The 576,716-nt window shown below is 44.8% G+C and overlaps 2 protein-coding genes across 2 annotated transcripts; both read right to left on the reverse strand.

Moving 5' to 3' along the window:
- Nucleotides 1-49,134: 49,134 nt before the first annotated feature.
- On the reverse strand, nt 49,135-115,432 carry MEN1 (menin 1). Its single transcript, XM_040409926.1, has 10 exons — nt 115,334-115,432; nt 96,933-97,731; nt 88,694-88,902; nt 78,580-78,708; nt 67,884-67,924; nt 62,307-62,394; nt 59,771-59,907; nt 58,679-58,784; nt 58,449-58,601; nt 49,135-49,728 (listed from the first exon to the last, which is right to left on the reverse strand). Exons 2-10 carry the CDS (start codon nt 97,714-97,716, stop codon nt 49,369-49,371), a joined length of 2,007 nt encoding a protein of 668 aa, XP_040265860.1. The 5' UTR covers nt 97,717-97,731; nt 115,334-115,432; the 3' UTR covers nt 49,135-49,368.
- A 39,975-nt stretch (nt 115,433-155,407) lies between these two features.
- LTBP3 (latent transforming growth factor beta binding protein 3) lies at nt 155,408-415,502 on the reverse strand. The gene is made up of 24 exons (XM_040409069.1): nt 414,592-415,502; nt 406,085-406,378; nt 405,306-405,523; nt 327,751-327,856; nt 312,832-312,924; nt 289,427-289,549; nt 264,293-264,451; nt 263,991-264,191; nt 262,383-262,402; nt 257,920-257,986; nt 254,832-254,927; nt 254,419-254,544; nt 235,958-236,089; nt 228,345-228,473; nt 218,233-218,361; nt 218,029-218,157; nt 217,397-217,564; nt 215,782-215,865; nt 213,246-213,374; nt 212,037-212,174; nt 207,259-207,414; nt 175,269-175,352; nt 158,707-158,838; nt 155,408-156,265 (listed from the first exon to the last, which is right to left on the reverse strand). The coding sequence occupies exons 1-24, from the start codon at nt 414,833-414,835 to the stop codon at nt 156,111-156,113; spliced, it is 3,312 nt and encodes a 1,103-aa protein (XP_040265003.1). The 5' UTR covers nt 414,836-415,502; the 3' UTR covers nt 155,408-156,110.
- Between the last annotated feature and the right edge of the window lie 161,214 nt (nt 415,503-576,716).

The following is a 576,716-nucleotide window of genomic DNA, read 5'->3' on the forward strand; positions in this document are numbered from 1 at the left end:
CCCCCTCCAACCAATGGCGCCATTCCTCGAAAGCCAACTTGATGGCCAACAACTCCCTATCTCCCACATCATAGTTTTTCTCTGCCGGGGAGTTTTTTAGAGAAAAAGGCACAGGGTCGCCATTGGCAGGAGAAGGGCCCTGGGACCAAAACCGCACCCACACCCACCTCCGGAAGCATCCACCTCAACAATAAAAGGTAAGGAAACATCGGGATGCACCAAGATGGAGCAGACGCAAAACTCTCTTTAATCTTAGAAAAAGCTGCAAGCGCCTCCTCCGACCAAGAGGAAAAATCCGCCCCCTTTTTTGTCATGTCAGTGAGGGGTTTGACAACAGAGGAATAATTCAAAATGAACTTTCTGTAATAGTTCGCAAAACCCAGAAAGCGCATCAATGCCTTCTGATTCTCGGGAAGCTCCCACTCAAGTACAGCACGGACCTTCTCCGGATCCATGCGAAAACCAGAAGCAGAGAGGAGGAAAACCCAGAAATTGAATCTCTGATACCATAAAAACACATTTCTCCAGCTTGGCGTACAATTTATTTTCCCGCAGAATCTGCAGAACCTGAAAAAGATGATCCTGATGGGTCTGAACATCAGGGGAAAAAAATCAAAATATCACAAGATACACCAATACAAATTTCCCCATTAAATGGTAGAAAATACTGTTAACAAAATGCTGAAAGACGGCCCGGAGCATTCATCAGGCCGAAAGGCATAACGAGATTCTCGAAATGCCCGTTAGGGGTATTAAAGGCCGTTTTCCATTCATCCCCCTCTCTGACCCTGACCAGGTTGTACGCGCCTCTCAAATCAATTTGGAAAAAACCTTGGCCCCCACAATTTGGTTGAAGAGGTCCGGGATCAGAGGAAGGGGATAGGGATCGCGAATCGTGATACGGTTCAGCTCCCTAAAATCTAGGCAAGGTTTTAGAGAGCCATCTTTTTTTTTAACAAAAAAAAAAAAACAGCGGCAACAGGTGATTTTGAGGGACGAATATGCCCCTTATCGAGACTCTCGGAGATATAGGTTCGCATTTGCGATTCTTTCGGTCTGTGAGAGATTGTAGAGGCGTGCTTTTGGCAGCTTGGCGCGGGAATGAGGTTAATGGGACAGTCAAACTCCCGGTGAGGAGGTAGCTCCTGAACACCGCTCTCGGAAAACACGTCCGAGAAATCAGAGAGAAATGATGGCACAGTTTTAGTAGACACCTCTGCAAAAGTCGCTGTCAGACAATTCTCTGTACAAAAGTCACTCCACTCATTTATTTGCCTTCCTTGCCAATCAATAGTGGGGTTATGTCTAGTGAGCCAGGGTAACCCCAAAACTAGAGGAGAAGGCAATCCGTTAAGGACAAAACAAGATATATCCTCCACATGAGTGTCACCCACAGCCAACCGTATATTGTGAACAATGCCCTTCAGAGATCTCTGTGAGAGTGGAGCAGAGTCAATAGCAAAAACAGGTATATCCTTTTCTAATGTACAAACCTGAAAACCATGCATGGCTACAAATTGAGTGTCAATAAGATTGACGGCCGCTCCACTATCGACAAAAATCTCACAAGAAATGACTTTGCTCTCTAGCGTCACCCTGGCAGACAGGAGAAAACGGGAACTGCAGGTCAGAGGAAAAGCATCAATTCCTACATCAACTTTGCCCAAAGTAGCAGATGAAGCAGAGTTTGATGATTTACCTTTTGAGGTTTTTCTCTTATTATCGCTCTTAGTACAGTTCAAGAATCTCCTAGACGGACAAACATTTGCCAAATGACCTATGCCCCCCACAACAAAAACACACCATACTCTGAGGACTAAATCCTCTTTTATCAGGGGCAAGTCGACCTAGCTGCATGGGCTCCTCCTCAGAGGGGAGCGAGACAGGATGAGGCCCCTGCACACTGAATGAGTCCGCACCACTGCCCCTAGACTGACAATGGCTGGACAGAGAGGTCTCGTTTCTTTCTCTTAGACGCCTGTCAAGCCGTACCGCCAATGACATGGCAGACTCTAAGGACGTTGGTCTCTCATGGAAAGCAAACGCATCTTTCAATCTCTCTGAGAGACCATGACAGAACTGACTCCGGAGTGCAGCATCATTCCAACCTGAATCAGCTGCCCATCTCCGAAATTCAGAACAATAAAACTCCGCAGACAGTTTGTTCTGGCATAAAAAACGTAAGTTAGATTCGGCCAGCGCAACACGATCCGGGTCATCATATATCTGCCCCAGGGCCACAAAAAATCTTTCCACGGATCGAAGGGAGGGATCCCCTGATGGCAGCGAAAATGCCCAAGTCTGAGCATTACCCCTGAGCAGGGAGATGGCAATCCTCACCCTCTGCTCTTCATTACCAGAGGAATGGGGACACAAGCAAAAATGGAGTTTGCATGCCTCTCTGAAGCGAACAAAATTCTCACTGCCCCCGTAGAACGTTTCCGGAAGTGAGACCTTTGGCTCGCAACAGACTCCATGGGCCGGAGCAGAGCCCAATGCTTGAAGCTGAGTCATAGATTGACGGAGATCCGCTACCTCCAAAGAAAGACCCTGCATGCGGTCAACCAGGCCAGAAAGCGGATCCATGTCAAAAGAGACGGTTTTGGTGGATTATAATGTCACGGCTGTAAGTGAGCAACTAGAGCATACACAGAAAATAGAGCCACTGACCGGACCCAAACTAGGGAGGATAAAGGGTGACCCTTGTCAGACCCTCAAAGCTTTCCCTATGCTGCTAAGCACATACCCGGATCCTAATGGTGGAACGAGGCATGCCCGCGTACCTAAGACTGATGACCACTGTAACCCCTACAATAGTGGAAGGGGCACGGCCACCGGTGCCCTGCTCAGTATATGGAGGGAACCGTGGTCGCCTCGGATCCGGTCAGAAACAAAACAGATACACTACAATGTCTGCACACTTAGCTGAAGGTGCTGCGGCAGCAGAGAAGACGGATCCAAAGACAGGTGGCAATATCCGGAGTACTTGCTGCAGCAGAACAAAGGTCCAGTGAAAAGATAGCATACAAGTGAAGATACTCAAGCAAGAGCTACAACTCAAATGAGAAATATAATCCACACTCTACAAAAGGAGGAGGGGTGATTTAAAGACAGAGAAATCAAACATAGGAGGAACAGCTAGAAGGAAGGAAACAGAAAGTAATGACCTCATCCCAGGGGCGGAGAAACAGAGCAGTGAGAACTCCTCCAAGCTCTGGTAGTGACATCATCACAGGGGTGGAGAAACAGAGCTGTGAGAACGTCTCAAAGCTCTGGTAGTGACATCACCATACACCACCGAGGAGCACGGACACAGAACCGGAACCAAGGCTGAGAAGTAGCGAAAAAAGTAGATTGTCCAGCTTCACCTCGCAGTGCGTGTTTTATTAGGAAACGTGCTTAAAAACCAAACATCAGGCTCATTTCATCAACATGTTTCGGATCAACATATATTACAGATCCTTCCTCGTGGATCTCACGGACATCCAGGGTATTCCATTATATTGTTGTATCACTGGCTTTTTTTGCTATGACAAAGCAAGGGTGAACAGCCAAACAAAACTCAATATTTATGGCCCTCATTCTGTAGTTTAAAGAAACACCCCATATGTGGTCGTAAACTGCTGTACGGGCATATGGCAGGACGCAGAAGGAAAGGAATGCCATACGGTTTTTGGAAGGTAGATTTTGCTGGACTGTTTTTTTGACACCATGTCCCATTTGAAGCCCCCCTGATGCACCCCTAGAGTAGAAACTCCAAAAAAAGACCCCATTTTAGAAACTACACCCCTCAAGGTATTCAAAAATGATTTTACAAACTTTGTTAACCCTTTAGGTGTTCCACAAGAATTAATGGAAAATAGAGATGAAATTTCTGAATTTCACTTTTTTGGCAGATTTTCCATTTTAATAATTTTTTTCCAGTTACAAAGCAAGGGTTAACAGCCAAACAAAACATTTATGGCCCTGATTCTGTAGTTTACAGAAAAACCCCATACGTTGTCGTAAAGTGTTGTACGGGCACAAGGTAGGGCGCAGAAGGAAAGGAATGCCATACGGTTTTTGGAAGGTAGATTTTGCTGGACTGTTTTTTTGACACCATGTCCCATTTGAAGCCCCCCTGATGCACCCCCAGAGTAGAAACTCCAAAAAAAGACCCCATTTTAGAAACTACACCCCTCAATGTATTCAAAACTGATTTTACAAACTTTGTCAACCCTTTAGGTGTTCCACAAGAATTAATTGAAAATAGAGATGAAATTTCTGAATTTCACTTTTTTTGGCAGATTTTCCATTTTAATAATTTTTTTCCAGTTACAAAGCAAGGGTTAACAGCCAAACAAAACTCAATAATTATGGCCCTGATTCTGTAGTTTACAGAAACACCCCATATGTGGTCGTAAACTGCTGTACGGGCACACGGCACGGCGCAAAAGGAAGGAATGCCATACGGTTTTTGGAAGGCAAATTTTACTGGACTGGTTTTTTGACACCAGTCCCATTTGAAGCCCCCCTGATGCACCCCTAGAGTAGAAACTCCAAAAAAGTGACCCCATTTTGGAAACTACGGGATAGGGTGGCAGTTTTGTTGGTACTATTTTAGGGTACATATGATTTTTGGTTGCTCTATATTACCCTTTTTGTGAGGCAAGGTAACAAGAAATAGCTGTTTTGGCACCGTTTTTATTTTTTGTTATTTACAACATTCATCTGACAGGTTAGCTCATGTGGTATTTTTATAGAGCAGGTTGTCACAGACGCGACAATACCAAATATGGGTTATTTGTTTCAGTTTTACATAACAAAGCATTTAAAAAAAAAAAGGATTCTTCAGTGTCTCCACATTCTGAAAGCCATAGTTTTTTTTATTTTTTTTGGGAGACTGTCTTGTGTAGGGGCTCATTTTCTTCGGAATGAGATGACGGTTTGATTGGCACTATTTTGGGGTGCGTATGACTTTTTGATCGCTTGCTATTGCACTTTTTGTGATGTAAGGTGATAAAAAATGGCTTTTTTTTACACAGTTTTTACTTAATATTGTTACGGTGTTCATCTGAGGGGTTATGTCATGTGATATTTTTATAGAGCAGGTTCTTACGGACGCGGCAATACCTAATATATATACTTTTTTTTATTTACTTAAGTTTTACACAATACCAGCATTTTTTAAACAAATGTTTTAGTGTCTCCATATTCTGAGCCATAGTTTTTTTTATTTTTTGGGCGATTGTCTTAGGTAGGGGCTCATATTTTGCGGGATGAGGTGACGGTTAGATTAGTACTATTTTGGGGGGCATACGCCTTTTTGATCATTTGGTGTTGCACTTTTTGTGATGTAAGGTGACAAAAATGGCTATTTTTTACACTGTTTTTATTTTTTTACATTAAAAAGTTATGGATTGGTTGTTCACACCTCATATGGAGTATAACATATATGTCAGACCTTGTTAGAGTAGGTACTAAATATTTATTGTACATAAATAAAAAAAAGAGGTTATATAAAAACACTTAATAGCGAAGCAATGTGTCAACAGAACATCTTCATATTTGATACCCGTGATAGAGGTTCAATCCCAAGCGTGATTTTTGATACAATCTATAAGTATATTATAAATAAATATAGAATTACAATAAAAATGAATAAAGATTAAAAATATTAATAATGATAGTTGGTTGCAAGTGAATATGTGTAGTTCAGACTGTCACCAAAAATCTAAAATTGTAACCTGCAAAAAAAAGGGTTAAGCAGTAAATCCCCTAGATTTTGTGTATAGTGAAATAACTCATTAAAAAATGCAATCAATAATGCAATAAGATATAAAAAATATAAATGGCAAAAATAAAAGCAGCTATATAGTGCAACTGCAGTGAGGAAATAATAAACCGCAATGGGAGTGTGGTTCCTATGGTGAACTGTGTCCAGCGGGTCAGCTGTTGTGCACACTACACCATAATGAATAGTAGCATTCAATCCAACAATATCCTCAAGAAAACACCATATAATGGAGGATATATCAAACTGAGTAACCGCAATAGTCAATGAAGGGAATGATGGTCGACCGTTTTGCGTCAGTGAGTCAACTGTAATTAGCTATACTGTATTGGACATTGTTGTGTCCAACCGTATTATAAATTTTGATCCAACAGTACTGTTAGTAAGAAAGATGTAGTTCCTCCAAAAAGACAACACTATTCAGAAAACCGCACTGTGGTATGCAGAGGTTAGTTCATTCAACAGGTCTGTCCAGCTTTGTTATAGTCTCAAATAATTTGAGGTTAGTTAGGCTACTTTCACACTAGCGTTCGGGGCTCCGCTTGTGAGTTCCGTTTGAAGGCTCTCACAAGCGGCCCCGAACGGATCCGTCCAGCCCTAATGCATTCTGAGTGGATGCGGATCCGCTCAGAATGTATCAGTCTGGCAGCGTTCAGCCTCCGCTCCGCTCAGCAGGCGGACACCTGAACGCAGCTTGCAGCGTTCGGGTGTCCGCCTGGCCGTGCGGAGGCAAACGTATCCGTCCAGACTTACAATGTAAGTCAATGGGGACGGATCCGTTTGAAGATGACACAGTATGGCTCAATTTTCAAACGGATCCGTCCCCCATTGACTTTCAATGTAAAGTCAAAACGGATCCGTTTGCATTATCATGAACAAAAAAAAAAAATATATATATATATTTTTTTTTTTTTTTTTGTTCATGGTTATGCAAACGGATCCGTTCTGAACGGATGCAAGCGTTTGCATTATAGGTGCGGATCCGTCTGTGCAGATACCAGACGGATCCGCACCTAACGCAAGTGTGAAAGTAGCCTTACTTCCAGATAGGATATTATGTATCTTCCTTTCAGATAAATTACAAATGTATCAATATGTCGGAACTTGCCACTTGCAGTGTTCCTTAAGTCGTGGTAATGCGCCTTATGATCGTCTACCAGCTTGATCACTCCACAGTGCAAGGCATTGGGCAGCCTCTGCACGGCATCGGGCTGCCTTCTGAGACATCGAGTCCCCGCCACAGCAGTGCGGGGACTCGATGCGCTCACCAGACACAAACCCACTTCTATGCCGCGGTCAGCAGTGATCGCCGATTTGGGGGGGGGGGGGTCACAGGACCCCCCTCGGCATTGACGCAGGGTGCCTGCTGATTGATTTCAGCAGGCACCTAGTTCCGATCACCGCCCGCCGCGCGGTGGTGATCGGAAATACACATGATGTACCGGTACGTCATGTGTCCTTAAGTACCAGGGCATCATGACGTACCGGTACGTCATGTGTCCCCAAGAGGTTAAAGGGTTATTTCATGTATCGCTCAATCAAAACACTTGGGGCATACAATTTTCTTTGAACTTTAGCTGCTCTGAAATTGATTTTCTGGACATCATTGTCACTCATGATAACCAACCTTTTGTTGCATCAACACACTTCAAAAGGTTGATGGTAATAGCTGTCTTCATTTTGTTTAAGTCGATTATTTTTTGTTCATTATTTAGTAGCAATTCTTTATTAATATTATTTATTATTATAACTTTTCTCTATTTATGTTAATAGTATCAAACTCTCCACGATAACAATTTTAACCTTGCTTTCATCTCCATTAGGGATGAGCGAATCGATTCGCATAAAACTTTGTTCTAATACTGTCTGGAGCAGAAGCTCCGTACAGTATTAGAATGTATTGGCTTAGATGAGCCGAAGTTATTGCTTTGAGAAGTCTCGTGAGACTTCGGGTAATAACTTCATAAATTAATTTGTACTGTAAAAATTACCAAACCCGAGTTCGGGAAATGTTTTTATACAGTACAAATTGATTTATGAAGTTATTGCGCGAAGTCTCGTGAGCCAATACATTGTAATACTGAATGAAATTTTATGCGATTCGCTCATCCCTAATCTCCATATTTGAGGAAAAATATTGCCACCCTGTGGCCATTTTTTGGTAACACAGCTTGTGAATTCTACAATAAGCATAGGAGAAAATTTGCCCACATGTGAATAATTACACATAGTATATTTAAGATCTAGTACTAAGCCTAATCAAAACGAGAATCCAAATTTTATTGATACTTTCCTGTTTTTTTAGCTCAGATAAATTCTGAGTTCCTGTAATATGAGATTAGGATCTTCTTCGTATGATAATTATATAATTTGCTTTTAGGAAAGTTTTACTATTAGCTTTTAAGAAATCTAAAATTGGTGTAATGTATTTATCCTGATTGATTTTAACCACTATGAAATTCTACTGTTTATGGTAATCATGTTGTTTATTGTATATCTTTTTACTTTACTACCATGGGCTTTTGTATAGGTACTTGCAATATATTTCAATTTACCACAGACTTCCATACACTATTAGTATTACATCTCAAACACCTACAATGCTATTAAGCTGTGTAGAGACCATGTAGTCCACGCCTCCTCTGCCCTTTGAGCTTGAACTTGGACTTCACTAATTCACTGTATGTTTCCACTTGTGTGTTATATTGATTAGAACCTGATGAAGAGGCCCGTTTGGCCCCGAAACACATTGGGGGAGATTTATCAAACTGGTGTAAAGGAGAACTGAATTCCACCTTTCATTTTTCACATTTGACCATAGCATCTGAAGGGTTAAGAGTCTGCGATCACTGTTACCGCATGCACTCGGGCGCATATTTAAAGTCCAGACTGCCGACGTATATACACCAAGATTTTGATACTGATGACATATGCCCAGGATAGCTCATCAGTATCTGATCGGTGGGGGTCTGACACCCAGGTCCCCGCTGATCAGTGGTTTCAGAAGGCACTGGCAATCCTGTGAATGCCGCTGCTATACACTTTAATGGGGCTGAGCGCGATACCAAGCACAGCTGCAATACAATGTATGGCACTGTGCTTGGTAAGCTGTGAGGAGGCAGCGGCATTCACAGGTGCACCGTTGCCTTCTGAAACCACTGATCAGAGTCAATATCAAAAGAGACAAAAGGTACAGAGACAGTAAGAGAATGGTCACTAAACAGTCCAAGGTCAAACACAGTAGCAGGCAAAGAGAAGTCGGGTAAACAAGCTGGGTGACAAACACAAGAATACCCACTAAGCAGAGAGACAGTCTCACTCATTGGCGCTCAAGCCGAGCCCCTTCTTCTCTGCAGCAAAAGAGTTGTACTCATTAGGATACACCATTTTCTACCTGTCGGCTTGGCTCCGGGAGCAGAGACTGTTATGTTCAAATACACTAACACAAGACCATATACTTTTTAAATTTTTCTGGGAACACTCAGGTACATCTTTTATATCAACTCTTAGGCCCCTTGCAGATGAGCGTGTCCGGATTAGGTCCGGATGCGTTGCGTCTGCGATCAGGGAAAATTGTGCGAGTAGGTATGCAATTGCAGTCAGTTTTGACTGCGATTGTGTTCCGATGTTCAGTTTTTATAGTGCTGGTGCAATGCGTTTTGTACGCTCGTGATAAAAATCTGACTGTGGTACCCAGACCTGAACCCGGACTTCTTCACTGAAGTTTGGGTTTGGGTTAGGTGTTCTGTATATTTTATTATTTTCCCTTATAACATGGTTATAACGGAAAATAATAGCATTCTTAATACAGAATGTTTACTAAAATGTGGCTTTAGGGGTTAAAAATAAAAAATTAACTCACCTCATCCTGTTGTTCGCGCAGCCGGCATCTTCTTCTTTCAGGACCTGCCAAAGGACCTTTGATGACGTAATCGCGCTCACCACGTGGTGAGCGCAGTGACGTCAGCGCAGGTCATCCTGAATGAAGATAGAAATGCAGGTCAAGAAAGAAGAAGAAAGGGTGAGGTGAATTAATTTTTTTTTTTTTTAACCCCTAAAGCCACATTTTTGTAAGCATTGTAATGCATTGTAAGCATTCTGTATTAAGAATGCTATTATTTTCTCTTATAACCATGTTATAAGGGAAAATACTACAGTAAATTGACTTATCAATTTACTTACATCATCTCCTAGCAACGATGCGTGAAAATCGCACCGCATCCGCACTTGCGGAAAAAACGCAAAATATAGAACATGCTGCAATTTTCACGCAACGCACAAGTGATGCGTGAAAATCACTGCTCATCTGAACAGCCCTGTAACGGAACGCCTAGCACCCCGACCGGGTACCTCCGTTGAATGGATGCTCCTAGTGCTTTCCGAGGACTCCAAGCACTCCACTTGACACCGTACGCCCTGCAGACCCCACGAACCGCCGAAGCTTGGTTGAGGTCTCGCCGTCTCCTACCCACCCTGGACCTACGACAAGGCTCCAGGCTCCAGTGGGTGATTCTCTCCTAAAACCAGAGGGCAGGAACAGCTCTTAAAAGAGCTAGTAGTTATAGCCAGGGGAGTATAGCAAATCTCCCAGCGTATAGCAATCCCCAGCGTCGATCAGTTACCCAAACATCAGCCTCAACATGATGAAGGATAAAACAGGAACTGACTGTACTTCACGTACAGCCTCTTTTATTCACAAACCAAAAACATAGTACTGCCCACAGGGTTTTGAAATACAACCAATCAATATATTACAACACATCCCCACAATGCATCATGGTTTCCTCCTCTCTGTCCTGGAGACACCCGAGGAGTAATCCAATTATCTCTCAGGACAAAGGGAAATCGCCAATACACATGTGTGGACAACAGGACAGAAATCACCATTTAAACATACAATGTCACAACCCTTTTCAATACACAGACATTTAACATATTCCCAGACAGCTCAAGTCTGAGTGCATATTATTAGGTGAATGGCACTCAGACAACATGAATACAATAAAATGAGCTAACTGGGTACCCTCACATAACATAAAATACAATTACACAGATGGTTCTGTCACACATCTCAAAACCCCACATGTCCCCATATGGCTTGGATCTGAGCGCTCAGATGCCACAAACACAGTCAAATCGCCATGGGGTTTAAGTTTTGCATGGGCTGATGAGAGGGCCCATAATCCTGGGGCAAGAGGCTGGTAGCCAGGCCCCTCCAAAACCCAGTGGCGAGGTTGGTTTCTCCACATATCTCCCCCTCCCAGGGAAGACTAACCAGATACCTGACCTCACGGTCAGTACCTGAGTTAGTCTGGCAGTCCACCCACAACCCAATACTGGACCTGTTGAATTTTGGGGCCTGGCTCTGTTCTGAATGTCCCCAGCTGTTGAGGGGGCATCTGCTACTCCTTGCTTCCTTGTGGCTCTCTAGCTTGGAGCTGTAGGTACTTGGTGGGCAGAGGCCGACTGCGCTCTGCCCCGATGCCAGCTCTTCCGCTGGGGTAGCCTGTGGGAAGTCCGGCTCTGGAGAAGAGGATAGGGGAGGGCAGAGGCCGACTGCGCTCTGCCCAGATGCCAGCGCTTCCGCTGGGGTAGCCTGTGGAAAGTCAGCCTCTGGAGAAGAGGATAGAGGAGGGCAGAGGCTGACTGCACTCTGCCCAGATGCCAGCTCTTCTGTTGGGGTAGCCTGTGGGGAGTCAGGCTCTGGATAAGAGGATAGAGGAGGGCAGAGGCTGACTGCGCTCTGCCCAGATGCCAGCTCTTCTGCTGGGGTAGCCGGTGGGGAGTCAGGCTCTGGATAAGAGGATAGGGGAGGGCAGAGGCTGACTGCGCTCTGCCCAGATGCCAGCTCTTCCGCTGGGGTAGCCTGTGGGATGTCCGGCTCTGGAGAAGAGGATAGGGGAGGGCAGAGGCTGACTGCGCTCTGCCCAGATGCCAGCTCTTCTACTGGGATGTGGTCAGGGAATCCTATCCCCAGGACCTTGTTGCAGATCGGCTGTGGAGAGGAGGAATCGCTTACCTCCTCCTCCTGGCATTCCTGCAGGGTTGGTGGGGATCTGAACCGGCCATCCAGCATCTCTGTAGGGCCGGTGGAGAGACCTCGGTCCCATCTCCACCTGCCATCGGGAGGTCTTCCCAGAACCAGTCAATGAAGTTCCCTACTTTGGGAGTTGGTAGGGAAGCAGGGGGTATCGCCGGCAAGTCTTCCCAGTTGCAGGAGGGCAGATCTGGCTCTGCTTGTCGAGTAGGTTGGGGATGAATGGAGCTGAGCAGGTGTTGGTAGGTCTGCTCCAGCTCCCACTCCCTTGTTACCAGGTGGGTCATGTCTTTGCTCACCTCCCTTCCGTCAGCATAAACATGCATGCCCATCCGGTAGTCGTAGATATCCCAAAACCTAGTCTCCTCCGTGCTGCCAAGATCAATGTCCTCCTTAATCTGTCTTAATGTCATAGCAGAGAATCAGGCTTCACGTCACCCACCACTGGAACAGGCCACTGTCACACATTTAGGCCCAGGCACCCAGGCAGAGGAGAGAGGTCCCGTAACAGAGAATCTGGCCTTATGTCAGCGCAGAATCTGTATTCATGTCATAGCAGAGAATCAGGCTTCACGTCACCCACCACTGGAACAGGCCACTGTCACACATTTAGGCCCCGGCACCCAGACAGAGGAGAGCGGTCCCGTAACAGAGAATCTGGCCTTATGTCAGCGCAGAATCTGTCTTAATGTCATAGCAGAGAATCAGGCTTCACGTCAGCCACCACTGGAACAGGCCACTGTCACACATTTAGGCCCAGGCACCCAGGCAGAGGAGAGAGGTCCCGTAACAGAGAATCTGGCCTTATGTCAGCGCAGAATCTGTATTCATGTCATAGCAGAGAATCAGGCTTCACGTCACCCACCACTGGAACAGGCCACTGTCACACATTTAGGCCCCGGCACCCAGACAGAGGAGAGCGGTCCCGTAACAGAGAATCTAGCCTTATGTCAGCGCAGAATCTGTCTTCATGTCATAGCAGAGAATCAAGCTTCACGTCACCCACCACTGGAACAGGCCACTGTCACACATTTAGGCCCCGGCACCCAGACAGAGGAGAGAGGTCCTGTAACAGAGAATCTGGCCTTATGTCAGCACAGAACCTGTCTTCATGTCATAGCAGAGAATCAGGCATCACGTCACCCACCACTGGAACAGGCCACTGTCACACATTTAGGCCCAGGCACCCAGGCAGAGGAGAGAGGTCCCGTAACAGAGAATCTGGCCTTATGTCAGCGCAGAATCTATATTCATGTCATAGCAGAGAATCAGGCTTCACGTCACCCACCACTGGAACAGGCCACTGTCACACATTTAGGCCCCGGCACCCAGACAGAGGAGAGCGGTCCCGTAACAGAGAATCTGGCCTTATGTCAGCGCAGAATCTGTCTTCATGTCATAGCAGAGAATCAAGCTTCACGTCACCCACCACTGGAACAGGCCACTGTCACACATTTAGGCCCCGGCACCCAGACAGAGGAGAGAGGTCCTGTAACAGAGAATCTGGCCTTATGTCAGCACAGAATCTGTCTTCATGTCATAGCAGAGAATCAGGCATCACGTCACCCACCACTGGAACAGGCCACTGTCACACATTTAGGCCCAGGCACCCAGGCAGAGGAGAGAGGTCCCGTAACAGAGAATCTGGCCTTATGTCAGCACAGAATCTGTCTTAATGTCATAGCAGAGAATCAGGCTTCACGTCACCCACCACTGGAACAGGCCACTGTCACACATTTAGGCCCCGGCACCCAGACAGAGGAGAGGTTCATTCAACTTTGGGTTGCCCCACAATATAATGGTAAAATGAAATTAAAAATAGTATTGAATGAGGAAGTGCCCTGGAGTAGAATAATATATTGTTAAGGGGAGGTAGTTAATATTTAATCTGCACAAGGGATGGACAGGTCCTGTGGGATCCATGCCTGGTTCATTTTTATGAACGTCAGCTTGTCCACATTGGCTGTAGACAGGCGGCTGCGTTTGTCTGTAATGACGCCCCCTGCCGTGCTGAATACACGTTCAGACAAAACGCTGGCCGCCGGGCAGGCCAGCACCTCCAAGGCATAAAAGGCTAGCTCTGGCCACGTGGACAATTTGGAGACCCAGAAGTTGAATGGGGCTGAACCATCAGTCAGTACGTGGAGGGGTGTGCACAGGTACTGTTCCACCATGTTAGTGAAATGTTGCCTCCTGCTAACACGTTCCGTATCAGGAGGTGGTGCAGTTAGCTGTGGCGTGGTGACAAAACTTTTCCACATCTCTGCCATGCTAACCCTGCCCTCAGAGGAGCTGGCCGTGACACAGCTGCGTTGGCGACCTCTTGCTCCTCCTCTGCCTTCGCCTTGGGCTTCCACTGGTTCCCCTGTGACATTTGGGAATGCTCTCAGTAGCGCGTCTACCAACGTGCGCTTGTACTCGCGCATCTTCCTATCACGTTCCAGTGTAGGAAGTAAGGTGGGCACATTGTCTTTGCACCGGGGATCCAGCAGGGTGGCAACCCAGTAGTCTGCACACGTTAAAATGTGGGCAACTCTGCTGTCGTTGCGCAGGCACTGCAGCATGTAGTCGCTCATGTGTGCCAGGCTGCCCAGAGGTAAGGACAAGCTGTCCTCTGTGGGAGGCGTATCGTCATCGTCCTGTGTTTCCCCCCAGCCACGCACCAGTGATGGGCCCGAGCTGCTTTGGGTGCCACCCCGCTGTGAACATGCTTCATCCTCATCCTCCTCCACCTCCTCCTCGTCCTCCTCGTCCTCCAGTAGTGGGCCCTGTCTGGCCACATTTGTACCTGGCCTTTGGTGTTGCAAAAAACCTCCCTCTGAGTCACTTTGAAGAGACTGGCCTGAAAGTGCTAAAAATGACCCCTCTTCCTCCTCGGCCACCTCCTCTTCCATCATCGCCCTAAGTGTTTTCTCAAGGAGACATAGAAGTGGTATTGTAACGCTGATAACGGCGTCATCGCCACTGGCCATGTTGGTGGAGTACTCGAAACAGCGCAACAGGGCACACAGGTCTCGCATGGAGGCCCAGTCATTGGTGGTGAAGTGGGTCTGATCCGCAGTGCGACTGACCCGTGCGTGCTGCAGCTGAAACTCCACTATGGCCTGCTGCTGCTCGCACAGTCTGTCCAGCATATGCAAGGTGGAGTTCCACCTGGTGGGCACGTCGCATATGAGGCGGTGAGCGGGAAGGCCGAAGTTACGCTGTAGCGCAGACAGGCGAGCAGCGGCAGGGTGTGAACGCCGGAAGCGCGAACAGACGGCCCGCACTTTATGCAGCAGCTCTGACATGTCGGGGTAGTTGCGAATGAACTTCTGCACCACCAAATTCAGCACATGCGCCAGGCAAGGGATGTGCGTCAAACCGGCTAGTCCCAGAGTTGCAACGAGATTTCGCCCATTATCGCACACCACCAGGCCGGGCTTGAGGCTCACCGGCAGCAACCACTCGTCGGTCTGTTGTTCTATACCCCACCACAACTCCTGTGCGGTGTGGGGCCTGTCCCCCAAACATATGAGTTTCAGAATGGCCTGCTGACGTTTACCCCGTGCTGTGCTGAAGTTGGTGGTGAAGGTGTGTGGCTGACTGGATGAGAAGGTGGAAGAAGAGGAGGAGGAAGCTGAGTAGGAGGAGGAGGAGACAGGAGGCAAAGAATGTTGCCCTGCGATCCTTGGCGGCGGAAGGACGTGCGCCAAATAGCTCTCCGCCTGGGGCCCAGCCGCTACTACATTTACCCAGTGTGCAGTTAGGGAGATATAGCGTCCCTGGCCGTGCTTACTGGTCCACGTATCTGTGGTTAGGTGGACCTTGCCACAGATGGCGTTGCGCAGTGCACACTTGATTTTATCGGACACTTGTTTGTGCAGGGAAGGCACGGCTCTCTTAGAGAAGTAGTGGCGGCTGGGAACAACATACTGTGGGACAGCAAGTGACATGAGCTGTTTGAAGCTGTGTGTGTCCACCAGCCTAAATGACAGCATTTCATAGGCCAGTAGTTTAGAAATGCTGGCATTCAGGGCCAGGGATCGAGGGTGGCTAGGTGAGAATTTACGCTTTCTCTCAAATGTTTGTGAGATGGAGAGCTGAACGCTGCCGTGTGACATGGTTGAGATGCTTGGTGACGCAGGTGGTGGTGTTGGTGGTACATCCCATGTTTGCTGGGCGGCAGGTGCCAACGTTCCTCCAGAGGCGGAGGAAGAGGCCGAGGCGGCGGCAGCAGCAGCAGAAGAGGCCGAGGCGGCAGCAGCAGAAGATGTAGCAGGGGAAGCCTGAGTGACTTCCTTGTTTTTAAGGTGTTTACTCCACTGCAGTTCATGCTTTGCATGCAGGTGCCTGGTCATGCAGGTTGTGCTAAGGTTCAGAACGTTAATGCCTCGCTTCAGGCTCTGATGGCACAGCGTGCAAACCACTCGGGTCTTGTCGTCAGCACATTGTTTGAAGAAGTGCCATGCCAGGGAACTCCTTGAAGCTGCCTTTGGGGTGCTCGGTCCCAGATGGTGGCGGTCAGTAGCAGGCGGAGTCTCTTGGCGGCGGGTGTTCTGATTTTTCCCACTGCTCCCTCTTTTGCTACGCTGTTGGCTCGGTCTCACCACTGCCTCTTCCTCCGAACTGTGAAAGTCAGTGGCACGACCTTCATTCCATGTGGGGTCTAGGACCTCATCGTCCCCTGCATCGTCTTCCACCCAGTCTTGATCCCTGACCTCCTGTTCAGTCTGCACACTGCAGAAAGACGCAGCAGTTGGCACCTGTGTTTCGTCATCATCAGAGACGTGCTGAGGTGGTATTCCCATGTCCTCATCATCAGGAAAAAGAAGTGGTTGTGCGTTAGTGCATTCTATCTCTTCCACCCCTGGGGAAGGGCTAGGTGGATGCCCTTGGGAAACCCTGGCTGCAGAGTCTTCAAACAGCATAAGAGACTGCTGCATAACTTGAGGCTCAGACAGTTTCCCTGATATGCATGGGGGTGATGTGACAGACCGATGGGCTTGGTTTTCATGCGCCATCTGTGCGCTTTCTGCAGAAGACTGGGTGGGAGATAATGTGAACGTGCTGGATCCACTGTCGGCCACCCAATTGACTAATGCCTGTACCTGCTCAGGCCTTACCATCCTTAGAACGGCATTGGGCCCCACCAAATATCGCTGTAAATTCTGCTGGCTACTGGGACCTGAGGTAGTTGGTTCACTAGGACGTGTGGCTGTGGCAGAACGGCCACGTCCTCTCCCAGCACCAGAGGGTCCACTAACACCACCACGACCATGTCCACGTCCGCGTCCCTTATTAGATGTTTTCCTCATTGTTCCCGTTCACCACAATTTTGAGAATGGCAAATTTGGGAATGCTTTTTCAACCCAGAACAAAAAGTCTGCTTTTACGGTCACTACAAATAACTTGACCAGCTAAAACTGTGCAGATTTGGTTGAATAGAGATGTGAGACCTGTTTTTTTTTTTTGCGCTGTGTGACAGTTATAGGTTTAATCACAGAATGACACTTCTATCAGCACGCTAGCGTGTGTCTTAGGTTTTTCTGAATGATACTATCAATAACTTCAATGTAAGATTTTCTTTTTGGGATAGATTTCAAGTACGCCTGAAATACCACAAACTAGTTATTTTCAGAATGTCAAATTTGGGAATGCTTTTTCAACCCAGAACAAAAAGTCTGCTTTGACGGTCACTACAAATAACTTGACCAGCTAAAACTGTGCAGATTTGGTTGAATAGAGATGTGAGACCTGTTTTTTTTTGCGCTGTGTGACAGTTATAGGTTTAATCACAGAATGACACTTCTATCAGCACGCTAGCGTGTGTCTTAGGTTTTTCTGAATGATACTATCAATAACTTCAATGTAAGATTTTCTTTTTGGGATAGATTTCAAGTAGGCCTGAAATACCACAAACTAGTTATTTTCAGAATGGCAAATTTGGGAATGCTTTTTCAACCCAGAACAAAAAGTCTGCTTTGACGGTCACTACAAATAACTTGACCAGCTAAAACTGTGCAGATTTGGTTGAATAGAGATGTGAGACCTGTTTTTTTTTGCGCTGTGTGACAGTTATAGGTTTAATCACAGAATGACACTTCTATCAGCACGCTAGCGTGTGTCTTAGGTTTTTCTGAATGATACTATCAATAACTTCAATGTAAGATTTTCTTTTTGGGATAGATTTCAAGTAGGCCTGAAATACCACAAACTAGTTATTTTCAGAATGGCAAATTTGGGAATGCTTTTTCAACCCAGAACAAAAAGTCTGCTTTGACGGTCACTACAAATAACTTGACCAGCTAAAACTGTGCAGATTTGGTTGAATAGAGATGTGAGACCTGTTTTTTTTTGCGCTGTATGACAGTTTTAGGTTTAATCACAGAATGACACTTCTATCAGCACGCTAGCGTGTGTCTTAGGTTTTTCTGAATGATACTATCAATAACTTCAATGTAAGATTTTCTTTTTGGGATAGATTTCAAGTAGGCCTGAAATACCACAAACTAGTTATTTTCAGAATGGCAAATTTGGGAATGCTTTTTCAACCCAGAACAAAAAGTCTGCTTTGACGGTCACTACAAATAACTTGACCAGCTAAAACTGTGCAGATTTGGTTGAATAGAAATGTCAGGTCTATTTTTTAGGCGCTGGGTGACAGGCTCAACTTGCCCCTGATGTAATATATGGCCAAAAAATAACCAGACTGTTGATGGTTAAATGCACTTCGGTGACACAGGCTCAGCCTGCAGCTGATGTAGTATATGGCCAAAAAATAATCAGACTGTTGATGGTTAAATGCACTTGGGTGAAACAGGCTCAGCCTGCAGCTGATGTAGTATATGGCCAAAAAATAACCAGACTGTTGATGGTTAAATGCACTTGGTGATAGCTCGTGCTGGCGCACCACAAGTCACAAAATGGCCGCCGATCACCCCAGAAAAAAAGTGATCTAAAAACGCTCTGGGCAGCCTCAAAAAAGTGAGCAAGTCAATAATAGCACTTCAATGATCCACAGCTGCAGATCGATCACAGAATTAAGTCTTTTGGAGGAGTTTATCTGCCTAATCTCGCCCTAACGTCGCAGCTGCAACCTCTCCCTATACTGATCATAGCAGAGTGACGTGCGGCGCTACGTGACTCCAGCTTAAATAGAGGCTGGGTCACATGGTGCACTGGCCAATCACAGCCATGCCAATAGTAGGCATGGCTGTGATGGCCTCTTGGGCCAAGTAGTATGACGCTTGTTGATTGGCTGCTTTGCAGCCTTTCAAAAAGCGCCAAGAAAGCGCCGAACACCGAACCCGAACCCGGACTTTTACGAAAATGTTCAGGTTCGGGTCCGTGTCACGGACACCCCAAAATTCGGTACGAACCCGAACTATACAGTTCGGGTTCGCTCATCCCTATTCTTAAGTCTAAAACACAAGTTGTCAACCTACTATGAAATTAATTCCCCCCTAAACCAACACTTGAACTGTCTGGAGATGTCCTGACACAGATTTCAGCCTAATATTTCATGTTTTCAGTGTCAGGACATCTCCAGACAGTTCAAGTGTTGGTTTAGGGGGGAATTCATTTCATAGTAGGTTGACAACTTGTGTTTTAGACTTAAGAAAGCTTTTTTTCTGAATTTGCATATTTGAACGCACTGAAGACATTAGACCCAAATCTGTTAGTGGTGCCAATACTGCATTATTTCCAAAGTCAGTTGTCAGTAGCAGTGTCTTCAGTGTGTTTGTGGAAAAGGAAGGACATTGCGCCTCTCTATCTTTAAGTTACAGAAAATAGATTTGAAAACCGATCCATACTTTGTCGGATTGTGTACATTAGGCCCAAAAATGTCAGGAATATGGAAGGGTTTCAAATGAAAGACACAGGGTCAAGCTTTGTTCTCCCAGAGCCAGAATGAGGGCACTACAGCAGGGAGCATGTGTTGTTTCGAGCTCAAGCAGTGGCAGCCCATCCACACCACCTGTCGGGTGCTGAAGCCCTTCGAAGAGGTCACAAATTTTGTCAACAGGGACATTTGCAACATGAAACATCCCATCCCCTTGTTATTTATCTTAGAACAGATGCTGACGCTCATGCAGCAGGCGACGACAGAGGAAGAAGAACAGCTAACGCATCTTCCTCTGTGTCCTGTAGCTGTTGGGGACCCAGAAGGAGAAACTGTCATGGAGAAGAAGGGTGAGGAGCTGCCACTGGAGGAGTCGGAGGAGATTGATGATGACGATGGCACCGGCCACGACACCCAATCGTCTCAGTGGTGGGCAGAGCTGGAAAGCACTGGATTCTCAGGCACGCTGTATGCTCGCTTGCTTATGCACTGACATGTATATCATTGACATCAATCAGTCTGATGATTACTGGATAGCCATGGTTTTAGACCCACGCTATCAAAGCAAAATGGGGGAATGTTTTCCTACCTCCGAAAGGGAGGCGAAATTACGTTATTACTAGGAAACACTGTGTATGCAGCTTGCGGCGAGCAGGCGCCTGCTGCCAACGTGTCTGAAAGGGAGGCCCCTCTCTGTTGCAGCCCCCACTGCCACAAGCAGCAGAACCCACAGCAGTTCAGTCTCTTCAACATGGAGCAGTTTTTTCACGTCCCATGCCAGGCTGACGCCAACCAGCAAGCTGAGACCTCCAGTTATAATGCCCAGGTTGTAAATTGTTGTTGAAGACATGAAAATGATGAAGGAACAGATATGAAATGTGGTAAAAAAAAAGTATTAAACCAGAATGTGTTTTGTTGGCGGCCCCCGTCCTCTGCTCCACTAACCGCTCAGTGTTTTCTCCAGTGGCATGGACCAACTGACCTCCCATAGTTTTCTTGCAGTGGGGCTAGTCACCAGGATCTTATGTTCTGTGTCCCCTAGGCTGTGGGTGTGCTTGAAGTGTACAAGGAGCTTACCAACCAATGTGGTCTCCAGGACTACCTAAAAAATATTTCTGCCAGCTTGGACAGTTACTGCTTCTGTACGGTCACCTCAAGTCACAGCTTCTGCATCAACCCTTCTGCTAGTTGCAGTCTCTGGTCTACATCTCCCAAGTTATGCTGAGAAATTTGGAACCAGTGTACTATACACTATAAGCTGCAGGCAAGGGTGGTGTGGCCATTTCCTGGTGAGCCAATGCTCAGGGAGCCACCCAAAGCTTCCTCTTCGCGCCAGCAGGGTACATAAAGATCTGATTCTCAGTGTTAATGAAGGAGCATCAGGCACTTATGCACCTGGCCAGTATTTGTGCGGCAGTATTTTGTGCACTATGGTATTTCGTTTTGCAGAGGCAATAGTTTGTGCTGCACTACAGTATTTCCGTCGCCGCCTACATGTGTTGCCCTGCCTTCTGTCAGTTTGGACCCACCTACAACATGGGGCCACGTTAAGTTCCCAGACCGCTCCTGGCTGCAGGCTCACCAGTTCCCCATCAACCTATCCAACTTAGCCATCCTGGTCTCTCTCCTGTCAGGTGAAGCTCTTTTCTGGACCACTTCTGGAAAGAAGTGATCCTCTGACGAGCAACCTACAGTTCCTAACAACTTTTCGCAATGTCTTTGCGTAATCAGGCCGCATCATGTCAGCCACCACTTCCCTTCTGCGCCTCAGCCAAGGTAACCTCGCGGTTGGCCAATAAACAATTCAGTTTCTTACTTTGGCCTCTGTCCGGAAAAATGAGACCTTCGTAGCAGCTTTCTGGAAGGGATGCGCAGGTCACATAAAGGACAAGTTGGTAAGTCGTGAGAGGATAATACCTGGGCGTGCACCAGCTTTCCAGAGATGCTTGCTTCCAACTCCTGCACCTCCATCCCCAAAGCCTATGTAGTTGGATAGGATCCGATTAACAGAGGAAGAGTGTCAGCATAGATGCAGAAATAATTTATGTGTGTATTGCAGAGCCAAGGGACAATACATACATATTCTCTCAAGATGGAGAAACTCCTGCAGGCCTTCCTAGATTCTGGCTCTTGCAGGAAACGCCCTGCATCAGACCTTGGTAACCCAGTGCTGCATACCCACTTTGCACCTGGAGAAGTCCTTGGAAGTGACATTTGTCAATGGGATGGCGCTCCTGTAGTCTATACTGTACGTCACTGTGCCCTTAGAGCCTAAAGTGGGAATACTTCCCATAGTGAGGATTTCATTTTATGTTCTACCTGTTTCTACTAGTCCCCTGCTACTGGGACTGCCATGGCTCCGTTTACATAGTCCTGTACTCAACTGAAAATCTGTGCAAATTCTGGGTTGGAGTCCTGCCTGTCTACTGTATTGCCTGCTTGTGCTCAAGTTACCCAGAATCTTCTGGTGCTCCCTCCTGCCAACACTAGTTTTGTTTATGTCTGATAAGGAGGAGAAGACTCCAGCCACCAGATCTATGGCTGACCTGCTGCCGGGAGCTATTCCTCATGGCTGTGTCTACCCACTGTCCTCATCGGACACCCAGGCCATGTCTGATTATTACACAAAGGAGAATCTTGACTGGGGCTTCATCCGAAGAACCTCTTCAACAGCAGGGGCTGGATTCTTTTTTGTTTGACGGGTCGCTCCAACAGTGTATTGATTATTGTAGACTAAATAAAATGAACAGAAAGAACACATTTCCTTTCTGCTGTTAATTACAGAGCTTTTTGATAGGCTTTGTGAAGCCAGAATGTTTACCATGTTGGAACTTTAATCGAATACAGATAGGAGAGGGTGATGTGTAGAGGGCCACAATACTGAAGACAGGCACTATGATTTTATTTATTTTTTTGCTATTCCTGGGTTATATCATATCTGACCAAGGCATAGAGATGGATCATGAGAAGTTGTCTGCTGTTTTGGGTTGGCCTTGTCCTACTGGTCTGCGGGCTATCCAGTGATTCCTCCAGTTCTTTTTGGAGGTGGACGCATCATCGGTGGGAGCAGGAGCTGTATTCGCTTAGAAGGGTACTTTGACCAAAATGGTCACTCTGCGGCAGAACAAAACTATTGGTGACAGAAATATTTGCTTTCAAATTGGTTTGTAAAGCATGGTGTCTCCTATTAGAGCCATCCTGTTACTATTTATACTGACCACTAGAAACTTGTCCCCAGTCTGCTCATCGTTTTAACCCCTGCCAGGTTGGTAGCCAGTTTTTTGCCAGCTTTAACTTTATTTAGCATTTCTGTCCTGCAGCCAAAAATTCTGCCAATCCAAAGCCAGCATATCATTGACCCTGCTTGCATCATCCATGACACCTTAGCTAAAGGATATTCCACCTGGCAAGACATTTGACCTTGTGGCAAAAGGAAGCAGGTCCTGACCTGGGGTAATCACTCCATGATACCGGTCACCGTGGTCTTCGCAAGACTACTATTCTGATTTCTCAACACCACCGATGTTATATTTTAACTTGAAGCGTCCCCATCACCATGGGAACGCCTCTATGTTAGAATATACTGTCGGATATGAGTTAGATCGTGAAACTCAAATCCGACAGTATATTCTAACACAGAGGCGTTCCCATGGTGATGGGGACGCTTCAGGTTAGAATATACTAAAAGAACTGTGTACATGACTGCCCCCTGCTGCCTGGCAGCTGCTGCCAGGCAGCAGCCCCCCTACCCTGTAGTTAACACATTGGTGGCCAGTGCGTCCGGCCCCCCCCCTCCCTCCCCTGTAGTTAACTCATTGGTGGCCAGTGGGCCCCCCTCCCTCCCCTGTAGTTAACTCATTGGTGGCCAGTGCGGCCGGCCCCCCTCCCCTGTAGTTAACTCGTTGGTGGCCAGTGGGCCCCTCCTCCCTCCCCTGTAGTCAACTCGTTGGTGGCCAGTGGGCCTTCTCCCCTCCCTCCCCCTCCTAATTAAAATCTCCCCCCTATCATTGGTGGCAGCGGAGTGTACCGATCGGAGTCCCAGTTTAATCGCTGGGGCTCCGATCGGTAACCATGGCAACCAGGACGCTACTGCAGTCCCGGTTGCCATGGTTACTTAGCAATTTGTAGAACCATTATACTTACCTGTGAGCTGCGATGTCTGCGTCCGGCCGTGAGCTCCTCTTACTGGTAAGTGACGTCCGGCCGGGAGCTCCTCCTACTGGTAAGTGACATGACCTGTCACTTACCAGTAGGAGGAGCTCCCGGCCGGACGCAGACATCGCAGCTCACAGGTAAGTATAATGGTTCTACAAATTGCTAAGTAACCATGGCAACCGGGACTGCAGTAGCGTCCTGGTTGCCATGGTTACCGATCGGAGCCCCAACGATTTAACTGGGACTCTGATCGGTACACTCCGCTGCCACCAATGATAGGGGGGAGATTTTAATTAGGAGGGGGAGGGAGGGGAGAAGGCCCACTGGCCACCAACGAGTTAACTACAGGGGAGGGAGGGGGGGCCCACTGGCCACCAACGAGTTAACTACAGGGGAGGGAGGGGGGCCGGCCGCACTGGCCACCAATGAGTTAACTACAGGGGAGGGAGGGGGGGGGGCCGGCCGCACTGGCCACCAATGAGTTAACTACAGGGGAGGGGGGCCCACTGGCCACCAATGAGTTAACTACAGGGGAGGGAGGGACGGACGGACGGACGGGGACCGCACTGGCCACCAATGTGTTAACTACGTGGGGGGGAACTGCCCCCTGCTGCCTGGCAGCACCTGTCAGGCAGCAGGGGGCAGTCATGTACACAGTTCTTTTAGTATATTCTAACCTGAAGCGTCCCCTCTGTGTTAGAATATACTGTCGGTTCTGAGTTTTCACGAAGTGAAAACTCAGCTATGAAAAAACTTTTATGCAGACGGATCTTCGGATCCGTCTGTATAAAAATTAACCTACGGACACGGATGCCAATCTTGTGTGCATCCGTGTTCTTTCACGGACCCATTGACTTGAATGGGTCCGTGAACCGTTGTCCGTCAAAAAAATAGGACAGGTCATATTTTTTTGACGGACAGGATACACGGATCACGGTCTCGGCTGCAAAACGGTGCATTTTCCGATTTTTCCACGGACCCATTGAAAGTCAATGGGTCCGCGAAAAAATACGGAAAACGGCACAACGGCCACGGATGCACACAACGGTCGTGTGCATGAGGCCTAATTCTGCGTTTTTACTTATTCACATAAGCTTACTTAACTACATCAGCCATAAACTAAGATATGTAATTCAATACCAATAATAATAATAAAATGGACACCTTTATTATTTCACTGCCAATTGTATTGTAAGGGTATTTTTTAAGTACTGATTAGTTCTGTCCCTTTAATTCTGTTCCCTTTTATTATTACCATTCTGTGTAATGATGTGCCTTGTAATGCAGTGGGTTATAGATAGTACCCATCCCCCATTGTGCTGATGAGAACACATTCCTGAGTGATCTCAGAGACATGCGTGATGCAGACTGGGGGGGCTGATGGGAATAACTGTGGTCTGCACTAACAATTAATTGGAATTCCAAGAGGCACTTCATCCTTAGTAGGATGTAAGTATTGATTTGCCCCATCTCTTGTACACCCTGGGGTGTCGGTCATGTGTTATAACGTGGTAGACAGCCATGTGTTATAGCATGATCGATCGGATCTCTACCCCATATTTAGGCTAGTGATATTTATTTACTTTTTATTATTCTGTATGTGATTTGTTTTATCGTATATATTTAATCACACTTAGTAAATATATTTATTCACTTAGCCTGCTTAAGTTTATTCATTCTCAAATCTTTCGAATTCACGTTATGTTACACCAATGTGCCAAACAATACAATCCAGTCTGCACCCCTTAATGGGGCCAGGTCTTAATGATGACCATCCTCAACTTTTGCTGGCTTTACTTCTTCCAAATCATACTTCTCAGTCTCCATGTCCTAGAAAAGTCAACAAGATGCAGAGAGAGGAGGAGCTGGATATTCCTGATGACATTTTATCATCGATATTAGATGATATGGAAAAAGAGGAAAAGCAGATGGCAGAAGTGCTCCCACCTGTAGGGCAGGAGAGTGCTGTGGTTAGAGAAGTGGGTACAGCCCCTGTTTAAAGGTGCCACCCAGCCATTAACAATGAAGCCTGACTATATAGTGTGTTCTTGTCACAGTCTTGTTGTTGTGCGCCATGATACATTAGCCATGCATGCTGGTTGCCAGTGGCAACGTGTTGTTTGCAGCATGTGTGTTCTTTCCTCCTTTCTCCTGGTTCCTTCTGTCTGGTGCTGGAGGGGTTAACTACCTGGCTGTGGTCACTTGGTGTTTATATTGCCTGTGGCCTGTAGTCCTCCAGCCTCTGTTGGTGCTGGAGATATGCTCCTCTCCTGGCTATTCCTTCTGCCCAGTCCTTGAGGGCCACCTAGTGAGAAATTGATGTCATCTTGATGTCACCTTCCCTTACTTCCCCTATTCTATGTGTGGTGTGGTATGTACAGGTTGGTGTTGTATGTCTAGTTGTTGTTCCATGTTTGCTCTGTCTTTGGTGTGTATAGTCCTGCGTGGATGCTAGGCATGTTCCCTGTCTAAGTCAATAGGTTTTGGAACCGCGCTGCAGGAAAATATGTATTCCGGTCCCAGGTGGATGATACAAGGGTGTCAGCCCCTCTCCTCGACAGCCGGAGGGTACGGTCCTCCTAGACCCCCTCCTCTACAAAATTTAAGGAGATAGGCAAGATAGTAAAGCACCCTTGAGAATGTTATAGTAAAAGGTTTTATTCTACTTACAACAGGTCAGTAGACAAAAGGCATAAAATTACAAAATGATCGTCACGTTCCTGCCTGACCCGGGTTTCGCTACCTCGCTTCTTCAAGGGCGATGACTGAGCATGCTCACACACGAGCCCTTTAAATAGCCCAGCTGTCTCATTATTCAAGCGGGTGTGGTTCCGATCCATATAAAGTGTTTTCAATATAACAGTTTTACAACATATAACACAGAGTTCCATTCATTAGTTCATTAATACAGACACTTTTAAAATATAAAATACACAAAAATACACATAAAAATACATACTGGTGTAATTGTTATTGCCAATTCATAAATAAGCCCTTTCGGGTTACCGCTCATAGCCAAACTCAATATATAATTTAATTAATAAATAAATACAGCCCCTTTATATGCATATATCCCCCACAAGGTCTTCTATTGTCCTAAACCTATTCCAACTCATTCTGTTATAGTAGTCCTATCATCCTATGTATGTCATCCACTCCTACAATGTTGTACAGGTATTCTCCCCCTACTCCCGGAGCGTCATTCATTCCGAAAGGACAGTTCAAGAGGATGTCCCGGAATTGTACAGAACAGAGTGAATATAGAACACAATGTGGGGTGCTAAAAAATAGATTTGTGGAGAGAGGATATGATGAGGCTGATTTGGATGCATGCATACATAATGTAGAGATAGAAACAAGGGGAAAAAAGGAACATACAAAAGGAATAGTGGAAAAGGAAAATAGGTACTACAGATTTTCATTTGTGACTAAATTCTGCTCCATGTCAGATGATATCAAAAAAATGGTCAAAAAGAACTGGGGAGTTTTGAAAAATGATCCAACAATAGGAAAAGTGATACCCGCGAATCCCTCTTTTATTTTTAAAAAAGCAACTAATATTAGAGAGAAACTTGTACGTAGTGCCATACCCCCAGTTAATGTAAAGGTGAAAAAGGAAGGAAAATTTACCTGGTGTGGATTTTGTGCAGGTTGTAAGAATCGGAACTCCAAAGATCGTCAAATAAATATCAAATATATTATGTCTAAAAATAATGGGGTCGAATTCCGTATAAAGAACAATTGTTCGTGCGAAAATGAGGGCATAATCTACGTACTGGAATGCCCTTGTGGGCTCCAGTACGTGGGACGGACAATTAGGAAGTTGAAGGTCAGAATACAAGAACACCTACGGAACATCAAAAAAGGCCTAATGACCCACAGTGTATCAGCACACTTCAAATTATTACATGGAAAGAATCCGCAAGGGTTAAAATTTGCCGGAGTTGAAATTGTTAAGCCCCACTGGCGCGGAGGGGACTCGCTGGCACAAATCAATAGAAAAGAGGTGGAGTGGATTTACCAGCTAGGAACCCTACAACCCAGAGGGCTTAACATCGAATTTGACCTTAAACCATGCTTACTGTAAAACGATCTTACCGGTGGCGTTTTTTTGCTGTTCTCTACCTGGCCTCCTAAGGACCTTTGGGTGACGTCAGTTATTCTGGCTGCTCCATTGGACCATGACGTCCTGTGATAGGAACGTCAGAGGTGGAGGCGGGGTCGAGAACACCTGAATGACGCTACCGGAGTGGGTGGCGTCCTTCTGAGCGACGCTCCAAAAGTGGGTGGAGACTACCGGAGTGACGCCCCAGGATCGGATGGCGTCTTGTGGAGTGACGCTCTAGGAGGGGGCGGAGACCAGATGAATGACGCTCCGGGAGTAGGGGGAGAATACCTGTACAACATTGTAGGAGTGGATGACATACATAGGATGATAGGACTACTATAACAGAATGAGTTGGAATAGGTTTAGGACAATAGAAGACCTTGTGGGGGATATATGCATATAAAGGGGCTGTATTTATTTATTAATTAAATTATATATTGAGTTTGGCTATGAGCGGTAACCCGAAAGGGCTTATTTATGAATTGGCAATAACAATTACACCAGTATGTATTTTTATGTGTATTTTTGTGTATTTTATATTTTAAAAGTGTCTGTATTAATGAACTAATGAATGGAACTCTGTGTTATATGTTGTAAAACTGTTATATTGAAAACACTTTATATGGATCGGAACCACACCCGCTTGAATAATGAGGCTATTTAAAGGGCTCGTGTGTGAGCATGCTCAGTCATCGCCCTTGAAGAAGCGAGGTAGCGAAACCCGGGTCGGGCAGGAACGTGACGATCATTTTGTAATTTTATGCCTTTTGTCTACTGACCTGTTGTAAGTAGAATAAAACCTTTTACTATAACATTCTCAAGGGTGCTTCACTATCTTGCCTATCTCCTTAAATTTTGTAGAGGAGGGGGTCTAGGAGGACCGTACCCTCCGGCTGTCGAGGAGAGGGGCTGACACCCTTGTATCATCCACCTGGGACCGGAATACATATTTTCCTGCAGCGCGGTTCCAAAACCTATTGACTTTGACTTTGCCTGTGTGAAACCTACCAAACTATCTCGGGACCAGCAGCAGCGCAAGTAATTGTCCGTGTTGGGACACAGGACTGACTTTCTGTTTTATCTGTATGTTCCCTGTCTGTTTTTTGCATTCGGTGAGAGGGCTCCAGGGTTCCCAGGAGGGGGAACATGTCAGTAAGCAGCCCTGCTGGGGGCCACCGTGCACCCTGTCCGCATGGGGGTCCAGGAAGTTACTGGTTTGCTAGATTCCGTGTTTGTTGTTTTGTGCTGCGTCCTTTTTGGTGTTCAGGTTCCAGTACAGATGCATGGGTTCCAGTCGTTGCTGCAGCAGGTAAGTGCTTGTTGTTCTGGGCTCTTACCTACCAATCCAGTGGCTGTTCTGTCTTTCCCTTTCCTCGCTTCTAGGCCGGTGGAGACTCCTATTCTTCCGTGTCTTGGAAGAACTGGTCGTCTCACCCCTGTCTCTACTCCAGGGATTATCAGGGCGACTCTGGGTCCGAGGTTCCTGTGTATGAGCCCTCCTACCATCTGGGATCGCTCATACGGTTAGGTGTCAGAACAAGAATTAGGGATGCTCTAGGAGGTGCCTTGCTCCCTGTCCCCGGTGTCCTTGCCTAGTTGCTCTTTCCGTTTGGTGTTCGGTGGGGAGTGGGGGAAACTCCCCACCGTGACAGTTCTTCATTATTAAATGAAAGGCAGCTGCGGGCTAAATGGCTGCGTGGTTCTTCACCGCACCACAGCCGTTCTGTGTGGCTGTACCCTAAGGGCTCATGCACACAACCGTATGTATTCTCCTGTCCGCAAAAAATACAGATGACTCGTACAATAATTCCAGTGAGTCTTCAGACTTTTTTTTTTCCATTGTTTATGGCGGTCCATTGAGGATTCAAAAACATCCCTGCTGTTCCTCATATGAAGAAATTCGTAGAGTGCAAGTCCAGTTCTCCACCTCAATTTTCTCCTGAGGATAAGAACTGGCTTTTTAAAAATAAATAAATAAATAAAAAAAACAGACTTAACATGCCTTTATACAAGTTGACACCTCACTTTGAGGTCTTGAAACAGTTGAACCCAGTTTGATACAAGATGCACTTTTCAGTCTCCTTACATGTTCATAGCTCTTTTCATGTTTCTCTCCGTAACCAAGTTGTCTTGAATTGATTTTCCTGTCTGTTTCTGCTTCCTCTTCTGTCTGCTCTGCAAGTGTATACAAACAAAATGTTTAAAAACATTCTGGGCATTAGGAGGATAAGAGGAAAAACCTTTTTTTTTTTTTTAAATCAAATATTTTTTATTGATTTTATAACATTTTATAGTGAACAGTACATCAAAATAGGAAAAACCCCTCCCCGTCCCTCCCACAATCCCACCCATATCCACCCTCCCCAGCCCATTCTTGCAGCCAATATAATAAACAATATAGATTAAAGTTCAAAGGTCCATTTTTTAATGTCTTCTTATTGTTCACAGAACGTCCATGAAAGCAGAGTAAAGTCCTTCACTAGGTTCCCCACATCTCACCATCACAGCATTCATTACTCTCACATACATTTACTACAGCTTACTATAGCAATACTATGCAGGGTAATATTCAATTTTCAAAGATCCACTTTCCCGCTACATTGTAACATTTAGGACACTAGACTAAATATTGTAATGATCTATCCACAAAGACCATATTTTATTAAATTTTTTATTGTTCCCTCTTTTCTGGTACACATAACTTTCTAGTTTGACTAGTATATGTATTTTGTTTATCAGTTGCGATAAGAGTGGAGGATCAGGAGCAATCCAATAGAAAGCTATCAGCTTCCTGGCTTGGTATAATATTCTCAGGATAGCCAGTTTCAATTCACTAGAGACTGGGATATCTCCCATATGACCTAGTAAATATACCAAAGGGGATAAATCAATCTGCACATGATATACAGTGTTAATTAATTCCCGAACATCTATCCAGTAGCGCCGAAGTCTCGGGCAATTCCATATCATGTGAACCAGGTCTCCGTTATGAGCTCCACATCGCTGACAGGTATCATCTGACCGATAACCCATTCTAAACAGCAAAGCCGGTGTCCTATACACCCTATGTAATAGAAAGAGTTGAGAGACTCTATGGGCCTCACTTACTGCCACATTTGGAAAGCTTTCTACTACCTCTTCCCACTGCTCTACTGACAAACCGGGAATATCTTGCTTCCATTTGTCATATAATTTTAACGGTTGAGATTTCTGAATTGCTTCCAAGAGGGTCAGATAATGAAGTGAGATGACTCCTTTTGTCGCCCCTCTAGTAGAAGCAAGGTCTAGTATGACATGCTTTCCAGCGGGAATTATTTCCTCCTGCTTCCCCTGCGCCTGAATAGCATGTCTAACTTGCAGGTAAACGTAAAAGAGAGATTTAGGTAACTCATATTCCTGTTGTAGTACTGCAAAACTCTTAAGGGACCTTTCTGTGTATAGCTTATACATTCGGTCAAGACCATATCGTTCCCAGGTCTTGGCAGACGGGATCTTATCCAGTTCCTTATAGGTAAAATTCGGCCATATCGGAGTAAAGTTCGTGTATCCACGAATTCCTGCTATATTCCTAGCTTTCCACCATACCTTATGTATAACACGCAGAAGGCTATATTGTCCTCCCATTTTGTCAAAAGTACCGTCTTCTAGGGCTGCCATTATACATCTACCACCAATAAGATGTTGCACAATCCTTCCTACTGTGTTAACAGTGTCATTTTCTCCCCAACCTCTGATATGTTGTAATTGGGCCGCTAAGTAATACACCCAGGGGTCTGGGACACCCAACCCTCCCTGGGTCTTGGATCTACATAAAGTCGCAAGCTTTATACGTGGAATCCCTTTCTTCCAAATAAGGTCACGGAATATCGCATTAACAGTGTGGAAGATTTTAAGTGGTATCCAAGTCGGTGCATTATGAAGGATATACAAAAGTTGCGGCATAAGTATCATTTTTAAAAGATTAGTGCGACCAATTAATGTCAAGGGTAATTTAGACCACACCTGAACCTTTTTCCTAAACTTATCTAGGAGTGGCAGTATATTAAGGTTAGAAAACTCGTTAATTTGTGCTGACACTTGAATGCCTAAGTATTTAAATGCTGATACTACCTGCAAACCTGCGGTATGACAGGGGTCAATCTCTAGATTTGGAGACAGTACCATAATCACCGACTTGGACCAATTAATGGATAAGCCTGATAATTTCCCAAAATCGTTAATGATCGACATGGCCTTAGGAAGGGATGAACGCCAGCTCTCCAGAAACAATAATAAATCGTCGGCATATAGAGCGACCTTTTCAGTCAGTGTGCCATAGACCATACCTTTCACCTCACTTGCCTTTCTCAGGGCAGCAGCTAACGGTTCCACCGCCACTGCAAATAGCAATGGTGATAGGGGACATCCCTGCCTAGTCCCTCTATATAATCTAAAGGAGGCCGATAGTTTTCCATTCACCTGAATCCTGGCAGTAGGACAAGCGTACAGTAGCCTAATCCATTGTATGAATCCTGCCCCTACCCCCATAGCCTTAAGCACCGATATTAAGTAGAGCCATTCCACACTGTCAAATGCCTTGGCCGCATCAAGAGATGCGACCACTGCATCCGAGGTGCGGACCTGGCCTGCCTGAATATTAAGGTATAACCTTCTAATATTCACTGCTGTCGACATATTGGGCATAAATCCAGCCTGATCAGTATGTATCAATGAAGTAATTACTGAGTTGAGGCGTTTGGCCAGGACTTTTGCCAAAATTTTTACGTCAACCTGCAATAGGGAAATAGGACGGTAAGACTCTGCTTCTAGAACATCTTTTCCCGGTTTTGGGATCACCGCTATGATCGCTTCGTTCATAGTTGCTGGGAGTTCGCCTAGTTGTTGGGCATCTTTCAGCACCTCTAGTAGCTGAGGTAATAGCACAGATGAGAAAGTTCTATAAACCTCAACAGGTAGACCATCACCCCCTGGTGATTTATTATTAGTCATATCACCCACAGCCATTTCTAATTCCCGCAGGGAAACAGGAGCATCCAATATGGCTTGTTGCTCAGTTGTGAGAGTGGGAAGGCCCAGTGGGTGGAGGAAACCTTCTATCTCCGATTCAATGGCTGTAGATTTGGATGTATACAGGGAGGCATAGAACGTATACATGATCTGTGCTACCTGCTCAGGTGAAGTATGTAACACTCCATTAGAATCTCGCAATGCTGCTATATAGTTAGTCTGGTGTTGAGCCTTGGTCAGCAGGGAAAGTAATCTTCCTGCTCTTTCTCCTTCCTCATAATATTTCTGTTTCTGAAAGAATCTCCTGTTCTGTGCATTTAATAATAGTCTTTCATTTAACTTTTGCTGAGCCTCTTTCCATTGGCCTTCATGTTCTACAGAGGGGGTCATTACGTAATTAGTCTCAGCATTTTTAACCCTTAGAAGAAATTCCTGTACTTTAGCCCTACTTTCACTTCTCCTCCCATTAACTTTGGCAATCAATATGCCCCTTAAAAAAGCCTTCATGGCATCCCATACAACAAGTCGGGAGGAAGTATGTGTGTTGAATTGGAAAAACTCATCCAACTCCTCCTTAATCTGAGATGTGTCAGCCAGGACAGTTAACCAGTATGGGTTAAATTTCCAGCACCTATCTCCCCGAATTAAAGGGGATACTAAACAGACAGTAAGTAGGATAGGGGAGTGATCGGATAGTCGCCTAGGGAGATATATGATATCTTGGAGTAGCTGGCCCATTTCTTCATTACCAAGGATCATATCTATCCTAGACAATGATTTATATGTACTTGAGTAACACGAATATACTCTAGCTTCCGGGTTCCTAAGTCTCCAGAAGTCAAGCAGGGAAGCTTCCTGTAACATCCGTCCAAAGAGGGTTATTTCCCTATTAACTGTTAGTGTGTTATCATTAAATTTATCTAGTACAGGGTTAATCATATTGTTGAAATCTCCCAATAAGACCACAGGAATACTCGGGAGGTCTATAATAAGTGATATCAACTTTTTAAGGACTATTGGTGAATAGGGTGGGGGTATATACACACCAATAATAATGCATTCAGTGTTATATAATTTACCATGTAAAAATATAAAACGCCCTTCTGTATCCACACGTTTTGTCTTGCATTCAAATGGGATGGCTCTGTGTATAAGAATGCTCACACCCCTAGCATACGTAGAATACGTGGCATGAAAACATTGCCCGGCCCAATGAGGAGTAAGCAAACGTGTTTGATCTGACGTTAAGTGAGTTTCTTGAAGGCAACATATTAATGGCTGGTATTGCTTCAGACTATCTATAACCGCCCTTCTTTTAATTGCGTCTTTGATGCCCCTCATATGGTGAATATTTCGCCAGCTCAGTCAAGGACCTCTCCCTCACAGTGTTATTTTTAGAAGACAATATAACATTTTTAATAGGATACCTCTTAAATAACATTCTCATGGCTGCAAAAATTAAACAAATTTCCCAAAACCTTACAAGCTCAACATAAACCCTCGCAGGCGGGTTACTGAGTTCGCCAACTAGTTCCCTCCTGGGATTCCCATAGCGGGACTGGAGGCGTAAAGAACAACAGAACCCATCGGCGTCATCAGGCCCATGGGTAACAAATATTACTCAGTGGAGGAGTGACAAGTACATAGTTAACTGCACTACCGTGCTCAATAAAGCTGTATATAACCAAGCTTAAACAGTTAAACCATTAGTATCCGAGCTCCCGCCCGATTCCCGGACAGTATGCATTTAGAACCTTATGTCATGGACATCAAAGACTGGATTAGATCATAGCAGAGAAATAAACTGATATCACTTATGATTACATTGCAATAAGACTCTCTGAGGTATATCGCAAACACACATTCAGTCATACACCCTGCCCAGAAATACTTATACAGCCGGGGACTTTAAGGATCACAGCAGCTCAGACTCCATCCACATTCTGTCTTGCTTCTCTTAACTGGCGTTCATGACGGTCCAACCAGCGCAGAGCTTCCTTGGGGTCTTCAAAGAAGGATGTATTTCCCAACGCCGCAACTCTCAGCTTTGCTGGATAGATCATGGAGTAGGAGACGTCCAGTCCTCTCAGCCGTCTTTTAATATCAAGGAATCTCGCCCTTTTCTTTTGGACCTCCATAGAATAATCAGGAAAGAAGGATATCTTGTGCCCATCAATAGATATTTCCGGAAGTTCTCTAGCTTTTCTGAGGATGATGTCACGATCCCTGTAGTGGAGAACTTTCATGAGTACAGGCCTTGGCGGAGCACCTGGGGGTAAAGGGCGGGTAGGGACCCTGTGGGCTCTCTCTATCGCAAATAAAGGAGTCAGAGTTTCGGGTCCAAACTGATCCTTCACCCATTTCTCAAAGAATTCCGTAGGATTCGCCCCTTCCACTTTTTCCGGAACCCCCACCAGTCTGACATTATTTCTGCGCAGACGATTTTCCAAGTCGTCTTGCTTAGCCATAAGGGAATCCAACTGGCGTGCTTGGTTAGCTGACTCTCTCTTAATGGGTGTTATGGCATCTTCCACATCCCCCATACGATCTTCCAGGGCAGTGGTACGTTCCGCCAATCGTTTCAGATCGTGCCGCACAATGGAGATATCTTCTTTTATAGTCCCCACCTGCATATTTAGAGCATTTAATGATTTACCACATTTTGCAATGGCTCTCCTAACATCCTTAAGTGTGGGCTCTTCAGTGTCAGAATCAGGAGCATCCGCCCCAGTGTCTGCATCGCAGGCCAGCAGAGGATCATATCTATTTGGGCTGCAGACTTCACTTATGTCTGCTCCAGCCTCTTCCTCCTCGATAAATTGCCTACTGGCAGATGAAGCCCGTTTATTTCTGTCCCTTGTAGCCTGTGAGAGAGCGGCGTCGCGTGCAAACTTGCCGAGTCTCACTGCAGCCTCTTTCTGTATTGTGCCTGCACGCTCTCGGCGGCTCGGCGTGTCGGGCCCGGCGCCATCTTGGATCTCCCTGGCTGCGCCCCGTCCGCCCTTTCTGGACATAGCGGCAGGATCGGTGATTCTAAGGAGCAGGATTTCACTCCTCAGCTGACGGGCGATATCAGCGGCTCAGGAGGGTGCAGTCTGTGCAGGTACAGATGTGTCCACAGGATAAATTGCCGGTTTCAGTGCGGGAGCTCAGCGAACTTGCTGCCGCTCACATGCCTGGCTAGCCACGCCCCCCAGGAAAAACCTTCTTGGTAGACTGGATAGGTATTGGTCTGAAGGAGAGATCCAGGAAAGCTGCTGAGAATATTGATGCACCTGTTCTGCTGAAGAGATTTCTGTAACTGGTCCAAAGAGGGGGCCTACAGAGGAGAGGGTACCGTTATGTTGGTAGCCCATGCTGTGGCTGGGTGGGGGGTGTCATAGTTGCTGCCCCACTCACCCCTCAGTGTTTTCTTCTGTGGCTTGGACCCGCTGACCTCCAACAGCTTCCCGGCAATAGGCCTAGGATATTTGGCTCTGTCCCCCTTAGGAGGTGGTGGCCTGTGTTTGCTAGCTAGGCTTCTACAGTCTGCCCGTAAGGCGCACACGCGCTCCCGGCAACTAAAGGGCTAGTGCGCATCATAATTCTGTCAAGCTAATGGCTGGTCACCTCAGGGTACTTAAAGGGGGTATTCTGTATTTGCAATTTTCAGCATCAATTGACAGGAAACAACACATACTATGACCGAGTTCACAGCAGTTATTTGGACAGTTATTTCCATAAGTTATTTTAAGCCAAAACCAGGTGCGGGTCAAAAACACAGAACAGGTGTAAATGTTTATATTATACCTTTTCTGTGAGTAGGCTTCACTTCTGGTTTTGGCTCACAATAACTGATGGAAATAACTGACCAAATGTGAACTCGGCCTAAGACTAATAGGGATTGTTTATCTGTAATGCCCTGTTTTCCTGCAGTCCATCATAATCACATGACATTTTCCACTGTGTTCATTCCCTATCCCAATGACTAGGGATAAGCGAAGCAAGCTTCAGATCCTAGATCAGAAGTCGCTTCGCTCAAAACGTCGGTTTAATGCTGTACACAGTTAGTCTTCGTACAGCATTAAAATATATGGCCTCTGATAAGGCAAAGTCGGTGAATAACTTCAGTATTTGATTTTTAAACTGGAAAACCATTTTTATTTCATCCTTCAGTTACAACTGGTACCTTGCAATTGAAGCCGAGTTTGGATCCAAGTTATTCACCATACCTTTTAATGCTGTTCAGAAACAGATCACCGTACAGCATCACATCTGAGGAATGGCAAGGCTTGTAAGGTTCTGCACAGTAGACACATACATCAGTGATGTTGCTTCTCAAGGCGATGTTCTCCTCATTCTTCTGGAGCCCTGCCCTGTAGATGTGATGTCAGCAATGATGCTGTGTCTTAGGGTGGGTTTATTCCAGCAGGGCTTCAAGCAGGCTTGGATCCAGGGCTACCATAGGAAATATGCTGTCTGTTCTACACTTAGACAGAACATACTTTTTTTTTTAAATGAACTCTTAGTAAACTTATTTGGGATGGAGGAAGTATCAGAATTTTCTTACTCTGTTCCATCCTAAAGCCTCAAAAAAAAAAAAGAAAAGCAGGCTGGTTTGAGAGCTGCATTTATAAAAGCCAGCAAATATAGTCGGGTCCATAAATATTGGGACATCGATACAATTGTAAAAACATTTTTGGGTCTACACATCACCACAATGGATTTGAAATGAAACAAACAAGATGTGCTTTAACTGCAGACTGTCAGCTTTAATTTGAGGGTATTTACATCCAAATCAGGTGAACGGTGTAGGAATTACAACAGTTTGCATATGTGCCTCCCAATTGTTAAGGAACCAAAAGTAATGAGACAATTGGCTTCTCAGCTGTTCCATGGCCAGGTGTGTTATTCCCTCATTATCCAAATTACAATGAGCAGATAAAAGGTCCAAGGTTCATTTCAAGTGTTCCATTTGCATTTGGAATCTGTTGCTGTCAACTCAAGATGCGATCCAAAAGAGCTGTCACTATCAGTGAAGCAAGCCATCATTAGGCTGAAAAAACAAAAACAAACCCATCAGAGAGATAGCAAAAACATTTAGCGTAGCCAAAACAACTGTTTGGAACATTCTTAAAAAGAAGGAACGCACCGGTGAGCTCAGCAACACCAAAAGACCTGGAAGACCACGGAAAACAACTATGGTGGATGACCGAAGAATTCTTTCCCTGGTGAAGAAAACACCCTTCACAACAGTTGGCCAGATCAAGAATCAAGAACACTCTCCAGGAGGTAGGTGTATGTGTGTCAAAGTCAACAATCAAGAGAAGACTTCACCAGAGTGAATATAGAGGGTTCACCACAAGATGTAAACCATTGGTGAGCCTCAAAAACAGGAAGGTCAGATGAGTTTGCACCAAACGACATCAAAAAAAAAAAAAAAAAAAAAGCCTTCACAGTTCTGGAACAACATCCTATGGACAGATGAGACCAAGATCAACTTGTACCAGAGTGATGTGAAGAGAAGAGTATGGAGAAGGAAAGGAACTGCTCATGATTCTAAGCATACCACGTCATCCGTGTAGCATGGTAGTGGTAGTGTCATGGTATGGGCATGTATGGCTGCCAATGGAACTGGTTCTCTTGTATTTATTGATGATGTGACTGCCGACAAAAGCAGCAGGATAAATTCTGAAGAGTTTCGGGCAATATTATCTGCTCATATTTAGCCAAATGCTTCAGAACTCATTGGGCGGCACTTCACAGTGCAGATGGACAATGACCCAAAGCATACTGCAAAAGCAACCAGAGTATTTTAAGGGAAAGAAGTGGAATGTTATGCAATAGCCAAGTCAATCACCTGACCTGAATCCGATTGAGCATGCATTTCACTTGCTGAAGACAAAACTGAAGGGAAAATGCCCCAAGAACATCACCAGGGATGAAACCCAGCATCTGGTGATGTCTATGCGTTCCAGACTTCAGGCTGTAATTGACTGCAAAGGATTTGAAACAAAGTATTAAAAAGTGAAAGCTTGATTTATGATTATTATTCTGTCCCATTACTTTTGGCTATTTTTTACCATTACTTTTGGTTCCTTAACAAGTGGGAGGCACTTTTGCAAACTGTTGTAATTCCTACACTGTTCACCTGATTTGGATGTAAATACCCTCAAATTAAAGCTGACAGTCTGCAGTTAAAGCACATCTTGTTGGTTTCATTTCAAATCCATTGTGGAGGTGTATAGAGCCAAAAATGTTAGAATTGTGTCGATATCCCAATATTTATGGACCTAACTGTAACATGAGTTTGTGAGAGTTCGCATGTTTGAGCTCAAGTGTGTGTTCGTATTAAGTGTGTGACTTTAGATTATGTGACTTGAGATTCAGGGACTTTAGGAGGGGACTACAGCAAGTTAGATTCTCATCATTGCACTATATTGTATTTTTCTCTTTTCTTGCATAATCCCCACTTAGTATGTGTTCCATTATTGACAGCGCAGTCCAGTGCACACCTTGTCTAATGTATGCAGTCCTGGAACAGCCATTTGAGGGTGCATATCTTTGTTCAAAATGTGAGCAAATTGCCCGTTTTGAATCGCATATTGAGTATCTAAACAGGCGAATTTCAACACTGGAAAAGAGAGTTTGCTGCTCACTGAGCAAGCACTCTATGGGGTAGATCTGGGGGAGGGTGGTAGCAAGAAGGCTAAGGAAAGTGAGGTAGCTGGGTAACAGTTAGAAAGTGGGGTAGAGGGAAGAGTGCCAGGGAAGCTAGCCCTGATCTGACACACCCCAACAAGTTTGCACGGTTGGCAGATGAGGGGGGTGTCAGTTCAGGGAGAGCACTGCTGCAGCCAGACACTTCCTCTGCCAGTCAGGGGAATCTCAGCTCCAGTAAGCAGGGTACTAGGAGAGCAGGGAAGGCCAGACAGGAGCTGGTAGTGGGAGACTCAATTATTAGGGGTACAGAAAGGGCAATCTGTCACAAAGACCGGGATCGTCGAACGGTGTGTTGTCTTCCTGGCGCTCGAGTTTGACACATCAAAGATTACTGGGAGGGGCTGGAGAAGATCCAGTGGTCATGGTCCATATCAGAACCAATTACAAAGTTAGAGGTAGGTGGAGCGTCCTTAAAAATGATTTTAGGGATTTATGTCAAAAGTTTAGGGCAAGGACCTCAAAGGTAGTATTTTCCAAAATACTACTGGCACCACGAGCCACACAAGAAAGGCAGCAGGAGATTAGGGAGGTTAACAAGTGGATCAAGAACTGGTGTAGGAAGGAGGGGTTTGGTTCCTGGAGAACTGGGCTGACTTATCTGTTGGCTACAGGCTCTATCGTAGGGATGGACTGCACTTCAATGGGGAAGCCGTGTTGGGGGAGAAGATGGTTGGAGGAGTGTTTACACTAGGGACTGAGGGAGAGGGTAATTATTTTATAGGCTGGGAAGTTAGTGCAGATGGAGACCAGGGGCAAGGTAATGGGACTGGGGAAGAAATGGAAGGAGGGATTAGAACAGCTCAGAAAGAAAAGTGTAGGGTACAAAATATACATAAACCGCTTAAATGTATGTATACTAATGCCAGAAGCCAGACTAATAAAACTGGGGAACTGGAATTAGTGATGTGTGAGGAGGACTATGACATAGTGGGAATAACTGAGACATGGCTGGATGATCGCTATGACTGGGAGGTTAATGTACAGGGTTACAGTCTGTTTAGGATCGCCAAAACCAGAGAGGGGAGGGGTCTGCCTTTATGTAAGGTCCTGTCTAAAGCCCACACTCCGGGAACATATAAGTGAGGGACATGACCTTGTGGAGTCACTGTAAGTAGAAATACATGGAGGCAAAAACAATACTAATAGGAGTTTATTATAAACCACCTAATATACCAGAGTCCAGGGACGTGCACACATAGGGCTCAAAGGGGGCTTGAGCCCCTGCCCCCTTCTGCCCCTGGCCCCTTTCCCCCCCCCCCACTTACTCAAGTGCCGTGCGTGCGCCCGCCCAGTCCGCGCGTGCCGGGACCGTGCGGCGCTTTCAAGCTGCAGTGTTCAGTGCTGCAGTCAGCGAGGTCACTGGTCACGTGTGGCGGCGTGGCGAGCAGGGAGCCTGTCTGGAGCAGTGGAGCTGAGCTTACAGTCACCGGTCTGTGAGCAGAGTGAGCTTGTGTCTTGCGGTGCTTGTAAACTGTGAGTGCCACTGCCACTGGAGGCGGTTGGTTGGAAAAATGAACGGGGGGGGGGGGGGATGTGGAAGATGTCCTCCTGCCAGGCCCATGGGGAGGGGGAGAAATGTGCCATTGGGGGGAGAGCAGATGTCCTCCTGCCAGGCTCATGGGGAGGGGGAGAAATGTCCCATTGGGGGGAGGGGGGAAAGATGATGTCCCCCTGCCAGGCCCATGGTGAGGGCGATAAATGCACCATTGGGGGCGGTGAAAGATGTCCTCCTGCCAGGCCCATGGGGGGGAAATGTGCCATTGGGGGGGGGGGGGGGGGGGAGATGTCCTCCTGCCAGGCTCATGGGCAGGGGGAGAAATGTGCCATTGGCAGGAAGATGTCCTCCTGCCAGACCCATGGAGGGGGAGAAATGTGCCATTGGGGGGGGGGGGGGGTGGAAGTAAGATGTTCTGCTGCCAGGTCCAAGGAGGGGGATAAATGTGCCATTGGGGGGGGGAGTGCTTCCATGGAGGGGGCGAGAAATGTGACACGAAGGGGGTGATGTAAAAAGGAGGGGGTGATGTGACATGGAGGGGGAGAAATGTGACATTAAAGCCGGAGGGCATCATTGGGGGCACTTTTTACTGGCTCATTATTAGGTGGCACTATGGGGGCACTTCTTGCTGGCACATTATTGGTGAGCACTATAGGGGCATTTATTGAGGGGTATGTTATATGGAGGGCTCTGTACAGTGGCATTTTATACTGGTGGACATTATGGTGGGTACTATGGGGAAGGAGGGAAAGGAGTACTATAGGGTCATCTCTGGGGGGCCCTAAGAAAGGGTATTTTATGCTTGCAAACTATGGGGGACACTGAGGGCATCTACTGGGGCACTATATATGGGGCATTTTATACTGGTTCATTATGGGGGCACTAGGAGGAAGGGGGGAGAGGAGCACTATGGGGCATTTACTGGGGGCACTATATAGGGGTATTTTATACTGGCACATTATGGGGGACACTAATGGAACATTAGCTCAACTGGGGGCATTACAAGGGGGTATTTTTTGCACTGTCTATTATAAGGAGAGTTATTTCTACTGGGGGGGGGGGGGGGGCATTATGGTGGGCTTTATTACTCCCCCATGGTATGACCCCCTAGTAGCAGCACCAGCCTCTCCCTGCTCTGCTATCCCTCTGCCCCTTCTACCAAATCCTTATTATGAAATCTTTCTCATTAGGATAAAACACATCAGCTCCACCGAGCCCCCGGCCAAAGTGTTGAAGTGGCGTCCGAGATCCCCAAGGGCCAAGCCAAGTAATTGTAAGTTTTAATGTGAAATATGTTTGTTATACACATATAGCATACACTGTGCCACACAATATACAGTATACCTCTACACAGTGTAGTCTGTTCTATAAGCACCACACTGTTTTCTGTCAGCCACCACAATTTTTTGAAATTATGACAAGCGCCCTTTTTTTTTTACTTAAGCCCCTGCCCTTCAAAATGTCTGTGCACGTCCCTGCCAGAGTCAACAGAAAATCTGCTACTAAACGAGATAGACGAGGCGGCAAATCATAATGAGGTGGTTATTATGGGGAACTTCAACTACGCAGATATAGACTGGGAAACTGAAACTTGTATATCTCATAAAGGAAACAGGTTCTTGGCAATAACCAAAGGCAATTACCTTTCCTAACTGGTTCAGGACCCGACTAGCGGGACGGCCATACTGGACTTTGTATTAACCAAAAGACCTGACAGAACAACAGATGTGCAGGTCGGGGGACACCTGGGACATAGTGACCATAAAGTAATAACCTTTCAATTATCATTCAAAAGTGTTTCTTCACAGAGGAACAAAAATACCAAAACTTTAAAAAAAGCTAAAATTTAGCCAACTAAGAGGGACCATAGGCCTAACTGGGACAAAGTCCTCAAAAATAAAAATACAGCCACAAAATGGGATATTTTTAAAAGCATCCTAAAATCTAATTGTGAGAGGTACATACCTTATGGGAATAAAAGGTTAAGGGACAAGAAAAAAAAAACAACTATGTGAATAAATAGAACTGTAAAGAAAGCAATAAATTACAAAAAGAAAGCATTTAAATCACTAAAACAGGAGGGTAGTGAGGAAATTATATAAATGGTAAAAAGTTAAAATCAGAAGGTGTCGGCCCTCTACAGAGTAATGAGGGGGGAGTTGCAGAGAGCGATGAGGAGAAAGCAAAGCTATTAAATATTTTTTTTCTCCACTGTATTCACTGAAGAAAATAAACTGTCAGATGAAATGCAGAACGTAAAAGTTAATTCCCCATTAAAAGTGCCCTGTCTGACCCAGGAAGAAGTACAGCGGCGTCTTAATAGACTTAAATAGACAAATCGCCAGGACCAGCTGGCATACACCCCCGTATCCTAAGAGAATTAAGTAATGTCATGGCCAGAGCCTTATTTCTGATATTTAAGGAATCTATAACGGACAGGGAGTGTTCCACAGGATTGGCGAATAGCAAATGTAGTGCCAATATTCAAAAACTATAGGCCAGTAAGTTTAACATCTGTCGTGGGTAAACTGTTTGAAGGTTTTCTAAGAGATGCTATCTTGGAGTACCTCAAGGAAAATAAGCAAATAACATCAATGGATGTCATATCTGGACTTCTCCAAAGCATTTGACACTATACCACATAAAAGGTTAGTATATAAAATGAGAATGCTTGGACTGGGAGAAAATGTCTGTATGTGGGTAAGTAACTGGCTCAGTGATAGAAAACAGAGGGTGGTTATTAACGTACACACTCAGATTGGGTCACTGTCACTAGTGAGTACTTCAGGGGTCAGTATTGGGCCCTATTCTCTTCAATATAGTTATTAATGATCCTGTAGAAGGCTTGCGCAGTAAAATATCAATTTTTGCAGATGACACAAAACTGTGTAAAGTAATTGACACGGAAGAGGACACTATACAGCTACAGATGGATCTGGATAGATTGGAGGCTTGGGCAGATAAGTGGCAGATGAGGTTTAACACTGACAAATGTAAGGTTATGCACATGGGAAGGAATAATGCAAGTCACCCGTACATACTAAACGGTAAAACACTGGGTACCACTGACATGGAAAAGGACCTAGGAATTTTAGTGAACAGCAAACTAAGCTGTAAAAACCAGTGTCAGGCAGCTGCTGCCAAGGCCAATAAGATAATGGGTTGCATCAAAAGGGGCATAGATGCCTGTGTTGAGAACATAGTCCCATTACAAATCACTAGTCAGACCACACATGGAGTACTGTATACAGTTCTGGGCTCCTATGAACAAGGCAGACAGCAGAGCTGGAGAGGGTACAGAGGAGGGCAACTAAAGTAATAACTGGAATGGGGGGACTAAAGTACCCTGAAAGATTATCAACATTAAGGTTATTCACTTTTAAAAAAAAAGACGACTGAGGGGAGATCTAATTACTATGTATAAATATATCAGGGGTCAGTACAGAGATCTCTCCCATCATCTATTTATCCCCAGGACTGTGACAAGGGGACATCCTCTGCGTCATGAGGAAAGAAGGTTTGTACATAAACATAGAAGAGGATTCTGTACAGTAAGAGCAGTGAGACTATGGAACTCTCTGCCTGAGGAGGTGGTGATGGTGAGTACAATAAAGGAATTCAAGAGGGGCCTGGATGTATTCCTGGAGTGTAATAATATTACAGGCTATAGCTACTAGAGATGGGTCGTTGATCCAGGGAGTTATTCCGATTGCCTGATTGGAGTCAGGAAGGAATTTTTTTTCCCCTTAAGTGGGAAAAATTGGCTTCTACCTCATTTTTTTTTTTGCCTTCCTCTGGATCAACTTGCAGGATAACAGGCCGAACTGGATGGACAAAAGTCTTTTTTCGCCTTATATACTATATTACTACTATCACTCTGCATTGATACTCCACAGACTTTTTAATTTGCATTTCAATAGAAATACAAAACAGTGGACTGGCATTGAGGAGGACATAGTACACACTTATTTACTTCTGTTGCTATTGCTGTTAACACCTAATAGACCAAATGAAACATCTCACTCCTCATCTTCCAGTTTCCTGGACACCACGGATAGACTTGTGTTCAGCGAAGTCCTCTATATAAAAAACAAAACCAAAAAAAACAAAAACATTGACACAAAAGTTTCATAACCGCCATATATATAGCCACAGACAGATTCTTCTGTTTAACAGCTTTTTAATATACCAGACTATACCATATCATATAACATCCACCATACCCGACATCTTTTGAGGCTTTTCAACCTGCCAACCAAGAAATTATTCTGCCTTAGATAGCATAAACTTTTCGCCTTCATTAGGTCTACAAGCAGGAGTTCAACTACACATCATCCCTGACACTGCTAAAGGCCCTCTTTCTACACTCCTCCTCTGGACATAACTCTTTCAATTCATATTTGGTTTGCGTTTGGGAGCCATTTAAAATGAAAGCAGTTTTGGTGCTCAGTGTTCCCGATGCATTACAAGGTCACAGAATATCTGCAATTACTCCAGATTGCAATGCTCTCAATTTTAAAATGTTCTCTTATCTGCAAAAAAGCATTTACAGCAACACTGTAAATGCCAGGACCGGATGACATACACCCCCGTATCCTAAAGGAATTAAGTAATGTCATAGCCAGACCCTTATTTCTGATATTTGCAGACTCTATACTGACAGGGAATGTCCCACAGGATTGGCGCGTGGCATATGTGGTGCCAATATTTAAAAAGGGGCCAAAAACAGAGCCTGGAAACTATAGGCCGGTAAGTTTAACATCTGTTGTGGGTAAACTGTTTGAAGGTTTTCTGAGAGATGCTATCTTGGAGGGTCTCAACGGAAATAAGCAAATAACGCCATATCAGCATGGCTTCGTGAGGGATCGGTCATGTCAAACTAATTTAATCAGTTTCTATGAGGAGGTAAGTTCTAGACTTGACAGCGGCGAATCAATGGATGTCGTATATCTGGACTTCTCCAAAGCATTTGACACTGTACCACATAAAAGGTTAGTATATAAAATGAGAATGCTCGGACTGGGAGAAAACATCTGTATGTGGGTAAGTAACTGGCTGAGTGATAGAAAACAGAGGGTGGTTATTAACGGTACACACTCAGATTGGGTCACTGTCACTAGCGGAGTACCTCAGGGGTCATTATTGGGCCCTATTCTCTTCAATATATTTATTAATGATCTTGTAGAAGGCTTGCATAGTAAAGTATCAATTTTCGCAGATGACACTAAACTGTGTAAAGTAATTTACACTGATGAGGACAGTATACTACTACAGAGGGATCTGGATAGATTGGAGGCTTGGGCAGATAAGTGGCAGATGAGGTTTAACACTGATAAATGTAAAGTTATGCACATGGGAAGGAAAAATGCAAGTCACCCGTACATACTAAATGGTAAAACACTCGGTAACACTGCCATGGAAAAGGACCTAGGAATTTTAGTGAACAGCAAACTAAGCTGTAAAAACCAGTGTCAGGCAGCTGCTGCCAAGGCCAATAATAATGGGTTGCATCAGAAGGGGCATAGATTCCCGTGATATGAACATAGTCCTACCACTTTACAAATCGCTAGTCAGACCACACATGGAGTACTGTGTACAGTTCTGGGCTCCTGTGAACAAGGCAGACATAGCAGAGCTGGAGAGGGTTCAGAGGAGGGCAACTAAAGTAATAACTGGAATGGGGCAACTACAGTACCCTGAAAGATTATCAAAATTAGGGTTATTCACTTTAGAAAAAAGACGAGATCTAATTAATATGTATAAATATATCAGGGGTCAGTACAGAGATCTATCCCATCAGCTATTTATCCCCAGGACTGTGACGAGGGGACATCCTCTGCGTCTGGAGGAAAGAAGGTTTGTACACAAACATAGAAGAGGATTCTTTACGGTAAGAGCAGTGAGACTATGGAACTCTCTGCCTGAGGAGGTGGTGATGGTGAGTACAATAAAGGAATTCAAGAGGGGCCTGGACGTATTTCGGGAGCTTAATAATATTACAGGCTATAGCTACTAGAGAGGGGTCGTTGATCCAGGGAGTTATTCTGATTGCATGATTGGAGTCGGGAAGGAATTTTTTATTCCCCTAAAGTGGAGAAAATTGGCTTCTACCTCACAGGGTTTTTTGCCTTCCTCTGGATCAACTTGCAGGATAACAGGCCGAACTGGATGGACAAATGTCTTTTTTCGGCCTTATGTACTATGTTACTTTATTGCCACAACACATCCCTCACCATTCGAGAGATACACAACCTTCAATAGTAGTAGAATATTTCCAGGAGGTTAATTTTATTATGAGACTGGAGGGGGTTGTAACAGAGGACAATTCAGGTAAAAGTCTTCAACACTTGCGCCCTTCCAAAACTCATCCAACATGGATTGATCAATTAAAAGAGTCAACCCCTTCCTCAGAGCCCAAACCCCCAACTCCCTTTTATTCTTGTATATTCTTTCCTTTGTTCATTCTCTTTCTTCACTTTTCTTTAAAGGGTTTCTATCACTTCATATCACATATTTAGGTGTCAGACACTAGCGATCCGCTAGTGTCTGCTCTAACAAACCATCCTAATATGATAGTTTAGCAAAACGGCTGCCCCAAAACCTAACAACTTATATCTATATGCTAATGAGCCTCTAGGTGCTATGGGGGCGTCATTAGCACCTAGAGGCTCCGTCTACCTTCCTAAACTGCCGCCGCCCAGCGCGTCCCTCCAGCCCGCCCATCTCCTGCTGAATGCGATCCTCCCCGTGCGCGTCTCTGTTCTGCGCATGCGCAGTGAATGTCTGACCGCTTCCCTGCTCAGACATCTCCACTGCGCCTGCGCCGATGACATCATAGTGCTCTGAGGAACAGGCGCAGTGGAGATGTCTGAGCAGAGAAGCGATCAGACATTCACTGCGCATGCGCAGAACAGAGACGCGCACGGAGAGGATCGCATTCAGCAGGAGATGGGCGGGCTGGAGGGACGCGCTGGGCGGCGGCAGTTTAGGAAGGTAGACGGAGCCTCTAGGTGCTAATGACGCCCCCATAGCACCTAGAGGCTTATTAGCATATAGATATAAGTTGTTATTTTAGCAAAACGGCCGCCCCAAAACCTATTATATTAGGATGGTTTGTTAGAGCAGACACTAGCGGATCGCTAGTGTCTGACACCTAAATATGTGATACGAAGTGATAGAAACCCTTTAAGGTAATCTGGTTACTTATTTGTCATACACAGAAATACTATATGACTGTTGATCTGCTCAGGAATGGTACTTATCTTAGTATGTGTGCCTGCTCCGATGGAGAATCCTTCATGTACATTGTTCCTTGTTGTATATTATGTTGTGTACAGTTTATTTTTGTGTGTCCTAATATGGAAGTAAAATGGTCAAATTCATATTCAATTTAATATGCCAGGCCTTAAACATATTATTTGTACATGTAAAAATAAAGTACCAAAAATAAAACTTTTCATTCATCATTTTGTTCCAGTGCTTCAAAAATTTGAGCTACGAAATAAAAATGGTTTAAAATAGCTTTGGGTAAAAACACAAATCACAACAGGAACATTTTAACAGATTAAATTGTCACTGTACTTTGACTAAACTTTTCATAAATCAGTAGTACAGTTTAATAGGAAACTTTGTAAATCTTATCAGATAAAAATGCCCATTTCTCCCTCTAACAGTTCATCCCTCTCCATACACATCTATGGGCAGTATGTAATCTGATCCTTCAGTGGACCAAGGCAGATTTGTCTCAAGACGGATTTAGCAGAGAATGTTCGTTTAGGAGGTGGAAGCAAAAGCTATTTTTTCTCTTATAAGTTACAGTAGATCGCAAAGTTTCTTCTATTCACCTGTACTATTGATCTATGCAAAGTTTGTTGAAAGGTAAGTGGCCATTTGAAGATTACCAGGAGTACTATAAAATACATTTTTGTGAAAGCCATAGTAGCATAAAAATGTGTGACCTTTTATTCCACTCCGCACTTTTAAAAAGTAACAAGAAAAGGTGGCAGGGTTAATAGGGAGGAGTAGGGTCATGTCTATTCAACAAATTTATTGACATGAGCACAAATTATAGTGCAAATCTATGCCTGTCCAAAGGCATATGTTTTAATGTCTCTCATTAGATTAATACATCTCCGCACTACATCAAACTTACTGTCTGCTTCCTTTTTACTGATCACTCTTCACATATATGTTTTTCTATGTTAATTACCTACAATGGATAAAAAATACTTTTAGCTAATAAAGGAAAAAGTTTGGGAAGAATTTGTTAAACAGATTTGCGCTGCCACTTGAGATATCCTAGGTTATAGTCTCTTGCCCCAGGTCCTCTTGCCCTCTTTGGCTGCACCTGTGATTGAGCAGTGAGTTGCAGCTTTATAGCGCTAGAGTTCACCTTTGCAGCCACTAAAAGTTCTTTCATGCCTTTCATTTTCTGGCTCTGGAAACTGAGAGTGAGTTCCGGTGTTCCCTCTGTATCCTTTTCTTTTTGTTCTGGGTTTGGACGTTGAAGAGGCAGAACAGGTTCCCCTGGCCGAGACTCCCTGCGAACAGCCCTTCTTCTGTTATCATCTGTGTCATCTTCTTCATTTGCGGAGTCAGAGTTCACTAGTGTCACCTGCTGCCTTACCTGAAATAAGAAAAGGAAGGAACTTTAGTTGACACTAAACCTAACTATACCTAACAGTGTCAGGCAGCTGCTGCCAAGGCCAGTAAGATTATGGAGTGCATCAAAAGGGGAATAGATGCACGTGATGAACATATGGGCACATTTATTAAGACCTGCTTTTAGAAGCCAATCTTAATAAAGCCTAAACTGGTGGTGGATCCGCCAGAGTTATGAAGAGGCACCGGCCTCTTCATCACTTCGGCGGATCCTCCGCCATTTCTAAATGTAAGACAGCTTCTGAGCAGTCTTACATTTAGACTTTTTCTACCCCTAAAACGTTTTAAAACATGTACCCCAAAAACTATCAATAAAAGCTGTGACCTGTCCCACAAAACACACCATCATAAAGCTGCACTGGTGGAAAAAATATATGGCTCCCTCTTCCTGCTTAGACTGATCAGAATTCAGCTTAAACTGAATCTGTCACCAGAATAAGTCACTCTTAAATCACGTACAGTGCCTTGTAGGGCTGGCTCAGCTGAATGCAACGATACCTTTCACCTAGCAATCTATTTTTCATTCTGGAAAGAATTACTTTCAAAGGATAACTGTCATATATATATATTTTTTGGAGTATTGGATTGTGGTGATTAATATCTCCTTGGTGGCCCTATTTCAACTTTTCACTGTGTATTCAATTACCCCTTAATTCCACAGTTTTGTTCCCTGTACTGCCTACTTTTACCTGTGCTTAAAAAAGGGTTGCTAGGCAGGATGGAGCACGCTGCCTGCAAGGTCACATTACTGACAGCCAGGGACTGTAAGTAAATGATTAAAGCCAGGTCCTCCCCAGCAGCTGATAACAGTGTCTGGGCTGTGTGCACTTCTCCCTGTCCCTGCGCTTGGCAGACGCTCCCTCACTCAGCAGAGCTGGAGGATGCAGAGTTGGAGCAGTGCCTACCAGGGAAGGGAGATCTGCCGTCTGCTCAGTGTATAAATGAAAGCAACATGTGGTAAGAGGACCACTTTGTGTTGCAGGAGATTAACCCTTTAGCGGGGGGGGCTCTGGTTACTGACACTTTTGGGGGGCTATTGTTACTGGCTAGTGAGGGCAGGCGGGATTAGCCTCAGGGTGAGGGCAGTGGCGGCCATCTTAACTGAATAGTGAAAGTGCAGTTTTATGCAGACTGGTTGCTAAGGGCTGAATCTTATTAAATATGGGGTAAGTCAGTCTAATAGTAACTGATTCTGGAATATCATGTTATTAGTAACTACATATATGAAAATTGAAATTAGGGTCTAAGTGTGACTGTTATCCATTAACCGCCTCCGGACCGCCGAACGCAGGGACGCGTCCTGGAGGCGGTCGATTCATTCCTCCTGGACGCATATACGCGTCCTCTCGCGAGATTTCCTGTGAACGCGCGCACACAGGTGCGCGTGTTCACAGGATCGGAAGGTAAGCGAGCGGATCTCCAGCCTGCCAGCGGCGATTGTTCGCTGGCAGGCTGGAGATGCGATTTTTTTAACCCCGAAGGCCTTATTCACACGTCCGTTGTTTCTTTCCTGATCTGTTCCGTTTTTGGCGGAACAGATCCGGACCCATTCATTTTCAATGGGTCCTGAAAAAAAAAAAAAATCAGACATTGAGCTGTCCGTTTTTTTTCAGGACCCATTGAAAATGAATGGGTCCAGATCTGTTCCGCAAAAAACGGAACAGATCAGGAAAGAAACAACGGACGTGTGAATGGACCCTGTCAGGTATATTAGACGCTGTTTTGATAACAGCGTCTAATATACCTGCTACCTGGTCCTCTGGTGGTCCCTTTTGCTTGGATCGACCACCAGAGGACACAGGCAGCTCTGTAATAAGTAGCACCAAACACCACTACACTACACCCCCCCCTGTCACTTATTAACCCCTTATTAACCCCTGATCACCCCATATAGACTCCCTGATCACCCCCCTGTCATTGATCACCCCCTTGTAAGGCTCCATTCAGACGTCCGTATGTTTTTTACGGATCCACGGATCGGATCCGCAAAACACATACGGACGTCTGAATGGAGCCTTACAGGGGGGTGATCAACCCATATAGACTCCCTGATCACCCCCCTGTCATTGATCACCCCCCGGTCATTGATCACCCCCCTGTAAGGCTCCATTCAGACGTCCGTATGTTTTTTACAGATCCACGGATACATGGATCGGATCCGCAAAACACATATGGACGTCTGAATGGAGCCTTACAGGGGGGTGATAACCCCATATACACTCCCTGATCACCCCCCTGTCATTGATCACCCCCCTGTAAGGCTCCATTCAGAAATTTTTTTGGCCCAAGTTAGCAGAAATTGTTTTTTTTTTTTTTTTCCTTACAAAGTCTCATATTCCACTAACTTGTGTCAAAAAATAAAATCTCACATGAACTCACCATACCCCTCACGGAATCCAAATGCGTAAAATATTTTAGACATTTATATTCCAGACTTCTTCTCACGCTTTAGGGCCCCTAAAATGCCAGGGCAGTATAAATACCCCACATGTGACCCCATTTCGGGAAGGAGACACCCCAAGGTATTTGCTGAGGGGCATATTGAGTCCATGAAAGATTGACATTTTTGTCCCAAGTTAGCGGAAAGGGAGACTGTAAGAAAAAAAAAAAAAAATATATATATATATATATATATATATATATATCAATTTCCGCTAACTTGTGCCAAAAAAAAAAAAATGTATATGAACTCGCCATGCCCCTCATTGAATACCTTGGGGTGTCTTCTTTCCAAAATGGGGTCACTTGTGGGGTATTTATACCGCCCTGGCATTTTAGGGGCCCTAAAGCGTGAGAAGAAGAATGGGATCCAAATGTCTAAAAATGCCCTCATAAAAGGAATTTGGGCACCCTTTGCGCATCTAGGCTGCAAAAAAGTGTCACATGTGGTATCGCCGTACTCAGGAGAAGTAGGGCAATGTGTTTTGGGGTGTCTTTTTACATATACCCATGCTGGGTGAGAGAAATATCTCAGCAAAAGACAACTTCTCCCATTTTTTTATACAAAGTTGGCATTTGACCAAGATATTTATCTCACCCAGCATGGGTATATGTAAAATGACACCCCAAAACACATTGCCCTACTTCTCCTGAGTACGGCGATACCACATGTGTGACACTTTTTTGCAGCCTAGGTGGGCAAAGGGGCCCACATTTCAAAGAGCACCTTTCGGATTTCACAGGGCATTTTTTACAGATTTTGATTTCAAACTACTTCTCACGCATTAGGGCCCCTAAAATGCCAGGGCAGTATAACTACCCCACAAGTGACCCCATTTTGGAAAGAAGACACCCCAAGGTATTCCGTGAGGGGCATGGCGAGTTCCTAGAATTTTTTATTTTTTGTCACAAGTTAGCTGAAAATTATGATTTTTATTTTTTTTCTTACAAAGTCTCATATTCCACTAACTTGTGACAAAAAATAAAAACTTCCATGAACTCACTATGCCCATCACGAAATACCTTGGGGTGTCTTCTTTCCAAAATGGGGTCAAAGAGCACCTTTAGGATTTCACAGGTTATTTTTTACACATTTTGATTTCAAACTACTTACCACACATTAGGGCCCCTAGAATGCCAGGGCAGTATAACTACCCCACAAGTGACCCCATTTTGGAAAGAAGACACCCCAAGGTATTTCGTGATGGGCATAGTGAGTTCATGGAAGTTTTTATTTTTTGTCACAAGTTAGTGGAATATGAGACTTTGTAAGAAAAAAAAAAAAAAGAAAAAAATTTTCCGCTAACTTGTGACAAAAAATAAAAAGTTCTATGAACTCACTATGCCCATCAGCGAATACCTTAGGGTGTCTACTTTCCGAAATGGGGTCATTTGTGGGGTGTTTGTACTGTCTGGGCATTGTAGAACCTCAGGAAACATGACAGGTGCTCAGAAAGTCAGAGCTGCTTCAAAAAGCGGAAATTCAAATTTTTGTACCATAGTTTGTAAACGCTATAACTTTTACCCAAACATTTTTTTTTAATCAAAAACAGCTATATCAGGGATCAGCAACCTTCAGCCACTGTGAAACCAACTCCCAGCATGCAAACATGCTCAGCTGTTCGTATTTTTGTTTGCCCACTAGCATTTTCTGTGACGTTTTCCATTTACAGAGGTGATGTCAAGACATTAAAAAATAAACTCCAAAAAGCCACAGCATGCTGTGTTTTTGAAAAAAGTCAGAAAGAAAAAATTCTGCCTAATTAACAAAAACGCTTGTGTGACGAATACTGCATATCACCCACAAACCTTCAGTCTACATCTAGAGCTGGCGTTTTTGCCGCTAAATACATATTAAACACAGCAGGTGCAAGAATTGCCACTAACTATGCAAAAGTGCAGAAAAATTGAACCCACCTCTAAGGCAATCAGTTGCTGCTCTAAGGGCTTATGCACACGACCGCAAAAAACACTGATGACTTCTGTGTGCATTCAGTGTTTTGTGGAACGGAACAGCTGGCCCCTAATAGAATAGTCCTGTCCTTGTCTATAATGTGGACAATAATAGGACATATTCTATTTTTTTGGTGGAACGGACATGCGGGAAAATACATTCTGTTCCAATATGCAAATGCCAGTTATATACTAGAAGGTTTGTATGTATGGTAGGACATCTTCTCACTGCATTGACAATAGCTCGCTGACCTGTACCTCCCAGCGGCTGGTTAGTTACTCACCGTGCTGGGGATATAGCAGAATCACGGCCACGCTGATCAGTGAGAAGTAGCGGGGAGAGAAGTATATATTTAGGGTATAGATATTAATTTATTGTCCACTATGTGAGGGAGCAGTGAAGGCAGCAGCCCAGCCCGTCTTCCCAGTCAGTACTGCACTGTACTGTATTAAGACGAAATAGAGAAAAAAGATTCACCTAATGGCGCCAAACTATTAGCGGATAAAATAGCTGTATGGTAAAATCATATGTCAATAAGTGCCCCTTACCAATAAATAGTAAGATAATCAGTATTCGGTGACCATATGGTAGAACTATCCACCATCCGGTTATGTTGTCCAATCTAATATAGCATACATAAAACCATATAAAGTGCTTTAAAAACATGAGACAGGTGGGAGACACCACACTCACTTCACCAGGGAGGGGTGCTGTGGGATAAAGCTCAAGACGCCCACAACAACCTCCTCCCTCGCCTGGCTCGCTCGTAGGGTTAATGGAATATATACGGCAGTCGAACGCTCTGTACATCTAGTATAATCCATTAATAAGATCAGTCAGGTTTAGCTCAACGCGTTTCGGGGGATAACAAACCCCTTCCTCAGGAGCAAGGTTCAGTAAATATATTAACAGAATAAAAAATATTTTAGGAACAGACACTTACATATAGCATGTGGCTCTTATTTTCCAAACAAATGTCGCTTTTGGCACCAAGGGATAAGTCATCGTCACTTCCGGTCCCGGAAGTGACGTCACCATTGGAAAGACAAAATATCATAATCAAAATGCAAAAACACATAAATAGTTACATGAAAATGATATATATTAAATGTTAAAGGGCACTGGTCCTAATAAAAAGAAGACTGGAATAAACAAAGGAGGCAGAGAGTACTAGCGGTACTCACGCCGGTGTAACGTTACATTACCCTACTTCGTGAGATTTCCCTACCCTCCTAACTTCCGGTCGCACCGCTAATGACGTAAGGAGGCGTTCCTGAGTTTTGACGATCTGCGTACGCGCAAATGGACAGTTTATGGAAAATCTCAACGGAGTTCATCTGCACACTGGGACACTGCGCATGCGTCGGAGAGCCTCAGTAGGGAAATATTACGGCCCAGTGTGCAAGCGCGGGTAACTCCAGAAGATCCATCCGATCTCCGCGCCTGAGCAGTGTGGGGGTAGGGAGATCTCATGGCCATATTTTCTGTTAAATAAATATTTATTTAACAGAAAATATGGCCATGAGATCTCCCTAGGCAATGTGTGGATAAATTTATAGATAAATAATTATGGATTTATAAATATATATATATATATATATATATATATATATATATTTAACAGAAAATATTGCCATGAGATCTCCCTACCCCCACACTGCGCAGGCGCGGAGATCGGATGGATCTTCTGGAGTTAGCCGCGCTTGCGCACTGGGCCGTAATATTTCCCTACCGAGGCTCTCTGGCGCATGCGCAGTATCCCGGAGTGCAGATGAACTCCGCTGAGATTTTCCATAAACTGTCCGTTTGCGCATGCGCAGATTGTCAAAGATCAGGAACGCCTCCTTACGTCATTAGCTGTGTGACCGGAAGTTAGGAGGTAGGGTAATGTAACGTTACACCGGCGTGAGTACCGCTAGTACCCTCTGCCTCCTTTGTTTATTCCAGTCTTCTTTTTATTAGGACCAGTGCGCTTAACATTTAATATATATCCTTTTCATGTAACTATTTATGTGTTTTTGCATTTTGATTATATTTTGTCTTTCCAATGGTGACGTCACTTCCGGGACCGGAAGAGACGATGACGTATCCCTTGGCGCCAAAAGCACCATTTGTTTGGAAAAAAAAGCCACATGCTATATGTAAGTGTCTGTTCCTAAAATATTTTTTATTCTGTTATTATTTTTATGGAACCTTGCTCCTGAGGAAGGGGTCTGTTATCCCCCGAAACGCGTTGAGCTACACCTGACTGATCTTATTAAAGGATTATACCAGATGTACAGAGCGTTGGACTGCCGTATATATTCCATTAACCCTACGAGCGAGCCAGGCGAGGGAGGAGGTTGTTGTTGGTGTCTTGAGCTTTATCCCACAGCACCCCTCCCTGGTGAAGAGAGTGTGGTGTCTCCCACCTGTCTTATGTTTTTAAAGCACTTTATATGGTTTTATGTATGCTATATTAGATTGGACAACATAACCGGATGGTGGATAGTTCTACCATATGGTCACCGAATACTGATTATCTTACTATTTATTGGTAAGGGGCACTTATTGACATATGATTTTACCATACAGCTATTTTATACGCTAATAATTTGGCGCCATTAGGTGAATCTTTTTTCTCTATTTCCTCTATTGTTACTATATAGCGTTTCTGCTTATAGTTTAACACCTTCGGCTGCCTTACTCTTCTTCGGCTTCTATTCCCTACTATAGGACATGTTCTCTTATTTTTAATACATTTATATCCACTCTGGCCTTTACCCTTGGCACCCTGCGTCTATATCCTATATTTCACTTCATAGGAGTACAGGATTAACCCTCTTCTTTTTTTCCTAAACCTGTATTAAGATGACAGACATGCCATGCATTTAAGAGAGCACTGCTAAGAGACATTTCTAGGCAAATTTTCTACTATGAATGTACAATTTCTCTAAATAAACTACATTAGAAAAATGTTCCCCATCTCCGTTCCTACACTTTAGCAAAAAAAATAAAAAAATGCGCCAATTAACCGGTCAATACTGGGCCAAAAACACCTGACAATTTTTTTTCACCCTTGTATTGCAAGAGCCATAGGTTTTTTATTTCCATTCAGCTGTATGAGAGCTTGTTTTCTGTGGGACAAGTTAGGGTACATATAGTTTATTTGATTAGTTTTTATTAACATTTTTAGGGGAAAGGGATGCAAAAACAGCAATTCTGTAATTTTTGTTTTTATGGTTTACTCTTTTTGCGCAATAACCTTTAAAACAATGTTTTTTTTTCCTCAATGTTTTCTGAAAGCTACTTACACTTATCTTTCCATCAATATAGCTGTGTGAAGGCTTATTATTGGAGGAGGAGTTGACATTTTTTATTGGCACCATTTTAATCACTTTCTAAATTCCAAAAGGGGAAACTTGGCATTGTTTTATTTTTTTTTTGTTTTTACCGTTCACCATGCAAGTTAAAAAACGTGAAGTTAGGCTCACTGCTGCCATAACAACCATATGATCAAATCGAGTGACACGGGGAGTTCATCCCTCTGTGTAGCCACTTAAAAAGGTCAAAATGGGATCTGTGTTATGTCTGATCCTGGCAGTTGCAGCCATAGCAGATCTGTGAAAGAACAATCCTGCCCCTAGTCTCGAGTGTGCACCTGCGAGGTCACCATTATGAAAATGTACTTCACAGTGCGGGAATTAGCACCCAACCATGAGGTGCATACGTGGCATAGGTTGGGAAGGGGTTAACTACTGCTGAACCACTGTATAGGTCACGTGTATATCTGGTGTCATTTTGAGTCATCAATTTTATGCTGAACTCACCGAGGACAGCATAAAGTAGTGACCGATGTGCTGATTTCAGCGGTGAGCTAAAAGTCAGAGGTTGCTGAGAACCAGCATCATAATCATTGCAGCAGAGGCCTTGGAAAGAGTCAAATCTACCTAAGAGTCATGGTTATTCATAATCTCCTGCTCTCCCCGACCATCTGCTGATGATTGGCAGTTCTCCTCTAGGGAGAAAAGTAAGGAGAAGACTGTCAATTATCAGTAGATGGTCGGGGAAGAGAAGGAGATTATGAACAACTCTGACTCTTCTCAGGTAGATCTGACTCTTTCCAAGGCCTGGGCTGCAATGATTATGATGCTGGTTCTCAGCAACCACTTACTTTTAGCTAATGAGTGACACAGCTGAAATCAGCGCGTCTGTCACTATTTCATGCTGCTCTGAGTGAGGGCAGCATGAAGCGGATGTACAGGTTCCTTTTTAAGTGTGTTGTATACAGATCACAATTCAATGGTGTTTACCTGTGAATCAAATCTGCCAAGTGATTGGACAAGGAAAGTTGCCCACCCCACATGTAGCACGGGTGTGGGGCTGTCTTCTTCCCATTTACATATTCCATCATAAAAACGCAGGAGATTTGCAAAAGATAAAGGATCCTGAAGTGCAGATTCAGTCTAAGCAGAAAACAAAAGAAAGTCAGAAATACTATAGTTGGGTCACAAGGCATAATCTAACAGTACTAGTCACTTACTGGATTGTCTGACAGGGCTTCCTCCTTTAATATGTTTGGTAACAAATCATTAGCAATATCAAAGAGATCTTTGTAAATCTCTTCATCTTCACGGCAATAGTTATATCTAAAAACAAACCAAAAATCTTAAAAATAATTCAATGTAACAGACAAGTGGAAAGCCTTATACACACAGCAGAGCCATGTGCTGAAGACTATCATGGTACATGAATGCCACTTCAGAGACATAGGCACTATGTATGTCAAAACACAGAGCATTATTACAGTATTATTCGACTCTAGGAGTAAAGCCCCATAATACAGCATGCAATGAAACATGTCACAGATTGTACTTAGCGACAACATGTTAATTAAAGGGAACCTGTCATCAACTTTATGCTGCCCAAACTAAAGGCAGCATAAAGTAGAGACAGGTGAGATGATTTCTGTTGTTTTGAAAGTTAAAAGTAAGTGGTTGCCGAGAACCAACATCACAATCATTGCAGACTGGACCTGGAAAAGAGTCACGGCCGCCTGAGAAGAGTCCTGGTTATTCATAATCTCCTGCTCTCCCGACCACCTGCTGATGATTGGCAGTTCTCTCCTAGAGAGAAAAGGGAGAAAACTAGGTAGAAGGAGGTCAGTCATCAGCAGGTGGGCGGGAGAGCAGGAATTCATGAATAACCATGACTCTTCTCAGGTGGCCGGGACTCTTTTCCAGGCCCAGTCTGCAATGAATATGGTGTTGGTTCTCGGCAACCACTAACTTAACTTTCAAAACAACAGAAATCATCTCACCTGTCTCTACTTTATGCTGCCTTTAGTTTGGGCAGCATAAAGTTGATGACAGGTTCCCTTTAATCTTCAAATGGGTTGTCCCATCGGAACATTTAGGGCATATCTGGCTTGGTGATTTTCTGATGTTCCATAAATGAATGCAGAGAGCCGCACACGTGCAGCATCCGGTCCATTTAACGGTCTTGATCGATATGGCATGGAAGTCAAGATGGGACAACCCTTTTCATGTTGGGTTAGGAATAATCAGTATCACTAACCAAAAAGGGAAAATACTACCCGACTGAAAAACAGAAAATAACCAATAAGGATACTCACTCTTGAACAACAACAGCCGTCTCAGCCCAAGCCTTTAAAGCGTCTCGCACATTCTTGTTCCGGCAGTGATAAGCAGCTAAGTAAATATGAGGATACAAATGCTGATTTTCATAATGTACACGAGAAGAGTGTATAGCCTGGGAGAATGGAGAAAATACATTGCAGATTCAGATTCAAACTTACTGTAACAAAAATACATTTTGCACTAGTCAACGCATACCAGCATTGGGTCTTCATGACCAGAGCCAAGTTTCTTCTTTTGGAATGTTTAATTATGAAGGTCTATTTATTTTTAATTCTAAATGCCCTCCGAAATATTTTGTTTCTTTCTTATTATTATATAAAATTCACTGCATAAAGAACTGAACTGGGCGTTCCGTTAAGGGTATATGATGGAATACCCCAAATCCGTACTTAAATATATACAGCGACAAGTTAATTTTATTTATTTACTTCAATGGGTTAAACACAGATCAAAGTATTCATCTTTGGACTCTGTCTGTCCTGCTTTCCATTTGTTTATGGCTTTTTGCAGCAGGTCAACGGGAGTACAAAGACTGGCTTTAGTATTGGGCTAAACACAGGGTGAAACCCACCCTTATTTAGGGAAAACCGGTCAGCAACAGGAAAAAAAATACTGTTTTCGTAATTTTTCATACTTTGAAGTAAGGTAGTTTGTTCAATAGACAGGGTGGGCCATTTATATGGATACACCTTAATAAAATGGGAATGGTTGGTGATATTAACTTCCTGTTTGTGGCACATTAGTATATGTGAGGGGGGAAACTTTTCAAGATGGGTGGTGACCATGGCGGCCATTTTGAATCCAACTTTTGTTTTTTCAATAGGAAGAGGGTCATGTGACACATCAAACTTATTGGGAATTTCACAAGAAAAACAATGGTGTGCTTGGTTTTAACGTAACTTTATTCTTTCATGAGTTATTTACAAGTTTCTGACCACTTATAAAATGTGTTCAATGTGCTGCCCATTGTGTTGGATTGTCAATGCAACCCTCTTCTCCCACTCTTCACACACTAATAGCAACACCGCAGGAGAAATGCTAGCACAGGCTTCCAGTATCCGTAGTTTCAGGTGCTGCACATCTCGTATCTTCACAGCATAGACAACTGCCTTCAGATGACCCCAAAGATAAAAGTCTAAGGGGGTCAGATCGGGAGACCTTGGGGGCCATTCAACTGGCCCACGACGACCAATCCACTTTCCAGGAAACTGTTCCTCTAGCTGGCACGTTCCGTGACTTTTTCCAGCAAGATGGTGCACCACCACATTATGGGTGTCAGGTCCGAGCATTCCTAGATGAACAGTTTCCTGGAAAGTGGATTGGTCGTCGTGGGCCAGTTGAATGGCCCCCAAGGTCTCCCGATCTGACCCCCTTAGACTTTTATCTTTGAGGTCATCTGAAGGCAATTGTCTATGCTGTGAAGATACGAGATGTGCAGTACCTGAAACTACGGATACTGGAAGCCTGTGCTAGCATTTCTCCTGCGGTGTTGCCATCAGTGTGTGAAGAGTGGGAGAAGAGGGTTGCATGGGACAGCAGAGCTGTAATTACACCTACTTTCTGCTGCAATGTCGATGGCGAGCAGATAAACAGAACACAGCACCTGCAATCTCTTCAAACAGTCAGCCCCCGCAAATCTGATATCCTGAGAGTATTTCATCTATATAGCAAAAGTGAAGAACCTGTAAGTAACAAACTGGGTTGCGTCTTTAAGTGGTTAAATCCAACTAAGGGTTAAAAATCCAGCTTTACTTTGCCATATCACAAGGTATTTATCAAGGGGCTTAGAGGAAGTTCTGACCGCACAGTTTTATAGAAGTTATTTCACAGCAGACTGTACAAAGTGAAAACTGCAATTTACCTCAATGTTTCCTACCTTTTTTTGTTTGTTTGCAGTGAACATTCAGACATGTGCTGCAAAAACATGATGTAAATTTTGCTTAAATGGCACAAAAGCAGATAAGGCCAAGGTAGAACAGACCAACTGTGGCCAGGGTACAGCACATGGGCCAGGGGGACATGAAGAAGCAGTTCTGCACATAAATTATATATAACTGTCCCTATGTACTGTAGAACTGGCTTCTATTCTGACTGCCCAGGTCTTCTTTATATCTAGTGAGCGCGCTGGGGATATAGCGCACAGATACACGGTCAGCGCTCACCACTAACAGTGTAGATGTCGGGGAGCCATAGTAAATGAGGTCTGTAGAAGGGAAGCAATGAGGCTAAAGGCAGCTCGCTCTGCACCAAACAAAATCACCCAATAAATTATATTACAAAAATAGTCCTAATCACTTCCTCTGCACAGTAATAAAGTTGAAATGACAGTTACGCTTTTAAATATAGAAATTTTGGGGGGTCTCAGCACTCAGACCCTACACTAAACCTATAAATAAGTGACTCTACACACCTTTTAGCTCACTAATATAGTTAAAAGGATACATTTTATCATTTTTGTCAAACTGAAATATGAAGAAAAGAGGGAAAAAAAACACCACAATGAACAGTCACCTTGTGATAGAGTTCAAGAGGCTTTGGACGTCCAGAGGTTGAAGCTTGTTCTTCAAGGTCTGCCAAATTACCCAAGGCCATTGGGTACCTAAGGGCACAGATGGTCATTAGACTTAGAGTATTTTTTCATGTAAGTTAACATGTAATTGGAAAGACTCCTTGCTGCTGTACAATTTATAATTCTCCTACAATATTCAGTGAGAATCTTCTAGAAGCCATGTCGGAGGACATGCATAGCTCAGTTTACTGCGTCCATATGGCAACTTGTACCTCATGCAGGCAGCAGGGGTTGCTGTTCACTTTGTCTGCTGTAAGCTCCACTCGACCTCTTACTATATAGTGGGCCAACAATCAGGTTCCCAGAAAAAGGCACGGGTTTGTGGCAATTGCCCCCACCTAGCAATATGGCATCCCAGTTTGTGAAGAGACCACCTACTTAAAAGCAGATGTTTAAAGATGACCATCCTGCTTTGTGTGCCGTATGGTACAGATGTGGAAAAAGCTGAACTAGGTATATAAAGTTTTGCAATAAAAGATTCAGTTTAACATTTTACTTTTTATTGAATTCAGACCCATCCTGCACCACGTCATAAATCTACCCATTTACAACGTATTCTATATTTTGGTATCACTGCAGTCCAAACCACTGTAAATATAATACATATTTATATTGCAATGATTAGAACATTTCTTTTAATAAATATCTGCAGTTTTATCCCCTCCTGCATTCCCAGCAGCTGCGAGACGGGGTAGATCACGGCATCTAAAGGGTGAAAAAAACAAGCATCCTCATACGGCGATTGGGGATGCCAGTCATTAAAGAAGTTGTCTCATCTCAGACAATGGGGCCATATCTCTAGGATATGCCCCCATTTTCTTATAGGTGCGGGTCCTATATCGGGAATGGAGCCCGGCAAGGTGGTGTGGCTGGCGGACTTTGGGATGGCCACCACCAAGCGCTCTCCCCATAGAAGTGAATGGAAGTGCACCATGCATGATCGGCCACCGCTCCCATTCACTTCTATGGCCTCAACGGAAATAGCTGAGCCAGCGCTCGGCTATTTTTGTCAGCCCAAAAGGAAATTAACGGAGGGCAGCTGCGCATGCGCAGTGCGTTTTCCACCACTTTAGGGGCCCCATTCTCGTTATACAGGGAGTGCAGAATTATTAGGCAAGTTGTATTTTTGAGGATTAATTTTATTATTGAACAACCATGTTCTCAATGAACCCCAAAAACTCATTAATATCAAAGCTGAATATTTTTGGAAGTAGTTTTTAGTTTGTTTTTAGTTTTAGCTATTTTAGGGGGATATCTGTGTGTGCAGGTGACTATTACTGTGCATAATTATTAGGCAACTTAACAAAAAACAAATATATACCCATTTCACGTATTTATTTTTACCAGTGAAACCAATATAACATCTCAACATTCACAAATATACACTTCTGACATTCAAAAACAAAACAAAAACAAATCAGTGACCAATATAGCCACCTTTCTTTGCAAGGACACTCAAAAGCCTGCCATCCATGGATTCTGTCAGTGTTTTGACCTGTTCACCATCAACATTGCGTGCAGCAGCAACCACAGCCTCCTAGACACTGTTCAGAGAGGTGTACTGTTTTCCCTCCTTGTAAATCTCACATTTGATGATGGACCACAGGTTCTCAATGGGGTTCAGATCAGGTGAACAAGGAGGCCATGTCATTAGATTTTCTTCTTTTATACCCTTTCTTGCCAGCCACGCTGTGGAGTACTTGGACGCGTGTGATGGAGCATTGTCCTGCATGAAAATCATGTTTTTCTTGAAGGATGCAGACTTCTTCCTGTACCACTGCTTGAAGAAGGTGTCTTCCAGAAACTGGCAGTAGGACTGGGAGTTGAGCTTGACTCCATCCTCAACCCGAAAAGGCCCCACAAGCTCATCTTTGATGATACCAGCCCAAACCAGTACTCCACCTCCACCTTGCTGGCGTCTGAGTCGGACTGGAGCTCTCTGCCCTTTACCAATCCAGCCGCGGGCCCATCCATCTGGCCCATCAAGACTCACTCTCATTTCATCAGTCCATAAAACCTTAGAAAAATCAGTCTTGAGATATTTCTTGGCCCAGTCTTGACGTTTCAGCTTGTGTGTCTTGTTCAGTGGTGGTCGTCTTTCAGCCTTTCTTACCTTGGCCATGTCTCTGAGTATTGCACACCTTGTGCTTTTGGGCACTCCAGTGATGTTGCAGCTCTGAAATATGGCCAAACTGGTGGCAAGTGGCATCTTGGCAGCTGCACGCTTGACTTTTCTCAGTTCATGGGCAGTTATTTTGCGCCTTGGTTTTTCCACACGCTTCTTGCGACCCTGTTGACTATTTTGAATGAAACGCTTGATTGTTGGATGATCACGCTTCAGAAGCTTTGCAATTTTAAGAGTGCTGCATCCCTCTGCAAGATATCTCACTATTTTTGACTTTTCTGAGCCTGTCAAGTCCTTCTTTTGACCCATTTTGCCAAAGGAAAGGAAGTTGCCTAATAATTATGCACACCTAATATAGGGTGTTGATGTCATTAGAGCACACCCCTTCTCATTACAGATATGCACATCACCTAATATGCTTAATTGGTAGTTGGCTTTCGAGCCTATACAGCTTTGAGTAAGACAACATGCATAAAGAGGATGATGTGGTCAAAATACTCATTTGCCTAATAATTCTGCACGCAGTGTACGTGGGACCCACACCTATAGGATGATGGGGGCATATCCTAGCGATATGCCCCCAACATCTGTGATGAGACAAACTCTTTAATCCTAATAGGCTGGGTCTCCCTGAAGAGACCTAGTGGTTTTTCAAGCTGCATTTTCTATGTTGGCCAGCAGGTGGCAGGCCAACATAGAAGATTAGCTATCCATGTATTATACTCCCTATGGGAGTATAGTAATATTCTATAAATAAATAAAAAATGTTGGACATTTTAGCCTCCTATAGGGGCTACAAAAAAAACTAAAAATAAATAAAAAATTAAAAATGATCCCTTTCCTTATAATAAAAAATATAAACCTCGTGGGCATCACTGCATCTGAAAACACCCATACTATTAAAATATAAAAATATATTTTTCCAATATGGCGAATCTCCCTGTATCTTGCTCCCATCTGTACCTGTCAGATCAGTTCCCCATAAATAATAGAGATACCACTTGTGGGACAGTCATCAAAGCCGAGCCATTTATCGTTGGCAAGTTTGTTGTATGATCAATAATGCAACTAAGCAAATTGTGTTCATTGATATAAGACTGTATGTGTGAATATTGAAGCCATAGTTTCTCTAGGAGTAAATATTCCCCCCAATAAAGTATTGAATGGTTTCATTTGATGTCCTATCATATCTTGCAGGGATGATATTCCCAATTGTTTCCAGAGCTGAGAACTTCCTTCCCGTATTAATCTGCAAACGATTTCAAAGGAAATCCACCATTCTTTATGTTTCTATTCATAACAGAGTTTGTTATCGCAGACATAGAAATCAATAGATTTTTTCATCATTCTCAGGGTTGATCTTGGGAATCGTAGCGGGATACATCTATGCGTATATAATATGATCGGTAACACCATCATCTTTGTGGCATTAACTCTACCTTTCCACGATAGATGAAGTCTTGCCAAACCTCCAAATCATTTTAATTCGTTTCAATAACATCCCTGTGCCCTTGCAACAGTTAACCCAACCCGTTCTGTTAATTGGATACCTGAGTAGTCAAAACCATTTTTGACTCCTATGGAAATCTCCCCTCTATTTTATTTGATAGTATTCTATTATTTTTGACTATTAATAATTTAGATTTGCTTGCGTTTACCTTCTAGTATGATACCTGATAATATTCATAAAGAGTCTGTTTGGGTTGCTACATGGCATTATGATACCGTCTGCGTACATACGGTAGTTATTTTTGTACTATGGCTCCCACACCTAAAGACCATTAATTTTCTCATTGGATTTAATTAAGAAAGCCAATGGATCTGAGACTAAATTAAATAACAATGGTGATAATGGACACCCTTAACCCTTTGAGGACCGACCAAGGGACGTATTTGTCACATGTTTTTAATTGCCTGTATCATCTGATTAAGAACCTAAAATACTTTTTTTTTTTTTTTTTTCGGTTTGAGTCAAAATATTAGTTCTGATCAACAAATGGATCTAGCTTTATTTATTGTTCAAATACATTCTTAAAGGGAAAAAAATATATAATTATTTTTATATTGATGACGGTAATCTTATGGTCTTCAAAGGGTTAACGGGTGCCATTTCTCAATTCAAATTCCGATGAACTAAATCCATTGTTCCACAGACGGGCATTAGACTGTTGATTATAGGATGTCACCCATCTAAAAAGAGTCCCCTCAAAGCCCATCTTATTAAGAGTGGTCATCAGGAACCCCCAAGACAAGAATGCACTGGGGGAGCCCGAGGACCACTCTAATTGTACCAGATTAAACATTCTGCATGTGGCACCCTAGGTCTCTTTTCCTACAGCCAATGTGACATTCCCAGCGTGTCCTCAAGACTACTACTACTTCCAGAATATTGGGAGAGAAACTAATGTTCTCCCATATAACCAATTTACTAGCTAGTCCAAGGCTTATCTAAATACCACTACACACCTCCCTCCCACCAAAATTGCTTCTACTATAATTTTTTATTTTATTTTTTTAAAGACATGTAGCTTCCTCTCTTTCACCAAAGATGGAAAAACAAAGGCCAATATTTGGTGGAGCTGTGGCAGGCCAAGAACAGAAATGGGAGCTTAATACTTGTTGGGAAGAAGAGTCCAGAAAACCCATCTCCACAGTGAAGACAAGCTCAGAGGAGCAAGGCCTCATGACCAAGATGCAACAGGCCAAGCCAAAGTCTCATGCAGGGGCGGTTGCTGCACACCCGATCACTCACTTGGGCCTGCTCAGGCCATTTGTCAGCTTACTGGCATCTATATCACTGACTTTTGGTCTCTTCAGTTCAGGTGATTTTGTGACAATGTATGTATTTTTAACAAAATGTTACATTTTAAATGTTTTGATGCTAAAGAAAGCCAAGAGCTTAAAGTGCTGGATAGCATTTTCAAAATCTGCCAGTGTCTACATTCAGAAGTAAATGGGTATGAGGTATAATTTATAACACAGTTCTATAACTTATTTATATTTTATAATTCAGTGTGAAAGCGGTCCCAAGACTTAATGGGTTTTCCAAGACACAAATGTTTTAACATGGCAAATACTTCAACATAAGCTGAACTGTAACACACTTACCTTGAAATTAAGTGCTGTTCACCGTCCTAATGTAACGTCTGTTAGACCTCACTGCACATAATCGTGATTGGCTTCCACATCACATGATGGTGAAAGCCAATCTGGACATCATGTCATTGTGTATATTCTGGACAAGAAGAACTGGGAACAGTCTCTACAGCAGAGCAATGCACATACTGTATAACAATTTGGCTTATTTACAAGTTTTAGTCACAATGAAACTTATTTAAAACTCAGAATGCGCCTTTAGGTACATCACACAGGGGACATAGTCACTAGAACTTACTTGTCTAGGTGTCCTCCATCATACAGCAACCACAGTAAACTCTAGAATGTGAAAACAATACATATTACAAGCAGTAGAAGAGATGCAGCCTATACTCTTTAGTATCTTGCTTAGTTCTAGACTGGATGGCAGAATCTAAAGGATTATCCATTCTTAATTCAGAGGTATGGACCTTCCCAGAGTGAGTTCCAAGGAGCCAGTTTCTGAAATCTCCAAAAGCAAAAGCTCGCAGAAACCGGAAGGACGGTACAGCTGGGACAGTATCAAGTAGACTGGACATGAAGGAAAATCACAACAAGTGGAGCTCCGAATCGATTCAATCGGGCATTAAAGTATCCTGAGCTGGAATATACAGGGGATGTAAATCATCTCATTGGATGATGGATCATGGGGCTCCTGTGTACTGTCCCTGCGGTAGCAGATGGCAACACCAGAAAATACTGAGCATGCCATGCACCTGCCCCACCACACACAAGAGAACAGCCACAAGCGATGTAACCGACTGCTGGTTGTTAATGCAATCTAGGGGAGTATATATGAAGACAAAACAATGAATCCAAGGCCAAACACCTGGACCTAAACCAGTGACGTGCTGAATGATCAACTACAGTAGAAGGATAAACCACCAAGTGCTAAACAAGTTACATTCTAACACGTTAACAAAATCCAGCATTTTGATTTGTAAAGAGGTTATCCCACAAATTAATAAAATAAAACCATCTAGAGTAAAGCACACCATTACCTTAACTATAGCACTGGAAGAAATACTTCTCTCCATGTAAATTTCACCCTTTTTAGTTCCCTTACTCCGCAGCTCTGGTCTCTTCACTTTTTGTGGGTAGGCAGCAGCTCATTACATGTGACCATCAGGCAGCTGCCCCTCTCACGACTACACTGCAGTCAGCCTGCTATCCTCCTGTCATCTTCTCCTGCATACAAAATAGTCCCTCATGTACAGCCTCAGTTAATTTCCTTCTTCATTATCTAGAAAGAGATAATGAAGAAGGAAATTAAGCTATATCCTTCTATGAATTCAGAAGAAGAGACAAATTAATGGAAGATCTCTGGGCCGCTTCACCCGCTTCTCTATAAGATCGCTATGCTACCATTGAGAGGAGGAAGAGTGCAAGGAACAATATTTTTATTGCAATAATGCATCATTTTAAATGTAATGTTTGCATAGTAATACTTTTCATGAGATAACTCCTTTTAAAAAGGGTCTGTCCCATCTCAGCCTTTCATGGCAATAAAGCACAGTCAGCGCTGGCCTGGGGAGCTGGAGTCATGGATTGGAAATGTTCAGATCTCCCCTATTTCCGTGACTCCCATAGCATGTTTATTTACCTTGTTAGGAATCAGGGCGATTGCTACATCTGTACGCCGTGTTACAGAAAAAGCATAGCTACTATTCACTATTACTGCAGTTACCGAAACTTGGCTGTTTCCGTAACTTCAGCCACCAAGGGTCGCTGCCCACACTTAAAGTGTGGCCATGAAATGCAGAGATGGGACAACCTCTTTAAGGCTCAAGAATTAGGAAAAATGTGCTAGCCTGTATATGTCTTGGAGAAAGCTAAAGGTAAAACCTACGCTGGGGTGGAGCTGCAGAGAGGTCAGCAATACATTTCTGTTATTTTGTGCCTTTACTTAGGCCTATTGCACACGACCGTATGGCTTTTTCAGTGTTTTGCGGTCCGTTTTTCACGGATCTGTTGTTCCGTTTTTTGTTTCCGTTGTGTTTCCGTTTCTGTTCCGTTTGGCGTATACAGTAATTACATAGATAAAATTGGGCTGGGCATAACATTTTCAATAGATGGTTCAGCAAAAAACTGAACGGAAACGGAAGACATATGGATGCATTTCTGCATGTGTTCTGTTTTTTTTGCGGACCCATTGACTTGAATGGAGTCACGGAACGTGATTTGCGGGCAATAATAGGACATGTTCTATGTTAAAACGGAACGGAAATACGGAAACGAAATGCATACGGAGTACATTCCGTTTTTTTTTTCGGAACCACTGAAATGAATGGTTCCGTATACGGAACGCAAAAAAAGGCCAGTAAACGGGGAAAAAAACGGCCGTGTGCAGGAGGCCTTATTGTAACCAATTTGGGGTTATCACACTTGCTCTAGGTTTCCGATCACAGAACAGTAGAACCAGATGAAACAGGGTGCTTATGGTCGGCAAATTTTATTAAAACAACATTCGAACAAATATTCAAAACAAAGGCACAAAGGAATACTAGCTTGGTGGGAGCATTAAAAAAACCAAAAAAAACACACACAGCGTCCCGGAATTCATGAAAACCCACAGGAAACAAATAACTATTGTCGCTATTGCAACCAACATAAATATAGAGAAATAAGGCAAAGTCATAGCCATGACATAAAAAAAGTGAACGGAAAAAAATAAAATTAATAAGACACTGAAATATACAATTAAACACATACTTCTGCATCAGCTAATTATTTAGAACACAGGGTGACTATGGAGAAAGGAAGGGAAATGTACTGTATATTCTCAAACAGCCTTTCATTCATAAAACAAATGGAAATATGGCAATCGGAAAATGAAGAGAATCATTAATCAGGGCTGCTAGACAACTCACTATTCAGTAAGAATGCGGACTACTAAGATACATTGTAGAGAGATGTCGCTAAGCCACCGGCCATTCAATTAAGGGGAAAAAGATAAAACCATAACTGAGCAATTGTCTATTTGAATATGAGTATTAAGAGTGAACTGTAGGGGGGCCATCTGTGTGTGGGGTTCGTTAGGTTTCCGCTCAGAGCAAGATTTTTGAATTGGGGACAAAAGTAGTGCATGCAGGACTTTTGTCTCCTCTCCAAAAATTCTTTGAGCAGAAACCTAATGGATCCCATTATAGTCTATGGGATCCGTAGGCTCCATTATGTGCCGAATCCGTCTTTTCCATTCTCCTGCTCCTATAACTGAGCAGGAAAACAGAAAGGCTGAATGCTGATGTGAACTCAGCTTAAACTGAGTAGGAGTGCAAGTGAGACATCCTAAATGGTGAAGGGAGGCAGTTCCCACAATGACATTACACAAAGCATGGCCATGTGTAGATAGGCCTTATTTTGTATGTTCAGTCCACTGGAGGGCAGTAACTTAAAAATATAAAACACTTCCCAATTATTGATTTGCCGATATCGATCCCTTGTATGCTCAGGAATTGTGTAGGGATCCTAGGTGTTATGATAAAAATGAAAACATTGAGAGACACTATGATTGGGTTTTCACTTGTTAATGTTAAATCAATTATGAAGCAGTATGACTGAAGTTGTAGTAACTACGTAACCTGCCGCTGGTCCGCATTGAACTAGCTAAGAAGGAGCAGGACTTTGACTGTTTCTATTCAAGTCAGTTGTGTCAAGCATGCGTGCTACTACATTGATGTCTGCTTAAGAGATATTATAAGGAACACTGACATTTTATTTTTACACATATGGTGCTTGAGTTCCGCACCATTTAGAGGGACTGGATTTTAAAACTGGCCATATAAGGTCAGAACGTTCTATTTTATTTCATCTTATTTCTTGCATTGTATATTTGTATGGTATGTGTTTTGATTAAAGTATCACAGTTGTTTTTTTTATGAATGTGATTTTGTATGTGAAGCTGGCCATTTATGTATTCTTACAGATTAATTAGCTAGGTGGTATAGAAGGCCAAGCGAGACCCCAGGTGAGAGCTCTAATCAATTGTTACATTCCAGAACTGTAAGGGTTACAAAGCATCATAAATCAATATAATGCTATGCGACTCAGTCAGTGCTGGGAGGTCAGGACGGGAGCAGCCGCATACTCACACTGAGTCCAGAGTGTGGAACTCGCTTGTCTGAAAGGGGCCTAAATGATTCAACATTAACAAGTGAAAACCCCATCATAGTGCATCTCAATATTTTCATTTTTATCATAACAGTCAAATTTAACCCTTACAGGACCCTGAGATTTTCCATTTTTGCGTTTTAGTTTTTCACTCCCCACCTTCCCATAGTCCTAACTTTTTAACTTTTCCGTTCACATAGCCTTATGAGGGCTTGTTTTTTGTGGGACAAGTTGTACTTTCTAATAGCGCTATTTACAGTTGCATACAATGTAGTGGGAAGCGGAAACAAAATTTTAAATGGGGTAGAATTGGGGAGAAAAAAAAGCAATTCTGAAAAAGGTTTTTTATTTTACACGTACACTATGCGGTAAAATTGACCTGTTATCTTCATTCTCTAGGTCAGTACGGTTACAATACCACACTTATAATTTTTCTTGTGTTACTGAAAAAAAATTAAAACCTTTGAGAATTATTTTTTTAAATCATATTCTGACCCCTATAACTTTTTAGTTATATGTACAGGGCTGTGTGAGGGCTCATTTTTGCGGGACAATCTGTAAATTTCAGTGATACCAATTTGAAGTGCGTGCTACTTTATATAAAAAAAATTATTGGGGAGTTAAAGTGACAAAAAAAAATGGCAAATTGGCTGTTTTTATTTTTTTCCCCATTACGAGATTTGCCATTAATTTTTATATATTTTAATTGTATGGGCACAATGCCCATGATGTTTATTTTTTTATTGGTTAGGCTACTTTCACACTTGCGGCAGAGAGATCTTCAAGCAGTTCCGTCGCCGGAACTGCCTGCCGGATCAGGCAAAACGTATGCCAAATGATGGCATTAGTAAGACTGATCAGGATCCTGATCAGTATTAAAAATGCCTGATCAGTCGAAAAAATGCATTGAAATGCCGGATCAGTCTTTCCGGTGTCATCCGGCAAAAACGGATCTGGCATTTATTTTTTTAACCTTTTTTTCAGTCTGCGCATGCGCAGACCGGAAGGTCGGATCCGGCATTCCGGTATTCTGAATGCCGGATCCGGCACTAATACATTCCTATGGGGAAAAAATGCCGGATCCGGCATTCAGGCAAGTCTTCAGTTTTTTTCGCCGGAGATAAAACCGTAGCATGCTGCAGTTTTCTCTTTTGCCTGATCAGTCAAAACGACTGAACTGAAGGCATCCTGAACGGATTACTCTCCATTCAGAATGCATGGGGATAAAACTGATCAGTTCTTTTCCGGCAAGAGCCCCTGTGACGGAACTCTATGCCGGAAAAGAAAAACGCAAGTGTGAAAGTACCCTTAACCAATTTTTTTTAAGAAATGGGGGTGATTTTAACTTTTATATAAAAAAATTTTATATTTGTAAAAAAATGTTTTTTAAGTCACCCTGAGTGACTATAACTGGCAATCATTAGATTGCCCATCGTGTTCATTGATTGCTATATAGCCATCATTGAACACTTAAAGGGCTTCTGTCAGCCCACTAAACCGTTTTTTTTTTTTTATTAATAATCCCTACACTGCGAGCTCTGCATACATAAAGTTAAATAATCATTTTGGTTCAGTAGAATTTGATAAAAAGCCATTTTTAAAATATGCAAATTTCCTTGCTACCAGCAAGTAGGGCGGCTACTTGCTGGTAGCAGCCGCATCCTCCGATCCTAATGACGCCCCCTCCGCATTGTGATTGACAGGGCCAGGGAACGGAATCGTTCTCTGCTGGCCCTGCCTGTTAGCATTCAAAATCTGGCGCCACGGCATCTGCTTCAGGACTGTTGTGATGCAGTGGTCACATTTGACCACGGCATCTGAAAAGGGAAAAAAGCCTTATGGCTGATTGCATACATGTGCCGCGGGTGTCTGGTATTTAAAATATCAGAAACCCGGCGGCTATGGCACCCACTGCACGTGCGAGCGGGCAGAGTACCATAAAAATAATCGTACACCGAGAGGCCTACGGTCACATCTACGTCCGACATTATTTAAGGACGACGTCGACTTTTGTGACCGCTTTGAGAACATCAATAAATGCTCATTTGATCTCATGTTACTAACTATTGACAAAGCCCGCCATACGATAGAAGACCTTCAGAAACAAATTGCAGCAACCGAAGAACAACTATCAAGTCTACTATCCACGGAAGAGTGGACAACATTAAAAGAAAAAACATCTAAACAAACCTCTGAATATCAGAAATACACAGAAGGAACCAAAAGGGCCAAATTTATCCGCGACGCCGAGGATTATAGGCTGAACAGGGTGTATAGATGGCGCGACCCCAATACACAAGCAGGCTGGGACAACAGAAACCACGACTTTTCTTCAGGACAAAGTTCATCCGGCTCAGAAAGCGGAAGGATCAACACCCAACGCCGCCAGCATTTTTTAGGACGAGGCCGCAATCGTTACAGACAAGGAAGAGGCGACCGCGGAGAAGCCAGAGGAGGAGATCCAGACACCCGCATCCTGACTCGATCACAGGTAATATGAACAATTTAGTGATGAACATTTCTTCTGTGATTCTCTCACCTGCACAAATCTCAGTTTTACAAAAAGGCCTATCATTCTGCCCCACTACCCCACTTAATACTTTTCTTCTGGAACAAGAGCTACAACGGTTCTACCGAACCATTAGACTAAAAACTCATTTTGGCCAAGATGACCAACAAAGTGCGGTACCTGGTGGAAACACGAATGATGCCTTGGCACTGCAAACATTAGGTCTTAGGAACAAAAGCTCCTACATGCCCCCTAAGTCATACCACCCAGTAGAGACCTACATCTCATTTACTAAACAAACCATACAGCAGACCCTGGATTCATACACCAGGGGTGATTTCAAACATTCCTCTAACCTGACGGTAGAGGAACAGAGAGCCATAAAAGAACTACAAACAAACACCAAAATTATGATCAAACCAGCAGATAAGGGAGGGGCCATAGTGGTCATGGATAAAACAATGTACATCACAGACATTTCCAATCAATTGAATGATCATGACACATACGAACCTCTCAAAATTGATCCAACTCCCAGCATTGCTAAAAAAATTAAAGACATACTCCGACACTATCAAGAACAAGAGATAATAGATGACAAGACCACCACCTTCTTGACAAAACAACACCCAATTACGCCAGTTTTCTACACTATCCCTAAAATCCATAAAAATCTCAACAATCCCCCTGGTAGACCAATAGTTGCCTCCACAGATTCGATACTCTCACCTCTATCCATTTATCTAGACAAAATCCTGACCCCCCTTATCAAAAAATCACGTTCCTTCTTACTAGATACCCAAGATTTCATCACCAAACTAAGTCAGAGCACACCAACAGCTAATTCCATATTAATAACTATGGATGTAAATAGTCTATATACGTCCATAGAACATCAGAAGGGCATTGAAGCAACAGCCAGCATACTCAAAACGCAATCTAGACTCACCAGTCAGCAACAAGCATTTTGTCTAGCCCTTCTCTCCACAGTATTACACGAGAATTTTTTCCTTTTTGGCGACACATTCTACATCCAGAAACGGGGAACCGCGATGGGGGCGAATGTGGCCCCCCCGTATGCTAATGCATACATGATTTATTTTGAGGAGACATATGTATACCAACACCCTTATTTTCAGCAACATGCCCGGGTGTGGTTACGCTTCATCGACGACATCTTTTGTCTATGGAGTGGACCCACATCCAGCGCAGAAGCCTTTCACCAGTACCTTAACAGTATATACCATGAATTGAGCTTCACTATACAAATAGACAGTAACAAGATTAGCTTTCTGGACACCTTCGTATTAAAAGATGAAGATGGTAACGTGGCCTTTGATCTCTATAATAAACCAACGGATAGAAAACCGCCTTCTACTATATACCAGTAATCACCCAAAAGCCACTAAGAAATCATTACCACGCTCCCAATTCACTCGAGTAGAACGCATTGTCAGCGACTCCTCCACAAAAGTAAAACGATTAGACCAAATGACCAAGAAATTTGTCGAGAGAGGCTACCCCAATGATTCCCTTGTACAAAAACCTAAATCTTCAGATGTGACCAAGTAACAGTCACAATCCTTTAGACGCATACCCAGTATACTTACTTACCATCCTTTAACACCAAAGATACAGTACATACTTAAACGTCATTGGCATATACTGACACAAGCCTATCCAAGGATAACAGAATTCCAAACCCCGCCTCTAACCTGTTATAAACGTAGTAAAAATATCAGGGATGGACTGGTCCGAGCAGACATCGGACCATTGACAAAACTCCCACGCCAGAGGTTCCTTGGCACCCCACAAACAGGCACCTTTCCTTGCCTTCACTGTGCGCAGTGCTCAAGTGTGATTAAAGGGAACACGGTAACACACCCACATTCGGGTAAACGTTACACAATTAATGACTTTTTCACATGCGATTCCACAAATGTGGTTTATCTGATCAAATGCCCATGCAGACTATGTTATGTGGGTGAAACCACCCAACATATCAGAGACAGGATTTCGAAACACAAATCCACTATCAGGACCAATCAGTTACTTCTACCTATCCCTGCTCACTTTAAGGAACGGAATCACCAGATTTCATCTTTAAGATTTCAGGTATTAGAGCAGATAAAAACCCCACGGAGGGGTGGAAATCAGATATTGCTGCTTAAACAAAGGGAATCATACTGGATTCACCGCCTGGACACATTGAATCCCAGAGGATTAAACCGGGAATGTGACTTTTTCTTTAATATATAATGGACTCTGTGCTACTATTACTATTGTTCTATCCTATGTGTCTATTTCCCTAATAATGACTATCATATGTTTTTTTTCTCACAGATTCGATAAAATGGGAGTTTAGATCTAGAACATATGGGTGAGATTACCCCTCCAAACCCCCCCCCTTCCTTATTCTTTCCGTTTCCCCTTTTCCCTTACCTCCAACCCTTTACCCTCCCACTGTTCCTTTCCCCTTTTTCCCACTCATCCATATAACCCGGTTATTATTATTATTATTGCTATTATTACTATATGCCATTATCTGTGACTAATATAGGACGGTACTAACTACATCTTATCCATATAATGTCATTTGTCTTCATTATCTTACACCCCCACCAGACCAGGTATTAGCTGTGACCCAATAGCGCCCTCCTTATATTTATAACATGATACTAGTGCCCTTTATACACCACCGGTTCGATTCCTATAGTAAGGGCAAATCACATGCCCTCACTTGACCAGTAGAGGCTAGCGCGCATGCGCGAGCGGCGTGACGTCATCATGGACGCACGCAGCCACTACAGAGACGGTACAATCTAGTACCCTTTATAAATCCAAGCGCGCCTTTCATTGCGGTCATATCCGGACGAGGTCTTCACTATTACAACCACAGGTAATCGCTGGTCTCTTTCTTCCCCAACAGGTCTATTTACAGCAACAAATATCTCCTGACACCTTGGGTAACATATTGTGGGGCACCCAGCCATACTTCCTGATTTATATGACAATGTCTTGCCTATATGAACGTATTCAGTGACTTTCACTGACGTATGTCTATTATGCTAACATGGCGCCTTTACCATTACCCCACAGATGTTTCCTGTCAATACCACACTGTGACTTTCTCTCAGGGATGATACGCATGAAATTATATTTTCTCTTGTTTTGCTTTATATCTTGACATATATACCTGACCATCTTTTGTATATTTGATTATTTATATATGATCTTCTGTTCACTTTCATTATTATATGTACCTATCAGTGATTTTTATTCATACAATCTTTCATAGATCCCTTGACAAAGGCCAGATATATAGCCGAAACGTTGGGACACGTTATACAAGCCTAATTTGCTATCCGGATGTATCAATTATGTATATATACATGAAGTTGTGAAATGATGTAAAACATCAATGAATTAATTAAATTGCATCAAAATTACTCTGGTGTGCCACGAATTTCTTCACTATGTTTAGAGCCCGGACTTCGGCTGTACATGTACTTAAGGGGTTATTGGTGTAGTAGCACTATTATTGAACAAATTCCCAAACGTACAAGGGATCGATATCAGCAAGTTACTAATTAGGAATCGTTTCGTGCATTGACTGTGTGGTGCGTCCCACATATTGTCACCCAAATGGGCAAATAAATGACAAACATCGATCCACTATTGAGGGAACGTCTAATACGGAAAGTTTTCTGTAAAACATAAAAGCATTCATGGTTTTGAGTGTTTCGTTACTGCAAAGACAAGCCCTGACTACCGCAGTCTGAATTTCCCTCATAAGATCTAAGAGAATTAGTGGATTGAGTCCTTTGGACATTCTGGGGTAACACTGAAGAGAAGGTCACATGGTATTATATGCCAATGCATATTAAAAATATGCCTGATGGATCGGTGGGCGCTGTTAAAAGTAAAATTGTCCCAATAGATATTCATACTGCCATTCTCACCCTGTTTCACTTGGTTTTCTAGTGTTCTGCAAGCTGAATTCACGGCATCTGTTGGCCTTGTGGTCTTATCTCTGGCTTTACACTATGAAGCGCGGCTTCTTTGTTTTTATCTTCTTGGTTTTAGTTTATTACCACCATATGCAGCTCCTGTGTATGTGATTGCCACCTTTTATATGCTTAATAAAGCATTATATATTATTTCATCATTGTATGGTGCGTATTTTATAGGCGATTTGGCTTACGGACACCATCTATCCACTTGATATGTGCCCATATTTGTAGGCGTCATACAGGATGTATACTAGCTAAATTAGCTGCAACATGTCAATCTAAGTAAAAAATAAATACAATTAAACATTTAAAAAATAACTCACCTGTTGTAACTGCAGCAATTCCAGGCTGTCTGTATGGGTATCTATTGAAGGATTAATCGCACAGATCATGAAGGCCACTTCCATGTGACGGGTACAACGCAGGTATCTTCCATTTAAATATAACCAGCTCTATGAAGGAAACGAGAAAATAAACATAAAAAGGACTGCTCTTATAGTTACAACACTTAGGGTCTATTCAACTAGGCAACCAAAAAAATATACACTGCTCAAAAAAATAAAGGGAACACTTAAACAACACAATGTAACTCCAAGTCAATCACACTTCTGTGAAATCAAACTGTCCACTTAGGAAGCAACACTGAGTGACAATCAATTTCACATGCTGTTGTGCAAATGGGACAGACAACAGGTGGAAATTATAGGCAATTAGCAAGACACCCCCAATAAAGGAGTGGTTCTGCTGGTGGTGACCACAGACCACTTCTCAGTTCCTATGCTTCCTGGCTGATGTTTTAGTCACTTTTGAATGCTGGCGGTGCTTTCACTCTAGTGGTAGCATGAGACGGAGTCTACAACCCACACAAGTGGCTCAGGTAGTGCAGCTAATCCAGGATGGCACATCCGTACCGAGATGAGATCCTCAGACCCCTTGTGAGACCATATGCTGGTGCGGTTGGCCCTGGGTTCCTCCTAATGCAAAACAATGCTAGACCTCATGTGGCTGGAGTGTGTCAGCAGTTCCTGTAAGACGAAGGCATTGATGCTATGGACTGGCCCGTCCGTTCCCCAGACCTGAATCCAATTGAGCACATCTGGGACATCATGTCTCGCTCTATCCACCAACGTTGCACCACAGACTGTCCAGGAGTTGGCAAATGCTTTAGTCCAGGTCTGGGAGGAGATCCCTCAGGAGACCGTCCGCCACCTCATCAGGAGCATGCACAGGCGTTGTAGGGAGGTCATACAGGCACGTGGAGGCCACACACACTACTGAGCCTCATTTTGACTTGTTTTAAGGACATTACATCAAGGTTGGATCAGCCTGTAGTGTGTTTTTCCACTTTAATTTGAGTGTGACTCCAAATCCAGACCTCCATGGGTTGAAAAATTTGATTTCCATTTTTTTATTTTTGTGTGATTTTGTTGTCAGCACATTCAACTATGTAAAGAACAAAGTATTTCAGAAGAATATTTAAATAACTCAGATCTATGATATGTTATTTTTGTGTTCCCTTTTTTAATTTTTTGAGCAGTATATACACTCACCTAAAGAATTATTAGGAACACCATACTAATACGGTGTTGGACCCCCTTTTGCCTTCAGAACTGCCTTAATTCTACGTGGCATTAATTCAACAAGGTGCTGATAGCATTCTTTAGAAATGTTGGCCCATATTGATAGGATAGCATCTTGCAGTTGATGGAGATTTGAGGGATGCACATCCCGTTCCACCACATCCCAAAGATGCTCTATTGGGTTGAGATCTGGTGACTGTGGGGGCCATTTTAGTACAGTGAACTCATTGTCATGTTCAAGAAACCAATTTGAAATGATTCGAGCTTTGTGACATGGTGCATTATCCTGCTGGAAGTAGCCATCAGAGGATGGATACATGTTCTCATTCTGTTTACGCCAAATTTGGACTCTACCATTTGAATGTCTCAACAGAAATCGAGACTCATCAGACCAGGCAACATTTTTCCAGTCTTCACCAGTCCAATTTTGGTGAGCTCATGCAAATTGTAGCCTCTTTTTCCTATTTGTAGTGGAGAGGAGTGGTACCCAGTGGGGTCTTCTTCTGTTGTAGCCCATCCGCCTCAAGGTTGTGCGTGTTGTGGCTTCACAAATGCTTTGCTGCATACCTCGGTTGTAACGAGTGGTTATTTCAGTCAACATTGCTCTTCTATCAGCTTGAATCAGTCGGCCCATTCTCCTCTGACCTCTAGCATCCACAAGGCATTTTTGCCCACAGGACTGCCGCATACTGGATGTTTTTCCCTTTTCACACCATTCTTTGTAAACCCTAGAAATGGTTGTGCGTGAAAATCCCAGTAACTGAGCAGATTGTGAAATACTCAGACCGGCCCCTCTGGCACCAACAACCATGCCACGCTCAAAATTGCTTAAATCACCTCTCTTTCCCATTCTGACATTCAGTTTGGAGTTCAGGAGATTGTCTTGACCAGGACCACACCCCTAAATGCATTGAAGCAACTGCCATGTGATTGGTTGACTAGATAATTACATTAATGAGAAATAGAACAGGTGTTCCTAATAATTCTTCAGGTGAGTGTATATGCGCGAGTATTAAACTGACCGGTAATCCGGTTTCCTGGAAGTCTCCATGACAGCACAACCTGAGATTGTGTTTTTTCCTGTCCTATCAGAGGAAGTCAGAGGTTAAGAACCCCACCCCTCATCACCAGTGTATTTTTAACAGAACCAGGAAAGCGAAAAGGAACTATTAAATAAATTTGAAAAAAAGAAAGAAAAAAAGGGTGGGATATATGTGTGCTGTCATGGAGAATTCCAGGAAACCGGATTACCGGTGAGTGTAATACTCATTTCCCCAGTTGTCTCCATGACAGCACAACCTGAGAACTAACAAAGTAACCTTATTTGGGGGGGGGGGGGGGGGGGGGGAAGCAGTGGACAACAGCACCCAGGACCTTGCGTCCAAAGGTCATGTCCTCATTAATAAAACATCTACTCTGTAATGTTTAGTAAAGGTATGGGCCCTTTTCCACGTGGCTGCTCTGCAAATCTGCTCTAGTGATGCAGAGGCCCTCTCAGCCCAAGAGGTGGAAACAGATCTTACAGAATGGGCTTTGAGAGACTGAGGAGGTTCCCTGCCGGAAGCTATGTAGGCCTCAGAGATGGCACACCTAATCCAACGGGATATAGAGCTCCTTGCTGCCTTTTTTCCCTTATTGGGGCCACAGAACTGCACAAATAAATTTTTATCAATTAGCCAACTTTTTGTGACCTCCATATAATGAAGAACGTCTAGGTTATGACACTTTACTTCCTGATCATTCCTAGGATTGGGACAGAAAGAGGGAATAACAATATCCTGGGACCTGTGGAAGGTGGACACCACCTTGGGGAGGAACCCAGGGTCTAATTTAAAGAGGAGTTTACATAGTAACATAGTACATAAGGCCGAAAAAAGACATTTGTCCATCCAGTTCGGCCTGTCATCCTACAAGTTGATCCAGAGGAAGGCAAAAAAAAAACCCTGTGAGGTAGAAGCCAATTTTCCTCACTTTAGGGGAATAAAAAATTCCTTCCCGACTCCAATCAGGCAATCAGAATAACTCCCTGGATCAACGACCCCTCTCTAGTAGCTATATCCTGTAATATTATTACACTCCAGAAATACATCCAGGCCCCTCTTGAATTCCTTTATTGTACTCACCATCACCACCTCCTCAGGCAGAGAGTTCCATAGTCTCACTGCTCTTACCGTAAAGAACCCTTTTCTATGTTTGTGTACAAACCTTCTTTCCTCCAAACGCAGAGGATGTCCCCTCGTCACAGTCACAGTCCTGGGGATAAATAGATGATGGGATGGATCTCTGTACTGCCCCCTGATATATTTATACATAGTAATTAGATCTCCCCTCAGTCGTCTTTTTTCTAACGTGAATAACCCTAATTTTGATAATCTTTCAGGGTACTGTAGTTGCCCCATTCCAGTTATTACTTTAGTTGCCCTCCTCTGGACCCTCTCCAGCTCTGCTATGTCTGCCTTGTTCACAGGAGCCCAGAACTGTACACAGTACTCCATGTGTGGTCTGACCAGTGATTTGTAAAGTAGTAAGAATATGTTTTCATCACAGGCATCTATGCCCCTTTTGATGCAACCCATTATCTTATTGGCCTTGGCAGCAGCTGCCTGACACTGTTTTTTGCAGCTTAGTTTGCTGTTTATTAAAATTCCTAGATCCTTTTCCATGTCAGTGTTACCCAGTGTTTTACCATTTACTATGTACGGGTGACTTGCATTATTTCTTCCCATGTGCATAACTTTACATTTGTCAGTGTTAAACCTCATCTGCCACTTATCTGCCCAAGCCTCCAATCTATCCAGATCCCTCTGTAGTAGTATACTGTCCTCATCAGTGTAAATTACTTTACACAGTTTAGTGTCATCTGCGAAAATTGATATTTTACTATGCAAGCCTTCTACAAGATCATTAATAAATATATTGAAGAGAATAGGGCCCAATACTGACCCCTGAGGTACTCCACTAGTGACAGTGACCCAATCTGAGTGTGTACCATTAATAACCACCCTCTGTTTTCTATCATTGAGCCAGTTACTTACCCACTTACAGACGTTTTCTCCGAGTCCGAGCATTCTCATTTTATATACTAACCTTTTATGCGTTACAGTGTCAAATGCTTTGGAGAAGTCCAGATACACGACATCCATTGATTCGCCGCTGTCAAGTCTAGAACTTACCTCCTCATAGAAACTGATTAAATTAGTTTGACATGACCGATCCCTCACGAAGCCATGCTGATATGGCGTTATTTGCTTATTTCCGTTAAGATGCTCTAACATAGCATCTCTCAGAAAACCTTCAAACAGTTTACCCACAACAGATGTTAAACTTACCGGCCTATAGTTTCCAGGCTCTGTTTTTGGACCCTTTTTGAATATTGGCACCACATTTGCCATGCGCCAATCCTGTGGGACATTCCCTGTCAGTACAGAGTCCGCAAATATCAGAAATAAGGGTCTGGCTATGACATTACTTAATTCCCTTAGGATACGGGGGCGTATGCCATCCGGTCCTGGCGATTTGTCTATTTTGATATTTTTAAGTCGCTGTTGTACTTCTTTCTGGGTCAGATAGGACACTTTTAATGGCGAATTTATTTCAACATTCAGCATTTCATCTGACAGTTTATTTTGCTCAGTGAATACATTGGAGAAAAAAATATTTAACAGCTTTGCTTTCTCCTCGTCGCTCTCTGCGACTTCCCCCTCATTACTCTTTAAAGGGCCGACACCTTCAGATTTATACTTTTTAACATTTATATAATTGAAGAACATTTTAGGGTTAGTTTTACTCTCTTTGGCAATTAATCTCTCGGTCTCTAGTTTGGCCGCTTTTATTTGTTTTTTACATGTTCTGTTTTTTTCCTTATAGTTTTTCAGTGCTTCCGTGCTACCCTCCTGTTTTAGTGTTTTGTCCTCTAAAATGGAAATAAAGGGTTCTTGAATCGACAGGGCCTGAAGCTCACATACTCTTCTTGCAGAAGAAATGGCCACTAGAAAAATGGTTTTGAGGGTAAGCCATTTAATGGATAGGGAATCCAAAGGCTCAAAGGGAGTATCCGATAGGCTTGATAGTACAGTATTCAGGTTCCAGGGAGCGACCAGGTTTTTAACTGTGGGTCTCAACCTATCAGCTGCCTTTAAAAATCTAGACACCCAGGCATTCTCATAAAGACTGGTGTTGTAAAGGGCTCCTATGGCAGAAACCTGTACTTTAAGAGTATTAGGGGAGAGGCCCATATCCAACCCATCCTGGAGAAACTCCAAGATGAGAGGGATATCTGGTGAGGATTGGTTAAACCTTGAATTCGCCCAGGCAGCGAACTTCTTCCAGACTTTAGGTAGGACCTACAGGTATTTGTTTTCCTACTAAGTAGGAGAGTATCTACTATCCTTTGAGAGAGGCCTTCGGGGAAGCCTCTTTTACGGTCAGTAGCCTGCTCTAACATTTTGTCCAAATCAGGGCCAAACACATTATCCATGGAATGGTAAAGATATCAGCTTATTTTTAGAAGCCATATCTCCTGACCAAGCTTTTAACCACAGGACTCTCCTGATGGTATTGGAGAGCACTGCAGTGCGAGCCGACAGTCTGACCGATTCAGCGGAAGCATCTGCTAGGAAATTTGTGGCCTTCCTGAGTAAGGGGAGACTATCTAGGATTTGCTCCCCAGGGGTCTTGTTAATTAGGTGTAGCTCCAACTGTTCTAACCATACGGCTAAGGTGCAGGCTACACAGGTCGCAGCAACCCCTGGTTTTAATAGGGCTGCAGTGGCTTCCCAGGTTTTTTTGAGTAAGCTCTCTGCCTTTCTGTCGATGGGATCTTTTAATTGGGCTGCATCCTCAAAGGGCAGGACCGTACGTTTAGCGACCTTGGCCACTGGAGCATCGACTTTGGTAAAGGACTCCCAGTCCGTGCAATCCGCCTCTTCAAAAGAAGTACAGTCTTTTTATGCCACGAGGAATAAATGAACCTTTTTCAGGCTTATCCCATTCTGCCTTGATGAGTTTCTGTACATTATCAGGAACAGGAAAAACAGATCTCTGCCTCTCCCCCAGCCCCCCAAAAATTTCTTCTTGGACAGACCTAGGTTTCCTGGGAATTTCCATCCTGATCGTGGCTCTTATGGCCTTAATTAGATCATCGATATCTTCAGGATTGAAGAGAAACTTTTTGTATTCATTATCTTCATTACACTCCTGAGATTTTTCCAATATCTCAGAGTCTGAGAATTCCGGATTAAGAGAGTCGGAATCACTCCCAACATTCATAATATCCTTAGAAGAACTCAGGTCTATGTGGCGGTGGGGGGTGGGCTCCCGGGCAGCCATGGCAGACTGGACTTCCACTCTAACTATGGATTTTATTTCCTCAAGCAAACTGGATGACTCAGACTTGACTACTGAGGTGGTACACTCCTTACATAGAAGTTTAGACCCAGAGGAAGGCAAGCGCTTAGCACAGAGGCCACACTTTCTGGGTTTAACTTTAATGGAAGAGGACTCCTCCTTTTCTCCCTGTAATACACAAGGGAGAGAAGGGTCAACCACTACAGGGCAAACAAACATACAGGGGCGCCTGAAACAGGCTACTCACAGAACCCAAAGTAGTGGGGGGCTCCAATCCAGAGCCGGCGGTGGTAGGGGCACTCATAGTCTGTCCTGTCCACAGCTGGTTGCCAAAGCACTGCAGGCAGGTGAGGAGACGCTGGGCACACTCTGAAGGCCGCCATGGCAATTTTAAATTTCCCCGCCAGGCTCTCGGCCGCGCGACGTCATGACGCTAAGCCACGCCCCCCTCAGCGTCTGACGTCATCACCCGGCGGCCAGAGGGAAGAGCGTCCTAGCCTCGCTCCGGCCGCCTATCCACTCCGCATCAAGCCCCACTGGACCGCCGCAGGAGGGAGCTTCGCCGGGGCCACCAAACACAGAGGGGCCCGGGCACAGGCCGCATACAGAGGAGGGAAGAGCCGGACCTCCTGAACGGACCTCAGGCCTGAACAACAATCCGGTAAAGAGGAGGAACAAAAAAATAAAAAAAAACTTGCAGAGTTAAGCTTAGGAACCCAGACGAGCTCCCAGCACACCTCTCTGGTATTCCTTCCTTGACAGGACAGGAAAAAACACTGGTGATGAGGGGAAGGGGTGGGGTTCTTAACCTCTGTGTTTTTTTCCTGTCCTATCAGAGGAAGTCAATCTCAGGTTGTGCCATCATGGAGACAACTGGGTAAATATAAGCTGATATCTTTACCATTCCATGGACAATGTGTTTGGCCCTGATTTGGACAAAATTTTAGAGCAGGCTACTGACCGTAAAAGAGGCTTCCCCGAAGATAAATCTGGAAATAGAAAACAGTTAGGAAATGAAAAAAAATAAAAATAATACAATCAGAAAATAAAGACAGATTAGACTTTTTTCACACAAGCGTTTTCACTGGATCCGGCAGGGCTCAGCAAAACGCTTCCATTACTGATAATACAACCATCTGCATCCGTTATGTACGGATCCGGTTGTATTATCTTTAACATAGCCAAGACGGATCAGTCATGAACTTCATTTAAAGTCAATGAAGGATGGATCCATTTTCTATTGTGTCAGCAGCGGTGCTCTCCAGTATGAGAACAGAACGGAATGCATTTTGGAGCATTCCGTTCTGTTCAGTTACGTTTTGTTCCCATTGACAATGAATGGGGACAAAACGGAAGCTTTTTTTTTTCGGTATTGAGACCCTATGACTGATCTCAATATCGGAAAAAAATAGAAATGCTAGGGTGAAAGTAGCCTTAGACAAAAAGGGAATTTTCGGCGACTCATTTCTGTTACTAGTTGAAACCATATAACGACACATATCATGTTTTTATTTTCTGATTGTAGATTTTTTTCCTAGTTTCTGAAGCCAATCATGAGGTCGCCATCTTGCCCAAGCTGTTCTCAACGTCATTTATAGCAACCCCATGTGCCATTGACTTCTATAGGAGAGTTTTCTAGGCAAGCTCTGTGCGGAGGTCATGAGGGAGTTGATAATCACCTGTTATCTCTAAATGGGTGACCGGTCATTCTAATGCAGCCTGTAATGATGAGCAGATAACTGAAATAAAGTAATCTGTACAGACCAAGAAGTGGTGCCTGTTAGGCTTAGAGGCCAGTGCGAAACTGCAGGATTTCATGTTCTGTTTTTATATAGATATTGGCATGGAAAATGAAAAGTAACATATCTGTGTGTTTAAAGGGGTTTTCAGAAATGTTTTAACTGATGACCTACCAGCTGAGACTGGAGCTCACAGTAGCACTGTGGCCTTCTCTCAGCTCACAAAAAACAGCACGGTCTGGGTATCATAATCCTATTAACCCTTTTATGACAGAGCCTAAAAAAGGCCTGAATGTCCAGGCACCTTTTTGTGATTTTGTGCACGTGGTGGTTTAGTGTCTAACTTTATTTGACTAACAAAATCATTTTTGGTATTTTTTTACTTGATACTTGGGACTTATTAGAATGTTTTTTTTAGGTTTAATTTTGAGGAAAAAGATTTTTTTTTTTTAATTATAGCTTTTTATTTCTTAAATCTTAAAACTGACACCAAAATTTATTGCAATGAGTTCCCTATTTTGTGACGATTATTTTGATATAGGTTTGTTTGAACGGGGCGACTGCATTTTTAATTATTTTTTTATTTGTATTTTTTACTTATATTATGTGCCAAAAATAAATTCAAATATGTCCCCCAGGAGGTCATTAAAAGACCTCTGGAGGACACAGACTTATTTTTTTCCCCACTGTAACTGGGGCATCCACAGGAAACCCAGTTACAGGGGAAAACAGCCCCCTGTGGGGGCATGACACACAGGCTCCTGACACCCCCAGCGTTGACCTCCACGACTAACAGAGGAAGAGGCTCGGCCACTTCCTGCTTTCCCCCCTGCGCTCCTGCATCGATCTTCTGCCGGTACAGGAGAAGGCAGAAGCGGTAATAAACTGCTCCTGTCTTCTCCTTAGGTCTGTGTCTGTCAGCCTGGACCCGACCTGCTAGATTGCAGGAGCAGGAGCTTTAAAGGGAACCTGTCATCAACTTTATGCTGCCCATACTAACGGCAGCCTAAAGTAGAGACAGGTGAGTTCATTTCAGAGGTCTGTCATTTATAAGTTAAATGTAAGTGGTTGCCGAGAACCATCATCACAATCATTGCAGACTGGGCCTGGAAGAGAGTCCCGGCCACCTGAGAAGAGTCCTGGTTATTCATGAATTCCTGCTCTCCCTGTCCACCTGCTGATGACTGACAGGGAGAAAACTAGGTAGAAGACTTTCTCTCTAGGAGAGAACTGCCAATCATCAGCAGGTGGTCGGGGAGAGCAGGAATACATGAATAACCAGGACTCTTCTCAGGTAGATTTGACTCTTTTCAAGGCCTGGGCTGAAATGATTATGATCCTGGTTCTCAGCAACCTCTGACTTTTAGCTCATGAGTGACACATCGCTGACATCAGCATTTCTGTCACTAATGTATGCTGTCCTCAGCGATGGGATTAAAGTGCTGCTTGCACGTGTATATACGTGCTATCTGCACAGGGTATGTGCAGATAGGATGTATATACCCAGTGGGTTATGACTGAATTGCTAGTAGTCTGCAGTAAGGGTACAGAGGGGTGGTAACTAGTCTGAAAATGGCAGCACTGATTGGATAGAGTGAGTCTGTGCAGGTAGAATAATGAAGTTGGCTCCAGTAGTCCAAAGTGCTGAGAAATAAAAGACCTTCATAAACATTAAAAAACAAAACCAGGTGGCAGGAGCAAACTACCAAAGGCATTGGTATCGGACTCCTGGAATGTCCTCAATGATGTGAACATACTACACACAAGCTCACCTTTTCTGCTACACCAGGGCTCACAGTTTGCCCTCTTCTGTCCTCATTACCCTTTCCATGCCAAGTTACTTCAGCCGTCTCTTCACCATCCCTCCCAAAAACTACCCAAGCATGGTCCTCGGACAGTGCTAGATGTACATCTGAAAGACCAAGTACTTGACAGGCAGCCACGACGGCAAATGCCACACCTGGAGAATCAAGCTTTGTACCTAAGACAGACAGAGAAGAACATCAAAGTCCTTATCAATTTGAATAGAAATTCAGGATTACACTTACTGGTAATCGTTTTGAGAGACTGCCTCCATTCAGGACAGGAACTTTCATGGGGAGCTCTTAAGGAGGGGCTCTTCCCCTATAGGACGTCTGTGGAGAACTAAGATTAGTCTGCAGGAGTCCCTGATATGGAATGATTATAGGGGTTAGCACCAGTCAATTGCAAGAACTTGTCCTAAACATATCTAAAACAAAAACACACACACATATATATAACATATACATACATACACACATACAGTACAGAGTCAGACCAAAAGTTTGGACACACCTTCTCATTCAAAGAGTTTTCTTTATTTTCATGACTATGAAGGCATCAAAACTATGAAGTAACACATGTGGAATTATATACATAACAAACAAGTGTGAAACAACTGAAAATATGTCATTCTAGGTTCTTCAAAGTAGCCACCTTTTGCTTTGATTACTGCTTTGCACACTCTTGGCATTCTCTTGATGAGCTTCAAAAGATAGTCACCTGAAATGGTCTTCCAACAGTCTTGAAGGAGTTCCCAGAGATGCTTAGCACTTGTTGGCCCTTTTGCCTTCACTCTGCGGTCCAGCTCACCCCAAACCATCTCGATTGGGTTCAGGTCCGGTGACTGTGGAGGCCAGGTCATCTGGCGCAGCACCCCATCACTCTCCTTCATGGTCAAATAGCTCTTACTTTCAAAGTTTTCCCAATTTTTCGGCTGACTGACTGACCTTCATTTCTTAAAGTAATGATGGCCACTCGTTTTTCTTTACTTAGAATTAGTATTATGGCAAGAAAAAAGCAGCTAACAGTCTATTCAGTAGGACTATCAGCTGTGTATCCACCTGACTTCTCCTCAACGCAACTGATGGTCCCAACCCCATTTATAAGGCAAGAAATCCCACTTATTAAACCTGACAGGGCACACCTGTGAAGTGAAAACCATTTCAGGTGACTACCTCTTGAAGCTCATCAAGAGAATGCCAAGAGTGTGCAAAGCAGTAATTAAAGCAAAAGGTGGCTACTTTGAAGAACCTAGAATATGACATATTTTCAGTTGTTTCACACTTGTTTGTTATGTATATAATTCCACATGTGTTAATTCATAGTTTTGATGCCTTCAGTGTGAATCTACAATTTTCATAGTCATGAAAATAAAGAAAACTCTTTGAATGAGAAGGTGTGTCCAAACTTTTGGTCTGTACTGTATATATATCCTGAATTTCCCCTACGCCCATGACAGTACCCTTGAGAGAAGACTAGAATAGTAACTAGCTTAGGGCGGGGACTACAGGTGACTTTCAGATATTCAGACAGGCATCTTTTGACATCTAGACAATGGAGCCTTTCCTTCTCATTATTTGGGGACTGACACAAAGATGAGAGAACAATATCTTGGGATCTATGAAACAGAAAGACCACTTTTGGGAGAAAGGACGGGTCAGGCTTAATGAGCACTCTGTCCTTCAGAATGTTAGTATAAGGCCTCATGCACACGACCGCTTTTTTTTGCGGTCCGCAAAACGGATTTCCGTTGTTCCGTGACCGTTTTTTCTTCCGTGGGTCTTCCTTGATGTTTGGAGGATCCACGGACATGAAAAGTGAAAAAAAAAAAAAACACAAAAGTCAAGTTTGCATTGAAAATGGTAGGAAAAAACGGACACGGATCACGGACACGGATGACTATCTTGTGTGCATCCGTGATTTTTCACGGACCCATTGACTTGAATGGGTCCGTGAAAAAAATAGGACAGGTCATATTTTTTTCACGGACTGGAAAAACGGATCACGGAGGCGGAGGCCAAACGGTGCATTTTCCGATTTTTCCACGGACCCATTGAAAGTCAATGGGTCCGCGAAAAAAAACGGAAAACGGAACAACGGCCGCGGATGCACACAACGGTCGTATACATGAGGCCTAAGGAGGAGAAGCAGAAAAGGCAGAAATCTCACCCACTCTCCTAACTGAGGTGATGGCCACAAGAAAAGCTGTTTTGAAAGAAAACGTCTTAGGGTCCATTCACACATCCGTATGTGTTTTGCGGATCCACTGAAAATTTTGCAGACCGCATATCGCCAGCACTATAATAGAAAATGCCTAATCTTGTCCGCAACTGCGGACAAGTATAGGACATGTTCTATTTTTTTTCGTGAACGAAATTGCGGACCCGGAAATGCGTATCCGGACAGCACACAGTGTGGCCCCACAGAAATGAATGGGTCCGCAATTCCGTTCCACAAAATGCGGAACAGAATTGCGGACGTGTGAATGGACCCCTAATAGATAAATCCTGCAGAGGTTCTAAAGGAGACTCCATCATCCTAGACAAAACTAGATTAAAGATCCCAAGGGGGAACAGAAAACTTGATAACAGGCTTAATTCTACCAACTGCCTTAGGCTTCATGCACATGGCCGTTGCCCGGCCGTATTGCAGCCCGCAAACAGTGGGTCTACAATATGCGGGCACCGGCCGTGTGCTCCCCGCATCACGGATGCGGACCCATTCACTTGAATGGGTCCGCAATCCGGAGCTGCGGTGCGGAACAGAGGCACGGAACCACTACGGAGTGCTTCCGTGGGGTTTCTGTCCGTGTCTTCGCACCACAAAAAAAAAATAGAACATGTTCTATTTTTTTTGCGGGGCGGACAAATCACGGACCCATTCAAGTTGTGCACTGATTCAATTGTGTGCATGAGGCCTTAAAGAACCTTCAAATCCAAAGATGATTGGCAATAGGGAAATCAAAAAAGGCACTAAGGACAGAGACCTGCACTTTAAGAGTGCTAAGTCTTAAGTTCTTATTAAGACCCTCTTGTAGATAATCCAGAATTTTAGACATAGGAGGGGGACTCAAAGGATCAACCAGGGCCTTAGAGAATTTTTAAGAAGTCCTTCGAAACCCTAAGGTAAATAGTGGAGGTTACCTCTTTCCTACATGATAAAAGAGTAGCGATAACCTCCTTAGATAGACCCCTACGCTCTAAGATTTGCCCTTCAAATACGAGGCTGCTATATGAAGGTTTCTTACTTCCAGATGGAAGACTGGCCCCTGGAATAACAGATCCTGCCTGTACAGAAGGATCCAGGGATATGAAAGTGACAGTTTCCTCAGCGAAGTGAACCAGGTTCTTCTTGGCCAGAAGGGGGCAATTAGAATGAGCCTTGTCTGTTCCTGCCTCAACTTCTGCAATACCCTCAGAAAAAGTCTTAGAGGAGGGAAGGCATACAGGAGCTGATCTGGCCACAGAAGAAAGAAGGTGTCTATCCCTATCGGAAGGTCTCTTGGATTTAGAGAAAAGAAGAGACTTCACTTCCTGTTTTGTCTGGTTGCAAATAAGTCTACCTGAGAATGGCCTCACAGCTGGACTATCTGACTGAAGACCTCTTGATTTAGACACCATTCTCCCTGATCCAAATGGTTTCTGCTTAGAAAATCCGCCAACTTGTTTTCTGTTCCTTTTAAGTGCACTGCCTTGATAAAAGGAACATAAGGAATGATAAGAGAAAATATTTCTGCGGTTAAGGACATAGGACATTCTGACCTTGTCCCTCCTTGCCTGTTTAGGTAAGATACCACCGTAGCGTTGTCTGAAAAGATTTTTACTCCCTTCCCCTGTAATCTGGGCAGGAAACCTCTTAAGGCTAGCAGAACTGCTCTCAACTCCCTCATATTCTGGGAATACTGGCTCTCTCTTACACTCCACACACCCTGCAGAACCCCCCCCCCCCCCCCCCCCCCCCCCACCCGGTTGGACTGGCTTACGTGGTGATGGTTACTTGCTCCTGTAGGACCCATGGGAAGCCATGAGATAGATTCAAGGGTTCTAGCCACCAGATTAGGGACTGAATCGTCTGAGGGGTGAGAGGAAGTGGGGCATCCAGCGGGAAAAATGACCCCTGCCACTCTTAGAATCTGCCACTGAAGCGTCCTGGAGCGAAACAGGGACCAACTTATGGCAGGTATTGTGGAATTCATTCTGCCTAAAACTGCCATTCCTTGCCCGATTGTTCGAGACTACAAGAGCCTGTACGTCTTCTGTTATCCTAGATATTTTGCGCTGTGCGATGATGCAACGCAGATTTACAGAGTCGAGAATTAACCCCAGAAAAATACATTCCTGGCAAAGGGTCAGGTTTGATTTTTCCCCAATTTATTTACTAGAATTTCCATCACTTCTAGAAGACGAGAGGTTAAAAGATCTAAAGACTCTGCTACCACCAGGAGATTGTCCAAATAAGAAATAATCAAAATGTCTCTTTCCCTTATGTGGGCCATAACCTCTGCCATTAACTTTGTAAAAAGCCTGGGGGCTTGAGATATTCCAAATGGAAGGGCTCTGTATTGTAAATGATGAACTTGGCCTCCCATAGACACAGACACCCTGAGATATTTTTGAAAATCAACATGAACTGGGATGTGAAAGTAGGCATCTCTTATGTCTATGGTAGCCATTACACAGTCTTTGAAGAGATGTTTTATTGCAGACTGTACAAATTCCATTCTGAACTTCTTGTATTTGAGTTACTGATTTAAAAAGGGAACCTGTCACCTGGAAAACACATATTAAACCAACCACAGTACCTTAAAGTATCCCCCAGTGTGTTGCTAATCAGGATTTTCTTTCCTCATTCTGTCTCCTCATATTTGTTAAAAATCACTGTTTTAAGCCCTTTAAAACAGTGATTTTTAACAAATATGAGGAGACAGAATGAGGAAAGAAAATCCTGATTAGCAACACACTGGGGGATACTTTAAGGTACTGTGGTTGGTTTAATATGTGTTTTCCAGGTGACATGTTCCCTTTTAAATCAGTAACTCAAATACAAGAAGTTCAGAATGGAATTTGTTCTGTCACCCCCAACCCCCAATTTTCAGTTTTTGACTTATTATATTTGTTAATGTAAGCAGATTCCATATATGCCCCTCTTACCTCGGGCAGTGCAGTAATTACAGTAAAAAACATACTTTTATTATATGTAAATTTCTTCACTACCAGCAAGTTGGTAGACCTCTCTTCCGGGTGTAGGGCTGACGTCATCGGCGCAGGCGCACTGAGGAAGGAGCGGCCGTGCTTCTCTCAGAGCGCCTGCGCCGAATGACGACCGGTACTGCGCAGGCACGGGATTTGAGGCTGCAGGTAGGGCCAGCGAGAGGAGGAGAGCGCTCGCTGGCCCTGTCAATCAAGTGGAGAAGGGGGCGTTTTTTCAAACAAACAGAGGATGCGGCGGCTACCAGCAAGTCCGCCCAACTTGCTGGTAGTGAAGAAATTTACATATAATAAAAGTAAGTTTTTTACTGTAATTACTGCACTGCCCGAGGTAAGAGGGGCATATATGGAATCTGCTTACATAAACAAATATAATAAGTTAAAAACTGAAAATTGGGACTTTAATGTCTGTTGGCGCCTTCTCCAAGTCGGGCTTGAAGTCAAGGGGGCAGCGGCCTCCTTGCTTCAAGGCACAATAAGCCCGCCCCTTACCCCTCCTCTCTACATTGTGATGGACATCTTGCTGTGATGCTGGGACCGTGCTCTTCTTGCGCATGCGCTGTCAGTTACAGCGCGATCCCGGCTCCCTGACTCACCGCCTTCATTTTGCAGACTGTGCATGCGCCGTTCAGTTCAATCGCGCTCGCGCCCGGCCGTTGCATCTCGTCTTTAGCGTGAGCGTGATCACTGGCTTGCGTTCTCCAGCGCCTGAAGCCAGTGATCACGCTCACAGTAAAGAAAAGTCATGCTGGGACTGCCCAGGAATGCCAGCCTGACAAAATAAGGTCCAGGACCGAGGAGGAGCTCCCCAGACTTAGCAGGCAGCTCCTAGTGGAGTCTTATGCCTCACCAGGTAACCCTATAATCATTTCATATCAGGGACTCCTGCAGCCTAATCTTAGCTCTCCACAGATGTCCTATCCATAGGACAGGAAACAAGAGCTCCCCACGAAAGTTCCTGTTGCCTGTACTGGATAGAGGCGGTCTCTCAAGGGCGCTGTCATGGGCGTAGGGGAAAAGACCGCCTTCAGTGAATAATTCTTAGTGGCATAGGTTGTAACGTTTCTGCTGCTTATTAATGAAAAACAACAGGCTGTGCATAGAATTTAAAAGGGAACCTGTCACCGGGATTTTGTGTATAGAGCTGAGGACATGGGTTGCTAGATGGCCGCTAGCACATCCGCAATACCCAGTCCCTATAGCTCTGTGTGCTTTTATGGTGTAAAAAAAAAAAAACGATTTTGATACATATGCAAATTAACCTGAGATGAGTCCTGTATGTGAGATGAGTCAGGGACAGGACTCATCTCAGGTTAATTTGCATATGTATAAAAAATTTTTTTGTTTTTACACAATAAAAGCACACAGAGCTATGGGGACTGGATATTGCGAATGTGCTAGCAGCCATCTAGCAGCCCATGTCCTCTGCTCTATAGACAAAATCCCAATGACAGGTTGCCTTTAAGTCTGACTTAGACCTTATTCACACATCAGTGATCCACTGACGTGTGCTGTCCTTGTTCTCCACAGACAGTACATGTACTGATTCATTTTAATGGATGTATTCATACATCTGTGCGGTCAGTGGGTCCATGGTTTAGGCACAGAAGCATGCTATATTCTGTCTGTGTTTATGGATCCTTTATGCCCATTACAGTCTATGGGTCAGTAAAAAACACAGACTGAACATGGACACCGTCTGTTTCACGGACCATATATTGGAGATGCTCTGAAAATTAATTTCCAGCTTTGCAGTGTCAGTGGGACACAGAGAGCAAAAAAACAGAAAAACTGACCAAACACATATCCTTCAGGGAATAAACACTGACCATTTTATCACGGATTTCATCACAGACGTGTAAATAAGGCTTTATGAATTAGATAGGAGGTTGTAGGACCAGGAATAGAATTATGCGCACACACAAGGAGGTTTTCAAGTACCCAACCAATAGGGCTGATCAACTGGCGATATAGCAGTTTTCAAGATGAAAATGTAGCATTGGGCAGATCTACAATAGCAAAGGCACCAAAAGGCTTTTCAAAAGTGCCTAAACAAAAACATATATTTTTTTTAAATCACATTCAGCCTAAAGTAAGCCAACCAAGAGAAAAGCATCTGTAGGCGTGCACCACTCTGATCACTATGGTGCATCTTCTGCCCGCCTCCTCTAGTTTTATGTGTTATTTATGAAAATATTAATAAATGTGCCCCATTGTGTTTAAAAGCCGCTACCTGCAGTGTTTGTTTGCATTTGTATGTCAGACATGCTAGCGTGCACATGCAAGTTGATTTTATATTATTTGGAGGTGCTGGTGTTTTTTGCCTGTCACAAATAAAGGATAATTGCAATTTGCAGGCCATGCATAAAGATCAGAGCAGTTCATGTCTAGCAGTGGGAACAATGATCTAGTCCTGGCCCTTACCCCCTGTACAAATTCTATTGAACATCTTTTTACTGCAATGTAATGGTTTAAGGGAGTCTATCAGCAGTTTTAACCATGGCACACTCGTATAGTGTATTACTGTAATGCAGCGGCGGCATGAAGCGCACGGCGTGATAGCAACCAATGACGCCGTGCGCTCCTGCTCTGAACAGGAATCCAGCCCGGCATACCACGGACCGCTCTCTTCCGCGGAACGCGGCCGTGTGCATTCGGCCTAATGCAGAGAGCATTTCATTCACAGTGAAGATCGGCCTCCTGGGCACATGCAAGAGCAGAATTTGGAAGAATAAAACTTCTTAGGGTACTTTCACACTAGCGGCAGGACGGATGCGACAGGCTGGTCACCCTGTCGGATCCGTCCTGCCGCTATTTCGCCGTGCCGCCGCTTCGTCCCCATTGACTATAATGGGGGCGGGGGTGGAGCTCCGGCACAGCATGGAGCATGGCCAAAACTGCTGACAGACTCCCTTTAAGCTAATAGTAATGTATAAGCCTAGTTTAATCAAAAACAGTTATAGGCATTGAAGTGCACAGGGTGAACACCCTTTGTTCTCACCTGTAACAAAGCTGAAAAGTGACTGAATATGCGCTCTGTCTTTGAGGTATGATCGACTTAGGCCATTCCAGATGACATCAGATACCCTACGAATTAACTCCCGACCTGAGGCACGATTCTTACGAGGATAGCAAGACAAATCCACTGCCCCATTCGTCTGGGCTGTAAATCGTGCATACAGTGCCTGGATAACTGCCAACTCTAGGGTTGGAAAATATGGAACACCTTGTTGAGTCGGCTCTGGCTTGTCACGGTCATCAGTTTTTCTGGCGTCTTCCTTTCCAGGGACAATCCTGGGTGCCTCTGCTGTCTTACTGCACTCTTCACTTGCTACTTCCTTGTCTTTCTTAACCTCAGATCCTTCTTTCGCGGATTTGCTCAAATCTTTCTTAGTTGACTTTCCTGTGATTTCTTTATGGTTGTTCTCTTTTTCTTTTATTGCTTTTGCCCCAGAAGCTCTCTTCCTTCCAATTTCATTTCTTGCTCCTCTCTTTCCATGGTCAGCCTTGATAACAACGCTGGTCCCCTGGTTTGAGGATTCTCCACGTTTTGTCTTTGGTCCTTCTTCACCTATTTTTGACAACACATCAAGTCCCCCTGGTAATTGGGTCACATTTGTGGGAACAACACGATTAACTGCCAAAAAGTGCTCAACAAAGCCTAGTGTAAGCGATAGTAGGGCAAGATCAGGCTCAGGACGAGACAGCTCCCAACGGAACAAATTGCTAATAGAGTCCAAAGAGCAAATAGGGAAGAATTTCTTTTGAGTAGGCTGAAGACCCATACTATTGACCGCAGGCTGTGTGAATAAATGAAGAAGTATAAAATGTGTGAGGGAGCAAGAAAATTAGTTTTATTATAAATGTATGATATAATCAAAATGCAATTCAATACCATTATCGAGGACCTTTCACCACTCCTGACACGCCTGTTTTAATAGCTTCATGCATTGGGGGTGTGTACCTGCCCAGACTCTATCCAATCAGTGTTTCCATTTTCAGACTGTGCAGGTACCCCCCCCCCCCCCCCAACTTGTTAACACCCCTCTGTACCCTTACTGCAGACTGCTAGCAATTCATTCATAACTTCTAGTAGAAATAATAAAGGGACGGCATGACAGAGCCATAAAAATAGATGTTCCAGAATTGTTACATTGGGAACGCATGAAGCCATTAAAACAGGCATCTCAGGAGCGGTGACAGGTCCTCTTTAAATATGTGAAAGAAAAAAGTAGTAGAAAACATTCTACATCCCATAATGTGGTGTATTACGTCATAGCACAATAGGGCTATACTCTTAGACTTTTTATAGCAGTACAAGATTGATTTTAACTATTTAGTGACAACTGCAGTCCACAACAGTGCAGGCAACTTAATGCGGAGAAAGCATCATTACTGTATGCCAGAGTTGTGGTGTAAAAAAAGCCGCAAATTTGGTAGCAAGCACCATTTTGCACAAACATTTGTGACTTTAAGCGACCCTTGCTACTTCTGTAAAGTTGGTGGGAAATTAGGCATGGTTAGCTATGTTAATTAGTTTCACTCCAGAATTGTTACTGACATTTATAAAAAGTAGTCACAAAACCACTCTGGTAGGGGATGGTGTAGATCAGGGATACCCAACCTGCGGCCCTCCAGCTGTTGCAAAACTACAACTCCCAGCACGCCTGGACGGCCTACAGCTATCAGCCTACAGCAGGGCATGGTGGGAGTTGTAGTTTTAAAACAGCTGATGGGCGGGCTTTAGCGCTGCCCTAGCCAGTAAAATGGCTAGAGCAGCGCTAAAGCACGCCCATCAGAGCCAGTGACGTCACCGAACACACTGCCAGGAGGGAGCTTCCGCCCGGCAGTGTGTTATTGTAAACAAAAGATCTAGTGCAGGGCAAAGGAGCGCATCGGAGCATGAGCCTCCGATGCCATCATCAGGGGGGCTGCCTGGGAGAAAATAAGGGTATGTCTGGTTTCAGCTCTGAACCCGGACAAGCCCTTTAAATTCCTGCTCATTCTGGGCTGTAAAGTCCAGGAGATGGTCCTATAAGTGATTGACAGCTATCTCTGTATACACAGTCAGAGGGCAGGCTGTCAATCACTGATAGGACCGCCTCCTGGACTTCACAGCCCAGAATGAACAGTAATATAAGTGAATGAAATAGAAGTTATACTCAATCTGTCTCCACAAAACTATATATCAATCTGTTCAGCTCCTCTGTAACATGCTGCCTGCAGATTATTTCCCATTTTCATGGCGACAGGTTCCCTTTAAAATCACTTTTGCAGGGGGCTATGCTGCCATAGTTTGGGTCAAATTAATCAAATATCACATGATGTTTGGTAATCTTTAAGTATGACACTTCTTCTTTGTGACAATGGAAACTGATACAAAAATAGAGAAGGTGAGAACAATGCAGTGAACAGTCCCCAGGAAGCGGCGCCTCCAAATAACACTGCTTCAGGCAAAATACAGATCAATGGCTATGAAAACACAGCAGCCACTGGACAGTCATCAGCGCTTCTCCAGCAATACACAATGGGGCACCAGAGAACTCGCCCAGAGGCAGCGGATAGCCGGGCAATAAACACCTGAGAACTGGTGCAGAGGCAGAGGAAAACTGGGCAAGAGACACAGGCACCTGAGAACTGGCCCAGAAGCAGCAGAGAACCGGTTATGGGACATGAAGTAGCTGAGAACTGGCACAGAGGCAGCAGACAACCGGGCATGTGACATGGGGCACCTGAGAACTGGCACAGAGGCAGAGGAGAGCCGAGTATGGCACACAGGGCACCAGAGAGCTGGCAGAGACAGCGGAGAGCTGAGCATGGCACACAGGGCACCTGAGAACTGGCCTAGAGGCAGCAGAGAGCGGCCAACTGAGAACTGGCCCAGAGGCAGCAGAGAGCCAGGCATGGGATGGGGCACCTGAGAACTGGCACCAAGGCAGCAGATAACTGGGCTTGGGACATTGGACACCTGAGAACTGGCCCAGAGGCAGTAGAGAGCCAGGCATAGGACATGAGGTACCTCAGAAATGGCACAGAAGCAGCAGAGAAACAGGCAAGGGGCACGTGAAAACTGGCGCACAGGCAACAAAGAACCAGGAATGGGAAATGGAGCACCTGAGAACTGGCCCAGAGGCAGAGGAGAGGTGGGCAACAGGGCACCTGAGAACTGGCCCAGAGGCAGAGGAGAGGTGGGCAACAGGGCACCTGAGAACTGGCCCAGAGGCAGAGGAGAATAAAGGCATAGAACACAGGGCACCTGAAAACTGAGAGCAGAGCAGAGCCGGGCACGGGACACCTGAGAACTAGTCCAGAGGCAACAGACAGCCAGATATAAGAAACCTGAGAACTGGCCCAGAGGCAGCATAGAGCTGGGCATGGGGCACATGAGAACTGGCCCAGAGGCAGCATAGAGCTGCGCATGGGGCACATGAGAACTGGCCCAGAGGCAGCATAGAGCTGGGCATGGGGCAAATGAGAACTGGCCCAGAGGCAGCATAGAGCTGGGCATGGGGCAAATGAGAACTGGCCCAGAGGCAGCATAGAGCTGGGCATGGGGCACATGAGAACTGGCCCAGAGGAAGAAGAGAGCCAGGCAAGGGTTATGGGGCACTGAGAACTGACCCAGAAGCAGCAGAAAGCCAGACATGTTGCACTTGAGATGTTGCTTCACTTTTAACCCCACCCCTTTGCTAGAGTAAGATTGAGACACTTTTTGTGACTTTTTAAAAAGTCTCAATGTCCTTTTACACAGACGCATGTTTCAGACATCTATTGGGAACGAACCAAATGCTCCCAATTGCATCATCAGTGGAGAGGAGAAACTAATGTACATCCAGCAATCGCCTCTGCTGTATTGGACAAGCGGTCGATACAGTGATTGCTTGTTCCTGGGCAGCACACACCCATTTTTACCGCACGATCTGCTGCTCTGAAACATTTTTTGTTGCCGGATGAATGATAAAGGAGCCTCTGATCGCTAACACCTTTTAGGCTGGGTTCAGACCTGAGCGTATTTGATATGCGCGTTTAACGCGTGTTTTTATGCGCGTTTTTTGCAATAGTAAACGCGCGTTTGTGTGATTGACTGCAGTGTCCTATGGCCACAAACGCGCGTCAAAACGCCCCAAAGAAGCTCAAGAACTTGTTTGAGCGTAGGGCGTTTTTCAGCGCGTTCAAACGCGCTGTAAAACGCTCAAGTGAGAACCAGGGCCATAGGGAAGCATTGGTTTTCATGTGTTGAGCGTTTTACAGCGTGTTTGAACGCGCTGTAAAACGCTCAAGTGTGAACCCAGCCTTAGGGTGCTGGCACACAGTCCAGTTCTGACATGCATTCAGGATGCAGTTTTCAGTTTAGCAGCCTCATTAACCCCTGGTGTTCTGCATAGTGGATATCATTTAAGTAATTTCAGCTAGCTACAATAAAAAACTGCATCCTGACTGCACGTCAGAACTGCACTGTGTGCCAGCACCCTTACACAAGGCAATTATTGGGAACGAGCATTTATACAAAGGCTTATCCCCAGTAATTGGCCTGGTTATCAGTCCGTATAAAAGGAAATTCAGTTGATAAATCTGGAGTGAAACTAATTAACAGCGAACTGTGCCCACTTTCCCACACTCTTTAAAAATGGATTGGTGTAAAAATGCAAAAAATATCAAATTTTATGAGCAACGAAACCCAAAAAGTCACAAAATCATATTCTGACTTTTTGAAACCAGAAATTTATAGTGCTGGACCTGATAAACTCCCCTCTGTGAAGCCTCAGCCTAAGGGCTCATGCACATGACCGTATGCCCTCCAAGACATACGGTCCGTGAGCGGGCCATATGCCCCGAAGGGGCATTGATCGTGCGCACGGGAGTGCACAGCATCACAGATTACAATGATGCTGAGCACATCAGGCCGCCCGCGGGGCTATTGTCCTGCACTCATAAGATCATATGAGTGCGGGACAATAGCCCCGCACTCATAAGATCATATGAGTGCGGGACAATAGCCCCGCGGGCGGCCCGACGTGCACAGCATCATTGTAATCTGTGATGCTGTGCACTCCCAAGCGCACGATGTATGCCGCTCTGGGACATACAGCCCACTCACGGACCGTATGTCTCGGGGGGTATACGGTCATGTGCATGAGCCCTAATTCACCTGTCAGTGTACTTATCAGCACTTGGTCAGTTATTTCGATCAGTGACTATGGGCCAAAACCAAGTGCAAATCTATACCTTATCTCTGTGTAGGCTCCACTCCTGGTTTCCACCCAATGGAAATCACTGACCAAACAAACAATGTCCTAAACACTGATGTGTAAACTAGGCCTAACACCACAGTCTAAGGCCTCATGCACACAAACTTTTTTTTTTGCGGTCCGCAAAACGGATTTCCGTTGTTCCGTGACCGTTTTCTCTTCCGTGGGTCTTCCATGATTTTTGGAGGATCCACGGACATGAAAAAAAAAAAGTCGTTTTGGTGTCCGCCTGGCCGTGCGGAGCCAAACTGATCCGTCCTGACTTACAATGCAAGTCAATGGGGACGGATCCGTTTGACGTTGACACAATATGGTGCAATTGCAAACGGATCCGTCCCCCATTGACTTTCAATGTAAAGTCAGGAGTCCCTATTAATATAACATCAGATCGGAGTTTTCTCCAATCCGATGGTATATTTTAACTTGAAGCGTCCCCATCCCCATGGGAACGCCTCTATGTTAGAATATACCATCGGATTTGAGTTAGATCGTGAAACTCAGATCCGACAGTATATTCTAACACAGAGGCGTTCCCATGGTGATGGGGACGCTTCAGGTTAGAATATACTAAAAGAACTGTGTACATGACTGCCCCCTGCTGCCAGGCAGGTGCTGCAAGGCAGCAGGGGGCAGACCCCCCCTCCCTCCCCCCCTAATTAAAATGACCGACCCCCCATCATTGGTGGCAGCGGAGAGTTCCGATCGGAGTCCCAGTTGCTGGGACTCCGATCGGTAACCATGGCAACCAGGAAGCTACTGCAGTCCTGGCTGCCATGGTTACTTAGCAATTTTAGAAGCATTATACTTACCTGCGATGTCTGTGACCGGCCGGGCGCTCCTCCTACTGGCAAGTGAAAGGTCTGTGCTATAAGCAATGCGCCGCACAAACCTTTCACTTACCAGAAGGAGGAGCACCCGGCCGGTCACAGACATCGCAGGTAAGTATAATGCTTCTAAAATTGCTAAGTAACCATGGCAGCCAGGACTGCAGTAGCGTCTTGGCTGCCATGGTAACCGATCGGAGCCCCAGCGATCAAACTGGGACTCCGATCGGAACTCTCCGCTGCCACCAATGATGGGGGGGGAGGGGGGGGCGGCCGCACTGGCCACCAATGTGTTAAATACAAGGGAGGGAGGGAGGGGGGGCCGGCCACACATGAGTTAAATACAGGGGAGGGAGGAGGGGGCTGCACTGGCCACCAATGAGTTAAATACAGGGGGGAGGGAGGGGGGGAGTCTGCCCCCTGCTGCCTGGCAGCACCTGCCAGGCAGCAGGGGGCAGTCATGTACACAGTTCTTTTAGTATATTCTAACCTGAAGCGTCCCCATCACGCCTCTGTGTTAGAATATACTGTCAGATCTGAGTTTTCACGAAGTGAAAAATCAGATCTAAAAAGTTTTTATGCAGACGGATCAGCGGATCCGTCTGTGTGAAAGTAGCCTACGGACAAGGATGACGGACGCAGATGGCAATCTTGTATGCATCCGTGTTTTTTCACGGACCCATTGACTTGAATGGGTCCGTGAACCGTTGTCCGTCAAAAAAATAGGACAGGTCCTATATTTTTGACGGACAAGAAACACGGATCACGGATGCAAAACGGTGCATTTTACGATTTTTCCACTGACCCATTGAAAGTCAATGGGTATGCGAAAAAAAACGGAACAACGGCCGCGGATGCACACAACGGTGTGCATGAGGCCTAAGGCTTCTTTCACACTTGCGTTAGGCTTGTCTGGCAGGGGAACAGCCTGCCGTATCCGTACGAACGTTTGCACTCGTGTGCTGCCGGAAGTCCGCCCTGGCCCCATTAATTATAATGGGAACAGGGCGGAGATCCGGCCACAGCACTGCAAACATGCCGAGAGGCGGCCGGACAAATACCGCAGCATGCGGACAGGTGATCAGTATCTGATTGGGACCCCTGCCGACCAGCTGTTTGAGAATGCAGCAGCACCGCAGCCTTCTCTCAGCTTCTCCTGAGCCAGTGACGACACGTTCATGTGTCCTAGGAATAGCTCAGCCCCATTCAAGTGAATGGTGCTGAGCCCGATACCAAGCACAGCCACTATACAATGTACGGCACTGTGCAGAAGTAGGTCATCAGCATAAAAATCCTGGAAAACCCTTTTAACCCCTTAAGGACCAGGCTCATTTTCACCTTCAGGACCAGGCCATTTTTTGCAAATCTGACCAGTGTCACTTTAAGTGCTGATAACTTTAAAACGCTTTGACTTATAAAGGCCGTTCCAAGATTGTTTTTTCGTCACATATTGTACTTCATGACACTGGTAAAATGGAGTCAAAAAAATTAATTTTTATTTATAAAAAAAAAATACCAAATTTGCCCAAAATTTAGAAAAATTGGCAAATTTCCAAGTTTCAATTTCTCTACTTCTATAATACATATTAATACCGACAAAAATAGTTATTACTTTACATTTCCCATATGTCTACTTCATGTTAGGATCACTTTGGGAATGACATTTTATTTTTTGGGGACGTTACAAGGCTTAGAAGTAAATCTTGAAATTTCTCATAAATTTTCAAAAACCAACTTTTTAACCCCTTAAGGACCGGGCTCATTTTCACCTTAAGGACCAGGCCATTTTTTGGAAATCTGTCCAGTGTCACTTTAAGTGCTCATAACTTTAAAACGCTTTGACTTATCCAGGCCGTTCTGAGATTGTTTTTTCGTCACATATTGTACTTCATGACACTGGTAAAATGAAGTCAAAAAAATTATTTTTTTTGCACAAAAAAAATACCTAATTTACCAAAAATGTGGAAAAATTTGCAAATTTCAAAGTTTCAGTTTCTCTACTTCTGTAATACATAGTAATACCCCAAAAAATTGTGATGACTTTACATTCCCCATATGTCTACTTCATGTTTGAATTGTTTTGGGAATGATATTTTATTTTTTGGGGATGTTACAAGGGTTAGAAGTTTAGAAGCAAATCTTGAAATTTTTCAGAAATTTACAAAAACTCAATTTTTAGGGACCAGTTCAGGTCTGAAGTCACTTTGCGAGGCTTACATAATAGAAACTGCCCAAAAATGACCCCATCTAAGAAACTACACCCCTCAAGGTATTCAAAACTGATTTTGCATACATTGTTAACCCTTTAGGGGTTGCACAAGAGTTATTGGCAAATGGGGAGGAAATTTGAGAATTTCATTTTTTGGTCTAATTTTTAATTTTAACCCATTTTTTCCACTAACAAAGCAAGGGTTAACAGCCAAACAAGATTGTATCTTTATTGCCCTGACTCTGCCGTTTACAGAAACACCCAATATGTGGCCGTAAACTACTGTACGGCCACACAGCGGGGCGTAGAGTGAAAGGTGCGCCGTTTGGTTTTTGGAAGGCAGATTTTTATGGACTGGTTTATTTACACCATGTCCCATTTGAAGCCCCCTGATGCACCCCTAGAGGAGAAACTCCCTAAAAGTGACCCCATCTAAGAAACTACACCCCTCAAGGTATTCAAAACTGATTTTACATACGTCGTTAACCCTTTAGGTGTTGCACAAGAGTTATTGGCAAATGGGGATGAAATTTGAGAATTTCATTTTTTTGCCTAATTTTCAATTTTAACCCATTTTTTCCACTAACAAAGCAAGGGTTAACAGCCAAACAAGACTGTATCTTTATTGCCCTGACTCTGCTGTTCACAGAAACACCCCATATGTGGCCGTAAACTACTGTACGGCCACACAGTAGGGCGTAGAGTGAAAGGTGCACGGTTTGGTTTTTGGAAGGCAGGTTTTGCTGGACTGTTTTTTTGACACCATGTCCCATTTGAAGCCCCCCTGATGCACCCCTAGAGTAGAAACTCCAAAAAAGTGACCCCATTTTAGAAACTACAGGATAGGGTGGCAGTTTTGTTGGTACTAGTTTAGGGTACATATGATTTTTGGTTGCTCTATATTACACTTTTTGTGCAGCAAGGTAACAAGAAATAGCTTTTTTGGCACGTTTTTTTTTTTTTGTTATTTACAACATTCATCTGACAGGTTTAATCATGTGGTAATTCTATAGAGCAGGTTGTCACGGACGCGGCGATACCTAATATGTATACTATTTTTTTTATTTATGTAAGTTTTATACAATAACTTCATTTTTAAAACCAAAAAAATGTTTTAGTGTCTCCATAGTCTAAGAGCCATAGTTTTTTCAGTTTTTGGGCGATTATCTTGAGTAGGGTCTCATTTTTTGCGGGATGAGATGACGGTTTGATTGGCACTATTTTGGGGTGCATATGACTTTTTGATCGCTCGCTATTACACTTTTTGTGACGTAAGATTAGCAAAAAATGGCTTTTTTTTACACCGTTTTTGTTTTTATTTTTTTACGGTGGTCACCTGAGGGTTTAGTTCATGTGATATTTTTATAGAGCCGGTCGATACGGACGCGGCGATACCTAATATGTATACTTTTTTTTTTTTATTTATGTAAGTTTTACACATTGATTTCATTTTTGAAACAAAAAAAAATCATGTTTTAGTGTTTCCATACACTGCGTGCAGAATTATTAGGCAAATGAGTATTTTGACCACATCATCCTCTTTATGCATGTTGTTTTACTCCAAGCTGCATAGGCTCGAAAGCCTACTACCAATTAAGCATATTAGGTGATGTGCATCTCTGTAATGAGAAGGGGTGTGGTCTAATGACATCAACACCCTATATTAGGTGTGCATAATTATTAGGCAACTTCCTTTCCTTTGGCAAAATGGGTCAAAAGAAGGACTTGACAGGCTCAGAAAAGTCAAAAATAGTGAGATATCTTGCAGAGGGATGCAGCACTCTTAAAATTGCAAAGCTTCTGAAGCGTGATCATCGAACAATCAAGCGTTTCATTCAAAATAGTCAACAGGGTCGCAAGAAGCGTGTGGAAAAACCAAGGCGCAAAATAACTGCCCATGAACTGAGAAAAGTCAAGCGTGCAGCTGCCAAGATGCCACTTGCCACCAGTTTGGCCATATTTCAGAGCTGCAACATCACTGGAGTGCCCAAAAGCACAAGGTGTGCAATACTCAGAGACATGGCCAAGGTAAGAAAGGCTGAAAGACGACCACCACTGAACAAGACACACAAGCTGAAACGTCAAGACTGGGCCAAGAAATATCTCAAGACTGATTTTTCTAAGGTTTTATGGACTGATGAAATGAGAGTGAGTCTTTATGGGCCAGATGGATGGGCCCGTGGCTGGATTGGTAAAGGGCAGAGAGCTCCAGTCCGACTCAGACGCCAGCAAGGTGGAGGTGGAGTACTGGTTTGGGCTGGTATCATCAAAGATGAGCTTGTGGGGCCTTTTCGGGTTGAGGATGGAGTCAAGCTCAACTCCCAATCCTACTGCCAGTTTCTGGAAGACACCTTCTTCAAGCAGTGGTACAGGAAGAAGTCGGCATCCTTCAAGAAAAACATGATTTTCATGCAGGACAATGCTCCATCACACGCGTCCAAGTACTCCACAGCGTGGCTGGCAAGAAAGGATATAAAAGAAGAAAATCTAATGACATGGCCTCCTTGTTCACCTGATCTGAACCCCATTGAGAACCTGTGGTCCATCATCAAATGTGAGATTTACAAGGAGGGAAAACAGTACACCTCTCTGAACAGTGTCTGGGAGGCTGTGGTTGCTGCTGCACGCAATGTTGATGGTGAACAGATCAAAACACTGACAGAATCCATGGATGGCAGGCTTTTGAGTGTCCTTGCAAAGAAAGGTGGCTATATTGGTCACTGATTTGTTTTTGTTTTGTTTTTGAATGTCAGAAATGTATATTTGTGAATGTTGAGATGTTATATTGGTTTCACTGGTAAAAATAAATAATTGAAATGGGTATATATTTGTTTTTTGTTAAGTTGCCTAATAATTATGCACAATAATAGTCACCTGCACACACAGATATCCCCCTAAAATAGTTAAAACTAAAAACAAACTAAAAACTACTTCCAAAAATATTCAGCTTTGATATTAATGAGTTTTTTGGGTTCATTGAGAACATGGTTGTTGTTCAATAATAAAATTAATCCTCAAAAATACAACTTGCCTAATAATTCTGCACTCCCTGTAGTCTAAGAGCCATAGTTTTTTCAGTTTTTGGGCGATTATCTTGAGTAGGGTCTCATTTTTTGCGGGATGAGATGACTGTTTGATTGGTACTATTTTGGCGTACATGCAACTTTTTTGATCACTTTTATTACCTTTTTTGGGAAGTAAGGTGGGCAAAATTTCAATTTTCTCATAGTTTTTATTTTTTTATTTTTATGGCGTTCACCGTTCAGGGAAAGTAACATGAACATTTTATAGATCAGGTCGTTACGGACGCGGCGATACCTAATATGTGTAGTGTATTTTATTTTTTTAATTTTTATTCAGTGATAAATGTTGTTTTTTTTTATCTTAACTTTTTTCACTTTTTTTAAAATTTTTGTGACCCAGACCCACTTGGTTCTTGAAGATCCAGTGGGTCTGATGTCTGTATAATACAGTACAGTACAATATATATTGTTCTGTACTGTATTTTACTTACACTGAACAGATCTATGCTTTTAGCACAGATCTGTTCAGCACCATGGACAGCAGGACGCCTGAGCAGGCGTCCTGTTGCCATGGGAACCTTCCCCGTCTGCTCAGAACTTCGCAGACGGGGAAGGGTAACCACGAGCTGAGGGGGGCTCTCTGGGGGCTCTCTCCCTCTCCATCGGGGGGCTGCAAAGGCACAGCAGCCCCCCGATGGAGAGGGAGGGAGCTCCCTGACCGATGACAGTTAACTTTTTCCATACAGCGGTCCGTACGGACCGCGGTATGGAAAGGGTTAAACGGCTGACATCTGCACAGATGTCAGCCGTTTATACCAGGGTGCCAGCAATGTGCTGGCACCCTGGTATACCCACTAGAATCCAACGATCGTTCATGGGGAGACGGGCGGGGGATCGCGATCCCGCCTGCCGCACCACCCGCCTCCCGCAACGCCCCCACCGCCTGCGACCCCCCCCCCCGCACCACCCGCCGGCATCAAATCGTGCAGGGGTGGGGTGAAAAATATTGATTTTAGCCACTCTAAAGTTTCTGATCCCCGCGGTCAGGGACCGCGGGCATCAGAAACTGCAAAAAGCGCAGCAAACCGCAGGTCTGAATTGACCTGCGGTTTGCTGCGATAGTCGATACGGGGGGGGTCAAATGACCCCCCCCCGCATTGTTACGGGATGCCGGCTGAATGATTTCAGCCGAAATCCCGTTCCGATTAACCCCTGGGGCGCCGGAATACAGATTTGAAGTCAGGACGTACCGGTACGTCCTTGGTCCTTAAGGACTCGGGAAATAGGGCGTACCGGTACGTCCTATGTCCTTAAGGGGTTAAGGACCACCAGTTCAGGTCTGAAGTCACTTTGTGAAGCTTACATAATAGAAACCACCCAAAAATGACCCCATTCTAGAAACTACACCCCTCAAGGTATTCAAAACTGATTTTACAAACGTCGTTAACCCTTTAGGTGTTCCACAAGAATTAATGGAAAATAGAGATACAATTTCAAAATTTCACTTTTTTGGCATATTTTCCATTTGAATATTTTTTTTCCCAGTTACAAAGCAAGGGTTAACAGCCAAACAAAACTCAATATTTATGACCCTGATTCTGTAGTTTACAGAAACACCCCATATGTGGTCGTAAAGCGCTGTACGGGCACACGGCAGGGCGCAGAAGGAAAGGAATGCCATACGGTTTTTGGAAGGCAGATTTTGCTGGACTAGTTTTTTTGACACCATGTCCCATTTGAAGCCCCCCTGATGCACCCCTAGAGTAGAAACTCCAAAAAAGTGGCCCCAACAGTGACATCCACAGTGCCCCCCATAACAGTGACTGTGGCTGATCGCTATGCTGTCACTCCTGCACAGCGCTTACGTCGCGCTGTGCAACAGTCAGTACAGGCTTCACATAGAAGCCTGTACACTGCAGAGAGCGGCCGGCGGTCCTGGAAACGGGCACTAGCATTCAGCCTAGTGCGCTGTGAAGACTGCCGGCCGACACTTTCTCCAGCAGGAGGTGGTGACGTCACTCCGTCTCCTGCTGGAGAATGGAAGCGAAGACAGGAAGATAAGAAGACGGACTTCAGCCGGAAGCAAAGTAAAGCCATCTGGAGGGACCACGTGACTGGGAGCAGATCTCAGGATCAGCTGCAATGTGGAAGGCAAGTATGTGATCATTAATCTTTCCTCCACAGGTTAGATTTTTAAAGGAAAAAAAGGTTAAGCCCGGACAACCCCTTTAATTCCCAAAGTTATCACACAAAGTCTCTCGTGCAACTTCGGCTCATTAGAGCCAGGATCTCCGTACAGTATAAGAACTAAGTTTTTAGCGAATCGACTTTGGATGTACCATCCAAAGTTTATTCGCTCACCCCTAAAAGTCTATATTTCAGCCGGAAATCCGCCAGATCCTATTATAGTGAATGGGGTGCAGGAATGTAATTCCGGTAGTCTGCTCCTCTGCCAGAACAGAGCACTAAAAGGAGATGGGCACCTAACCTACGCTAGGCGGATAAACCCAACATCTTGTTAAAGGCATGATACTAATATAGTCAGCTCTTCTGCGAGCTCTTATCGCCCCTGTAGCTGTGATTTCACACTAGCTGTGGTCCCAGCATCCATGCAGTGAGACGGTACGTCACACAACGCTGGTCTTAGGAAATGACCCCCACATGGACTGTGTCTAAGCAGTGTAATTGTAGAGGTTTTTATCTATTAGATTTAGGGCTGCAGCTAACGATTATTTGAATAATCGATTAGTTGTCGATAATTTAATAGATTAATCGGGGGGAAAAAACACCAAAATTACAAAACAAAGAGGTTAATATGATTTTACTTTAAAAATTATGTTCAAAGGCCATATTAAAACAAATTGTGGATGGCACTGATACGGTGGTGGGGGGGGATCTATAGATGACACTATATAGCACAGATCCCCCTTCCCGATGACAGTGCCCTGCACAGATCCCCCTTCCCGATGACAGTGCCCTGCACAGATCCCCCTTCCAGATGACAGTGCCCTGCACAGATCCCCCTTCCCGATGACAGTGCCCTGCACAGATCCCCCTTCCCGATGACAGTGCCCTGCACAGATCCCCCTTCCCGATGACAGTGCCCTGCACAGATCCCCCTTCCCGATGACAGTGCCCTGCACAGATCCCCCTTCCCGATGACAGTGCCCTGCACAGATCCCCCTTCCCGATGACAGTGCCCTGCACAGATCCCCCTTCCCGATGACAGTGCCCTGCACAGATCCCCCTTCCCGATGACAGTGCCCTGCACAGATCCCCCTTCCCGATGACAGTGCCCTGCACAGATCCCCCTTCCCGATGACAGTGCCCTGCACAGATCCCCCTTCCCGATGACAGTGCCCTGCACAGATCCCCCTTCCCGATGACAGTGCCCTGCACAGATCCCCCTTCCCAATGACAGTGCCATCCACAGATCCCCCTTCCCAATGACAGTGCCATCCACAGATCCCCCTCCCCATAGCAGTGCCATCCACAGATCCCCCTCCCCATAGCAGTGCCATCCACAGATCCCCCTCCCCATAGCAGTGCCATACACAGATCCCCCTCCCCATAGCAGTGCCATACACAGATCCCCCTCCCCATAGCAGTGCCATACACAGATCCCCCTCCCCATAGCAGTGCCATACACAGATCCCCCTCCCCATAGCAGTGCCATACACAGATCCCCCTCCCCATAGCAGTGCCATACACAGATCCCCCTCCCCATAGCAGTGCCATACACAGATCCCCCTCCCCATAGCAGCCCCGGCCCCGCTGCTCACAGAAGACTATTCTGGCAGTAACTTTTACTCAGCGCATCTTTATTACCTTACAATGAAGCTCAGGTAACAGGCAGAGCGGGCGGCGGCGTAACATCACTCACGTGACGCACCTGCTCCGCCCACTTTATGAATGAAGGAGGTGGAGCAGGCGCGTCACGTGAGTAAGTGACGTTACGCCGCCCTGCCTGTTACTGGAGCTTCATTGTAAGGTAAAATAAAGATGCGCTGATTTAAAGTAAACCGCCTGCCCGCATAGCAACGAATCGGCGATTATTCGATAACTGGATTCATCGACAACGAATCCCGTTATCGAATATTATCGATAAAGTCGATTAATCGTTGCAGCCCTAATTTGATTTGTATTTGCTGTGTTGTGTTTTTCTACCCATAGGAACTACTATAAAAACCAAGCAGTGACAGTGAGCGATCATCCCTAAGACCAGACACAGATGAGCGAGTTCAATATGAGAAACTCGGTGTGTGGCAGTGAGTTCCCGTTCTGAACGCCGTTCCTCTGACAGGATCGCATAGCATTGTACTGATTTCTAACGCTGCGTAACCCTTAGGCCTCATGCACACGACCGTTGTTTCGGTCCGCATATGAGCTGCAGTTTTGCGGCTCGGGTGCAGACCCATTCACTTCAATGGGGCCGAAAAAAATGCAGATAGCACTCCGTGTGCTGTCCGCATCTGTTGCTCCGTTCCGTAGCCCGCAAAAAAAATATAACCTGTCCTATTCTTGTCTGTTTTGCGGACAAGAATAGGCAGTTATATCAATAGCTGTCCATGCGGACCGCAAAACACACAACGGTTGTGTGCATAAGGCCTTACAGTCCTCAAATCTACTGAATTACACTGGCATAATGTGGTCAGTGTAATTCAGTAGATTTCACGTCTCTAGGGGGGTCACACAGCATAACAAATCATTATAATGCTATGAGATCTTGTCAGAGGAGCAGAGTTCAGAACAGGAACGTACTGCCACACGCTGCGAGTTTCTCACATTGAACTCGCTCGTCTGTGTCTGACCTAACCCTGTTCTGGTTATAGAAACAAGATAGGGGATAACCATCAGATCACCGACCACAAGAACAGGGACCCCACATCCCATGGAGCCCCCCTGAAATGGACATGGTTAGCACTGATGCCTTGCAGCGCTGAGGTCCTAGGTTTGAATCCGACCACGGACAACATCTGCATGGAGTTTGTATGTTCTCCCCGTCTTAGCATGGGTCTCCTCCCACACTCCAAAGACATACTCAGGAAACGGATTTAGGGTACTTTCACACTTGCGTTATTCTGTTCCGGCATAGAGTTCCGTCAAAAGTGCTCTATGCCGGAAAAGACAAGATCAGGCATATCCCAATGCATTCTGAATGGATAGAAATCTGTTCAGTTTGCATCAGTATGCCTTCCGTTCAGTCACTGTCAGGCGTTTTGGCATGCTGCGGTATTATGTCCGCCCAAAATGCCTAATCAGTCGCTGGAATGCCGGATCCGGCATTAATTCCCATTGACTTGCATTAGTGCCGGATCCGCCATTGCAAATCAACTGAAGGACCGGGAAAACTGTGAAAAAGACTGCAAGACGGATCCGTCCATCCGCATGACAAGCAGAGAGACGGATCTGTTCTTACAATGCATTTGTAGACGGATCCACACCCGGATCCATCTGACAAATGCCATCAGTTTGCATCCGGATTGCCGGATCCGGTAGGCAGTTCCAGCGACGAAGTAGCCTTAGGCTACTTTCACACTTGCGGCAGAGAGATCTGGCAAGCAGTTCCGTCGCCGGAACTGCCTGCCGGATTAGGCAAAATGTATGCTAACTGATGGCATTAGTAAGACTGATCAGGATTCCTGATCAGTCTTAAAAATGCCTGATCAGTTGAAAAAATGCATTGAAATGCCGGATCCGTCTTTCCGGTGTCATCCGGCAAAAACGGATCCGGCATTTATTTTTTCACCTTTTTTTCAGTCTGTGCACGCGGAGACCAAAAGGATGGATCCGGCATTACGGTATTCTGAAAGCCGGATCCGGCACTAATACATTCCTATGGGAAAAAATGCCGGATCCGGCATTCAGGCAAGTCTTCAGTTTTTTTTAGCCGGCGATAAAACCGTAGCATGCTGTGGTTTTCTCTTTTGCCTGATCAGTCAAAATGACTGAACTGAAGACATCCTGATGCATCCTGAACGGATTGCTGTCTATTCAGAATGCATGGGGATAAAACTGATCAGTTATTTTCCGGTATAGAGCCCCTGTGACGGAACTCTATGCCGGAAAAGAAAAACGCAAGTGTGAAAGTACCCTAAGGCCTCTTTCACACTTGCGTTGTCCGGATCCGGCGTGTACTCCACTTGCCGGAATTACACGCCGGATCCGGAAAAACGCAAGTGTACTGAAAGCATTTGAAGACGGAACCGTCTTCCAAATGCGTTCAGTGTTACTATGGCAGCCAGGACGCTATTAAAGTCCTGGTTGCCATAGTAGTAGTGGGGAGCGGGGGAGCAGCATACTTACCGTCCGTGCGGCTCCCCGGGCGCTCCAGAGTGACGTCAGAGCGCCCCATGCGCATGGATGACGTGATCCATGTGATCACATGATCCATGCGCTTGGGGCGCCCTGACGTCACTCTGGAGCGCCCGGGGAGCCGCACGGACGGTAAGTATGCTGCTCCCCCGCTCCCCGCTACACTTTACCATGGCTGCCAGGACTTTAGCGTCCCGGCAGCCATGGTAACCACTCTGAAAAAGCTAAATGTCGGCTCCGGCAATGCGCCGAAACGACGTTTAGCTTAAGGCCGGATCCGGATTAATGCCTTTCAATGGGCATTAATTCCGGATCCGGCCTTGCGGCAAGTGTTCCGGATTTTTGGCCGGAGCAAAAAGCGCAGCATGCTGCGGTATTTTCTCCGGCCAACAAACGTTCCGTTCCGGAACTGAAGACATCCTGATGCATCCTGAACGGATTTCTCTCCATTCAGAATGCATTAGGATAATCCTGATCAGGATTCTTCCGGCATAGAGCCCCGACGACGGAACTCTATGCCGGAAGACAAGAACGCAAGTGTGAAAGAGCCCTAAGGGAGTGCTGGAGATAGCCCCTCCAATCCAACCACAGGGACACGCCTTCTGGTAGACTGCTGCCATGACACCCTGCTATGTGAGGGCTCTCCTCTCAGGACCAGCGCCCCCCACAGGTCACAACTGCAGGCACACCACGCCTTCCAGCAGCTTCGTGTAGCCACACCGGACACACGACTCACACCCTGACTGCAAAGCTAAAGCTGCTGCGCACGCAATAGCACTCACCGTGCGCACAATGCAGAAACTACTTCCGGTCTATGCGTTCCTCGAGCGAGAAGCGTTCTTGTGTTCTGCCGCCAACTGCTGCGTGACATCACAGGGTCCTTACGGCGCATGGAGTTTGGAAACAACGCTATTGGAGAGCGGACTGCGGAGGGGGCGGGGCGCTGAGCAGCTGAGTAACGCGCGAGGCGCGGCTGCTAGTAGTCACCGCTCATGTTCTTCGGGCACCTCAGCCTGCAGCCGAGTACAGCGGGGTCGTGTCTAATATTCATTTACAGGGGACTGGAGGGTGAACATATAGTAGAATCATCTACAATGGATTATTGTTGGGGTGGGGGTGTTAAACGTGTCATGGCAGTTGGGCAGAATGCTTATATATATAGTATATGTAATCGGGGACTAAGACAGGAAAATGGGGCCTTTCCACCATAACCACCTCTATCAGCAAATTCAGAAGGAGGAAGAATGGACACCAGGATATAGCAACAGAGAGAACACAAACTAATAGTCTCCATCTTCTCACAGCAATAAAACATATGTTCCATATACCAGTTATAGGTGTGGTGATACAGGAATAATGCAGGCGGCTGCCATTTGTCTGAGCAGAATGGGGTCCCTTTCATTCAGGGGTATACAAATCTATATATACAAAAAATGGAAAACAGCGACTCTACCTATAGGCCGAATGGATCAGGGTGCTCCCCTCCTGGTCCACCGTCTGGAAAAATAGTAAATAGCAGTAAATGATGAGGGGCACTCCGGGAAATAACAGCCAGCGCTATATGGATCAAATATTTAATATAGTGAGCCAGTTAATACCAACAATAAAAATATACATACAGTAAAACAATGTACATACAGTAAAACAATGTGTCGGATAAATCTGGACCTTGAGTCCCAATACACCTCTGATCCCAAACTGTCGCAAGGGATATCGTCAATATATAGATGGCAGTCCTTGTCTATAACTCGACAATGGGCTTCAATAGAACCAGATAAAAAGGACAAACTCTTGCTGGCAATGTAATGTCGGCACTGCACAATATCCCAAGTCTCCAGGATATGTCCCGCTCCCCCAGCAGGATGACCAGGTAGTAATAGTAGTGAAGGATATTCCTTACCACCTTCCGTCACACGCTGGATCCTCAGCTCTGTTCTCCTGCCGTTCTTACCCAACGCGGCGTCCCACGTGGTATGGAGTCTCCAACATGACGTCTCACGTGACTCCTCGGCTTCACAGCGGTGTGATGTCAGACGCTCCCTGCGGTCCTTCCCCCTATCAGAGGATCGGACACAGTTCAAGACAATTTAGATAGTCTATGAGGGAATAATCATCTCCAACATACAGTAGGTAAATCCTGGCAAATGGAAAAAGGCTCACTGTCCCAACAGAACCAGACGCGTTTCAGGATATACACCCCTTCCTCAGTGGTAGGGGTGAGGAAAGGGTGTATACCACTGAGGAAGGGGTGTATACCCTGAAACGCGTCTGGTTCTGTTGGGACAGTGAGCCTTTTTCCATTTGCCAGGATTTACCTATGTTGGAGATGATTATTCCCTCATAGACTATCTAAATTGTACTGTGTCCGATCCTCTGATAGGGGGCAGGGAGCGTCTGACATCACACCGCTGTGAAGCCGAGGAGTCACGTGAGACGTCACGTTGGAGACTCCATACCACGTGGGACGCCGCGTTGGGTAAGAACGGCAAGAGAACAGAGCTGAGGATCCAGCGTGTGACGGAAGGTGGTAAGGAATATCCTTCACTACTATTACTACCTGGTCATCCTGCTGGGGAAGCGGGACATATCCTGGAGACTTGGGATATTGTGCAGTGCCGACATTACATTGCCAGCAAGAGTTTGTCCTTTTTATCTGGTTCTATTGAAGCCCATTGTCGAGTTATAGACAAGGACTGCCATCTATAAATTGCCGATATCCCTTGCGACAGTTTGGGATCAGAGGTGTATTGGGAGTCAAGGTCCAGATTTATCTGACACATTGTTTTATTGTATGTACATTGTTTTACTGTATGTATATTTTTATTGTTGGTATTAACTGGCTCACTATATTAAATATTTGATTTATATAGCGCTGGCTGTTATTTCCCGAATTTTGCAGTGCCCCTCAACATTTACTGCTATTAAATATATATATATACCAGGTGTGCACCTAGTCTTTCTGCTGCCTGAGGCAAAAAACTGAAATGGTGCCCCCTCCAATGCCAATTTCTTAACCTAACCCCTTTGCTACAATAAAAGCACTCGTGGCCCCTCCACTGTCCTCTCTTTGCCCCCCTACCCGGTGCTGTCTGAGGCCATCGCCTCACCTGGCCTCATTGGTGGTGCACCCTTGATACACACACACATATATATACTCACCTAAAGAATTATTAGGAACACCTGTTCTATTTCTCATTAATGCAATTATCTAGTCAACCAATCACATGGCAGTTGCTTCAATGCATTTAGGGGTGTGGTCCTGGTCAAGACAATCTCCTGAACTCCAAACTGAATGTCAGAATGGGAAAGAGAGGTGATTTAAGCAATTTTGAGCGTGGCATGGTTGTTGGTGCCAGAGGGGCCGGTCTGAATATTTCACAATCTGCTCAGTTACTGGGATTTTCACGCAGAACCATTTCTAGTGTTTACAAAGAATGGTGTGAAAAGGGAAAAACATCCAGTATGCGGCAGTCCTGTGGGCAAAAATGCCTTGTGGATGCTAGAGGTCAGAGGAGAATGGGCCGACTGATTCAAGCTGATAGAAGAGCAACGTTGACTGAAATAACCACTCGTTACAACCGAGGTATGCAGCAAAGCATTTGTGAAGCCACAACACGCACAACCTTGAGGCGGATGGGCTACAACAGCAGAAGACCCCACCGGGTACCACTCATCTCCACTACAAATAGGAAAAAGAGGCTACAATTTGCACGAGCTCACCAAAATTGGACTGTTGAAGACTGGAAAAATGTTGCCTGGTCTGATGAGTCTCGATTTCTGTTGAGACATTCAAATGGTAGAGTCCGAATTTGGCGTAAACAGAATGAGAACATGTATCCATCATGCCTTGTTACCACTGTGCAGGCTGGTGGTGGTGGTGTAATGGTGTGGGGGATGTTTTCTGGGCACACTTTAGGCCCCTTAGTGCCAATTGGGCATCGTTTAAATGCCACGGGCTACCTGAGCATTGTTTCTGACCATGTCCATCCCTTCATGACCACCATGTACCCATCCTCTGATGGCTACTTCCAGCAGGATAATGCACCATGTCACAAAGATCGAATCATTTCAAATTGGTTTCTTGAACATGACAATGAGTTCACTGTACTAAAATGGCCCCCACAGTCACCAGATCTCCACATAATAGAGCATCTTTGGGATGTGGTGGAACGGGAGCTTCGTGCCCTGGATGTGCATCCCTCAAATCTCCATCAACTACAAGATGCTATCCTATCAATATGGGCCAACATTTCTAAAGAATGCTATCAGCACCTTGTGGAATCAATGCCACGTAGAATTAATGCAGTTCTGAAGGCAAAAGGGGGTCCAACACCGTATTAGTATAGTGTTCCTAATAATTCTTTAGGTGAGTGTATATACACTGCTCAAAAAAATAAAGGGAACACAAAAATAACACATCCTAGATCTGAATTAATTAAATATTCTTCTGAAATACTTTGTTCTTTACATAGTTGAATGTGCTGACAACAAAATCACACAAAAATAAAAAAATGGAAATCAAATTTTTTAACCCATGGAGGTCTGGATTTGTAGTCACACTCAAAATTAAAGTGGAAAAACACACTACAGGCTGATCCAACTTTGATGTAATGTCCTTAAAACAAGTCAAAATGAGGCTCAATAGTGTGTGTGGCCTCCACGTGCCTGTATAACCTCCCTACAACGCCTGTGCATGCTCCTGATGAGGTGGCGGACTGTCTCCTGAGGGATCTCCTCCCAGACCTGGACTAAAGCATCTGCCAACTCCTGGACAGTCTATGGTGCAACGTGACGTTGGTGGATAGAGCGAGACATGATGTCCCAGATGTGCTCAATTGGATTCAGGTCTGGGGAACGGGCGGACCAGTCCATAGCATCAATGCCTTCGTCTTGCAGGAACTGCTGACACACTCCAGCCACATGAGGTCTTGCATTGTCTTGCATTAGGAGGAACCCAGGGCCAACCGCACCAGCATATGGTCTCACAAGGGGTCTAAGGATCTCATCTCGGTACCTAATGGCAGTCAGGCTACCTCTGGCGAGCACATGGAGGGCTGTGCGGCCCTCCAAAGAAATGCCACCTCACACCATTACTGACCCAATGCCAAACCGGTCATGCTGGAGGATGTTGCGGGCAGCAGAACGTTCTCCACGGCGTCTCCAGACTCTGTCACGTCTGTCACATGTGCTCAGCGTGAACCTGCTTTCATCTGTGAAGAGCACAGGGCACCAGTGGCGAATTTGCCAATCTTGGTGTTCTCTGGCAAATGCCAAACGTCTTGCACGGTGTTGGGCTGTAAGCACAACCCCCACCTGTGGACGTCGGGCCCTCATATCACCCTCATGGAGTCTGTTTCTGACCGTTTGAGCAGACATACAGGGAGTGCAGAATTATTAGGCAAGTTGTATTTTTGAGGATTAATTTTATTATTGAACAACAACCATGTTCTCAATGAACCCAAAAAACTCATTAATATCAAAGCTGAATATTTTTGGAAGTAGTTTTTAGTTTGTTTTTAGTTTTAGCTATTTTAGGGGGATATCTGTGTGTGCAGGTGACTATTACTGTGCATAATTATTAGGCAACTTAACAAAAAACAAATATATACCCATTTCAATTATTTATTTTTACCAGTGAAACCAATATAACATCTCAACATTCACAAATATACATTTCTGACATTCAAAAACAAAACAAAAACAAATCAGTGACCAATATAGCCACCTTTCTTTGCAAGGACACTCAAAAGCCTGCCATCCATGGATTCTGTCAGTGTTTTGATCTGTTCACCATCAACATTGCGTGCAGCAGCAACCACAGCCTCCTAGACACTGTTCAGAGAGGTGTACTGTTTTCCCTCTTTGTAAATCTCACATTTGATGATGGACCACAGGTTCTCAATGGGGTTCAGATCAGGTGAACAAGGAGGCCATGTCATTAGATTTTCTTCTTTTATACCCTTTCTTGCCAGCCACGCTGTGGAGTACTTGGACGCGTGTGATGGAGCATTGTCCTGCATGAAAATCATGTTTTTCTTGAAGGATGCAGACTTCTTCCTGTACCACTGCTTGAAGAAGGTGTCTTCCAGAAACTGGCAGTAGGACTGGGAGTTGAGCTTGACTCCATCCTCAACCCGAAAAGGCCCCACAAGCTCATCTTTGATGATACCAGCCCAAACCAGTACTCCACCTCCACCTTGCTGGCGTCTGAGTCGGACTGGAGCTCTCTGCCCTTTACCAATCCAGCCACGGGCCCATCCATCTGGCCCATCAAGACTCACTCTCATTTCATCAGTCCATAAAACCTTAGAAAAATCAGTCTTGAGATATTTCTTGGCCCAGTCTTGACGTTTCAGCTTGTGTGTCTTGTTCAGTGGTGGTTGTCTTTCAGCCTTTCTTACCTTGGCCATGTCTCAGAGTATTTCACACCTTGTGCTTTTGGGCACTCCAGTGATGTTGCAGCTCTGAAATATGGCCAAACTGGTGGCAAGTGGCATCTTGGCAGCTGCACGCTTGACTTTTCTCAGTTCATGGGCAGTTATTTTGCGCCTTGGTTTTTCCACACGCTTCTTGCGACCCTGTTGACTATTTTGAATGAAACGCTGGATTGTTCGATGATCACGCTTCAGAAGCTTTGCAATTTTAAGAGTGCTGCATCCCTCTGCAAGATATCTCACTATTTTTGACTTTTCTGAGCCTGTCAAGTCCTTCTTTTGACCCATTTTGCCAAAGGAAAGGAAGTTGCACACCTAATATAGGGTGTTGATGTCATTAGACCACACCCCTTCTCATTACAGAGATGCACATCACCTAATATGCTTAATTGGTAGTAGGCTTTCGAGCCTATACAGCTTGGAGTAAGACAACATGCATAAAGAGGATGATGTGGTCAAAATACTCATTTGCCTAATAATTCTGCACGCAGTGTATGTACATTTGTGGCCTGCTGGAGGTCATTTTTCAGGGCTCTGGCAGTGCTCCTCCTGTTCCTCCTTGCACAAAGGCGGAGGTAGCGGTCCTTCTGCTGGGTTGTCGCCCTCCTACGGCCTCCTCCACGTCTCCTGATGTACTGGCCTGTCTCCTGGTAGCGCCTCCATGCTCTGGACACTATGCTGACAGACACAGCAAACCTTCTTGCCACAGCTCGCATTGATGTGCCATCCTGGATAAGCTGCACTACCTGAGCCACTTGTGTGGGTTGTAGACTCCGTCTCATGCTACCACTAGAGTGAAAGCATCGCCAGCATTCAAAAGTGACCAAAACATCAGCCAGGAAGCATAGGAACTGAGAAGTGGTCTGTGGTTACCACCTGCAGAACCACTCCTTTATTGGGGGTGTCTTGCTAATTGCCTATAATTTCCACTTGTTGTCTATCCCATTTGCACAACAGCATGTGAAATTGATTGTCACTCAGTGTTGCTTCCTAAGTGGACAGTTTGATTTCACAGAAGTGTGATTGACTTGGAGTTACATTGTGTTGTTTAAGTGTTCCCTTTATTTTTTTGAGCAGTGTATAAATACACAGACACATATATATATATACACACACATATATATATATATATTAGGGATGTCCCGATACCGATACCAGTATCGGTATCGGGACCGATACCGGGCATTTGCACGAGTACATGTACTCGTGCAAATGTCCCCGATACCACTGCCGATACCTGTGTGCCGCTTCTGTGTGTCTGTGTCAGTCCGCGGCCTGCCCCTGCACCTCGCACAGCTGATACAGCTTCAGAGGGCAGCAGCAGGCACTGTGTAATAGGAGCCGACAGTGGAAGCTAGCCCCGCCCCGCCCCTCCCCGCCCTCCAACCAATCAGAGACTCACAGCACAGGGAGCGTAGTGCAGGGACTCAGAGAATCGTCTGACAGTTTATTACTTAAAAGAATCTAATGAGTCAGAGACAGTGTCACCGAGTCCCTGCCAGGCTTCCTGCTCTGCGGCTCCCTGTAAGTCCGTCCGGGGGGAAGGGGGGGCATTATTAGCATAGCATGTAGTGGAGCTGTGTGTGTACAGGGTGCATGTAGCAGAGCAGGAAGCCTGGCACGGACTCGGTGACTCATTCGATTCTTTTAACTAATAAACTCTCAGACGATTCTCTGAGTCCCTGCAATTACATCACCGACTGCTCCACTGCATTCACTGCAGCAGAGCTGTGTTTGCCAGGAGCAAGTCCCTGGTGATAGTGTCTGTCTTCTATGGCCCTGGTCCTTCCCTTCCTGCTTGCAAGCTGCACATTGATCTCTAAAAGCAGGCATTAGGGCAAGAAGAAATATACATTACTGTATGATGGCCACAAGACTATTATACTGAGCAGGGGGGGCTTCAAAAATTGTTTTCCTGACTCCTTACAGTATGTCTCCTTGTGGCCGCCCCATACAGTATAACATCTCCTTGTGGCCCCCATACAGTATAACATCTCCTTGTGGCCGCCCCCATACAGTATAACGTCTCCTTGTGGCTGACCCCATACAGTATAACGTCTCCTTGTGGCCGTCCCATACAGTATAACGTCTCCTTGTGGCTGCCCCCATACAGTATAACGTCTCCTTGTGGCCGCCCCATACAGTATAACGTCTCCTTGTGGCCGCCCCATACAGTATAACGTCTCCTTGTGGCTGCCCCCATACAGAGTAACGTCTCCTTGTGGCCGCCCCATACAGTATAACGTCTCCTTGTGGCTGCCCCCACACAGTGTAACGTCTCCTTGTGGCTGCCCCCATACAGTATAACATCTCCTTGTGGCCGCCCCATACAGTATAACGTCTCCTTGTGGCCGCCCCATACAGTATAATGTCTCCTTGTGGCTGCCCCCATACAGTATAACATCTCCTTGTGGCTGCCCCATACAGTATAACGTCTCTTTGTGGCCCCCATACAGTATAATGTCTCTTTGTGGCCCCCATTCAGTGTAATGTCTCCTTGGAATGTTATAGTTCTGTTTTTGGGCCATTTGGTTGGTCAGTGGTCAGAAAATACATGTGTGTGTATTTTATTGTTAAAATTAGTATCGGTAATTGGTATCGGTGAGTACTTAAATAAAAGTATCGGTACTCGTACTCAGTCTTAAAAAAATGGTATCGGGACATCCCTAATATATATATACACACACACACACACACACACACACATATATATATATATATATATATATATATATATATATATATATACACAGTGGATCTAAAAAAAAGTCTACACACCCCTGTTAAAATGTCAGGTTTCTGTGATGTAAAAAAAAAATGAGACAAAGATAAATCATTTCAGAACTTTTTTCCACCTTTAATGTGACCTATAAACTGTACAACTCAATTGAAAAACAAACTGAAATCTTTTAGGCAGAGGGGAAAAAAAATATAAAAATAAAATAATATGGTTACATAAATGTGAACACCCTTAAACTAATACTTTGTTGAAGCACCTTTTGATTTTATTACAGCACTTAGTCTTTTGGGGTATAAGTCTATGAGCATGGCACATTTTGACTTGGCAAGATTTGCCCACTCTTCTTTGCAAAAACACTTCAAATCTGTCAGATTGTGGGGGCATCTCCTGTGCACAGCCCTCTTCAGATCACCCCACAGATTTTCAATCGGATTCAGGTCTGGGCTCTGGCTGGGCCATTCCAAAACTTTAATCTTCTTCTGGTGAAGCCATTCCTTTGTTCAGCTTTCTAGCAGAAGCCTGAAGGTTTTGTGCCAATACTGACTGGTGTTTGGAACTGTTCATAATTCCCTCTAGCTTAACTAAGGCCCCAGTTCCAGATGAAGAAAAACAGCCCCTTGGCATGATGCTGCCACCACCATGCTTCACTGTGGGTATGTTGTTCTTTTGGTGATGTGTTGTTTTTACGCCAAACATATCTTTTGGAATTATGGCCAAAAAGTTCAACCTTGGTTTCATCAGACCATAACACCTTTTCCCACATGCTTTTGGGAGACTTCAGATGTGTTTTTGCAAAATGTAGCCTGGCTTGGATGTTTTTCTTCATAAGAAAAGACTTTCGTCTTGCCACTCTACCCCATAGCCCAGATATATGAAGAATACGGGAGATTGTTGTCACATGTACCACACAGCCAGTACTTGCCAGATATTCCTGCAGCTCCTTTAATGTTGCTGTAGGCCTCTTGGTAGCCTCCCAGAACAGTTTTCTTCTCGTCTTTTCATCAATTTTGGAGGGACGTTCAGTTCTTGGTAATGTCGCTGTTGTGCCATATTTTCTCCACTTGATGATGACTGTCTTCACTGTGTTCCATGGTGTATCTAATGCCTTGGAAATTCTTTTGTACCCTTCTCCTGACTGATACCTTTTAACAATGAGATCCCTCTGATGCTTTGGAAGCTCTCTGTGGACCATGGCTTTTGTTGTGGGATGCGACTAAGAAAATTTCAGGAAAGACCAACTAGAGCAGCTGAACTTTATTTGGGGTTAATCAGAGGCACTTTAAATGATGGCAGGTGTATGCTGACTCCTATTTAACCACCTCCCGTCCGCCCGTAGACTATAAACGTCCGGGAGGTGGTTCTCTATTTCTGAATGGACATTCCAGAACGTCCATTCAGAAACTGCAGCTGCACGCTAATCGTGCAGCTGCTGATCGGGTTGCCCAGGTGTCCCTGCCTTCTGGATCGCTGCATACACAGCGCTCCGCCGGGACCGGAGAGTGCAGGAGCTGTGTGAGGTCTTTCAGAGACCGCGATCAGCCCTGCACTGAGGCTGTACAGCGCTGTATTGCTCTGTACAGCCTCTCTGGGGGGTGCATTTCTCCTGTAACTGGGGCTACTATGTCAGCCCCAGTTACAGGAGAAATCAACAGTGAAAAAGAAAAAGTGAAGTAAATGTCCCCCAGAGGTCTTGTATGACCTTAGGGGGGACGAAAAGTGTAAAATAAAAAAAATAATAATAAAGTGTTAAAAAAATAAAATAAAATAAAGGTTTCACATATAAAAAAGAACATTCCCCAAGTAAGGAATAAAAACCACCAAGTGATCAAAAAGGCGTATGTCCCACAAAACGGTACCAATAAAACCGTCACCTCATCCTGCAAAAAATGAGCCCCTACATAAGAAAATCAAAAAATCAAATAAAAAAATAAAAAAAACTATAGCTCTTAGAACATGGAGACACTAAAACATCTTTTTTTTGTTTCAAAAATGCTATTATTGTGTTAAAGTGAAATAAATAAAAAAAAGTCATACATATTAGGTATTGCCACGTCCGTAAAACCAGCTCTATAGAAATATCACATGACCTAACCCCTCGGGTGAACACCGTAAAAAAAAAAACTGTGTCAAAACAAGCAATTTTTGTCACCTTACATCACAAAAAGTTCAACACCATGTGATCAAAAAGCCGTATGTCCCACAAAATGGTACCAATAAAACCGTCACCTCATCCCGCAAAAAATGAGCCCCTACATAAGGAAATCTCACAAAAAATAAAAAAAACTATAGCTCTCAGAACATGGACACATTAAAACATTTTGTTTCAAAAATGCTATTATTGTGTAAAACTTTAATAAATAAGAAAAAGTATACATATTAGGTATCGCCACGTCCATAACAATCTGCTCTATAAAAATGTCACTTGACCGAACCCCTCAGGTGAACGCTATAAAAATAAATAAATAGAAACTGCTAAAACAACAAAAAATGTTTGGTCACCTTGCCCCATAAAGTGTTATAATAAATGATCAAAAAATCATATGTACCCAAAAATAGTACCAACAAAACTGGCACCTTATCCCCTAGTTTCCAAAATGGGATCACTTCTTGGGAGTTTCTACTGTAAGGGTGCATCAGGGGGGCTTCAAATGGGACATGGCATCTATAAACTATGTGGAGTTCCTTTTCTTCTGCGCCCTGCCGTGTGCCCACACAGCAGTTTATGACCACATGTGGGGTGTTTCTGTAAACCGCAGAATCTGGGTAATAAATATTGAGTTTTGTTTGGCTGTTAATCATCGATGTGTTAAAGAAAAAATTGGATTAAAATGGAAAATCTGCCAAAAAAGTGAAATTTCAAAATTTGATCTCCATTTTCCTTTAATTCTTGTGGAACGCCTAAAGGGTTAATAAAGTTTTTAAAATCGGTTTTAAGTAACTTTAGGGGTGTAGTCTCTACAATGGGGTCATTTATGGGGGTATCCACTATGTAGGCCCCACAAAGTGACTTCAGACCTGAACTGGTCCTTAAAAAGTGGGTTTTGGCAATTTTCTTAAAAATTTGAAGAATTGCTTCTAAACTTCTAAGCCTTCTAACGTCCTAAAAAAAAAAAAATGATATTTCCAAAATGATGCCAACATAAAGTAGACATATGAGGAATGTTAAGTAATAAATATTTTATGAGGTATCACTTTCTGTTTTAAAGGCAGAGAAATTGAAATTTAGAAAATTGCAAATTTTTCAAAATTTTTGGTAAATTTGGAATTTTTTCATAAATAAAGGTGAAATATATTGACTCAAATTTATGACTATCAATTTGAAATGTGATTGCTTAATTCTGAACACAGCTACAGTGGGGGAAATAATTATTTGACCCCTCACTGATTTTGTAAGTTTGTCCAATGACAAAGAAATGAAAAGTCTCAGAACAGTATCATTTCAATGGTAGGTTTATTGTAACAGTGGCAGATAGCACATCAAAAGGAAAATCGGAAAAAAAACTTTAAATAAAAGATAGCAACTGATTTGCATTTCATTGAGTGAAATAAGTATTTGAACCCCTACCAACCATTAAGAGTTCTGGCTCCCACAGAGTGGTTAGACACTTCTACTCAATTAGTCACCCTCATTAAGGACACCTGTCTTAACTAGTCACCTGTATAAAAGACACCTGTCCACAGAATCAATCAATCAAGCAGACTCCAAACTCTCCAACATGGGAAAGACCAAAGAGCTGTCCAAGGATGTCAGAGACAAAATTGTAGACCTGCACAAGGCTGGAATGGGCTACAAAACCATTAGCAAGAAGCTGGGAGAGAAGGTGACAACTGTTGGTGCGATTGTTCGAAAATGGAAGGAGCACAAAATGACCATCAATCGACCTCGCTCTGGGGCTCCACGCAAGATCTCACCTCGTGGGGTGTCAATGGTTCTGAGAAAGGTGAAAAAGCATCCTAGAACTACACGGGAGGAGTTAGTTAATGACCTCAAATTAGCAGGGACCACAGTCACCAAGAAAACCATTGGAAACACATTACACCGCAATGGATTAAAATCCTGCAGGGCTCGCAAGGTCCCCCTGCTCAGGAAGGCACATGTGCAGGCCCGTCTGAAGTTTGCCAATGAACACCTGAATGATTCAGAGAGTGACTGGGAGAAGGTGCTGTGGTCTGATGAGACCAAAATAGAGCTCTTTGGCATTAACTCAACTCGCTGTGTTTGGAGGAAGAAAAATGCTGCCTATGACCCCCAAAACACCGTCCCCACCGTCAAGCATGGGGGTGGAAATATTTTGCTTTGGGGGTGTTTTTCTGCTAAGGGCACAGGACAACTTATTCGCATAAACGGGAAAATGGACGGAGCCATGTATCGTGAAATCCTGAGCGACAACCTCCTTCCCTCTGCCAGGAAACTGAAAATGGGTCGTGGATGGGTGTTCCAGCACGACAATGACCCAAAACATACAGCAAAGGCAACAAAGGAGTGGCTCAAGAAGAAGCACATTAAGGTCATGGAGTGGCCTAGTCAGTCTCCGGACCTTAATCCAATCGAAAACCTATGGAGGGAGCTCAAGCTCAGAGTTGCACAGAGACAGCCTCGAAACCTTAGGGATTTAGAGATGATCTGCAAAGAGGAGTGGACCAACATTCCTCCTAAAATGTGCGCAAACTTGGTCATCAATTACAAGAAACGTTTGACCTCTGTGCTTGCAAACAAGGGTTTTTCCACCAAGTATTAAGTCTTTTTTTGTTAGAGGGTTCAAATACTTATTTCACTCAATGAAATGCAAATCAGTTGCTATCTTTTATTTAAAGTTATTTTTTCGATTTTCCTTTTGATGTGCTATCTGCCACTGTTACAATAAACCTACCATTGAAATGATACTGTTCTGAGACTTTTCATTTCTTTGTCATTGGACAAACTTACAAAATCAGTGAGGGGTCAAATAATTATTTCCCCCACTGTACATCCCCAGTTATAAGAGGGTGTGCACACTTATGCAACCACATTATTTTAGTTTTTTTTTAATTCCCTCCACCTAAAAGATTTCAGTTTGTTTTCAATTACCATAATGAGGCCATGAATATATTGAATGACAAGAGAACGTACCTACGTTTGAAGCATGATCCCACGGAATTATTTAAGAAACAACTTAAAGAACTTGTTCAGAAAGGGAGGGCACTAGGTTTTTTGCAAAAGAAAGAAGCTACTTTTATACATATACAACAACCGAAAATTGCGGCATTTTACTATAACCCCAAAATTCATAAAGATCCCATAAATCCACCGGGTAGACCCATCGTATCTGGGATAGATTGCCTTACGAGTGCACTATACAGATACGTGGATCAATTTCTACAGCCATACGCACAAGCACTCCCCGTATACATCAAGGATACGAAAAATATCCTAGAAATATTGAATAATGTAATATGGAAGGACACCTACATAATGGGCACATTAGACGTCAAATCCCTGTATACCATTATTGAAAACCGGAAAGGATGTGAAGCAACGGAATTCTTCCTAACCGCCAAAGGCAAAATGACAAAGGAACAAATTGAATATTTGGGGGAATGTATTATGTTTATTTTGGAAAAAAAACTATTTTATATATGATGGGAATTTTTACCTCCAGACATGGGAGACCGCGATGGGGACGAGGTTCGCACCGGGGTTCGCTAATCTGTACATGGGACAGTGGGAACATCAATCAGTCCACTGCAGCGGCGGGCTCCGGTCGAACCTCGTCCTGTGGCATCGCTTTATCGATGACATAATTTTTATTTGGGAAGGGGGGGAGATGCATTACGGGAATTTTTTAATGATCCTAATAAAAATTAATTTTATCTAGAATTCACCCCGACATACAGTAAGACACAAATTAACTGATGTGAACAGCTTCATCTCCATTGAGAGCTGCCACCTGCCTCGGTGGCTAGAAAACGTACCGAGGAGGCAGTTTATGCGAATAAGGAGGAACTGCACAAAAAAGAACACTATGAAGAAGAAGCAAAATGTATGCAGAATAGGTTCGAACTGAAGGGATATGACCAGGGAAAACAAATAAGATGTAGAACAGAGATAGGACATCTAGATAGACATAGACTTCTGGAGGACGGGAAAAGAAAAAAGAAGTATCCTGAGAAAGAAGAAATGTGGATCATCCCACCAATAATTATGCCTTATAACAGTCAGGTCTCAAAATTCAAGAAAATAATCAATAGGTATTGGGAAGTCCTAAAAGGAGATAAAATAATAGGAGACCTTATGTCAAAGGCCCCAAGATTCATCTATCGCAGAGCTAGAAATATTGGGAACACCATAGCACCAACCAGTAAATGCATTGGCATGAACAAAATGAATAGGAATGATATAAATAATAAAAAAGACGGTAGAATAGATGGTAGATTAAAAGACTTTTTTCCTTGTAAAAAATGTCCGGGATGCAAAAAAATCACCAAAAATGAAAAAACAAACACAGGTGAAAAACTCTAAAGGGTCATATGTACATGACATAAGAGATTTCATTTCGTGTAACAGCTCAGGCGTAATCTATGCGATTACCTGTCCTTGCGAAAATTTTTATATTGGTCGAACAAATAGACTCCTCAAAAAGAGATGAGGAGAACATACCGTATTTTTCGCTCCATAAGACGCACTTTTTCCCCCCCGAGCGGGGAGGGACTGGGAGGAGAAGCTGGGGGCCGGCAATTGCGGCGGGGGCGGTGCAGTCACTGTACTCCGGCCCCGCCGCTCCAGTGCTGCACTATACAAATATAAAATGTCTCATTCAATTAAAAGTGATTAAACATGCCCCCCCCCACTTTTAATATTACCGTACACCCTAACAACTTCTCTAAAACGCAGGCAGGCAGGCCGGGCGGGCGGCAGCGTAACTCCCTGATGTCACGTGCCTGCGCCGCCTACTTTATGAATGAAGCAGGCGGCGCAGGCATGTGACGTCAGTGAGTGACGCGCCGGCCGCCCGGCCTGCCTGCCTGCGTTTTACAGAAGCTGTTAGGGTGTACCGTAATATTAGGAGTGAGGGGGGCATGTTTAATCACTGTTAAGGGGTGGGGGGTCTGTGGATGGCACTATTATGGGCTGGGGGGTATGTGGATGGCACGGTTATGGGCTGGGGGGTCTGTGGATGGCACTGTTATGGGGTGGGGGATCTATGGATGGCACATATATAACAGTGCCATCCATAGATCCCCCATGACAGTGCCAACCACAGATCCCCCATAACAGTGCCATCCACAGATCCCCCATAACAGTGCCATCCACAGATCCCCCATAACAGTGCCATCCACAGATCCCCCATAACAGTGCCATCCACAGATCCCCATAACAGTGCCATCCACAGATCCCCCATAACAGTGCCATCCACAGATCTCCCATAACAGTGCCATCCACAGATCCCCCATAACAATGCCATCCACAGATCCCCCATAACTGTGCCATCCACAGATCCCCCATAACAGTGCCAGCCACAGATCCTCCATAACAGTGTAACACAGATCCCCCCTGTAGCAGTATCCTTCACAGATCCCCCCATAACAGTGTCCGTCACAGATCCCCCCATAACAGTGCGTCATCCACAGATTCCCCCATAACAGTGCGTCATCCCCAGATCCCCCATAACAGTGTCCTTCACAGATCCCCTATAATAGTGCCATCCACAGATCCCCAGTAATAGTGCCATCCACAGACCACCATTAGTTCCAAACCCACCAAAAGTACACCCTTTTGTTAAAAATATTTTTTTTCTCATTTTCCTCCCCAAAAACCTAGGTGCATCATTTTGGCCGGTGCGTCTTATAGGGCGAAAAATACGGTATATATAATATTGAGAGAAAATATGAGGGGCACCCTTTATCGCAACATTATAGGGATAAACACCTTGGGAAATTCGCAGGATCAACTTTCTGTGGGATAGAGATTGTCCAAAAAAACTGTAGAGGTGGGGATTATCTTAAGGAGATGTCCAGATCAGTAACGAGATAGATCTTTAACATGGATACACTGGCCCCATCAGGTTTAAATATGGAAATAGAACTTTTCGCATTTGAATGAAAATAAAGAACACAAGTTTAACAGATGTCAAAAGAGGAAACATAATAAGCGGCACTCGTGGGGTTAAATCAGCGGGGGTACAGCAGGCACATATAAGGAAGGGGGAATATGCAGGATTAGCCATCCATCTTTCCTGACGAAGGATAGCGAATCTATCTGAAACGCATAGAGAGCTCTTGTGGTACCTGTGACTCTCCACAGTCATAGTAGTGACGTCACTCTTGCTCCGTGCGAGCACGAACCACTGTAGGGTTTCAAGAGCCGCGCCACCGCCCGGGGCGCGACTCTGCGTTCTATTAGCAGGATCCGAGGATCGGATGCAAGATCCGAGGATCACCCACCGCACCCCGTGTTATATGAAGCCCATTAACCAGGTAACGCATAGTCTACTGAGTTTGTGGAGTGCTTTTAAACTAGGAGGTGGGGGTATTAGGTCTTGCGATCCATACAAGTTAGAGCGCAGTATCATTGATTTTTTCATTATCTTTGTACTTTAGTGCGGCAGTAGTGTTGCTGTTCTGCTGCGATACTGCTGCTTTATAGTGAGAAGGGAGATATAGCGCTTCTGGGACATTTATTAACTTTGTTTTTCAATTGAGTGGTACAGTTTATAGGGCACATTATAGGTGGAAAAAGTTCTGAAATGAGTTATCTTTGTCTCATTTTTTTACAGCCCACAAACCTGACATTTTAACAGGGGTGTGTAGACTTTTTAGATCCACTGTATACACACAAATATATATATATATATATATATATATATACACTCACTCACCTAAAGAATTATTAGGAACACCTGTTCTATTTCTCATTAATGCAATTATCTAGTCAACCAATCACATGGCAGTTGCTTCAATGCATTTAGGGGGGTGGTCCTGGTGAAGACAATCTCCTGAACTCCAAACTGAATGTCAGAATGGGAAAGAAAGGTGATTTAAGCAATTTTGAGCTTGGCATGGTTGTTGGTGCCAGACGGGCCGGTCTGAGTATTTCACAATCTGCTCAGTTACTGGGATTTTCACGCACAACCATTTCTAGGGTTTACAAAGAATGGTGTGAAAAGGGAAAAACATCCAGTATGCGGCAGTCCTGTGGGCAAAAATGCCTTGTGGATGCTAGAGGTCAGAGGAGAATGGGCCGACTGATTCAAGCTGATAGAAGAGCTACGTTGACTGAAATAACCACTCGTTACAACCGAGGTATGCAGCAAAGCATTTGTGAAGCCACAACACGCACAACCTTGAGGCGGATGGGCTACAACAGCAGAAGACCCCACCGGGTACCACTCATCTCCACTACAAATAGGAAAAAGAGGCTACAATTTGCACAAGCTCACCAAAATTGAACTGTTGAAGACTGGAAAAATGTTGCCTGGTCTGATGAGTCTCGATTTCTGTTGAGACATTCAAATGGTAGAGTCCGAATTTGGCGTAAACAGAATGAGAACATGTATCCATCCTCTGATGGCTACTTCCAGCAGAATAATGCACCATGTCACAAAGCTCGAATCATTTCAAATTGGTTTCTTGAACATGACAATGAGTTCACTGTACTAAAATGGCCCCCACAGTCACCAGATCTCAACCCAATAGAGCATCTTTGGGATGTGGTGGAACGGGAGCTTCGTGCCCTGGATGTGCATCCCTCAAATCTCCATCAACTGCAAGATGCTATCCTATCAATATGGGCCAACATTTCTAAAGAATACTATCAGCACCTTGTTGAATCAATGCCACGTAGAATTAAGGCAGTTCTGAAGGCAAAAGGGGGTCCAACACCGTATTAGTATGGTGTTCCTAATAATTCTTTAGGTGAGTGTATATTCAGTATCTCACAAAAGTGAGTACACCCCAAGATATAATATATTGATACAATGTATAGTAGTCAGTGTACAGCTGGTATAACAGTGTAAATTTGTTGTGCCCTCAAAATAACTCCACACACAGCAATTAATGTCTAAACCGCTAGCAACAGTACACCCCTAAGTGAAAATGACCAAATTGTGCCAAAAGTGTCAATATTTTGTGTGGCCTCCATTATTTTTCAGCACTGCTTTAACTCTCTTGGGCATGGAGATCACTAGAGCTTCACAGTTTGCCACTGGAATCCTCTTCCACTCCTCCATGATGACAACATGGAGCTGGTGGATGTTAGAGACCTTGCTCCCGTCCACCTTCAGTTTGAGGATATCCCATAGATGCTCAATAGGGTTTAGGTCTGGAGACATGCTTGGCTAGTCCAGCTCCTTTACCCTCAGTTTCTTTAGCAAGGCAGTGGTCGTCTTGGAGGTGTGTTTGGGGTCATTATCATGTTGAAATACTGCCCTGCGCCGAGTTTCCGAAGGGAGGGGATCATGTATGTCGCACTACATGTTGGCATTCATGGTTCCCTTAATGATCTGTAGCTCCCCACAGCTGGCAGCACTTATGCAGCCCCAAACTATGACTCTCCCACCACCAGGCATGACTGTATGCAAGACACACTTGTCTTTGTACTCTTTACCTGGTTGCCACCACACACACTTGACACCATCTGAACCAAATAAGTTTATCTTGGCCTCATCAGACCACAGGACATGGTTCCAGTATTCCATGTACTTATTCTACTTGTCTTCAGCGAACTGTTTGTTGGCTTTCTTGTGCATAATCAGCCTTGCAGACCAATTTGATGCAGTGTGCGCATATGGTCTGATCACTGACAGGCTGACCTCCTGCCCCTTTAACCTTTGCAGCAATGCTGGCAGCACTCATGTGTCTATTTTGAAAAGACAACTTCTTTGGTCAACCATGGCGAGGCCTATTCTGAGTGGAACCTGTCTTGTTAAACCACTGAATGGTCTTGGCTGCTGTGCTACAGCTCAGTTTCAGGGTGTTGGCAATCTTCTTATAGCCTAGGCCATCTTTATGTAGAGCAACAATTTTTTTTTTATCCTCACAGATTTATTTGTCATGAGGTGCCATGTTGAACTTCCAGTGACAAGTATCAGAGTGTGAGAGCGATAACACAAAATTTAACACACCTGCTCCCCATTCACACATGTGACCTTGTAAAACTAATGAGTCACATGACACTGGGGAGGGAAAATGGCTAATTGGGCAAAATTTGGCCATTTTCACTTAGGGGTGTACTCACTTTTGTTGCCAGCGGTTTAGACATTAATGGCTGTGTGTGGAGTTATTTTGAGGGCACATTAAATTAATACTGTTATACCAGCTGTACACTGACTACTTTACATTGTATCAAAGTGTCAGATCTTCAGTGTTGGCCCATGAAAAGATAAAAAAAATATTTACAAAAATGTGAGGGGTGTATTTACTTTTGTGAGATACTGTATATATATATATATATATATATATATATATATATATATATATATACACTGCTCAAAAAAATAAAGGGAACACTTAAACAACACAATGTAACTCCAAGTCAATCACACTTCTGTGAAATCAAACTGTCCACTTAGGAAGCAACACTGAGTGACAATCAATTTCACATGCTGTTGTGCAAATGGGATAGACAACAGGTGGAAATTATAGGCAATTAGCAAGACACCCCCCAATAAAGGAGTGGTTCTGCAGGTGGTGACCACAGACCACTTCTCAGTTCCTATGCTTCCTGGCTGATGTTTTGGTCACTTTTGAATGCTGGCGGTGCTTTCACTCTAGTGGTAGCATGAGACGGAGTCTACAACCCACACAAGTGGCTCAGGTAGTGCAGCTTATCCAGGATGGCACATCAATGCGAGCTGTGGCAAGAAGGTTTGCTGTGTCTGTCAGCGTAGTGTCCAGAGCATGGAGGAGCTACCAGGAGACAGGCCAGTACATCAGGAGATGTAGAGGAGGCCGTAGGAGGGCAACAACCCAGCAGCAGGACCGCTGCCTCCGCCTTTGTGCAAGGAGGAACAGGAGGAGCACTGCCAGAGCCCTGCAAAATGACCTCCAGCAGGCCACAAATGTGCATGTGTCTGCTCAAACGGTCAGAAACAGACTCCATGAGGGTGATATGAGGGCCCGACGTCCACAGGTGGGGGTTGTGCTTACAGCCCAACACCGTGCAGGACATTTGGCATTTGCCAGAGAACACCAAGATTGGCAAATTTGCCACTGGCGCCCTGTGCTCTTCACAGATGAAAGCAGGTTCACACTGAGCACATGTGACAGACGTGACAGAGTCTGGAGACGCCGTGGAGAACGTTCTGCTGCCTGCAACATCCTCCAGCATGACCGGTTTGGCATTGGGTCAGTAATGGTGTGGGGTGGCATTTCTTTGGAGGGCCGCACAGCCCTCCATGTGCTCGCCAGAGGTAGCCTGACTGCCATTAGGTACGGAGATGAGATGCTCAGACCCCTTGTGAGACCATATGCTGGTGCGGTTGGCCCTGGGTTCCTCCTAATGCAAGACAATGCTAGACCTCATGTGGCTGGAGTGTGTCAGCAGTTCCTGCAAGACGAAGGCATTGATGCTATGGACTGGCCCGCCCGTTCCCCAGACCTGAATCCAATTGAGCACATCTGGGACATCATATCTCGCTCTATCCACCAACAGACTGTCCAGGAGTTGGCAGATGCTTTAGTCCAGGTCTGGGAGGAGATCCCTCAGGAGACCGTCCGCCACCTCATCAGGAGCATGCACAGGCGTTGTAGGGAGGTCATACAGGCACGTGGAGGCCACACACACTACTGAGCCTCATTTTGACTTGTTTTAAGGACATTACATCAAAGTTGGATCAGCCTGTAGTGTGTTTTTCCACTTTAATTTTGAGTGTGACTCCAAATCCAGACCTCCATGGGTTGAAAAATTTGATTTCCATTTTTTTATTTTTGTGTGATTTTATTGTCAGCACATTCAACTATGTAAAGAACAAAGTATTTCAGAAGAATATTTAATTAACTCAGGTCTAGGATGTGTTATTTTTGTGTTCTCTTTATTTTTTTGAGCAGTGTATTTAGCATTCTATATTGATGTCTAGGATTAGACATGCCCATCTTGATATCATGAGGTTTTCTCTGAACAGAAGTAGTATATATAACTTATGTTCATATTTTGATATCCTAACCTAATAATAGCTTGGTTATAATGTGACAAGTTATTTCCACTCACATGTATTGTTAAGCTTGTAATGCTTTATATTAACGCTATATATATTCATTTGCATGTATCATTGTGTTTATTTACTTATATATGTTTATAACCTTATAACGAATAAATCTGCCTATTTTTATAATACCTGTGTATTATTGTATAATGCAGAACTACATTTTATCATTAACCTCATCTTACGTCAAAAAGAAATTATTTATCTGATGAAATAGTCGGACTCAGATGTGAATTATATCAATTAGGTTGTCTACAATTCACCAGGTCATGATTTTAAGAATTTATGACAAATTTTAGATTTATTTTTATGGTTAATTATTTTTATGACCATAATTAATCATTCTTAATTCAATTATTACCCCCCAACAGGTTTGGCATGCTTGTGTGTGCACTTCCCCTTTAAGTTGTAGCCTCCCTCTTTCTGGTGCTGTAAGTGGTAACTCCCTGACTGGATGTGGTAGGGTTTTATCCCCTGTGGCTCCCTGGCTGGAGTCAGTTGTACTCCAGCCTTGGTGTGTGCTGGAGTTATGCTCCTTGTCTGGTTGTTCCATCTTCCAGTGTAAGGGCCACCTAGTGGGACAGCGATGTCTCCAGCCATGTCTTCCCATTCTATCCTCCATGTTACCCTACCTTACCTGTGTGGAAGTTTGGTGTGGGTTTATGTTCAGGGTTTGGTGTCTCGTCTTGTTGTTGTTACATGTCTGGTAAGTTCGCGTTTTATGTCCAGCATGTATGCAAGTCGTACCCTGTTAGTTGTGCCTCCAGAAGGGGGCTCCATGGTTTCCCAGAGGGGTGAACCAGAAGCCAAGTCTGGGTGCTGTTGCTGGAATGCTGGTTCCTGTGTGTCAGTATGTACTGCATCCGCTTGGTGTTTGGATTGCAGTACGTTTGTATGGGTTCCAGTTTACCTTGGTGTGGTGTTTATCTGTCATTCCACTTGGCTTCCTTTCCCTGCTGCTAGGCCATTTGAGACTCCTGTTCATCCGTGTCTGGGAAGAACAGGTCGTCTCTCCCCTGCTCCTATGTGAGGGATTATCAGGGCGACTCAGGGCCAAAGGTATCCTGGGTATGAGCTGTCCTACCATCCAGGTCCGCTCATACGGTGAGGAGTTAGGGTGAGGATTAGGGACGCTGTAGGAGGTGACCTGCTCCCTGATCCTGGCATCCTGGCCTAGCTGCTTCCCTATTATACCTTACATTGTACGGTGGGGGGTTTCCCCCACTCCCCACCGTGACAGTATGACCACAAAGGCTCCTTGCTTGGAGCCTTTGAAAGAGGACCCAGCATGTGTCGCCTGCCATTTTCTGGCACACATGCTTATCCTCCGGAGGGAGGGTGAAAGGTGAGACGCTGTTAACAGTGCGGTTCCCTGTTACAGTTGGTTGTAGTTGGTGTGAACCGTCACTGGTGTTTGCGTTTCTCCTCGTCCATTTCTCAGTGGTTCAGGTGCTTGTGTTGTTTGCTGGATGCATTCCTGTGGTGTACTGGCTGTGTGCTGGTTGGGGATGCATGCTAGCAGCGACCTGGTGTGAACCGTGTCTGAGGTGGATGCAGCGTTCAGTGCGGTTTCTCTGGGCTGTTTGGTGGCTGGTGCCCTGGTTCCTGTGTGTTGCTCCATGGGCTGGCGGCTGTCTAAGAGAGACATCCTTGCTCTGACGCTGAATCTTCTTACTTCCCCTTTTCCATGTCTCAGTGGTTTTGTCATTTGTGTTGTGTGCTGGCTGCATTCCTGTTGTGTGCTGGTTGAGAATGCTTGCTGGCAGCGACCTTGTGTGAACTGGGTCTGAGGTAGACACAGTGTTCAGTGCGGTCTCTCTGAGCTGTATGGTGGCTGGCTGCCTGGTTTCTAGGTGGTTCCGGGGGCTGGCAGCAGTCTTTTAGAGACTTCTTTGCACTGACGCTGATCCTGTTACTTTCCCCTACCCCTACCCCCCCTGCCCTGTTGTTTATTGGGTGTTCTGTTTAGTTCCTTTTTTTGGGGGTTGGGGGGGCTTTGAGGGGTGGGAGTGTCACGGCCTTTGGTTTGCGCTGTGGCACTGTTGCCACACTTGCGGTTGCCCGCGGCAACGTATTGCTGTGAGAGCATGCGGTGGCAGTGTCTCGGCCTTCTGGGTGATTGCCGTGACATGGTTGCCACGCATGCTGTTGCAGGTGGTAACGTGTGGTTTGGCATGCTTGTGTGTGCACTTCCCCTTTAAGTTGTAGCCTCCCTCTGTCTGGTGCTGTAAGGGGTAACTCACTGACTGGGTGTGGTCACTAGGGTTTTATCCCCTGTGGCTCCCTGGCTGGAGTCAGTTGTACTTCAGCTGTCGTTGGTGCTGGAGCTCTGCTCCAGTCCAGAGTGTTCCATCTGTCCAGTGAGGGCAACCCTTGTGGTCATCAATGTCATCCTGGTGTCTCCTTCCCTTCCTGTCCCTATTTGTATGGAGTGGGTTCTAATCAGGGTGTTTGTATGTCTAGTTTGGTGTTACATGTCTGGTGGTGTTTGGTGTCCAGCATGTTTGCTAAACATTCCCCTGTCTCATGTTTATTGCAGCTATGGATGTCCTGGGTTCCTGTGTGTTTTGTGGTGTGTACTGCGTCCTTTAATGTTGGTGGGGACAGAAGCACTAGTGCACGGGTGCCAGTCAGTGTGTCTGTGGCAGGTAAGCGTGTTATTGGTTTCGCTTACCTGCCATCTCCTTATGCTGTATGTGTTCCCCTCTACTTGCAGCCTGGCCTTAGATAGAGACTCCTTTTCCTCCATGACTCGGATGAACAGGTCGTCTCTTCCCTGCTCCTTGGTGAGGGATTACCAGGGCGACTTAGGGTCTCTAGGAATCCTGAATATGAGTCATCCTACCCATACGGTGAAGAGTCAGGGAGGATTAGGGACGCTGTAGGAGGTGACCTGCTCCCTTATTACTCCTTTTGGCCAGGCTTATCCCCTTTTTACCCTTTGACACCGCACGGTGGGGGGTTTCCCCCACTCCCCACCGTGACACTAGTGTAACGGTCGCGTACACACACACACAGGGGGGAGGGAAGTGACCACTGCGCTCCACCCTTACCCCTGGCCCTGCCTACTTGCCTCGCGAGTCCTAATGACAGGGGACAACTGGACGGCAATCCCTAACTTGGAGTAAGTGCAGGGATGACAGACAGACAAACAACAGGACGTGAACGGACCGAGTCAATACCAGGAAAGCTGCAAAGTACAAATGGAGCAAGCAGAGAATTGTCAGGAGAAGCCGGGGTCATAAATACCAGGAGAGCAGAGAAGTACAAGAGGAGTCCTAAGAGAGTAGTCAGGTGGGAGCCGAGGTCACAATACCAGGACGGATGCGCAGTACAGGAGGATCAGGCAAAAGGATGGTCAAGGAACAGGATCAGGTAAGTATTCAGCAGTCCAACAATTAGCCAGGAACCTAGAAATTAACAGGCAACCTGTAGCCAGCAGGCTGCCTGTATTTATAGTGGGGAGTGAGGGTCATGTGACGTGGCCAGCGTCACATGACCGACAGACCAACCAGTCAAGCACCGAGTGATCAGCTCGGCGCTCAAGGCAGACTTAGGAGCAAGGAGCCACCCAGCTAGTAAAGCCGCCCTGGGAATGAGGTCAAACACAGAACCTCATTCCAAAAGCTAAGCAACAGTTCTGCGGGCAATGGGGGACCGAGTGCACCTTCGGAACCCCGTGACAACTAGGCTAGTCTCTGTTACTTCAGGCGCCACACAGTATCATATAATCAGTAACCAGGTGTACTGACCTGCGTCCGTTCTGGGCCCGAGGATGCCGCTTACCCGGGATGGCCACCAACCTCTCAGCAACCATGCGGCCTTGTCTGATAATGAGGCTTCTTGTCCACACACTGGAAATGGTCTTCCTGGGACAACCTCTCTTTCAAAGAGCTGGATCCAGTAAAGGGACAACAGCTACTCTCCTTCCTTTGAGTGTCCATTCACTGCCAGACATCCGCAAGCCAGGATGGAATCGGATTCAGTCTCTCACAGCACAATCCTTCCACCATGTCAGATCAGCTCAGACTTCCTGGTTTTTCAGAAGCAGCTTGCATGAGTCATCATCTGCTTTGCATATGCAGATCCCAGAGTGTGCTGACTGTAGCTGCAAAACAGTGGCCTCTAGTGCCCGCAATGCAGGCAGAGCTTTTCCACAATCTCACATGCCACCCCACTAGAAGTTGTCGTCCTCGGCAACTCCCCCCATACAAACTCATCCTGGGCATAGCGCTGTGGAGGCACACCAGCATTGGGCCTTGATGACCTTCTCAGATTGAGGGTTTCAGAAATACTGGGGACATCAGGCATATTTGACAAGAGAGGAGCTGTTGACTGTTCAGCATTGCACCTGGGTGGCAAACCTGTCACAGTCGGAACCTCTGTGGACACATGGGCAGGGACAACCCACCATTCCTCCTCTTCCTCATGAGCGTTCAATCCCATACAGTTAGTACAGTTCATTCATTAGAGTACCCTGAAAGCATGATCCCTGGTCATAATGTATCCTCCGTGGACACCCGAACACCTGTATAAAGTGTTTACAGACAGCTTTGGCGGCCGACTCTACGGTTTGGTCTCTGGTGGGCACAGCCACCGCATACTTGGTAAAGTGATCTGTCATGACTTGACAGTACGAGTGTCCCGAGGTAGAGTATCCAATCTGTACATAATCGATCATCAGAAGTTCTAGGGTCGCTGAGGTGCAGATGGTCTGCACAGGAGCCCGCTGTTCAGTACTCTTACTCAACCCACAGGATCGACACTTAAGACATGCCGCGGCCACCATATCGGCCAGATCTGGACAGTATACCAGCCGTTGGAGCCACTTGAACGTTTTGTTGCTCCCTTTTCATGAGCTTCCCTGGTGGCCTCTGGTCCCAATGACATGGGAATGACAATCTGTCGCCGGTACTGCAGTTCTGACTGTAAGTATATGATCCGGCACAGAAGGCCCTGGGTAATTGTCAGCTTGTCCCACTGCCTCAACAACTTCTGACCCTCTGGGGTCAGGCGGACTTGTTCTTCTGGCCGAGGCCAGATATTGCTCCGAACTCATTCTTTCACTTTCCACAAATCCCGGCAGCTATTCTGGACTTTCTCCCAATCAGTCAATGTTTTCCCCAGCACCAGCGTCATTCCAGATGCCACCCCACTTGAATGTGCCACATCCGGGAACAGAGGTAAGCGACCAAGGTCAGGAGTTTCAGTATCCTCTAACTCCTCATCGGCTCTCTGAGTTGACTGTCCTACTGGAACTCGAGAGAGTGCATCGGTGTTGCCGTTCTCCCTACCGGTCCGGAACTTGATGCGGTATTGGTACTTAGAAAGGCGGGCCAACCATCTTTGCTCGAGTGCACCGAGCTTGGCATTCTCCAGGTGTGCCAACGGGTTGTTGTCCGTCATCACGGTCACTTCAGCACCAGTCAGGTATTTTGCAAACCTTTCGGTCATGGCCCACACCAGTGCCAGTAGTTCTAGTTTAAAGGAGCTATAGTTATCAGGGTTGTGTACTGACTCTCTTAGGGACCGGCTCCCATAGGCGATGACTCTCTCCCGTCCATCCTGGACTTGGGAAAATACGGCCACCAGATCATGTAGGCTTCCATCAGTATACAGCAGGAATGGGGTATCAAACCGTGCGCAAGCCAGGATCGGGGCATTGGTCAGCGCCTCTTTCACCGCTTCAAAGGCCTCTTGTTGCCAGGGCCCCCAGTCGACGGGGCGTTTCTTCAGGCCGCCAGCCGTGCCTCTTAGCAACTCGTTAAACGGGCCCACCAGATGAGCGAATTTGGGTATAAACCTCCTGTAGTAGCTGGCCAGTCCCACGAACTCCCGTAGAGTACTTGGCCGGGGCCACTTCTGAACGGCTTCCACCTTGCTGGGGGCCAGTTTTACCCCCTCTTGGGTGACCACATGTCCTAAGTACTCTATCTGCTGTCGGAACAGCTGGCATTTTTTTGGCTTGATCTTGACCCCATGGTCTCGTAGCCGTCCCAAGACTTGTCGCAGCTTCTGGAGGTGATCTTCAAAGGAAGCCCCGAACACTACTATGTCATCCAGGTATATCAATACTGATTCGAAGTTGAGGTCCCCCAGACAGTGTTCCATCAATCGCTGGAATGTCCCCGGAGCATTGGAGAGGCCGAAGGGCATCCAGTTGAACTCGTAGAGTCCCATAGGTAGAATGAAGGCCGTCTTGGCTTTGTCCTTCTTGGCCACCGGCACCTGCCAGTATCCACTAGCCAGGCCAAGAGTTGAGAAGAACTTGGCTTGGCTTAGGACTGATAATGACTCCTCAATCCGCGGAAGGGGGTAGGCAGCCCGGACGGTCTGAGCGTTCAGCTTCCGATAATCCACGCAGAACCGGAGACTCCAGTCTTTCTTCCGCACCAAGACTACCGGAGCAGCCCACGGACTTTGACTCTCCTGGATCACCCGATTCTCCAACATGCTGGCCACCATATCTTTCACCTCCTGATACACCTTAGGTGGGATCTGCCGGTAACGTTCCCTGATCGGCGCAGCATCACCGGTTGGGATTTCATGTTCGATGGCAGTAGCACACCCAAAGTCCTCATCATGTCTTGAGAAGGCCTCCTGAAATTCCCAGAGGGTGTCTTCCAGCAGCTTTTGTTCCCCTGGGGTCAGGGTTCTGCAGTCCACCCCCATACAGGCTATGATCACTCGACCATTCCACTCCGCTGTCGGGGTTTCCCTTGAACAGATCTCCACAGCATAGGTCCAGGCTGATCTCCTATCCGGCTGCAGGGTGAAGCCCCTTCGTCGAGCGATACCCCCTTCGGACACATAAACTTTGGCCAGCAGGGTGTTTGTGGGGACGGTTAACTCGCAGTTCTCAACATTACAGCAGCGTATAGACACACATCCGTCCGTCACAATGGCAAGGGCCCGGGCTACCAGTGGGCGAATCTGCGTTTCTTCTTGATAAGCGGGCTCGATTAGGACCTCTAGTCCATTTAGTCGTCGTCCAGCCCCCACTGGCAGCATCAATATTCACTCTTGTCGAGGTGGGGTCTTCAGCGGGGTCCTCCGGAGCACCCTCACGTCTCCAATGGCCCGACCGGACAGGTTACTCTTTTGCAGGCTACAGCTCCTCATTATCTGTTGTAAGACCTTCTGGGTAGGCCGGTGTGCGGTGGCCCGTTGCCAGTACTTCGGCCCTTCCTTGGCATAGAGTTGATGGTCTCTCAGTATATTCATGCCCATGGTCACGTTCATTCCTTTCCAGGGACGAATGGTCCACCAGCACGACCCCTTTCTTGCCGATGTCTTGCCCAAACAGTCGGACCCGCATCCAGACTATCCCTCGAACATCCATCTCTCTATTATCGTCAGCCGTCAGCCTGATGACGCTCCCGTCGTCGGGCTCCATCATATGCCCGAAGTGCCTCTCGAAGAACTCCAGAGGCATTAGGGTTCACTCTGACCCTGCATCAACTAGGCAGCAGACCTTTCGGCCTTCCAACTCGGCTTCTAATACGGGGCTGCTGGCATACAGATCACGTTCTTCATGCAGAGGGCTTAACTTCTGGTGCACCGCCGCAGGACGCCCAGCTACTGCAGCGGTCGGAAGTTTAACGTCGGCTCAGACGCTACCTGTTCTGGGCACTCTCTGGCCATATGGCCGTACTTTCGGCAAGCCCAACAGAGGGGCCCTCTTCTGACTGGCCCTCTCACCGCGGTTGTTCGGGGTGCAGTGGCACGAGGTACGGGGACCATTTCCGGAGGCCGGGACGGTTCTGCCTTCATCTGGGACACTTCCAGCCGAAGCTCTTTCAATTCCGCCTGCAGGGCCTGGACCACATCCTTTAAGGACTCCGATTATTCAGACCCCGGCTGGTCCCTTGTAACATGCCTGCTATTCACCACTCTCGCTGCCGCAGGTATGGGCTCTTCCTCTCTCTCTACGGCGGCTAAGTAGACGCTGTAGAATGTTATATCGGCCAATTTATTGGAGAGCCCCACTATGAACTGATCTCGTAGAAGCCCGTCCACCTCCCGGAAGGCACCCTTTCCCTCAGGGTCTCGTCGTTGTATCTCATTCAGCGTCTCCTGTAGAGCATTGGAATATTGCATTAGGGTCTCGCCCTCTCGCTGGGGTCGGTTAAAGAAGTGACTCCGTAACTGTACCACTTTGGCTCCCCCCTTGGGCTCTCTCTAGCAGGGAGAATATCTTCTCTAGCGTATCTCTCTCTGAGTCAGGCCTTACCATCACTGTCCGCCTGATGTCACCCTCTAGGGCTCCCAATGCAACCTCAGCCCGCAGTTCGGGGATCTGTTTACACATTTTAACCGCACTGCGCCCTTTCAGTCCAGTCCTGCAATGTCATGTTTCTACCGTCATACTTTGGCAGATGACGCAGCAGTGCCCCTACAGGGATGTATCCTACTGGGGTAGCCATATTGTTGGGGGCAAGCTGGACTTGCGCCTGTGCACCCTGGGCTGGGTCCTGATCCGGCACCACTGGCGCCGGGGGACGATCTCCCGCCGCGTTCCCATCCATAACGGTCGCTGTATCCTGCCGACTACGCCAAGTTGTAAGCCGTGTACCGGGGTGGGCTCCCCAGGATACAGCGAAGTCACAGACAAGGAAAGCGACACTGACACCAGTTTTATATGCAAGAACAGAAACTTTACTTTGGCAATAGTAATAACTAGTGATGGCCCGAATAGTTCACCGGCGAATAGTTCCCGGCGAACATAGCTTGTTCGCGTTCGCCACAGGCGGGCGAACATATGCGATGTTTGGTCCGCCCCCTGTACATCATCATTGAGTAAACCTTGACCCTGTACCTCACAGTCAGCAGACACATTCCAGCCAATCAGCAGCAGACCCTCCCTCCCAGACCCTCCCACCTCCTGGACAGCATCCATTTTAGATTCATTCGGAATCTGCATTCTCAGTGAGAGGAGGGACAGTGCTGCTGCTGCTGATTCAATAGGGAAAGCGTTAGCTAGGGCATTGTTCTGTGTCCACAGTCTCATCTGTTGTAAGGACAGCGTCCTGACAGCACCCCAAAAAGCCCTTTTCAGGGCTGGTACATCAGTCTGCTTTTTTTTATATTTTTAAATATATATATATATATATATATATATTGCAGTTGCCTGCCCGTGTGTGAGAGGCTGCAGGCTCAGTTACAGACAGTACTGTTTGCACACCATTCATACAGGGTGTGACAGAAAATACCTCGCAGATAAAAAAAAATTATATTTAATCTTTTTCTGTGATCTAATCACAGTTGCAAGCCAGTGTGTGTCAGGCCCACACAGACTGTATTGTGGCCACTGGCTAGTGGCTAGGCCTCCACTTATACCGTTACAGGGTGTCACTCACTCACAAATACCTCGCAGATAAAAAAAATTCTATTTAATATTTTTCTGTGATATGATCACATTTGCAAGCCCGTGTGTGTCAGGCCCACACAGACTGTATTGTGGCCACTGGCTAGTGGCTAGGCCTCCACTTATACCGTTACAGGGTGTCACTCACTCACAAATACCTCGCAGATAAAAAAAAATTCTATTTAATATTTTTCTGTGATCTAATCACATTTGCAAGCCCGTGTGTGTCAGGCCCACACAGACTGTATTGTGGCCACTGGCTAGGCCTCCACTTATACCGTTACAGGGTGTCACTCACTCACAAATACCTCTCAGATAAAAAAAATATATATTTAATATTTTTCTGTGATCTAATCACATTTGCAAGCCCGTGTGTGTCAGGCCCACACAGACTGTATTGTGGCTAGTGGCTAGTGGCTTAGACCTCCACTTATACCGTTACAGGGTGTCACTCACTCACAAATACCTCGCATATAAATAAAAATTTTATTTAATATTTTTCTGTGATCTAATCACATTTGCAAGCCCGTGTGTGTCAGGCCCACACAGACTGTATTGTGGCCACTGGCTAGTGGCTAGGCCTCCACTTATACCGTTACAGGGTGTCACTCACTCACAAATACGGTTGGGCAAATGGACTGTTTGCGGTTGTTTGCGGTGCATTAAAAGGGGAGTTTGGTCTGTCAATGTCTGTGAAGTGGGCGTAACCCTTACACTACCTGATCGATACAACATCATACCTGATCGCATACACACACTGGATGTTTTAAACCACGTTGTTCAAAAAAAAATTGGATTGTTAGGTGATTTATGCCCTTTATGGATTAAAATCCATCTCTGCGTCAACTATGTAATTTTCCATGGGAGTTTTGCCATGGATCCCCCTCCGGCATGCCACAGTCCAGGTGTTAGTCCCCTTGAAACAATTTTTCCATCACTACTGTGGCTAGAAAGAGTCCCTGTGGGTTTTAAAATTCGCCTGCCTATTGAAGTCTATGGCGGTTTGCCCGGTTCGCCCGTTCGCGAACATTTGCAGAAATTCGCGTTTGCCGTTCGCGAACAGAAAATTTTATGTTCGCGACATCTCTAGTAATAACTCAAGTATAAACAGAATCAGTAACACCCCAGGCCCACAGTGACCGTCCCTGTCTGAGGGACAGGCCTAACCCGTTGGCACACACAGTAGAGCCTGAAAGTCGAGCTGTGCCGCTACCGAGGGCACACCTAACCGGTGGCAGACGCAGCAGAGCCTGCAAGTCAATTACTGCGCTGCAGTCCAGTACAGTAAGGCCTAACAAAAGATATAACCCTAGCTATCTAACTAATACAAGGCCTAGGCTAGTCTCTGTTACTTCAGGCACCACACAGTATCATATGCCACCAACCTCTCAGCAACCGTGCGGCCTTGCTTGATAATAAGGCTTCTTGTCCACACACTGGAAATGGTCTTCCTGGGACAACCTCTCTTTCAAAGAGCTGGATCCAGTAAGTGAACAACAGCTACTCTCCTTCCTTTGAGTGTTTATTCACTGCCGGACATCCGCAAGCCAGGATGGAATCGGATTCAGTCTCTCACAGCACAATCCTTTCACCATGTCAGATCAGCTCAGACTTCCTGGTTTTTCAGAAGCAGCTTGCATGAGTCATCATCTGCTTTGCATATGGAGTTCCCAGAGTGTGCTGACTGTAGCTGCAAAACAGTGACCTCTAGTGCCCGCAATGCCAAATGACAGTTCCAATCCAATTTAGGCATAAACATTATGCAGGCAGAGCTTTTCCACAATCTCACAGCAGCAGTTCCAGGGACAGTTTTTCACAGTAGATAGCAGTGGTGAATCACAAGTCCAAGCAGGTCAACACAAAGCACAAAGGGGCACAGTACCTCTCTGAACACTGCTATACCAGCTAATGGCAGCACCTACAGGGCAGCACCAAACAGTGCCCCCCCCCCCCCTCACCCCTCTTCCTCTGGAAACATGAAAGTGATTCGTGCTGTCCTGTACAGCTTCAATTACCTAAATATGAGTCCATCTGCAGCCCCCTCACTGTCTCTTACAGAGGATAGGACATCAGTAAAACATCTCGGAAAACCCTTTTAAATAATTTCTCTTTGACACAAACTTACCTCAAGGTGGACATGGTTTTCAACAGTCTATCAAGACAACTGCAGTCATCAGGTTGTCTGCGTTCAGGAAGTATATAAGTTTTGGGGGTGCACTTATTTTTCAAGGACTTTTATCCCTGTATTTTATAGGTTGCTGCTGTTTTTTTAATTTACAGCTTAAAACCAGATTTTAAGCTCTGGTGATTTTATGAAGATATGTGCATGTAAATATAGGCCTAAGTGGTATGTATTAACTCTTTTCATTTTTATGAGGTGTGGTGCATGAAACTTTCTGCTTGGTTTACACTTTTACTCACTAATATCATTTTTTGCAGTTTTTATGATAAATGACACTTTGGCGCAGAGTTGCATGAAGGTGTCTGTGTGTATAAACTGCTGAGTGGCATGACAATGTGCCAGGTGTCTACTTTCAGAAAATATGTGGGTAAGGGGGTTTGTATGAGTTTTTTATTTAATAAAAACTTCAAAAATTATCCTGGCTTCCAGAGGTGCAAAGTGTCCAAACACCCCCGGCAGTGAATGGGTTAATAAATGTAAGCGCTCATGCGCTGTATTGTATTTTTTTTATTGTGCTATCTGTTTTGAAAACGCAACCACAGAACAATGCAGTTGATTTAAATCATGTTCACATCCGTTTTTTTCATGGATCCATGGAAGCTCTCCATTTTTTATTTTTTTTTGCAATCCATTTTTCATGAACTAAAAATCAAATACAGCCGTGTGCATGAGGCCCAAGACACACATACCTTTGCTTATCATTTTAGAATATTTGTGAAAAACTATTCAGAAGGAATCTGAAACATGACAACGTAAAATGTCTTTATTTTAATGCCCACAACTTTACAAGGGACACTTGCCGCCCACGTCTCCTTTAACCAGTAAGTATCCACAAGTGTGACGTTTCCACATAGTGCAGCTGCTTATAGCTGATATTTTAAAACCATTAACAGTATGTTTTCTCATAGTCATCTATATCAAATGTTTTCAGACTGTTTATTGTATCACGTTAATTCCATACAAAAAGGATATCATGATAATCAATAAAATAGCATAGAATATTTTCATTAAAAATGGCAAATGATGGTTCACTGTTAATGAAAAGCAGCATGTTTAATGGTATTTAATATTATTACACTCTGATATCAGTACAAAAAGTGTGTCAGCCAGTCTCACAATGCATAGTATTGAATAACTCATAAATATGACATTACTACATTGCAAATATAAGAAATACATACGTATTATATGGCGTAAGTTGAGCACATTAATGTCACACAAGAGAATGTATGTATATAATTCCGGTGAAGCTAGATTTGTAATTTGAATCTAACATTTCTGTGATATGCACAGCACTGTTGTCAATGTGGTAAGAGGTCCAGAAACTTTAAAAAGCCTTACATTGATTTCACACTTCTTTTTTTTTAAGGTGCAGTTTTTGAAGCAATTTATCATGTAGTCTTTTGAGCCAAAACCAGAAGTGGATTCAGAAGGGAATGGGAAATATAGAGAAAGAACTTATACTTCTTCTTCCTCTTATATCCACTTCTGGCTCAAAAACTGCATCAAAAACTGCAAAAAAAAAAAAGTTATGTGTGAAACCACGGTTAGGCTGGATTCACATCACGTCTAGGGTAAACATTCGGCATATATGTGGGGCACTTTAAGGTGCTTTTAGACTATATTAGTCAGATGTCTGCATATGTTTGGCCTGTGTAAAAAATATGACCTCACTTATATGAGAAATCCAGTTCCATCAATAGTTTATCTCTGCATCGCAGAAGCTTAGTACAATGTCACTGTTATTCAAATTATTTTGCTTTTAACAGAACAGTGCTATTTTAAGCTTCTACCAAAATAATTTTATTAAGTTTTTCATATCATTATTGTTCATATATTTTGTCCTTGTCTGGGATAAAAACTATGGATACTTTTCTATAGTCATTTCTTCTTTCAAACCGTGTTCATCACTGTGGCGTTTCTTTTGCTTCAGATGACCAATTCCAAACTAAGAAAAGCAGTCACAGATGCAGGTACTATTGCATTCTATGGGCCACACATCACCCCTCCAAGAAATTGGGGAATTGTTTTTTTTTTTTTTTGCTGTGAAAGTGGAAATTGTGATGGCCAAGAATATGGTGAAAGAGACTGCTGCTTTATAACCAGACAATAATAACTGGGTGATGGGGGCGATTGGTATTTATATAAAACTAGCAGAAGGACCTGGCTTTGCACAGGTATATTTCATCTATTTCATTTAATGTTTGTTTGTGTCTTTAAAAGATATCAACGGTATCCTCTATAACAGTGACATCTACAGCACCCTGCCCCCTTAACAGTGAACTCCACAGCCCCTCGCTCCTTAACACTGACCCCCCCTGCTGACTTAACAGTGACCTCCACAGCAGCTGTCCATTTAATAGTGGCCCCTGCCCCCTTAACAGTGACCTTCACAGCAGCTGCCCCTTTAATAGTGGCCCCTGCTCCCTTAACAGTGACCTCCACAGCTCCCTGCCCTTTAAGGCTAGGGCTACATGACGACATGTGTCACATGACATTTTGTCGTACCAATGTCGCGCAACAATTTTTATAATGATAGTTTATGGTGTCACACTGCGACATGCTGCGACTGCGACACGACAGTCGCAAAAAATCCATCCAAGGTGGATGTGTGTAGCAGTGTAGTTGTGCCCTATGTGTCGTGCACTTATTGTCGTCCTGTAGCCCTAGCCTAAAGCTGACCTACAGCAGTGAAGAAAAATGGCTGGGTTGTTATGGAAACCTGGAGTTTTACTGTGTGTATGTGGAGACTAAGGGCCTGCGAGCTTCTATTGGCTGATAAGGGACATGTGACCATGTGTATGGCAGTTGGGATATGAGTGAAAGACTTGCAGGCTTCTATTGGCTAATGAAGGTTATTTTATGGGAATATCTCAGAAATGGTACGTCCTAGAGAGCTGAGACCCGGTATAAAACCTTCCCGGGACACCTGATGTACATGTGTGCCAAAATTGGTGAAGATTGGTCCAGTCGTTTGGTCACGCATAAAGAACAGACAGACAAAAACTAATTTTTATATATATATAAGAGAAATAGCATAATTTGGCCACTTAGCCATGTTTTTGGTGGAGATTGATAGAACAGCTCATTAGCTAACAGCTATCTTATGCTTTGGCTAACTTTAGGGTTTACAAAATAATATGTAGATAAAAAATTATATAATCCAGTAGATATGATTCATAATATATAGACAATGGGGCAAATTTGCTAAAAACTGGCATTTTTTTCTGTGACCTGTGAAGAGGTGATTGTGCAGGGAAGGAATCAAATATTCAGGCGTTTGTTTACTAAATAAACAAAAAAACAGGGCACACCATAGGGTAAAAACCTATGAAGAAAGGTAAAATAAACTCCAAATTGGAGGCTCACCTTAGGTGGTTGTGCAAATGATAGGCACAACACTAATGATGGCGTGTAGGGAATAAGATCAATCCCCAATAGAAAGGTTGATATGCAGCCACGGATGCAGGTCTCCTCAGATGAGCATGCCTGGGCCCTAACGGAGGATTAATGCAGAGTAGAAGGAAAGACCTTCCTTCGACACAAAGAACCAACCATGTGCAAATGAAGAATCTTCAGAAATGTTTATTGCAGAATCTCTACGCGTTTCGGGAACCACTTCCCCTTCTTCAGGTTGCAACACTATTCACCTGAAGAAGGGGAAGTGGTCCCCGAAACGTGTAGTTATTCTGCAATAAACTTTCTGAAGATTCTTCATTTGCACCTTGTTGGTTCTTTGCCCGAGGGATGTTCTTTCCTTCTACACGGTGCAGGGAAGGGGAAGATCTCAGCTCTGTCTATTATTTGTCAGTGGTACAATACTTTTGATTTGCTTCCAGATCTAGGAGTTATATTTCACTGTAATCATTGCCTCTGATAATAGAATGACTACTGAGAAGTTATGCCTACAAAACAAAAATTGTGTACCAACTATGGTGGTCAGTTGCCAATTAAATTAATATAGATAGTGATTTTAAAAAAGCGCCACTTGATCTAAGCAATAGGATATTTTCGACCAAACATTCCCTTTTGGATCACTTCTGCCAACAGAGTTAAAGGGAACCTGTCACCTCCAAAAACCATCCCAAGCCGCCAGCAGTACCTGACAGTAGCCAGCAGCGTGTTTCCGTCGATAATTTTCTTCCTGAAGGCCGATGCGGCAAAAACTCAGAAATCATTCTTGTATCCCCTGCCGACGCGCTTCTCTAGTCATGCTTGAAGTCAAGTGGGAAGCGGCCTCCTTGCTTCAAGTCAAGATAACCGCGCCCCCTTCCCTGCCCCTTTGCTGTGACTGACAGCGCTTATGCAGAGAGTTCGGCAAAGCCAGCCGAACTGCCAGCTGTCAGTCACAGCGAAGGGGCAGGGAAGGGGGCACGGTTATCTTGACTTGAAGCAAGGAGGCCGCTTCCCACTTGACTTCAAGCATGACTAGAGAAGCGCGTCGGCAGGGGATACAAGAATGTTTTCTGAGCTTTAGCCGCATCGGCCTTCAGAAAGAAAATTATCGTCGGAAACATGCTGCTGACTACTGTCAGGTACTGCTGGCGGCTTGGGATGGTTTTTGGAGGTGACAGGTTCCCTTTAATCTAACCTACTTTGTGTCTCCAAGGTTAGTTTGCAACTGAGCTATATACAGTGCAGTCATGTAATAAACCTTGGCTCCCCTTGTCAAACCTCATATTGTAATCCATTTTCTAATTAAATAGAATTTAACACTTTAGGGGAATGAACTTAAATGGTCATTAGCTTTTCAGCAAATTTTGTTTAAATCATAGTACAGGTGAATATAAAAACCTGATATATACAGTACTGAGAGATAGAGAGAAATGCCTCTTACTTCTCCATCTCCTAAACCACCATTTTCTAAATCTATTTTGAGAGATGAGACAGATTGTCAGCTTACTGTAGGACCGGTGAGAGGTGATAAGTATCTGATCAGTTGGGGTCTGGCTGCTGGGATCATGACAATACACTGCCGCTCCATGCATTCTCCATGAGAATCCTGGAGTTAGACAATGTGCCCCAGAATTGGTATTTTATGGGGAATGCAAGTATGTAATAAAATAGACATATCAGTAGCAGAGCTGACAAGTCCTCTTTAGAAAAGGCAAGACAAACTTTAGAAAAACAGCGTCTAAAAATGCTAACAAAAGCTCCATCAATGTCAAGGACATGAAGGAAGGTTTAGGTTCTGGGTGAGTATCGGCATAGTGACCCTGCTGTTTAGTGTTTATGCAAACCTGATTGGCATACAGTATTAAGCCTCATGCAGACGTCCGTGGAACACAGTCCGTGAGATATGGGACTGGCATCCTCCTGAGTGCAGGAGTGCACGGCGTCATTGGTTGCTATGATCTATACGAGTGTATTGCTGTACAGCAGTGGTGGCACGAAGCGCACGGTGTGATAGTAACCAATGAGGCCGTGCGCTCCTGCACCCATGAGGATGCCAGTCCGGTATCTCACGGACCGTGTTCCACGGACGTCTACATGAGGCTTTAGTATCCTAATCTGCGGTCTGCTGAAAGAAGGTTGAATACCTAGGCCCCTTTCACATTTTGCATTGGTATTTGTAAGCTTAACCAGGCGTGGAACATAAACAGGATGGGGACATTTATCAAGATTAGCGTTTTCCACGCTGGTCTTGATTCACCCTGCACCACCAGAGGATGTGCCAAATCTATGTAGAGGCGCACACCTCATAGATTTGGCATATACTTCAGCTGGCCATGCGACAGTCTAAGGGTCCATTCACACGTCCGTTGTTTATTTCCTGATCTGTTCCGTTTTTTGCGGAACAGATCTGGACCAGATCTGGACCCATTCATTTTCAATGGGTCCTGAAAAAAAATCTGACATTGAGCGGTCCGATTTTTTTCAGGACCCATTGAAAATGAATGGGTCCAGATCTGGTCCAGATCTGTTCCGCAAAAAACGGAACAGATCAGGAAAGAAACAACGGACGTGTGAATGGACCCTAAAATCTACAGCAGCCTAATAGCTGCCATAGGTTTCTGTCTTTATTCACACCAGAACACTTGTGACCATCGCCACGCCTCCTTTTCTCGCCATTTAAAAAAAATGGTGTGAAGCGTGAAAAGTCACCGATTTTGTGAGAAAATCTGCAACATTATTAGGTCACAAAAGTGGCGTAAATAGAACAGTACATGGCCCCCGAAAATAGTAAGATTTGCACCTTTTCTGTGCTTTGAATCTGCTCCGGGATTTGTCTTACAAATACTGATCCAAAATACTGACCAAAATAATACCACGTGAAAATAGTCTTGAGTTACTATGTACAGAGAAAACATTACTGAAAGAATAAAACACACATTATGCTTTGGGGTTTTGTTGTAGCCAGGGGCACTAGAAATATTGTGCGGATAGAGTACAGAATAGATTATAATCAACACATATAAAAAAATGCTAAAAAACAAATACAGATTTTAATCAGATACAAAAAATATTCATGATTTCCTGAGCTGTGATTTCAGGTGTTACGAAGTACTGACAGCCACAATAACCAGATCTTGCAGATAATAAGTGTTTCTGCAATGATAAAAAGTAATGGGGGCATTGTACTTGTGCCATGCAAAGGTTAACATTTTTTTCTTTTAAATAAAGGGGTTGTCCTTTTTTTATATTGATGACCTATCCTCATCAATATCACATTGGGGGAGGGGGCAATTCCAGACACTCCTGCTGGTGAGCAGTTTGAAGAGAATGCAGCGCTCATAGGAGCACTGCCTTCTTCTCTTCATTGTTTACCTGCTCGCCAACGCAACCGCATCGGTGAGCAGGTGTAATTACAACTAAGCCACCCCATTCACTTCAGTGGGATGGCTCCTACCTGTTCACTTAAATAGGAAGGAGCCGTCCCATTGAAGTGAATGGGGATGGAGCAGTTGTGATTACACCTGCTCACCGCTGCGGTTGCTAGTGAAGAGAAGGCAGTGCTTGTACCAGCACTGCTTTCTCTTCAAACAGCCAGACCTCCACCAATATGATATTGATGACCTATCCTGAGGATAGGTCTTCATTAAAAAAAAAAAAAAAAGCAGACAACCCCTTAAACTGAACATATAATTTGACAAGGGGTTCCTTGTTATTTGACAAGTCTTGAAAAGCTGAATTGGGGAAACTGAGATGTGCCATTGCTGCATAGTATTTATCCATTCTCCCCAAGCTATTTATTGTAAGTGGACATCCACATTTGGTACACATACCTTCAAAGTGCATTTGCCATTGAAATGGGTTTATCTGAAAAAGCCTTTAAATAATGTAAATGTATATATACATTAGAATGTAGATGACAGAAAAACCCTAATCCCAAATCACCCCAAGCATCCAGATAGCATTTCTTCTGCCCCTGTATACAGCTATATACATATATATAGACACTCTTGTAATGGTCCCTACTGCTTGTACACAGGTGCCTGTACAAGAGGGGCGCTTATAGGTCCCCTTTTCATAAATATCCAGACAATATGAGTATGAATTTAATAAACTACTTAATTGCTAGACAAAGATTTACCACAAAGAACATGTTTCTCAATACTTTAATTCACATCACATCTCGTTTTCCATCATGGAGCTTTTGTGATGGCTCATCTGTACTGGTCGCATACCGGTAATGATCTAGTGACTGAGAGATCATTCTATCTTTTCCTCTGTTGTGGCACACATATGTGAGGATGACGATAGCGCGTGTAACCTGCTTTACATTCACATCGGAATGACCCTCTTGTGTTAATACAACGGCTGTTTTTGCAGAGAGCTCCTCTTGGATTCTTTTGTCTGCATTCATCCAGATCTATCAAATGAAGCAAATTCAAAAAATGACATAAAACTGTGGGAAGGCTGTATTACTACAGTATAGCGCTTTTCATAATTATCACTTTCCACATTCTGGCCTTATCTGTTAGTGTTGTTTTATTAAATGCAGCCATTCATACCATTTTAGCACAAGGTGTAAGCCCAAAGAGGCTGTAAAAATCCATATGCATATAAGCTTCCCTCAGTTTCAGGAGGCAAACAAAATGTTATTCTTTAACACTAGAGGGAGCTCTGTGTCAGAAAAAAGCAATTCCAACACCCATAAAGATATAGAGTACTATGGAGTTAATCCACACAGTACTGTGGACTTGAAGTGGTTGGGGATCTGAGCACTGGGACCCCAATCAATCTCTAGCGCTCTCTTAGTGCTCTCTCTCTCTCTCCTCATTGCATTAGATGGGAGTGTGACAGGCCCATAGATTTTCTATTGTGTTCCTCTTTCTTTCTGTCCTTCAATGAGGAGAGAGAACGTGCTAAGCAGGGGCAGATTGGCCATAGACCTTACAGGGAAATTTCCCGGTGGGCTGATGCCCAGGGGGCTGCTGAGCCCTCCTCACGTCCGGCCAGTGGAAATTTTTGGATATGTATTTTGTGCTGCTGGCGGCGATATTTTGTGATGGACTGTGGCATTTGGCTCTGTTGGGGTGGTATTATGTGCCACAGTATGGTATTTTTGGCCACGCCTAATTGTGCTGGCTCTGCCTTCCATCAATTTGGAGACTAGAAAACGGGGCCACTTTTAGTATTTTTTCCAGGGCCACTTTAAAGGGGTTGTCCCATGAAAAATATTTTACAGTTTTCAAACCAGCACCTGGATCTGAATACTTTTGTAATTACATGTAATAAAATTTTTTGCATAGCTACTAAGTTATTCAACAAAATATATCTGTATAGTGCAAATTAATTTCTTATTTCTTTGACCTTCTCATTAAGAAGGCCGCCCATGCTCAGTTTCTTCTTTCAACTGCCTCCTGAGCTGTGATAGGAAGAGCTGAGACACGCCCCCTTCGCTGCCACAGAAAAGACACGCCCCTTGAGCTGTCAGCCCAATATAAATCTAGCAGGGCAATGAATGTGGAGATCTGTGGACCCAGGTGAGGTACAGGCTGGTTCTAGCTTTGGTAGAAAGAGATTGTGATGTCCTATATCAGGGGTGGCCAACCTGTGGCTCTTGAGCCGCATGTGGCTCTTTGCTTCTTCAAGTGAGGCTCTAGCTGTGGAGCCAGGAAGCAGTCAGGCCGGCTCACTCTCCACCCCATGCTCAGATCTCTTCTCCTGATCGGGCACTGTTGCTACTTTGCAGCTCCAGCTCACTCTCCACTACGTCTTAATGCACACAGTGTGTGAATGTAGTATGTGGAGAAATACTACGATCTGACGTTGTGCTCATCAGGTCACAGTGGAGAGCGTGTCAGACCTGCAGAGTAGCAGGTGCCCAGTGCCTGATCAGGAAAGGGACAAGATTTTATTTATTTATTATAGAACTGAGCATGGGGGTCTGATCTGAGCATGGGAGGTTCTGATCTGAGCATGGGGGGATCCTGATCTGAGCAATGGGGGTCTGATTTGAGCATGAGGGTCAAATCTGAGCATGGGGGGAAGATCTGAGCATCGGGATTAAGATCTGAGCATGGAAGGCAGATCTGAGCATGGAAGGCAGATCTGAGCATAGGGGGGCAGATCTGAGCATGGGGGTCTTGTTTGAGCATGGGTTGGTCAGAGCTGAGCATGGGGGGTCAGATCTGAGAAGGGGGAGATCTGAGCATTGGGGGGGGAGATCTGAGCAATGAGGGTCTGAAATTGGAGTCTGATTTGTGTTGTCTGATCCGAGCATTGGGGGTCTTATTTTGGGGGTCTGATTTGGAGGTATGATGAGGTTTGGGGATCTTATTTTAGGTCAGATGAGGATTGGGGATCTGATTTAGGAGTCTGATCTGAGGTCTGATGAAAAATATATTTTTTCTTTTTTTCTCTGCTAATGAAAAATAAGAAGAAAATATTTTTATCAGACCTCAGATCAGATGAAAAATATTTTTTTTCTCTTATTTTTCTTTGGTAAAACCTAGGTGCATTTTGTAGGGCGAAAAATACGGTGACTCTTGTGTAAATGTATAGCTTGTGGCTCCCGGTAGTCATATGTTATTGTTTTTTGGCTCTTTGTGTCTGTAAGGTTGGCCACCCCTGTCCTATATAATGTCTGATTTTCATTTTTTACATTATTCATGGTATAACCCCTTTAAGTTCCCAGTCTGCCCCTGGTGCTAAGCGAGCTCCTCCCTCCCCCTGTTTGATTGATGGGGATCTCAGCACCCAGATGCCAACTGATCTAAACGTACAGTGCTACTTTAAGTAGGAATAAGGACAATGAAACAGATATGTGACTAACAACAAATACATTTACTTAAAGTTTTGACTCACCATTGCAGCGTGTTCTAGTTATGTCCAATTGGAAGCCACTCTGGCACTCACATGAGACACCATGAGGACCTCTAACACAACGGCCATTGACACAATGACACTCCTCCGAGAGCTCTTCTGAGCTCTCACCATCTAGAAGGGGAGAAGGAAATTACGTGTTAGAAAACAACTAAGGATCGAAACTACCTTTAGTTGTAAGAATCCCAGCAAGACTGATGGAAAAATAACAGGTGAAGAAAAGTTTGTGCAATTGAGTTAATATAGTAGAAAATTGTTTAAAACAGTTATTTATCATTAAATGTTTTCTATTTGGCCTAGTCTGCATAATTAGAGAGAAAATTATATATATTATCTATTAATATTGTCACTACATCTCAATTTTTTTCTAGCTTTCAATTCTACATTTCCAGCTCTGCCTATCTTTTACTTTTCTTTCCTTACTATGTAAACAGCAGAAGTTTCTCTCTGTTAATGATTTATGCAGCCCAGAAAAGACACCCATAGGGCCACTGTTTGTGAACGTAATATTTTTTCAACTAAGTTACACCTTTACCCCTCCATATTAAGTGGAGATAATGAGCATTAAGGCCCTAGATGTGAGAGAATACTACCCCATCCGGAATCTCTATGCTCGCTTCCCACTAGTTAGCTCACTCATGTACAAACTTCTACCTTTTATATCTACATTCTTCACCAAGGATGCAAGATGATGACTTTTGACTTAGCTGAGGATGTTAATTCTAACTGTTTGATAACCTACATGTTCTTCTCCCCTTTTTTATGTTCCCATTATACTGTGATTTTTTCACCCAAGTGTCTCCCACTTTTGCAGAGATAGAAAAACAATATCTAGTGCCTGCTCTGGTCTCCCATGGCTGCTATGAAAGTATGTTCATTTAATGTGAGAGGGTTGAATGCACCATCCAAGCGAAGTCAAATATATCATCAATTACGCAAACATAAGCTGAGTGTTGCACTGCTACAAGAAACCCATTTTAAAGCTGATCACGTACCGCCTTTGAACCATCTCCAATTTAATCAATGGTTCCACAGTACGGCACCCTCATCTGCATCCAAAGTAGTCTCTATTGCTCTACATAAAAATTTCCCGCTGGAGGTGCATTCCACTCTCACAGAACCAGAGGGGAGATTACTGTTTGTAAAGGGGATTTTGGGGAGACAGACATACACTTTAGGGAATATCTACGCCCCAACTCCTCACAATCTCTATGGATCTGCAACACACTACATCTACTACAAGAATTTGCTGAGGGGGTGGTGGTTTTGGGGGGAGACCTGAATTTAACCCTGAACCCCACTCTAGACTCTTCTACAAGTACTTCTGCTACCTCCCGCCTGGCTCTGAGATGAGTTAAAGATTCTTAAACATCCCTAGGCTTGGCTGATGTTTGGAGGTCACTGCACCCCACTAGCAAAGACTACACCTTTTACTCAGTAGCACATCGCTCATACCAGCGCCTCGACTACCTATTCCTACCATATCATCTTCTAACTTCATGTAAAAAGGCTGACATAGGCAGTTTACTGCTCTCAGATCATGCTCCAGTGTTTTTAGATTTCACACCCAAACAATTCAAGATGCCCATGAGCAACTGGAGGTTGAATGAGACGCTATTAGATGATCCAGAACATACTAAAAAGTTATCAGGCTTGATTGAGGAGTATTTCACTTTAAACTCTACACCGGAAGCAAAAGCCGGTCTAGTCTGGGAGGCCCACAAAGCTGTAATCAGAGGTCATTTAATATTAGAGATGGCCTTGCGGTTCCCCAGGCAGTCGTTTCGCGGCCAACTTTGCGTGTTCACGATTCACCGAACATGCGAACATATGGCGATATTTGCGCCCGCCATATTTTTTTACATTGTGAAGAACTTTGACCCATGACACATCCATCAGGTGGTACAGGACAGCCTATTGAGACGTTTCAGCACACGGACATAGCCCTTACCTTATAAATAAACCTGATCTGGCCGCCATTTTGCATTCAGTCTTTTGCCTGTGTAGAGAGAGGTTGCTGTGTGGAGCAGGGACAGGCTGTTAGGGACACTAAACGCTAGCTAATAGGGCCACAAAAGTCCTTTTAAGGACTGGTATAGGTGTGCTATCGATATGTGTGATACACAGAGAGGTGCGATATACTTATAATATACTTTTATATTGAGTCAAAAACACATAGATAGATCTATATAGTGATCACATCACCTGGAAGTCAGGGGCCTAGGGGCTAGGGGCTCACTAGGGCCATTTTTATATAGGGTAAGGTTTCGGACAGGGTCGCTCTTATCAGGGTGGGTGCTCTGTGGTTAGGCTATCAGGGCCAGAATAGCACCCCCCTGTAGGGCAATATCAGGGACAGTTCTTTGCCCACCCTGTCCTTCAATACCACATCATCATCTAGCCCAGGGATATATGTTTTTTGCTTTCCCTCTGGGATTCACGGATGTGCACTGGAACCCCCCAGATTGTGGTAGGAGACATGGTTTCTGATTTGGTGCCGCCGAGCACTTGTTATTGCCTACCACATCTATGCTTTTTGCTTAACTTTAATAATTTAATTTATTTTCATTGTGAGGGATATCTTTTAGGGTCCATTCACACGTCTGCAAAATGGGTCCGCATCCATTCCACAATTTTGCGGAACGGGCGCAGACCCATTCATTTTCAATGGGGCCGGAATGTGCTGTCCGCATCTGTGCTTCAGAACATGTCGTATTCTTGTCCGCAATTGTAGTCAAGATTAGGCATTTTCTATTATAGTGCCGGCGATATGCGGTCTGCAAATTGCGGAATGCACATTGCCAGTGTCCTTGTTTTGCAGAACACTTACGGACGTGTGAATGAACCCTTAGGCCTCATTTAGACGGCCGTATCCTGTTCGCAAAAATGCGGATCCTTTTTTGCGGACAGTTCTGTACAAAAAACGGATAGCATTCAGTATTTTTGCGGACCCATAGACTTTAATGGGGCCATGTCCTGATTTTCACGGACAAGTATAGGACATGTTTCATTTGTTTTGTGGAACCGTGGAATAGAAAAGGGTCCCATAGAAGTGAATGGGTCAGCATCTAATCCACAAAAAAACTGATCCGCATTTTTGTGGATAGCATACGGCCGTCTGAATGAGCCCTTATTAATAGTAACATTATTAAAGGTTAAGTTTTATTTTTATGTATATCCTAATGGATTGCCTTCCTTGTACAATGTTATAATATACTTTCTAACATAGAAAGTATATTATAGTGCATTTGTATTGTGCGGCAGTTGTGTGCGGTTCTGCTGCGATACCGCAGGTATATAGAGGGACAAGCGTTATTGGAACAAATAATTTCTACTGGTGTGATATACCAGTTTCCCCCCCAAAAAAGTGATTGAAGCAGGGGTGGTATATACCAATAATATACTTTCTATATAGTGCACTTAGGTAGCGCAACAGGGCACATTTAAGAGAATTTCCCTTTAAGACGCATTAAAAATGTCCCCACATATTTTTTGCTGGAATTTTTGTCATTGATCCCCCTCTAGTATGTCACTGTCCATGTTGTGGGACTATTTGTGCACTTCTACTAAGTATTTGGTGGCTGCAAATATGAGCTAAAGGTTTTTCAGGTCCACCTGCCATTAAAGTGAATGGAGCCCGCCGCAAACTTTCGGTTCGCAAACATTTGATCGCGTTCGCGAACTGCCCCGGCCGATGTTTGTCCATCACTATTTAATATCACTAGGAGCTTATCTCAAAAAGAAAAGAGAACTAAAAGTGGTAGAACTATATAAACAAATTCAAGAACTGGAATCTTCACATAAAAAACACCTCTCGGACACCACATTAGAGCAGTTAAATAAATCGAAGGTAAATATTGAGTCCACCTCTATAGTAGATAAAATCACCACTAGGGAACCATAGGTGAAAAAATCGAAAGATGTAATTTATAATGGTATCCCAAAAAACGACCTTCGATTTATTTTAGTTTGGACATTTTAGATTATCACCATCGATATACTGTTGTTGGGGCTGCGTATTATTAATTTAAATATAGTCTAGATTAAATTTGCTGCTATTCAGATACATCAATTGCTGTCATTAACTAACATTTAGGATTTTATGTTTTTATAGTGAGTTCCATCGTTTTAGAATATTTAGTATATCAATAAATATATATTTTATAATGGTTCTCTTATCGGTCCGAAATTTCTGAGAGTGCCCTGCTCTTTTCCTTCATTTTTTATTTTATAGTGATCGAGTGAGTGTTCTCGATTGGTAAGGTGCACCTTTTTTGGTTTTCAGATATCCTTGTGCGACATCTAACCCCGTTTTTTCATATTCTTTGGGACTCGTCCCCACACTTTAGGCACACACTTACAGAAACAATTAAGAATATCACAATCCCATTCATAGATTTGACTGATAATCACGGTGGGTTGAGAGACAATTGGAAGTCTCAGGACAATATATCTTCAATGTCCATAATCCACCGTTTTCATATCAAACATTACCTAAATAACTACCTGCCTATCCCACGACAAGAACCCACTAAGTTTGAGAAAGGTTCTCTAGTAAGGAGAATTTCTATCAAGAAAATCACTAATATATATGCTTGCTTGGTGACCCAGACTAGACCGGCAGCTTTCAACTTTGTTGAAAAATGGGAAGAGGACCTACAAATACAATCTAATCAAAATACTCTTCAAAGGTGTCTCACTTTGACCCCCCAACTGTCCTTGTGTGTTAAATTACAAGAAAACTACTATAAAATCCTCACGCGCTGGTATTACACCCCTGAAACATTACATAAGATATACCCAGAAGTCAGCCAGCTATATTGGAGATGCGGGAAAGAACTGGGGTCATACCTACACATATGGTGGGACTGTCAGGTGATCCTCCCCTACTGGAGTGAAATATGCCGAGTTCTTTCCAGTATCTGCAAGACCAATATTACCCCCTCTCCACAAGTATGCCTATTGAACCTACTAGATCAGATCCAAAGCCAGGTTCACACCGAAACTTTATTAACACAACTCCTAGCAGCAGCAAGAATTCTCATTGCTTCGCATTGGCGGAAAGATGCAGCTCCTTTAATAGATAACTGGATTGCGAAATCTATAGGATGGAACAAATAGCGGGATAGGAGACCAGATGAACATCCACATTTGCTAAGATTTCGAGACCATGGAGTGAGTTCTCTTTCTCTTCTTGAAGAACTAAGTATGAGATAATAGACTTTTTCTCTGCAGGATGGGAATATTTCTTTCAGAACCCCCCTCCCCTTCCCTCCCCTTGTTTATATATGTTGGTTTCTATTACTACAACAATGCTTGACATTATCTGTTTAAATTGGCACTTAACTGTACCAAAACTTACATTGTACTATGTAACATTGAAGTACTTTAATAAAAATGTTTAAAAAAAAATAAAAAAAATGAATAAACAAGTTTTACTGATTTTTACCCCCACAAAACTACGGTATATATCAATCAGCTCAGCTCCTCCTGCTCTATAACATTCTGCCTTCAGCTCAGATACCATGTTCAATGTGATACATTCCCTTTAATCCATTTTTTGGAACACAGCAGGTGATGAAAAAGATCTAAAACCCCACTTTTATTATCATGACTCTGCAATTTTTAGAAATATCCCATATGTGGCACTAGATTCTACTTGATTCAAATACCAACCTCAGAAGTGAAGGAGCAGTTTGTGGATTTTTGTGTCTCTATTGTTTAAAGGGTTTCTACCACCAGAAATACTGTTATGTAGCTGACTGATATAGCGATGTGCTAATGTCAGCACTACATAACAGTATGTTTCTAACGTTAGTCCCTGCAGCCGTTTTTGTTAAAAAAAGCACTTTTATTATATGCTAATGAGCCTCTAGGTGCTATGTGGGCGTGAAATCAGCACCTAGAGGCTCCGTCCACTCACGCTTTATCCCGCCCAGGTCCAGTGTTGTGCCCGCCCAGCTCCTCTTGATTTATGGCACGGTCCGCCGCATCGCTGCCGAAATCCCGTGCCTGCGCCGTTCACTTCTGTCTTCGGCGCAGTGAGTGAAGGCCGCTCTCCTGATGCCGGCTTCCTCACTGTGACGTAGTCGGCGCAGGCGCAGTGAGGAATCCGACACCAGGATCGCATCATTCACTCACTGCGCCTGCGCCGAAGACAGAAGTGAACGGCGCAGGCGCGGGATTTCGGCAGCGATGCGGCAGACCGTGCCATCAATCAAGAGGAGCTGGGCGGGCACAACACTGGACCTGGGTGGGATAATGGGTGAGTGGACGGAGCCTCTAGGTGCTGATTTTACGCCCACATAGCACCTAGAGGCTCATTAGCATATAATAAAAGTGCTTTTTTAACAAAAACGGCTGCAGGGACTAACGTTAGAAACATACTGTTATGTAGTGCTGACATTAGCACATCGCTATATCAGTCAGCTACATAACAGTATTTCTGGTGGTAGAAACCCTTTAAGGAAGTTTTTTAGGTACCATTTTAGGTTTGCAGAGGTTTAGAGGTGCCAGAACATTGGAAACACAACCAAAAGGCCCCATTTTGCAAAGTACACCTCACAAAGAATTATTTTGGTGTAGTGAGCATTTTGACCCCACATGTGTTCCATAGAATTTATTACTTGGGCCTAAAATTAGCATGTTAACAATAATATGTAGTTTTAACTCAAAATATTTCAGTTTTGCAATTACTTAAAGGGCTTCTGTCACCCCACTAAAGTCATATTTTTTTTTTGGGCTAGTTAAATTCCTTATACTGCAATATATGAAAATATAATGGCCTTACTTACTTTCCTTCAGCAGTTTCTTATAAAAACAAACTTTTATAATATGTAAATTAGGTCTCTACCAGCAGGCAGGGCGTCTACTTGCTGGTAGCAGCCGCAAAAAACTGCCCCCTCGTCGTGTTGATTGACAGGGCCAGCCGCGATCTCCTCCTCCGGCCGGCCCTGTCAGCATTTCAAAAATCGCGCGCCTGTGTTCATCCGGCACAGGCGCTCTGAGATGAGGAGGCTCGCCTCCTCAGAACTCCCTCAGTGCGCCTGCGCCGATGACATCACCGAAAGAGAAGACGTCATCGGCGCAGGCGCCGAATGAACACAGGCGCGTGATTTTTAAAATGCTGACAGGGCCGGCCGGAGGAGGAGATTGCGGCTGGCCCTGTCAATCAACACGACGAGGGGGCGTTTTTTTGCGGCGGCTACCAGCAAGTAGATGCCCTACTTGCTGGTAGAGACCTAATTTACATATTATAAAAGTTCGTTTTTATAAGAAACTGCTGAAGGAAAGTAAGTAAGACCATTATATTTTCATATATCACAGTATAAGGAATTTAACTAGCCCCAAAAAAAAAAAAAAGACTTTACTGGGGTGACAGAAGCCCTTTAACAGGAGAAAAAGCAACCCAAAAATTGTTAGGCCATTTCTCACAAGTATGCTGTTTGGGGAAACAAACTGCTGTTTGGGGAAACAGCAGCGCTCAGAAGGGAAGAAGCAGCATCTGGATTTTGTAACATGGAATTTGCTGAAATGGTTTTTAAGAGCCATAACATTTATATTTTTTGTTGACTGAGCTGTGTGAGGGCACTTTTTTTTTTTTGGGAAGGGGGAGAGGGTCAGGCAAGTTGTCGTTTTTATTGGTACCATTTTTAGATACCCAGCATGGGGTCAGAGGTCATTATACCCAGCATGGGGTCAAAGGTGTTGATTCTATTATCCTAATTGGAGTCAGTAGGTGATAATGACCTCCCAGAAAAAGGTGTCAAGACAGCATTGTATGTGGCAGACAAGCTTGGCTTCTCCATTTTTATGTAGATGGCCTCCTTCACACCTCGTTTGTACCAATCGGCCTCCTTATCCAAAACACGTACTTGACTGTCTTCAAAGGTGTGACCTGTTTCTTTTAGATGTAAGTACACGGCTGAATCTTGACCAGAGGTTTTGGCTCTTCTATGCTGAGCCATATGCTGATGTAGTTGTTGTTTTGTTTCGCCGATATCCAGTTCTGAGCATTCCTCATTGCACTGGACTGCGTACACAATGTTGTCCATCTTGTGTTTAGGCGTTGGGTCTTTTGGGTGAACCAGTTGTTGCCTCAGTGTGTTGCTGGGTTTAAAGCAGACAGGAATGGGATGTTTATAAAAAATCCTTTTGAGTTTCTCAGACATCCCAGCTACATATGGGATAACCATATTCTTGCGTCTGTCATGCTTCTCGCCCTCACTGGTAGTCTTGGTGCTCTTTCTTCTCCTTCCTTCTGTTTTGACAAAGGCCCAATCTGGATACCCACAAGTTTTAAGTGCCCCTCTGAGGTGTTTGAATTCCTTTGCCTTGGCCTCTGTGCTGGTGGGGATTTTCTCTGCCCGGTGGTGTAGAGTCTGGATGACTCCGAGTTTGTGGTCTAGAGGATGGTGGGAATCAAATAGCAGGTACTGGTCTGTGTGTGTTAGTTTTCGATAGACCTCTATTCCTAGCTTCCTTCCCTCTTCCACTGTTATAATACAGTCCAGAAACGCCAGTTTGTTGTTCTGCATATCTTCCCGCGTGAAATTGATGTTATGATCCACTGAGTTGATGTGGTCGGTGAAAGCCTGTAACTCTTGTTTATGAATTTTAACCCAAGTGTCATCCACATATCTTGAACCAATGACTCGGTGTAATTCCCATGAAAGTGGTCAGGGCTTTCCTTTCTACTTCCTCCATATACCCTATGCTGGGTATAATTACCAAATGTTGATTCAGTTACATATATATTCCCAGAGAATTCTTGTACAGTCACTCAGAATTCAGAAAGCTCGTTGGAAGAACGAGTGAAACGTTTTCAAGAAATCTACAGTGAGTCCAGTTGCCTTGATTTATTCTATACAGATATACCATGACCTGGATAAATGAGAACCTTCACAGACGATCCAACAATTTACTCTTACAACTCTGTTTCCTCCTTCACTCATATTGATCTGTTTAACATCACTTGCCTCATCTTACTCATTATTCCTATGTACTTTGGTGTATAAATATGTGAATCTTCAGATACTGTCTTAAAAGACGCCTGACTAAGTCTACTTTCACACTAGCATTAATATTTTTCGGTATTGAGATACGTCAGAGGGTCTCAATATCGGAAAACAAACGTTTCTGTTTTGTCCCCATTCATTGTCAATGGGAACAAAACGTAACTGAACAGAATGCTCCAAAATGCATTCCGTTCCGTTTTCATACTGGAGAGCAAACCGCAGCATGCTCAGGTTTGCTTTCCATCCTGGGATGCGGAGCAAGACAGATCCGTCATGACCCACAACGCAAGTCAATGGGGACGGAGCCGTTTTCTCTAAAACAATCTGACACAATAGAAAACTGATCCGTCCCCCATTGACTTTCAATGGAGTTCATGACGGATCCGTCTTGGCTATGTTAAATATAATACAACCGGATCCGTTCATAATGGAGCACCGTCACCCCTATTACACGCTTGTGTCATCAGCAAACAGACAAACCTTACCTACCTCCCTTGATTGACAAGGCCAGACATTTCGCCTGGCCCTGTCAATCTCACGCCTGTGCCGTTGCTTCAAATAGCGGAGAAAGCTCAGAGACTCTGCTGCTGCTATCTGAGCAGGGCTGATGCTGACTGTGCATGCTCAGTTACACTTCCGAGTATACAGACAGCAGAGCCTCTGAGTGTGCGCTGAGCCAAGATTACCAGGGACAGGCAAGATGTCAGTTGGACCAGGGAGTCTCTTGAACTGCAGGACTAGCCCCTCAATGCTCAAGCAGGCTGGTTTGTGAATGATTTTGATTTGTACAAATCAATTTGCTCATCTCTATATTAGAAACATTTTATCATCCTCTTTTTTGGGGCGAAATCTCACGTCTGTTAAAGCAGGAGAGACACCTCTCTTGTTTCTTTAGGCAGTACTGCCACTCAGTGGTCAACTTGAAAATAACAATCCTGTTAAAGCATCATAATCTAGATTCCTTATCAGTATGTCTTTGGAGTGTGGGATGAAACCAGAGTACCTGGAGGAAACCCACACCAACACGGGAGAACATACAAACTCCATACAGATGGTGTCCTTGGTCAGACGATAACCTAGGAGCCCAGCACTGCTAACCACATCCAACCTAGTTGTGTTCCAGATATTGAGTTAAACATATAACACTATGCAGTTAGCTGTTAAGCTCCTCCTAGTGGAGGCTGCAGGAAGCACGAATATTTTTTAAATGTATTATTAGGGTCCATTCACACGTCCGCAAAATGGGTCCGCATCCGTTCTGCAATTTTGCAGACCCAGTCATTTTCAATAAGGCCGCAAAAGATGCTGACAGTACACAGTGTGCTGTCCGCATCCGCACTTCCGTTCCACGGTCCTGCAAAAAAATAGAACATGTTCTATTCTTGTCCGCAGACAACAGTTGCGGGCGTCTGAATGGACCCTTAATTGACTTGTTGCTCTGTATCAGTAAAACAAAACTCCAGCTATTTTGGGGCAACATACCTTTTTGTTTCTTTTCTCTGATTATAAATATATTAATCATATATTAATATATTAAAGTGATATTATGCAGTTGTTATAGTTATGGATACACAAACATGTATTTATAGTTTGTGTTTTTTTTCACGAGTGTGATTTATTTATTTTTAGTTTTTTTTTTTTTAACTACAATTTTATAGAATATCTAAATGCTAGTTTAAAAATAAAACAAGTTTACTGGCGCTCTTACTTAAAAATGTTGTGAGTATGCTGCAAGGAAGGTCAGTGCCGCAATGACAATTAGAAGAAGTAAAAGAAGAATTCTTGTGCTTACTCTCTGACTGCACCTAAGTACAAGTGACTAGAAGCAGGGTTCTACCACGTCTACTGTCCTGTTGTAATAAGTATGTATATGTGATACTGTCACGCCTACCTGAACTTGTAGAGGAGAGTCTGTGATGTTGATGTGTAGTGGTGAATACTTGATAGTTGTCCTGATCCTCCAGTCCGGTAGAAGCAGTCAGGCTGTGTAGTTGGAAAATGTGCCCCGGCCGGCAGCACGTTTCCTATTCAAAAAAGCTTGTGCTCCTAATCAGAGCGCCAGTAATGTCACTCGAGCTTACAGCTACAGGAGCTGTTGTGGAGTTTTAAAAGGATCGCCTTTCTTCCTCAGTGATAGAGTCCTCTTGCCTGTTCTTCTCCTTATGAAGTTCAGGTAGGCGTGATGGTGTCACATATAGATACTTATTACAACTCAAAGGACAGTAGACATGGTAGAACCCCGCTTCTAGTCACTGGTACTTAGGTGCAGTCAGAGAATAAGCACAGGAATTTTTTAATGCTAGTTTATTCTTCCTGTGCAGTGATGGCCAGTTCGCAGTGTTCGCCCGTGAACATATGCGGGCTGCCATCCCTTTTTCACAAGTCCGGCGAGGCACAGGTAAGCCCTTACCTGTGCCGCGAGCCGGTCTGAAAACAAATGCGGTCACCAGGAGCAGGCAATTCCGAGAACAGCCCGATGAAGGCCCCCGGTGGCTGTTCTCGGAACTGCCTGCTCCCGCTGACTGCACTTGTTTTCAGACGGGCTTACCTGTGCCTCGCCGGACTTGTGAAAAAAGATGGCAGACCGCATGTGTTCGCGGGCGAACAATGCGAACTGGCCATCACTGTTCCTGTGCATAGCAAAAAGCCCTTTCTTTAGGACCCAGACTGTCTGTATTATGATTTTCAAAAAATAGTATATATACACAAATAACTTATGGGAAGCTCACCAGAATAGAGCACGACCTGCTACCATCCCATAGCTATTAATATATACCAAATAAAAAGGGGTCAGCTCACAAGAAGTCAAATATAACTTATTTAATCCTGACTATAAAAACATACCCATGGATCAAACCATAAGAATAAATGGTGCACTAAGAAACACTTGTGTGTATATATATATATATATATATATATATATATATATAAACAAATGGCTATATAAAATGACAATATAAAATGACAATATCCTAAAATGGTCACGGTCCCTCCTTTATAATGAGCTGCGGAGCTGTAGCAGCTCACTTTTTCATATAGTGACTGCAATACTTTATAACTCTGATTGTAATTTCCTGTGTAATGTTATTCAGACTTTCAATGAAGATGCAAGACTATGGTTGATGTCCAGTGTGTCTATGTGCTTAAATTCAGTGCGTCTGGTAGTTGTTAATAGTAGCTTAGTATGACAAATACAAGTTCACTCACATATGCGCCAACTCAGCTGTTGTATTGGATAACTTTCCTCTCATACAACTTTTAATATAATGCGCTTATTACCGGATCCTTGTAGCTCTATCTACTGAGTGAGTACCTGTTAGGATACGGGCTACACACCGGCGGCCCCACAGATTCTCTCTCGCTGGTGGCGGCACCTCGCGCCTGCGCAATGTGAGTTTCCGGACGCTGACAGCTCCACGAGTTGTCTCTCACTGGTATCGAAACCACGCACGCGTACTTCGATTTCACAATCGCCAAGTTGTATCTTCTTTGTGTAATTGTAACACTCTGGATTTATATGATCTGATCATGTAGCACAGGATCTTTAAAAGGATGCAGTCACTCTTATCGCCAGACGCGTTTCAACACCGCAAGGGTTTCTTCCTCAGTGGCAAAAGGATTATATTAAAAAGGGGGACACACCGCTCTTTATATAGAGCCTAAGCTACTATTAACAACTACCAGACGCACTGAATATAAGTGCATAGACACACCGGACATCAACCAAAGTCGCATAGTCTTGCATCTTCATTGAAAGTCTAGATATCATTACACAGGAAATTACAATCAGAGTTATAAAGTATTGCAGTCACTATATGAAATTGTGAGCTGCTACAGCTCCGCAGCTCATTATAAAAGGAGGGACCGTGACCATTTTAGGATATTGTCATTTTATATTGTCATTTTATATTGCCATTTGTTTATATACAGTTAGGTCCATAAATATTGGCACATTGACACAATTCTAACATTTTTGGCTCTATACACCACCACAATGGATTTGAAATGAAACAAACAAGATGTGCCTTAACTGCAGACTGTCAGCTTTAATTTGAGGGTATTTACATCCAAATCAGGTGAACGGTGTAGGAATTACAACAGTTTGCATATGTGCCTCCCACTTGTTAAGGGACCAAAAGTAATGGGATAATTGGCTTCCCAGCTGTTCCATGGCTAGGTGTGTGTTATTCCCTCATTATTCCAATTACAATGAGCAGATAAAAGGTCCAGAGTTCATTTCAAGTGTGCTATTTGCATTTGGAATCTGTTGCTGTCAACTCTCAAGATGAGATCCAAAGAGCTGTCACTATCAGTGAAGCAAGCCATCATTAGGCTGAAAAAACAAAACAAACCCATCAGAGAGATGGCAAAAACATTAGGCGTGGCCAAAACAACTGTTTGGAACATTCTTAAAAAGAAGGAACGCACCGGTGAGCTCAGCAACACCAAAAGACCTGGAAGACCACGGAAAACAACTGTGGTGGATGACCGAAGAATTCTTTCCCTGGTGAACAAAACACCCTTCACAACAGTTGGCCAGATCAAGAACACTCTCCAGGAGGTAGGTGTATGTGTGTCAAAGTCAACAATCAAAAGAAGACTTCACCAGAGTGAATACAGAGGGTTCACCACAAGATGTAAACCATTGGTGAGCCTCAAAAACAGGAAGGCCAGATTAGAGTTTGCCAAATGACATGTAAAAAAGCCTTCACAGTTCTGGAACAACATCCTATGGACAGATGAGACCAAGATCAACTTGTACCAGGTAAGGTAAGTTCTAGACTTGACAGCGGCGAATCAATTGATGTCGTATATCTGGACTTCTCCAAAGCATTTGACACTGTACCACATAAAAGGTTGGTATATAAAATGAGAATGCTCGGACTGGGAGAAAACGTCTGTATGTGGGTAAGTAACTGGCTCAATGATAGAAAAAGGAGGGTGGTTATTAACGGTACATACTCAGATTGGGTCACTGTCACTAGTGGAGTACCTCAGGGGTCAGTATTGGGCCCTATTCTCTTCAATATATTTATTAATGATCTTGTAGAAGGCTTGCATAGTAAAATATCAATTTTCGCAGATGACACTAAACTGTGTAAAGTAATTAACACTGAAGAGGACATATACTACTACAGAGGGATCTGGATAGATTGGAGGCTTGGGCAGATAAGTGGCAGATGAGGTTTAACACTGACAAATGTAAGGTTATGCACATGGGAAGGAATAATGCAAGTCACCCGTACATACTAAATGGTAAAACACTCGGTAACACTGACATGGAAAAGGATCTAGGAATTTTAATAAACAGCAAACTAAGCTGCAAAAACCAGTGTCAGGCAGCTGCTGCCAAGGCCAATAAGATAATGGGTTGCATCAGAAGGGGCATAGATGCCCGTGATAAAAACATAGTTCTACCACTTTACAAATCGCTAGTCAGACCACACATGGAGTACTGTGTACAGTTCTGGGCTCCTGTAAACAAGGCAGACATAGCAGAGCTGGAGAAGGTCCAGAGGAGGGCAACTAAAGTAATAACTGGAATGGGGCAACTACAGTACCCTAAAAGATTATCAAAATTAGGGTTATTCACTTTAGAATAAAGACGACTGAGGGGAGATCTAATTAATATGTATAAATATATCAGGGGTCAGTACAGAGATCTATCCCATCATCTATTTATCCCCAGGACTGTGACTGTGACGAGGGGACATCCTCTGCGTCTGGAGGAATGAAGGTTTGTACACAAACATAGAAAAGGATTCTTTACGGTAAGAGCAGTGAGACTATAGAACTCTCTGCCTGAGGAGGTGGTGATGGTGAGTACAATAAAGGAATTCAAGAGGGGCCTGGATGTATTTCTGGAGCGTAATAATATTACAGGCTATAGCTACTAGAGATGGGTCGTTGATCCAGGGAGTTATTCTGATTGCCTGATTGGAGTCGGGAAGGAATTATTTATTCCCCTAAAGTGGGGAAAATTGGCTTCTACCTCACAGGGTTTTTTTTTTTGCTTTCCTCTGGATCAACTTGCAGGATAACAGACCGAACTGGATGGAGAAATGTCTTTTTTCGGCCTTATGTACTATGTTACTATGTTACCAGAGTGATGGGAAGAGAAGAGTATGGAGAAGGAAATGAACTGCTCATGATCCTAAGCATACCACCTCATCAGTGAAGCATGGTGGTGGTAGTGTCATGGTGTGGGCATGTATGGCTGCCAATGGAACTGGTTATTTTGTATTTATTGATGATGTGACTGCTGACAAAAGCAGCAGGATGAATTCTGAAGTGTTCCGGGCAATATTATCTGCTCATATTCAGCCAAATGCTTCAGAACTCATTGGACAGCGCTTCACAGTGCAGATGGACAATGACCCAAAGCATACTGCAAAAGCAACCAAAGAGTTTTTTAAGGGAAAGAAGTGGAATGTTATGCAATGGCCAAGTCAATCACCGGACCTGAATCGGATTGAGCATGCATTTCACTTGCTGAAGACAAAACTGAGGGGAAAATGCCCCAAGAACAAGCAGGAACTAAAGACAGTTGCAGTAGAGGCCTGGCAGAGCATCACCAGGGATGAAACCCAGCGTCTGGCGATGTCTATGCGTTCCAGACTTCAGGCTGTAATTGACTGCAAAGGATTTGCAACCAAGTATTAAAAAGTAAAAGTTTGATTTATGATTATTATTCTGTCCCATTACTTTTGGTCCCTTAACAAGTGGGAGGCACATATGCAAACTGTTGTAATTCCTGCACCGTTAACCTGATTTGGAGGTAAATACCCTCAAATTAAAGCTGACCATCTGCAGTTAAAGCACATCTTGTTTGTTTCATTTCAAATACATTGTGGTGGGGTATAGAGCCAGAAATGTTAGAATTGTGTCAATGTCCCAATATTTATGCACCTGACTGTATATACGAGTGTTTCTTAGTGCTCCCTGTATTATGATTTTGCTGGGGTTGACATTTTGAAGGTAATAGGTCACCAGAAAATGACCTATTGTTTAAATCATGTTTTTTATAATAAGCAAGTTTTTTTTTTAGATTTGTTGGTGATTTTTTATTTTTTTTCCAGGTGATAAAGCATGCCTAGAATACTCTCCCATAGAAGTCACTTTCCAACTGTGAATGGTGGAACCTGTGTTAACTATACAGAGGTGTTATTTGACATTCTGCCGATGGTGAAGATGATAACAGCTACTGAAAAGTTACCTGTACAGAACAGGAAGTCATGTCCTATTATTAGGTCTAGTGGTCAGAGCAAAAATTGCAGAAGAAACCTCACCAAAAATTATTTCAAACTATGTTTAACATGAAAATTTAATTTAAGCAATAAGTAATGAAATAGAGTGAACTCCTGTGATGAAACTGCAGTGGCTATTAATTGTGGTATGTGAAGGTTTGAGTGATGTCATTTGTTACCAGGGTAACCCCATTGTCATACATGTTTTATTACCTTTGTTTACAAATTTTAAATATAAATAACATCTACTATGATGAGCAACAAAATAATTCTGCATTACCTCTGCGTGACTTTCTTTTTACATGATGTGCACTGAACTCCCAGAATGAGTTAGCCCCACTGTGCGAGACTGAGCAGGCCAGAGCTGAAAAGACACAATAAAGAACAAAAGATGATTTTTGTATGCCACAATCAGTCAAAATTCAGTACAGCATGAAGCCTGCTTTTATGATAGATGAGAGACCTAAGATATTTTTCAGTGATATACACTAAGATTGATGTAGCTTTCTCCGCTGTGGATGAAATTCTGTTTAATAGTATATAATCGCAGTCACAATCCTATCAGATCTTGGTGACTGACTGTATAACTGTATTTGATAAAATGTGCACATTCAAAAAGTGGAGAAAATGCAGCATATCTATAAAACTTGTTCTGGGCTTGAGACTTTCTTTAGAAAAGTTATACAATCATCTGTAAATTTAGTGGCAACACAAAATAAATAGACCAGGCCAAATGTTCCTTTGCATGGTCAGCCATTTTCTTTCATCCCCTCCCTACACCACTCTTGTGCAGGGGCATAGCTATAGGCAAAGCTGCTTTGGGGCCGAACTCAGAAGGGGCCTACCCAGGAGGAGGACTAAAAGATTTTATTATCAACAGTATTATTCAATGACATTATATACAGTGACACTGTAGGAAACAGACAGAGCGGCTGCTGGGCCTTATCTGAGAGCGAGTGGGGGTTGCACAGGAGGAGGGTTTTGCGAAGATGTTTCTGGTGGATGCCTCATTCAAAAATTTGCTGTAGGGCCCAGTAATTTCTAGTTAAGCCACTGATAGTGTGGTATGGGGTACGAGTACTTCCTGCAAAACACCTTACATTTGCAGCAGCTTTCTTCATGCCATTAACTACGGGCACGGGCTGTAGTGTATAGCTGACATTCTACTGCAATGGTTAGGAAATGAGATTACTCCGAATATAGCTATTTGGCTGTAACCCCTAAGTGGTTTTCAAAAGGAGGGGGCTCTGTCTGCATATTCCATGCCTGCCATGTACAATATTTTTCTAAGCCCCAGCCCTGCCACCTCTCTCCCCAAAAATAAATCAAAATTGTACCAGTAAAAAAATAAAACTTATATGGCTACATTGACCAATTATGAAATGTTACAGCTCTTGGAACTTTAATAGTGACAACTATTTATTTACAAGTCCTGCAGTCTCATGACCTGAACTAATTCCAGCTCTTATCTTTCCAATGCCCCTTTAAAGGGAACCTGTCATCAACTTTATGCTAACCTTACTGAGGGCAGCATACATTAGTGACAGAAATGCTGATGTCAGCGATGTGTCACTCATGAGCTAAAAGTCAGTGGTTGCTGAGAACCAGCATCATAATCATTTCAGCCCAGGCCTTGAAAAGAGTCAAATCTACCTGAGAAGAGTCCTGGTTATTCATAATCTCCTGCTCTCCCCGACCATCTGCTGATGATTGGCAGTTCTCTTCTAGAGAGAAAGGGAGAAAACTCGGTAGAAGGAGGTCAGCCATCAGCAGGGAGAGCAGGAATACATGAATATCCATGACTCTTCTCAGGTGGCCGGGACTCTTCTTCCAGGCCCAGTCTGCAATGATTGTGATGATGGTTCTCGGCAACCACTTACATTTAACTTGTAAATGACAGACCCTGGGCCATCTTTAAGAGAGTGGAGGAGGGCGGTTGACCATATTATTAGGATGGAGAAAATTATATACGATAATAGGGTAAAAATGTCTTGTTTTTCCAATTGTGGAATCGCTGGCTGAACAGTAATGCATAATATTTGGTTCCCTTTTTTTTTCTCTCTCTCTCTCTCTCTCTCTCTCTTTCTTTCTCGGGTTGGCTGGGTTGGGGATGGTTTATAAATAGAGGATGGAAATATATTGTGTTTTGTGTGAACTTTTAGATTTTGTATTACATTATTGAGTAATAAAAATGATATAATATATAAAAAATATGTCTGTACTGTCCATTCATATATTTGTACTTTGTAATTAGACCTCCTCTAAGCTGTCTTTTCTCCAAACTGAATAACCCCAAGTTTGATAACCTGTTTTGGTATGGCAATCCACCCATTCCCTCAAGAAGATCAGTGGGTCCCCGAATCCCACACCTCAGCTGTTTGAAGGGGTGACAATGCTTGTACGAGCACCGCTTTCTCTTCAAAATTTCCTGAGCACCATCTCTGTTGAAGCAACATTGAAAGAAGGGGTCGCAGCTCTTGCACATCTCCTTTGCTGCAGCAGCACAGCGTAATTACAGCTACTTGAATGGGACAGTGTAGCTGTAATTACGCTGTGCTGCTGCAGCAAAGGAGATGTGCAAGAGCTGCGACCCCTTCAAACAGCTGATCAGTGGCGGCGGATAGGTCATCAATATTAAGCAACTGCATAATCACTTTAAAGCACACAAACATTACATTATAGTCTACATGCAAATATACTGTATATTCTGCTGATATCTGTAAGCGCACATTATGGCATCTGTGCATCACATATGCTTGACAATTGTCAACTATGTGTAGTGAAGGATACATTGGTGGCAGATAAGCGGAAGAGTCACACTGACATTCCACTTCAGTTTTCAACCCTCTTATGAGCCCTTTAACCCGTAGGATACAGGGTCACAAATCCCAGCGCCGTACAGCTACGGTGCTCTGATCGGGCAGTCACTGATAGCTGTATGCACCGGCATTGGTGAAAACACAGATTCCGGAGCATTAACCCTTGCACTGTCGCAGTCAGTGCTGACCGAGGCACATCCGGTATCCTGACAGGCCCGCATGTCCATCGGGTCCCTGCGCTGCTGTGACAGGGACCCGATGGCTTGGAGGGCGGCCGATGCCTTCCTTAGACATCGTGACTGGCATCTGTGTGAGCCTGTGAGATCCAGCCCCCTGGATCTCAAGGCAGGAAGCTGTAAGTGTATTATAAATAAATAAAAACAGTGCCAAAAAAGCCATTTTCTGGTCACCTTGCATCACAAAAAGTGTAATACCTAGTGATCAAAAAGGCATATTTAGCCCAAAATGGTACCAATCAAACCATCATCTCATCCCGCAAAAAATGAGATCCTACCTAAGGCTACTTTCACACCTGCGTTAGGTGCGGATCCGTCTAGTATCTGCACAGACGGATCCCCACCTATAATGCAAACACTTCTATCCGTTCAGAATGGATCCGTTTGCATTACCATGAACAAAAAAAAATTATATCTTTTTTTTGTTCATGATAATGCAAACGGATCCATTTTGACTTACACTTAAAGTCAATGAGAGGCGGATCAGTTTTCAATTGCACCATATTGTGTCAGGGAAAACGGATCCGTCCCCATTGACTTACATTGTAAGTCACGACGGATCCGTTTGGCTCCGCATCGTCAGGGGGACATCAAAAACGCTGCAAGCAGCGTTTTGGTGTCCACCTCCAAAGCGGAATGGAGGCTGAACGGAGGCAAACTGATGCATTCTGAATGGATCCTTATCCATTCAGAATGCATTGGGGCTAAACTGATCCGTTGGGCCTGAACGGCCTTGAAACGGATCTCACAAGCAGACCCAGAAATGCAAGTGTGAAAGTAGCCTAAGACAATCGCCCAAAAAAATAAAAAAAATATGGCAACACAAAAACAAGATTTTATTCTGTTCAAAAAGGCTCTCACTGTGTAAGGCCTCCTGAACACGAACGTGTGCGCCCCGTGGCCATGCAAATTGCGGCCACAATGCACGAACACCGACCATGGGGCAGCCGCAGCAGATGGCGGACCCATCCACTTTAATGGGTCCGCGATCTACCCGTTCCACAAAAAGATAGGACATGTTCTATCTTTTTGCGAACGGAAGTACGGGACGAAACCCCACGGAAGCACTCCATAGTGCTTCCGTGGGTTTCCGTTCCGTGCTTCCGTTCCGCACCATTCTGAATCTCCAGATTTGCGAACCCATTGAAGTGAATGGGTCCGCATCCGTGGAATGCCCACGGAACGGAGCCTGTGTATTGCTTTGCGGATCCGCAAATGCAGTCCGCAATATGGCCAGAGGGCACACACGTTCGTGTGCAGGAGGCCTAAAACTTAACAAAAATAAAAATGATAGACATATTAGGTATCGCCCTGTCCGTAAGAACCTGCTCTGTAAAAATATCCCAATATATGCCCCCTCAGGTGAATGCTCTAAAAAATATATAAAAAAAAAATGACAAATGTCATTTTTTTTTCACCTTGCCTCACAAAATGTGTAATACCAAGTGATTGAAAAGTCTTCTGTACCCCAAAATGGTACTAATCAAACAGTCCATCTCATTCCGCAAAGACACAAGGAACTCCTCAGAAGAGAAAGCAAATGGATCCTACGTGCAGACGCAATGGGACCCCTGGGGTTAAATGACAAAATCGATATGGGGGTATTCCTATAGGGACCCGATCTCTCCTACCAACATGTTGTATATATAATTGAGAAATCATGGTACTATTTTAAAGTTGTGTGTTATTGTTTGTCTTTCAATTGTGACGCGGTTTACTTTGACGCACGGGGGTAGGCACCGGTCCGGTGCAGTACCTGTCAGGCGCAGATAATATCGCGTCACAGGCTGAATCTCTTAAAAGAGCAGGTGAAGGGTTCACTTGATTAAGGGCCAGATGAAGCACTAAGGTGCGAAATGTCCGTCGCCTTTTCAGCTGGTACACACTTGTATATGTTGTCTGCTCTCTACGGAAAATAAAGGGAAGATTGCTACAGCGCAAAGTGGTGAGTGCCGTCCGTTTGTCTCTACTTGTATATGAAATCATCCGATTTTGTGTTGTCGTTCTAAATATTGTATATATAATAAGTGTCGCCTGTAAAATGATGCCACCTAAATATAACAGGAAATCAGTGGGGACTGTCTCCCCAAAAGGTGGGGGTGGAAGCAGCCCCCAAGCTAGAATGGAAAAATATCTTAAATCTCCGATATCTAAGACTTGAGGTGGGCAGAAAACCTCAGTCTTAGTAGAAGGTGGGGAGGACCCAGACCATTGGTTGGAAAACACAACAGCAAGGGTTAACAATACGAATAAAGATCGCCTAGATACGATAAAAGGGAAGTTAGAGGCTATATTGGGAGTGGTTAAGGGTTAGGGTTTCAGGGGGGGAGGGAACGGTTGTCATCACTGGGTAGAGGGCGAAGCAAACCAGGCTGGTGCAGTGAGCTGCATTTATATTAATATAAGCAGATATATAACGCGAGTTTGACCGCGACGCGTGGTTGATTAAGTGTGGTTGTGTAAGTGTGTGACTTAAGATTAAGTGAGGGAGTATCTGAGAGCTAAATTATTTGTGGACATTGATAAGTGGCTGTGTTTGACTGTATTTTGTGCTGTGATAACACTTTTTTTTTTTTTTCTTTCTCCAGGGGTTGCACAGGTGAGCAATTAGGGTGTGGCTGTTTAATTAGGGTGTGGCTGTCTAATTAGGAGACTTTAAAAACTCAGCAGTAAGAACAGCACAGCCTTTTTGATTCCAGAGGGGAAGCAAACCAGGCTGGTGCAGTGAGCTGCATTTATATTAATATAAGCAGATATATAACGCGAGTTTGACCGCGACGCGTGGTTGATTAAGTGTGGTTGTGTAAGTGTGTGACTTAAGATTAAGTGAGGGAGTATCTGAGAGCTAAATTATTTGTGGACATTGATAAGTGGCTGTGTTTGACTGTATTTTGTGCTGTGATAACACTTTTTTTTTTTCTTTCTCCAGGGGTTGCACAGGTGAGCAATTAGGGTGTGGCTGTTTAATTAGGGTGTGGCTGTCTAATTAGGAGACTTTAAAAACTCAGCAGTAAGAACAGCACAGCCTTTTTGATTCCAGAGGGGAAGCAAACCAGGCTGGTGCAGTGAGCTGCATTTATATTAATATAAGCAGATATATAACGCGAGTTTGACCGCGACGCGTGGTTGATTAAGTGTGGTTGTGTAAGTGTGTGACTTAAGATTAAGTGAGGGAGTATCTGAGAGCTAAATTATTTGTGGACATTGATAAGTGGCTGTGTTTGACTGTATTTTGTGCTGTGATAACACTTTTTTTTTTTCTTTCTCCAGGGGTTGCACAGGTGAGCAATTAGGGTGTGGCTGTTTAATTAGGGTGTGGCTGTCTAATTAGGAGACTTTAAAAACTCAGCAGTAAGAACAGCACAGCCTTTTTGATTCCAGAGGGGAAGCAAACCAGGCTGGTGCAGTGAGCTGCATTTATATTAATATAAGCAGATATATAACGCGAGTTTGACCGCGACGCGTGGTTGATTAAGTGTGTGACTTAAGATTAAGTGACTTTAGATTCAGGGACTTCGGAGGGGGACTGCAATTAGCCTGTATATTATTACTACATTGTATTGTATTTTTTTCTTTTGTGGTGTAATCCCCATTTAGTATGTGTTGCACAATTGACAACGCAGTCCAGTGCACATCTTGCATGATGTATGCAGTCCTGGAACAGCCGTTCCAGGGTGAATTTCTTTGTTCAAGATGTGAGCAAATTACCCGTTTGGAATCGCTAATCGAGTCTCTAAATGGGCAAGTTGCAACACTGAGAGGCATTGACAATTTGCAAAAAAGTTTGCTTCTCACCGAGCAAGCACTCTTTGGGGTAGATGAGGGAGAGGGTGACAGAGAGGAGGCTGAGGAAAGTGAGGTAGCTAGCTGGGTAACATTTAGAAAGCGGGGTAGAGGGAAAAGTGCCAGGGAGGCTAGCCCTGATCTGACACACCCCAACAAGTTTGCACGTTTGGCAGATGAGGGGGATGTCAGTCCAGGGACGGCACTGCCGCAGCCGGACACTTCCTCTGCCAGTCAGGGGAATGTCAGCTCCGGTAAGCAGGGGACCAGGAGAGCAGGGCAGGCCAGACAGGTGCTGGTAGTGGGAGACTCAATTATTAGGGGAACAGATAGGGAAATCTGTCACAAAGACCGTGATCGCCGAACAGTGTGCTGTCTTCCTGGCGCTAGAGTTCGACATATCGCGGATCGGGTTGACAGATTACTGGGAGGGGCTGGAGAAGATCCAGCGGTCATGGTCCATATCGGAACCAATGACAAAGTTAGGGGTAGGTGGAGAGTCCTTAAAAATGATTTCAGGGATTTAGGGCAAAAGCTTAGGGCAAGGACCTCAAAGGTAGTATTTTCCGAAATACTACCGGTACCACGGGCCACACAAGAAAGGCAGCGGGAGATTAGGGAAATTAACAAGTGGCTCAAGAACTGGTGTAGGATGGAGGGGTTTGGGTTCCTGGAGAACTGGGCCGACTTCGCTGTCGGCTACAGCCTCTATCGTAGGGACGGGCTGCACCTCAATGGGGAAGGAGCAGCTGTGTTGGGGAAGAAGATGGCTAGAAGGTTGGAGGAGTGTTTAAACTAGGGACTGGGGGGGAGGGTAATTACACTATAGAAGGGGAAGATAGTGCAGATAGAGACCGGGGGCAAGGTAGTGGGACTGGGGGAGAAATGGAAGGAGGGACAAGAACAGTTCAGAAGGAAAGGTGTAGGGTAAAAAATATACATAAACCTCTCATATGTATGTATACTAATGCCAGAAGTCTGACTAATAAAACTGGTGAACTGGAATTAGTGATGTGTGAGGAGGACTATGACATAGTGGGAATAACTGAGACATGGCTGGATGATAGCTATGACTGGGCAGTTAATGTACAAGGTTACAGTCTGTTCAGAAAGGATCGTCAAAACCGGAGAGGTGGAGGGGTCTGCCTTTATGTAAAATCTTGTCTAAAGCCCACACTCCGTGAAGATATAAGTGAGGGACATGAACATGTGGAGTCACTGTGGGTAGAGATACATGGAGCTAAAAACAACAATAAATTACTAATAGGAGTCTACTATAAACCACCTAATATACCAGAGTCCACAGAAAATCTACTACTAAACGAGATAGACAAGGCGGCAAATCATAATGAGGTGGTTATTATGGGGGACTTCAACTACCCAGATATAGACTGGGAAACTGAAACTTGTATATCTCATAAAGGAAACAGATTCTTGGCAATAACCAAAGACCATTATCTCTCCCAACTGGTTCAGGACCCGACTAGAGGGACGGCCATACTGGACTTAATATTAACCAATAGACCTGACAGAACAACAGACGTGCAGGTTGGGGGACACCTGGGAAATAGTGACCATAAAGTAATAACCTTCCAATTATCATTCAAAAGAGCGTTTCTACAGGGAGAAACAAAAATACCAAACTTCAAAAAAGCTAAATTTAGCCAACTAAGAGAGGCCATAGGCCTAACTAACTGGGACAAAGTCCTCAAAAATAAAAATACAGCCAAAAAATGGGATATCTTTAAAAACATCCTAAAATCTCATTGTGAGAGGTACATACCGTATGGGAATAAAAGGTTAAGGAACAAAAAGAAACCAATGTGGATAAACAGAACTGTAAAGAAAGCAATAAATGACAAAAAGAAAGCATATAAAACCCTAAAACAGGAGGGTAGCACGGAAGCACTGAAAAACTATAAGGAAAAAAACAGAACATGTAAAAAACAAATAAAAGCGGCCAAACTAGAGACCGAGAGATTAATTGCCAAACAAAGTAAAACTAACCCTAAAATGTTCTTCAATTATATAAATGTTAAAAAGTATAAATCTGAAGGTGTCGGCCCTTTAAAGAGTAATGAGGGGGGAGTCGCAGAGAGCGACGAGGAGAAAGCAAAGCTGTTAAATATTTTTTTCTCCAGTGTATTCACTGAGGAAAATAAACTGTCAGATGAAATGCTGAATGCTGAAATAAATTCGCCATTAAAAGTGTCCTGTCTGACCCAGGAAGAAGTACAACAGCGACTTAAAAAAATCAAAATAGACAAATCGCCAGGACCGGATGGCATACACCCCCGTATCCTAAGGGAATTAAGTAATGTCATAGCCAGACCCTTATTTCTGATATTTGCGGACTCTGTACTGACAGGGAATGTCCCACAGGATTGGCGCATGGCAAATGTGGTGCCAATATTCAAAAAGGGTCCAAAAACAGAGCCTGGAAACTATAGGCCGGTAAGTTTAACATCTGTTGTGGGTAAACTGTTTGAAGGTTTTCTGAGAGATGCTATGTTAGAGCATCTTATGGGAAATAAGCAAATAACGCCATATCAGCATGGCTTCGTGAGGGATCGGTCATGTCAAACTAATTTAATCAGTTTCTATGAAGAGGTAAGTACTAGACTTGACAGCGGCGAATCAATGGATGTCGTGTATCTGGACTTCTCCAAAGCATTTGACACTGTACCTCATAAAAGGTTAGTATATAAAATGAGAATGCTCGGACTCGGAGAAAACGTCTGTAAGTGGGTAAGTAACTGGCTCAATGATAGAAAACAGAGGGTGGTTATTAACGGTACATACTCAGATTGGGTCACTGTCACTAGTGGAGTACCTCAGGGGTCAGTATTGGGCCCTATTCTCTTCAATATATTTATTAATGATCTTGTAGAAGGCTTGCATAGTAAAATATCAATTTTCGCAGATGACACTAAACTGTGTAAAGTAATTAACACTGAAGAGGACAGTATACTACTACAGAGGGATCTGGATAGATTGGAGGCTTGGGCAGATAAGTGGCAGATGAGGTTTAACACTGAGAAATGTAAAGTTATGCACATGGGAAGGAATAATGCAAGTCACCCGTACATACTAAATGGTAAAACACTCGGTAACACTGACATGGAAAAGGATCTAGGAATTTTAATAAACAGCAAACTAAGCTGCAAAAAACAGTGTCAGGCAGCGGCTGCCAAGGCCAATAAGATAATGGGTTGCATCAAAAGGGGCATAGATGCCCGTGATGAGAACATATTCCTACTACTTTACAAATCACTGGTCAGACCACACATGGAGTACTGTGTACAGTTCTGGGCTCCTGTAAACAAGGCAGACATAGCAGAGCTGGAGAGGGTCCAGAGGAGGGCAACTAAAGTAATAACTGGAATGGGGCAACTACAGTACCCTGAAAGATTATCAAAATTAGGGTTATTCACGTTAGAAAAAAGACGACTGAGGGGAGATCTAATTACTATGTATAAATATATCAGGGGACAGTACAGAGATCTATCCCATCATCTATTTATCCCCAGGACTGTGACTGTGACGAGGGGACATCCTCTGCGTTTGGAGGAAAGAAGGTTTGTACACAAACATAGAAAAGGGTTCTTTACGGTAAGAGCAGTGAGACTATGGAACTCTCTGCCTGAGGAGGTGGTGATGGTGAGTACAATAAAGGAATTCAAGAGGGGCCTGGATGTATTTCTGGAGTGTAATAATATTACAGGCTATAGCTACTAGAGAGGGGTCGTTGATCCAGGGAGTTATTCTGATTGCCTGATTGGAGTCGGGAAGGAATTTTTTATTTCCCTAAAGTGAGGAAAATTGGCTTCTACCTCACAGGGTTTTTTTTTGCCTTCCTCTGGATCAACTTGTAGGATGACAGGCCGAACTGGATGGACAAATGTCTTTTTTCGGCCTTATGTACTATGTTACTATGTTACTATGTTAAATGAGTCATAAAGTTCTAACATGGAATTTTCGCGGGCTGGGGGATAAAACTAAGAGGATTATTGTTTTTTATTTAATATCTAGACACCTTCCCGTGATTGTGGGTTTGCTTGAAACACATGCTTCTTCGGAGATTCCGCTATGTCTCAAGAAAAAATGGGCAAAATATCAATATCACTCCTGTTTATCCTCATACTCGCGTGGGGTTAGTGTATATGTGCACAAAGGGGTAGACTATGAACCGCTGGACCATCAGATTGACAGACAGGGGAGATTTGTTTTTTTTACATTGTAGGTGGAATGGTCAGATTTGTATATTGAAGAAGAGAGAAGAGTCTGCTTTTGGCGCTCCAAAACCCAGACACGGGAATATTTTTATTCCAATTTAAAATAATTTAGATAAAAACAACACGTTTCAGGGAATTAAGATCCCCTTCATCAGGTTAAACCATTTTTTTTTTTCTAAATTATTTTAAATTGGAATAAAAAAAAGAAAAAAAGAAGAAGTCTGAAATCAAAGATTGCCGTGTCTGGGTTTTGGAGCGCTAAAAGCAGACTCTTCTCTCTTCTTCATGTGACGGCCAGTGAGGAGGGACTGCACATCCTTCAGCATTGGAACCTGAACCTGTGGCTGCGCACCCGAAGGCGCACCCAAAGGCTTCATTTGATATGCCTACAATAGGGTTGTGCCTATTATAGCACAACCCAAAAAGGTGAGCCTTTAATCTCAAAATACCTCAGTCTTATATACTATCTAGGACATACTACCCCTATTATGCGCTATTTTCTTGAGCCTTAGGCACGTCCACTTCACATATAACAGATTTGCATATTGGCCTTTCTATACATTCCTCCTCCATTTGCCATGACTGTTCTTAATCAACTGGCTGCGTTTATAAATGCAATTACCCACTCCCGACTCGGGGAGGTAGTGACGATAAATAACAATACAGGAGTCTTAAGATGCCCTGTTATTGGAATGATTAATAAAAAATGATTGGGAATGTCACTGGGGTATTTTGGATTTAGAAATGTTAGACAGGAGAGGCCCTGCTGCCGCTTTGTTGACTCAAGATAACCTCTGCCTGATCGCACGTCCCCGTGACGTCCACCATCCATTTGGATATCTTCTCTATCAACTTTCGATGTTCTTTTCTGCGCCTACCATGTTGATCACGGTTAACGGCGAATCAGGGTTCCATGCCGGAGAGGGAGCATGAGAAAGAGAGACCTCATCCAAGGGAGGTCAATGGCTCCAATGTGATTGAGCGGAAATGTGGGACAAATTATTGAAGCCGACGCTTTTGGCATCTGTTTTTTGTCATCATCAGAGACGTGCTGCAGTGGTCTTCCAATGTCCTCATCCTGAAACATAAGTGGTTGGGCATCAGTGCACTAAATCTCTTCCACTTCTGGTGCAGGCCTATGTGTATGGCCCACGGAAACCCTGCCAGCAGAGTCATCAAAAAGCATAACAGACTGCTGCAGGACTTGGGGCTCAGACTGCATGCCTGATTTGCAAGGGGTTGAGTTGAAAGACAGATGGCCATGGGCTGTAGGTGCCAACTGTGATCTTTCAGCAGGGGACTGGGTGGGAGACAATGCAAAGGAACTGTAGGCCCTGTCAGCCCCCCAATCTACTATAGTCTGTACTTGTTCTGGCCTCACCTGATTCGTACTGTCCTAATTGCAGTGTAGGCCCCAAATGTAATTTCTAGCGCAAAAGATGAGCATTTGTCACCTAACAATGTAACAGACGAATTAGTGAAATGTATTTCCTTGTCCGCTATGTAGAGCAGGGGAATATCACAGCCAAAAATTGGTGAATGTCACCCAACAATGTAACAGACAACTTAGTGAAGTTTGTTTACCTGTCTACTAGGTATAGCATGGGTATATCACAGCCAAAAATTGGTGAATTTCACCCGAAAATGTAACATACAAGTTAGTGAAATTTGTTTACCTGTCTACTTCGTAGAGCAGGGGTATATCACAGCCAAAAATTTGTGAATTTCACCTCAAAATGTAACATACAAATTAGTGAAATGTTTTTACCTGTCTACTAGGTATAGCAGGGGTATATCATAGCCAAAAATTGGTGAATTTCACCCAAAAATGTAACAGACAAATTAGTGAAATTTGTTTACCTGTCTAATAGGTAGAGCAGGGGTATATCACAGCAAAGAATTGGTGAATTTCACCCGGAAATGTAACAGACAAATTAGTAAAATTTGTTTACCTGTATACTATGGAGAACAGGGGTATATCACAGCCAAAAATTGGTGAATTGCACCCGATAATGTAACAGACAACTTAGTGAAGTTTGTTTACCTGTCTACTAGGTATAGCATGGGTATATCACAGCCAAAAATTGGTGAATTTCACCCGAAAATGTAACATACAAGTTAGTGAAATTTGTTTACCTGTCTACTTCGTAGAGCAGGGGTATATCACAGCCAAAAATTCCTGAATTTCACCTCAAAATGTAACATACAAATTAGTGAAATGTTTTTACCTGTCTACTAGGTATAGCAGGGGTATATCATAGCCAAAAATTGGTGAATTTCACCCAAAAATGTAACAGACAAATTAGTGAAATTTGTTTACCTGTCTAATAGGTAGAGCAGGGGTATATCACAGCAAAAAATTGGTGAATTTCACCCGGAAATGTACCAGACAAATTAGTGAAATTTGTTTACCTGTATACTATAGAGAACAGGGGTATATCACAGCCAAAAATTGGTGAATTGCACCCGATAATGTAACAGACAAATTAGTGAAATTTGTTTACCTGTCTACTAGGTAGAGCAGGGGTATATCAAAGCCAAAAATTGGTGAATTTCACCCGAATATGTAGCAGACAAATTAGTGAAATTTGTTTACCTGTCTAGAAGGTAGAGCAGGGATATATCACAGCCAAAAATTGGCAAATTTCACCCGAAAATTTAATATACAAATTAGTAAAATGACATAAAATAAAATACCTACAAATTAAAAAAAATAATCTTGATGTATGAGGTGGAGGTCCATATGGAGTAGGAGGTTGAAGAGGCGGTGGACGTAGCGGTGTAGGTGGAAGTGGCGGTGGAGGAGGACGAGGTAGCCAACACTGGTTTTTGGTTTTAATATATAATATTTTAGTTTTTATTAGGGTACACCGCAAAACAGTGTGAAATATCAAAAATACAACAATGAGCGCTGTAGTATAACAATGGCTGGGTAGGGCTGGTATATATGCCTATTCTGCACATGGTACGGACAAGTCCTGTGGGATCCATGCCTGGTTCATTTTAATGAATGTGAGCTTGTCCACATTGGCTGTGGACAGGCGACTGTGCTTGTCTGTGATAACGTCCCCTGCCGTGCTAAACACACGTTCAGACAATAAACTGGCTGCAGAGCAGGCCAGCACCTCCAAGGCATAAGGGGAAAGCTCAGGCCATGTGCCCAATTTGGAGACCCAGAATTTAAGGGGGCAGACCCGTCTTGCAGGCGTGTGCACACATACTGCTCCACCATGTTGCTGAAATGCTGCCTCCTGCTAAGATGTTCCATATCAGCTTGTGGTGCTAGTTGTTGTGGCGTGCTGACAAAGCTTTTCCACATTTCGGCCATGCTAACCCTGCCTTCTGAGGTGCTGGTGGTGCCCCAGCTGCATTGGAGACCTCTTCCTCCTCCTCTGCCTTCGCCTTGTGCTTCCACTGTGCGCCCGCTGTCAGGTGGGAATGCCACCAGCAGCACGTCTACCAGCGTGCGCTTGTACTCGCGCATCTTACAATCACGCTCCAGTGACGGAATTAAGGGCAGTACGTTGTCCTTGTAACGGGGATCCAGCAGCGTGGCCACCCAGTAATCAGCACAAGTTAGAATGTGGCCAACTCGGCGGTCGTTGCGGAGACACTGCAGCATGTAATCACTCATGTGTGCCAGGCTGCCCAGAGGCAACGACAAGCTGTCCTCTGTGGGAAGTGTATCGTCTGTGCCCTCTGTATCCCCCCAGCCATGCACCAGTGATGGCCATGAGCTGGTCTGGGTGCCACCCTGCTGTGAACACGGTTACTCCTCCTCCATCTCCTCCTCCTCATCCTCCACCTCCTCATCCTCCAGAACTGTGCCCTGGCTGGACAATTGTGTACCTAGCGTTTATGGGTGCAGGAACCCACCCTCGGAGCCACTTGTGAATGACTGGCCTGAAACCCTATGAAATTATCCCTCTTCCTCCTCCTCCTCCTCCTGTGCCACATCCTCTTCCATCATCGCCCGAAGCGTTTTTTCAAGGAGGCATAGAAGTGGGATAGTAACGCTGAGAACTGCGTCATCGGCACTGGCCATGTTGGTGAAGTACTCGAAACAGCGCAACAAGGCACATAGGTCTCGCATGGAGGCCCACTCATTGGTGGTGAAGTGGTGCTGTTCTGCAGAGCGACTCACCATTGCGTGCTGCAGCTGAAACTCCACTATTGCCTGTTGCTGCTCGCACAGTCTGGCCACCATGTGCAAGGTGGAGTTCCACCTTGTGGGCATGTCGCAGATGAGGCGGTGAGCGCCGACAGGTGAGCAGCAGCAGGATGAGAACGCTGAAAGCGCCCACAGACGGCCCGCACTTTCTGCAGCAGCTCTGACATATCGGGGTAATTTTTAAGGAACCTCTGCACCACCAAATTCAGCAAATGCGACAGGCAAGGGATGTGCGTCAAACCGGCTAGTCCCAGAGCTGCTACAAGATTTCGCCCATTATCGCACACCACCAGGCCGGGCTTAAGGCTCACTGGCACCAACCACTCATCAGTCTGTTGTTCCATGCCCGTCCACAGCTCCTGCGTGGTGTGGGGTTTGTCCCCCAAACAGATACGTTATAAAACTGCTGTCGTTTACCTCTGGCTGTGCTGAAGTTGGGGGTGAAGGTGTTACGCTGACCGGATGAGGAGGCGGTAGAGGATGAGGAAGCGGAGGAGGAAGCAACAGGATGCAAACTGAAGCGCCCTGCAATCCTTGGTGGTGGAAGGACATGCAGCAAACTGCTATCCACCTCAGGCCCATTCGCCACTGCATTTACCCAGTGTGCTGTTATGGAGATATAACTTACCTGACCGTGCTTACTGTTCCACGTATCCGTAGTTAGGTGGACCTTGCCACAGATGGCGTTGCGCAGTGCACACCTGATTTTGTCCCCCACTTGGTTGTGCAGGGAAGGGATGGCTCGCTTGGAAAAGTAGTGGCAGCTGGGCATGACGTACTGTGGGACAGCCACCACCATAAGGCTTTTAAAACTTTCTGTCTCCACCAGACGGAATGACAGCATTTTAAAGGCCAGGAATTTTGAAATGCTGGCATTCAGGGCCAGGGATCGCGGGTGGGTCGGGGGGTACTTCCTCTTCCGCTCCAGTGTTTGGCATATGGAGAGCTGAACGCTTCCGTGGGATATTGTGGAGATGCTTGGTGACCCAGGTGGTGGTGTTGCTGGCAGATCCTCTGTTTGCGGGGTGGCAGGTGCTACTGTCACTCCAGAGGTGGATGAAGAGGCCGAGATTGCAGCAGAAGAGGAAGCAGGAGGAGCCAGAGACCTTTCTTGGTTTTTGAGGTGTCTACTCCACTGCAGCTCGTGCTTTGCACTTAGATGCCTGGTCATGCAGATTGTACTCAGGTTGAGAACGTTTATGCCTCGCTTCAGGCTCTGATTGCACAGCGTGCAAACCACTCGTGTCTTGTCGTGAGCACATTGTCTGATGAACTGCCACGCCAGGGAACTCCTTGGAGCTGGCTTTGGTGTGCTCGGTCCCTTGCTGCGTTGGGCAGTAGCAGGCATACTGTCTAGGGGATGGCTGCTCCGCTTTTGCACCCTGCTCCCTCTTCTGCTGTGCGACCACCGCCTCTTCCTCTGAACTACACAGGTCACTCGCATGACCTTGATTTCATGTGGGGTCGAGGACCACATCGTCCTCCACATCATCTTCCACCCAGTCTTCACCCCTGCCCTCCTTGTCGGTCTGCAGAAAGCCACAGCAGTTGGCACCTGTGTTTCGTCATCATCCGAGACGTGCTGCGGTGGTCCTCCCATGTACTCATCTTGAAACATAAGTGGTTGGGCATCGGTGCACTCAATCTCTTCCACTTCTTGGGCAGGGCTAGGTGGATGGCCCTGGGAAACCCTGCTAACAGAGTCATTAAAAAGCAGAAGAGACTGCTGCATGACTTGGGGCTCAGACTGCTTGGCTGATTTGCAAGGGGGTGAGGTGAAAGACTGATGGACATCGGCAGCAGGTCCTAACTCTGATCTTTCAGCAGGAGACTGGGTGGGAGACAATCATAGGCGTGCGCACGGGGTGTGCCGGGTGTGCCTGGGCACATCCTAATCATCACCTCCGTGCTGCACTGCCATCTGCCAACTCCTGATGCGATCCTTCACATAGGCTTCAGGCTAAGGGTCTGACGCCTATGAGACAGTAGAGCGCTAGAATGGATTTGCTCTAGGGAGGTATGATGTCGGGAAAGAGGCGGAGTCTCGTCATACAGGGGGCGGGGCCTCAAGATATGCAGGAAATTCAACAGAGCACCTTGCAGAGAGGAGCAGAAGGTTAGAGGGGTCTGATGAGAGGGGGTAAAGTGATATTATTTACCTGGGGACTGTATGCTGGAGGGGCTAAAGGCAGAGATAGTGATGTATTTTACATGGGACTGTATGCTGGAGGGGCTGAATGCAGGAGGGGTGATATTATTTTACATGGGACTGTATGCTGGAAGGGCTGAAGGCCGGGGTAGTTTAGTATTTTACATGGGACTGTATGGTGGAGGGGCTGAAGGCAGGGCGTGATGTATTTTACATGGGACTGTATGCTGAAGGGGCTCAAGGCAGGCAGAGAAGAGAGGAAGGGTGATATTATTTACATGGGACTGTATGTTGGAGGGGCTGAAGGCAAGGAGTGATGTATTTTACATGGGACTGTATGCTGGAGGGGCTGAAGAGCGCCATAATTATTACTATTAGGGTTCATTCACAAGTCCGCAGTGTTTTGCGGATCCGCAACACACCCACCAGGCACCCCCATAGAACAGCCTATTTTTGTCCACAGCTGCGGACAAGAATAGGACATGTTCTATTTTTTTCCAGAGCCGCGGACCGGAAGTTCGGCAGGCCGCTCCGGAAATGCGGATGCGAAGAGCACACTGTCTGCTTTCCGCATCCATTCCGTCCCCATGGAGAATGCATGGGTCCGCACCCGTTCTGCACAATTGCGGAATGGATGCGGACACATTTTGCGGACATGTGAATGGAGCCTAATACAGAGGGGGCCATTATAATATTAAGAATAATAACAACACAGAGGGGCCAGTATATATTATAATTATACAGAGGGCATTATACTTATGGGCACTACGGGTGGAGGGGAGGTCTGTTATCTGAGGATGATAGTAAAGTGAGAAATCTAAACATTTTTCTGTGAAACTCTGCAGAGACGCGGCTGAAAGAAGGTATCATGACGGTCTTATCTCCGAATGAAGACGTTGAGGAAGGTCTACATCACAGGAGACGTCACTGGATGTAACAGGTATGTGCTGCTGTACTCTACTGTATAGTGTGCACCATTATATGTAATGTCCATCCACATACAGTGGCGGAAATAATTATTTGACCCCTCACTGATTTTGTAAGTTTGTCCAATGACAAAGAAATGAAAAGTCTCAGAACAGTATCATTTCAATGGTAGGTTTATTGTAACAGTGGCAGATAGCACATCAAAAGGAAAATCGAAAAAATAACTTTAAATAAAAGATAGCAACTGATTTGCATTTCATTGAGTGAAATAAGTATTTGAACCCCTACCAACCATTAAGAGTTCTGGCTCCCACAGAGTGGTTAGACACTTCTACTCAATTAGTCACCCTCATTAAGGACACCTGTCTTAACTAGTCACCTGTATAAAAGACACCTGTCCACAGAATCAATCAATCAAGCAGACTCCAAACTCTCCAACATGGGAAAGACCAAAGAGCTGTCCAAGGATGTCAGAGACAAAATTGTAGACCTGCACAAGGCTGGAATGGGCTACAAAACCATTAGCAAGAAGCTGGGAGAGAAGGTGACAACTGTTGGTGCGATTGTTCGAAAATGGAAGGAGCACAAAATGACCATCAATCGACCTCGCTCTGGGGCTCCACGCAAGATCTCACCTCGTGGGGTGTCAATGGTTCTGAGAAAGGTGAAAAAGCATCCTAGAACTACACGGGAGGAGTTAGTTAATGACCTCAAATTAGCAGGGACCACAGTCACCAAGAAAACCATTGGAAACACATTACACCGCAATGGATTAAAATCCTGCAGGGCTCGCAAGGTCCCCCTGCTCAGGAAGGCACATGTGCAGGCCCGTCTGAAGTTTGCCAATGAACACCTGAATGATTCAGAGAGTGACTGGGAGAAGGTGCTGTGGTCTGATGAGACCAAAATAGAGCTCTTTGGCATTAACTCAACTCGCTGTGTTTGGAGGAAGAAAAATGCTGCCTATGACCCCCAAAACACCGTCCCCACCGTCAAGCATGGGGGTGGAAACATTTTGCTTTGGGGGTGTTTTTCTGCTAAGGGCACAGGACAACTTATTCGCATAAACGGGAAAATGGACGGAGCCATGTATCGTGAAATCCTGAGCGACAACCTCCTTCCCTCTGCCAGGAAACTGAAAATGGGTCGTGGATGGGTGTTCCAGCACGACAATGACCCAAAACATACAGCAAAGGCAACAAAGGAGTGGCTCAAGAAGAAGCACATTAAGGTCATGGAGTGGCCTAGTCAGTCTCCGGACCTTAATCCAATCGAAAACCTATGGAGGGAGCTCAAGCTCAGAGTTGCACAGAGACAGCCTCGAAACCTTAGGGATTTAGAGATGATCTGCAAAGAGGAGTGGACCAACATTCCTCCTAAAATGTGCGCAAACTTGGTCATCAATTACAAGAAACGTTTGACCTCTGTGCTTGCAAACAAGGGTTTTTCCACCAAGTATTAAGTCTTTTTTTGTTAGAGGGTTCAAATACTTATTTCACTCAATGAAATGCAAATCAGTTGCTATCTTTTATTTAAAGTTATTTTTTCGATTTTCCTTTTGATGTGCTATCTGCCACTGTTACAATAAACCTACCATTGAAATGATACTGTTCTGAGACTTTTCATTTCTTTGTCATTGGACTATAGGATTTAGCCCACACTATAGGACCATAGTGGCTATAGGATTTAGCCCACACTGCCGCAGTCCGGTCCCAGACTTCAGGTCACACTGTGCGTGTTCTGAATTCTGGGGCCTCATACCCGTCTACTACATTATCTGTACTCAGAGAGTTACCACTGTGTTATCTGTGGTGTTACATAGGACTGCAGGTGACATCTGCTACATTATCTGTACTCAGTTATCACTGTGTTATCTGTGGTGTTACATAGGACTGCAGGTGACATCTACTGCATTATTTGTAAAAAGGGGCGTGTCCACAGATTGGGGGGAGAAATACTTGGCTTGCCCCGGGTGCTAACAACCCACGCTACACCACTGGAACTCTGCCCTGTATGTTCCCTGCTGCTTGCTACCCCTCCTCAATTACACCCCTGTATAATGTACCCTGATACCCCTCAGTTATATGATACTGTATAACTGAGGGGTATCAGGGTAAATTACAGGGGGTAATATAACTGAAGGATCAGGGTAAATTATACAGGGGGTAAAACTAAGGAGTATTAGGGTACATTATTATACAGGGGTAATATAACTGAGGAGGGCTATCTCAGGGCACATGATGAAGGGGTAATATAACATATAATATAAGGTATATTACCCCTGTATAATAATGTACCCTCATACCCCTTAGTGTATTTGTGTGTATGTGTATATGTGTATATATATATATATATATATATATATATATATATATATATATATATATACACACACGCGCGCGCGCGCGGCGTGTGTTTGTGCTTTATGGTGCACACCCTAATGCAATAGGCTGCGCACACCTATGGAGACAATGTGAAGGAACTGGAGGCACTGTCAGCAACCTAATCTACTAATCGCCTGTACTTGTTCTGGCCTCACCATTCGTAGAGCTGCTTTAGGCCCGACCAAATAACGCTGAAGGTTCTGTCGCCTACTCGCACCTGACGAAAGGTGTTTCACTTGTGCGTGTATCTGGCACAGATCGACCACGTCCTCTCACTGCAACAGAAGCTCCACCAGCAGCACCACAACCGGGGCCACGTCCCTTAATTGACGCTCTCCTCATTCTCCGCAAATTTAGTATTTTGCCCAAAATTGGTGTTTTTTTTTATAACAGAATATAACAGCAGTATCTAACGCGTGTATTTCACTCTGACAGATGCAGCAAAAGTCGCGAATTTAGAATTTCGCCCAAAATGGGTGTTTTATTAATAACAGAATATAACAGCAGTATCTAACGCGTGTATTTCACACTGACAGATGCATCAAACGCCGCAAATTTAGTATTTTTTTTAAACCCAGAATATTATTGCAGTATTTCAAGCTTGTATTTCACATTGACAAATACAGCAAAGGCCCCTGATGTAGGGTATTGCCAAAAATGGGTGTTTTTTTTAAACCCAGAATAATATGGCAGTATTTCTAGCTTGTATTTCACCGTGACAAATGCTGAAAAGGCCCCTGATGTAGGGTATTGCCAAAAATGGGCGTTTTTTAAAACCCAGAATATTATTGCAGTATTTTAAGCTTTTATTTCACACTGACAGATGCAGCAAAGGCTGCAAATTTTGTATTTGGCCCAAAATGGGTGTTTTTTTAATTTCAGAATATAACAGCAGTATCTAACGCGTGTATTCCACACTGACAGATGCAGCAAAGGCCGCAAATTTTGTATTTTGCCTAAAATGGGTGTTTTTTTTATAACAGAATATAAATGCAGTATCTAACACGTGTATTTCACTCTGACAGATGCAGCAAAAGCCGCAAATTTTGAATATGGCCCAAAATGGGTGTTTTATTAATAACAGAATATAACAGCAGTATCTAACGCGTGTATTCCACACTGACAAATGCAGCAAACGCCGCAAATTTAGTATTTTGCCCAAAATGGGTGTTTTTTTAAACCCAGAATATTATTGCAGTATTTCAAGCTTGTATTTCACACTGACAAATGCAGCAAAGGCCCCTGATGTAGGGTATTGCCAAAAATGTTATTTTTTTTAAACCAAGAATATTAAGGCAGTATTTTTAGCTTGTATTTCACACTGTCAAATGCTGAAAAGGCCCCCGATGTAGGGTATTGCCAAAGAAGGGTGTTTTTTTAAACCTAGAATATTATTGCAGTATTTCAAGCTTGTATCTCACACTGACAGATGCAGCAAAGGCCGCAAATTTAGTATTTGGCCCAAAATGGGTGTTTTTTTAAACCCAGAATATTATTGCAGTATTTCAAGCTTGTATTTCACACTGACAAATGCAGCAAAGGCCCCTGATGTAGGGTATTGCCAAAAATGTTATTTTTTTTAAACCAAGAATATTAAGGCAGTATTTTTAGCTTGTATTTCACACTGTCAAATGCTGAAAAGGCCCCCGATGTAGGGTATTGCCAAAGAAGGGTGTTTTTTTAAACCTAGAATATTATTGCAGTATTTCAAGCTTGTATCTCACACTGACAGATGCAGCAAAGGCCGCAAATTTAGTATTTGGCCCAAAATGGGTATTTTTTTTATACCAGAATATAACAGCAGAATCTAACGTGTGTATTTCCCACTGACAGATGCAGGAAAGGCTGCAAATTTAGTATTTTGCCGAAAATGGGTGTTTTTTTTAAACCAAGAATATTATTGCAATATTTCAAGCTTGTTTTTCACACTAACAAATGCAGCATAGGCCCAAGATGTAGGATATTGCCAAAAATGGGTGTTTTTTAAAACCCAGAAAATTATTGAAGTATTTCAAGCTTGTATTTCACACTGACAAATACAGCAAAGGCCCCAGATTAGGGTATTGCCAAAAATGGGTGTTTTTTTAAACCCAGAAAATTATTGAAGTATTTCAAGCTTCTATTTCACACTGACAAATGCTGCAAAGGCACCAGATGTAGGATATTGCCAAAAATGGGTGTTTTTTCAAACCCAGAATATTATTGCAGTATTTCAAGCTTGTATTTCACACTAACAATTGCAGCATAGGCTCCAGATGTAGGGTATTGCCAAAAATGGGTGATTTTTTAAACCCAGAATATAATTGCTTGTATTTGATACAAATGCACATATGCTGTGCTGGTACACTAAACTTGCATAAAATGGCCGCCGCCGCTCACCTAACTAACAGATGGATAAAAGTTATTTTTCTGTGTCACTGGGCTCAGGGCAGGGTAATAAGATTGTGCACTGCACCCACAAAACAAAATCTATGTAGATCGCTGAGTTAACAAGCACTTCAGATTAAAGATTCTTTCCTATTCTCTCCCTCACAGCAACAGCATCCTCTCCCTACACTAAGCACAGCAGAGTGACGTGCAGCACTACGTGACTCCAGCTTATATAGAGGCTGGGTCACGTGCTGCACTGGCCAATCACAGCCATGCCATTAGTAGGCATGGCTGTGATGGCTTCTAAGGGCACAAGAGTAAAACGCTTGTTGATTCGCTGCTCTGCAGCCTTTCAAAAAGTGCCATTAAATCGCTGAACACCGAACCCGAACTTTTACTGAAAAGTTCGGGTTCGGGGTCCAAAAATCCTAAAGTTCGGTACGAACCCGAACTTTACAGTTCGGGTTCGCTCAACCCTAATTACGAGTAGTGATGGACGAACATCTGCCGGGACGGTTCGCGAACGCGGGTCCCATTTATTTTAATGGCAGGCGAACCTGAAAAACCTTCAGCTGATATTTGCAGCCAAGAAATAATTGCACCCGGATGCGGACCCATTTAGCGGACGTGTGAATGGAAAAGATATCCCTCAAAATGAAAATAAATGTAATTATTAAAGTTAAGCAAAAAGCATAGACATGGTAGGCAATAACAAGTGCTCGGCGGCACTAAATCAGATGCTCGGCGGCACTAAATCAGGTGCTCGGCGGCACCAAATCAGAAACCATATGTCCTACCACAAACCGGGGGGTTCCAGTGCACTTCCATGAATCCAGGAGGGAAAGCAAAAAACATCTATCCCTGGGCTTGATGATGATGTGGTATTGAAGGACAGGGTGGGCAAAGAACTGTCCCTGATATTGACCTACAGGGGGGTACTATTTTGTCCCTGATAGCGATAACCACAGACCACCCGCCCTGATAAGAGCGACCATGTCCGGAACCTTACCCTATATAAAAATGGCCCTAGTAAGCCCCTAGCCCCTAGGCCCCTGACTTCCAGGTGATCACTATATAGATCTATGTGTTTTTGACTCATTATAAAAGTATATTATTAGTATATCGCACCCCTCTAAGTATCACACCTATCGATAAAACACCTATACCAGTCCTTAAAATGACTTTTGTGGCCCTATTAGCTAGCGTTTGGTGTCCCTAACAGCCTGTCCCTGCTCCACACAGCAACCTCTCCCTACACTGGCAAAACCCTGAATGCAAAATGGCAGCCAGATCAGGTTTATTCATAACGTAGGGGGTATGTCCATGTGCTGAAACGTCTCAATTGGCTGTCCTGTACCACCTGATGGATGTGTCATGGGTCAAAGTTCTTCACAATGTAAAAGAATATGGCGGCGCGAATATCTTCATATGTTCGGCGAATCGCGAACACGCAAAGTTCGTTGCGAAACGACCGCCTGGCGAACCGCAAGGCCATCTCTAATTATGAGTTGATCTGGAAAGAAATATCTCAATTCTGGTCTCAAAATATAGGATCAACTCACATCCATTTTGTGTGGTGTTGAGGGAAGTTTGGATTTAAATATATATGTATATATGCCCTTACATATATGCATGTATATTGGCCCTTTTGCATGGGCCGGTCCAGGTGGTATGGGTGTATACATGGAGATGTATGTATGCCCCCTTGTCAGCATACATCTCTATGTATAATATATCCATATGCAGGTGGGCTTATTACTGCCCATTTATGATATTGTGTATATGTACATGCAGGTAGATGTGCCCCAAACATCTATATGGATGTATATACCTAAGTATCCCCAGGTTGTGTAGTGTATATGTGTACATATATATATATATATATTGATCAGCCTGGTTCGTTTATGACGTGGGAGTGTGTGATGTTATTTTGTAGCAGCTGGAGGCTTACAGCAGGAAGTCCTTTGTTTCAGCTCTAGCATTCCGTCACACGACCCCACGATGATGTCATCACCCTCCTGTTGAAGAAGGAGGAGGGGGGCTGCTTTTGAGCTATAAAACCCAAAGTCAGGGCAGAGGCTCTTGCTCTTGGAATCTGGACTACAATCAGAGACATATGGGAGCTGCTCCCTGAAGAGAGGCCACATGGCCCTGAAAAATGGCTGAGTACCAACCATCCCCTAACCCCTGGCTGCTGACTTCATGTCTCAGCATTAATCCTTGATGAGCCTGTACCCTGGAAGCAGCCCAGTCACCCCCTGTATAACCCTTGGTTACCCTTAACCTCTCCTGCCCTGAGTCCCCCTATAATCCTAATATCCCCTGTGTTCCCCTAGGATTGTAGATCCCTCATATCCCCTGTTCCGTAATAACCCCTGGTTATTCCCCGTAGGGATAGTATATTGTCAGGATTGGGTGGGCTGCTGGTAAAGTGTATGATGTTGGGGAGGACTTGGGACCGTAATAGTGTATTGGTATAGCGTGTGTACTTATATTGTTGTGTGCTGCTATAAATATATATATCTATTCCATTGATATAGATATATATAATTATAAGCAAATATTAGACTGTGACATATAGTGTGTGAATAAATCCCTGCAGAGCATTAACCTCTGCATTGCCCTGTCCCTGCAGAGTCCTGACCATTAACCCTTCAATGCCTGATCCCTGCTACCACTGCCCTGATAACTCATAACCCTGTGTCCCTTGGCCTGCAGGTATTAATCCCCTGCAGAGCCACCATTGTGTTTAACTCCTTGTACCCCATAGGGACAGTGATTAGTCAGGCGGGTGGGTTACTGATATTTGTGTGTATGCGAATGTATTATTGTATTATATAGATAGTGTGTGGGGTGGAATTTGGGATTGTGCTGTGTAGAGTAGTTAGGCTTGTATTGTGTTTATTGTAGTACCATTTCTATACTGCGGTGTGTACTTCTGTATGTATATATATTCATATCCATTGATCTATGAATATATATAGATATAGCATATTGTTAGACTTGTATAATTGTATTGTGTAATAAATATTCCTTATTGTTCATAATACAGTGTATGGTGTTTTTACTAGTCGCCGCCGTAGTATAGTTATGGTATGTCGCACGTAGTGTAGTTCAGTGTAGTGTATAGGCAATCAGAGGTAATCAGTAGTGTTTTATGTTTATTTAGGTATAAATGGGCGGAGTCATCAATAGACGGCTCCCCCCATTTATGAATATTAATTATCGATATTTGCATAAATATTGGTGAATAATATTCCCCCCTTAACATGTGGAATGCGATGAAAGCGTTCCTTTGTGGCCTATATTATAGTAAAATCAGAGTGAAGATATCAGAATTTTCTAAAAAAGTGAAAGGTTTGGAGGAGAAGCTTAAACATCGGGCTCAGGTTAAAATAGCTAAAGATAAATATACAAACTTCATGATGAATAAGGCACAACATAAGTTGTTTTTTTCAAGGCCAGAAATATTATTGTGAGGCTGGTAAACTGGGGATATTACTTTCCTCGATTATTGCAAATCAAAGGAGCTGTAATAAAATTAGACAGATTAAAACAAGTTCGGGGCAGATAACCCATAATCCAGAGGAAATTGAGCGTGAATTTGTTAAATACTTCAATACTTTATACAGATCAAAGATAAATGGTAAAGAGAAGTCTATAGAGCTCTATTTGCAGCAGACTAAGATCCCCTCCCTTTCAGAGCAGGAGTCAGTGATACTGAATTCCCCCATCCAACTGAGAGAGTTGCAGGAAGTGATATCCTGGATTAAGGGGACCTCATCACCAGGGCAGATGGTCTCCCATTTGATATCTACAAGTTCCATGAGGATGTGCTACTGCCAGGTCTATTGCAGGTAGTAAATTAATCCCAATCAGCGTGGAAACTGCCTCCATCTCTAATGGAGGCAGTAGTCACTTTAATCTTGAAAAAAGGTAAAGATGGGAACGATATTGGGTCATATCGACCCATATCGTTATCAATACGGACTATAAGATAGTGGCTAAGCTTCTGGCAAACCGATTGAAAAGAGTAATAAATAGCTTGGTGCATGCAGATCAGACAGGGCTCATTCCCGGACGGCAAATTCAGACCAATATACGAAGAGCGTTTCTGAACATTCAGATTGGGGAGGACCGCTCCATCCTGTCTTTAGATGCCGCGAAGGCTTTCGACAGGGTGGAGTGGTCCTTCCTCTGGCAGACTATGCATAGGATGAACCTGGGAAATAGTTTTATTGATTTGATCCGGCTATTGTACTGCAGGCCGACAGCGAGAATTAATATCAATAGGGTGTTTTTGCCTGCTATCCATTTGCAGCGAGGCACTCGGCAGGGTTGCCCCCTTTCCCCCCTACTCTTCGCAATCTTTATGGAACCTTTTGCCTGTAGAGTTAGATTGGATGATGGGATAGAGGGGTTCAGGGGAAACGGGGCAAAAGACAAGATCAGTTTATATGCGGATGATGTTTTGCTGTACTTGAATGACGGGTGAAGGGCCGTGCCCCGCGTCATTCAGATAATTGATGAGTACAGTCAATTGGCGGGGTACGAGATAAATTGGTCTAAATCTGTACTTCTCCCTTTGAACCATAGTGCCTCACAAAGAGATATCAAAGTGCGGGTACTGTCGCCGTCGGATCATTTGGATTACTTAGGGATTAAAATTGGTACGCAGTTACATGATTACACTGGGTAAAATGTTACCCCTATGATAAATAAAATAAAAGAGAAGGTCAGGATTTGGCAGAAACTACCTCTCTCACAAGCTGATAGAATTGTATTAGTCAAAATGATTCTGTTGCCTTTGATACTGTATGTGATGGGCACTAGCCCCATGTGGATTGATGAAATTTTTTGCAACTTGTTGGAGAAACTAATTAATGATTTGATATAGGGCAGAAAAAGGGTTCGAATTAAACAAAGATATCTGTCGTTAGCTGAAACTGATGGAGGCCTTGCTTTACCATATTTACAGGGATACTGTCACGGGACGCCGACGAGGCGCTCGCTCTCCTCAGCGCTGTCGGCGTCCCGCCTCTGTGCTGGAGCGAGGGGAGGTCTGAGCACCAAGCTGGGCACTCGGTGCTCAGCTGTATTCAGTAGCGTGGGTCATGTGATGCTGGCCACGTCACATGACCCCAGCTAGTCAGTATTTAACAGGCAGCCTGCTGACCACCGGTTGCCTGTTAATTAGGTTCATTTGCGATTCTGTTACCTGGCATACTTACCTGTTCCTGTGTTCCCTGACGATCCGCTGCCTGCTCCTCGTGTATTGCGCTGCTCTCCTGGTATTCCAACCCCAGCTTTTCCTGACTATTCTCTGCTTACTCCATTTTTACTTCGTTGGTCTCTTTGTATTGACTCGGTCCGTTCACTATCCGTTGTTTGTCTTGTCTGTCCTCCCAGCACGTATTCTAAGCTAGGGACTGCTGTCCAGTTGTCCCCTGTCATCAGGACTTGTGAGGCAAGTAGGCAGGGCCAGGGGGGAGGGTGGAGCGCAGTGGTCACTATTCTCCCCCCTGTGTGTGTGTATTAGAAAAACACCCATTAGAAAAACACCCATTTAGGGCAAAAAACTAAATTTTTCAGCCTTTGCTGCATATGTCATTGTGAGATACACCCTTTACATACTGTTGTTCTATTCTACTATTAAAAAAACTCCCATTTAGGGCAAAAAACTTTAATTGCGGCCTAGTCTGCATCTGTACGTGTGAGATACACCCTTTAGATACTGTTGTTTAATTCTGCTATTAAAAAAACACCCAATTTGGGCAAGATCCTAAATTTGAGAAATATGAGGACAGCGTCAATTAAGGGACATGGCCCTGGTCGTGGTGCTGCTGGTGGAGCTCCTGTTGGAGGGAGAGGACGTGGTCGATCTGTGCCAGCTACACGCACAAGTGAAACACCTTCCTCAGGTGCGAGTAGGCGACAGAACCTGCAGAGGTATTTGTTCAGGCCTAAAGGAAGAGGCGGTTGTCGCACAGAGCCACCAGCACAGCAGAAGAGGGAGCAGGGTGCAAAAATGGAGCGGCCGTCCCCTAGACAGTACGCCTGCTACTGCCTACCGCAGCAAGGGACCGAGCACACCAAAGCCAGCTCCAAGGAGTTGCCTGGCGTGGCAGTTCTTTAGACAATGTGCTGACGACAAGACACGAGTGGTTTGCACGCTGTGAAATCAGAGCCTGAAGCGAGGCATAAACGTTCTCAACCTGAGCACAACCTGCATGACCAGGCATCTAAGTGTAAAGCACGAGCTGCAGTGGAGTAGACACCTCAAAAACCAAGAAAGGTCTCTGGCTCCTCCTGCTTTCTCTTCTGCTGCAGTCTCGGCCTCTTCATCCACCTCTGGAGTGACAGTGCCATCTGCCACCCTGCAAACAGAGGATCTGCCAGCAACACCACCACCTGGGTCACCAAGCATCTCCACAATGTCCCACGGAAGCGTTCAGCTCTCCATCTCCCAAACACTGGAGCGGAAGAGGAAGTACCCCCCTACCCACCCGTGATCCCTGGCCCTGAATGCCAACATTTCAAAATTACTGGCCTTTGAAATGCTGTCATTCTGTCTGGTGGAGACAGAGAGTTTTAAAAGCCTTATGGCGGTGGCTGTCCCACAGTACATCGTGCCCAGCTGCCACTATTTTTCCAGGCGTGCCATCACTTCCCTACACAACCAAGTGGGGGACAAAATCAGGTGTGCACTGCGCAACGCCATCTGTGGCAAGGTGCACCTCACTACGGATACTTGGACCAGTAAGCACGGTCAGGGACGTTATAGCTCCATAACAGCACACTGGGTAAATGGAGTGGTGGCTGGGCTTGAGGCCGATAGCAGTTTGCCGCATTTCCTTCCACCACCGAGGATTGCAGGGCACTTCAGTTTGCCTCCTGTTGCTTCCTCCTCCTACTCCGCTTCCTCATCCTCTACCGGCTCTTTATCCAGTCAGCGTAACACCTTCACCACCAACTTCAGCACAGCCAGGAGTAAACAACAGCAGGCAGTTTTAAAACGTATCTGTTTGGGGGACAAATCCCACACCGCGCAGGAGCTGTGGACGGGCCTTGAACAACAGACCGATGAGTGGTTGGTGCCAGTAAGCCTCAAGCCCGGCCTGGTGGTGTGCGATAATGGTCGAAATCTCGTAGCAGCTCTGGGACTAGCCGGTTTGACGCACATCCCTTGCCTGGCTTATGTGCTGAATTTGGTGGTGCAGAGATTCCTTAAAAATTACCCCGATATGTCAGAGCTGCTGCATAAAGTGCGGGCCGTCTGTGCACGCTTTCGGCGTGCTCACCCTGCTGCTGATCGTCAGTCAGCGATGTAGCGTAACTTCGGCCTTCCCGCTCACCGCCTCATATGCGACGTGCCCACAAGGTGGAACTCCACCTTGCACATGCTGGCCAGACTGTGCAAGCAGCAGCAGGCGATAGTGGAGTTTCAGCTGCAGCACGCACGGGTGAGTCGCTCTGCGGAACAGCACCACTTCACCACCAATGACTGGGCCTCCATGCGAGACCTCTGTTCCTTGTTGAGCTGTTTCGAGTACTCCACCAACATGGCCAGTGCCGATAACATCGTTCTCAGCGTTACTATCCCACTTCTTTGCCTCCTTGAAAAAAACTCTGCTGGCGATGATGGAAGAGGATGTGGCACAGGAGGAGGAGGAGAAAGAGGGATCATTTCATAGGGTTTCTGGCCAGTCATTCACAAGTTGCTCCGAGGGTGGGTTCCTGCACCCATAAATGCCAGGTACACAATTGTCCAGCTAGGGCACAGTTCTGGAGGATGAGGAGGAGGAGGAGATGGAGGAGGAGGAACCAAGTTCACAGCAGGGTGGCACCAAGACCAGCTCATGGCCATCACTGGTGCGTGGCTGGTGGGATACAGAGGACACAGACGATACATCTTCCACAGAGGACAGCTTTTCGTTGCCTCTGGGCAGCCTGGCAGACATGAGCGATTACATGCTGCAGTGTCTCTGAGTTTCCCACATTCTAACTTGTGCTGATTACTGGGTGGCCACGCTGCTCGATCCCCGTTACAAGAACAATGTACCGTCCTTAATTCCGTCACTGGAGCGTGATTGTAAGATGCGCGAGTACAAGCGCACGCTGTTAGACGCGCTGCTGGTGGCATTCCCACCTGACAGTGGGGGCACAGTGGAAGCACAAGGCGAAGGCAGATTAGGAGGAAGAGGTCGCCAACGCAGCTGGGGCACCGCCAGCACCTCAGAAGGCAGGGTTAGCATGGCCGAAATGTGGAAAAGCTTTGTCAGCATGCCACAACAACCAGCACCACCATCTGATATGGAACGTCTTAGCTAGAGACAGCATTTCACCAACATGGTGGAGCAGTATGTGTGCACACGCCTACACGTACTGAATGACGGGTCTGGCCCCTTCAACTTCTGGGTCTCCAAATAGGGCACATGGCCTGAGCTTGCCCTTTACGCCTTGGAGGCGCTGGCCTGCCCTGCGGCCAGTGTATTATCTGAACGTGTGTTTAGCACGGCAGGAGGCGTCATCACAGACAAGCGCAGCCGCCTGTCCACAGCCTATGTGGACAAGCTCACGTTCATTAAAATGAACCAGGCATGGATCCCACAGGACTTGTCCGTACCTTGTGCAGAATAGACATGTACACCGGCCTTAACCAGCCATAGTTATGCTACAGCGCAATTGCTAATTCTTGTATTTTGGATATTTCACACTCTTTTGGAGTGTACCCTAATTTAAAAAAAACTAAAAATTAAAACCAAAATCCAGTGTTGGCTACCTCTTCCTCCTCCACCGCTGCTTCCATCTACACCGCTACGTCCACCGTCTCCTCAACCTCCTACTCCATATGGACCTCGTCCTCCTAGATCAAGATTATTATTTTTTATTTTTACAAATTTTATGTTATTTAAAGTCATTTCCCTATTCACATTTGTTTGCATTGAAGTCAATGGGGACCCGAACATTCGAGCACTAAAATGGCTGTAAAAATGTAATGGAAAGGTCTAGAGGCTGCAAATGGCATCACAATGTGGTTAAGAGCATGGCAAGTGTTCAGGTCCCGAATTTGAACTTTTTTGTGAAGTTCGGCCGAACCCGTCGAACCCGAACATCCAGGTGTCCGCTCAACTCTAATTATGAGTTAAAAAAAAAAACTTTCTAAAACCGTTCTATTGTGTATTGATATTCTTACCATGCCTGGGTGGGCAGGAGAGACATCTAGGACCCCAACCTTGACCTTGTCGACAGCAGCATTCATTCAGTGATAACTGAGGGACATTCATTTGATGAGAACAAATTCCATCTGTACCTCGTATCTGCCAGCAGATGTCCAGGGATTCAGTGCGATCTACAGTAGAAAAGAAATCTAATTTAGGACTGAAATTCCTCTCATTCTTCAATATTGCTCAATAGAATAAAACCTCTTTATTCCATCTATAGGCAAGGTAGGTTAATGTAGTAATCACAGTACTTGATACATCATGAGGTCAAGTTACTTTTTAATCATTGTTTAAAAACTAAAAAATCCATTATAGGTCTGCATGATGATATTTAATGTAAAAAAAATATATCTTTTTTAAGGTTGTGTAGAAATCCTTTCTGGTGCTTAAAGGGGTTGTCATGATACGGATAAGTTATCCTTCGGATAGGTCATTAGTATCAGATTGGGGGGTCTGACTCCCATCATCTCTGCTAATCATCTGTTTCAAAAGGCCATGAAGCTCGTGCACGCGACGTGTCATCATCAACCTTAGGCCTCATGCACACGACCGTTGTGTGCATCCTTGGCCGTTGTGCCGTTATCCGTTTTTTTTCGCGGACCCATTGACTTTCAATGGGTCCCTGGAAAAATCGGAAAATGCACCGTTTTGCAGCCGCATCCGTGATCCGTGTTTCCTGTCCGTGAAAAAAATAGGACCTGTCCTATTTTTCTGACGGACAACGGTTCACGGACCCATTCAAGTCAATGGGTCCGTGAAAGAACACGGATGCACACAAGATTGGCATCCGTGATCCGTGACCGTAGGTTACTTTCATACAGACGGATCCGAAGATTCGTCTGCATAAAAGCTTTTTCAGAGATGAGTTTTCACTTCGTAGAAAAACTCATATCCGACAGTATATTCTAACACAGAGGCGTTCCCATAGTGATGGGGACGCTTCTAGTTAGAATATACTACGAACTGTGTACATGACTGCCCCCTGCTGCCTGGCAGCACCCGATCTCTTACAGGGGCTGTGATCCACACAATTAACCCCTCAGGTGCTGATCTATATTGTATTATCATTGGTGGCCAGTGTGCGCCCCCCCCTCCCTCCCTCTATTGTAATACCATTGGTGGCCAGTGTGCGGCCTCCCCTCTCCCCCCCCCCCCCCGATCATTATTGGCAGCGGAGAGTTCCGATCGGAGTCCCAGTTTAATCGCTCTGGGGCTCCGATCGGTAACCATGGCAACCAGGACGCTACTGCAGGCCTGGTTGCCATGGTTACTTAGCAATATTACAATATTAGAAGCATCATACTTACCTGCTGCTCTGTCTGTGACCGGCCGGGAGCTCCTCCTACTGGTAAGTGACAGATCATTAAGCAATGCGCCGCACAGACCTGTCACTTACCAGTAGGAGGAGCTTCCGGCCGGTCACAGACAACGCAGCAGGTAAGTATGATGCTTCTAATATTGTAATATTGCTAAGTAACCATGGCAACCAGGCCTGCAGTAGCGTCCTGGTTGCCATGGTTACCGATCAGAGCCCCAGCGATTAAACTGGGACTCCGATCGGAACTCTCCGCTGCCACCAATGATCGTGGGGGGGGGGAGAGGGGAGGCCGCACACTGGCCACCAATGGTATTACAATAGAGGGAGGGAGGGGGGGCGCACACTGGCCACCAATGATAATACAATAGAGGGAAGGGGGGGCCGCACACTGGCCACCAATGATAATACAATAAAGTGAGGGAGGGGGGGCCGGGGGAGGCCGCACACTGGCCACCAATGATATTACAATAGAGGGAGGGGGGTGGGGGCCGCACACTGGCCACCAATGATATTCAAACTGGGGAGGGAGGGGGGTCTGCCCCCTGCTGCCTGGCAGCCCCTGATCTCTTACAGGGGGCTATGATATGCACAATTAACCCCTCAGGTGCAGCACCTGAGGGGTTAATTGTGCGGATCACAGCCCCCTGTAAGAGATCTGGTGCTGCCAGGCAGCAGGGGGCAGTCATGTACACAGTTCGTAGTATATTCTAACTAGAAGCGTCCCCATCACTATGGGAACGCCTCTGTGTTAGAATATACTGTCGTATATGAGTTTCACAATCTAACTCTTATCCGTCAGTATATTCTAACATAGAGGCGTTCCCATGGTGATGGGGACGCTTCAAGTTAAATTATACCATCGGATTGGAGAAAACTCCGATCCTATGGTATATTAACTTCTGACTTTACATTGAAAGTCAATGGGGGACGGATCCGTTTGAAATTGCACCATATTGTGTCAACGTCAAACGGATCCGTCCCCATTGACTTGCATTGTAATTCAGGACGGATCCGTTTGGCTCCGCACGGCCAGACGGACACCAAAACGACTTTTTTTTCATGTCCGCGGATCCTCCAAAAATCATGGAAGACCCACGGACGAAAAAACAGTCACGGATCACGGACCAACGGAACCCCGTTTTGCGGACCGTGAAAAAATACGGTCGTGTGCATGAGGCCTTACTAGTAGGAATGAGCGAATCGACTTCGGATGGTAAATCCATGGTAAGTCGTTTCGCAAAAAAGTTGTTGTAATACTGTACAGAGTTTCCGCTCCGTACAGTATTAGAATGTATTGGCTTCGATGAGCCGAAGTTATTACTTTGCGAAGTCGCACGAGACTTTGTGTAATAACTTCGGGAATTAATTATTACTGTAACAAACCTTGGTACCGAACTCGGGTTCGGTTCCAAGGTACCACAAGGAACCAAACCCGAGTTCGGTATGAAGGTTTTTTACAGTAATAATTAATTCCCGGAGTTATTACACAAAGTTTCACGCGACTTCGCAAAGTAATAACTTTGGCTCATCGAAGCCAATACATTCTAATACTGTGGGAACTCCAGACAGTATTACAACTGAGTTTTTTGTGAGTCGACTTCGGATGTACCATCCAAAGTCGATTCACTCATCCCTGTCTAGAATGTAGCGGAGGTGCAGTGTAATTACAGCTTCCTCTCCCATTCAAGTGGTTGCTAAAAATTTAGTGAATAAATGTTTTCAGGTATTCAATAAGATCTTATTCACACAACATATTTTTCTTCTGTGTACTATCTTTCTTTTTAAAAGGACAGCCCACTGACCCATACAAGTCAATAAGGACATCCACCCATTTGTTTTATAAATAGATCCTTTTACCCGTTCCAAAGAACTCACTGCATTTTCTATTCTTGTCAATTTTTTGTGGATCAGAATAGCCATTTCTATTGATTGGAATGAGAAAAAAATGGAGTGCACATAGGTACTATACATTATTTTCAGATTGTGTGAATAAGCTTCTAGAGAACACTTTTGCTTGTAACATATATGTTTGGCTTGACCGCCACCCAAAAATCTTAGGCAGTGTGTTAGGACCTATTCACATGGCATTTTTTGTCAGGTATAATATTAGGCAGTTTTCTATTGTAGAGTAATAAGAATATTATAAATGTTTCGGGAGGGCTATGCCCTGTGTTGCCCCACCCACTGCCTGCTCAGCCCACTTTTTGGAAAAGTGGCACACAGGGCTATAAATCCCAAAAAGTTGTAATTTTGTGAGTTTGATGCCAGTAGTAGCTTGTCTTCTCCGTGGCTGAGAAACAGTCCGCAGGAAATGGATAGAGAGAAGTAGGCGCCCACTGAGAAGAGCAGAGGTCTCCTCCCTATAACCATGCTGGTTATGAGCATTTTAGGCGCCAAAACTGAATGGGGGGCATAGCAGCACAACAGAGGAACAGATCATGAAAGAAATAGCAGGATGGCATCTCCTGAACCTGGACTGCAGTATGAAGTATTGCTTTCCTAATTAAAACTGGTGATAGGTCCTCTTTAAAGAGATTTGCCAGTTTCAGCACATAAAGTAAATTCATTATATAAAGAAAAGTTATCCAATTTTCTTATATATTGTATATAACTTCTCTGCCTGTAGCTATTGAATGGGAACTTCCAGGCTATATCACCATGACGCGTATACGCTGTGGATTTTTGAAGGCAGTCCTCTCCTGCATAACAGAAACCGGACGGATCTGTTATGCTTGCCATAAACTTCTATTATGACAGAATGCCTCTAAGGGCATTCCGTAATGGAATTGTGTTATGGTCCGTGGTAACGGAATCCATAACGCAATTCAGCATATACCCAAACTTCAAAACTTGAAGTTCGCTCATCCCTAATCCTGTGTAATGCATAGGGTAAAATCTGCAGCAAATCTGCAAATTCTGTGGCAAAATACACATGAAACTTATGTATTTATGACATATTTTCTGCAGAGAAATTTGCCACGTTCCGACATACCCTCACTGTTTACTTCCAGAAGAGAAACATCTGCACCTAGTGTCTGGAGAGTCATGCTGCCCGAACCGTGGGCAGAGTGACATACCGACAGGCAACAACTATGTTTTTTTAATAAAAAATAAATAAAAAAAGGCATAAATCCACATACCCCCCAAACCCCGTTATTATATGCTGCTCTCAGATAAGGCTGCACATGAGAACTGACAATAGATACATAAGTCTATTGTGAAGATGGGTAGAGTATTGTGCATATATATGCTTCATTCAGAACAGTATGATGGATTGCCATATGCCTTTCATTCAAATATTTTTTTTTCTTCTCTGCTTTCTTTTTAGCACTTCCAATTCGGGGGCACCATAACTGCACCTCAGAAAACAACACTGAAATACTGGCAGATCTGGTAAAGGCAGAATTTTGGAAATGTTCAGTATATTCTTACCTGGTTCAGGATTGGGCATACATCGCTTGTGTTCAGCATGGTATTGCATATGAAGAGGGCAGCGGCAATAAAAAGAGCCTCGAGTGTTAATGCACTGGCCATTTATGCAGTTTGACTCGTCTACGCACTCATCTACATCTGTAGGGCAAAATATGAAAAGATTTTATGCATAAGTTTACAGCCAGTAATTATACCTATTTCAAGAATTATTACAGAAAAAAATTTAACCCAAAACTAGAAATCTGAAGTATCCGTATAAGTATCTGCCGTTCCAGAGTTAACACTGAGCCATTACATTTGGCTGGCCCAGTTTATGTATTTTGGCACTAAAACCTTGGAAATGACACATTACGATAAATGAGATGTTAAATGTGGAGGGCAAAGACTGAAATTGTGGCTTTTTTATTGACTTTTGGTTGGAACACAAGTGTTGACTTCCCTAAATCAAGAAAAGCTTAGGTTTATATTTGTAGAGGACCTGTACAGGTGGACATCTAGAGTGAAGATGAAGTGTTGGGGAAAAAATAATTCCTGTCCTGGGACACCGTGGTGTATACATTAGCCTCTGTTTCCATTTACATTCTGCATATGAACTGGGAAAAACTCCCAGCACATACATCCAATGTATCCATAGGGGCTTATTCATCTGGCGTTTGTCAAAAAAGAGTAGACCATACTATTCCATAGAGACAGATACAGGAAATAAAAAGTATATCATGGCTCTGTTCAGACCTGTCAGTGGAATCTGTCACAATTTCAGTATGAACAGAACTTTACTTGCTTCTTAAAAGGAGTATTACCATCACAGACAATAGGGGCAGATCGCTAGGATATGCCCCCATTGTCTGATAGGTGTGTCCCAACTCTGGGACCCGCACCTACAACGAGAATGGAGTGGGGAGAGTTGTGGCTGGAGGACCCAGGCCACCACCAAGTGCTGCTCCCCGTTGCTCCCATACAAGTGAATGGGAGCGCACTGGGTATGCACGGCCCCTGCTCCCATTCATTTCTATGGGGCTGACGGAAATAACCGAGCCAGAGCTTGGCTATTTTCGCAGCCCCATAGAAATGAATGGACGGTGGCTGGAGGGACCTGCACCTATCTGACAATGGAGGCATTTCCTAGCAATAGGCCCCCATTGTCTGTGATGGCAAAACCCCTTTAAATCTTTAACTTTTTACTCTACCAGCTTCTCAGTCTGTCCTTACCCATGCATTGTAGTAATCGGGTATCATAATAATACCCATGTTTGCAGTAACATTCATAGCTGGGTTGTGTATTCACACACTTTCCTTCCTTGCAAATTTCTTGTCCAAATAACTCACATTCATCGATGTCTATGGAAAAGCAATAAAATTCATAATTAAAAAACTCTGTCCCAGATAGGTTACATGCAGTCATCAAGCTGGCCATACACATAGAGAAGATGCTATCTGAGCACTCAATTAGCTGATGGCTATCTTCCCTGACACCACCATTAATAGGCACACTGGCTTGGGTGTGCTTTATATACATGTTTTTACACCTCTGGTAGCAGCTTATGTCTTGGCATGACTAAAGGTGCATTTACACTGCCTGAGATTCGGGCAGATTATAACTGTTCCTGTGAACGGTCATTCTCTACAATATGGCCAAGTAAATGCGCCGCCGATCACCCGATTAACGAGTGAAACACTCGGTTATCAGGTGATCCTGTCGTTCATGCAGGCACCACCGATCATGTAAATGCAGCGGTCTCCTTCACTGAACGAGCAGCTGACTGTCGGGATGGAGCGAGCCCTTCCCAACAATCGGCTGCTCAGTCGGCCAGTGTAAATCCAACACACCCAATGCTTCTCCCCATGATATCTGCCAGCGACCATCAGGGAGAACCCAAGTCCATACGCATTAATTTGTGAATTGATCCTTCTCAAATCGGTGGGATCTGACAACATTATTAGTATAAAAGGTTAAACTTGATGAATTTCAGGGCCTATTAGACGTCATGATTATCAGCAAATAATTGGGAACAAGCATTCATAGGCACGCTCGTTCCTGACAATTGGCTCATATAGTTGAGGAGCTGATTAGCTGTTGGACGAGCAGACGCTCATCAGGATGAAAGATGCCCGGTTATCGGAGGCTCCCTGTGTGTAATCGGGGATGTGCTGCTGATAATGAATAGACCAGAATAAGGGAGGAACGAATTGTTCCTCCTGCATTCTGTTTGCATCGGCATGTGGATGTTTGATCATTCATTGGCGCTCGCACTGCCTGTACTTTGGGCAGTGTAAAACCCACTTTAGGTCCTTTTTCAACTTGCTAACTATGGAACTATTGGGGTCATTTATCAAACTGGTGTAAAGTAGAACTGGCTTAGTTGCCCATACCAACCAATCAGATTCCACCTTTCATTTTACAAAGGGGCTATCAAAAATGTAAGGTGGAATCTGATTGGTTGTTATGGGAAACTAACCAGTTCTACTTTACACCAGTTTCATAAATGACCCCATATGTTCCCTAATGTGTGACTTTTATAACAAGACAAGTATTTCTCAAACTGTGAGATGACCTTCATCAGTGAGGCACCACCCAATTCTTAGGGAGGTGTCTACAGATTTAATAGGACCGCCCAACTTTATTGGGACATGACACTAGTGAAATCCAGAAAGAAATAATCTGAGAAGCCCTGTTCTAAAGAATCTCCCTTTCCTAAAACATGAAATAGTAGGTTGTAGCTGGCTGTTATAAAAGGCAAGCAATCTTTTCAGAAGAAAGAAATTTCATTTCTTTAGTTACATTTTTTTGTTGTGTACACAACAGTGGATAGGTGCTGTATAGGCGCTAGTGTTCACATGTTCTCCAGTATTCTAGTCATGTGGGTCAAGATAGTATTTCCCCTGTAAACCTGCTGAGACACACTATATCAAGAAGAAAAAAAATCCCACTAAGTTGACCCTACATAGCCAATTAGCCATAACAAATACAACTACCCACATTAAAGGAGTTGTGCCACGAAAAAAGCACCTGGAGCTAATGTATTGGCATGTAAATTAAAAATTAGCATAGCCACTGAGCTATTCAATAAAATTGATCTGTATAGCGCCACCTGCTGTTTGTTCTTTTCCATATTACTTCATCCACCTAACCGAGGTGGTTGCATGTGCTCAGTTTAAACTTTCAACTGCCGCCAGCCATATCTTCTGAAGGCAGTTCCAGGGAGAGAACTGCAGCAGATTGGATCTGCCCCCTCCCCCTAAGCTGAAATAAATATAGCAGAACAATTGGAGCAATGAATGGAGAGAGACAAAAAAAGCCACCTAACTAACAAAAACAGCAGGAGCATTATAAGTTTCCCCTAGACTTTCAGATAACCTCTGGAGCTGGCATTTATTGATACAAAAATTTCACCTAAAAAGTGCAACCCCCGCCCACAAAAGTGAATAAAAACACCCCGAAAAACTACATGTAAAAACATCCTAACACATGTTAAAGTAAAAAGACAATAATTAATTTAAATTACATTTCTTTTTTAGACTTAATTTATATGATTACATGACTGCAATATGAGGGTGACACGCCATTCCTGACTATGGACATAAGTGACGTACAATAACTCAGTGAACTTCTGGACTCAAGTTCAAATGCACCATGTTCCTACTGTACAATTTTTCATCACATGTAAAAAATTATTGATAGTTTTATTAGATTACACAAAATTCATATTCATTAGCAGAACGTATTTGGATTTACATCTCTACTTACCGCGATATGTGGGAATACCATAACTCATAATGCCAAGGTCAACAATGAAGCCAATACCATCTGGGCAAAGTGATAGAAACTCAGCTGAAGAAACATAAGAGTTCCAGTTTAAAAAAAAGTGCAAATTAGTGTAAGAAAACTTTTCAAAAGCACTTATTTTAGTTTTCTACCTGACAGTATATCCAATTTAAAAAAATTGGTGATTATTCATATTCTCTGAGCTTAATTTAAAATCAAAATGTACATGTACAATGATATACTGCATATACAATTAAAGCCCAATATCACAAAAAGGGAAAATGTGGTGTTGCATATGTGAGCAAGTTGAATTTAGATAATCTAAGTCTAATTTTGCAAGTATGATATGTTATTATATCTCAATATTTTGTGCTTTCAGCCATGGCGAGGTGTACTCCATTGGCCGTGTACCCCTAACTAACCTGTCTGCCCCATAAGCTGATTTTAATTTGTGCAAGTATAAAGCAGTAGCCTGCTCTGTCCGCATTTATTGGAGGCCATTTGGCACCAGTAGAGGTAAAATACAGAGTGGGCTCATTATGCATGTGCAGCCTGAATTTAACGGAGGCCAGTATGGCACCAGCGGAGGTATAATATAGTGTGGACCCAGCATGCATGTGGAATCTGCATTCCCTGAATTTAAAGAAGGCCAGTATGGCACCAGCTGTGGTATAATATAGTGTAGGTTTCCTGTCATAAAGAGATCTCATTGTCGTTGGCAGACAGGCACAAATGATTTTAATGTATTTGCCAAGAATCTCACATTTATAACGTAGCATTAGTGGGTGAGTGGCTGCAGTGGTGCATATGACCATGGACAGGTCGTCATCCTTTGGTCTATAAGGAACTGGAAGCACTTGAACTGAGTGTCAGTGAATAGGTTGGTTCATTATTTTCCCTATTTTAAGTGTTTTCCAGGAATTCATTTTAACTTAGGGGTTGGACAACCCCTTTACCTCCAGGAAAACCTCTTTAACATGCACTGGATTTATTTTGGATTAATTTTAAATATTAGCTTAATGCTCTTTGGACATATGAGTGGAAATTAGAACGTGTAGGATAACATTGGTCCTACTGCATCTGCATATGTATAAAGCAAATTCAGAATTACGCAAATTAGTTTCATGCTGTATTTTTATGCCATTGAAAGACGTCTGAGTTAAATAAAAACACGGGCAGCCCTGCTAAATGGCCTAAAATGTCAAAAGAATCAATATTCACCTCTTTCTCTCCGCCACTTCCAAGCTCAGATCCTCCTGGCTGCAGCGGTGATGTTCTTTGCTCATGTTACCTCTGCAGCCAATAACTGACTTCATCAGGCATGTCGTGTATACTGCTGAGGCCAGTGATTGGCTGCACAGTGACCTGTTTGTATGGAACCTCACTGCTGCAGCCAGGAAGATGATGCCAGCAGCAGGAAGCGCTGGAAAAAGCAGGGGAGAATAGGGGTTAATATTGATTCTTATGTTATTTAACAGCATTTACTGGGACTGGCTGAGTTTCTATTTAACTTGGACAATCCCTTTTGTTGCATGTTGACATGTCATAAAAGTAAAGTAATGCTCTAGAGTGCAAACAGGATAGTAGTAGAACATACCTGAGCTGTGCACAGGACAGGGATAGATCTCACAGTGGTCTCCCCATCCTGCACCCAAGGAACAGCAACACTGCTCTCGTGTGACATTCACAGCAAGAACACTGTCACAGAACAGGGTGTCATCCAGACTTAAGAAGCAGTCTTTGAGAACTGACCCACGAGAAACCTCTGGTAGTATAAAAACAAAGATAAAATGTGAGTTTAAAATCAGAAATAGAAGTAGATAGATCTCTGTAATTCTTATAAATATTGAATCAAAGCTGATCTACACAATTCTGTCCATATGCCCTAGTAGGTCAAATAGATACCATTGAGGTAGGTAGGTCCCCTGCATGCCACCCTTCACTATGAGTAATAGCCAAGAGACACTGACAAGGCAGGGCTCTTGCTCTGGCAGATTTGAGCCACACATATATTACATGGTTGGCCATTTATCTAAGGTAGGCCTCATGCATATTTTTTTCTGGATAGCACACTGACCCATTCATTTCTATGGGGCCATGCATGCATATTTTTTGCGGATCCGTGTTGCTGTTCTGAAAATGATAAAATGTGTTCTTGTCTTGTTCTAAGTCTTGTTGATGACAGTTGTACTATGAAAAGAAAGTTATTTGTATATTTTATGTGCTTACCTTCACATCTCTTCTGGTCTTCACTAGGTGCATAGCCAGTGTCACAGATGCACTTATATGATCTATCCAAATTCTCACACTTGCCATGAGGGGCGCAGATTTGTGGGAATAGTGAACACTCATCTATATCTAAAATTGTACAAATAAGTAATTAGAAAGCCACCTTCAACAATCATACACATATAATGGCAATAGATTTAGTACCTTGACACATCTGTTGGTTTCCTTTGTTATATAGTCTGTAGCCTTCAGGACAGAGACATCGGAAGGAGCCTGGAGTGTTTACACATTGTCCTCCAAGACATTGCTGTTGTGTTATACACTCGTTGATGTCTGAAATAGAGTATAATTCAACATTTAGTATAATTCAATGTTCTGCTAGAATCTGCCCAGGCAGAGCTTCACTGTGAAGTGCTCTCTGCACCAAGAGACAGCTACAGCGGTCCCTCAAATCAGGAGGGAGGAGCAGTGAAGCAGCTCAATGCAGAAAGTAAAGAGCACTTCATTGGGAAATCCCACCCTGGGCAATTGTAATAATTGGAAGAAGAAAACTGCATATTCACACTACTCCTGGTAATAAAACCTCCACAAAAGTTATGTGTACTGCTTTTCCGAGCCCTGACTTAACATTCTAAAATTCTGACAACTTAGATTCAATTTTGAGCTTTTGGAACACCTTTTAAATGCACATGCAGTATTTTTTGCAGCGATTAGTGCCAAATTGCAGCAAAAAATATTTGGCTACACAAAATATCTGCACAAAACAAAACTAGGTAGGTCCATGGGAGAGCAGTAAAACCCCCTTTTGTGGAGCTTTTGTGATTGTTACAATGGTGTTTTACTTGTAGCCATTGTGCTGTGCATGTCAACTTCAGCAGCTCGTGGGTTTGAATTGGAGCCATTGTATTATGTTGCCACTGCTTCATGTATCCTGGCGATGGTTACCTGTGATGTGGCTTGTGCCAATGTGCTTATATCTCTCCTCTGTTCTGTACGGCGAGGGTTAATCTTACCCTGGCTGAGTGTGCGTGTGCATCTGCCCATCTAATGATTTCATTATGTCTGCTATATATTTCCTAAGTTCTATGTCAGTCGGTTATATGTTTCTTGTGTAGTGTGACCTGCCCCGAATATGCAACATGTTTTACTTGAATCCACTTAGTTTCCTGTGTTGGAGCTTTGTCTGCCTGGTCTCTCAGGTTTGTGTCTGGATTGTTCTGGTTCTGTCTGTGTCTGAATTCTGACCTAGTTCAATATGCCTTTATCTTGTCTGTGCTATCCATTGCTATGTTCCCTGTTTGCTTGACCTTGTCTTGGATTTTTATGTGTTCCATTAGAGTCTGTATAGAGCTTTATCTGTCTGTCTGTGTGTGCCAGCTTCTGTCTGTATTTCTGTGACCGCTGTGTCTGAATTGTGTGCTGTAGCGACAGTGTGAGTGTCTTGTGGTTCCTTCTGCCTAGACAGATTCTTGACCACTGCTGTCCAGAATACGCTATGTCTGTACAAATTCCTGCAGTCCGTATGTCTGGTTTTTGAAACCTGTTAATCTGGGTTCCTGATCTTTCTATCTGCCAGTGCTTTGTGTTTGCTGTCATGCCTGTATCTTTGTTTGCCTTGGATTCATCTGTATTCTGCCCGGTTCTGAAATAGTGCCTTGTCTTTGCCTCTGGTGCTTTGCACTAGTGTCTCTAACCTCTGTGGGTCAATGGCCAACTACACTGGGACTATTCCAAGAGATAGTGGCCTTATGGCTTCCCTGCAACAGAGTCCAGATACTTGTATAGGGGTTAAGTAGTGAATACCAGGGGACCGTCAGGATAATGCCCTCAGGTCTAGCCCAATGCCAAACCTGTTAATTGGCACAGTGGTTCCACAGAAAGTAAAGAGCTCTTTATAGTTAAACCCCACCCTGGGCAATTGCAATAGCAGAATCTAGCAGAATAAAACTGCATATTCACACTATTCCTGGTAATAAAAGATACACAAAAGTTATGTGTACAGCAGTTTAGCATGGTCAAAGATGCTGACAGACTCCATCCAGCTATACTGAGACTACAGGATATTTGAGGAATATATAGTTACAGTGAAGTGCAATTTCTGATTGGAAACTTATTAACAAGATTGCACAATGAGGGTTGTGGAAATACTATGTTTGGATAGTGAGTGATGTCCATATGAACTATTAGGGTATATGAATATTATGGATATTGCATAAGGATTATGAGTCTCTTCTGTAATCACAAACATTTTGAATGTACTTTTTTCCCACAAGGTACCCACTAGGGTCAACTTCAAAGGAATTCAGTTTACCTCCTAGTATATTTTTTGTAATGAGAACAAAAAGAACTGGGCACTCTCAGATATCCCAACCAATACTGAATTTATTAGATTAGATAAAACCTAGTCCTGCCCATTGGGAGGGTAGACAAAAAAACCCCACAATATTAGGTAGTAAAATGGACTAGAGCAAAATTGTGGAATGCAACAACAATGACATATACAGTACAGACCAAAAGTTTGGACACACCTTCTCATTCAAAGAGTTTTCTTTATTTTCATGACTATGGAAATTGTAGATTCACACTGAAGGCATCAAAACTATGAATTAACAAAATGTGGAATTATATACATAACAAACAAGTGTGAAACAACTGAAAATATGTCATATTCTAGGTTCTTCAAAGTAGCCACCTTTTGCTTTGATTACTGCTTTGCACACTCTTGGCATTCTCTTGATGAGCTTCAAGAGGTAGTCCCATGAAATGGTTTTCACTTCACAGGTGTGCCCTGTCAGGTTTAATAAGTGGGATTTCTTGCCTTATAAATGGGGTTGAGACCATCAGTTGCGTTGAGGAGAAGTCACAGCTGATAGTCCTACTGAATAGACTGTTAGAATTTGTGTTATGGCAAGAAAAAATAAGCTAAGTAAAGAAAAACGAGTGGCCATCATTACTTTAAGAAATGAAGGTCAGTCAGTCAGCTGAAAAATTGGGAAAACTTTGAAAGTAAGGGCTATTTGACCATGAAGGAGAGTGATGGGGTGCTGCGCCAGATGACCTGGCCTCCAGAGTCACCGGACCTGAACCCAATCGAGATGGTTTGGGGTGAGCTGGACCGTAGAGTGAAGGCAAAAGGGCCGACAAGTGCTAAGCATCTCTGGGAACTCCTTCAAGACTGTTGGAAGACCATTTCAGGGGACTACCTCTTGAAGCTCATCAAGAGAATGCCAAGAGTGTGCAAAGCAGTAATCAAAGCAAAAGGTGGCTACTTTGAAGAACTTAGAATATGATATATTTTCAGTTGTTTCACACTTGTTTGTTATGTATATAATTCCACATGTGTTAATTCATAGTTTTGATGCCTTCATAGTCATGAAAATAAAGAAAACTCTTTGAATGAGAAGGTGTGTCCAAACTTTTGGTCTGTACTGTAAGTAGCACGACAAGAGGCACAATTAAAATCGATAATTTTTAATTGATAAATAAGAATAAAGTGCATAGAGTGATATCTCAATAGAAGCAATAGTACATAGCAGCATAAACATATAGCAGCAGACCAAAGCGTGCAGTATAAATAAAAGCACTAAATGCGGTATGACCTGTTTGGTCTAGATGGATAACCAGTAGTGTTTCTGGATACAAAGGTAAGTGTCTTTTCATCCAATGTAAAATCCTTAGGATCGATATTTATTCGAATATAGGTTAGTTAGTATAAACCTTCGATCCAACTTAATCGCATAGGAAATCTTATGTTTTACTTTTCTCCACAGCAAACAATACTGGGCAGGACTAGGTTTTAGCTTATCTAATAAATTCAGTATTGGTTGGGATATCTGAGAGTGCCCAGTTCTTTTGTTCTCATTGCTACCTATTTGAGTAGACAGGGTGAGCCTACTCTACTGAGAGCACCTCGAATGATCTCTGGTTGCTCCAGTGTGCCACATTATTTCTATTTCTATTTTTTGTAATGTTGGAGGAAACCAGGGTATCCATCGGAAATCCACACAAAAACTGGGAGAACATATAAACTCCATGCAGACATTGATTGACTTTGAACCCCAGACCGTAACACTTCAAGGCAAAAGTGTTAAGCACTGAGCCACCATGATGTCCAATTCTGTAAACCACAATGGAGAAGCAACAACAAGGAGCAGCTCTCACTTTTTTTTTTTTTTTTTTTTTTTTTTTTTTTAATAGTGTTTATTTAACATTTTGCATAAAAATACAACACTCCCATGGGGAGAACAAAGAAGAAACAATCTTCCATGATACAACACTCACATCAGCAAGTCCGTTATTAACGTATATCTTGACCATAAAAGACATATAAATGACTTTAGTACAAAGTGTCACTGTTGTCTCTAAGAAGCTTCTAGAACTTACTCAATCCCATACACTCACACATACATACAATGGGTGATACATTTGCCACCGTCAATGACTCAAGTCGTGCCTTCTGCTTGGACCCAAAGGCCCCAGATATCATCAAATCGATCAGTCAATCCCCTTGCCTCGTATGTCAATTTATACATTTGCAGGTCATTATTTATAAGGAGTACCCATTGGCCCACTGTAGGACACTTGGGCGGTTTCCAGTTCAAAAGTATATTTTTCCTCCCATAAAACATCAACAATCTTAACAGTATTCTATTATATTTGGAAGGAGTGGCATCAGAAACTAACCCTAGTAGGCATATTACAGGATTACAAATCCCTGGGAGCCCTAACCTAACATTGATAAAATTACAAATTCCCTTCCAGTATGTCTTTATCACCGGGCATAGCCACACCATATGGAAGAAAGAGCCCCTCGCCTCTCCACATCTATCGCATCCCGGACTCGGTAATTGTCGCATCTGATAGAGACGCAGTGGGGTCAAGTACACTCTGTGCATCCATTTCACTTGGATGAGCTGATCTCTCGCACTTATAACCGACGTCCTCCATCTCAGACGCCACTCCTCCAAATGAGAATCCTCCAATTCTGGAATATCCTCAGCCCATTTAGCAAAGGAACGCCTAATAGGAGATTCTTGCATTTTAACAATTTCAACATAAAAGGAGGAGATAGGTTTGCAAGGGATTTTCCTCCTAGCTATTGATTCTAATGGGCCGCACTCTAAATTTAGGGATAGGGCTCTAAATTGTTTCTCGCAGGCATGTCTCAGTTGGAGGAAGCGGTAAAAACTCGTCTGGGGCAACTGGAACTCAGCTCGCAGGCTCTCAAAGGAACGGAAGGTCCCATCCTGAAACAATTGTGTTAGATATTTAAGACCCTTCCTAGGCCAGAATTCAAAGTCAGGAAGATGCAAGAGCTCTGGGAGAAGCTTGTTACGCCATAGTGGGATATAGGGGGACCAAGTGTCACCCTCCAGGTTTTCTGTATGTATCTCCACAAACCTCACCCAAGCCTCGTTAACTGTTACCATAGAGTCTGTATAAGTCCCCAGTCCTACGGGTTTCCCCCCCCTGTATACCAGATTAGTTAGAGCTTCATATGAACCAGCCAGCGCCGCCTCTAGTACCACCGCAGGGTTATTGGCATCTGCCCTAATCCACCAAGATGCATACATTAGGCGCGTGGCTATATAATAAATATACATATCTGGTAGCTGCAAGCCCCCCTGAATGTAGGAGGCCTTCAGCGTCTTTCTCGCAAGTCTGGGGGACCGATGGAGCCACAAGAAACGGGAAAAGGATCTATCTAAAATATCAAAATGGGACTTAGGGATCCTCACTGGGGCTGCTCTATAAATATACAGAAGTTTAGGTAGTAGCACCATCTTGATAATATTAATTCTCCCCACCAAAGTCAGCGGAAGATTTTCCCAGGCCTCCAGCTTACGCGTGACATATTCCATGGTGGGCCTCAAGTTCAATTGACAAAACTGTCTGGGGTCCCTATGGATTTGTATCCCTAAGTAAAGAAAATTATCTACAACTCTCAGGGGAGATATCGGGGAAATATCCACATCTTGATCTGCATCTATTATACATAAACTAGACTTGGCCCAATTAACCCGTAAACCCGAGTATTTCCCATATCCATCCACTACATCCAGCAGGGTTTCTAAGGAGGGGCCAGGGTCCGCCAAGTAGACTAACAGGTCATCCGCGTATAATGATACCTTCTCCTGAATCCCCGCTACCGACCACCCCTCTATCAAAGAGCTGTTGTTAATTAATTGTGTCAAGGGTTCCATTATCAGGGCGAACAACAATGGGGACAAAGGGCACCCTTGTCTAGTGCCTCTATACAACCTGAAGGGCCGGGATATGACTCCATTCACTCTAATCCGTGCTATAGGTGTCTGGTATAACAATTGGACCCACTTGACAAAGGAGGAAGGAAAACCAAGACGGAACATTGTTTCCCAAATAAAATGCCACTCCACAGAGTCAAAGGCCTTCTCGTTATCCAGGGACGCCAAGACTCTTGAACCCGCATTATCGTGCCTGACCTGTAAATTGGTGAATAATCTCCTAAGATTTATATCAGTCGTCTTCCCAGGCATAAAGCCAGATTGATCAGGGTCAATAACGGACAGTATCACCTCGCCAAGACGCCTAGCCAGGACTTTAGCCAAGATTTTCGCGTCCGTGTTTAGGAGGGAAATCGGCCTGTATGATGCACACTGATCCGGAGGCTTCCCGACTTTGTGAATTACAACGACAGTCGCCTCCCCAAAGGAAGAAGGCAACTTCCCGGATTCACATGCATACTCAAAAAGTCTGAGTAAACGTGCAGATTGTAAATCAACGTCTAACCTGTACCATTCAATCGGGAAGCCGTCCGGTCCAGGTGACTTCCCAGGAGCCATGTCCTCGATTGCTGCCCTCACCTCTCCAACATCAATAGGTCTCCCTAGATATCTATTATCAGCCGCAGCCAAAGGAGACAGTGGGATGGATTGAAGGAATGAACGGATCCCATCTGGGGAGGAGGTGGATTTAGAACTGTATAGGTCAGTATAAAACTGAACGAACTGTTCACAAATGTCCTCGGGTCGATATACCTTCAAGCCATCCCCGCAGGTAATGTGCGGGACTACCGTCTGCTGCGTCTCCGTCTTAGCCAGGAAAGCCAAGGCTCTCCCATTTTTGTCGCCATCTGCAAAGACCAGGCGCCTCTGGAATAGCAACCTCTTCTGGGTGTACTCAGTGAGATGCAAGGTAAGTTTCCTCTGTGCCTCGTCCCATGAAATACGGTTCACATCATTAGGATCTGCGATGAAAGCCTGCTCCTTATCTACTACCTCGTTTTCTAGTTTAATTCTGGTGGCGCTGAGCTCTTTTCTGTAAGAAGTAATTGCCTGAATCAGTGTACCACGCAGGACAACTTTAAATGCCTCCCACTCCACCAAAGGGTTAGCAGAGCCCTCATTAAATTCCCAATAATCTTTCATCCCCTGCTGCACCGCCCAAACCACCGGCAGCACCTCAAGCCATTTGCTATTCAGTCTCCATTGCCTTTCAGCAGGTGCAAGCGGCTGTCTCAGAACCACCAACAGGGGGGCATGGTCAGAAATGCCTCTTGGCAAGTATTCCGCGGCTACTAGTGAGGGCAGCAGCTCCCTACTGAGAAATGCTAAATCAATCCGGGAGAGTGCTGCATAGGAAGCCGAATAGCAAGAGTATTGTCGAATATCAGGGTGCATATATCTCCATCCCTCTGTTAGAGCAAATACCTCTGCCCAGGAATTCAACGCATCAGTATGCGACCCCCCAGGACGAAGCCTATCCATTGTCCGGTCCAACACCGCGTTATAATCCCCAAGTACAATCAGAGGCACCGGGGGCAACGCTGCCACTCGTTTCATAATTTCATCCAACACATCCCTCTGAAAAGGGGGGGGGACATATACTCCTATCACCACATACTCGATGCCCCTGATTGCAGCATGAAGGATCACAAAACGTCCCATCATGTCAGTCTGAACAGAGCAGGAACGAAAGGGAAGGGACTTCGCCACCAGAATTGACACACCTCTCGCTCTGGAAGTGAATACCGCATGGTAAGCTGCTCCCACCCAAGGCTTTTTCAACGCTAGGAGCTTCCTCCCCTGCAGATGTGTCTCCTGCAATATCAACATATCGGGGTTATGTTTCTTTATAAAATTAAAGACCAGTGATCTTTTAATTTTATCATTTAGTCCCCTGACATTCCAGGAGACAAACCGACAGATAGCCATTACGGCGGAGTGTCAAAGTTATACCATACGAGGAAAATGCACCACCCAAGCCATACATACACACAATCATACCCATACATCAAGAATGCAGTGAGAACATCCCAACATGCCCAGAACAGCGGACAAATCCCCCCACCCTGCCCAGATAACCCCAACCTATCCAAGCTTGAATATCCCATGAACAATCTCCTCACTAATAGATCAGGACGGGGAGGCCCGTGTTGCCACCCACCACTCTAGGTAAACTCAAGAACTGAACCTAGGCAGTAGGGCAATACAATTTTAGCACAAACAGCTCCCCATATAAAGTGACCATCCGCAACATAAAATAAGACTCTCAGAACATAAGTCCCATTATACTCAGCCCCTGCGATCGAGCCAGTCAGACGCCTCCTCTGGGGAGGTGAAGAATTTCACCACTTCACCATCCTGGATTCTGAGACGTGCTGGATACATCATGGCATAAACCAGGCCTTTCTCCCGCAACCGAACTCTCACTGCCGTGAATTGCCTGCGTTGTTTCTGCACCTCTGTAGAAAAGTCCGGGTAGAAGGAAATCCGGACGTTGTCAAAATGAATGTCCTTCATACGACGGGCCGTAGCCAGGATAGCGTCCCTGTCTCTATAATTTAACACTTTAAAGATAAAAGGACGTGGCGGGGCTCCAGGGGGCAGAGGACGGGTAGGAATCCTGTGCGCCCTCTCCACTGCAAACGTCCCCGAGAGGGTAATTGGGTTCAGGAGTTGCTTGATGAGACGCTCCGTAAATTCCTCAGGGGAAGGGCCCTCTGCCCTCTCCGGTAAGCCCATAATCCTAATATTATTTCTCCTGTTTCGATTTTCAGCGTCTTCCACTTTTGCCGCCAGGGTTTTAACTTGGTTTTGCAAATCACGGACCACCGAATCCTCACGTTGGACCGTATCTTCCACCTCTCCCAGCCTCCTCTCCACCTCAGTTGTCCTCTCACGGATCTTATCAATATCATGCCTGAGGAGAGTTAGGTCGGCCTGTACATGGTCAATTTTGACCGTGAGTGTCGTTTGGCAGTTAGTAATGGCTGCCATGACTTTTGCAAGGTCCACCTCCGGACGTTCAGAAGAAGCCCCAGGGTTGTGGCCATCTGTCTGGCTCATGTTGTCAAGCATCAATTTAGGAGGGATAGCAGGCCCTGAGGTGCCCGTTTTTCGGCCCATAAAACCTTCAGCAACCAACGCTTGTGGCTTAATATAAGTGTCGAATCTCTCTCTGCTGAGGATAACGCAGACACAGTGTCCCCAACCAGCGTCACACCGCCCCAGGTGAATCTCTATAATGGCAGAGTAGATGAAAAAGTTCTCTACCTGGGTAACAGCCTACAGGGGGAGAGGTATAGCCGTCTGCAGTGCTGCAGCCAATATGGCGCCCGCAGCGTCCAACGCCCCGGGGTCACAGGTTCGCCGTCCGGCCAAGGAAGGAGTGAAAAGAACCCACCGGATTAAAGTTCCAGGTCCCGCTTGGCCTCCGGTGTAGGTAAGTATGGCAGGGAATCCCCTCTCACCGGCTCCCCCACCGATCGATTCAGCCAGCAGGCAGGGATGGCGTCAGGTAGTGCCGTCTGGTAAGTAGGCCCAGTCCCAGGGCTTTTTATCCGGCAGTCACCGCAGGGCACCGGGACAGGTAAAACTTATGGGGGGCACTCACAGAGGCTCACTGAGGGTCTTTAGGCATAAGTTCAAAGTTTATCAGAGCGGATGGTCAGGATACAAACAGGATAGAATCGGAGCTGAAGCGACCAGCGTCCTCACTCCATGCCGGTCAGGCCACGCCCCCAGCAGCTCTCACTTTGGCAGACTAAAACCAAATATAAAACAGCTTTTTCTGGTAGTCTTAGGAGCCATACCATCTGTATCTCATATTAAAAAGATAGTTTGTGGTGAGACAACCACTTTAATTATTGTCTTTACTTCCCTTCATTATATCTGTTTGCTTTTTAGAAAATCTCTTCTCGTGTGCTAAACTAATATGTATTGCCTGCAACAATCACTACTCTATAATATTTCATTTTCTAAAACGTCTTTATTTTTCATAAATAAAATGAATGTCAGGAAGAAAATTTTGGTCGGCTGGTTTATTCATAATCTTACCTTCGCATAAAAATGGTCTTCTGCTTTTTATTTTGTATCCGATTTGACATTCGCATTTGTAGTGTCCCGGAAAATTAACACAACTACGTGGGTCACCACATGTTCCAGATCGTGAACACTCATCAACATCTGTGAGAGAAAATATTAATAAAAGGTAAAAATACAGCAGAACATATTTAAAGGGAACCTAACACCATGAAAACACAATGCAATTTGCACACAGCATGTTACAGCATGTCAGACCGTTCAGTATTCGGTGCAGTGAGGAAGCCAGCGCCAAATACTGAACGGCGCAAGATTTACACTGCAGACATGGCCGGCGGGAGGAGAGCAGCGCTGCCCCGGCCCTGTCACTCAAGAGAAGGGCGTGAAAAGAGGTGGGCAAAGTGAGCCTCTAGGAGCAGGTGCAACACCCCCCCTGCTCCTAGAGGCTAATGAGCATATTATAAAAGTTAGTTTTTCTCAATAAAGGCTTTAGGCAGTGAGATGGCACTAATATAGTTATGTTCAGCTGATATTAGCACATCGTTAATGTTACCCAGCTTAATACCCATTTTTCAGGTGACAGAAACCCTTTAAACAACGCATATATATTGTTGAGAAACACACATTTCTGTACTAGCTGTCTTGCTTGTTTGCGCTTTCTCTCTATCTCTCTGATTTGTAACTGAATTTTTTTTTAAATTCTTCAAACAAAACAAATCTTGTCCGGTTCGCTCATCTCTAATGTGTAATTTGTTGAAAGGAACTATATTTAGAGACTATATTCCAACTAACATCACCAAGTTAAAAAGGGATATTTCGTGAAATCTCTGTCCTAGGACAATTGGGTTTTATAAGATTTTGAACTTTTTGAGGATATTACCCTATATAACCCTGTTTATTTATGAAGAGTCCATTATACCTATTACCTCTCTCTCTACTTCTTCTTCTTCTTTCCTCTCTCCCCCTTTTTTATTTTACCTTCTTTTATTTATCTTTCTTTTTTGGTGTATACCATGTAAGAGCAAAAGATTTAAAGGGGTATTGTCACTGCAGACATGTATGGTATATTCAACTCTTGGATCTGCATGTATCACTGTCTCCATTGACTTCTATTGGAGTTCCGATAACAGCTGATATCCTTTAGAGAATGCCATAGATGTCTATTGTGAAAATACCCTCTTAATATCTTTTTGGAAGACTATTGTTCTGGGACATATTTATCTTCCTGCAGTTTGTTTATAATGTATGTATTAGCAACAGAGGCGTATCTAGTGAAAATGGCGCCTATGGCAAGCACTGAAACTGCGCCCCTGTCAAAATATTTTAAACCCATCTTTCAGATAACCTTAACAAAAAAAAAAACACGATAGCTCTTTTGTAGAACCCCCATAAAAACTTACAGTTACTTGACTTGGCCCTTGGGGATCTCGGACGCCACTTCAACACTTTGGCCGGGGGCTCGGCGGAGCTGATGTTGTGCTTTAACCTAATGAGAAAGATTTCATAATAAGGATTTGGAGAAAGGGCAGAGGGATAGCAGAGCAGGGAGAGGCTGGTGCTGCTACTAGGGGGTCATACCATGGGGGAGTAATAAAGCCCACCATAATGCCCCCCCAGTAGTAATAATTCTCCTTATAATATGCAAAACATTTGTAATGCCCCCAGTTGAGCTAATGTTCCCATAATGTGCCAATATAAAATACCCCTTCTCAGTGCCCCCGTAGATGACCCCCATAGTGCCCCCCCCTTCCCCATAGTACCCACCATAATGTGTCCCAGTATAAAATGCCCCTATACAGAGCCCCCATATAAAATATCTTCTTTTTTAGCCTCAGTAGATGCCCCTATAGTGCCCCCCAATAATCTGCAGTAAGATGTGCCCCCATAGATGCCCCCAATCATGTGCCAGTAATAAGAGCCCCCCCACCATCATGTGCCAGTAGCCAGAGCCCCCCATATCATATGCCAGTAGCCAGAGCCCCCCCATATCATGTGCCAGTAGCCCCCCTTATGTGCCAGTAGCCCCCCTATGTGCCAGTAGCCCTCCTTATCATGTGCCAGTAGCCCCCCTTATCATGTGCCAGTAGCCCCCTTATCATGTGCCAGTAGCCCCCCTTATCATGTGCCAGTAGCCCCCCTTATCATGTGCCAGTAGCCCCCCATATCATGTGCCAGTAGCCAGAGGCCCCCCCCATATCATGTGCCAGTAGCCAGAGCCCCCCCATATCATGTGTCAGTAGCCAGAGCCCCCCCATATCATGTGTCAGTAGCCAGAGTGCCCCCATATCATGTGCCAGTAGCCAGAGTGCCCCCATATCATGTGCCAGTAGCCCCCCATATCATGTGCCAGTAGCCCCCCTTATCATGTGCCAGCCCAGTAGTCCCCCCTTATCATGTGCCAGCCCAGTAGTCCCCCCTTATCATGTGCCAGCCCAGTAGTCCCCCCTTATCATGTGCCAGCCCAGTAGCCCCCCTTATCATGTGCCAGCCCAGCCCAGTAGTCCCCCCTTATGTGCCAGCCCAGTAGCCCCCCTTATGTGCCAGCCCAGTAGCCCCCCTTATCATGTGCCAGCCCAGTATTGTACCTATATAAAAAAATAAAAAAAAATAATACACTTATACTTACCTCCAGCAATGCGATGCGATGCAGGCCACCTCTTCCGTCTGTGTGTCCCTCGCTATACGGCTCAGGCGACGCGATGACGTCATCGCGCCATCACCGGCCTCTGATAGGCTGCCAGCACTAAGCCGGCAGCCTATCAGAGGAACAGGAGGGGACACACCTCTCCCTCCTCTGCCGCAGCACAGACAGGCATCTGTATTGCCGTCCTGAGGACGGCAATACAGATGACTATGGAGATGAGCGCTTCCGCAATGGAGGCGCTCATCTCCTGCTCTGCCCTGCCGCCGGCCGCGGCCCGGCGGCCGCCCCCACTTGTCACCAGGGCCGCAGCGCTGGGGTGCGGGGCCCGGGCACCCACTGCACCCCGTGTAGGATCGGCCCTGGTCGCCCCCCCCGCTTGGCGCCTATGGCACTAGCCATGGCTGCCATAGCTTGGATACGCCACTGATTAGCAAAAAACATGCTTTATATCTTTTTATTGTATCACCTTATTTGGCATATACTACTCAGTTGTTTGTATTATGTGCCTGTTAATAGAATAAAACTGATTCACTAGAAAGTTTGTAGGTGTAGAACGTAAAGACCTCTTATACCTCAACTGCAGTGAGACATATGCCTGCCCCTCTCCCCAATAGAATTATTTTCCTTTTTAGTTAATTACATTTCTATTCTGTTTAATTAAAATGTGTCTTCTTCACGTCTTATATCCTTCTGTTGTTTTAACTGCAAATGTATCTATAATAATAAACTGAGTAGTAATAATCTACCCAGTTTTTTTTATAGGTATGTTGAGATTTAGTAAACTGCCAATTGATATGTAGTATAGTTAAGAACCAGTTCGAGCCTGATTGCAGATGTCACTGCTGGTGGGTATGATGGCCCTGAAGGGTTTTTGATTTTCAGCCACTTACTGTATCCTCCATTCCCTTCTCCACCTTTCTGCATAACCTAGTGAGCCCCCTATCTTCATTGCCAAACTAAATTTCTGTTATTTCCCCTCTTTACCTATGGACCAGCTCACTGCCCTAAATAAGTGCATGTGTGTACTGTATGCATGTGTATGTATAATGTGTATGTATGAGCTTAATGAATATATATGTACCATACATAATGTGTATATAAATATAATTTTTTTGGTATGTGCATACTGTTTATGTGCATTTTATATATGCGTATATATGTGCAATGTGTGCTTTCCAAGATCAAAAGAAAATTGGTTAACTGGAGGACATGGTATAAAATGACAAAATAATCTACACCTATCTGATAAATCCGAGGCTGTTGATTGTAGTAGCCATATGTACTAAATAGAAACACTGGGGGAGATTTATCAAACCGGTGTAAAGTAGAACTTGCTTAGTTTCCCATAGCAACCAATCAGATTCCACCTTTCATTTTTTACAGCTCCTTTACACCAGTTTGATAAATCTCCCCCATTGTTTTTGTGGCAATGTCTAAAACCATCGGCAGGGAGCACCAAAGTGCAAGCATAATTTGTTTATGTGTGCATAATATGTATGTGTGTGCTATACGTATGGCAGCTATAGGGGACATCCTAAAATATTTAATGTGAAAATGGCTTAATGTAGCTTAATGTACCAGAATGTGCCTAAACCTCAATTAATTGCCTTGAAACTTTGCACAACCTAAGTTCCCAGCTTCCCAAACCTATCCTAGAAGTTTCATGGATTTTGGCTACCCACAAGGCAAATGAGTGACATTAAGCTTGTTTTCTGGGAGCTGAATTTGGCTTAACGTACAAAGAACAACTCAGATGTTAAAGGGGTTTTCTTATCTCAGACAATGGGGGCATATCACTAGGACCCGCACCTATATCGAGAACGGAGCCCCGAAAGCGAAGGAGAGTGCACTGCGCATGCACAGCCGCCCTCCATTCATTTCTATGGGGCCGCCGAAAATAGCCGAGCGCCGTCTGCCCCATAGAAATGAATGGGAGCATGGGCCGCGCATGCGCAGCACGCTCCCATTCACTTCTATGGGAGAGGCGGGGATTAGTGCTTGGTGGTGGACGGACCCCGGGAAATCTGGAGTCCTCCAGCCACAGCGCTCCCCGCTCCGTCCTCGATATAGGTGCGGGTCCCAGCACCTATCAGACAATGGGGGCATATCCTAGCGATATGCCCCCATTGTCTAAGATGAGAATACCCCTTTAACCAATTTCCCCAAACTTCCCATCCTACTAGACTCTCTCTATGCCAACATATTCTGAAGATTTGGGGTCATTTGATAAAACATACCAAAAGTTATTCACATTAAACTACCGTATTTTATTCCTTTTTGAAAACATTTAGCTTAATGTAAAAAGAGCTTAATGTACCATAATGTGCCTAGACCTCAATTAATTGCCTTGAAACTTTGCGCAACCTAAGATCTCAACTTCCCAAACCTACCCTGGAAGTTTCATGGAATTTTGTTACCCACAAGGCAAATGAGTGACATTAAGCTTGTTTTTTGGTGAACTTAATGTGGCTTAATGTACAAAAAACAACTGCATAGGAGCACAGGCTGACATTAGGTATTAGAGCAACAGCTGAACAGTGATGGCCAGTTCGCAGTGTTCGCCAGCGAACACATGCGGGCTGCCATCTTGACTCCCAAGTCCGGCGATGCACAGGCAAGCCCTCACCTGTGCCTGTGCCGGGAGCCGGTCTGAAACAAATGCTGTCACCGGGAGCAGGCAGTTCCGAGAACAGCCCGATGAAGGCCCCCGGCAGCTGTTCTCGGAACTGCCTGCTCCCAGTGACCGCATTTGATTTCAGACCGGCTCGCGGCACAGGCACAGGTAAGGGCTTACCTGTGCATCGCCGGACTTGTGAGTCAAGATGGCGAACACTGCGAACTGGCCATCACTGCAGCTGAATAGTGATAGGCATGATATCTTTAGTAGGAGAAACACCAGACTTGCTCCTGAGGTCCATTTCAGTACCATGTACCTTCGGTAGACATCCAGGTTCTCTGGTCCTCCTCCTCAATCAGCATGTGAGGCCTCCTGTAGGCTTCAGTCCTAGTCAAACTTTTCCTACACTTGAGCATTCCCACCCTCAGACCAAACCTGAGAGAAACTGAACTAAGACCTGGAAAAAGATGGTAACCGCATAAATTTATAACCAGCCTTGGTAGCAGGGTGCACATGGGAAGGCTTACAACAATAGAAAACAAAACAAATTACCCTGTCTAACAGTATACATTAAAAGCTGAGGTTTTAGTTGCACAAACCTTTGGCCAAAAATATGTAGAAGCCACACTGCTACCGTCAAGGCACCTCTGTAAAGTGTGGTCCTAGCTCTGTTTATATGAGTCTCCAAATGGGAGCATATTGATTCAGTCGATAAATGAAATGCAGGTGTACCTGGAGGCCCAGCAACCATTGGAGGCCCAGCAACCACAGATACATGCTGGGATCCCTAATGCGTCACCACATTCAAGATAGACTAAGACCTGAGCCGGAGCTATGCCTGATCCTGCGGCTAGCTTTGTGATTAATCCTTTACATTTCTAATAGCCACTGCATAAAAAAGTAGTAGGGGCTATGCGAGCCTAACGTCACTCGAAAAAAGAACTTAGGTTGTGCAAATTTTAAGGCAATTAATTGAGGTTTTTTGTACATTATGGTACATTAAGCTCTTTTTACATTAAGCTGTTCACATTAAATGTTTTAGGATGGGAATGCATAGAGAGAGTCTTGTAGTATAGGCAGTTTGGGGGAAATTGGTTAACATCTAAGATGTTTTTTGTACGTTAAGCCACATTAAGCTCCCCAAAAAACAAGCTTAATGTTACTCATTTGCCTTGTGGGTAGCCAAAATTCATGAAACTTCCAGGATAGGTTTGGGAAGCTGAGATCTTAGGTTGTGCAAAGTTTCAAGGCAATTGATTGAGGTTTAGGCCCATCTGAGTTATTTTTTGTACGTTAAGCCACATTAAGCTACGCAAAAAAACAAACTTAATGTCACTCATTTGCCTTGTGGGTAGCCAAAATTCATGAAACTTCCAGGATAGGTTTGGGAAGCTGAGATCTTAGGTTATGCAAAGTTTCAAGGCAATTGATTGAGGTTTAGGCACATTATTGTACATTAAGCTACAGTAAGCCATTTTCACATTAAATGTTTTAGGATGTCCCAGCTATAGTTACTCAATAGAAAATACATCAAATATATATAGGCATTTAAAGGGGTTTTCCCATCTCAGACAATGGGGGCATATCACTAGGATATGTCCCTAATGTCTGATAGGTGCGTGTCCCACCCCTGTGACCCACACCTATCTCATAAACCCAGTCAGCAAAGTGAAGGAGGGCACACCGTGTATGCGCAGCTGCCCTCCATTAATTTCTATGAGGCCGCCGAAAATATCCAAGCGCTGTTTTGGCCATTTCCGTCATCCGCATAGAAGTTAATGGAATGTGGCCGTGCAAGCTCGTTGTGCTCCCATTCATTTCTATGGGTATCCAAAAATACAGCTCGGCTATTTTTGGCGGGCCAATAGGAATGATTGGTGGTGAGCGGACCTGGCACTGCCAGCCACCACTTTGCCGGCCTCGTTTTAGAGGTAGGCGCGGGTCCCAGAGGTGAGACCTGCACCTATCAGGCAATGGGGCAAATCCTAGTGATATGCCCTCATTGTCTGAGATGGGAATACCCCTTTAAGGAGCAATTTTTTAAAAATTTTAAAATATAAAAACTCCCTAATTTCTCCCAATCTAATTTATCTATTTAAAAATGACTAATGTGATCATACCGGTATTAGTAACTTAATTTATAAAGATATATTATATAATCTTTGATTCGTTTTGACTCTTTGGTTTTTCAATTTGTCCAAAAAAATTGTCTGTGATTTGCATAATTGTCCAAAAAGAAGCAAAAAAAGGTGGGTTCCTTCATTTCTTTCCTCAATTTCTCTTCCTCCCTCCTCCGCACAAACCTATTATTCAAGAGAAATATTGAAAGCAAACCATATGAGGAAAAATGGCAAAACGAATTCTTACCCACACAAGATCTTTGTCCATGCGATACATTTAGCCTGTATCCATGATGACAATGACAGTTAAATGATCCAGCCGTATTCAGACACAACCCCTTTCCAGGACCACAAGGTTCATTCTTACATTCATCAATATCTGAAAAGTACAGACTCAGTGTAAGTCATAATCCTACAAAATGAAGTAAATGTTCTTAAATCCTAATCAAACACTAATATTTCAAAGATTTCCCTGCCTTTCTTTTTTAGGACTGTCAAAAGGAACCAAAAATGAGCAAATATTCTATTAACAGAACTGTCTGGCAAAGCCTTTTGATGTATGTGTGCTCTGATCGGATTGTGTGCCTTTCATCTTGCTGCTGGTCCTACTGAATCTGCCATAAATCTATCAGAGAACTGCTCCTGTTTCTGATGTCTCTCTCTGCTCTCCCCCTCTCTGTTAGGGCTCATGTACACAAACGTATATTTTGTCCGTGTCTGCTCAATTTTTTTGCAGCCCGTATGCACAACCAGGCCGCAAAAAAAAGAAAATGACTCAGTGTGCATTCCGTGTCCGTATGTCCGTACAGCCGTTCCACAAAAGAATAGAACATGTCCTATTATTGGCCGTATTACGGACAAGGATAGGACTGTTTTATTAAGGGCCAGCTGTTCTGTTCTGCAAAATGCGGAATGCATATAGCTGGGGTCTGTGTTTTGCGGATCTGTAATTTGCGGATTGCAAAAACAGCTACTGCCGTGTGCATGAGCCCTTAGATATAGCGTCAGGTGGTTGTTTATGTCAGATCTGTGTGTAGAGGCGGTATCGGTAGAAGATCCAAGGAAGCAGATCACACAGAATGTAGATAAGGCGAAAAGGACATACAAATGCAGATTGCAGGGGGAAAGCAGCAGCATTCTGGGCACACAGATCCAACATGTATTACTGGGAGAACATGCTCACATAAGAAAGTTTGAAACTAGAAGAGTGCTGCAAATGGAATATCAGAGGTCTGAAAACAATGAAGTAATTAAGATTGTGGCCTAAAATGAAGTGCAACAATTATTATTTTTTTTTTACTCAAGGTAACCACTTGTATAGTATATATTAACCAAATCAGAATTCACAAAACAACACAAGGGAACAATATTAGTGTTTATCGAGCATGCTCGGCCGAACACCGCGATGTGCCGAGCATCGCGTGTGCTCGAGCGCGATGCTTGAGTCTCTTCCCCGCACGTTTGTTGGCTGCTACGCTATAATAAGGCAGACCAAGCGGCTGCCTTAGGGCGCAGAGACGCCGAGCCAAGGAAGGGTTAGGGGGGGAAAAAATTTAACATTTTCTTTTTATAAATCACTTGCGCGCCACCGCGCCTCTGTGTGGTCCTGGTATCTTCTCTCTGGGCTCCCGACAAGTTTGAGGATCTTTCCCACTCAGCCAATCAGTGGCCGCAGCTGTGTCCCGTGTCAGGCCAGTGATTTCCCGCTGAGCCAATCACTGGCCTGACACGTAAAACAGCTGCGGCCACTGATTGGATGAGTGGGAAAGGTCCTCAAACTTGTCGGGACCCCGGAGAGAAGATACCAGGACCACACAGAGGAGAAGGGGAGCTGCTGCAGACGGGACCAGGGCCAGGTGAGCATAATGTTTTTTACACAACATTAATAGAGGTGGGGGGGGTGAGTGACATGGGAGGGGGGAAATGTGACATGGGGGGTGGTGTGACATGGGGGGTGAAATGTAACATTGAGGGGGAGAAATGTGACATGGAGAGGGAGAAATGCTATAAAGCACCCTATGACAAGTGGTTTGGCCAGTCTTAGTCAGGGACAGCTGTACTGTAGAATGCACAGATAGTGTAGGGAATTGAATTAAATTTTTTTGTTAGGCAGGGTTGGTGTTAGAGACCCAAAAGTCCTTTTAAGGACTATTGTTGTATCTGGCAGCAACATATATTTTTAGCGAACCTGCTCTAAATAGCTTGCAATTGTTTGGCCGCTGCAGACAACGACATTATCTGCGCTACATCTCATGTGTAATGAGATGACCAGAGTGAGGAAGTGGAAGAGGAGGTGGTGGACGATTAAATCACTGACCCAACCTGGGAAGGTGGCAAGCCGAGCGAGGAGAGCAGTACAGAGGGTGAGGGATCCGCAGCACTGCAACAGGCTTGAAGAGGCAGTGGGGTGGCAAAAGGGAGAAGGCGGGCCACACCAAACAGGCCCGCAACTGTTCCCTGGAGCACCCCCTTGCGGCAATCTCACTTGCCAAGGGCTAGGTGTTCCGCAGTCTGGAGCTTTTTGGAGGAAAGTGCGGACGCTAAAAGAATTGTCATTTGCAACCTGTGCCGTACCAAAATGAGCAGGGGCGTGAACACTAGCAACCTCACCACCACCAGCATTATCCGCCACATGACATCAAAGCACCTTAATAGGTGGGCCGAACGCCTGGGTCCACAATCAGTGTCTGTGGGTCACACTACTGCCTCCTCTTCCCCTGTGTTACGTGCTGGCCAATCCCCTGTCCAAGACGCAGGCCCGGATGCCTCCCGCCCTGCACCTGGCCCTTCGCAAGCACCATCAGCTAGCACATCCATTTCTATGTCCCAGAGCAGCGTACAGATGTCCATACCCCAGGCCTTAGAACAAAAGTGCAAATACCCAGCCACCCACCCACAAGCCATAGCACTAAATGCGCACCTTTCCAAATTGCTGGCCCTGGAAATGTTGCCATTTAGACTTGTGGACACTGAGGCTTTCTGCAGCCTGATGGCGGCAGCGGTCCCTTGCTACTCAGTCCCCAGCCGCCACTATTTTTCCCGGTGTGCCGTCCCCACCTTACACCAGCATGTGTCCCATAACATCACCCGCGCCCTGACCAACGCAGTTATTGGGAAGGTCCACTTATTGACTGCCACATATACAAGTGCTTGTGGCCAGGGACGCTACATTTCCCTGACGGCACACTGGGTGAATGTTGTGAAGGCCGGGACAGAGTCATACCCTGGGATGGCACAGGTGCTACCGACGCCAAGGATTGCGGGCCCTACTTCCATCAGGATTTCCGCCACCACCTAAATTAGTGGCTGCAAGCACCCCTTCTCCTCCTCCATCTCCTCCTCCACTTCCACCTCTGAATTCATATCTTGCCGCACTAGTCAGCCAACAGTCAGTAGCTGAAAGAAGTGTAGCACTGCAGTGGGGAAGCGGTAACAGTCCGTGCTGAAGCTAATATGTTTAGGTGACAAACAGTACACCACCGCAGAGCTGTGGCAGGGTATAAGGGACCAGGCATGGTTGTGTCTGATAATGGCCGTAACTTGGTGGCGGTTTTGGAGCTCGGCAAGCTCACACACATACCATGCCTAGCCCACGTGTTCAACTTAGTGGTTCAGCGGTTTCTCAAAACCTACCCCAATTTTCCTGAGCTTCTGGTGAAGGTGCCCATTTCCGAAAGTCATCTACAGCTGCCGCCGGTCTGGCAACGCTGTAGCAGCGCTTGCAATTGCCAGCTCACCGACTGTTGTGCGACATAAGCACGAGCTGGAACTCCACGTTCCACATGTTGGCCAGGCTTTGTGAGCAGCAGAGGGCAGTAGTGGAATACCAGCTGCAACATGGTTGTCGCCTTTCAAGTCAGCTTCCGCTTTTCACAAGCGACGAGGGGGCATGGATGTCTGACCTCTGTGAGGTTTTGTCATGGTCTTACCTTCTTGCTGTTCTCCTTCGTTTGACATGTGCTGGCGGCCATCTTGGTTTCTGGGTTTCTTGTAGCCTTCCACCCTGCGGCTCCTCCTTCCCACTGGGAGGAGCTGGATGCCTAGCTCATATATATAGGAGGTCTGTGGCTTCAGTTCCTTGCTTGGTCCTCTTGTGTTCACATGCTTCTAAGACTGCTGCTGCTTCTGGTTCCTGATCCTGGCTTCGTCTGACTACCCTGCTGGTTCCTGATCCTGGCTTCGTCTGACTACCCTGCTGGTTCCTGATCCTGGCTTCGTCTGACTACCCTTCTGGTTCCTGACCTCTGGCTTCGCAAAGACTCTGCTCGGTTTCACCATCCGTTTGGACTTTTGCTTTACAGCTTTATTTTCAATAAAGCCTTCTTATTTTCACTTATCTCTTGTTGTACGTCTGGTTCATGGTTCCGTGACATTAGGACCAAGCCATGAATTCTGACGGTACAGGGCCATCCTCGCTACCCACGCTGGTTGCCAGACTTGATCAGCAGGATCACCTGTTGGGTCGGTTCGCTGTGGCGTTGCAAACCCTGCTTGAACGCACGGCTCATTTCACTCCCGTTGCCGATGGGTCGGTTGTCGCTCCTGGGCTCGCTCCTACTGCCGCTCCGGTTGTTGCGCCAGAGTCTACCCCGACACCTGTTGTTGCGCCTGCGGTGTTTCGGGGTATGACCGGTTCTGCCCCTCTTCCACAGCGCTTTGGGGGAGAGCCAACTCAGTGCCGAGGTTTCCTTAACCAGGTGGGCATTTATTTCGAGTTGCTGCCACATGCCTTTCCCACTGAGAGATCAAAGGTGGGCTTCTTGATCTCGCTGCTCTCGGACAAGGCCTTGGCCTGGGCCAGCCCTTTATGGGAGAACAACAATCCGGTGGTTGCCGAGTTTTCCGGTTTTGTTGCTTCTCTTCGGAAGGTATTCGATGTGCCGTCTCGTGCTGCCTCTGCTGCGAAGCTCCTTATGTCCATCAGACAGGGTTCACGATCCGTAGCTGAATACGCCATTGAGTTTCGTACCCTGGCAGCAGAGGTGGGCTGGAATAATGAGGCTCTGGTCGCTGCTTTCTCTCATGGTCTCTCGGATGCCTTGAAGGATGAGGTTGCAGCTAAGGACCTACCAGTTGAGCTCGAGTCTCTTATTTCTTTCCTGATTTTGATTGACACCAGACTCAGGGAGAGACCTTCCTTTAAGGAGAACCTGCGGAGGTCTTCTAACAGATTGGTGCCTACGTTTGCTGTCCCACCCGTGCCTCCCTCTCCTCCCACGCCTCCTGGGGATGACTTGTCTGGGGGTGAACCCATGCAGCTGGGGTTTGCTCGCCTGTCCGAGGGGGAGAGGGCACTCCGGAGACGCGAGGGCCGATGCATGTAGTGTGGTCTCGGTGGGCATTTTCGGTTGGCATTTCCGAACCGTCCGGGAAAACGCTCGTACCTGAGATCCTGTTGGGGGCAGATCTTGGGTGGAGTCTCCTCGTCCCCGGTTTCCCGTGTTGACAAACCACTGATCACTGTTGTCCTCTCCTGGGTCGGGGGCTCGGTGACGACCCAGGCGTTGGTGGACTCTGGTGCTGGTGGTTTGTTCATTGATAGTGTGTTCGCTGCCGCCAATTCCATTCCTCTGCAGGCTCGAGGTTCCCCACTGGCTCTTGAGGCGATAGACGGCAGACCCCTTCTGCCGCCACACGTGACTCATGAGACCCTTCCAGTGGGGATAGCCATTGGTGCCGTTCACAGAGAGTCGGTCTGCCTCCAGGTTATTTCGTCTCCACACTACTCGGTGGTCTTGGGGTACCCCTGGCTCCAGAAGCATAATCCGACTTTCGATTGGAGATCGGTCGAGATCCTCTCGTGGTCACCGCAGTGTGGGGCTAGTTGCATCCATGGGTCTGTCAAGTTGCTGTGTACTTCCTCGGACTCTCTGTTGCCTCCTGAATACGAGGAGTACCGGGATGTATTCAATAAGGTGCGCGCGGTTGCCCTACCTCCGCACCGCCCATACGATTGTGCCATAGAGTTACAATCTGGTGCCGTTCCTCCTCGTGGCAAAGTCTATCCACTGTCGGTGGCGGAGAATGAGGCCATGGAGGAGTACGTGAGGGAGGCGCTTTCACGCGGACACATTCGCAAATCTTCGTCCCCGGCAGGGGCTGGATTTTTCTTTGTGAAAAAGAAGGGCGGTGAGTTGAGGCCTTGCATCGATTACAGGGGTCTCAATCGCATCACGATCAAGAACGCTTACCCGATACCCTTGATTTCCGAGCTGTTCGATCGCCTTAAAGGGGCCACGGTCTTTACCAAACTCGACCTGAGGGCGGCATATAACCTGGTAAGGATCAAGGCGGGCGATGAGTGGAAGACCGCGTTTAACACCAGGACCGGTCATTACGAATCCTTGGTTATGCCCTTTGGGTTGTGCAATGCGCCCGCAGTCTTTCAGGAATTCATCAACGATGTTTTCCGTGACCTGTTGCAGCAGTGTGTGGTGGTCTATTTGGATGACATCTTGGTATATTCTGAATCCATGGAGGCCCACATTCTGGATGTCAGACGAGTGTTGCAACGGTTACGAGAGAACAAGCTGTTCGGTAAGCTTGAGAAATGTGAATTTCACCGATCCCAGGTAACCTTCTTAGGTTACATCATTTCCGCTGAGGGGTTCTCCATGGATCCTGAGAAGGTTTCGGCTGTCTTACAGTGGCCCCAGCCCAGTGGTCTTCGTTCCCTGCAGCGCTTTTTGGGCTTCGCCAATTATTATCGGAAGTTCATCAGGGACTTTTCCATGCTGGCCAAGCCTCTCACGGATCTGACCAGGAAGGGCAGTAATTCCCAGGTCTGGCCGCTCGAGGCCATCCGAGCTTTTGAGGCCCTAAAGTCCGCCTTTGTGTCGGCTCCGATTCTGTCGCATCCCAACCCTGGGTTGCCCTTTGTCCTCGAGGTGGACGCGTCTGAGACGGGAGTAGGCGCCCTTCTGTCTCAGCGTAGAACACCAGAGGGTCCTCTGCTTCCTTGTGGGTTTTACTCCCGGAAACTTCCGCGGAGTGCAACTATCAGATTGGTGACAGGGAGTTATTGGCCATCGTGCAGGCCCTTAAAGAATGGAGGCACTTGCTCGAGGGTTCGGTGGTTCCGGTTCTCATCCTGACGGACCACAAGAATCTGACCTACCTTTCTGAGGCCAAGAGATTGACACCACGTCAGGCCAGATGGGCTCTGTTCTTGTCACGTTTTAATTACGTGGTCTCCTACCTACCCGGTTCCAAGAACATCAGGGCGGATGCCTTATCACGGCAGTACTCCGAGCTGTCCAGGGAGGAGTCGATTCCGACTTCGGTCATACCTCCGAATCAGATCCTGGCCGCCATTCGCACCAGCCTGACCTCTCCCCTGGGTGAGCAGATTTTGGCGGCTCAATCTGGTGCTCCCTCTGGGAGACCCAACGGCAGATGTTTTGTGCCTGAGGAGTTGCGCACTCGGTTGTTGCGAACCTACCATAACTCCAAGACCGCGGGGCATCCTGGAAAGAATCAGCTGTCCTGGGCTGTTTCACGTCTGTTCTGGTGGCCTTCCCTACGTTCCGACATCGCCGCATATGTAGCGGCATGCTCCGTTTGTGCCCAGAGTAAGTCCCCTCGGCACCTTCCGTTGGGCCTTCTGCAACCCATAGCCACCGGGGAGCGCCCATGGTCACACCTGGGGATGGATTTCATTGTGGACCTCCCTGCATCCCGAGGCCATACGGTCATTCTCATGATTGTGGATCGGTTTTCCAAAATGTGCCACTGTGTTCCTCTCAAGAAGTTACCCTCTGCACAAGAGTTGGCCACGATTTTTGCCAGGGAGGTCTTCCGGTTGCACGGTTTGCCCAAGGAGATTGTGTCGGATCGGGGGAGTCAGTTTGTGTCCAGGTTCTGGCGCGCCTTTTGCTCCCAGTTTGGGATTCATCTCTCCTTCTCCTCGGCCTACCACCCTCAGTCCAATGGGGCCGCAGAACGATCCAATCAGGCCTTGGAGCAATTCCTTCGTTGCTATGTCTCCGATCACCAAGACAATTGGGTTGACCTCCTGCCTTGGGCTGAGTTTGCCAGGAACACGGCGGTGAACTCTTCCTCTGGGACGTCTCCCTTCATGGCCAATTATGGGTTCCAACCTGCCGTGTTACCGGAGGTATTCTCTCCCCAGGATATTCCGGCTGTGGAGGATCACCTTTCCGTCCTACGTGCTTCTTGGGTACAGATCCAGAAGTCCCTTGAGGTCTCTGCGCAGCGCCAGAGACTCCAGGCTGATCGCAGACGAGCGCCTGCTCCTTCCTACCAGGTCGGAGACCGTGTATGGTTGTCCACCCGCAACCTCAACCTTCGAGTGCCCACTCCCAAGCTGGCGCCTCGCTTTGTTGGTCCCTTCCGAGTGCTTCGCAGGGTAAACCCGGTAGCCTATGCCCTTGCGCTTCCTCCTGGCATGCGGATCTCCAACGTGTTTCATGTCTCCCTGTTGAAGCCACTGGTGTGTAATCGTTTCACTTCCTCGGTTCCTCGGCCTCGTCCGGTCCAAGTGGGCAATCGTGAGGAATATGAGGTGAGCAATATCCTGGACTCACGCCTGGTCCGCGGTCGGTTGCAGTTTTTGGTCCATTGGCGTGGTTATGGTCCAGAGGAGCGTTCCTGGGTTCCCTCCGCAGATGTCCATGCTCCTGCCTTGCTCCGAGCCTTCCACGCACGCTTCCCTCAGAAACCGTTTTGTGCTCCGCGGAGGAGGGGCCCTTGAGGGGGAGGTACTGTCATGGTCTTACCTTCTTGCTGTTCTCCTTCGTTTGACATGTGCTGGCGGCCATCTTGGTTTCTGGGTTTCTTGTAGCCTTCCACCCTGCGGCTCCTCCTTCCCACTGGGAGGAGCTGGATGCCTAGCTCATATATATAGGAGGTCTGTGGCTTCAGTTCCTTGCTTGGTCCTCTTGTGTTCACATGCTTCTAAGACTGCTGCTGCTTCTGGTTCCTGATCCTGGCTTCGTCTGACTACCCTGCTGGTTCCTGATCCTGGCTTCGTCTGACTACCCTGCTGGTTCCTGATCCTGGCTTCGTCTGACTACCCTTCTGGTTCCTGACCTCTGGCTTCGCAAAGACTCTGCTCGGTTTCACCATCCGTTTGGACTTTTGCTTTACAGCTTTATTTTCAATAAAGCCTTCTTATTTTCACTTATCTCTTGTTGTACGTCTGGTTCATGGTTCCGTGACAGGTTTTACACAACTTTGAGGAATCAACACAGAAGGTGAGCGGCGATGCTATTATCAGCGTAACCATCCCACTTCTGTGTCTACTGAAACGCTCGCTGCTCACAATGAAGGCGGACGCTTTGCATGTGGAAGTGGTGGAAATGGGGGAAGACAGTACACAGGGTAATAGCCAGACCACCCTCAGTTCATCTTCTCAGCGCAAATTGGATGATGATGAGAAGGAGGAGCAGGAGATGGTTGCCTCAGCTACAGGATGGGCCAAAGAGGAGGAAGAGGATGAGGAGATTGAGAGTCATCCTCCTGATGAGGACAGCGAAGTCTTGTCTGTTGGGACTCTGGCACACATGGCTGACTTTATGTTATGCTGCATTTACCGTGACCCTCACGTTATACGCATTTTGGCCAACACCGATTACTGGTTGTTCACCCTTCTTGACACCTGCTACAAAGAGAACTTCTCATTCCTGTGGTGGAGAGAACAAGCAAAATGGTGCAATACCAGAAGGTCATTGTGGAAAAATTGATCCAAAAATTTCCAGCTGACAACGCTGGCAGCAGAGTACGTAGTTCCTTGGGCAACCGAGAAGGGGAGACGAGGGGAACACACAGTCGTTCCAACAGAGGCAAGGCAACACTTTCCAAGGCCTTGGACAGTTTAATGACACCCCGCCAGCAACCTCACCTTAATGCGTGGCCTAGTGTCACAAGGAGAGAAAAGTTTTGGAAGATGGTGAAGGAGTACGTAGCAGACCGTGTCAGCGTCCTCAATGATCCCTCTGTGCCTTACAACTATTGGGTGTCCAAACTGTACACATGGCACGACCTGGCTCTCTACGCCTAGGAGGTGCTGGCCTTCCCTGCCGCCAGCGTTTTGTCAGAGCAGGTATTTAGTGCTGCTGAGGGCATAATAACTGATAAGCACATCCGCCTGTCAACTGAAAATGCTGACAGGTTGACTCTTATCAAAATGAACAAGGCCTGGATTGCCTCTGACTTCTCTACTCCACCAGAGGAAAGTGGCTGAACATAAAGGCACTGTATTCCCATGCACCCCTTCCACCACAAAAAAGGGTATATGGTTCAATCTTCCTTTTCTCATCCTCCTCCTCCATCATATCAACATGCTTATTAGGCTGCCCTCGCTCCTAATGTTTTAGAGGGTCAGCTCAGCAGCAGGCCCTCAACCATTATTTTTTCCATGGTCAGCTCAGCAGTAGGCCCTCGACTATAATTTTTTCGATGGTCGGCTCAGCAGCAGGCCCTCAACCATAATTTTTTCATGGTTAGATCAGCAGCAGGCCCTCAACTATAATTTTTTCGATGGTCAGATCCGCAGCAGGCACTAGCCCCTAATGTTTTAGAGAATCAGCTCAGCAGCAGACCCTCAACCATAATTTTTTCGATGGTCAGCTTAGCAGCAGGCCCTCGCCCATAATTTTTTCCATGGTCAGATCAGCAGCAGGCTCTCGCCCCTAATGTTTTAGAGCAGGGGTGCACAACCTTTTTTGGTCTGGGGGCCGCATTGTCACATCGCTCTATTTCAAGGGGCCGCAAATAAAAAAATGTTGATCGGCGCTCATCTGCCTATTACACAAGCCAGTGCAAAGTGACTGGGGATGAGTGATCACTGCCACAGTTGTGCTGCAGATAATCGGACATCTTTCGACCTTATAAAATAGGCAAATCAGCCGACAAATGAGCAATTCCTTGTTTATCGACTGATCAGCTGCACGATTATACCGGCCAGATATAAGCGCTCCTATGAACACTTGTTCCCAGTAATTGTCCCAAATATCGTGCTGCAGCATAGCCCCTGAAACCGAAGAGTTATGCTTACCTGCTCCCCGCCTCTCCGGTTCTTCGAACTGCCTCCGCTGTTTACACCTGCCAGTGCATGGATATGGTCATACACCACTCCAGACAATGACTGGCTTAGGCGGTGATGTGGCCACAAGCAGCGTGTCACCGCTGAAGCCAGTCATTGACTGGAGCCGTACAAGTGACCATGGTTATGCACTGTCAGGTGTAAACAGAACAGGTACCGGAAGATGGAGGCAGCGGAGGCAGCGCAGAGGACCAGAGCGGAGTGGAGCAGGTAATTATGAATTTTCTATTTCAGAGGCCATGCTCCAGGCTTCATTTTTATCAGAAAAGTGGCGACATTTCCTTCCATCCTGCCTCCTATTTATAAATCAGCGGTTTCCTTCACTGCAGAGAACGGATCTCACTGGTTATCACCATGTCCTGCCAATCCAGTTATAGGCGCCCTGCAGTAACCAGTAAGCACATTACCTTGCTAGTGGGGAAGGAGCCTATTGGTTAACACTTGAATGACCAGGCCCGAAAAGGCCTTAAAGGGCTTCTGTCACCCCACTAAACTATTTTTTTTTTTTTGTGTACTTATAATCCCTATCCTGCCATATTGCCATACATTATGTTATTGATAATTTTCGTTCAGTAGATTTAGCAAAAAACGTACTTTTATGATATGCTAATTACCTTTCTACCAGCAAGTAGGGCGTCTACTTGCTGGTAGCAGCCGCAGAAAACCGCCCCCTCCTTCTGTTGATTGACAGGGCCAGCCGCGATCTCCTCCTCCGGCCGGCCCTGTCAGCAAGCATTTCAAAAATTGCGCGCCTGTGTTGATTCGGTGCAGGCGCTCTGAGATAAGGAGGCTCGCCTCCTCAGCACTTGTTAAAGATGTGTGAATTTTATTCTATATTTTTGTATATCTAGGATTGTAATGAGTTAACTTTTTATTCTGTTACATGTTAAGTGTTGTGCTAAACATCAGAGCTCTGTTCTAATGGACAGCTGGCACATTACTGACGGACAAAAGGAGGACCACAGCGTCCAACTGAAAGGGGTGGACTTAGATGACTCAGAGCGGAGGGAGGAGGATAGGGGTGGACGTTACAGACAACGACAGCCCTTGTGACCATCCCCTAGTTATAAGACACTCCCATGGAAGATGAGAAGTCCTGTTTTGTTTTCCAGTCTATTAATTCCTCGATAGGAAAAGTTGGATACTTCTGTAAGCCAAAATGCAGAGTAACATCAAGCGGCATTGGGTGGTTCAGTGGTGCCAACCATAGGTAGTGTTCCTTTGGCATTGCTTCAGCCCTGATGTCAAACGCCTCATTGAAGTGAGAAAAAAGTAAGTCTGCCACCCTATGATGGGCCTGCAGAGTCTGTGGGACCCAGATCCCAGAAGAGAGAGTGTTGTGCTGTGTGTGGTACTCCTCGTCCACACCACACAAGAGGATTGTATTCTATGTTGACCATGCCCGGATCACTGTCCGTCCCCACAGACACCCATGTTTTTTTTGTCATAAGGAAAACACAAAGACAGGTGAGGGGGAGTTAGATCATGATTAGGAAACAGGAAATCCAGTATCGGCTCTACTTTTAAACATTTTTAGCAGATTCAGTCTGGCCCAATGATATCCCTCACTCTGGGTGATAAAGAAGTAGTTCCGTTTTTGATTGATACTGGAGCAGCCAAGACAGTTGTGCACAGCAAACATAGCCTCCCCTGAATTACTCCCCAAGGACACCAGTCTTTGGGTAGAAGTGGATGGGAAAGTAGTACGCTCCCTTTTCAACATAAACCATCCATATTAGATTTGCTCCTAACCAAGATGCGCTTGCCCGTTTGCTGGTCAGTGGTAACGCCCCTTGTTGCCTCCTGGGTGCAGATTTGCTTGCAAAAGTACATGCTGGTATCTCTTATCAGGAGGAAGGCACTGTGAAGCTTACAGGTGCCCTCAATGACCAGGAACTTTGTTTGTTGGCCATTAGTGATAAAATTCCCTGGTCCATGTTTGTATCAGTACTCCCAGAAGCTGAGAAAAGCAAAACCACTCACCATTGGATGGTACACGACCTACATGCCGTTAATGAAGCCACAGTTTCTAACACCCACATCGTGACCAATACACACACCTTGTTGGCTCAGGTTCCCATTACCGCCACTCACTCCACTGTGATTGATTTGTCCTTTAGTCCCTACCGCCTCACAGATGAGGTGGTAGATGCTTTTTATGCCTAGAACTGGCAATTTTGTGTTCCCCCACACTGGGCCTATCAGATTATTAAATTTAGATTGTGTTGTTATGAAGTGAGTGGCCATGACTCAGCTGTCCCCACCCAACTGCATGGCCAGCAATAATGCCCCGTAGCATATTATTCAGTCAGACTTGATCCCGTGGCCAGAGGTGGCCCTTTCTGCATCAGAGCTGTAGTAGTTGTACTAGCTATGCTTGATGAAAGCTCTGAGATAGTTCTGAACCACAAAGTGATGGTGATATTACATCTATCCTCATGAACGTACAATCCAAATGATTGTTTTGTTGCCCGTTATTTGAGAATGCAGAGTTCCATTTTGTTGCCTGACAATGTTGCTCTCCAAAGGTGTAATACTTTGGACCCAGCCACCCTGTTGCCTCTGGATCAAGGGGGGAGGGAAGAGTTAGGGCACCGCACTTTAAACTTTTCTTCCAGATTCAAAGGAAGAGGCTCCTGACTGTTTGCAGATGATGTCACAAGAGGTAGTGGGATTTGGTAAATCAGCCATTAGGTAATCTAGATCATGTTCTCTTTGTGGATGGATCGTGGTATGGCCAGGATGGCAGGTACTACACAGGTTGGGCAGTGGTGATTAAACGAGAACTACCACACATGTCTGCTCAAGAAGTGGAGCTAAAGGACTCTGAGGATGGCTTGCAGATATGTAGATGGAAAAACAGCCAACATTTACACTGATTCCAAGTGTGCTTTTGGGATAGCCCATGACTATGGGCCCATATGGAAAGCCAGAGACTCCTTGATCGCTTCGGGCAAACCCATCGAAAATGGGGAAGCAGTGAGGTCTCTGATGGAAGCCCTCTTGTCACTAACATGAGAGGTGATGATAGCAACGAAAGGCCACTGTAAACAGATGCAGAGGAGGCAAAGGGGAAAGCCACGGCAGATCAGGCGGCAAGAATGGCTGCCAAATTACCTAAGCAGACCCCTGTCTTAAGTGGCCACAGTTCAGGTCCCTGAAATAACTCCTCCTGTCTCCCGAAAGTTCTTAAGACCTTACAGAACCAGATGGGGAAGGAGGAAAGGGACTGGTGGATGGAAAAGGGGGGACTACAAATAAGAAGGGAAACTTTACCTTCCCAGGTCCCTCTACTCCACGATGGCAGAGGCAACCCATGGAGTGATGCACCAGACAAAAACTGCTATATGTGATTTAGTACGTAGCATATGGTACGCCCCAGGGTTCAGCACAGTCAGACATACTCAAGGATAAATGGTTTGTGCCCAGAACAACGTGGGCAAGGTGGTTAAGGTACCCAAGAAACACGTCTTGCTTTTTGCATCTGTGTCAACGTTTGCAGACTACCTTCAACTACCCAAGGTGGGCATGTATGAGTATGTATTGATATGTGATGACTTGTTTTCAGGATGGCCAAAACCGTACCCAAAGAAGTAAAGAAGATTATGGCCGAAGTTGTGTGCAGGTATGGGGTACTTTAGATCATTGAAAGTGACACAGGTGTTCACTTCACAGGTGAAGTGATGCAGGAGATGATGAAGGTTTTGGGTGTAGGACAGGCCTTACATGCTTCGTACCATCCACAAAGCAGCAGTAGAGTAGGGAAAAGGAACTGAACGGGACACTAAGTTAAAGATTCAAAGCCTAATAGAGTGCCTGCTGGTAGCCCTCTTTTAGTAAGGTATACGCCTAACCGTGAGACAGGCCTTTGTCCCTATAAGGTCCTTTTTGGGTCAGCCCCTAGGATAGGATTTTATTTCCAACAGCAGCTTCAGATGCAACATGGTTGTCTGACAGATTATGTGATCAGTTTTGTACAAGCATTTGACTAAAGTACATTTTTGAGTTTTTGCTTCACTTCCAGGTTTTGATAAAGTACCAGGAACCCACCCAATTGTGTCTGGATATTGGGTGGTAGAAAAAGACACGTTAGGAAAGTCCTAAAACCCTGGTTTGATGGTCCATTCTGAGTGTTGTTGACCACATGCACAGTGAAGCTCAAAGAAAAGGATAATTGGATTGATTTCAAGGAAGTGTTGAGACTGGTTTTCCCTTGTGTGACTGTTGATCATGACTCAAAAGAATATGGAAAAATTGTATGAAAACATCGATCCAGAAAATCAGAAGCACTGATGACCTCCAGTCCCCCCATATAATGTCAACGCCAGTTAGGGAAAGATCATCTGACTTCCCCGTGCTCAAATCAAGTGTCACGGGCGGCTGTTCGCTAGGTATGGCTTGTCGTGGAAACTGGTGAAGAGGATGTCGGAGCATTGGGACAGATGTTTAGGTTTAGGGAGAGAATAAAATTCAAGGGGGGACTGTTAAAGATGTGTGAATTTTATTCTATATTTTTGTATATCTAGGATTGTAATGAGTTAACTTTTTCTTCTCCAAGTGCCCACCCACCCCCTCTTTGTTTCAAGACTGGAGAAGAGAGGGGGGGGGGCAAAGAGCTGTGCTGTGAGAAGTGTCTGATTTCTCATCCTTGTACAGATGTCCCAACAAGGGAGGCATATATAGAGTGTGAAGGAGTGCATAAGCCAATTATATGGCTCGATGATATGTATATATTATTCACTGCCTATAGAGAAGCACCTCTTTGAAGTGTCACATATGACGTATGCAGTATTATTGTTAGAATAGAAGCCATTACAAAATGGCGACGGTAACTAGATGTTTACATTAGTTCACATTCCAAAGTAGGGCCCAGTGCGCAGATGCCAGGGTGTTATCTCCTCTCTCTTATCTCTTCTTCCTTTTTGACCAATGAAACAATGTTTAAGCCTCAGTGAGGACTGCCCTCTTCTGAAGATGTATATACGCTTACCCCATGTAATAAAAGTTAGAGATTGCATTGACCATCTATGTGTCAGCGTCTAGTCTCTCAGCCACGCGTGGATATTAACCCCTGGGGGGGGGGGGTACATTGATTTGGAACACCAGAGTGTATCTTAAATGCCCTAATTTAGGGCGTCTTCATCACACTCCCTCAGTGCGCCTGCGCCGATGACGTCTTCTCTTTCGGTGATGTCATCGGCGCAGGCGCACTGAGGGAGTGCTGAGGAGGCGAGCCTCCTTATCTCATAGCGCCTGCGCCAAATCAACACAGGCGCGCGATTTTTGAAATGCTGACAGGGCTGGCCGGAGGAGGAGATCGCGGCTGGCCCTGTCAATCAGCAGAAGGAGGGGGCGGTTTTCTGCAGCTGCTACCAGCAAGTAGACGCCCTACTTGCTGGTAGAAAGATAATTAGCATATCATAAAAGAACCTTTTTTGCTAAATCTACTGAACGAAAATTATTAATAACATAATGTATGGCAATATGGCAGGATAGGGATTATAAGTACACAAAAAAAATAAAAATTGTTTAGTGGGGCTTTAATGACCAGACACTTTTTTGTGATTTAGCACACGTGGTGGTTCAAATGGTTGTAACTATCATATTTGTTGGACTACCAAGATAATTTTTGCAACAATTTTTATTTGGGGGAAACTATACAAAAGTTTTTAAAAAGTATATATTTTTTCAAACTATTGCTCCTTATTCTTTAAATATACAAACTGACACCAAAATAAATTATTATAATTAGTTCTCTATTTTGTGTATTTTGCTATATAATATGAAAAGTTTCACGTGAATGGGGCGGTAATGGTAAAGGTTTTGATTGGTTTGGGTGTCTTTTCTTTTATGTATTAATTATTTTTTTAACTTAATATATTTCTGCTACATAATATGTCCCCCAAGAGGTCATAAAAAGATCTTGAGGGACACTGTCACTTTTTTTAAATTTTGCACTTTTTCATAAAAAGACTGTGGTGGGACAGTGAACACACTCTTTTAAGCACTTTTTCCTTTATATTTTATTTTATTTTTTTATTTATTTAGTTTTAAAAAAATTTAAAATCATTTTTTTACTTTTTTTAAAATATATTTTTACCACATAATTTGTCCCCAAGAGGTCACTGCAAGACCTTTGGGAGACAATAAGTGACTTTTTTTTGTACTATTTCCACTGTAACTGGAGCATCCAAAGGAGTCCCAGTTACAGGGAAACCAGCCTGCTGCGGAGGCTTTGTACCAGGGCAGCGCTCCTCTGTTCCCGAGAGACACCCAGAGATCACGTGATCGCTGGGTCTACACTGCAGAGCACTCATAGAGGAGAAGGCAGAAGCGCTAATAAAGCGCTTCTGTCTTCTGCTCGGCTTCCCTGCTCTCACTAATAGCCGGGGACCCTTTCTGCTCCTGCTACAGTGCACGAGCAAAACCTGTGATCCATCTGCTGTGCGGTGCTCTGTGCAGAAACACAGCTGATTGCAGGATCAGCTGTGTTTCTGCCCAGCAGGGCGGGGGCCGCAAACCATGGCTCTGGGGGCCGCATGCGGCCCGCGGGCCGCAGGTTGTGCGCCCCTGTTTTAGAGAGTCTACTCACCAGCAGACCCTCACCCCTACTGTTTTAGATGGTCAGATCAGCAGCAGGCCCTCACCCCTAATGTTTAAGAGGGTCACCAGCAGGCCCTTGCTCCTAATCTTTTTCAGGGTCACCAGCAGGCCATAAATCATAATTTTTCAAGGGTGTGTATGATGCCCTCCTTTAGGTGTAATAAAGTTTGTATTGGAGTGCCGGTTCATTGTAATTTTTGGCAGCCCTTTCACTTAGTGCATAGGCTTTATGAGTGTAAGAGTCCCACTACCTGAACAATAGTACCACAATCTTAATGAGGCCCTCCTTTATGTGATATGCAGGTTGTATCGGAATGCCTCTTCCTTGTAATTTTTGGCAGCACTTGCACTTTATATACAAGTAAAGAATGTTTCCTAACAATTTTTCCTCTAAAATCGATTTTATCTTCGGTTTTGTGCGTATTATTGTCAGTCTGTAAAATTGGCGTACTACTCGGACAACATCGTTCCCAGCAGCGACCTGGGAGTCCAAGATGCATCCAGACATCTGCCCCATCCTGTTCCTGAACCATTTTGGTGGTGTTTCCATCAATTTCTGACCTTTTCCTATGAACCAGACACCCTCCCCTCTTCAGAGCAGGGGGTGCCTGGTTTAATGCTCGGGTTCTCCCATTGACTTCCATTGTGCTAGGGTGCTCGTTAGAGCATCTGAATTTCCCGAGGTGTTCTATTCGGTCACCCAAGCACTTTGGTGCTCGATCAACACTAAACAATATGTAATAATAAAGGGGGGGGGGCAAAGTTGTCCTAATGTTACTTGTGGGAGAAACTGAGATCCTAGAGGTTGGATTGAACATTTTTTGTGCTGTTTCTGATGATTTTGAAAGAAACAAAATGTAATTGTTCAGAATCTGTATAACAAAATCTTACACATAATGAACTGTCTCTTGTCATCAATGGAATAAATTCTACTAATGATCATACACATATATGAATCTTTTCTAGCACGTTAAGAATGGATGATAGCCACGCATATACATGAAAGAGGAATCTAAACAGAGCTGCTGTGTCTTACCCACCTACACAAACCCTCTTCTCAGGATCTGGATAGTATCCAGGATTACAAATGCAGTAGAACCCTGCGGGAGTTGAGACGCATTCTCCATGTCCACATAGGTTTCTTATCATTTTGCATTCATCAGTTTCTAGGTAGGAAATAATCAGGTTGTTAATGAGAATTACTACATAATTTATAAAGCAGATTTTTTCCCATCATTAAAATCCATCAGTATTTGACTGGACTCCTGCCAATCAGGAGAATGAAGAGAATGAAGGACTTGTGAATGGGACTGAGCTTTAGTGCCAGGACTATTTATTCCCTGGAGCACTGCAGCCTCTTAATTTTGCTGATTAGTCAGGGTCTTTGGGTCAGGGCTTCATCGGTCAAACATGGTCTATAAAATGGCCATCATTGTTTTAGTCAGTGGCTTACCTGTTAGTTGTGTAGGAGCAATTTCAGCAGCACTTCGTGTGTCATATTCGGCAGGTATTTTTCGGACAGCCACAGTTGTGGGTTTCAAAACAAGTGCTGAAATAATCATATTGATAGTAAGCACCATTTTCCAACATCACATAGCCATTGATAATGTCCATGATTGTAATAATGTGCGATAAAAAAAATAAAAAATCTAAATGTAGGTAGTAGTTTCAATAGGTTTATATAGTAAAAGAAGTGAAGCGCCAGGGCAGAGGTGGCACTGTAAGAGTCGAGGCAAGGGGTAAGTACACAGATGACTTTTAGAAAGTTGGAGAACAAAGCTTCTGAACATTGTCCTGCTATATGATATTCAGTGAAATCTCTCCATAGCATTACCTGTTGGAGAAGACCATTCCATTATCTAGACCAGATATCCTTGGAACAGATTTTTCATTGAAGCATATATTATGCATACAGGCCATTTACTTTGAGAAGACCACCTCCACAGAAGACAAAAAAACCTTGATGGGAAGTGTTGCTTACAAAATCCCAGGCCACTTACCTGCTGAAGAAACACCTGGCAGACACCTCTAAATTAATTTGCATATAGCACACGAGTTATTAAGACTTATTTTTTCAAAGGTAGGTTTTATTACTGTTGGCACTAGAGATAAGGAAAGTTTTGAAAAATTCTATTTGGCTGATTCGCCGAACTTGGACAAGAAATTAATTCATCACAAATCGTAATAAATCAGGTATACCTAGGCCACTCTGCCTAATCATATTCATAGCACTTGGTGGCCCAATCTCAGTGTGAATGCTTGGAAATTATACTGCAGGGAGAGTGTTTTGCTGTGTGCATTACATTCTAGTGTACCCACATTCATAGTTAATCCCTTCTATAGGTACTGTGCCAAAAGCAGTGCACACCCCTGCAGGAGCTGTGTCCAAATTGCTCCTTAGTAAAAAAAAAAAAAAAACATAAGCAGTGCAAATAAAGTAGTGGATAAGAAAAAATAAGTTATTTTAATGCATGTTGTGGTTGTCCAAACACATGCTTTTTAATCCCTTTTGTTAGCTCTAGATGCGTCAATATTACAGGTCAATGTTAGTGTCAGGTCTAATTTATCACTGGATAACTGTGCAGTGCCTCAAGATTCAAGTAGTGGCCCCATGACAGACTGGAGAGGGTGTCAGCAGCAGCAGTGGCAGTAACAGTGACAGTAGTAGCCCCATGAAAGCATGGGGTGGGTGGCAGCAGTGGCAGTACCAGTGACACTTGTGGCCCCATTACAGAGTGGGGAGGGGGGGGGGCAGCAGCAGTGACAGTAAGGCTGTGTTCACATTACTGTTTATTTTTCCATTATTGTGATCTTTCAGAACAGAAAACTAAAAAAACAGGAAGCCTGTATTTTGAGCATCCATAAAGCCTCTTTCATACAGTCAGTATTTGATCAGTAATTGTAAGCCAAAACCAGGAGTGGTTACAAAACAGAAATATTTGCATCTCTTCTGTGTTTTGGACCCCCTCCTGCTTTTCCCTTACAAATACTGATGCAAAAAACTGACCGTGTGAAAGAGGCCTTATGCTCAATTTTAAGACACAAAGAAAGTTTCTGTGCGATATCAGGAGCGGTTAAAGCAGCAGTCCCAAAAATGGAGTAAGTCCCTTCTCCAGAAAAACAACCAAAGTACATATGTATGGTTCCGCGCTAGGTTTCCACAAGCAGGTGTTTCACTCACAGGAAGATTCTATAGAGATTCCACGATGTCACCAGTGCATCTCCAATATCAATCCCGATACCGACCAGCAAAGTTTTTTCCTTTTCAGGAGAAACAGAACATAGTGCAATACCCAGGGTGTTTAATATTCAGTAAGATTTATTGTACTTACAAACATCCATTGGTAAAAAGCTTATACAGATGCCCGACCCAGGTTTCGCCTTTGCTTCATCTGGGGCGTTACCCCAGATGAAGCAAAGGCGAAACCCGGGTCAGGCATCTATATAAGCTTTTTACCAATGGATGTTTGTAAGTACAATAAATGTTACTGAATATTAAACACCCTGGGTATTGCACTATGTTCTGTTTCTCCTGAAAATTTTTTTATTTTTTTTTGTGAACAAAAACTTTAGAGAGAAGTAATGTGTGCAGGGCCCCTCTTTTTATTTTTTAAATCTGTCAGTGGGAAATCCATACTTGCTTCGTCCCCCCTACTGCTAGGTCGCGTGCCGCTTGAGGACATGTCACTGCTGAGGCCAGTCTTTGGATACAAAGGCACACGTGATATAGTCAGTGCAGGAATTTGACAGACGGGGACCAGCAGCCCAATGAAGAACAGCCAGGGAGCTGGATCCTAGTGGTGGGGAGCAGGTGAGTATGGATTTCTCAACAGATCTGGATGTCTGGGGGTTAGATATTAAAAAAAATGAACAACCCCCTTTAGCCTCTTCCTACGAGTTACATTATATTATATTTCAGTTGGTGGAGACTTCATGAGAAGTGCTTCAGAAAACAGATATATCGATATAATATGACATAGGACAAATATTGGGAATAGGGATGAGCGAATCGACTTTGGATAAAACATCCGAAGCAGATTCGCATAAAACTTTGTTTCAATACTGTACAGAGCGAGCGCTCTGAACAGTATTAGAATGTATTGGCTCCGATGAGCTGAAGGTATTACTTTGCGAAGTCTCGGGGGACTTTGTGTAAAAACTTAATAAATTGATTTCTACTGTAAAAAGGTACCACTTGGAACAGAACCAGTTTCAAGTGGTACCTTTTTACAGTAGAAATCAATTTATGAAGTTATTACGCGAAGTCCAGTATTGAAACAAAGTTTTATGCGAATCGACTTCGGATGTTTCATTCGAAGTTGATTCGCTCATCCCTAATTGGGAACATTAGACATATTTAAAAGCCATACTTCCTTTTTCAAAAACTTTGAAAGTGTTGAAAAAAAGTTTAGTATTAGTAACTGAAACTGTTGCAATTACTTTAATAAATTTGTTCTGTGGTGGTCTCACAGCACTTGTCGGCACATCTATAATAAAAAACTAATAATTTCAAATATTTCTTAAATAGAGTGTTTTATTACCAGGCTCTGGTGGAAAAAGAGATGGCAAAGACATAGTTTCTTCTGCTTTTGTGATGAATACAGGAAGCTGGAATTTGAACAAACAACAGTAAATAACTAGTAAATGAGAATATATAATGATCTCATCTTGTAGTGTGTACTAGCTTTTTGCCCTGGAATATTTTTTTCTGGAGAGAGGAAATTTATGGAATCACGGGGTATTCAAACTTTTCAATAAACTTGTACAAATATACTGTACTTTTGCTAATGGTTCCAGCGATACTCATAGGGTTAAATACGGAAAACCAATAGTTTGGTATGAAAATTCTACAGGAAAAATGCATGAGTGGTTGTAAAACTAAAAAAGTTGATCACAGAGATATGTGATGTAGATGGGGGCTACAAACAAATAATAAAACAGCACCAAAGGGGTTCTATATTGTCCATGTAATAAAATGTATATCAATAAAAGGGAAAAAAAAGACATAATCATGTATGGTTTACAAACAAAAAAAACAGGAAACGTTTGTACATCCACTGTCGTACATTACACAGAAAAACATACTGGACAAGTTGCTCCAAAATATGTCGTATTCAAAGAGATAACCCTGATTGGTCAGGAGGGGACATTATTAAAAGCATGTCCCAGGCAGTGACATGGTGGATCTTCAACTTGAAGCGCCCTCTGGCCTGAACAATATAGAAGTAGGTAAGGACACATGGCGGGGCAGAACTTCCAGCGCAAGTAGTATTAGGCTAGGTCTACACGACGACATTTGTCGCGCGACAATAATTTGCTCGACAGATAGGGCACAACTACACTGCAACATTTGTCGCGCAACATTTTGTTGCACCAATGTCGCGCAACTATTTTTATAATGGCAGTCTATGGTGTCGCACTGCAACATGCGACATGCTGCGACTGCGACGCGACAGTCGCAGAAAAATCCATCTCGAATAAAAAATAAAAATCTCTTAGGCCTCTTTCACACTTGCGTTGTCCGGATCCGTCGTGCACTCAATTTGCCGGAGGTGCCCGCCGGATCCGTAACAACGCAAGTGAACTGAAAGCATTTGAAGACGGATCCGTCTTCAAAATGCGTTCAGTGTTACTATGGCAGCCAGGACGCTATTAAAGTCCTGGCTGCCATAGTAGTAGTGGGGAGCGGGGGAGCAGTATACTTACAGTCCGTGCGGCTCCCAGGGCGCTCCAGAATGACGTCAGAATGCCCCATGCGCATGGATGACGTGATCCATGCGACACGTCATCCATGCACGTGGGGCGCCCTGACGTCACTCTGAAGCGCCCCGGGAGGTAACGGACGGTAAGTATACTGCTCCCCCGCTCCCCACTACACTTTACCATGGCAAACAGGACTTTAGTGTCCTGGGAGCCATGGTAACCATTCAGAAAAAGCTAAACGTCGGATCCGGTAATGCGCCGAAACGACGTTTAGCTTAAGGCCGGATCCGGATTAATGGCTTTCAATGGCCATTAATTCCGGATCCGGCCTTGCGGCAAGTCTTCAGGATTTTTGACCGGAGCAAAAAGCGCAGCATGCTGCGGTATTTTCTCTGGCCAAAAAACGTTCCGGTCCGGAACTGAAGACATCCTGATGCATCCTGAACGGATTTCTCTCCATTCAGAATGCATGGGGATAATCCTGATCAGGATTCTTCCGGCATAGAGCCCCGACGACGGAACTCTATGCCGGAACACAACAACGCAAGTGTGAAAGAGCCCTTAAACTGTTTTTATTTCTCTTCCAGGTTACAACTATGCGTTACAGGTTCTTCAGAGGATTTAAAGGGAAGGTTTTTTTCTTCTAGTCTCTTTTTATTTTCTGATTGCAGATTTTTTTTAAATTCTATTTACTGTAAATGATTATGGGGGCTGCCACCTTGCCTGAGCTGTTCTTAACAGCATTTAGAAAGCATTAAGAAAATTGCTTTATGGTAGCCCCATGGGCCATAGACACAATGGTCAGGAGGGGTCCTCATTGACTTCTATTGGAGTGTTTTCTAGACATGCTCTGTGTCCTGTGCAGAGGTTATTGTACAAAGAAAGAACAAATAAGCTTTGACAATCACCTATTGTGAATGGTGGATCCTGTGTTATCTGTCATTCTAATCCTGCCTGTAATGATATCACCTCTGTGTATAGATAAGCAAATAACTGCAGTAAAGCGATCTGTACAGAGCTTGAAGTGGCGCCTATTATTAGGCTTATCGGCCAGTATGAGAATTGCAGAATTTTATGGTTTTTGTTCAAATATAGATAAGGACATGGAAAAAGGACATAAAAATAACCACCAAAATATGTTAAACATAAAAATGTGATTTAAACAATTTTCTGATGACACATTTCCTATAAATCAATCAACAGAGAACAAGCAGAACGATTATTTATACCTCACTTCATGTACTGACCAGGATACAAGTGCAACTACCAATAAATATTAAACAACACCTGACCCAAGAGAGAGTCACAAGAACCACCCCATATATGCACATCCGACAATAAATCAGTATGAAAAATATATATAAAGTTTATTGGACACACCAACAGACAGACATTTTAAAAATTGTATACAATTAGAACAAAGTGCGGTATGCAATAAAATATATGTAACCGACACACACAGGTCCACTGAATTGCCACAATATGGGCATTAATACTATAAACCAGCATATGAAAATCCAATGCAAAACATAAACATAAAGCAAATATGAAGTAAGGTAAGACCACTAGAAATGCAAACAGACCATAATAGGGTCTAATTTAGAGAGCCAAAACCTACATGAGCCGCTGGTGCAGTGGACCTGGAAGAATGAGTAACGCCCAACGCGTATCGCCGGAAGGATCCAAACGGATCTAAACCATACCAATAAAGGATCTAAACCATACCAATAAATATTACTTATTCCACATGAATTTTTATGCCATACCTGGTTATTACCATAGAGGTTTAGTGCACAAACTATTGGTTTGGGGTATTTGGGTGTGGCTGGAATCAGACACATATTCAATACTGTGTATTAAAGAGTGGTATTGCTATCACCGGGTGCGATATTTGAAGTAACCAGTGTCAGTGAAAGATCTTGTGTTTCTCAGGTATTTAAAGGGGTTGTCCAGCTTTCACTGAGGCTATGCCATCACTAGCTGATCAGTGGAGGTACAGCACGCCCCCACCAATCTGCTGTGCAGCTGTAACATCGGCGCCTGAACTACAAAGCTCTGTCAACTGTGTAGTGGACATAGCTCCTCACTGCAGCACAGCTCCCATTAACTTCAATGGGAATAGCGCTGTAGCAACGAGCTCCCTCCACTATACAGTTCACAGTGCTTCGTAGCTCCAGAGCTGACTTTTGGCAATGGAGCTACACCCGAACAGCTGATTAGCGGGGGTGCAGGGTGTAAGACCCCTGCCTATCAACTAGTGATCGCCTATCCTTAGGCCATCAGTGCCTAAGTTGCTTGCACACAGACATAAAGAGACAACATAGCCAGCGAAAATATATGGAGCACCTATGGATAGATGAATTTGGGTGCACTTGGAGATGGCAAGATTACCTTTAGCAATAAGTGCCAGGCAGCTGATACCAATGCAAATCAAATCATGGCTACATGAAGAGGGGCCTAGACATGCAAGATGCAACATTCCTACATCATAGAGAGACTATGGATCTCCCTCCTGGGGTATTCTAATGAGTAATTATATAAATGTATTTTATTTATATTTTTTTAAAACATAGTATTTTGGGATAAGTGTATTAGATGGCTTCAGATGTGAATTTACTCTGATTCATTTCCATATTTAGAGAGAGGCCTTATTCAAACACCAGTGACTCACGGACAGTGCTCATACCCATTTTAATGTGTATAGTCACACGTCTGGGATTTACCACAGTTCGGGCTTACGCTATGGAAGCATGCCCTACTTTTGTCTGTGTTTACGGATCCATCATGCCAATTATAGTGTATGGTTCCGTAAAAAAACACAGACACAACACAGGTAGCATTCGTGTTTTGTCTGTTCTTCACAGATCGTTGCTAGAAGATTCTCTTGAAATAAATTTTCAGCTGAACAGTGTCCTTGGCATACAGATGAAACACACAGGGCAAAAAATGGACACATGGACCAAACACAGATCCTTCGCAAATATCTTCACAGATAAACCACTGACCATCTTGTCACTGATGTCATCACTGACACTGACATGTGAATAAGGCCTAAGGAAATCCAACATGGACAACTACCTCTTAAGGTTGGTTTACCTTGCTCTGGATCATTACTGTTGAACAAAAGGTTAAACTAGATGGGTTTATGTGTTCTACTACTAGTTTGGCTAGTATGTACAGTACCATGGGAGCAGAAGCCCTCATATCACAGAGATTCACTCATGGTGCTATTTTAATGTTCATCATTACTATCACTGAAAACTAAAAAAACAAAAAACAAAACAAAAAAACAACAACTTACCATAGATTCAGTTACTTCACCTAGAACACAAAAGATATATTTGTTTAGACATATGTTTTTTTGTATTACTACGTTCTGCCAAATTCTGCAGCTTAAAATGTATAGTCTCTGCCTCTGAACATGCAACAATCAAAAAATAGTAATTAAGGGGTCATTTATTAAGACTGGAGTTTTAGATGCTGTTCTGAATAAGCCCTTTAGCTGGTGGCGGATCTGCCGAAGTTTTGTAGAGGCACCGGGCTCCACATGGCTTCGTTGTATCCACCACCAGTCTAAATGTAAGCCAGCTTCCTTGTTTAAATCTAGACCATTTTCTACACCTAAAACCAAAATAAAAAATTATGAATGAGACGGGCCTGCCGCCCCGCCCCTTCCCCACCCATGCCACGCCCCCTTTTTAAGACCTGGCATGAGCAAGGAAAAGTTGCAGATTGCGGCGCAAATAACCTTTGTGCTGCAATCTGCGCCAGAAATGCGTCTAATATAGGTGTATTTCTGTAAATAATCAAATGTATGTGAAAATGCATATTTTAGGGGAGGCTGATTTTTCTGAAACAGACACATCTCTTTGGACCTGTTCTCCAGTAGGTGACTTAACTTTTCACTACTGATCCTAAAATGGGACCCCTTAAAATGAGTAATTTTACAGTTAAACCAGGAACACTCCATTGTAGGGCTTGCTCAGCTGAATGTAATGATATCTTTCACTAAGCAAACTGTTGCATCATTCAGTAAAAAAGGTAATTCTGATGCATATGGAAATTAGCAGTTTACTGCACCAAGGCCGGGTCCAAGCCAATCTGTGCACCCTTGCTCCTCCTGATTTCTCTGCCAGCCCTTCCCTCTCCTTCATGATTGACAGAGACAGATTACAACCCTGTTGTGGTTTTGCTTGGGAGTATTATTTTGTTGTTTTGCCATAGTAGAGTCATTGTAGTCATAAGGGAGTCTTTGGAGTGGGTGATTAAAACTGACGTGGATTCGTGCCTATGTATCCTCCTAAGATTTAAGGTGTGGCTTCTATCGTCTGGCTAGATTTTAGAGCTCTTTGGCTTGTCTTGCTTTTGAGTCGCTCATTGTGTTAACATGTGAAATCTGCAGGTGGCTTTTAGTACATCTGAGCCAGGTTTATGGCTGGGGATATGTTGATTTAGGCAGAATGATACCAGATTTCTGTAGCTCGAAGGACTGTCATGTGTTCTTGTTTAATGTTCTATCTTGTTACGACTAGTTGTACAGAAAGTCTCTGTGAGGGTCAGATTATGCCAAGTGACTTGTGTTGACTATATTTATTGACAGTCATTAATATTTCAAAAATTATTTTCTAACTTCCTTTAATAAACTACTGCTGTGGCCATTTAAGTCCATCCCTTTTATCTCAGTTGTATCAAATTGAGGTTCATGTTACAAAGTAAAACATCAACAGACTAAATATGCCAAAGACACCATTACTCCCTACTATTACTAGATCCAGAATGTAGAGAATAAAGAAATTCATGGTGGTCGGAAGTTGCAGAGGCTTTACTTCAACAAGGTCTATATCATTAAATTGTTTGAATTATTCTGGATATGTATTTATTTAATAAAACAAAATGGAAAATGACTCACGTTGCCCTTCATTAGAATCGAGTTCTGGTATCTTTTGAGGTGGAGGAAATTCTGGGATGTTTGGAGGTGGAATAGCCTGCTGATCCCCTAAATCTGGTTGCAAATGGAGAGTGATTTCACTTTGACCCTGAATCATAAAAGTATGATGAGTACTAAAGATGTGATAGCCTTTCCCAGCTGGGCATATCTCGGCAAAAGATGCTGGAAAGAAAGGAATTAGGAGGCATTAGAACTGTTGAATGGGCACATATTGGTCACTTAAATCTTTAAAAACATTCTGAGAGATTTTTGTCCATTCCTACCTGTTCCTTCAGCAGGACATGCTTCACATTGAGGACCCCAAGCCTTTCCGACACTACAGCAGCATAGTTGCTGAGTCATCCAAATCGAAATTGGGTGCTGACACTGGCCTTCTTGGCCTATAAGTCTGTAGCACAGACTTTTTACATCAGACTTCTCTTCTGCAAGATTAATTGTTAATGTAATACCATGAAATTACCTTTTCTATAATGTTTTACACACATGCTCATGACCAGGAAAATCACTTTCATGCAGTGGAATACCTTCAATGGAGGCAAACCATGTGGCTGCTATGGGGCCTGGGGGGAGGGGGCTTCCATATCATTCAATTGTAACAGCATAAATTCCTATGCACTGCCTCCCTACCCACCCAGTGGTGGCTCCAAGCAGCCAGCTTTGTAATAGAAAGGAAGCAGAAGATTTATCCATATATTTATATCAAGCCCCAAAGATATACTGTAGTCATTAAGAACTATCTTCATCGTAAAGAAGAAGAAAGAGGCCTGGAAGTGATGATATGGACCCCACAGAGCTTTGATCTCAACATCATTCAGTCTGCCTGGGACTATGCGAAGAGACAGGATTTGAGAAAGCCTACATCCACAGAAGAGTTTTCCAAGATGTTTGGATCAACCTTCCTGCTGAGTTCCTTAAAAAATTGTGTGTAAGTATTCGTAGAAGAACTGATGCTGAAGGAAAAGGGTGTTGTGGGGATTCGCTCTGGTAGTTAGGATTTGCGGGTGCAGCACAGAGGCAAAGTACAAGTTCTTGGTTCAAAACATCAATGTTTGACATTATTCACATGTGAAAGTGTTGAGGAACGGCGGCATCACCCCATGATGTGGTGGTTAACGTGTGCATATATATCCATGCATGCCTGCAAACACGTGCGGGCATGTATGGTATATATATGCATACATTAACCACCACATCATGGGGTGATGCCCATGGTGATCCCCAGGGGCTCATGGTGGCCCCTGTGGGAAATATGTGGTCCCTGGAAGCTGTGCCCCCTTATAATCCCCCTTATATTAGTATATATAAGTGCCCCCAGGTTGGGTAGTATATATATATATATATATATGTATTGATCAGCCTGGTTCGTTTATGACGTGGGAGTGTGTAATGTTATGTGGCAGCAGCTGGGGGCTTACAGCTTGTGCAGGAAGTCCTTTGTTTCAGCTCTAGCATTCCGTCACACGACCCCACGATGATGTCATCACCCTCCTGTTGAAGAAGGAGGAGGGGGGGGCTGATAAAACCCCCAGCATGGCAGACATGCGGTCTCTTGCAACCAGACTAGATACATGGGAGAGTGCAGCTCCATGATGACCGCCTGGAAATGGCCTACTAACGCTGGAAGGATTAAGTATATCCCCTGACCCCCGACCGCTATATCTCTCCCCTGGTTAACCCACACCCCTGGTCCTGTAACCCCTATATTTGTGTCCCTGATGTGTACCCTGGGCCCTGATTTACCCTTGCCGTGTTACTGGACACCCTGATCCCCAAACCCTTGCCTTATTGTATACCCCTGTTGTACCCCTGATCCTGTGGCCCTATTAGTACCCCTGATTACCCCCACTCCCTGCTGTGTCCCTGATCCCTGCTGTACACCCCTGGTCTCCCCTGGTTACCCCTGTTTCCCTGTGTGCCTGCTCTCCCCTGGTTCACCCCCCATAGACCCCTGTACCCTGAATAACCCCTGTTTCCCTGCCTTGGTTCCTTTGTAGAGCATGCTTCTGCTCTGCAAACAAATCCTTTTAACCCTTCGTCGTACCCCGTAGGGACAGTGAATAGCCAGGTGGGGTGGATTGTTGATATTGAATGTGTGAATTGTATAGTTAGTTGATGGGTGGAAATGGGAATGTGTTAGTGTAGTTAGTATTGTTACTTATATTGTGGTGTGCTGCTATAAATATATATATCTATTCCATTGATATAGATATATATAATTATAAGCAAATATTAGACTGTGAATGCCTGATCCCTGCTACCACTGTCCTGATAACTCATAACCCTGTGTCCCTTGGCCTGCAGGTAATAACCCCTGCAGAGCCACCATTGTGTTTAACTCCTTGTACCCCTTAGGGACAGTGATTAGTCAGGCGGGTGGGTTGCTGATATTTGTGTGTATGCGAATGTATTTTTGTATTATATAGATAGTGTGTGGGGTGGAATTTGGGATTGTGCTGTGTAGTGTAGTTTAGGATTGTATATTTAGTGCTGTATTGTTAGTATTGCGTGCGTATTGTATTGTTAGTAATAAATACTGTGTTTGGTTTATAACTATCTGTGTGGCATGTGGTTATTGGCGATAGTTAGTTTAGTAAGGCGCATGCAGCTAGCATAGTGATCAGTGTAAAGTATAGCGAAGGTATTATTGTTATTATTATATAAAGGCATAAATGGGCGGAGTTATCACTAGATGGCTCCTCCCATTTATGAATATTAATTATCAATATTTGCATAAATATTGGTGATTAATATGCCCCCTTTACATTGGCGAGTCAGGCCCACTGCTTAGATTTTGAAATCTGTGTTTGGTTTTGAGGCTATAGTTCGGTTATACTGTCAATTATCAGGCAAGAGAGACGCGGTCAGTGGTCTGAGCGTCTAGGACCTGATAATTCGGACAGGTAACGCGGCTCTACCTCACAGCACCAAACACGGATCAAAATCTTTAGCAGAGAATCTATTGTCTATCTGTGTATTAATATTTTGCTGTTTGCTTTACACGGTCACTGCATCGCTCAAGTGATTGCAAGGGAGAAGAAGACACGTCACTGAAGGAGATCCATCTTCGTGGGAGCGGCGTACAAGTCAGGCTGGTCGGGAAGAGGCGATCCGGGAAAATGGACTTCTTCCAAGCAGCTGCGAGGTACGGCGCCAAGAAGAAGATGGACACTCATCAAACGGTGAGTATGGACTTCCCCACACTGCAACACTTGAGCAAACACAGCACATTTAACCCCATCCTCCCCACTACATACAAGTCAGCAGAAATGCTGTGGTCCGATTTGTTAGCACAGGCTTGTAGTTACGACAAGCTTTGTGTTAACAAACGGACGGTTTTGAACAAGGCCACCAAACGGCTTCGGATGCTGGCCAAACTCGTTCATACGTTTGAGGCTAGCATCTGTAAGCCAAAGGAAGTTGCGCTGGTGTCTCGGTCAACGGAGACAATTCCTCCGGCCATTCACTGCCAGTGCTGTGCCAGTAATTCGGACCAGGTTTCGACATTGCAGGCGCAGCTGGCAGAGAATGTGCAGTCTACTGTTGACCGAGATGCGCAGGTGGCTAGGATAGAGTCACAGTTGGTAGAGCTGCAGAGGCAGAAGGAGGAAATTGAGGCTAAGTTGACTCAGTCTTATACTGAAGTCAATGCCTTCAAGGAGCGGACTGCCTCTACTGACGTGACGGTAGCCAAATTGAAGGCTCAGGTTGCTGTAAGGTCCCAGCTAATGTCTGGCATGCAACAGGTTATCACCAAGTTGGTGCCGGCCCTTTCTTTTTCCGTAAAGCCAGGGTCGGAATCTCCCAAAACGTTGCCCTGTGCAGGGCCACAAGGGGGGAGAGTAGTCTGTGACCGGTCTGATCATCAGGTCAAGCCGGTCCAGGCTAACAGAGATTTTTCCCTGACTTTGGGAAAAACAACTGTGGTGAAGAGTGCGTCCCTGAGGATGGAACAATTCAGGAGAAGGGAGCACGGATGCAGTGTAGATGGACCTGGGCCATGCAGAGCAAACATCAGATGTTTTGCATGTGGTGGCCTAGGTCACATAGCGAGACACTGCGAAACAGATGGGAACATAACACACAGGACAGGAAACCAAGTCACGTGTTTCAGGTGTAGGAACAAAGGACACATTGCAAGGAATTGCCCTTGTGCAAGTAATTGCAATGTGTCCAACAGTATCAGCCAGGTAACAAATTGTGCAGTGGGGTCTAGTCAGCCTGGCCATAACGGGGTTACCTCTCGGCAGCATCACCGGCTGCTGAGGGGTCAGAGTGGCCAAGCTAGGCTAGGCAACATTTGACAGCCCTGTACTATTTGTTACACAGTTTGTTCCCTGTGTATGTCCATGTTGTGTGTTTTTGTTATCTGTTTGTACGTTCTTCTTGATGTTGATGGTGGTAGTCCTTGTCTACGGATGTGTTCTACCATGCTGATTTATGTAGTGTTGTAAGTCCCGTCTGCTGTCTTTGTTTCATTCTGTGTCCCCTTGGAGTGGAACAGTGTTATACTGTGGATCGAGAACGTATAGGTTCGCGAGCAGATAATATCACACGGGAAATCCTGCTGGTCGGGAGAAGGCATAAGGACCTTCTCCATGCAGCACACAAAGGATGATGTGATATTATTCTGGGCAACCAGGGTCTCAGATCGATACAGATAGCACTGTTGTGCTCCAGGTTTTCGGTAGGGCTGTGTTGCGCTGGGGACTGGGGCGGACAGACAACATTGGTGTAATGTTGTGCTGCGCACTTAATTCTAGTCCGGTCAGGTAGCACAGCTCTGATAGGGATTGGACGCAGAGTGTTTGGCAGCAGAGTGTGGACTGTGTTCTTGTGTTGTGGGGTCCTGGGGAGCCAGGGCATGCCTATGCCATTGGTTCTGCGGGCCTCCACAAGATGGGATCACAGGGGGAAATCGGCCTGGGTACACACGAACGGACGGGGATACGGTGCCATCAATAACAAGATGGTGCTTTGTCCACAGAGCTCCAGTTATCCAAACCTAGTAGGGTGGCCATCCTTATCTGTTGGTGCAGAGGGATGTGCAGCAGAGGATGCAATCCTCTGAAGGTACGGTGTTAAGACACCAGTGTTGGGATAACGAGGGGTCCTGTGAGATAAAGGGCAGCTCAATGCCTTTCTCTACCCATGGGTCAAAGGTATTGGTGCTGGAAATTTTCACATTAATTGCACTGTTAGGGGAGAAATTCCCCTGGGAGCGCCTGGTATTTTCTTCTGCCATAGGTGTGATTTTATATGGAGCGGAAGAAAAACTCAGGAGATGCCACAGAAGAGACCAGCTATTCCCCCTGACACTGTTGTGAAGCTCCAGAGGATCCCACTGGATTTTGGCAACAAAGCGACCTCTGCCTAGAGGTGTTATAGAAGACTGCCACAATCCAGCGGGAGCATTATTTAGGCTCTGGAGGAAGACTTGGGAGACGTTCGGGTGGAAGAACTTATCACCTGTTTCACCCAGGGAAACTTCTTCTGGTTCTGGTCATCGTAATCGGAGGGTCAAGGGACTTACTGACCAAATACACCAGAACCAGACAGAACTTTACAGAACTATCCAGAGGAGGAGGCTCAGGACATAACTCCAACTTTGTCCTGTAGCCAAATATTTTATGGACACTTTGTTTCCTATGAGGGTTCGGAACGTATAACATGTACTACCCTGAAACCCCATAGCACATTGTATTGTATATATATTGATTATGTTTGTTGGTTGATTGTGTACCCATAGACACTCTAGGTACAAATGTGTGACAGCCTACACCCAGGGAAACTCGCCCAACGCATTGCGGTGAGTTATAATTTGGCTGTACACATTTGCATCCTATAGTCGTTTCCCATTGACACAGGGGTCTGCGACCTACCTGTGTCTTTGGAGGTGTAGAGATATGCCAGGTTGCATGAGTCTCTATGGGTACACACATTTAATGGAATTTGGTGGTGTTGGAAGGGATGTGACATGTGTTTTGTGTGAATGGGGATAAGGTTAGGTCACGATAGGGACAGGCATCATTCATTTGCCACCTTGAACCCTGGAACGGTGAGGTTCTTAAGGGAAGGGCTGGAGGTGTAGTGTGGCGGAGGTGTTCTCCGCAGTAGAATTTAGGTACTGTGACATCGCCGCTTGAGAGTCTGACCTGCCTTGTAAAGACCTATTAATCTGTCCACGGGAGAACCGCACCCATCAAGATGGAAACAGACGTTGGATAGAAGAAAGTTGGGACTGAGACTGTGAGGGTGAACCCGCTCCAGATGCCTTGGAGGTGGGCCATACCTGAAGATCGGCAGAACTACCGAGAGACTGTGGGGGTGTGGCCACTCCAAAGTGGGTGTGGCCGACACCAAGAGACTGTTATAGAAAGGCCAGTTAAAGACTGTAAGGATGAACCCACTCCAGAATTGGGGGGGGGACGAAGATACCTGAAGATCGGCAAAATTACCGAGAGACTGTGGGGGTGTGGTCACTCCAAAGTGGGGGTGGCCGACACCAAGAGACTGTTAAAGAAAGGCCAGTTAAAGACTGTAAGGGTGAACCCACTCCAGAATTGGGGGGGGACGAAGATACCTGAAGATCGGCAGAATTACCGAGAGACTGTGGGGGTGTGGTCACTCCAAAGTGGGGGTGGCCGACACTAAGATTGTTAAAGAAAGACCAGCTAACCAAGAGACTGTGGGTGTGTGGTATCCTAAAGATGTCAAGAAGAAGACAGAAGGGCAGGTCGGAGGAAGCTGGATTGGGGATGTCTAAGTACCTAAAGATCAGTGTGCACTACAGTTCTTCCTGAACTTCCACCAAAGATGGGGTTGAAGGGGGGCAAACATATCTCAACCCGTTCCCCCATTATAGTATAGTAACATAGTACATAAGGCCGAAAAAAGACATTTGTCCATCCAGTTCGGCCTGTCATCCTACAAGTTGATCCAGAGGAAGGCAAAAAAAAACCCTGTGAGGTAGAAGCCAATTTTCCTCACTTTAGGGGAATAAAAAATTCCTTCCCGACTCCAATCAGGCAATCAGAATAACTCCCTGGATCAACGACCCCTCTCTAGTAGCTATAGCCAGTAATATTATTACACTCCAGAAATCCATCCAGGCCCCTCTTGAATTCCTTTATTGTACTCACCATCACCACCTCCTCAGGCAGAGAGTTCCATAGTCTCACTGCTCTTACCGTAAAGAACCCTTTTCTATGTTTGTGTACAAACCTTCTTTCCTCCAAACGCAGAGGATGTCCCCTCGTCACAGTCACAGTCCTGGGGATAAATAGATGATGGGATAGATCTCTGTACTGCCCCCTGATATATTTATACATAGTAATTAGATCTCCCCTCAGTCGTCTTTTTTCTAACGTGAATAACCCTAATTTTGATAATCTTTCAGGGTACTGTAGTTGCCCCATTCCAGTTATTACTTTAGTTGCCCTCCTCTGGACCCTCTCCAGCTCTGCTATGTCTGCCTTGTTTACAGGAGCCCAGAACTGTACACAGTACTCCATGTGTGGTCTGACCAGTGATTTGTAAAGTAGTAGGAATATGTTCTCATCACGGGCATCTATGCCCCTTTTGATGCAACCCATTATCTTATTGGCCTTGGCAGCCGCTGCCTGACACTGTTTTTTGCAGCTTAGTTTGCTGTTTATTAAAATTCCTAGATCCTTTTCCATGTCAGTGTTACCGAGTGTTTTACCATTTAGTATGTACGGGTGACTTGCATTATTCCTTCCCATATTGTCGTATTATATTCCGACAACAGGGGGATTGTTGAGGAACGGTTGAGACGTGTGCATATATATCCATGCATGCCTGCAAACACGTGCGGGCATGTATGGTATATATATGCATACATTAACCACCACATCATGGGGTGATGCCCATGGTGATCCCCAGGGGCTCATGGTGGCCCCTGTGGGAAATATGTGGTCCCTGGAAGCTGTGCCCCCTTATAATCCCCCTTATATTAGTATATATAAGTGCCCCCAGGTTGGGTAGTATATATATATATATATATATATATATATATATATATATATATGTATTGATCAGCCTGGTTCGTTTATGACGTGGGAGTGTGTAATGTTATGTGGCAGCAGCTGGGGGCTTACAGCTTGTGCAGGAAGTCCTTTGTTTCAGCTCTAGCATTCCGTCACACGACCCCACGATGATGTCATCACCCTCCTGTTGAAGAAGGAGGAGGGGGGGGCTGATAAAACCCCCAGCATGGCAGACATGCGGTCTCTTGCAACCAGACTAGATACATGGGAGAGTGCAGCTCCATGATGACCGCCTGGAAATGGCCTACTAACGCTGGAAGGATTAAGTATATCCCCTGACCCCCGACCGCTATATCTCTCCCCTGGTTAACCCACACCCCTGGTCCTGTAACCCCTATATTTGTGTCCGTGATGTGTACCCTGGGCCCTGATTTACCCTTGCCGTGTTACTGGACACCCTGATCCCCAAACCCTTGCCTTATTGTATACCCCTGTTGTACCCCTGATCCTGTGGCCCTATTAGTACCCCTGATTACCCCCACTCCCTGCTGTGTCCCTGATCCCTGCTGTACACCCCTGGTCTCCCCTGGTTACCCCTGTTTCCCTGTGTGCCTGCTCTCCCCTGGTTCACCCCCCATAGACCCCTGTACCCTGAATAACCCCTGTTTCCCTGCCTTGGTTCCTTTGTAGAGCATGCTTCTGCTCTGCAAACAAATCCTTTTAACCCTTCGTCGTACCCCGTAGGGACAGTGAATAGCCAGGTGGGGTGGATTGTTGATATTGAATGTGTGAATTGTATAGTTAGTTGATGGGTGGAAATGGGAATGTGTTAGTGTAGTTAGTATTGTTACTTATATTGTGGTGTGCTGCTATAAATATATATATCTATTCCATTGATATAGATATATATAATTATAAGCAAATATTAGACTGTGAATGCCTGATCCCTGCTACCACTGTCCTGATAACTCATAACCCTGTGTCCCTTGGCCTGCAGGTAATAACCCCTGCAGAGCCACCATTGTGTTTAACTCCTTGTACCCCTTAGGGACAGTGATTAGTCAGGCGGGTGGGTTGCTGATATTTGTGTGTATGCGAATGTATTATTGTATTATATAGATAGTGTGTGGGGTGGAATTTGGGATTGTGCTGTGTAGTGTAGTTTAGGATTGTATATTTAGTGCTGTATTGTTAGTATTGCGTGCGTATTGTATTGTTAGTAATAAATACTGTGTTTGGTTTATAACTATCTGTGTGGCATGTGGTTATTGGCGATAGTTAGTTTAGTAAGGCGCATGCAGCTAGCATAGTGATCAGTGTAAAGTATAGCGAAGGTATTATTGTTATTATTATATAAAGGCATAAATGGGCGGAGTTATCACTAGATGGCTCCTCCCATTTATGAATATTAATGATCAATATTTGCATAAATATTGGTGATTAATATGCCCCCTTTACAGAAAGCAAAACAAAAACACAAGTTGCTTGGTGATCGTTCACACACATGAAAAGTTCATATACAAAACAGTCACCTTTTCTCCTGGGTGTTACTTCACACCCTGTTGGAAGTTCTGCCTTGTCAACTCCACAGGCAGGCGTTAGGCGGCCTGTTCGCCCTCACAGGGTTCTGAGCCCTCCAGCCCAGCTCAAGCCGCAGATCCCAACACAGCCCTCAGATCACAGCACACAGACCTCCTGAGCTCCACTGTCAGACGGAGGTAATCCTCTCCACCTGGCAGTGCTGGCTGGTTTTTATGCCTGGCAAAACCCAGCCTGGATCAGCTATTATAACCATACTAAGTATCAAGGTGTCAAACAGCAACTGCTGCTGATACATAAAACCGGCTCTTACTCCACCGAGGCCAGGAACCTTGGTGATACGTACCTATCATCCACGATGATTCCTTGTACCTTATTACAGTGGTCACACCAAATATTGATCTGATTTAGATCTCTCTTTTGTTTATTCACTTTCCATTTTGTTAATTGATAAAAACAAAAACTATTAACACTTCTGTTTTTGAAAGCATTCTTACTTTGCAGCATTTTCCTCACATATGTCTTTCATGTATCCCTACATGGTAACTATAAAAATTATAACTAGCTCTATAAAAACTAAGCCCTCACATAATAAAATATAAAAAAAAACATAAATTTTGTAGTTTGCACCCCCCAACACTTTTTAAATGATATACTACATTACATGTGAGAGACCTTCCATCCAGTTTAACCCCTTAAGGATGCAGTCTAGTTTGGTATTTTAAAGGGTTGTCCGAGATGCATTTTTAGCTAAGGCCGAGGTTCGACTTGTCAGACCCTCCTGGTTCCAGCACTACAGCTCCAGTCTCTGATGCTGCAGGAAAGATTTGCACCTGTTCTGTGTTTTTGACCCACACCTGGTTTTGGCTCACAATAACTGATGGAAATCACTGACTAAACACTGACTTTGTGAAAATGGCCTTACAGTGTATTGGGACATTGGGCAACATAAAGGGGGTACTGTTACTGAGTGGAGGCAATAAAGGGAGCATTAGTACTGATAGAGATGTGGTCATCATTCTTCGAATTCAGCTAAGAAAGCTCCCACATACTTTAGCTCTCAGACAACACCTTATCTTCTCCAGAGCACAAAGGTTCCACCCTACCAAAGATAATACGCCTCCATGCTACGTCATATATGCTTTTTTGTTGTTAGTGAAAACTCCATTACAAGATGACGCCTACAGTTAGATATTTACACAGTTCACAAAACATTGCACACTGCGCAGATGCCAAGTGTTATCTCTTTTCTTATTTTCATATTTCAGCCAATGTAATGATGCCACATGGCTCAGGGGGAATGCCCCTTTAATGTCTATATAAACTGCTGTACTTCCTGTAATAAATGAGAACTTGCTTTGACCCCAGTGTGTGTGTCACAGTTATCTTCTTCCGTGCACGTAAAACCCTTGGGTTACTATTAATTTGGAGCAGTAGAGCAAACGTGATCAGCCCTGATTAAGGGCATCTTCCACAGTACTGACAGGGGAATAGAGGAGAAGCTGTTTCTGAGTGGAGGAAATTAAAGGGGCATAAAGGTACATGATTGAGAGGGGCATAATGGGGTCTTATTACCTAGTGGAGGCAGTAAAGGGGCTTTATTACTGAGAGAAACATAAAGGGGGCATTATTACTGAGTAGGGTATAAAAATGAACATTATTACTGGTTGGGACATAAATGTGGGCCTCAGCACTAAGTGAGGCATGAATAAGGAAATAATTACTGAATTAGGAATAAAGGGAGCATTATAATTAAGTGGGCACAAAGGGGTCCTTTTTATTAAGTGGGGGTTCAAAAGGTGTACTGTTATAGTTTTGGGCAAGTGGATCACAGAAGCACTATTAATGTGTGGGGTCTATAGGTGTATTCATCAATATCAACACCACTTTTTGAGTTTCTTGCCACTTTTCTAAAGTCATGACAAAAGGGGTAGAGCTTACCACGATTTGGCAGATTTACAATACCATACACCAAAAACTGGAATACGTTATAGCCCAAATCGACGCTAGCACCTAGCACAGGGAAAGGTGGAGCCTATAGATTTCGCAAAAGGGAGTCACCAATAGTGGCATGATTACCATCTGGGGCACTGCGGATAAGGAGTTTGTGTAGAGGGTGGGAATTGATGGGGAGTGTGCTGTGTGTCAAATTCTACAGAGACAAGTCATCATGGCGGCCATGGCTGGATGGAGAAGAATAGTGAACAGCTCTGATCAGAGAATATCACCTGTAAGTCACAGGATATGTCTGTACTGTAATCACTTCTGCAGAGTGCTGTGTAGAACTAGTATCTACTGCCATATGGTCACTGTATGCTAGTAATACTGGTCATTTTATAGTGTGTTTTAATCAGTGACAGTATGGTGGTGTTCATTCACTGTGTGGTGATGGCCTAGCGGTATTATTTGGCCCTTATATAGTGTTATGTTGGTCTTGGTGTAGTGGATTTTGGTCACTTGCAGTATACTTGTTCACTTCTGAACTAAATATTTCCACTGTTATGCTCCATTACAGGAGCATAGCAATGAAAATAACAGAAACACTGGTCCGCTGCATGACAGACATGTTCTGCGTCTGACAGACTCCAGCAATATAATGCATTTTCAGCAGGGAGCCTGGCATTTTAACTCCTTCCCGACCAGTGAAGCAGAACGTGACTTATCGCTCAGGAACCGTGGTGCGATGGCTGCTCTGCCTAGCAGGCAGCCATGTTAGCTAAGGGCTGGGGTAGGTATTTCTGTTCCCCTGCAGCCCCAATCGCTGCTATTGGCCAGATACCCTACACATGCGCATCGCAGCTCCAGCTGCGATACGAAGCTGCAAGGGGGGCAGGGGGTGTCATCTGGAGGTTACCGATGCTGAACAAGTCAGCACCTGTCTTTTCCTAGGTCAGGCAGGGGACACGAGTGTTTTGGGTCCCCTGCCAACACTGCTATTGACTGCAACAACGCTCCACCCAATTGCAGCGCTATAGCTGCACAGGAAGAGGCAGAACTTTCCTGCATGCAGCCATTCTAGCTGGTGACTGCATGCATTCTGTGCCTTTCTGTGCTGCTTGTGGCTTGCTGGGACTTGTGGTGCACACCACTGCGCTTTTAACCCCTTTCCTGCTGAAAAGAAGAAGAAGAAAAGAAGAAGAAAGAAGAACATCTGGAATAGCTGCACAGTTTTTTTTTCATTTGCAGCTGTTCCAGATCCCTAAACCACCCTCCGTCCCTGTCCCTTCCCCCGTCCATTTTTTATAGACGGCATTTGGTCCGTGCACTTTTTTTGTTAAAAAATTTTTTTTAACCATTTTCCAGCTCTGCACCACTTATTCTGCGTGTGGGCGGTGACCGCCAAGTGCTGTTCAATGCGTACCTGCCTGATCAGCTCCTGCGTATTATTCTTTGCGCTTTTTTTTCACATCTGTGCTGATTTTTTTGCCAATTTTTCATATTTTTTTGTTAAAAAGAAGAATTTGTAGTTAGGGCTCTATATAAATATATATAGAGCTCTATATTTCTATATATATACATAGATATAAGTAAAAGTTTTAGCCAGTGTTCACTGTAGTGAATTTTTATACTACAGTTTTTACACCACGCACGATCTGTGTGCTTGCGTGCCTGCTGCAGAGCACCGATCAGTAGTGTGCTCAGTAGCATCTGCACATTTTTGAGGTTTTGTTGTTTTTTTTTTACTTTTTTTTTGGTGTGAAAAAAGAACTGCAGTTAGTGGTAGGTAGTTAGATATATATATAAATTTCAGTTAGGCCCCTTTCACATAGGCGAGTTTTCCATGCGGGTGCAATGTGTGAGGTGAACGCATTGCACCCGCACTGAATCCGGACCCATTCATTTCTATGGGGCTATGCACATGAGTGGGGATTTTCACACATCACTTGTGCGTTGCATGAAAATCGCAGCATGCTCTACGCAATGCAGGCCCCATAGAAGTGAATGTCGCAAGCAGCATGCTCACGCAATGCAGGCCCCATAGAAGTGAATGTCGCAAGCATCCGCAAGAAAGTGCAGATGCGGTGCGATTTTCACGCATGGTTTCTAGGTGACGATCGGGATGGGGACCCGATCATTATTATTTTCCCTTATAACATAGTTATAAGGGAAAATAATAGCATTCTTAATACAAAATGCTAAGTAAATTAGGGATGGTGGGGTTAATTTTTTTTTTTTAATAATTAAACTCACCTCATCCACTTGTTCGCGCTGCCCGGCTCATCTTCTTTCTTCTTCTTTGATGACCTGGGAGAAAAAGAACCTTTGGTGATGTCACTGCGCTCATCACATGGTCCATCACCATGTTGATGGACCATGTGACGGACCATGTGATGAGCGCAGTGACGTCACAAAAGGTCCTTTTCCTCCAAGGTCATCAAAGAAGAAGAAAGAAGAGAATCCGGGCTGCGCGAACAAGTGGATGAGGTGAGTTAAATATTATATATTTTTTTTAACTCCTCCATCCCTAATTTACTTATCATTCTGTATTAAGAATGCTATTATTTTCCCTTATAACCATATTATAAGGGAAAATATTAAAATCTACAGAATACCTAACCCAAACCGGAACTTCAGTGAAGAAGTCCGGGTTTGGGTCTGGGTACCACATTCAGTTTTTTCTCACGCGCGTGCAAAATGCATTGCACTTGCGCGGAAAAAACTGAAGAACGCAACAGCATACAAAACTCACCCCACTCGCAGGCAAAATCGCATCCTATCCGGCCCTCACACGCGACGCCCGTGTGAAAAAGGGCTTAGTGTCAGATTAGGTTTTTTGCACGAACGCACCATCTGCGTGTGTGCATTTTGCAACCACTGAGCACTGATCAGTAGTGTCCGTTACTGATCGCGTCTGCTCAGTTTGCACGGCAAGTTTTTTTTTTTTGCAGAAAAGAATTTTCTTTGTGCATAAAAGACTTTTTTGTGCACTAAAGACTTTTTTTTGCAACTTTTCTTCTAAATAGAATTTTTTATTTATTACAAGCCCCTTCACGTGTGAAAAAACACACCCCTCACACTAAATAAAGGTTTCCACATTTCACACGTCATACCCCAAAAAAATAAAAATGGCCTGTCCATCCCAAAGAGTGTAATCAGCTGAAGAGGCATACGCAATGCTTGCCTCCGATACTGAGACTGCCAGAGAGCGAAAAGAGGATGCCACTTTCCTCTACTCCTCTGCCCCCTCATCATCATCATCCGCTGATGAGGGACCCTCTAGAAGGCACCCCAGGGTAGCAGTGGAGGCAGCCCCCCAGAGTGACCCCATATGGACACCCCCTATGATGATTATCAGCCCCAAATTCCAGAGTTTGTGGGAAACTCTGGAATCCAAATTGACTGCACGGGCTACACAGTAATTATTTTTTTCAAAATCTTTTTCAGTGAAGATTTAGTAAATTTTAATGTGGCCAAAACAAATTTATATGCCCAGCAGTTTATTACCCAGAACCCCACATCGCCATTCACAAGACCCCTTGGTTGAACCCTAGTTACAGCAGCAGAAATGAAAATCTTCTGGGGGCTTCTGCTGCATATGGGGCTTGTTAAAAAAACTGAAATTAGACAGTATTGGAGTGTGGATGTCTTGTACCACACTCCAATATTCAGTAATTCCATGGTCCGGAATAGATTCGAGTTGATTCTGAAATTTTTGCATTATAATGATAATACAGTGTCCGCCCCAAAATGACCCAACATTTGATCGACTTTTTAAAATTAGGCCCATCCACTTCAGTACCAAGTTTGCTGAAGTGTACACCCCAGAACAAAATATCTGCATAGAGGAGTCCCTGGTAAATTTCAAAGGGAGGGTAAGATTCCGCCTGTACCTGCCCAGCAAGCGAGCAAGGTATGGCATAAAAATGTATAAACTCTGTGAGAGTAACTCCGGGTACACCTATAGGTTTTGGGTTTATGAAGGGAGGGACACCCGGATTGAACCCCCAGAATGCCCCCCCATCCTAGGAGTTAGTGGGAAGATTGTGTGAGACTTACTGCACCCACTGCTGGATAAGTGTTACCATCTCTATGTGGATAACTATTATACCAGCATACCCCTATTCATGTCCCTAACTGCCAGAGGTACTGTGGCTTGTGGCACAGTACGCAAAAATCTGAGAGGCCTCCCTAGATCCCTGGTAGGGCAACCACTGAGAAAGGGTGAAAGCAGGGCTCTCCTCCATGAGAACATGCTGGTGGTTAAGTACAAGGACAAGAGGGATGTCCTAGTATTGACCACCATTCACAGTAAGGTCTCTTTCACACGGGCGTTGCGTAAAAAGGTGCGGGTAAGTTGCGGGAACATGCGCGATTTTTCCGCGCGAGTGCAAAACATTGTAATGCGTTTTGCACGCGTGTGAGAAAAATTGGCATGTTTGGTACCCAAACCCGAACTTCTTCACAGAAGTTCGGGCTTGGGATTGGTGTTCTGTAGATTGTATTATTTTCCCTTATAACATAGTTATAAGGGAAAATAATAGCATTCTGAATACAGAATGCATAGTACAATAGCGCTGGAGGGGTTAAAAAAAAAAAAAAAAAAATGTAACTCACCTTAATCCACTTGCTCGCGCAGCCCGGCTTTTCTTCTTTGCTGTGTACAGGAAAAGGACTTGTGGTGACGTCACTCCGGTCATCACATGGTCCATCACATGATCTTTTACCATGGTGATGGATCATGTGATGGACCATGTGATGACCGGAGTGATGTCACCACAGGTCCTTTTCCTGTACACAGCAAAGAAGAAGACAGAAGAGAAGCCGGGCTGCGCGAGCAAGTGGATTAAGGTGAGTTAAATTATTATTATAATTTTTTTAACCCCTCCAGCGCTATTGTACTATGCATTCTGTATTCATATGTTATAAGGGAAACCATGTTATAAGGGAAAATAATAAAGATCGGGTCCCCATCCCGATTGTCTCCTAGCAACAGTGTGTGAAAATCGCACCGCATCCGCACTTGCTTGCGGATGCTTGCGATTTTCACGCAGCCCCATTCACTTCTATGGGGCCTGCGTTGCGTGAAAAACGCACAAAATAGAGCTTGCTGCGATTTTCACGCAATGCACAAGTGATGCGTAAAAATCACCGCTCATGTGAACAGCCCCATAGAAATGAATGGGTCCTGATTCAGTGCGGGTGCAATGCGTTCAACTCACGCATTGCACCCGCGCGGAAAACTCGCCCGTGTGAAAGGGGCCTAACACTAGCTCCCCTGCCACTGTACGTGGTACCACTACCACTGTCCCCAAACCAGACTGCATTCTGGACTACAAGAGGCACATGGGCGAGGTTGATCTTTCAGATCAAGTTCTGAAGCCCTACAGTGCCACACGAAAGACAAAAGTGTGGTACAAAAAGCTGGCCATACACATTGTATAGACGGCAATGTACAATGCGTACGTGCTATATAAGTCAAGCGGACACACAGGAACATTTCTTCACTTTCAAGAAGTAGTGATGAAGGCCCTAATTCTTCCAAACCAAGCAGAAGAGGGCCCCAGTACTTCTGTAAGTCACAGTGACCGTGTTGTACTAGGACATTTCCCAGCTGAAGTCCCCCAGACATCAAGAAAGGGAATGACCCCAAAAAGAAGCAGAGTGTGTTCAAAAATGGGTATTAGGAAGGACACCATTTACCACTGCGAAACCTGCCCTGAAAAACCTGGCCTGTGCATGAAGGAGTGTTTTAAAATATACCACACATCAATGGAGTATTAAGTTAATTTCATCCTTTATGCTCCCTGTAATATTTCCACTTTATATCTCTGATTTAGTCCACCTCTCTTGCATATCCACTTTCCAACAACCACTACATATTTTTTTCTGTGAGACAAACGTTAGGTCAAAAGTGCACTTTCCACCCCTTACAATGTTCGTACAGGGGTGCTCTTTCCAAAATAGGGTTACTTCTTGGGGTTTTTAATTACTGGGGACCTCAGGAAATTTATTTAATGCGACATGGCAGCTAAAATCCATGTCTGTTTATTCAGGCCTGCATAAAAAAAAACATTTTGCACTTTGCCTCTAGAGCCTTGCTGTGCACCCATACAGCAGGCTACAAGCACATATGGGGTGTTTCCTGAATAGGGAGAAAATGGGGAACACATCCTGAGGTGTTTTTTCTCCTTTAACCCTTTGTGGAAAAAAAAAAATTGGGGTCTGCTAGTAATAATTTTTTCCCCCCACAAATGTGTGCTTTGAAATGACTTCTGTGAGACACCTGTTTGCTGAAAAGTACCCTTTCTACCACTTAAAATGTTCATAAGGGGTGCTCTTTCCGAAATGGGGTCACTTGTTAGGGTTTGTCATTTCTGGGGACCTCAGGAATTTATTTAATGCAACATGGCTCCTAAAATACATGTCTGCCAATTCAGGTCAGCAAAATCCATATTTAGCTGTTTGACTCTGGAGCCCATACATCATTTTTTGAGCACACCCCTTTTGAGCACACCCCATTTCGGGGGGAAATGGGGAACAAAATGTGGGTGTAAAGCAACTTTTTCAGGAAATTTTTTTAATTTTTACTTTTCACAGCCAAGCGTTTCCTAATTCTGTGAAATGCCTGATCGGTCAAAGTGCTCACTAGACACCTTGAAATATTCCTTGAGGGGTGTAGTTTCCTTTTCACAGCCAAGTCTTTCCTAATTCTATGAAACGTCTGATGGGTAAAAGTGCTCACTACACACCTTGAAATATTCCTTGAGGGGTGTAGTTTCCAGAATGGGGTCACTTTATGGGGGTTTCAACTAGGCGTACCTCAGGGTGTGTTCAATTGCAAGATGGCGCCTGTCAATTACGCCTGATTGGTCAAAGTGCTCACTAGACACCTTGAAATATTCCTTGAGGGGTGTAGTTTCCAGAATGGGGTCACTTTATGGGGGTTTCCACTAGGCGTACCTCAGGGTGTGTTCAATTGCAAGATGGCGCCTGTCAATTACGCCTGATTGGTCAAAGTGCTCACTAGACACCTTGAAATATTCCTTGAGGGGTGTAGTTTCCAGAATGTGGTTACTTTTTAGGGGTTTCCACTCTAGGGGTACCTCAGGGTGTGTTCAATTGCAAGATGGCGCCTGTCAATTATTCAGGTGAAATTTGCCTTCCAGGAGACATTTGGTGCTCCTTTCCTTCTGACCCCTGTGGTACGCCCATATAACAGTATACAAGCACATATGGGGTATTGCTGTAATCAGGAGAAAATGGGCAATAAATTAGAGGGTGCATTTTCTCCAGTTCCCCCTTGTGAAAGTGAAAAATGTGGGCCTAAAGTAAATTTTTCTGAAAAAAATTGTCATTTTTCATTTTCACAGCCAATTCCATGAATCACCTTTGAGGACAAAAATTCTCACTACACATCTTCAAATATTCCTTAAGGGGTGTAGTTTCCAGAATGGGGTCACTTTTTTGGTGTTTCCAGGGGTTACTCTAGGGGTACCTCAGGGTGTCTTCATATGCAACATAGCTCCCAAAAGCTAATCCTGCAAAATCTGTCCTCCAAAAGCCCTATGGCACTACTTCCCTTTTGAACCCTGCCATGCACCCATACATCATTTTTTGAGCACATATGGGGTGTTGCCGCATTCGGGGGGAAATGGGGAACAAAATTTGGGGTGCATTTTGTCCTGTTACCCCTTGTGAAAGCGAAAAATGAGGGTATAATGCAACTTTTTCTGGAAAAGATTTTAATTTTTCCTTTTCACAGCCAAGTGTTTCCTAATTCTATGAAACGCCTGATGGGTAAAAGTGCTGGGTAAAAGGGGTGTAGTTTCCAGAATGGGGTCACTTTATGGGGGTTTCCACTAGGGGTACCTCAGGGTGTGTTCAATTGCAAGATGGCGCCTGTCAATTATTCTGGTGAAATCTGCCTTCCAGAAGCCATTTGGTGCTCCATTTCTTCTGACCCCTTTGGTACACCCATATAACAGTATACAAGCACATATGGGGTATTGCTGTAATCATGAGAAAATGGACAATAAATTAGGGGTGCATTTTCTCCAGTTCCCCCTTGTGAAAATGAAAAATGTGAGCCTAAAGTCAATTTTTCACGAAAAAATTGTAATTTTTCATTTTCACAGCCAATCCCATGAATCAACTTTGAGGACAAAGCTCTCACTACACATCTTGAAATATTCCTTAAGGGGTGTAGTTTACAGAATGGGGTCACTTTTTTGGGGTTTCCACTCTAGGGGTACCTCAGAGTGTCTTCATATGCGACATAGCTCCCAAAAGCTAATCCTGCAAAATCTGTCCTCCAAAAGCCCTATGGAGCTTCCCTTTTGAACCCTGCCATGCACCCATACATCATTTCTTGAGCACATATGGGGTGTTGCCGCATTCGGGGGGAAATGGGGAACAAAATGTGAGGTGCATTTTGTCCTGTTACCCCTTGTGAAAGTGAAAAATTAGGGTGTAAAGCAACTTTTTCTGGAAAAAATTTAAATGTTTCCTTTTCACAGCCAAGCGTTTCCTAATTCTGTGAAATGCCTGTTGGGTCAAAGTGCTCACTACACACCTTGAAATATTCCTTGAGGGGTGTAGTTTCCAGAATTGGGTCACTTTTTGGGGGTTTTCACTCTAGGGATACCTCGGGGTGTGTTCAATAGCAAGATGGCGCCTGTCAATTATTCCGGTGAAATCTGCCTTCCAGAAGCCATTTGGGGCTCCTTTCCTTCTGACCCCTGTGGTATGCCCATATAACAGTATACAAGCACATATGGGGTATTGGTGTAATCAGGAGAAAATGGGCAATACATTAGGGGGTGCATTTTCTCCAGTTACCCCTTTTAAAAGTGAAAAATGTGGGCCTAAAGTCAATTTTTCTGGGAAAAAAATTCATTTTTCATTTTCGCAGCCAATTCCATGAATCACCTTTGAGGACAAAGTTCTCACTACACATCTTGAAGTATTCCTTGAGGGATGTAGTTTCCTGAATGGGGTCACTTTTTGGGGGTTTCCACTCTAGGGGTACCTCAGGGTATCTTCATATGTGACATAGCTCCCAAAAGCTAATCCTGCAAAATCTGTCCTCCAAAAGCCCTGTGGCGCTACTTCCCGTTTGAACCCTGCCATGCACCCATACATCATTTATTTTTAGCACATATGGGGTGTTGGCGCATTCGGGGGGAAATCGGGAACAAAATGTGGGGTTCCGTTTTTTCCTGTTATCCCTTGTGATAGTGAAAAATGTGGGTGTAAAGCAACTTTTTCTGGAAAATTCTTTAATGTTTCCTTTTCACAGCCAAGCGTTTCCAAATTCTGTGAAATGCCTGATGGGTCAAAGTGCTCACTACACACCTTGAAATATTCCTTAAGGGGTGTAGTTACTGGAATCTGGTCACTTTTTGGTGGTTTCCACTGTAGGGCCACCTCAGGGTATCTTCATATGCGACATAGCTCCCACTTACCATTGCAGCTAAATCTGGTCTCCAAAAGCCATATGGTGCTCCTCCCACTCTGAAGCATGCTGTGCGCCCATACATCAGTTTTTGAGCACACATGAGGTGTTTCTGTAAAATCCTGATTCAGGGTAATAGATTTTGAGTTTTATTTGGCTGTTAACCCTTGATGTGTTGCAGTAAATATAGATTCAAATTTAAAATCTGCTAAAAAAAGTGAAATTTTGAAATTTCATTCCCATTTTCATTTAATTCTCGTGGTGCACCTAAAGGGTTATCAAAGTTTGTAAAATCAGTTTTGAATAGCTTGAAGGGTGTAGTTTATAAAATGGGGTGATTTATGGGTGGTTTCTAATATGTAAGCCCCAGAAAGTAACTTCATAACTGAACTGGTCCTGAAAAAAATTGGGGTTTAAAAATTTAATGTCATTTTCAAAATGATCCAAACATGAAGTAGACATGTGGGGAATGTAAAGTAATAACTATTTTTGGAGGTGTTACTATCTATTCTAAAAGTAGAGAAATTGAAATTTGGAAATTTGCTAATTTTTCAAAATTTATTGTAAATTTGATATTTTTTCTAAATAAAAATGAAATTTTTTGACTCAAATTTACCACTATCATGAAGTACAATATGTGACGAGAAAACAATTTCAAAATTGCTTGGATAAGTAAAAGCATTTTAAAGCTATCACCACATAAAGTGACATATGTCAGATTTGCAAAAAATGGCCTAGGCAGGAAGGTGAAAACTGGCCCGGGGTAGAAAGGGTTAAAGGACAAAATAAACAACAAGCTGCCCTATTGTCTCTTGGTTTTTGCGGAATCTGTAATAGAGGCGCAGCAAGCCCCCGACGAGCTGGTGCAGTGGATAGGAGTGGTAGTGGCCCTGATGAGGCCATTGCTCCCTGGGGATCGAGGCAGTGGAAAGGTGATTTGAGGGATCAGGCCAAAGATAAAAGTCTTTCTATAGTAGCACACCCCTCCTGGCAGGCAGCAGGACCAGCGTACTCCTATCAAGAAGGGAGAAATGAAATGATTAGTCCTATTCCTAATGCCCACCAAACCCCATCGACTGGTCAGGGGCGGATTGGCCATAGACCTTACAGAGAATTTTTCCAGTGGGCCAATGCCCAGTGGTCTCCCTGGGCCCTCCTCACAGCCGCCAGTGGAAGTTTTTGGGGATGTATTTTGTGCTGCTGGCAGTGTTTTGTGATGAACTGTGGTATTTGGCTCTGTTGGGGTGGTATAATGTGCCACAATATGGTATTCCTGCCTTCCATCAATTTGGACCCAACTACAAAACGGGGCCACTTTTTTAGCATTTTTTCCAGGGCCACTTTAAGTTCCCAGTCCACCCCTGTGGCTGGTGTACAGTGTAACAGGAATATGGTAAAAAAACATTACATACTAAACCATTTGCAGATACCCCCAGGTCTAGGATACCGCAGAAGCTCTTAACAGAATGTCCATCGCAGATAGAAGAGAAACTTAACTTGAAACCACATTCAACATAAAATACCTCTGACACTGCCGATCTGCGGAACATGTCACTGAAAGGAAGATCTCACCAATCAGCCTGGAAGAACAACAGTTTTACAGAGGACATGCACTTCTCAGCTGTTGAGTAGCATCTCTGTGCTGTACAGTGTGGTACGACATGCTTTCTACTGATTTGCAGGACAATCTGCTCATTTGGACAGCAGGGGTAACTTTATTTTAGTTTTCTGGCACAAAGTTTGTACTGTACATGAGTCACAAGAAGCTATTGATCTATACATAGAAAGTGATTTAACCCCCTAAGACCCCTTTCACATGGGCGAGAATTCCGCACTAAATCCGGACCCATTCACTTCTATGGGGCTGTGCACATAAGCGGTGATTTTCACGCATCACTTGTGCGTTGCTTGAAAATCGCAGCAAGCTCTATATTGTGCGATTTTCACGCAGGCCCATTCACTTCTATGGGGCCTGCGTGAAAATCGCAAGCATCCGCAAGCAAGTGCGGAAGCGGTGCGATTTTCACACATGGTTGCCAGGTGACGATTGGGATGGGGACCTGATCTTTATTATTTTCCCTTATAACATGGTTATAAGGGAAAATAATAGCATTCTTAATACAGAAAGCTAAGTAAATTAGGGATGGAGGGGTTAAAAAAAAATACTAAAATTTAACTCACCTCATCCAGTTGTTCGCGCAGCCCGGCTTGTCTTCTTTCTTCTTCTTTGAGGACCTGGGAGAAAAGGACCTTTGGTGACGTCACTGCGCTCATCACATGGTCCATCACATGGTCTATCACCATGGTGATGGACCATGTGATGAGCGCAGTGACGTCACCAAAGGTCCTTTTCTCCCAAGTCCTCAAAGAAGAAGAAAGAAGACAAGCCGGGCTGCGCGAACAACTGGATGAGGTGAGTTTAATTATTATTTTATTTTTTTAACCGATCCATCCCTAATTTACTTAGCATTCTGTATTAAGAATGCTATTATTTTCCCTTATAACCATGTTATAAGGGAAAATAATAATGATCGGGTCCCCATCCCGATCGTCACCTAGAAACCATGCGTGAAAAACTTCTGTGAAGAAGTCCGGGTTTGGGTCTGGGTACCACATTCAGTTTTTTCTCACGGGCGTGCAAAATGCATTGCACTCGCTCAGAAAAAACTGAAGAACGCAATCGCATACAAAACTCACCCCACTCGCAGGCAAAATCGCATAATTTTCCCGCGACGCACCTGCATCCTATCCGGCCGTCGCGAGGCCCGTGTGAAAGAGGCCTAACAGTCTCGTTAACATTAGGAAAACCCTCCCAAAACTGTCACTTTTTTTTATTGTAGATTTTTTATGTGTTTTTGCAGTAAATCTTATTGGCGTACAACTCAGGGGACACAATTGCATTTTTAACCCCTTAGTTTTCTAGCAGTCATAACTTTTTAATATTTTTTTATTTTGCTGGGTTAGTTGTAGGTTTTTTTTTAGGAACCATTTTTGGGTATATAAAGTGTATTAAATAACTTTTATTATTTTAGTTTTAGGGGGAAAGAAAAACAACAACAATTTTTATATTATTTTGTGGAATTTATTTATGGCGTTCACTGTGTGGTAAAAATAACAACTTTATTATTTGGGTAACTGCCAGGTGTATATATATTTTTTACTATTTTCCTTTCCTCCTGCAGTCTGTTAGCTCTGCAGCTGCTCCCCTCCCTGCCTTCTCCTTTGCAGTTTGTGCCTAGGATATGCCTGATTAGGACTGACTGCTTAGACCCTACTGATTACAAGATCCATCATTGAAGTGGCTCTGATGGCAGATGTGGTGGGAGATAAGGCTTTTAAAATGCCTGGTCCTTATATACTTGGGGTAGCATGTGCAGGAGCTTTCTCCCTTCTCCTTGTTTGCTAAAGATAGCTGTTGGTTGACAAACATCTCATTTGTGTGGCCAGATTTACTGCCAGGTTCCCCTATAGAATATAGCTGATTGCTGGAGGCCCCAGCAGTGGAACACTTCGTGATCAGCTTTGTTTTCAAGAGACTCTTCTATCAAGCAGAGATTTACCAAATGGATGAACCCCTATAAAATAAGTATATTTCTCAATTTTTGCACGCTTAGTATATATCATTTTTCAAATGTCCTTTATGCAAAAGTATACCTGAAAAAAGTATAAATAAAAAGTATAAATATTACACAAGATTTTCTCTAAATATATTCCCATGATACATGTGTAACAGCGGCTGCTGTGAGCCGCTGTTCCCCTGCTTACCGCCCCGGTCCCAGGCGCCGTGTTCAGCAGTGATCTGCCACCAGTGCTTCCCATTCACCGCTGCAGTCCTAGGCTCTGTTTCCTCTCAGCCCTGGCCACAGCATGCTTGTTGCTTGTTTCCTGCAGCACTTCCTTAAGGGCCGGCACGCGTCACTCCCTGTGCTTTATGGGTTAGGTCATGTGACCTTGCTAACCAATCCTAGCCCTCCTGCGCATATATAAGTGGCTCAGCCCCCTTCCCAGATGCCTCTGTGTCAAGTTCCTTGTGTTCCTGATATCCGCTTGTGTTCCTGACTCGTACTTGTATTCCTGAACTCTGCTACCTGTTTGATCCCTGCCTGCTTGCCTTGACTCTCCTGTTGCCGACCCAGATTGCATGACCTGTAACTGTGCTGCCTGCCCTGACATATTGCCTGTCTGACTTCGCCTCTGCCTCATCCTTCGGTCCTGCACTGTTGCTCCTGGTTAAGACTCCTGGACCAGCTGCCTCGTGTGCCTATCCTCCTCAAGAGGTAGCGACCTGGTGTTCCCCTCGGGAAAGTCTATCCCCACCATCAGAGGTACTGTGAAGATCGAGGGGTTCACTTAGACAACGCCCTTAGAGGAGGTAGGACACGTGGCACAGTGGGTTCACACCGGCTGGTTCGTGACAGCATGTTATAACCATCCAGCATAGACTGTACGATACTCACGTGTACAGCGCATCTGTGAAGAGATGAAGACATAGCCATGTTTACACACACATCTGAAGCTTCCTTGTGTATTCAGACAATCTCCATTTTGGCATACTGCTTGCATGCTGCACTCATTTATATCTGTTGGAAGACAAGATATAGTAATGTGATTTGTTCATAGTTGAATATACACAAACATTTCCTATATGCATTATCTCAGATTTTATGAGTCTATAGTTATTATACAACAGAGATTCCTGACTGCCTCTTGAGAGCCTCAATCCTAGGTGCATAAAGGCACATGATACAGCAAATGTTTTACATACAGTTGTGTTCAAAATAATAGCAGTCAGACATCACTAACTAAATCACTGTTTTGGGTAGAAATTATATTTCTACATGGCAAATAATTTACTAGCAGTTGTAGTAGAGTAATAGAAATCCAACAGTCATGACATGCATGCTGCTGATTCTCTGTAATTAAATCACTTATTGAAAGGGGCATGTTCACAATAATACATTCATTCTTTGAAAAACAGGTGGCAATTAGTGCCCTTATTTAAGGAAGGAAGGCAGCAAATGTTGTACATGCTGGTTACAGTGCATTTCTCTCGGAAATTCTGAGGAAAATGGGTCGTTCCAGACATTGTTTAGAAGAACAGCGTACCTTGATTAAAAAGTTGATTGGAGAGGGGAAAACATATAAGAAGTGCAGAAAATGATAGGCTGCTCAGCTAAAATGATCGCAAATGCTTTAAAATGGCAACCAAAACCTGAAAGACGTGGAAGAAAGCGAAAAACTACCATTCGAATGGATAAAAGAATAGCCCAAATGGCATAGACTCAGCCAACAATCAGCTCCAGGAAGATCAAAGAAGGTCTTAAGTTACCTGTGAGTACTGTTACAATTAGAATACGCCTATGTGAAGCCAAGCTATCTGCAAGAAGCCCCCGCAAAGTCCCACTGTTGAAAAAAAAGACATGTGCTGAAGAGTAGAGTTGAGCGAACACCTGGATGTTCGGGTTCGAGAAGTTCGGCCGAACTTCCCGGAAATGTTCGGGTTTGGGATCCGAACCCGAACCGAACTTCGTCCCGAACCCGAACCCCATTGAAGTCAATGGGGACCCGAACTTTTGGGCACTAAAAAGGCTGTAAAACAGCCCAGGAAAGAGCTAGAGGGCTGCAAAAGGCAGCAACATGTAGGTAAATCCCCTGCAAACAAATGTGGATAGGGAAATGAATTAAAATAAAAATTAAAAAACTAAAAATGACCCAATATCAATTGGACAGAGGTCCCATAGCAGAGAATCTGGATTCACGTCAGCAGAGAATCAGTCTCTTCATGCCATAGCAAAGAATCTGGCTTAATGTCAGCAGAGAATCAGTCTCTTCATGCCATAGCAGAGAATCTGGCTTCATGTCACCCACCACTGGAACAGGCCACTGTCACATATTTAGGCCCCGGCACCCAGACAGAGGAGAGAGGTCCCGTAACAGAGAATCTGGCCTTATGTCAGCACAGAATCTGTCTTCGTGTCATAGCAGAGAATCAGGCTTCACGTCACCCACCACTGGAACAGGCCACTGTCACACATTTAGGCCCAGGCACCCAGGCAGAGGAGAGAGGTCCCGTAACAGAGAATCTGGCCTTATGTCAGCGCAGAATCAGTCTTCATGTCATAGCAGAGAATCAGGCTTCACGTCACCCACCACTGGAACAGGCCACTGTCACACATTTAGGCCCAGGCACCCAGGCAGAGGAGAGAGGTCCCGTAACAGAGAATCTGGCCTTATGTCAGCGCAGAATCAGTCTTCATGTCATAGCAGAGAATCAGGCTTCACGTCACCCACCACTGGAACAGGCCACTGTCACACATTTAGGCCCAGGCACCCAGGCAGAGGACAGAGGTCCCGTAACAGAGAATCTGGCCTTATGTCAGCACAGAATCTGTCTTCATGTCATAGCAGAGAATCAGGCTTCACGTCACCCACCACTGGAACAGGCCACTGTCACACATTTAGGCCCAGGCACCCAGGCAGAGGAGAGAGGTCCCGTAACAGAGAATCTGGCCTTATGTCAGCACAGAATCTGTCTTCATGTCATAGCAGAGAATCAGGCTTTACGTCACCCACCACTGGAACAGGCCACTGTCACACATTTAGGCCCAGGCACCCAGGCAGAGGAGAGAGGTCCCGTAACAGAGAATCTGGCCTTATGTCAGCGCAGAATCAGTCTTCATGTCATAACAGAGAATCAGGCTTCACGTCACCCACCACTGGAACAGGCCACTGTCACACATTTAGGCCCAGGCACCCAGGCAGAGGAGAGAGGTCCCGTAACAGAGAATCTGGCCTTATGTCAGCACAGAATCTGTCTTCATGTCATAGCAGAGAATCAGGCTTCACGTCACCCACCACTGGAACAGGCCACTGTCACATATTTAGGCCCCGGCACCCAGGCAGAGGAGAGAGGTCCCGTAACAGAGAATCTGGCTTTATGTCAGCGCAGAATCAGTCTTCATGTCATAGCAGAGAATCAGGCTTCACGTCACCCACCACTGGAACAGGCCACTGTCACACATTTAGGCCCAGGCACCCAGGCAGAGGAGAGAGGTCCCGTAACAGAGAATCTGGCCTTATGTCAGCGCAGAATCTGTCTTCATGTCATAGCAGAGAATCAGGCTTCACGTCACCCACCACTGGAACAGGCCAATGTCACACATTTAGGCCCAGGCACCCAGGCAGAGGAGAGAGGTCCCGTAACAGAGAATCTGGCCTTATGTCAGCACAGAATCTGTCTTCATGTCATAGCAGAGAATCAGGCTTTACGTCACCCACCACTGGAACAGGCCACTGTCACACATTTAGGCCCAGGCACCCAGGCAGAGGAGAGAGGTCCCGTAACAGAGAATCTGGCCTTATGTCAGCGCAGAATCAGTCTTCATGTCATAACAGAGAATCAGGCTTCACGTCACCCACCACTGGAACAGGCCACTGTCACATATTTAGGCCCCGGCACCCAGGCAGAGGAGAGAGGTCCCGTAACAGAGAATCTGGCTTTATGTCAGCGCAGAATCAGTCTTCATGTCATAGCAGAGAATCAGGCTTCACGTCACCCACCACTGGAACAGGCCACTGTCACACATTTAGGCCCAGGCACCCAGGCAGAGGAGAGAGGTCCCGTAACAGAGAATCTGGCCTTATGTCAGCGCAGAATCTGTCTTCATGTCATAGCAGAGAATCAGGCTTCACGTCACCCACCACTGGAACAGGCCAATGTCACACATTTAGGCCCAGGCACCCAGGCAGAGGAGAGAGGTCCCGTAACAGAGAATCTGGCCTTATGTCAGCACAGAATCTGTCTTCATGTCATAGCAGAGAATCAGGCTTCACGTCACCCACCACTGGAACAGGCCACTGTCACACATTTAGGCCCAGGCACCCAGGCAGAGGAGAGAGGTCCCGTAACAGAGAATCTGGCCTTATGTCAGCGCAGAATCAGTCTTCATGTCATAGCAGAGAATCAGGCTTCACGTCACCCACCACTGGAACAGGCCACTGTCACACATTTAGGCCCAGGCACCCAGGCAGAGGAGAGAGGTCCCGTAACAGAGAATCTGGCCTTATGTCAGCACAGAATCTGTCTTCATGTCATAGCAGAGAATCAGGCTTCACGTCACCCACCACTGGAACAGGCCACTGTCACACATTTAGGCCCAGGCACCCAGGCAGAGGAGAGAGGTCCCGTAACAGAGAATCTGGCCTTATGTCAGCGCAGAATCAGTCTTCATGTCATAGCAGAGAATCAGGCTTCACGTCTCCCACCACTGGAACAGGCCACTGTCACACATTTAGGCCCAGGCACCCAGGCAGAGGAGAGAGGTCCCGTAACAGAGAATCTGGCCTTATGTCAGCACAGAATCTGTCTTCATGTCATAGCAGAGAATCAGGCTTCACGTCACCCACCACTGGAACAGGCCACTGTCACACATTTAGGCCCAGGCACCCAGGCAGAGGAGAGAGGTCCCGTAACAGAGAATCTGGCCTTATGTCAGCACAGAATCTGTCTTCATGTCATAGCAGAGAATCAGGCTTCACGTCACCCACCACTGGAACAGGCCACTGTCACACATTTAGGCCCAGGCACCCAGGCAGAGGAGAGAGGTCCCGTAACAGAGAATCTGGCCTTATGTCAGCACAGAATCAGTCTTCATGTCATAGCAGAGAATCAGGCTTCACGTCACCCACCACTGGAACAGGCCACTGTCACACATTTAGGCCCCGGCACCCAGACAGAGGAGAGGTTCATTCAACTTTGGGTTGCCCCGCAATATAATGGTAAAATGAAATTAAAAATAGTATTGAATGAGGAAGTGCCCTGGAGTAGAATAATATATTGTTAAGGGGAGGTAGTTAATATCTAATCTGCACAAGGGATGGACAGGTCCTGTGGGATCCATGCCTGGTTCATTTTTATGAACGTCAGCTTGTCCACATTGGCTGTAGACAGGCGGCTGCGTTTGTCTGTAATGACGCCCCCTGCCGTGCTGAATACACGTTCAGACAAAACGCTGGCCGCCGGGCAGGCCAGCACCTCCAAGGCATAAAAGGCTAGCTCTGGCCACGTGGACAATTTGGAGACCCAGAAGTTGAATGGGGCCGAACCATCAGTCAGTACGTGGAGGGGTGTGCACAGGTACTGTTCCACCATGTTAGTGAAATGTTGCCTCCTGCTAACACGTTCCGTATCAGGTGGTGGTGCAGTTAGCTGTGGCGTGGTGACAAAACTTTTCCACATCTCTGCCATGCTAACCCTGCCCTCAGAGGAGCTGGCCGTGACACAGCTGCGTTGGCGACCTCTTGCTCCTCCTCTGCCTTCGCCTTGGGCTTCCACTGGTTCCCCTGTGACATTTGGGAATGCTCTCAGTAGCGCGTCTACCAACGTGCGCTTGTACTCGCGCATCTTCCTATCACGCTCCAGTGTAGGAAGTAAGGTGGGCACATTGTCTTTGTACCGGGGATCCAGCAGGGTGGCAACCCAGTAGTCCTCACACGTTAAAATGTGGGCAACTCTGCTGTCGTTGCGCAGGCACTGCAGCATGTAGTCGCTCATGTGTGCCAGGCTGCCGTATCGTCATCGTCCTGTGATGGGCCCGAGCTGCTTTGGGTGCCACCCCGCTGTGAACATGCTTCATCCTCCTCCACCTCCTCCTCATCCTCGTCCTCCTCGTCCTCCAGTAGTGGGCCCTGTCTGGCCACATTTGTACCTGGCCTCTGGTGTTGCAAAAAACCTCCCTCTGAGTCACTTCGAAGAGACTGGCCTGAAAGTGCTAAAAATGACCCCTCTTCCTCCTCTTCCTCCTGGGCCACCTCCTCTTCCATCATCGCCCTAAGTGTTTTCTCAAGGAGACATAGAAGTGGTATTGTAACGCTGATAACGGCGTCATCGCCACTGGCCATGTTGGTGGAGTACTCGAAACAACGCAACAGGGCACACAGGTCTCGCATGGAGGCCCAGTCATTGGTGGTGAAGTGTGTCTGATCCGCAGTGCGACTGACCCGTGCGTGCTGCAGCTGAAACTCCACTATGGCCTGCTGCTGCTCGCACAGTCTGTCCAGCATATGCAAGGTGGAGTTCCACCTGGTGGGTACGTCGCATATGAGGCGGTGAGCGGGAAGGCCGAAGTTACGCTGTAGCGCAGACAGGCGAGCAGCGGCAGGGTGTGAACGCCAGAAGCGCGAACAGACGGCCCGCACTTTATGCAGCAGCTCTGACATGTCGGGGTAGTTGCGAATGAACTTCTGCACCACCAAATTCAGCACATGCGCCAGGCAAGGGATGTGCGTCAAACCGGCTAGTCCCAGAGCTGCAACGAGATTTCGCCCATTATCGCACACCACCAGGCCGGGCTTGAGGCTCACCGGCAGCAACCACTCGTCGGTCTGTTGTTCTATACCCCGCCACAACTCCTGTGTGGTGTGGGGCCTGTCCCCCAAACATATGAGTTTCAGAATGGCCTGCTGACGTTTACCCCGGGCTGTGCTGAAGTTGGTGGTGAAGGTGTGTGGCTGACTGGATGAGCAGGTGGAAGAAGAGGAGGAGGAAGCTGAGTAGGAGGAGGAGGAGACAGGAGGCAAAGAATGTTGCCATGAGATCCTTGGCGGCGGAAGGACGTGCGCCAAACAGCTCTCCGCCTGGGGCCCAGCCGCCACTACATTTACCCAGTGTGCAGTTAGGGAGATATAGCGTCCCTGGCCGTGCTTACTGGTCCACGTATCTGTGGTTAGGTGGACCTTGCCACAGATGGCGTTGCGCAGTGCACACTTGATTTTATCGGACACTTGTTTGTGCAGGGAAGGCACGGCTCTCTTGGAGAAGTAGTGGCGGCTGGGAACAACATACTGTGGGACAGCAAGTGACATGAGCTGTTTGAAGCTGTGTGTGTCCACCAGCCTAAATGACAGCATTTCATAGGCCAGTAGTTTAGAAATGCTGGCATTCAGGGCCAGGGATCGAGGGTGGCTAGGTGGGAATTTACGCTTTCTCTCAAATGTTTGTGAGATGGAGAGCTGAACGCTGCCGTGTGACATGGTTGAGATGCTTGGTGACGCAGGTGGTGGTGTTGGTGGTACATCCCATGTTTGCTGGGCGGCAGGTGCCAACGTTCCTCCAGAGGCAGAGGAAGAGGCCGAGGCGGCGGCAGCAGCAGCAGAAGAAGCCGAGGCGGCGGCAGCAGCAGAAGAGGCCGAGGCGGCAGCAGAAGAGGTAGCAGGGGGAGCCTGAGTGACTTCCTTGTTTTTAAGGTGTTTACTCCACTGCAGTTCATGCTTTGCATGCAGGTGCCTGGTCATGCAGGTTGTGCTAAGGTTCAGAACGTTAATGCCTCGCTTCAGGCTCTGATGGCACAGCGTGCAAACCACTCGGGTCTTGTCGTCAGCACATTGTTTGAAGAAGTGCCATGCCAGGGAACTCCTTGAAGCTGCCTTTGGGGTGCTCGGTCCCAGATGGCGGCGGTCAGTAGCAGGCGGAGTCTCTTGGCGGCGGGTGTTCTGATTTTGCCCACTGCTCCCTCTTTTGCTACGCTGTTGGCTCGGTCTCACCACTGCCTCTTCCTCCGAACTGTGAAAGTCAGTGGCACGACCTTCATTCCATGTGGGGTCTAGGACCTCATCGTCCCCTGCATCGTCTTCCACCCAGTCTTGATCCCTGACCTCCTGTTCAGTCTGCACACTGCAGAAAGACGCAGCAGTTGGCACCTGTGTTTCGTCATCATCAGAGACGTGCTGAGGTGGTATTCCCATGTCCTCATCATCAGGAAACATAAGTGGTTGTGCGTTAGTGCATTCTATCTCTTCCAACCCTGGGGAAGGGCTAGGTGGATGCCCTTGGGAAACCCTGGCAGCAGAGTCTTCAAACAGCATAAGAGACTGCTGCATAACTTGAGGCTCAGACAGTTTCCCTGATATGCATGGGGGTGATGTGACAGACTGATGGGCTTGGTTTTCATGCGCCATCTGTGCGCTTTCTGCAGAAGACTGGGTGGGAGATAATGTGAACGTGCTGGATCCACTGTCGGCCACCCAATTGACTAATGCCTGTACCTGCTCAGGCCTTACCATCCTTAGAACGGCATTGGGCCCCACAAAATATCGCTGTAAATTCTGCTGGCTACTGGGACCTGAGGTAGTTGGTTCACTAGGACGTGTGGCTGTGGCAGAACGGCCACGTCCTCTCCCAGCACCAGAGGGTCCACTAACACCACCACGACCATGTCCACGTCCGCGTCCCTTATTAGATGTTTTCCTCATTGTTCCCGTTCACCACAATTTTGAGAATGGCAAATTTTGGAATAGTTTTTCAACCCAGAACAAAAAGTGTGCTTTTACGGTCACTACAAATAACTTGACCAGCTAAAACAGTACAGATTTGGTTGAATAGAAATGTGAGGCCTGTTTTTTTTTGCGCTGTGTGACAGGTATAGGTTTAATCACAGAATCAGACTTCTATCTGCACGGTAGCGTGTGTCTTAGGTTTTTCTGAATGACACTATCAGCACCTTCAATGTAAGATATCCTTTTTGGGATAGATTTCAAGTTGGCCTCATATAGCAGAAACTAGTTATTTTGAGAATTGCAAATTTGGGAATAGTTTTTCAACCCAGAACAAAAAATGTGCTTTTACGGTCACTACAAATAACTTGACCAGCTAAAACAGTACAGATTTGGTTGAATAGAAATGTCAGGTCTATTTTTTAGGCGCTGGGTGACAGGTTCAACTTGCCCCTGATGTAGTATATGGCCAAAAAATAACCACACTATTGATGGTTAAATGCACTTGGGTGACACAGGCTCAGCCTGCACCAGATTTAGTATATGGCCAAAAAATAACCAGACTGTTGATGGTTAAATGCACTTCGGTGACACAGGCTCAGCCTGCACCTGATGTAGTATATGGCCAAAAAATAACCAGACTGTTGATGGTTAAATGCACTTCAGTGACACAGGCTCAGCCTGCAGCTGATGTAGGATATAGCACAAAATAACCACACTATTGATGGTTAAATGCACTTGGTGGTAGCTTGTGCTGGCGTACCACATGTTACAAAATGGCCGCCGATCACCCCAGAAAAAAGTGATCTAAAAACGCTCTGGGCAGCCTCAAAAAAGTGAGCAAGTCGATATTAGCACTTCAATGATCCACAGCTGCAGATCGATCACAGAATGAAGTCTTTTGGAGGAGTTAATCTGCCTAATCTCGCCCTAACGTCGCAGCTGCAACCTCTCCCTATGCTTGAATCAGCAGAGTGACGTGCAGTGCTACGTGACCTAAGCTTATATAGAGGCTGGGTCACATGCTGCACTGGCCAATCACAGCCATGCCAATAGTAGGCAAGGCTGTGATGGCCTCTTGGGGCAAGTAGTATGACGCTTGTTGATTGGCTGCTTTTCAAAAAGCGCCAAGAAAGCGCCGAACACCGAACCCGAACCTGGACTTTTACGAAAATGTTCGGGTTCGGGTCCGTGTCACGGACACCCCAAAATTCGGTACGAACCCGAACTATACAGTTCGGGTTCGCTCATCCCTACTGAAGAGGTTACAATTTGCCAAAGAGCACATTGACTGGCCTAAAGAGGTATTTTGTGGACTGATGAAAGTAAGATTGTTCTTTTTGGGTCTAGTGGCCGGAGACAGTACACTGTAAAGACAGTGAAGCATGGTGGCGCAAGCATCATGATATGGGAATGTTTCTCATACTAAGGTGTTAGGCCTATTTATCGCATACCAGGGATCATGGATCAGTTTGAACACATCAGAATACTTGAAGAGGTCATGCTGCCTTATGCTGAAGAGGAAATGCCCTTGAAATGGGTGTTCCAACAAGACAACAACCCCAAACACACCAGTAAACGTGCAACATCTTAGTTCCAGACCAACAAGATTGACGTTATGGAGTGGCCAGCCCAATCTCCGGATCTTAATCCAATAGAAAACTTGTGGGGTGACATCAAAAATGCAGTTTCTGAGGCACAACCAAGAAATAGAGAAGAACTGTGGAATGTAGTCCAATCATCCTGGGCTGGAATACCTGTTCACAGGGGCCAGAAGTTGGTTGACTCCATGCAACACAGATGTACAGCAGTTCTCAGAAACAGCGGTTATACAACTAAATATTAGTTGAGTGATTCAAAGGAATTCAAAATCAAACATTTTTCAGTTTATGTAGTGAATGTTTGAGTTTGTAAAGAAGAATACAAACACTGCTATTTTTTTGAACAGTTTAACCCCTTCCCGACCTTTGACGTACTGTTACGTCATGGGAACCACTGAGTTCCCGCAATTTGACGTAATAGTACGTCATTGTGATCGCGCAGGCACCTGAGCGGTGCGCGCGCGATCACTGCAGGGGCCCGGCAGTCAGTGGTAGCCAGGCCCCTGCTGTATCCGCAGGCATCGCTGTAAAAGCCGATGCCGGCGGATTAACCCCTTCTATGCCGCGGTCCGCGCTGACCACGACATAGAAGAGGTTTGTGTCAGGTGAACGATCGCATCGAGTCTCTGCACTGCTGTGGCAACACGATGCTGTGCAGAGGCTGCCCAATGCCTTGCACGGCATCCGGAACTGCCTTCTACGGGTGCCGAGGTGATTCAGCCTCAGGCTGGGTCTCCTAGGCAACCTGTTAGCGTATGACTCAGTGTCAGATGTATTGTAATGCATTGCAGAGGGGATCAGACCCCCAAAAGAGCATGTCATAAATAAAGTAAAGTAAAAAAAGAAAAAAAAAGTGTTTATAATAAAATAATAAAGTAATAAAATTAATAAAGTAAAAAAGAAAAAACAAACGCCCCTTATTTTATAATAAAAAACAGAAAAAACAAAACCCACACATATTAGGCATTGCCACGTCTGTAATGACCGGCTCTATAAATATATCACATGATTCACCCAGTCCGATAAACACCATAAAAAAATAAAAATAAAAAGCCATTTTTGTCAGCTTACATCACAAAAAGTGCAACACCAAGCGATCAAAAAGGCGTATGCCCCCCAAAATGGTATCAATAAAACCGTCACCTCATCCCGCAAAAAATGAGCCCCTACCTAAGACAATCGCCAAAAAAATAAAAAAAATATAGCTCTCAGAACATGGAGACACTAAAACATTTTTTTTGTTTCAAAACTGCTATTATTGTGCTAACGTGAAATACATAAAAAAAAATATACATATTAGGTATCACCACGTCCGTAACAACCAGCTCTATAAAAATATTACATGACCTAACCACTCAGATGAACACCGTAAAAAAAAAACCTGTGTAAAAAAAAAGCCATTTTTGTCACATTACATCACAAAAATTGCAATAGCAGGTGATAAAAAAGGCGTATGTCCCCCAAAATAGTACCAATCAGACCGTCACCTCATCCCACAAAAAAATGAGACCCTACCTAAGAGAATCGGTCAAAAAATACAAAAACTATGGCTCTCAGACTATGGAGACACTAAAATATGATTATTTTTTGCTTCAAAACTGCTATTATTGTGCTAAAGTGAAAAAAATATAAAAGTATACATATTAGGTATCGCCACGTCCATAAAAAACAGCTCTATAAAAATATCACATGACCTAACCACTCAGGTGAACACCGTAAAAAAAAAAAAGTGTAAAAAAAAGCCATTTTTTGTTAACTTGCCTAAAAAAAAAAACGTAATATAGAGCAATAAAAAATCATATGTACCCCAAAATAGTACCAATAAAACTGGCACCTTATCCCGTAGTTTCCAAAATGTGGTCACTTTTTTGAGTTTCTACTGTAGGGGTGCATCAGGGGGGCTTCAAATGGGACATGGTGTCAAAAAACCAGTCCAGCAAAATCTGCCTTCCAAAAACCGTATGGCAATCCTTTCCTTCTGCGCCCTGCCGTGTGCCCATACAGCTGTTTACGACCACATAATGGGTTTTTCTGTAAACTACAGAATTAGAGCCATAAACATAGAGTTTTGTTTGGCTGTTAACCCTTGCTTTGTAACTGGAAAAAAATTATTAAAATGGGAAATCTGCAAAAAAAGTGAAATTTTTAAATTGTATCTATTTTCCATAAATTTTTGTGGAACACCTGAAGGGTTAACAAAGTTTGTAAAATTATTAAAATGGGAAATCTGCAAAAAAAGTGAAATTTTTAAATTGTATCTCTATTTTCCATAAATTCTTGTGGTACATATCAAGGTTCCAGCATAGAGAAAAAAAAAAACTAAAATCACGAATTTAATGATATACCTTAAAAAGATCTCAATAGTGTCTGTCCGTGACTGGCCTGGAATGGTGCTATAATGCATATGTATTGGCCTTAATATAACCCCCTGTATCATTTATATGTAGAGCGACCATCTGATTTTGTCTTTGTGACCTGGCTATATGCTAGTATTTATCCTGTTACATTTACACTGTATAGACTAACAGTATTGTATTTAACCTCCTGATGATCCCATAGCATTGTCTAGGGGGAAACGCGTCGAGGTAAACCAGGTGTATGACTATAAGGTCAACCCTGATTATCTATATGTTTTTTGTATTTGTCTGTACTTTGTCTTTCTTGTCATTCAGCTATCGTTGTACCAATGGCACTCCATTATCCTCACCTCATACCTGGGGCACTCTAGAAAAATCCCTATGGCACACTTTAGGGATATTTGAGGGATAGCAGTCTAGGTACGTGGACAGGGGGCCTCCACCATCAGGAGCCTTCCCTGGGCTGAGGTTGCAGGATAGGGGTAGATATAGGGACAACTATTCCCGTACCTCAGGTTATTATTTAGAGCTGGATGAAATTATCGGTCACATATTCTGTATGTATTTTTGCATTTTTTTGTGTTGTGTATAGTAGATCCAATTGAGATCTTTTTAAGGTATATCATTAAATTCGTGATTTTAGTTTTTTTTTTCTCTATGCTGGAACCTTGATATATATATTCTCTATACCCCGTGATATCTATGTTTATTGATTCTGCTGGAACTTAGTAATTCTTGTGGTACACCTAAAGGGTTAACAAAGTTTGTGCAATCAGTTTTGAATAGCTTGAGGGGTGTTAACCCTTGCTTTGTAACTGGCAAAAAAAAATTTAAATGGAAAGTCTGGCAAAAAAGCGAAATTTTGAAATTGTATCTATTGTCCATAAATTCTTGTGGAACACCTGAAGGGTTAACAAAGTTTGTAAAATCAGTTTTGAATACCTTGAGGGGTGTAGTTTCTAGAATGGGGTCACTTTTTTTGAGTTTCTACTCTAGGGGTGCATCAGGGGGGCTTCAAATGGGACATGGTGTCAAAAAACCAGTCCAGCAAAATCTGCCTTCCAAAAACCGTATGGCATTCCTTTCCTTCTGCGCCCTGCCGTGTGCCCGTACAGTGGTTTACGACAACATATTGGGTGTTTCTGTAAACTACAGAATCAGAGCCATAAATATTGAGTTTTGTTTGGCTGTTAACCCTTGCTTTGTAACTGGAAAAAAAATTATTAAATTGGAAAATCTGCCAAAAAAGTAAAATTTTGAAATTGTATCTCTATTTTCCATTAATTCTTGTGGAACACCTAAAGGGTTAACAAAGTTTGTAAAATCAGTTTTGAATACCTTGAGGGGTGTATTTTTTAGAATGGGGTCATTTTTGGGTGGTTTCTATTATGTAAGCCTCACAAAGTGACTTCAGACCTGAACTGGTCCTTGAAAAGTGGGTTTTTGAAAATTTCTGAAAGATTTCAAGATTTGCTTCTAAACTTCTAAGCCTTCTAAGGTCTCCAAAAAATAAAATGTCATTCCCAAAATGATCCAAACATGAAGAAGACATATGGGAAATGTAAAGTAATAACTATTTTTGTAGGTATTACTTTGTATTATAGAAGTAGAGAAGTTGAAACTTGGAAATTTGCTAATTTTTCAAAATGTTTGGCAAATTTGGTATTTTTTTTATAAATACAAATAAAAAATTTTGACTCCATTTTACCAGTGTCATGAAGTACAATATGTGACGAAAAAAACAATCTCAGAATGGCCTGGATAAGTCAAAGCATTTTAAAGTTATCACCACATAAAGTGACACATGTCAGATTTGCAAAAAATGGCCTGGGCAGGAAGGTGAAAACAGGCCCAGGGTTGAAGGGGTTAATATTCACTTTTCTTCAATTTTTTTTTAGAGGAACAAAAAATTTAATATATTTTTCGTCATGTTTTGATTTGGAATAGAATGTGTAGTGTTCCCAATGCATTTGTGTGTATGGAAATAAAAGCTATTTGAAGGATTTTGAGCTTTATTCACTTTTTTAAACCCACTGCTATTATTTTGAACACAACTGTACGTGCCCCACTCTAATAACACCTCAATGAATTTGTATTTTGGGGGTCTGGTACCTCGACTTATTTGGTATCGGCAGTTTATTCTAGGGTCTGCATTAGTGAAAAACAGGGATCAGCAACCTCTGGCATTTCCCAGAACGCTTCATTCACTTCTACGGGAGTTACAAGAACTGCCGAGCACATGTGCATGCTGTGAGTTGTGGTTTCACAGCAGCTGGAGTGCTGAAGGTTGCAGACCCCTCCCTGGTGTAGAGAGTCTGATTGGAGGGCTGTATTAGCTATGTCATTTGATGTCTGAATTAGGGTACTTTCACACAAGCGTTATTGCTGGATCTGGCAGAGTCCAGCAAAAACGCTTCAGTTACTGAAATACAACCATCTGCATCCGTTTTAACGGATCCTGTTGTATTATCTTTAACTTTTTTTTCAACATTGCCAAAACGGATCTGTTTTGAACTCCATTGAAAGTCAATGGAGGACGGATTTTCTTTCTATTGTGTCAGAGAAAACGGATCCGTCCCCATTGACTTGCATTGGGGGTTATGACGGATTTGGTTTGTTCCGCATCCCAGGGACGGAAAGAAAAAAGAAGCATGCTGCGGTTTTCTCTCCGGTCTGGAAACTAAACGGAACGGAATGCATTTTGGAGCATTGCGTTCTGTTCAGTTCAGTTTTGTCTCCATTGACAATGAATGGGGACCAAACTGAAGCATTTTTTTCCGGTATTGAGCCCCTAGGACGGAACTCAATACCGAAAAACTTTAACGCTAGTGTGAAAGTACCCATAGTTTAGGGTTTGGTCTGGAGTAGAGATGAGTCAATACATATCATATTTCTCTCCATCAATCTCTCATTCAATACCCCATAATGACAAAGTCAAAACAGAATGTCCGAAATATTTGCTAATTTATTGAAAAGGAAGAACTAAAATCTTGCATTAACTTAAGTATACTGACATTTTACTTAGTTGAAGCACCTTTGGCAGTAATTACAGCCTCCAGTCTTGAGTATGATGCCACAAGGTTTGCACACCTGGATTTGGGGATTTTCTGGCATTCTTCTCTGCAGATCCTCTCAAGGCTATTTTCACACTAGCGGCAGGACGGATCCGACAGGCTGTTCTTCCTGTCGGATCCGTTCTGCCGCTATTTCGCCATGCCGCCGCTCCGTCCCCATTGACTATAATGGGGACAGGCGCGGACCTCCGGTGCAGCACGGCAGTGCACGGCGAAAGGCCGCCGGTCTAAAAGTACTGCATGTTTGACTTTTTAGTCCGGCGGCCGCTCACCACGAACTGCCATGCTGTGACGGAGCTCCGCCCCCGTCCCCATTATAGTCAATGGGGACGGAGCGGCGGCACGGCGAAAAAGCAGCAGGACGGATTTGACATGGTGAACAGCCTGTCGGATCCGTCCTGCCGCTAGTGTGAAAGTACCCTAAGCTCTGCAGGTTGGATGGGGACCATAGGTGGACAACCATTTTTAGGTCTCTCCAGAGACGTTTGATTGTGTTCAAGCCAGGCCTCTGTACTTTGCTCCATTCAGTTTTCCCTCAACTTTAACCAGTCTCCCTGTCATAGCCACTGAAAAACCGTTACACAATGCTACCTCCACCATGCTTCACTGTAGGGATGATATTGGGCAAGTGATGAACAGTGCCTGGTTTCCTCCAGAAATAAAGCATAGAATTGAGGTCAAAAAGTTCAATCTTGGTTTCATCAGAGCAGAGAATCTTCTCACAGTCTGAGAGTCCTTTAGGGGCTTGTTTGCAGACTCCAGCCTGGCTTTCATGCATCTTTGACTGAGGAGAGGCTTCTTTCTGGCAACACTGCCATAAAGACAAGATGGTTGACCTTCTGGAAGTTTCTCCCATCTGCACACAGGATCTTTGGAGCTCAGCCAGAGTGACCATTCTGTTCTTGGTCACCTCTCTGACCAAGGCCCTTCTCCCTGATTACCTAGTTTGGTGGGGTCGCCAGCTCTAAGAAGAGTCCTTGTTGTTCCAAACAGTCCAATTAAGAATTATGGAGGTCATTGTGCTGTTGGAAACTTTCAGTGCATCAGCAATTTTGTGTACCCTTCTCCAGATCTGTGCTGCCACACAATCCCATCTCTAGGCTTTACAGGCAGTTCTTTCCTCCACATGGCTTGTTTTTTTGATATGCATAATCAGCTGTGAGATCCCATGTAGACAGGGATGTGTCTTCCAAATCATGTCCGATCAACCAAATTAAGCAAATGTAGGCTACAATCAAAGTGTAGAAACAATCAAGAGAAACAGGAAGCCACAGATCTAAATTTCAAGTGCTACACTAAAGGCTCTGGATACTTATGTTTATGCAAAATTTTACTTTTTCCTTTCAATGGATTTGGGCTTTGTTTACAGATTGATCGGAGGAAATGATATATATATATATATATATATATATATATATATATATATATATATATATATTAGATATTTATCTTATAAAAATCAATCTGTTTGCCTCTGTCTGTCTTTCTGTCTTCTATAGGCATCCAAATTCCTGTACCGTTGGATACAAAATTTGGTACATAGGAACATCAGGTATCTGGGAAGATTTTTTGTTAAGGTCTCAGCACTTTGAGGGCGTACCATTCTTGAGATATTCCCCAAAAATGTATTAACCAATAGAAAGTCACAGTTCCTTAATTCATATCCTGACATACACACGTTCACATGACCCTCCCTAGCCAATAGAAGCTCACGGGTCCTTCACTCATATCCAAACTAACACATACTTTCACATGACCCACATTAGCCAATGCAAGCTCGCAGGTCCTTTAGTCTTGACATACACACAGTTTTATACCAGGTTTCCATAACAGCTTAGCCATTTTTCTTCACAGCTATAGGTTAAGAAGTGGGGCCCTGTGAAGTTTACTGTTAAGTGGGTGTGGTTTTGTGGAGGTCACTGTAAAGGGAGCAGGGTGCTGCAGAAGTCACTGTTAAGGGGGCAGTGCACTGTGAATGTCATTGTTAAGGAGGGCGGGGCTCTGTGTAGGTCACTGTTAAGAGAGTGGGGTGCAGTGGAGGTCACTGTTAAGGAGGCAGGATGCTGTGGAACTCAATGTTAAGGGGGTGGAGTGCTATGGAGTGTACTGTTATGGGGTTGTGGTGCTCTGGAGGTCACTCTTAAGTGGGTGTCCCGCTGTGGAGGTCACAGTTAAGGTGGCGGGTTGCTGTGGAGATCATAAACAGACCAACACTTCATACTCGGGCATTGCCGAGTACTTTTTCTAGTATATCTATATATATCTAAAGTCCAAAGGTTGTCAGCAGCACAGCAGAGAATTTTGTAACAGTGTGCCAGCGGCTGTGGAGGCAACCCAACTTCCTAAAAGACAAAAAGAGAAAAATTCCATAGCACTTCCAGGGAGTAAATAAAATAAAATAAAATGTGTTTTAAAGGGAACCTGTCATCAAATTTATTCTGCCCATACTAACGGCAGCATAAAGTAGAGACAGGTGAGATGATTTCAGAGGTCTGTCATTTATAAGTTAAAAGTAAGTGGTTGCCGAGAACCATCATCACAATCATTGCAGACTGGGCTTAGAAGAGAGATACCTGAGAAGAGTCATGGTTATTCATAAATTCCTGCTCTCCTGCCCACCTGCTGATGATTGACAGTCTTCTACCGAGTTTTCTCCCTTTCTCTCTAGGAGAGAACTGCCAATCATCAGCAGATGGTCGGGGAGAGCAGGAGATTATGAATGACCAGGACTCTTCTCAGGTAGATCTGACTCTTTTCAAGGCCTGTGCTGCAATGATTATGATTCTGGTTCTCAGCAACCACTTACTTTTAGCTCATGAGTGACACACCGCTGAAATCAGCATTTCTGTCACTATTTTATGCTGCCCTCAGTACGGTTAGCATAAAGTTGATGGCAGGTTCCCTTTAATCACCAGACTGCAATGTTTCAGTCTTACTGGGACTGTCACTGCTTGAGAAAAGTCCCAGAAAGGCTACTTTCACACTTTCGGTAGAGGAATCCGACAGGCAGTTAGTCGCCGAAACTGCCTGCCGGATCCAGCAAAACGTATGCCAACTGATTGCATTTTAAGACTGATCAGGATCCTGATCCATCTTACAAATGCATTGCAAGAACGGATCCGTCTGTCCGTTTGTCATACGGACAAACTGATCTGTTTCGATTTTTTTTCACATTTTTACCGGTCTGCGTATGAGCAGACCGGAAGGACAGATCCGGCATTCCGGTATTTTGAATTGATCCGGCACTAATATATTCCTATGGTAAAAATTCATTCAAGTCTTCAGTTTTTTTGGCCAGAGATAAAACCGTAACATGCTGCGATTTTATCTTTTGCCTGAACCGTCAAAAAGACTGAACTGAAGACATCCTGATGCATCCTGAACGGAATGCTCTCCATTCAGAATGCATGGGGATTAAACTGATCAGTTATTTTCCGGTATAGAGCCCCTAGGACGGAACTCTATGGGTACTTTCACACTAGCGGCAGGACGGATCCGACAGGCTGTTCACCCTGTCGGATCCGTCCTGCCGCTATTTCGCTGTGCCACCGGACTGCTGCTTCGTCCCCGTTGACTATAATGGGGACAGGGGTGGAGCTCCGGTGCAGCATGGCAGTCCATGGTGAGAGGCCGCCGGGCTAAAAAGTCGGACATGCAGTACTTTTAGTCCGGCGGCCTCTCGTCGTGCACTGCCGTGTCCCCATTATAGTCAATGGAGACGGAGCGGCAGTCCGGCGGCACGGCGAAATAGCGGCAGGACGCATCCGACAGGGTGAACAGCCTGTCGGATCCGTCCTGCCGCTAGTGTGAAAGTAGCCTATGCCGGAAAAGATAAACGCAAGTGTGAAAGTATTTAATTTACTCCCTGGAAGTGCCGTGGAATTTTTTTCTCTCTCTCTCTTTCTCTCTCTCTCTCTGTCTATATATACATATATACATACATATATATATATATATATATATATATATATATATATATATATACAGTGGGGGAAATAATTATTTGACCCCTCACTGATTTTGTAAGTTTGTCCAATGACAAAGAAATGAAAAGTCTCAGAACAGTATCATTTCAATGGTAGGTTTATTGTAACAGTGGCAGATAGCACATCAAAAGGAAAATCGAAAAAATAACTTTAAATAAAAAATAGCAACTGATTTGCATTTCATTGAGTGAAATAAGTATTTGAACCCTCTAACAAAAAAAGACTTAATACTTGGTGGAAAAACCCTTGTTTGCAAGCACAGAGGTCAAACGTTTCTTGTAATTGATGACCAAGTTTGCGCACATTTTAGGAGGAATGTTGGTCCACTCCTCTTTGCAGATCATCTCTAAATCCCTAAGGTTTCGAGGCTGTCTCTGTGCAACTCTGAGCTTGAGCTCCCTCCATAGGTTTTCGATTGGATTAAGGTCCGGAGACTGACTAGGCCACTCCATGACCTTAATGTGCTTCTTCTTGAGCCACTCCTTTGTTGCCTTTGCTGTATGTTTTGGGTCATTGTCGTGCTGGAACACCCATCCACGACCCATTTTCAGTTTCCTGGCAGAGGGAAGGAGGTTGTCGCTCAGGATTTCACGATACATGGCTCCGTCCATTTTCCCGTTTATGCGAATAAGTTGTCCTGTGCCCTTAGCAGAAAAACACCCCCAAAGCAAAATGTTTCCACCCCCATGCTTGACGGTGGGGACGGTGTTTTGGGGGTCATAGGCAGCATTTTTCTTCCTCCAAACACAGCGAGTTGAGTTAATGCCAAAGAGCTCTATTTTGGTCTCATCAGACCACAGCACCTTCTCCCAGTCACTCTCTGAATCATTCAGGTGTTCATTGGCAAACTTCAGACGGGCCTGCACATGTGCCTTCCTGAGCAGGGGGACCTTGCGAGCCCTGCAGGATTTTAATCCATTGCGGTGTAATGTGTTTCCAATGGTTTTCTTGGTGACTGTGGTCCCTGCTAATTTGAGGTCATTAACTAACTCCTCCCGTGTAGTTCTAGGATGCTTTTTCACCTTTCTCAGAACCATTGACACCCCACGAGGTGAGATCTTACGTGGAGCCCCAGAGCGAGGTCGATTGATGGTCATTTTGTGCTCCTTCCATTTTCGAACAATCGCACCAACAGTTGTCACCTTCTCTCCCAGCTTCTTGCTAATGGTTTTGTAGCCCATTCCAGCCTTGTGCAGGTCTACAATTTTGTCTCTGACATCCTTGGACAGCTCTTTGGTCTTTCCCATGTTGGAGAGTTTGGAGTCTGCTTGATTGATTGATTCTGTGGACAGGTGTCTTTTATACAGGTGACTAGTTAAGACAGGTGTCCTTAATGAGGGTGACTAATTGAGTAGAAGTGTCTAACCACTCTGTGGGAGCCAGAACTCTTAATGGTTGGTAGGGGTTCAAATACTTATTTCACTCAATGAAATGCAAATCAGTTGCTATCTTTTATTTAAAGTTATTTTTTCGATTTTCCTTTTGATGTGCTATCTGCCACTGTTACAATAAACCTACCATTGAAATGATACTGTTCTGAGACTTTTCATTTCTTTGTCATTGGACAAACTTACAAAATCAGTGAGGGGTCAAATAATTATTTCCCCCACTGTATATATTGGATATGCAGTCCTCAACATTGCAACACCAAGAAAAAAAAGACAAAATCATATGATATTCAAAGGATCATCAAGATCCTGTGCTTTGCAATTACCGACTAATGACGTACCAGATTTGCTCAATGGGAGAGAAATCCGGAGATGCCACAGGCCAGGGTATCACGGTAGCATGATCAACATGCAGCCTGGCATTGTCTTGTTGAAAAATGGCTCCTTGGAGGAATGGCCGTAACACTATTTTCACGACCAAATCAATGTAACGTCAAGCTGTCAATATACCTGTAATGAAGACTAGACTACTGTAACGGCACCCCGGGCATAAAAGGGGGTAAAAGCCATTTAAGAGATATTCCCATTGCAGATGCAAGGGCAGCTACTAAAGACGCCTCTCTCCCGAACTGGAAACCACATGCATACAGCCGAATAGGAAAAACCATATGAAAGGTTTACACTCCAAGCAGTCGAATTGGAACAGCATACAATAAATCCACCCAAGAATGAGACAAGGCGCCGTGTTGAGGGTCAAGCAGTGGTCAGCCAGAGCTGTGTGTTTATTGTTCTTATATACACATTCTTACACCCACAGGGTTTTGTAAAACAACCAGTAACCCCGTACAATACACTCAGACACTCCCACACAAAATCCTCCCCTCTGCCTGTGATACAATTACCTTACACAATGGATTAATGTAATTATCACAGGCAGGAGAATACACAGTTTTACACAAAGTCTTCTGTCCTGGAGACAATTGGGAAGTAATCCAATTTATCTCCAAGGGCAGAGGCAAAACTCCATTAGCCACATGGTAGCAAAAGACAATAAGAGACATAAAAATATTTAACTGTGCAGCTATTGCATAAAACATAGACATTTAACATATCCCCAGATAGCTCAGGTCTGAGCGCATATTATTAGGTGAATGGCACTCATACTAAATGAATACAGTAGAATCGCCATGGAGCCAAAGTCTTTCACATAGTCTTTGCAGGGGAAAATCAAGCGTTTCAACATGGGGCCATAGTCTAAAGGAAGCAGGCGGGCGACCAGGCTTCTCCAATGCAATGTGGCGAGATTGGTCTAGTCATATCTCTCACCTTTTCCAAACAGACTAACAGGGTATCTGACTTCCTGACAGTCAGTGCCCTTGTTAGTTCAGCAGCCCACCCACAAAACAGAAACAGCAGTACAGCCCACCCACAATAAATGGTTACTACACTTGAGCAAGGGAGAAACTTGTCCATGTCCAGGTGCCTCACCACGGCTGTGTGGGGGACTGGTAGACTGCCTTGTTGGGTTGCTGAGTGGGCAGAGACCAGCGGTACTTTGCCCTGGTGCCAGCGCTACCACGGAAGAAGCCTGGTTGGAGCCTGGTTGTTGGAGGTGGAGACCGACTGTCTCCCATTTGGATACCCAGCTCTGCTCCTGGAGGGGGAGACCGACTGTCTCCCCTTTAGATACACAGCTCTGCTGCTGAAGGGGGAGACTGACTGTCTCCCCTTTGGCTAAACAGCCCTGTTGCTGGGGGACAGGACCGACTGTCCCTACCCCCTGTGCTGTAAGTGCAGAGACCATGGTCCCATCTGCACTGTTGTGGGTCTTACTGTCTCCCCCTGATACATTAAGCTGCTGTTGGGGAGAGGGGGTAACCAGCTCCTCTCCCATACATACTTCTAGCCGCTGGGGAGGGCGACCGACCGTCTCTGCTTCCAATACAGTGTCCTGCTGCTGGGGAAAGGAGACTGGGCTCTCTATTCCCTGCTGGACACTCTGCCGCTGGGGTGGGAGGACAAAGCTCTCCTCTCCCAATAAAACACTCTGCTGCTGGGGGACAGGACCGACTGTCTATGCCCCCTGTAACTCAGCCTGCCGCTGGGGAATGGAGACTGGGCTCCCAATTCCCAATAAATCACATTGCCGCTGGGGGACAGGACCGACTGTCTCTGCCCCCTGTAACTCAGCCTGCCGCTGGGGAATGGAGACTGGGCTCCCAATTCCCTGCAGGACCGGTGGAGAGACCTCAGTCCCATCTCCACTGGCCCCCTGGGGTTCTTCCCAGTAAACCTCCACAATATCTTCCCAGCTGAAGGGGTCTGGCTCTGGGTCTGTCACTCTGCTCTCCTGCTGAGCATTCTCACTGGAGTGGAACAGCTGCTGGTAGCCCTGTTCCAGCTCCATCTCCCGGGTCACCAGGTGGACCAGGTCCTGCTCAATCTCATGAGTGTCGTCCCAGTCATACCTGCTCTCCCTCCATTCAAAGAGATCAGGGAACCGGGCTTGTGTAGGGCTCCCAAACTCCAGCTCTGAAAAAGTCTCCCATAACAAGCCAGGGCCATCAAACTCCTCTCCCTCTGGCTTGTCATGCTCAGCTGTCCTGGGTAGGTACTGTGCCCCATACCACCAGAGCGCCTGGTAGGCATCTTCCTGCCACAGCTCCTGCCATACTAGGTGTTCCAATTTCTTTACCCATTCCTCCCGGGGCTGCTCTCCCAGAAAGGGCATCCGCATGGCTACTCGCTTCTGCAACCGCTGGTCTTCCCATTCCATTTACATTTCATCTAAGAAATGTTAAAAGTGTGATTTTGCTTTAGACTGTGACTCCAACAATGTCCAATTTTCTTTACTAGACACAAATTTGATTACAACATTTTTCAGTCATCCAGTCATAGTACAAACAATGGTCATATGTCAATTATGCTACTAAAAATATGGCAATAAACAAGGTTTATGTGGCAGCATCAGCCTTTTGTATGCATACAAGCTTTTCTTTCAATGAATATTTGATAGTTATAGACAAAGAAACATAACTTTCAGATATATTGACGGGGGAGCAATGCTGATAATTATAGTGTAAGTTTTCGGAACCGATATATACTGTACTATTGTATTCAGTCACATGGCATGTAGATCAGACACTGCTACTTTTACCATGCGGGCACAGTTTATTAGATATTTACCCTGGCAATGAGTGCTGTTGAGTCTTTTATAGCCCTGTGGACAATCTGAACCAAGTTCTCCTCGGAATGGTGCAGTTTTCTGTGTGCCAGAATCTGGAAAGCAACGCAAAAAAGTTATGTACACTCTGCGTGAATAGTTAATAAACCTCATTGGCCATCCCCTCCCCCTGCTATTGTCTAATGTATTTTACGTCCAACAGCTCTGGAAAATCTGAATCCAAATTCTGAGAGAAGTGAGAAAAAAAGAAAGGGAGGGGATGGAGGAAGGGATATATATGTCCACAGAAAGTGATCTGCCTTCTACTCAGCCAAAACCTGTTGAACCTTCTTCTTTGTGGGTGTTGATTTCCAGGAACATTTTATTGCTCGTAACAATACAGATAATAAAAAAGGACAGAGGTAAAAAAAAAAAGCTGAAGTACGAGTATGTCAAATGGCAGTAAAAAGTGTGAGAGGGACACAATAGTAACCAGACTCCCTGCATGATAACATCCTGAACTGATCCCAGGAACATTATGTAGAATCAGCCCTTCCCTGGCAGCTCATCTGTATTAAAGGGAGTCTCAGCACAAGTTTAAATATTAAACCTAGCGTAATGCCTGGTAAGACTTGCAGAGAGTAATAAAACAGTGCATTTACTATTAAAATGTGTTGCTGCATTCCACAGAAAAAAAAAGGTTTTATTCAATATGTACATGAGCTGTGAAGTGCATCAAGGGCAGGCCCTAGTCTATTGGTGCACCCTAGTGCCGCTCCTGTACTGAAGACACCTCTCCTTCCATTTGCTGATTGACAGACCCAGGAGTTTTAATTTTCCTTTCCCTTGACCCTATAATCTTACACAGCGCAATCTCACGCAATCTGTAATCTCATGCTTTGTAAAACTTTGGCACATGCGCAGTACAGTTTCCTTCTCCAGGGCAGGAACTGGGTCCTGTACTGTGGATGTGCCAAGGTTGTACAATAGTGGAGCATTCAGGCACTTGGCCTCCTCAATTAATGAAAGGAGGGGCTGCATCAGTATAGCAGCCGGAGACAAGCTGAACCCAGGGGCTAGATATGAGCAACGGGTTTCAAAAATAAAGGTGCCACTTTATTACTCTCTGCAAGCTTTTACAGGCAATATGCAAAATCATGCTGACAGATTCCCTTTAAGCAATCTTCCCTGTGTCTGACAAAGGAGCAGATATTTACTCCACTTTAATGTGACCATGTTAAAGTGCAATAAACACACTTCTATCTAAAGATAGAAAAAGAAACAATATAAGGACAAACTAGGTGGACCAGGTGGTCTTCTTCAGCTGTCAATCTTCTATGTTTCTATTAAATTTAAAATATTTTATGTTTAGATTGTTCCATTTTATTTGATGTAATTGTATTACTGTAAATGCTGGATGTGTAAAGTGTGTCTAATACTAACATACTGTACAACTGTTACATATAAATACAAATCATGTTCTATACTTAGATTACTGCAGCAATTTTAGCTCCATTATGTTACATAATCTGCTGTTTTAGGTTAATCAAGTAATTATACATTGGCTGCATTTCTTTATACTGCATCTGCTTTCCATTATAATTGTAAGGACTGCTTCCCTTAGGTTGGCCCCACCACAAAAAGGAAAATGTCATTTGACTGTGTTTTTGGGGTATGCAGCATTCCATATTTATCATTTTGCACTCTGGACCTGGGGACTAATAATTCATAAAGTAGGTCTCTGTAATATTAAAACCATGAGGTCAACGGTTAAAGTGGGATTCTAACTTTTATTAACTTGGAATTATTTTTACTCTCTTTTAGTTACCTAAAATCTGTCATAATCTGCTGTTGCTGGATCTGTTTGATTATGAATTTCCACAACTATGAATGCTTATCCGGATCAAGCATTAAATAGCCAGTGAACTACTAGAAAGCACATAAAAGGTCATGCAATATTTATCTGTTTCTATATTCAGAGCCAGACCAGTGAGTAGTGGTCATGGAGACAGATCCTTTCATGACTTCCGGTTAATCCGGTACATATGGTCAGGTAAATGCCTAGGAAATAATTAAATGATATTAAACATCTTGAATTGATAGGACATGTTGGTGTGTGAATCCAGTGGATCAACATCATTTGTGTATAGACTATTCAAACTTCTCCTTACATAAGGAAAACTTCTAGTGTCTAGAACAGGCATGCTCAAACTGCAGCCCTCCAGCTGTTGTAAAACTACAACTCCCACAATGCCCTGCTGTAGTCTGATACCTGTAGGCTGTTTGGGCATGCTGGGAGTTGTAGTTTTGCAACAGCTGGAGGGCCGCAGTTTGAGGATGCCTGGTCTAGAATATGCCATCACTTGCTGATCAGCTCGACTGCTGGCATCTACACTGATGACTGATGAGTGATGAGGAAGCCCTTCAGATTTTTAACAGATACCTTGGCACTCTGCCCACCTTGCTGTCTGGTATTCACTTGAATGGTGCTGTGCAAAGACATTCCAACGAGTTCTTTACCCCTTTTCTATGATCATTACGAGTCACATTGAATCCCCACAGATTAGTAATAATGGCATGCTCTAGCGATCTGGGGTCGAAATACTCTTTTAAGTGAACATTTCAATATCAATACTTTTAGCAGACATCATGGGCTCATGCAGATGTTTTTTGCACTTGCATGTGAACAGATGTGTCTGATGTAAGTGCAATTATTTATTTAAAGAAGTATAAAACTAATTATAGTACAGCATGACAACAGGCTGTTATAAGAATCATTTCTGGGGTTCTAAAAAGAGAACACATGCAAGACAGCGTGCATTAACATGACGTATGTATTTTGCGGTACGCAAAATGCAATTCCGCAAGACATACGGATGCCTTCTGTATGACATCCGTGTTGCATTGATTTTTTTTGCGGATCCATTGTAACAATGCCTATTCTTGTCCTCAAAACAGACAAAAGTAGGACATGTTCTATCTTTCTTTGCAGGACTGCAGAACGGACATATGGATGTGGGCAGCACACGGTGTGCTGTCTGCATTTTTGTGGACCCATTTATAAACCCGGCGCTACGTGCCTGCGTTTCTGTCCCCATGCACAGGCAGGCTCCATCACTCCCTCCTGCTGGCGAGTGCTGTGCTGACAGGCATGGGCAGCAGGTATCTTAACTATGGTATCGGTGCTCCATGCCAGCGCTTCCTCCCCCTTCCAGGATGGGCGCAGCTATGTAGTTCCTGCCGCTGGCATCCTCCTTCTTACTTTGAGCGGAGTTTGCTCTCTGGCTCAGAGTTCTATAGTGTATATAGGGTGTGCGCGTGGGCGCATGTCTCTCCTCCTTTAGTGAGTCAGAACGCGCACGCCCTCTATCTTCCCCAGCCTACGGCTGGTCTGCAGCCTTGAGCGAAGATGTTACTGTTTCTTGTCATTTCTGTATACTGGACCTTGGATATTGCTTAACGGACACTGCTTGACTGCCGCCTGCCCCTGATCTTGCCTAGGGACCTTGCTACTTTTCCACCTGCTCTGACCTTGGACCCTGTTACAGTTATCGCTATTCTGCCACCTGCCTCTGACCTTGGACCTAGTGCTGTGACCTTGGCTCGCCACCGAATGATTTGTCTCTGGCCTCCCAGGTGTACTGTACCATCTGGAGTTCAGTCCAATGGGTCCACACCCAGATCCCTGTTCCCTCATGTCCGAACCCCCCTCAGAGGTAGCATTAAAGTACACCCCTCGGGAAAGTCTATCCTCACCATCAGAGGTATTGTGAAGAACTGAGGGAGTCGGTCACGTGGGACAGTGGTTATGCACCCACAGAACATAACACCATTCAAAATGTATGGGTCCCATACAAAAATGCAAATCAGATACAGCCCAAAAATATGGTCGTGTGAATGGGGCAATAAGGTAACAATCTTGAAAACAGTTACATTTCTGGACTTTATGTAATTGAAGAACACCTCTCTCTATACTGAACTGGCAGTTTACAATTAATATATTACTAGTTTAGACTTGAAGGGGCTAAACAAGACTAACAAATGCCTCCCATATGCCCGGGCCCCTCACACTGAATCTAATTAGGTGGCACCCAGCTCCCTGTGCCGCTCCTGGTCCCCGCACTGCCGTGACTGCTTCTCCCTGTACACGGATGAAAACATCCGGGATCGGGGGGAAGCAGCCAATGGAAAACGGTGATAGGAAAGAACCTCCCTAGCATCGTGGGTGATGCTAGGGAGGCTCATCCCCGTCACCGCCTGCCATTGGCTGAACCCACCCCCCCAACACCGGATGTTTTCATCTGTGTACGGGGAGAAGCAGCTGCGGCAGTGCGGGGACCAGGAGCGGCACAGGGAGCAGGGAGCCACAGTACAAGGCAGTACTAACTATGGTGGCAATCCGTGAGCAGTTAACAGCTTAAACCTAGCAGCATATTTAAGTTGCATTGTAATAGTGATCATGGTATCTGAGCAGTTACAGATGAGGGCTCTTTATCCTCTAATTGGCAGGATGCCAAGTGGCTGTCTTGACCTATCTGCTGTATGGCAATTAATGCACTCATTAAACAACCAACTCCCAAATGTCACGCTGGGGAGTGGGGGTAAACCCACCACCACACAATGTCTATAAAGCCGATGCCACTATGCCTAGAAGCCAGGATAAGGGAGCAGGTCACCTCCTATGCATCCCTAAATACAATCCCTGACCTCCTGACTGTATGAGCCAACCCTGATGGTGGAATGGCTCATACCCGGAACCTTGGACCCTAATTTGCCCTGATGATCCCTGATGGTATTGTCAGGAGAAAGAGACAACCGGTTTCTCCAAGACATGGAAGAACCGGAGTCTCCCACAGGCCTAGCAACAATTAAGGAGAAGAGAGCAAGCATAAATACATAACGGCAGGTAAGAGCCCAACGCAAACAACACGCACTGGAACAACCACCACTTACCTACCACAACGACTGGGTGGAACAACTACAGCTTGCTGACTTGGGGTTCACCCCTCCGGGAAACCATGGAGCCCACTTCCACAGGCACAGACAGACAGGGGAAATGTCAAACAACCATGCTGGACTACAAACACCAAATAGACCAGACATGGAACACTAAATGACATACAACAAACACCCTGTACATAAACCCACACCAAACAACATAAACAGGTGAGGAAGGGTAAGGAGACACGGGGAAACATCAGGATGACATTGCCAAAAACCTTGATGTTCCACAAGGAGGCCCTCACAGACAGGTGACACATCCTGAGAGGAGCAAAGCTCCTACTCATACAAAGACAGACATACAACTAACCTCAATCTCACAACTCCAGTACAAGAAGAGCCATGAGGCCACACCCAGCTCCACCTTGCACACACCATTAACCCTAAACAAACCAAAATGGGAAGGAACACCGGCCTTAAAGGGGAAGTGTATAATCAAGCTAACAACACGTTGCCACCAGCAACAAGCATGCACGGCAAAAGTGTCACAGTCCACTACCACCAGACCATGACAGCCGTGACACAAAACCTAACTTAAATATAAATGTAAAGTGGGAACTCAAGACACATAGTTAAAACCACAAAGTCCTATCCTAATCTACCTAAAGAAACAGGTTAAAGCTTTCCTACGCTTCCAGAATAAGTTGCTGTGTGTATTTATCCTAGAAGAATACCACTATATCTGACCATTATGACTTATATCTGGCATTTTTAAGCATTTTTTTTCCTCTGCATCCTACATCTATTAATCTCAATGGTCCCTAAGCTGGTGGGTGGAGACTGGCTGTAATGATTTCTGCCCATAGACTACACATAAGGACTGGTGATTATGCTTCACTCAGAATCACTGAGAAGCAGCATATAGGACATTGTAAGGAAGGCACTAGTGCCTTGCAGAACTGAGGTCTTAGGTTCGAATCCAACCAAGGACAACATCATGGAGTTTGTATGTTCTCCTGTGCTTGCATGGGTTTCTGCCCACACTTTAAAGAACTACTGATAGGGAATTTAGACTGCGAGCTCCATTAGGGCAGTGAGTAATAATAATGTCTGTAAAGCACTGAGGAATATGCCAGTGCAATCTAAGTGAGTAAAATAAATACTGATTTGGTATAGATGTGAATAAAGCACATGGGGTGAGATACAACATTTATTATTAGCTGAAAAAAGTAGGAGGTTTAATAGACGTGGGTGGGGTTGTGGTACAGGTCAACGGAGATTGAATAATCCAAAGCACGATAATAAGGGACGTATTCCTAAACAACCATGCTCCCCATCTCAACATATTACACTTTCAACTAATACCAATGCAATCGCACATATGGTCTCAAATATTGTATCCTCTATGCCTCCTTTCTTTCTGTCAATCCAGAGTTTTTTGATTTGAGTTTTTTTTTTTGGTCAGTGGCCACAAAAAAAAATCACTATTATCTCAGAGACTGGTCACCGAAGCAACAGTTAAGGGCCAATGCTAATTCAGATGATCCTTCAATTTTTAATCTATCAAGTATCACTTTATCTATCTTTTATTGATAAGGGTTTGTCTTTTGTATCTATTACTTGGTTTCATTTATATGAATGGATTAAAGGTCTTAGCCTTTTACAACATGTACAACACTTAGAAATGAGAGTAAAAAGATACCACCAAAAGGGTCTGATCAGAATATTGATCTTTTTCTCAGCTCTGTATCTCAAGATCTGGAATTTTTGAAAGTAGGATCTGAATACATCTGATTAAACTATGCTTGTCTGAAATGGAGGCGATACAACATCTCACAGCAAATAGGGAGAATGTCATCAAGCCCTCCGACAAGGAAGGCAATATTGTAATCCTCCATTCTCAACAATACAGGGAGCTGTGCATGAACCTTCTGTGCGGGGAGGACAGTTACAGTATGAGATTTTGAAACAGGATCCTACTCATATATATAATTTGGAACTTTCAGATCTATTAAAGGGCATCTGTCAGCAGATTTGTACATATAAAACTGGCTGACCTGTCACATGTGCACTTTGCAGCTGATGGTATCTGTGTTGGTCCCATGTTCATACTGCCTGCATTGCTGAGAAAAATGATGTTTTAATATATACAAATGAGTCTCTAGGAGCAATGGGGACATTGCCGTTGCAGAGAGAGTTGAGCACATTGCACCTAGAGACTAATTTGCATAAATTAAAACATAACTTTTCTCAGCAATGCAGGCACATATGAACATGGTACCAACACAGATGACTTCAGCTGCCAAGTGTACTGCAACAGGTCAGCCAGTTTCATAGGCACAAATCTGCTGACAGATGCCGGTTAAAAGAGGCTCTTGGTGACCGTTTGATTAGTCATTATGAATGTGAGTACCTATTACCCCTTTATCCCAAGGTAGCTACTTTTTACAGACTTCCTAAGGTCCATATTAAACTGCTGAAATGACACCATCATTTCTGGTGTCGACAATCTTACTCAACATGCAGGTAATTATATTGACAGGATTTTACGACCTTTTATTTTATCCTTTATTTTTCATATTCACAAAATACCACAGACATCTTAAAGAAATTGGAAGGGTTCACTCTAGATCCTGAGTCAGGATTGCCATCTATTGATGTAGAATTGTTATATACTGTACTTTGATTCCCCATAATAAAGACTTGAATGCAGTCAAGTATTTTCTTGACATTAATAGTAATCATGTGGTTGAACATAATAGATTTATTTTACGTCTGATTGTATGTATCTTTATTTATAATAATTTTATTTTTGACTCTAAGTTCTTTCACCAGCTCAGGGGCATCGCTATGAGTAGTCACACATTGGTCTTTACTAAGGCTAGTTCTATCTGGACACAGTTAATTAGACTGTGAAGCAAATATATTGATGACATTCTATTGATTTGGTCAGGATCGCTCACTGAATTTGAGATTTAAAAAAAAAAATATATATATTTTTTAAAACTAACCATATAAGTTTACACCTTACTTGTGAGATGGATCGGAATTCCATCAATGTTCTAGATGTCCACATTAGTCGTGATTCGGACAATACCATCTGAACTATACTTTTTCATAAAAAGACCGCCTTTACTAGTCTATTATGGTGGGAGATCTTCCATCTTGCTCCACTTAGTAGGGGTAATTCCATAATCAAAGGAACTGTTCCATAGATACCAACTTTGAAACTGAAGCATCTAAATTTTAACCCCTTAGTGACCACCCATACGTGTTTTTACTGCAGTCACTAAGGGGCCTTGGGCTGGAGCGCCGCCTTTTTATGGCGGCACTTCAGCCCAAGTTAGCAATAAAATCAAGCGCTGTAGCTCCATGCCCACAGCTACCGGAGGTAGCTGAGGGCTCGGGGCAGTGATCAGAGACCGTGACTCCGGTCTCTGATCACGTGATTGCCGTGATACACTTTATCACAGCGATCACAGAAAATGCCGGCAGCAGAGCTGCCCGCACTAAACGGGTCCCCCGGCGCTTCTGGCCCTAAGCTGGGTCCCGATCCTCACCCCCCCTTACCCTCAAGAAAGATGGCGGCGGCCCGGCACATGCGCAGACTGAAAGTCGGCTGCCGCCTCTCACCGCTGCTCTCATTAAGGTCTCTCTCCTCAGGAGAGGAGAGAGAAGTTCAAATTATGCCCCGATGGGGTCCCCCAGCACCCCGATCATGGCAATATGGCCCCCAGATATGTTAAATAAAGTTATTAGGGAGCCCCCCCCACATCTAATTAAAAATATATATAAATTGCGCAGACATGCGCACTGGTTACAGTAACCATCAGGGACCAATAATAATGTATGTAGGAAAAATATGTCTTTAAATTAATACTTTTGTGTAAAAAAATGAAAATGTAATTTTTTTTCACCTTCTTAGCATTAATTTCTTTAAAAGACTAGTGGGTCAAAAAACTCATTACACCCATAGATAAATACGTTAAGGGGCCTAGTTTTTAAAATGGGTTCACTTTTGGGGGGTTCTATTATTCTGACACTTATAAGCCTCTGCAAATTTGGCTTGTTGCAGGAAAAAATATGTACTTCAAAAATTTTTACATTTATGTTAAAATGTTGTCTCCTAAATAAAAAAATAAAAAGTAAAAAATAGTAAAGTAAAGATGTGGAAATATATTTCTGATAAAAATATTGAATAATATTTATGTATGTATGTGAAATATTTCAGTTCAAAATAGGAAAATGTGCCAATTTTTACAAATTTTCATACATTTTCACTTTTTTTAATAAAGATACGCATATTTTATCGGTAGAATTTTACCACCTAAGTAAAGTACAATATGTGACGAGAAAACAATGTCAGAATTACTTTGATGTGCAAAACCGTTACAAAGTTATTCTAAGCTAAAATGACACGTCAGATTTCCAAAATTTGGCTTGGTCATTAAGGCCCAAACAGGCTTGGTCACTAAGGGGTTAAAGATATTTCAGAAACAGAGCTTATCCTGTTCAATGCTTATCCTGTTCAATGCATGTAATAATGCTAGATCCTCCCTCTTGACACTACAAATGTAAGTAGAGCTGACAGTACAGGGAGTGCAGAATTATTAGGCAAGTTGTATTTTTGAGGATTAATTTTATTATTGAACAACAACCAATGAACCCAAAAAACTCATTAATATCAAAGCTGAATATTTTTGGAAGTAGTTTTTAGTTTGTTTTTAGTTTTAGCTATTTTAGGGGGATATCTGTGTGTGCAGGTGACTATTACTGTGCATAATTATTAGGCAACTTAACAAAAAACAAATATATACCCATTTCAATTATTTATTTTTACCAGTGAAACCAATATAACATCTCAACATTCACAAATATACATTTCTGACATTCAAAAACAAAACAAAAACAAATCAGTGACCAATATAGCCACCTTTCTTTGCAAGGACACTCAAAAGCCTGCCATCCATGGATTCTGTCAGTGTTTTGATCTGTTCACCATCAACATTGCGTGCAGCAGCAACCACAGCCTCCCAGACACTGTTCAGAGAGGTGTACTGTTTTACCTCCTTGTAAATCTCACATTTGATGATGGACCACAGGTTCTCAATGGGGTTCAGATCAGGTGAACAAAGAAGGCCATGTCATTAGATTTTCTTCTTTTATACCATTTCTTGCCAGCCACGTTGTGGAGTACTTGGACGCGTGTGATGGAGCATTGTCCTGCATGAAAATCATGTTTTTCTTGAAGGATGCAGACTTCTTCCTGTACCACTGCTTGAAGAAGGTGTCTTCCAGAAACTGGCAGTAGGACTGGGAGTTGAGCTTGACTCCATCCTCAACCCGAAAAGGCCCCACAAGCTCATCTTTGATGATACCAGCCCAAACCAGTACTCCACCTCCACCTTGCTGGCGTCTGAGTCGGACTGGAGCTCTCTGCCCTTTACCAATCCAGCCACGGGCCCATCCATCTGGCCCATCAAGACTCACTCTCATTTCATCAGTCCATAAAACCTTAGAAAAATCAGTCTTGAGATATTTCTTGGCCCAGTCTTGACGTTTCAGCTTGTGTGTCTTGTTCAGTGGTGGTCGTCTTTCAGCCTTTCTTACCTTGGCCATGTCTCTGAGTATTGCACACCTTGTGCTTTTGGGCACTCCAGTGATGTTGCAGCTCTGAAATATGGCCAAACTGGTGGCAAGTGGCATCTTGGCAGCTGCACGCTTGACTTTTCTCAGTTCATGGGCAGTTATTTTGCGCCTTGGTTTTTCCACACGCTTCTTGCGACCCTGTTGACTATTTTGAATGAAATGCTTGATTGTTCGATGATCACGCTTCAGAAGCTTTGCAATTTTAAGAGTGCTGCATCCCTCTGCAAGATATCTCACTATTTTTGACTTTTCTGAGCCTGTCAAGTCCTTCTTTTGACCCATTTTGCCAAAGGAAAGGAAGTTGCCTAATAATTATGCACACCTAATATAGGGTGTTGATGTCATTAGACCACACCCCTTCTCATTACAGAGATGCACATCACCTAATATGCTTAATTGGTAGTAGGCTTTCGAGCCTATACAGCTTGGAGTAAGACAACATGCATAAAGAGGATGATGTGGTCAAAATACTCATTTGCCTAATAATTCTGCACGCAGTGTATTTGAATAACTGCCGCTTTCAATTTTAAGAACGGCAACCTTAGGCAGATTATTTCTAAATATTGTTCTCTTTTGAAGTTGGATCCAGATTTAACTCATGTATTACCGGATATTCTAGCCATTATTCTTAGAAAGGGACAAAGTATAGGGGACAGCATTATTCTGAACCACCTGCTAAGGAAACCGGGGTTACCTGGAAGAGTGTTGTTATGTTTAGATGCGGAAATTGCAAGGCCTGTTCTTTCCTCAAGGTGGGCTCTACATTTTCTAATAGCATAGGTTATGCCACATGCCATACCCACAGTTTTGCCAACTGTTGTAGCTTTGGTGTAGTATATATGTGCAAGCAATATTCGCTATATACTGTATGTAAAACTTGCAGAAAATTTTGGAGAATTTTAGTGCATGTGCGAGATGTTACATGCTTGAGGTCATTAAAACCTTTATATGAGTGGGTGAAGTAGATACTATTCTAAAACAGAAAGAAACTCAATGGATTTTTCTTTTGGGCGTGATGGCCTCTAGGGGTCTAACTGAGACGATGGACTTCACTTGCTTTATTTAGCAACTAGATCAGTTAAAGGGATGTAGGACTACCTTGGGACAATATACACCAGGGTAAGCTCAACAAACTTCTGTTCTTCCCAGTCTTATTTTACCTGTTCCCATTGGTTTCTGCTCCTCTTTACCGCTAGCTTTGTCCCTTATACCCCTCAGGGTTTCACTTTATCACTGCCACTTTTACATTATCTATTGTTATTTACTTATTCAGCCTGATTTTCCTGCTATATGTGTGGTTCTATCACATGGGGGTGCTTTAACCCTTATATACCTCACATTACCTAATATATTGCATGTATTGTACAGTTGCATGAATTGTATTTGCCATATGAAATTTCTGGATCATGTATTGCAAAACTATGAACCTTTAATCATGTATTTAAATTTTCTGCAAGAATATGGATCATATATAATCATGTATACCTGAATTTGACACAACTATGAATTGTATCAAAATTATGCATTTAGTTAATTGCAATTTCTTGTTATATCTTTGTTCATAAGCCTGATGAAGGGCTACATATAGCCCGAAACGTTGCCTGAATTTATTACACACCATTATATCCGGCTGAATAAAAATCACTGATTATCTCACCTTCAGTTTTGGAGTGCTGTCTAATTGTATAGCTACATTGATGCAAGTGTTGCTGAGGTGCAGCTGGGAACGAATCTAGGCGAGCACCCAGAGAAAGCCAGTTAATAGATGTGTGCTGTGATTTGCACTATCGGGCTATCTTATAACGGGATGCTTATTTGGCATATGTGGAGTTCCCTTTTTCACCTGGGTGTATAGTAACTTTCCCCCTCCCCTCCTCCTGTTTAAATGATTTATTTATTTCTCTTTGATTTATTGCTTCCTCGTCTGCACACCACATTTCAAGTATATCATTACACTTTATTCCCTATTGGGGCATAGCAATTATTATGACAATTATGGGCCTCCTGTGAGCCATGTCTATAATAATATACATGGATTTTACCACTATTTTCTAGTTGGGAGCTGTGAAGAGCTGGATGTGGACTAAAGATTACTGGACCAATGAGCGGAGTCCACAGCTGTAAGTGATGCAAACTTTTTCCAGCATGAAGCGCCGGTTACATTGAGTTTTATTTTTGTAATTTATAAGGATTTGTAATTAGAGTAAAGCCATCACTCCATTAGTTGGTGTCTCGGAGGCCTCAATTAAGCTTTTGTTCTCCCAACCACTACTCCCATTATGTGGATGGTGATGGGTAGACCCAGTGGTGCTGTACCCACAGTGGGTTGCACATATAGTCCCAGGTTGATGGGCTTGGCCTCATTGAAATAAATCCACCAATGCACAGTTAGCATTGGGGGAGGTGTTCTCAGCGGGATGAGTTCAAACCCAGGGGCGGAATTGGGGTACTAAGGACACTGACTGGGGGAAGATGGCGTTGTTGCTGGTTGAAGTTGGATCCATGCACTTAAGTCGTGTTGTCCATGATCTAGATAAGCATTCGTTATGACTGCAAAATATTCTGGCGGGTGATACTAAAGCTGTGGGCTAATCTAAAACGTTGGGAGACATTGGGTAGAGCCTGGTACGGGCAGTGAAACTACAGGTCCCAGCTTGGGATATTGTGGACTGGGTTTTTGAGGGTGTCTGCCTGAGTGTCCAGGGGTGCAGCTCGTCTGGGCCATCTATCTGCATTTGTTGTATAATTGTGGATGAAAGAATAAAGACAGTTGCATCGTTATCCTGCCTAGGTGACTAATATGACCCACAACCCCAATCCTCACAGGAGTGATCTTCTTGTTTTACCTTAACATCCTACATTGTGTGAACAGCTCTCAATAATATTTACTTGGGGCATAGTGCAATCTTATGTTGGTTGGACTTGTACTTGGAATCCCCTAGCTTATAGCATATTATTGCATTGTATTACCATTGCAATTAGGGGTGGTTTGGCTCTATCATTATCTATGTAATCACTTGACTGCCTGACAGACTCTTCTGCTGTTTCTTACTGTTTAGCTGCATGTACATTATGCAGCTGAACAGGAAGACACAGGAGCATATCTAGTTAAGACTTAAAGGGGTTGTCCGGGTTTAGAGCTGAACCCAGACATCTCCCCTTTTTCTCCCAGGCAGTCCCTCTGATATGAGCATCTGAAAATTTAGTGCTCTGATGCTGTTTGTTTATATTTTTTACATTGCTAGGCAGAGACTTCTGATGGGCAAGCTTTAGAGCTGCCTAGCTTTACCCACGGAGAGCCCGGTACTTCACCGGATCTCCAGAAAAAGCCTTTGCCCTGCGCGATTCAGAGATGAACCCGGATATACCCTTTCACCCTTCCGTTTCCCCTGATATGAGCATTAGAGCATTTTATGTTCCTATGCTCTCCCTTTCCCTGTGCAGGATCGCGCAGGGCAAGGGCTTTTTGTTTTCTTTTTTTACACTTCTAAGCGGAAGCCCAGGACGTCACCGGATCTCCTAAAAAAGCCCTCATGAAATGCTCCGATGCTCATTTCGGAGGGGCTGCCTGGATGAAAATGTGAATTTGTCCAGATTCAGCTCTGAACCCGGACAACCCCTTTAAAGGAGTATTCCCATCTGAGACAATGGGGGCATATCACTAGGATATGCCCTCATTGTTTGCTAGGTGCAGGTCCCAGAGCTCGTAAACACAGCCGGCAATGAAGCTGGCAAAGTGGTGGCTGACAGTGCCGGCTCTTTTGCGGCGTTCCTGGCTATTTTCAGAATCTCCATAGAAATAAATGGAGGGCAGCTGCGCGTGTGCAGTGCGCCCTCCTTCACTTTGCCGGGTGCGTTTACCTGGGGCACTTCAGATCAGACAATGGGGGCATATCCAAGCAATATGCCCCCCATTATCTGAGATGGGAAAACCCCTTTAATTAGAGGAGTCTGACGCTAGTTCATCGAGATCACTGCTGAGGAATCACCAGAGTGATGGAAGGGTATGTACTTCTGAAACTCTCTTCCTTCCATAGGTTAGCTGAAACAGAGAATGTAGGTAAAGCCCCAGAGAACCCCTTTAAACCCCATAAAAACTAAACCTAAAAAACACGACTGGAATAGCTTTTTTTCTGTTCTACCCATCATTTTTACAGATTATATGGAACATTAAATGATGTAATTAAAAAAACAACTCGTAAAGCAAAAAACAAAGCCTCATACGGCTATAATGATGTAAATACATGTTACCGCTCTTGGAAAGCAGAGAGGAAAAAACAAAATCATTGTTTCCAAAATTGGCTTGACCCTGAAGGGGTTAAATGTAAGGTAAAACTTGTTTTCATACTCACATGGTAACTGGGGGCATTTATTACATTTGTGGTGTCCCCAAGATGTTCCCACACTGCCACAACAATCTTCTTCCTTGGTCAGTCCAGGTAGAGGGTTAGAGCCACACTATAATAAAAGGAAACATGAAATCATGTACAAGAACATAAGGCAATGCAACCTAAAGACCATAATATTTAAAGGGGTTGTCTTACTTTAGTAAGTGGCATTTATCATGTAGAGAAAGTTAATACAGGGCACTTACTAATGTACTGTTATTATCCATATTGCTTCCTTTGCTGGCTGGATTCATTTTTCCATCACATTATACACAGCTCGTTTCCACGGTTACAGACCTCCCTACAATCCATCAGTGATGGCCGTGTTTGTACAAAATAGGAAAAAGCACTAGCTTATGTGCACTTCCATGGTCCCGGCCACCAGAGAGGCTGATGCTTTTTCCTATAGTGTGCAAGCATAACCACCACTGATGGACTGCTGGGTGGTCATAACCATGGAAACAAGCAGTGTATAATGTCAGGGCCGGCTCCAGGTTCATGTGGGCCCTTGGGCGATAAAGTCATGTGCCCCCTCATAGTAGATATGCCAAGATATGTGCTTCCTCACAATACATATGCCAAAATATGTGCCCCCTTCACAGTTGATATGCCAAGATGTATGCTCCCTTCACAGTAGATCTGCCAAAATATGTGCCCTCTTAAGGTGGATATGCCAAGATATGTGCCCAGTGCCCCCTTCACAGTGGTTATGCCCAGATGTGCCCCCTTCACAGGAAGTAAAAAAAAGAAACAATAAATACTCCTCGGCTCAGTCACCTGGCTCCTCCCATGATCTGCGCTCCCCATCAGCAGCAGCAGGATACTGTGACGAATCGCGCTGCTGTGTAGGAGGAGCAGAGGCTGATTCCCAGCCTGTCCCGCTCCTCCTCGTACACAGGTGTTTGGCACCCGGGGCGGGTCCTTTCTCTGACACCCCGCCCAATACTTTAAAAAAAATTGTACCCCCTCACAGTAGTATTGCCCTCATTGTACAACCTTCACAGTAGTTTTGTACAGATGTGTGCCCCCTCACAGTCGTTATACCCACATTGTGCCCTCTCACAGTAGTTATGCCCTCTCTGTGCCCCTTTCACAGTTGTAATTCCCTATTTGTGCCCCCTTCACAGTAATAATCCCCATTGTGCCCCCTTCACAGTAATAATCCCCATTGTGCCCCCTTCATAGTAATAATCCCTATTGTGCCCCCTTCATAGTAGAAATCCCTATTGTGCCCCCTTCACAGTAATAATGCCCACTGCGCCCCCTTCATTGTAGTAATGCCCTCTGGCTCTGTGCCCCCTCCATAGTAGAAATGCCCATTGTGCCCCTTTCACATTAGTAATGCCCTCTGTGCCCCTCCAGAGTAATAATGCCCTCTGCGCCCCCTCCATAGTAATAAAGACCTCTATGCCCCCTCCATAGTAATAAAGACCTCTGTGCCCCTTACATAGTAATAAAGTCCTCTGTACCCCCTCCATAGTAATAAAGTCCTCTGTGTCCCCTCCATAGTAATAAAGACCTCTATGCCACCTCCATAGTAATAAAGTCCTCTGTGCCCCCTCCATAGTAATAAAGACCTCTATGCCCCCTCCATAGTAATAAAGTCCTCTGTGCCCCCTCCATAGTAATAAAGTCATCTGTGCCCCCTCAATAGTAATAAAGACCTCTATGCCACTCCATAGTAATAAAGTCCTCTGTGCCCTCTCCATAGTAATAAAGACCTCAATGCCCCCTCCATAGTAATAAAGTCCTTTGTGGCCCCTCTGTATTAAAAACAAAAAAAAAACAGTAACTACTTACCTTGTCCCGTTCCTGAAGCTCACAGTCCTCTCTTCCCTGCAGGCACAGATCGCTCTGCAGCACAGTGTGGGCGGAGCTTATGCAGATTACCGGGCTGTAGGCTCCACCCACACAGGCTAGAAGCACGATCCGTGCCTGCAGGCTGAAAGGTGGAGCGAGAAGAAGTCTTCCTGCTTCACCATTCAGAGAGCAGCTGGCCTGAAGAAGGGGAGCGTGGGGAGCTGAGCGGTGAGGACAGGACCCAGCTCCCTGTGCTCCAGCAATGAGCTCTTCCATCTGTATTGATAGAAGCGCTCATTTCTTCTGGCATCTGGCAGCTGTGCTGTGGGCCCCAGAATTTGCCCGGGTATGCCGGGTGCTGACGCCCGCCTTGTATAATGTGATGGAAAAATTAATCCAGCCAGCAAAGGAAGCAATATGGAGAACCACAGTACATTAGTAAGTGCCTTGTATTAACTTCCTCTACATGATAAATGCAACTTACTGAAGTGAGACAACCCCTGCAAATGTATCCAGGGGAGAAAAACAGAACTGGATCGCACATCCACAATGCTATGCTTAGATCTAATTAAACTCAGCACTGGGTCCCACCGACCCACCAGCACAGCGCCTTCTTTATTACTGGTATCAGCACTCCTCCCATTCGGCACAGGTTGTTTTAAGTGGTAATTGACATGCAGTTCCTGATAGCAAAGAACATGTTGTGTTAGTTTGTGGCCCTGTGCTGGTGGGTCGGGGGGACCCAGTGCCGTGGGTGGCATTGTGAGATAGCAGGGTTGCTGTTTGACTCCTGGGTCCTGCCGCCCACTAGGACAGTGCCGCGTATTTGTCAGAGTAGGTCCCACTCCTTTACGTGGTGAGTGGGCTTATGCCTTTTGATCAAAATATACACTAATGCCTCTTGTACAGCATGCAGTATAGGGGGTAGTACACTTAATATTGAGCTGAGAAGCAAGTTTAATTAGATCTAAGCATTAGTGATGGCCGAACATTGGCCGGGACGATTCACGAACGTGCATTCGCGATCAAATGTTCGTGAACCGCGCGGTCGCAGCGGGCCCATTCACTTTAATGGCAGGCAAACCTGAAAAACCTTCAGGTCATATTTGCAGCCACCAAATCCTTACTAGAAGTACACAAATAGTCCCACAACATGGACAGTGATATACCAGAGGGGAGTCATTGGCAAAAATTCCCACAAAAAGATATGTATTTTAATCAGGGGCCATTTTTATGCGTCTTAAAGGGAAACTCTCAAAAATGTGCCCTGCTGGAGCCTAGAAATTTTTTATTTCCTATCGGTTTGATGTATACAAATGTGCAGCACTCCACGTTTTTGTATTCTGCAGAGTCCATAAAAAAATTGCATACGTTAACGTAAATTTCTTTTCTACCATGGAACTGTATCGTGAACGGACGCCACTGTACGGCATCAGTCTGAGGCATCTGTTAACGCATACATTTTTGGTATGCATTAAATGGAAGGCAAAAATAGGATGTGAACCCAGCCCTATTATCATAATAAGCACCAGTACACAGCGGAGCAACTTGGCGGAGAGGGGAGGCTGCCATGTAATGAGTGCTAACTGGTCCTGGTGGTCAGGGATGAGGACTATGCTTCCCAAGGATCATTTTCTACTGGGAAATACAGGGCACAGTATAATACTCTAGAATCTATATAATATAAAGATATTATCCCTACCCCCGAATAATAATACAATTAGGTGATCAGGGAGATCATGTCAAACTAATCTTATTGATTTTTTTGATTGGGTGACTAAAACATTAGATGGCGGAGGTGCAGTAGACATCGCTTATCTAGACTTCAGTAAGGCTTTTGATACTGTCCCACACAGAAGGCTTATCAATAAATTGCAGTCTTTGGGCTTGGACTCCCATATTGTTGAATGGATTAGGCAGTGGCTGAGGGACAGGCAACAGAGGGTTGTAGTCAATGGAGTATATTCAGACCAAGGTCTTGTTACCAGTGGGGTACCTCAGGGATCTGTTCTGGGACCCATATTGTTTAATATCTTTATCAGCGAAATTGCAGAAGGCCTTGATGGTAAGGTGTGTCTTTTTGCTGATGAAACAAAGATTTGTAACAGGGTTGATGTTCCTGGAGGGATACACCAAATGGAAAAGGATTTAGGAAAACTAGAGGAATGGTCAAAAATCTGGCAACTAAAATTTAATGTGGATAAGTGCAAAATTATGCACCTGGGGCGTAAAAACCCAAGAGTAGAATATAAAATCAGTGATACAGTCCTAACCTCAGTATCTGAGGAAAGGGATTTAGGGGTCATTATTTCAGAAGACTTAAAGGTAGGCAGACAATGTCATAGAGCAGCAGGAAATGCTAGCAGAATGCTTGGGTGTATAGGGAGAGGAATTACCAGTAGAAAGAGGGAGGTGCTCATGCCGCTCTACAGAGCACTAGTGAGACCTCATTTGGAGTAATGTGCTCAGTACTGGAGACCATATCTCCAGAAGGATATTGATACTTTGGAGAGAGTTCAGAGAAGAGCTACTAAACTGGTACATGGATTGCAAGATAAAACTTACCAGGAAAGATTAAAGGACCTTAACATGTATAGCTTGGAAGAAAGACGAGACAGAGGGGATATGATAGAAACTTTTAAATACATAAAGGGAATCAACAAGGTAAAAGAGGAGAGAATATTTAAAAGAAGAAAAACTGCTACAAGAGGATATAGTTTTAAATTAGAGGGGCAAAGGTTTAAAAGTAATATCAGGAAGTATTACTTTACTGAGAGAGTAGTGGATGCATGGAATAGCCTTCCTGCAGAAGTGGTAGCTGCAAATACAGTGAAGGAGTTTAAGCATGCATGGGATAGGCATAAGGCCATCCTTCATATAAGATAGGGCCAGGGGCTATCCATAGTATTCAGTATATTGGGCAGACTAGATGGGCCAAATGGTTCTTATCTGCCGACACATTCTATGTTTCTATGTTTCTATTTATTATATAGAAACAGGTCTTTGTTAGGTGTATTTCTGACACAGATTGCATATTTTTCCCGCTCATGCCAGGTCTAAAAAAGGATGGTGTGGGAAGGTAAAGGGATACAGTTATGGCCATCCAGATATTGGATACCACTGCCATACATTGACCGGATAACACCTCTGTACAGTGACCGGATAACATCGCCATACCGTGACCGGATAAATGGATATAAGAGTGCACAGTACAGGGAATGACTAGGGGCACTGCACAGGGTGTGGTAAGAGGGCACAATGCAGGGTATAAGGGGGCACAGTACGGGTTGAGGGGCACAGTATGGGGTGGGGCGCACAGTACAGGGTGAGGGGCACAGTCACATGACCCTGTGACATTAGAAGGTCCTTATGGTGAATGCGGTTCATACGCCACCATAATGAGAGGCAGAGGAGTGAGACAGGGGTGTGATTATGTGGCTAGAGAAAAGAAATTGTAACTGTCGGTCAGTAGAGGCCCCAAAAATTAGGTACATTAGGTGGTCACAGGAAAAATAATGTACAGTCAGGTCCATAAATATTGGGACATCGACACAATTGTAACATTTTTGGCTCTATACATCACCACAATGTATTTGAAATGAAACGAACAATATGTGCTGTAACTGCAGCTTTAGGCCTCATGCACACGACCGTGCCGTTTTTTGTTGTCCGCAAACCGCGGATCCAAAAAAAACGGAAGCTGCCCGTGTGCCTTCCGCAATTTGCGGAACGGAACGAGCGGCCGTCAATATAAATGCCTATTCTTGTCCGCAAAGCGCGGACAAAAATAGGACATGTTATATTTTTTTAGCGGGGCCGCGGAACGGAGCAATGGATGCGGACAGCACGCGGAGTGCTGTCCCCATCTTTTGCGACCCCATTGAAGTGAATGGGTCCGCATCCAAGTCGCCAAAACAGCGGCTCGGATGCGGACCCATACAACGGCCGTGTGCATGAGGCCTTAATTTGAGGGTATTTGCATCCAAATCAGGTGAACGGTGTAGGAATTACAACAGTTTGCATATGTGCCTTGTTAAGGAACCAAAAGTAATGGGACAATTGGCTTCTCTGCTGTTCCATGGCCAGGTGTTTGTTATTCTCTCATTATCCAAATTACAATGAGCAGATAAAAGTTCCAGAGTTCATTTCAAGTGTGCTATTTGCATTTGGAATCTGTTGCTGTCAACTCTCAAGATGAGATCCAAAGAGCTGTCACTAGAAGTGAAGCAAGCCATCATTAGGCTGAAAAAACAAAACAAACCTATCAGAGAGATAGCAAAAAAATAGGCGTGGCCAAAACAATTGTTTGGCACATTCTTAAAAACAAGGAACTCAGCAACACCAAAAGACCCGGAAGACCACGGAAAACAACTGTGGTGGATGACCGAAGAATTCTTTCCCTGGTGAAGAAAACACCCTTCACAACAGTTGGCCAGATTAAGAACACTTTACAGGAGGTAGGTGTATGTGTGTCAAAGTCAACAATCAAGAGAAGACTTCACCAGAGTGAATACAGAGGGTTCACCACAAGATGTAAACCATTGGTGAGCTCAAAAATAGGAAGGCCAGATTAGAGTTTGTGAAAAACGACATCTAAAAAAGCCTTCACAGTTCTGGAACAACATCCTATGGGCAGATGAGACCAAGATCAACTTGTACCAGAGAGATGGGAAGAGAAGAGTATGGGGAAAGAAAGGAACTGCTCATGATCCTAAGCATACCACCTCATCAGTGAAGCATGGTGGTGGTAGTGTCATGGCGTGGGCATGTATGGCTGCCAATGAAACTGGTTCTCTTCTATTTATTGATGATGTGACTGCTGACAAAAGCAGCAGGATGAATTCTGAAGTGTTTTGGGCAATATTATTTGCTCATATTCAGCCAAATGCTTCAGAACTCATTGGACGGCACTTCACAGTGCAGATGGACAATGACCCAAAGCATACTGCAAAAGCAACCAAAGAGTTTTTTAAGGGAAAGAAGTGGAATGTTATGCAATGGCCAAGTCAATCACCTGACCTGAATCCGATTGAGCATGCATTTCACTTGCTGAAGACAAAACTGAAGGGAAAATGCCCCAAGAACAAGCAGGAACTGAAGACAGTTGCAGTAGAGGCCTGGCAGAGCATCACCAGGGATAAAACCCAGCGTCTGGTGATGTCTATGCGTTCCAGACTTCAGGCTGTAAATGACTGCAAAGGATTTGCAACCAAGTATTAAAAAGTGAAAGTTTGATTTATGATTATTATTCTGTTCCATTACTTTTGGTCCCTTAACAAGTGGGAGGCACATATGCAAACTGTTGTAATTCCTACACCGTTCACCTGATTTGGATGAACATACCCTCAAATTAAAGCTGACAGTCTGCAGGTAAAGCACATTTTGTTTGTTTCATTTCAAATCCATTGTGGTGGTGTATAGAGCCAAAAATGTTAGAATTGTGCCGATGTCCCAATATTTATGGACCTGACTGTAACTGTCGGCCAGTACAGGCCCCAAAAATTAGGGATTCACCTGACATAAAAGGCCTTTTATGCCGCTGTATATACATAAGGCAAGGACCATTCTTTAAAAACAACTTTTAAAAATTCCAGTACGTTGTAACCAGGATTTCACCGCTGCAGGTCCCAAAGGTGAAGTGCGCACAATTCACAGTTCAGTCAATGCATTTTTTATGGAACCGCGCGTTCCCTATCCAAATTGGGGAGAAACCTCTTTAAGCTCAAATCATCCACTTTGATACATATATGCAAAATCGTCAGGTCCCACAAGTATTCCTTTCCACTAGGTGTTCCCGTGGGATTTCAGAAAGCGCACTGATAGTGAAGCACTGTAACTTAATGCTAACAACACTCGTATGTTTATATTAACGAGCGCAAATGATCATGCAGGCACATCAAATTATTCCAAACACTTTATTTTAATTTCCTTCCTCTCCTTTCTTTCGATGCAACTGTATGGAATATTTAAATTGCTCCAATAGTGAAGCACTTTTTTCAACACCAATATAAAACAAATGTATTATACTCACAAACATATGTAAAATACAGGCAACAAGTTAAAACCACTCTAGCGATCCTGCCCGACCCGGGTTTCGCTCCAAGCTTTAGGGGCGAAAGAAAGGAGAGGAATAAAAGAAAAACTAAGTGTTTGGAAAAGTTTGATGTGCCTGCATGATCATTTGTGCTCGTGAGTATAATTATACGAGTGTTGTTAGCATTGAGTTACAGTGCTTCACTATCAGTGCGCTTTCTGATATCCCACAGGAACACCTAGTGGAAAGGAATACTTGTGGGACCTGACGATTTTGCCTATATGTATCAAAGTTGATGATTTGAGCTTAAGAGGTTTCTCCCCGATTTGGATAGGGAACGTGTGGTTCCATAAAAACGCAAGGACCATTCTTTGTTCTGGGTGGTGGGCTGGAATGAGGAAATTCAATTACACGTGTTCATCACAGGTGTTGAATTCCTCCGAGATCCATGCCTCATTCATTTTTAAAAATGTGAGATAGTCCACACTGTCGTGAGCTAGGCGAGTGCGCTTATCGGTCACGATCCCCCCTGCTGCGCTGAACGTCCTAAATTACCCTCTGCCTAAGTCCATAGAGAAGAGCACTATTTGTGGAAGAAGGTATATCGCAGCCCTCAATCAGTATTTAGTGGAAAAAGGTATATAGCAATAGCACCCCTCAATCAGTATTTTGTGGAAGAAGGTATATGGCACCCCTCAATCAGTATTTGGCGGAAACAGGTATATAGCACCCCTCAATAAGTATTTGGCAGAAACAGGTATATGGCACCCCTCAATCAGTATTTTGTGGAAGCAGGTGTATCACAATCCTCAATCAGTATTTTGTGAAAGAAGGTATATAGCAATAGCACCCCTCAATCAGTATTTTGTGGAAGAAGGTATATAACACCCCTCAATCAGTATTTGGCGGAAACGGGTATATAGCAACCCTCAATCAGTATTTGGCGGAAACAGGTATATGGCACCCCTCAATCAGTATTTTGTGGAAGCAGGTGTATTGCAGCCCTCAATCAGTATTTGGTGGAAGAAGGTATATAGCAATAGCACCCCTCAATCAGTTTTTTGTGGAAGAAGGTATATGGCACCTCTCAATCAGTATTTGGCGGATGCAAGTATATAGCACCCCTCAATCAGTATTTTGTGGAAGTAGGTGTATCGTAGCCCTCAATCAGTATTTTGTGGAAACCGGTATATGGCACCCCTAATTCAGAATTTTGTGGAAGCAGGTGTTTGGTGGAAGAAGGTATATAGCAATAGCACTCCTCAATCAGTATTTTGTGTAAGAAGGTATATAGCACCCCTCAATCAGTATTTGGCGTAAACAGGTATATAGCACCCCTGAATCAGGATTTTGTGGAAGAAGTTATATGGCACCCCTCAATCAATATTTGGCGGAAACAGGTATGCAGCACCCCTCAATCAGTATTTGGCGGAAACAGGTATATGGCACCCCTCAATCAGTATTTTGTGGAAGCAGGTGTATCGCAGCCCTCAATCAGTATTTGGTGGAAGAAGGTATATAGTACCCCTCAATCAGTATTTGGCGGAAACAGATATATAGCACCCCTCAATCAGTATTTGGCGGAAACAGATATATAGCACCCCTCAATCAGTATTTGGCGGAAACAGGTATATAGCACCCCTGAATCAGGATTTTGTGGAAGAAGGTATATGGCACCCCTCAATTAATATTTGGCTGAAACAGGTATATAGCAACCCTCAATCAGTATTTGGCGGAAACAGGTATATGGCACCCCTCAATCAGTATTTTGTGGAAGCAGGTGTATCTCAGCCCTCAATCAGTATTTGGTGGAAAAAGGTATATAGCAATAGTACTCCTCAATCAGTATTTTGTGTAAGAAGGTATATAGCACCCCTCAATCAGTATTTGGCGGAAACAGATATATAGCACCCCTGAATCAGTATTTGGCGGAAACAGGTATATAGCACCCATGAATCAGGATTTTGTGGAAGAAGGTATATGGCACCCCTCAATCAATATTTGGCGAAAACAGGTATATAGAATTCCTCAATCAGTATTTGGCGGAAACAGGTATATAACACCCCTCAATCAGTATTTGGCAGAAACGGGTATATAGCAACCCTCAATCAGTATTTGGCGGAAACAGGTATATGGCACCCCTCAATCAGTATTTTGTGGAAGCAGGTGTATTGCAGCCCTCAATCAGTATTTGGTGGAAGAAGGTATATAGCAATAGCACCCCTCAATCAGTTTTTTGTGGAAGAAGGTATATGGCACCTCTCAATCAGTATTTGGCGGATGCAAGTATATAGCACCCCTCAATCAGTATTTTGTGGAAGTAGGTGTATCGTAGCCCTCAATCAGTATTTTGTGGAAACCGGTATATGGCACCCCTAATTCAGAATTTTGTGGAAGCAGGTATATAGCACCCCTCAATCAGTATTTGGCGTAAACAGGTATATAGCACCCCTGAATCAGGATTTTGTGGAAGAAGTTATATGGCACCCCTCAATCAATATTTGGCGGAAACAGGTATGCAGCACCCCTCAATCAGTATTTGGCGGAAACAGGTATATGGCACCCCTCAATCAGTATTTTGTGGAAGCAGGTGTATCGCAGCCCTCAATCAGTATTTGGTGGAAGAAGGTATACAGCAATAGCACCCCTAAATCAGTATTTTGTGGAAGAAGGCATATGGCACCCCGCCTCAATCAGTATTTTGCGGAAACAGGTATATAGCACCCGTCAATCAGTATTTGGGGGAAACAGGTATATAACACCCCTCAATCATTATTTGGCGAAAACAAGTATATGGCACCCCTCAATTAGTGTTTTGTGGAAGCAGGTGTATCGCAGACCTCAATCAGTATTTGGTGGAAGAAGGTATATAGCACCCCTCAATCAGTATTTTGTGGAAACAGGTGCATCGGAGCCCTCAATCAGTATTTGGTGGAAAAAGGTATATAGCAATAGTACTCCTCAATCAGTATTTTGTGTAAGAAGGTATATAGCACCCCTCAATCAGTGTTTGGCGGAAACAGGTGTATCGGAGCCCTCAATCAGTATTTGGTGGAAGAAGGTATATAGCACCTCTCAATCAGTATTTGGCGGAAACAGGTATATAGCACGCCTCAATCAGTATTTGGCAGAAACAGGTATATAGCACCCCTCAATCAGGATTTGGCGGAAACAAGTATATGGCACCCCTCAATCAGTGTTTTTTGGAAGCAGGTGTATAGCACCCATCAATCAGTATTTGGCGGAAACAAGTATATGGCACCCCTCAATCAGTATTTTGTGGAAGAAGGTATATAGCACCCCTCAATCAGGATTTTGTGGAAGAAGGTATATGGCACCCCTCTATCAGTATTTGACAGAAACAGGTATTTGGCACCCCTCAATCTGTTTTTTGTGAAAGCAGGTATATCGCAGCCCTCAATCAGTATTTGGTGGAAGAAGGTATATAGCAATAGCACCCCTCAATCAGTATTTGGTGGAAGAAGATATAGGGCACCCCTCAATCAGTATTTGGCGGAAACAGGTATATAGCACCCCTCAATCAGTATTTGGCGGAAACCGGTATTTAGCACCCCTTAATCAGTATTTGGTGGAAACAGGTATATGGCACCCTTCAATCAGTATTTGGCAGAAACAGGTATATAGCACCCCTCAATCAGTATTTGGTGACAGAAGGTATATAGCAATAGCACCCCATAATCAGTATTTTATGGAAGAAGGTATATAGCACCCCTCAATCAGTATTTTGGCAGAAACTGGTATATAACACCCCTCAATCAGTATTTGGCAGAAACAGGTATATAGTACCCCTCAATCAGTATTTCGCAGAAACAGGTATATGGCACCCCTCAATCAGTATTTTGTGGAAGCAGGTGTATCGCAGCCCTCAATCAGTATTTGGTGGAAGAAGGTATATAGCACCCCTCAATCAGTATTTGGTGGAAGAAGGTAAATAACAATAGCACCCCTCAATTAGTATTTTGTGGAAGAATGTATATAGCACCCCTCAATCAGTATTTTGGTGGAAACTTGTATATAGCACCCCTCAATTTTTTGGGGGCAGAAACAGGTATATAGCACCCCTCAATCAGGATTTTGTGGAACAAGGTATATCGCAGCCCTCAAGCAGTTTTTTCACACTCGTTGCAATTAGTTTCTCCAATAGCGTTTGTCCCTCTATCTAGCTGCGGTATTGCAGCAGAACCGCACACAACTGCTGCACAATACAAATACACTATAATATAATTTCTATGTTAGAAAGTATATTATAAGTATATCACACCCCTCTATATCACACCTATCAATAGCATACCTATACCAGTCCTTAAAAGGATTTTTGTGGCCCTATTAGCTAGTGTATGGTGTCCCTAACTGCCCCTGCTCCAAAACCTCTCCCTACACTGGCAAAACACATAATGTAAAATAGCTGCCAGATCGTGTTTTGTTATAGGGTTGGAGGTGTGTCCATGTGCTGAAACGTCTCAATTGGCTGTCCTGTCCCACCTGATGGATGTGTCATGGGTCAAAGTTCTGCGCTATGCAAAAAAATATGGCGCGTGCGAATATCGTCATATGTTCGCATGTTCGCTGAATCGCGAACGAGCAAAGTTCGCCGCGAAACGACCGCCGGGCGAACCGCAAGGCCATCTCTACTAAGCATAGCATTGTGGATGTGCAATCCAGTTCTGTTTTTCTCCCATTGATATAACCCCTGTAAATGTATTCCTGTCAAATATTATTCATTGTAGTAAATTAACAAGTGGGATTTAGATAAATTCTTATCGTACAGGTGCATCTCAATAAATTATAATATTATTAAAAAGTTATTTTATCTCAGTAATTCAGTTTGAAAAGTGAAACTCGTATATTATATAGCTTCATTACAGACAGAGTGATCTATTTCAAGCGTTAATTTCTTTTAATGTTAATGATTATGGCTTATAGTTAATGAAAACCCAAAAGTCAGTATATCAGAAAATTTGAATATTGTGAAAAAGTTCCCTATTGTAGACTCATGGTGTCACACTCTAATCAGCTAATCAATGCAAAACACCTGCAAAGGTTTCCTAAGCCTTTGAATGGTCCCTCAGCCTGGTTTAGTATGCTACACTATCCTGGCGAAGACAGCTGACTTGACAGTTGTCCAAAAGACGATTATTGACACCCTCCAAAAGGAGGGTAAGCCACAAAAGATTATTACTGAAGAAGCTGGCTGTTCACAGAGTGCTGTATCCAAGCATGTTAATGGAAAGGTGAGTGGAAGGAAAAAGTGTAGAAGAAAAAGGTGCACAAACAATAGGGAGAATCACAGCCTTGAAAGGATTGTGTCACGGCCTATGGTCGTGACTCTTTGTGTCGCATGCATTGGTCAGCGGTCTGCTTGTTGTCTACCGCAGGTTAGGACAGTTTGTATGTTTGGCAGTGTAGCAGCCTGATTTGGTTGCTAGGCGGCTCGCTGTCAAGGCATGCGGTTGCTTCTAGCAACATTTGTATGTATGTGTTCACTGTCTATGTTTGGTGAGCACGGGATTCATTTATGTGTACATTTCCCCTTTAAGTGACACTTACCTTGTCTGGTGTTGGAAGGGTTAACTCCTTTCCTAGTTTGTGTGTGTGGGTGTGGCTACTTGGGCTATTTAGCCTCTGCTGGATCCCTGTAGCTGAGGGGTACTCCAGCCATGCCTTATGCTGGAGTCATCCTCCTGGTCTTATACCATCTGTCCAGTGAGGGCCACCCTTGTGGTCATAAAACATATATTGATGTTAAGCTTATGTTTGTGTGGTGTCTAACCTTATTGCAGCTATTGATCTGGTTTCCTGTGTCTTTAATGTGTGTGTGTTGTTTCCCTCTATGTTTGGTGTGGAAATCAGCGTTTGAGCATGGGTTCCAGTCACTGTGTCTGTGGCAGGTAGGTGTGGAAGTTGTTTCACTCACCTGCCATATCCATATGTTGTATATGTTTCCCTTTCCTTGCAGCTTGGCCAGTTTAGACTTCTGTTCCTCCGTGTCTAGGAGGAACAGGTCGTCTTACCCTGCTCCTAGTCCAGGGATATCTTGAGGGCTAGTAGGGACCCGAGGTTCCTGAGTATGAGCCCTCCTACCATCTGGGTTGGCTCATACGGTTAGGAGTCAGGGTCAGAGTTAGGGACGCTTTAGGAGGTGACCACCTCCCTGATTCTGTTGTCCTGGCCTAGCGGCTTCCCTTTCCCTTTAACATCGCACGGCGGGGGGGTTTCCCCCACTCTCCGCCGTGACAGTTTGTCAGGAAAAGGCTATTCATTAATTTGGGGGAGATTCACAAAGGGTGGACTGTGACTAGAGTCAGAGCATCAAAATACACCACACGCAGATGTACCCAGGACATGGGCTACAACTGTCACGTCCCTCGTGTCCAGCCACTGATGTTCAGTGGTCCAAAGTCCTGTTTTCAGATTAAAGTAAATTTTGCATTTTATTTGGAAATCATGGTCCAAGCGTCTGGAGAAATCCAAGCGTCTGGAGAAAGGGTGGAGAGGCACACAATCCAAGTTGCTTGAGGTCCAGCGTGAAGTTTCCACAGTCAGTGATGGTTTGAGGAGCCTAGTCATCTGCTGGCATTGGTCCACTGTGTTATATCAAGCCTTAAGTCAGAGCAGCCGTCTAACAGAAAATTTTCATGCATCCCTATGCTGACAAGCTTTATGGAGATGCTGATTTTACTTTCCAGCAGTACTTTGCACCTGCCCACACTGCCAAAAGTACCAATAGTCGCCTGGCCCAAACCCCATAGAGTATCAAGAAGAATATGAGAGACATCAGACCCAACAATGCAGATGAGCTGAAGACTGCTATCAAAGCAACCTTGGCTTCCAGAAGACCTCAGCAGTGTCACAGGCTGATTACCTCCATGCCACACTGCATTGATGCAATAATTCATTTAAAAGTAGCCCCAGCCAAGTACTGAGTGCATATACTATACATACTTTTCATTAGACCAATATTTCTGTATTAAAAATCATTTTTTGTAATTGGTCTAATATAATATTCACATTTTCTGAAATTCTGACTTTTGGGTTTTCGTTAGCCTTAAGCTATAATCATCAACATTAATGGAAATAAACGCTTGAAATAGATCACTCTGTGTATAATGAATCTATATAATATAAGAGTTTCACTTTTTGAATTGAAATACTGAAATAATTTAACATTTTGATGATATTCTTTTCAATGTTATTGAAATGCACCTGTAAGACAAGAAGAGATGTTAGCTTTAAGGCATTGTGCAAGAATGAGAATTTTTGGAAACCCCCACACTTTACCAGAGTGGAGTGGGAGGGGTTGCTAAAACCCTCCTCATTCTTGCATAAGCCCTTTAAGGTAAAGCTAGCAAGACAAGTATATTATTAAAGAGAAATTCACTGTTAAACCAGTTACAATGTCTTGTAGATCTAGCTCAGCTGAATGTATGGATGCCTTTCACTTATTGATCGGTTGCTTCATTCTGGAGAAAAAGTACTCTTAATCCATATGATACGTGCACCAAGGGTATGCCCAATCAATTCTGTGCATGCTTGCTCCTCCTGCTTTCTTGGCCATCCCTCTCCTTCTTGATTGACAAGACCAACAAAATGACTGTGCAGGAGGTAGGAACCTGGCCCTGCCAATCAAAAAGGAGAGGGAGGGGCTGGCAGAAAAAGCCGGGGGAGCAAAGGTGCACAGAGTGACTTGTGTCTGCCCTCATTTGCATATGGATTTAAAGTACTTTTTCTCCAGAAGAAGCAATGAAAGGTACCATTACATTCAGTAGAGTTAGCCCTACAAGACATTGTGCCTGGTATGAAAGTGAATTTACGATGCTCTACTTTGCTCTCCTTTGCCCTGAGCTAAATCGCGCAGGGCAAAGGCATTTTTAGGAGTTCCGCCCGGCAGTGTGTTATGATAAACAAAAAAAACTTTGCCCTGCGCGATCTAGCGCAGGGCAAGGGAGCGCATCGGAGCAACATCAGGTGGGCTGCCTGGGTGAAAATAAGGGTATGTCTGGGTTCAGCTCTGAACCCGGACAACCCCTTTAAGTTATAGACAATGATGTCAGATAGTTTAATATGAATAATTTATTTTTGCATGCAGATCCGCTTGCTGGCACTTTGCTCTGAAAATGCATTTATATTCACTGAGGCTGGAGAGGGGAACTAGTGCATGTGCAGTCCATCCCCAGTGTAAATGAATGGAGGCCACTGATGGATCAAACCTTCCATCAGTGGCCATTTTCAGTGTGTGGACCTGCATGTAAACATAAATTATTCATATTAAATTATCGGGTATCGGTGCTTATTACTAGCTGCATGCATGTACTGTTCCCAGCACATGTGCAACTACAGTGGATATAAAAAGTCTACACACCCCTGTTAAAATGTCTGGTTTCTGTGCTGTAAAAAAAAAAGAGAGACAAAGATAAATCATTTCAGAACTTTTTCCACCTTTAATGTGACCTATAAACTGTACCACTCAATTGAAAAACAAACTGAAATCTTTTAGATTAGATACACCATGGAACACAGTGAAGACTGTCATCATCAAGTGGAGAAAATATGGCACAACAGTGACATTACCAAGAACTGGAGGTTCCTCCAAAATTGATGAAAAGACAAGAAGAAAACTGGTCTGGGAGGCTACCAAGAGGCCTACAGCAACATTAAAGGAGCTGCAGGAATATCTGGCAAGTACTCGCTGTGTGGTACATGTGACAACAATCTCCTGTATTCTTCATATGTCTGGGCTATGGGGTAGAGTGGCAAGACGAAAGCCTTTTCTTACGAAGAAAAACATCCAAGCAAGGCTACGTTTTGCAAAAACACATCTGAAGTCTACCAAAAGCACGTAGGAAAAGATGTTATGGTTTGATGAAACCAAGGTTTAGCTTTTTGGCCATAATTCCAAAACATATGTATGGCGCAAAAACAACACAGCACATCACCAAAAGAACAACATACCCACAGTGAAGCATGGTGGTGGCAGCATCATGCTTTGGGGCTGTTTTTCTTCAGCTGGAACTGGGGCCTTAGTTAAGCTAGAGGGAATTATGAACAGTTCCAAATACCAGTCAATATTGGCACAAAACCTTCAGGCTTCTGCTAGAAAGCTGAACATGAAGAGGAACTTCATCTTTCAGCATGACAACGACCCAAAGCATACATCCAAATCAACAAAGGAATGGCTTCACCAGAAGAAGATTAAAGACCTGAATCTGATTGAAAATCTGTGGGGTGATCTGAAGAGGGCTGTGCACAGGAGATGCCCTCACAATCTGACAGATTTGGAGTGTTTTTGCCAAGAAAAGTGGGCAAATCTTGCCAAGTCAAAATATGCCATGCTGATAGACTCATACCCAAAAAGATGCTGTAATAAAATCAAAAGGTGCTTCAACAAAGTATGAGTTTAAGGGTGTGCACACTTATGCAACCATATTATTTTATTTTTATATTTTTTCTTTCCTCCACCTAAAATATTTCAGTTTGTTTTTCAATTGAATTGTACAGTTTATAGGTCACATTAAAAGGTGGAAAAAGTTCTGAAATGATTTATCTTTGTCTCATTTTTTTACATCACAGAAACCTGACATTTTAATAGGGGTGTGTAGACTTTTTATATCCACTGTATATACATGAATAAATAATATATAATATATAAAGGCCAACCGCTTTAATAAGAGATGAGCAAAGTTTAAAAATTAAATTCGGCCGATTCGCTAAACTTCGACAAGAATGTATATTAGTTCTGTATTAATTTGTCATGAATCTCGACAAATCAGGTATGCCCAGGCCACTCTGCCTAATCATATCCATCCCACTTTGTGGCCCAGTCTTAGTGTGAAGGCTTGGAAAGTAAACTGCAGGGAGAATGCAGGGAAAGTGTATCGCCGTGTGCATTATGTTCTAGTGCACCCACATTCATAGCTAAGCTGTTCTATAGGTACTGTGCCGTCAGTATTACAGGCATGTGTAATTTATTGCCGTCTACATCACTGTGCAGTGCACCAAGATTCATAGCTATTCCCTTCTATTAAACAAAAAGAAAAGCATACAGCACCCTTCAGTAAAGCCAAAAACCAGTGCACGCCCCTGCAGGAGCTGTGTACAAATAGCATCTTAGTGGAACTAAATAAAGAAATGGAGCCAGCGCCAATGAATTAGTGGAGAAAAAAAATGTTCTTTTAATGCATGTTGTGGAAGTCCAAACACATGCTTTTTAATCGCTTCTGTGAGCTGAAGATTTACTGTGCATCAGTATTACAGGTCACTGTTACCGTCAGGTGTAATTTATCACCGTGGATTTAACCGTGCAGTGCACCAGGATTCAAGTAGTGGCCCCATGATAGAGTGGGGAGGGTGCCAGCAGTGGCAGTAACAGGGACAACAGTGGCCTCATAACAGAGTGGGGATGAGGGCCAACAGCAGTGGCAGTAACAGAGACAATAGTGGCCCCATGACAAAGTGAGGAGGGGGCAGCAGCAGTGGCAGTAAGGCTGTGTTCACATCACTGTTTATTTTTCAGTTTTTCTAATCTGAAGAAAACAAAACAAAAAAATAATAATAATAATAATCTGTATTTTGAGCATCCATAAAGCCTCTTTCAGACAGTCAGTATTTGATCAGTAATTGCAAACCAAAGATAGGAGTGAGGCCAAAACAGAGATAAAATAGAAATATTTGCATCTCTTATATGTTTTGGACCCAATCCTGCTTTTGGCTTACAAATGCTGATCATATACTGATGCAAAATACTTACCGTGTGAAAGAGGCTTTATGCTCAATTTGCATCCGTTTTGGCCATTTACGTCTGAAATCAGTTTTTTAACAAGGAAAAAAGTCTTGCATGCAGGACTTTAATGGCCTCTTTAACACTGTCAGTATTTGGTCAGTATTTTGCATCAGTATTTGATCAATATTTGGAAGCTAAAAACAGAAGTGGGTCCAAAACAGAGATAAAATGTAATGGAGATATTTGCATCTCTTCTATGTTTTGGACCCACTCCTGCTTTTAGCTTACAAATACTGACCAAATACTGACTGTGTGAAAGAGGCCTTAAGGATGCTCAAAATACAGGATCCTTTTTTTTTCAGTTCTTCTGACAGATAAGAAGAAGGGAAAAATAAATGGTGATGTCAACATGGGCAAACAGGGACGACAGTGGCCCCATAACAGGGAAGTCCAGCTGCTGCTGAGTGGTTTCTTCAGTAGGTGGCTGAAGAAAACTGCTCATCAGAGACTCCAGACTGAAGTTTATGCATATGGAGCTGGTGCTGCCCCCTTCCACCCACCAGTTTTGGCAGTGGAGCATGAGCGCAGAGGGTCCCCTCAGTCAGACCTTCTTGAGGACGGGCGATGGCGCTTGTAGGCAGAGACTAACTGACTACACAACAAGTCTCTTTAGTAGACCATTTTTGCATTCCTTCTCTGAAGGTCTAAAAAATGCACCCATATTTGACCGGTAGCGAGGGTCTAACAATGTGGATAGCCAGTAGTCATCCCTCTGCTGAATCCTGACAATGCAGCTGTCACTACACAAACATGACAGTATTCACCTGGCCATTTGCGCAAGGGACTTGGAGGGCGTCCCTGCCTCTATCTCCACTGCATAGTGTCACGGTCTGTCAAGGTCATCTTTGTTGTTGCCCTCCAGCTCCTCATGCACTTCCTGCTCCTCTTGCTTCGCTTGGGCAGATAAACCACCTAGTTGTGTATGAAATTCCTGGGCTTATTTGTCTTCCTCCTTGTTCTTATCCTCGTCCTCCTCTGCTGGTTCATCCTCCTCAGGGCTCATGTGGCTGTGAGATGTAGGTGCCACGTATTCTGTCCCCTCGCCAATAAGATTTCTCAGCATCCCCTCCAGGACGTGAATGAGTGGGATGACATAATTCATCCTGTAGTTTTGCTGACTGACAAATAAAGTGACCTCTTCAAAGGGCGTGAGTAAACGGCATGTGCCAAGCATGTGCTGCCACTGGCTAAAGTGGAAGTTCCACTGCGGAGTAGACTAGTGATGAGCAAAGCAAGCTTCAGATGTTACTTCTGAAGTCGCTTTGTTTATAACTTTAGATCAATACTGTATGGAGATCCGTCTCCGTACAGTATTAAAATGTATGGGTTCCGATGAGTCGAAGTTAGTTATTCGCGAAGTCTTGTGTGAATTTGTTGAATAACTTGAGTAATTGATTTTTGAAGTGGAAAAGCACTTTAAAACTTGAAACCAAACTCAGCTTCGGTTCCGACTGGTACCTCGGAAACACAGCCGAGTTCGGTTTCAAGTTTTAAAGTATTAATCTGAAGTTATGAACAAAGCGATTTTGGATATAACATCCGAAGCTCGCTTCACTCATCTCTAGAGTAGACCTGACCGTCTGCTGCATTAAGAAATCATTGACTGCCTTAGGCCTCTTTCACACTTGCGTTGTCCGGATCCGTCGTGCACTCCATTTGCCGGAGGTGCCCGCCGGATCCGTAACACCGCAAGTGAACTGAAAGCATTTGAAGACGGATCCGTCTTCAAAATGCGTTCAGTGTTACTATGGCAGCCAGGACGCTATTAAAGTCCTGGTTGCCGTAGTAGTAGTGGGGAGCGGGGGAGCAGTATACGTACCGTCCGTGCGGCTCCCGGGGCGCTCCAGAATGACGTCACAGTGCCCCATGCGCATGGATGACGTGATCCATGCGATCACGTCACCCATGCGCGTGGGGCGCCCTGACGTCACTCTGAAGCGCCCAGGGAGCCGGCACGGACGGTAAGTATACTGCTCCCCCGCTCCCCACTACACTTTACCATGGCAAACAGGACTTTAGCGTCCTGGAAGCCATAGTAACCATTCAGAAAAAGCTAAACGTCGGATCCGGTAATGCGCCGAAACGACGTTTAGCTTAAGGCCGGATCCGGATTAATGCCTTTCAATGGGCATTAATTCCGGATCCGGCCTTGCAGCAAATGTTCAGGATTTTTGGCCGGAGCAAAAAGCGCAGCATGCTGCGGTATTTTCTCCGGCCAAAAAACGTTCCGGTCCGGAACTGAAGACATCCTGATGCATCCTGAACGGATTTCTCTCCATTCAGAATGCATGGGGATAATCCTGATCAGGATTCTTCCGGCATAGAGCCCCGACGACGGAACTCTATGCCGGAACAGAACAACGCAAGTGTGAAAGAGCCCTTATTCTGCTCGTACAGGCGGTCTAGCATATGGAACATACTGTTCCAACAGGTTTAAACGTCGCATATCAGGCGATGTTGGGGAAAAGCATTTTGCCTTTGCAGCTCAAGGAGGTTGTGTTTTGCATGGTAAGAGCGGCTGAAGTGCATGCAGTTTCCTGGATGTTTTTAACAGCTCTTGCAGTTCATTGGAAGACTTGAGGAACCGGGTCACAAGATTGAAGATGTGCGTTATGCAGGGTTCATGGGTCAGCCCTCTCTGATGCAGCACAGAATAAATGTTCTTCCTGGTATCAGTACCCTTGGTTCCTATCTCCAGTTGGCGAGGGGACAGACAGTTTTCGATTTCTTTATTGATGGCACCGAGCAGTTCCTCCCCGGTGTGGCTCTGTTCGGCCAGGCTGACGAGGTGGAGAACCGCGTGACAACGCTTAGCTTTGCATAAGTGATATGCTGGAGGACCACTGTGAACTGTGCCTAGAGGGGAGGGTAAGGACAAGGTGGAGGATAAGGAGGCAGAGGACACGCGCAGAAATCCCAGCATTACAACGCAGAGGCGGCATTGCCATAACCTGGCCAAGTTGCTGGTGTGTCTGGTCAAAAACCACATTTACCCAGTGGGCTGAAAATGACATAAATTGTCCTTGACAACAGTTACAACTCCATACGTCTCCTCATTGGGTGTGCAGAGTCAACTTCATGAAAAGGGATGGAATGTAGTACCAGCAACCTGGCTAGGTGCACATTCAGCTTATGTGCCGTTTGTTCTGCCTCCAGCAGAGGGAGGGAGATTCATTTCAGTTCACATCTATTTAATTTCTAATTCATTCTGCTGCAATTTCTATATTCCTGTAGTTATTAGTTAGGTAACAGCACCATCTAGTGGTAGTAAAAATGTATTGCACCTTGTTTTCTTGTTAATAAAGATTATTGCTTTGTGGGAGGTACTAGGCATTGTGGGTAGTGCAAGGCATTCTGGGAAAGAGAAGCTCTAGTCTTCAGTCTACATAACATCAGCAGAGCTGTTCCATGCAGTTCTCCTTCTTAAACTCCACCATCTTTGTGCAAGTATATCTGGTGACAGCCATTTTGGACATCTGCTTTCTCTGTCAATGTATTACTGTACATGCTATTCTATATGTTTTACTTATACAAGCCAAATTTATTCTTGTAGTTTTACCAATTCACAATCCTGTTGACCAATGAACAAGTTAGACAATAGAAAATAGTCCTCTTATTTGGAAGACAAGAAAGGTTTATACTGAATGTCAGACTGCACACTGTGTGAACGTGTATGAAGACAGAACCGTTCGATGAGTGCACACATACTGTTGTCTTTTTGCAATCGCCTCGGTGATCGATTGCTATCGAAACAAGTGACGAGGAGTAGCGGAAGCACCAGGGGCTATAGACGACGTTGAAGGTGATAGGAAAGAACAGCGGCTTCCTTCTGCTGATGTTGTTGAGTCCTGACTGCTGGAGAGGGGGTGCGGGCCGATGGTAGATGCAGCAGTTGCTATATCAGGCTATAACACTTAACGAGTTTTCCTATGTCACTTTATGGTGACACTCCATGTTTTGATGCAGGGCTGTCTGCCAACATTAGCACCCTGGCTGCACCTCACCTTCTGCTCATCCATCCTGCATACGGCCACGCTAATGTTCCCCAACAACATTTTCCCTCCTGCCGCTGCTTTAATGAATCTCCGCTCGGCTAGTGTGTTCCTCACAGGTAGTCTACCAAGGAGCAGACCGTGTATCTCTCCCGTGTTTGGCTGCAGATCTCCTCACTGCTCCCACCCTGCTGTCTCACGGGCATGCTTCCACCCTGCTGTCTCACGGGCACGCTGCCACCCTTTCCCCCTGATGGTGACGATGCCCCCTCTTCACTCGGCTCTCACTTGCAATCGGCTACATCATCATCTACATCTGTTAGGTCGCCATTTGTGTCACCCTGACCTGTCTCTTGCGCACGTCCTTGACCTCTTGCAACATGTGCTCCCACTTGACTGTCATAATTTGTAGTTGCACGTCTAGAGGAGTCCACAGCAAACCTCTCCTCCAAGTCTGTGCTGGCCTGTAACTGCTGATTGTCCTCACAAATGCAGAGCAGAGACGGTGGAGTAAATTCTGACAGGACTCCGAGGAGAGATAATGTGAGTCCTGTTTACCTCACCCACAATGAATGATTGACTGATTTCTGTGTATCAGTGTATACACCAGGCTTGGATTGGCCAACAGGGGATCAGGTGAATCCACAAGTGCGCCCCTGAGCAAGGTAGGCCCCTAGACCTCTACACTTACACAAGGGGCACATAGCACAGTACACTGATTGCACTACATATAGATAGACAGCATACATCTCCATCAACCTATACTCATATAAAAACCTGGGTAGATTATTTAACAAACTACTAAGTTTATTATTATAGGTGCATCGGGTGGCTGAGATTACTTCTAGGTATACAGGCAAGCCAGGGAGTATCATCTTTCATCATCGACCTGTTTTCTCAGAATCGATGCAGGGACCCCCATAATCAACCATGTGTCAGCACATAATATTTGCAGATATATATTGCATCAAATCATAAACCTAAATATCATAGAGTTTAGTGTCTCGCCACCTATCATATGCTGCTATTAATTTGGACAGCAGAAATCACTTTGACAGGTTTGCATAAAAAAACTAGGCCTCTTCTTTCTAGTTTTAGAGACCAGGGAAGGATTTATTACTCATTATTCTTCTACCAACATCTCAGTTACTGGGTCCTATACAATAGATTACCAGGGACTATAGTGCAACCACGGGTTAGAGCACAATAAGTATTGAACAAGCCTATCTGTCTGCAGGTAGTGAAAGTTACTGTGGCATGTGAGAACGGATCTGGAGCATGATCAGTCCATCTTAGAGAAGTGGGCAATATAAATTTTGTACATAATATTAAATGAATGCGATCATTGCATTTTTCTGTAGTATGTTCAATCAGGTACTGTTTCTAACTAAAGCGACACTGCAGGGTATGGAGATTTATTTTTCAAACAATGCACCATGCAGGAATTAGATCATTCCAGCCAAGCCAACCATCCGTAGACAGCAGGTTCTAGGCAGTTCTAGTGTCGGTGGGTTAATAGCTAAGAAAAAAGAACATAGTGGACATCCACTTTCCCCATCAAATGAACAAGCATATACTTCCGCAGCCATCAGTCATTGGTTGTCGGGGGTATGTGCCTCCTGTATTCTTTCTTCTTAGCTATTTAGCAAGTACCACAATATTCTTTATGCTGTCTTGTTTCCATAGAAGCCTAGCAGAGCTTTCATGATATGCTATCTTTAAATAAGGCACCGTATTATCATGACAAATCCAGTAGGTATTAGGCCCTCAATGTGTGACCAGTAAGTGACAGACCCCAGGGACCGTCACAGTCAGTAGAATAAAAGGGCTGCATCACCCAGGGTAGAAAAGCCTATGCCAGGGACAAAGGGGGTAATTTACTCATCTGAAATATGCCTAGATTAGGTGTATTTCAGGCGCAGATGGCTAACTAACCGTTGCACCGCTATCTGCGTCTACTCCCCACTCTTGCCAGGTCTAAAATTGTGTTTATGGCATAGGCTGGGAAGGGGACGGGCCGGTAGACCCGTCTCATTCATCATTTTCTACGTCAGTTTTAGGCATAGAAAATGGTCTAAATATAAGACAGCAACGAAGCTGGCTTATATTTAAAACTGTCTCTGGATGCGCCGAAGTAATGGAGAGGCCAACGCCTCTTCATAACTGCAGTGGATCCACCACCAGCTATGGGCATTTATTAAGACCGGCATCTAAAATGCCAGTCTTAATAAATGTGTCCCAAAGTCAAATGTGCTTGTTTTTTGATGAAGTCAGAAGAAATAGCTTCTCCAACCTACACCAGATTTTCTCCAAAATACATAGTTCCTTTTTGCCTCTCTGCACAGGATATGTGCAGAGCAATCTGTATGCATTCATTGTATATGCGCGTTTGCTGTCTTCTGTGAATTGGCGAGGAGGCGTTACATACTGCATGTCATACAGTTTGCTGTGTTCAGGGCTCGTGTTTAACACTGCAGCGGAATTGCTTTTCAACATTTAGCTTTATTTGCAAGCAGTGCTCCCTTAACCCCTTCCAGCAAAAGCCAGTTTGGACCAAATGCCGAAGCCCCATTTTTCAAATCTGACTTGTCACTTTATCTGGTAATATCTTTGGAATACTTTTAACACTAGAAGACTGTCTTCTCATGACACTTCGTTCTTCATGTTAGTAGCAAATTTGAGTCGATATGTTTTACTGTACCTTTATATATATAAAAAATATAATTCACACAAAAGTTGGAAAAATTAAGACAGATAGTGATTCCTTGCAAAATATGCTCCATGTGTGTGCTCTCTGTGTTTCGTATATAAGGTCCCTGTGCCCCTGTGTCCTTGTGTCCTGTGGTCTCTGTGTGACTCCAGGGCACAACCAAACGACATGCTCGTGTGGTGCTTGTGACGTGGCATGCTGCGTTCAATTACCGCTTGGCTGTCTGGGCCATAGAGGGCTTTAGTTAAACTGATGAAGACGGCATTGTTTAGGTGGTCTGCATTGTTAATGGAAAGGGGGGGGGGGGGGGGGGGGAAGGCCTTTGGAGTATAGATTAAGAATCTGAGTCCAAATGAGCAGTGTCTTTTTTTTTTTTCCAGTACTTGGGGGGAGCAGACCAGGGTTGCTAATAAAGGCATCTGTAAAGCTATGTTACACATTGTGGCGGTGTCATCTACAGATCCCCATAACAGTGTGTCACCTACATATCCCCCATAACAGAGCGTCAACCACAGAGCTCCCATAACAGTGTGTCATCTACACAGATCCCCCATAACAGTGTCAGCCACAGATCCCTCATAACAATGCATCATCCACAGATCCCCCATAAAAGTGCGTCATCCACAGCTCTTCCATAACAGTGCGTCATCTACATATCCCCCATAATAGTGTGTTATCCACAGATCTCCCATAACAGTGCATCATCTACAGATCCCCCATATAAGTGCGTCATCTACATATCCCCCATAACACAGCGTCATCCACAGAGCTCCCATAACAGTGCGTCATCTACATATCCCCCATAACAGTGTCAGCCACAGATCCCCCATAACAGTGCATCATCCACAGATCCCCTATAAGAGTGTGTCATCTACAGATCCCCCATAACAGTGCGTCCTCTACAGATCCGCCATAACAGTGCATCATCTACAGATTCCCCATAACAGTGCGTCATCTTCAGATCCCCCATAACAGTGCGTCATCTATAGAACCCCCATAACAGTGCGTCATCTACAGATCCCCCATAACAGTGCGTTATCCACAGATCTCCCATAACAGTGCGTGATCTACAGATCCCCCATAACAGTGCATCATTTACAGATCCCCATAACAGTGCGTCATCTACAGATCCCCCATAACAGTACGTCATCTACAGATCCCCCATAACAGTGCGTCATCTAAAGATCCCCCATAACAGTGCATCATTTACAGATCCCCATAACAGTGTGTCATCCACAGATCCCCCATAACAGTGTATCATCCACAGATCCCCCATAACAGTGTGTCATCCACAGATCCCCCATAACAGTGTGTCATCTACAGATCCCCCTTAACAGTGTGTTATCCACAGATCTCCCATAACAGTGTTTCATCTACAGCTCCTCCAAACAGTGCGTTATCCACAGATCCCCAATAACAGTGCGTCATCTACAGATCCCCCATAACAGTGCGTCATCTACAGATCCCCCATAACAGTGCATCATTTATAGATCCCCATAACAGTGTGTCATCCACAGATCCCCCATAATAGTGTATCATCTACAGATCCCCCATAACAGTGAGTCATCTACAGATCACCCATAACAGTGCGTCATCTACAGATCCCTCATAACAGTGTGTTATCCACAGATCCCCCATAACAGTGCGTCATCCACAGATCCCCCATAACAGTGTGTCATCTACAGATCCCCCTTAACAGTGTGTTATCCACAGATCTCCCATAACAGTGCTTCATCTACAGATCCCCCATAACAGTGCGTTATCCACAGATCTCCCATAACAGTGCGTCATCTACAGATCCCCCATAACAGTGCGTCATCTACAGATCCCCCATAACAGTGCGTCATCTACAGAGTCCCCATAACACTGCGTCATCTAAAGATCCCCCATAACAGTGCGTCATCTAAAGATCCCCCATAACAGTGAGTTATCCACAGATCTCTCATAACAGTGCGTTATCCACAGATCTCCCATAACAGTGCGTTATCCACAGATCTCCCATAACAGTGCGTCATCTACAGACCCCCATAACAGTGCATCATTTACAGATCCCCCATAATAGTGTGTCATCCACAGATCCCCCATAATAGTGCGTCATCTACAGACCCCCATAACAGTGCATCATTTACAGATCCCCCATAATAGTGTGTCATCCACAGATCCCCCATAATAGTGCATCATCTACAGATCCCCCATAACAGTGAGTCATCTACAGATCACCCATAACAGTGCGTCATCTACAGATCCCTCATAACAGTGTGTTATCCACAGATCCCCCATAACAGTGCGTCATCCACAGATCCCCCATAACAGTGTGTCATCTACAGATCCCCCTTAACAGTGTGTTATCCACAGATCTCCCATAACAGTGCTTCATCTACAGATCCCCCTTAACAGTGTGTTATCCACAGATCCCCCATAACAGTGTGTTATCCACACATCCCCCATAACAGTGCGTCATCCACAGATCCCCCATAACAGTGTGTCATCTACAGATCCCCCTTAACATTGTGTTATCCACAGATCTCCCATAACAGTGCTTCATCTACAGATCCCCCATAACAGTGCGTTATCCACAGATCTCCCATAACAGTGCGTCATCTACAGATCCCCCATAACAGTGCGTCATCTACAGAGCCCACATAACAGTGCGTCATCTAAAGATCCCCCATAATAGTGCGTCATCTAAAGATCCCCCATAACAGTGAGTTTTCCACAGATCTCCCATAACAGTGCGTTATCCACAGATCTCCCATAACAGTGTCATCCACAGATCCCCCATAACAGTGCGTCATCTACAGAGCCCCCATAACAGTGCGTCATCTAAAGATCCCCCATAACAGTGCGTCATCTAAAGATCCCCCATAACAGTGAGTTATCCACAGATCTCCCATAACAGTGCGTTATCCACAGATCTCCCATAACAGTGCGTCATCTACAGATCCCCCATAACAGTGCGTCATTTACAGATCCCCCATAACAGTGTGTCATTCACAGATTGCTCCACTGACTGGATTATTTCTGAACTTGTCAAGTTTAGGTCATCGTGGGATCATTTCATAACAGGATGGTATCATCATAGTCAATTGGGATGTGAAGAAACGTATTTATCCACGTTATATAGGCCTTATAAGTGGTCAAATTGAGAGGCTTAAAGGATTTCTGTCAGCAGGAAAATGGTTATTAACCTGGCTGACATTAGTGATGTACTAATGTCAGCTGAACATAACTATATTAGTACAAGAAAATTTAGACTAGCACATTCATAATCATAATCACAGGTGCGTATCCATTGAGCAAACATGGTTGATAAAAAATGGATGCACAACATTTTACATGCAAACAATAGAACTGAGAAATGGGGATAATTCTAGATGAAAGTAGTATTATACCTACTATGAATGAAAAAAATAGAAGCTCTTTGCACACATTTTTGATCAAACGTGTGTCGGGCCCATCTACCAGGCGTCAAGGTGGCTTTTTTTGTCAACCATGTTTGCTTGATGGATATGCACCTGTGATTATGATTATGAATGTGCTAGTCTAAATTTTATTGCAGTATATATTGAGGGTAGCGCCTCGATTTAGACTGAGCAACGCCCATCTGCCTGGGGCTTCTGAGCAGAGTATAAATGTAGTTGGTTCCTGCACTGCCCTGAAATTTGTAGGCTTAGGTAAGTCCAAGAGAGGCGATATATTAGTGATAGGTACCCATCTGCGGAATCCACCTTGACGCCTGGTAGATGGGCCTGACACACATTTGATCAAAAATGTGCGCAAAGAGCTTCTAGTTTTTCATTTATAGTAGGCATAATACCACTTTAATCTAGAATGATACCCATTTCTCAATTCTATTGTTTGCATGTGAAATGTTGTACAGCCATTTTTTAACCAATCATAACTATATTAGTGCCACCTCACTGCGTGCCGCCGTTATTAAGAAAAAATTACTTATATAATATGCAAATGAGCCTCTAGGTGCAGGGGGGGGGGGGCATTGATCCTGCGCCTGGAGGCTCTGTTCTCCCACCTCTGGCCGCACCCTGCTGCACTTGATTAACAGGGCCAGGCAGCGTTGGTCTCCGCTTGCCAGCCCTGTCTCCTGTGAAAATCTCGCGCCTGCGCCGTCCCATTCAGTATTCGGCGCAGGTGCAGTAAGTGGAGGACGCTCGCCGGCTGCCGGCTTCACTCACTGCGCCTGCGCCGAATACTGAACGAATGGCGCAGGCGCGAGATTTCCACAGGAGACAGGGCCGGCAAGCGTAGACCAACGGTGCCTGGCCCTGTCAATCAAGTGTAGCAGGGCGTGGCCAAAGGTGGGAGAACGGAGCCTCTAGGAGCAGGAGCAACGCCCCCCCCTGCACCTAGAGGCTCATTTGCATATTATAAAAGTTTTTTTTTTCAATAACGGCGGCACGCAGTGAGGTGCCACTAATATAGTTATGTTCAAATGACATTATTAGTACATCAATAATGTCAGGCAGGTTAATAACCATTTTCCTGCTGACAGAAACCCTTTAAATTATGGAGATGATCATTTATATAACTACTTGAGGTAATGGAAAATGGGTAACTAGATATCAGGGATTGGGCATAGTTTGTGAGGTAGACAGAGACAGTTGTCATTGTCTAGTCATATGAGCCTGAGGAGGAGCACCTGATATTTTAATGAATTGTCCATATCACTGCCAGGTGGTGATCAGCAGAATGAGAGCTTCAATTAAGTTTCAGTCAATGGAAGGGACTATTCGCCACATTTATAATTGGCATTTTAAAAACATTCAGTTTAGGCCTCATGCACACGACCGTTGTTTTGGTCCGCATCCGAGCCGCAGTATTTGCGGCTTGGATGCGGACCCATTCACTTCAATGGGGCCGCAAAAGGTGCGGATAGCACTCCGTGTGCTGTCCGCATCTGTTACTCCGTTCCGTGGTCCACAAAAAAAATATAACCTGTCCTATTCATGTCCATTTTGTGGACAAGAAAAGGCAGTTATATTAATGGCTGTCTGCGCCGTTCCGCAAATTGCGGAACGTACACGGACGCCATCCGTGTTTTGCGAATCCACAATTTGCAGACCACAAAACACACAACGGTCGTGTGCATGTAGCCTTCTACTTAAGGTCCCTTGTTATTTCAGGATGTACTGAATAAAAGGTGAAGCATGATTACATTTATCTCCTAGGTGATAGGAATGCTGAAGGAATGTGAAGGAGACCTTCCCATTACCTCAATGTTTTGTCTACAGGGATTTAAAAAGACACATACCATAACTTAAAGAGATTTCAGGGTTTCAGAAAATAAAGGTTATTCATTGTGTGGGGGTCTTGCCTCTGGATCATTCCATGTAGAGCTGAAAATGTAAACTTCCTGATTAGAGATGGCCCTGCTGTTCGCCCGGCGGTCGTTTCGCGGCGAACTTTGCTCGTTCGTGGTTCGTCGAACGGGCAAACATATGGTGATGTCCGTCAGCGCCATATTCTTTTACATTGTGAAGAACTTTGACCCATGACACATCTATCAGGTGGGACAGGACAGCCAATTGAGACGTTTCAACACATGGACATACCCCCTACATTATAAATAAACCCGATCTGGCCGCCATTTTACATTCAGTCTTTTCCCAGTGTAGGGAGAGGTTGCTGTGTGGAGCAGGGACAGACTGTTAGGGACACCAAACGCTAGCTAATAGGGCCACAAAGTCCTTTTAAGGACTGGTATAGGTGTGCTATCGATAGGTGTGACTTATTGAGGGGTGTGATATACTTACAATATACTTTCTAACAGGGGTTGACTGGCAACTTTTGGCCCAGGGGGCAAGTAACACCCAGAGGCCCACTGAGCCCCTCTCCTGCTTTCCCATTTCCCCTGCCTCCTCCTGACCCCCCCTTGCCACTTTCGTCAGCCATGTAAATTACAACACAGGAAAACAAAATAAACTAGGGATGCTCCGATATATCGGCCGCCGAAACATACAGTATCAGCCGAAAATTGCATTTTTGGTATAATGCCGAAAGTGTCATTTTCTGGCTGATACAGTGTTGCATCCGTGTATTCTCTCCTCCCCGCTGGGCGCTGCTCTGTGTCCCCCCCCCCATGACACTTAATATCTTTTGCAGAAGAAACTGTATATTGTGGGGCACGGTATATGTTATATGTGTATAACATAAACATATTTCATATGAAAACTTACAATTACTTGGCTTGACCCTTGGGGATCTCGGACACCTCCACACTTTGGCCGGGGGCTCGGCGGAGCTGATGTGTTTTATCCTAATGAGAAAAATTTCATAATAAGGATTTGGAGAAGAGGCAGAGGGATAGCAGATCAGGGAGAGGCTGGTGCTGTTACTAGGGGGCTCAGACCATGGGGGAGTAATAAAGCCCACCATAATGCCCCCCCCAGTAGAAATAATTCTCCTTATAATAGACAGTGCAAAAAATACCCCCTTGTAATGTCCCCAGTTGAGCTAATGTCCCCATAGTGCCCCCTATAATGTGCCAGTAGCCAATAGGCCCCCCTATAATGTGCCAGTAGCCATAGGACCCCCCTATAATGTGCCAGTAGCCATAGGCCCCCCTATAATGTGCCAGTAGCCAGATAGGACCCCCTATAATGTGCCAGTAGCCATAGCCCCCCCCTTATAATGTGCCAGTAGCCAATAGGCCCCCCTATAATGTGCCAGTAGCCAATAGGCCCCCCTATAATGTGCCAGTAGCCAACAGGCCCCCCTATAATGTGCCAGTAGCCAATAGGCCCCCCTATAATGTGCCAGTATCCATAGGCCCCCCCTATAATCTGCCAGTAGCCATAGCCCCCCCCCCCATAATGTGCCAATGGCCATAGGCCCCCCTATAATGTGCCAGTAGCTATAGGCCCCCCCTATAATCTTCCAGTAGCCATAGGCCCCCCTATAATGTTCCAGTAGCCATAGCACCCCCTATAATGTGCCAGTAGCCATAGGCCCCCCCTATAATGTGCCAGTAGCCATAGGCCCCCCACTTTAATGTGCCAGTAGCCAGATAGGGCCCCCCTATAATGTGCCAGTAGCCAGATAGGGCCCCCCTATAATGTGCCAGTAGCTATAGGCCCCACACTATAATGTGCCAGTAGCCAGAGAGGGCCCCCCTATAATGTGCCAGTAGCCAGATAGGGCCCCCCCTATAATGTGCCAGTAGCCAGATAGGGCCCCCCTGTAATATGCCAGTAGCCAGATAGGGCCCCCCCTATAATGTGCCAGTAGCCAGATAGGGCCTCCCCCCCCTATAATGTGCCAGTAGCCAGATAGGGTCCCCCCCTGTAATGTGCCAGTAGCCAGATAGGGCCCCCCTATAATGTGCCAGTAAAAAAATAGAGTCAGTCAGACTTATACTTACCTCCTCCACCTTCACTGAATCACTCCTGTCCCGCCTCCAGCACTGCTGATGTCTTTACGGCAGCACAGCTGCTCAGTCAGGCTGCGCGATGACGTCATCGCGCCGCCTGCACCGGTCCGGCAGCCTCTCTGATAGGCTGCCAGCAGCACGCCTCTCCGTCTCCCTCCGCAGTCCGCAGCCGCAGGTAAGTAGTATTAGTAACAGCGGCGGCGGAGGCAGTGCCCTTAGTGACAGTCTGATTCCGGGCCCGGACGGCCGGGACAGTGAGGCAACAGAGAGGCCCGGGGGGCAATTGCCCCCCTGCCCCCGGCCCAGTCTGCCCCTGCTTTCTAACATAGAAAGTATGCTATAGTGCATTTGTATTGTGCAGCAGTTGCTTGCGTAATATTCAAAAAAACTAATATATAGCAATATAGCGAATATTATGTAATAATATTATGTAGATCAAGAGTTATTACCCAGCTTTCCCAGTGTCAGAAATCATCCTAGTATAGATCGCGAATATTCTAATTGCAAATATTCTAATTGCGAATTTTCCAGTCTAATATTCTTGTCAGAAGACTATGAAACCAATAGAGGGCGCTATTGAGTTATGAACACCGCCCTTTATTGGTTTCATAGTCTTCTGACAAGAATATTTGTCTTGTCATAAGACTGTGAAACCAATAGAGGGCGCTGTTCATAATCATAACTCAATAGCGCCATCTATTGATTTTCATAGTCTTATGACAGCTGAAAAACAAAGCAGATTCTGCTCATTTGCCCAATGTTTATGCAATTTAGTTTTAACATGACAAAAACTGTATAGAAAGGTTATTGAATATTATGTTAGGAAAATTAGAAAACTTTTTGTCGCCCTAATGATATTGATCTAGGTGTGCAGGTCCACCCAAGCCATCCAACAGATGCTAAATAACTTTCAGGTTTACTGGTTCTCAGTCAGATGAGAGCTAGTTTGGAATGTCTCATAGTGCACAAGGCTGCCATGGTAAGGTATGCTGGCTGTTTTCTGTTTCATGGATAGATGGATGGCTTGTACATACTTGGCTTTTGGCATATAGCCTTTGTGTGGTTGTCTATTGTATGTTGTACATAATAGGAGTCTAAGACGCATCCAGCTATCCTCTTAATACAGTTGCCAAACCTTTTTGATGGGGTTTCCATCAATTTCTAACCTTTTTTATGAACCAGACACCCTGTTACGCTGAGCGCTCCGGGTCCCCTGCTGGCCTCGGAGCGCTCACAGCGTATGCCCCCAGGCAGCACTCCAGCGTCTCGGTGTGTGCGTCCTCGCTCTCTAGGGCGCGCGCGCGCCGGGACTCTTAGATTCAAAGGACCAGTGCACCAGTGATTGGTGGCTGGTCCAAAGGGGTTATTAAGGGTTAAGGTTGTGAGAGGCAGTGCTGACTTAATTAGGCTGCACCTGTGCACTGCCCATTTATACCTTCTCCTCCCACAGCTTTCTGCCGGATCTTTGTGCCTTGTGCCTCAGAGAAAGCGTTCCCTACGATGTTAGTTTGCCTTACCTGTTGCCGTACCCGTTGCTACCGTCCACTCGCCTTTAAACCTTTGCCGCCTGCCCTGACCGCTGCTACGTCCAACTACGCTCTTATCTTCTCCCTGTGTACCACACCTTATCAGCTGCCAGAAAGGTCGAGTTGTTACTAGGGGACACGACCTGGTAGTTACCGCCGCGGCAAATCCATCCCGCCTTGCGGCGGGCTCTGGTGAAGACCAGTAGCTGCTTAGAACTGGTCCTCTAGTACAACCCGCGCCATCGCCTCTCTGGTCCAGAGGATTCACTACCTGTCCTGCCGGTTCATGACAGTAAGATCCGGCCATGAATCCCGCTGATGTTCCCCTGCCAAGCCTGGAGGACCTCACCACCATTGTGGCCCAGCAGGGTCAACAGCTGGCCCAGTTGACCGCTATGTTGCAGCAGCTCCTGCCTTCTCTGCAACAGCCACTTCCTCCGTCTGCTCCTGCTGCATCACCTCCGCCTGCAGTTACCACCGGTTCCAGAATCCGTTTGTCCTTACCAGACAAATATGACGGAGATCCTAAGCAGTGCCGTGGGTTCTTGTCGCAGTGCTCTCTCCACCTCGAGCTTCTGTCCGACCAGTTTCCTTCTGAGCGAGCCAAGGTAGCCTTTATTCTCAGTTTACTGTCCGGGAAGGCCCTGGCCTGGGCTACACCACTATGGGACCGCGCAGATCCTGCCACCGCTTCCGTCCAGAGCTTCTGCCTAGAGTTCTGGAATGTTTTTGAGGAGCCTGCCCGGGTTACCTCCGCAGAGACTGCCTTACTAAATTTGACCCAAGGAGGTTCTTCCGTGGGTGACTATGCCATTCAGTTCCGCACCCTGGCCTCTGAGCTGAACTGGAACAATGAAGCCCTTTGCGCCACCTTCAAGAAAGGACTTAACAGTGAAGTAAAGGACGTTCTGGATGCACGTGAGCTTCCTTCCACTCTTAGTGACCTCATCTTGCTGGCCACTAGGATAGACAAACGTTTCGCCGAAAGACAAGAGGAACTCCTCCTTGAAAAGGAAAAAGCTCGTCCTAGACGCTTTCCTCGTCTGGCTCCCGTTTTTCCGCATCCACCTCAACCCGCTACTGGGTTTTCCGCCGTGGAAGCCATGCAGGTCGGATCGGTCACGCTTGACTCCGCAAGAACGAAGCCGCCGCAGAAACGAGAACCTGTGTCTGTACTGTGCCAGTACCGAGCACTTCCTTAGAGATTGTCCTCTCCGTCCACCGCGTTCGGGAAACGCTCGCACCTAGTAAGCGTGGGAGAGGCGTTGCTAGGTGTGGATTCTTCCTCTCCACGTCTCATCATACCCGTGCAGTTGATCATCTCTTCCAAGTCCTCTTTCTCCGCAGCCGCCTTCTTGGATTCCGGTTCAGCTGGCAACTTCATTCACGCCTCCTTGGTTGACAAGTACCGTATTCCAGTAATCCATCTACCCAAGCTGTTTTTCATCTCTACTGTTAACGGTGAGAGACTCTCAGCCACCGTGCAGTTCCGTACCCAGCCTCTGCAGATGGACACCGAGACTTTAGAGTTCTTTGTCCTTCCCTTCTGTTCCTCCGAACTCCTCCTGGGTCTGCCGTGGCTTCAACGTCATAGCCCTGTCCTGAATTGGTCCACCGGTGAGATCCTGCATTGGGGCTCCTCCTGTTCGGACCGCTGTCTCAAGCCTGCTCTGGTCAAACAGAACCCGCAAGTTTCTCCGCCTTCTGGGCTGCCCAAGCCATACCATTCCTTCACGGATGTCTTCTGCAAGAAACAAGCTGAGGTTCTTCCTCCTCACCGATCCTATGATTGCCCGATCGACCTGATACTCGGTTCTACTCCACCTCGGGGCAGAATTTATCCTCTCTCACCTCCTGAGACTCTTGCCATGTCCGACTATATACGTGAGAACCTACAGAGAGGATTCATAAGAAAATCTTCTTCTCCTGCTGGGGCCGTTTTTTTTTTCGTGACTAAAAAAGACGGCTCCCTCCGCCCCTGCATTGACTACAGAGGTCTTAATAAAATTACCATCAAGAACCGTTACCCTCTGCCTCTAATCTCTGAGCTATTTGATCGTCTCCGAGGGGCTAAGAACTTCATTAAATTGGACCTTCGAGGGGCCTATAATCTGATCCGTATCCGTGAGGGAGACTAATGGAAGACCGCCTTTAACACAAGGGACGGCCATTTCGAGTATTTGGTGATGCCCTTCGGCCTCTGCAACGCACCTGCTGTCTTCCAGGAATTCGTCAATGATATTTTCAGGGACTTACTTTACACCTGCGTGGTCGTATACCTGGATGATATCCTCATCTTTTCCTCCAATTTGGATCAACACCGGGTCCATGTGCAACAAGTTCTTACTCGTCTTAGGAGAAATTGCCTGTACACTAAACTTAAAAAATGTCTTTTTGAACGGACCTCCCTGCCTTTCCTGGGATACATTATCTCAGCCCAAGGACTTCAAATGGACCCAGCCAAACTCTCGGCGGTTCTGGATTGGCCACGTCCCTCTGGTCTCCGAGCCATACAAAGATTTCTGGGCTTTGCGAATTACTACAGGCAATTCATCCCTCACTATTCCACTCTGGTAGCTCCTATCGTGGCCCTCACTAGAAAAAGAGCTAACCCCAAATCCTGGCCTTCCCAAGCCGAGGAAGCCTTCCAGTCCCTGAAATCCGCCTTTGCCTCTGCACCCGTTCTCTCTAGACCAGATTCCACCAAGCCCTTCTCTCTTGAAGTGGATGCCTCCTCGGTGGGAGCCGGAGCTGTCCTCACCCAGAAGTCTTCCCGGGGCAAGACTTCAACTTGTGGCTTCTTTTCTAAAACATTCTCTTCCGCAGAGAGAAATTACTCCATTGGGGACAGGGAACTGCTTGCTATTAAATTGGCACTGGAGGAATGGAGACATTTACTCGAGGGCGCCACACATCCTGTGTACATCTTCACGGACCACAAGAACCTGGCTTATCTCCAGTCTGCTCAGAGATTAAATCCCCGTCAGGCTCGTTGGTCTCTGTTCTTCGCCCGCTTTAACTTTGAGATCCATTTCCGTCCGGCTTGTAAGAACATTAGGGCAGATGCTCTGTCTCGCTCCTCTGATGTGGAGGGCGACGAGTTAACACCTCGATATATTATCCCTCCAGAACGCCTTATTACAGTCGCTCCCGTGGACCTGCGCCTTCTTCCTCCTGGCAAATCCTACATACCTCCACGTCAGCGGCTGCGAATTCTCAAGTGGGGCCACGCCTCCCCTTTTGCCGGTCATCCAAGGGTGCTAAAGTCTCTCCAACTAATCTCCCAAAGGTACTGGTGGTCTTCTCTGGAGAAAGATGTCTCAGACTTCGTCCAGGCCTGTACGATTTGCGCCCGGGATAAATCGCCTCGCCAGAAACCAGCGGATCTCCTCTTGCCTCTACCTGTTCCTGAAGTTCCCTGGTCTCACATCGCCATGGACTTTATTACAGATCTTCCCTCCTCCCATGGCAAGTCCGTTATTTGGGTCGTAGTGGATCGCTTCTCCAAGATGGCTCACTTTGTACCCCTGCCCGGTCTACCCTCTGCACCCATGTTGGCCAAACAATTTTTCCAACACATCTTCCGTCTCCATGGCCTTCCCAAACATATTGTCTCGGATCGTGGGGTACAATTCGTCTCCAAATTCTGGAGGGCTCTATGTGCTCAGCTCGGGATCAAATTGGACTTTTCTTCTTCGTACCATCCTCAGTCTAACGGCCAAGTAGAACGGGTGAACCAGATTTTGGGTGACTATCTGCGTCACTTTGTATCCTCACGCCATGATGACTGGGCTGATCTACTTCCCTGGGCGGAGTTCTCCTACAACTACAAACAATCCTCTGCCTCTAACAAGTCTCCTTTCCTTGTAGTTTTTGGCCGTCATCCTCTTTCACCTCTGCCGCAGTCTCCCACTCCTTCTTCTGTACCTGCCGTTGACAGTCTTGTACAGGATTTTTCCTCCATCTGGCAAGAAACCCACGCTGCTCTCCTCAGGGCTTCCGCCCGTATGAAGGTTCAAGCCGACAAGAGACGCAGATCTCCACCGGAATTTCGTCCGGGTGACAAGGTGTGGCTCTCCTCTAGGTACATCCGATTTAGGGTCCCAAGTTACAAGTTGGGCCCTCGTTTCTTGGGACCCGATAAAATCAAGAGTCGTATCAATCAAGTTTCTTATCAGCTCCATCTTCCTCCCTCCCGCCGAATCCATAACTCCTTCCATGTCTCCCTTCCTAAACCTGCTGTCTTTAACCGTTTTTCTCCCAAGCTTGTTTCTCCCACCCCTGTCGCCGGTACCTCCCGGGGTAAAAGATTTTTTTTGGTCGATTGGGAGGGCTGCGGTCCTGAGGAGAGGTCATGGGAGCCGGAGGAGAACATCCTGGACCGCAGTCTCATCCGCAAGTTCCTCGGTACCAAAAAGGGAGGGAGACCAAAGTGGGGGGGTACTGTTACGCTGAGCGCTCCGGGTCCCCTGCTGGCCTCGGAGCGCTCACAGCGTATGCCCCCAGGCAGCACTCCAGCGTCTCGGCGTGTGCGTCCTCGCTCTCTAGGGCGCGCGCGCACCGGGACTCTTAGATTCAAAGGACCAGTGCACCAGTGATTGGTGCCTGGTCCAAAGGGGTTATTAAGGGTTAAGGTTGTGAGAGGCAGTGCTGACTTAATTAGGCTGCACCTGTGCACTGCCCATTTATACCTTCTCCTCCCACAGCTTTCTGCCGGATCTTTGTGCCTTGTGCCTCAGAGAAAGTGTTCCCTACGATGTTAGTTTGCCTTACCTGTTGCCGTACCCGTTGCTACCGTCCACTCGCCTTTGAACCTTTGCCGCCTGCCCTGACCGCTGCTACGTCCGACTATGCTCTTACCTTCTCCCTGTGTACCACGCCTTATCAGCTGCCAGAGAGGTTGAGTTGTTACTAGGGGACACGACCTGGTAGTTACCGCCGCGGCAAATCCATCCCGCCTTGTGGCGGGCTCTGGTGAAGACCAGTAACTGCTTAGAACCGGTCCTCTAGTACAACCCGCGCCATCGCCTCTCTGGTCCAGAGGATTCACTACCTGTCCTGCCGGTTCGTGACACACCCTCTTCTCTTCCGAGCAGGGGGTGCCTGGGGTATTAAATTGTATTCGAGCACCCGAATTATTCGGCTTAGCACTCAGATCTGCCGAGCATAGTGATGCTCGAGCCGAACAGCAGTTCGGCCGAGCATGCTCGCTCATCACTAACGACCACGTGTTATCGTATTTCAACTATTATCATTAGGGTTTTTTTTAAGAGGGGAGATTTCGTTAGCCATGTTTTTAATCCAATTTTATTTTTTAGTTATTTTAAACATATCTATTTGACCTGTATTTGTACTGGCCTGCAGTAAAATTGATATCCATTGTAATATACCTCCGGCCACATAATCGCTTGATCTTTTCTGTCCGGTGAATGCCTAATGTTTGGGGCCTGTAGTCCCGTGGCCTACAATAAATTTTTTATCCATTGACCGCATAATGTACCTCGAGCCACATAATCAGAATTTATTTTATGTCAGGTGAATGCCTTATTTTTAAGGCCCGTACTCCTGTGGCCTAAAATAAAAAATTTCTAGGCTCCAACAGGGCACATTTCAGAGAATTTCCCTTTAAAACGCATAAAAATGGCCCCTGATTAAGATACATATTTTTTGTTGGAATTTTTGTCATTGATCCCCCTCTAGTATGTCACTGTCCATGTTGTGGGACTATTTGTACACTTCTACTAAGTATTTGGTGGCTGCAAATATGAGCTGAAGGTTTTCCAGGTTCGTCTGCCATTAAAGTGAATGGGGCCTGCCGGTTCGCAAATATTTTATCGCGTTCGTGAACCGTCCCAGCCGATGTTCGTCCATCACTATTCCTGAATATCCTCCAGGGTTGCCATTTTTTGAGGAAGGTTTGCCTCTTATTAAGTCTTTCTGCCAGAGATTGTCAAAGGGTAGTAATGTGGAGGGATGAGGCAATGAAAGTTGCTTATACATTTGAGAGGTTACCTTGTATGGGTAGAAGCTTTGAAACATTAACTCTTCAAACCAAGCAAGAGGATGGGAGAAAGAAGCAGATTTAAATATTTTCAGCAAAACTTTATGAACAAAAGAGATGGTGTGTGTGCAAGGGGACATTAAGTGCATGCCCAGTGACTAATATGGTAACTAGGTAGTCATGTCCATCAAAATGATTATGTATAGGTACTGTATTGTAAATAACCACGATTGACGTGGAGCACTATATCGCAGTGCAAGAGGGGCGCATTCTACAATATGTCTGACCTGCATGAAGGTAGGCTATAGTGTCATATTTGCCTACAAACCAAATCCAAGTACCTTATGTGGCTATTGTTATAGGGCTGGTACACTTTAATGGACCAAAATAATCAGGAAGGTTAAAAGGATTTTCTGAGATTTTTTACTGATGACCTATCCTCCGAATAAATTCTACCCAAATCAAAAGTTTCTCTCTCTCTTCCCACCTGTTTCAAGCTCCCTTCAAGCTCTTTTCTTCTGAACACAAATAGAATGGATCTATTATCACCCAAGCCAAAAAAGACAGAAACAGACTCCATCTTCCGTATAATTGGAACATATGATACCTGCAACAGAGAGGTTAGAAATATCTTCCAAAAATACTGGGATATGCTTTTATTGGACCCAGATATTCGCGATATACTTCCATCTAAACCTGCCATAACATACAGAAGAGGTAGATCACTAGGTGACAGATTTGTTCACAGTCATTACACAGCAGTCAAAAAACCTGGCACCTGGTTAGATAAAAAACCTCTGGGCACTTTCAAATGCGGTTCCTGCATAGCCTGTCCTTACATATGTCAAACCAAAACTTTCACCAGTAATACCACTAACAAAACATATAATATCAGGGACTTTGCAAATTGCAAAACTACTGGGGTAGTATACCTTTGTACATGTTTGTGTCAACTTCAGTACGTCGGTAAGACGAAGCGAGAATTTAGAAGAAGAATTGGAGACCATCTAGGAGACATTAAACATAAGAGAGATACCACCCTCTCTAGACATATTCATGAGCTCCATGATGGAAACCCCAAATGTCAAAAATTCTGTGTCATTGAGGTGATTCGCCCATCCCCAAGAGGAGGCGACCTCAATAAGAAAATCTTACAAAAAGAGTCCGAGTGGACCTACCGATTGAAAACGGTGAGCCCACTTGGGCTGAATGAAATTTTGTCTTTTGGTTGTTTCATTTAAATGTGTTCGACTATATGGTAGTTTGTTTCGTCTGGTTTATCCAGCTATCCAGCGTGAACGACACATTACCTAATAGGGTTTACCCCCTTTATGATTATCTTGTTAATTTACTGGACCTTTCTGGACATATATATATCTTTGGAAAACCTGTTGCATCTAATTTAAATGATCATGACTAAAAAATCAAATTCGGACCAAGCAAATGATAATATCAGACCGGGATAGGTCTTTATTCCCGTATCTATATTCAAGTGGTACCAGTATCAGTTGGTAGGCCAAATCATTAGTTTTAGTATAAACAATAGAATGTCCCCTTTTTGTTTCCACTTGTTGTCCCATACTATTAATCCAACCTTTAAAATCCTCTGTATATGCCCTATTATAATAGACAGATTAACTATATCTTGTCTTTATTAGGAACAATCTTAAGGTATAACGATATGCCTATGGATGACTTTAGTAATGTCCTCGCATGTATATTGTAATATTATTACTATTATGCGCTCTATCACTCAAAATTTACCAAGTTTGGCACATTTCTACTATTGGACCGCTATGGAACGCATATTTCATGCGTTCCAGTGTTCATTTACGTCACTTCCGGCGCATCATGCCGACTTCCGGTTTTCAATGCGTTCCATCTTGTATCAAGGGGATTCGGCTTGCGTTCCACCAACAGCCAATGATAGCAGTTGGCGCCTATACTAATGACGCACTTCCGGTTCCGGTACTGGCGGTGGTGGAACGCATGCCGTATACCACCAACCATGAGGTATTTAACTTTAAACCTATTATAATAATTGGAATGGGTATATATAGAGGAGCAGACACCACTCTGGACTGCATTATTCAGTTGGACACCATCCACAGAGAGCTATCGAGCTAACGGCGATTGTGCCATTGATCCATTTGTGTATCTCTATTTTGACATACATCCCCTGATGAATCCGGTGATATATTTTTTATCGGAGGAAACACGTTGGGATAACAGATTAACTCTCTTTTGGCTGTGCTGACACTGGGAGAATATTTTTTCAGGGCCAGGATAACAGGGATAGCCATCGATAAGTGGGGTCGCTCCCTTGGGGGTGATTCTCCCGCATATAGGCGGGAGACCTCTCCGCTTTTAGGCAGGGTCTCACTAGTTGGCTAGGGACATCAGTTCTCCCAGCTACCTACCCGTCCTGCATAAGGAGAGCCGGTGACTACATCACTTTTCTATGATACCTGCAGTGAATATCTACCATTTTGTTCCTGTGGACCCTCCTACCACAAACACGTATACTCTGCTGTGGCACGATACATCTCCACAACAGAAAATTCATCAAACCGTGAGTGGGGACCATCTAGTCCAAAATCGTACTCCTTATGTCTATATACCCTGTGCCTAATTGTGCATAAGCCTATCTTATCTTATATATGCAGCTATCTAAACACTTTATTTGTGGGACTTATTTTAATTGTTAATGATATAAAAGTTAAGTTTTAGTAGGATAATTATTCAGTGATATACACTCTTTTCTTCTGACATATAAAGCTTGACGGTGTTAAAAAGCCTGTTTAAAAACACACTGCATCCTCGGATTTGTCATTTATTTTTACATTGAAAACATTTAAACCTTGTCCCTTATTGTAGGAATACGCCTGCCTGTGTTTTTACACACAAATGGTAGAATCGGAGTAGGCAGTGGCTTTTCTGAACAAGTGGTCCAAAAAGTATGCATTAACAGGGGCAGATGCCTGCCCATGTTTATACACACAAATGGTAGTTTCCAAAGAAGCTTTGGCTTCTTCTGAACAAGCTCCCAAAAATTATGCCTTAACATGGGCAAATGAATGCCTGTGTTTACACACACACACACACACACACACACACACAGACTAGTATGGAAAGAAACATTTGCTTGTTTTGAACAAGTGTCCCAAAACTTATTTGGCCAGCAGCAGCAGCACAGTGTGGATGTGGAAAGGCTAAGCTGTGTAGGGGTAATCAGTGGTGTCTCTAGCTTTCAAATTTTGGGGGGGCACACTGGGGGCCAGGACAAAAGTAGGGGGGGGCAGCTATAACAACGATACATTTACACAAGTACGCTTAGAAATGCTGCAATACTTTACCTAATACCTAAAACCGCAACAGGGAAGAAAAGTCCAGCTGTCTGTGGATGACACTTTTATAGAGAGGGGGATCTGTGGATGACACTGCTATGGGGGGATCTGTGGATGCCACATACCGTATATAGCATCTTATGCTATATGTGTCACCCACAGATCCACCCCATGACAGTGTCATCCCCATTTCCCCCTCCATAACAGTGTCATCCACAGATCTCCCTCCCTATAACAGTGTCATCCACAGATCTCCCTCCCCGCCTCTCACAGGAGTGTACATATATAAAATAAACATATTTCACATGAACACTTACAATTACTTGGCTTGGCCCTTGGGGATCTCAGACGCCACTTCCACACTTTGGCCGGGGGCTCTGCGGAGCTGATTTATCCTAATGAGAAAGATTTCATAATAAGGATTTGGAGAAGGGGCAGAGGGATAGCAGAGCAGGGAGAGGCTGGTGCTGCTACTAGGGGGTCATACCATGGGGGAGTAATAAAACCCACCATAATGCCCCCCAGTAGAAATAATTCTCCTTATAATGTGCAAAACATACCCCCTTATGCCCCCAGTTGAGCTAATGTCCCCCATAATGTGCCAGTATAAAATACCCCTATATAGTGCACCAGTAAATGCCTCCATAGTGCTCCTCTCCCCCCTTCCTGCTAGTGCCCCCATAATGTACCAGTATAAAATGTCCCATATATCGTGCCCCAGTAGATGCCCTCAGTGTCCCCCATAATTTGCAAGTATAAAATACCCCTTCTTAGTGCCCCTGTAGATGACTCCATAGTACTCCTCAGTCCCCTTCTCCATAGTACCAACCATAATGTGTCCCAGTATAAAATGCTACTGTACAGAGCCCCCCATATAAAACACCCCTTCTTTGTGGCCTCAGTAGATGCCCCTATAGTGCCCACCAATAATGTGCCAGTAATAAGTGCCCTCAATAACGTGCCAGTAACAAGAGCCCCAATCACGTGCCAGTAATAAGCCCCCATCACGTGCCAGTAATAAGCCCCCCATCATGTGCCAGTAATAAGCCCCCATCACGTGCCAGTAATAAGCCCCCATCACGTGCCAGTAATAAGCCCCCATCACGTGCCAGTAATAAGCCCCCCATCACGTGCCAGTAATAAGCCCCCATCACGTGCCAGTAATAAGCCCCCATCACGTGCCAGTAATAAGCCCCTCATCACGTGCCAGTATTAAGCCCCCCCATGTTCCAGTATTAAGTCCCCCCATCATCATGTGCCAGTATTAAGTCCCCCCATCATCATGTGTCAGTATTAAGTCCCCCCCATCATCATGTGCCAGTATTAAGTCCCCCCCATCATCATGTGCCAGTATTAAGTCCCCCCCCATCATCATGTGCCAGTATTAAGTCCCCCCTCATCATCATGTACCAGTATTAAGTCCCCCCTCATCATCATGTACCAGTATTAAGTCCCCCCCATCATCATGTGCCAGTATTGTAATAAGCCCCCCCAATGTGCCAGTACCACTATTGTAAAAAAAACAAAAAAAAAAACACTTATACTTACCTAAGTGTCAGCGATGCGATGCAGCCTCTTCCTGTGTCCCACGCTGTAATGTAAGGCTCAGGCGGCACGATGACGTCATTGCGCCGGCCTCTGATAGGCTGCCGGCCTAGTGCCTGCAGCCAGGGGCGTACACAAAAATCACTGGGCCCCATAGCAGGAATCTAAATTGGGCCCCCATTCCCATTTTATAGCCCCTCCCTTTGTTCCATGAACTATTCTTGCTGCTGCGTTTTATAATTTATGCCATCAGGGCCGGATTGGGATTACAAAACAGCCCTGGCACACAAAAGAGGTATAATAGATGCAGATGTATATTATATACAGCAGTGTACAGTTATGTGAGGTACGCGGTATAATATATGCAGTGTGTACAGGTATATAGTATATTCCCTAGTGTTCTGATATGTGAGGTACAGGGTATAATAGATGCAGTGTGTACAGGTATATAGTATATACAGCAGTGTACTGATATGTGAGGTACGCGGTATAATATATGCAGTGTGTACAGGTATATAGTATATTCCCTAGTGTTCTGATATGTGAGGTACAGGGTATAATAGATGCAGTGTGTACAGGTATATAGTATATACAGCAGTGTACTGATATGTGAGGTACGGGGTATAATATATGCAGTGTATACAGGTATACAGTATATACAGTAGTGTAATATGTGAGGTAGGAGGTATAATAGATGCAGTGTGTACAGGTATATAGTAAATACAGCAGTGTACTGACACCTCGTACCTCAGATATCAGTACACTGCTGTATATACTATATATCTGTACACACTGCATCTATTATACCTCGTACCTCACATATATAGTATATACAGAAGTGTACTGATATCTGTACACACAGCATCTATTATACCTCATACCTCACATATCAGTGCACTGCGGTAGATACTATATATCTGTACATATTGCATCTATAATACTGTTTAATATATGCAGTGTGTGTGTGTATATATATATATATATATATATATATATATGTGAGGCATACAAGGTATAATACTGTAGATGCAGTGTTTATAGAAATATGTGGTCAGTTATACACTATGGTCACTGTGTGTGAGGTACATGAGGTAGTGGTCACTGTAACTGTCTGAAGTATTATACATGAGTGAACAATGAGTAAAAACAGGGCATGGAGGGGGGGTAAATGATGAAAAGTGGAGGACCTCCTCTTACCTCTCCATTCCAGTCTGTATGGATCAATGCAGAGCTGCTTGTGAACTTCTAATACTTGCTGTTAGGGGTTGAAGGACCTGTGATGTTGTCATCACAGGTCCTGGCAGATATACCTTTGAAACCTAGGAACTACACCATTTTTGGTGCAGTTCCTTTGCTAGATTCTGCAGGACCTGTGATGTTGAAGATGATGTCATCACAGGTCCTGGCAGATGCACTGTTCTAACCTAGGAACTACACTTTACACTGTGCAGTTCCCTTACAGGACCTGTGATGACATCATCCAAGGTCCTTTAGCTTTAGAAAGATAAACAGGAGCAATTTGGGGGCGGGGCCTCTCCTCCACTTCGGGCCTGCCTGCAGCCTATCAGAGGAAGGGGAATGGACACGCCTCTCCCTCCCCTGCACCTCCAGTAGATATGCAGTAGATATGCAGCTGTGTAGAGGTAGAAGTAGTAGGGGCAAGGCAGAAGATGTGTGGCTGTGTAGGGGTAATGATAGTGGTAGAGGCAGCAATACCTTCAGCCATACAGCACATAACATGATGGCAGGCAGATAGTGGCAATGGCATGATAAATAGCCACCATCAGCAATGGCAGATCTATTTATGGGCTTCAGCTGGAGGTATGTGGATGGTTCCATGCCTCATTCATTTTAAAAAATTTCACTTTTTTGTACACTTGTGGAGGACAAGATTGTCTGTTTGGATGTGACACCCTCTCCTGTGCCGAAAATCTTCTATGAGGTGACATTGGATGCTGGAGAAGACAGTACAGCAATAGTAAACTAGGCTAGTTCTGGCCACTGATCCAATATGCTTGCCTAGAGATTTGTGAGGTCAGGGAAACAGGGTATGGGTCTGTGAAAGGCCACAGTCCAGGTAGGACTGAACCTATTTTAGGTAGTACGTATTCATTTGCTGTTGTATGTCAGCTTGGTGCGGCACATGAAAAAACTGCTCCATCATGTTCATCAAACTGAATTGGCTGCTGCTGGTGCTGCTGCGACTTCTGCTACTTGAGGCAACAGATACAGCCAGAGATCAGTTTTCAGCAAGGTGTAGAGAGGGGTCTTCTAGTCAGACAAGAGGGTATCACATGTTTTTCGCCAAAAGCTGCAGTAAGCTTTGTACACAGTGTATCCTGGTAATACAGCAATTTTGCCTCCCTTTCAACATCGGGAAAATATTTTCCCCTTTTTCTTTGATAGCAACTATCTAAAAGCATGGCTATCCAGTAGTTATCAGTTTGCTTCATGCTAATGATACGCCTAGTTCTTTCTGGGTCCGTCCCATCATGGCCAGTGTTCTCATCATCATCATCATCATCAGTTTCGGCTTCATGCACTAGCAACTCCTCCTCCTCTTCCAGTGGTAGCTTATCATCCTTCTACACTTTCTCCTTCATGGGACTTTGTCCATTTGGGTCCTCAACAGCTACAGTGCAGCCAGCAAGATGTTGAAACAAGTGTTTTTTTCCCCATCCTTGTTGAGCATTTGCTCTAATATAAAAATCAGGGGGATGACATTGTTGATGCTGCTGTTGTCCCTAACCACAAATCCAGCGGCCTCTTTGAAGGGCCTGAGTACTCAAAATGCCTCCCTGATGAACTGCCACACTGCCTGAGCTGAAAATAACACATGCTCCCAGCAGTCACTGCCTTCTGAAAAGGCTCTACTGCCACCAATGATTGCATACATATAAGCCCACAGCACATTATCAAAATTATGCATTCCTAGGGGAACGTATGATTTGGATAAAACTCACTGACACCAATGACTCTATATAACATATTAATGCTGGACCAGCAATAAGTATTTGTGGGTCACAGTGCAGGACCATTAGACAGGGATACTAGCTCTGTCACTTAATGGGGAGGAGGGGGTATAATGAGAACGAGGGGGTGTAGCTGTATCGTGCTCAAAGAGCTGCAGCCTGCCCCTTGGTGCTCCAACTGCTTGATTTGCACAACCCTGCAAACGTCAGAGATAAGAGATAAATAATATATTATTTTAGTCAGCGTGATTAACCTTACTAAGCAATATGCCTGGTTTAATAGGGTTGGGAATTCTGACAGAGGCTATTTAAAAAAAAATTGACAGCTCGCCAGAAGTGTGTACTAATACCATAGAGCAGAACTGGAAATGCATGACACCTGTGGAAACTTTTTGGAGAGTGAGACAACTTTAAACAATTAAAAAATATTGATAGCTGGCAGGTAGTACTAATATCATAAACCAAAATTATATTTTGGTGAAGTTGAGGACCTGCATGACAACTGTGAAAATGTTTTGGAGAACAAGACAATTTTAAACAATTTCTTTTAATTGACAACTGGCTAGAAGTACTAATACCATAAACCAGAATTAATTTTTCGTGAAAGTGTGGAACTGCAAGACAACTGTGAAATATTTGAAACAATTATTATTATTTATTTATTTTTTTTTTTTTTTTTAACCACTTAAGGACCACAGGTTTATACCCCCCTAAAGACCAGGCCCTTTTTTACAAATCGGCACTACACTACTTTCACCGTTTATTGCTCGGTCATGCAACTTACCACCCAAATGAATTTTACCTCCTTTTCTTCTCACTAATAGAGCTTTCATTTGGTGGTATTTCATTGCTGCTGACATTTTTACTTTTTTTGTTATTAATCGAAATTTAACGATTTTTTTGCAAAAAAATGACATTTTTCACTTTCAGTTGTAAAATTTTGCAAAAAAAACGAGATCCATATAGAAATTTTGCTCTAAATTTATAGTTCTACATGTCTTTGATAAAAAAAAAATGTTTGGGTAAAAAAAAAATGGTTTGGGTAAAAGTTATAGCGTTTACAAACTATGGTACAAAAATGTGAATTTCCGCTTTTTGAAGCAGCTCTGACTTTCTGAGCACCTGTCATGTTTCCTGAGGTTCTACAATGCCCAGACAGTACAAACACCCCACAAATGACCCCATTTCGGAAAGTACACACCCTAAGGTATTCGCTGATGGGCATAGTGAGTTCATAGAACTTTTTATTTTTTGTCACAAGTTAGCGGAAAATGATGATTTTTTTTTATTTTATTTTTTTTCCTACAAAGTCTCATATTCCACTAACTTGTGACAAAAAATAAAAACTTCCATGAACTCATTATGCCCATCACGAAATACCTTGGGGTCTCTTCTTTCCAAAATGGGGTCACTTGTGGGGTAGTTATACTGCCCTGGCATTCTAGGGGCCCAAATGTGTGGTAAGGAGTTTGAAATCAAATTCTGTAAAAAATGACCAGTGAAATCCGAAAGGTGCTCTTTGGAATATGGGCCCCTTTGCCCACCTAGGCTGCAAAAAAGTGTCACACATCTGGTATCTACGTACTCAGGAGAAGTTGAGGAATGTGTTTTGGGGTGTCATTTTACATATACCCATGCTGGGTGAGATAAATATCTTGGTCAAATGCCAACTTTGTATAAAAAAATGGGAAAAGTTGTCTTTTGCCAAGATATTTCTCTCACCCAGCATGGGTATATGTAAAATGACACCCCAAAACACATTCCCCACCTTCTCCTGAGTACGGAGATACCAGATGTGTGACACTTTTTTGCAGCCTAGGTGGGCAAAGGGGCCCATATTCCAAAGAGCACCTTTCGGATTTCACTCGTCATTTTTTACAGAATTTGATTTCAAACTCCTTACCACACATTTGGGCCCCTAGAATGCCAGGGCAGTATAACTACCCCACAAGTGACCCCATTTTGGAAAGAAGACACCCCAAGGTATTCCGTGAGGGGCATGGCAAGTTCCTAGAATTTTTTATTTTTTGTCACAAGTTAGTGGAAAATGATGATTTTTTTTTTTTTTTTTTTTTTCATACAAAGTCTCATATTCCACTAACTTGTGACAAAAAATAAAAACTTCCATGAACTCACTATGCCCATCAGCGAATACCTTGGGGTCTCTTCTTTCCAAAATGGGGTCACTTGTGGGGTAGTTATACTGCCCTGGCATTCTAGGGGCCCGAATGTGTGGTAAGGAGTTTGAAATCAAATTCTGTAAAAAATGACCTGTGAAATCCGAAAGGTGCTCTTTGGAATATGGGCCCCTTTGCCCACCTAGGCTGCAAAAAAGTGTCACACATCTGGTATCTCTGTATTCAGGAGAAGTTGAGGAATGTGTTTTGGGGTGTCTTTTTACATATACCCATGCTGGGTGAGATAAATATCTTGGTCAAATGCCAACTTTGTATAAAAAAATGGGAAAAGTTGTCTTTTGCCAAGATATTTCTCTCACCCAGCAGGGGTATATGTAAAATGACACCCCAAAACACATTCCCCACCTTCTCCTGAGTACGGGGATACCAGATGTGTGACACTTTTTTGCAGCCTAGGTGGGCAAAGGGGCCCATATTCCAAAGAGCACCTTTCGGATTTCACAGGTCATTTTTTACAGAATTTGATTTCAAACTCCTTACCACACATTTGGGCCCCTAGAATGCCAGGGCAGTATAACTACCCCACAAGTGACCCCATTTTGGAAAGAAGAGACCCCAAGGTATTCGCTGATGGGCATAGTGAGTTCATGGAAGTTTTTATTTTTTGTCACAAGTTAGTGGAATATGAGACTTTGTATGAAAAAAAAAAAAAAAAAAAAAAAAAAATCTGCATTTTCCACTAACTTGTGACAAAAAATAAAAAATTCTAGGAACTTGCCATGCCCCTCACGGAATACCTTGGGGTGTCTTCTTTCCAAAATGGGGTCACTTGTGGGGTAGTTATACTGCCCTGGCATTTTCCAGGGGCCCTAATGTGTGGTAAGTAGGTAAATGACCTGTGAAATCCTAAAGGTGCTCTTTGGAATATGGGCCCCTTTGCCCACCTAGGCTGCAAAAAAGTGTCACACATGTGGTATCGCCGTATTCAGGAGAAGTTGGGGAATGTGTTTTGGGGTGTCATTTTACATATACCCTTGCTGGGTGAGAGAAATATCTTGGCAAAAGACAACTTTTCCCATTTTTTTATACAAAGTTGGCATTTGACCAAGATATTTCTCTCACCCAGCATGGGTATATGTAAAATGACACCCCAAAACACATTCCCCAACTTCTCCTGAGTACGGCGATACCAGATGTGTGACACTTTATTGCAGCCTAGATGCGCAAAGGTGCCCAAATTCCTTTTAGGAGGGCATTTTTAGACATTTGGATACCAGACTTCTTCTCACGCTTTGGGGCCCCTAGAATGCCAGGGCAGTATAAATACCCCACATGTGACCCCATTTTGGAAAGAAGACACCCCAAGGTATTCAATGAGGGGCATGGCGAGTTCATAGAAATTTTTTTTTTTTGGCACAAGTTAGCGGAAATTGATATTTTTAATTTTTTTCTCACAAAGTCTCCCTTTCCGCTAACTTGGGACAAAAATTTCAATCTTTCATGGACTCAATATGCCCCTCACGGAATACCTGGGGGTGTCTTCTTTCCGAAATGGGGTCACATGTGGGGTATTTATACTGCCCTGGCATTCTAGGGGCCCTAAAGCGTGAGAAGAAGTCTGGAATATAAATGTCTAAAAAATTTTACGCATTTGGATTCCGTGAGGGGTATGGTGAGTTCATGTGAGATTTTATTTTTTGACACAAGTTAGTGGAATATGAGACTTTGTAAGAAAAAAAAAAAAATAATTCCGCTAACTTGGGCCAAAAAAATGTCTGAATGGAGCCTTACAGAGGGGTGATCAATGACAGGGGGGTGATCAATGACAGGGGGGGTGATCAATGACAGGGGGGGTAATCAATGACAGGGGGGGGATCAATGACAGGGGGGGTGATCAATGACAGGGGGGGTGATCAATGACAGGGGGGGTGATCAATGACAGGGGGGGTGATCAATGACAGGGGGGGTGATCAATGACAGGGGGGGTGATCAATGACAGGGGGGGTGATCAATGACAGGGGGGGTGATCAATGACAGGGGGGGTGATCAATGACAGGGGGGTGATCAATGACAGGGGGGGTGATCAATGACAGGGGGGGTGATCAATGACAGGGGGGTGATCAATGACAGGGGGGTGATCAGGGAGTCAATATGGGGTGATAACCACAGTCATTGATCACGCCCGTGTAAGGCTTCATTCAGACGTCCGTATGCGTTTTGCGGATCCGATCCATCTATCAGTGCATCCGTAAAAATCATGCGGACATCTGAATGGAGCTTTACAGGGGGGTAATCAATGACAGGGGGGTGATCAGGGAGTCTATATGGGGTGATCACCACAGTCATTGATCACGCCCCTGTAAGGCTTCATTCAGACGTCCGGATGCGTTTTGCGGATCCGATCCATCTATCAGTGGATCCGTAAAAATCATGCGGACATCTGAATGGAGCTTTACAGGGGGGTAATCAATGACAGGGGGGTAATCAATGACAGGGGGGTGATCAGGGAGTCTATATGGGGTGATCACCACAGTCATTGATCACGCCCCTGTAAGGCTTCATTCAGACGTCCGGATGCGTTTTGCGGATCCGATCCATCTATCAGTGGATCCGTAAAAATCATGCGGACATCTGAATGGAGCTTTACAGGGGGGTAATCAATGACAGGGGGGTAATCAATGACAGGGGGGTGATCAGGGAGTCTATATGGGGTGATCACCACAGTCATTGATCATGCCCCTGTAAGGCTTCATTCAGACGTCCGGATGCGTTTTGCGGATCCGATCCATCTATCAGTGGATCCGTAAAAATCATGCGGACATCTGAATGGAGCTTTACAGGGGGGTGATCAATGACAGGGGTGTAATCAATGACAGGGGGGTGATCAGGGAGTCTATATGGGGTGATAACCACAGTCATTGATCACGCCCCTGTAAGGCTTCATTCAGACGTCCGGATGCGTTTTGCGGATCCGATCCATCTATCAGTGCATCCGTAAAAATCATGCGGACATCTGAATGGAGCTTTACAGGGGGGTAATCAATGACAGGGGGGTGATCACCACAGTCATTGATCATGCCCCTGTAAGGCTTCATTCAGACGTCTGTATGCGTTTTGCGGATCCGATCCATCTATCAGTGCATCCGTAAAAATCATGCGGACATCTGAATGGAGCTTTACAGGGGGGTGATCAATGACAGGGGTGTAATCAATGACAGGGGGGTGATCAGGGAGTCTATATGGGGTGATCACCACAATCATTGATCATGCCCCTGTAAGGCTTCATTCAGACGTCCGGATGCGTTTTGCGGATCCGATCCATCTATCAGTGCATCCGTAAAAATCATGCGGACATCTGAATGGAGCTTTACAGGGGGGTGATCAGGGAGTCTATATGGGGTGATCACCACAGTCATTGATCATGCCCCTGTAAGGCTTCATTCAGACGTCCGGATGCGTTTTGCGGATCCGATCCATCTATCAGTGGATCCGTAAAAATCATGCGGACGTCTGAATGGAGCTTTACAGGGGGGTAATCAATGACAGGGGGGTAATCAATGACAGGGGGGTGATCAGGGAGTCTATATGGGGTGATCACCACAGTCATTGATCACGCCCCTGTAAGGCTTCATTCAGACGTCCGGATGCGTTTTGCGGATCCGATCCATCTATCAGTGGATCCGTAAAAATCATGCGGACGTCTGAATGGAGCTTTACAGGGGGGTGATCAATGACAGGGGGGTAATCAATGACAGGGGGTGATCAGGGAGTCTATATGGGGTGATCAGGGGTGATCAGGGGCTAATAAGGGGTTAATAAGTGACGGGGGGGGGGGGGAGTGTAGTGTAGTGGTGCTTGGTGCTACTTTACTGAGCTACCTGTGTCCTCTGGTGGTCGATCCAAACAAAGGGGACCACCAGAGGACCAGGTAGCAGGTATATTAGACGCTGTTATCAAAACAGCGTCTAATATACCTGTTAGGGGTTAAAAAAAACACATCTCCAGCCTGCCAGCGAACGATCGCCGCTGGCAGGCTGGAGATCAACTCTCTTACCTTCCGTTCCTGTGAGCGCGCGCGCCTGTGTGCGCGCGTTCACAGGAAATCTCGGCTCACGCGAGATGACGCCTATTGGCGTTAGCGTAGCCTGGGGGAGCCGCCGCAATGACGCCTTTCGGCGTTACAGTTGCGGGAAGTGGTTAAAACATTGACAGCTGGCTAGAGGTACAGTACTGATCAAAAGTTTAAGACCACTTGAAAAATGGCAAAAAAATCATATTTACCATGGCTCGATCTTAACAAGGTTCCAAGTAGAGCTTCAACATGCAACAAGAAGAAATGGGAGTGAGACAAAACCTTTTTTGAGCATTCAATTTAATGAAAACAACGAATAAACTGAAACAGGCTGTTTTTCAGCTGATCAAAAGTTTAGGACCACACCTCCAAAAAAAAACTAAACCCCCCAAAACAGAAATCCAACTTCCAAACATGAACTCAGTATTGAGTAGCTCCGCCGTTATTGTTTATCACTTCCAAAATTCGTTTTGGCATGCTTGATACAAGCATTTCCATGAGGTGAGTGGGAACATTTCTCCAAGTGGTGAAGATGGCCGCATAAAAGCCATCTACTGTCTGGAACTGTTGTCCATTTTTGTAAATTTCCCTTGCCATCCATCCCCAAAGGTTCTCAATTGGATTTAGATCAGGGGAACACGCAGGATGGGCCAAAAGAGTGATGTTATTCTCCTGGAAGAAGTCCCTTGTCCTGCGGGTATTGTGTACTGTAGTGTTGTCCTGTTGAAAAACCCAGTCGTTACCACACAGACGAGGGCCCTCAGTCATGAGGAATGCTCTCTGCAACATCTGGACATAGCCAGCGGCCGTTTGACGCCCCTGCACTTCCTGAAGCTCCATTGTTCCACTGAAAGAAAAAAGCACCCCAGACCATTATAGCGCCCCCTCCACTCTGGCGCGTAGAAAACATCTCAGGTGGGATCTGCTTGTTATGCCAGTAACGTTGGAAACCATCAGGACCATCAAGGTTACATTTTTTCTCATCAGAGAATAAAACTTTCTTCCACCTTTGAATGTCCCATGTTTAGTGCTCTCTTGCAAAGTCCAAACGAGCAGTTCTGTGGCGTTCAAGGAGACGAGGTCTTTGAAGATGTTTTTTGTTTTTGAAGCCCTTCAGTCTCAGATGCCGTCTGATGGTTATGGGGCTGCAGTCAGCACCAGTAAGGGCCTTAATTTGGGTCGAGGATCGTCCAGTGTCTTGACGGACAGCCAATTGGATCCTGTCACGACCATGGTTATGGTCGTGACTCCTTATCCGTATGCAGTTGCCTGCAGTTTTGGTTTTGTTGTCAACCACATGGTGAGGGCTGCTTGGATGTTGCCTCACGTGTGGTTGCCGCTGGCAACATGTTTGTATTTGGCAGCATAGCAGCCTGAGCTGTTGCTAGGCAGCTTGCTGTCAAGTGCATGCGGTTTCACCTGGCAACCTCTCTTTGTATGTGTGCACTTTCCGGGTTTGTTGTGCATGAGGTTGTGTATGTGTGCATTGGGACACTTTTCGTCACTTGCGGTTGTCCGTGGCAACGTGTCGTGTTGTATACATGTGGTGGCAGTGTCTCGGCCTCTTGGCTGGTTCCCAGGACATGGTTGCCACGCATGTCATTGCCGGCGGTAACAGCTGCACTTTGATTGTTGTTTGTACACTTCCCCTTTAAGTGGCAGTCTTCCCTTGCCTGGTGTAGGAAGGGTTAACTCCCTTCCTTGTGTGTGAACACTGGGTGTGTCTGTGTGTGGGTGTGGCCACTTGGGGCTATTTAGCTCCGGCTGGATGCCAGACTCTGAGGGGTACTTCAGCCATGGTTAGCTGGAGTCATCCTCCTGGTTATATACCATCTGCCAGTGAGGGCCACCCTTGTGGTCATAAGTTTATGTATGATGTTATGAAGATGTTTCTTTGGTCTCTTTGTTTATTGCAGCTATGGTTTCCTGGGTTCCTGTGTGATGTGTGGTGTGTGCTGTGTCCGTTTGTATTGTTGTGGACAGCAGCACTTGTACATGGGTTCCAGGCTGTGTGTCTGTGGCAGGTAGGTGTTGTACTAGTTGCATTTACCTGCCATTGCCATAAGCTGTTTATGTTCCCCTTTCTTTGCAGCTTGGCCAGTGAGACTCCTGTTCGTCCGTATCTAGGAGGAACAGATCATCTTACCCTGCTCCTAGTTTAGGGCCACCCTGAGGGCTAGTAGGGACCCCAAGATTCCGGAGTATGAGCCCTCCTACCATCAGGGTCGGCTCATACAGCTAGGAGTCAGGGTCAGAAATAGGGACGTAATAGGAAGTGACCTGCTCCCTGATTCCTGTCCTGGCCTAGCAGCGACCACCATCTTCAGTCATCGCATGGCTGAGGGTTTTCCTCATCCTCAGCCGTGACAGATCCTCCGGCTCAGTGCTGATGAAATTTTTTTGGGTCTTCCACTTGACTTTTTTGTTCCATAACCCTCAGGATCATTTAAGAAATTCCAAATGACTGTCTTACTGCGTCCCACCTCAGCAGCGATGGCGCGCTGTGAGAGACCCTGCTTATGCAGTTCAACAACCCGACCACGTTCAAAAGGGAGAGTTTTTTTGCCTTTGCCATTACAACGTGTGACTACCTGACAGAAAATAACAATGAATCCACATCTTTGCACAGATTTGGCCTTTTAAAGGCATGTGGTCCTAAAATTTGGATCAGCTGAAAAACAGCCTGTTTCAGTTTAATCGTTATTTTCAATTAATTGAATGCTTAAATTTTTTTTGTCTCACTCTCATTTCTTCTTGTTGCATGTTGAAGCTTTACTTGGAACCTTGTTAAGATCCAACAATGTAAAATATGATTTTTGCCATTTTATAGTGGTCTTAAACTTTTGATCAGGACTGTACTAATGTCCTAAGGTACTTTTTAGATTTTTTTGGTATGCCGCAAGCTCACTAGTAAATCTGGGCCAATGTATGTTAGGTAAGGCACACAACTCTGACACATGTATGTTAGATCAGGTACATGACTTTGATAAATAGAGTTGTTACCAGACAATTTTCATAAATTTTTTAGAAAAAAAATTGCACCTTTCAAAGAGTCCAATAAAATAATGGCCGGCATTCTGGAGACAAATGACCACATGGGACCATATTACCACTTGCACCACCCGAGCTTGCCCCTGGTCTGGCACAGCTTTTCAGTCTGCACCAACAGACCAATATGTCAAATTAGGTACACTAGTCTGTGCTAAATAGAATTTTTGGAATAAAATTTTCAACAGTTGTTTTGAAAAAAAGATGCAAATGGACACAGTTTGTGGCCAAACTATATGCTTTCAAAGATGCTGGAAAATACACTTATTACTACACTAGTAAATGGTAGAAAAGTTTTAACAAGTTAGGCTACTTCCACACTTGCGGCAGAGAGATCCGGCAAGCAGTTCCGTCGCCGGAACTGCCTGCCGGATCAGGCAAAATGTATGCTAACTGATGGCATTAGTAAGACTGATCAGGATCCTGATCAGTCTTAAAAATGCCTGATCAGTCGAAAAAATGCATTGAAATGCCGGATCCGTCTTTCCGGTGTCATCCGGCAAAAACGGATACGGCATTTATTTTTTCACCTTTTTTTCAGTCTGCGCATGCGCATACCGGAAGGACGGATCCGGCATTCCGGTATTCTGAATGCCGGATCCGGCACTAATACATTCCTATGGGAAAAAATGCCTGATCCGGCATTCAGGCAAGTCTTCAGTTTTTTTAGCCGGAGATAAAACCGTAGCATGCTACGGTTTTCTCTTTTGCCTGATCAGTCAAAACGACTGAACTGAAGACATCCTGATGCAAACTGAACGGATTACTCTCCATTCAGAATGCATGGGGACATACCTGATCAGTTCTTTTCCGGTATAGAGCCCCTGTGACGGAACTCTATGCCGGAAAAGAACAACGCAAGTGTGAAAGTAGCCTTATTTGGGTAATAAACATAGGCTTAATTAAACATCCTCTGCTATGAACACACTGTACACTGGTATTAATGCACTAAATTGCGCTGAACTGCTTAATTATAAACAGTAGCAAAATTGAAACAGTTTTTTTGGTAATAAACACAGGCACAATGAAATGTTCCCTGTTGCAAACACACTTTACACTGGTATTGACACATTAACATGCTCTGAATAGCGCTATTATAAACGTTAGCAGAATTACAACCGTGTCACTAAATGTGTTAGTGAGGCCCTGAACTTGCACACACAACTGTCCCTACCTACTTGTAGGATCCTCCCTAACCAGCGGCCCGCAACTGGATGGCAGTGCGTCCCTTTCTATGTGCTGGGTGGGCACCAGGGAGGGAACACAGAGAGATAAAAATAACAGAAGGCTTGTGACAGAAAAGCACAGTGGACAAGAAACAGAACCACAACGTACCTAGCCGAGGTCAATACCAGAAGAATCCAGGACAAACCAGAATCAGAACCAGCAACACAAACCAGGGATAGCCAGATGTCAAAACTAGGATATCACGACAAGTCCAAAGGGGTCAAACACAAGTCATAATCGGGGTACGAGCTGAGGAGTCCAAATAGCAATCTGTAGAAAAATGCTAGTGTGGCAATCTGAAGATAAGAAAAATCACAGGCAGCCTGTGGCCAGCAGGTTGCCTATTTAAATAGGCTGCGTTTCCGGATCACATGACGCACAGTGACGTCAGCGCGACTCCTTCTGTGAACGTTCGCCCTGATTGGCCGGCACTCTTGCACAAGGAGACTCGTTCTGTCTCCCTGACAACCAGGATGCCAGCGGTGCTGCAGAGACACACGTCATCAGCCCTGGAACATTAGAACCTGTTTTTGGAGAGAATATGGAGCAATTGCGCCCCATATGCAGTGAAATATATGCTAATTTTGGTGCTGGGAATATGCCTATAAAACACTTATGAACTGTAGAAGCTTTATAGCAGGTTGTTGGGGGAAAAAAGGTGGCTCATGCACAGAAAAAAAGATTTGTTCGGGCAGTGCATAACATGTACAGCTCCAGCAGAAGACTGTCCAACCTTCCTATTAAATATTTACCCAAGAAAAGCAGCAAGTTTGTATTATTTGTATTGTTTAGTTAATTTATTACTTAAATTATTACTAAATAAGTGATGATATTTTTTGAACAGTTAAATGGTGAAGATAGTGCTATTCAGTCCCACAGGTTGTCAATATTCCCAAGCCCAGTGCCTGTGATTTCTCATAGTTAATAAAGTGGGAAAGTGAACCAAAAAGATCTAGTATTTCCTGTACTCTAGGTAGTACCCACTCCATGTTATATATTAAAGGGGTATTCTGGTTGTTTGAAGTTATCCCCTATCCTGGGGATAACGATTAGATCCGTGGGGGTCCTACCACTGGGATCCCCACTGATCATGAGAATGGGAGTACAGAGCTCAGCTATCTCCAGAATTCCTATAGAAATGAATGGAGAAGCCACATGCATGCCCGACTGGCTGCTCTGTTAATTTCAGGGGGTCTGAAGGGGGTACAGGGCCCCCATTTTCATGATCAGTGGGAGTCCATGGTAGGACACCCATAGATTTACTATAACTTATGGCAGAAATATATAAACCAGTGCCTGAATGCCAGTCTTGATAAATGTCCCTTACAGTGTTTTGGGCATATTTTGTGCTGCTGACAGACCTTGCTGCCACTAAAACAAACATCTGTATCGCCTTTTGGGTAAATCTGCCTGGTCAAAGTACAGATGCTGAATGTAAGACACTCTCCTGTTCCGCGATCCACTGGGGCCCCCAGGGGTCCTCGTGGAGCTCGGCCTGTGGGGGACCCTGTTGGAGTAGCGGGACAGGTCACGCATGTGCCTGGGGAATCTTCGGTTCCGACACCTTTGCGGGCAGACGCGGTAGTGCGTCTGCATGGTCGCCGGAGGGGAAGACCGCTGGGGTCTCGGAGGCAGATTGACCGGACTGGTGGCAGCACACAGCGGCCAGTCCTGTCTCTGGTATCACCTGCGGGTTCCGTTCCTGCGTCCGTGACGACGCGATCGTGTATTCATGCTGGGTCGCTCGAGCACCCGCGTGCACGCTCAAGAGGAGGTTCGCAAAAGGATACGCGGCCGAACATACTCGCATCTTATTCGCAACGCCGGTCGCTGACGGGGAAAATACCTGTACGTAAATTCTAGTAGATTGAGGGCAGGCATGGATTAAGTGACCAGCCTAGGCCGCACAAGTGTCAGGAATTAGGATCATTATATGACCAATGAGGAATAGACACATGGCACTCTGTGATTGGCTAGCAGGTATTTAGGAGGTGATCTCCCTGGCTGGTCAGTGCCCACTGTTGTTTTGACAACCCGGGTGTATGTTGCAGTTCATATTCTCCAAGACTTACCTGTGCATGACCTCTGCCTTCCTCGATTTATCTCTAGAGACTGCCTGGATTCATCACCTTTGCTGAACAGTTTGTCTTGTGTATGATCTTGGATCAGACCCTGGAAATCCTGACGTCTCATCCCTAGGTACCACGTTACACGGACTAATACTGCACATATGAGCTTTGGCCTGGTCACTGGCTGTCCCCTTGGTGTTTCCCTGCACAGGTTATTATTCAGGTTGGCTACCTGTGTATGCTTACTGGTTTGGGCTGTACTGCCGTGTATTTAATAAATCCACTATTGTTTAACCTCTGGTTGCTTGAGGTTCTGCACCATTACACTGAACTACTGAATTACTCCATTAGTCCACATGGGGCGGTCTGCCCTCCTCACTGGACCACAGATGCCAGAGGTTATCTCTATCCCTTTCTTTTTGGGCTCTGGCCCACTGCATATAACTCTCAAGCTTTGCTTTAGATTTCACACCAGCAGTTACCAGTTTGGCTAACAATGGTCTGTGTCCCATTTGCTTCTTTGATTTTACTTTATTTAAGACGTGTGAATTTGAAACAGGAATGGGATTAAAAGACCCCCTAAATCTTTTTCTTTCCATTAGCAGGATCGCATGAAGGAAAAGCAGAGCAGACCATGGTTTCTCCATGGTGTTATTTTTTAGCATTTTTCTACGATGATTCCATGTGCCACAAATACTCAGAGCGCCATCAGCCCAAATTAAGGAATATCTATAAACTAAAAATAAATATATGGGATGAAGACAGATAGACGTCACTAGATAAATAGCTCCAATAAAAAAAATGAAGAGTAGAAATAACATTAGAGAAGCGGAGCTGCATATAAAACATAGAACTAGCACTGAGACCCTTCAGTGTGACTAGGGATGTCATTTACTGATACAACAGTTTCTCTAGGGTTATATATCCCATTTGTTCACATTATTAGATTTAAAACGTTCATTTTATTATTTCCCTTAAAAGTAAGCTTAGTCCATATTTTTGGGCCTAAGTTTACTTTTAAGAGAAATATTACCATGAATATTTTAAGTCTAATAGTGTGAAGAAATGGGTAGTGTGAGTAAACCTAGAACTAGATATAAAAAATAAGCAGAATACCGCTGGAGTAGACGAGTCATATCCTTATCCACTTTGAGCACCATTTTGCACCTCTCCCTGACATATCTATCTACTTGCATTCTCCTTGTAGATCTGGAGCATCTAGTCTTATGTTTCTATGTTGTGCCTTTCCTCTATTATTCCCACTAGAGCTTTATGGATGAATTTACATCAATCTGCAATAAAGGCCCATCTGGGTATTGCCAGTTGGTGTGCCCCTGTACAGTCTGCCACTGGCAGCACTGATTGGATAATGTAAGATTGTGCAGGGATAAACCCTCAAATAGTAACACCCAGTTGGACCTATATTGCAGACTGCTGGTAATTCATTAATAATAAACTTCTAAGAGGAGTAATAGAGGAATGGCACAACATAGAGTCAAATGTGTAGATGCTCAAGAATTTTTATCATATGATGAATTGCTATTACATGATTAATGCAAGCAACATTAGGAGATGTGACATATCCTCTTTAAATGGTGTTTTCACCATTTAAACCCATTTTTCATATGCCCCACAAAGTGGACCACAAAAGTAATATTCCCTGCTACTCCGTTTTAGCACTGAACCTCCATTCCGGACAGAGTCATCCATGTACTATAGTCGTTCACTGGCCTCAGTGTCACTGAGGGATCATATACTGCTTGGAGATATGTCACCACTGAAGCCAGTGCATGGCTGCAGCAGTACACATGACCCCATCTGGAAATTTTCAAACTGGGGACCAGGAGTGATGGAGAACAGCTGAGTGGAAGTTTTTATTTTTGTGGTAAGCTTTGTGGGGTATATTAAAATTGGTTTAGAAGGTGGAAAACTCCTTTAACCTTTTCTACCCCAGAGTTTTTTTTTCTCGTTTTCATCTTGTGTTCCATGCCTTCCCAGAGCTATAACTTTTTTTATTTTTCTGTTCAAATAGCCGTATGAGGGCTTGTTTTTTCAGGACAAATTGTAATACGACGTTCGATGTGTGATAATTCTATAGCTCAGATAAATCTGGCGATACCTTATATGTATAGGTTTCTTGCATTTTGATAATGATAAAATAAAACCATAGAAAAAAAAATGAGTTTTTTTGTTGTATACCCCTATAACTTTTTTTTGTAGTTATGTGTACAGAGGTGTGGGGGCATTCATTTTTTGCAGGGCAATCTGTACTTTTCACTAATACCATTCTGGGGTGTGTACAAGTTTTTTTTATCACTTTTTATTAATTTTTTGGTGGGAAATGAAGCGACCAAAAATTGCGAATTGCCCATTTTGATGTTTTTTTTCCATTTCACAGTTTTTTACATATTTTTATAGTATAGGATTTTCATGTGTGTCAATGTGTGTACCCATGATGTGTATTTAAAAAAATAATAATTATATTTTGGGGAAAGGGGGGAATTTGAAAAAAAAAATATACCGTATTTTACACCCTATAAGACGCACCGGCCCATAAGACGCACCTAAGTTTTTGAGGAGGAAAATAAGAAAAAATTATTTTTTTTATCAAAAGGTGTGCTTTTGGTGGGTTTGAACTAATGGCGGTCTGTGCATGACACTATTATGGGGGGAGCTGTGGATGGCATTATGATGGTGGGGGGTCTGTGGATGGCAGTATGATGGTGGGGGGATCTGTGGATGGCATTATGATGGTGGGGGGGATCTGTGGATGGCATTATGATGGTGGGGGGGATCTGTGGATGGCATTATGATGATGGGGGGGGATCTGTGGATGGCATTATGATGGTGGGGGGGATCTGTGGATGGCATTATGATGGTGGGGGGGATCTGTGGATGGCACTGTTATGGGGTAGTGGATCTGTGGATGACACTGCTATATGTGTCATCCACAGATCCCCCCCCCCCCATAACAGTCCCATCCACAAATCCCCCCATCATAATGCCATCCACAGACCCCCCCCCACCATCATAATGCTATCCACAGATCCCCTCCCACTATCATAATGCCATCCACAGATCCCCCCCCACCATCATAATGCCATCCACAGATCCCCCCACCATCATAATCCCATCCACAGATCCCTAAGGAGGGTCTGTAGTAGGCAGGGAGAGCGGCGGGGCCGTGCAGGCACTGTACTCTGGCCCGCCGCTCAGTATGTACCGTATACGTAGTGTTAATCATCAGATCTAAACTAACCTCCCCATGTGTACCGTACTTACCGGTACATGTCACGCTCCTGTAGTAAGCACTAGCAGCTAGCAGGAAGGCCGGGCTGCAGGCGGCCGTAACTCACTGAGGTCACGTGCCTGCTCCGCCTACTTCATTCATAAAGTAGGCGGAGCAGGCACGTGACCTCAGTGAGGTACGGCCGCCTGCAGCCTGGCCTGCCTGCTAGCTGCTAGTGCTTACTACAGGAGCGTGACATGTACTGGTAAGTACGGTACACATGGGGAGCGCAGTTTAGATCTGATGATTAACACTACGTATAATACAGTACATACTGAGCGGCGGGCCAGAGTACAGTACCTGCACGGCCCCGCCGCTCTCCCTGCCTACTACAGACCCTCCTCCCTCCTCACTAATACATCGCAGTCTGCGATGCTGCAGCATTGCGGACTGCGATGTAAATTGCCAGCATTCGCCCCATAAGACGCAGGGGGGGAAAAAGTGCGTCTTATGGGGCGAAAAATACGGTAAATATATATATATATATATATATAGTCCAAAAAATTAATGAAAAGAAGTTTATTCACCCATATGGAAATACGACGTTTCGGCTCAGTACTAGAGCCTTCCTCAAAAAAATTAAAGCAACGGAGCGGGGCGCAGACAGTAGCGTAGTGTAACTTGACTTAGGGGGAAGTATGTAGGCAGGAAAGGGTTAAGTGGGTTTTCAGGATAGGTGTATGCAGGGTTAAGAAAGTGGGCGGGGGTTATAATTCGCGGGCTGTTTATAACCCAATGTGGGGGTGGGATCTGCAGCAGTGTCCGGTGATATTCAGTGAGTTACCCACCCTCCCGCCCATGGTTTGGTTATTAATTTGTTTCGGTGGAAGTGAGGGTTTCTTAAGGGGGCAGGTTAATAGAGGGTCCTGGAAGGCAATACAATGTTTAAGAGGTGCATGACACGTTGGAGCGTGCATCTCATGAGGTTCGTTAAGCTGATGGCTGGGGCTCCTGTTTGGGCTAAAATGCCCACAGGGGTGGATGGAGATATAATTTTGGAGGATTTGGTACCTTTGGGTCGGTGACTGCGGCCAAGGGTAAGGTGGAGAGTCAAGTGGAGATGGGAGTGAAGAACGCAGCTTGCTTGGGTTGCCTTCTAGGATCCTTTCGCAATGTGTTGGAAGTTATTGCATTTATTTATGTGTTTATGTGTTCATTATTATGATCGTTAAAAGAAAAGTTGATGAAGAATTTGTTGCTTAATAAACGGGCTGCTACGGCCATTTATACCAAGAAGTTTGTGTCAGAGTGTTAGTTGGGAGTGAGGGTATTTGGAGTTAGGTCTGGCAGCTGACAGAATGTGATCTTCCATCCTATTAAGTCACTTTATTGAGTTATTAGATTTTTTTTTTTACACTTTTTTATACTCCTCATTAGATTGCTGTTCTCCAATGCATTAACTGCTACAAACAGGGGCTTCATAGGAAACATTCTGCAGCAGGCTTCTGTCATTCTCTATGACAGGGGTTGCTGCATACAAGCTTCGGCTCCTCCGATTGCCGCAGGAGGGAGCCAGCACATAACCGAAAGCTCGCGCTGACCACAGCATCTGAAGTGTTAAATATTTGCAGCCGGCATTATCGCCAGTCACAGACATAAGCTGCGGGTGTCTGCTGTATGAAACATGCACCCTGCAGCTATAGCGCCCGCTTCACTCAAATGTGGTGACATCTTTAAATACCAGTCCAGCGCCCTACTAGTACGGTGCTAGTCCGGAAGGGGTTAAGCACATCCCAAAATGTGATTCATCAGACCAAGCCACCTCTTTCATTTCTCCAAAACCAGTTCTGATGCTCACATGCCACTTTCAGTGATGGACAAGGATCAACATGGGTACTGTAACTAGTTTGCAGCTACACTAATCTGTAATGTGTTCTGACATTTATCATATAAAGCAACCCTCCGGATCAGAAGAAAAAACACACTGGGGGAGATTTATAATGAGGGGGAAATTTGAAGTCAGTTTTGCTTGAGTCTGCCTTCGAGCCACATTTATCAAATGTCTCATGTTACTTGATAAATTTGTCATATCCTTAAACCTAAAAACGTTTGTCTAGAGAAGCTACTCCAGTTTTTCTACGCCACCCTCCTCATGGAGTGAGATTGTGAATTTTTTTGTGACTTTTAAAAAAAAAGTCTCAATGATAAATCTGGAGTCAAACTCATTTAGGCTACTTTCACACTAGCGTTTTCAATTCCGCTATTGAGATCCGTCATAGGATCTCAATAGCGGATGAAAACGCTTCAGTTTTGCTTCCATTCACTGTCAATGGGGACAAAACTGAATGAAACGGAGTGCACCAAAATGCGTTCCGTTCCATTTGGTTGTGCTCCCATCGCGTACAGAATAACGCTGCAAGCAGCATTTTCTGTCCGCGATGTGGCGTGGAGCAAGACGGTTCTTATGGACGTACCGAGACATACGGACGTCCCACCGACAGCGAGTGCCAGGAGATCTTTGAAACTGGCAACACGTGGTTTGATTTGACATGTTTACCTTGTGGATCAATAGGCACCTGTGTTTCTGGTACTGGCCGCACCCTTAACCTCCAGGTGTTGCTATTGTGGTCATTTAACGTTCCCTATTTATAGTTGTTTCTCCCACAATGCTATGTGGTTTATAGCTTCAGTTGGACCTGTGGATAGCTGATGTTTGGATCTCGGCTGAGTTCCTGGTGCTGCCATAGCTTCTTGGAAGTTAAGTGTTACTTTTCCCTTTGTATTTTGGCTGTTGCATTTCCTTGTCGTTTTGTATTAGACCTTAGGATGACTCCCATTCATCCTTCTTTTGGAGGAACAGGTTGTCTCATTTCTGTCATTAGTACCAGGGTCCTTTAGGGTTAGATAGGACTTTAGGTATTCCTATGTATGAACTCGCCTACCTTTGGGGTCTGTTCATACTGGTAGTTAGTCAGCGCTTTGGTTAGGGTTTTCACTAGGAGGTGTCCATCTTCCTTTCGTAGTTTTCATGCCTTATTTCCTTTCCCCTTTCCCTCCTATGTTTGGTGTGGGGTTTCCCTCCCACACTAGAGCGTGACAGATGGATCCGTCTGGACACACAATGTAAGTCAATAGAGACGGATCCGTTTTCTCTAACACAATAGAAAACAGATCTGTCCCCCATGGACTTTCAGTGGTGTTCATGACAGATCCGTCTTGGCTATATAAGACATAATACAATTGGATCCGTTCATGACGGATGCATGCGGTTGTATTATTGTAAAGGAAGCGTTTTTGCAGATCCATGATGGATCTGCAAAAAACGCTAGTGTGAAAGTAGCCTAACATAGCTAACTACACCCACTTTTCCACCCACATTACAAAACTGGAGTCAGTGGTATAAAAATGCAAAAAAATCAAAAAATTTTGTGCAAGCGAGTCCAAAAAGTCGCAAAAGCCCTATTTTTGTGACTTTTTCACGCCAGAATTCTGCAGTGAAGGTGTGATAAATCAGGGCAATTAACTGCATAGTGACTCCATTTTCATTTTTTCAGCTGCAGATCGGTTGATTCCCAAGTTCCATTTCTGTCATCCAAGACGGCCAACACTTCCTGCTTGTCCAGCTTTGATCTTGGATTCAAGGACAGTAGGAAGTGTCTTTGACAGTTCATCAGGCAGTCTAAGAAGTGGTGTGGCCAAACTGTATGCAGAAAGGGAGCCCAGGAACTGGTGGATCCACAGCTGAAAAGAAAAGCAGTATATAAATGTTATGTTAGGTTTTTTTTTTCTTGAACTGGAGGATCACTTTAACTTTTTGTTTAAGCAATTTGTGCTACAGTAGGCTCAGCCATCACAGTTTGATCCTTGTCAAAGTCACTCAGATTCTTAAACTAGCCCATCCTTTATGCTTCCAACATATCAACTTCAAGAACTGACTATTTATTTGCTGCTGGGTTATCCAGGAACAGGGTTACCAACCGTCCGGAAATTTCTGGACAGTCCGTGAAAATAGTTAATTTTTTTTCCTGTGTCCGTGAATAAAAATAGATTTGTCTGTGATTTTTTTTTTGAGGCTAGTGGTACTTGACTATATTATTTTGGTGGTAATTATCATCATATTACAGCGCACAGTAAATACTGAAAATGAGTTCTTATCGATATATAGAGCTATTTGTATTACCTTGAATTTGTATCATTCATTATGTTTTTCCAATTTGTCCGTAAAAAATGTTGGCTGTCCATGATTTTGGGATAATTTGTCAAGAAAAAAGAAAAATTCTGGTTGGCAACCCTGTCCAGGAATGATTTAAATTGTCCACAAGAATCCCGTCCTAGAATGTGAGCAGTACTGGTTGTCTCAACTTGCAGAGCTGCCTAGGGTGGTGAGGGCTTCACTATACAATTAATATATAGATAGTAATGATGTGATCCTGCCTACCAAATGCCCTCATAGCTGAGCAGCCTGACAGGAACACTGTTTATATAATATAGTATATGCAAGTGCCAGAGTATTGTGTAGTCAGGGGCATAACTGATTTGCAGGAAAATATAAGGATAAGAAGCAATGATTAAAGATATGTATAATAGTACCATATATCAGAAAACCCACATTACAGCAAAATTAGAGCCACCATATTGTTGTTTGCCACAAGAAGGTACAATTTTCTTGCACACGATGGGCCCCCCTGGGCCCCACAGCAAGTACTATGGCTGCTATGGGTATAGTTACACTCATATGTGTAGTGAGGCCTCCCCCAAGGGCAGCCCTACAAGTGGGGGCAACTTGTCCTACTCACACTCTAGGACAGGTTGTTTGCGGCCATTTTAAATCATTGAAATCATTTGAATATATCCCGCTCTTTGATAGGTGCCATTGTAATGAGACAATCAATGTTATTCACTTTACCTGTCAGTTGTTTAAAAGGAGTTGTCCCAGGAAAACAAGTTATCACCTAGCCACAGGATAGGAAATAAGTATTTGCTGGGGGTCCAACCACTGGGGCCCCTGCCGATCCCATAAATGGAAGCCTATTCTCCACTGCTTACATGGAGAATTCAGCTGCACTCATCCTTGAGCGCAGCCGCTCCATTCAGCTTTATGAGGCTGCTGAATATTGTATTCGGACACTGCTGGTAGTCCCATAAATTGTCTTAATGGGACAACAGAGTTAAAAGCCTAGAATAATGTGTAAAACCTACAATATCCACAATTTGAATCACTAGACCAGATATTAATCCAGGAATGCTGGGAGATTTCATTACTGAAGCCTGCAGAATTGTTAGCCTTCTACACATTAGGCTTCTTCTTCCATCAGAAATTCAAAAGTGATTATACGAGACAAAGCATAGTGAGTGCCGAGCCAGGAGAGACTTCCGGCATCAATAGATGCCTAGGCTACAGGACTGAGCACTCTCCCATCTCCATCTACTGGACCGCTCACTCTCCCATTTCCATCCCAATGCGTAGGTGCACGTCGCTATGGCTGAAAACACAAATAGAACAACACATAGTGAAACAGCACTCTACAAAACAAAGACATATTACATTGCAAATGCTATGCTAATAAATTAGAGATGCTTGGCAAATATATTTTGTCCAAAAATTTGAGCCCGTCTGTCGCACGTCAAGGCGATCTCTATAAGACGGGAACCTAACACTAACTTCACCTGTTATGTGCCATGACAGCGACCATGAAGTTCAGGAGGTGTAGGTTCCACATGCATACTGTACCCCTTTTGGTTTATATCTCTGTGGTGCCAAAATGGTCTCCATTGAATCCAGGGACTACAAGTACCAACATGCATGCAGAGTAAATTATATACTCATGCTAATTAAAATCAGCCTGTGAGGCAAAACAGGCTACAGGATAATTATTATCCACTTGCAATTGGATACATATAAATTATATAAATGTCTCCTAGAGATGATTGAAAGTCTTGAAGTTCATTTAGGTTCCGATTCTAACAAATAGGTCAGAAGATTCGATTTGGGTACCAATAAATTTGACCCAAAAAGAATGTGCTGGTTACCCTGAAAAGGTGTGTGTGACATTCTAAGGACTATTTTTTTTTCTTGTCGTTCTCTCTCTTTTTTTTATAATGCAAAGACAGCATTAGTTATGTCAGAATGACAGTGACATATATAGCTACAGTTGTATGGTGGTGTTAACAAACTACCTATGTAAAAACACACTGAGAGACATTTATCAATCTATTTATGCCACTATTGGGGTGTAAATAAGTCGCACATTGTGTGCACGCCATGTGAGGGCAATAATTTGCAAATTTTTAAGTTTCTCACTTTTATGAATGGGTGGGGCTTGGCACAGCCCACTGAATTTACTATAAGTTATGCCACAAAATGGTGTAAGTTTAGCTATAACTTACACCAGTCCTGTCCCGGCATATTCAGTTTCTGGCGCACGGACTGACAGTGATTTGCCTAATTTATTAAGAGACATCTACCTCTTTGAGCCATAGAGCCTAATAGACAAGTCTATATTGTCCCTATTGATTGGCTGTCAGGTTGACTCCAAGGCATTATAGACAAGCCTATCTGCCAGGCTTCCACCCAGGGTCAGGTGTTCCGTCGTTTTCATATTCCCTGCCCTATCTTCCTCACTAGTATACAGAATTTGATATCCAAACTACAAAGCCCACACATGTTATACAAAAACATTCTTTATTGTGTCATTCCAGAGGACATACAATACATACAGAATAATATATAAAAAGCAGTACAGATAAGCGCTGTGAAGAGTAATGCCCCTACCGGTCGAGATCCAATCCTCAACATATTGCAATATTGTCTTAAACATCAGTCTATCAATGGGGATATGATCCGATAAAAATACAAATATTATCATCCAGATATCAAAATAACCCTTCTAATAAGAATAATAGAGGAGGGGACAATAAAGAAAGCACTGAATAGATGAGACATACAGACCAGGAGCCAGGAGGGGCAGAAAACCCTGACGTACGTTTCACGCCTCGCTTTCTCTTGGGGGCAATATATATTGCAATATGTTGAGGATTGGATCTCAATAGTATTTATAGCACTGATGATAGTGAGCGGTATAGTTCACACCTGTGGACCATTTATTTGATTACTAGTACTATTTGGTACGTGGTTACATACATTTCCAGGTGTGACCAATGTATGTATAAGGGCCTGGAGTCCGGTAGGGGCATTATTCTTTACATTGCTTATCTGTACTGCTTTTTTTATATTATTCTGTATGTATTGTATGTCCTCTGGAATGACTCAATAAAGAATGTTTTTGTATTACATGTGTGGTCTTTGTAGTTTGGTGATTAGGCGATTATGGTTCCCACACATGATCTTTTATCTTACTGCTGTTTTTGCTGCTGGGTTTACTGAATTTGATATGCAAAATGGCGGTCACATTTTTGTGTTATTTTTCTGTAATAGAATTGCCCCCCCCCCCCAAAAGAAAAATCACCTTTGTTTGAAAAATAATTTTTGGGAAACAAATTAGATTCATTTAGAACAGATTCACTCATCTCTAGCGTCCTGTATTAACGGACGTCCCCTTGGGCACCTTAGGTAGGTGATTGACAGGTTATAAAAAACTGTTTTTTGGGCTAATAGAGCCACAAGCAGGTTTAATAAGGCCAGCTTAGGATTCATGTTATTAGTAAGGACATGGGCATATGTTTAGGTTATAGGGGTAAAATCTCATGACAGAATCCCTTTAAAGGAAATTAAACCATCCCAACTGAAAACTGGCATAAACCTGTTAAAAGCTTCTGTAAGTGTGTTCATTATTGTCTGTATTCCAGAATTCTGGCTTTAAAGGGATTGTGCAGAGCAATGAGATTGATGTCCTTTCCTCAGGATAGGTCGTCAACAGGGGCGTAACTATAATTCATAGAGTCCCATAACAAAATAAAGTGGGGCCCCACCACCTATTGTAAGAAAATTAAAGGCACAGGTATCAATTAAAAATATGTATAATATATCAGAAAGCCCACATTACAGCAAAAGCCGCCATATTGTTGTTCCTCACAAAAAGGTATAATGTTCATACACTTGATTGGGCCCCCTCAACCTCTGGGCCCCATAGCAAGTGCTATGTGGCCTCTTCAAACAGCATCCAACTCATTGTATATCTGCCCACTGTCTAGACCAGTGGTGGCACTCAGAGCCCTGTCTTATGCACAGCATCATGGAAAAAGTCTATGGTGAACCAATACGCCTTAGACTTTTCCTGCCATTCATCAGCGCAGGGCGCACTATGAACAGCATAGGCAGAGCATTGAATGTAGGCAGGTTATTATAGCAAAATGATAAAGTACATGGAATATATACTACATTAGAATGTAGTATTCAGGTTAAATTGCCGTGTTGGCACTTTGCGATAAATACGTTGGTTTTGGGTTTCAGTTTGGGCGCTCGGTCTGTAAAAGGTTTGCCATCACTGGTCTAGACCATAGTGGAGGTGCAGTGTAATTACAGCTCCCTCTCCTGTTCACTTGAATGGTAGAGGATACTGTAATTACACTGCACCACGACTACAATCTAGACAGTGTGCAAATAATCACTGAAGTAAACGCAGAGCTCACACGAGTCTGACTGCTGCTGATATTGATGACCTATTCTGTGGAAAGGACATCAGTATCATGGCACTGCACAACCCCTTTAAAAAGTTTTTTTGGGCTTATTTGTGTAAAAAAAATAAAAATATGTTTCTAACACTCCATCCTGACTATCATCTGGAGTTCTCAACTCACTTTTAAGCCCCCATTCTCATTCTCTGTATAAGTTGTGGCATGCCAGAAAACTCCCTCTCTTGTAATGTACCATGACTGGTTGTTGGCTATGGGTCGGTGCACTGATACAGGTAGGAAGGTCGACAACATACTACACCCAGTGATCACAGGTCAGAGTTATTGCTTTTTACTATGTATGTGAGTTGTTTTTCTGTTCTGTATGTAATGTATTTAACCACACTTAGTAAACATTTTATAACTTAGCCTGTTCAAGCCTATTTATTCTCAAATCTTTGAATTCACTTTAAAACAGTGGCCATTCAGATAAATAGTCTTCAATGTAATAAATGGAAGGCTTGAGTCTGACAGTTTGGGAGTTGTCCCCACAACTGACCATGAGTGCAAACAGCTAGTTATGCTGTAATTCATAGAGAATGTATTCCCTTTAGTGCAATAAATTGAATGTCCTTTTGACAGCTACCATTATGAACTTCAGGCACCAAGGGTGTTTTGGTACACCATGATTCCTGCCTTTGGCAGCTGGATATATTCTATTGTCCCTGTACATTTGTTTATAAGCAAAAGCAGTATTGAAATAGGCTGAAAAAGACAAAAGTCCATCAAGTGCAACCGATATCTCTACAGTATTGATCCGGAAGAAGGCAAAAATCCCTATAAGGAAGATGCCAATTGCCGTATACCAGGGGTAAACATTTATTTCTGACTCTAAATATCTTAAATCAATCCCTAGACCAATGGCCTATCTGCAACACGTCTTGTGCATATAACAGCTATTATATATTTTGTTTAAATTATAAAATTACGTAAAGAACAAGAGTCCTCTGTCCGCAAAAAGTATGCATTGATCTCCAAGTGTTATACCACCATAAAGGAAAGACATTCTGGAGGGCACTGCAGTGTGCTATAAATACATGGTCATAGAGCAGTATATGCCAAACATGTGCTCTGCTACTAAAACTTACATTCACTTTCTGCCAGCTAATGTTGACTTAGTTCACTCTAGGATTTTAGGGGTCCATTTCCCTTCCATGTTTACAACTAAGTAACAGATATCAACGCAAGCAGAAAGTAAAGGTTTAGACATGTTATCTTATTGTTGTCCCCTCTGATGGGACCTGTTCTCATTTTTTTGGTACATATATTACAAGGGGGTAGGACCTGTGTTATTTTACTGTGAACCAAGCTTTAGGCCACTTTCAAATGAGTGTATTTGCAATCCGTATATGGCTCGGATTTTATGTACCAGAATCTGCTGCTTATGTTAACGAATAGAGCTATTCACATGAGCATATAATTTCCGTCGGTATTTGAAGTCTGCAGCATGTCCGAGTTTTGTGCATATTTGTTTTCAAATGCACATTACAGTCTATTAGAGTGCATCAAAAATGCAAGGAGGAAAGAATATGCAAGTAAATCATGATGAAATCCTGAAGCAATACTGATGGTATATCATCAGAAATCCATGCATCATCCAGAGCCAGTATACTGATGGATTTTAATACGTTCTATGGCAATGTGAACAGTGATGTGTGCGGTAAAGCCCTGGAAGGGGTGTATATCTCACCCTGGTTTCTCAACTGGCTGAGGTAAGAAAGATCCAGGATGGTGCTGGCTTCAGCAAACATAGTTGCTGAAGCTATTTTTCTTTAGTAGTTCATGGGCTGGATTTTATTGGACTGGGGAAGGTAGGTTGGGTAGTGGGACCTCCCCAGTCCACCCCATTCCAGGGCAGGTTTTTTCCCTAGCCTGAGGGATCTCCAGGTGTAACCAAGCCCATCCCGGACTGTCAGTCTACGGAAGAGGAAGTGACTTTACAGAGAGGGAAGCCTGGAGGCTTGTGTGGTCAGAGTCAGGTGGGCTGAGACCGTGTGGCTTAGAGAAGCCGTATCTCTTCCCCGTGTGGACTGTGTTTGGTGGGCTGACCTGCTAAAGGCTTGGAACCTGAGACCCTGTATTTAGAGGTGAGTCAGGGTAAACAAAGTTGTGTTAGTTAGGGTTCAGACAGGCAGGAGTTTATTTAGTTTTGTTTGTGATGTACCACAATAAAGTACAAGTTTGGACCTGAATCCTGGTGTCCGTGAAGGAAGTCTGTGATTGTGACCCCCTTAAAGACCAAGGCTAAATTGGATGAAACTGACAATATTGTGTAGGACAAAGACTCCATTCTGTAGCTTGCTATAATTTCATAATTTTTTGGGTACGGCTACACTGGTTGTAGCCAGGGGCAGACTGGGAACTTAAAGTGGCCCATGAAAAAATACTAAAAGTGGCCCTGTTTTGTAGTCGGGTCCAAATTGATGGAAGACCTGGCCAGTAATACCATATTGTGGCACATTATACCACCCCAACAGAGCCAAACACCACAGCCCATCACAAAATACTACCAGCAGCACAAAATACATCTCCAAAAATTTTCACTGGCCGGCCATGAGGAGAGCCCAAGCGGCCCCCAGGGAATTGGCTCACCGGGAAATTTCCTTGTAAGGTCTATGGCCAATCTGCCCCTGGTTGTAGCCAGGATTACAGAGTAGCAGTGATCCCATAGAAATTAATGGGATCACAGGCCAGGTTGCAAAAAATCCAGCAGTGTTGGAGAAACAGTTTCTGCTATGGCATACCATATACCAGAGTCAGCAACCCTCGGCACTCCAGTTGTGAAATTCCAAGCATGCTCCATTCATTTCCAAGAGATTTCAGAGAAGAGTAGAGGAAGTATTCATGCTGGGAGTTGTAGTTTCACAACAGCTGGAGTGCCGGAGGTTGCCTACCCCTGACATATGCAATACAGGAAGAAGACAAACTATCTGGGAAAATGATATCACACAGCACTATACACACACCTTTCTGTTAATACTGATTCTTTCTCATTTCATTACTTGCTATGGTTTCATTTAAATTGATTCACCTGTCAGAATACTTGCTCAGAATACTTGATAAACTTATTATCCACAGTGGTTTACAAATTCTAGAAAAAGCAACCAGTGGCAAACTATGACTCAAAGACTGGTGTATGAAGAGTAGAAATGCAGATAAAGCTAATCCCATTAGGATGCAATGCATTCCCTCTTTTCTGACATTTTTGTGTACCTCCAGTACAGGTAAAGGCATACATTGAATGTATGCCCAGCCAGACATATGCATGCAAACCATCTCACCGATTGTAATCAACAAATGCAGGTTCAACAGGGTTAAGCATTTAACATCAAATATCAAAAATAGTTAGGCCTCATGCACACAACCGTGCCGTTTTTTGCGGCCCATTGTAGAAATGCCTATTCTTGTCCACAAAACGGACAAGAATAGGACATGCTATATTTTTTTTGCGGGGCCACGGAAAGGTGCGATGGATGCGGACAGCACACGGATAGCTGTCTGCATCTTTTGTGGCCCCATTAAAGTGAATGGGTCTGCAACCGAGCCGCAAAAAATGACGGTCGTGTGCATGAGGACTTAATCTGAGAGAAAATAGCGTCCATTAAAGGGGTTATGCCTTGAATAATTTTCATACCTGAAATGCTGTCAATAGCTGTCTTAAAGTAATTTACAGAGTTTCCTCCATAACAAATACTCTTTTCATCCATTTTTTGCTTTATTACTGCTGCCAATCTGTGCTGCTTGGGGCAGACTCTGGACTGAGTCAGTCTCCTTTCCCCACTGGCAGCTGACTTCACACAGGAGTATTTTCAGCCACACTGCCCTTTTACTACAGAGAATCAGCTTCTGGCAGTGTCAATCTGGGACAGCTTTTCACAGGGTGATTCTCAAGCAATGAGTCACCGGAAAAATGGGAGTTGCTTTTTTTGCGGGCATGAAAAGGAAACGCAAAACTACAGCAGGTGTAGTAGAAAGCCGTGCCATACCATGTAACTAAATGATGTAACTCTTCACTGGACAGCATATAAATGGCAAACATTGGGAGAGATTTACATAAATGGCAAACATTGGGAGAGATTTACTAAGCTAAATGAGCCAGCATTTTGACTTTATTTGTGCCAAAGAAAAAAGTGGTGCACATGCATAGCAACACAATCATTATGTGTTTAGAAACTTTTGTGTGAAAGGGGGCATGAATTAAAGGGGTTTTCTGAGACTTTAATACTGTTTAACTATCCTCAGGATAGGTCATCAGTATGTGATCAGTGGGGATCCGACGCCCGGGACCCCCACCGATCAGCTGTTCCTAGGCCAGTGACTTGGCCTAGGTGCAGCTCAGCCCCATAGAAGTGAAAGGGGATGACCTGTGATACCAAGCACAGACACTATGCAATGTACGACACTATGCTTGGTAAGCACAGAGAAGGCCGTGGCGCTCACAGGAGCACTGGTGCCTTCTGCAATCAGATACTGATGACTTATCCAGAGGGTAGATCACCAGTATTAAAGTCTAAAACCCTTTTAAGATACCTACCATTTTAGCACAAAACAAGCCGACCAATACATGGTGTAACGTTAGACAAAGGTGTCTAAAGATGCAACAGATTTATCAGTCAGCATGAGCCATTTTCATGAATGTGGTGCACTAAGACCAAGTTTATACAAGACAAAATTTTACACAGGAATAGAAAATATTATTTGTGTGAAGAGAATATGATATCTAATGGGAATCGGTTCATTTAATGACTCTCCTTATATTGCATGTTGGCAGATTTGTTAGTACAGTATTTCACCATTTCCTCAGTTTGTATATGAAAAATCTATAATCATAGCATTTAGTATCACCAAAATATACATGTGGAGCATAACCCTTCCATGATGAGCATCATGACAGCAAACAATACAATAACACTTGTTAGATTGTGATCACATTTTCTTATGTAACTTTAAAGACAAGATGTACCACCAACTACTTTCTCACAGTATTACTTACAGCTTGTTTAGGTAGGGTGTCTTGAAAACATCGTCCTAGAGGTTTGTAGGTGACAGGTCGGGATGGTGCTGCCTTATTTCCTTCGGGATGAGCTAGTAAGTGTTGGCTACCACCTCCTGCTGTTCCTTCAGCTCCAAGTCCCTCAATACGATGAACTTGTATGGATGCATTAGGTGGGTGATGAACTCGGACATTTAAAAGAGGTGGAAGGACCTGAACTATGAGGAGAGATAACAACATGTATCAGAGTGGATATGGAGGTAGAGATGGAAAAGATAAAACACAAGAAAGAATGGTGATAAGTCAACAAAATAATGTACAGCAATAATGATGAGTGTGGCTTTAGATGTTTGTTTGTTCATCTACCAAATACATAATAGAAAGTGTGCATAAAATATTCAGACTCAAAACGGTTGCCTTACTACAGACATAGGTGACATATCACCTGGATATACCGCCATTGTCTCAACTGACTCCTAATCACTCAAATGAAGACTAGGTAAGTGATGCTCCACTTAATCTCCTGTTGTAACAGGAGGAATCCCAGGAGCAAGACTCTCACTTATTAACTAAGACCTTGTGCGGCTACAAAAAGTCTCTCCAATCCTGGAGGACCCAAACGTATGATTTTTATAACTTTCAAATGGTCATTCTATAATCGTACATTATAATGGGAAGTAAAAACTTGCTGCCAGGTTAGTGGATTTATTTACAGTATCTATATGTAATGCAATATAAGTAATTTTCAGGACAATTCCTAGGATTTCTAAACAAAATACCTTCCGCAGAACTGTGTCCAGGGCCCAGTGGTACTGTAAGAGCAGACTGGCTGATTTTCACCCCTTTGCCTTCAGAATCATCATCTCCTGTAATAACTTGCACAGCGTAGACTGCATGTTTCCCTGAGGATGCCTCCATTCCTTCTCCTTCATTCACCTCACTTGGACTTCGCCCCACACCCCCTCCGAGAACAGCAGGGAACTGACAAAATCTCCCTGTGAATTCCGGAGGGCATAGACAGTGATTGTTGGAGGAGCACTGGCCACCGTTCATACATGTTATGGGGCAAACCACTGTGAAAAAGAAAACAGATAACATCTAATCCCTATATCTCTATTCACATGGTACAATTAAAACTGTGGACCCATGTAGCAGCTAATCTTGCAGACATTATCAATCAGCAATCAACTAACAGTAAACTTTCAATTTCAACAACTAATGATAGTCATTGAGCATGGACTCCCATATTGTTGAGTGGATTAGGCAGTGGCTGAGTGACAGACAGCAGAGGGTTGTAGTCAATGGAGAACATTCGAAACAAGGTCATGTTACCAGTGGGGTTCCACAGGGATCTGTACTGGGACCGATTTTGTTTAATAGCTTCATAAGTGATATTGCAAAAGGCCTCGATGGTAAGGTTTGACTTTTTGCTGATGACACAAAGATATGTAACAGGGTTGATGTTCCTGGAGGGAAACGCCAAATGGAAAAGGATTTAGGAAAACTAGAAGAATGGTCAGAGCTCTGGCAACTGAAATTTAATGTGGATAAGTGCAAGATAATGCACCTGGGGCGTAAAAACCCAAGGGCAGAATATAGAATATTTGACACAGTCCTGACCTCAGTATCTGAGGAAAGGGATTTAGGAGTAATTATTTCAGAAGACTTAAAGGTGGGAAGACAATGTCATAGAGCAGCATGAAATGCCAGCAGAATGCTTGGGTGTATAGGGAGAGGTATAAGCAGTAGAAAGAGTGAAGTGCTTATGCCGCTGTACAGAACACTGGTGAGACCTCACTTGGAGTATTGTGCGCAGTACTGGAGGCCATATCTCCAGAAGGATATAGATACTCTAGAGAGAGTTCAGAGAAGAGCTACTAAATTAGTACATGAATTGCAGGATAAAACTTACCAGGAAAGATTAAAGGACCTTAACATGTATAGCTTGGAAGAAAGAAGAGACAGAGGGGATATGATAGAAACTTTTAAATACATAAAGGGAATCAACTCGGTAAAGGAGGAGAGCATATTTAAAAGAAGAAAAACTACCACAAGAGGACACAGTTTTAAATTAGAGGGGCAAAGGTTTAAAAGTAATATAAGGAAGTATTACTTTACTGAGAGAGTAGTGGATGCATGGAATAGCCTTCCTGCAGAAGTGGTAGCTGCAAATACAGTGAAGGAGTTTAAGCATGCATGGGATAGGCATAAGGCTATCCTTCATATAAGATAGGGCCAGGGACTATTCATAGGATTCAGATATATTGGGCAGACTAGATGGGCCAAATGGTTCTTATCTGCCGACACATTCTATGTTTCTATGTTTGGACATCCACCTGGTTTATGGCCACACCACGGTTTTAACTGCGTCTTGGCCCGGTGGTGGCTGCTATGTGGGACAAGATCCTTAGTAGTGTTGAGCGAGCATGCTCGGCCGAACTGCTGTTCGGCTCTGTCACATGGATAGGAGACGTAGTCTTTCTCTGTGGGTGTCTCCTTCTCCCTGGCTGTAGCGCTATCCAATCGCAGTGCAGAGTGTCACAGCCAGGGAGGTTTTCTCTTCCTGGCTGTGACGCTCTGCGCTGCGATTGCACAGTGCTACAGCCAGGGAGAAGGAGACACCCACAGAGAAAGACTTCATCTCCTCCCTATTGCTCCGATGCTCAGTATTAGCATACTGAGCGAAATTTGCAGGGGGCCATAACGGGGCGCAGGAGCGTTGTTTTAAAAAGCCAGGCAGGGTGGCAGCACAGCGGGGGGTACTCGGCAGGTACAGATTTTTATCTCACTTACTACAAACCCATGAAAGCTTTAAGTTTCTTGTGTCTAGTATTCCAGCAAAGGTGTTATATTCTGTTTACTTCCAATGTACTGAACTTCTGCCTGACAACAGACACTGAATTCTAGTCACCAGCCTTAACTTAAAGGGAACCTGTCACCAGTTTTATGGTGTCCTAACTAAGGGCAACATAAATAAGTGACTGATTCTCTTAGCACAATGCTGGGTCACTTTCTTTAATTGACCCAGTCAATCTGCCAACATCTTGTATTGAAAAGCTCCAGCTGATAATGATGAGTCCTGAATATTCATGAGCTCCTGACTTTCCCCGCCCACCTGCTGCTGAATGACAGTTTGTTTCCATAGGAATCAGCAGCAGGTGGGCAGGGGAGTGGCTATAGCTCTGATTTAAATATACGCTGGACTCAATGACATCACGCCGGACACCAATCAGCTCATTAGCATGCGGCATCTTTGTGTGTATATTATGAGGTAACCATCTGTCACACCAGTAAGTGAATACATCTAAGGTACTTAGTAGTTAATGATTGTATATAATTAGTTACATTATAATCAAATATCCACATGACAGGTTCCCTTTAAGCCCATTTCTCGGATTGCCCTACTGCCAGGTCCTCTTTAAAGCTCAGGCAACTTACCACTGGGGAGAATCCCGTAAGTACTCAGGGACAACTAGCCATTGGTTGAGAATGATTTAGATTCACATGTGCAGTGTTTTATACCTGTTCAATGATGGCAGTCCTGGGATCCTCTGTTTATGCCTGTTTCTATACAAACGCGTAGGCACCATGTGATCACATTGTGGGGGCACCAATGGGATGTCCAAGCAATGTCCTCCCAATGTCTACCAACTCTTTCTAAAGAGGTGAGACAACTGATATCAAAGATAGCTGTATGTTACAGCTGGAACTCACTGCTGATGGTGCAGGCTCAGCTCCTGAGACTACACCATGCATGCACTGTAAATGTATGTTTCTTAATGTTGAGGCCCACCAACCAACAATGTATATTTATGACACAGGGGAGGGCTGTGAGGATGTGTACATGTTTGCAGTCATTTTTTAGGGCTCAAGTGCATCTAAAATAAAAAAAAATGAAGCATCTCGTCTGGAAGCAAATTGTCTAGAATATAAATATCCTCTTGATGTGTCTACAGTTCCTATTCAAAGCTGTGGTCACAGGCTTTAAATAAAATCTTGTGTAGTCTGATCCTGCAGTCATGATTTCTTCCATTGTCCCTTATTTCTTGCCAATAGAAATGGTGGATTAGGAAGAAGTATGGTTGATTTAACAGAAGAGCATACCCTTTAACTTTTATTTGTTTCTTGGACAAGATAAAAGCATTTATAAGTAATGCAGAAATATGTTAATGTCTCATAATAAAAGGATGCAACAAATATACATCATACAGAATGACATAGAGATAGAAAAGATTGAACATACATGTCATCACACATAATGATACAATGTTTATTAATTAAAATTAAAATGAATAAATGACCAGTCAATACACACACTACAGGGCTCCAGATGGCGACCAAAATGGTCGCCAATGCGACTTAGAATTTACAAATGGCGACAAAACTTTTTAGTCTTGTTGCCATTTGCGACTAGACCCGCCGGCGCAGCTCTGCAGTTGAATACAGCGGCGGCGCACAGGAGACGATAGTTCTCTGCCCCGCCGCCGATGTTCTTCTCAGCAACGCAGTGGAGGAGTCTCTCCCTCCCCCCTGTGCTGCCGCCACCGCCAATAAGAAGAGAGACACGGGAGGAGGAGGGGAGGGGCTGTGGTCACTGCGCCACCAATGAAGATAACTCACCTGTTAATACAAATACAGGAGGCGGGTGCCAGAATCCAATAGCCGGCACCCGACCTCTATGACAGGGAGCTGCGATCCGCTGCAGTTAACCCCTCAGGTGCGGTACCTGAGGGGTTAACTGCAGCGGATCACAGCTCCCTGTCATAGAGGTTGGGTGCTGGCTATTTGATTCCAGCACCCGCCTCCTGTATTTGTATTAACAGGTCAGTTATCTTCATTGGTGGCGAAGTGCGCCCCCCCCCAACACCCCAGTATAATAAACATTGGTGGCGCAGTGCGCCCCCCCAACACCCCAGTATAATAAACATTGGTGGCACAGTGCGACCCCCCAACACCCCAGTATAATAAACATTGGTGGCGCAGTGCCAATGAGGGTTAAAAAATAAAAAAAATATTAACTCACCTCCAATTGATCGCGTAGCTCCCGGTCTCCTGTTCTTTCTTCAGGACCTGTCAAAGGACCTGTGGTGACGTCACTGAGCTCATCACATGGTCCATTACCATGGTGATGGATCATGTGATGTACCATGTGATGAGCACTGATGTCACCACAGGTCATTTGACAGGTCCTGAAGAAAGAACAGGAGACCGGCAGCTACGCGATCAATTGGAGGAGGTGAGTTCATTTTTTTTTATTTTTTAACCCTCAATTGACCTTCTACTAAGCATTCTGTATTAAAGAATGCTATTATTTTCCCTTATAACCATGTTATAAGGGAAAATAACACAGTGAATAGACTTTCATCCTAGCAACCATGCGTGAAAATCGCACCGCATCCGCACTTGCTTGCGGATGCTTGCGATTTTCACGCAGCCCCATTAACTTCTATGTGGCCTGTGTTGCGTGAAAAACGCACAACATAGAGCATGCTGCGATTTTCATGCAACGCACAAGTGATGCGTGAAAATCACTGCTCATGTGAACAGCCCCATAGAAGTGAATGAGTCCGGATTCAGTGCGGGTGCAATGCGTTCACCTCACGCATTGCACCCGCGCAGAAATCTCGCCCATGTGATAGGGGCCTAAGGGTGAATAGGACAAGGGTTCCAGCCCCTAAGGGGGCTAATAGTAAGTAAAAAAAAAAACACAAACACTAAGGCTACTTTCACACTTGCGGCAGAACTGCCTGCCGGATCCGTCGATCTGGATGTGACTGAAAGCATTTGTGAGACGCATCCGGATGCGGATCCATCTCACAAATGCATTGCAAGAACGAATCCATCTCTTCGCTTGTCATGCGGACAGACGTATCCGTCTTGCATCTTTTTACACATTCCGGTATTTTGAATTCCGGTATTTTGAATGCCAGATCTGGCACTAATACATTCCTATGGGGAAAAATGCTCAGGCAAGTCTTCAGTTTTTTTTTTGCCGGAGATCTACGGTTTTATCTTTTGCCTGATCAGTCAAAATGACTGAACTGAAAACATCCTGATGCATCCTGAACAGATTGCTCTCAATTCAGAATGCATGGGGATATACCTGATCAGTTCTTTTCCGGTATAGAGCCCCTGTGACGGAACTCTATGCAGGAAATGAAAAACGCTAGTATGAAAATACCCTAAAATATTACGTTTAAATCCCCCCTTTCCCAATTTTACATATAAAATATATAAACAATAAATAAACATATTACATAGCGCTGCGTCCGAAAAGTCCAAACTATTAAATTATTAAAAAATATCTCCTATGCGGTGACCGCCGTAACAGAAATAATTAAATAAAAACCATGCGACTCGCCATTTTTTAGTCACCTTGTTACCCCAAAAAAAAGGATAGGACTGTTCTATTATGGGCCGAACGTTTCATAAAATGTGAAATGCACGCGGCTTTTTTTTTTTGGTGGTATTGAGTATCGCAATACTTTTTTATGGTGACGAAAGCGAATCAAAATTTTGGTATCGAAACAACCCTACGCCGATCTGATACCAAAATTTTGATTCGGTTTCGATTTGGCAACAAAAAATTTAATTTGGCTCCTAAATTTTTCAGTTCAGGAGCCAATGGCTACTATTTTTTTTTTTTTTGTCTACTATCAGATTCCAATGCAAAACTGACTAAATATGTAACTAAACAAAAAAATTATATTTATGCACAATTGCAATGCAAACCAGCTGAGTAAATATGATAAATGTACGGTAAGTTATTAATTAAAATATAGTTTATGCAAAAACAAATGTTACGTTTCAAGTATTATTCCGAAACTTTTAGAACATTAAACTGAATTATTACTATTTTGAATTTAAGTTCAAGTGGACGCTGTTGGTTCCTCTATATTTGTCATTGGTGTTCTATGCTAGATAGATAGACTGAATAGCACAGTGCGTCAGACAATGCTATTAAATACTTATAGGTCACTTTAGAGAGAGTGCGAATGGTGTGAATAATTAAAGGTGTCAGGGACTGTGATGGTCATTGAGATTTAAAGGCCCCTTTACATGAGTCGACAACCAGAGCAACTATCCTGAAGGAGCATTCCTAGAAACACTAATTCACAATAATTGCTCTGTGTAAATGTGCTGCTGATCGCCTTAGGGTACTTTCACACTAGCGTTTTTCTTTTCTGGCACTGAGTTCCGTCAAAAGGGCTTAATGCCGGAAAAGAACTGATCATGGAGAGTAATGGAGATGCATCAGGATGTCTTCCGTTCAGTCATTTTGACTGATCAGGCAAAAGATAAAACCGCAGCATGCTACGGTTTTATCTCCGGCCAAAAAAACTGAAGACTTGCCTGAATGCCGGATCTGGCATTTTTTTCCATAGGAATGTATTAGTGCAGACTGAAAAAAAGGTGAAAAAAATAAATGCCGAATCCGTTTTGCCGGATGACACCGGAAAGACGGATCAATGCATTTCAATGCATTTTTCTGAATGATCAGGCATTTTTAAGACTGATCAGGATCCTGATCAGTCTTACAAATGCCATCAGTTGGCATACGTTTTGCCGGATCCGGCAGGCAGTTCTAGCGATGGAACTGCTTGCCAGATCCTTCTGCCGCAAGTGTGAAAGTAGCCTTAAAAATAAGCAAACATTTGTTGATTGGGGTGATAGCATCGCTGATGTAGACACCAAAATCATTGTTGCTCGGCAGTAGATTATTTACTGTAAACAGGGACTTGCTGCTTGGAAACAATGAATCTGTATGGGGACAAGTGACCTCAGTAGCGAACACTGGTCCCCATACAGCGGAGGTGATTGCCAGGGGCGTAACTACCATAGCGGCAGACCAGGCGACTGCTATGAGGCCCAGGGCAAGAGGGGGCCCAGTCTTAGTTGGGATTATCTCCTCTTCTACTGGAGGTAAAAACTTGGTCAGGGTTCTACCCTCTAAAGGAACAACTTTTAGCAAATGAAGCAGTGGAAAAATGGCCAAAAGGTCATTTAAAAGGGTTTAGGCAGAAACCCTTCTGTCCTGTGTGGGGGGCCTGGTTTGATCCTTGCTATGGGTCCCTTACTTCTCTATGTACGCCACTGTTGATCGCTGTATGTAAATGCAGTTCTCAACTCTGCTCATGATCAGGCAATTATCAGGAATGAATGGTTTGTTCCTGATAATTGTCTGCACAGTTGGCCCATATAAAGGGGCCTTAGCCCTTAAAAGGGTTGGCCCATCTAATTCATTATAGTACATATCGCCAGGATATGTCATCAATGCTAGATAGATGTGGGTCCTACCTCTAGGACCCGTACCTCTCTCTAGAAGGGTCTCACAAAGTGAAGGAGAACTCACCGCGCATGCACAACCTGTTCTCCCTTCACTTCTACGGGAGTTCCAAAAAGGACAGAGCGAGTGCACACAGCCATTTCTGGAACTCTTTTAAAAGTGAATAGAGAACGCACAGCGCAAGCGAGGCCACCTCTCTATTCACCTCTGTGAGTGTTCTGGAAATAGCTAAGGCAGTGCTTGGCTTTTTTGGGCACTCCCGTAAAAGTGAATGGAGAACATGCTGTGCATGCACTGTGTGCTCTCCATTGCTTTTGGGGCCCCTTCTAGAGATGGGTGTGGGTCTCAGAGGTGACATTGATGGGAATATCCTAGCGATATGCCAACAATGTGTGAGATTGGCCAACCCATTTACAAATCTGCAAAATAAACATGAATTAAACAATTAAAAATGTGTGTCCTCGACAAAATCTATGTAATCACTAATTATAAGAACTACCGTATGTAGCACAGGAAAGAGAGAAGTGGATGGGCTTCTAATCAACACATTTCACACAATAGAGACAAATTTGATATTTTCAAGACACATCTCTCTTTGGAGCACAGGTATATTTTTGTGCTTTGTACAAATCTCTATCCTGATAATCACCAACATACAAATTCCTATTTGCTTGTGTCATGGTGCCACCCTGCTGGAAAACAGCCAATTTTAATCAATGGGCCGCAGTAAAAAAAAAACATTAGTTCTTTATTATGTTTATTAACTGTAGCATTATTTTTCTAGTATCACTATTGCTCAGTGTGAAGACGGTTGCTTTATACCTCTGTGTACAGTATACAGTTAATGTATAGGAATTAAAGTACAATGTGTCACAGTAAAAGAAAGTCACCTCATTTGTTGATTTATTGCAGAGGAATGACTATGGCCTGTAGGATATGCTATCTGTGTGCCTACGTCAAGCCCCAACTGGCCAGTGTCTGAGTGGAACAAATACTCACCCACTCTAAATCCAGATCCTGTCAGCGTGTCTGTGGAACCTCCATTCTCAGCTATCAGCGTCATGTTGCTCCCAGGTTTGCAGACGTCATGACAATAGCCTTTGTGACATGTCCTTTGACATACTACTGGGGCAAAGACCACCTTGAAGCGCTCACGCGATGCAGCCGGAGAAAAGTAACAAACAAATGTTCCCAACCAGAGGATCAGGATAGAAAATGTAGGATAGAAACGTGCTGGAGCCATGCTGAAATTACAGAAAGTGTCCCTGTGTGTTGTCTATGTGTATTTAGCCTTGTCCGTTTGACACTTTACTGTCACTGCTTATTATTGCCTGTTACCTCTCATGATTACCTCATCCGGAATAGGACAGCGTCCACGACAAAGAATTTACCATCCACTTGGTAGTAGGAAAGCTGTGCTACAGGACAATCCTATGTATACTTGTGCATAGTGTAAGTGAGTCGCCTAATTATACTTTCTGGACAGATGCTCAAAATGTTATCTCCTACATATCCGCTACAATACGCAATATATTGTCCCATAGAATGAAAAATGTTAGATTATACCTGCTTCTAAGATCAAATGTAGATTTCTATGCTTAGAATGTTATTACCTACCAGAAAAATTAAACTGGCTAAAGAAAGAAAAAAACGAAAAGAAAGGCAGACTGGAATGCGAGAAATGATGATGAACGAACGGATGAGGAGACACAAAAAAAGCAGTCAGCTAGAGGGAGAAAAGAAACAAAGAGAAAGCTTTCGCAGACAGATGTAGGCATGCACATAGACAGTGACAGTCCCTGAAGCCGGAGGCTCTGGTAAAAAAGTTTTTCCGGATGGGAGCAATGTCTTGAGAGCAGCCAGGGAAGAAACAGAGAGTGAGAAAACAGGAAGACGGAGGAGGGGGAAAAAGGGAGTTAGAGAGGCAGGCAAGGGAGGAGGGACAGGCACTGAAGGTGGGAGTAGTCTGGAAAAGAGGGAGAACAAAAAAAAAGTTACATACAGCAAAAGGCTTAACGTAAAAGTGCATAGACACAAAGAAAATATACTGAGTGTGAACCCAGTGACATAATCATACAGCAAGTGTGACAAACTGTGAGTATGAGACACCGCAATAAGTGCAGAGAGGCAGACGAAGAGACATCACAGAGACAGGGAAGGAAAAATACACCAAACGTGTGTCTCCTACATGAGAATTTAGGTCTAGTATATCTGACAGGATGGAAAAGATATTCTTCAAATCTTTTACATTCAATACAATCCTTTCTTATTATTCTGGTTATACTGTACACATGCAGAAACACAACATACATTGCTTTGAAAATATTTTCACTCTCATATTAACAAACATAACAGTTTTTTATTTCATATTACTGCATGAATACAATAATCCCCTGTCTACCATGCTGTAAATAATATGGCGTATGTGTGCTAGTTAGGTTGGCCACTTGCTACACACCCAAAAAATCTGGACACTCTAGGCCAGGCATGGCCAACCTGCGGCTCTACAGCTGTTGTAAAACTACAACTCCCACCATGCCCTGCTGTAGGCTAATAGCTGTAGGCTGTCTGGGCAAGCTGGGACTTGTAGTTTTGCAACAGCTGGAGGGCCTCAGGTTGCCCATTTCTGCTCTAGGCCATGCCCCTAACTCTGCTAAGTCACGCCATTCTCCCAGTAACTGTGCTGGCAAAAGAAATAAATAAAGACTGGAAGACTTAAGGCGAGCTGTGTGGAACCTGGAGTACTTCTCTCACCCTCAGTCAGTCAGTCACAGAGTGACATGTTGGCTGGGTTTAGTAACTGACTGGGATTGAGAGATGACTCCGTCAGTCAATTTGTGCCTGCAGCTCACATTCAGATAGCGCAATGATGCTGCCTGAGCGTGGAGCTACAGAAAAAAAGTGCACCCCAGTGTGTGTCCATCCAGGCCTTGCACAAGACGGAGGACAGGGAGCCAGGAAATCGAACGGTCCAGCCTAAAGCTGGACCTCTGGCTACCCTAATGCTAGTTCATTAATATATAGCCCTATGAGCGCTTGTTTTCTGTGGAATGATTTGTATACTTAATGGAACCATTAATGGTTTAATGCAGTGGTCCCCAGCCACTGGGCCGGGGAGCAATACCGGGACGTGAACCATCTGGTACTGCTCCACGGGGAGCGCCCTTGTTGAGCGGTGGGGACAGGAACTATTGGTTCCTATTCCCTACCATTTAGCCTTATAGGCTAAAGGCCTCTAGGCCTGAGGCCTATGAGACGATGCTAATGTGCAGGAGGTCGCGATTACATCATCACGACCTCCTGCGCCGGGTCACATGTGATGTGACAACGTCATGACGCCATCAGAGACCCAGCAAAGAGCGCCTTTGCAGTACTGCTGGTAGCAGCAGGGTGCAGCAGCAGGGTGGAAGAATGAAGTAACCATACAGTAGAAGCAAGGTATTTCATTAGTTTTTTTTAAATTTGACTTATGGACAATGCTAGGTGCCACTAAGAGCATGCTCAGCCGAACACCAGTTCAGTTTGAGCATCGCGATGCTTGGCATATCGCAGTGTTCAGCCGAATACCGCGTGTGCTCGAGCGCCATGCTTGAGTCTCCTCCCGCACGTTTGTTGGCTGCTACGCAGCCATAAACGTGCAGGTATGTACTGCCACTCACTGTAATGCCGTAGCCATGTTGGTTACTGGCATTACAGTGATTGGCTGGCACTAAATTGCGTGCAATTGTTAGAGACCTCAAAGTCCTTTTAAGGACTATTGTTGTATCTGGCAGCAATATATATATTTAGCGCAACTTGCGCTAAATAGCTTGCAATTGTTTGGCCGCTGAAGACAGCGACATTTTCTGCGCTACATCTCCTGTGTAACGTGCGCAGCCTAAAAATATCTGTGACATCCAGTGTACTTTTTCCGTAGATGGTGTCAGCTGCGGACAGTTACATTACCTGTGCTACATCTCCTGTATAACGTTTGCGCATCCTAAAAATATCTGTGATATCCAGTGTACTTTTTCCGTAGATGCTGCGGACAGTGACATTATTTGCGCTACATCTCCAGTTTAACTTGTGCGCATCATAAATATCAGTGACATCCAGTGTAATTTTTCAGTAGACGCTGCGGACAGCGACATTATATGCGCTGCATCTCCTGTATAACAAGTGCGCATCTTAAAAATATCAGTGACATCCAGTGTACTTTTTCCGTAGACGGTGTCCGCTGCGGACAGTTACATTACCTGCGCTACATCTCCTGTATAACGTTTGCGCATCATAAATATCAGTGACATAATGTCACTGATATTTATGATGCACAAACGTTATGCAGCAGATGTAGCGCAGGTAATGTCGCTGCCACCATCGGGAAAAGAAACATTCAGTCACTGACATTCAGTCAAATTTTTTTGCCGATGGTGGCAGCGACATTACCTGCGCTACATCTCCTGTATAACATTTGCGCATCATAAATATCAGTGACATTCAGTTTCATTTTTTCGACACTGGTGACAGCGACATTATCTGCGCGACATCTCCTGTATAACGTTTGCGCATCATAAATATCAGTGACATTCAGTCTAATTTTTTCGCTGCTGGTGACAGCGACATTACCTGCACTACATCTCCTGTATAACGTTTGCGCATCATAAATATCAGTGACATTCAGTTTAATTTATTTGCGCATACACTTACAAAACCTGTGCTACTGTACGTGTGACATACTTGCAAGCATATATACCATTTAATATGCAGTAGCGAGCAGTAAGGGACGGGGAAGTGGCCATGTTGCTGATGGTGCACGCAGAGGCCGTGGCCCTGAGCGCGGTGAAACTGTGCCTGCTGCCAGAGCACAAGAAACACACTCATCCACAATACCTAGCTTCATGTCCCAGTTTGCAGGGTGGCGCAGGACACCGCTCTCGAAGTCACACCAGTGCGACCAGGTGGTTGGTTGGATTGCAGCATATAATGCTTCCAGTCGGTTAAGCACCACCCTGTCTTCCACAAAGTCCAGTCTCAGTAGCCAAGAGTCTGGTCAACAGACTCTTCACCCTGATCCTTCTTCCTCCCACTATGGAGAGTCTTGGCAAACAAGTGATCCCACACTAGGATATTCCGAGGAGCTCTTTTCATCGCCATTCCTTGATTTGGCCCTCCTCGCCAAGCCCGCTTGAAGCGGGACATGAGGAGATCTTGTGCACTAATTCCCAAACTCTTAAGCATCCACAGTAAGAAAAAGATAATGGTGGGGAACGGAAACTAGTGTTTCACGAGGTGGATGATGATAATGAGACACAGTTGCCAATAAGTCAACCACAATTAGTGTTTCAAGAGGTTCATGATGAGGATGAGAACACAGTTGTCAGAGTGAGGAAGTGGAAGAGGAGGTGGTGGACGATGAAATCACTGACCCAACCTGGGAAGGTGGCAAGCCGAGCGAGGACAGCAGTACAGAGGGTGAGGGGATCCGCAGCACCGCAACAGGCTGGAAGAGGCAGTGGGGTGGCAAAAGGGAGAAGGCGGGCCACACCAAAAAGGCCCGCAACTGTTCCCTGGAGCACCCCCTTGTGGCAATCTCCCTTGCCAAGGACTAGGTGTTTCGCAGTCCTCCGCTTTTTTGAGGAAAGTGCGGATGATAAAAGAATTGTCATTTGCAACCTGTGGTGTACCAAAATGAGCAGGGGCGTGAGCACTAGCAACTTCACCACCACCAGCATGATCCACCACATGGCATCAAAGCATCCTAATAGGTGGGCCGAATGCCTGGGTCCACAATCAGTGTCTGCGGGTCACACCACTGCTTCCTCTTCCCCTGTGCTATGTGCTGGCCAATCCCCTGTTCAAGACGCAGGCCCGGATGCCTCCCGCCCTGCACCTGGACCTTTGCAAGCACCATCAGCTAGCACATCCACTTCTGTGGCCCAGCGCAGCGTACAGTCCATACCCTAGGCCTTTGAACAAAAGAGCAAATACACAGACACCCACCCACAGGCCATAGCACTAAATGTGCACCTTTCCAAATTGCTGGCCCTGGAAATGTTGCCATTTCGGCTTGTGGATACTGAGGCTTTCCGTAGCCTGATGTAAGGCGGGGATTGCACACCAGGAAAAATAGTGGCGGGTGGGGACTGAGTATTGAGGGACCGCCGCCACTATTTTTCCTGGTGTGCAATCCCCACCTTACACCAGCATGTGTCCTGTAATATCACCCGTGTCCTGACCAACGCAGTTATTGGGAAGGTCAACTTAACAATCTCCTAAACTCCAAACTGAATGTCAGAATGGGAAAGAAAGGTGATTTAAGCAATTTTGAGCGTGGCATGGTTGTTGGTGCCAGACGGGCCGGTCTGAGTATTTCACAATCTGCTCAGTTACTGGGATTTTCACGCACAACCATTTCTAGGGTTTACAAAGAATGGTGGGAAAAATATCCAGTATGCGGCAGTCCTGTGGGAAAAAATGCCTTGTGGATGCTAGAGGTCAGAGGAGAATGGGCCGACTGATTCAAGCTGATAGAAGAGCAACGTTGACTGAAATAACCACTCGTTACAACCGAGGTATGCAGCAAAGCATTTGTGAAGCCACAACACGCACAACCTTGAGGCGGATAAGCTACAACAGCAGAAGACCCCACCGGGTACCACTCATCTCCACTACAAATAGGTAAAAGAGGCTACAATTTGCACGAGCTCACCAAAATTGGACTGTTGAAGACTGGAAAAATGTTGCCTGGTCTGATGAGTCTCGATTTCTGTTGAGACAGTCAAATGGTAGAGTCCGAATTTGGTGTAAACAGAATGAGAACATGTATCCATCCTCTGATGGCTACTTCCAGCAAGATAATGCACTATGTCACAAAGCTCGAATCATTTCAAATTGGTTTCTTGAACATGATAATGAGTTCACTGTACTAAAATGGCCCTCACAGTCACCAGATCTCAACCCAATAGAGCATCTTTGGGATGTGGTGGAACAGGAGCTTCGTGCCCTGGATGTGCATCCCTCAAATCTCCATCAACTGCAAGATGCTATCCTATCAATATGGGCCAACATTTCTAAAGAATGCTATCAGCAACTTGTTGAATCAATGCCACGTAGAATTAAGGCAGTTCTGAAGGCAAAAGGGGGTCCAACACCGTATTAGTATGGTGTTCCTAATAATTATTTAGGTGAGTGTATTAGCTATATTGCTCTATATTAGTTTTTTCTTAGAATATTCACTATATTGCTACATACTATTCTAAAAAACTAATATATAGTAATATAGCGCCAGACACTGATCCATCCCTACTTTTAGCTTGTGGGCGAATATGTAGAATATACTATATTCTACATATTCGCCCACAACCTAAAACTCTTATAGGGCGAAAAATGTGTTCTGGGGAAATACATATTTTTAATAGTCAGGAATCGGATGAGTTAAAAATAAAAATATAAGTGTTACTCACCTCATAGTTCCTCCCTCCGCTGCCATACTGATATTCTTCTGGCCAATAATGATCTGCAGTCATGTTCCTGGCTTGAAACACGGGAAAAGGCTGGAAATGCTGGTTCAGCTAATCACTGACTATTAGCATCATTGTGATGTGTATTATTAAAAAAAACATTGAAAAAAATAAAAATAAATATTCGTCATTAAGAATATATAGCACTACATTCATTTAATATAGTGCCATAAATTCGTAATGACGAATATTCATTTTTTTAAAAAAAAATTTACACTGTACAAATCATAATGATGTGTACTTTGTAAAAATTAAAAGAAAAAAATAATAATTTCTATTTCAATATTTCAAGTCAACCAAAATGAAGCACAGCTGCATTCGTTAACATTCACCTGTGTGAAGTTGGCACCCCATGTTTTTAAATTTCAAAAAGAAATACACCATTCGTTTGTGCTGCGTTTGTGCTGGTTTGTGCCGCAAAAATGAACGTTTGTGCCGGTTCGGTTCCTGAGATATTGCGCGTTAGATTTTTATGAAGCCCCGCCCATTTTCCACCCCATGTTCTTAAATTTCAAAAATAAATACACCATTCGTTTGTGCTGCGTTTGTGCTGGTTTGTGCTGCAAAAATGAATGTTTGCGCCGCTTTGGTTTCCGAGATATTGCGCACTTGATTTTCTCAAACCCCGCCCATTTTCCACCCTATGTTCTTAAATTTAAAAAATAAATACACCATTCGTTTGTGCTGGTTTGTGCCGCAAAAATGAACGTTTGCGCCGCTTTAGTTTCCAAGATATTGGCGCTTGATATGCTGAAACCCCGCCCACTTTCCACCCCATGTTTTTAAATTTCAAAAAGAAATACACCATTCGTTTGTGCTGCGTTTGTGCTGCGTTTGTGCTGGTTTGTGCCGCAAAAATGAACGTTTGTGCCGATTCGGTTCCTGAGATATTGCGCGTTAGATTTTTATGAAGCCCCGCCCATTTTCCACCCCATGTTCTTAAATTTCAAAAATAAATACACCATTCGTTTGTGCTGGTTTGTGCCGCAAACTGAGTAGTGGTGTCCTTCCGTATCCCCTTCCTGTGACACACTCTGCACCTTTTTTGAGTCCGTCCCTTCTTTCCAGTATGGGGGACCACACCTGGAAAGTGATGGCCAGGGACGATCCGGGCGTCTCCAGTTCCCGAGGTACTCCGGCCTGCTCTTTCCCGGTCAGAAAAGATCAGGTCCTTGAGGACTGCCTCATAGAACTGAAGGAATGTCCCTGTCGGCGAGGGACAGGAACAAGGGGATACTAGCATTAAAGTTATCCACGTACAAGTGGTAACCCTTATCTAGCAGTGGGTGCATAAGGTCCCATACAAGTTTCCCGCTAACACCCAGAGTGGGGGGACATTCTGGGGGTTGAATACGGGAATCTCGCCCTTGGAAACACGAAACTTGTAAGTGTACCCTGAGGTACTCTCGCAAAGTTTGTACAGCTTCACGCCATACCTCGCCCCCTTTGAGGGAACATACTGGTGGAAAATGAGTCTCCCCTTGAAAGCAATGAGAGACTCATCAACCGCGACCTCCCTTCCAGGTACATAGGCCTGCACAAATTTGGCCCCAAAATGATTGATGACCGGCCTGATTTTGTACAGGCGGTCATAGGCAGGATCACCTTGGGGGGGACATGCTGCATTATCTGCATAATGCAGGCATTTCCGGATGATGGCCTTAAACCGGGTACGTGTCATGGCCGTACTGTAAAGTGGGGTCTGGTAGAGCAGTGGTCCCCAACCGCCGGGCCGCGGCCCAGGACCGGGCCGTGGAGGATTGTTAGCCGGGCCGCGGCGATCAGGGCAGTCTTTAACTCTGTACTAATGAAGCGCTTCCATTATGGAAGCGCTTCATTAGTACAGAAGGACCAGGAAGCGGTGAAGGATCTGTACTCACCACTTCCTGGTCCTCGGCTCGGCTATCGGCTGTGCAGGGCTGCGCACAGCGTGAGGTCTCTCTGTGACCTCACGCTGTGCGCCGCTATACACAGCCAGCCGACAGCAGAATGAAGAGGATCGCGATGGTGACCAGGAGCAGGAGAGGTACGTTTTTTTTTTTTGTTTTGTTTTTTTATTTGCACTAGGGGCTGATGGCTGACCTGGGGGACATGGGGCTGACATGAGGGGCTAATGGGGGGCTTATGGCTGACATGAGGGGCTAATAAGGGCTTATGGCTGACATGAGGGGCTAATGAGGGGCTAATGGCTGACATGAGGGGCTAATGGTGGGCTAATGGCTGACATGAGGGGCTAATGGGGGGCTTATGGCTGACATGAGGGGCTAATGGCTGACATGAGGGGCTAATGGGGGCTTATGGCTGACATGAGGGGCTAATGGGGGGCTTATGGCTGACATGAGGGGCTAATGGGGGGCTTATGGCTGACATGAGGGGCTAATGGGGGGCTTATGGCTGACATGAGGGGCTAATGGGGGGCTTATGGCTGACATGAGGGGCTTATGGCTGACATTGGGGGGGTTTATGGCTGACATGAGGGGCTTATGGCTGACATTGGGGGGGTTTATGGCTGACATTGGGGGGGTTTATGGCTGACATTGGGGGGGTTTATGGCTGACATTGGGGGGGTTTATGGCTGACATTGAGGGGGGGTTTATGGCTGACATTGGGGGGGTTATGGCTGACATTGGGGGCTGATAGATGGCTAAAGGTTTGGGGGTTGATCTGAGGTCTGATTAACATTGGGGGTCTGATTGCTGGTCTGACCTGAGGTGTAATGAAAAATATTTTTTTCTTATTGTTCTCCTCTAAAACTAGGTGCATCTTATAGGGCGAAAAATACGGTACAGTGCAGCAGAGACCAGTGCAGCAGAGACCATAGTCAGTTTATATAGTCATTATATATTTTAATATGCACCTTGTGTTTTGTTATGCGTGTGAATCAGTCAACCCCGCCCCCTTCCCCCCCCCCACCCGGTCCCTGGGAAAATTGTCTTGCATGAAACCGGTCCTTGGTGCAAAAAAGGTTGGGGACCACTGTGGTAGAGGACGTCCCCACTGCAGTAATGCCTGACACTAGGTTTCTTGACTAAGCCCATGTGCAGCACGAGGCCCCAAAACGTCCTCATCTTGGCTGCACAGACCGGAGTCCAGCCACCGGGTCTAGCCAAAAAGGAGCCCGGGTGTTGAGCAAGGAACATGTTGGGCGTACAGGTTCGTCTGCTCCAACATCAGATTCACAAAGTGGTCACTGAAAAAAAGACTAAAGTAGTCGTATTCAGTGAAGCCCACTGTGGAAATCTGGATTCCTGGTTGGCCTACGAAATCAGGAATCATGGGCTCAAAACGCTCTGGGGTATACCAGACAAGTTCACCGGTAGGGGGCTCCGGTGGACTTAACTGGTGGGCCGGAAAACTAGTACGAGCCCCAGAGCTTCTCGTACTAGTGTGGGCCACAGGGTCCCTAGAATGGCGGTCCCCTTGCTCCGCCTGGCGGTGTCTCCGCCGCCATGGGGTTTCATCATCATCGCTAGATGATGAGGAGGACGCGGATGACAAAAGGAAAGTGGGGTCATCCTCGTCCTCACTGGGGCTCTCTTGGACTCTGAGGCAAGCTGGGCGTATGCCTCCTCAGCCGAGAACATCCGGCGGGCCATAGGGGAGTGTGTGCGTGATAAACTTTATTTGGTGTGCGTGTGTGTGGGGGGACGGGTGTTCGCAAACCTATCCTAAACCTAACAGACAAAAAAAAATGCCAAAAAATTAGAATTTTTTTTAAACAAATTCAAACTCACTGATCAACCGTCCGAAGTTGATCAGCGGTGGGGTGTGCGATGCGCAAACAGTGGCCGGATGCTAAGAGTCCCGGCCACAGTCAGCGTACGCAGAAAAAAATAAAATAATATGCTTGTGCCCCAAAAAAAGTTGTGAGGGGGGCAAGCTGCAGCACACCTGGGGGGTCTAGGGTCAGGGTTAAAAACATGGGGTGGAAAGTGGGCGGGGTTTCAGCAAATAAAGCGTGCAATATCTCGGAAACCAAAGCGGCGCAAACGTTAATTTTTGCAGCACAAACCAGCACAAACGCAGCACAAACGAATGGTGTATTTCCTTTTGAAATTTAAAAACATGGGGTGGAAAGTGGGCGGGGTTTCAGCAAATCAAGCGCGCAATATCTCGGAAACCAAAGCGGCGCAAACGTTTATTTTTGCAGCACAAACGCAGCACAAACAAATGGTGTATTTCTTTTTGAAATTTAAAAACATGGGGTGGAAAGTGGGCGGGGTTTCAGCAAATCAAGTGCGCAATATCTCGGAAACCAAAGCGGCGCAAACGTTCATTTTTGCAGCACAAACCAGCACAAACGCAGCACAAACGAATGGTGTATTTATTTTTGAAATTTAAGAACATGGGGTGGAAAATGGGCGGGGTTTCAGAAAATCAAGTGTGCAATATCTCGGAAACCAAAGCGGCGCAAACGTTCATTTTTGCAGCACAAACGCAGCACAAACGAATGGTGTATTTATTTTTTAAATTTAAGAACATGGGGTGGAAAATAGGCGGGGCTTCATAAAAATCTAACGCGCAATATCTCAGGAACCGAACCGGCACAAACGTTCATTTTTGCGGCACAAACCAGCACAAACGCAGCACAAACGAATGGTGTATTTCTTTTTGAAATTTAAAAACATGGGGTGGAAAGTGGGCGGGGTTTCAGCATATCAAGTGCGCAATATCTCGGAAACCAAAGCGGCGCAAACGTTAATTTTTGCAGCACAAACGCAGCACAAACGAATGGTGTATTTCTTTTTGAAATTTAAGAACATGGGGTGGAAAATGGGCGGGGCTTCATAAAAATCTAACGCGCAATATCTCAGGAACCGAATCGGCACAAACGTTCATTTTTGCGGCACAAACCAGCACAAATGCAGCACAAACGAATGGTGTATTTATTTTTGAAATTTAAAAACATGGGGTGGAAAATGGGCGGGGTTTCAGCAAATCAAACGTGCAATATCTCGGAAACCAAAGCGGCGCAAACGTTTATTTTTGCGGCACAAACCAGCACAAACGCAGCACAAACGAATGGTGTATTTATTTTTGAAATTTAAAAACATGGGGTGGAAAGTGGGCGGGGTTTCAGCATATCAAGCGCGCAATATCTCGGAAACCAAAGCGGCGCAAATGTTCATTTTTGCAGCACAAACCAGCACAAACGCAGCACAAACGAATGGTGTATTTCTTTTTGAAATTTAAGAACATGGGGTGGAAAATGGGCGGGGCTTCATAAAAATCTAACGCGCAATATCTCAGGAACCGAACCGGCACAAACGTTCATTTTTGCGCACAAACCAGCACAAACGCAGCACAAACGAATGGTGTATTTCTTTTTGAAATTTAAAAACATGGGGTGGAAAGTGGGCGGGGTTTTAGCATATCAAGCGCGCAATATCTCGGAAACCAAAGCGGCGCAAACGTTCATTTTTGCGGCACAAACGCAGCACAAACGAATGGTGTATTTATTTTTGAAATTTAAGAACATGGGGTGGAAAATAGGCGGGGTTTCAGAAAATCAAGTGCGCAATATCTCGGAAACCAAAGCGGCGCAAACGTTCATTTTTGCAGCACAAACCAGCACAAACGCAGCACAAACGAATGGTGTATTTCTTTTTGAAATTTAAGAACATGGGGTGGAAAATGGGCGGGGCTTCATAAAAATCTAACGCGCAATATCTCAGGAACCGAACCGGCACAAACGTTCATTTTTGCGGCACAAACCAGCACAAACGCAGCACAAACTAATGGTGTATTTCTTTTTGAAATTTAAAAACATGGGGTGCCAACTTCACACAGGTCATTCGTTAACTATAGAACACATGGTGCCTGCAGATCAAACTCTAAACTGCGCTCTGCTGAATGACAGTGAAGGTGCTCCACTTTGCCTGTCAGCCCCTTCCTGGTGAAGTCTGCCCTGGGCTATGTGACACTACCCCGGGTGTAGACAAGCCTCATGTCTAAAGGCTTATTCTGCACCATGACCTGCGATCGATAATCCGGGCTGTGCACTGGAGGCAACCGCCGAGGACCCCACCGGCAGCCGGGAACCGCTGCTGAGTCTTCACGGATGGGAAGGTGAACTAATCCCGGCGGCTGAGCAGGGGACACTTCCACACCCTGGCCGAGGTAAGCTGGCTCTTCACTGCCTTCTGTGCTCAGACAGACACAGGACAGATGTGTCCTGCCGTTGGCCGGAGCACAGCATGTGTGCGGTGCTGACCATGTATGGATGGGGAGAGCGGCGGTACCCATTCCTCCTCACAGACAACAGGAGGATGAGAGAGGCGCTGCAAAACACTGCCACTCCTACTGCCCTCTGGCTTGGAGGAATCAGCATACGGTGAGGCTGTCTGCCCTACCGTAGAGTTCTGCCACAGACTCGATGTGCCCGATATGGAAACTGATAGCTGACCGATGCAGGCGGCGTGTCTAGTTAATTTAGTACAAATTTTTAGCGTGGTTTCAATAAGTTAAAATTATATTTAAAAAAATTGACAATGTAAAATAGTGCTGCTTTTTTTGCATGTTAACGCATTCCTGCTGCACACTTACAACATGCTGATGTCAGAGGTGTCTTAGTTTATTTTTGTTGTTTCCCTGGTCTGGTGGGGGCCCATTCCTGGGGACACATTCCTGCTGCACAGTGCACACTTAGAACCTGCTGCTTCTTGCCTGTCCTGCTGAGTTATGCCGAGCTATGTGTAGGCCTTATACTCGACCGTTACCATCTACCTGCTGCTGCTGTCTGTCCTGACCCTGATGAATTATATGTGGGCTTTATACTTCACTGTTACAAATAACTGCTGATGTATGTTCTGACATTGCTGAGTTATGTGTGGGCCTTATACGACAGTATTACCATGTACCTGCTGCTGTCTGTCCTGATCCAGATGAGTTTGACCCTGGACTAAAGGGGCCTTACAACTAAGTTATCAGTTAAAATGACACTATAACATAACAGTATAAAAAAACGAAAGCACGCGTTCTACTATTTATTAACATAATCGAGAAAAAAAAAGCCTCTAGGGCAACTTTTTAAGTTGGGCACATCCCTTAAGGGTGCTGTTTATTCTGGTGTTTAACCTTCCGGTTGACCCTCTTTAGCATCTTGTCTATTTCATGCATAGTTTGACGCTGGTCACGCTTCATCTGGGCCAGCCGTTTCATGCATTTCTTTATTACTGTTTGTAAAAAAAAAATATATAAAATTTTTTGCAATTCATGTTACAAGACAATTAGTACATTGTGTGGAGTATGTGTTTAAACACTGCCAATTTACATCTAAATTCAGTAGTTATAGATCTTTATGTTAATTATAGTGTTGTTTGCTTAGTGATAGTTCGGATAGAGTATAATGTTATTTATTTGGTTAGTTAATATTTTTTAGGTAATTTACAGAGTTAGGCCTCATGCACATGACCTTTGTTTTGGTCCGCATCCGAGCCGCAGTTTTTGCAGCTTGGATGCGGACCCATTTACTTAAAAAAATATATAACCTGTCCTATTCTTGTCCGTGTTGCGGACAAGAATAGGCAGTTATATTAATGGCTGTCTGTGCCATTCTGCAAGTTGCGAAACGAACACGGTCCGCAATTTGTGGACCGCAAAACACACAACAGTCGTGTGCATGCGGCCTAAGGGTGAAGTTTTGTTGTTTTCTAGTAATGTAGTTTCTGTTGACCCCTCATTGTTGGCACTTTTAAACAATTCACGACCGGCCCATAATAGTACGCCGCAGCAGGACGTGACTTGACGTACAGGGATGTACTATTATGGACCAACAAACACCCAGCCCCCAGGCATAATCACTTGGGAACCGGGGTGCAAAGGCTGCTCAGCTAAACAGGCACTTTAACAAAAGGGTTGAACTGCACTCCTCTTTGGAGATAGGCGGTGCTTAGTGGTAGAGGGTATTCACAGTAATGACAGAGACCACGGCACTCACAAGAAACTTATGTAGTAATTTATTTTTTATTTAGTTATTATTATTTTATTTTGTTATTATTATTTCATTATTTTAATCCATCCGCATATCCGCATAGTTAGTTACTGGCCAACATTTCGGTCCCAACATGAACCTTGTTCACGGCCTAGTGCAGATATGGATAAGAAATACATTACAAAAAGGCTGGGTACATGATTGTAGAAAATAATAGAGTACACTAGAATGCATAATTAGAGTTGACATGAGACATAATGACATGACGGCAGGAATAAAAAGTAGTACATCAAATTGCACAAAACGCATATAATGACATGTACACAAAAATATAGGAAATACAGTAATATATGAGAGTACACAGAAGTACTGGGGAGTGGGTCGGTCGAGATACATCAGGCGGTGGCAATTGGGAAGTCTGTGAAGAGCAAAAGAGGAACCTTGGTAAAGTATGAAGAAGAGCATAACTGTGCTGCTACGCAGTTAAAATCTATATAGTTTAATTCATATTATATTTTATATTTTGTCATATACTCCCATCTAGTGGCCGTTTTTTGGCAATGCGCTTATGTTTCTGTTCGTAATATCTGTCATTCATTTCATTGCTCCACCCCTTCTTCTGTGTACCTCACTTCCTGTTTCTCTATACTACTCCAGGCATTGAACAGGTACACATGTATTCTCATGTAAGCTTACAAAAGCATCATCTTTTGACCGCACAATACCAGTATCCATCTGTTCTGCTGTACCTGGCTTACAGAATAAAGCAACTTACACGGATAAACTCAGTGTTGGTGAGTTCAAGCTATCTGATAAGGATTGTCCGCAGTGATTATATCTGCCTATACAGGCCAGGCATAGAGGTCTCACTAGGGATAAATCGCTATTACAACAATCGGAGTCAGAATAGTGAAAAGATGCATAGAATTCCTACAGCCTGCCGTGTATACAGTACAGACCAAAAGTTTGGACACACCTTCTCATTCAAAGAGTTTTCTTTATTTTCATGACTATGAAGGCATCAAAACTATGAATTAACACATGTGGAATTATATACATAACAAACAAGTGTGAAACAACTGAAAATATGTCATATTCTAGGTTCTTCAAAGTAGCCACCTTTTGCTTTGATTACTGCTTTGCACACTCTTGGCATTCTCTTGATGAGCTTCAAGAGGTAGTCCCCTGAAATGGTTTTTACTTCACAGGTGTGCCCTGTCAGGTTTAATAAGTGGTATTTCTTGCCTTATGAATGGGGTTGGGACCATCAGTTGGGTTGAGGAGAAGTCAGGTGGATACACAGCTGATAGTCCTACTGAATAGACTGTTAGAATTTGTATTATGGCAAGAAAAAAGCAGCTTAAGTAAAGAAAAACGAGTGGCCATCATTACTTTAAGAAATGAAGGTCAGTCAGTCAGCCGAAAAATTGGGAAAACTTTGAAAGTAAGGGCTATTTGACCATGAAGGAGAGTGATGGGGTGCTGCGCCAGATGACCTGGCCTCCACAGTCACCGAACCTGAACTCAATCGAGATGGTTTGGGGTGAGCTGGACCGCAGAGTGAAGGCAAAAGGGCCAACAAGTGCTAAGCATCTCTGGGAACTCCTTCAAGACTGTTGGAAGACCATTTCAGGGGACTACCCCTTGAAGCTCATCAAGAGAATGCCAAGAGTGTGCAAAGCAGTAATCAAAGCAAAAGGTGGCTACTTTGAAGAACCTAGAATATGACATATTTTCAGTTGTTTCACACTTGTTTGTTATGTATATAATTCCACATGTGCTAATTCATAGTTTTGATGCCTTCATAGTCATGAAAATAAAGAAAACTCTTTGAATGAGAAGGTGTGTCCAAACTTTTGGTCTGTACTATATATATATATATATATATATATATATATATATATATATAAAAAAAAGAGAATTGGGCAGCACTGCAGTTACTTGCGTATAAATGGAGTGCCAGTGGCTGAGGAGACGATCCTGCTCCAAATGAATAAATCTAAGAAATTCCATGGCACATCCGAGAAGTAAAATAAATGAAGTGACTTTATTCACCAGACATGCAACGTTTCGATCCGCTTCCTGGGATCTTTCTTAAGCAAGCAATATATATATATATATATATATATATATATATATATATATATATATATAATCTATAATCCCATGCAAATTAAGTGGGGATGTATGTAATGGATGGGGCCTTTAACCGGAATACTGAATGATGTTTGCAGTTTAAGTATATGTAAACAAAAATACCTATATACAGTTGTGTTTAAAATAATAGCAGTGTGTTTAAAAAAGTGAATAAAGCTCAAAATCCTTGGAATTTTATTTCCGTAGACACAAATGCATTGGTAACACTACACATTCTATTCCAAATCAAAACATGAAGAAAAATATATCAAATTTGTGTTGTTCCTCTAAAATAATGTAAGAAAAGTGAATATTAGACTGTTAAAAAAAAAATAGCAGTGCTTGTATTCTTCTTTACAAACTCAGACATTCACTATATAAACTGAAAAATGTTTGAAGATTTTGCTTTCCTTTGAATCACTTAACTAATATTTAGTTGTATAACCATTGTTTCTGAGAACTGCTGTACATCTGTGTTGCATGGAGTCAACCAACTTCTGACCCCTGTGAACAGGTATTCCAGCCCAGGATGATTGGACTACATTCCACAGTTCTTCTCTATTTCTTGGTTTTGCCTCAGAAACTGCATTTTTGATGTCACCCCACAAGTTTTTTATTGGATTAAGATCCAGGGGTTGGGCTGGCCACTCCATAACGTCAATCTTGTTGGTCTGGAACCAAGATGTTGCAAGTTTAATGGTGTGTTTGGGGTTGTTATCTTGTTGAAACACCAATTTCAAGGGCATTTCCTCTTCAGCATTAGGCAGCATGACCTCTTCAAGTATTCTGATGTAATCAAACTGATCCATGATCCCTGGTATGCGATAAATAGGCCCAACACCGTAGTATGAGAAACATCCCCATATCATGATGCTTGCGCTACAATGCTTTACTGTCTTCACAGTGTACTGTGGCTTGAATTCAGTGTTTGGGGGTCGTCTGACAAACTGTCTCCAGCCCCTAGACCTAAAAAGAACAATCTTACTTTCATCAGTCCACAAAATACCTCTTTAGGCCAGTCAATGTGCACTTTGGCAAATTGTAACCTCTTCAGCATATGTCTTTTTTTCCACAGTGGGACTTTGTGGGGGCTTCTTGCAGATAGCTTGGCTTCACATAGGCTTCTTCTAATTGTAACAGTACTCACAGAAAACTTTAGACCTTCTTTGATCTTCCTAGAACTGATTGTCCTTGCCATTTTGGCTATTCTTCTATCTATTCGAATGGTAGTTTTTAGCTTTCTTCCACGTCTTTCAGGTTTTGGTTGCCATTTTAAAGCATTTGCAATCATTTTCACTTCATTATTATATGTTTTCCCCTCTCCAAACAACTTTTTAATCAAGGTAAACTGTTCTTCTCAACAATGTCTGGAACAACCAATTTTCCTCAGAATTTCAGAGAGAAATGCACTGTAACCAGAATGTACATTTGCTGCCTTCCTTCCTTAAATAAGGGTAATAATTGCCACCTATTTTTCAAAGAATAAATGACCTCACTAATTGAACTCCACACTGCTATTATATTGAACATGCCCCTTTCAATTAGTGAATCAATTACACAGAATCAGCAGCATGCATGTCATGACTGTTGGATTTCTATTACTCTACTACACCTGCTAGTAAATTATTTGCTATGTAGAAATATAATTTCTACCAAAAACAGTGATTGATCAGGTTAGTGATGTCTGACTGCTATTGAACACAACTGTATATTTATGTGTGTGTGAAACTCACAGCGAGGTAGAGATGTATGATGTAACCGGATGATTTTGCACGTGTCACACCAGGTATTAAGTAATCATTTTTAAAGGGATGAAATACGGATGTAGTAGCGTTAACACACATGCTTTAGGAGACGTGTTATGTAAACTAAATGCAATTAAATGCGTTAAGCTATTTTTTTTAAATTACTTTTGCTTCAAGATAACGCGATGAGTTAAGAAATTTGAGTTAAGAGGTTGTGTGTTAACCCTACTACATCTGTACGGATTAGCAGCATAACTGAATATATACATTACAGAGTGTTGTAGGGAGAGATACAAAAGTCATGTAAGCATTGTATCTGGGCATATTCTTTCACTTATCTCTTTGACCCGATTATAGTGGAATCGCTTCAGTTCGCACCATTTTTTCTGGATGGACCCTGATGATGGCCCGCTTCTCCTCTCTTTTATGCGTCCGAACATAGCCCCGCATCAACATTCGCTGCAGGATATAGTTGCAAGCATATAATCCCAATTTTTTTAAATCTAAGTTTTCAAAAAAATGTCCTCAACAAAACAGCAAAAAGTAGTTACGTCTTTGAAGGGGAAATATTAGATTTAATGTTACCGTTATAAAAACAGATTGTATGTGTGTGGGGTCTGAGCAATCAGATATTGGCCAGCTAAGCAGAGATGTACCTGTCTAGTTAAGTGATGGTACGGTATGGGGTGTACTGCTGGTTCGCCTTCCTGTGGTGCACCCTGGGTAACTCTAAATGAACCAGCAAATACTTATGGTCAGACAAAGAAACCTCGTGGACATAAAATCTAATCTATATATATTTTGTGTGTGTGTATGGTATATAGTGTATGGTATATAGTGTGTGATATATAGAGTAGCTGGCCAGCTAAGACCTGTCCTAGGTTGCTAGCATAGCCTTATATGTTTATATAGCTAAACCTGCTAATAGACTTAAAGGGTTTCTGTCACCCCATTAAACCGTTTTTTTTTTTTTTTCTTTAATAATAATCCCTATAGTGCGATCTCATGATACATAATCAAATTAATAATTTTGGTTCAGTAGATTTTGCTAAAAAACGATTTTTAAAATATGCTAATTACCTTGCTACCAGCAAGTAGGGTGGCTACTTGCTGGTAGCAGCCGCATCCTCCGATGGTAATGACGCCCCCTCGGGATGCTGATTGACAGGGCCAGGGAAGGTAATCCTTCTCTGCTGGCGCTGTTAGAATTTGAAATCTCGCGCCTGCGCCGTACCTGGCTTCAATCGGCGCAGGCGCACTGAGAGGCGGCCGCTCTGCTCGACCGCTCCATCCTCAATGCGCCTGCGTCGATGACGTCATCGCATACACCCGGAAGAGAAGACGCCGGCGTCTTCTCTTCCGGGTGTATGCGATGACGTCATCGACGCAGGCGCATTGAGGATGGAGCGGTCGAGCAGAGCGGCCGCCTCTCAGTGCGCCTGCGCCGATTGAAGCCAGGTACGGCGCAGGCGCGAGATTTCAAATTCTAACAGCGCCAGCAGAGAAGGATTACCTTCCCTGGCCCTGTCAATCAGCATGCCGAGGGGGCGTCATTACCATCGGAGGATGCGGCTGCTACCAGCAAGTAGCCGCCCTACTTGCTGGTAGCAAGGTAATTAGCATATTTTAAAAATCGTTTTTTAGCAAAATCTACTGAACCAAAATTATTAATTTGATTATGTATCATGAGATCGCACTATAGGGATTATTATTAAAGAAAAAAAAAAACGGTTTAATGGGGTGACAGAAACCCTTTAATACAGTTCCTATGCTTATGTGTTAAAGGGTTTCTATCACTTCGTTTCACCTATTTAGCTTTCAGACACTAGCGATCCGCTAGTGTCTGCTTTATCTAACCATCCTAATATAAGAGCTTATTGTCCTGCCGTTTAGCTAAAAAAATAACTTATATAGATATGCAAATGAGCCTCTAGGTGCTATGGGGGCGTGATTAGCACCTAGAGGCTCCGTCTACCTTAACAAACTGCCGCCGCCCAGCGCGTCCCTCCAGCCCGCCCATCTCCAGCTGAAGCGATCCTCTCCGTGCGCGTCTCTGTTCTGCGCATGCGCAGTGAATATCTGATCGCTTCCCTGCTCAGACATCTCCACTGCGCCTGCGCCGATGACGTCATAGTGCTCCGAGGAACAGGCGCAGTGGAGATGTCTGAGCAGGGAAGCGATCAGACATTCACTGCGCATGCGCAGAACAGAGACGCGCACGGAGAGGATCGCTTCAGCTGGAGATGGGCGGGCTGGAGGGACGCGCTGGGCGGCGGCAGTTTGTTAAGGTAGACGGAGCCTCTAGGTGCTAATCACGCCCCCATAGCACCTAGAGGCTCATTTGCATATCTATATAAGTTATTTTTTTAGCTAAACGGCAGGACAATAAGCTCTTATATTAGGATGGTTAGATAAAGCAGACACTAGCGGATCGCTAGTGTCTGAAAGCTAAATAGGTGAAACAAAGTGATAGAAACCCTTTAAAGACAAAAGCATAGATATTTACTGTGACATCATGTTTTGGATGTCATATAACTGTTATATTTTGTGTTCACAGAAGCAGAAAAAGATAATATGCCTTTAAGATTTAAAAAAAGGTATAAAGCTGCACCAATGCATCAAGAATCACGATGTTGTGCTCACAGTCAGATAGAATCACCCCTTCTACATAAGTTAAAAATTACAAAGTAAAAACTGGGCACTCACTGACAATGGAGAAAAATTAGGAGCAATTTATTTAACACTGAACAAATAAGATAAAATATAAGTAAATGGGATACAATAGATAGCAGCAGTCCTGTATAATACTTCAGAAGAGGGTCTCTAAAATGCAAAATCGTTAGCAGCATACAACACTCCCAAAAAAATCAAATAATACTGAGTAAAATAGGTTGCTACATGGAACAATTCGAAAATCTGTGCAAAATAGGGCAAATGACAATCAAAGGTAATCAGGGATCTAAAAGGCTAATTGCATCGGAAACATATATCTGGGTATATAAGAGTAATATTCACAATATTCGGATCCTTTCGAAAGTTCTTATGAAAATATCTTCAACGTTCAAAAATATTGATGAAAGGAAATAAATTCGTATGCTTAAAAAAAGTTTGCACGAGTTAGCGGCGTCCCGCTTCTCTTGATATACAAGTGGCATCCTAATTTCCAGGTACTCTTACTTAACAGATTCCATTTGCTGGTTTCATTCTCATATAATTTCGAAAGCACTCTTGAATAAAGTAGCATGCGATATATGTTGCTTTCGTGAGAAATATATAACACACTTCAGTGCACTCGTTTAACTCACGGTTTGGCGTCCTCGCTACTTCTTTTTCCCACACTTAGCTAGCACCGCACTCTGACCTTTGTTCAGGTTCCGGTGCCGGTTCACTTAGGACCGAAGCTTTCTTGCACGTAGGTAGGTCTATATTGAAGAAGTAAGGAAGATTTTATCGCAAAGAGTTATTAATTAATAAAACCAGCAATGTTTAAAGAGTGAGTCTGCTTAATCTTTCATGTGGGATGCCTTTAAGATTTATTTTGTTTAAATGTTGATTTACCTTACGGTAAAAGCTTACACTGGCGCTGGTAGGTAGAAATATAACACATTAAATACAGTGGCTGGATGAATATTCCGCTATAGTAGAAAATGAATATCAATTGACGATCCAATGAAATAATCACCGCGATGATAATTACCTTTTCTCTAGATGTGGGCTGGAGAAATAGTCTAAGTTCTTTAAATGTTTGCACGGTTCTCGTTCCTGTGTGTAGAGAGGTGTGAAGAGAGGCAAAACTTCACTGCTCACCTACCAGCATTCACACTGCTCCGGCCGGTAGCTGTGTGGTGCGAGGGAGCAGACTATAGGTTCGGCGTCCAGGATTTTCTGTGCGTGTGACGTCACCGCGAAGTACTACTGGTGCTCCCAGAGATCAAAGTTCATCCGACGCGTTTCTGAGCCGTCGGGCTCCTTCATCAGGGATGGTCTGACCCTTCAAGTCTGGGAGTTATATAGGCGTCCTGGTTGCCAGGGCAACACCTACTCTTATCACACACAGGGAGAGAAAAAAAGAGAGGGGGAAGAGCCCAGAAGATAGTTCCACAGCGGCTACAATATGCAGATTATGTAAATTCACTGAAAAACAAAAGGTTCACTGAAAAGCAAAAAGTTTGATTTTTATGATTGAGTCCATTTGGTGCTAGGCTGTTTAATTTAAATATCCAGCTGCTTTCCGCTCTGGACATTTTTTTGATGAAATTGACGCCCTTTTGTCTTCTATCACTTTTTCCAAGCCACCAAAAATAGAGCCCCGAAATTTTGCCGCATGATGTTGTTGATAATGTCTAGATAAGGGATGTCCGTCTAATTTTTTAATTATATTTGTGACATGCTCACTTATCCTGCTTTTTAGTAACCGTTTTGTTCTGCCTATATACAATTTGTCGCAAGGACATTTAATAAAATAAATCACTCCTCTCGTATTACAAGTAATGAAGTTTTTTATTTGAAATGTATTTAAGGCTTTTATGTTTTTTTTTGTATGGTCTCTGGTGATTTTGCAGTTTCGGCATGTTTTGCAGGGGAAGAAACCCATTCTATCGTGACTGGTCCTATTGATTAAACTATTGGACTTGATGGATGGAGCAATAAGGGTATTAAAATTTGGGGCTTTTCTAAAAATAAATTTAGGTTTTGATGGAATTTTGTCACCCATTAGACTATTCTGTCTTAGGATGTCCCAATAACGCCTAATGATTTTCCTAAAATTCCCTGCTCCTGTAGTGTATCTAGTAATAAGAGGAATATTAAAGTCCTCTTTCTTTGTGTTTGTTGTTATCAAATCTGTTCCGTATTTGTTCTCTTTTAGTAGAAGATTACGGTTTAGTTGTTTTACCTTGTCTATTGTAGGTTGTAAATCTGTTAGTTTGTAGCCTTTTTCTTGAAATTTATTGTTCAGCTGGTCTATCTCTTTTACAAAATCCACCTAATTTGAGCAATTTCTTCGTGCTCTTATATATACTGGCTATAAGGGATATTTGTGAGCCAGGTAGCTAGATGGCAACTGATTAACGGAATGAAACTATTTGTATCCGTAGGCTTATGATAAGTCTTAGTTTTGAGTGAGCCATTTTCTATAAATATGGTGAGATTTACTGTAAGGTAAATCAACATTTAATCAATTTTGTATCCTGGGCGTTAGCAGCAAAGCCCATTATATACACTGTGCAGCGGACCTCCAACTGGAGGTTGGTAGATTTCTTGTATGGGAGCGCAGGAGTGTTTTTGATTTTCTCTGTATGTGGGGAGATGGGAGGAGCTTACCATCTTCCCCAATGGAGAGCTCGGTGCGGGTCTGGTCCTCTGGAAGTGTTTTATTGATGATGTCATTTTTATCTGGCGCGGTGATGAATTATCTCTTACTCAATTTTTAACTAACATTAATAAAAATGATTTTTATCTGAATTTTACAGCTAGTTATAATAAAGTATCTATCAATTTTTTAGATCTCACCATATTTATAGAAAACGGCTCACTCAAAACACAAAGAAAGAGGACTTTAATATTCCTCTTATTACTAGATACAGTACAGGAGCAGGGAATTTTAGGAAAATCATTAGGCGTTATTGGGACATCCTAAAACAGGATAGTCTAATGGGTGACAAAATTCCATCAAAACCTAAATTTATTTTTAGAAAAGCCCCAAATTGAAATACCCTTATTGCTCCATCCATCAAGTCCAACAGTTTAATCAATAGGACCAGTCACAATAGAATGGGTTTCTTCCCCTGCAAAACATGCCGAAATTGCAAAATCACCAGAGACCATACAAAAAACCCCATAAAAGCCTTAAATACATTTCAAATAAAAAACTTTATTACTTGTAATACGAGAGGAGTGATTTATTTATTAAATGTCCTTGGGACAAATTGTATATAGGCAGAACAAAACGGTTACTAAAAAGCAGGATAAGTGAGCATGTCACAAATATAATAAAAAAATTAGACGGACATCCCTTATCTAGACATTATCAACAACATCATGCGGCAAAATTTCGGGGCTCTATTTTTGGAGGCTTGGAAAAAGTGATAGAAGACAAAAGGGGCATCAATTTCATTAAAAAAAAATGTCCAGAGCGGAAAGCAGCTGGATATTTAAATTAAACAGCCTAGCCCCAAATGGACTCAATCATGAAATCAAACTTTTTGCTTTTCAGTGAACCTTTTGTTTTTCAGTGAATTTACATAATCTGCATATTGTAGCCGCTGTGGAACTATCTTCTGGGCTCTTCCCCCTCTCTTTTTTTCTCTCCCTGTGTGTGATAAGAGTAGGTGTTGCCCTGGCAACCAGGATGCCTATATAACTCCCAGACTTGAAGGGTGAGACCATCCCTGATGAAGGAGCCCGACGGCTCAGAAACGCGTCGGATGAACTTTGATCTCTGGGAGCACCAGTAGTACTTCGCGGTGACGTCACACGCACAGAAAATCCTGGATGCCGAACCTATAGTCTGCTCCCTCGCACCACACAGCTACCGGCCGGAGCAGTGTGAATGCTGGTAGGTGAGCAGTGAAGTTTTGCCTCTCTTCACACCTCTCTACACACAGGAACGGGAACCGTGCAAACATTTAAAGAACCTAGACTATTTCTCCAGCCCACATCTAGAGAAAAGGTAATTATCATCGCGGTGATTATTTCATTGGATCGTCAATTGATATTCATTTTCTACTATAGCGGAATATTGATCCAGCCACTGTATTTAATGTGTTATATTTCTACCTACCAGCGCCAGTGTAAGCTTTTACCGTAAGGTAAATCAACATTTAATCAATTTTGTATCCTGGGCGTTAGCAGCAAAGCCCATTATATACACTGTGCAGCGGACCTCCAACTGGAGGTTGGTAGATTTCTTGTATGGGAGCGCAGGAGTGTTTTTGATTTTCTCTGTAAGATTCATTTTGTAATGAAAGGTAAGCTAAGTGACACAGCAGAAACAACAGAAAATATAGTGTTAATCTGTTGTTGCTGGGCAGAAGTCTAGACCAATCACAGCCAGCTTCTCACACAGCAAGTTTTCACCAATCACAGCCAGCCTCACACACAGCCTGTCTGGGAATTCCCCCAGCTGCTGCTGCTAGAATCATTATTCACCAGACACAGGAGCTGAAGAGACATTCACTCCACTGAGAGCTGAGTTTTATGGGAAAAAGAGGTCAAAATAGGTATTTAAAACTGTTATATAATGTTCATATTGTTAGTATTGTGTTTAGAACTGTATACTGAACTAGATATATATGTGTTTACTTACAGTTCCACAATACTGAGCCATACAATCATACAATCCATACAAATTTCAAAAGCAAACTGCAATATGCAGTAGAACTATTAGTTAGACCTCAGATATACCTCAGAGAAATCATAAAGTGCTTAAATAACTGAGAGTTCAGATACTCAAGAGAGAAATATATCCACCATTTTATGTTGAATGACAAGATTGAACAGTTGAACCACCATCTAAATCATACCACCATTTTGTGATATATTTTCAACACGTGTGATGTACATGGACTATCTGCTGCGGAGGCGGCACTGTTATATGAAGAAAAGTTGAAGTTAATAAATAAGTTATTTCAAGCGTTTGGTGTGCTCTTTAAACCTACTGTTTCCATAGAACAGCCCTAGAGGAATTACAGAGTAATAGACAGTCTGGTTAGACTAAAAGTCAGAGATATCAAAATTATTTTAATGCCACAGCGCAAAAGGCACTTTATAGTGCTGCGCCTGCCACAGTGGAACTATTGCCCTCAGAGGGCGAAGTGATAGCGCTCCTCAACTTGCACAGTAAAGAGCGCATTAGAGCAGCGGAGCGCCAGCATATACCACCGCGCAGCAACTGTTCTCTGAGTGAGCAAGTAAAGACATCTCAGCGGAGCTACCATAAAGGCCATAGAACGTGCTCATTAGTCAAACTGCAGCCGACTCTTAAAGTGACAGAACGACAAAGGCAAGATAGTCAGACAAAGAGCGCCAACCCTCCTGTGATCCCTAGAGCGAGAAAGAGACACATGGTGGGAGGCCAAAGTCCAGAGCTAGAGTGCCTGCACCGCTAACCACGGATAGACCAAGTACTGCAGTCAGCTTGTTTCCCGCCACTAGGCCCAAAGACTGCAGCAGCGTATCCAAGCCAGCGCATCGCAAGTCATCACAGATCATCGCAAGTCATCACAAAGCATCGCAAGTCTGCACAGAGCATCGCAACTCAGCGCAGAGCATTGCATCACATCAAGAAAAGACAGGTCTCCTTTAAGACAGACATTTGTTCCATCAACCTTCAGATCGCAGTATCCTGCTCTTCAGAATAAGGTGAGAGCTTTCCTTTATTACTTATCATTGCATATAGGCTTTGGCATAAAGAGACATTTTTGTGTTAAGATAACGACTTTAAATTAAAACAAAGGACAGTTTCTATTACACAGACTCTATTGCATTTAAAGTGAAAATCATTTATTGCCTGCATTTATCGCTGTTACATTTAAAGTGAAAGTCATTTATTTCTGCATTTGTCAGTATTGCATTTAAAGTGAAAGGACTCTTAATATTCGTATTGATTGTCAGTACTGCATTTAAAGTAAAATGTCTGAGCCTAGTATTACCATGCCACTGTTAGAGGATACAAAGATAGATAGAGTAGAAGTTGAAGAGCAAGGGAACCTGTCTGAGGTAGAAGATTCTATTGCAGCATTAGTCTTGCCTCAAACAAATATAGCCCAAGCATATGAACTAAGACGTTCATCACGTGCCAGAAAACCGACTGCAAAGATGCTGGAAAATTCGGGGCAAGAAGCAGCATTAAAAGGAAAAAAGTTCACCAGAATGTATGAGAAGTGGAAATCATACATTAAAGACATTCGTAGAAAGCTAAAGCAAGAAAGTATAAAAAAGAACTTGAGTGATATGGTAGAGACGGTAGAAGAATCTGAATCAGAGCTTATGGCAGCATATGTCAACCTGTGGTAACTTACGACATCTTCCTAGGATATTGTAAGGAACATGGACACATGTACTGCGGTCACTAAAGATTTAGTAAAGCTCATGAGAGAACTATCATATGCAGCAAACTATGATGAAGTTAAAGCAAGAAGTAGAATGAACGAGCTTTTTATGAGAGACTATGCTAGATCCTTAGAGGGAACCACAATCTCAAGTGTGACTTCCTTTGCTAGCAGAAGTGCCACCCACATATCAAAGTCCTCAAATAGAGATGGCCTTGCGGTTCGCCTGGCGGTCGTTTCGCGGCAAAATTTGCGTGTTCGCAATTCGCCGAACATGCGAACATATGGAGAAATTTGCGCCTGCCATATTCTTTTACATTATGAAGAACTTTGACCCATGACACATCTATCAGGTGGTACAGGACAGCCAATTGAGACGTTTCAGCACATGGACATACCCCCTACCTTATTGAACAGTTGAACCACCATCTAAATCATACCACCATTTTGTGATATCTTTTCAACACGTGTGATGTACATGGACTATCTGATGTACAATAAACCTGATCTGGCCGCCATTTTACATTCAGTGTTTTGCCAGTATAGGGGGAGGTTGCTGTGTGGAGCAAGGACAGACTGTTAGGGACACCAAACGCTAGCTAATAGGGCCACAAAAGTCATTTTAAGCTCTAGTATAGGTGTGCTATCGATATGTGTGATACACCGAGGGGTGCGATATACTTATAATATACTTTTATAATGAGTCAAAAAGACATAGATCTATATAGTGATCACCTGGAAGTCAGGGGCCTAGGGGCTAGGGGCTTACTAGGGCCATTTTTATATAGGGTAAGGTTCCGGACGGGGTCGCTCTTATCAGGGCGGGTGGTCTGTGGTTAGGCTATCAGGACCAGAATAGCACCCCCCTGTAGGGCAATATCAGGGACAGTTCTTTGCCCACCCTGTCCTTCAATACCACATCATCATCTAGCCCAGGGATGGATTTTTTTGGGATTTATCGATGTGCACTAGAACCCCCCGGATTGTGGTAGGACATATGGTTTCTGATTTGGTGCCGCCGAGCACCTGATTTAGTGCCGCCAAGCACTTGTTATTGCCTACCACATCTATGCTTTTTGCTTAACTTTAATAATTTAATTTATTTTCATTTTGAGGGATATCTTTTCCATTCACATGTCCGCAAAATGGGTCCGCATCCGTTCCGCAATTTTGCGGAACGGGTGCAGACCCATTCATTTTCAATTGGGCCGGAATGTGCTGTCCGCATCCACATTTATGGATCCACATCTGCATTTGCGGATCCGCACTTCCGCATCTGTGCTTCCGTTTCCGCAAAAAAATAGAACATGTCCTATTCTTGTCTGCAATTGCAGACAAGATTAGGCATTTTCTATTATAGTGCTGGCGATGTGCGGTCCACAAATTGCGGAATGCACATTGCCAGTGTCCGTTTTTTGCGGATCCGCAAAACACTTACGGACGTGTGAATGGACCCTCATAGTAACATTATTAAAGGTTGCGTTTTATCTTTATGTATATTCTAATAGATTGCCTTCCTTGTACAATGTTATAATATACTTTCTAACATAGAAAGTATATTATAGTGCATTTGTATTGTGCGGCAGTTGTGTGCGGTTCTGCTGCGATACTGCAGGTATATAGAGGGACAAGCGTTATTGGAACAAATTATTTCTACTGGTGTGATATACCAGTCGTCCCCCAAAAAAACTGATTGAAGCGGGGTGTTATATACCAATATACAGGGTGGGCCATTTATATGGATACACCTTAATAAAATGGGAATGGTTGGTGATATTAACTTCCTGTTTGTGGCACATTAGTATATGTGAGGGGGGAAACTTTTCAAGATGGGTGGTGACCATGGCGACCATTTTGAAGTCGGCCATTTTGAATCCAACTTTTGTTTTTTTAATAGGAAGAGGGTCATGTGACACATCAAACTTATTGGGAATTTCACAAGAAAAACAATGGTGTGCTTGGTTTTAACGTAACTTTATTCTTTCATGAGTTATTTGCAAGTTTCTGACCACTTATAAAAGGTGTTCAATGTGCAGCCCATTGTGTTGGATTGTCAATGCAACCCTCTTCTCCCACTCTTCACACACTGATAGCAACACCGCAGGAGAAATGCTAGCACAGGCTTCCAGTATCCGTAGTTTCAGGTGCTGCACATCTCATATCTTCACAGCATAGACAATTGCTTTCAGATGACCCCAAAGATAAAAGTCTAAGGGGGTCACTGGATATGCGAAATTGCTACATGATGATGTGTTTCCCTCTTTATGCACTGAAGCTGGCACGTTCCCTGAGTTTTTCCAGCAAGATGGTGCACCCACCACCACATTATGGGTGTCAGGTCCGAGCATTCCTAGATGACCAGTTTCCTGGAAAGTGGATTGGTCATCGTGGGCCGGTTGAATGGCCCCCAAGGTCTCCCAATCTGACCCCCTTAGACTTTTATCTTTGGGGTCATCTGAAAGCAATTGTCTATGCTGTGAAGATACAAGATGTGGATACTGGAAGCCTGTGCTAGCATTTCTCCTGCGGTGTTGCTATCAGTGTGTGAAGAGTGGGAGAAGAGGGTTGCATTGACAATCCAACACAATGGGCTGCACATTGAACACCTTTTATAAGTGGTCAGAAACTTGCAAATAACTCATGAAAGAATAAAGTTACGTTAAAACCAAGCACACCATTGTTTTTCTTGTGAAATTCCCAATAAGTTTGATGTGTCACATGACCCTCTTCCTATTGAAAAAACAAAAGTTGGATTCAAAATGGCCGACTTCAAAATGGCCGCCATGGTCACCACCCATCTTGAAAAGTTTCCCCCCTCACATATACTAATGTGCCACAAACAGGAAGTTAATATCACCAACCATTCCCATTTTATTAAGGTGTATCCATATAAATGGCCCACCCTGTACTTTCTTTATAGTGCATTTGGGTACTGTATAGTGCATTTGCGCATGCGCGTACGCAAAAATTATATTGCCGATATTTTGCATTGAAAAAAATAATGAATGGAGATCGCAAATTCGAATAATACATCTGGTATGTCACTGTCCATGTTGTGGGACTATTTGTGCACTTCTAGTAATTATTTCTTGGCTGAAAATATGAGCTGAAGGTTTTTCAGGTTCGCCTGCCATTAAATGAATGGGACCCGCCGCAAACTTGCGGTTCGTGAACATTTGATTGCATTCGCGAACCGTACCGGCAGATGTTCGTCCATCACTATCCTCAAATACTTCAGCCAAAAGAAAGGAATTAGCTGAACAACTTGCTGTCAAGAAAGCAGAAATTGAGATGGAAGCTGCCATTGAGGGGCAGCGTCATCAAATGGAAGCTGAATTGAAAAGTCTGGAAAGGCAGAAAGAAGTTAAGATCATAGAAGCCAGACTCATGAGGACATAAGTACATGAGAAGGATATGAGTCAGATTAGTCATAGGTTAAAATCTGTACTAAGTGAAGAAACAGCCTCCTACTATCCTCCATACGCCCAGGAGAATGGAAGGAAATCCCCAGCATGTAGTGAAGAAATAAGTTATTATCCTTCCATCCCTGCTCATAAAAACAAAGAGAGGTCCAGTGTTAGGAAAAAGGTGTGTGAATTTACCCTCTCTCTACCAGAAAAGATGAGGAAAAGGACTCTCCTAATTCAAATCTAGAAAATAGAACAGGGTGATTCTTTTCCTAGATGTCACGGCAATGCTCAGGAGAGTGTTGCAACCATTGTCCCAGCAAGACCACAGAGAACACTCACTAGACTTCCCGTTCCGGAACCCACTGTATTTTCAGGAGACGTACTGAAGTTCAGGAGACGTACTGAAGTGGAAGGCAAGTTTTGAAATGATCATTGAGCATCATTGCTTCAGTCCAGTTGACAAGTTATTCTACCTTCATAGATATGTTGGTGGAGAAGCCAAGGAAGTTCTTGAAGGTAACTTCTATAGAAAAGACGAAGAAGCCTACAAGCAAGCTTGAAAAAATTGAATGCAAGATATGGTCATCCTTTCTTAGTACAAAGAGCCTTTAGAGAGAAACGGAATAACTGGCCTAAAATAGGTCCTAAGAACACTTCAGACTCCAAAAGTATGGTGACTTCCTGCAAGCATGCAGCAATGCCATCCCACATGTTCAAGGACTGGAAGTACTGAACGACTATCTAAAAAACCACAGGATGCTAACTAAGCTACCAGAAGAAGTGGCTTGTAGATGGAATCGCTATGTGACTAAACAGTTAGATCTAGGTAAGAACTTCCCAAGTTTTAAAGAGTTCTCTGAGTTTGTCAATGAGGAAGCACGGATAGCATGTAATCCTGTAACTTCATCTTACATCTTAAAATCCTTAGAAAAAAGGCCTGCAAGAGATATAAGACGTGCAATAGCAACTAGCTTTGCAACCAGCACAGCAGCTAAAGGTCCAGATACCTACAAGAGCAAGTTCAAAGTCACTACTGGGATCAGTAGAGAGGCAGAACTGACAAATCTTCAGACTACCAAGTGTATGTTCTGTGGAGAGAACCACTTAATATATAAGTGCCAACTATTGAAGGAGAAGTCCCAAGAAGAGAAGAAAAAAAATTGTGCTGGCTAACCAACTGTGTTTCGGATGCCTAAGAAAAGGCCATGTTACTAAGGAGTGTAAGAAAAAGGCCACATGCAGCGTTTGCAAAGGACGCCATCCTACACCACTACATGAAGAACGACCAAAGAAAGATAAATCCTCAATACCTAAAGATACTGAGGAAGGAAAGAAAGTATCGGTATTCTCTTACAGAGTGAGGGAAGGAGAAAGCAATGGCACATTAATGGTTGTACCAGTGTGCATTTCAAATCCTAAAAGGAGGAACAAGAAGGTATACGCCTATGTGCTACTGGATGCCCAGAGTGACGTCACCTTCATTGATCAAGAAATCTGTAAGAAATGACAAGTGGCTACAGAACCAGTGATGCTCAATCTCACCACAATGACAGGGAGAGACACATTAGTGAACAGTAAAAGGGTCAAAGGACTGAGAGTTAGAGGATTTCATTCAAACTGCACATTAGATCTACCTCCAGCTTATACAAAAGAAGATATACCTCTAGATCACCTACCTGTGAAACAGCCAATGAATAGGAGCACCTATCTGTCATATCTCATGAAATGTCCCCGCTGAAGGAGTTTGGTGTTGGACTGTTGATAGGCTACGATTGTCCCGAAGCCTTGGTACCATGAAAGGTAATCACAGGAGGAAAGGGTGAACCCTATGCTGTTCAAACTGATCTAGGATGGGGTGTTGTTGGAGGACAACAGCATATTGCAAACTCAAGACAGGTGACAGGATTGTGTCATCGAATATCTGTCCAAGAGTTACCAACTGTAAGTCCAGCAAAAGTAATCAAGATCCTTGAATCCAACTTTGCAGATATAAGTTCTAAAGAAAAGAGTGTATCACAAGAAGATTTAAAGTTCGTACACACTCTAGAAGAAAGTATTCAGCAGAATCAACAAGGTCATCTTGAAATGCCCTTACCTTTTAGAGAGCGACCTTGTCTGCCAAATAACAGAAATCTTGCCCTAGCAAGATTGAAATGTTTGAAGAAAAAGATGGGAAGAGATCCCAAATTCAAGCAGGATTATTTGAAATTCATGGAAGGCATCCTTGAAGAAGGACATGCAAAGAAAGTTAATAACCAACCTAAAGAAGGAGAAGTGTGGTACATCCCACATCAAGGAGTTTACCACTCAAAGAAACCAGATAAGATTAGAGTAGTATTTGATTGCTCAGCAAAGTACAATGGTGTTGCATTGAATGATCATCTACTAAAAGGACCAGATCTTACAAACACTCTGCCTGTAGTACTCTGTAGATTCAGAAAGTATCCCGTAGCGGTCATGAGTAAAGTTGAAAAGATGTTCCACCAGTTTCATGTGAAGAATGAAGATAGAGACTTCCTGAGGTTTCTATGGTGGGAGGATGGAGATACAGATACAGAGCCAGCAGAATACAGAATGAAAGTACACTTGTTTGGAGCAGCATCATCTCCAGGTTGCGCCAATTATGGTATGAAGTACCTAGCTAATCAGTTGGAAAGGGATTGCCAATCAGCAGCACATTTTCTGAAGAAAAACTTTTATGTAGATGATGGTCTTATAAGTCTAGAGTCCACAGAATCTGCAATCAAACTAGTGAAAGAAAGCCAAGTTATGTTCAAGAAGAAACCTGCGCCTTCACAAATTCATTTCAAACAACACAGATGCACTGGAATCCATCAGTGACTCTGAACGTGCCCTGGTTATGGGGAAGGCCAGGGTTGCACCTACCAGTGTTCAGACAATACCAAGACTTAAACTGACAGCAGCCGTAGTTTCAGCATCAGTAAGCAAGTTTCTGACAGAAGAATTGGAATTGAAAATAGATGAATAATATTTTTGGACAGACTCACAAGTTGTCATAGGATACATAAACAACAAAGCTCGAAGATTCCATATCTTTGTTGCCAACAGAGTTGAGAAAATTCGGGAAATAACAAATCCGGAACATTGGCATCACATTGACACAAAGCATAGCCCAGCAGATCATGCTTCAAGAGGCCTGAATATAGCAGAATTGAAAAATTCAAATTGGTTCTCAGGCCTAGAGTTCCTTTGAGCACTGCTGCCAAGTGTCAAGATGACATACTTGAAAGACTAGCCAGATGTTCAAAATGGAATAGTCATAAACATAGTAGCTCAAATTCAACGTTTGGCAAAGGGAATCAGAAAGAAGAAATTGTTGAATGTAGAAGAAAGAATGAAAACTGAAGAAACAGTCATAAAACTCATTCAACAGAGATTCTACAGTGAAGAGTTAAAAAGACTTAGTCAAGAACCTAAAAGGCTTCCAAACAACCACCCATTGTACAAGCTTAGGCTGGGTTCACACCTGAGCGTTTTACAGCGCGTTCCTACGCGCTGTAAAACGCTCACAGGCAAAAACCAATGATTCCCTATGGGCATGGTTCTCACCTGAACGTTTTACAGCGCGTACGAACGCGCTGTAAATCGCCCTACGCCCCAAGAAGTACAGGTGCTTCTTTGGGGCGTATTGTCGCGCTTTCCCGCCCATAGACTTCAGCGGGAACGCGCCTAAATGGGCGTTTGCTTGTTTCCTCATTTAAAAACGCGCGTACGTACGCGCGTTTCTCACATGACAACAGACCACTCCCAGGTGACCAGCCACATTTCTCGGCTGACATCATGGAGGATTGTGCCATAGACAGGGAGACCCTGATTCGGCTGGTACAGGAGAAGCGATTCGTGTACGACATGCAGGATTCGCAGTACAAGAACAGGCGAATCAGGCAGCAGGCCTGGGAAGACATTGGAAAAATTATATGGCCAGAATGGAATAGTATGTCAAAGCAAGTGAAAGAGGCAAAGGGTACAGACATTGGCATGTGTATTGTAATAAATGGATCATTATTATATTCCTCCACATGTGCACAGTAGTATATATAGTATATGCACAGTTACTGCATGCGTTGTTTCTGAGGGTATTATGTGATTTCGGAGTAGAACTCAGACTGCTGATGTCACCACCAGCCTCCATTGTGTGTGGTGGCTGGTGGTGACATCAGCAGTCTGAGTTCTACTCAGAAATCACATAAAATACCCTCAGAAACAACGCATGTTGAGACTAGTGAGAGTGGGTGTACCCATAATTGCAACATGCAAATTGTGAATAAAATAAAAAAAAGGTGTTCACAACATAGTCTAATCCAAATCAACTTTATTAATACAAACTACAATTACACAATGCACCACAGAACAAAGAGAAGGCAAAGTCTTTATTATAATAATTAAGCTTTGTGAGACAGTGACAGGTCTCACTCAGGTTAGAGGCAAGGAAGGGGTGGCTAGTGTGGTCCACACCCCTGTTCCACCACAGGTGAGAGAAGCTGGAGGTAATCAGCCTGGCATAAGGCACCTCCCAGAGTGTCAGAAAGGGGGTAGTGTGTTACCTGTGGACAGAGGCCTGGAGGCTCTGTCTGTGTGGTCTCAGCTGGTCAAGGCTGAGGGACCACAAGGCTGGGAGATAGCCTGGAGTTGGGGGACGCAGCGACGCCTGGGAGGGTCGCAGGGCCATAGTCAGGCAGACTACTGAGCCCCACTCCCCCACAAGAAATACTGAACTGGAGACAGTGGGCGTACTGTGCTCTGTACAGCCAGGAGGCTGTGGGACATTGGCTGACAAAAGCCGCATGAGTTCACAGGGTGTGAACTGGGACCTAGGTGAGTCAGGAAACTTTATGTTTAGTTAGAGCCTGGACGGGCGAGTGTTTATTATTTTGTAAGTCTTCAAACCTTTTGATTACGTCATATCGCGCTTCATGAAACATAGCAGATGCAGAAAATAAAGTTTCATCATCATTTACATTTTTACCACCAGGGGGCGCTTCTCCCCTGACCACAACCTGCAACGGTAAAGATATATCACTGTCACCACATAATTCATATGACATCATATTTTCCTTATGCATTTCCGCACTTTTGTCACCATCACTTTGCACTTGACCAGCACCATTGTTTCCAATGGTCAATATTCTTTCCCCATGCAGGTCAAAGTGCAGCTCCCTTAGATCCTCACTTAAAGGGACAGGTACAGGTTCTGCAGGAGTTTCGTCACTATCTGCAGAAGTGTCTAGCTTACCCCACAGCAACAAACCGATATCACGGCCCAACACTCCCTCATGCATGAGCGTATCTGTAACATCAAATTCATCAGTCTCTGTTCTCATTGGAGTCTCACGCTCAGTGAAAATCAGTGGATAGTCCTTATCCGCACGACTGTCCAGCACCTTTAATATTTTACCAGTCTCAGGTTTGAATATTGTGCTATCTCTTACCCGGGCTAGCATGGGATCCCGGATCCTTGTCATCCCAAAACTAGCTTTGGTCATAGGCAACTGAGGTAACACAGAAACCTTCTCCCCTGTAGATTTCTGCGAGGGAGCGATCACAGCAGACTGATCCGCCTGTCCAGACACAGACTTATTACCTACCGGCCCAGCAGGTATCCCCTGCCGCCTGCTCACTGTCACTGGGTCTGCCACATAGTTAATAACAGGAACAGTCTTACCCTTTGTAATCAACCATTCTGGTAAAGCAGTGACATTCTCTCCCGCGGACTCATCAAGGTTGTGGTTGCTCCTAGCAACAGCTTTACTGCACCTCCGCACTTCCTCTCCAGGACTCCGGACACAGTCGCAGGGAAGATATGCACTCCTGAGAACCGCATCGCTCTCCACCTCTTTGTCTTCCCGACAAGTCTCACAGCTTGTATAGCTTGCCATTGCCATGGCACCTCCCCCTCCGGTGATATGAAATAGGCCGCAACCTTGTCCCTAATGGTGGCTCCATGTGTGGTACCACGGACGCCGGTGCAATTTGTACTCTCCATGGAATGCACCAATGAATCCGCAAAATTGAATCCATCCCTTTGGCGTACAAAATTGTGAAGGCAACAAACTGCCTTAACCGCAGAGATGGAGTTCTCCAATTTCAGGTTGATTGGAGAGTGCAGAAAGCGCCATTTGTTTGACAGTATGCCAAATGCACACTCCACCACCCTGCGAGCTCTGGTTAGTCTATAATTAAAGACCCTTCTCTCAAGGCACAGTCCTCGGCTTGAGTAGGGCCTCATAAGATGCTCACCTAGAGCAAATGCCTTGTCTCCTACAAATACGAAAGGCATAGCTGGATCAGCGGTGCCAGGCAGCTTGGTGTTCCCCGGAAGGTCCAGAGCGTTTCCTGGATGATGTCGATTTACCAATCATGAAGGCATAGTGCAGACTGACCAATGACTGTCCAGTTGCTAAATACCTAAGATATGGAAAAGGAAAGATAAATTACATTAATTGATGTTTATATCTTTTTTCAACAGTCAATATCCTGAAATCAAAATGGAAGAGCCTCAAGGATGCCTTCATGCGGCACCGACGCAAGGAGCGGGAGTACAGAAGCAGAGCTGCTGCAATGGCCCCATCAAGCTACGTTCATTCTGAGCAATTGGCTTTTCCAGTGCCCTGCACAGAAATGCGTAGGTAGGTCAATTCAATACCAATGTTTGTGAGGGTTATGTGTGACAGTACATTCATTCATAATCATATATTGCACATACTTATATATACTTTACTTTTTACAGCACTGACAGTAGCTGGAAGGCTACAGAGAGGCAGGATAAGGAAGATGAGGAGGCCACCAGGGAAAGTGACGCCTGCGTCTCTACTGGGCCCGCAAGTACACCGCCACCAAATCCCACCACACCATCATCAACCCCCACACCTACTGCCCCACCTGCCCAGGAACCGACCAGTGGTAGGGCAATTACCAGATCACGGAGAAAGAGGCCGGAACGAGAAGAGGACCGGCTGATTGATTGCCTGGATGCCATGGCCCATCCGGCCCCCAGGCTCTCGTGCGAGGCCCTTTTCCTCCTCAGCTTGGAGGAGAAAATGAAAATGGTGCCCAGTAGTCGACAGACTGAAGTACGGAACGCAATCACACGCTGTATTGACTCCTTCATTCCACCTGATGGTACCACACATCAGACTACTGCGCCTCTACATGCAACACCCATGCACACACACACACGCCCCAAACATACTCACAAACACCCATGCAACACCATCACGACACATGGCAGCCACGAACACATTCGTCCTATGGTTATCTCTCCACCAACCTGGGGCACAGCACCACCACAACACAAACGCAGATTGGTGCCCGCTCACGTGGAATGAGGGAGGAATTGCAGGAGGACGCACCGGACTTTGCGTTCTCACAATACCAAAACTTGTGAGTTAGATCTGTCACTCTATGCACCTTTTTTATTTTGGCCTCCAGGGTGTTGAGGAGGCAATATTTAACTCTCAAGCGTTGGTGTCTTTTTGGTTATATTTTGGGGGGTTGGTAGTTTATTTGAATGTGGTTAAACTAGGTATGGTTGTGCTACACATATTTCGGACAGTCACACATGCCATACCCCCTGCACAAACACACATAGGTAAAAACCTGCAGCAGCACAGGATTATTTGTGAGTGAGGTGAGTTGTTTGTGAGTCGGCCTCATGCTCCTGTAATTTGCCCACTGGCTCCTGGTATTGCCCATATGGCACAGGTAGGTGAGTGTTAGGTCCCCGAGCTACTTGAGAAACCTTGGCGCGGTGCTCGGGCTCAGACATGTCCTACACCGTAGGACATGTTGGCTAATCTCTCAATTTTAAAATCAGTTTGAGGATTTAGTAAGACCGCAGAGTGTACCTGTCTTTGTTATTATTTTGTTATATTGCTATTTTGATTATCACATCCACATAATTGCTATCTTGTGTAGGATGTCTATTGTGGTACTTGTGGTTCGCTGCGGGCATCCTCCACTGTATGCATTTTTGCTGGGGATCGTCATTACCAACGGGCCACAAATACAGGATTTGCTCCCCTATATATATGCACAACTGCATGTGGGTTTGAGCACTTCCTGATTGTTTAATACCATGCCATTATATTCAGTTTGTATATATAGAGATGCCTGGAGGTGTATAAACTCCAATTTAAATGTGCCTGCTTTCCATCTACAGGCTACATTTAGGTGCACCTGTGAGGCCTGGGCAATATCAGCCAGTCTTGAGTGGGACTCGCAGACTCCTCCCTCCTCCCATTGCTAGCATGGTTACATGCTGGAGGTAACTGGTGAGTTGTTTGTGAGTCAGTCTCATGCTCCTGTATTTGCCCACTGGCTCCTGGTATTGCCCATATGGCACAGGTAGGTGAGTGTTAGGTCCCCGAGCTACTTGAGAAACCTTGGGCGGTGCTCGGGCTCAGACATGTCTTACACCGTAGGACATGTTGGCTAATCTCTAAATTTTAAAATCAGTTTGAGGGTTTAGTAAGACCGCAGAGTGTACCTATTATTTTGTTATATTGCTAACAGGATTATTTGTGCAGTGATTTGTCTACTTACCGCAACGTTATGAGCAGTCTTTCCACTGGTGCTATGCTGTCCCTCATGAATGTCTCCTGCCGTTGCAAATGGATGGACATCAATTTCAGGAGCTCATCAAAGCTGTTGTAAAAAAAAATTGTGAGGGTTAACTATACTGACAAAAAAAACTAATGTAGCATGCTACCATCGTAGGGACGGGCTGCACCTCAATGGGGAAGGGGCAGCTGTGCTGGGGAGAAAGATGGCTAGAAGGTTGGAAGAGTGTTTAAACTAGGGACTGGGGGGGATGGAAATTACAATATAGGAGGGGAAGATAGTGCAGATAGAGACCAGGGGCAAGGTAGTGGGACTGTGGGAGGAATGGAAGGAGGGACTAGAACAGCTCAGAAGGAAAAGGTGTAGGGTAAAAAATATACACAAACCTCTTCATTGTATGTACACTAATGCCAGAAGCCTGACTAATAAAACTGGGGAGCTGGAATTAGTGATGTGTAAGGAGGACTATGACATAGTGGGAATAACTGAGACATGGCTGGATGATAGCTATGACTGGGCAGTTAATGTACAAGGTTACAGTCTGTTTAGAAAGGATCGTCAAAACCGGAGAGGGGGAGGGGTTTGCCTTTATGTAAAGTCCTGTCTAAAGCCCACACTCCGGGAATATATAAGTGAGGGACATGAACATGTGGAGTCACTGTGGGTAGAGATACATGGAGCTAAGAACAACAATAAATTACTAATAGGAGTTTACTATAAACCACCTAATATAGAAAATCTACTACTAAACGAGATAGACCAGGCGGCAAATCATAATGAGGTGGTTATTATGGGGGACTTCAACTACCCAGATATAGACTGGGAAACTGAAACTTGTATATTTCATAAGGGAAACAGTTTTTTGGCAATAACCAAAGACAATTACCTCTCCCAACTGGTTCAGGATCCGACTAGAGGGACGGCCATACTGGACTTAGTATTAACCAATAGGCCTGACAGAACAACAGATGTGCAGGTTGGGGGACACCTGGGAAATAGTGAACATAAAGTAATAACCTTCCAATTATCATTCAAAAGAGCGTTTCTACAGAGAGGAACAAAAATACCAAACTTCAAAAAAGCTAAATTTAGCCAACTAAGAGAGGCCATAGGCCTAACTAACTGGGACAAAGTCCTCAAAAATAAAAATACAGCCACAAAATGGGATATCTTTAAAAACATCTTAAAATCTCATTGTGAGAGGTACATACCGTATGGGAATAAAAGGTTAAAAAAGAAACCAATGTGGATAAATAGGTAAGGCTGTTACCAGCCTGCATTTGTGGGAGGGGCATCTGGCTACTTATTCCCCCCGCTATCGGTCAGCCAGGCGCCCGAGCCTCACGCATTACTTGCGGTATCGCGCTCCTTCCTCTTCCGACCCGAGTCTTGCTTCCGGTATCCTGGGCACACGCGCCGCCGAGGTCCGGATTGCCGCACGTCACCCTATCAGGTAATCGGGGCTCAGCTGGCTCCGCTATAGCTGAGCCTCACGCCCGTCCTGGTCTCTAGCCCCCTGGTGGTACAAAGTTAGACGCCGCTCTCCCCCAGCATGAACCGCTCGCACATGTACAGGCGGCGGGGTTTGGGGAGCGGCATCCTAGTTAAGTGATCTGCCGGTCACATGCCGGTTCAGAATGGGTTGTTGTAACATAGGAGGTGATGACAAAATTCTGGTTTGGTGATGCAGGTGGGGCTCCTGTTTTGTTCAGGGGGGCTTCACTTGTGCCCTCTGCCAGCTTGCTAGGGGCATTTTGTACGTATAATTTAAGTTCATCTGCCTAGGGTTCCCTCTGCAGGCTCTGCTTTCTCCCTCTGCCAGCACATGTGCCTCATAACCAGCGCACAGCAGATGATCTGCGGGCTACAGCACCTGTCCTTAATGTATGTGATTATTTAAACACAGAGCAACAATACATAAGCCGTTCAAAAAAAAAAAAAAAAGAGCATCCTTATAGACAATGGACACATTCCGTCTGCACGTCAATAGTTTGCCTGCCTGTTCCTCTGCCATAGCATCATAATTAGAGTTGAGCGAACACCTGGATGTTCGGGTTCGAGAAGTTCGGCCGAACTTCCCGGAAATGTTCGGGTTCGGGATCCGAACCCGACCCGAACTTCGTCCCAAACCGGAACCCCATTGAAGTCAATGGGGACCCAATGGGGGCACTAAAAAGGCTGTAAAACAGCCCAGGAAAGAGCTAGAGGGCTGCAAAAGGCAGCAACATGTAGGTAAATCCCCTGCAAACAAATGTGGATAGGAAAATGAATTAAAATAAAAATAAAATGAGTAAAAATTAACCAATATCAATTGGAGAGAGGTCCCATAGCAGAGAATCTGGCTTCACGTCAGCAGAGAATCAGTCTCTTTATGCCATAGCAGAGAATCTGGCTTCACGTCACCCACCACTGTAACAGTCCATTGTCATATATTTAGGCCCCGGCACCCAGGCAGAGGAGAGAGGTCCCGTAACAGAGAATCTGGCTTCATGTCAGCAGAGAATCAGTCTGCATGTCATAGCAGAAAATCATGCTTTACGTCACCCGACACTGGAACAGTCCATTGTCAGATATTTAGGCCCAGGCAGAGGAGAGAGGTCCCGTAACAGAGAATCTGGCTTTATGTCAGCAGAGAATCAGTCTGCATGTCATAGCAGAGAATCAGGCTTTACGTCACCCAACACTGGAACAGTCCATTGTCAGATATTTAGGCCCAGGCACCCAGGCAGGAGAGAGGTCCCGTAACAGAGAATCTGGCTTCATGTCAGCAGAGAATCAGTCTGCATGTCATAGCAGAGAATCAGGCTTTACGTCACCCAACACTGGAACAGTCCATTGTCAGATATTTAGACCCAGGCAGGAGAGAGGTCCCGTAACAGAGAATCTGGCTTCATGTCAGCAGAGAATCAGTCTGCATGTCCTAGCAGAGAATCATGCTTTACGTCACCCAACACTGGAACAGTCCATTGTCAGATATTTAAGGCCAGGCACCCAGGCAGAGGAGAGAGGTCCCGTAACAGAGAATCTGGCTTCATGTCAGCAGAGAATCAGTCTGCATGTCATAGCAGAGAATCAGGCTTTACGTCACCCAACACTGGAACAGTCCATTGTCAGATATTTAGGCCCAGGCACCCAGGCAGAGGAGAGAGGTCCCGTAACAGAGAATCTGGCTTCATGTCAGCAAAGAATCAGTCTTCATGTCATAGCAGAGAATCAGACTTCACGTCACCCACCACTGGAACAGGCCACTGTCAGATATTTTTAGGCCCCGGCACCCAGACAGAGGAGAGAGGTCCCATAACAGAGATTCAGGCTTCATGTCAGCAGAGAATCAGTCTGCATGTCATAGCAGAGAATCATGCTTTATGTCACCCAACACTGGAACAGTTCATTGTCAGATATTTAGGCCCAGGCACCCAGGCAGAGGAGAGAGGTCCCGTAACAGAGAATCTGGCTTCATGTCAGCAGACAATCAGTCTGCAAGTCCTAGCAGAGAATCATGCTTTACGTCACCCAACACTGGAACAGTCCATTGTCAGATATTTAGGCCCAAGCACCCAGGCAGAGGAGAGAGGTCCCGTAACAGAGAATCTGGCTTCATGTCAGCAGAGAATCAGTCTTCATGTCATAGCAGAGAATCAGGCTTCACGTCACCCACCACTGGAACAGGCCACTGTCAGATATTTTTAGGCCCCGACACCCAGACAGAGGAGAGAGGTCCCATAACAGAGATTCAGGCTTCATGTCAGCAGAGAATCAGTCTTCATGTCATAGCAGAGAATCAGGCTTCACGTCACCCACCACTGGAACAGGCCACTGTCAGATATTTTTAGGCCCCGACACCCAGACAGAGGAGAGAGGTCCCATAACAGAGATTCAGGCTTCATGTCAGCAGAGAATCAGTCTTCATGTCATAGCAGAGAATCAGGCTTCACGTCACCCACCACTGGAACAGGCCACTGTCACATATTTAGGCCCAGGCACCCAGGCAGAGGAGAGAGGTCCCATAACAGAGATTCAGGCTTCATGTCAGCAGAGAATCAGTCTTCATGTCATAGCAGAGAATCAGGCTTCATGTCACCCACCACTGGAACAGGCCACTGTCAGATATTTTTAGGCCCCGGCATCCAGACAGAGGAGAGGTTCATTCAACTTTGGGTTGCCCTGCAATATAATGGTAAAATGAAAATAAAAATAGGATTGAATGAGGAAGTGCCCTGGAGTACAATAATATATTGTTAAGGGGAGGTAGTTCATGTCTAATCTGCACAAGGGATGGACAGGTCCTGTGGGATCCATGCCTGGTTCATTTTTATGAACGTCAGCTTGTCCACATTGGCTGTAGACAGGCGGCTGCGTTTGTCTGTAATGACGCCCCTTGCCGTGCTGAATACACGTTCAGACAAAACGCTGGCCGCCGGGCAGGCCAGCACCTCCAAGGCATAAAAGGCTAGCTCTGGCCACGTGGACAATTTGGAGACCCAGAAGTTGAATGGGGCCGAACCATCAGTCAGTACGTGGAGGGGTGTGCACAGGTACTGTTCCACCATGTTATTGAAATGTTGCCTCCTGCTAACACGTTCCATATCAGGTGGTGGTGCAGTTAGCTGTGGCATGGTGACAAAACTTTTCCACATCTCTGCCACGCTAACCCTGCCCTCAGAGGAGCTGGCCGTGACACAGCTGCGTTGGCGACCTCTTGCTCCTCCTCTGCCTTCGCCTTGGGCTTCCACTGGTTCCCCTGTGACATTTGGGAATGCTCTCAGTAGCGCGTCTACCAACGTGCGCTTGTACTCGCGCATCTTACTATCACGCTCCAGTGCATGAAGTAAGGTGGGCACATTGTCTTTGTACCGTGGATCCAGCAGGGTGGCAACCCAGTAGTCCGCACACGTTAAAATGTGGGCAACTCTGCTGTCGTTGCGCAGGCACTGCAGCATGTAGTCGCTCTTGTGTGCCAAGCTGTCCTCTGTGGGAGGCGTATCGTCATCGTACTGAGTTTTCCCCCAGCCACGCACCAGTGATGGGCCCGAGCTGCGTTGGGTGCCAGCCCGCTGTGAACCTGCTTCATCCTCATCCTCCTCCACCTCATCCTCGTCCTCCAGTAGTGGGCCCTGTCTGGCCACATTTGTACCTGGCCTCTGCTGTTGCAAAAAACCTCCCTCTGAGTCACTTCGAAGAGACTGGCCTGAAAGTGCTAAAAATGACCCCTCTTCCTCCTCCTCCTCCTGGGCCACCTCCTCTTCCATCATCGCCCTAAGTGTTTTCTCAAGGAGACATAGAAGTGGTATTGTAACGCTGATAACGGCGTCATCGCCACTAGCCATGTTGGTGGAGTACTCGAAACAGCGCAACAGGGCACACAGGTCTCGCATGGAGGCCCAGTCATTGGTGGTGAAGTGGTGCTGTTCCGCAGTGCGACTGACCCGTGCGTGCTGCAGCTGAAACTCCACTATGGCCTGCTGCTGCTCGCACAGTCTGTCCAGCATGTGCAAGGTGGAGTTCCATATGGTGGGCACGTTGCATATGAGGCGGTGAGCGGGAAGGCCGAAGTTACGCTGTAGCGCAGACAGGCGAGCAGCGGCAGGATGTGAACGCCGGAAGCGCGAACAGACGGCCCGCACTTTATGCAGCAGCTCTGACATGTCGGGGTAGTTGTGAATGAACTTCTGCACCACCAAATTCAGCACATGCGCCAGGCAAGGGATGTGCGTCAAACCGGCTAGTCCCAGAGCTGCAACGAGATTTCGCCCATTATCGCACACCACCAGGCTGGGCTTGAGGCTCACCGGCAGCAACCACTCATCGGTCTGTTGTTCTATACCCCCCCACAACTCCTGTGCGGTGTGGGGCCTGTCCCCCAAACATATGAGTTTCAGAACGGCCTGCTGACATTTACCCCGGGCTGTGCTGAAGTTGGTGGTGAAGGTGTGTGGCTGACTGGATGAGCAGGTGGAAGAAGAGGAGGAGGAAGCTGAGTAGGAGGAGACAGGAGGCAAAGAATGTTGCCCTGCGATCCTTGGCGGCGGAAGGACGTGCGCCAAACAGCTCTCTGCCTGGGGCCCAGCCGCCACTACATTTACCCAGTGTGCAGTTAGGGAGATATAGCGTCCCTGGCCGTGCTTACTGGTCCACGTATCTGTGGTTAGGTGGACCTTGCCACAGATGGCGTTGCGCAGTGCACACTTGATTTTATTGGATACTTGGTTGTGCAGGGAAGGCACGACTCTCTTGGAGAAGTAGTGCCGGCTGGGAACAACATACTGTGGGACAGCAAGCGACATGAGCTGTTTGAAGCTGTCTGTATCCACCAGCCTAAATGACAGCATTTCATAGGCCAGTAGTTTAGAAATGCTGGCATTCAGGGCCAGGGATCGAGGGTGGCTAGGTGAGAATTTACGCTTTCTCTCAAATGTTTGTGAGATGGAGAGCTGAACGCTGCCGTGTGACATGGTTGAGATGCTTGGTGACGCAGGTGGTGGTGTTGGTGGTACATCCCATGTTTGCTGGGCGGCAGGTGCCAACGTTCCTCCAGAGGCAGAGGAAGAGGCCGAGGCGGCGGCAGCAGCAGAAGAGGCCGAGGCGGCAGCAGCAGAAGAGGTAGCAGGGGGAGCCTGAGTGACTTCCTTGTTTTTAAGGTGTTTACTCCACTGCAGTTTATGCTTTGCATGCAGGTGCCTGGTCATGCAGGTTGTGCTAAGGTTCAGAACGTTAATGCCTCGCTTCAGGCTCTGATGGCACAGCGTGCAAGCCACTCGGGTCTTGTCGTCAGCACATTGTTTGAAGAAGTGCCATGCCAGGGAACTCCTTGAAGCTGCCTTTGGGGTGCTCGGTCCCAGATGGCGGCGGTCAGTAGCAGGTGGAGTCTCTTGGCGGCGGGTGTTCTGCTTTTGCCCACTGCTCCCTCTTTGTCTTTTGCTACGCTGTTGGCTCAGTCTCACCACTGCCTCTTCCTCCGAACTGTGAAAGTCAGTGGCACGACCTTCATTCCATGTGGGGTCTAGGACCTCATCATCCCCTGAATCGTCTTCCACCCAGTCTTGATCCCTGACCTCCTGTTCAGTCTGCACACTGCAGAAAGACGCAGCAGTTGGCACCTGTGTTTCGTCATCGTCAGAGACGTGCTGAGGTGGTATTCCCATGTCCTCATCATCAGGAAACATAAGTGGTTGTGCGTTAGTGCATTCTATCTCTTCCACCCCTGGGGAAGGGCTAGGTGGATGCCCTTGGGAAACCCTGCCAGCAGAGTCTTCAAACAGCATAAGAGACTGCTGCATAACTTGAGGCTCAGACAGTTTCCCTGATATGCATGGGGGTGATGTGACAGACTGATGGGCTTAGTTTTCATGCGCCATCTGTGCGCTTTCTGCAGAAGACTGGGTGGGAGATAATGTGAACGTGCTGGATGCACTGTTGGCCACCCAATTGACTAATGCCTGTACCTGCTCAGGCCTTACTATCCTTAGAATGGCATTGGGCCCCACCAAATATGGCTGTAAATTCTGGCGGCTACTGGGACCTGAGGTAGTTTGTACACTAGGACGTATGGCTGTGGCAGAACGGCCACGTCCTCTCCCAGCACCAGAGGGTCCACTAACACCACCACGACCATGTCCGCGTCCGCGTCCCTTACTAGATGTTTTCCTCATTGTTACCGTTCACCACAATAAGAAAAATATTATTCGGGCCAATGTATTGAATTCAAATTCAGGCCTTTTTTTACAGACACCTAACACTATCTGGCTATCTATTTAGGTACTGTATTACACTAATACAGGCACACCAGTAATGACAGATTTAGCTGAATAAAAATTTGAGGCCTATTATTTAGGCGCTGGGTGACAGGTATACGTTTACGGACAGAATTAGACTTGGATCTGCACTGTAGCGTGTGTGTGAAGTTCTTGAGAATTACCCTATCAGCACCTTGAATCTAATATACCCTTTTAGGGATAGATTTAAAGTAGGCCTGATACAGCAGAAACCACTAATTTTGAGAATTGCAAATCTGGGAATTGTTTTTCAACCCAGAACAAAAACTGTGCTTTGACGGTCACTAAAAATAACTTGACCAGCTAAAACAGTAATGACAGATTTGGATGAATATAAATGTGAGGCCTATTTTTTAGGCGCTGGGTGACAGGTATACGTTTAATCACAGAATTAGACTTGGATCTGCACTGTAGCGTGTGTGAAGTTCTTGAGAATTACCCTATCAGCACCTTGAATCTAATATACCCTTTTAGGGATAGATTTAAAGTAGGCCTGATACAGCAGAAACCACTAATTTTGAGAATTGCAAATTTGGGAATTGTTTTTCAACCCAGAACAAAAACTGTGCTTTGACGGTCACTAAAAATAACTTGACCAGCTAAAACAGTACAGATTTGGATGAATATAAATGTGAGGCCTATTTTTTAGGCGCTGGGTGACAGGTATACGTTTAATCACAGAATTAGACTTGGATCTGCAATGTAGCATGTGTGTGTGAAGTTCTTGAGAATTACCCTATCAGCACCTTGAATCTAATATACCCTTTTAGGGATAGATTTAAAGTAGGCCTGATACAGCAGAAACCACTAATTTTGAGAATTGCAAATTTGGGAATTGTTTTTCAACCCAGAACAAAAACTGTGCTTTGACGGACACTAAATAACTTGACCAGCTAAAGCAGTAATGACAGATTTGGATTAATATAAATGTGAGGCCTATTTTTTAGGCGCTGGGTGACAGGCTCAACTTGCCCCTGATGTAGTATATGGCCAAAAAATAACCACACTATTGATGGTTAAATGCACTTTGTGACAGGCTCAACTTGCCCCTGATGTAGTATATGGCCAAAAAATAACCACACTATTGATGGTTAAATGCACTTGATGAAAGCTTGACCCTGATGTAGGATATAGCAAAAAATAACCACACTATTGATGGTTAAATGTACTTGGTGGCAGCTTGTGCTGGTGCACAAGCAAGCCACAAAATGGCCGCCGATCACCCCAGAAAAAAGTGACTGAAAAACGCTCTGGGCACCCTAAAAACACTGAGCAATTGAATAGCAGCCGTTCAATGATCCACAGCTGTAGATCGATCACTGAATGAAGTCTTTTGGAGGAGTTAATAACTGCCTAATCTCGCCCTAACGTCGCAGCTGCAACCTCTCCCTACACTTGTATCAGCAGAGTGACGTGCAGCGCTACGTGACCCAAGCTTAAATAGAGGCTGGGTCACATGCTGCACTGGCCAATCACAGCCATGCCAATAGTAGGCAAGGCTGTGATGGCCTCTTGGGGCAAGTAGTACGATGCTTGTTGATTGGCTGCTTTGCAGCCTTTCAAAAAGCGCCAAGAAAGCGCCGAACACCGAACTCGAACCCAGACTTTTATGAAAATGTTCGGGTTCGGGTCCGTGTCACGGACACCCCAAAATTCGGTACGAACCCGAACTATACAGTTCGGGTTCGCTCATCCCTAATCATAATACCAGAATTTGCTGTTTATGTGATGTAGCGGTATGACGTAGCGGTGTAGCTACATGGGTGTACCGCGCGTCCGCATGGGTACCGCACCTCTACCCGCCCGCCTCGTACTGGCGTCCTCTCTCTCCTTCCTTTCCAGCGCGGCATGAAAACGATGCATCGGAGTTGCACCGGAGCCGTCAGCAGCTGCCGCGATACTGGCGATACTGGGGACTTGCCTTAGGGGTATTGAGACCGGGTAGCGTGCAGTGGGAGTTGATCGAGTGAAGACCGAGGAGTGCACCATGCATGCCGTTGAATAGAAGTCCTGCTATGGAACGTCGAGAGACCCCAGCGCAGACTCGGACCTCTCAAGCTTAAACCAGCAAACCTGCACTGCCCATCAAATCCGGGCCCCTCAAAGCGCCTGGCACCTTGTTATACCAGGGGACCAAGTGAGGCTGTTGTATGCCGAGACTGCACACCTGAGACCGCACATCCCCCCTGGCCGGTTGGCTGAAGATTGGTGAGACCGTCTCTTTTGGTTTACCCATTGCCACCCCACATTACTAACTTATTTTACTAACTTTGTGTGGAAAGGGGGTTGCTGACCGGTTGCGGACGATGGTTACTACATCAGCCGAGGTTGCATCTTTGGCGTGTCCCGTAGAAATGGCGACATAATGATACCCCTTAGCACTCCTGGAGGAATTAGTGGCTGAAATATGAGGGCTTCCCTTCCTGGTTTAATGGTGTGAGCGGGCTATGTGCTATGGCTATGTGCTATGGGGCCCCCCCTTGTTAACCCCATCGTCTGCTATCCGCTATTTGCATATATATTGGCCACTTGGATAGGAAATTTAAATCATCACCATAGATCTGGAGCTCTTGTTGACCATTGTTTCCCGCACCCCCATACCATGCAAACGGGAAAATTATTACCTTGATTAACTCTCATGCCCCACTCTCCAGGCCAGAGGGCTGAAGACTGGCGAGACAGTGCTTGTTTACGAGCGATATTAACATTCCAACAAAGCGCATAACTTACTAACTCTGTGAAATTGCTGGGTCAAACAGGCGAGGAACCAGGTGTATGGGGGTTGCGGCGAAGGGGATCGCCACTTGACCGTTGCCCCCATTTGCATTAATTGCCGTGGGTGAAAACCCAACTTTTGACACTATTCTGCTGTGCACGCAGTTATTTGCCAGAATACCGGTGTTCACCGCTTTATGTTGCATTAATATTTGCTCTTAATACTTGTACGTGTCTGTGGTTTTGGGGCTCTGGTCCGGCTGGGAGGGAGAGGTGATTTTTAGCGCTGGCCGGTATAAGCACACCGCCCCCCCGACCGGTCCGGAAAAACCAATACAGGGTGTATATATAACCCCACTAAATCTACTAACTGATTGCAATATGTTCCATTTGTGTGCATCGTTAGTTAGACAATGAGTGAGAGACGCACATTTTGGGCTGTTAATGTTGGTAATATAATTTTGGGGTGATATTGTGATCTCTGCTGCCTTTGGGGCGCCTTTTCTCCCTTTTCCTTCTTTTATTATTAACATGCTGTTTGCCCCTTTAGGTTAGAATTGTTAGCAACATGCCTCCTAAATATAGCAGGAAATCTGTGGGCACTGGATCACCTAAAGCTGGTGGTGGAAGTAGTCCACAGGCTAGAATGGATAAATATTTGAAATCGCCCCCACCCAAGCTCAGAGGGGGGAAAAAAATGTCAGAGCCGGTGGAGGCTCAGGGGGACCCGCCGATACAGACGGAACAGTATAGGGGACCTGATGTAGGTAGATTAGACACTATAGACAACAAGTTGGTGGATATATTGATGGTAGTACAGACTACTAACCAATCGGTTACAGATATTTCCACCACGGTAAAGATACTACAGACGGAGTTAACTCTGATTAGAGACGATATGAACAAAATTAGGGCTAGTATTAAATATGTAGAAACTGGTCTATTGGAGGTACAAACAGAACAGCGACAGATGATTACAAAGATAGATGACTTAGATAAGGAAAATAAACTGATTAATATGAGGTTAACAGACATGGAGGATAGAGCACGTAGGAATAACTTGAGAGTGGTGGGCTTTCCTGAGGGTGTAGAGGGGGGGAACCCCGTGGAATTCATACAAAAATGGTTGATAGAGACGTTGGGAGCTCGAGGGGATTCCTCCGCGCTTTGCGTGGAGAGAGCGCACAGAATTCCCTTCAAAAAGCCTCCACCGGGTGGCCCCCCTCGATCCCTCCTGATCAGAATACTATCTTCGAGTGACAGAGACTGGGTGCTCCGGCGTAAGAGGGAATTAAAGGAGATTGTCCTTAACGGGAATTCGATACAAATATACCCCGACTTCTCTAGGGACACCCAAAACAAGCGCAGGGATTATTTTGATATAAAGAAAAGATTACGAGATGCCAACATCAAATATTCCATGTTATATCCCGCCAAATTAAGAGTGGTCTATAGGGACATTGTAATGTTCTTCCATACACCTAGAGAAGCCTTAGAATGGTTGGACTCTGTTAGGGAATAGATAACATGATGTTGGTTGGTGTGGTGGGAGGATGTTTGGACGTAGGGGGCGGGTGGGTGACGGGGGTGGGCCCATGGACGGATGGGCGAAATGTAAGAGGTTGACAGGATGCTTCGCATCAGTGAACCAGTTTGGGGGATAGGGGGTGGGGGTGGTTTTGGTGGGGAGGGGCGGGGGGGTCTGGGGGGGGGTGGGAACTGGCCTGGCTACGGCTGCCTTTGGGGGGCGGCGGGCGACTCTTTTATAGCTCCATAACATGATGAATGATAAAGTAATAACATGGAATGTTCGTGGTTTGGGAGATAGAACAAAACGGGTTATGGTTTTTGACCTGATTATTCGACACCTTCCTGCAATAGTTGCTCTATTGGAAACACATGCCCCACCAGAGATCCCAGAATACCTAATAAAGAAATGGGCGGGGCATCAGTTCCACTCCTGATTCTCGACATATTCTCGAGGGATCAGTGTATACGTACATCAGAGCATTGATTTTATCCCCTTGGATCAGTCGATTGATAGAGATGGGAGATTTATTTTTCTTTATGCCCGATGGAATGGTAGAAAGTGTGTTTTAGCTTTCTTGTATATCCCCCCTCCATTTGCAATGACAGTTCTTAACCAGTTGACGACCTTTATGTATAATAGAGAGCGGTGCCCGGTATTAATATGTGGAGACTTTAACTGCGTACTGGACCCCGCGCTGGATAGAATATCTACTGTGGGGAAAAGTGGGCAGGGAAAGCACTCCCTATTTCAAGGGTTCTGTGAGGAGATAGGATTAAAAGATGTCTGGCGATGGCTCTATGGTAACAAACAGGTGTTCTCCTGTTTTAGTAAAACATATAGTGCTAAGTCCAGAATTGATATTGCTTTGGCCAATAGCGAGATGCTTGACTTTGCCTTAAAAATGAAATACGAGATCCACGGAATCTCTGATCATTCACCGATCTTACTGGCTATGAAGATTGGGCAACAATCTGTTATTGCTAGACCGTTCAGATTGAACGAGCACTGGTTAACCATACTAAACGATACTGAGGGGATAGACAGGTTTTCAATGTTCCTGGATCGTCCAGGTTGTCAATGTTCCTGGATTGCTCAGGGTGTCAATGTTTCTGCATCGCCCAGGGTGTCAATGTTTCTGGATAGCCCAGGGTGTCTGTGTCTCCTGGATCGCCCAGGGTGTCTGTGTCTCCTGGATCGCCCAGGGTGTCTGTGTCTCCTTGATCGCCCAGGGTGTCAATAGTCCTGGATTGCCCAGGTTGTCAATGTCCCTGGATCGCCCAGGTTGTCAATGTTCCTGGATCGCCCAGGTTGTCAATGTTCCTAGATCGCCCAGGGTGTCAATGTTCCTGGATCACCATGGGTGTCAATGTTCCTGGATCGCCCAGGGTGTCAATGTTCCTGGATCGCCCAGGGTGTCAATGTTCCTGGATCGCCCAGGGTCTCAATGTTCCTGGATCGCCCAGTGTGTCAATGTTCCTGGATCGCCCAGGGTCTCAATGTTCCTGGATCGCCCAGGGTGTCAATGTTCCTGGATCGCCCAGGGTGTCTGTGTCTCCTGGATCGCCCAGGGTGTCTGTGTCTCCTGGATCGCCCAGGGTGTCTGTGTCTCCTGGATCGCCCAGGGTGTCTGTCTTTTTGTTTTACCCAGGGTTATTACGTCTGGGTCCTTTTTTCTTTCTCATGTTGGTACCTAGTCATCATCTTCAGTTCTGATGTTGTTTTGTTCCTTCCTTTAGATTGGGCAGTAGTTTTTGTTCTTCTTCTACGTTTCGTCTAGGAATTCTGAGGTGCTCCCAGGTAAGTCGGTTTAGAGATGGTTTCTGGGGCAGGGTCAACCGTCAGTTTTTGATACTCAGGGTCATTCTTTCTCATTAGTTCCAACATAAATGATTGGGGTTTTGGAGCCGTGCTTCCAAATCCGTTTGTGTCCCGCCAGGTAGGTTTTTCATCCGATGGTCACTTTCACAACACGCCTTCAGTCTCTCACATTCTCCCGGCCGCTCTCTCCGCATCCGTCTGTGCTTCTTTTTCCGTTATTCTAGGGGGCCATAATTCGCCTTTTTTCTCAGGTCAAGCATGTCTCACATGTCCGATATGGATTACAACATCTCCATGCCAGGAACTTCCATCTCAGGGCACAACAGCAGCACATCCTTGAGAAATTGGACGGTGCCAAAACTGATTGCCGAGCTTAATCGCAGGGGGATTCGGCATCCCGCGTCTGCCCGCAAGGCCAAATTATATTGTCTCCTGATGACTGCTCCGGGTTCGACAGCTGAGCAGTCCAATCTCGATTCCATACAGCTGGCGCTAGCTCAGATCCAGTCTTCCATCGGTGGTCTCGCTAGCTCGGTCACGGACATTCAGGCTAGGGTAGCAGTCTTGGAAACCAGGCCAGCAGCCTCGCCGCAATATCCAGGTTCGGCAGTCATCCCTGCCGTTCCTCAGGACGTTGCAGGTAGGCCTTCTGCCACTCCTCAAATTGCTCCTTCTCATTTTGTCCCGGAGCATATCAAAACGGATATCCTGGCAGACAAGGACGTGAATCTGGCGTCCATTCTTATTGCCTCCCAGGATATTTCTGAGAATCGGGTCATTAACTGCGGAGAGGTTTCTGTGGTTTTGAAGGCTAAGGATGCTCGGCTAAATAGGAAATTGTGGTCAAGGCTACGGCCGAGCTCGTGCCTGAACGTGCCGAACCTGACAGAGGAAAACCACCATGCCTACCTGATATGGCTGGAGATGTGCCCTTAGCCATGCCGCGGGTAAGCCTAAAAGGGGGCATACCCTGATGAGTATGAATAGAAAAGGGGAGGGTGGGTGGGGCACCAGAAACGCACGCAAATGGGGAGAGGGCATGCCTCCTTTTAAGGGCGCCTACGCCCCTCCCACAAATGCAGGCTGACATGTCAGCCTTAACCTACTTGTGGTCAAGGCTACGGCCGAGCTCGTGCCTGAACGTGCCGAACCTGACAGAGGAAAACCACCATGCCTACCTGATATGGCTGGAGATGTGCCCTTAGCCATGCCGCGGGTAAGCCTAAAAGGGGGCAAAAAGACAAACAGGTAGGGAGGAAAAACCTTTATTGGGCAGTGAACCGCTTTACAAAACCAACTTGTGGAAAGCCTGGGATATCTCGACCTGGGGGTTAGGTATGTATCGTGTGAAGCAAGAGGAGCGCCAGCGACCCATTTTCCGGATGATGTGGCTGGGGACGTTGTGTTTTGATGCTGCGGATGCGGCACCAATGCGGAATGAGTGCCCTGAAATGGTCTTGGGGTCGAGACCCCAACCCATGGCCAGAGTGCGGACGTGTGAAATGAATTGCGAAGCGGTGAGGGCTGTGGCCTGAAACGGGAGCAATGGTTGGTCAGGGGCGGAGTCCCCCAGAGCCGACAGCAGACTCTTGAGTACCTGGACCGGGCACCATGTGTTGGCGGAAGGGAAGAAATCCACCTCCACTGGTGGACCTACCTGCGAGGTTTTGGAAGTAAGGAGGTGCAGGGAGAAATGGTCGTGGTGCCAGACTAGTTGACCCCTGGTGAGACCCTTGGACCTAGCTGAAGTGCGGGTGACTTCGCCGGGTCTTAAGAACCCGTAGAAACTAAGGTACATGGCGGCCTTGATGACTATGCTGGGAAGGAGCCCAAAAGGAAGACTATCTAGGGAGGTTGAAAGTTTCCTAAATAGTTCCCCCGATACGGGCTGCCTGCTTGGGGTGGCTGTGATATTATTTTTCTGAACCCCCCTAAGGGTTGCCCTGACTGCTTGGGATAGAAAGACCGACCTGCTTTCGGGGTCTTCCAACATGAAGAAATGTTGGACTCCGGCCAAATACACTTTGATGGTGCTGAAGGACAGCTTGAGATCGAAATGACAGAAGGCTATGAAAGCTGTGATGTACGTGGTTTTGTTGGTGTCTCGACTTGGGTGTAGGCCCCTGAACTTGTTGAAGGTGTTCCAGGCGGTCCTGTAATTCCTGGCGGTGTTGTGAGACAAAGACTTCTGCATCAATGTTTTTGCTGCATTAATAAAAAGGTTTAATCCAACACTAGCAATTGGTACATCGGAGGAGGAAGCCCCACACGGTCTGCCGCTGGCATGACCTGGAAGAAAGTTTCATAATTAAAACGAGATAGGGCATCTGCGGCCACATTGTGAACCCCCTGGATGTGCTTGCATGTTACGTGGATATTGTGCACCAGCGAGAGCCAGACCAGCCTGCGGACAAATGACATGATCTGGGGCGACTGAGACCTGCCCCTGGTGATGATGTCCACCACTGTTTGGTTATCAGTGATGAACGCCACCGAAGAGTTGGCCCACTGGCCGCCCCAGACCTGGGCAGCCGCCACCACTGGATAGAACTCCAGCAAAGGGGATGACTGCAAGGCGTCTCTGGCTGTTGATACCTCGGGTGGCCAAGGGCCCGCAAACCATTGGTTCCCACAGATCGCCGCGAACCCCCCGGAGGCGGCGGCGTCTGAGAAAATCAAAGTGGACTCTGGCCCTAGCCGAGGAACGAACAACGAGACACCGTTCCAAGAGGCCAGGAAGTTCTCCCACATGGACAAGTCGGCCATGGCTTGTGCGTCTAAGGTGACGAGACTGTCCTGCTCTGGGGCTGAGGGGAGCAATTGGAGAAGCCTGGACATGAAGGCCCTGCCCTGGGGCATGACTTTGGTGGCAAAGTTGAGCATGCCTAAAAGGGACTGCAACTCGACCTTGGTGCAGGTCCTGCAGCCCGCCGCGGTTGAAATGGCTGTCTTGATCTTTGCCAATTTCTCGGCTGGAAGCCTGGCCTCCATCTTCCCTGTATCTAGCGTTATACCTAGGAAGGTGATTACCGTGGCGGGTCCTTCGGTTTTTGCAGCTGCCACCGGAACATTGAGTCGGCCGAACATGTGCAGCAGAGCCTGGAGTTTGCAAGGCTGGCGGTCTGGGCTCTCAATGATGAGAAAATCATCCAAGTAGTGGATGGTCATAGGGCAACCACAGTGGTTGACCAGGATCCAATGCAATGCCTGCGCGAACTGGTCGAACAGCCAGGGACTGCTCTTGGACCCGAACGTCAGGCGATTGGCAAAGAAGTACTGATCTTGCCACTTGATACCGTAGAACCCCCAGAGCCGTGGATGAATGGGCAGCAGATTGAAGGCGTCGGCGATATCTGCCTTTGCCAACCACGCCCCCCGACCTACCTGGAGGATCAGCTGTATGGCTTCGTCTATGGTGGCGTAGCTCATGGAGAACTCCTCAGAAGGCACTAAGGAGTTGAGACTGGGTACACTGGAGCCATGAGGCGCCGACAAGTCATAGATTAACCGTGCTTTATTTGTGAACTGCTTGGTCACAATACCGATAGGGTTGATCCTCCAGAGGTCGAATGGAATGAAGGGGAAGGGGCCGATGAGAAACCCCTTCTCCAACTCTGAATTGATCAGAGTCCCCACCGGCTCAGGGTCCCTGCTCGCTGACAGTAGATTGGGCCCTTCCCAGGAAGTTTGTGGGAGAGCTACTAGCCCCGTGTGGAACCCTGTGGTGAACCCGGAGACCAGGAACTGCACCCAATGCGGCCTATGGTGCTCGCGCAAAAGGGACTCTAACAAGACCACGTTGACCCCGCTTAGTCAGGATGGCCTTGTTCTTTGAGGACACGCCGTCTGCGGGTGAGCCCTGAAACAGCCTGTGCAGACGTGGAGAGCCCTGCACTTGTTGTAATAACAAGCCTCCTGATTAAAATTATTACAAACCTGGCTGTTGCCCAGAAAAACTATTGGCCGACCTAATTTATCCGTGGTGGCGCCAGGACGTGGGAGGGGCCCGGAGCTACTACGGAGGGATCTGCCCTGGGATGTGGAGGGACCTGAGTTGGGGCACCAGTCCGACGAGTGAGTAATGGACTGGCATGACGTACATGCCGGTGCCCTGAGGCACGCGAAATGTCGGCAAAAGAGTTCCATGTCCATTACCGCCCAGTTCGTAAGGTGCTGGAATTGGACCAGCGAGGCGGCGGCTTTAGCTGAGAACGAACGATGGTAATCGTAGAAAGCCTGCCCACCGTACTTGTGGCCCAACTCCGTGACCCTGTATAAGTAAGTGTCCAACTCTTCCTGCCTCTCAGGGTGGACGGAGCAGATGACATCTCTGTATAAGCTAAACGCCAGGACAAACTCCATGGGGGTTAGCTTCCTGTTGAGGCGGGGGTCCCTCGCTTTGAGGACGATGGACATATCGCCGCAAGCAATGGTCTTGCTCTCCACTGTGTCATGGGTTGCTATCAAAATAGACGCCAGGTTGACGTCCTTGCCCTCTAAAATGTCCTTCTTGATGTTGCTGGGGATGAAATGGGCCGGAGCTACCTCGGGTGCGCAAAGAACTCTACCTGGGGGAACCAACCCTGCCACGGGGGCCACCGGCAGTGGAGAGGCGACCCGCTCGGATGACAGTCCCTGGTGAGACTCCACTGCCTGGAGTCTGGACTGCACGTCCGAGACTGAGGAGGCGATAGTGTTCATCATAGCGTGTAGTTGTGTCAGAGACACTTGCATAGTGGACATGGAGACTTGCTCCAAGTCCTGGGCTGCTGGCTCCGCTGTGAGTAGCCTGAAAAGTTCGGCTTTCCGGGCGGAAGCGGGGTGTTGGATCCCTCTTCTATTAAGCTCCGCAATTAACTTGGCGATCGTCCAACTCCTCAGGGATGAGGAGCAGGGCCGTTCGGATGCGGGTGTCTCCGGGACGGACAGAGCTTCCTCGAAATTGGAAATCTGCGACATTTCGTGGCTGTGAGGTGATAAACAAAAATTAACATCTGAGCTGGAGACCCCAAGTGACAGAACGACGACACCCGAGCCGTGAATGGTGATGAAGAGCGAACTTGGGGCGGGCGAGTGCCTAGAGCTATGAAGGGGGGACTACTGTGGAAGACCTTACCAACCTGAAAGTGAAAACAAGACGTAAGCGCTACGAGGACGTGGCCATTGACAGAGGAGTAAACACATGGAAAAACACCAAACCTGGGGTCGTACCGTAGAAAATAATATCGATCGAACCTGAAAAACAATGATAGCGACAAAAAATAGTGATTAACCGCATGAACCTGACCTGTAACCGGTAATGGACAACGTAAAACCGTCAGCGTGACGGGGAATAAAAACATGGGGGAAACGTACGCCTGACGACGTGATAGGCAACAGACGGGGTACAGTAGATACGTAAGCCTGAAGCGTAACAGGCAACAATTGGAAAAACGTAAGCCTGAATCGTGACAGGCAGCAGGACATGTAAAGAAACGTGAACCGGAGAGGAACCGGCAAGAGAAAAAAGGAAAAACGTAAGCCCGCCGACGTGGCGGGCAACAGACATGAAATAACGGGAAATGTGAGCCAGGAAAGTGACTGACGCTAGACAGAGAAAAACGTAAGCCTGGAACGTAACAGGCAGCAGACATGTTATGACAGAAACGTGAGCCAGAAACGTAACTGGCGACAGAAAGAACCCAACAAGTGAGCCTGCAAACGGAAAACAGACAGCAAACATGAGAATAAGCCCCTTTTTTTTTTTTTTTTTTTCTGACCCCGGCTCTGACGAACTGAACGTCAGCCTGAACCGCGACCGGGAAACAGTATGGTGTGAGAGAAAAACGTAAGCCCGTAGCGCCAAGGCAATGAGATGACAAGAAATACGTAACCTTTACATAAAATAGGTCCCAAACATGGCGGAGCATGTTGTGCCATGGAATCAAGAAGTAATTACCGAGCAATGTTCGTAGATGCGGCAGAGCGGAAAGGCGGTGTTCGCAGCGGGTGGAATTCGTAGAGAACTTTTTGGCAGACGATGGATGACAAGCACGGCAGAGTAACCAGAGTCTGCAACAATAATCAGTAGCGTAAGGGGGGCGGGGGGGGGGTGGCCCCTGATGCCATGGTACGACCCTGGACCAGGGAAAAGCGTGACCCTGCGACTGATGAGACTGTTTGTGGGAGCTGAGGTGCAAGGTAGCGGGACCGCTGCCGTGGGGTGTGGAGGGTTGACTGGCCTGTAGTTTTGGCCAGACAGAGGGGGGGGCCCGTGGGAGCCAGCGGAGGGCCAGCCCCTGGCAAGCAGCTGTGCTGTGTGTGAGCCGGCGAGGGCCTATGATGGGGTTTATGGAGTCGAACCAGTGTGTATAACAACCCTTTTTTTTTTTTTTTTTTTTTTTTTTTTTTAACTTTATTGCTTGGCGAACAGCAGCCGGCGCCGGCCGGTGGCTGCGTGTGAAAGAAGCGGTGCCCCTGGGTCTCGACGGACCTGCCCGTGGGGAGAGCGCCAGGACCGGCCAGACGAGGGGGTTTGAGCTGCTGTGGCGGCCGGAGCCAGGACGGGAACCCGACAGCAGAGACCGGCCGGGACGCCAGATCCGTAGCCATGGCAACGGAAGTGCTGCCGGCGTCCCGCGAGATCTGGTTTCCAGGCGGCGCCTGAGCGAGGCCGGGCCTGGCGTGCGAACCGGGATGCTGGGTGAGTGGTGAGTGGAGCGGAGCGGACCGGGGGGAGGGGGGTTAAGATGGACACGCCGGAGGGGGGTGCGGTGGAGCCTGAAACTTACCCCAACAGCCGCCCGGGAAGCGATGGAGGGGAACCCTCAGCAAAAACTTACCTACTCAGCAGAGCAGCAGGACGGGGCGTGACGTCAGGCGGGAAAAGGCACCAGAAACGCACGCAAATGGGGAGAGGGCATGCCTCCTTTTAAGGGCGCCTACGCCCCTCCCACAAATGCAGGCTGACATGTTAGCCTTAACCTACTTATCTATTTCCGAGTTCGTTCTGGCCTTCAGCCTCTACAGGGACGTGGTGTGCTCCGCTCAGCCTAGTCGTAGGGAAGAGTTAGACACGTATTTGTACCGGATTACGGATTTGGGGCACAAGTACGGTGGCTCGGCATTCTACGACTATCATCGTTCTTTTTCTGCCAAAGCCGCTGCTACCCTGAACCAGTTTCAGTTCGTATCAAACTGGGCAGACTTGGACATGGAGTTGTTTTGCCGACACTTCGCGGGCCTCAAGGCCCCTCTTTGTGCCATCTGTCAGTCTATTTTTCATTTCACTGAATGGAGCCCTAATCCGGTGCAAGACTCGCAGTCAGTGCCCACGCCAGGTCCTTCCGGGTCCTCCAGGTCTTCATCTTCCTTAGATAAGCTGGGCAGGCTAATTGTGTACCTCGGTAGTAGCCAGGTATGCAATAATTTCAATGCCAAGGGCTGTGCCTTCAATGCTTGCCGAGCGCTTCATATTTGTTCTCTTTGTTTTCGGGCCCACCCCCGTCCCTCCTGTCCCAGGAAGACAGCCAGGGATTCCTGACTAGCCGACATCAATTTGGAGTTACTGGCTGCACTTCTGCGGGACCACCCCGACCGTCCTTTCGTCACCTTCTTGTTGGATGGGTGCAGAGAGGGTTTCCACACCGGTCTCATCACGCTTCCCCAGGGCTGCTGGGTAGGCCCCAATCTGCTATCCGCTTCCAGTGACCCTGAAGCAGTGACTACCCTCATCCAATCGGAGGTCGACAAAGGGTTTGTTATTGGTCCCTTTCTAGAGATTCCATTCCAGTCATGGCATATCAATCCCATTGGCCTTGTTACAAAACAATCTTCTAATAAAAAGCGTCTCATCTATGATCTCTCCGCGCCTCATATGTCCTCCATCCCTAGTCTCAACTCGCTCATCCCCTCTGAGGAATATTCTATGCAATATTCTTCAGTAGATGAGGCCATTCAGTACATTCTACAAGCAGGTGTCAGGGCTTGGTTGGCCAAGGTAGATATCGCCGATGCCTTCAAGCTGCTTCCAATCCATCCGCAGCTTTAGAAATACTATGGCATCAAGTGGGCGGATAAATTCTACTTTGCCAACCGGCTCACTTTTGGGTCTAAGAGTAGCCCTTGGCTTTTTGAACAACTTTGCAAAGCCCTGCATTGGATTCTCATCCATCACGGCGGTTTATCCATGGTCGTCCACTACTTGGACGACTTTCTTCTCGTTGAAAGGCCCAGTCAGGTCCCATCCATTCCCCATGCACTCCTGGACAATTTTTCCCGTCTTCAGGTCCCTGTGGCTGCCGCCAAGAATGAGGGTCCAGCCACCAAGGTCACCTTCCTGGGCATCATATTAGATACAAGATGGAGGCTAGCCTCCCAAGCGAGAAGTTGCTCAGGATCCGCTCAGCTATCTCCCAGGCGGTTCGGTCCCACTCTCTGACCAAGGTGGAGCTACAATCCTTGCTGGGGATGCTTAACTTCACCACTAGAATTATGCCTCAAGGCAGGGCCTTCCTTTCCAGGTTGTTATGTCTTCTGCCCTCCGCCCCAGAGCAGGATTCCGTCGTCCATCTGGACAGCCAGGCCATTGCAGACTTTGTCATGTGGAACAGTTTTCTCTCTGACTGGAATGGCATTTCTTTGTTCATTCCACAGTGGGACTCTTCTTCTCCAATTGTATTTTCTGACGCCGCAGGTTCCTCCGGGTTCGCCGCCATTTTCAGGTCTCACTGGCTGGCTGCCGGATGGCCGCCAGAATTAGCCTCAGACTCAGCAGCTCTCAAATCCTCTCCCCTTCTGGAACTGTATCCTGTTGTGGCGGCAGCTCAGGTTTGGGGTCACCATTGGTCTAACGCTTCTGTGACCTTTGTTACGGATAGTCAGACCTTGGTGGACATTGTTAACAAAGGCAGGGCCCAGTCCTTCAAGATCATGGCCTTGTTGTGCAAATTAGTTTGGTTGTCCCTCCACCACAATTTTCATATGCGATGTGTCCACATTTCAGGCAAACAGAATTGGGCCGTTTTCTTTCAGGAAATGCCCGACGCGGATCCGTCAGGCACGCCCGTGTCTCAATTCAGCACTCTCATTCTGGACTAGATTCTCTCATAGACGAGGCCAAGGGTCTGGTTAGAAAATCTTTGTCACACAATACGGCAAGGAATTATCAGGCCGGCTTGAGAGCTTTTGATAAATTCTCCAATAGTCATCCGAGGGGTCACCATTCCGAAACCTCCTACATCATGGCCTTTTTGGCTAATTGTCACTCACAACTATCTCTGTCGCATAGTACCATCAGGCTTTATTTAGCCGGACTACAACATCACTTTATGCTGACTAATCCTCATCGCAGGTCCATTTTTTCCATTCAGGCTATTAAAGCCACCCTTCGGGGTATTCAAAAGGAGGGTAAGGGGTCCGTGAGCCGCAGGCAACCAGTGTCTAGCAAGTTGTTTAGAGATCTCTCCTTGTCGTTGGATGGTAATCCTTTTGGGCCCTCCACTAGCCTGATTCTAAAAGCGACCATGTAGCTTAGTTTTTATGGGTTCCTTAGGCCCGGGGAAGTTCTAGCCGGCCCAAATCGTCAAGGCCATCCTTTGAAGCAACATTTGTCATGGGGCCTTGGTCATTATACTCTCCTGCTACTTTCCACCAAAACCAATCAGACGGGTCCCCCCACGGAGGTCAAATTCTACCCGACCTCAAACAATTGGTGTCCGGTTCAAGTGCTGCATCAATTGCTAACACATATTCAGGACTCACTGCCAGACAGCCGGCTCCTGCCACACGCAGGCAAACCTCTCAATAACTCGCAGTTCATATCCTATATCCGTGCCCTTGCCCAAGGTCTAGGTTATGACCCCAAAGTAATTTCGGGGCATTAGTTCCGCATAGGGGCGGCCTCAGCTGCATCTCGGCATCAGGTGCCAGCTCATGTAATTCGGTCCATGCGGCGATGGCGGTCCTCCTGTTTCACCAGATATATCCCCAATCCTCAAGTAGAGATATCTCGTGCCTTTCGTTCCCTGGCTTTGTAATTATTATAATAAAGTGTTGTACCTAACTGTTGTTTTTGCCCCCTTTTTCTTGGTGTACCCGCGCCCGTGGCTCCCGGCACAATTCAGCCACTATGTTCAGGGCAGGTTTCTCTGCGTACGCCGACGTCTCTCCTAGCCCTGACCATAAATAGGTAAGGCTGTTACCAGCCTGCATTTGTGGGAGGGGCGTCTGGCTACTTATTCCCCCCGCTATCGGTCAGCCAGGCTCCCGAGCCTCACGCCCCTCCCGCCCTTTTTTTCAGCTTCCATTGGGTATGCCCCTTTTTCTTGGTGTACCCGCGCCCGTGGCTCCCGGCACAATTCAGCCACTATGTTCAGGGCAGGTTTCTCTGCGTACACCGACGTCTCTCCTAGCCCTGACCATAAATAGAACTGTAAAGAAAGCAATAAATGACAAAAAGAAAGCATATAAATCACTAAAACAGGAGGGTAGCACGGAAGCACTGAAAAACTATAATGAAAAAAATAGAACATGTAAAAAACTAATAAAAGCGGCCAAACTAGAGACCGAGAGATTAATTGCCAAAAAGAGTAAAACTAACCCTAAAATGTTCTTCAATTATATATGTTGTGCATTTTCATAAGTGGACAATGTATCTGATGATACTATATTTAATATGGATGATCATTGCCTTTAACAGCATGTGATCAGCATGAACCTGGAAAAAACCAAGATGGGTTCATGGCAAGTTCAATGTGTTAAAAGTAAATATATAGAGAGCATTATACTTCGTATTATTGTTTAGAGACATGGATTTATCTACACTGGTTTCTCTAAACTTGTCTGAGGAACAATGGGTGTTTCATGGCTAAACCATGATCTGATAAGAGACGTCCATAAAACACATCTGGTGTGGAACAGGTATCTATTCATATATTCACACACACACATATATATATATATATATATATATATATATACAGTCATGTGAAAAAATTAGGACACCCTTTGAAAGCATGTGGTTTTTTGTAACATTTTTAATAAATGGTTATTTCATCTCCGTTTCAACAATACAGAGAGATTAAAGTAATCCGACTAAACAAAGAAAACTGAAGAAAAGTCTTTTCAAGATCTTCTGTAAATGTCATTCTACAAAAATGCCTATTCTAACTGAGGAAAAAGATAGGACACCCTCACATGTATTCCCTCTTAAATTGGCTAAGATCTCACACAGGTATATCACACCAGGTGCACATAATTAGTAGATCGTTACTCTGCATGTTGAATGAGGCTTGCCCTATTTAAACCTCAGACATTTAGTTTGGTGTGCTCCTGACTGTTGAAGTGAGAGTGAGCACCATGGTGAGAGCAAAAGAGCTGTCAGAGGACTTCAGAAAAAAGATTGTAGCAGCCTATGAGTCTGGGAAGGGATTTAAAAAGATCTCAAAAGATTTTGAAATCAGCCATTCCACTGTCCGGAAGATAGTCTACAAGTGGAGGGCTTTTAAAACAACTGCCAACATGCCCAGGACTGGTCGCCCCAGCAAGTTCACCCCAAGAGCAGACCGCAAGATGCTAAAAGAGGTATCCAAAAACCCTAAAGTGTCATCTCGAGAACTACAGCAGGCTCTGGCTACTGTTGATGTAGAAGTACATGCCTCTACAATCAGAAAGAGACTGTACAAGTTTAACTTGCATGGGAGGTGTGCAATGAGGAAACCTTTGCTTTCCAAGAGAAACATCGAGGCCAGACTGACATTTGCCAGCGATAAAGTTGACAAAGACCAGGACTTCTGGAATAATGTTCTTTGGACAGATGAGTCCAAAATTGAATTATTTGGACACAACAGCAGAGGACATGTTTGGCGTAAACCAAACACAGCATTCCAAGAAAAGAACCTCATACCAACTGTGAAGCATGGAGGTGGAAGTGTCATGGTTTGGGGCTGCTTTGCTGCAGCAGGACCTGGTCAGCTCACCATCATAGAATCCACAATGAATTCTACTGTGTATCAGAAGGTGCTTGAAGAACATGTGAGACCATCAGTTAGAAAATTAAAGCTGAAGCGGAACTGGACCATGCAACATGACAATGACCCAAAACATACTAGTAAATCAACCAAAGATTGGCTGAAAAAGAAGAAATGGAGAGTCCTGGAATGGCCAAGTCAAAGTCCAGATTTGAATCCCATTGAGATGCTGTGGGGTGACTTGAAAAGGGCTGTACGTGCAAGAAACCCCTCAAACATCTCACAGCTGAAAAAGTTCTGCATTGAGGAGTGGGGTAAAATTTCCTCAGACCGATGTCGAAGACTGGTAGATGGCTACAAGAACCGTCTCACTGCAGTTATTTCAGCCAAAGGAGGTAACACTCGCTATTAGGGGCAAGGGTGTCCTATCTTTTTCCTCAGTTAGAATAGGCATTTTTGTAGAATGACATTTACAGAAGATCTTGAAAAGACTTTTCTTCAGTTTTCTTTGTTTAGTCGGATTACTTTAATCTCTCTGTATTGTTGAAACGGAGATGAAATAACCATTTATTAAAAATGTTACAAAAAACCACATGCTTTCAAAGGGTGTCCTAATTTTTTCACATGACTGTATATATATATATAAAAAATTCCTGTGTGCATTTATTTAGCGTTTGAACTTGTTAATGATTCATATATACTATGTGGTATTGATGAATTATAACCAAATATTATTAATGTATCTTTATGTGTCTGTATCTCACTGAGAGGATATATTCTAGGGGATATAGAGAGTGTTTAAGTTGAATTTTCTTAAATAGGGTCTATTTTAGAGGAGCTGATGTTATTTCAAACATCATTACTCAATAGCTGAGACAGTTAAGATACACAAACCAGAAGAAAACTTTCTAAGGACCATTATACTCTTATCTGCCCCATAAATTCAGGGATTAGGGAAACTTCTGATACCGCCAGTCAGTCTGAGCAAAGTGTCAGAAAGAGTCCCTCCTAATTGATTTAAGGGGGGAAAGGGCAAAGTTGAATTGGTAATAAAGCAATATATATGTGTTAATTCTTAAAATATTTAAAATTGTTATATGATACAACAGTGCCATCAAGTGGTAGATGGGCAGAAGTTTCTAAGGAATGTCAATTAAATGATATCATCCCCATGTTTAACATACGTCACACCCACCTTATCTAATTGGAAATCCCTAATCCAAGAGGGGATGGGCATAGATAAGGATCGGAATATCTGATCCAGTTTTGGGAGATCAGGACACTTCACAAGGACTTCACAAAGGGGAACACTTCACAAAAGATCACGTCACAAAGATTCATTCATCAGTATCACTTCACACGTCAGGAACGTACCACAGGACGGGACATATCTAAATCTTGGAAAGCTGGGTCCATTCTAAAAGCTCTTTATCCCAAAGCTAGGGGTAATGTATAATCTATTTCATTTGCAGTAATTATAAATCGCTCCAATTGGCATATAGTTGAGACCCCATTATTAGTGGGTCAATAGTGTTAAAACAATAATTTTATGGGAAATTTTAATGAACGTGCACATCATTAGAATTCCTGTAATATTGCTATCAGAGTGGGATCTCTGATCGGATTTTATTATCCGTAGTTAGGCCAACGGGCGTATTTATAAGGTGTCTCTTACTGCCATATTCTTTGATTGAGCATAAGGGATTTTCCACAGATTCATTTCTATTGTTTTTATTGTTGTTGTTACATTATAATATTTTGATAACCAGTATACTAATCGGTAATAATTTGATAAAAGAAAAGAGTAGTATTGTATTGTATTTGGTGTACTAAATTAAGTGAGCCCGGCGTAAACGGTGGAGCATCATCTTGTGGTCAATTTTGATATTATCCTTGTATTCATTTGTATGCCATTTATTTATGTCGGTGGGTAATAATTCAGTTAAGAATTATTAATTATGGTCATAAAAATAATCATAAAAAAATAAAATTTATAAAATTTGTCATAAATTCTTAAAATCATGACCTGGTGAATTGTAGACAAACTAATTGATACAATTCACATGTGAGTCCGACTATTTCCTCAGATAAATAAGTTCTTTTTGACGTGAGATGACGTCAATGATAAAATGTATTTCTGCATTATACAATAATACACAGGTATTATAAAAATATACAGATTTATTGGTTACAAGATTATAAACATATATAAGTAAATAAACACAATGATACATGCAAATGAATATATATAGCGTTAATATAAAGCATTACAAGCTTAACAATACATGTGAGTGGAAATAACTTGTTACATTATACACAAGCTATTATAAGGTTAGGATATCAAAGTAGGAACATAAGTTATATACATTACTTCTGTTCAGAGAAAACCTCATGATATCAGGATGGGCATGTCTAATCCTAGACATGATTATAAAATGCTAAATACATTCTGCCCCCCTAACCAACTACACATCACATGACTTCAAGATGGGCAAATCCATTCAAGGATATAACTTAGAAGAGGCAATTATATCCTTCCGCCCCATCCTGGACTATTTTCACGTATATGACTTTGGTAAGACTATTAAGACAAATAACAGGAATCTAGGATCTTACATGGAAAGGATTTGAAACAAGTCTTTCCTGTGGGAATCCATCACTTAGCTTGGCGAGGAATGTTCTATCAATATATATATATAAAAGCAATTATTTAATGCGTTGCTAGATTATGAGTCTAGATTCTTCTGCAGGTAGAATGAAGCCTCACAATATCCTAAGACTACATCTCAATATGGAGATGATCAATTAATTTAATTATTTATTTATTCGCCAATCTAGATGGTATAATTTCACCCACACTATAAAATTAGTCTTAATAAAATGAAATATAATTTTCTGTGTCTCTTACCAAGTCCTAGTAGGAATCTCACTTCTGCTCCTAGGAAAGCTGGGTGGTCCATCATAGCGCATCTCATCATGGCTTTCATTTTGATAGACCCCTCTAGAGAGCTCCACTTCTCTTCTCTCTCTCTCTCTTCTTTCTCCTTTTTTTCTCTTCTACCTTCTGCCTCCTGTGTATGGCTTATGATCACAAACTTATCAGTTAGACACACCTTCCTAGTTTGGAACTTTCCAATCATTGTCGGATGGGCGTGACCATTGATAAAATGTGACATCATAACCTTACCCAGAATGCATTTTTGCTACTGTTGTAATGTCACCTATTGATACCTAGGTGGCATTGCTGTGTAAGCTATTTGCATCATAGTATAAAGGGTTAACTTATGTAAGTCTGAATATACATTTTGACCTTAGAAGCTTTCATTCAAAGCTATAGGGATTAATTCTGACACTTGTAGCAATTAGAGACAAACCTCTAGGCGTCTCTCTGAATGTTTCTCACACTTTTGATTTATTGATTATGATAGTATGAATGACTTTGTTTTCTCACAGAGATATCAGTACCTCCTGTCACACCAAAGATGTGATTAATTGTTACAAAACAAACATCTTCACAGACACTCTTTTTTTTTAGACAGATATTCTGCTAATGAGAAATATATATAATATACTGGATACATGTTGTCTTTGTAACATATAACAATATAATATAAACAAATATATATATGTCCTACTGATTGTCTTATGCTAAGGACTAACTAAGGCTCAATAAATGAATACATACATATTATATATTTTGCTTCATTAATAAATGCCTAATTGTATAGGTAATTATCACCAGCTGCATAGAGCTTATCTTTATCTCCCGTCATAAATTTATAAGTAGACAAGGAGGCATCTTCTCAGACTGGTACATTCATGAGAAAAATAACATTAAAGAGCAGAAACCTTTGTGTGACCTTAATTCGGCCTACTCAAGACATACAAAATTGCAACTATAGTCGAGTATGGCTCTTAAAGGCAATGAACATCCATATTGACTAGAATGAATTGGATATCAATGCATTTACCTATGAAAAGGCACAACATATAAATGTTAAAAAGTATAAATCTGAAGGTGTCGGCCCTTTAAAGAGTAATGAAGGGGGAGTCGCAGAGAACGACGAGGAGAAAGCAAAGCTGTAAAATATTTTTTTCTCCATTGTATTCACTGAGGAAAATAAACTGTCAGATGACATGCAGAATGTAAAAATTAATTCCCCATTAAAAGTGTCCTGTCTGACCCAGGAAGAAGTACATCAGCGACTTAAAAAGATTAAAATAGACAAATCGCCAGGACCGGATGGCATACACCCCCGAATCCTAAGGGAATTAAGTAATGTCATAGCAAGACCCTTATTTCTGATTCTTGCGGACTCTATACTGACAGGGAATGTCCCACAGGATTGGCGCATGGCAAATGTGGTGCCAATATTCAAAAAGGGTCCAAAAACAGAGCCTGGAAACTATAGGCCGGTAAGTTTAACATCTGTTGTGGGTAAACTGTTTGAAGGTTTTCTGAGAGATGCTATCTTAGAGCATCTCAACGGAAATAAGCAAATAACGCCATATCAGCATGGCTTCGTGAGGGATCGGTCATGCCAAACTAATTTAATCAGTTTCTATGAGGAGGTAAGTTCTAGACTTGACAGCGGCGAATCAATGGATGTCGTATATCTGGACTTCTCCAAAGCATTTGACACTGTACCACATAAAAGGTTAGTATATAAAATGAGAATGCTTGGACTGGGAGAAAACTTCTGTATGTGGGTAAGTAACTGGCTCAATGATAGAAAACAGAGGGTGGTTATTAATGGTACACACTCAAATTGGGTCACTGTCAATAGTTGGGTACCTCAGGGGTCAGTATTGGGCCCTATTCTCTTCAATATATTTATTAATGATCTTGTAGAAAGCTTGCATAGTAAAGTATCAATTTTCGCAGATGACACTAAACTGTGTAAAGTAATTTACACTGAAGAGGACAATATACTACTACAGAGGGATCTGGATAGATTGGAGGCTTGGGCAGAGAAGTGGCAGATGAGGTTTAACACTGACAAATGTAAAGTTATTGTCACGGCCACGGTTATGGCCGTGACTCCTTGGGAGCCGCATACTGTTGCCCGCGGTTTTGGGTTGTAGTGTCAACCGCAGCTTGAGGCATAATGTAGTTGGCCTCAGGTGCGGTTGCCGTGGACAACAGCTATGTGTGCGGTTCCCTTGGAGTTATGTGCACGTTTGTATGCACTTTTGTATGTCTGTGTGCACTCTGTTTTGTGTGTGGTGTGCACTGACATCTTCCCTTCACTGTGGTTGCCCGTGGCAACGTTTGGTTGTATGTGTACATGTGGTGGCAGTGTCCCGGCCTTCGGGCTGACTCCCAGGACACGCTTGCCACCCATGTCGTTGCCTGCGGCAACAGCCACAGTGTGTTTGTAGTTTTGACACTTCCCCTTTTAGTTATGTTTTCCCTTCTGTGGTATTGGAAGGGTTAACTCCCTTTCTGTGTGTCTGAGTCACGGGGTGTGTCTGACTGTTGGGTGTGGCCTCTTGGCCCTATAAAGCCTCAGTTGTAGGCAGTAGCCAGAGAGGGTGTTTCAGCCATGCTGGCTGTAGATATCCTCCTGGTTACTTACCAACTGCCAGTGGGGGCCAACCTTCTGGTCATAAGCTTATATATGTCCTTTGGTGTCTGAAGATGTGTTTGCTTTATGTTGTTTTACTGCACCTGTGGTCCTGGGTTCCCGTGTGTTGTATGTTTGTGTGCTGAGTCCTGCTGTTTGTGGGCAGTACACCCACATGGGTTCCAGGCTTGGTTGTCTGTGGCAGGTCAGTGTGATGTTTGTGGCAAGTACCTGCCACTGCCACAGGTTGCACTTGTTCTCCCTTCCTTGCAGCTTGGCCAGTTAGACTCCTGTTCCTCCGTATCCAGAAGGAACAGGATGTCTTACTCTGACTCCTAGCCTAGGGACCGGCGGAGGGCGAGTAGGGATCCGAGGTTCCTGCGCATGGGTCCTCCTACCTTCAAGGTCGGCCCATGCAGGTAGGAGTTAGGGTCAGGTTAGGGACGCTGTTAGGAGGTGACCTGCTCCCTAATGCTGTTCGTCCTGGTCAAGCAGCGACCAACATCCTCCGGCACACGGCTGAGGGTTTCCCCCATCCTCAGCCGTGACAGTTATGCACATGGCAAGGAATAATGCAAGTCACCCGTACATACTAAATGATAAAACACTCGGTAACACTGACATGGAAAAGGATCTAGGAATTTTAATAAACAGCAAACTAAGCTGCAGAAAACAGTGTCAGGCAGCTGCTGCCAAGGCCAATAAGATAATGGGTTGCATCAGAAGGGGCATAGATGCCCGTGATAAGAACATAGTCCTACCACTTTACAAATCGCTAGTCAGACCACACATGGAGTACTGTGTACAGTTCTGGGCTCCTGTAAACAAGGCAGACATAGCAGAGCTGAAGAAGGTCCAGAGGAGGGCAACTAAAGTAATAACTGGAATGGGGCAACTACAGTACCCTGAAAGATTATCAAAATTAGGGTTATTCACTTTAGAATAAAGACGACTGAGGGGAGATCTAATTAATATGTATATATATATCAGGGGTCAGTACAGAGATCCTATCATCTATTTATCCCCAGGACTGTGACTGTGACGAGAGGACATCCTCTGCGTCTGGAGGAAAGAAGGTTTGTACACAAACATAGAAAAGGATTCTTTATGGTAAGAGCAGTGAGACTATGGAACTCTCTGCCTGAGGAAGTGGTGATGGTGAGTTCAATAAAGAAATTCAAGAGGGGCCTGCATGTATTTCTGGAGCGTAATAATATTACAGGCTATAGCTACTAGAGATCCAGGGAGTTATTCTGATTGCCTGATTGGAGTCGGGAAGGAATTTTTTATTCCCCTAAAGTGGGGAAAATTGGCTTCTACCTCACAGGGTTTTTTTCTGCCTTCCTCTGGATCAACTTGCAGGATAACAGGCCGAACTGGATGGACAAATGTCTTTTTTCGGCCTTATGTACTATGTTACTATGTTATTATGGACACCACTACAATAAGCTTTGTATATGTACTAACCTGTTTATGGACATCCGTGTGTACGAAAATAAATTCTCCTCGTGTGCACGAAGGTTATCGTACATCGCCCAGAACTGTCCTCTTTGATGTCGGTTCGCAATCACTGGATGGACCCAGAACCGTTGCCTGTTCAGTCTCCTTCTCCTCAAACGCATAATATGCACTGCCGCTACTATTGCTGCTGTTCGCCGCCGTTTGCGGAGATCCATGGTTATTACAGACTGTTCCACACTCTAAAGAAAAAATGTGGGGGATTGAGTCAGCACAACCTGTATGTAGGTGCACATCACTATGGCGAAATACATATACAAACGGAAAATGCAAATGTGATCGAACTCTACATCCAGCATTCTGCCCTGCCTCCATGCTGGATGAGACATTGGTGTACATTTTGGCCAAAGCGTAATAAGCCACTCACCACGTCAAGGTTGCCTCATTTGAGTGGTCCCTAACACTAGTTCCTACCTGTTTGTGGGCCATGACAGCCACACAAAGTCCAGGGAATGCAGGTCAGCATGCAAGCCAAGCACACTCTGCTTTTAACCCCGTCCGGTGCCATTACAGCTTTCATCGGATCCAGGGATGCAAGTACCAACATGCACGCTGAGCCCACCATATACTTCTCCTGGAGCCAAATGGCTACTGGTAGGTTCTATATAAGCAGACTCAGTTTTATACTGACTTTAAAACCAGCCTCCAGGACAGATTGACTGGTCAGGTGTGCATGACTCCAAGGAGATCGCCACGCCTCCAATATATACTACAAAGAAAAAATGTGGGGGATTGAGTCAGCACAACCTGTATGTAGGTGCACATCACTATGGCGAAATACATATACAAACGGAAAATGCAAATGTGATCGCACTCTACATCCAGCATTCTGCCCTGCCTCCATGCTGGATGAGACATTGGTGTACATTTTGGCCAAAGCGTAAAAAGCCACGCACCACGTCAAGGTCGCCTCATTTCAGTGGTCCCTAACACTAGTTCCTACCTGTTGGTGGGCCATGACAGCCACACAAAGTCCAGGGAATGCAGGTCAGCATGCAATCCAAGCACACTCTGCTTTTAACCCCGTCCGGTGCCATTACAGCTTTCATCGGATCCAGGGATGCAAGTACCAACATGCACGCTGAGCCCACCATATACTTCTCCTGGAGCCAAATGGCTACTGGTAGGTTCTATATAAGCAGACTCAGTTTTATGCTGACTTTAAAACCAGCCTCCAGGACAGATTGACTGGTCAGGTGTGCCTGACTCCAAGGAGATCGCCACGCCTCCAATATATACTACAAAGAAAAAATGTGGGGGATTGAGTCAGCACAACCTGTATGTAGGTGCACATCACTATGGCGAAATACATATACAAACGGAAAATGCAAATGTGATCGCACTCTACATCCAGCATTCTGCCCTGCCTCCATGCTGGATGAGACATTGGTGTACATTTTGGCCAAAGCGTAATAAGCCACTCACCACGTCAAGGTCGCCTCATTTGAGTGGTCCCTAAAACTAGTTCCTACCTGTTTGTGGGCCATGACAGCCACACAAAGTCCAGGGAATGCAGGTCAGCATGCAAGCCAAGCACACTCTGCTTTTAACCCCGTCCGGTGCCATTACAGCTTTCATCGGATCCAGGGATGCAAGTACCAACATGCACGCTGAGCCCACCATATACTTCTCCTGGAGCCAAATGTCTACTGGTAGGTTCTATATAAGCAGACTCAGTTTTATACTGACTTTAAAACCAGCCTCCAGGACAGATTGACTGGTCAGGTGTGCATGACTCCAAGGAGATCGCCACGCCTCCAATATATACTACAAAGAAAAATGTGGGGGATTGAGTCAGCACAACCTGTATGTAGGTGCACATCACTATGGCGAAATACATATACAAACGGAAAATGCAAATGTGATCGCACTCTACATCCAGCATTCTGCCCTGCCTCCATGCTGGATGAGACATTGGTGTACATTTTGGCCAAAGCGTATAAGCCACTCACCACGTCAAGGTTGCCTCATTTGAGTGGTCCCTAACACTAGTTCCTACCTGTTTGTGGGCCATGACAGCCACACAAAGTCCAGGGAATGCAGGTCAGCATGCAAGCCAAGCACACTCTGCTTTTAACCCCGTCCGGTGCCATTACAGCTTTCATCGGATCCAGGGATGCAAGTACCAACATGCACGCTGAGCCCACCATATACTTCTCCTGGAGCCAAATGGCTACTGGTAGGTTCTATATAAGCAGACTCAGTTTTATACTCCAGGACATTTGGCTCCAGGAGAAGTATATGGTGGGCTCAGCGTGCATGTTGGTACTTGCATCCCTGGATCCGATGAAAGCTGTAATGGCACCGGACGGGGTTAAAAGCAGAGTGTGCTTGGCTTGCATGCTGACCTGCATTCCCTGGACTTTGTGTGGCTGTCATGGCCCACAAACAGGTAGGAACTAGTGTTAGGGACCACTCAAATGAGGCGACCTTGACGTGGTGAGTGGCTTATTACGCTTTGGCCAAAATGTACACCAATGTCTCATCCAGTATGGAGGCAGGGCAGAATGCTCGATGTAGAGTGCGATCACATTTACATTTTCCGTTTGTATATGTATTTTGCCATAGTGATGTGCACCTACATACAGGTTGTGCTGACTCAATCCCCCACATTTTTTCTTTGTAGTATATATTGGAGGCGTGGCGATCTCCTTGGAGTCATGCACACCTGACCAGTCAATCTGTCCTGGAGGCTGGTTTTAACCACCTCCGGACCGCCTAATGCAGGATCACGTTCCGGAGGTGGCAGCCCTGCGCACAGTCACGCATATATGCGTCATCTCGCGAGACGCGAGATCTCCTGTGAACACGCGCACACAGGCGCGCGCGCTCACAGGAACGGAAGGTAAGAGAGTGGATCTCCAGCCTGCCAGCGGCGATCGTTCGCTGGCAGGCTGGAGATGTGATTTTTTTTAACCCCTAACAGGTATATTAGACTCTGTTAAGATAACAGCGTCTAATATACCTGCTACCTGGTCCTCTGGTGGTCCCCTTTGTTTGGATCGACCACCAGAGGACACAGGTAGCTCAGTAATATGTTGCACCAAGCACCACTACACTACACCCCCCCCCTGTCACTTATTAACCCCTTATTCACCCTTGATCACCCTTGATCACCCCTGATCACCCCATATAGACTCCCTGATCACCCCCCTGTCATTGATTACCCCCCCTGTCATTGATCACCCCCCTGTAAAGCTCCATTCAGATGTCCGCATGATTTTTACGGATCCACTGATAGATGGATCGGATCCGCAAAACGCATACGGACGTCTGAATGGAGCCTTACAGGGGCGTGATCAATGACTGTGGTGATCACCCCATATAGACTCCCTGATCACCCCCCTGTCATTGATCACCCCCCTGTAAAGCTCCATTCAGATGTCCGCATGATTTTTACGGATCCACTGATAGATGGATCGGATCCGCAAAACGCATACGGACGTCTGAATGGAGCCTTACAGGGGCGTGATCAATGACTGTGGTGATCACCCCATATAGACTCCCTGATCACCCCGCTGTCATTGATTACCCCCCTGTAAAGCTCCATTCAGATGTCCGCATGATTTTTATGGATCCACTGATAGATGTATCGGATCCGCAAAACGCATACGGACGTCTGAATGGAGCCTTACAGGGGCGTGATCAATGACTGTGGTGATCACCCCATATAGACTCCCTGATCACCCCCCTGTCATTGATCACCCCCCTGTAAAGCTCCATTCAGATGTCCGCATGATTTTTACGGATCCACTGATAGATGGATTGGATCCGCAAAACGCATACGGACGTCTGAATGGAGCCTTACAGGGGCGTGATCAATGACTGTGTTGATCACCCCATATAGACTCCCTGATCACCCCCCTGTCATTGATTACCCCCCTGTCATTGATCATCCCCCTGTAAAGCTCCATTCAGATGTCCGCATGATTTTTACGGATCCACTGATAGATGGATCGGATCCGCAAAACGCATACGGACGTCTGAATGGAGCCTTACAGGGGCGTGATCAATGACTGTGGTGATCACCCCATATAGACTCCCTGATCACCCCCCTGTCATTGATTACCCCCCTGTCATTGATCACCCCCCTGTAAAGCTCCATTCAGATGTCCGCATGATTTTTACGGATCCACTGATAGATGGATCGGATCCGCAAAACACATACAGGCGTCTCCCTGGAGCCTTCCGGGGGGTTGATCACCCCATATAGACTCCCTGATCACCCCCCTGTCATTGATCACCCCCCCTGTCATTGATCACCCCCCCTGTCAGGCTGCATTCAGATGTCCGTATGATTTTTACGGATCCACGGATACATGGATCGGATCCGCAAAACACATACGGACATCTGAATGGAGCCTTATAGGGGGGTGATCAATGACAGGGGGGAGATCACCCCATATAGACTCCCTGATCACCCCCCTGTCATTGATCACCCCCCTGTCATTGATCACCCCTCTGTAAGGCTCCATTCAGACATTTTTTTGGCCCAAGTTAGCGGAAATTATTATTTTTTTCTTACAAAGTCTCATATTCCACTAACTTGTGTCAAAAAATTAAATCTCACATGAACTCACCATACCCCTCACGGAATCCAAATGCGTAAAAATTTTTAGACATTTATATTCCAGACTTCTTCTCACGCTTTAGGGCCCCTAGAATGCCAGGGCAGTATAAATACCCCACATGTGACCCCATTTCGGAAAGAAGATACCCCCAGGTATTCCGTGAGGGGCATATTGAGTCCATGAAAGATTGAAATTTTTGTCCCAAGTTAGCGGAAAGGGAGACTTTGTGAGAAAAAAATAAATAAAATCAATTTCCGCTAACTTGTGCCAAAAAAAATATATTTCTATGAACTCGCCATGCCCCTCATTGAATACCTTGGGGTGTCTTCTTTCCAAAATGGGGTCACATGTGGGGTATTTATACTGCCCTGGCATTTTAGGGGCCCTAAAGCGTGAGAAAAAGTCTGGGATCCAAATGTCTAAAAATGCCCTCATAAAAGGAATGTGGGCCCCTTTACGCATCTAGGCTGCATAAAAGTGTCACACATCTGGTATCGCCGTACTCAGGAGAAGTTGGGCAATGTGTTTTGGGGTGTCATTTTACATATACCCATGCTGGGTGAGATAAATATCTTGGTCAAATGCCAACTTTATATAAAAAAAATGGGAAAAGTTGTCTTTTGCCGAGATATTTCTCTCACCCAGCATGAGTATATGTAAAAAGACACCCCAAAACACATTGCCCAACTTCTCCTGAATACGGCGATACCACATGTGTGACACTTTTTTGCAGCCTAGGTGGGCAAAGGGGCCCACCTTCCAAAGAGCACCTTTAGGATTTCACAGGTCATTTACCTACTTACCACACATTAGGGCACCTGGAAAATGCCAGGGCAGTATAACTACCCCACAAGTGACCCCATTTTGGAAAGAAGACACCCCAAGGTATTCCGTGAGGGGCATGGCGAGTTCCTAGAATTTTATATTTTTTGTCACAAGTTAGCGGAAAATGATGATTTTTTTTTTTTTCCCTTACAAAGTCTCATATTCCACTAACTTGTGACAAAAAATAAAAACTTCCATGAACTCACTATTCCCATCACGAAATACCTGGGGGTGTCTTCTTTCCAAAATGGGGTCACTTGTGGGGTAGTTATACTGCCCTGGCATTCTAGGGGCCCAAATGTGTGGTAAGAAGTTTGAAATCAAAATGTGTAAAAAATGACCAGTGAAATCCGAAAGGTGCTCTTTGGAATATGGGCCCCTTTGCCCACCTAGGCTGCAAAAAAGTGTCACACATGTGGTATCTCCGTACTCAGGAGAAGTTGGGGAATGTGTTTTGGGGTGTCATTTTACATATAGCCATGCTGGGTGAGAGAAATATCTTGGCAAAAGACAACTTTTCCCATTTTTTTATACAAAGTTGGCATTTGACCAAGATATTTATCTCACCCAGCATGGGTATATGTAAAAAGACACCCCAAAACACATTCCCCAACTTCTCCTGAGTACGGTGATACCACATGTGTGGCACTTTTTTGCAGCCTAGGTGGGCAAAGGGGCCCACATTCCAAAGAGCACCTTTCGGATTTCACCGGTCAATTTTTAAAGATTTTGATTTCAAACAACTTACCACACATTTGGGCCCCTAGAATGCCAGGGCAGTCTAACTACCCCACAAGTGACCCCATTTTGGAAAGAAGACACCCCAAGGTATTCGCTGATGGGCATAGTGAGTTCATAGAAGTTTTTATTTTTTGTCACAAGTTAGTGGAATATGAGACTTTGTAAGAAAAAAAAAAAAAATCATCATTTTCCACTAACTTGTGACAAAAAATAAAAAGTTCTATGAACTCACTATGCCCATCAGCGAATACCTTAGGGTGTCTACTTTCCGACATGGGGTCATTTGTGGGGTGTTTGTACTGTCTGGCCATTGTAGAACCTCAGGAAACATGACAGGTGCTCAGAAAGTCAGAGCTGCTTCAAAAAGCGGAAATTCACATTTTTGTACCATAGTTTGTAAACGCTATAACTTTTACCCAAACCATTTTTTTTTTTTACCCAAACATTTTTTTTTTATCAAAGACATGTAGAACAATAAATTTAGAGCAAAATTTATATATGGATGTCGTTTTATTTGCAAAATTTTACAACTGAAAGTGAAAAATTTCATTTTTTTGAAAAAAAATCGTTAAATTTCGATTAATAACAAAAAAAGTAAAAATGTCAGCAGCAATGATATACCACCAAATGAAAGCTCTATTAGTGAGAAGAAAAGGAGGTAAAATTCATTTGGGTGGTAAGTTGCATGACCGAGCAATAAACGGTGAAAGTAGGGTAGGTCAGAAGTGTAAAAAGTGGCCTGGTCTTTCAGGGTGTTTAAGCCATAGGGGCTGAGGTGGTTAAAGTCAGTATAAAACTGAGTCTGCTTATATAGAACCTACCAGTAGCCATTTGGCTCCAGGAGAAGTATATGGTGGGCTCAGCGTGCATGTTGGTACTTGCATCCCTGGATCCGATGAAAGCTGTAATGGCACCGGACGGGGTTAAAAGCAGAGTGTGCTTGGCTTGCATGCTGACCTGCATTCCCTGGACTTTGTGTGGCTGTCATGGCCCACAAACAGGTAGGAACTAGTGTTAGGGACCACTCAAATGAGGCGACCTTGACGTGGTGAGTGGCTTATTACGCTTTGGCCAAAATGTACACCAATGTCTCATCCAGCATGGAGGCAGGGCAGAATGCTGGATGTAGAGTGCGATCACATTTGCATTTTCCGTTTGTATATGTTCCACACTCTACTCTATACAAAAACACACAGGACATAGCTCCGCAGGAAGTCTCTTTCATTGGACACCTCAAGTGTAGACATGGCAGTTTTTCATTGGATGCCTCTGTGGTCAATCACACAAACACGCGTACTACGCGCGGTTCCAAAATACAAAAACACCCCAAAATACGCCTCAAAAACGCCTGATAAAAACGCCTGTAAAAAGCGCTTACCGAATACGCTCAGGTGTGAACCCAGCCTTAATCTTGTTCTGCAGGATGGTATACTGAAGGTGGAAGGGAGACTGGAAAATGCATCGTTACCTAACAGAGTGAAGCATCCAGCAATTCTACCCAAAAACTCTACCTTCACAAGATTGATTACGTAGACATACCGAAGAGCAAAAAATTGCAGATTTACCGGCAGATTGTGTAAACCCATCACCACCATTTCTTTATAGCGGAATGGATTGTTTTGGCCCATTCATCACCAAACAGAACCGCAAGGAGTACAAGAGATATGGACTAATATTTACTTGTCTGAGCTCCAGAGAAATTCACCTGGAAATGTTAGAGGATATGTCAACTGACGCATTCATTAACGCCTTAAGATGTTTCATAGCCATTAGAGGTACCGTCGGAGAGCTTAGATCTGACCAAGGATCTAATTTTGTCGGAGCAAAAAATGAATTGAAGAAAGCTCTAAAGAAAAAGTAACTGAGTATTTGTTAGAGAAACAGTGTGATTTTCATATGAATGCTCCACATGCAAGACATACAGGAGGAGTTTGGGAAAGACAAATCAGAACTGTGAGAAATGTGTTAAGTTCAGTGTTGAAAAAGAACACCGGAAGAATAGATGATGCTTCACTTAGGACCCTATTCTATGAAGTAATGTCTATTGTTAACAGTCGTCCACTTACAGTTAATAACATCAACGATCCAACAAGTTTGGACCCTTTAACTCCCAACCATCTACTTCACCTTAAGTCGGATTACATACAGTCACCAACTGGCAAGTTCACAAAAGAGGATTTATATACCAGAAGGAGATGGCAAAGAGTTCAATATCTATCAAATCAGTTTTGGAATAGATGGAGGAAAGAGTACTTAGCCAATCTTATGCTAAGAAGTAAATGACAAACACCCAGAAGAAATGTTCAAGTTAGTGACATAGTGTTAGTGAAAGAAGAAGAGTGTTGTTATAAATGGGAGACTCAAAACTTGACAAAAAAGGAAAACGTTTCACTACTCCACTCAAGTTGGAACGTCCTATACAGAAGTTAGTTGTTCCACTTGAGAGTGATAAAAGACACTTGGAAGTTGAGAACCTGATGGAAAATTCCTTAAATTCATGTTCAAGTCCTTCCACTAAGAAGATAGAATTATAAGTAGGGTTGAGCGAACTCAAACTGTAAAGTTCGGGTTCGTACCGAACTTTAGGATTTTTGTACCCCCGACCCGAACCCAAACTTTTTCGTAAAAGTTCGGGTTCGGTGTTCGGCGCTTTCTTGGCGCTTTTTGAAAGGCTGCACGGCAGCCAATCAACAAGCGGTTAACTGTCTGACCTTAGAAGCCATCACAGCCATGCCTACTAATGGCATGGCTGTGATTGGCCAAAGCAGCATGTGAACCAGGCTCTATATAAGCTTGAGTCACGTAGCGCTACACATCACTCTGCTGTTACAAGTGTAGGGAGAGGATGCTGCTGGACTTGTGATTTCAGGGAGAGAATAGGAGAGAATCTAACTCAGCGATCTACAGAGAAATAGTTGTGTGGGTGCAGTACACAATCGTTTTACCCTGCCCTGAGGCCATTGGCTAAATCACCATTGTTTTAGCAAACTACAACATCTGGATTATTCATTGTGCAATTTAAGGTAGAAATACACCCATCATTTTCTGGGTGTTTAAAAACACCCTATTTTTTTAAAAATAGAATCAGAATCAGAATCAGCACGTGTGAAATTACAGGCTTATATACTGCTGTCAAATTCAGTTGTTAAACAAACACTCGTTTGGGCACAAAAAATTTAGTTGGCAGCCTTTGATGCAGATGTCATTGCGAGATACACCCTTAACACATTTGGGTTACATTCAGAGATTTTAAACACCGCCATTTGGGGCAACAATATTGAATTCAGGCCTACACTGGTTCAGGCCCTGTGAGATACACCCTCTAAATACAGGGGTTTGAATCAGGCATTTGAAATACAGCCATTTTGTGCAAATAAATATTTACTTCAGGCCTACACTGGTTCAGACCGTGTGAGATACTCCCTCTACATACAGGGGTTTGAATCAGGCATTTGAAATACAGCCATTTGAAATACAGCCATTTTGTGCAAAGATATATTTACTTCAGGCCTACACTGGTTCAGATCATGTGAGATACTCCCTCTACATTCAGGGGTTTGATTCAGGGATTTGAAATACAGCCATTTTGTCATGGTCTTACCTGCTTGCTGCTCTCCTTCGTTTGACATGTGCTGGCGGCCATCTTGGTTTCTGGGTTTCTTGTAGCCTTCCACCCTGCGGCTCCTCCTTCCCCTGGGAGGAGCTGGATGCCTAGCTCATATATATAGGAGGTCTGTGGCTTCAGTTCCTTGCTTGGTCCTCTTGTGTTCACATGCTTCTAAGACTGCTGCTGCTTCTGGTTCCTGATCCTGGCTTCGTCTGACTACCCTGCTGGTTCCTGATCCTGGCTTCGTCTGACTACCCTGCTGGTTCCTGATCCTGGCTTCGTCTGACTACCCTGCTGGTTCCTGATCCTGGCTTCGTCTGACTACCCTTCTGGTTCCTGACCTCTGGCTTCGCAAAGACTCTGCTCGGTTTCACCATCCGTTTGGACTTTTGCTTTACAGCTTTATTTTCAATAAAGCCTTCTTATTTTCATTTATCTCTTGTTGTACGTCTGGTTCATGGTTCCGTGACATTAGGACCAAGCCATGAATTCTGACGGTACAGGGCCATCCTCGCTACCCACGCTGGTTGCCAGACTTGATCAGCAGGATCACCTGTTGGGTCGGTTCGCTGTGGCATTGCAAACCCTGCTTGAACGCACGGCTCATTTCGCTCCCGTTGCCGATGGGTCGGTTGTCGCTCCTGGGCTCGCTCCTACTGCCGCTCCGGTTGTTGCGCCAGAGTCTACCCCGACACCTGTTGTTGCGCCTGCGGTGTTTCGGGGTATGACCGGTTCTGCCCCTCTTCCACAGCGCTTTGGGGGAGAGCCAACTCAGTGCCGAGGTTTCCTTAACCAAGTGGGCATTTATTTCGAGTTGCTGCCACATGCCTTTCCTACTGAGAGATCAAAGGTGGGCTTCTTGATCTCGCTGCTCTCGGACAAGGCCTTGGCCTGGGCCAGCCCTTTATGGGAGAACAACAATCCGGTGGTTGCCGAGTTTTCCGGTTTTGTTGCTTCTCTTCGGAAGGTATTCGATGTGCCGGCTCGTGCTGCCTCTGCTGCGAAGCTCCTTATGTCCATCAGACAGGGTTCACGATCCGTAGCTGAATACGCCATTGAGTTTCGTACCCTGGCAGCAGAGGTGGGCTGGAATAATGAGGCTCTGGTCGCTGCTTTCTCTCATGGTCTCTCGGATGCCTTGAAGGATGAGGTTGCAGCTAAGGACCTACCAGTTGAGCTCGAGTCTCTTATTTCTTTCCTGATTTTGATTGACACCAGACTCAGGGAGAGACCTTCCTTTAAGGAGAACCTGCGGAGGTCTTCTAACAGATTGGTGCCTACGTTTGCTGTCCCACCCGTGCCTCCCTCTCCTCCCACGCCTCCTGGGGATGACTTGTCTGGGGGTGAACCCATGCAGCTGGGGTTTGCTCGCCTGTCCGAGGGGGAGAGGGCACTCCGGAGACGCGAGGGCCGATGCATGTACTGTGGTCTCGGTGGGCATTTTCGGTTGGCATGTCCGAACCGTCCGGGAAACGCTCGTACCCTGAGATCCTGTCGGGGGCAGATCTTGGGTGGAGTCTCCTCGTCCCCGGTTTCCCGTGTTGACAAACCACTGATCACTGTTGTCCTCTCCTGGGTCGGGGGCTCGGTGACGACCCAGGCGTTGGTGGACTCTGGTGCTGGTGGTTTGTTCATTGATAGTGTGTTCGCTGCCGCCAATTCCATTCCTCTGCAGGCTCGAGGTTCCCCACTGGCTCTTGAGGCGATAGACGGCAGACCCCTTCTGCCGCCACACGTGACTCATGAGACCCTTCCAGTGGGGATAGCCATTGGTGCCGTTCACAGAGAGTCGGTCTGCCTCCAGGTTATTTCGTCTCCACACTACTCGGTGGTCTTGGGGTACCCCTGGCTCCAGAAGCATAATCCGACTTTCGATTGGAGATCGGTCGAGATCCTCTCGTGGTCACCGCAGTGTGGGGCTAGTTGCATCCATGGGTCTGTCAAGTTGCTGTGTACTTCCTCGGACTCTCTGTTGCCTCCTGAATACGAGGAGTACCGGGAGGTATTCGATAAGGTGCGCGCGGTTGCCCTACCTCCGCACCGCCCATACGATTGTGCCATAGAGTTACAATCTGGTGCCGTTCCTCCTCGTGGCAAAGTCTATCCACTGTCGGTAGCGGAGAATGAGGCCATGGAGGAGTACGTGAGGGAGGCGCTTTCACGCGGACACATTCGCAAATCTTCGTCCCCGGCAGGGGCTGGATTTTTCTTTGTGAAAAAGAAGGGCGGTGAGTTGAGGCCTTGCATCGATTACAGGGGTCTCAATCGCATCACGATCAAGAACGCTTACCCGATACCCTTGATTTCCGAGCTGTTCGATCGCCTTAAAGGGGCCATGGTCTTTACCAAACTCGACCTGAGGGCGGCATATAACCTGGTAAGGATCAAGGCGGGCGATGAGTGGAAGACCGCGTTTAACACCAGGACCGGTCATTACGAATCCTTGGTTATGCCCTTTGGGTTGTGCAATGCGCCCGCAGTCTTTCAGGAATTCATCAACGATGTTTTCCGTGACCTGTTGCAGCAGTGTGTGGTAGTCTATTTGGATGACATCTTGGTATATTCTGAATCCATGGAGGCCCACATTCTGGATGTCAGACGAGTGTTGCAACGGTTACGAGAGAACAAGCTGTTTGGTAAGCTTGAGAAATGCGAATTTCACCGATCCCAGGTAACCTTCTTAGGTTACATCATTTCCGCTGAGGGGTTCTCCATGGATCCTGAGAAGGTTTCGGCTGTCTTACAGTGGCCCCAGCCCAGTGGTCTTCGTTCCCTGCAGCGCTTTTTGGGCTTCGCCAATTATTATCGGAAGTTCATCAGGGACTTTTCCATGCTGGCCAAGCCTCTCACGGATCTGACCAGGAAGGGCAGTAATTCCCAGGTCTGGCCGCTCGAGGCCATCCGAGCTTTTGAGGCCCTAAAGTCCGCCTTTGTGTCGGCTCCGATTCTGTCGCATCCCAACCCTGGGTTGCCCTTTGTCCTCGAGGTGGACGCGTCTGAGACGGGAGTAGGCGCCCTTCTGTCTCAGCGTAGAACACCAGAGGGTCCTCTGCTTCCTTGTGGGTTTTACTCCCGGAAACTGTCTTCCGCGGAGTGCAACTATCAGATTGGTGACAGGGAGTTATTGGCCATCGTGCAGGCCCTTAAAGAATGGAGGCACTTGCTCGAGGGTTCGGTGGTTCCGGTTCTCATCCTGACGGACCACAAGAATCTGACCTACCTTTCTGAGGCCAAGAGATTGACACCACGTCAGGCCAGATGGGCTCTGTTCTTGTCACGTTTTAATTACGTGGTCTCCTACCTACCCGGTTCCAAGAACATCAGGGCGGATGCCTTATCACGGCAGTACTCCGAGCTGTCCAGGGAGGAGTCGATTCCGACTTCGGTCATAACTCCGAATCTGATCTTGGCCGCCATTCGCACCAGCCTGACCTCTCCCCTGGGTGAGCAGATTTTGGCGGCTCAATCTGGTGCTCCCTCTGGGAGACCCAACGGCAGATGTTTTGTGCCTGAGGAGTTGCGCACTCGGTTGTTGCGAACCTACCATAACTCCAAGACCGCGGGGCATCCTGGAAAGAATCAGCTGTCCTGGGCTGTTTCACGTCTGTTCTGGTGGCCTTCCCTACGTTCCGACATCGCCGCATATGTAGCGGCATGCTCCGTTTGTGCCCAGAGTAAGTCCCCTCGGCACCTTCCGTTGGGCCTTCTGCAACCCATAGCCACCGGGGAGCGCCCATGGTCACACCTGGGGATGGATTTCATTGTGGACCTCCCTGCATCCCGAGGCCATACGGTCATTCTCATGATTGTGGATCGGTTTTCCAAAATGTGCCACTGTGTTCCTCTCAAGAAGTTACCCTCTGCACAAGAGTTGGCCACGATTTTTGCCAGGGAGGTCTTCCGGTTGCACGGTTTGCCTAAGGAGATTGTGTCGGATCGGGGGAGTCAGTTTGTGTCCAGGTTCTGGCGCGCCTTTTGCTCCCAGTTGGGGATTCATCTCTCCTTCTCCTCGGCCTACCACCCTCAGTCCAATGGGGCCGCAGAACGATCCAATCAGGCCTTGGAGCAATTCCTTCGTTGCTATGTCTCCGATCACCAAGACAATTGGGTTGACCTCCTGCCTTGGGCTGAGTTTGCCAGGAACACGGCGGTGAACTCTTCCTCTGGGACGTCTCCCTTCATGGCCCATTATGGGTTCCAACCTGCCGTGTTACCGGAGGTATTCTCTCCCCAGGATATTCCGGCTGTGGAGGATCACCTTTCCGTCCTACGTGCTTCTTGGGTACAGATCCAGAAGTCCCTTGAGGTCTCTGCGCAGCGCCAGAGACTCCAGGCTGATCGCAGACGAGCGCCTGCTCCTTCCTACCAGGTCGGAGACCGTGTATGGTTGTCCACCCGCAACCTCAACCTTCGAGTGCCCACTCCCAAGCTGGCGCCTCGCTTTGTTGGTCCCTTCCGAGTGCTTCGCAGGGTAAACCCGGTAGCCTATGCCCTTGCGCTTCCTCCTGGCATGCGGATCTCCAACGTGTTTCATGTCTCCCTGTTGAAGCCACTGGTGTGTAATCGTTTCACTTCCTCGGTTCCTCGGCCTCGTCCGGTCCAAGTGGGCAATCGTGAGGAATATGAGGTGAGCAATATCCTGGACTCACGCCTGGTCCGCGGTCGGTTGCAGTTTTTGGTCCATTGGCGTGGTTATGGTCCAGAGGAGCGTTCCTGGGTTCCCTCCGCAGATGTCCATGCTCCTGCCTTGCTCCGAGCCTTCCACGCACGCTTCCCTCAGAAACCGTTTTGTGCTCCGCGGAGGAGGGGCCCTTGAGGGGGAGGTACTGTCATGGTCTTACCTGCTTGCTGCTCTCCTTCGTTTGACATGTGCTGGCGGCCATCTTGGTTTCTGGGTTTCTTGTAGCCTTCCACCCTGCTGCTCCTCCTTCCCCTGGGAGGAGCTGGATGCCTAGCTCATATATATAGGAGGTCTGTGGCTTCAGTTCCTTGCTTGGTCCTCTTGTGTTCACATGCTTCTAAGACTGCTGCTGCTTCTGGTTCCTGATCCTGGCTTCGTCTGACTACCCTGCTGGTTCCTGATCCTGGCTTCGTCTGACTACCCTGCTGGTTCCTGATCCTGGCTTCGTCTGACTACCCTGCTGGTTCCTGATCCTGGCTTCGTCTGACTACCCTTCTGGTTCCTGACCTCTGGCTTCGCAAAGACTCTGCTCGGTTTCACCATCCGTTTGGACTTTTGCTTTACAGCTTTATTTTCAATAAAGCCTTCTTATTTTCATTTATCTCTTGTTGTACGTCTGGTTCATGGTTCCGTGACACATTTAAAATACAGCCATTTTGTGCAAAGATATATTTACTTCAGGCCTACACTGGTTCAGACCGTGTGAGATACTCCCTCTACATACAGGGGTTTGATTCAGGCATTTGAAATACAGCCATTGCGTGCAAATAAATATTTAATTCAGGCCTACACTGGTTCAGACCGTGTTAGATACTCCCTCTACATACAGGGGTTTGATTCAGGGATTTAAAATACAGCCATTTTGGGTAAAGATATATTTACTTCAGGCCTACACTGGTTCAGACCGTGTGAGATACTCCCTCTACACACAGGGGTTTGATTCAGGGATTTGAAATACAGCCATTTGAAATACAGCCATTTTGGGCAAAGATATATTTACTTCAGGCCTACACTGGTTCAGACCGTGTTAGATACATCCTCTACATACAGGGGTTTGATTCAGGCATTTGAAATATAGCCATTTTGGGCAAAAAAAAACTTTTATTAAGGCCTAGTCTGGTTCAGGCCGTGCGAGATACACCCTTTACATACTGTCGTTCTATTCTACTATTAAACACCCATTTAGGGCAAGATCCTAAATTTGAAAAATATGAGGAGAGCGTCAAATAAGGGACGTGGCCCAGGTCGTTGTGCTGCTGGTGGAGCTCCTGTTGCAGGGAGAGGACGTGGTCGATCTGTGCCAGCTACACGCACATGTCAAACCCCTTCCTCAGGTGCAAGTAGGCGACAAAACCTGCAGCGGTATTTGGTCGGGCCTAATGCTGCTCTACGAATGGTGAGGCCTGAACAAGTACAGGCGATAGTAGATTGGGTTGCTGACAGTGGATCCAGTTCCTTCACATTGTCTCCCACCCAGTCTCCTGCTGAAAGACCACAGTTGGCACCTGCAGCCGATGTCCATCAGTCTTTCACCTCACCCCCTTGCAAATCAGCCAAGCAGTCTGAGCTCCAAGTCATGCAGCAATCTCTTCTGCTTTTTGATGACTCTGTTAGCAGGGTTTCCCAGGGCCATCCACCTAGCCCTGCCCCAGAAGTGGAAGAGATTGAGTGCACCGATGCTCAACCACTTATCTTTCAAGATGAGTACATGGGAGGACCATCGCAGCACGTCTCGGATGATTACGAAACACAGGTGCCAACGGCTGGGGCTTTCGAAAGTGTGCAGACCGACAAGGAAGGCAGGGGTGAAGACTGGGTGGAAGATGATGTGGAGGACGATGAGGTCCTCGACCCCACATGGAATCAAGGTCATGCGAGTGACCTATGTAGTTCGGAGGAAGAGGCGGTGGTCGCACAGAGCCTCCAGCACAGCAGAGGAGAGAGCAGGGTGCAAAAGCGGAACGGCCGTCCTCTAGACAGTACGCCTCCTACTGCCCACCGCAGCAAGGGACCGAGCACACCAAAGCCAGCTCCAAGGACTTCCCTGGCGTGGCAGTTCTTCAGACAATGTGCTGAGAACAAGACATGAGTGGTTTGCACTCTGTGCAATCAGAGCCTGAAGCGAGGCATAAACGTTCTCAACCTCAGCACAACCTGCATGACCAGGCATTTAAGTGCAAAGCATGAGCTGCAGTGGAGTAGACACCTCAAAAACCAAGAAAGGTCTCTGGCTCCTCCTGCTTCCTCTTCAGCTGCAGTCACGGCCTCTTCATCCACCTCTGGAGTGACAGTGCCTCCTGGCACCTCGCAAACAGAGGATCTGCCAGCAACACCAACACCTGGGTCACCAAGCATCTCCACAATGTCTCACGGAAGCGTTCAGCTCTCCATATCCCAAACGCTGGAGAGGAAGAGGAAGTACCCCCCTACCCACCTGCGATCCCTAGCCCTGAATGCCAGCATTTCTAAATTACTGGCCTTTGAAATGCTGTCATTCCGTCTGGTGCAGACGGATAGTTTTAAAGGCCTTATGGCGGTGGCTGTCCCACAGTATGTCGTGCCCAGCCGCCACTACTTTTCAAGGCGAGCCATCCCTTCCCTTCACAACCAAGTAGGGGACAAAATCAGGTGTGCACTGTGCAATGCCATCTGTGGCAAGGTGCACCTGACTACGGATATGTGGACCAGTAACAGGGCCGTTTTATCTCCATAACAGCACACTGGGTAAATGCAGTGGCGGCTGGGCCTGAGGCGGATAGTCCTTCCACCACCGAGGATTGCAGGGCGCTTCAGTTTGCCTCCTGTTGCTTTCTCCTCCTACTCTGCTTCCTCATCCTCTACCAGCTCCTCATCCGGTCAGCGTAACACCTTCACCACCAATTTCAGCACAGCCATGGGTAAACGACAGCAGGCAGTTTTAATACTTATCTGTTTAGGGGACAAACCCCACACCGCGCAGGAGCTGTGGACGGGCCTTGAACAACAGACCGATGAGTGGTTTGTGCCAGTCAGCCTCAAGCCCGGCCTGGTGGTGTGCGATAATGGGCGAAATCTCGTAGTAGCTCTGGGACTAGCCGGTTTGAGGCACATCCCTTACCTGGCGCATGTGCTGGATTTGGTGGTGCAGAGATTCCTTAAAAATTACCCCGATATGTCAGAGCTGCTGCATAAAGTGCGGGCCATCTGTGCGCGCTTTCGGCGTTCTCACCCTGCTGCTGCTCGCCTGTCAGTGCTGCAGCGTAACTTCGGCCTTCCCGCTCACCGCCTCATATGCGACATGCCCACAAGGGGGAACTCCACCTTGCACATGCTGGCCATACTGTGCGAGCAGCAGCAGGCGATAGTGGAGTTTCAGCTGCAGCATGCACGGGTGAGTCGCTCAGCGGAACAGCACCACTTCACCACCAAGGACTGGGCCTCCATGCGAGACCTGTGTTCCTTGTTGCGCTGTTTCGAGTACTCCACCAACATGGCCAGTGCCGATAACGCCATTCTCAGCTTTACTATCCCACTTCTATGCTTCCTTGAAAAAACGCTCCTGGCGATGATGGAAGAGGATGTGGCACAGGAGGAGGAAGAGGGATCATTTTGTAGGGTTTCCGGCCAGTCATTCCCAAGTGGCTCCGAGGGTGGGTTCCTGCACCCACAAACCCAAGGTACACAATTGTCCAGCCAGGGCACAGTTCTGAAGGATGAGGAGGTGGAGAATGAGATGCAGGAGGAGGAACCATGTTCACAGCAGGGTGGCACACAGACCAGCTCATGGCCATCACTGGTGCGTGGATGGGGGGATACAGAGGACACAGACGATACACCTCCCACAGAGGACAGCTTTTCGTTGCCTCTGGGCAGCCTGGCACACATGAGCGATTACATGCTGCAGTGTCTCCGCAACGACCCCCGAGTTGCCCACATTCTAACTTGTGCTGATTACTGGGTGGCCACGCTGCTGGATCCCCGTTACAAGGACAACGTACCGTCCTTAATTCCATCACTGGAGCGTGATCGTAAGATGCGCGAGTACAAGCACACGCTGGTAGACGAGCTGCTGGTGGCATTCCCACCTGACAGCGGGGGCACAGTGGAAGCACAAGGCGAAGGCAGATGACGAGGAAGAGGTCGCCAACGCAGCTGGGGCACCGCCAGCACCTCAAAACGCAGGGTTAGCATTGCCGAAATGTGGAAAAGCTTTGTCAGCACGCCACAACAACCAGCACCACCAGCTGATATAGAACGTCTTAGCAGGAGGCAGCATTTCACATGGTGGAGCAGTATGTGTGCACACGCCTACACGTACTGAATGACGAGTCTGCCCCCTTCAACTTCTGGGTCTCCAAATTGGGCACATGGCCTGAGCTTGCCCTTTACGCCTTAGAGGTGCTGGCCTGCCCTGCAGCCAGTGTATTATCTGAACGTGTGTTTAGCACGGCAGGGGGCGTCATCACAGACAAGCACAGCCGCCTGTCCACAGCAAATGTGGACAAGCTCACGTTCATTAAAATGAACCAGGCATGGATCCCTCAGGACTTGTCCGTACCTTGTGCAGAATAGACATGTATACGGCACTAAGCAGCCATTGTTATACTGCAGCGCAATTGCTCATGTTTGTATTTTGGATATTTCACACTCTTTTGGAGTGTACCTTAATTTTACAAAATTAAATTAAAACCAAAAACCTGTGTTGGCTATCTCGTCCTCCTCCACCGCTGCTTCCACCTATTCCGCTACGTCCACTGCCTCCTCAAACTCCTACTACATATGGAACTCCACCTCATAAATCAAATTTTTTTTTTGTACGTGTTTTATTTTAGATCATTTCACTACTTTGTCATTTACATTTTCTGGTGAAATTCACAAATTTCTGGGTGTATAGTACCACTGCTATACCTAGTAGGCCGGTTAAAAAAATAAAATAAAAAGTCATTAACATTTTCTGGTGAAATTAACCAATTTTTGGGTGTATAGTACCACTGCTATACCTAGTAGGCCGGTTTAAAAAATCAAAAAAAATTGTCATTTACATTTTAGGGTGAAATTAACCAATTTTTAGATGTATAGTACCACTGCTATACCTAGTAAGCCGTTTAAAAAAAAAAATGAATTATCATTAATATTTTCGGGTGAAATTCACCAATTTTTGGGTGTATAGTACCACTGCTATAGCTAGTAGGCCGGTTAAAAAAATAAATAAATTGTCAGTTACATTTTCGGGCGAAATAAACAAATTTTTGGGTGTATAGTACCACTGCTATACCTAGTAGGCAGGTTAAACAAAAAAAATAATTGTCAGTTATATATTCTGGTGAAATTCACTACTTTTTGGGTGTGATGTACCTTTGCTATACCTAGTAGACAGGTTAAACAAAAAAAAATAATTGTCAGTTACATTCTATGGTGAAATTAACAAATTTTTGGGTGTATAGTACCACTTCTATACCTAGTAGACTGGTAGAAAAAAAAAAATTGTCAGTTACATTCTATGGTGAAATTAACAAATTTTTGGGTGTATAGTACCACTTCTATACCTAGTAGACAGGTTAAACAAAAAAAAAATAGTCATTTACTTTTTTGGGTGAAATTAACCAATTTTCAAGTGTATAGTACCACTGCTATACCTAGTAGGCCGGTTAAAATTTTTTTATTGTCAGTTACATTTTATGGTGAAATTAACACATTTTTGGGTGTATAGTACCATTGCTATACCTAGTAGACAGGTTAAACAAAAAAAAAATAATAATTGTCATTTACTTTTTCGGGTGAAATTAACCAATTTTTGGGTGTATAGTACCACTGCTATACCTAGTAGGCCGGTTAAAAAAATAATAATTGTAATTTACATTTTAGGGTGAAAAATTTCAGTTATATATTCTGGTGAAATTCACTACTTTTTGGGTGTGATGTGACACTCCTATACCTAGTAGACCGAAAAAAATAATATCATTTGTCAGTTAAATTTTTTGGTGAAATTCACCAATTTTTGGGTGTAATATACCTGTAACGGTTCGCCGAAGCCACACTCGGTCTCCCATCAGCCGGCAGACCTGCTGCTTAGCTTCGGGAGTGAGGATCTGTGTTCGGCCTCGTTCCCAGGGCGGCTTTTGCTAGCTGGGAGGCTCCCTGCTCCTAGGTCTGCCTTGAGCGCCGAGCTGATCACTCGGTGCTCGACTTGTCTGTCTGTCGGTCATGTGCCGCTGGCCACGTCACATGACCCTCACTCCCCACTATAAATACAGGCAACCTGCTGGCTACAGGTTGCCTGTGATTTTGGTCCCTTAGGTTGTGTATTATTATTGTTATTAATCTTGCCTTTGGATTTGACGCTTGATCTGCTTCCTGACACCTCTTCTGCCTGCTCCCTGAACCTTGACGCTACCTCTGGGATTTTGACCTCGGCTTGCTTTTGGATTTTGTCTTTGCCTCTTCTCTTGTACTGACGTGACCTCCCGGATTTTGACCTCGGCCTGCTCTCGGATCTGTCTCTGTCTCTTCCCTCGTACTGACGTGACCTCCTGGACTGACCCCGGCTAGTTGACCCGCCTCGCCCTTCCGTTTTTTGGTGGTACCTTGCTTGTTCCACCTCTCTTTTCGAGTGCTACCTCTCATTGGCTGTCTGCTTCCCTGCTGTCTCTATCTCTTTGCTTGCACTTACTCAGGTCAGGGACTGTCGCCCAGTTGCGCCCCGTCACCTAGGGCGGGTGGTGCAAGTAGGCAGGGACAGGAGACCGGGTGGCAGCTCAGGGGGTGACGCTACCCCAGTGACAGAATCACAGGCCTTAATTTAGCATGGACCCTCTACAGAGCCTCACCGAACATGTGCAGGGTCTTAAATAGTACAGGAACTTGGGGAGAGACTACAGGTTCAGGAGACCGTCCGAACTCCCCCCATTCTTGCTCCCGCCCCCGTTCAGGTGGAACCACACATTAAATTAGCAGATCGGTTTTTGGGTGACCGCCAAAGTTTTTTAGCTTTCAAGGAAAGCTGTAAACTTTATTTCCGACTACGTCCTCACTCCTCTGGTCCTGATCCACAGAGGGTTGGGTTGGTATTATCATCTCCCTGCTTCAAGGGGACCCCCAGGAATGGACCTTTTCTTTGCCTCCGGATTCCCCTTGTCTTAATTCTGTGGACCTCTTTTTTCAGGCGTTAGGGGTTCTTTATGATGAACAAGACCGAGCCTCTGTGGCAGAATCCAATCTTAAGGCCCTCACTCAGGGGAATCGTCCCCTGGAGGATTATTGTATGCAGTTCCGCAAGTGGTGTGTTCCCTCGGGTTGGAACGAACCAGCGCTCAAATGTCAATTTAGGACAGGCTTGACTGAGAAGTTAAAAGACATGTTGGTTTGTTATCCCTGTCCTGACTCTTTAGAGGAGACCATGACGGTAGCCATCAGACTAGATAGATGGATCAGAGAGAGACAGCGAGAGCCCACTCAGACAAGCCCATGCAACTCGGGATGACGCGAAGAGAGCTACTGGCTCTTGTTTTTATTGTGGGGATCCCGACCACTGGATCCATCAGTGTCCTAAAGCTCCTTCTGGAAAGTCATACAAGTCTGAAGGATCCAAGGACAAGGTACTCCCGGAGGTGGTAAGAAGTAAATTATTGTTGCCGGTTTCTATTGCCTTTGGAGTCTTAAAGGGGTCAGGAAATGCCTTTGTGGATTCAGGGTCGGCTTTTAGTTTTATTGATTGCAAATTTGTTGAACAAATGGGAATTCCTATACTAGAATTGTCCACCCTGATCCAGGTTGTCGCCATCGATTCTACCCCCCTGCTAGGGGGCACGGTAAAACTCCGTACTCCGGAGGTTACCCTGTCTGTGGGGGTCTGCCACTCAGGGAAATGCTCTTTCTTTGTTTTAGAGAATCTTCCTGTTCAGGTAGTCCTTGGTATGCCCTGGCTACAGCAACACAATCCGGTCATTAACTGGAGTTCGGGCGAGTTAGAGAGATGGGGGCCTAACTGTAGTTCTTGCTTAACCGCAGTTCAAGCTGAGGTTTCATCAGATATTATTCCTCATTTTATTTCTGATTATTCAGATGTTTTTTCCACCACTGAGACAGATACTCTCCCTCCCCATAGGTCTTATGACTGTGTTATCGACTTGGTACCCGAGTCCAAATTTCCTAAAGGACGGATTTATAATCTTTCCAGTCCTGAGCGCAGGGCCATGAAAGACTATATCCAGGAGAGTCTCAAGAAGGGACATATTAGGCCCTCCACCTCTCCCCTGGGAGCAGGATTATTTTTAGTTAAAAAGAAGGACGATGGTTTCAGGCCCTGCATTGACTATAGAAATTTGAATAAATTAACTATTAGGAATCAGTATTCCATCCCGTTGATTCCTGATTTGTTTAACCAGATTTTGGGTGCTTCGTGGTTTTCTAAATTTTATTTGAGAGGAGCGTATAACCTAGTTCGTATTAAGGAGGGAGATGAGTGGAAAACTGCTTTTAATACTCCAGAGGGACACTTTGAGTATCTTGTTATGCCATTCGGTCTTTGCAATGCCCCAGCTGTGTTTCAGAATTTCATGAATGACATTTTTAGAGAACTTATCGGCAAAGTTATGATTGTTTATCTTGATTATATTCTTGTCTTTTCACCTGACTGGGATTCTCATGTGTCTCACATCAGATTGGTTCATAAAATCCTCAGGGAGAATCATCTGTCCGTTAAATTAGAGAAATGTGTGTTTTGAGTTCAAGAGATTCCTTATCTCGGCTATATTCTTACCCCTCATTCATTTAAAATGGATCCCAGTAAGGTTCAGGCTATCCAAGACTGGGTAAGACCATTCTCCTTAAAGGCACTCCAACGCTTTTTAGGATTCACCAATTTTTACTGTAAATTCATAAAGAATTTTTCTGTTATTGCCAAGCCCCTTACTGACTTAACTAAAAAAGGTTCTGATCTGGTTAACTGGTTGTTGGAGGCCTGTCGGGCCTTTGATACCCTTAAAAATTGTTTTCAGATGGCTCCAGTCTTGGTTCAGCCCGATACCGAGGAACCTTTTGTGGTGGAGGTTGATGCCTCAGAGGATGGTGTGGGGGCCATCCTTTCTCAGGGGTCTTCTAACCTCACTAATTTAAGGCCATGCGCCTTCTTCTCTCGTAAGTTGTTTTAATTTTTCTGTTACTTTCAGACCAGGAAGTGCCTTGTCCCGGAGTTTTAATGCCATCCATCCTCCTGACACCCCCCCCCCCCCCCCTCGGAACCTATCTTGCCGGCAAGCAACATTTATTGTAAAGTGCCAGTTTACACAAACAACTGCAAAATTAACATGAAATAAACAAATATATATAGGGACCCGCACCTATCAGACAATGGGGGCATATCCTATATTGTCTGAGATGGGAAAACCCCTTTAAAATACAATACATGTGAATGGGCTTTTGAAAGCTACGTGTAGCGAAAAGAAAAAAAAAGCACAGAAAATCTAGCATGCTGTAATTTGTGTCGCTGCGGACTGAGCCAAATCTACACATTGTGATCAAAACAAAACAAAAACTCCCCTTATATATAATTTACTTACAGTTCTGAAGACTCAGGGGTGCTGGCTGGTTTTGCCTCAGGAGTGCTGGCTGGCTTAGCCTCAGGGGTGCTGACAGGCTTGGCCTCAGGGGTGCTGACAGGCTTGGCCGAGCAGAAGGAGTGTGGGACTGTGAGGCCTTTTTTCTCCAAGCTGCTCCGGATCAGTGCTCTAGGCAGCTGGGCTCAGGGCTGGAAGTGGGCACCGCACAATAAGAAAAATATATTTTTCATTACACCTCAGGTCAGACCACCAATCAGACCCCCAATGTTAATAAGACCCCAATAAGACCTCAGATCGGAACCCAATATGAATGACCCCCAATCAGACCTCAGATAAGAGCCCCATGCCTCATAGAAGCCCCCAGTGCCTCTCCATCAGCCCCCCAGTGCCTCTCCATCAGCCCCCAGTGCCTCTCCATCAGCCCCCCAGTGCCTCTACATTAGCCCCTAGTGCCTCTACATTAGCCCCCAGTGCCTCTCATCAGCCCCCAGTGCCTCTCATCAGCCCCCAGTACCTCTCATCAGCCCCCCAGTAATCTCTCATCAGCCCCCCAGTACCTCTCATCATCCCCCAGTACCTCTCATCAGCCCCCAGTACCTCTCATCAGCCCCCAGTACCTCTCATCAGCCCCCCAGTGCCTCTCATCAGCCCCCCAGTGCCTCTATATCAGCCCCCAGCAGATCTCATCAGCCCCCAGTGCCTCTATATTTGCCCCCAGTGCCTCTCATCAGTCCCCAGTACCTCTCATCAGCCCCCAGTGCCTCTATATCAGCCCCCAGCAGATCTCATCAGCCCCCAGTGCCTCTACATTAGCCCCCAGTGCCTCTCACTCATCAGCCCCCAGTACCTCTCATCAGCCCCCCAGTGCCTCTATATCAGCCCCCAGCAGATCTCATCAGCCCCAGTGCCTCTAATCTGCCCCCAGTGCCTCTAATCAGCCCCCAGTGCCTCTAATCAGCCCCCAGTCCTCTATATCAGCCCCCAGAGCCTCTCCATTAGCCGCCCAGTGCCTCTTACCAGCCCCCAGGGCCCCATTCACTAGCGCCCAGTGCTGCCCCATCCACCAGCCTCCAGTCAGTGCCTCTCTATTCAGCCTATATTATAAAGTATGAAGAAAAAAAAAAACACTTACACTTACCTCTCCTGCTCCTGGACGCAGATGCTCCTCTTCTACTGCTGTAGGCTGCGCACGGAGTGTCGTCACAGAGCGACTCACTCGGCTCCTGTGCGCAGCCCTCACAGCCCACAGCCGAGAACCAGGAAGGCGGCGGTGAGTACAAAGCCTGAAAGGGAACGGCGTTCCTGCCATGAAAAAAGTGCAGGAACGCCGTTCCCACGCGTTCCCCCTCGACTCGACCCCTGGTTTCTGCGGATCTTTCCTCTGAGATTCAACGGGCTCAGCAACTTGCTCCTCCACAAACACCGGATGACTCCGTGCTCTCTGGTCATCCCGGATTTTGACCTCGGCCCGCACTCGGATCTGTCTCTGTCTCCTCCCTTGTACTGACGTGACCTCTTGGACTGACCCCGGCTAGTTAACCCGCCTCGCACTTCCATTTTTGGTGGTACCTTGCTTGTTCCACCTCTCTGTCGGCTCGAGTGCTACCTCTCATTGGCTGTCCGCTTCCCTGCTGTATCTATCTCTCTGCTTGCACTTACTCAGGTCAGGGACTGTCGCCCAGTTGCGCCTCGTCACCTAGGGCGGGTGGTGCAAGTAGGCAGGGACAGGGGACCGGGTGGCAGCTCAGGGGCTGCACCTCCGCTCTATCTTTATACCCGTGATGCTACCCCAGTGACAATACCCCTCCTCTACCTAGTTGACAGCTTAATAAATTTCAATAATTTTTCTGTTACATTCTTGGGTTGACATTATACAATTTTAGACGTGAATAAACACCTGCTATGCATAGGTGACAGGAAATAAAATGTAATATATTATTCAGTAATTAATGCGCGCCACATCCTTTCATTCAATGCTTAAACTTTGAAAAGTTGTCACACTTTTACGCTTTAATAATTTCTCCCATATTTCAAATCTATAATTTTAAATTTGAAAAAATGAATCCTACCTTGGATGTGGTCTCTCTTTCTCACACTCCCTCTCTGGCCTGGAACCCTGATTACCTGCCACCTGTGATCACCATGGTAGGCGCATAAAAGAACATCGAAAATTGATAGAGCAGATATCAAATTGGATCGTGAACATCACGGGGACGTGCGACATGGTGGGGCACTAAGTGTGCACACGCCTACACAAACTGACTTACAGGGGTCAGCCCCTGCAACTGCTGGGTCTCCAAATTGGGCACATGGCGTGAGCTTGCCCTTTACCCCTTGGAGGTGCTGGCCTGCCCTGCAGCCAGTGTATTGTCTGAACGTGTGTTTTGCATGACTGGAGGGGGTTATCACCGGTTATATTTCCCAATGTTTTGGGGTGTACCCTAATTTTAAAAATAAAATTTAAAACCAAAAAGCAGTGTAGGCTACCTCCTCCTCCTCCACCCCTGCTTCTACCTACACCGCCACATCCACCGCCTCCTCAACCTCCTACTCCATATGGACCTGGTCCTCGTATATTAAGATTATTCTTTTTTATTTTTACATATTTTATGTTATTTTAAGTCATTTCCCTATCCCTATTTGTTTGCAGAGCACTTGCCATGCTCTAAACCCCATTTTGATGCCATTTGCAGCCCTCTAGCCCTTTCCATGACATTTTTACAGCCATTTTAGTGCACAAAAGTTCGGGTACCCATTGACTTCAATGGGGTTCGGGTTCGGGGTCAAGTTCGGGTCCTGAACTCGAACTTTTTTCCGAAGTTCGGCCGAACCCGTCGAACCCGAACATCCAGGTGTCCGCTCAACTCTAATTATAAGCAATTTTGGTGGGAGTGTAGCTGGCCAGCTAAGACCTGTCCTAGGTTGCTAGTATAGCCTTATATGTGTATATAGCTAAACCTGCTAATAGCCTTAATACAGTTCCTATGTTTATGTGTTAAAGATAAAAGCAGAGTTATTTACTGTGACATAATGTTTTGGATGTCATATAACTGTTATATTTTGTGTTCACAGAAGCAGAAAATGATAATATGCCTTTAAGATTCATTTTGTAATGAAAGGTAAGCTCAGTGACACAGCAGAAACAACAGAAAGTATAGTGTTAATCTGTTGTTGCTGGGCAGAAGTCTAGACCAATTACAGCCAGCTTCTCACACAGCAAGAGTTTTAACCAATCACAGCCAGCCTCACACAAAGCCTGTCTGGGAATTCCCCCAGCTACTGCTGCTAGAATCATTATTCACCAGAGACAGGAGCTAAAGAGACATTCACTCCACTGAAAGCTAATTTTTATGGGAAAAAGAGGTCAAAATAGGTATTTAAAACTGTTATAATGTTCATATTGTTAGTATTGTGTTTAGAACTGTATACTGAACTAGATATATATGTGTTTACTTACAATATATCCACCATTATATGTTGAATGACAAGATTGAACAGTTGAACCACCATATAAATCATACCACCATTTTGTGATATATTTTCAACACGTGTTTTGTACATGGACTATCTGCTGCGGAGGCAGCAGTGTTATATGAAGAGAAGTTGAAGTTAATAAATAAGTTATTTCAAGCATTTGGTGTGCTCTTTAAACCTACTGTTTCCATAGAACGGCGCTAGAGGAATTATAGAGTAATAGATAGTCTGGTTAGACTAAAAGTCAGAGATATCAAAATTCTTCTAATGCCACAGCGCAAAAGACCCTTTATAGTGCTGCGCCTGCCACATATAGTGTGTGGTATATATTGAGTGGCAGGAAAATGGATGTGTTATGTGCATGTGAGAGATATTTATCTGTTGTCCATACATACATGCTACAGACATAGTGCTATGAAGTAACAAGAATACTTAGTGCACCAATCAGTAGTATTAACTCTTATCAATTAAACTGTGTTGTTTGTATTACGAAAAATAAAAATTTATATCCATATAGCTAATATTCTTATGTACAAATATTTTGCAAGACTTGATCTAAATATAACAATTGTTCTGCCATGCATACAATATGTAAAAAAAAAAAAGTGCTGTAATATAATATTACTTACAGTTAACACAATTTCTTCCTCTGCTTTCTCAAAGTAGTTTCGAACCATTTTTTCTTATCGGACAGGACAGACTTTCAACAGTATCACAGGACGTAAATTACGTCATGCGCTCGCACACGCACTCGGTCATTACGTTCCCGATTTTCGAGTAAAAATCTGGATGTCGAATATAACGAATATTCAAATTCACGAATATATGACAAATTTTCTAAAAAATATTTGTGATATATCGCAAATTCTAATATAGCCCCTTCCGCTCATCACTACTTAGGAGGACTCACTGCCAGCCTGACCAAAAATGGTGAGTCTGTGCCCCCTTCCCTGTACTGTGCCCACTTCCCTTTACTGTGCCCCCTGCCCTGTACTGTGCCACCTGACCTATGCCCCTGCCCTGTACTGTGCCGGCTGCCCTGTACTGTGCCCCCTGCCCTGTACTGTGCCCCCTGCTCTGTACTGTGCCCCCTGCTCTGTACTGTGCCACCTGCCCTGTACTGTGACCCCTGCTCTGTACTATGCTGTCTATGCTGTACTGTGCCCCCTGCCCTGTACTGTGCCCCCTGCCCTGTACTGGTCCCACTACTCTGTACTGGGCCCACTACCGTGTATTTGTCCACCACCCTTTACTGTGCCCCCTGCCCTGTGTCTTATTCCCTGCACTATGCCCCATTATAATACCGTGTAGGAGGCATATTACAGGAGTATAAGGAGATACCCCTGTACTGTGCCTACTAACCTGTACTATGCCCTATTATACTCTGTATTGTGCGCCCTTACTATAACCTGTACAGTGCTCCTAGTCATACCCTGTACTTTGCCTCTTATACTCTACACTGTGCCCCTGGTCATATATTTTACTGTGCCTGCTTATACTCTGTTATCTAGTCACTGTATGGCGGCGTTATCTAGTCATTGTATGGTGGCATTATCTAGTCATTGTTTGGTGCCGTTATCCAGTCACTGTATGGGGGTGCTATCCAGTCACTTTATGGCCATGTTATCCAGTCACTCTATGGCGGTGCTATACAGTCGCTGTATGGCGGTGTTATCCAGTCACTGTATGGCAGTGTCATCCGGCCATTGTATGGTGCTGTTATCCAGTCACTGTATGGCAGTGTTATCCAGCCATTGTATGGCGGTTATCCATTCACTGTATGGTGGTTATTTAATCACTGTATGGCAGTTATTTAGTCACTGTATGGTGGTGTTATCCAGTCATGATATGGGGCCATAACATTGCAGTGTTTGTTATCCAGTCATGGTATGAGCAATTATACAATATTTAGTCTCTTTATGTTGGTAATATATAGTCACTAATTTGAATATTATTCAGGAGTAGGATTAATATATTTACAGTATATACTGTAGATTCCAGTATATGATAATGTGGAGTTCCCAATAGAGTAAATGAGCCTTGTAGAACTCAGTTTTCACCACTGATCACCAGGACCAGGCTTCTGTAATATAGCATCCAGTACATGGCAGCCTCCCTTCTCTGCCACGCCGTTTCGCTGTGTACTAGTGCTTGGCACTTGGCACTATTATGGCACACTAAGGCTGGGTTGACATCACGTTTTGCCATCCGTCTAACATACAGTTGCAAGAAAAAGTATGTGAACCCTTTGGAATTATATGGAATTCTGCACAAATTGGTCATAAAATGTGATCTGATCTTCATCTAAGTCACAACAATAGACAATCACTGTCTGCTTAAACTAATAACACACAAAGAATTAAATGTTTCCATGTTTTTATTGAACACACCATGTAACCATTCACAGTGCAGGTGGAAAAAGTATGTGAACCCTTGGATTTAATAACTGGTTGAACCTCCTTTGGCAGCAATAACTTCAACCAAACATTTCCTGTAGTTGCAGATCAGACGTGCACAACCTTCAGGAGTAATTCTTGACCATTCCTCTTTACAGAACTGTTTCAGTTCAGCAATATTCTTGGGATGTCTGGTGTGAATCGCTTTCTTGAAGTCATGCCACAGCATCTCAATCGGGTTGAGGTCAGGACTCTGACTGGGCCACTCCAGAAGGTGTATTTTCTTCTGTTTAGGCCATTCTGTTGTTGATTTACTTCTATGCTTTGGGTCATTGTCCTGTTGCAACACCCATCTTCTGATGAGCTTCAGATGGTGGACAGGTGGCCTTAAGTTCTCCTGAAAAATGTCTTGATAAACTTGGGAATTCATTTTTCCTTCGATGATAGCACTCCGTCCAGGCCCTGACGCAGCAAAGCAGCCTCAAACCATGATGCCCCCACCACCATACTTCACAGTTGGGGTGAGGTTTTGATGTTGGTGTGCTGTGCCTCTTTTTCTCCACACATAGTGTTGTGTGTTTCTTCTAAACAACTCAACTTTGGTTTCATCTGTCCACAGAATGTTTTGCCAGTACTGCTGTGGAACACCCAGGTGCTCTTGTGCAAACTGTAAACGTGCAGCAATGGGTTTTTTTTGGACAGCGGTGGCTTCCTCAGTGGTATCCTCCCATGAAATCCATTCTTGTTCAGTGTTTTACGTATAGTAGATTCATTAACAGGGATGTTAGCATATGCCAGAGACTTTTGTAAGTCTTTAGCTGACACTCTAGGAATCTTTCTTCACCTCATTGAGCAGTCTCCGCTGTGCTCTTGCAGTCATCTTTACAGGATGGCCACTCCTAGGGAGAGTAGCAGCAGTGCTGAACTTTCTCCATTTATAGACAATTTGTCTTACCGTGGACTGATGAACAGCAAGGCTTTTGGAGATACTTTTATAACCCTTTCCAGCTTTATGCAAGTCAACAATTCTTAATCGTAGGTCTTCTGAGAGCTCTTTTGTGTGAGGCATCATTCACATCAGGCAATGCTTTTTGTGAAAAGCAAACCCAGAACTGGTGTGTGGTTTTTATAGGGCAGGGCAGCTGTAACCAACACCTCCAATCTCATCTCATTGATTGGAGTCCAATTGGCTGACACTTCACTCTAATTAGCTCTTGGAGATGTCATTAGTCTAGGGGTTCACATACTTTTTCCATCTGCACTATGAATGTTTACATGGTGTGTTCAATAAAAACATGGTAACATTTAATTATTTGTGTGTTATTAGTTTAAACAGACTGTGATTGTCTATTGTTGTGACGTAGATTAAGATCAGATCCCATTTTATGACCAATTTGTGCAGAAATCCATATAATTCCAAAGGGTTCACATACTTTTTCTTGCGACTGTATACAAAAAACGTATATGTTAACGGATGCTTCAATCTGATACCATCCGTCGCCATAGAGTCCCGTTGTAAAACAAAAAACAAAATATATATATATATATATATATACAGTACAGACCAAAAGTTTGGACACACCTTCTCATTCAAAGAGTTTTCTTTTTTTTCATGACTATGAAGGCATCAAAACTATGAATTAACACATGTGGAATTATATACATAACAAACAAGTGTGAAACAACTGAAAATATGTCATATTCTAGGTTCTTCAAAGTAGCCACCTTTTGCTTTGATTACTGCTTTGCACACTCTTGGCATTCTCTTGATAAGCTTCAAGAGGTAGTCCCCTGAAATGGTTTTCACTTCACAGGTGTGCCCTGTCAGGTTTAATAAGTGTGATTTCTTGCCTTATAAATGGGGTTGGGACCATCAGTTGCGTTGAGGAGAAGTCCGGTGGATACACAGCTGATAGTCCTACTGAATAGACTGTTAGAATTTGTATTATGGCAAGAAAAAAGCAGCTAAGTAAAGAAAAACGAGTGGCCATCATTACTTTAAGAAATGAAGGTCAGTCAGTCAGCCGAAAAATTGGGAAAACTTTGAAAGTAAGGGCTTTTTGACCATGAAGGAGAGTGATGGGGTGCTGCGCCAGATGACCTGGCCTCCACAGTCACCGGACCTGAACCCAATCGAGATGGTTTGGGGTGAGCTGGACCACAGAGTGAAGGCAAAAGGGCCAACAAGTGCTAAGCATCTCTGGGAACTCCTTCAAGACTGTTGGAAGACCATTTCAGGGGACTACCTCTTCAAGCTCATCAAGAGAATGCCAAGAGTGTGCAAAGCAGTAATCAAAGCAAAAGGTGGCTACTTTGAAGAACCTAGAATATGACATATTTTCAGTTGTTTAACACTTGTTTGTTATGTATATAATTCCACATGTGTTAATTCATAGTTTTGATGCCTTCATAGTCATGAAAATAAAGAAAACTCTTTGAATGAGAATGTGTCAAAACTTTTGGTCTGTACTGTACGTGTTGCCGAAAATACACGAGTCCCTGACGAATCCCCCTGGGCGACCCATCGTGTCGGGTATTGACTCTGTTTGTTCACACATTTCCATCTTCCTGGACTGCATACTTCGCATGTACGCTACGAATACTAAATCTTATATCAGGGATACAGAGGATTTTTTGCAAAAAATTTCCACTGTGAAATTGCCTGATAAATGCCTGGTGGCATCTTTTGATGTCACCAGACTCTATACTTTGATTGATCATGTACGGGGAGTTAAAGCGGTGAGGAGATGTTTGGAATATAGTGATTATTTGACAGAATGTTGTGATTTTATCATTGAACTATTGAATCTGGTCCTGAGACATAATTATTTTATGTTCGGGGACCAGTTCTTTTTGCAATTACATGGGACCGCAATGGGGTCCAATGTGGCACCCACGTATGCAAATGTCTTCATGGCGGCTCTTGAGGAGGATCTTGTCTATGTATCCCACCACTTCAGCAAGGTGTTGGGGTGGTGGCGGTACATAGACGATGTCTTCCTCATTTGGCAAGGCGATTTTGAGTCCATAGAGCAATTTCATGGTTTCCTGAATGATTTGGACAGTGAGATTGCTTTTACACTCACACATTCTGACAAACAGGTACAATTCCTGGACACGATGGTGTCTATTGTTGGTGACAAACTGTCTACCGACATTTTCACCAAGCCGACTGACTGTAACACCTTGTTGCGCTATGAGAGTTGCCATCCCAGACCTACCATCGAATCCCTACCGCTTAGCCAACTACTAAGTGTTAAGAGGATTGTACAAGACCCTGAACGCTTACCTATTCGGTATGAACAAATGATTAACAAATTCAGACAGAGAGGGTACCCACGAGGGAATATTTACAAACATCTGAGGAAGATACGATACCCTCAGGGAATGGAGGCGAGAGAAAAGAAACTCAAACCTAGACAGATCCCATTTGTCACAACATATTCAGAACAAAGTAGAGATGTGGCCGGTATTTTGAGGAAACATTGGCCCATCTTAAAGAGTAATTTTCCCATGATAGAGTCCTTCTCTTCTCCCCCACTCTTATCATACAGGCGTCCTACTAACTTGCGTGACAAGCTGGTAAAGGCGGATGTCCCTGTTAAGAGAAAGGTGCAAACCTTTTTTGGTTCAAGAAAAACGGGTTGTGCCTGACGTGTGTGAATTGCCCTTATATGATGAAGGGAAGTTTCGTCACACACCCGGGTACGGGATCACAATTTGATATCTGCCATTTTTTGACATGTGACAGCTCGTTTGTCGTATATGTACTGCAATGTCCATGTGGTCTCCTCTATGTGGGGGAGACCACATGTGACATGAAAACAGGATTGAATAATCATCGCTTTTCTATAAGGCGTAAGAGAACAGATCTGTTGAGTATGGCCATACTGAAAGAGAACTAAAATGCATGATAATAGACTAGGTTCCAAGGGCTAGACGAGGTGGGGATCGCACCTTGACCCTCAAACAAAGGGAACTGCGTTGGATACGTCTTGAAGTTGGATAAGTCGTGAATGGAAGACTGTTATTCAGCCTTAGATGAGGATAATGGGTGGACCTTGGCTCAGAGGATATTGGGTGCTGACCGCACACGATACCGAGGTGCCATAACAGTTGTGTGGCGATGGTCACTAAAGTGACACAACCACATAAACCGCACCCTTTACGATTAGCTTCAATATTATTTTATTTTACTATAGAGGCATTGTCTCTTTAAGGGACTTATGACTCATTCTGCTTCCGAAATATACAGCTTGATATCCTATTTTATTATTATTCATCTAAACTCTCTAAGTAGCATTACGCAACCTTATTATGCCCTACATGTGACTTCTTCTCCCCATTCAAGTCTGGATTTAGCGGTGCCCTGTCCGCCCTGGGTGGTAGTGATGTGCCGGCCTTGGGACGCTCTCCGGTTGCCGAGCTACGGCTCATGTGAAGTGCTCACGTGATCCTGTGACTTGGCTGCTGGGACGTACCTTCCTGGCTCGTCACGCACCGGGGGAGGAGTCGGGTTGCCGGTGCACGCCTCGTGACTGACGTCACAGATCACGTGGTCAGGTGACGGGTCACGGGATCTTGTGTGTACTGGTTTCTGGGCAACCGGGCATGCGCAATGACGGACTGGGGATGCCGAGATGGACGCCATCATAGTACACCGCTGTGTAAGTTACTTTCTATATAATCTATGCGGCCCATTGACCGTCTATTTAACACACACAGGTGATCACCTTGATTAATGCACATGGCACTTTATAAAAATATATATTGATGTATGTGATTTTTGAAGATCAACAATCATGGTTTCACAAGATATATGTCCTACTGATTTATTATATGTTTTGTAATTTTTGTATCTTTTTCTTACACTGGATCATGTATTTTTAACATTTTGTATATTTGATTATGTAATTGTCACTGATTAACTCACTAATTGACTCAGAAGGTATTGTGGGTATAAATGTGGATATTCTGACACCAGTTTCTATGCTTAATAAAGACTGCAATGAGCAGTTGAAACGTTGCAGAGGGGAATAAAGCGGGTCATTTCACTTTTACATTGGAGTGCTGCCTCTTCTTTGGAGAACTACAACCATTGATGACCGTCTTGCCCATGGTCTGAGGATTTTGCACCAGGATCTACCATATAGTGCTGCTGTTTTTCTTTGTGTGATATATATATATATATATATATATATATATATATACAGGTGAAACTCGAAAAATTTGAATATCATGTTAAGCTCATTTATTTCAGTAATGCAACTTAAAAGGTGAAACTAACATATGAGATAGACTCATTACATGCAAAGCGAGATATTTCTAGCCTTTATTTGTTAGAATTTGGATGATTATGGCTTACAGCTTATGAAACCCCAAAGTCTCAATTTTGAGGTACCCTTTGTTAAGGGGGTATGGATTAATTACCTGACTAGAGTGTGACACTTTGAGCCTAGAATATTGAACCTTTTCACAAAATTCTAATTTTAAGCTGCATTAATGCAATTCCTTTTAATTTGCATTACTGAAATAAATGGACTTTTAGACGATATTCTAATTTTTCGAGTTTCACCTGTATATATGTGTTTATAATGTTGGCCGAAACATCCCCCCATCATGGGTGCCCCCTCCCTAGCCAAATCCTCCTGCAGGCACATTCCTACGTGCCTGCAGAAGGGCGATGCCGCCAAGATAGCTGGAAAATTATGTCCAGGTGCGGCTAGTTCAAAAGACAGGGGATCAATTATGATTCCCTGCCTTTTGATAAAATTTCCAGAGGTATGTACACAGACCTCTGGAGATGCGCGGTCACAGAAGATGCACGCGGCGGGGATGCGCGGGCTGGTGCGGTGATGTCATATTGCCGCGCCAGCCCACGTGTCCTTGCCTGCGGGCTGCTCGGGAGCGAGCGCCGCCAGATTAAAATAGTTTGGCAGCACTGCACTCCTCAGTTGAGCCCAGCTACCTGACACAAGAGGAGGATCATCCCCTAGAAAGACGAGCAATCGGGAATCAACCCCTGGACAACGAGCAGATAGGATTAAGTATCATTAACCCCTATACCACCAATGCTCCCTGCATTAACTCCTGCTATACCACCAAAGCTCCCTGCATTAACCCCTGCTATACCACCAACGCTCACCCATGCATTCCACCAACTTTCACCTCTGCATTATACCTCCAACAACCCCTGCATTAACCCTGCAGTCCCCTGACCCCTGCTGCTGAACTCCTGCAGCATTAACCCCTGCAAGCCCAAGCCTATACCCTGCACTGCATTGCCCTGATCCTTGCAGTGCTAACCCTCAGTTAACCCTTCACCTGCTGCCCTGTATTGTATTTACCCTTTATTCCCCGTAGGGATAGTATATTGCCATGTTGGGTGGGCTGCTGTTATGTGTGTGTGTAATTGTAGTTAGATTCTGGGGAGGACTTGGGATTGTATTAGCGTAGTTAGGACCGTATAGTGTTGTGTTATAGTGGGATTATATATTTTACTGTGTACTGCTATAAATATATATATCTATTCTCATTGATATAGATATATATAATTATAAGCAATAATTAGACTGTATACCTTTTATTTAGTACAGCGTATAGTCTTTTTGTTGAATTAGGCGCCGCAGCAATAGCCACAGGTGGTTCAGTATAGAGTAAGGTAATTGAATCAAATTGTATTTTGTATTTTAAGGTATAAATAGGCGAAGGCATCACTAGACAACTCACTCCTATTTATGAATATTAATTAGTGGTATTACGCAAAATATCACTAATTAATATTTCCCTTAACACTGGGTCTCCCCAACAATACAGACACCCGATCCCACTCCTACGGCCAGAAAGATCCTCACCAGTATGTCCCTCACCCCCATGATAACGCCGTCAGATTCACCCCATCTAAGCACCCCGCCAACAGCCCGATAATTGAAAATTACCCACTTTTACACTCCGGTATCGAGCATAAAAAAGAAAAAGCGATTAAATACAGACCTAGAGGATGCCGGGGAGGCAGAAAGAGATGCACTCTAAAACAAGAGACCCAAACCCAAAAATTTGAGAACCAGTAGATCCCACAAGCAAAGAGAAGGAAAAAGGCATTTTTAACTTGTCCAAACACCCATTCATACCTAATGAAATAAAACTCCTACAGAAGGGACTCTCATTCTGTCCTTCCAACAAACCTGACTTATTTGAATTATTTGTAGACCTGAATCAATTCGTTAGGAAACTGACGCTCCATAGACATTTCACTATTAAAGATCTCACCCGGTTAGACCATACTCAAGAGGCCATCAAAATCACCCAATCCGATTTAACGTCAGCTCTTACTACTCCTCTCATGCCTCTTACTCTTGATACAACCTCTGATTCCTCTCCCAGCAACAATCCCATTCCTTCAAAAGTCAAGCTAAAATCAACATTCTATCCCCTAGAGCAGGGGTGCACAACCTTTTTTGGTCTGCGGGCAGCATTGTCACATCGCTCTATTTCAAGGGGCCGCAAATAAAAAAATGTTGATCGGCGCTCATTTGCCTATTACACAAGCCAGTGCAAAGTGACTGGGGAGGAGTGATCACTGCCACAGTCGTGCTGCAGATAATCAGACAACTTTCATCCTGATAAAATATGCAAATCAGCCGACAAATGAGCAATTCCTTGTTTATCGACTGATCAGCTGCACGATTATACCGGCCAGATATAGGATATGAGCGCTCCTATGAACACTTGTTCCCAGTAATTGTCCCAAATATCGTGCTGCAGCATAGCCCCTGAAACCGAAGAGTTCTACTTATCTTCTCCCCGCCTCTCCGGTTCTTCGAACTGCCTCCGCTGTTTACACCTGGTAGTGCATGGACATGGTCATACACCACTCCAGACAATGACTGGCTTAGGCGGTGATGTGGCCACAAGCAGCGTGTCACTGCTGAAGTGAGTCATTGACTGGAGCCGTGCAAGTGACCATGGTTATGCACTGTCAGGTGTAAACAGAGCAGGAACCGGAAGATGGAGGCAGCGGAGGCAGCGCAGAGGACCAGAGCGGAGTGGAGCAGGTAACTATGAATTTTCTATTTCACAGGCCATGCTCCAGGCCTCATTTTTACCAGAAAAGTGGCGACATTTCCTTCCATCCTGCCTCCTATTTATAAATCAGCGGTTTCCTTCACTGCAGAGGACGGAGCTCACTGGTTATCATCATCTCCTGCCAATCCAGTTATAGGCGTCCTGCAGTAACCAGTAAGCACATTACCTTGCTAGTGCGGAAGACGCCTATTGGTTAACGCTTGAATGACCAGGCCCGAAAAGGCCTTAATGACCAGACACTTTTTTGTGATTTAGCACGCATGGTGGTTCAAATGGTTGTAACTATCTTATTTGTTGGACTACCAAGATAATTTTTGCAACAATTTTTATTTGGGGGAAACTGTACAAAACGTTTTTAAAAAGTATATATTTTTTCAAACTATAGCTCCTTATTCTTTAAATATGCAAACTGACACCAAAATAAATTATTATAATTAGTTCTCTATTTTGTGTATTTTGCTATATAATATGAAAAGTTTCACGTGAATGGGGCGGTAATGGTGACGGTTTTGATTGGTGTCGGTGTCTTTTCTTTTATGTATGAATATTTTTTTTTAACTTAATATATTTCTGCTACATAATACACTCACCTAAAGAATTATTAGGAACACCTGTTCTATTTCTCATTAATGCAATTATCTAGTCAACCAATCACATGGCAGTTGCTTCAATGCATTTAGGGGTGTGGTCCTGGTCAAGACAATCTCCTGAACTCCAAACTGAATGTCAGAATGGGAAAGAAAGGTGATTTAAGCAATTTTGAGCGTGGCATGGTTGTTGGTGCCAGACGGGCCGGTCTGAGTATTTCACAATCTGCTCAGTTACTGGGATTTTCACGCACAACCATTTCTAGGGTTTACAAAGAATGGTGTGAAAAGGGAAAAACATCCAGTATGCGGCAGTCCTGTGGGCAAAAATGTCTTGTGGATGCTAGAGGTCAGAGGAGAATGGGCCGACTGATTCAAGCTGATAGAAGAGCAACGTTGACTGAAATAACCACTCGTTACAACCAAGGTATGCAGCAAAGCATTTGTGAAGCCACAACACACACAACCTTGAGGCGGATGGGCTACAACAGCAGAAGACCCCACCAGGTACAACTCATCTCCACTACAAATAGGAAAAAGAGGCTACAATTTGCACGAGCTCACCAAAATTGGACTGTTGAAGACTGGAAAAATGTTGCCTGGTCTGATGAGTCTTGATTTCTGTTGAGACATTCAAATGGTAGAGTCCGAATTTGGCGTAAACAGAATGAGAACATGTATCCATCCTCTGATGGCTACTTCCAGCAGGATAATGCACCATGTCACAAAGCTCGGATCATTTCAAATTGGTTTCTTGAACATGATAATGAGTTCACTGAACTAAAATGGCCCCCACAGTCACCAGATCTCAACCCAATAGAGCATCTTTGGGATGTGGTGGAACGGGAGCTTCGTGCCCTGGATGTGCATCACTCAAATCTCCATCAACTGCAAGATGCTATCCTATCAATATTGGCCAACATTTCTAAAGAATGCTATCAGCACCTTGTTGAATCAATGCCACGTAGAATTAAGGCAGTTCTGAAGGCAAAAGGGGGTCCAACACCGTATTAGTATGGTGTTCCTAATAATTCTTTAGGTGAGTGTATATCCCCCAAGAGGTCATAAAAAGACCTTGGGGGACACTGTAACTTTTTTAAATTTTGCACTTTTTCATAAAAAGACTGTGGTGGGACAGTGAACACTCTCTTTTATTAAAGGGAGTCTGTCACCACATTTCAGCATATTAGACCGATCAAATAGGGTTATATGATCCACCCAGAACTTAAAAACGGTACCTTTGTTGTAGAAAACAGACTTTTCTTTTAGCCGAAAATGAACTTATAAGGTTATGTTAATGAGCCCTCTCAAGTGCCCAGGGCGGTCTCTCAATCCTCGGAGCCCCAGGCAGCACCTCCTAAACGGCTCATAACCCCGCCCTCCGTGCGCCTCTGCCCGCCCGTTTACTCCCCTCCCTTGTCCTTTTCCACTGCGGCTGTGCGGTCCAAATCGTAGCGGGCGCATGCGCAATGCGATGCCCGCTCCTGGCAGGGCATCGCAATACCTACTGCGCATGCGCCCGCTACGATTTGGACCGCACAGCCGCAGTGGAAAAGGACAGGGGAGGGGAGTAAACGGGCGGGCAGAGGCGCATGGAGGGCGGGGTTATGAGCCGTTTTGGAGGTGCTGCCTGGGGCTCAGAGGATTGAGAGACCGCCCTGGGCACTTGAGAGGGCTCATTAACATAACCTTATAAGTTCATTTTTGGCTAAAAGAAAAGTCAGTTTTCTACAACAAAGGTACAGTTTTTAAGTTCTGGGTGGATCATATAACCCTATTTGATCGGTCTAATATGCTGAAATGTGGTGACAGACTCCCTTTAAGCACTTTTTCCTTTTTATTTAATTTTTTTTTTTAATTTATTTAGTTTTCAAATTTTTTTAAATCATTTTTTAACTTTTTTTAAAATATATTTTTACCACATAATTTGTCCCCAAGAGGTCACTGAAAGACCTTTGGGAAACAATAAGTGACTTTTTTTTGTACTATTTCCACTGTAACTGGAGCATCCAAAGGAGCCCCAGTTACAGGGAAACCAGCCTGCTGCGGAGGTTTTGTACTAGGGCAGTGCTCCTCTGTTCCCGAGACACCCAGAGATCACGTGATCGCTGGGTCTACACTGCAGAGTGCTCATAGAGGAGAAGGCAGAAGCGTTAATAAAGCACTTCTGTCTTCTCCTCGGCTTCCCCGCTCTCACTAATAGCTGGGGACCCTTTCTGCTCCTGCTACAGTGCAGGAGCAAAACCTGTGATCCATCTGCTTTGCGGCGCTCTGTGCAGAAACACAGCTGATTGCAGGATCAGCTGTGTTTCTGCCCAGCAGGGCGGGGGCCGCAAACCATGGCTCTGGGGGCCGCAGGTTGTGCACCCCTGCCCTAGAGAGTAAAGGTCCACACATCGAAAGTTTCTATAATATGGTTTTAGCCGACCTAAAAGAAAATTTATCCACAGCCTCGATCAGCCAACAGGAAAGGAATCTTAATCCAGAACTTACCCAGGCCCTTAAAAAGTGCTGACAAAGGGGGAGGTATAGCCATCATGGACCCCAGTTACCATATTTTTCGCCCCATAAGACGCAAAGTGGGGGAAAAATGCCCCTGCATCTTAGGGGGCGAATACTAATGAAGCGCTTCCATTTTGGTACCGGAGGACCAGGAAGCGGTAAAGGATCTGTACTCACCTCTTCCTGGTCCTCCGCTCAGCTGACAATGGGGGGCTAATGGATGGGCGCTGATGGCTGACATGGGAGGCTGATGGCTGACATGGGAGGCTGATGGCTGACATGGGAGGCTGATGGCTGACATGGGAGGCTGATGGCTGACATGGGGGCATGATGGCTGACATGGGGGCATGATGGCTGACATGGGGGCATGATGGCTGACATGGGGGCATGATGGCTGACATGGGGGCCTGATGGCTGACATGGGGGGCTGATCTGAGGCATTAGGGGTCTGATCTGAGGTCTGATTAACATTGGGGGTCTGATTGAGGCTGTGAGCTGAGGTCTGATTAACATTGGGGGTCTGATTGCTGGTCTGACCTGAGGTGTAATGGAAAATATTATTTTCTTATTATCCTCCTCTAAAACCTAGGTGCATCTTATGGGCTGGTGCGTCTTATAGGGTGAAAATGCGGCTACATTTCTGAGTCCCTCTGTATTTTATCTGATCAAGACTATTACAAACCACTCACGTATGACCCCACTCATGAATATAAGAAAACATTATATCAACTTGTAGATGAAGGCTTTAGCACGGGAATCATTGATAAAAAAGCGATAAATTTTCAAAAATCCCAGACCCATCAACAGCTAGATTCTATTTCCTACCGAAAATCTATAAGTCACTCACCAACCCCTCTGGGAGACCGATTATATCCGGCATTGGTTCTCTTACCACAAACCTCTTTGAATATGTTGACGGTATACTACAAATTTATGTTTCAAAACTACCATCCTACCTCAGGGACACTTCTCATTTACTCAACATCCTGGAAACCCTTCAATGGGAAGACGGCTTTAACTGGGCAACACTAGATGTTTCATCCTTGTACAGTAACATACTTCATTCCTTCGGCCTAAAAAGCAATAGAGAAAGTCCTGCTCTCAGACCCCTTGAAGCCTGAGAAACAGAGATCCTTTATTTTTAAATTAATTGAATTTATCCTAAACCACAACTATTTTTCCTTTCATGACACAATATACCATCAAGAGCAGGGGACGGCGATGGGGACAAAATCCGCCCCATCGTACACAAACTTATTCATGGGAGCTTTGGAAGATAAAATGGGCCTCCTAGTACAACCCAGATTTATCAACAACATTATATTATTTTGGGATGGGAAACCTGATGACTAGTGATGAGCGAGCATGCGCGGCCGAATACTTGCATGCTCGAGTCTCCTTACTACACGTTTCGTGGCTGTTAAGCAGCGATTAAACGTGAAGGTAAGTACTGCCATCACTGTAATGCCAGTAGCCATGTTGGCTGCTGGCATTACAGTGATTGGCTGGCCAGAACGCGTCATCGGGTGCTATAATACATTGTGCTTCAATACATTGTGTGGTTGTCAGACCTAGAGATAGGGAAAAAACGTTAAATACAGAAAACAATTTTTCTCCCATAATCTATCCACATTTTGCTGTCAACGGTGTAATTCGTGAATTGTGTGATCTGTGCTTCAATACATTGTGTGGTTGTCAGGCCTAGATATAGGGAAAAAAATGTAAATACAGAAAACTAAATTCTCCTATAACCTATCCACATTTTTGCAGTCAACGGTGTAATCCCTGAATTGTGTGATCTGCGCTTCAATACATTGTGTGGTTGTCAGGCCTAGATATAGGGAAAAAATAAAAATACAGAAAACAATTGTTCTCTCATAACCTGTCCACATTTTTGCTGTCAACGGTGTAATCCGTGAATTGTGTGATCTGCGCTTCAATACATTGTGTGGTTGTCAGGCATAGATATAGGGAAAAAATAAAAATACAGAAAACAATTGTTCTCTCATAACCTGTCCACATTTTTGCTGTCAACGGTGTAATCCGTGAATTGTGTGATCTGCGCTTCAATACATTGTGTGGTTGTCAGGCCTAAATATAGGGAAAAATATAAATATAAACTACATCAGAAAACAGTGTCTGTACCGCAGATTCCAATAATCTGGGCCTAAAATAGTGTCCATATTCTGTGGTGTTCTGTGACATATACAGTACGCCATCCGAAAACTATTTAGGGCAAATTCCAAAAATCCTGGCCTCATATAGTGTCCATATTCTGCATGTTTCTGTGACATATACTGTCCTGCCTCCGAAAACGGTGTCTTTAGTGGACTGTAAAAAAATCTGCACCACATCTAGTGACAAAACCATTAACCACCTCCGGACCGCTGTACGCACAGACGCGTCCTGGAGGTGGTTGATTCATTCCTCCTGGACGCGCCGGCGCGTCCTCTCGCGAGACGCGAGATTTCCTGTGAACGCGCGCACACAGGCGCGCGCGCTCACAGGAACGGAAGGTAAGAGAGTTGATCTCCAGCCTGCCAGCGGCGATCGTTCGCTGGCAGGCTGGAGATGTGTTTTTTTTAACCCCTAACAGGTATATTAGACGCTGTTTTGATAACAGCGTCTAATATACCTGCTACCTGGTCCTCTGGTGGTCCCATTTGTTTGGATCGACCACCAGAGGACACAGGTAGCTCAGTAAAGTCCCACCAAGCACCACTACACTACACTACACCCCCCCCCCCCCGTCACTTATTAACCCCTTATTAGCCCCTGATCACCCCTAATCACCCCTGATCACCCCATATAGACTCCCTGATCACCCCCCTGTCATTGATTACCCCCCTGTCATTGATCAACCCCCTGTAAAGCTCCATTCAGATGTCCGCATGATTTTTACGGATCCACTGATAGATGGATCGGATCCGCAAAACGCATCCGGACGTCTGAATGAAGCCTTACAGGGGCATGATCAATGACTGTGGTTATCACCCCATATAGACTCCCTGATCACCCCCCTGTCATTGATCACCCCCCTGTCATTGATTACCCCCCTGTAAAGCTCCATTCAGACGTCCGCATGATTTTTACGGATCCACTGATAGATGGATCGGATCCGCAAAACGCATCCGGACGTCTGAATGAAGCCTTACAGGGGCATGATCAATGACTGTGGTGATCACCCCATATAGACTCCCTGATCACCCCCCTGTAAAGCTCCATTCAGATGTCCGCATGATTTTTACGGATCCACTGATAGATGGATCGGATCCGCAAAACGCATCCGGACGTCTGAATGAAGCCTTACAGGGGCATGATCAATGACTGTGGTTATCACCCCATATAGACTCCCTGATCACCCCCCTGTCATTGATTACCCCCCTGTAAAGCTCCATTCAGACGTCCGCATGATTTTTACGGATCCACTGATAGATGGATCGGATCCGCAAAACGCATCCGGACGTCTGAATGAAGCCTTACAGGGGCATGATCAATGACTGTGGTTATCACCCCATATAGACTCCCTGATCACCCCCCTGTCATTGATTACCCCCCTGTAAAGCTCCATTCAGACGTCCGCATGATTTTTACGGATCCACTGATAGATGGATCGGATCCGCAAAACGCATCCGGACGTCTGAATGAAGCCTTACAGGGGCGTGATCAATGACTGTGGTGATCACCCCATATAGACTCCCTGATCACCCCCCTGTCATTGATTACCCCCCTGTCATTGATCATGCCCCTGTAAGGCTCCATTCAGACGTCCGCATGATTTTTACGGATCCACTGATAGATGGATCGGATCCGCAAAACGCATCCGGACGTCTGAATGAAGCCTTACAGGGGCATGATCAATGACTGTGGTTATCACCCCATATAGACTCCCTGATCACCCCCCTGTCATTGATTACCCCCCTGTAAAGCTCCATTCAGACGTCCGCATGATTTTTACGGATCCACTGATAGATGGATCGGATCCGCAAAACGCATCCGGACGTCTGAATGAAGCCTTACACGGGCGTGATCAATGACTGTGGTTATCACCCCATATAGACTCCCTGATCACCCCCCTGTCATTGATCACCCCCCCTGTCATTGATCACCCCCCCTGTCATTGATCACCCCCCCTGTCATTGATCACCCCCCTGTCATTGATCACCCCCCTGTCATTGATCAACCCCCTGTCATTGATCAACCCCCCTGTCATTGATCACCCCCCTGTCATTGATCACCCCCCTGTAAGGCTCCATTCAGACATTTTTTTGGCCCAAGTTAGCGGAATTATTATTTTTTTTTCTTACAAAGTCTCATATTCCACTAACTTGTGACAAAAAATTAAATCTCACATGAACTCACCATACCCCTCACGGAATCCAAATGCGTAAAATTTTTTAGACATTTATATTCCAGACTTCTTCTCACGCTTTAGGGCCCCTAGAATGCCAGGGCAGTATAAATACCCCACATGTGACCCCATTTCGGAAAGAAGACACCCCCAGGTATTCCGTGAGGGGCATATTGAGTCCATGAAAGATTGAAATTTTTGTCCCAAGTTAGCGGAACGGGAGACTTTGTGAGAAAAAAATAAAAAATATCAATTTCCGCTAACTTGTGCCAAAAAAAAAAAATTTCTATGAACTCGCCATGCCCCTCATTGAATACCTTGGGGTGTCTTCTTTCCAAAATGGGGTCACATGTGGGGTATTTATACTGCCCTGGCATTCTAGGGGCCCCAAAGCGTGAGAAGAAGTCTGGTATCCAAATGTCTAAAAATGCCCTTCTAAAAGGAATTTGGGCCCCTTTGCGCATCTAGGCTGCAAAAAAGTGTCACACATCTGGTATCGCCGTACTCAGGAGAAGTTGGGGAATGTGTTTTGGGGTGTCATTTTACATATACCCATGCTGGGTGAGATAAATATCTTGGTCAAATGCCAACTTTGTATAAAAAAATGGGAAAAGTTGTCTTTTGCCAAGATATTTCTCTCACCCAGCATGGGTATATGTAAAAAGACACCCCAAAACACATTCCCCAACTTCTCCCGAGTACGGAGATACCAGATGTGTGACACTTTTTTGCAGCCTAGGTGGGCAAAGGGGCCCATATTCCAAAGAGCACCTTTCGGATTTCACTGGTCATTTACCTACTTACCACACATTAGGGCCACCGGAAAATGCCAGGGCAGTATAACTACCCCACAAGTGACCCCATTTTGGAAAGAAGACACCCCAAGGTATTCCGTGAGGGGCATGGCGAGTTCCTAGAATTTTTTATTTTTTGTCACAAGTTAGTGGAAAATGATGATTTTTTTTTTTTTTTTTTTTTTCATACAAAGTCTCATATTCCACTAACTTGTGACAAAAAATAAAAACTTCCATGAACTCACTATGCCCATCAGCGAATACCTTGGGGTCTATTCTTTCCAAAATGGGGTCACTTGTGGGGTAGTTATACTGCCCTGGTATTTTAGGGGCCCAAATGTGTGGTAAGGAGTTTGAAATCAAATTCTGTAAAAAATGACGAGTGAAATCCGAAAGGTGCTCTTTGGAATATGGGCCCCTTTGCCCACCTAGGCTGCAAAAAAGTGTCACACATCTGGTATCTCCGTACTCAGGAGAAGGTGGGGAATGTGTTTTGGGGTGTCATTTTACATATACCCATGCTGGGTGAGATAAATATCTTGGTCAAATGCCAACTTTGTATAAAAAAATGGGAAAAGTTGTCTTTTGCCAAGATATTTCTCTCACCCAGCATGGGTATATGTAAAAAGACACCCCAAAACACATTCCCCAACTTCTCCTGAGTACGGAGATACCACATGTGTGGCACTTTTTTGCAGCCTAGGTGGGCAAAGGGGCCCATATTCCAAAGAGCACCTTTTGGATTTCACTGGTCATTTACCTACTTACCACACATTAGGGCCCCTGGAAAATGCCAGGGCAGTATAACTACCCCACAAGTGACCCCATTTTGGAAAGAAGACACCCCAAGGTATTCCGTGAGGGGCATGGCGAGTTCCTAGAATTTTTTATTTTTTGTCACAAGTTAGTGGAAAATGATGATTTTTTTTATATTTTTTTTTTTCATACAAAGTCTCATATTCCACTAACTTGTGACAAAAAATAAAAACTTCCATGAACTCACTATGCCCATCAGCGAATACCTTGGGGTCTCTTCTTTCCAAAATGGGGTCACTTGTGGGGTAGTTATACTGCCCTGGCATTCTAGGGGCCCAAATGTGTGGTAAGGAGTTTGAAATCAAATTCTGTAAAAAATGACGAGTGAAATCCGAAAGGTGCTCTTTGGAATATGGGCCCCTTTGCCCACCTAGGCTGCAAAAAAGTGTCACACATCTGGTATCTCCGTATTCAGGAGAAGTTGGGGAATGTGTTTTGGGGTGTCTTTTTACATATACCCATGCTGGGTGAGAGAAATATCTTGGCGAAAGACAACTTTTCCCATTTTTTTATACAAAGTTGGCATTTGACCAAGATATTTATCTCACCCAGCATGGGTATATGTAAAATGACACCCCAAAACACATTCCCCAACTTCTACTGAATACGGAGATACCAGATGTGTGACACTTTTTTGCAGCCTAGGTGGGCAAAGGGGCCCATATTCCAAAGAGCACCTTTTGGATTTCACTGGTCATTTACCTACTTACCACATATTAGGGCCCCTGGAAAATGCCAGGGCAGTATAACTACCCCACAAGTGACCCCATTTTGGAAAGAAGACACCCCAAGGTATTCCGTGAGGGGCATGGCGAGTTCCTAGAATTTTTTATTTTTTGTCACAAGTTAGTGGAAAATGATGATTTTTTTTATATTTTTTTTTTTTTCATACAAAGTCTCATATTCCACTAACTTGTGACAAAAAATAAAAACTTCCATGAACTCACTATGCCCATCAGCGAATACCTTGGGGTCTCTTCTTTCCAAAATGGGGTCACTTGTGGGGTAGTTATACTGCCCTGGCATTCTAGGGGCCCAAATGTGTGGTAAGGAGTTTGAAATCAAATTCTGTAAAAAATGACGAGTGAAATCCGAAAGGTGCTCTTTGGAATATGGGCCCCTTTGCCCACCTAGGCTGCAAAAAAGTGTCACACATCTGGTATCTCCGTATTCAGGAGAAGTTGGGGAATGTGTTTTGGGGTGTCTTTTTACATATACCCATGCTGGGTGAGAGAAATATCTTGGCAAAAGACAACTTTTCCCATTTTTTTTATACAAAGTTGGCATTTGACCAAGATATTTATCTCACCCAGCATGGGTATATGTAAAATGACACCCCAAAACACATTCCCCAACTTCTACTGAATACGGAGATACCAGATGTGTGACACTTTTTTGCAGCCTAGGTGGGCAAAGGGGCCCACATTCCAAAGAGCACCTTTCGGATTTCACTGGTCAGTTTTTACAGAATTTGATTTCAAACTCCTTACCACACATTTGGGCCCCTAGAATGCCAGGGCAGTATAACTACCCCACAAGTGACCCCATTTTGGAAAGAAGAGACCCCAAGGTATTTCGTGATGGGCATAGTGAGTTCATGGAAGTTTTTATTTTTTGTCACAAGTTAGTGGAATATGAGACTTTGTAAGAAAAAAAAAAAAATCATCATTTTCCGCTAACTTGTGACAAAAAATAAAAAGTTCTATGAACTCACTATGCCCATCAGCGAATACCTTAGGGTGTGTACTTTCCGAAATGGGGTCATTTGTGGGGTGTTTGTACTGTCTGGGCATTGTAGAACCTCAGGAAACATGACAGGTGCTCAGAAAGTCAGAGCTGCTTCAAAAAGCGGAAATTCACATTTTTGTACCATAGTTTGTAAACGCTATAACTTTTACCCAAACCATTTTTTTTTTACCCAAACATTTTTTTTTTATCAAAGACATGTAGGACAATAAATTTAGAGCAAAATTTATATATGGATGTCATTTTTTTTGCAAAATTTTACAACTGAAAGTGAAAAATGTCATTTTTTTGCAAAAAAAATCGTTAAATTTCGATTAATAACAAAAAAAGTAAAAATGTCAGCAGCAATGAAATACCACCAAATGAAAGCTCTATTAGTGAGAAGAAAAGGAGGTAAAATTCATTTGGGTGGTAAGTTGCATGACCGAGCAATAAATGGTGAAAGTAGTGTAGGTCAGAAGTGTAAAAAGTGGCCTGGTCTTTCAGGGTGTTTAAGCACTGGGGGCTGAGGTGGTTAATATGAAGAAGGCGAGCACTAAGGGACGGGGAAGTGGGCGTGATGCTGATGGTGCACGCAGAGGCCGTGGCCCTGGGCGCAATTAAACTGTACCTGCTGCCAGTGCACCAGTAAAAAAAAAAAAAACACTGTCCAAGTTGGCCTAGTGCGAACAGTTGGTTTGTTGGATTGCTGAAGATAATGCTTCCAGTCGGTTAAGCACCACCCTCTCTTCCACAAGTCCAATCTCTGTAGCCAAGAGTCTGGTCAACCGAATCCTCTCTCTGATCATCCTTTCTGCCACCATGGAGAGACTTGCCAAACAAGTGATCCCACACTCGGATATTCCGAGGAGCTCTATCCAGCGCCACTATTACATTCGGCCCTCACGCCCAGCACGCTTGAAGAGGGACCTGAGGTATTTTGCCCTGATTCTCACCCTTTTTGAGCCTTCACAGTCTCAAGAAGATGACGGTGGTGAACGGCAATCATTTGTTCACGAGGTGGATGATGATGAGACACAGTTACCAATCACTGAGGTTGTGGTTAGGTCAAGTCAGGAGGATGAGCAAAGTCAGGAAGTGGAAGCGGAGGTGGTTGACGATGAGGTCACATGGGAAGGTGAAAAGCCCAGCGAGGACAGCAGTACAGAGGGGGAGGGATCTGCAGCACTGCAACAGGCTGGAAGAGGCAGTGGGGTTGCAAAGAGATGTCGACCCACACCAAACAGGCCCGCAACCGTTACACTGAGCATTCCCATGTGTAAATCTACCTTGCCAAGGGGTAGGTGTTCTGCAGTAGGGTGCTTTTTTGAGGAGAGTGCAGACGACAAAAGATTGGTAGTTTGCAACCTGTGCCGTACCCAAAATGAGCCGGGACGTGAACACTAGCAACCTCACCACCACCAGCATGATCCGCCACAAGTGGGCCTAACGCCTGGGTCCACAATCTGGGTCTGCGGGTCATACCACTGCCTCCTCTTCCCCTGTGTTATGCACTGCTGGCAGATACCCTGTCGAAGGCGCAGGCCTGGATGCCCCTCGCCCTGTACCTGGACCTTCGCATGAACCATCAGCAACAACATCCACTTCCCTGTCTCAGGGCAGCGTCCAAATGTCCATAACACAGTCATTTGAACGCAAGCGCAAATACCTACCCACAGGCCATAGCACTAAATGCGCAACTTTCAAAATGACTGGCCCTTGAAATATTGCCATTTAGGCTTGTGGACACTGAGGCTTTCCGCAGCCTGATGTCGGCGGCCATCCCTCGGTACGCAGTCCCCAGCCGCCACTATTTTTCATGGTGTGCCGTACACGCCTTACACCAGCATGTGTCCCAGAACATCACCCGTGCCCTGACCAATGCAGTTACTGGGAAGGTCCACTTAACCACGGACACATGGACAAGTGCTGGTGGCCAGTACCACTACATTTCCCTGACTGCACACTGGGTGAATGTTGTGGAGGCTGGGAGTGAGTCCTACCCTGGGATGGCACAGGTGCTACCCACGCCCCGGATTGCGGGCCCTACGTCTATCAGGGTCTCCGCCAGCAGCTATATTACTGGCTACAACCCTCACTTCTCCGCCGCCTCCTCCTCCACTTCCACCTCAAGCAGCAGTCAGCCATCAGTCGCTAGCTGGAAGCAGTGTAGCACTGCTGTGGGTAAGCGTCAACAGGCCGTGCTGAAGTTGATCTGTTTAGGGGAAAAACAGCACACCACCACAGAGCTGTGGCATGGTATAAGGGACCAAACCGAGCTGTGGCTCTCGCCACTCAACCTACAACCAGGCATGGTTGTGTCTGACAATGGCCGTAACTTGGTGGCGGCTTTGGAGCTCGGCAACCTGACACACATGCCATGCCTATCCCACGTCTTAAACTTAGTGGTTTATCAAAACCTATCTCAATTTGCCAGAGCTACTAGTGAAGGCGTGTGTGCTTTTATATATTCCCTCCACTCTAATTTGTTTAATAGGGTCAGCTCAACTGCAGGCCCTCGTCCCTAATGTTTTAGAGGGTCAGCTCACCAGCAGGCCCTTGCCCCTAATGTTTTAGAGGGTCAGCTCAGCAGCAGGCCCTCTCCCCTAATGTTGTAGAGGGTCAGCTCAGCAGCAGGCCCTCTCCCCTAATGTTTTAGAGGGTTAGCTCAGCAGCAGGCCCTCGCCTCTAATGTTTTAGAGGGTCAGCTCAGCAGCAGGCCCTCGCATATAATGTTTTAGAGCGTCAGCTCAGCAGCAGGTCCTCGCATATAATGTTTTAGAGCATCAGCTCAGCAGCAGGCCCTCGCCCATAATGTTTTAGAGGGTCAATTCAGCAGCAGGCCCTCTCCCCTAATGTTTTAGAGGGTTAGCTCAGCAGCAGGCCCTCGCCCCTAATGTTTTAGAGGGTCAGCTCAGCAGCAGGCCCTCGCATATAATGTTTTAGAGCGTCAGCTCAGCAGCAGGTCCTCGCATATAATGTTTTAGAGCATCAGCTCAGCAGCAGGCCCTCGCCCATAATGTTTTAGAGGGTCAATTCAGCAGCAGGCCCTCTCCCCTAATGTTTTAGAGGGTCAGCTCAGCAGCAGGCCATCGCATATAATGTTTTACAGGGTAAGCTCACCAGCAGGCCCTCACCCCTAATGTTTTAGAGCTTCAGCTCAGCAGCAGGCCCTCACATATAATTGAAAATTATTAGTGTAAATAACTCACTACCTTATCAGTGTGGAGTAGGTGCTCTAGTCAAAAATGATCACCCTTTCAGAAGAAACAGATTGTCAAAATAGGTAAAATAAGACTGGCACTCAAGCATATGTGTACCACATGGAACAATGACAATTTATTGGATATATAATCCTTGAGAATAAAATACAAAATACACATATATGTATAAAAATGTTATAAAACACAGATGGACTCTAAAAGGATCCAAAATATAATAAAACAATCTCTAAGAATCACACAAGGCTCCAGTGATTTATGCCTGTAACAATAGTTACTGGTTCATAGTGGTGATGTACCTAAAAGAGTGGGGGGGGGGGGGACTAAGAGAAAAGTATGGGTTACTATGTCCCTCTCTTGAACCGCATGTGAAGTTCCTTAGTAGATTATGGAGAAACAAAAGTCCAGATAGTATAAAAGGTCCCCTCTAAGTTCTGGGAGTACAGTTTTTTGCGGGCATGAAAAAAGCAACAAAATATTCCTGAAAAACAGTCCAGGTATTCAACTTGGAGGTGATTGGTCTCGAAATGCACAATTAAGGCTATATTGGTCCAGTCGTGCAGAGGTAAGACTTGGTTAGTCTAGGCTTAAATAAGTCATGTGTAAGTCTAATTGTTAGGTAGAAGTAGTAGAGGGTTTCAGTGCTGATATTATATTAAACGGTGCTTGTCGTCTTACCGGTGATGTATTCTCCAGAGCCGGCGACTGTTGTTTCTGTACCGCATCAGACACTGCTACCAATCTCCCTACTGCACGTCTCTGCGATAGCTCACCGGCGTCCTCACTTGCCTCTGGCTGTCACGTGGTCCGGGTCAGGAATCGCGAGATGAGACTTGTAGCTACCGTCTCCAGATTAAAGATGAAATGTCGGACTTCGGAGCGCTCCGCTTCTTTAGTAGATCTGTACAAGAATATCACTTGATGTTTCCAATGGATGAAAGTAAGCAGGGGTAAATCATGCCAGACGCGTTTCGGGGACTCCTTTCCCCTTCCTCAGTGGCTCTACCCCCATTCGATCGTCATTTCCTTTTATGTTCCCTCCAGTCATCATCAAAAGCAGGACTGGAGTGAAAATGGTCATTGCGGTTTTGGTTGCGTTTTGCATGCGGTTTATTGTCTTCACATGCGTTTTTTGCATATTGTTTGCACATCACTGTGGTCAAGCTATATGATACAGGAAAAAAGTCTGCAACGTTGCTATCTTAAAATAAACAAAAAAACTGGAAAGACAAGTGCACCATATGGTTAGACCCATACTATTTTCATAGTTTTGCAGGGTATATGTATATTTAAAATCACCGAACACTGATATGGTCTTCACCGGACAGTTTTGGCTTATTTAGTGCCGATACACAGCCAGACTCCTCCTTTTGCAAACAATATGCAAAAAACGCATGTGAAGACAATAAACCGCATGCAAAACGCAACCAAAACCGCAATGACCATTTTCACTCCAGTCGTGCTTTTGATGATGACTGGAATATTTTGTTGCTTTTTTCATGCCCGCAAGAAACGGTACTCCCAGAACTTAGAGGGGACCTTTTATACTATCTGGACTTTTGTTTCTCAATAATCTACTAAGGAACTTCACATGCGGTTCAAGAGAGGGACATAGTAACCCATACTTTTCTCTTAGTCCCCCCCCCTCTTTTAGGTACATCACCACTATGAACCAGTGAACTATTGTTACAGGCATAAATCACTGGAGCCTTGTGTGATTCTTAGAGATTGTTTTATTATATTTAGGATCCTTTTAGAGTCAATCAGTGTTTTAGAAATTTTTTATACATATATGTGTATTTTGTATTTTATTCTCACGGATTATACACTCACCTAAAGAATTATTAGGAACACCATACTAATACGGTGTTGGACCCCCTTTTGCCTTCAGAACAGCCTTAATTCTATGTGGCATTGGTTCAACAAGGTGCTGATAGCATTCTTTAGAAATGTTGGCCCATATTGATAGGATAGCATCTTGCAGTTGATGGAGATTTGAAGGATGCACATCCAGGGCACGAAGCTCCCGTTCCACCACATCCCAAAGATGCTCTATTGGGTTGAGATCTGGTGACTGTGGGGGCCATTTTAGTACAGTGAACTCATTGTCATGTTCAAGAAACCAATTTGAAATGATTCGAGCTTTGTGACATTATCCTGCTGGAAGTAGCCATCAGAGGATGGATACATGTTCTCATTCTGTTTACGCCAAATTCGGACTCTACCATTTGAATGTCTCAACAGAAATCGAGACTCATCAGACCAGGCAACATTTTTCCAGTCTTCAACAGTCCAATTTTGGTGAGCTCATGCAAATTGTAGCCTCTTTTTCATATTTGTAGTGGAGATGAGTGGTACCCGGTGGGGTCTTCTGCTGTTGTAGCCCATCCGCCTCAAGGTTGTGCGTGTTGTGGCTTCATAAATGCTTTGCTGCATACCTCGGTTGTAACGAGTGGTTATTTCAGTCAACGTTGCTCTTCTATCAGCTTGAATCAGTCGGCCCATTCTCCTCTGACCTCTAGCATCCACAAGGCATTTTTGCCCACAGGACTGCCGCATACTGGATGTTTTTCCCTTTTCACACCATTCTTTGTAAACCCTAGAAATGGTTGTGCGTGAAAATCCCAGTAACTGAGCAGATTGTGAAATACTCAGACCGGCCTGTCTGGCACCAACAACCATGCCACGCTCAAAATTGCTTAAATCACCTTTCTTTCCCATTCTGACATGCAGTTTGGAGTTCAGGAGATTGTCTTGACCAGGAACACATCCCTAAATGCATTGAAGCAACTGCCATGTGATTGGTTGACTAGATAATTGCATAAATGAGAAATAGAACAGGTGTTCCTAATAATTCTTTAGGTGAGTGTATATCCAATAAATTGTCATTGTCCTATGTGGTACAGATATGCTTGAGTGCCAGTCTTATTTTACCTATTTTGCCTCACATATAATGTTTTAGAGTGTCAGCTCACCAGCAGGCCTTCGCATATAATATTTTACAGGGTCAGCTCACCAGCAGGCCCGCACCTAAAATCTTTTACAGGGTCAGCTCACCTGCAGGCCCGCAACTCAATGTGAATGAGGCCCTCCTTTATGTGATATACAGGTTGTATCGGAGTGCCTCTTCCTTTTAATTTTTGGCAGCACTTGCACTTTATATAAAAGTAAATATACAGGAAAGAATGTTTTCAATCAATTGTTCCTATAAAATCGATTTTTTACTTTAGTTTTGTGCGTAAAACCTTAATTAGATTGTGGGCCTGGCGATCACTTTAAGCCCTTTTAAGCTGCATCAGCAGCAGCATGGTGATAAAAATGAGTGGCAAGGTGACATGGTGTGGAGATGGCAGCATGAGGAGGCCACATAGTGGCACAATGACTGAGTCTGGATAAAAGACTGAGGCCACAGATTGTTTAGAAAGATGCAGATGGAAACCATCTGTGGAGCTGTATCACAGTCACCAGCAGATTAATGCAGAGCAGGGCCGTAGGTATAGGGGAAGCAGGGGAAGCTGCAACTTTGGGGCCCTGACACAGAAGGGGCCCATCCAGGAGGAGGAGGACTAAAGGATTTGGTCAGGGCCCCCTCAACAGTATTACACAATGAAATTTTATACAGTGACAGTATAGACAGTGTATAAAACTGATGGAACAGCTGCCGGCCCTGGTCTGAGAGAGTGATCTTTACTAGCCACAGGAATGGGGGAGGCATTAATGGTAGGGGCCGCTAAAAAATGACTGTGGGATAGATCCCCATTCAAAAATTTTCTGTGGGGCCCAGTCAATTCTAGCTACGCCACTGATGCAGCCCACAAAAGCAAGTTGGGTTTATCGATTACAAAACCTTAATTAGATTGTGGGCCTGATGATCAGTTTAAGGCCTTTTAAGCAGCATCAGCAGCAGCATGGTGATAAAAATGAGTGGCAAGCTGACATGGTGTGGAGATGGCAGCATGAGGAGGCCACATAGTGGCACAATGACTGAGTCTGGATAAAAGACTAAGGCCACAGATTGCTTAGAAAGATGAAGATGGAAACAATCTGTGGAGCTGTATCACGGTCACCTGCAGATTAATGCAGCCATCAAATTCAAGTTGGGTTTGTCGGTTCCACCTCAGCTCACCAGCAGGCCCGCACCTAAAATCTTTTACTGGGTCAGCTCACCTGCAGGTCCGGAACTCAAATCTTTTACTGGGTCAGCTCACATGCAGGCCCTCGCATAGAACTTTTTATAGGGTCAGCTCAGCTGCATGACATTGCATTAAATGTTTTACAGGGTCAGCTCACACGCAGGCACTAGCATATAATGTTTTACAGGGTCAGCTCACCAGCAGGCCCGAATCCAAAATCTTTAACAGGGTCAGCTCACCTTCAGGCCCACAACTCATGCTGCATTGCTTTGAAGTGGTAGCCATAGCCGTTTATCAGGCTCCCTCTCCGATATCAAACAATGAATGCCCGTTACCATGGTCACCATGTTAGGCGCATAAAAGAACATCGAAAGTTGATAGGGAAGATATCCAAATGGATAGTGGATGGAGTTGAGCGGACACCTGGATGTTCGGGTTCGACGGGTTCGGCCGAAAAAAGTTCGAGTTTAATGAGGACCCGAACTTTTGAGCACTAAAATGGCTGTAAAAATGTCATGGAAAAGGCTGCAATTGGCGTCAAAATGTGGTTAAGAGCATGGCAAGTGCACTGCAAACAAATGTGGATAGGGAAATGACTTAAAATAACATAAAATACGTAAAAATAAAAAATAATAATCTTGATCTAGGAGGACCAGGTCCATATGGAGTAGGAGGTTGAGGAGGCGGTGGATGTGGTGGTGTAGGTGGAAGCGGCGGTGGAGGAGGAGGTAGCCTACACTGTTTTTTTGTTTTAAATTTTATTTTTACAATTAGAGTACACCCCAAAACATTGGGAAATATAACCTGTGATAACCCCCTCCAGTCATGCCAAACACACGTTTAGACAATACACTGGCTGCAGGGCAGGCCAGCACCTCCAAGGGGTAAAGGGCAAGCTCAGGCCATGTGCCCAATTTGGAGACCCAGAAGTTGCAGGGGCTGACCCCTGTCAGTCAGTTCGTGTAGGCGTGTGCACACTTACTGCCCCACCATGTCGCACGTCCCCGTGATGTTCACGATCCAATTTGATATCTGCTCTATCAACTTTCGATGTTCTTTTATAAGCCTACCATGGTGATCACGGGTGGCGGGGAATCAGGGTTCCAGGCCAGAGAGGGAGCGTGAGAAAGAGAGACCACATCCAAGGGAGGATCCATTTTTTCAAATTTAAAATTAGAGTTGAAATATGGGAGAAATTATTAAAGCATAAAAGTGTGACAACTTTTCAAAGTTTAAGCGTTGAATGTAAGGATGTGGTGCGCATTATTTACTGAATAATTTATAAAATTTTATTCCCGGTCACCTATGCATAGCAGGTGTTTATTCACGTCTAAAATTGTATAATGTCAACCCAAGAATGAAATTTATTAAGCTGTCAACTCGGAGAGGAGGGGTATATTACACCCAAAAATTGGTAAATTTCACCATAAAATGTAACTGACAATTATTTTTATTTTTTTTACCGGTCTAGCATAGCAGTGGTACTATACACACCAAAATTGGTGAATTTCACCCAAAAATGTAATTGACAAAGTAGTGAAATGATATAAAATAAAACACAAAAAAAATAATATAGATTTATAAGGTGGAGTTCCATATGGAGTAGGAGTTTGAGGAGGCGGTGGACGTAGCGGAGTAGGTGGAAGCGGCGGTGGAGGAGGAAGAGATAGCCAACACAGGTTTTTGGTTTTAATTTAATTTTGTAAAATTAAGGTACACTCCAAAAGATTGTGAAAAATCCAAAATACAAACATGAGCAATTGCGCTGCAGTATAACAATGGCTGCTTAGTGCCGGTATACATGTTTATTCTGCACAAGGTATGGACAAGTGCTATGGGATCCATGCCTGGTTCATTTTAATGAACGTGAGCTTGTCCACATTGGCTGTGGACAGGCGGCTGCGCTTGTCTATGATGACGCCCCCTGTCGTGCTAAACATACGTTCAGATAATACACTGGCTGCAGGGCAGGCCAGCACCTCCAAAGCGTAAAGGGCAAGATCAGGCCATGTGCCCAATTTGGAGACCTAGAAGTTGAAGGGGGCAGACCCGTTATTCAGTACGTGTAGGCGTGTGCACACATACTGCTCCACCATGTTGGTGAAATGCTTCCTCCTGCTAAGACGTTTCATATCAGCTGGTGGTGCTGGTTGTTGTGGCGTGCTGACAAAGCTTTTCCACATTTCGGCCATGCATTCTGAGGTGCTGGCAGTGCCCCAGCTGCGTTGGTGACCTCTTCCTCGTCCTCTGCCTTCGCCTTGTGCTTCTACTGTGCCCCCGCTGTCAGGTGGGAATGCCACCAGCAGCGCGTCTACCAGCGTGCGCTTGTACTCGCGCATCTTACGATCACGCTCCAGTGAGGGAATTAAAGACGGTACGTTGTCCTTGTAATGGAGATCCAGCAGCGTGGCCACCCAGTAATCAGCACAAGTTAGAATGTGGGCAACTCGGCGGTCGTTGCGGAGACACTGCAGCATGTAATCGCTCATGTGTGCCAGGCTGCCCAGAGGCAACGAAAAGCTGTCCTCTGTGGGAGGTGTATCGTCTGTGTCCTCTGTATCCCCCCATCAATGCACCAGTAATGGCCATGAGCTGGTCTGGGTGCCACCCTGCTCTGAACATGGTTCCTCCTCCTCCATCTCCTCCTCCTCATCCTCCACCTCCTCATCCTCCAGAACTGTGCCCTGGCTGGACAATTGTGTTCCTTGGGTTTGTGGGTGCAGGAACCCACCCTCGGAGCCACTTGGGAATGACTGGCCGGAAACCCTATGAAATGATCCCTCTTCCTCCTCCACCTCCTGTGCCACATCCTCTTCCATCATCGCCAATAGCGTTTTTTCAAGGAGGCATAGAATTGGGATAGTAACGCTGAGAACAGCGTTATCGGCACTGGCCATGTTGGTGGAGTACTCGAAACAGCGCAACATGGAACACAGGTCTCGCATGGAGGCCCAGTCATTGGTGGTGAAGTGGGGCTGTTCCGCCGAGCGACACACTCGTGCGTGCTGCAGCTGAAACTCCACTATCGCCTGCTGCTGCTCGCACTGTCTAGCCAGCATGTGCAAGGTGGAGTTCCACCTTGTGGGCACGTCGCATATGAGGCGGTGAGCGGGAAGGCCGAAGTTACGCTGCAGCACTGACAGGCGAGCAGCAGCAGGGTGAGAACGCCAAAAGCGCACACAGACGGCCCGCACCTTATGCAGCAGCTCTGACATGTCGGGGTAATTATTAAGGAATCTGTGCACCACCAAATTCAGCACATGCGCCAGGCAAGGGATGTGCGTCAAACCGGTTAGTCCCAAAGCTGCTACGAGATTTCGCCCATTATCGCACACCACCAGGCCGGGCTTGAGGCTGACTGGCACAAACCACTCATCGGTCTGTTGTTCAAGGCCCGTCCACAGCTCCTGCGCGGTGTGGGGTTTGTCCCCCAAACAGATAAGTTTTAAAATTGCCTGCTGTCGTTTACCCCTGGCCGTGCTGAAGTTGGTGGTGAAGGTGTTTCGCTGACCGGATGAGGAGCTGGTAGAGGATAAGGAAGCAGAGTAGGAGGAGGAAGCAACAGGAGGCAAACTGAAGCGCCCTGCAATCCTCGGTGGTGGAAGGACATGCGCCAAATTGCTATCCGCCTCAGGCCCAGCCGCCACTGCATTTACCCAGTGTGCTGTTATGGAGATATAATGGCCCTGACCGTGCTTACTGGTCCACGTATCCGTAGTTGGGTGCACCTTGCCACAGATGGCGTTCCGCAGTGCACACCTGATTTTGTCCCCTACTTGGTTGTGAAGGGAAGGGGAGGCTCGCCTTGAAAAGTAGTGGCGGCTGGGCACGACGTACTGTGGGACAGCCACCGCCATAAGGCCTTTAAAACTCTCCGTCTCCACCAGACGGAATGACAGCATTTCAAAGGCAAGTCATTTAGAAATGCTGGCATTCAGGGCTAGGGATCGCGGGTGGGTAGGGGGGTACTTCCTCTCCAGCGTTTGGGATATGGGGAGCTGAACGCTTCATGTGACATTGTGGAGATGCTTGGTGACCCAGGTGTTGGTGTTGCTGGCAGATCCTCTGTTTGTGGGGTGCCAGGTGGCACTGTCACTCCAGAGGTGGATGAAGAGGCCGCGACTGCAGCAGAAGAGGAAGCAGGAGGAGCCAGAGACCTTTCTTGGTTTTTGAGGTGTCTACTCCACTGCAGCTCGTGTTTTGCACTTAAATGCCTGGTCATGCAGGTTGTTCTCAGGTTGAAAACGTTTATGCCTCGCTTCAGGCTATGATTGCACAGCGTGCAAACCACTCGTGTCTTGTCGTCAGCACATTGTCTGAAAAACTGCCACGCCAGAGAATTCCTTGGAGCTGGCTTTGGTGTGCTCAGTCCCTTGCTGCGGTGGGCAGTAGGAGGCGTACTGTCTAGGGGACGGCCGCTCCGCTTTTGCACCCTGCTCCCTCTTCTGCTGTGCTGATGGCTCTGTGTGACCACCGCCTCTTCCTCCGAACTACATCGGTCACTCGCATGACCTTGATTCCATGTGGGGTCGAGGACCTCATCGTCCTCCACATCATCTTCCACCCAGTCTTCACCCCTGACTTCCTTGTCAGTCTGCACGCTTTCGAAAGCCCCAGCAGTTGGCACCTGTGTTTCGTCATCATTCGAGACGTGCTGCGATGGTCCTCCCATGTACTCATCTTGAAAAATAAGTGGTTGAGTTTCGGTGCACTCAATCTCTTCCACTTCTGGGGCAGGGCTAAGTGGATGGCCCTGGGAAACCCTGCTAACAGAGTCATCAACAAGCAGAAGAGACTGCTGCATGACTTGGGGCTTAGACTGCTTGGCTGATTTGCAAGGGGGTGAGGTGAAAGACTGATGGACATCGGCTGCAGGTGCCAACTGTGGTCTTTCAGCAGGAGACTGGGTGGGAGACAATGTGAAGGAACTGAATCCACTGTCAGCAACCCAATCTACGATCGCCTGTACTTGTTCAGGCCTCACCATTCGTAGAGCAGCATTAGGCCTGACCAAATACCGCTGCAGGTTTTGTCGCCTACTCGCACCTATGGAAGGGGTTTCACTTGTGCGTGTAGCTGGCACAGATCGACCACGTCCTCTCCCTGCAACAGGAGCTCCACCAGCAGCACCATGACCTGGGCCACGTCCCTTATTTGACGTTCTCCTCATATTTTTTTAATTTAGGTTCTTGCCCTAAATGGGTGTTTAATTAATAGTAAAAAAAGAACAACAGTATGTAAAGGGTGTATCTCACACGGCCTGAACCAGACTAGGCCTCAATTAAAGATTTCTTTGCACAAAATGGCTGTATTTCAAATGGCTGAATCAAACCCCTGTATGTATAGGGGGGATCACACACACCCTGAATCAGTGTAGGCCTGAATTAAAGATTTATTTTCACCAAATGGCTGTATTTCAAATGGCTGTATTTCAAATGCCTGATTCAAAACCCGGTATGTATAGGGGGGATCACACACGCCCTGAATCAGTGAAGGCCTGAAGTAAATATATCTTTGCACAAAAAGGCTGTATTTCAAATGGCTATATTTCAAATGCCTGATTCAAACCCCTGTATGTAGATAGAGTATCTCAGAGGGCCTGAACCTCTGTAGGCCTGAAGTAAATATATCTTTGCACAAAATGGCGGTATTTAAAATGGCTGTATTTCAAATGCCTAATTCAAATCCCTGTATGTAGAGGTAGTATCTCAGAGGGCCTGAACCTCTGTAGGCCTGAAGTAAATATATCTTTGCACAAAATGGCGGTATTTAAAATGGCTGTATTTCAAATGCCTAATTCAAATCCCTGTATGTAGAGGTAGTATCTCAGAGGGCCTGAACCTCTGTAGGCCTGAAGTAAATATATCTTTGCACAAAAAGGCTGTATTTCAAATGGCTGTATTTCAAATGCCTGATTCAAACCCCTGTATGTAGGGGGGTATCTCGCACGGTCTGAACCAGTGTAGGCCTGAAGTAAATATATCTTTCCACTAAAAGGATGTATTTCAAATGACTGTATTTCAAATGCCTAATTCAAACCCCTGTATGTATAGTGGGGATCACAAACGCCCTGAATCAGTGTAGGCCTGAAGTAAATATATCTTTGCACAAAAAGGCGGTATTTAAAATGGCTGTATTTCAAATGCCTAATTCAAACCCCTGTATGTAGGGGGGTATCTCAGAGGGCCTGAACCTCTGTAGGCCTGGAGTAAATATATCTTTGCACAAAATGGCTGTATTTCAAATGGCTGTATTTCAAATGGCTGAATCAAATCCCTGTATGTAGGAGGGTATCTCACACGGTCTGAACCAGTGTAGGCCTGAAGTAAATATATCTTTCCACAAAAAGGCAGTATTTAAAATGGCTGTATTTCAAATGCCTAATTCAAACCCCTGTATGTATAGGGGGGATCTCACACACCCTGAATCAGTGTTGGCTTGAAGTAAATATATCTTTGCACAAAAAGGCAGTATTTCAAATGGCTGTATTTCAAATGCCTGATTCAAACCCCTGCAGGGGCGGACTGAGAACCCTCAGGGCCCCCGGGCAAAATAAATCAAGGGCCCCCTTACAGGCCCAACCCATGTTCTGCTGCAAGCCCCACCCTTGTCCCGCCTCCAGCCACACCCTACACAATCTTTAATAAGATTTCAAAGTTAAAGCGACACAAAAGGCACCCAGACCACTTCAGCTCATTGAAGTGGTCTGGGTGCAGTGTCCCTTTTGCAAATCGAACTGCAATGTTCTAGAGAAACTGCATTGTTTACGTTCCAGCAATAAGTCAGCCTCTAGTGGCTGGCAGCCACCTGAGGGCTTCCTGGAGTAAAACAGACCTTTGGTCTGGTATCTGACGCTGGACGTCCTCACACCCTGCATGATGACCTCCAGGGTCAGATTTTTCCCCATAGGAAAGCATTGATTCAATGCTCTCATATGGGGTGATCTAATCTCAGCGTCCATTAGTGAGCCTCTGTTAGAAGCAGTGTGGGCATAACTACTGTGAAGGGGGCACATATCTGGGCATAACTACTGTGAAAGGGGGGGAGGCCCTTCACAGTAGTTATTAACCCCTTTCAGCAGTCCCCCCTTCAGTGAATGGGGGACTGCTGAAAGGGGTTAATAACTACTGTGAAGGGCCTAGCCGTCTGAGCAACCCCACAGATCATCCCCCCACCCACCTTGTACTTGTTCCACTGATCCGCTACTTGCGGGCTACATGGGCATGAGTTTAGTCACTTCGGTGCGCAATCCCATCCTGCGGCGCGTGATCCCGCGAGACTTGTGACCTACAGCGGCGGGTCTTGCGGGATCACGCGCTGCAGGACGGGATTGCGCACCGAAGTGACTGAACTCATTCCCGCGCAGCCCACAAGTAGCGGAACAATTACAAGAGGGGTGGGGAATAGCCAAATTAAAAAATATTTTGAACCAAAAGGTGTTATGGGGGCTCTGTGGATGGCACTGTTATGGGGGCTCTGTGGATGGCACTGTTATGGGGGCTCTGTGGATGGCACTGTTATGGGGGCTCTGTGGATGGCACTGTTGTGGGGGCTCTGTGGATGGCACTGTTGTGGGGGCTCTGCGGATAGCACTGTTGTGGGGGCGCTGTGGATGGCACTGTTGTGGGGGCTCTGTGGGTGACACTGTTGTGGGGGGGATCTGTGGGTGACACATATATAGCACCTTATGCTATATATGTGTCATCCACAGATCCCCCCATAACAGTGTCGCTTTGAGTGAATAACCCCCAATACAGGGTCTGGGGGCCGGCATCTGGTGTTGTAATGGCAGCAGGGCCCGGTGCAGTCACTGTATTCTATTCCACCGGGCCCCGCTCACTGTAATACTAATATTCATATGTGAACAACTTGAAATCCTCTGCGATCCTCTCCCTCTGAGCTCTCTGTACTCACAAACTCAGTAGCAGGCCGGGCGGCAGCGCAACTCACTGACGTCACGCGCCTGCTCCGCCTGCTTCATTCATAAAGTGGGAGGAGCAGGCGCATGACGTCAGTGAGTTGCGCTGCCGCCCGGACTGCTACTGAGTTTGTGAGTACAGAGAGCTCAGAGGGAGAGGATCGCAGAGGATTTCAAGTTGTTCACATATGAATATTAGTATTACAGTGAGCGGGGCCCGGTGTAATAGAATACAGTGACTGCACCGGGCCCCGCTGCCATTACCAGGCCAGCATAACATTCGGAATCGGGGTGCTGGGCACAGTGCTCCAAACTAAAAAAAATACCTAGTAGCCATTGGCTCCTGAACTGAAAAATTTAGGAGCCAAATTAAATTTTTAGTCGCCAAATCAAAACTGAATCAAAATTTTGGTATCGTGACAACGCTACGCCGATCAGATTGGCGTAGGGTTGTTTAGATACCAAAGTTTTGATTCGCTTTCGTCACCATAAAAAAGTATTGCGATACTCAATACCGTGCAAAAAAACACCAAAAAAAGCCGCGTGCTTGGGGTGACAAGGTGACTAAAAATGGCGAATGCTCACCGCATAGGAGATATTTTTTAATAATTTAATAGTTTGGACTTTTCGGACGCAGCGCTATGTAATATGTTTATTTATTGTTTATATATTTTATATGTAAAATTGGGAAAGGGGGGATTTAAACTTAAAGAGGACCTTTCACCTGTATAAACTATGTGAACTGAGTATGCTGCCATATAGAGCGGCGCCCGGGGATCTCACTGCACTTACTATTATCCCCGGGCGCCGCTCCGTTCTCCCGTTATAGGCTCCGGTACCTTTGCTTTTTAAGTTATAGTAGGCGGGTCTTCCCTTGTCCTGTGGGCGTCTCCTTCTCCTAGGCTGCAGCGCTGGCCAATCTCAGCGCACAGCTCACAGCCTGAGAGGTTTTTTTCTCCCAGGCTGTGAGCTGTGCGCTGCGATTGGCCAGCGCTGCAGCCTAGGAGAAGGAGACGCCCACAGGACAAGGGAAGACCCGCCTACTATAACTTAAAAAGCAAAGGTAAAGGAGCCTATAACGGGAGAATGGAGCGGCGCCCGGGGATAATAGTAAGTGCAGTGAGATCCCCGGGCGCCGCTCTATATGGCAGCATACTCAGTTCACATAGTTTATACAGGTGAAAGGTCCTCTTTAATATTTTAGGGTACTTTCACACTAGCGTTTTTCATTTCCGGCATAGAGTTCAGTCACAGGGGCTCTATACTGGAAAAGATGTCTTCAGGTCAGTCTTTTTGACTGATCAGGCAAAAGATAAAACCGCAGCATTCTACGGTTTTATCTCTGGCGAAAAAAACTGAAGATTTGCCTGAATGCCGGATTCAGCATTTTTCCCCATAGGAATGTATTAGTGCCCGATCCGGCATTCAAAATACCGGAATGCCGGATCCATCCTTCCGGTTGAACCTTGCGATTTTCACGCATGGTTGCTAGGATGAAAGTCTATTCACTGTATTACTTTCTCTTATAACAACATGGTTATAAGGGAAAATAATAGCATTCTTTAATGCAGAATGCGTAGTAGAAGGTCAATATAATAAACATTGGTGGCGCAGTGCGCCCCCCCCCAACACCCCAGTATAGTAAACATTGGTGGCGCAGTGCGTCCCCCCCCAACATAATAAACATTGGTGGCGCAGTGGGTCCCCCCCCAACATAATAAACATTGGTGGCGCAGTGCGCCCCCCCTCCCATGTATAATAAACATATAAACATTGGTGGCGCAGTGCGCCCCCCCCCAACACCCCAGTATAATAAACATTGGTGGCGCAGTGCGCCCCCCCCAACGTAATAAACATTGGTGGCACAGTGCGCCCCCCCTCCCTAGTATAATAAACATATAAACATTGGTGGCGCAGTGCGCCCCCCCTCCCTATTATAATAAACATATAAACATTGGTGGCGCAGTGCGCCCCCCTCCCTAGTATAACCACTTAAGGACCACAGGTTTATACCCCCCTAAAGACCAGGCCCTTTTTTACAAATCGGCACTACACTACTTTCACCGTTTATTGCTCGGTCATGCAACTTACCACCCAAATGAATTTTACCTCCTTTTCTTCTCACTAATAGAGCTTTCATTTGGTGGTATTTCATTGCTGCTGACATTTTTACTTTTTTTGTTATTAATCGAAATTTAACGATTTTTTTGCAAAAAAATGACATTTTTCACTTTCAGTTGTAAAATTTTGCAAAAAAAACGAGATCCATATAGAAATTTTGCTCTAAATTTATAGTTCTACATGTCTTTGATAAAAAAAAAAATGTTTGGGTAAAAAAAAAAATGGTTTGGGTAAAAGTTATAGCGTTTACAAACTATGGTACAAAAATGTGAATTTCCGCTTTTTGAAGCAGCTCTGACTTTCTGAGCACCTGTCATGTTTCCTAAGGTTCTACAATGCCCAGACAGTACAAACACCCCACAAATGACCCCATTTCGGAAAGTACACACCCTAAGGTATTCGCTGATGGGCATAGTGAGTTCATAGAACTTTTTATTTTTTGTCACAAGTTAGCGGAAAATGATGATTTTTTTTTATTTATTTTTTTTTCCTACAAAGTCTCATATTCCACTAACTTGTGACAAAAAATAAAAACTTCTATGAACTCACTATGCCCATCACGAAATACCTTGGGGTCTCTTCTTTCCAAAATGGGGTCACTTGTGGGGTAGTTATACTGCCCTGGCATTCTAGGGGCCCAAATGTGTGGTAAGGAGTTTGAAATCAAATTCTGTAAAAAATGACGAGTGAAATCCGAAAGGTGCTCTTTGGAATATGGGCCCCTTTGCCCACCTAGGCTGCAAAAAAGTGTCACACATCTGGTATCTCTGTATTCAGGAGAAGTTGAGGAATGTGTTTTGGGGTGTCTTTTTACATATACCCATGCTGGGTGAGATAAATATCTTGGTCAAATGCCAACTTTGTATAAAAAAATGGGAAAAGTTGTCTTTTGCCAAGATATTTCTCTCACCCAGCATGGGTATATGTAAAATGACACCCCAAAACACATTCCCCACCTTCTCCTGAGTACGGGGATACCAGATGTGTGACACTTTTTTGCAGCCTAGGTGGGCAAAGGGGCCCATATTCCAAAGAGCACCTTTCGGATTTCACTCGTCATTTTTTACAGAATTTGATTTCAAACTCCTTACCACACATTTGGGCCCCTAGAATGCCAGGGCAGTATAACTACCCCACAAGTGACCCCATTTTGGAAAGAAGAGACCCCAAGGTATTCGCTGATGGGCATAGTGAGTTCATGGAAGTTTTTATTTTTTGTCACAAGTTAGTGGAATATGAGACTTTGTATGAAAAAAAAAAAAAAAAAAAAAAATCTGCATTTTCCACTAACTTGTGACAAAAAATAAAAGATTCTAGGAACTTGCCATGCCCCTCACGGAATACCTTGGGGTGTCTTCTTTCCAAAATGGGGTCACTTGTGGGGTAGTTATACTGCCCTGGCATTTTCCAGGGGCCCTAATGTGTGGTAAGTAGGTAAATGACCTGTGAAATCCTAAAGGTGCTCTTTGGAATATGGGCCCCTTTGCCCACCTAGGCTGCAAAAAAGTGTCACACATGTGGTATCGCCGTATTCAGGAGAAGTTGGGGAATGTGTTTTGGGGTGTCATTTTACATATACCCTTGCTGGGTGAGAGAAATATCTTGGCAAAAGACAACTTTTCCCATTTTTTTATACAAAGTTGGCATTTGACCAAGATATTTCTCTCACCCAGCATGGGTATATGTAAAATGACACCCCAAAACACATTCCCCAACTTCTCCTGAGTACGGCGATACCAGATGTGTGACACTTTATTGCAGCCTAGATGCGCAAAGGTGCCCAAATTCCTTTTAGGAGGGCATTTTTAGACATTTGGATACCAGACTTCTTCTCACGCTTTGGGGCCCCTAGAATGCCAGGGCAGTATAAATACCCCACATGTGACCCCATTTTGGAAAGAAGACACCCCAAGGTATTCAATGAGGGGCATGGCGAGTTCATAGAAATTTTTTTTTTTTGGCATAAGTTAGCGGAAATTGATATTTTTAATTTTTTTCTCACAAAGTCTCCCGTTCCGCTAACTTGGGACAAAAATTTCAATCTTTCATGGACTCAATATGCCCCTCACGGAATACCTGGGGGTGTCTTCTTTCCGAAATGGGGTCACATGTGGGGTATTTATACTGCCCTGGCATTCTAGGGGCCCTAAAGCGTGAGAAGAAGTCTGGAATATAAATGTCTAAAAATTTTTACGCATTTGGTTTCCGTGAGGGGTATGGTGAGTTCATGTGAGATTTTATTTTTTGACACAAGTTAGTGGAATATGAGACTTTGTAAGAAAAAAAAAAAATAATTCCGCTAACTTGGGCCAAAAAAATATCTGAATGGAGCCTTACAGAGGGGTGATCAATGACAGGGGGGGTGATCAATGACAGGGGGAGTGATCAATGACAGGGGGGTGATCAATGACAGGGGGGTGATCAATGACAGGGGGGGTGATCAATGACAGGGGGGTGATCAGGGAGTCTATATGGGGTGATCACCACAGTCATTGATCACGCCCCTGTAAGGCTTCATTCAGACGTCCGTATGCGTTTTGCGGATCCGATCCATCTATCAGTGCATCCGTAAAAATCATGCGGACATCTGAATGGAGCTTTACAGGGGGGTAATCAATGACAGGGGGGTGATCAGGGAGTCTATATGGGGTGATCACCACAGTCATTGATCATGCCCCTGTTAGGCTTCATTCAGACGTCCGGATGCGTTTTGCGGATCCGATCCATCTATCAGTGGATCCGTAAAAATCATGCGGACGTCTGAATGGAGCTTTACAGGGGGGTAATCAATGACAGGAGGGTAATCAATGACAGGGGGGTGATCAGGGAGTCTATATGGGGTGATAACCACAGTCATTGATCACGCCCGTGTAAGGCTTCATTCAGACGTCCGTATGCGTTTTGCGGATCCGATCCATCTATCAGTGCATCCGTAAAAATCATGCGGACATCTGAATGGAGCTTTACAGGGGGGTAATCAATGACAGGGGGGTGATCACCACAGTCATTGATCATGCCCCTGTAAGGCTTCATTCAGACGTCCGGATGCGTTTTGCGGATCCGATCCATCTATCAGTGCATCCGTAAAAATCATGCGGACATCTGAATGGAGCTTTACAGGGGGGTAATCAATGACAGGGGGGGTGATCACCACAGTCATTGATCATGCCCCTGTAAGGCTTCATTCAGACGTCCGTATGCGTTTTGCGGATCCGATCCATCTATCAGTGCATCCGTAAAAATCATGCGGACATCTGAATGGAGCTTTACAGGGGGGTGATCAATGACAGGGGTGTAATCAATGACAGGGGGGTGATCAGGGAGTCTATATGGGGTGATCACCACAATCATTGATCATGCCCCTGTAAGGCTTCATTCAGACGTCCGGATGCGTTTTGCGGATCCAATCCATCTATCAGTGGATCCGTAAAAATCATGCGGACGTCTGAATGGAGCTTTACAGGGGGGTGATCAATGACAGGGGGGTGATCAATGACAGGGGGGTGATCAGGGAGTCTATATGGGGTGATCAGGGATGATCAGGGGCTAATAAGGGGTTAATAAGTGACGGGGGGGGGGTGTAGTGTAGTGTAGTGGTGCTTGGTGCTACTTTACTGAGCTACCTGTGTCCTCTGGTGGTCGATCCAAACAAAGGGGACCACCAGAGGACCAGGTAGCAGGTATATTAGACGCTGTTATCAAAACAGCGTCTAATATACCTTTCAGGGGTTAAAAAAAACACATCTCCAGCCTGCCAGCGAACGATCGCCGCTGGCAGGCTGGAGATCAACTCTCTTACCTTCCGTTCCTGTGAGCGCGCGCGCCTGTGTGCGCGCGTTCACAGGAAATCTCGGCTCACGCGAGATGACGCCTATTGGCGTTAGCGTAGCCTGGGGGAGCCGCCGCAATGACGCCTTTCGGCGTTACAGTTGCGGGAAGTGGATAATAAATATATAAACATTGGTGGGCAGTGCCAATGAGGGTTAAAAAAATAAATAAAAACATTGAGTGCGGCGCCCCACCCCCAGTATAATAAACATTGAGTGCGGCCCCCCCAGTATAATAAACATTGAGTGCGGCCCCCCCTCCCGTATAATAAACATTGGTGGCGCAGTGGGCAGTGCCAATGAGGCTTAAAATAAATAAATAAAAATTAACTCACCTCCTCCAATTGATCGCGTAGCAGCCTGTCAAAGGACCTGTGGTGACATCACTGTGCTCATCACATGATACATCACATGATCCATCACCATGGTAATGGACCATGTGATGGAGCTCAGTGACGTCACCACAGGTCCTGAAGAAAGAACAGGAGACCGGCAGCTGCGCGATCAATTGGAGGAGGTGAGTTAATTTTTATTTATTTATTTTAACCCTCATTGGCACTGCCCACTGCGCCACCAATGTTAATTATACGGGGGGGGGGCGCACTCAATGTTTATTATACTGGGGGGGGGGGGGCCGCACTCAATGTTTATTATACTGGGGGGGGGGCGCCGCACTCAATGTTTATTATACTGGGGGGGGGGCGCCGCACTCAATGTTTATTATACTGGGGGGGGGGGGCGCACTCAATGTTTATTATACTGGGGGGGGGGCGCACTGCGCCACCAATGAAGATAACTGACCTGTTAATACAAATACAGGAGGCGGGTGCCGGAATCAAATAGCGGCACCCGACCTCTATGACAGGGAGCTGCGATCAGCGGCAGTTAACCCCTCAGGTGCCGCTCCCTGTCATAGAGGTCGGGTGCCGCTATTTGATTCCGGCACCCGCCTCCTGTATTTGTATTAACAGCTCAGTTATCTTCATTGGTGGCGCAGTGGCCACAGCCCCTCCCCCTGTCCCTCTTCTTATTGGCCGCGGCAGCAGCACAGGGGGAGGGAGAGACTCTTCCACTGCGCTGCTGATAAGAAGTGATAGTTCAGCTTCTGTCTGTGCCCGCCGCTGTATTCAGAGCTGCGGCGCGGCTCTAGTCGCAAATGGAGCCCTGGGGGATAACATTAACACATAATGTTATTCTGCGGCGGGCCCCCATCCCGCCCGGGCCCTCGGACCATGCCCGAAGTGCCTGACCGGTCAGTCCGCCCCTGAACCCCTGTATGTAGGGGGGTATCTCACACGGTCTGAACCAGTGTAGGCCTGAAGTAAATTTTTCTTTGCACAAAAACAATGTATTTCAAATGACTGTATTTTAAATGACTGTATTTTAAGCCTCTGTATGTAGAGGTAGTATCTCAGAGGGCCTGAATCTCTGTAGGCCTGAAGTAAATATATCTTTGCACAAAATGGCGGTATTTCAAATGGCTGTATTTCAAATGGCTAATTCAAACCCCTGTAGGTAGAGGTAGTATCTCAGAGGGCCTGAACCTCTGTAGGCCTGAAGTAAATATATCTTTGCACAAAATGGCGGTATTTCAAATGGCTGTATTTCAAATGCCTGAATCAAACCCCTGTATGTAGGAGGGTATCTCACATGGTCTGAACCAGTGTAGGCCTGAAGTAAATATATCTTTCCACAAAAAGGATGTTTTTCAAATGACTGTATTTCAAATGCCTAATTCAAACCCCTGTATGTATAGTGGGGATCACAAACGCCCTGAATCAGTGTAGGCCTGAAGTAAATATATCTTTGCACAAAAAGGCGGTATTTAAAATGGCTGTATTTCAAATGCCTAATTCAAACCCCTGTATGTATAGGGGGGATCACAAACACCCTGAACCAGTGTAGGCTTGAAGTAAATATATCTTTGCACAAAATGGCTTTATTTCAAATGGCTGTATTTCAAATGCCTGATTCAAACCCCTGTATGTAGGAGGGTATCTCACACGGTCTGAACCAGTGTAGGCCTGAAGTAAATATATATTTGCACAAAATGGCTGTATTTCAAATGGCTGTATTTCAAATGGCTAATTCAAACCCCTGTAGGTAGAGGTAGTATCTCAGAGGGCCTGAACCTCTGTAGGCCTGAAGTAAATATATCTTTGCACAAAATGGCGGTATTTAAAATGGCTGTATTCAGGGGCGTAGCTAGAAATAACTGGGCCCCATAGCAAAAAAAATTTATGAGCATATGCTTAGGTTAGAGGGGTTAAATCTGATGACGGAATCCCTTTAAATAATGCAGCTGCGCCTCCCAGGCTTGAGCAGGTATATGTGTGAATATAGATTAGGGAAGATGCTGAAATTTGGCTGTACCTCACTGTGAGGTACAGCTGGATCTCAGCATCTTCCCTATTCACACATATGCAGCGCGCCAGACCTGCACGGTATAGCGACAGTGAGGTCACGGTTATGGGCAATCGAGGGTTACTCACTTTTTGGAGGAGAACCCTGGGCAGGCATGCGGCAGTGAATGAGAGGTAGACACAAGTTCCTCTGGGGCACACTCTGGATGTAGAGACCTGGCCTGATGTTGTGTGAGGTGCCCTGGATGTTGTAGGTGTTTTGAGTGCCTGAGGCAAGGTCCCTTTAAGATTCGTGACGCCAGTGCCTGTAACGGTGGCACACCGATTTGTAGGAGTATTAATAGAGTACGCAGTTGGTAAACCAAACGTTGCTTTACTTTAGGAAGCAGTCCAACTTTATACAAACAGTTGCAGTAGGTGAAAATAATGCAGTCCTTTCTAGTACAAATGCACAGCAGGTTTACTTCACAATATGGCAGGTATAATCTTGCAAGATACTTGGAGGGTATACAGTTAATTCTTTGCAGTACAATGCTGCTCTATCCCCTCAGCTATTCTAGCTGGCTGGATCCCAAGGCTCGGATGCCTAATTGCTGGCTTGAATCCTTGGTATATTTAATCCTTCCTCCAGTATTGGCACTTGCTTTATATAAAACACTTCTGCCCATCAGGTTACTTATCTGAACTTGTTGTATTGTCCTTGCTGTGAGGGATACTGCAGGTTGCTCCCAGGAGGTGCATCTCCTACTACTGGGGTGTCTTCTGAGCTAACTGCGGCTCACTTGATCTACAGGCAGGCTAGAGTTCTTCACTAGCCTCCTGGTCGTAGCTAGCAGCCAGGGCTATCAAGCTGCATGTCAGGAGGAGGCCCTCAGCATATCTCTGGCTGGTACCTTCTCACTTCTGTCTCCACAGACTCCTGACTATGATCTAACTCCTCCCTGTCTGGGCCTGGACATTTTATACTAGGGGCTCCCTATCTCCCTCTAGTGTCTAGGATGCCTAACTACACCCTAATAGGCCTGCTATGCATGACACAGGGGAAGCATTGCATGTAAAAACACATATAAAATACATTAAAGTACATAGTTAAATATAATATTACTGTCCCTTGTGAGCAGAAGTAACACGTGAAACAATTGACCCTTGCGTAGTGCCCACGCCTACCTAGTGGGACACTACATACCCCCATGCTACAACGTTGCCCGTCCTCGGCGCAACATGAAGGGGCCCTGCCCAGCTGGATACTGCACCTGAAAGACAAAAATAATGCAAAGCAGGAAAATACATCTACATTTGCAAATACATATATATGTATACATCAGGCAGTTCTGCTGGCTTAGGAGCAAGTACGGTGAAAAGGGGCGTCGTTCTCTTCTCTCAGGATAATATAAGGGAACAGGGGCGCTGACCTGGTGCAGCGTATCAATGATACCAGGATAGTCCATATTAATATTTTAAGTGCAAATTGTCCATAATAGAACAGTAGTAGTCCATAGAAAAATATAAAACATCAAATAACAATTCTTGGAGGCTCAAGGTATAAATGAGTCCGTACCCAGGTTTCTTTAATTATTCATTGAAAGTATCCCAATCCAGCAAAGGTACAAGATCTCAGAGGCTCACATGCAGTGGAGTCCATCTCTGGGCACATATCTTTAAAATAGCAAAATCTCTGAGGCTCATGTGCATTAGAGTCTATCCCTGGGCGCATTTCCTTGGAATTTAAGTTGCATAATAAAAGTTACAGCACATAAAAGTAATCCACATTATTTAAAATGGCATATAAAAAATAAGTGCTGCAATATCCCTTAATCAACCTGAAAAGGGGGTTAAAAAGGGTTAAAGGTGCAAACAAAAATAGGCACAACTTGGCTTGCAGAATACTTGAAGCAGGCAGGAGGTCCTGTAAACAACATGGCCTTGCTATGTTTGGTATTTCAGTGGCCGACCACTACCACTGAGCCGTGGGTAACTTGCAGCAGCAACAGAGGACCAAAACAAAGGACTCCTGTCCTGGAAGGGTTAAATCCTCAGCAATAAGGTCCCTTGGCAAAAGAAAACAAATCAATGGCCTAGCAGGCCAATTCACAGGGGCGTATAAAATCCACTTGGCATCACAGTGGTGCTCCCTGGCTCCGCTTGCAGATGGGGCCTGTAGTAAGCGTCAACAGGCGGATGTGCCCACAACACCGTATTGGGGGGCAGCTGCAACATGAAGGGACCCCTAATTGGTATGGGCCCCATAGGCCTAGGGGTAATTACAGTTGGGGACCGCATCGGTCCAGGCATGACAATCGTGGGCTGCATTGGCCTGGGTACCGCTGTTGTAAGCGGTTCTGTGTGTTCAGCAATAACCGACTCTACGCGGCGGGATACAGTGTAAGAGGGCCTCCTTGGGGGCCTCAACGCAGCCGCAGCCGCAGTAGGTGGCCGGCTGGTAGGGACAGGTACCCTTACCTCTGACCCAGCGATGTCCGAGTACTGGAGTCTAATTTCTTCTTTCCTAGGTGGAGTCCGGATTCTGGCAGTAGCAATCCGGCGTAGTCCACGCAGCTGTTCCTCCAGACGGACGATTTGGTCATCCAGACTCTCGGTTTCGGGATCGCTGTCTTCCGGAGCTTCCACTGGTACAGGTAGGGGAATCGCATCCTGCGCAGCCGCTGCAGGTTCAGGTGGCGCATCTGGTCTTTTCCCTTTTCGAATGTTCTCCAGGGTCGCATGCAATCGCTCCAGGTTTTCTAACTCCTTTATGGTTTTCTCCCGGCGAGGCAGCTCAGGGGACGGATATGGGCTCACCCACTTCTCCACTACTGTTGGTTTCCAAAAGACGTTTGGCCCAATGAAAGAGCCCCGCTCTTGAAAGGCATGATGGGCTGGTTCTGGAGAGCGCGCTGATTCACGCTCGCAGCCAGTGTAGTCCTCATCAGTTTCCCAGTCCTCCGGTTCTTTTCTGGGACGGGTCACAGCAGTGGCATATGGGCCTCGCAGGCCCTCGGCAGGGGTGAACTCCACTTCCTCTCCCTCACGAAGGTTATGCATGTACTCCGAGAGGTAACTGCGCTTGACGGACCTCCGATTCACGTACAAGTCTCTGCCGGTGGTATAATCTTGGATAAAACCGTAGCCACGGTCCTTGTCAAATGCCACAACCAACCCCATTCTCCTTTCCAGGCGGGGTTGGGTGTCAGTGTGGTGCTCATGAACGGTCTTTGCCAGTTCCTCGTAGTAGATTTTGGTTTTGGTAGTTTTCTTTATGGCGGCCTCCCGTATCTCTGCCATCAGCGCCGACCATTTAAACGAGGGCTGGAAAAAGTCTCTCCAGGAGCCATAATAGGTCTCCGGTTGCGTCCTCGGTGGCGGGCAGGTGGGTCTCTCCGGTCCCGGAGAGTAGGCCGGTGGAGCGTCCGCTTGCTCTACACCAGTACAGTCCATTTGTAATCCAGTGGGTGCCGACATAATATCAGAGCAGTCCTCACTCTTCAACATACTCGATCCTTCTCTGGAGAGCGACAGGGCGTCACCAACAATTGTAGACAGATCCTCCCATTGCTCTGGGAGGCCGCCCCCCAGGTACTCCAGTATGGGGGAGGCGGAGTCCATCATTGCAGACATGCAAATGTCCAGACAGGGCGGTGGCGCGGACATATAGCCTTTCCCGCACTTTTCAGCAGAAGGCGCCAATTTTACCCGCCACACATAGTATGAATATGAATCAGCAATAAATCCAAGCAAGCTAAGCGGCCATCTTGAGCAAAACGCTGTCTATTCACTGACAGCAAGCGGTGGCTTTACAACAGCAAAACAGTCCATACAATATAATCTTCACACCGCAAATTATTACAGTTCTCTTTGGCCCAGCAATTTTTCAATAAAGCAATAGGGCTTAGGCTACTTTCACACTAGCGTTCGGGGCTCCGCTTGTGAGCTCCGTTTGAAGGCTCTCACAAGCGGCCCCGAACGGATCCGTCCAGCCCTAATGCATTCTGAATGGATGCGGATCCGCTCAGAATGCATCAGTTTGGCTCCGTTTGTCCTCCGCTCCGCAGGCGGACACCTGAACGCAGCTTGCAGCGTTCAGGTGTCCGCCTGGCCGTGCGGAGGCAAACGGATCCGTCCAGACTTACAATGTAAGTCAATGGGGACGGATCCGTTTGAAGTTGACACAGTATGGCTCAATTTTCAAACGGATCCGTCTCCCATTGACTTTCAATGTAAAGTCAAAACGGATCCGTTTGCATTATCATGAACAAAAAAAAATAAAAAATTTTTTTTTTTTTGTTCATGGTTATGCAAACGGATCCGTTCTGAACGGATCTAAACGTTTGCATTATAGGTGCGGATCCGTCTGGGTACATACCAGACGGATCCAACCTAAACGCAGGTGTGAAAGTAGCCAAAGTCACTTTAAGGCAAATAATGGCACACAGTTTTTGTATCCGCAATGGCGCAGGAATGATCGTATCCTGTTCGTGACGCCAATTTATGCAGCGCGCCAGACCTGCAGGGTATAGCGACAGTGAGGTCACGGTTATGGGCAATCGAGGGTTACTCACTTTTTGGAGGAGAACCCTGGGCAGGCATGCGGCAGTGAATGAGAGGTAGACACAAGTTCCTCTGGGGCACACTCTGGATGTAGAGACCTGGCCTGATGTTGTGTGAGGTGCCCTGGATGTTGTAGGTGTTTTGAGTGCCTGAGGCACGGTCCCTTTAAGATTTGTGACGCCAGTGCCTGTAACGGTGGCACACCGATTTGTAGGAGTATTAATAGAGTACGCAGGTGGTAAACCAAATGTTGCTTGACTTTAGGAAACAGTCCAACTTTATACAAACAGTTGCAGTAGGTGAAAATAATGCAGTCCTTTCTAGTACAAATGCACAGCAGGTTTACTTCACAATATGGCAGGTATAATCTTGCAAGATACTTGGAGGGTATACAGTTAATGCTTTGCAGTACAATGCTGCTCTATCCCCTCAGCTATTCTAGCTGGCTGGATCCCAAGGCCCGGATGCCTAATTGCTGGCTTGAATCCTTGGTATATATAATCCTTCCTCCAGTATTGGCACTTGCTTTATATAAAACACTTCTGCCCATCAGGTTACTTATCTGAACTTGTTGTATTGTCCTTGCTGTGAGGGATACTGCAGGTTGCTCCCAGGAGGTGCATCTCCTACTACTGGGGTGTCTTCTGAGCTAACTGCGGCTCACTTGATCTACAGGCAGGCTGGAGTTCTTCACTAGCCTCCTGGTCGTAGCTAGCAGCCAGGGCTATCAAGCTGCATGTCAGGAGGAGGCCCTCAGCATATCTCTGGCTGGTACCTTCTCACTTCTGTCTCCACAGACTCCTGACTATGATCTAACTCCTCCCTGTCTGGGCCTGGACATTTATACTAGGGGCTCCCTATCTCCCTCTAGTGTCTAGGATGCCTAACTACACCCTAATAGGCCTGCTATGCATGACACAGGGGAAACATTGCATGTAAAAACACATATAAAATACATTAAAGTACATAGTTAAATATAATATTACTGTCCCTTGTGAGCAGAAGTAACACGTGAACCAATTGACCCTTGCGTAGTGCCCACGCCTACCTAGTGGGACACTACACATATACCTGCTCAAGCCTGGCAAGCGCAGCTGCATTATTTAATAGTGTGGTGTGGTAATGGTTAATGGCATTTTGGAGAAGACACAGCCACCTAATCCTATCTGAGGGGTCTGTATTACTGGAGTTATTTCATCTGTGTGTGTGATCTACTGCCGGATCTCAGAATCTTCCATCTTCACACATATACCTGCTCAAGCCTGGCAGGCGCAACTGCGCCCGCATTATTTAATAGTGTGGTAATGGTTAATGGCATTGGCGAAGACACAGCCACCTAATCCTATCTGAGGGATAGGAGCGCAGTGAGTGGCCGACATCTCTCCTCTCCACAATGCTCAGCCTCCTGTCACAGATTGGCAGAGTGGTGTGTGGGCAGAGACAGCTTGCAGTGCTGTCCCAGGAGGTTGAGCTCTCCTCTCCGCACCGCCTGCTCAGCCTCCTGTGACAGCGTGTCAGGAAGCAGAGTGAGGAACAAACACGCAGTGATCAATGATCACTGAGTATTTGTAAATAATTGATGACCTAGCATGTTTACTATGTCCCCAATTATGAATAAAAAGAAAGTGATCTACAGGTGTGTTCATTCATAGTTGTAATTATAGTAAACACACTCTGTCCTCATGTTATGAATGAACAGAAACTCTCAGTATAGAGGATTCCTGTTCATTTGTAACAGGGGATACAGAAATAGAGATTGAGGACTTTCCTCAATTGCTTTTTCTATTTTAAAAGGGAAATATCAGGGGTCTGTTTAGACCCCTAATATTTCCCCGAAGCCCCTAAAAGTAAAGTAAAAAATCGAATTATTTAATAAAAAATTAATAATGAAATTAAAAGTTTATGAAAAAAAATGAAAAATTCAATTAAAAAATTTTCTGTTTCGGCTTGACATTTTTTTCTTGTTTCGTTTTGAAATTTGCATTTTGGTGCACTCCTAAAACAAGTCACACTGTAAGACTTTAAAATAAATAGAGAACTTTAATCCGATATACAGAAGCAAACATAAATTAAAAGGACATGCATTTCTTGAATAGTTTTTTTCACACTAGCAAACAAACATGAGAATACAGTTTTTTTTCAAATAGTTAAAGGGAACCTGTCACCAGGATTTTGTGCATAGAGCTGGGGACATGGGCTGCTAGATGGCCGCTAGCACATCCGCAATACCCAGTCCCCACAGCTCTCTGCGCTTTTATTGTGTTAAAAAACCTTTTTGATCAATATGCAAATGACCTGATATGAGTCCTGTATCCGGAGATGAGTCAAGCGGAAAGAAGCCCAGCACCGCCCCGCGTCCTCCGAATCTCCTCCTTGCTGGCTGACGTCACAGAGCTGGAGCGCCGAAATCTTGCGATGCGCGAGCTAGCGCATGCGCAGTGTCGGCATCATGTTCATTCCCTGTGCTGGCATCAGCACAGGGAACGAACTACGCATGCACTAGCTCGCGCATCGCGATATTTTTAACACAATAAAAGCGCAGAGAGCTATGGAGACTAGGTATTGCAGATGTGCTAGCGGCCTTCTAGCAGCCCATGTCCCCAGCTCTATGCACAAAATCCTGGTGACAGGTTTCCTTTAAGTGCATATTACAACTGCTTAGTGCAGAACATATTATGATGTATTGCATACACCATACTAACATTTAGAGAGGTATGTTTTTCTCAAAAATTTCAAACCGTTAGCAAAGACCTCATCAAAGGAGAGGTCTTCCGAATTTTTTCAAGAACATCTGGAAATTGAACAAGTTCCAAAAGATCTCTTTCAACTAACATTATCATAAGTGCATCAAGAAGTTCTTGCCCCCATTCTTGCCCCAAGGCGAGTCTTTATAAGTTTAACTTACTAAATGCTCTTTCACATGCCACTTGAGTATATGATAGTGTTAGCAGGTATTCATAAACAACAGAGAGATTTTCATAAGCAGATGAAAAAAGATTATATTTTACAAGAAATCGGTGACAGCAAAGAAAACATTTGTTACAGGACTTGCATTTTGTTTCTTGTTCCATGGTATCAACTTTACAGGAGCCCCAGTCATCATCATCAGCATCAGTATTAACAGGATTATTATCCAGATAATCATCATCATCTTCTTCTTGCTGACAGCTAATAGGAACTATGTCTACCTTCCCGCTCTCATGTTCTCTAAGATGTGGGAACAAGTTGGCAAAACTCTGTAGCTCAGTTTTCAGACCTGATTCATCCACATTTGCCAATTGAGAAATTATTTGTAGTGCTCCTGCCTCTAACACATTTGGATCTTTTCTGATTTTGTCAAAGAAACGAGGATCGAAGTATTGGGAGTCCTGAACTAATTGTTTGTTTTCAGAAAATTGCTCATCCAGGCTTCCAATGATCTGATCCAGAATTGGTCTAAAAACTTCAACTCGAAAATGTTGGGTTTCACTAATAGGACGTTCATCAATTGAGGATTTGCCAGGCATATGCTTTTTTTGCCCGATTCTTCTCTCCTGTAGCTCTGACTCAACTTCCAGGGAACCAAGGCCCTCTCTTTCTATGATTAGGTCATTTATTTTTTTTGCAAACTGCTTTGCTTTCTCTTTTATATAAGAAAACTCAAATTTCTTTTGTTGGTCAACTGTACTTTCCACCATTCTCTATGCAACCATATAGTCAAGACCACTTGTTTGAAGATATCTTGAAACAGGGCCAATAACATCAAAAATAGACAAAAATAGATGTGCAGTTAAAATGGTCTTAAACAAACATAGGTTTTCTGACAGAGAAGAAGCCTCTGAAGTAGTCTTTGAATCAGACTGTTTGAACTGTGAAATCAACAATAAAACTTCTAAAGTGTCCAAAATAGTGAGTGTTTTTCTCCAAATAGCCAGTGGAGGGCTTTATCTTTGGCCCACCATCTTGTCTGTCCAATTTTTTGCAACCTGAGCAGTTTCTCATGCCCACATCTCTTATCAAGATGATCCCTCCAGACATTCATTCTCTTGTGAGAGACCCCAATAAATATCGCTATGCGATGTGGGAGACCAAAAAAAGTTTTTGCCTCTAAAACATCACAGCCCTCAGATATGCACAGGTTTAAAATGTGACTATAGCACCAAATGTAGACAGCATTAGGCACTTCCTTTGCAATCTGAGCACGCAACCCCACATAAGCACTTTTCATGTTTGCTGCTCCATCAAAAGACTCTCCTGCTATTTTTTTGTAATCCAGTCCAAGAATTTGAAAACTTGACATTAAGTTGACATTGAGTCCTCTTCCAGATGTATCTTTTACCGGTAAAACAGAGATGAGACAGATTCCTCTTTTACATATCTAACAACCACAGTAGCTTGGTCAACTACTCCAACATCTTGTGTAGAATCTACTTGGATGCTAAATCTCTTTTCACCAATTTCAGACACTATTGATGACTTCATGGTCTGAACGATTGCCATAATAACTTTTTTTACCGTGTTATATGACAAAAATGTCACAAGTGATCCACGGCCAGCTGTCTGTTTTCCCAGGAGTCTTCTCAGTTTTTTACTCTTTTCACTTTCAGAAATGCATTTCCGAATGTGATTTTTTAAGCGGAACATCATAATTCGAGAGAAATAAAACCATTTCTAGAAAGTTTCCATGGTTAATTTCAGCATTGTTCAAATTATATAATGATTCATTAGTTCCATGGGCACGAAAAGGTAATCCTTGTTTTGCTAGCAGTTTAACAATATCAAAGATTCGTTTCATTACTATGTTTTGAAGTATCTCCTTCTTTCATTTTAAAGCATGTGCCTGGTTTATCAATGTATCAATGCCTCTGCTCTTTGTTATAGTAAAATATGTGTTCACAGCTTCACGGTGAGTTTTTGATATCTCATGTTTGTTAGCAACCTGATAACAATGCCTAAAATTTGTACACCCACTAGTGAACGATGAAGTGGAATTTGAAAATGCTATGCAGATACTGCAAAAAAAGCTTCAAGCTTTCTATTGATTACTCTGCAAGTAAGCCACGAACGCCTAATAAGATCTCCATTTGGATTTCTATGGAAATAAAAATCGATTTCTTTAAAGGGAAGGCCTTCGCAATCGGTAGTGCTTGGCTGCACTGGATGCATTTCCACAAATGCATTTTTTTCTGCCATGGAACATGTAGAAGGAAGACTAAAGAGAGTTTTGGTGGTGTCAAACTGAACATCAGAAGATGCAGACTCTTCTTCTGTTCTACCGCTTTCTAAATCATGAAAGCTTGTAGCTTCAGAGCAAGGAATGGGTGATTGTTCTATAATAGTCATTTCAGAACTGCTTTCAAAGTCCAACTCCTTCTCTCTTAAGCTACTTGGACTTTGTGTTCTCAACTCCTCTTGAACTAGCACATCTTGCCTCACTGGAAGCCTATCAGGTCCCCGCATCACTTCACAGCCTGCCAATGGTAGGTGGGCAGTCTCCCTCCCAGCCAATAGTATCAGAAGTGGGCGGAGGGAGCTGCCATGGCCGCAGAGGAGCCCGATCAGTGACATGGGCATTTGGGAAGGCAGCATGTTCTCGTCAGCCGCTGAAGTAGCAGAGCGGCCGAGAGGAGCTGGGTGACACTAGTGTTTGCGCCGACGGGGCCATTTATAGAGGCAACAGTAGGGTGACCACATTTCCTAACTGCCCTTCAGGGACACTTACTTTCACAAGTGCACGGTCACGCTACTTGGCAGGGGAGGAGCCACACACACACAGGACAGTACTATGCGATGCCGATCTGATTCGGAGATCACATAGTATAAAGAAGTGACTGTCACCAGGTGAAAAACAATAAGGGGCAACCCCCCATGACACTTGATGACTTTTGCAGAAGAAACTGTATATTGTGGGGCACGGTATATGCTATATGTGTATAACATAAACATATTTCATATGAAAACTTACAATTACTTGGCTTGACCCTTGGGGATCTCGGACACCTCCACACTTTGGCCGGGGCTCGGCGGAGCTGATGTGTTTTATCCTAATGAGAAAAATTTCATAATAAGGATTTGGAGAAGAGGCAGAGGGATAGCAGAGGAGGGAGAGGCTGGTGCTGCTACTAGGGGGCTCAGACCATGGGGGAGTAATAAAGCCCACCATAATGCCCCCTCCCCAGTAGTAATAATTCTCCTTATAATAGACAGTGCAAAAAATACCCCCTTGTAATGTCCCCAGTTGAGCTAATGTCCCCATGTAGCCAATAGGCCCCCCTATAATGTGCCAGTAGACAATAGGCCCCCTCTATAATCTGCCAGTAGCCATAGGCCCCCCTATAATCTGCCAGTAGCCAATAGGCCCCCCTATAATGTGCCAGTAGCCATAGGCCCCCCTTATAATGTGCCAGTAGCCATAGGCCCCCCTATAATGTGCCAGTAGCCAGATAGGGCCCCACTATAATGTGCCAGTAGCCAGAGAGGGCCCCCCTATAAAGTGCCAGTAGCCCGATAGGGACCCCCCTATAATGTGCCAGTAGCCAGATAGGCCCCCCCCCCTATAATGTGCCAATAGCCAGATAGAGCCCCCCTATAATGTGCCAATAGCCATAGGCCCCCCACTGTAATGTGCCAGTAGCCAGAGAGGGCCCCCCTATAATGTGCCAGTAGCCGGATAGGGCCCCCCCCCTATAATGTGCCAGTAGCCAGATAGGGCCCCCCCCCTATAATGTGCCAGTAGCCAGATAGGGCCCCCCCTATAATGTGCCAGTAGCCAGATAGGGCCCCCTATCAGTGACAGAAATGAAAAAAATAATAATAATAGTCAGTCCGACCTCGAGCACCTTTACTGAAACACTCCCGTCCCGCCTCCAGTGCTGCTAATGTCTTTACTTTACGGCAGCGCCGTAAAGGGGCGGACCGGTCCGGCGGCCTCTCTGATAGGCTGCCGGCAGCACGCCTCCTCGTCTATCTCCGCAGGCCGCAGTGCCTAATAGTGACAGACTCAGTCACAGATCATTCCGGCCCGGCCGGCCGGGACAGTGAGCTAACAGAGAGGCCCGGGGGGCAATTGCCCCCCTGCCCAGTCCGCCCCTGTCTCACACGGTCTAAACCAGTGTAGGCCTGAAGTAAATATATCTTTCCACAAAAAGGATGTATTTCAAATGAATGTATTTCAAATGCCTAATTCAAACCCCTGTATGTATAGTGGGGATCACAAACGCCCTGAATCAGTGTAGGCCTGAAGTAAATATATCTTTGCACAAAAAGGCTGTATTTTAAATGGCTGTATTTCAAATGCCTAATTCAAACCCCTGTATGTAGAGGTGGTATCTCACAGGGCCTGAACCTCTGTAGGCCTGAATTCAATATTGGTGCACCAAATGGCGGTATTTAAAATCTCTGAATGTAACCCAAATGTAATTTCACACGTGCTGATGCTGCAAGGCCTGAAAATAGTGTTTTTTTTTCAAATAAGTGTGTTTTTCAAACCCCAGAAAATGATGGGTGTAGTTCTAGCTTAAATTGCACACTGACTAATACAGATGTTGTAGATTGCCCAAAAAGTCTTTTTTTGCTAACAGAATATGAATGCTGTATATATTAAACTTGAATTTAACACTTGCAGATCTGGAAAATACTGTTTTAAAAAAAAAAAAAAAAAAGTGTGTTTTTCAAACCACAGAAAATAATGGGTGTATTAAATTGCACACTGACTAATCCAGATGTTGTAGTTTGCCCCCAAAAAATAGTGATTTGCAATGTCCCAAAAGCTCAGATGCAGTGCTGGTGCACTGAGCATGCATAAAATGGCCGCCGCCGCCACCCACCTAACTAACAGAATTCTAAAAGTTTGTATTTTTGGTCAATGAGCTCAGGGCAGGGTAAAACGATAGTGCCCTGCACCAACACAACTATTTGTCTGTAGATCGCTGAGTTAGATTCTCTCCTATTCTCTCCCTGAAATCACAAGTCCAGCAGCATCCTCTCCCTACACTTGTAACAGAAGAGTGACGTGCAGCGCTATGTGACCCAAGCTTATATAGAGCCTGGGTCACATGCTGCTCTGGCCAATCACAGCCATGCCATTAGTAGGCATGGCTGTGATGGCCTCTTGGGGCAAGTAGTATGACGCTTGTTGATTGGCTGCTGTGCAGCCTTTCAAAGAGAGGCAAGAAAGCGCCGAACACCGAACCCGAACCCGAACTTTTACGGAAATGTTCGGGTTCGGGTCCGGGGTCCAAAAATCCTAAAGTTCGGTACGAACCCGAACTTTACAGTTCGGGTTTGCTCAACCCTACCCAAAATGGCTGTATTTCAAATGGCTGTATTTCAAATGCCTAATTCAAACCCCTTTATGTAGATGTAGTATCTCAGAGGGCCTGAACCTCTGTAGGCCTGAAGTAAATATATCTTTGCACAAAATGGCTGTATTTCAAATGCCTGATTCAAACCCCTGTATGTAGAGGGAGTATCTCACACGGTCTGAACCAGTGTAGGCCTGAAGTAAATATATCTTTGCATAAAATGTCTGTATTTAAAATGCCTAATTCAAACCCCTGTATGTAGAGGTAGTATCTCAGAGGGCCTGAACCTCTGTAGGCCTGAAGTAAATATATCTTTGCACAAAAAGGCGGTATTTAAAATGGCTGTATTTCAAATGCCTAATTCAAACCCCTGTATGTAGAGGTGGTATCTCACAGGGCCTAAACCAGTGTAGGCCTGAATTCAATATTGGTGCACCAAATGGCGGTATTTAAAATCTCTGAATGTTTTTGCAGCACTTGCACTTTATATACAATTGAATATACAGGAAAGAATGTTTCCTAACAATTTTTCCTCTAAATTGATTTTTTTTTTGGGGGGGGGGGGGGGGTTTGTGCGTTTTTTTGTCAGTCTGTAAAAGTGACGTACAACTCGGACAACATGGTTCCCAGCAGCGACCTGGGAGTCCAAGATGCATCCAGACATCGTCCTCATGGTGTTCCCGATCCATTTTGGTGGTGTTTCTGTCACTTTCTGACCTTTTCCAATGGACCAGGCACCCTCCCCTCTTCAGAGCAGGGGGGGCCTGGTTGTCTCCTATTGACTTCCATTAGCCAAGCACACGAATATAGCAATGTGTTGGGGCCGAACACCCGAATACTTTGGTGCTCGATCATCACTACTGATGACCTTTTAACATTTGTAAAGGGACTCAATGACAATGAGTGGAATCTAACTTCTACCCTAGAACATCACCTAAAAAGAGGCTGTCTTTCTTGACTTACACTTGAACATAGTGAATAACCAAATCGTCACCAAAACACACTTCAAAAAAGTTGACACCAACAGTTACCTAGACTTTGAAAGCTGCCATCACCATAGATGGAAAAACAACATCCCCTACAGCCAAATGAGAAAGATCAGGAGAAATTGCACTGATAACACACTAAAAGAACAGTTAGATATGGTGGGAAAAAGAATCCAAGACAAGGGTTACCCCACCAACTTAATCAATGAATCTAAAAGGAAGACCTTACTTGAAAACCAAAGAGAGAGTCTATTAAACAAAGAAGATAAACCACCTAACCCTTGACACTCACAACTCAGTCTGATCACTCGCTATAACACTAAACATGCAGAGATCAGAAAAATCCTAACCAAACACTGGACAGTGCTATTGAAGGACCCCATCATAGGGAAAAGCATCATAGGGAAAATGCTTAAAGACATCCAGGGCCGGACTGGGGATAAAAACCAGCTCTGGAAAAAGTTGCATACCAGCCCCACAGCATTGCGTCATTATTTACTTGTTTATAATAGGAGAAAGCATTCATTTAAAACACGTGTGTAAACACGAACATGAACTTTGCCCCACGATAGCTCTTTTGTAGAACCCCCATTGTTCATATTATCACAGTGTTTTCCCAACCAGGATGCCTCCAACTGTTGCAAAACTACAACTCTCAGCATGCTCAGACAGTGTTTTACCACGCCCTTTGACCCGCCCCCTTTTTGTTGGCCACCAATTTAATGATTGTTGCATGCAACATTTTACTTGACCAGCTATTTTAGATATTCTACGGCAGTCCTATTACAATCCCCACTCCCACCAATGAGCCTTTCGACCAAATAATAAAAATATTTATAAAATCTTACCCATATGCTGCAAAAAAAAATTATTATCTGCAATGTAAAATCGATAATAAAGATCAACTACAAACATAAACATATTTCACATAAAAACTTACAATTACTTGGCTTGACCCTTGGGGATCTCGGACACCACTTCAACACTTTGGCCGGGGGGCTCGGCGGAGCTGATGTTGTGCTTTATCCTAATGAGAAAGATTTCATAATAAGGGTTTGGAGAAGGGGCAGAGGCAGAGCAGGGAGAGGATGGTGCTGCTACTAGGGGGTCATACCATGGGGGAGTAATAGAGCCCACCATAATGCCCCCCCCAGTAGAAATAATTCTCCTTATAATGTGCAAAACATACCCCTTTGTAATGCCGCCAGTTGAGCTAATGTTCCCATAATGTGCCAATATAAAATACCCCTTCTCAGTGCCCCCGTAGATGACCCCATAGTGCTCCCCCCCTTCCCCCCACCATAATATGTCCCAGTATAAAATGCCCCTATACAGAGCCCCCCATATAAAATACCCCATCTTTTTAGCCTCAGCAGATGCCCCTATAGTGCCCCCAATCATGTGCCAGTAAGATGTGCCCCAATAGATGCCCCCCAATCATGTGCCAGTAAGATGTGCCCCCATAGATGCACCCAATCATGTGCCAGTAAGATGTGCCCCCATAGATGCCCCCAATCATGTGCCAGTAAGATGCCCCCCAATCATGTGCCAGTAATAAGAGCCCCCCACCATCATGTGCCAGCAGCCAGAGCCCCCCCATATCATGTGCCAGTAGCCCCCCCTTATGTGCCAATAACCCCCCCTTATTATGTGCCAGTAACCCCCATTACGTGCCAGTAGCCCCCATATCATGTGCCAGTAGCCCCCATATCATGTGCCAGTAGCCCCTGTAATGTGCCAATAGCCCCCATATCATGTGCCAATAGCCCTCATATCATGTGCCAGTAGCCCCCATATCATGTGCCAGTAGCCCCCATATCATGTGCCAGTAGCCCCCATATCATGTGCCAGTAGCACCCATATCATGTGCCAGTAGCCCCCCTAATGTGCCAGTAGCCCCCATATCATGTGCCAATAGCCCCCATATCATGTGCCAATAGCCCCCATATCATGTGCCAATAGCCCCCTTATCATGTGCCAGTAGGCCCCCCCTTATCATGATCCAGTAGGCCCCCCCCTTATCATGATCCAGTAGGCCCCCCTTATCATGATCCAGTAGGCCCCCCTTATCATGATCCAGTAGGCCCCACCTTATTATGATCCAGTAGGCCCCCTTATCATGATCCAGTAGGCCCCCCCTTATCATGATCCAGTAGGCCCCCCCTTATCATGATCCAGTAGGCCCCCCTTATCATGATCCAGTAGGCCCCCCTTATCATGATCCAGTAGGCCCCCCCTTATCATGATCCAGTAGGCCCCCCCTTATCATGATCCAGTATTGTACCTATATTAAAAAATAAAATAAATAAACACTTATACTTACCTCCAGCGATGCGATGCAGGCCTCTTCCGGCCTGTGTCCCTCGCTATACGGCTCAGGCGGCGCGATGACGTCATCGCGCCGCCTGCATCGGCCTCTGATAGGCTGCCAGCACTAGGCCGGCAGCCTATCAGAAGAACAGGAGGGGACACACCTCTCCCTCGTCCTGAGGACAGCGATACAGGTGACTATGGAGATGAGCGCTTCCACAATGGAAGCGCTCATCTCCTGCTGCTGTGCCCTGCCGCCGGCAGCCCCCACTTGCCACCAGGGCCTTGCGGCACTCAGGCCTGCCAGCCTAACGGAAAATTTCTCGGTATCCCGGCAGGCCAGTCCGGTCCTGAAGACATCCTTGTACCCTCCTGCCCAAAATTAAAAAAACACCATGACGGACAACTGCCCCTATGGAAAAACAAAACTGACTGCAAAGTAGGCTCATACAGGTGTGGTACAAGCAGATGTAAGTGCTGTAGTATGATTACTGATAACAAGAAGAAACTGACTCTAGAGGATCCCATTCCGCTGCAACATGCCATGAACTGCAGCACATCCAATGTTATTTTTTTCACTACAATGTTCCTGCAACATGTATTATGTAGGCTGCACCACCCAAACACTACCTGAGCGTATGAACGAGCACAGGTCCAATATAAAACCGAAAGTCAGAACTCACAGTGTGTCTCGCCACTTTTCAATACACCATGACGGTGACCCCACTCCCCTCAAGGTGACCCCTCTTGAATGGGTCCCTCATTCCTATAAGACACTTTGCCGCGAAGAAATGTACTGGTTCGTCTACATGGCAATATCATTCTTTTGTTCCTCATTTTATAGTATCTACATACGTGTGTATATATATCATATGCTATACAGCAATATCATTGTTCTCAATATCTACACGCATATGTATGTGTGTATATATATATATATACTGTATATTTATACACACCTAAGGTTTTATACATATTTATATATATATATATATATATATTGTGTGGTTTCGTTCTGGTAGAAACGGTAAGTGGACGCAGTACAGAGGCAAAAGACAAGTTCTTAACGCAAAACTTCAGTGTTTATTCACACTTGATGCAAATGCACAAAACAATGTGTTACTTTGCAGTCTTGGTGTTTACTTCACACACAATGGAAAGTACATCTTGGTGTTACTTCACACAAATTGGAAAGTTCATATAAGACAAGTCACCTTGATGTCAGTTCTGCCTCCAGCAGTCCACGGCAGGCTTTAGGGGTTTCCTCGGCCCATGGGTCTCAGCCCTCCAACCTGGCACCAAGCCTCAGATCCCAACACAGAGATCCTGCTGCTGAGCTCAACTGCCTATTTAAGGACAGCCAGGTGCTGCCAAAAACGCAGACCAGCAATTAAAATCCAGTCCGGTATTTGACCCCACCTGGCTGCAAATCAGCCCAGCAGCACATGCTGGGAGGAAAAATACCTGTTTTCCCAGACCATTCCCCTCACTGTGTCACAAGATAT

This window comes from Bufo bufo, chromosome 10, assembly GCF_905171765.1.
Source record: "Bufo bufo chromosome 10, aBufBuf1.1, whole genome shotgun sequence".
In the NCBI taxonomy this organism is placed as follows: domain Eukaryota; kingdom Metazoa; phylum Chordata; class Amphibia; order Anura; family Bufonidae; genus Bufo; species Bufo bufo.

Coding starts and splice junctions, on each gene's coding strand:
- MEN1 (XM_040409926.1), bottom strand. CDS start 97,716: ATGGGTCTTCAGCCTACTCAAAAGAAATTCTTCCCTATTTGCTCTTTG. Junction 58,785..59,770: donor ACGGCTGTTGTTGTTCAAGA/GTGAGTATCCTT, acceptor GTTTGTTTTTAG/ATATAACTATTGCCGTGAAG. Junction 58,602..58,678: donor AAGCCCTGTCAGACAATCCA/GTAAGTGACTAG, acceptor TTTTCTGCTTAG/ACTGAATCTGCACTTCAGGA.
- LTBP3 (XM_040409069.1), bottom strand. CDS start 414,835: ATGGCTCCAGCACGTTTCTATCCTACATTTTCTATCCTGATCCTCTGG. Junction 213,375..215,781: donor TGGTATTCCCACATATCGCG/GTAAGTAGAGAT, acceptor GCTTTTCCATAG/ACATCGATGAATGTGAGTTA. Junction 156,266..158,706: donor AACTAGAACACGCTGCAATG/GTGAGTCAAAAC, acceptor TTCATTTGATAG/ATCTGGATGAATGCAGACAA.